General features: G+C 39.8%; 4 protein-coding genes across 17 annotated transcripts; 3 read left to right on the top strand and 1 right to left on the bottom strand.

Moving 5' to 3' along the window:
• Positions 1–84339: 84339 nt before the first annotated feature.
• Positions 84340–119781, top strand: dek (DEK proto-oncogene). Its single transcript, XM_073024011.1, has 11 exons — positions 84340–84488; positions 93086–93217; positions 93347–93460; positions 96082–96191; positions 101529–101623; positions 104655–104775; positions 108555–108728; positions 114224–114365; positions 116331–116479; positions 118891–118959; positions 119463–119781. Exons 2-11 carry the CDS (start codon positions 93097–93099, stop codon positions 119472–119474), a joined length of 1107 nt encoding a protein of 368 aa, XP_072880112.1. The 5' UTR covers positions 84340–84488; positions 93086–93096; the 3' UTR covers positions 119475–119781.
• Positions 119782–120091: 310 nt separating this feature from the next.
• Positions 120092–199976, bottom strand: kdm1b (lysine demethylase 1B). The gene is made up of 21 exons (XM_073024010.1): positions 199673–199976; positions 192637–192740; positions 190136–190257; positions 185739–185828; positions 184695–184806; positions 179815–179931; positions 171658–171696; positions 166088–166301; positions 165273–165457; positions 162050–162226; positions 161691–161765; positions 155385–155519; positions 154096–154267; positions 152642–152769; positions 149825–149956; positions 147998–148072; positions 147293–147409; positions 139422–139547; positions 131779–131901; positions 122856–123008; positions 120092–121819 (listed from the first exon to the last, which is right to left on the bottom strand). Exons 1-21 carry the CDS (start codon positions 199794–199796, stop codon positions 121736–121738), a joined length of 2604 nt encoding a protein of 867 aa, XP_072880111.1. The 5' UTR covers positions 199797–199976; the 3' UTR covers positions 120092–121735.
• A 66-nt stretch (positions 199977–200042) lies between these two features.
• LOC140713639 (E3 ubiquitin-protein ligase NHLRC1-like) lies at positions 200043–262013 on the top strand. Of its 10 annotated transcripts, XR_012095689.1 has the most exons (5): positions 200043–200102; positions 206033–206164; positions 237594–237683; positions 258619–258682; positions 259631–262013. XR_012095689.1 is itself a non-coding variant. In XM_073024009.1 (2 exons), the coding sequence occupies exon 1, from the start codon at positions 231420–231422 to the stop codon at positions 232662–232664; it is 1245 nt and encodes a 414-aa protein (XP_072880110.1). In that variant the 5' UTR covers positions 231176–231419; the 3' UTR covers positions 232665–232679; positions 237594–242463. The 10 variants fall into 10 exon arrangements, 1 of the variants encoding a protein (XP_072880110.1); XR_012095690.1 differs by lacking the exons at positions 237594–237683; positions 258619–258682; positions 259631–262013 and adding exons at positions 217102–217176; positions 225174–226962; XR_012095682.1 differs by lacking the exons at positions 200043–200102; positions 206033–206164 and adding an exon at positions 231176–232679.
• A 5894-nt stretch (positions 262014–267907) lies between these two features.
• On the top strand, positions 267908–503594 carry kif13a (kinesin family member 13A). 5 transcript variants are annotated; one of them, XM_073024005.1, is made up of 40 exons: positions 267920–268277; positions 268460–268556; positions 342301–342313; positions 343712–343772; positions 375794–375886; positions 377298–377478; positions 390390–390477; positions 393641–393775; positions 393886–393998; positions 394797–394908; positions 398839–399051; positions 403013–403123; positions 404574–404708; positions 411677–411807; positions 414368–414454; positions 427348–427523; positions 428447–428657; positions 429546–429708; positions 433280–433426; positions 435436–435585; positions 435810–435974; positions 438301–438474; positions 439178–439329; positions 440184–440316; positions 440712–440858; positions 444013–444045; positions 450777–450876; positions 452856–452982; positions 456310–456365; positions 458719–458843; positions 470335–470511; positions 471770–471862; positions 474404–474556; positions 475464–475541; positions 483522–483569; positions 485916–486027; positions 486623–486771; positions 489949–490068; positions 497015–498194; positions 501054–503594. In XM_073024005.1, the coding sequence occupies exons 1-40, from the start codon at positions 268223–268225 to the stop codon at positions 501335–501337; spliced, it is 6078 nt and encodes a 2025-aa protein (XP_072880106.1). In that variant the 5' UTR covers positions 267920–268222; the 3' UTR covers positions 501338–503594. The 5 variants fall into 5 exon arrangements, 4 of the variants coding, with proteins under 4 accessions (XP_072880106.1, XP_072880107.1, XP_072880109.1 ...); XM_073024006.1 differs by lacking the exon at positions 444013–444045; XM_073024007.1 differs by lacking the exon at positions 489949–490068 and having other exon boundaries at positions 267921–268277.
• The last annotated feature ends 11240 nt before the right edge of the window (positions 503595–514834 follow it).

Raw genomic sequence — 514834 nt, 5'->3', positions numbered from 1 at the left:
AACAGTTTCCCTCATTTTCCGAAGTACAATATCATTCAAATGGCAACAAAAAAAACATTCTGCTGTTTTATCCTCACTCACTGCAAATGCATTGTACCTTCTTCTCCAAGGATCCTGAGCTCCTTGTCACCTCCCAGGTTCATAACCATCCATCCTGAAAGTCATGAATTATTCACTATGCCTATGGATATCGCACAATTACTCTTTTGTCCTCAGTTTGTACGCATGGTTCGATGAAACTGATGATGTTCATTGTTCTTCAAAACAAAAAGGGTATTCATTCTCTTGGGAATGTATTGTGGACTTCCAATCAGCCATGGGGAGATACAAGAGTAAATTTCTGATAAATGCAAAAGCATTAAAGCAATAATAGACAAACAGGACTGCAGATGCAGGAATCAGGAGCAACACACAAAGGGGCTTGAGGAACTCAGCAGATGAGGCAACAATACGGAGGAAAATGGACAGTTAACATTAACGTTTTGGATTGAGACCATTCCAAATGAAGAGTCCTGACCGAAAAGGTCAATTGTCCATTTCCCTCCACAGGGCAATATTTGAGGGGTATTACAATCACCGTAATATATACAATGATTCAGTCGGTGTAAAAAAAAGAGAGGGCATAAAATTCTTTAAGCGCAACTTTGCAATGTGTTTAGCCAGTATGTAGCAAACCCATCAAGTGTGGGGGCAGTTCAGGATTTTAATTTCTCAGAAGGAAACTGCACAAGTATACAGTGAAAAGAGTAGTTTTGTGGTACAGCAGTGATCAAAATTTGTTTGGATTTTAAATAGCTATGGAAAAAGATAAAATAAAGTAGGAGTCAATGTTCTCAGTTGGCATCTAGCCAAAGTTACTGGACCAAGAAGTGATTTCCAAGATACGTTGGAAACTACCACTTCAAATTAAACCAATCGTAAAACAAGAAACATTTAGGAAGGTGATACAAAGATTCGGAGTACACATGGTCCTAGAAAAGGTATTCAGAATGCATAAGCCAAATATAGAGCCTCCGCGATGACAAGGTAGGGTAAGTTAAAAAAGGAAAGTTTAACTCTGACACCAGGATCACAAAACCTGAAAGACCATAGAAAGTGTAGATAAGGCAACCAAAGAAAGAAAATGCAACAAAAAAAATCAGCAAATAAATTCAAAGAAAATTCAAAGACGTTTTTATGAATACTAATGAACAGAATAAGAGAAAAGAGTAAACGTTATTGGGGTAAAAAGGTATGGATGTGGAAGATTTGGATGAAGTTCTGAAAGAATATTTTGCATCTGCCCTCACAAAAAAGGGTGCGTTGAAGTTGTGCTGCAGAGTGTTCACCAGGTTGGTGCCTGGATTGGAGCATTATGGTTATAAGGAAAAGTAGCATAAGCCTTGTAAAAGTAGCCAACACTTCCCTCTCCACTGACACTACCAGCCTCCCTCCCCCCTCTGATCCCATCTCTCATCCGTGCCGGGTCTTTATCATTCCCCCCGACCTTCAACTCTCTGAGGCAGAGCGCTCTGTCCTCAGTAAGGGCCTCATCTTTGTCCCCCTTTGCCCACACCTCAGTGAGTTCCGCGTACACCATGACACTGAACTCTTCTTCCACCGGCTCCGTCTCCAAGCTTACTTCTTTGACAAGGACTCTCCTACCCCCACCGATGACCCCTTCTCCTGTCTTCAACCCTCCTCCTCTTCAAGGGCACCCCGCTCTGGTCTTTTGCCTGCTCTGGATCTCTTTATTGCTAATTGCCGATGGGACATCAACCGTCTTGACTTCACCACACCCTGTTCCAATTCCAACCTCACTCCTTCCAAACGCTCTGCTCTCCGCTCCCTCCGCACCAATCCCAATCTCACTATAAAACCTGCTGATAAGGGGGGAGCTGTTGTTGTCTGGCGTACTGACCTCTACCTGGCCGAGGCACAGCGACAACTCTCTGATACCTCCTCTTATTTACCCCTTGATCATGACCCCACTAAGGAGCACCAGGCCATTGTCTCCGATACCATCACCAACCATATCAGCTCTGGGGATCTCCCATCCACTGCCACCAACCTCATAGTTCCCACACCCCGCACTTCCCGTTTCTACCTCCTACCCAAGATCCACAAACCTGCCTGTCCAGGTAGACCTATTGTCTCAGCTTGCTCCTGCCCCACTGAACTCATTTCTGCATACCTTGACACTGTCTTATCCCCCCTTGTTCAATCTCTTCCCACCTATGTTCGTGACACTTCTCATGCTTTGAATTTTTTCAATGATTTTAAGTTGCCTGGCCCCCACCGCCTTATTTTCACCATGGACGTCCAGTCCCTATATACCTCCATCCCCCACAGCAATGGTCTCAAAGCTCTTCGCTTCTTTTTGGATTCCAGACCTAACCAATTCCCCTCTACCACCACTCTCCTCCGTCTAGCGGAATTAGTTCTTACTCTCAATAATTTCTCCTTTGGCTCCTCCCACTTCCTCCAAACCAAGGGTGTAGCCATGGGCACCTGCATAACTGGGTCCCAGTTATACCTGCCTTTTTGTTGGCTTTGTGGAACAGTCCATGTTCCAAGTCTATACAGGTATCCATCCCCCTCTTTTCCTTCGCTACATCGACGACTGCATTGGCGCTGCCTCCTGCACACATGCTGAGCTCGTTGACTTCACTAACTTTGCCTCCAACTTACACCCTGACCTCAAATTTACCTGGTCCATTTCCAACACCTCCCTCCCCTTTCTTGATCTTTCTGTCTCCATCTCTGGAGATGGCTTATCTACCAATACCTACTATAAGCCTACAGACTCTCACAGCTATCTGGACTATTCCTCTTCCCACCCTGTCTCTTGCAAAAATGCTATCCCCTTCTCACAATTCCTCCATCTCTGCTGCATCTGCTCTCAGGATGAGGCTTTTCATTCCAGGATGAAGGAGATGTCTTCCTTTTTTAAACAAAGGGGCTTCCCTTCTTCCACCATCAACTCTGCTCTCAAACGCATCACTCCCATTTCCCACACATCTGCCCTTACCCAATCCGCCCGCCACCCCACTCGGGATAGGGTTCCCCTTGTCCTCACCTACCACCCCACCAGCCTCCAGGTCCAACGTATAATACTCCATAACTTCCACCACGTCCAACTGGATCCCACTACCAAGCACATCTTTCCCTCCCCCCTTCTGCTTTCCGCAGGGATCGCTCCCTACGCGACTCCTTTGTCCACTCATTCCCCCCATCCCTTCCCGCCGATCTCCCTCCTGGCACATCCTTGTAAGCGGAACAAGTGCTACACCTGCCCTTACACTTCCTCCCTCACCACCATTCAGGGCACCAGACAGTCCTTCCAGGTGAGGCAACACTTCACCTGTGAGTCGGCTGGTGTGGTATACTGCGTCTGGTGCTCCCGGTGTGGCCTTTTATATATTGGTGAGACCCGACGCAGACTGGGAGACCATTTCGCTGAACACCTACGCTCCGTCCGCCAGAGAAAGCAGGATCTCCCAGTGGCCACACATTTTAATTCCACGTCCCATTCCCATTCTGATATGTCTGTCCATGGCCTCCTCTACTGTCAAAATGAATCCAAACTCAGGTTGGAGGAACAACACCTTATATACCAGCTGGGTAGCCTCCAACCTGATGGCATGAACATTGACTTCTCTAATTTCCATTAATGCCCCTCCTCCCCTTCTTACCCCATCCCTGACATATTTAGTTGTTTGCCTGTTCTCCATCTCCCTCTGGTGCTCCCCCCCCCCCACCTTCCTTTCTCCCAAGGCCTCCTGTCCCATGATCCTTTCCCTTCTCCAGCTCTATATCTCTTTCGCCAATCACCTTTCCAGCTCTTAGCTTCATCCCACCTCCTCCGGTCTTCTCCTATCATTTTGCATTTCCCCCTCCTCCCACTACTTTCAAATCTCTTACTATCTTTCCTTTCAGTTAGTCCTGACGAAGGGTCTCGGCCTGAAATATCGACAGTGCTTCTTCTTATAGATGCTGCCTGGCCTGCTGTGTTCTACCAGCATTTTGTGTGTGTTGTTTGAATTTCCAGCATCTGCAGATTTCCTCGTACAAACCTTGTTATTTTCTCTCCAGTGGAGGAGGGAGAAGCTTGACCTGATATACAGTAGGTATATAAAATTGTGAATAGATTACATGGTAGAAACATTTTTTAAATGGTGGGGCTGTTTAAGACAAGAGAGCATTGATTTAAGATGAGTGGTAGAAGGTGTACAGAGGATATGAGGAGGAACATTCTCACAGAGGGTGGTTGGAGTCTGGAATTTGCTGTCTAAAGGTGCTGTCACAACATCTGAGAACCATCTAGACAAGTTCTCCAACACATAGAAGGCTATGGACCTAGTACAGGTAAATGGGATTTGGAAGGTAGGGAAAACTAATGACATAAATGTGGTGAGCCAAAGGGCCTCTATATGCCATGCAGCTCAATGTGTCTATTAATATGTGTGAAGATGCTTAGCATCTTTAAAACTGGATCATCCACCTGACATTAATGAAATATATCCCACCTTATTAAGAAGAATAGGACAAGAAATTGCAAAAGGCCAGAGAATGATCTTACAATCCTCGAAGATATGGTGATAGAAGACTGGAATTGGAAATAATAGATTATTTTTTAAAAGGGAGGAAAAGGTAAATTGATAATTGTGGTAGTCTTGTCATGTCCAATGATAACAGGAAACTTGTGGAGTAGAGTTTTTAAAGAGGAAAAGCCATTGCACTGGGACAATTCCACTCTCAGAAGTCCAGGTCCAGTGGCACAAACAGCATCACAAACTGGGGTCTTCCTTGGTTGCAGTATTATCTTCTATGCCTTGTCATGCTCTTTTCTCTCCATGGAGTGAAGCAGTAGTGTCTTCCTGGCCATTGGATCTTATTGTAGATCTCATCCACCCAGTCCACTGGAGCTGACTTTGCATGTTCCTATCTCACTAGGGCATGAGGCCTGCTGGCTACCCTCAACCTGGTTTAGCCTGCCTGGTCGAAGCAGTGTACCAGGTGTGGCCATGGTAGCATGCAAACAGCTACTTGGAGCCAAAGGTGAGAGCTGAGTGTCTGGCGGGGACCAAAGGTGAATGAGCTGCCCTGGAATGGTGACAAGCCCTTTCACCAGAGATGCTACCTCTCCCTGGATACCCCATGCAACCCATTGATGAATTACAGTCTATGTAGTTTCAGCAGTGGGCAAATTAGTAAATAAGTCAATTAGCAGGTTAGAAAGCCATCCAGGATTCCTTATTCTTTTAGCCAAGACATTGAAAATGAGGACAGGAAGATTAGATTTAAATTATACGTATCATTAAATATACCCCACAGTTTGAACTCTGTGTATAGTCTAGCTACAAAGGAAAGATGTAACTGAAATGGTGTAGTGTATCTTTAAAGATGTTACCAGGAGTTAGAGTTGAAACAAAGAAGACTGAAGGAACAATTAACTGATGTGTATGAACCCTTTGAGAGGGGAGAGGTCGGGGGGGGCAGATAGAATTAGAATTTTTGTTTATTATCATTGTCTTATATAATATGAAATTTGAGCAGGAGTGCAGTGCAAAGATATAAAATTAGCATAAATTACAAAATACAATATAGGTGCAAAACAAAAGGAATAATGAAGTGGTGTTCGTGGACCATTTGGAAATCTGATATTGGGGGAAAGAAGCTGTTTCTGAATCAGGCTCCTGTAACTTCTCCCTGATAGCAGTACAAGAAGAGGGCAAGTCCCGTATGGTGAGGGTCCTTAGCGTTGGATGCCACATTCTTAAGGCATGGCCTCTTGAAAGTATCCTTGATGGTAGTGAGGGCGGTACTTGTGATGGAGCTGGCTGAGTCCTTAACCTTCTTCAGCCATTTGCAGTCATGTGTATTGAAGCCTCTATACCAGTGTGTGATGTGACAAGTCAGAATGTATGATGGAATATATCCATAAAATTTGCAAGTGTCTGGTGACACACCAACTCTCCTCAAACTCCAAACAGAGCAGAGCCACTGGCGTGCCTTCTTCATCGTTGTGTTAGGCCCAGGTAGATCCTCTGAGATGTTGATGCCCAGGAACTTGAATCTGCTCACCCGTTCCACCACTGACTCCTCAATGAGGACTGGTGCGTGTTCTCCCGACTTCCTCTTCGTGAAGCCCACAATCAACCTCTTGGTCCTACCGATGTTGAATGCAAAGTTGTTGTTCTGACATCACACAACCAGCTGACCTAGCTCACTCCTGTACCGCTCCTTGCCAATATCTTAGATAGAGTAAATAAGAGGACTTAATTCCTCCACATTAAGGCCTAAAATCAGGGTAGTGTAGATTTACAGCAATTGATAAGAGAGGAGATGAGGAAAAATAAACTTGAGACCTAGATCTCACTGCCGGAAAGGGTGGTAAACATATAAACTCTAATCACATTCAAACTGAGCTTGGATGTGCATTTAAAGACCCATATCAAGTGCTGAAAGGTGGCATTAGGTTGAGCAGCTCCTTTAAAACTGCCATCGGGTGTGATGGACAGAATATCCTCTTTATGTGTCATAAATTTTTTTTTGTAACTTATTTTTTATTGAAGTTCATCATCAAACAAACATTCCCATAAGATGTATTTCAGACATTGTACATATATATCATATAATCATATATATATCACAATTCTCCATAAAGTATTTATCTGAGATATACACTTATAGAAAAGAGCGGAAAGAAAAAATAAGCAGAAGGAAAAAAACTATGTACAAGTAGGGAGTGATTTTCTTTTACAACATATTCATTGATTTGTGAGAATAAAATCAGGCCTATGAGGCATTATGTAGTTAAACCATTTTTCCCAGTATGAATCAAATTGTTCTAGCTTATGATTAACAGATGCTGTTATCTTCTCCATTTTGTAAATGTCCATTGTAATTTCCATCCATGCATTTAAAGTTGGGCTCTCCTGTGATAACCATTTCCTAGTAAGAGTCTTTTTACCAGCCACCAACAGTATATTCATTAAATATTTATCTCTTTTCAATCATTCTTGAGGTATATATCCAAAATATATGGTCTTATATGGTCTAAGCTCCATAGGACTGCTTATGCTCAATTGACTCAATATCTAGTCAATTACGGCTATTCAAGTCTGGCTGCAACTTTCATTCTCTCCCTGCTATCAGAACTGTTTTCAAAATGTATATAACAATCAATCAGTCCACACCATCTCTGATAATCATTTGCTTTTGAAATATCAACATCTGAAATTTGCAATACATCCTCACAATCTCGATAATCATCTTCACTCCTACAGCTCCCTTATACTAACATTTCCACTTGCTCTGGTTTCTTCTACAGCCTCTCTCTTTAATCAACTGCTGGTGACCTCGCCTTCAGTTGCACAGGTGCCTTCCCTGAACCTCTGTCCACTAACACTCCGAACACCAACTCAGGGAGATTTTTAGACACGCTTCTTGATTACCCCACCCTTTCACCTGTTTCATTAGTTTGTTCAAGCTCCTGTGAAGGTCCATCAAAGTTGCAAAATAAATGCTCATGGCTGTTTTGCTATATGCAACAAAAGCCATTTATAGTACGTAGAAGACAATCGTATTGGTACTTTGCTGCATATTAACACAATTGCCTAAACCTCTGAGACAGGGTATAGTTGCTGGGGACGTTGGAAGGAAAATGGGATTATTTCCATTGTCAATAGGGACACAGTGGCTGAAGGGACTACTTCTTTGCTGTATGACTCCCATGTATCTAAGAGTCTATGAATCAACAATCCACAAGAGCTGTTGGATTTTTATTATAACTTTCTGAAGTTGTACTTTTGTTTATAAATCTTAACATTCTCTCCCAGCACCCACCCAATTCCAAATATCCAGTGAAGAACATTAAGTGGATAAATTAGCTCCTGACAAAAATTTATTTAGATCAACATCAGGCCATATTAGCAGGAGTTCAGATTTAGATTCACATCAGTCAGTCCCAGGTCTGTGCCCTTAATTCATTATTCATAACCTGAAAGTAAACTATTCAAAGTATGCAATACTGTATATCTTTAATATATCTCATCATTTCCTGATGATTGAAAATGTGAGAAGATCCTGGTAGTGCAAGTTTTGTGTTTGCATGCCAGAAATGTCAACAAAGAATCCATGCAAAAGTTTCATGTTTTTACTGCACTGGTACATTTGAGTGGAGAAGAGGAATGATGTAATGCCAAGATTACTTAACAATGGAAACCATCCTGGAATCCATCCAGTACAATAATTATTGCAGTGCAGGGGAAAGTAAACAAAATTGTACATAGTAGCATATGCAAAACATATTCAGTTTTAGGAAAAAAGCATTGCAGCCTGTCTCAATGGCAAAAAAGGCATGGCAAACCAGCATAGCAGAATGGACCATTCAAGGACCACACACTCCTTCCCCCACCCCCTCCACCCCACAGCATACACCCATTTCACACAATGGACATAAAGTGGTAAATCAGTTTATTGTTGTCACATGTACTGACACACAGTGGAAATCATTCAGATGGCTACGTGATGGCATGTAGAAGATATATTGACTGGCTGAGCGGTGCTGCAACAACAACCTTGCACTCAATGTCAGCAAGATCAAAGAACTGATAATGGATATCAAGAAAGGGAAATTGGAGAACTCACACCAGTCAGTCCTCATTGAGCGATCAGTCAAGAAAAGGCCAAGCAGCTTCAAGTTCCTCAACATCAACATCTCAGAGGATCTATCTTAGGCCCAACATATTGAGCAGTCACAAAGAAGGCATGCCAGTGGATATACTTCATTAGGAGTTTGAGAAGACTGGGTGTGCCCCGAAGATTTTAGCAAATTTCTATGGATGTATCATGGAGAGCATTCTGACTGGTTGTATCAGAGCCTGGTATGGAGGCTCCAATGCACAGAATTGCAAGAGGTAGCAGAGGGTTGTAGACTCAGCCATTTCCATTATGGGCACAATGTTTCCTACTATCAAGGGCATCTTCAAGAAAGCAGCATCCATCATTAAAGACCCTCGCCATCTGGGACATGCCCTCTTCACCTTACTACCATCAGGGAGGAGGTACAGGAAACTGAACATTGGCACTCAAAAATTCACAGAACAGCTCCACGATCAAACTTCTGAACTAATTAACACTACCTCATTATTTGACTATTTATTTATTTATTTTGTAACTTTCTGCAAACAACAGGTTTCATGACTACAGTATGTCAGTAACAATAAACCCGATTCTGATCCTGATTGTTTTGAAGACTGGTCATTCAGACAAATACATCGCAAAAGTGCATTGAGGTAATACAAGGTAAAAGAATAACCAGAGTGCGGATTAAAATGTTACAGTTGCAGAGAAAATGCAGTGCAGGTAAATAATAAGGTGCAAGGTCATAATGATATAGATGTGAGATCAAGAGTCCATCCTACCATTCAATACTCATAACAGTGGGACAGAGGATGTCCTTGAGCCTGGTGGTACATGCTTTCAGGCTTTTGTATCTTCTGTCCGATGGGAAGGTGAGGAGAGAATGACTAGAGTGGTTGCAGCCTTTGATTATATTGGTTGTTTTTATATTATATTGGCTATTTTTATATTCCCTGCAGCGGATAGTGATGTCAGCTGAGAAGATCATTGGGGTCTCTCTTCCCACCATTACAGACATTTACACTACACGCTGCATCCGCAAAGCAAACAGCATTTTTTTTTTAAATTTTTATTAGTTTTTCAAAACGTTTTACAAAATTAAAAACCCCAAATCCCAATGAGGAGCATTAATACAGTGCAAGATTAAGCATACAATAACAATATGCTACAAAGGAAGAGAATTTACCAAAAAACACCTAAATTAAAGACAGGTGAGCTTAGTGTCCTCCCCAAGCCCCACAACACAAGAAAAAAACAACAACAACTCCAGACCAACCACCACACAGTATAAAGAGTATAAGTCCGGACAGTCAAACTCCCAGACTGTGAATACACTTAGCAACAGAGGATAATAATGCCTACTACCAGAAAAAAAAGGGAGCTGAAAGCAAGGGACCGAAAAGAAGAAAAAGAAGAAAAAGAAAAACCCTAGTCAAGAGGAAGGTTATGAAAGTACTCGATAAAAGGTCCCCAGACCTTATGGAACTTTAGATCCGAATTAAGAACTGAATAATGAATTTTTTCGAGGTCCAAGCAGGCCATAATGTCGTTAAGCCATTGCGCATGAGTGGGTGGGGCAACATCTCTCCATCTAAGGAGGATCAAGCGTCTCGCCAGGAGAGAGGCAAAGGATAGTATTCAGCATTTGGTCGGACCCAGACATAAATCTGTCTCGCCCCAAAAACCGAACAGAGCAATTAAGGGGTTAGGTTCTAGGTGCTGATTCAGAATACCCAATAATGTAGTGAAGACATCTTTCCAGAATTTCTCCAAGCTAGGACAGAACCAGTACATATGGATGAGAGAGGCCACGCCCCTCTTGCATTTATCACAGAGCGGACTAATGCCAGGGTAGAATCGAGATAGTTTAGATTTAGACATATGGGCTCTATGAACAATCTTAAACTGTAAGAGGCAATGGCGAGCACAAAGGGAGGTTGAGTTAACCGATTTGAGAACTGAGTCCCAGCTCTCCTCGGATAAGGAGATATTTAAATCCTGCTCCCAGGCCATTTTAATTTTATCCACAGGGGCAAACAGCATTTTGAAGGACTCTTATACAAACTCTTTTCCCTCCCGCCATATGGGAAAAAGCACTGAAGCATTCAGGCTCTCATGACCAGACTAGGTAACAGTTTCTTCCTCCAAGCCATTAGACTCCTCAATACCCAGAGCCTGAAATGACACCCTCTTACTGCCCTCTACTGTGCCTATTGTCTTGTTTATTATTTATTGTAATGCCTGCACTGTTTTGTGCACTTTATGCAGTCCTGTGTATGTCTGTAATCTAGTGTAGTTTTTTCTGTGTTGTTTTTACACAGTTCAGTGTAGTTTTTGTACTGTTTCATGTAGCAGCATGGTCCTGAAAAACGTTGTCTCGTTTTTACTGTGCACTGTACCAGCACTTATGGTCGAAATGACAATAGAAAGTGACTTGACTTAACTTTTACCGAGACAGATGCTTCAGGGAGAAGGAATATGTAGTCCTTGCATGGCTCACTCTCCTTTGCTGGTTTGACATGCAATTTCTAAGAAGGAACTGAGTTGAGGCCACATCTTTATACCTAAAACTAATGCATCCTAAACACCTTTTGCCTTCATAGGTGGAATGGAATCATGCATGCCCACTTTGAGTTTACACTTCTGTTCACTATGACTCTGGAGCAAGTGGAGGAAATCAGCTTTGTCACAGGTCATGAGTTACTGGCTGCAGAGGAGTGAGGCTGGTGGAGAACTTAGTATTGTGAGGTGTTGAAATCTAGCCGGTGTCATAAGGGGAATTCAATGATCCACTCCCATGTGCCAATGTAACATGAATAATTTAGATGTTAGCTTCCATTCAACATATGTACTCTCACATCTAAGTCAGAAGTTTCAGCAAGCCCTATTCAGATTTGCCAACAAAAACGTAAACTGACACTGCCGTACTAAATAAATGCTCTACTGCTGAAGATGGCGTCTACTGGGTGAAATATTAAATTCAGGCAGATATAAAAGATTCCATGGAACGATTTGAAAAAGATCCAGGGAGCTCACACTAAATCTTCACTGAACAACATCACTGAAACAGATATATGGTCATTCCCACATTACGGAACTTTACTCTATACAAACTGGCAATGGTGTTTCCTATAATGACAAAGGTGGCTCTCTGGTCACACAAGTCACAAGAGAGACTGCAAATGCTGGAAATCTGGAGCAACAGACACAAAATGCTGGAGGAACTCCAGAACTCAGCTGGAATATAGCACTTACCATGTGAATCCATTGGTGTTTTATTGCATTCAGTGCTCTTGGTACAGCCTTGTCCACATTGGTGAAACCTCATTCCAGCTGGAGTATCGCTTTTTTGAGCATCTTCAATCAGTCTGCAAAACAGCCAGGATATCCCTGAGAAGTAACACCTCATATTCCAAGTTGGTGGTCACCAACCTGAGGGCATCAACATTGACCTCTAACTTCCAACAACCAGTTTGAACACTGAAGCACTGGTGAGTAGACATATCATTTTGTAAAATCTTCCACCAATGCCAATCCTGTTTTTGAGAAAGCTTTGGCAGTGGGACTTTACTGCTTTTTGAGATTGACGAGTCTTATTTCAGTATTTAATGTACAGTAAGATACACCAATGGACAGATGTACAATACATATTCTTCCACTGACACTGAACTAGCAATAGCACTGTATTTTAAATGCCTCAACCTGTTTCAACCACTTCCTCTGGCAGCTCATTTCATATACACTCCACCCTCTGTGTGAAGAAGTGATCACTTGTAAATCTGTCCCCTCTCACCTTAAACCTATGTCTTCTAGTTTCTGATTCAATTTCCCAGAGGGAAAAAAAAGATTATGGGTACTGAAACTCACAGCCAGTAATTCACAGGACCAGAAATGTTGCAATTGAAGGTGAAGGTAAAATGGGAAGATACTCTCTTCCAGCAAATTCTAGCTACTATTGTACTTGAAGAATTATTTACCTTGGAAGCTGGGAAAACTAGTATAAGAATGATTGGTTGACATGACAATCAAAATTGGAAGCTGGTATTAAGTAACATAACCTCACAGCATCTCTCATGACTTAACATGTAGTTTCAGGTTACATTCATTGTGACTCTTCTTCCAATGAACACAACTACTCATCACAAAGACTGATGCAGGAAATGTCCTTTGCAGAATATTCTGCTGAATTTTCCCAAAATTTGCCTCATCTAATGCTGTCATGTGGTTGTGTAAACAGCAGGCAAGTTTTCTTTCTTGTTCCATTGGCTAACTTCCTGTCAATAAAAAATATACTGAATCAAGCATACACAGCACTTCTTCATACACATATAAATTTATTTTACGTTTACCCCATATTACTCTTTAAAATATTTAAATTTTGCCACTTTATAAATCCCATTCAGAAATAGTGATCTAGGCGTATGATCAAAGAGCATAATAAATCCTAAAATAAAGCAATTGTTATTGTACAAAGATAGTTTATAGAATAGGTGTGAAGTTGTTTTTTGATCTTCAAATCGATAGGAAATACTGAACAACATAGGGGACATAGCCTCAAGATTTGGGGGAGTAGATTTAAGATGGAGATGAGGAGGAACTGCTTTTCTCAGACAGTGGTGAATCTGTGAAGTTCTCTCCCCAACGAAGCAGTGAAGACTACCTCAGTAAATATATCTAAGACAAGGTTGGATAGATTTTTGCATAGTAGGGGAATTAAGGGTTATGGGGAAAAGGCAGGTTGGTGGAGATGAGTCCATGGTCAGATCAGCCATGATCTTATTGAATGCGGAGCAGGCTCGATGGGCCAGATGGTCTACTCTTGCTTCTATTTCTTATGTTCTAACATACTTGCTATAAAAAGAGTACAAAATCATTATGGAAATTTATGTTATAACTATTAACAAAACTTAAATGAGAGACAGAGTGGAGGGATTTAATGTTCTTACTGTCATCTTAAACACTCCTTCACTTTGAGCTGGGAATCAATAAGTATGTTACGCCCTTTGAAAGAACATCTTTGAAACATGTCCTGCCCATCAAATGCAATTGAGCATATTTTATGACCTTAGTGCTAGAGGTGTTGGCCTGAGAAAGGATACTGACATGGATCTCTTATCCTTCTTGAACAGATTAATGGAGGCAGCATCTGTGATATATTACTATTGTTTTGAGGTGTTTGTTATCAGTAGTCCATGTCTCAAAAGAATACTGGTGGACAGGGATCACTACTGCCCAGCAGAAAGTAGGCTTTATGCTGCATTTGAGGTCTTGATATTCAAACCTTCTTTAACTCAGAAGGCCAAAGACTGTTAGGCACTCTGAGGTCAATGACAAGTTTCATCAATATGCCTGCCACATTGAGATGTAGCTGTTATGAAATGGAATGTGATTCATGTTTTCTAAGGTCTTGTCATAGACATTTATTATCAGGGGCAATGTTATGCAGTGAGAATAGGTTGGTAGACAACTTGGTTTTGCGGATGAAATTTTTAAGCAAAGATGTAGATGTGTGAAATCTAATGTATGAAAAGCTGGAAACACTCAGCAGGTCAGGCAGCCTCTACGGGGGAGGAAGAAATAATGTTCACAGCATTTTCTGTTTTTGTATTGGTTTTGTGAATGTTTAATTTAAAGCCCGTACACCTATGCACTTCAGTGGACATACTGCGATGACTTGGAGCTCAACCTCTGAATGCACACTTACATAAGCATCATCTACTTACTGCAATTGACAACTAAGATTGGAGTGAAATAAGAACAGAAATTAATGGAGATTCTCAACAAATGAGACTGAGCCCTACCCTTACTCTGAATGGAAGGAGTGGGGTGAGAGTATGTGCAAGAAATAGAACAGAAGGGTGAGAGCCCTAACAATTATAGACAATGGAAGTCGATGAGTAAAAGTAACAGAAACATCTTGGAAGTACTCATGTGAAAAGTGTCATCATCAACAGAGATGGTATAGAACCAGAAAGACTGAGGGAATGGAATGGGTCCTTGCACGAAGCTGCATTCATACATTTGGGCACCATGGTAGGGTAGTGATTAAAGCGACACTATTACAGCTCAAGGTGTTGGAGTTCCAAGTTCAGTTCCGGTATCCTCTGTAAGGATCCTCCCCATGGAATGCATGGGTTTTCTCTGGGTGCCTCGGTTTCCTCCCATAGTCCAAAGATGTACCAGGTCGGTTAATTAGTCATTGCAAATTGTCCTGTGAATAGGTTAGGGTTAAATCAGGGTTGTCGAGGGGTTGCTGAGGCAGTGCAGCTCGAAGGGCTCGAAGGGCCTACCCGCATTGTCTCTCTAAATAAAATACCTAATCAAATAACATTTTTCAATGCATGAGAGAACGGATGAATGAGAGGGCCCAAGTAGAATTATTTCATGTACTCTATAAAAGACAGATATGCAGTAGCTTGAACCAAATGGATTCTTACAGCTTGTATACCTTTGATCTAGAGGTGAGGGGAATTAAAGGGGAATTAAATTAATTTTCTTCATTGTCTATTTCCAGCATGTGAAGATTTGTGCTTCTTTAAGTTGTAGTAACCTTGGTTTTGAAGAGGAGGCAATGTAAACTGAACAGTTTCCCATTATTCCCACAGATTAACACCACTTCAGAGGAGAGCTTGTTGGAGGTGAGATGCAGCTTTGCAGTGAGAAGGATGAGCCAATGATACAGCCTTGATGGGCACCAGTCTGCAGTGGGATTAGATTTGTTGTAGAGCAGCTAGTTAGCATCATAGTTTAAATAATATTATGTAGAATTCAGATGAATGTTTGGGGATACGGTTTTTGAAAAGGGTTGAGCTCGTTATGAGGTCAGAGAAGTCAATTTATAGTGGCTGATGCTTCTCTCTTCATTTCTCAGTTGATGCACAGTGAATATCATGTCCATTGTGTCTTAGCATGCAGGGAATCCACACTGCAATTCAGGAAGAAATTTTTCATCCTGGGCAGATGTAGTTGAGAAGGATCCTGACAATAAGAGCAAAGACAACCCTCCCCCTCCCCCCATTGCCAGCCAACCAGTAGTTACCACTGTCAGATATGTCTCCTTTTAAGAAGATGGACATAATTCCTCTGAGGTGTATTCATGTCTGTTATAATCTCAGAAAATCTCAAAACACATTCAACCAATGAAATAACAATAAATATTGTCATCATTGCTGTTAATTTATATGCAGCAAGATTCCACTATCAGCAAAGTGAAAATGACCAGATAATCTATTATTTATGTTGGATAAATGACAAAGGTTGACTGGAGCTGCACAGAAAGCTCACTCTTTATCAAAACCATACCCACTGATCACTTGGATCCATTAGGCAGGGGCCTTTGTTTCAAGTTCCTTCTCAGAGATGAATACCTTATTAGAAGAACATGTGCTTTTAAGGGTTAATTTTCCCAGGGAAAATAGGGACTGGGGCAAATAAATCTCTGCATAGCAGAATGAACTAATTTTTTCAAGGTCGTGGCAAGTAAAGGGCCAGTGAGGAAGTTTGGGAGGTATTTGCCCTTTAAGGAAGCAGTGTTATTAAATGTGCAAGGACTGTAAGTACAATGCTTATTGTAGCTTGCTTTGTATTCTGTTGACTGCTTATGAGTAAGTAACTTGTGCACAATTTACGTTGATGCTCTTCAGAAGACACCTGTAAAGTGGTACATCAAGTTCAATGGAATATTTGTCACACACAAAGTACCTTTAGAATGGAGTCACTGCTGGACGCCACAGTAGCACAGCAGGCAACACAATGCTATTACAGTTCGGAGTGTCCCAGAGTTGGGTGTTCAATTCCAGTGCCATTCTGTAAGGACTCTCTGTATGTCCTCTGTACGAATGTATGGGTTTCCTCTGGGTCCTCTGATTTCCTCCTATAATCCAAAGATGTACCGGGTAGGTTAATTGGTCATTGAAAATTGTCCCAAGATTTGATTCCAGTTAATCGGGTTTGTCAGGGGTTGCTGTGGCAGCATGGTTCAAAGGGTGAGAAGGGCCAACTCTACGCTGTTATCGCTAAAAAATATATATTTATATCAGTTGTTGCTGATCCCACAACCAGCAAGATGACAATTTTAGTGAAGCAATAACAGAAAATGTTGGAAAACACTGAGCAGGTTGGGCAGTTCTGGGGAAAGTGAAATAGTTAATATTTCAGACCTGAGACCCTTAGTCTGAACTAGGAATGAGAGAAAACAAGATAATGTAAGTCAAATACTACACATGGTGGAAATCTGAAAATCTGAAATTAAGGTATTCCCATTATTGCTGCTGTTAAGCTTGTGGGACAGAATACCTAAAGAACAAAACCTTAGCCAATATGATGACCACAGAAATAATCAGATAGGTCAGAGTGGGAGTGGGAGACAGCGTGAAAGTGGCACTTCCAAATAACTTGTTTCCCTCTTTCTGATGAAGGGACCTGAAATACTCTCCAGAGAATATTTTGCCCGTGTTTCACTTATTCATGGCAAAAGAAGGCCCAATACCTGATGTCCATGCACTCCAAACCCTCGGTTTCAATGGCACAACTGAGCAGGCTTCAAGCATTTAGTGAATATGAATACCTTTTCACTGTCCATTCCACCATGGTGAACACAGCAGAAGTCAGACAAGCTGCTACTGTTACCATGAAGAAATTGGTCCATTTATTCAGAGGATGCTTTGACTCCAAACTGTACTGCTGTGGGAATTTCCCAAGGAACATTTTTTTGGCAATCAATTAGGAAGCTCTAGGAAGTTCTAATCCAAAAGCAATGTCACAATCAAATACAAGTTCATCGAGTCAAATCTGACACTACATTAAAATAGCAGTTCTTGAGAAGTGTACAGGAGATTTTTAATGTCACTCTCCATCAATGTTATTTTATCACTCAATTGCTGTCCCAGCTAAACCATTTCAAATTCTGCTAAACTTTCTCCTTGCTTTTACTAATGCTTGGTTTCTTGTGGCTTTATTATCATTGCTCCCTACTGTACATTTCAATTATTTCATAACAGCAGAAGAAATAAACATTTTAAGAATCCTTAGGGATGTTAACATCAGCTTCCCTGAAGCGTTCTTTAAAGATTTCTGGTCCAGTTAATGGCTTAAAAACTTGATACTTCAAATCTCTGTATTTTAAAAGCAAATTTGACCAGTTTTAATCCATTTTTCCTTTCCCTTCCATTTTGTGGCCTAAATTTATATTCTTTCATAAAAGGTACTTGGCCTACAGCTAAGTATCTTTTATATTGCACCATATCACAAGCAAAGTTTTGCTGTACCTACTCACTCAATTATTTTATTACAGGTAACTTATAAGCATTAATCATATTAAATGTAATTCCTAATTATCCACAAAGCAACCTTAATATCATATTATCAGCAAAACAGCCAAGAAAGCATGTCCAGACCTGGTAATGGGACACGTGGGGAGTTGTCAAAAAGAGAGCTCTGAGGAGTGTGGTAAGACTGAAGCCAAGACTGATCATCACTTTTCAAAGTTCAGTGTACATTTATTATCAAAATATGTATACCATATACAACCTTGAGATTTACTTTCTTGCGGGCACCCACAGGAATATAAAGAAATACAACAGATTCCATGAAAAACTCACACATAACAAATCACGACAAATGTGCAAAATCATGCAAATAAATAATAAAAGACATAAGCAAATAATAGTGAGAGAATGAGCTGCAGAGTTCCCAAAAGTGAATCCACAGGCTGTGAAGTAAGTTTAGCACGAAGATGAGGGAAACTGGTTCAGGAGCCCGATGGTTGTTGGACAATAACTGTTCCCGAACCTGGTGGCGTGGAACCTGAGAGTCCTGCAGCTGCTGCCCAATGGTAGCAGCAGGAAGAGAGGGAGATGGGTCAAATGCAGGCAGACAAGACAGGTTCAGAGAGAGGATCTTGGCTGGCACGGAGTAGTGGGGTTGAACATTGGTTTGTTTTCCATTTTCAGGCCTCGACACTTAAAGTTGGCTTGAAGTCCGGCCAGGCACACCCTCTGCTGGCAATGGCCAACTTTTGACGCTACAAAACCTGCATTCCTGAGAGTCAAGTTCACTAAATCATTCAGGAGATCATAAAATCACTAGTTTGATTTGATGGTTCAGAAGTATGTTTCTTAAAGGGAAATTACAGGCTGCAGATTGCAGCGATTGTAGTTCAGAACAAGTATATCTAGTAGTTTTTTGAGCTGACAACAATATGTCACTGCATATCACCTGCGTTATTTTGGTCCATCTTTTGGCCAACACTATCACTTTTAAACCATAAGACAGAGGAGCAGAATTAGGTCATTCACAGTTCAAAGTAAATGTGTCGTCAAAGTACATCTATGTTACCATATACAACCCTAAGATCCATTTTCTTGCAGGTATACTCAATAAATCCATAGAATATTAACTATAATAGAACCAATGAAAGACCCCACATGCATATTTATTTGCATGATCTCTGCCATTCCATCATGGCTGATTTATTATCCCTCCCAATCCCATTCTCCTGCCTTATCCTGTAGCCTTTGATGTCCTGACTAATCAAAAACCTATCGACCTTCACTTTAAATTCACCCAATAACTTGGTGTCCACAGCCGTCTGTGGCAATGCATTCCATAAAGTACATTCCCCTCGAGCTAAAGAAATTCCTCCTAATTTCTGTTCAAAATGGACATCCTCCTATTCTGAGGCTGTGCCCTCTGGATCTAGACTCTCCCACTATAGGAAGCATTCTCTCCACATCCACTGTATCTTGGCCTTTCAATATTCAATGGGTTTCAATGAGATCCCCCCTCACTCTTCAAAGCTCCACCATGTATAGGCCCAGAGTTTTCAAATGTTCCACATACATACATTAACCCTGTCATTCTCGTGAATCTCCTCTGGACCCTTTCCAATGCCAGCACATCTTTTCTTGGATAACAGGCCCAAAACTGCTCACAATATTGCAAGCACAGTCTGACAAATGCCTTATAAAGCTTCAGCATTACATCCTTGCTCTTAAATTCTAATCCTCTCAAAATGAATGCTAACATTGCATTTGCCTTCCTTACCATTGACTCAACCTGCAAGTTGACCTTTAGGGAATCCTGCACAAGGACTCCCAAGTCTTTTTGCACCTCTGATCTTTTTTTATTTTCTCCTCATCTAGAAAAATAGTCTATGCATTTATTCCTTCTAACAAAATGCATGACCCTACACTATAAACCATCTACCACTTTGTCCATTCTTCTAATCTGTCTAAGTCCACCTACAGAATCCCTGTTTCCACAACACTATCTGTCCCTCCACCTTTCTTTGTATCATCTGCAGATTTGGCCACAAAACTTTCAATTCCTCATCTAAATCATTGATATATAACATGAAAAAAAGAGCTTCAACACCAACCCATGCAGAACAGTACTAGTCAGCAGCAGCCAACCAGAAAAGGCCCCCTTTATTCCCAATCTTTACCTCCTGCTAGTCAACCAATCTTCATACTAATATAAATCCTGTAATACCACGGGATCTTACCTTGTTAGCAGCCTCATGTATGGCCCTTTGTCAAAGGCCTTCTGAAGATCAAAGTAAACAGCATCTATTAACTCTTCTTTGACTATCCTGCTTGGTATTTCCTCAAAGAGTTCCAACAGATTTTTCAGGCAAGATTTCCCCTTAAGGAAACCATGCTGACTTCGGCCTATTTCATCATGTGCCTGCAAGTACCCCAAAACTTCATCCTTGATAATGGACTCCAAATTCTTCCCGATCACTCAGGTCAGGCTAATTGGCCTATAGTTTGTTTTCTTCTGCCTTCCTCCGTTCTTAAAGAGTGGAGTGACATTTGCAATTTTCCCGACCTTTGGAACCATTCCAGAATCGAGTGATTCGTGAAAGATCACTACTAATGTCTCCACAATCTCTCAGCTACCTCTTTCAGAAATCTGCATGTAATCCATCTGGCCCAGGTGACTCATCCACCACCACTCCTTCCAGCTTCCCAACCACCTTCTCCTTCATAATAGCAACTACACTCACTTCTGTCCTTGACAAGCTCGAATTTCTGCATACCACTAGTGTCATCCACAGCAAATACTGATGCAAAATTTTCTACCATTCCTTTGTCCCCCATTACTACCTCTCTGACATCATTCCCAGTAGTCCAATATCCACTCTTGCTCTCTTTTTCTCTGTATGTATCTGAAAAAACTTCTGGTATCCACTTCTATATTATTCGCTAGCTTACCTTTATATTTTATCTTTTGACTGATAGGAGGTCATGAAGTTGGTTGGGAGTGGTACTGTCGGGATGGAAACCTGGTAAGAAGAGATAAGGAGGAGTCAAAATCAGGGCAGTGGTGAAAGACTCAAAGCAGAACCACAAAACTGCCTAAGTGACTTAAATTACGCTAGCCTGTAGGTAGTTCGAAGTTCAGGATTTTACTGGGTAGGACGTGCTCAGCTCAGCTTGATTTCCATTAAGTATTGCTAAAGCTCTTTTCCAAATAACGTTCACATATGTCCACTGGTCACAATGCCCACATAGTTAACACTGACTTTTCTCAGTTCAGCACCACTTTCTAATCACAAGTCTATTCCCTCAGCATAGCTATATTTTACTGTAACAGCTGAATATGATCTTCAGTCCTGACACTTATGCATATCTTCCTTTCAGTTGCAGTTCTGCAGATTGCTTTATCAATACCTACTTCTAGGTCAGTAATAAAATGTGATAAACAGCAGTATCTGCCAGATATTATTAATTTCCAAACAGTTCAAAATCCATCCACAACTGCTTTTTGCTGTCTTCAATCCAGTGAAGCAAATTGCCACTAATTCCTGTTTTTTTACTCTTTTGAATGACCCTTTTTTGAAGTCCCAGTAGCCATGTCTAACACACTATCTTATTCTTGTTCTGTCTTTATTGTGACTGTATCAATGGTTTTCATAAGCATTCATGGTAACTTTGACATCCAGTGAGGCTGGGAACAAGGATTTACAGGCTACTTACCCCATTCTGTGAGTGCAATTTGCAGTGAGGGAACTTTTCTTCTGCAGGTGTACAGGTAGCATGCTGGAGTAAACATTGTGGCCCCAGGCAGGAGCTAAATGATTTAGGGGCAACGAAAGATCTGCTCCATGCCACATCATTAAGAAGTCTATCTGTAGAACACATAACACAAAATTGTCCATTAATATATAGTCATACTTTATAGCACTGTTGTGTTTGCTCAGATGTACAGATCTGTTAGTGATGAAATACACAGGGGTCCCCATAATTAGGTACTCCTCGTTGATACAATTATCTAATCAGGCAATCACCTGGCAGCAACTTAATGCATAGAAGCATGCAGACATGGTCAAGAGGTTCATTTGTTGGTCAGACCAAACATCAAAATGGGGAAGAAAAGTAATCTAAGTGACTTTGACCATGGAATGATTGATGGTACAAGACGGGTGATTTAAGTATCTCAGAAACTGCTGATCTCCTGTGATTTTCATGCAAAACAGTTTCTAGCATTTACAAAGAATGGTGCAAAAAACAATAAACATCCAGTGAGTGGCAGTTCTGTGGGTGACAATGCCTTGTTAATGAGACAGGACAGAGGAGAATGGCCAGACTGGTTCAAGTTGACAGGAAGGCATAGTTATAAATAACCATATGTTACAGTAGATGGGCTACAGCAGCAGAAGACCATGAACATACACTCAGTGGCCACTTTATTAAGTACGGGAGGTACCTAATAAAGATGCCACTGAGTGAATATTGATCTTAAATAGACCTATTGCTTCAGGCGCTGGGATAAAATAGATTCATCCCACAAGCATTATAGAACCCAGTCTGAAGATAGAATTCTATGAAATACCTTGAGCAAAGAAGTCCATTCATAACCTAAGCATCAACTAGATAACATCTTAAATATGCTCCACACAAAAAAACCCCATTATTATTGGCTCAGTATTATTAAAGAAGTTTAAGTGATGATAATCTAATCTTCATAATGCAACTCTTTAGGTCTTCATTGGATGAATAATCAGTGATCAGTAAAAGGGAAGATAAAACAAACATGACTGATCAATGCAGTCATCAGGCAGCCAATGAAACCTCACTTCCACGTAAGAAATCATATCAAAAGTTCTTAGATTATCTTTCAGATAAGGCCTTGTTTGTCTGCAGCAAAATCAAGCAAGTTTAGATGCGATTGCTGGTAAATTTGCTTGTTCTAACAGAAATTATAATTTTGTGTCAGATGATAAAATTCTTAGTCTGATTGTACAGAACCTTGTTATTGAAACAAAACATCTTCTCAATGCAGAGAAATGATCATATCTGCATGCTTTATTCTTTCATAAAATGTGGGTGTCCGCCAAAGGAAAGTCAGAACAAGTCAGAATTTGTTGACAATCTGGTAGTTTCATGAAACTAACTTGTCACACAAGAATGATTTAACAGAAGTACTTTGATAGAGTAACTCAAACTCCAGGTCAATTGTCTCAATCTCTAGTTGCTTGACCATTAAGTTAACCATCAGGCTAGCAGGTAAACGTTACCTGTGATAAACAAGGATAATGTATACAGTAGTGGCTCAGCAAGGATGGTGCCGTTAAGTGTACTACACTGCCATCTGTTGGCAGGGTGACTACTGCCTTCAAATAAAACAGTAAATGTTGGAAGCACTAAGCAAGGCAGGCAGCATCTGTGGAAAGATAAAATGTTATCATCTAGTTCATAGGTCGGCAACCCGCAGCTCCGGAGCCGCATGCGGCTCTTTCATCTCTGTGCTGCGGCTCCCTGTGGCTTTGGAAAATAAATGATGAGTATTTAATTAAAATGTATTTTATGTTAGTTTGTTAGTTTTTGAAATGTAATTCTAAATTTGAAGATTATGGTGATCTTGTACAATCTAAATAAAACGTGTTTTTTGTCGCTATTAATATACGTCACCACTGCCAATGCCTGACACCCGCCAGTGCGCGATTTCTTTAATTTTTCGATCCAAGGTAGGCTAACTATGGAGAATTCTAAAAAAAGAAAAGTGACTGAAGAAAACAGAACGTTTAATGATACGTGGGCAGATTCATTTGCTTTCACTGCTGACGAGACTGGTTTACCGGTATGCTTAATATGCAATGAGAAACTAGCAAACAACAAAAAGTCAAATGTCGCAAGACATTTCCAGAATAAACACGCAGCCTTTGCTCAAAAATATCCGGATGGAGATGAGAGAAAAAAAGCCGTTTCGGAACTGATGCGGAAGGTTGATCTGAAAAATCATTTCAAGAAGTGGATGAAGTCTGGAAAATTAACTACATATGCTAGTTTTGTTGCCGCTCAGGAAATAGTCAGGCACGGGAAGCAGTTTACAGATGGTGAATATATAAAAGAATCTTTCATTAAGATTTCAGAACATCTATTCACAGACTTTAAAAACAAGAGTGAAATTGTGCAGAAAATCAGGGAAATGCCCCTCTCTGCAAAGACTGTCAAAGACAGAACCACAAAAATGGCAGAAGACATCACAAGACAGCAAATTAAAGACATCAATTCAGCTGTGGCCTACTCGATTGCCTGTGACGAGTCTAAAGACAAAGGTGATATTGAACAAATAGCGCTGTTCTGCCAGTATGTAAACTCTGCCGGGCCACAGGAAGAAATGATTGAGTTGATACCTCCAAAAGGCCAAACACAGGGGGAGGACATCTGTGAGGCTGTCTTGAATTGTTTAAGAGCCAAAGGAATAAAGACCACCCACCTGGTGTCAGTAGCTACTGATGGGGCACCAAGTATGACAGGAGCGCACAAGGGCTTTGTGGCTTTACTGCAGAAGTCGCTGGACAGAAAGCTGCTGACTTTTCACTGCATCTTGCACCAAGAGGCACTGTGCGCTCAAACATTTCCTCCGGAATGCACAGAAGTAATGGATGTTGTCATTCAGATTGTCAATAAAATAATGGCAAAAAGTTTAAATCACCGTCGATTCCGTTTGTTACTAGACGAGCTGGAAAGCGCATATTCTGATCTCCTGCTGCACAACAAAGTCCAGTGGCTGTGCAGAGGGGAGGTGCTGAAACGCTTTGTCGCATGTCTGGAAGAAGTGAAAACTTTCCTGGGCAGCAAAGGGCTCACCTTCCTGACCTGGAACAGCCAGAGTGGCTGGAAAAGCTACACTTCATGGTAGACATGACAGCGCACCTGAACACGCTGAACACAGCTCCAGGGGAAAGGATGCACAGCCCTGCACATGTTGGAGGATGTTTTGGCATTTGAGCGCAAGTTGACAGTGCTTGCCAGAGATTTACAGAAAGGCACATTGTCTCACTTCCCCAATTTGAGAGAGTTCAAACAAGCTCACGACATGATAAATTCGGAGTATTTACATTCTGCAATCATCGCAATGCAAACATCGTTTGGGAAACGCTTCTGTGAGTTCAGAGAGGAATAAAACACATTATCCTTCCCGGTCACTCCCCTAAGCATCAATCCATCCCTACTGAATACGACTGCATTGGCAGGTGTGAGTCAACCTGATCTTGAGATGGAACTGGCCGACATAACCGACAAAGACATATGGGTGTCCAAGTTTAGACGCTTGACAGCAGACCTTGAAGATGTTGCCCATCAGAAGGCCGTTCTTGCTCAGAATCACAAATGGAGTGATATTGAAAACCTCCCCAAACTTGTGTTCGAAACATGGAATGCTATCCCCGACATTTATGTAAACATTAAAAAGTATGCGCTTGGAGTCCTGTCGATCTTCGGATCCACATATGTATGTGAGCAGGTGTTCTCCAACATGAACTTTATTAAAAACAAACATCGCGCACGCCTCACAGATGACAGCTTGCGATCCTGTGTAAAGATGAAGGTGACGTCATACAGCCCTGATGTGCAGACGCTGTGCGCTGAGGTCCAGGAGCAGAAATCCCATTAACCAAATATGATAAATATTTTAATTGCCTATTATTTTACGTATATTCGTATTTTTTCATTGTTCAGTGAAATAGTCCTTTTATTTTTCAGGTTGACAGCTGGCTGACCTTATTTTTGGTTTGCTGCTGACGGACAATTTAAGTTCCGCATTTTTCATAAATACAAGAAGGACTCAAATAGGCATTGAGTATTTTACTTAAAAGTAACCTTCAACCCAACGTCTTTTTTTCGGAGTTCAAAATGTTTTTGTTGCATGCAGAAATGTAATTTCGTTTTCTCTGCAGGAGTTCATCGATTTCATAAATGCAACACATTATAGTTTGTTTATACATAGCATAAAGGCAAAAAAAACGTTGTATGCAGTGTTATTGCATTTTAAATGTCAAACGGGTTTTGTGGCTCCCAGTGTTTTCTTTTCTGTGGGAAACGGGTCCAAATGGCTCTTTCAGTGGTAAAGGTTGCCGACCCCTGATCTAGTTCAAGGAACCTTCATCAGTATTGGGGGAGAAAGTAAACAAGTTAATTTTCAATAGCAGTAAAGGTATGTAAGGGACTGCAGAACAAAGGAAAATTCACCGATAGGGTGAGAATGAATAGGCCTATGGGAGCAGTTAGAATAGCAGAAAGGAGCACATTGTGCTTTGACTGTATAATGTTTTGTTAACAATGAGGCTGTAGGACATACCCAGCAAATCAGACTATACTAACAGAAAAAGAAAACCTGAGGTAAAATAATGAGACAAAAACGTATGGCTCTGATAGGTGCCGCGGTAACGGAGCTGTCAGCGCAATGGTTTTACGGCTTGGGACCGGGGTTCAGAGTTCATTCCCGGTGTCCTCTGCGGTGTCTCTGTACGTTCTCCCTGTGGAATGTGTAGGCTTTCTCTGGGTGCCCTGATCTCCTTCCGCAGTCCAAAGGCATACTGGGTAGGTTAATTGGTCATTGTAAATTGTCCCGTCATTAGGTTAGGGTAAAATCGAGGCCATCAGAGGTTGCTGGGTGCACAGCTCGAAGTGCCAGAAGGATCCATTCCGCACTGTATCTCTAAATAAATAAAATGATACAATTAGAAAGAAAAAGTAAGTTCCTAAAGATGTTTAGTTATTTAGTCTCGACACTGTTATAAGCCTGGCAGAAAATTGAGAAGTTGTTCTTAAAACTTGCAGTGGGCCTTGTTGTACGCAGTGTAAGAGGCCACAGACAGGAATGTCAGTGTGGGAATTAAAGGTACAGGCAATGGGAAGGTGTGTGTTGTAGAACGTGATCAGCAGTCTGCTTTTGATTTCTCCCATGTACTGTGATGTGAGTCTGTTGCGATCATATGAGGGGTAATTGATAAGTTAGTGGCCTAAGGTAGAAGGAGTCAGTTTTAGAAAACCTAGCACATTTATTTTTCAACATAGTCCCCTCCTACATTTACACACTTAGTCCAGCGGTTGTGGAGCATACGGATCCCTTCTTTGTAGAAGTCAGCATCATGGACCTCCAGAAAGTGGTCCACAGCAGGGGTGATTGATAAGTTCATGGCCTAAGGTAGAAGGAGATGAGTTAACACAAAGTGCACTGCAGATGCTGTGGTCAAATCAAGACGTACAAAAAAGCTGGATGAATTCAGCAGGTCGGGCAGCATCCGTTGAAAGAAACAGTCAACATTTTGGGTCGAAACCCTTCGTCAGGACTAAAGAAGGAGGGGGCAGAGGCCCTGTGGTAAACTATGTATACCTGTCTGGACACACCCCTCTGCTGACTGCTCCTGTGGCTCCTCCCACAGACCCCGGTATAAAGGCGATTGGAGGCACTGCTCCTCCCTCAGTCTCCGAGACACCGTGCTCCCTTTTGCTGCTAATAAAAGCCTATCGTTCACCTCCCGTCTCCGAGAGTTATTGATGGTGCATCAATTTTATTAGCAGCATTTTAAAACATGGAGAGCATTTTACGACCCGACAGGTTGGATCTCAACCCTCAATCCCAGGAAGCCGGCGACGCTTTCAAACTCTGGCTAGCATGCTTGGAATCGTACCTGGAGGAGATTCATGTGACCGACACTGCCACGATGCGCAGGGTTCTCCTTTCCAGAGTCAGTGCAAGGGTCTACTCCATGATCAGAGACCAAACGGACTACCAGGGTGCAATGGATGCCCTCAAAAGACAATACCGGCGGCCGGTGAACACCGTCTACGCAAGACATCGCTTAGCGACACGGCGGCAGCGGGCAGGAGAGTCAAGCGCTGAGTTTGTCCGGGCCCTACAGACACTTGTGCAGGCCTGCGACTGCAAGGGACTGATGGCGGAACAGCATGCGGAGCTGCTAGTAAGAGACGGCTTCGTTACGGGGATCAGGTCAGTGTACATGCACTAGCAGCTGCTGGAACACGCTGATCTTACCTTACAGTCGGAGATCGAGCTGGCCAACACGCTGGAGGCCGCTCTGCACAACACTGACACTGTCCAGGCGCGCGATCCTCCACCGGCCCCGTGGACGCTGCAGACCCCGCAACCCGCCGGCGAATCGACCTCGGCTGCTGCCAGTCGCAAGTCCGTGAAGTTCCCGCAACCTGCCGACAAATCGACCTCGGCTGCTGCCAGTTGCAAGTCCGTGCAGTGTTACTTCTGCGGACTCGAAAAGCACCCCCGAAAACGCTGCCCAGCCCAAGAAGCTACCTGCTCCAGCTGCGGAAAGAAGGGCCACTTCGCCAAGGCCTGTAAGTCCAAACCACGAGCGGGGTCGAGCAGCGCCGTGTGCGAGGCATGGGGGTCGCCATCTTGGTCGCCGCCATCTTGCCTGTCCGCCACGTGCGAGGCATGGGGGCGGCCATCTTTGTCGGCACCAACTCGCCCCACCTCTGACCCACGGGTGCTTACCAGGCACCAAGACGGCGATGCAACTCTGGCCTCCGTGACCCTCGACCAAAGCGCTCCACACCAGCTCGCAAGGTCAATGATGGACATCCTGGTGGAGGGGCACAGGACTAGCTGCCTGTTTGACACTGGCATCACTGAGAGTTTTATTCACCCGGACACGGTGCAACGCTGCGTACTCGTGACACAGCCGGTAAGCCAGAGGGTCACCATGGCTTCTGGATCGCATTCCACAGACATCCGGGGGGGTTGTGTAGCGACACTGGTGGTGCAGGGCACAGAATATCAGGACTTTGCGTTACTGGACATGCCTCAACTGTGTGCCCCTGTGCTATTGGGGCTCAACTTCCAGAGCCACCTGAAAAGTGTGACAATGGACTATGACGGGCCCCACCCACCAATCACTGTCAGAAATCCTCAGATCTGTGGGACTTCGTCATATACCCTGCTACTGACCTCACACACACACCGACCCACACATCCCACCCAACACCATGCCAACAACCGCGCTACTGACACCACTTGTAGCCTCTCCACCATCAAGATCCCTCCCCCACCGCTGTTCGCCAACCTGACCCCCGACTGTAAACCTGTGGCAACTAAAAGCAGGAGGTACAGCGTGGGGGACAGGGCCTTCATTCAGTCGGAGGTGCAGCGGCTGCTCAGGGAGGGGATCATTGAGCCAAGCACAAGTCCTTGGAGGGCCCAGGTGGTCGTTGTTCGGACTGGGCAGAAAAACAGGATGGTCGTGGACTATAGCCAGCGAGGTGTACTCGACCATAGACCTGAAATCCGCTCACCATCAGCTCCCCATCCGCCCAGACGACCGCCACTACACTGCCTTCGAGGCGGGCGGCAGGCTCTATCACTTCCTGCGCGTCCCCTTCGGTGTCACAAATGGTGTCTCTGTCTTCTAGAGGGAAATGGACCGGATGGTGGACCGGTGCCAACTGAAGGCCACGTTCCCATATCTGGATAACATCACCATCTGCAGTCACAACTGGCAGGATCACGACACCAAGCTCCAACGATTTTTCCAAGTGGCCAAAGCTCTTAACCTTACCTATAACAGGGACAAGTGATGTTCCGAACCACCCAACTTGCTATCCTTGGGTATGTCGTGGAGAACGGGGTCATTGGCCCTGACCCCGACCGTGTGCACCCCCGTTGGAGCTCCCTCTTCCCACCACCCTGAGCCCTCAAACGGTGCCTGGGCTTCTTTTCCTATTACGCCCAATGGGTCCCTCACTGCACAGACTAGGCCTGCCCCCTGATCAAGTCCACCACATTTCCCCTCTCAGCCGAGGCCCGCGTGGCCTTCAGCTGCATTAAAGGGGACATTGCCAAAGCAACGATGCATGCGGTGGACAAGACCATTCCCTTCCAAGTAGAGAGTGACGCCTCCGATTTCACGCTGGCTGCTACCCTCAATCAGGCAGGAAGGCCGGTAGCATTCTTCTCTCGTACCCTTCAAGGCCCTGAAATTCGGCACTCCGCGGTGGAGAAAGAAGCCCAGGCCATAGTGGAAGCTATTAGGCACTGGAGGCACTATCTCGCCGGCAAACAGTTCACCTTGCTGACCGACCAGCGCTCAGTTGCATTCATGTTTAGCAACCAACAGTGGGGCAAAATCAAAAATGATAAAATTTTGAGGTGGAGAATAGAACTCTCCACCTACAACTATGACATCTTGTACCGGCCTGGAAGGCTCAATGAGCCCCCTGATGCCCTATCCCGGGGAGCGTGTGCCAGCACGCAGCTCGACCAGCTATACGCCCTCCATGCAGATCTTTGCCACCCAGGGGTCACCCAACTTTACCATTTTGTGAAAGCCCGGAACCTGCCTTACTCCCTTGAGGAAATCAGGACGGTGACCAGGGACTGTCAAGTCTGCGCTGAGTGCAAACCGCACTTCTACCGTCCTGAAAAGGCGCAACTTATCAAGGCCACCCGCCCCTTTGAGCGACTGAGTGTCGACTTTAAGGGCCCCCTTCCCTCCACTGACCGCAATGTGTACTTTCTCAACATAATCGACGAATACTCGCGGTTCCCCTTTGTCATCCCCTGCCCCGATACCACTGCCATGTCCATCATAAAAGCCCTGCGCCAGCTCTTCACTCTGTTCGGATATCCCTGCTATATCCACAGTGATAGAGGGTCCTCGTTTATGAGTGACGAGCTGCACCAGTACCTGCTGGCTAGGGGTATTGCTACTAGTAGGACCACGAGCTATAACCCCTGGGGGAATGGACAGGTGGAGAGGGAGAATGTCACTGTGTGAAAGGTCACACTCTTAGCCCTTAGGTCAAAGGGATTGCCGGTCTCTCACTGGCAGGAGGTCCTCCCTGAGGCACTCCACTCCATCCGCTCTGTTATGCACGTCCACCAATGCCACCCCTCATGAGCGACTCTTTTCTTTTCCCAGGAAGTCTGCCACTGGGACCACCCTACTGGCTTGGCTGACGTCCCCAGGGCCAGTGCTGCTCTGGAAGCATACGAAGAGCAATAAATACTCCCCGATGGTCGAGAGGGTTCACCTGCTACATGCGAACCCCCAGTATGCCTACGTGGTCTTACCTGATGGGCGGGAGGACACGGTCTCCGTCCGCGACCTGGCGCCCGCAGGAGCACCAGACCCCTACCCCGAACACTCCATGGTGACTATGAACCCCGTACCCACCAATGTATATACCCACGAGACACCGCGCACACCAAGCCCTACACAGACTCCTCACGACACTCCCATACTGGGTGCCACGCACACGCATGAGGGGTTACTGATGCCTAACGGGCTGGCACCTCAAGTCAGGCCGGAGCCAGCACAACCACCATCTCCAGTGCAATCACCACCGGTGCTACGTAGATCGCAGCGACAGACTCGACCACCTGATAGACTTAACCTGTAAATATACTTGCAAGAAACTTCGCCCTGTGGGGACTCTCTTTTAAAACAAAGGGGGGGTGAATGTGGTAAACTATGTATACCTGTCTGGACACGCCCCTCTGCTGACTGCTCCTGTGGCTCCTCCCACAGACCCCTGTATAAAGGCGATTGGAGGCACTGCTCCGCCCTCAGTCTCTGAGATGCCGTGCTCCCTTTTGCTGCTAATAAAAGCCTATCGTTCACCTCCCGTCTCCCAGAGTTATTGATGGTGCATCAGGCCCTATAAAGAAGGTGGGGAGAGGGTGGAAAACCAATCAGAGGAAAGATCAAGGGGTGGGGGAAGTCCATACATGGCCTCCTCTACTGCCATGATGAGGCCAAACTTCGGTTGGAGGAACAATATCTCATATACCATCTGGGTAGTCTCCAGCCCCTTGGTATGAACATCGAATTCTCCAACTTCCGGTAATTCCCTCTGTCTCCCTTCCCCATCCCACCTCTACTCTGTCTCCTCTTCTAGCTGCCTACCACCTCTCATGACTCTGCCTTCTTCTACTACCCATAGTGCTTTCCCCTTAGATTCCTTCTTCACCTCTCCTGCCTATCCCCTCCCCCACCCCTTGATCTTTCCTCTGATTGGTTTTCCACCCTCTCCCCACCTTCTTTATAGGGCCCCTGCCCCCTCCTTCTTTAGTCCTGATGAAGGGTTTCAACCCGAAACGTTGACTGCTTCTTTCAACGGATGCTGCCCGACCTGCTGAGTTCATCCAGCTTTTTTGTACATCAGGAGAGGAGTCATACAGCTCTCATTACATGCACGTGCAGTTCAACTCTTTGAGTGATTATACAGAAAGTTTGAAGTTAATAACTTCTGTGGTATTTCTGTTTCAGATAATTGAAAATTGCAAGTAAGCACTGTCTGAGAAAATGGACAACATCGGCCTTCATGCAGTTATCTGCTACCTCGGTTTCAAGGGCTTATCACCCAAGGAGGTCCACAAAGACATGGTGGCAACACTAGGGGAGGTTGAAAAATAAATGTGCTAAGTTTTCTAAAATTGACTCCTTCTACCTTGGGCCATGAACTTATCAATCACCCCTCGTATATTGTGTCCAGTGCTCCTAGTGTAGCCTCCTGCATATTAGTGAGACATGACGTAGATTAGGAGATCACTTCACTGAGCACCTACGCTCCTTCCGTCTGAAAAGGTGGAATCTCGCAGTGGCCACTCATTTCAATTCCCCTTCCCATTCCGATATGTCTGTCCATGGCCTCCTCCACTGTTGTGATAAAGCCACACTTAGGTTGGAGGAATAACACCTTATATTCCGTTTGGGTAGACTTCAACCTGATGGCATGAACATCGATTTCTCGAACTTCCAGTAATGCTCCCCACCCCCCACCTCTATTATTTCCCATCCCCTTTTCCCTCTCTCACCTTATCTCCTTGCCCACCCATCGCCTCCCTCTGGTGCTCCTCCTCCTTTATTTTCTTCCATGGCCTTCTGTCTCTTTTACCAATTTACTTCCCAGCTCTTTACTTCATCCCTCTTCCTTCAGGTTTTGCCTATCACCTTGTGTTTCTCTCTCCCCTCCCCCACCCTTTAAATCTTCTCAGTTTTTTTCTCCAGTCCTGCTGAAGGGTTTCAGCCTGAAACGCCGACTGTATTCTTTTTCTAGATGCTGCCTAGCCTGCTGAATTCCTCCAGCATTTTGTGTGTGTGTTGCTTAGATTTCCAGAATCTGCAGATTTTCTCATTTGCCGTTTTAGATGTTGTTCATATTCAACCCTTATGTCCTGTGTACATCCTGGGAGAAGAAGTTGCGGTGATGGAGGAGTACAAATACTTGGGAATTACCTCGACAACAAACTTGACTGGAAAACCAACACCAGGGCTGTTTACAAGGACGTGATGAGCAGACTCTATTTTCTAAGGAAGCTGAGATCCTTCAATGTGTGCAGCAGGATGTTGGAGATCTTTTACCAGTCTGTTGTAGCGAGAGCAATCTTCTTTGCTACTTTATGTTGGAGAGCAGCATTGATGCTGGTGATGCAAGAAGACTAAATAACCTCATCAAAACTGTTGGATCCATCCTTGGCTACAACCTGGATTCTTTTGAGCTAGTGGTGGACAGGTCACTAAGCAAACCGTTATCCATTATGGACAATCTGGCACATCCTTTCCATGACCCACTGAATAAGCAGCATAGCACCCTTTCAAACAGTCTCATTCAGCTCTGCTGTCACAAGGATTGTTACAGAAAATCTTTCCTATCAAATGCAATAAGCATATACAACAGTTCATCTCTGTGCAATAGGAAAACACACATCATGGTACAATAGTCTCTGTTTTATTATTTCATACATTACTATTGCACAGTATTGCATACTGGTAAATTATTCTCATGTATAATATTATTGTTCTTTATTATTAGTTATTATTATTGTATTTATTATTTTTAATAATTTTAATTAATTATTTTAATTTTATTTAATTTATTATCACTAAGTGTGTTTTTAAACGTTGTTGCTGTAACAAAATAATTTCCCACTTGCAATCAATAAAGTACTTACTATTATTATTATTATTATTATTACATCAGGATGTTCTTTATAGACTACAGCTCAGCATTCAATAACACCATCCTCTCAAAACTAATCAATAAGCTCCAAGATCTTGGCCTCTGTACCTCCTTGTGCAATTAGATCCTCGATGTTCTCACTTGCAGACCCCAGTCAGTTCAGATTGGCAACAACTTCTCCTCCACGATCTCCATCACCACATGTGCACCATAAGGTTGTATGGTTATCACCCCCCACCCCCAGCTCTGCTTGCTTATGACTCTGTGGCTAAACTCAGCCCCGATGCCATATTCAAGTTTGCTGACAACACCACTGTTGTAGGCCAAATCAATGGTGGTGATAAATCGGCATATAGGGAGGGAGATTGAAATTCTGGCTGGCTGGTGCCATTACAACAACCTCTTACTCGATGTCAGCAAAGATAAGGAGCTGATTATTGACTTTGGGGGAATAAACCAGATGTCCATGAGTCAGTCCTCATCGGAGGATCAGAGGTGGACAGAATGACAGAATTAGTAACTTTAAATTCCTTGGTGTTACCATTTCAGAGGAGCTGTCCTGGGCCCAGCATGTAAGTGCAATTACAAAGAAAGCATGGCAGCGCCTCTACCTCCTCGGGAGTTTGTGAAGGTTCGACACGACATCTAAAACCTTGGCAATCTTCTGTTGATGTGTAGTGGAGAATGTATTGACTGGCTGCATCACAACATGGTCTGGATACACCAATGCCCTTGAACGGAAAATCCTACAAAAAGTAGTAGATACAGCCTAGTCCATCCTGGGTAAAACTCTCCCCACCATTGTGCACATTTACACAAAATGCTGCTGCAGAAAGCAGCATCCATCATCGTCGACCCCCACCACCATGACGCACTCTCTTCTTTCTGCTGCCATCAGGAAGAAAGTATAGGAGCCTCAGTACTCACACCATCAGGTTCAGGAACAGTTATTACCCCTCAACCATCAGGCTTTTGAACCAGTGGGGCTAACTCCATTCAACTTCACTTGCCCCATCAGTGAAATGTTCACACAATCTATGGACTCACCTTCAAGGATACTTCATTTCATGTTCTTGATATTTATTGCTTATTTATTTATTATTGTTGTTTCTTTCTTTCTTTATTTTCACAGTTGGTTGTCTTTAGACACTGGTTGAATATCCAAGTGATGCGTTCTTTCATTGATTCTGTTATGGTTATTAATCTATTATGGATTTATTGAGTATGCCCACAAGAAAATGAATCTCAGGGTTGTATATGGCAACATATATGTACTTTAATAATAAATTTACTTTGAACATTAAATTTTGATTCAGCTCAAGTATTGATGGGTTGTGAAGCTTTGTAGTCCTGGTGAAATCAATGCTGAAGATTGGTTGTAGAGTATTATTAGTGAGCAAACATTGCTTGATAATTGCACTGATACTTTCCTTCCCTATTGTGCTGATAATTGGGAGTAAACATTTTTTAACAGTAATTAAGCATAGTAGTTTGACCTGTAAATTTTTTTGTGTACAGGACATATCTGAACGGTCTTCTATCTCTTCACTGCTGGATACCAGTAGAGTGACTCTATGGCATTTTTGGATGAGTACAAGTTTTCAGTGCTAATCTGGGATATTATCAGATTCAGTAGCCTTCACAGTACTCAGTGCTCTTGAGCCACATCTATTTATATTGCATGAATTAAACCATGGAACAGCTACAATCATGAGACTCTCCAGAGGAAGTACAGTGCTTTGAATAAGTATTCAGCACCTACCCTTTGTACAGATAAATGAGTATTACAACCAGGGATTTTGATCAATTTAACAGTGAATTTTTGTGAATCACATGCTTGTTTTTCACAGTAGAGCCAAAAAAAGGAAAAATGTAAAGCATGAAAAACTAAAAATTCAAAAACTGAAATGTCAACAGGTCAAAAGTACTCATCCCCTTTTGCTCAGTACTTAGTTGAACCACCTCTCTCAGCTATGACAGCCAGTAGTCTTTTTGGATAAGTGTCTTTTAGCTTTGCACAACATGGTAGTGCAATATTTGCCTATTCCTCCTTGCAAAATTGCTGAAGCTCTGCCAGTTTAGTTGGGGAGCAGTAGTGGGTAGTAATCTTGAGGTCTTGTCAGAGATGTTCAGTCGAGTTAAGGTCAGGACTGGGCCACTCAAGGACATCAATTTTCTTCATTTGGAACCACTTCATGGTTGTTGTTGCAGTTTGCTTAGGGTCATTGTCCTGCTGAAAGATGAACTTCCTCCTCAATTTAAGCTTTCTGGGGGAGGATAGCAGGTTTTTATCCAGAATCTCTCTGTATTTAGCAGCATTCATCTTCCCATCAGTCGTGACCAGATTTCCCATCCCTGGTGCTGAAATGCATCCTCATAGCGTGATGCTACCTCCACCTTACTTTACCGTAGGGATGGTGCTACCTGGCTAACGTGCAGCATTAGATTTACACCAAGCGTACTGCTTAGTGTTAAGGCCAGAAAGTTACACTTTGGTCTCATCCAAACACAAGACCACTTCCAAATTGTTACAGTATCTTCTAAGTGTCACTTTTCTGGGTTTTTATGAACAAAGATATGCTTTATTTTAGTGGTACATGTGGCATAAATCTAATAAAGCACATCAGCTAGTAGCAGATCGTAAATATGTTGCTTATCTTTGACACCCATCTAGTAGAGAGAGAGCTGAGCTCTAGCAGACAATATTTAGCAGTGCTTGGAAAGAGATTAAAAACCAAAGCCCCAAATACAGTAATTTTCAAATTATTACATGTCACATGTTAGTGAGTACGGATATAGGGAGCAGTTAAATATGTAGCTGGACAGATCATGCAAGAGGGGAAGGTTCAAATTCCTTAGGCAACAAACAATTTTCTGAAAGAACTCAGCAGGTATACAAGCATCTGTAGGCTGTAGGGCAGATTTGGGGAGGGGCAGGAATTGTCAATATTTCAGATCAAACCTTGTGTTCTAATGTAGGATTTCAACTTTTCCACCACAAATGCTGTCTACCCACTGAGTTCCTCCAGCAGATTGTTTCATGCTCCAGATTCCAGCATCTGAAATCTCTCATGTCTTCAGATTCCTCAGGGATTGGGATCATTTCTGGGAGAGATAGGATTTCTTCAAGCCAAGTAGGTTGAATCTCTGCAGGAACAGGACCAATATCCTCATGGCATGGGCTTGTTTATAATGTAGCAGAGGGCTTCAATGAGCTTGGCAGGAGTAACCCAAGGATGGAGTCAGAAAGGAAGAAAAGTTAAAGCTACAAATAGTAGATAAGGCTTCAGGAAGGCACACTACAAAGCAAAAGAGAAAAAGTGGAAGAACAATGACAGATAACAATAGCTAGAGTGTAACAGGAAGGAGCAGTACATGAGACTGCATCAAGATCAGGTTTATTATCACTCTTACATGATGTGTAATTTGTTGCTTTGCAGCAGCAGTACAATACAAATATATAAAATTACCATAAATTAGAAAATAAATAAATAATGCAAAAAGTGAATAATGAGGTTGTGTTCATAAGTTCATGGACAGTTCAGAAACCTGCTAGCAGAGGGGAAGAAGCTGTCCAGAATCATGGAGTGTGGGTCATCAAGTTCATGTATCTCCTCCCTGATGGTAATAATGCAAAAAGGGCATGTCTACAGTGGTGAGGGTAGTTAATTATGAACGGGTTTTCTTGAGGCACTGTCTCTTGGAGATGTCCTCAATGGTGGGAAGTTGTGCCCATTATGGTAAATAATAATAAGATAAAATTGAAAGTTCCTTACCTAAATGCATGCAGCATTTATAACCAATAATAGATGAGTTGGCAGCAGAAATAGAAATAAATGGGTGTGATCTCAGAACTATTAAAGGAACTAATGTGGTGAACTGAACATTCAGAGTATTTGGCATTATGGAAAGACAAGCAGAAAAGTGGGTGGGGTAGTGTGTTAATAAAGGATAAGATTATGACAGTGGTGAGTAATTTTATTTACTCAGGAGATTAAGATGTAGAATCATTTTGGGTGGAGATAAGAAAAAGCAAGTTATGATGAGGAGGAGGAGGAAAGAGGAAGAGCATGGAAAGATGGCACCAGCAATTTTTGCAGACCCAGACAACTTCTTCCAGTTCATCCATGAAACAGCTTATTCTTCTTCTCTTATGTCTTTTCTTTCTTTTCAAGGTGTTTGGGGTTCTGTTGGAGTCCGTGATCTACAGTTCAAACTACAGTTCTTCACAAGCGGTGCATATTTGGAGTGGCTGTGCAGCTTAGTGCTTTGCTATCTCCAGGAACAGCCTGGAAGATGTGTGCCCTTGGGGAGCAACCCTGTTGATCACCCATTTTCTCACCAATTTCACCGACTGAAGCATTGTGGGTACCTGTACTCAAGCAATCTCTCTCTCTCTCTCTCTCTCTCTCGATGGAGAGTGAGAGCCTGTCGACCTTCGAGACAGCGGGGGAGGGGGTGCGGGCCGGGCGGGTGGCACTTGGCACTTGGAGAAGCAACACAGAAAATTGTAACATCGGAAAAGCAAGTTGCTGGTCTCCACGCTCGTTGTTGCAGGAACCATCTCTCTCTCCCTCGCTGGAGAGACAGAGCCCTTCTGAGATACCAGTGTGCTGGGTTATGGACTGTAGTTTCAATGGACTCTGTATCAAGGTCTCTTTTGGGGCTTTTGCTGTTGCTTATATGGTAGAGGGTTGGGGGGGTTGGTGTTTCTGCTGGTGCAAGTTGTGGAGAGGGGTGGTTGATGCTTTTGCTGCTGCTTGTGTGGAGAATGGGTGAGCTGCAGGGCTTCAATGTGCTATCATTCTTTCCTGTTTCATGGATGTCTCTGCAGAAGATGAATTTTAGGTTGTATACTGTATACATTCTCTGATATTAAAGAAACCAAAATGAAATTATATGAAATTACTGATAAGGGCAAATATATAGGCCATAATAGCAGCTATATTTTGTAGCCTGGGTAAAAGTACACACTCAGGACAACAAATACTTTTTCAGGTTTTAATTCCTTTATCTGTTTTAGATGTTTTAGTGCTGGAAGAGGGTCTTAAAACAAAACAAATGACCTTACAATCAGATCCTGCTGTTACAATCTCCATTTAACCTTTGATCCACATACTTGTGTATCGACAAATTGCATATGCAGTATAAAAATACATAAAGGAAACCGCACAAAACTAATACAGTAGTGGCGATTTTGAAGGAACACAATACAAACAACATTAGAATCCCCCCCAACCCTGCACCTTATACATAGCAGCGACAATGTAAGCGAATACATCTCATCTAAGACGTTTACTCCCGCACGTGCTTAACTTCCAAACAGAGACTAAACATTCACATTATGCTGTTACATTCACAGTCAGTCAAGATACAATAAAGTTAGACAAAAGGTACACTTTGGCACAACTTTTACACAATATTGCCTGGTAGTTAAATTACAGGAAGACTGACCTACTTGGCCGGTGAGAAACTTCACACAAGCCACGCTATCCGCGCCAATGCCTTCTCTCATGAAAATCTAAAGCATCCACATATAAAACATGTCAGATTACTATTGGAGTATAAAAGTATAAATTTACCAAAACTATGAAGTCAGTTTTGAAACTTGCTATTTGATATGCATGTATCCAATTCAGTAGGAAAATGAAATCTTAAGAATGTAGAAGACAATGGTGTGTTAATGAGAAGTAGCTAAAAGATATAGATTAGAACATAATTAAGTCACATAATCCTAGGACTGCTATTTGCTATGCATATATCCTAAAAATGTAGAAGACAATGATGTGTTAATGAGAAGTAGCTAAGAGATGTAGATTAGAACATGATTAAGCCAATTGATAGGAACAAAAGGGACATGATGTACGTGCAGTACGTGTAATATGCAACTATAGATCGATTACATATGCTAATGCAACTGGACCAGGAAATTGCTATAAAAACTGCGGTGTCCGGAGGTCGGGGGGCAATCAGCGACTAGCTCAATGACTGTCTCAGTTTTGATTTGCAAATTAAAGTTTAATACTTCTTGAAGAATCTTCTGCGTCTCCTGGTCATTTGTGGGGCACGAGAAACCACGACATTACCAATATTCTCGATTCACCAACAAGCATAAACAAATTCACATAGATATCGTCAATTAATACTCACTTTTTCTCACCAGGCCCCGTATTTCTGGGAGGAACTTAATCCCAAAGCTCCAGCAGTTTTCTTTGCAGAAAACAAAATGGTCTCCCCACTATCCTGTGGGTGCATAATGACATCACCGTCTCCACTTAAAGGCACAGACAACTATTCTAGCATTACCCAGATGGATGCCTGAGTACACTTTTTAACGATAATGAATAGGATTCAGTGGTCACCCGGTTACATATACAATAGAACAGAGTATAAATTAAGGCAATTTGGATCTAAAATTGGTGTCCTAGACTTAATAGCAATTGTATGAGGATAAAGTTGCCTGAAGTGGACTGGGAAAATAGATTAAAGAGTTACACAGTAGACCAGCAGTGGCAGACATTTAACAAGATAGTTCATAAATCTCAGTAAAGGTACATTGCAATAAGACTAAAAGGTTATACCAGAAAGATGTCCCATCCATTTCTAACTAAGGAAGTCAAACTTGAAAGAAATTAGCATATTTGAAAAAAAGGCATACAAAGTTGCAAAGGTAAGTGCTCAGGAAAGGAGTGGAAATTTTTAGAAATCAGCAGATGACCAAAAGAATTGCAAAAATTGAGACAATCAAGTATAAAAGCAAACAAGCAAATAATATAAAAACAAATACAAAGTATAGATGAATAGCAGATGCATAAATGGCAGTTCTTGTAGAAAATGAGATGGGAAATAGAGAAGTGGCAGAGACTCTAAATTATTATTTTGGATCAAATAGAAGACAATTAAAACATCCCAAAAACAATAGATAGTCAAAAGGATATAGGGAGGGAAGGAGGAACTTAAACCAATCTCTGTCTGTAGAAAATAAGTACTGAGCAAACTGATGGGTCTTGGAGCTGACAGGTGCCCTGGAGTTGGTGATCTACATTCTTTGGATATAAAAAATATAGCTGCAGAGAAGAAAAATGCTTTCTTTATTATCTACCTTTCTAGGGCATAGTTTTCTGCTGGGCCAGAATTCAGCTACAACTTCAATATCATCTAATAGCTTGAGCAGTAGGTGTAGGTTAGGTCTAATGATTAGCCTTAATTAGATTATAACACGGAAATACACTATTCAGCCTCATTGACTTTTTTCAGACACTTATTTATATTATGATTTATATGACTCCATTTAGTTGACATGATTGTATATCAATTGGTTATCAATAAAAACCTATCAACATCAGTTTTGATTGACTGAGCATCAACAAACAGTTTGACAAGGGAGTTCCTAATTTCCACCTGTTGTATAGATAGATAGATAGATAGATAGATAGATAGATAGATAGATAGATAGATAGATAGATAGATAGATACTTTATTCATCCCCATGGGGAAATTCCAACTTTTTTCCAATGTCCCATACACTTGTTGTAGCAAAACTAATTACATACAATACTTAACTCAGTAAAAAAATATGATATGCATCTAAATCACTATCTCAAAAGCATTAATAATAGCTTTTAAAAAGTTCTTAAGTCCTGGCGGTAGAATTGTAAAGCCTAATGGCATTGGGGAGTATTGACCTCTTCATCCTGTCTGAGGAGCATTGCATCGATAGTAACCTGTCGCTGAAACTGCTTCTCTGTCTCTGGATGGTGCTATGTAGAGGATGTTCAGAGTTATCCATAATTGACCGTAGCCTACTCAGCGCCCTTCGCTCAGCTACCGATGTTAAACTCTCCAGTACTTTGCCCACGACAGAGCCCACCTTCCTTACCAGCTTATTAAGACGTGAGGCGTCCCTCTTCTTAATGCTTCCTCCCCAACACGCCACCACAAAGAAGAGGGCGCTCTCCACAACTGACCTATAGAACATCTTCAGCATCTCACCACAGACATTGAATGACGCCAACCTTCTTAGGAAGTACAGTCGCCTCTGTGCCTTCCTGCACAAGGCATCTGTGTTGGCAGTCCAGTCTAGCTTCTCGTCTAACTGTACTCCCAGATACTTGTAGGTCTTAACCTGCTCCACACATTCTCCATTAATGATCACTGGCTCCATATGAGGCCTAGATCTCCTAAAGTCCACCACCATCTCCTTGGTCTTGGTATAGAGGGGTATCTACTGACAATGGCAATGAATGGTGTTATTCTAATGTTGGAGTTCACCCAAATGTTTTATAAATCCCCCACCAGAGGTAATAGTTTCCTTCCAGTTATTGTATCAAATTCTTTTATCTTGTTTCTAAGCAGATATATGAAATAAATCTCTCATTTCTAGATTTACATCAGGCAGTTTTTCTACAAATTCAGGAGACCTACACTGTATTAGGAAACTATACATAAATTATATAACAATGATGTGTGTTATGTGAAGTTTTGTAGAGATACAAGGATAGGCAAGGAAATCATTTTAGAGATACAGTACATGGGTAGGCAGGGAAATAATTATTGTTCATAATCTGAAACTCTTGCATTCCATTATCTTTGGGGATGTTGAATGCATTTATTTTAATTTTTAAATTACTTCTCAGTATTTGTCATATCATGAGAAATCTGGACTGAAAAAAAATTGTGTTATTTCCAGACCTAGTTTGTGCATTATTTCCGTTCATTAATGTAGTACAGTGTTAGCCAGTATGCTAATTATGCAGTGACACAATTCCTGTAAATTAGAGTACGATATTCAATGGGATAAAGTTCAGAAAATACCCTTTTGAAAGATCTTGACCGCATTTCTCTAGCCTATGCTCAACTGTCCCATTTTATTTACCTTCAAACTGAGAATCAAGTTTTGCCTGAGCTATAATGACATCAAAACTTTTCCTGTTATTGATCACAGCACTTAAGGTTGGACTTAAACAGTAGGCATTTGACCATGGTCATTAATCCATAATGAAAATGGCAGATGCAGACCAAACAAGAAAGAAGTATAGACAGTATAATGTGGAGTATCTGAAATATGGATTTATACCATGACCAAGCAACCAACAACAGCCAATGTGTCTGTTGTGTGAAAATGTTTTTCAAATGAGGCAATGAAACCATCCGGGCTCCTTAACATTTGAAAAGAATTCACTCTGATAAAACAAGCAAGAACTTAACTTACTTTCAATTACTTTGTGAAAACTTTCAGAAACAGAAAAAACATCTTCAACATATGTTTGCCTGCACTTCATAACAAAACAGTGATGACTTGCATGCTTTATATAACATTTCACTGCTCACTGCTAAATCTGGAATGCTCCATACAATTGGAGAACTGATTCTGCCAGCAGTAAGGGAGGTTCTGAGTACAGTTTTACATAATTCACCAGACCAAATAATTAAAGTGATTCCACTCTGCAACAACTCTCTTCAAAGATGAATAGATGAAATGTCTGAGAATGTGGAAGGCATATTGTGCACCATACTTAGAATGACAGAAATTACTCTGTAGTTGGATGAGTCAACTTTGCCAGACAATGACTTTTTGCTTCTTGGTTATGTCCACTTCATAAAAGATGAAAGCATGGTTCAAGAGCTGTTATTTGCAAGGAAAAGAGAAACCGATATGAAGTGGGAGTAAACATTTTGGGTTGTTGAGCAATTTTTCAAAGAGAAGGACATTCATCTCACCAACTTTCTTGTTTGTACAACAGATAGGGCACCATCAATGATAGGACACTACTGTGGGTTTATAACTTTCTTTTTTTCTTTCTTTTTAAATCTTTTTATTAATTTTCAAACAAGCATAATAAGAAAAACATCGAGTACAGAGAGGTTGAGAATACATAGGTTAGAATACATAGGTTAATAGGTTAGAATACAAATATAAACAGTTAATAATCCACATATAATAGCCTCCAAAACTCATAGCAGGTTACAAAAAATGGAAAAATAAGAAAAAAAACCTCCAATAAAAACAAAAAAAACTAACCTAACCGACATGGGCTATTGTATTATATCAAGTATACACAGTAGTGTCAATAACTCCGCACCTCTATCCAAATAATTAAAGATGATAAGAATAAGGTTTGGGAAAGGTCAGTTTAACTCATATGAAAATGTTGGATAAATGGTCTCCAGGTTTCTTCAAATTTGACTGAAGGGTCAAAAATTACACTTCTGATTTTTTCTAAACTCAAACAGGAAATAGTTTGAGAAAACCACCGAAATGTAGTTGGAGGATTAATTTCTTTCCAGTTCAATAAGACAGATCTTCTAGCCATTAATGTGACAAATGCAAACATCTGCCGGGCTGAGGGGCATAAATTACTATTATCCACCATTGGTAAACTGAAAATTGCAGTAATAGGATGAGGTTGCAATTTGATATTCAAAACTGTTGAAATAATACCAAAAATATCTTTCCAGTAATTTTGCAAACAGGGGCAAGACCAAAACATGTGAGTCAATGAGGCGACTTCAGAATGACATCTGTCGCAGATTGGATTAACATGAGAATAAAATCGAGCAAGTTTGTCCTTAGACATATGAGCCCTATGGACAATCTTGAATTGTATTAGGGCATGTTTGGCGCAAATAGAAGAGGAGTTAACTAACTGTAAAATTTTCTCCCACTGCTCTGTGGGTAAAAGACAATGAAGTTCTTTTCCCCATTCCCTCTTAATTTTATCTGATATCCCTGGTTGTATTTTCATAAACATATTATAAATGATGGCTACTAAACCCTTCTGACAAGGATTCAAAGCCAGAATTTTTTCCGTAATATCCATTGGACATAAATTTAGAAAGGACTGTAACATATTATTCAAAAAATTTCTAATTTGTAAGTATCTAAAAAAATGGGTTTTAGGCAAATTATAATTATTGGACAACTGTTCAAAGGACATAAAGCTATTATCTGAAAATAAATCACAAAAACATGTTATACCTTTTGTTTTCCATAATACAAAGACTTGGTCCATAAAAGAGGGCTGAAAAAAAAAGTTAGATATAATAGGGCTTGATAATATGAACTTATTCTAGCCAAGGAATTTACGAAATTGAAACCATATTCGTAATGTATATTTAACTATAGGATTAGTTATTTGTTTATTCAATTTAGATAAAACAAAGGGAAGCGAAGATCCTAAAATAGAAAACAATGAAAAGTCTTGTACAGATTTGCACTCCAAATTTACCCATTGTGGGCTTGGTAGTGTGACCGATTCTTGTGTCCGAAATATTAAGTATCGCATGTTAACTGCCCAATAGTAAAATCTTAGGTTTGGCAAAGCCAAACCACCTTCCTTCTTAGGCTTCTGTAAATATTTTTTACTTAATCTAGGATTTTTATTCTGCCACGCATACGAGGATATTTTGGAGTCAATAATGTCAAAAAAAGATTTAGGAATAAAAATTGGTAATGCTTGAAATAGATATAAAATTTAGGTAAAACTATCATCTTAATAGCATTAATTCGACCAACCAATGACAAAGATAATGGGGACCATCTAGTAATAAGTTGTTTGATTTGGTCAATTAAAGGTGAATAACTTTCTTGAAAAAAGCTGTACCTAATATATTTACCATTCACTGTGTAATTCACAGACAAGATCCTGTCATTAAAAAACATAAGCCTATCAGCTGCATAAATCATTAAATATTGTTATCACAGTGCTAAACAACATCAAGTCCCGTGCTCTCAATTTTCAACTATTACAAGAACTTTGCATCGAGAATGATGAACAGTTTGAACACTTGCCATTGTACACAGAAGTCAGATGGCTCTCAAAAGCACACTTATAAGCACTTTTTAAAACAGGGAACAAATTCTTTGAAGATTCAAATGCTTCATTTAATAATCAGTTCAAGAATATTAAGCATGATGTTGCTTGTTTGTCAGAATTATTTGCAATGTTTAATAAGATCGATCTTCAAATTACAAGGGAAAATTGCAAATCTTATCAAAGACAAATCAGTTGTCTCCACGTTTCTCTCCAAGTTAACTTTATTTAAGTGTAACATTAGCCGTCATGATCTTTTCCAATTTCTGAGCCTCTCTGAGTTGGAAGAGAAAGAAAGAAGATCATATGATGATCTTCAAATATACTGTGTCCACAAGGGTGAGGTGCATAAAGACATGTCAGAGAGATTTCAGGAACTTCTCATGATCCGAATTCCAGACTGGGTAATAAATCTACTCCAGAACACTTGTAATTAGGAGTTAACAAGAAGAATGGAAGAAGAACTAATCTCACTACAACATGACTTTGAGCTGAAGCTGAGGTTCGGATAATCACATCAAAACTTTTGGTTGCAGAAAGAAATCTCTGAACGTTATCCTGCACTGTGGAAAATGGTCAAGATGTTCTTTATTGCCTTTCCAACATCATATTTAGTGAAGTTCAGTCTCAGTGCAGTTGCCCAACTTCTTTCAGAGCAATGAAACAGACTGCAGTTTACTGAATGGGGGGGATCTGAGACTCCTTCTGAATGACTTTCAACCTAATGTAGAGAAGCTGAAATCACTGCACCAAGGCTATCCATCTCATTGAAAGATGGAAAAGCAATGAAGTGGACTACTAACACATACTATAAAATTGTTGATGAAAATTGTTTTTACTGTAATTAAATAAAGAAATAATTTTATTTGTAGCTTTAAATAGATTTGAATATTTTTGCAATTATTTGTCTCGGCTTTGAATATGCAGCTCCTATCTTCTTTTACTCTGCATTGTAAATCAAAATTCTGTACGGTATTAATGGCTAGAAAAGGGAGAGGAGGGTGCAGGAGATGTGGTTTGGCAGCCAAGGTGGCAACAACTCAAAAAAGTCTGGGATTCACTACTCTGGTCCTTGTATAATCAGGTTATTTTTGCCCACCTTATGTAAAACAGTCATAATCATGTGCATCTTATCAAATTTCCTCTCAGTGTTCTTCTCCTCAAGAACAACTCCAGTTTCTACAACCTAACCTTGAATCTAATATTTCTCCAAGTTTGACATTAGTGGCAAATTTTGAAATCTAACTCAGTATTCTGCTACAAAAATAGTAAATGCTGAAAGTATTCAGCAAGTCAGCTTGCATCTGTTGGAACAGAGAGAGAGAGAGAAAGGTCAAAGACCCTTTGTCAGAATGCGGATATTCAAAACATGCATTTATAACATCACCAGCCATCTTGCAGTCTGTAAAGGAACAATCATGACTCAAAAGGCAAACTGCTGGAGGAACTCAGCAGGTCAGGCAACATCTGTAGAAGGAAACATTCAACCCTCCATCTGGATAATTACTGTGGCTCAGTATTTTCTGTCCATAAACCAATTATTTTATACAAGCTGTCAATCTTTCCCATATTCCATAAGGCTCCCATTTTGCCAACTAGCCTTTCATGTGGTACTTTGTGAAATACTTTCTTAAGATACACTTACACAGTATCTAATGTATTCCTTTGATCATCATTCTCTGTTACATCACAGTCCTATAGGTTAGCACATCAAAATCCACCTTTTATAGATTCCTGCTGCTCTCCTTTAATGGCTCAAGCTTCACCAAGTGTCAATTATTTTTTCTTGATTGTCAGTTCTAAAATCTTGTCCACCCACCAGTGATGCTAAACTGACCAGCCAAAAGTCATTAGGAATGTCCTTATATCTTTTCTTGAACAATCACATCATATTTGTCATGTTCTAATTCTCTGGCTACTTGCCAATACCTAGGGAAACTTCAAATATGATTGCACCACTCCAACCCCACCTCCCTCAGTAGTACAGTGAGTAAGCTTGATGTAATATCGGATTCAGAACACAAGTGAATAATGCTGTATGCTATGCTACATACAATGAAATAAATAATTATACAGTATGTCATATATCAATGGTACGTATATACTATTAAGGCTATTCAACAGAAGTAAATGGTGAAACGGAAAATATCCATGGAAGATTGTGATTAAGTTGAAGTACTTCGGAAAAAAAATAGGAAAGATAAGGATTTGAAAAAACAAGATAACATTCACTCATTTCGGTTCCCTTTCTGCCAAATAAAAAAGAAACTAAAAGAAATGTTGAAATAATTAATTGTTTAGTTACCAGCTGTTGCTTCTGTACTCACTTGATATGGTTCCTGCTTTCACCAGGATTAATAGTTTTATTTGCAATCCAATTTTCCCCAGATTATCAACATACTTTAGTATTTTTAATAAACCCACTATTGATACTTGTCCTGATTTGTACTTTCACTGGGACCTGCTATGTTTACTTTCTGTCTGCAGCACACAACATAGGAATGCCATCTCAGACTGCATTTTCTGGTTCAGTTGCTGAGATGGTAAGACACAATCACACTGCATCATCTTATATCTAGGCATCTCGTTGTGCAGATTCAGTTTGAAGTTCTACTGTGGATCAAGCATGCAAAGGCAGTCTCTTTCCTTGCATTGAGGATCTCCAGCCAGCAGTACCACTAGAATAACACACAAAGGCACTTCAAAGTGTCTGTATCTCTTTCCCTGATGTTTCCAACAATCAACAAAGTTATGCATAACGCAAACACTGCCCTTGCTGAGCTTGAGATAACAGCACTGGGTGAATCACAGCGCACAAATATGGACAAACATTGATGATGCTTAAGTGATTGCATTATTAAAATTGAATCTACTTGTCTATACTGGATACCTATCTGCTTTGTTATATGTAGTGTTTTTTTAAAGTCCTGTAGCGGTGTGCTACACGCAGCGCTAAAATAACGACACGGAGTCGGTAAACTGCAGTCAAAGACTAAGTTTATTTCAACTTCACAGTCTTGCTTTAAAGCCTGTCTCCCCCACCAGATACCTCGAGAGGCACGTACTGAAACCCCCTCAGGCTTTCTTCCTTTGTGCCTGCACTCTGGCTAATTGTCAGCCGGTTCGAGTGTGCTAGTAATTGGGTCGCCACATAACCCCCCCCCCCCCCCAAGAACCGGCGATACACTCCCCAATGTCCACAGTCTGGGCCGGACCCTGTTTGGGAGGTCGGCCTCTGCGCCGCGGTGCCGGAAACTCGACCGGTTGCGCCAAGTCCACATGGGCCGGTTTGAGTCGGTCCACCGTGAAAACCTCCTCTCTCCCCCCAACGTCCAGCACGAACGTGGACCTGTTGTTTCTGATCACCGTAAACGGCCCCTCGTAGGGCCGTTGCAGTGGTGGCCGATGCCCACCCCGTCGTACAAACACAAACTTACAGTTCTGCAGGTCTTTGGGTACGCAGGTCGGGTGCTGCCCATGCTGCGAAGTGGGTATGGGGGCCAGGGCACCGAGCCTCTCGCGTAGTCTGCCCAGGACCGCTGCGGGTTCTTCCTCTCGCCCCCTCGGGGCTGGTATGAACTCCCCGGGAACGACCAGGGGTGCGCCGTACACCAACTCGGCCGACGAAGCGTGCAGATCGTCTTTGGGCGCCGTGCGGATGCCGAGTAGGACCCAGGGAAGCTAGTCCGCCCAGTTAGCTCCTCGCAGGCGGGCCATGAGAGCCGACTTCAGGTGACGGTGGAAACGCTCCACCAGTCCGTTCGACTGTGGGTGGTAGGCAGTGGTGTGGTGCAGCTGAGTTCCCAACAGGCTGGCCATCGCTGACCACAGGCTGGAGGTGAACTGTGCGCCTCTGTCGGAGGTAATGTGGGCCGGTACACCAAAGCGGGACACCCAGGTGGCGATCAGTGCCCGGGCGCAAGATTCAGAGGTGGTGTCGGTGAGTGGGATCGCCTCTGGCCATCTTGTGAACCGGTCCACGATAGTCAGGAGGTGCCGCGCCCCGCGCGACACTGGCAGGGGGCCCACGATATCCACATGAATGTAGTCTAAACGCCGGTGGGTGGGGTGGAACTGCTGCGGCAGGGCCTTGATGTGTCGCTGCACCTTGGCCGTCTGGCAGTGCATGCACGTTCTGGCCCATTCACGGACCTGCTTGCAGAGTCCGTGCCAAACGAACCTGCTGGAGACCATCCGGATGGTAGTGCGGATGGAGGGGTGCGCCAAGTTATGAATGGAGTCGAAAACACGTCATCACCAAGGTGCCGGGACGACGGGACGGGGCTGGCCAGTGGCGACGTCACAGAGTAGGGTCCTCTCACCTGGGCCTACGGGGAGGTCCTGGAGCTGCAAACCGGAGACTGCGGTCCTGTAACTCGGGATCTCCTCATCTGCCAGCTGTGCCTCTGCCAGCGCCTCAAAGTCTACCCCTTGGGAAAGGGCGTGAATTTTAGGACGAGAGAGCGCATCCGCCACGACATTGTCCTTACCCGAGACGTGCTGGACTTCCGTCGTGTATTCAGAGATGTAGGACAGATGGCGCTGCTGGCGGGACGACCAGGGATCGGACACCTTTGTGAATGTAAAGGTAAGCGGTTTGTGGTCCGTGAACGCGGTGAAGGGCCTACCTTCTAAGAAGTACCTGAAATGCCGGATTACCAGGTATAGCGCCAACAGCTCCCGGTCGAAAGCACTGTATTTGAGCTCGGGTGGCCGCAGGTGTTTGCTGAAAAACGCCAGGGGTTGCCAGCGGCCCGCGATGAGCTGCTCCAGTACCCCACCGACTTCCGTATTAGATGCGTCCACTGTGAGGGCGGTAGGGACGTCCATTCTGGGGTGCACTAGCATCGCGGCATTCGCCAAGGCATCCTTCGTTTGAATGAAAGCGACGGCGGACACCTCGTCCTAGGTAATGTCCTTGCCCGGACCGGACAGCAAGGCAAACAGGGGGCGCATGATCCGGGCAGCTGAAGGGAGGAAGCGGAGGTAGAAATTGACCATACCTACGAATTCCTGAAGGCCTTTGATCGTGGTGGGTCGGGGGAAATGGCGGACCGCATCTACCTTAGCAGGCAGAGGGGTTGCTCCGTCTGTGGTAATCTTGTGGCCCAGGAAGTCAATAGTGTCGAGCCCGAACTGGCATTTGGCCAGGTTGATTGTTAGACCGTAGTCACTCAGCCGGGCATAGAGTTGTCGGAGGTGGGACAGATGCTCCTGACGACTGCTGCTGGCTATGAGGATGTCGTCCAAATAGATGAATGCGAAGTCCATGTCGCGTCCCACTGCGTCCATCAACTGCTGGAACGTCTGTGCAGCATTCTTCAGGCTGAACGGCATGCGGAGGAACTCAAAAAGACCGAACGGGGTGATGAGAACCGTTTTGGGGACGTCGTCCGGATGCATCGGAATTTGATGGTATCCGCGGATGAGGTCTACCTTGGAGATGATCCGTGCGCCGTGCAGGTTTGCTGCAAAGTCCTGAATGTGCGGCACAGGGTAGCGGTCCGGTGTTGTAGCCTCGTTCAGCCTGCGGTAGTCGCCGCACGGTCTCCAGCCCCCTGTCGCTTTGGGCACCATGTGCAGGCGAGAGGCCCATGGGCTGTAGGACCACCGAATGATCCCCAATTCCTCCATCCTCTTGAACTCCTCCTTCGCCAGTCGGAGCTTGTCCAGGGGAAGCCGCCGAGCGCGGGCACGGAGGGGTGGTCCCTGGGTCAGGATGTGGTGCTGTACGCCGTGTCGGGGCATGGCTGCCGCGAACTGCGGTGCCAGGACCCTGGTGAAGGCGTTGTCGGACAGCATGATGGAGCCGAGGTGAGGGGCTGGCAACTGGGCTGCACCCAGGGAGAACGTCTGAAAGGTCTCGGCGTGAACCAGTCTCCTCCTGGGCAGGTCGACCAGTAGGCTGTGAGCCCGCAAGAAATCCGCACCCAGAAGCGGTTGGGCTACGGCGGCCAGTGTGAAGTCCCACGTAAACTGGCTGGAGTCGAACCGTAGCTGCACCGGACGGGTGCCATAAGTCCTTATAGTGTTGCCGTTCGCGGCCCGCAAGGGGGGACCCGGCGCCCTGCTGTGGGTGTCGTAACTCGTCAGAGGTAAGACGCTGATCTCGGCACCGGTGTCGACCAAAAACCGGCGTCCCAACCTGCTGTCCCACACATACAGGAGGCTATCCCGATGGCCAGCCATCGTAGCCATCAGCGACGGCTGGCCCTGGCGTTTCCCGGGAACTGGCAGGGCGGGCGACAACGGTGGGCTTCTGCGCCCCACCGTTGGTGGTAGAAACACCATTGCTCATTGGGCTCCACACCCTGGCCTCTGGGTTTAGCGGGCTCTGCGGCCGGGCCTGGACTGGTTTGCTGCTGGGAGCGTGGCCGGGTGATCTGTGTGACGGACGCCCCACTCACCTTCTTGGCGTTCCACAGCAAGTCCGCCCGGGCTGCCACCTTCCAGGGGTCGCTGAAATCCGCGTCGGACAGCAGCAGGCGTATGTCCTCGGGCAGCTGCTCCAGGAATGCCTGCTCAAACATGAGGCAGGGTGTGTGTCCGTCGGCCAGAGACAACATCTCATTCATTAAAGCTGATGGAGGCCTGTCTCCCAGGCCATCCAGGTGCAGTAAACGGGCAGCTCGCTCGCGGCGGGAGAGTCCGAAAGTCCTTATGAGCAAGGCTTTGAATTCCGTGTACTTGCCATCCGCCAGGGGAGACTGTACGAACTCCGCGACCTGGGCCGCTGTGTCCTGGTCGAGGGAGCTCACCACGTAGTAGTAATGGGTGTCCTCTGAGGTTATCTGCCAAACGTGGAACTGGGCTTCTGCTTGCTGAAACCATAGGTGAGGTTGTAGCGTCCAGAAGCTTGGCAGTTTCAAGGAAACCGCATTAACAGATGCAGCGTCTGTCATCTCCGGTCCAAAAACGTTTGGACCGTCGGGGTCACCAATTGTAGTGGTGTGCTACACGCAGTGCTAAAATAACGACACGGAGTCGGTAAACTGCAGTCAAAGACTAAGTTTATTTCAACTTCACAGTCTTGCTTTAAAGCCTGTCTCTCCCACCGGATACCTCGAGAGGCACGTACTGAAACCCCCTCAGGCTTTCTTCCTTTGTGCCTGCACTCTGGCTGATTGTCAGCCGGTTCGAGTGTGCTAGTAATTGGGTCACCACAGTCCAATCATATGCAAAGATATCAAAGAACATGTTCAAAATCAGATAATGTGAAAACCAGTTTAGTTTCAAAACAATTTGCCTCACTGACTTTTGCAATATATTTTGATTTGAAGAGCTTGAGAGTGTCTTTGGGCTGGCTGGTGAAATCTGGGCCGGAGTGAATCATAGGCAGCATGGCTAGGCCTGGAGCCTTATGCTGCAGCCAGTTCCTAGTACAAGGTACAATTCGCTGTTTAGACAATTTAAACACCAACCCCGATTGGAGGAGAGAGCTGAATGTCCACTCCTCTCTCCAGGGCGTCAGAGCTTTTTGCTGTTCCATTGTTAGGTCAATTTAAACAATTGCCCAAATAGACTGAAAAGACAGGGTGTCGGGATCCAGGGCAAGAGCCAATTTCACTTGTTCTTCGCAGTGGTGTTGAGGCTATAAACACTGCCCCAGCTGCAATGCTCCGTGCCCGCTAATCTGATGAACTGATAAGCGAGGCTTTGGGCCTACTCCAGGCTCCTATGAGGTTCAGATCTGAGAACTGATATTTGGTCAGGATTGTTGTTGTTCGCTTCAATTGTTTGCATAATTTTTTATTTCTCTTGCATATCCAGTGTTGGTCATTGATTTTTATTTTTATTCTTTTTTGTTTAATTGGGTTATTTCCGGATTCTAGCTTTGTGGCTACCTGTGAGCAAACAAATATCAAGGTAGTATAATTTATATATTCTTTAATAATATATGTATTTTGAATCTTTGAATACAGTAAATTGTCTGATTGAACACTTCTAGCATCACCTTTTCTTCAAGAATAGTGTTTAGGTAGCAATTTTCCAGAAGACCTTAAGACATAGGAGCAGAAATAGGCCTTCTGGCCCATCGAGTCTGCTCCACCATTCAATCATGGCTGATCCTTTCTTCCCCTTCACAGCCCCACTCCCCGCCTTCTACTCATAACCTTTGATGCCATCTCCATTCAAGAACCTATCAAGATCTGCCTTAAATACACCCAATGACCTAAATACACACAGCTGTCTGTGGTAACAAATTCCACATATTCACTACGCTCTGGCTAAAGAAATTTCTCCACATCTCGGTTTTAAATGAATGCCCCTCTATCCTGAGGCTGTGCCCTCTTGTCCTAGACTCTCCCACCATGGGAAACATCCTTTCCACATCTACTCTGTCTAACCCTTTCAACATTTGATAGGATTCAATGAGATACCCCTCATCCTTCCAAATTCCAGCGAGTACAGACCCAGAGCTATCAACTGTTCCTCACATGATAATCCTTTCATTCCCAGAATCATCCTTGTGAACCTCCTCTGAATCCTCTCCAATGCCAGCACATCTTTTCTTAGATGAGGAGCCCAAAACTGTTCACAATACTCAAAATGACGCCTCATTAGTGCCTTTTAAAGCCTCAGCATCACATCACTGCTCTTGTATTCAAGACTTCTTGAAATGAATGCTAACATTGCATTTGCCTGCCTCACCACCGACTCAACCTGCAAGCTAACCTTTAGGGTGCTCTGCACAAGGATTCCCAAGTCCTTTTTCATCTCAGATTTTTGGATTTTCTCCTCATTTAGACAATAGTCTGCAAATTTATTTCATCTACCAAAGTGGATGACCATGTATTTTCCAACATTGTATTTCATTTGTCACTCTCTTGCCCATTCTCCTAATCTGTGTAAGTCCTTCTACAGCCTACCTGTTTTCTCAACACTACCTGCCCTTCCATATCATATCACATCATCTGCAAACTTAGCAACAAAGCCATCATTTAAATCACTGATATACAGCGTAAAAAGAAGTGGTCCAAACACTGATCTCCTTGGAACACACTAGTCACTGACAGCCAACCAGAAAAGGATCCTTTTATTCCCACTCGCTCCCTCCTACCAATCAGCCAATACTCTAACTATTCCAGTAGCTTTCCTGTAACGCCATGGGCTTTGACTTGGTAAACAGACTCATGTGTGGCACCTTGCCAAAGGGCTTCTGAAAGTCCAAATATACAAAATCCACTGTATCCCCTTTATCTATCCTGCGTGTAAATTTCCTCAAAGAATTCCAACAGGTTCATCAGGCAAAATTTTCCCTTAAGGAAACCATGCTAACTTTGTCCTATCTTGTCCTGTGTCACCAAGTACCCCATAACCTCATCCTCAATAATTGACTCTAACATCTTCCCCACCTCTGAGGTCAGACTAGCTGGTCTATAATTTCCTTTCTGCTGCCTTCCTCCTTTCTTAAAGAGTTGACTGACATTTGCAATTTTCCAGTCCTCTGGCACCAAGCCAGGATCCAATGATTTTTAAAAGATTATTACTAGTGTTTCCACAATCTCTACCGCTACCTCTTTCAGAACCTTAGGGTGCAGTTCATCTGGCATGGGTGACTTATCTACCCTTAAGTCTTTCAGCTTTTTGAGCACCTTCTCCCTTGTAATAGTAACTGCACTCACTTCTCTTCCCTCACACCCTTCAACATCTGGTACACTGCTAGTGTCTTCCACAGTGAAGACTGATACAAGATATTCATCTAGTCCATCTGTCATCTCCTTGGCCCCCATTATTATTACTCCAGCCCCATTTTCTAGCAGTCCTATATCAACTCTCATCTCTCTTTTATGTTTGACATACTTGAAAAAGCTTTTACTATCCATTTTGATATTGTTACCTAGCTTTCTTCCATATTTCATCTTTTCCCTCCTAATGATTCTTTTAGTTGCTCTCTGTAGGTTTTTAAACACTTCCTAATCCTCTGTCTTCCCATTAATTTTTGTTTTGTTGTATGCCTTCTCTTTTGCTTTTACCCTAGCTCTGACTTGCCTCGTCAGCCACAGTTATACTATTTTGCCATTTGCGTATTTCTTTGTTTTTGGAATACATCTATCCTACACCTTCCTCATTTTTCCTAGAAACATGCCATTGCTGCTCTGCTGTCATCCCTGCCTGCATCTCCTTCCAGTTTACTTTGGCCAACTCCTTTCTCATACCACTGTAATTTCTTTACTCCACTGAAATACAGCTACATCAGACTTTACTTTCTCCCTATTAAATTACAAGTTGAACTCAATCATATTGAGATTATTACCTTCTAAGTGTTCTTTTACCTTAAGTCCCTGATCACTTCCGGTTCATTACATAACACCCAATTCAGTACAGCTGATCCCCTAATAGGCTCAATGACAAACTGCTCCAAAAAGCCATCTCGGAGGCATTCAACGAACTCAGTCTCTTGAGATTAATTTCCAACCTGATTTTCCCAATCAACCAATTTTCAGCTTGCAGGGCCATGCTGCAGCCACAGAAGAGATTAATGTGGTATAATGGATGGCGGGGGGTGGGGGGGGGGGGGCGGGATGTCACCATTCCAGGTTTGAAGAAGTTTAGAACTTTGATGGGTTTTCTGAAGTTGTTGTGGTCATAAGTGAATATGACATGGAATTGAGTAGCAATAATAAACAAAATATTACAAGATAGATGAGAACACAAAATGGGACCGAAACCTTGGAAAGTCGTGGGTTGATCCTGGAAGCCATCAGCTATATAGTTTATATTTGTAATACAAAGTTCAAGGATTGGGACTTTACAGCTCAAGTCATCCAGGCTGTTATTTATTTGGAGCACTGTGGTGTATTATTCAAGAATTTTTTTTGTTTGTGGGTGGTACATCAATAAATTGCAATGAAGTTATTATGTTCAGAATTTTGCCACATTTCAGTTCAGTGGTGAGCCCTGTGCCACCAAGCTGAGGACCTTGCCTAGTTTTCTGAAGTCAAGTCTTTAAATGCAGCAAGAAGGGTCACCAACAAATTGTCAGGAATTGTAGGAGGCTCACAATGGTTAATTTCATGAGTCCTTAAGGAAGAATTCTGTTCGTTGGATCCAATAACATTGGTTGAACACTTTGCAACACACACAAAATGCTGGAGGAACTCAGCAGGCCAGATAGCATCTATGGAGAAGAGTACAGTTGACACTCTGAGCCAAGTCCCTTCATCAGGACATCATCTTGCTTGTGGTTGAGCACTTTGCTTTGGTGGACCTCTTTGGTTCCATTATTCATGGACTATACAATGTGTATACAGCATCAAACTAAAATTCAGATAGGGGCCTTACTTCTAGCATCAAGCCTCTATTTCCATATTAAAGGGGCCCATTCCTGATTCATGTGGAAACTTTGGACACCGTAGTATAGTTGCCTTTTGAAATCATCCCAAGTACATCAACAAAGCTAACAAAATCTGTTTAAGCCATTTACACTATCTTAACAGAAGAAAATGCTGTAGTAGTCAAAATAGCAAAGTGTAGGAAGTTAAATAATGGAGGAAGACAGATCTGTGAAAGTAAATTAATTCTGGGAGAAATCATTGTCACACTTCCTTCATAAATTCAACAAGCTCATATTTCATCATGAAAAAGGAACTTAATGGATTATTGAACCCTCTGCTAATGCCCTACCTAATTTAATGTTCTTCTTGTGTCTTTTGACAGTGTTTAAAGCAGGGTTTCTCAACTAGGATCATGATTAGTAAAAAAAAAAGGCATTGTTTTTTGAACGTAGCACAGCGCACAATGCTAGTGCTCACAGTGGTGAGCAGTGACCTAATAACCCTGTTAGCTATCTTTTTAGAGGCCTCTCAGCCCAGTATGGCAGTGCGCAGTTGCAGTAGGACCATGTTTGTTTGGTTGATTCCATTCTCAGTTTCTTACTTAAGATAGAAGAGTGCTGTATTGCTATTTGGTGAGTGCTGCATTGCAGGAAGGGGAGGATGGTAGGCTGATAATTGGTGAGCACTGTATTACACTGAGGGGAGGACAGTAGGCTGTCGAGAAACATAAAGAGCATTTTCCAATAATTGAATCGACTCACCCAACTTGGGTGTGACGTCAGTCTCTCCCTCCCGAATTACCTCCCCCAACTTCCCCTTGTGTGCCACTGATTGACTGACATGGGAGTGAACAAAGTCCACTGGTGTAGTAGAAAACTGGAGAGAAATTTTCAATCTAAAGACAGTCCAGTGTGGCTATTTTTGAAAAGGAGTATTGTAGGCCTAGGCTATGGATAACTCTGATAAGGTTAATAATCAAGAATTACAAAATTCTGAGTCATTTCACTGCCCTAGTGCAACAGCGGACACAAAAAGTCAGTCTTCTTTTTCACAAAACAAGAAAAGTTTATTTACACAACAAATACACAAAGTACAAACATTAAGTATTTACAAGACAATGAATAAATTCAAATTAAAGTATGATTATTACTGTCTAGAAAACAGTCAATTCCCAGGGGAGTTGTCACCACTCCTAGAAATCGCCTTCTGCACCCATTGTGACTGCAGGCTTCCTCTCCTAGGACTGCTGGGCACAAATGTACCCTCGGAAAAAGGGTAGGCAGTCAGCCCTGGCAGAGCCCTTGATTTTCTGCCACCTAGACCTGTGAATAGACATCTTGGCCAGGCCTTGGAGCAGCCCACCAGTAGGTCCTCCTCACAACCCGCCCCCTTCCATACTGGTTGCCCGTATATAAGGAGTGCAGGGCTGAAGTACAACCAGAACCTGAACAGCAACGCCTTCAGATACTCAATCAGAGGCTGCAACCTCTCACACTCCATATAAGCGTGGTACACTGACTCCTCCTGTCCACAGAATGGACAGATGGACAGAGTGTCAGTGAACCTGCTTAAAGACCTGTTGCATGGTACTGCCCTATGCAACACCTTCTACCCCAGGTCCTTAATGTACAGGGGAAAGTCCCCTGCATAAAGAAATTTCCAAATGGGGACCTCCTCCAGTGGCAGATGGTAAAACAGACCACAAAGGTGAGTCTGGTGGGCAGATGAAAGCAAGGAAGTAAAAGGTGTGCAAGAGCAGCCCGTAAAAGAAACGTTTTGGAGCATTATGGAATGGCACAGTGGCATCCCCATGAGACAGCTCACTTTGTGCGGGACCCTCTCCCGAGTTGTATTCCGAGGCCTGGGTCCAACAGGCAATTCCGGCCCATCAGATGGTGATGGTGCAGCCAGAACCCCTCCACTCTCCCGAGCTGTGATAGGATAAGGACCAGTCATCTTCGCAGCTAGAACACCATCCCCCACCGGCACAGGAGCACCCTGTCTGGATGAGACTAGACCCAATACCCTAAACAGTTTTCAGTAAAAGCAGGGTAGTTCCTTCAAAGAGATCCAGCTGATGCTGTTCACTGGAAGCCATGTACCTTCCTGCAGGCATTGTCCCTAGTGGAGAAAGTGCATCACGAACACATGCAGTCTCGGAGGGTGGAGGTAGAGAGCTGCCAGCAGGGTGTGTGCGCCCGCCACACACACACACACACACACACACACACACACACACACACACACACACACACACACACACACACACACACACACACACACACACACACACACACACACACACACACACACACACACACACACACTCCCCGACGCCCTCCATGATTGGAAGACTCAGGATTACAGCAGAGACCCAATGCCTCCTGTTGCCCCAGAAGAAGTCCACCAACCTCTTCTGGGTCCTGGAGACAAAAGCAGTGGGCAGGACTAAAGTAATCAGCCGGTACCATATCTTTACAATGGAAGTTACTTATCAAGATGTTTTACATCAACTGGTGATCCAAATTATCCTATTTCATTGAGCCTGGTCTTTGGCAAACAACATACAAATGCAGCAATGGCTCCAGCAAAATTGAAAAGACACTTAACTACAAGTCACAGTCATATGACATGTAAAAGTGCTGATTATTTTAAATGACTATTGGAATCTCAATGCAAACAGATTAAAGCTTTTGAAAATAAAGTCATAGTCAGTAAAAAGACTCAGGAAGCAAGTTATTTAGTAGCTTAAAGACAAGTTCACTCGAGAATGTTTAAAAAATTGTGTGAAAGCCTGGACAAAGAGTACACCAATCTACAAGAGAAAATCTGCAAATGCTGGAAATCCGAGAAACACACACAAAATGCTGGTGGAACTCAGCAGGCCAGGCAGCATCTATGGAAAAAGTACAGTCAACATTTCAGGCCAAAACCCTTTGGCAGGACTGGAGAAAAAATGCTGAAGAGTAAATTTAAAAGGTGGGGAGGAGGGGAGAGTGAAACACAAGGTGATAGGTGAATCCTGAAGGGGAATGGATGAAGCAAAGAACTGGGAAGTTGACTGGTGAAAGCGACAGAAGACCATGGAAGAAAGAATAGGGAGGCGATGGGTGGGCAAGTAGATATGGTGAGAGAGGGAAAAGGAGAAGGGAAATGGTGAGGGAGAGGAGGTTGGGGGTCATTACTGGAAATTTGAGAAATCGATATTCATGTCATCAGGTTGGAGGCTACCCAAATGGAGTATAAGGTGTTGTCCCTCCAACCTAAGTGTGGTCTCATCACAACAGTGGAGGAGGCCATGGATGGACATATCGGAATGAGAATGAGAAGTGAAATTAAACTGGGTGGCCACTAAGAGATCCCACTTTTTCTGCAGATGGAACAAAGGTGCTCAGCAAAGCAGTTTCTCAATCTACGTCTGGTCTCACTGATATACAGGAAGCCACACCGGCAGCACCAGACACAGTATATGACCCCAACAAACTCACAGGTGATGTGTCGCCTCACCTGGAAGGACTGTTTAGAGCCCTGAATGGTAGTGAGGCAGGTGGTGTTGGGGCAGGTGTAGCACTTGTTCTGCTTGCAAGGATAAGTACCAGGAGGGAGATCAGTGGGGAGGGGTGAATGGACAAGTGAGTCACATAGGGAGCAATCCCTGTGGAAAGCAGAAAGTAGGGGGGGAGGAAAAGATGTGGCCTCCTGTATGTCGGTGGGACATGACATAGACTGGGAGACCACTTCGCCGAGCACCTACGCTCCATCCACCAGAAAAAGTGAGATCTCCCAGAGGCCACCCATTTTAATTCCACTTACCATTCCCATTCCCATTCTGATATGTCAATCCATGGCCTCCTCCACTGTTGTGATGAGGCCACACTTAGGTTGGAGAAACAACACCTTATATTCCGTTTAGGTAGCCTCCAACCTGATGGCATGAACATCAATTTCTCAAACTTCCGGTAATGCCCCCCAACCCCCTCTCCTACACTCTATCCCCTTTTCCTTATCTCACCCTATCTCCTTGCCCATCCATCGCCTCCCTCTGGTACTCCTCTCCCCTTTTCTTTCTTCTATGGCCTTCTGTCTCTTTCACTAATCAACTTCCCAGCTCTCTACTTCATCCCTCCCCCTTCAGATTTCACCTATCACCTTGTGTTTCTCTCTCCCCTCCCCCACCTTTTAAATCGACTCCTCAGCTTTTTTTCTCCAGTTCTGTAGAGGAATTTTGTCTTGAAATGTCAACTATACTCTTTTCTATAGATGCTGCCTGGCCTGCTCAGTTCCTCTAGCATTTTGTGTGTGCTACATACAGAAATACGGTGTCTTAGCAGAGGAAGAGTTTGAGCTGAAAGGTGAATTGCAGGAGTACTGTCAAGTAGACCAGATTTTGCTAAGTGCTTTGAAGATGAAGAATGCTGCAGAAACTAGCCTACATAACTGGGTGAGGGACCCTTTCTCTGAATCTTCTGCTCAGCCTGAGAACTTGACTTTGAGAGAAGAGGAAGAACTTTGTGAGCTGCACTTTGATCAAGCACTCAAGATGAGATTTACTGACCTGCCCCAGGCAAGTTCTGGATTTCTGTGAAAGAAGTGTATCTTGCCATTCATAGGAAAGCAATGATATTTTACTGCAGTTTTCAATTTCCTATGTGTAAGCAAGCTTTTTTATTTTAACAAGCATCAAGAACAAGGATAAAAATTGTCTCATTTCAGTGGAAGGTGAAATCCGTGTGTGCTTATCTCAAGTTCAACCCAGAATCGAGAAATTTATTATGGTTGCCTTATGTTTTTAAAATTTATTAAAGAGAAAGAAAGAATAATTTCAAGAAAGGTAAGCTAATCTTAACTACACAGGCCAGGCAGCATCTATGGAAAAGAATACAGTTGATGTTTCAGGCTGAAACCCTTCCGAAAACCCCTCCTGCCATAATAGTCAACTCCACACCAGGCTTGTCTTTCTACTCGTCCTCCCTCTTACTTCCCTCACAGGAAAATAGCCACTCACAGGAGACCTTGCCCATGCCCAGGATTACGGCTGCACAGGTGGAAGGTCAACTGAGGAAGATCTGTACCAGCAAGGCGGCTGGACCGGATGGAGTATCCCCACGATTACTGAGGGCCTGTGCAACTGAGCTGGGAGAACCACTACAGCGCATCTTCAACATGAGCCTGGAGCAGAGAAGAGTACCCAGACAGTGGAAAACATCCTGTATTGTCCCGGTACCGAAGAAACCACAACCAAAGGAGTTGAATGACTTCAGACCTGTTGCCTTGACGTCGCACGTGATGAAGACCATGGAGCGGCTGATAATACAGAATCTGAGGCCACAAACCAGGCACGCCTGGGATCCTCTTCAGTTTGCGTATAAGGAGAAGGTGGGAGTGGAGGATGCTATCACGTATTTGCTGCACAAATCCCTTTCTCACCTGGATGGGGTCAGTGGTGCTGTGAGGATTACATTCCTGGACTTCTCTAGTGCCTTTAACACCATCCAGCCCAAGATCTTAAGGCACAAGCTAACGGAGATGGGAGTAGACTCTCACATGGTGGATTGGATAGTGGACTACTTGACAGATAGACCTCAGTATGTGCGGTTGGGAGACTGTAGGTCTGACACGGTGGTCAGCACCACAGGAGCGCCGCAGGAGACCGTGCTCTCTCCGGTCCTGTTCACCCTGTACACATCAGACTTCCAATATAACTCGGAGTCCTGCCATGTGCAGAAGTTCACTGATGACACGACCATAGTGGGGTGTGTCAGGAATGGACAGGAGGAAGAGTATAGGAAACTGATTCAGGACTTTGTGATATGGTGCAACTCAAACTACCTGCGTCTCAATATCACCAAGACCAAGGAGATGGTGGTGGACTTTAGGAGATCTAGGCCTCATATGGAGCCAGTGATCATTAATGGAGAATGTGTGGAGCAGGTTAAGACCTACAAGTATCTGGGAGTACAGTTAGACGAGAAGCTAGACTGGACTGCCAACACAGATGCCTTGTGCAGGAAGGCACAGAGTCGACTGTACTTCCTTAGAAGGTTGGCGTCATTCAATGTTTGTAGTGAGATGCTGAAGATGTTCTATAGGTCAGTTGTGGAGAGCGCCCTCTTCTTTGTGGTGGCGTGTTGGGGAGGCAGCATTAAGAAGAGGGACGCCTCACATCTTAATAAGCTGGTAAGGAAGGCGGGCTCTGTCGTGGGCAAAGTACTGGAGAGTATAACATCGGTAGCAGAGCGAAGGGCGCTGAGTAGGCTACGGTCAATTATGGAAAACCCTGAACATCCTCTACATAGCACCATCCAGAGACAGAGAAGCAGTTTCAGCGACAGGTTGCTATCGATGCAATGCTCCTCAGACAGGATGAAGAGATCAATACTCCCCAATGCCATTCGGCTTTACAATTCAACCGCCAGGAGTAAGATATGTTAAAGTGCCGGGGTTAGGAATCAATGTATTTAAGTAAACTACTTAAGAACTTTTTAAAAGCTATTATTAATGCTTTTTGAGAGGGTGATTTTAGATGCATATCATATTTTTACTGAGTTAAGTATTGTATGTAATTAGTTTTGCTACAATAAGTGTATGGGACATTGGAAAAAATGTTGAATTTCCCCATGGGGATGAATAAAGTATCTATCTATCTATCTATCTACTCTTTTCCATAGATACTGCCTGGCCTACTGAGTTCCTCCAGCATTTTGTGTGTGTTGCTCAAATTTCCAGCATCTGCAGATCTTTTCTTGTTTCTGAGTTAATCTTAACTATCTTTTCTTTTCCAAGAAAGGTTGGCTAAAAATTCATTTCTACTCAAAAGTACACTGACAATTACGTTTGGATTATTTTATCTGCAATTTACTGATCACACTAATGAACCATCAGCTCTAGATATAATGACTTTTATGCAGGGGTTCCCCAAGACCTGAAAGTCATTTCAAGGGTTCCTCCAGGGCAACAAGGTTGAGAAAGGCTAGCTTAAAGGCATGAAGGAAAAAAGAAATTTAATAGGAAAAAATGAAAAGAGAAATTCTCTTCCCTTATCACATCCATTCACACTCATATAAACCTACTAACATTTATAAAATCAGCTCTGTTTTCCTTTTCCACAGATACTACCTGACATATTAAGTATTTCCAACATGTCAGTTTTTTTCAGTTTTAGTGACTACTGGATGGCATGAGTCTACATAATCCTTGGACTTACTAGATAATTATTGTTTGTCAAACATGTAGTACACTGCAATAATTATGAGGTAATTTACACACCTACAGAAGCCTCAAATGCTATTAATTGACGGCTCTTGAAAAGTACTGTTTCTTTCATTCTTTTATAATGAAAGTATATAATCAAGAATAATAAGCTGCCAACTGTATACTTTGTGTTCTCAGTGGAATAAAAATATGAAAAAGAAAATACAAGTTACAGAAATGTTAGAAATTAAGTTATTGTTGAAAAGTATAATTAAAACTATAACCCAGTTATTACTATGTTAAAATAGTAGATGTATACAATAGTAGAATTGTTAAAGGAGGCTATTTAGCTCATTGAATCAATACTAGCTTCTGGTAGAGCAATCCACCTGATACATAGGTGTACATTCTACCTCAGGCCAATGTCACCATCATCCTGATATACATTCTATCCCTGGTCAATATCTGACAAGCACTAGAGGAGCTTAGGTCGTAACTAACAGGTATGAAACAGTGTACTCTGATACCTTCCCTATCATTGTGGGGAATTTCAACCAGGCCAGCTTGAAGAAGTCTCCAATCAACTCCCATCAAAATATCACCTGTGGAATCAGAGGAGACAACACACTTGGCCACTGTTCTACCACCATTAAGAATGCTTACCACGCCATCCCAAGTCCACACTTTGGAAAGTCCAATTACCTGGCTGTACTTCTAAACACAGCATATAGGCAGAGACTAAGGACTACAGCATCAGTAGTTAGGATCAAGAAGGTATGGTCAAGGGATATGGAGGAGTGCTTACCAGATTGCTTTGAGTCAGTGAACTGGATAATATTCAGGGATTCATCTTTGAGTCAGAATTAACATGCACAGTTGTCACCAACTTCATCAAAACCTGTATGGATGACTGTGTGCCTTCGAGAGTATACCCAAACCAAGTACCAAGAACCTGGAAATCCATAGCCTTCTGAGGGCTAGGTGTGGGGCATTCAAGATTAATGATCTAGAACTATACAAGAGTTTCAGGTATAACCTACAGAAGTCTATCTTAAGAACAAGAAAACAATTCTGATTGGGGTTAGTGATGGAATCGGATGCATGTCAGCTATGGCAGGGTTTGCAGACCGTTACTTCCTGCAAAATGAAATCTAACAATATGAATGGCAGTGATGCTTCACTCCCAGATGAGCTCAACACCTTTTATACATGCTTTGAAAGAGAGAATAAAACTTCATCCATGCAAATTTCTGCAGCATCTGTCTCGGAGGCCAACATCAGAATATCTTTCAAGAGGGTGAACCCTCACAAGGCATCAGGCCCTGATGATGTACCTGGTCAGGCTCCAAAAACCCATACCAACCAACTGCCAGCAGTGTTCAAGGACATCTTCAATCTCCCACTGCTGCAGTCAGATGTTCCCACTTGCTTCAACAAGGTGACAATGATACTAGTGCCCATGAAGAGCAGGGTAAGCTGCTTCAATGACTATCACCCAGTGGGACTCAAATCTACTATGATTAAATGCTTTGAGAGGTTGGTCATAGCTAAGCAAGGATCTGGACCTGCTGCAATTTACCTATTGTCACAATAAATCTACAGTGGATACAACAATCAGCTTTTGATGAGCTGGACAATAATAATACTTACATCAGGATGCTGTTTATCGACTACGGCTCAACATGCAACACAATCATACCCTCAAATCAAAAAACCTCCAGAACCTGGGCCTCTGTACCTCCCTCTACAAATGGATCTTTGTCTTCCTCACTGGAAGACCACAGTCTGTGCAGAATGAAAATAGCATCTCATCGTCACTGACAATCTACACAGGCGCACCTCAAGGTTGTGTTCTTAGCCCACTGCTCTTCTCTCTCTACAGCCATGACTGTAGAGAGAGTAGAGCATGCATCTACTAGGCACATCTCAAATGCTACTATAAATTTGCTGATGACACAACTATTGTTGGCAGAATTTCAGATGGTGAAAAGGAGGCATATAGGAGCGAGTCAGATCAGCTGGTTGAGAGGTGTCACAGCAACAACCTTGCTTTCAACATCAGTAACAGCAAGGAATTGATTGTGGACTTCAAAGTTCAATATTCAAAGTAGATTTACTATCAAAGTACATATATATCACCATCCACAATCCTGGGGTTCATTTTCTTGCAGACCTACTCAATAAATCCATAATAGAATAGTAACAATATTAGAATTAATGAAAGACTGTACCAAATTGAGTGTGTCAACCAGTGTGCAAAAGACAACAAGCTGTCCTAACACAAAAAGAAATAAATAATAATAATAATAAATAAATGGGCAATAACTATTGGAAAACATGAGATGAAGAGTCCTTGAGAGTGAGTTCATGGGTTGAGGGAACAATTCAATGATGGGACAAGAGTCTGATGGTTGAGGGTTAATAACTGTTCCTGAACCTGGTGGTGTAAGTCCTGAGGCTTATGTACCTTCTTCCTGATGGCAGCTGCAAGAAAAGAGCATGCCCTGGTGGTGTGGGGAGGTAATCCATGATGATGGATGCTGCTTTTCTGTGGCAGCACTCTGTGTAGATGTGCTTAATGGTTGGGAGAGTTTTACCTGTGATGGACTGGGCCGATTGCACTACTTTTTGTAGGATTTTCCATTCAAAGGCATTGGTGTTTCCATACCTGGTTGTGATAGAACCAGTCAATATACGCTCAACCACACACCTATAGAGGTTTGTCAAAGTTTTAAATGTCATATTGAATCTTAGCAAACTCCTAAGGAAGTAAAGGTGCTGCCATGCCTTCCTTGTAATTGCACTTATGTGTTGGGCACAAGACAGGTCCTCCAAAATGATAACAGTGAGGAATTTAACATTCCCTCAACCCATGGTCTCTCTCCACCTCTGATCCTCCAATGAGGCTAGCTCATGGAGATCTGATTTCTTCCTCCTAAAGTCAATAATCAGCTCCTTGCTCTTGCTGACATTGAGTAAGAGGTTGGTGCTGTGGCACCACTCACCCAGATTTTCAATCTGTCTCCTATATGCTGATTCATCACAACCTTTGTTGATAACACTGGTATCAATAGCAAACTTGAAAATGGCATTGGAGCTGTTCTTAGCCACACAGACATAAGTGTAATGTGTATAGAAATGTGTTTTCCAATGCTGATGTTAAACAGTTGTGGGGCTCTTTGCTGTATTTTATTTCCAAGAGTAGGTAATATTAAATTCAGTGGAATTATGCATATGTGTCTAATGCTTTATCTCTCAGTTTACTATGCTAAAATGCATTCTACTTACATTTATAACACAGTATAATGTCCCAAGGTATTTTACAGAAGAGTTATCAATGTAAATTTAACACCAACCTACATAAAAATGCATTAAAATGGGTGATTAAAAATGCTTGCTATTGGGGTTAAGTCTATCCTACAGGGCAGAGATGATCAGTGCCAAAATTCCAAAGCAAAAATCAAAGCTATTTGAAAGCCTGATTACCAATGGCATATTGGTGAAAGTCAGGTTTGAAGAAGAGACCGGGATTATGGAATCACAGAAATTTTGGAAGATTTTGATATGAACTATTACTAATTGAGAGGAAATTCAAAGGAGATGTGCAGGGCAGTGTTTTTTTTTATATACAGAGTGATGGGTGTGTGGAATATGCTGCCAGGGGTGGTGGTGGAAGCAAATAGGATTGAGACATTCAGAATCAGGTTTTATATCACTGGCATATGTCAAGAAATTTGTTGTTTCATGACACTAGTACATTACAATACATAATAAAAATTTTGTTATAACAAGAAATATGTTAAAACATTAAAATAAATAAGTAGTGCAAACAAAGAGCAAAAAATAGTAAGGTATCTTACATGGGTCCTTTGTCCATTCAGAAATCTGATGGTAGAGATGAAGAAGTCCCTAAAACATTGAATTTATGTCTTCTGGCTCCTGTATCTCCTCTTTGATGATAGCAATGAAAAGAGGGCATGCTCTGGGTGATGGGGAACTTTAATGATGGATGCCACCTTTTTGAGGCATTGCCATTTAAAGATGACCTCGATGCTGGGGAGGCTAGTGTCCATGATGGAGCTGGCTGAGCTTACACTTTCTGCAGCTCTTTCTGATCCTTTTTAAGATTTATAAGTCTCTTGATATGCACAGAAAATAAAGGGCTATGGACATTATGAACACAGAAGGGATTAGTTTAGTTAGGCATTTGAGCACTGGTTTAATTAGTTTGGTACAACCTCTTGGACCAAACGGCATGTTCCTGTGCTGTGCCATTCTCTTCTAATTGCTTATAGAATGAAAATGGCCAACATGGCTGAAAGGATTATACCATTGTTGCACTCCACAACTCATCTAACCTAATCAATTTATCTTTCTATTTCTTTATCACCCATGACTTCATTGAGTTTCCACAAATAAACTTATGTTACTCACTTCAGTTATTCCTTGTAAAAAAATATTTCAAATTCAAGTTTTCCTTTGGGTACAGAAATTTATCCTGAATTGCCCATTGAATTTATTAGTGAATATTTTATACTATGGCCCAAGCAAACCATTGCATAATTCTAAAGGCATCTGTCAGATGTTATGTACCCTGTAACTGGGTCACTTACCAGCAAAGATAGAGAGGTCCGTTGAAGTCTGATGGTACTATTTTTAACAGTATTTATTGATAAAAATATGCAAAAATAATATCAATGCAAACACACAGATAACATACGTCGTCAATACTAAATCTAAAAAGCGCGGGTATAATAAAAATCAATAAGAAATAGCTCTATCGCTGTCTAGGGGATAATGTATTGTCCAATGGAAATATAAAAGTCACTTTAGTTCAGTCAAGCTGTAGGCTGCAGCCTTTTTGGTTGGAGAGAAAGACGGAGGTTTAACTTGCCCATTCCTTTTATGATGTCAATCCTTCGAGAGTCATTGGGGGACTGATATCCCCTTCGAGGTTAGCTAAAGCCATGCTTCCGTGGCAAGACCCACCAATTCCGAGGCAAATGGAAAAGAACGCACGTGGGCTGGTTCCACTGGCTTTCGCTGTTACGCTGTTACAGGAGTTCTAGCATTTCTTCTGGTGCGTCTGAAGGGGCTGTTCCTCAGACCCTCTTTTATCCCGACTCACAGGGTCTCAGATATCAATCAGGGTGGGATGATGCAATCCCTCCACCAACCCCCCCTTTGGTTCATTGCCTGGGGCTTCGATGCATCGTACAGGATTCAATACACAAGTCCATCTCCAAGAGACAATAGCCGTTATCAATGGTTCCGCCTTTCGGAGGCCAGGACACATTCCAACCTCTTTGTGGATTCTGCATGTCTTTCTCTCATTTCCTGGGTCTCCTGACTCGAATCAATAGCGATCCTGCCATTCTCAAAAAGGAGGGGGCTGCTTTGGGACCCTTCGACCCCTCAGAGTTGGGCACAGGCGTAACACCCCCTTTCTTCAACGCGTTTTTACCGTCGGTAAAAACGAAGTAATACAGAGTCTTACAGGATTTTAGAATCTAACACAATACAAAAGCTTTTCTTTTCACTACAGAATAATACAGTTATACCTTCAATTCAGTAACTAGATGGTTACCGATTACAATTGTCACTTCCTTTAATATCTTAACATCTTGTACCCTACTAAAGTCTTGTAGCATCAGACTCCAATTTAGTAACCACCTATTTTTTTCTTCAGCAAACAAAACTAAAGAGTTGTGATCTTAAGCTTAAGCTTGTGTATACTACAAAAGTTCATGCAAATACTAATCGTTATGTTGCTTTCAAACTTAACAGGCAGGCTTCCATGGGGGTTGTCTTTTATTATTCACAGGCTTTGTCGAAATTCCTTAAAACCGGTTTCTGCTATTTAAAAATGGCGTCCCCATTAACCCTCATCTCTTTTCCGGTTAGTTCCCACGTGGGGAGCTCTGGTAACCTGGCAAAATAGGCTTTTGCCCGCTTCTTTCATAGGAGTTATTTTATCAACACTTAGACCATCTTCTGAATTTCCACCCAATTCTTTAATTTTACGCAAGTTGCTAGCTTTCTCTTCAGGACCCTTCAGGCTATTAGTTTTCAGTTCGAACTCTTTGTTCAAGCAGCATTTCAAATTCTGCCTTTTCACGCCACACTCTGGAATAACAATAGCATGGGGGGCCCCGTCATCTTCCAACTCAACCTATAAGTGATCCGCGGGTTTTAAATTTTCTTCATTTGATTTGGGAACTACATATTTCCCGTCTCCTTCAATGATAATACTCATCTCCCCACTTTTGATCTCCGCATTAACTTTTAACACCCCTTCGAGCACAAACACCTGGGAACTCTCACTTCCCACTATTACCAAGGTTAACCCTTTCTTCGCTGAACCAAGTCTATCTGACCCACAAGGACTGCCTTCCTTGTCAACTGAATCAAATACCTCAGACTTTTTCTGAGCTCCATTACTAGGTTCAGTACCACGTGCATCCACATCTTGGACACACTCCAACGGGACATTTGCCTCTTCCAGGTTTTCAATACCCGTACCTGGTCCAAACTCTAAATTCCCCTGATTCTCCCAGCAACGCTCTGGGCAACTCCCTTCCGGAGTAAACTCAACCCCGCGGGCTGAAACAACCTCATCTGCCAACCCAGCAGACTTCTTCAAGGTAAGGGCACCCTTTTCATCTAGAACTGCCCTCATTTCATTGTTGGGAACACCTTTAGAATTTTCAACTTCTTCAAACAGTTCTGCCAAACCAGACAGATCATCCATGTCCAACTCGGGACCTTTTAACAGCTCTACCTGTTTCTCATCTTTATCTCCTGCCTCTAGAACTTTTCTCCTCGCTAAGGACAGGTCTATCTCCTCTCCCTTACACTCTTTCACTTTACTACTCTTCATTTTACCACCCTCTAAACCCTCGTGGTACAGGGTCGGTAAAAACGTCTCGGCCAAATCGATACTGGCCAGATTTAAACTGCTCTCATTCTCAGCTGCCTTTCTCGACAGGCTGCGAGTGACCGCGCATGCGGGATAGATCTTGGAATCTAGGGGCGGAGCCTCAACACTCACAGGCTGTTTTGTCAGTGTCATTGCCGACCAAACCTTACCACCGGCTAAATCGTTACCCAGAAGGACGTCCGCGACAGTTCTCGGGAATTCTGATCGCATCCCCCATTTCAACGGGTCCAGAGACTAGCTCACAATTCATAATGATCTTATGCAAGGGCACCATTTCCGTCCCTTTGCCTATGCCTTTCACAGCTACCATTCCCGTCTTGCGACCAAAATCTAGTACCTTACTGCTGATCAATGATAGTTCCGCCCCCGTGTCTCTCCAGATCTGTACTGGAACTGGGGTGCCTCCCTCCCTCACAGACACGGTTCCGTTTGACATACAAGTCTCAGACCCTTCTCGTACTCTGTCTACCCGGGGCTCTCTTGTCGATTTACTGATTACCACGGCACATCTGATAGGGGCTGCTGCTTTCCCTTTTCCTGTCTCTTTCCTCGGAGCAAAGCACCTAGATGCAATATGCCCCCCCTTTCCACAATTAAAACAGGTCAAGCCCAGAAATCTCTGGCCGTCTTGCCTTTCCCCCTCAATCTTACCACTAGCTCCCGGCGGGACCTCTGCCTCAGCCGGCGGGCTTTCTCGATCGTTCCCACAGTCTCTCTGGGAACTTTTATTCGAGGGAAACTTTGTCTTGTGGGTTAGGGCATATTCATCTGCGAACCTAGCAAATTCTGAGATGGACTTATTCGGCTTCTCATTCAAATACATTCGGATATCCTCTGAAACACAACCTTTAAATTCCTCAATCAGAATTAACTCCCTGAGACGCCAATAATCCTCTTCCACTATCTCTGCTGTGCACCAACGGTCCAAGAGCCCACCCTTCTCATAGGCAAACTCGGTATACGTCTGATTCCACCCTTTCTTTAGATTTCTGAACTTTTGTCTATACGCTTCAGGTACTAACTCATAACTCCAGAGAATGGCCTCCTTTACTTTGTCATAACTCTCCTCCTCTTCTTCCTCCATGGACAACACCGTATATGCCCGCTGTGCCTTCCCTTTTAACACACTTTGTAACAACGCCACCCACTGATCTCTGGGCCACTTCTGATTCACTGCCACCTTTTCAAAAAGCAAGAAATAACTATCAACATCCGTCTCCTCGAACGGAGGTACTAACTTCAACTCCCGACTAACATTAAACCGCTCCTCTCGGTCTGACCCCTGAACTCGTTGCTCTTGCCTTAACTTCTCCATCTCCAAGTCATGTTTCCTCTGTTTCTCTGCCTCTCGGCCCTTTCCTTCTCTCTCTCGGCTCTTTCTTTCTCCTTCTCAGCTGCTTCCAGCTGTTTTAACTGAATTTCGTGCTCTCTTTGTTTCTCAGCTCTTTCCTGCTCCTGTTTTACCTCTAACTCCTTTAGCTGGAGCGCATGCTCCCTTTCTCTCTCGGCCCTTTCTTTCTCCTTCTCAGCTCTTTCCTGCTCCCGTTTCACCTCTAACTCCTTTAGCTGGAGCGCATGCTCCCTTTCTCTCTCGGCCCTTTCTTTCTCCTTCTCAGCTGCTTTAACTTAATTGCATGTTCCAACCTTAATTTCTCCAACTCTAACTGAGCCGTCCCATTAGCTGGTACCTTTTCAGAGATATTTTCCAATACCTCAGCTGTAAACACATTCTTCCCAATATAATACTGAGTTATTGCCCTTCGCACCTCCCGCTTTTTCATTGACAACCTCACCTCTGCGAGGTTTAACCCCTTCGCCAAATTTATCAAGTCTGCTTTGGTGGCCGCCTCTAGCGCCTCCAGAGTTGGGTTTTCTAGAAATTCACCCACGTCCATCTTTGCTGGTTTCCCATCTGGCTACCCGCGTAACCAGATCCAAGTTTGGACTTACAAGCCCGATTCACTGGCCTCCCAATTTGGTGTCAAATCCTGAGACGAGAACCCCAATTGTTACGTACCCCGTAACTGGGTCACTTACCAGCAAAGATAGAGAGGTCCGTTGAAGTCTGATGGTACTATTTTTAACAGTATTTATTGATAAAAATACACAAAAATAATATCAATGCAAACACACAGATAATATACGTCATCAATACTAAATCTAAAAAGCACGGGTATAATAATAATCAATAAGAAATAGCTCTATTGCTGTCTAGGGGATAATGTATTGTCCAATGGAAATATAAAAGTCACTTTAGTTCAGTCAAGCTGTAGGCTGCAGCCTTTTTGGTTGGAGAGAAAGACGGAGGTTTAACTTGCCCATTCCTTTTATGATGTGTTATGAATGTACCACAGCTCTGAGGGGCCGAAGGGTGCGGGAGTAGCCCCCTCCTTTGTGAGAATCGCAAGATCACTATTGAGTCAATTCAGGAGACACAGGAAATGAGAGAAAGACATGTAGAATCCACAAAAGGGTTAGAATGTGTCCTGGCCTCCGAAAGGCGGACCCATTGATACCGGCTATTGTCTCTTGGAGACGGACTTATGTATTGCATCCTGGCCGATGCAATCAAAGCCCCAGGCAATGAACCAAGGAGGAGGTTGGTGGAGGGATTGCATCATCCCCAACCTGATTGACACCTGAGACCCTGTGAGTCAGGATAAAAAGTGGGTCTGTGGGAACAGCCCCTCAGACGCACCAGAAGAAACGCTAGCGATCCCGTAATAGCGAAAGCCGGTGGAAGGCCACGTGCGTCCGCTTCCATTTGCCCAGAATCGGTGACCTTTGCCACGGAAAAACGGTTTTTAGCTAACAACGGGGAACTCAACTCTCAACGACTCTCGAAGGATTGACATCATAAACAGAATGGGCAAGTTTTAACCCGTCTCTCTCTCTCTCTCCAACAATTGCCACACAGGGTCCCCAACGGCGGCAGCCTGTATGAACTGAACGAACTATATATTTCCATCGGACAATTCATTATCCCCTAGACAACGATACAGCTTATTTCTTATTGATTATTATTATACCCGCGCTTTTAGATTTAGTATTGACGACGTATATTATCTGTGTGTTTGCATTGATATTATTTTTGTGTATTTCTATCAATAAATACTGTTAAAAATAGTACCATCAGACTTCAACGGACCTCTCTATCTTTGCTGGTAAGTGACCCAGTTACAGGGTACGTAACAATTGGGGTTCTCGTCTCGAGATTTGATACCAAATTGGGGAGCCAGTGAATCGGGCTTGTAAGTCCAAAACTGGATCTGGTTACTCGGGTAGCCAGACGGGAAACCAGCAAAGATGGACGTGGGGGAATTTATAGAAAACCTGACTCTGGAGGCGCTGGAGGCGGCCACCAAATCAGACTTGATAAATTTGGCGAAGGGGTTAAACCTCGCAGAGGTGAGGTTGTCAATGAAAAAGCGAGAGGTGCTAAGGGCAATAACTCAGTATTATATTGGGAAGAATGTGTTTACAGCTGAGGTATTGGAAAATATCCCTGAAAAGGTACCAGCTAATGGGACGGCTCAGTTAGAGTTGGAGAAATTAAGGTTGGAACATGCAATTAAGTTAAAGCAGCTGAGAAGGAGAAAGAAAGAGCCGAGAGAGAGAGAAAGAGAGGGAAAGAGCTGAGAAGGAGAAAGAAAGGGCCGAGAGAGAAAGGGAGCATGCGCTCCAGCTAAAGGAGTTAGAGGTGAAACGGGAGCAGGAAAGAGCTGAGAAGGAGAAAGAAAGGGCCGAGAGAGAAAGGGAGCATGCGCTCCAGCTAAAGGAGTTAGAGGTGAAATGGGAGCAGGAAAGAGCTGAGAAACAAAGAGAGCACAAAATTCAGTTAAAACAGCTGGAAGCAGCTGAAAAAGAGAAGGAAAGGGCCGAGAAGGAGAGGGAGGCAGAGAAACAGAGGAAACATGACTTGGAGATGGAGAAGTTAAGGCAAGAGCAACGAGTTCAGGGGTCAGGCCGAGAGGAGCAGTTTAATGTTAGTCCGGAGTTGAGGTTAGTACCTCCGTTCGAGGAGACGGATGTTGATAGTTATTTCTTGCTTTTTGAAAAGGTGGCAGTGAATCAGAAGTGGCCCAGAGAACAGTGGGTGGCATTGTTACAAAGTGTGTTAAAAGGGAAGGCACAGCGGGCATATACGGCATTGTCCATGGAGGAGGAAGAGGAGGAGAGTTATGACAAAGTAAAGGCGGCCATTCTCCGGAGTTATGAGCTAGTACCTGAAGCGTATAGACAAAAGTTCAGAAATTTAAAGAAAGGGTGGAATCAGACGTATACCGAGTTTGCCTATGAGAAGGGTGTGCTCTTGGACCGTTGGTGCACCGCAGAAATAGTGGACGAGGATTATTGGTGTCTCAGGGAGTTAATTCTGATTGAGGAATTTAAAGGTTGTGTTTCAGAGGATATCCGGATGTATTTGAATGAGAAGCAGAATAAATCCATCTCAGAATTTGCCAGGTTCGCAGATGAATATGCCCTAACCCACAAGACAAAGTTTTCCTCGAATAAAAGTTCCCAGAGAGACCGTGGGAATGATCGAGAAAGCCCGCCGGCTGAGGCAGAGGTCCCGCCGGGAGCTAGTGGTAAGATTGAGGGGAAAGGCAAGACGGCCAGAGATTTCCGTGCTTGACCTGTTTTAATTGTGGGAAGGGGGGGCATATTGCATCTAGGTGCTTTGCTCTGAAGAAAGAGACAGGAAAAGGGAAAGCAGCAGTCCCTATCGGATGTGCCGTGGTAATCAGTAAATCGACAAGAGAGCCCCGGGTAGACAGAGTACGAGAAGGGTCTGAGACTTGTATGTCAAACGGAACCGTGTCTGTGAGGGAGGGAGGCACCCCAGTTCCAGTACAGATCTGGAGAGACACGGGGGCGGAACTATCATTGATCAGCAGTGAGGTACTAGATTTTGGTCGCAAGACGGGAATGGTAGCTGTGAAAGGCATAGGCAAAGGGACGGAAATGGTGCCCTTGCATAAGATCATTATGAATTGTGAGCTAGTCTCTGGACCCGTTGAAATGGGGGATGCGATCAGAATTCCCGAGAACTGTCGCGGACGTCCTTCTGGGTAACGATTTAGCCGGTGGTAAGGTTTGGTCGGCAATGACGCTGACAAAACAGCCTGTGAGTGTTGAGGCTCCGCCCCTAGATTCCAAGATCTATCCCGCATGCGCGGTCACTCGCAGCATTTCGAGAAAGGCAGCTGAGAACGAGAGCAGTTTAAATCTGGCCAGTATTGATTTGGCCGAGACGTTTTTACCGACTCTGTACCACGAGGGTTTGGAGGGTGGTAAAACAGAGGATAGTAAGGTGAAAGAGAGTAAGGGAGAGGAGATAGACCTTCCCTTAGCGAGGAATGAAGTGCTAGAGGCACGAAATGGAGATGTGAAACAGGTAAAGCTGTTAAAAGGTCTAGAGGTGGACATGGATGATCTGTCTGGTTTGGCAGAACTGTTTGAAGAAGTTGAAAATTCTAAAGGTGTTCCCGACAATGAAATGAGGGCAGTCCTAGATGAAAAGGATGCCCTTACCTTGAAGAAGTCTGCGGGGTTGGCAGATGAGGTTGTTGCAGCCCGCGGGGTTGAATTTTCTTCGGAAGGGAGTTGCCCAGAGAGCAGCTGGGAGAATCAGGGGAATTTAGAATTTGGACCGGGTACGGGTATTGAAAGCCTGGAAGAGGCAAATGTCCCGTTTGAGTGTGTCCAAGATGTGGATGCACGTGGTACTGAACCTAGTAATGGAGCTCAGAAAAAGTCTGAGGTATTTGATTCAGTTGAAAAGGAATGCAGTCCTTGTGGGTCAGATAGACTTGGTTCAGTGAAGAAAGGGTTAACGTTGGTAATAGTGGGAAGTGAGAGTTCCCAGGTGTTTGTGCTCGAAGGGGTGTTAAAAGTTAATGCGGAGATCAAACGTGGGGAGATGAATATTATCATTGAAGAAAATGGGAAATATGTAGTTCCCAAATCGAATGAAAAAAATTTAAAACCCGCGGATCACTTACAGGTTGAGTTGGAAGATGACGGGGCCCCCCATGCTATTGTTATTCCAGAGTGTGGCGTGAAAAGGCAGAATTTGAAATGCTGCTTGAACAAAGAGTTCAAACTGAAAACTAATAGCCTGAAGGGTCCTGAAGAGAAAGCTAGCAACTTGCGTAAAATTAAAGAATTGGGTGGAAATTCAGAAGATGGTCTAAGTTTGGGACACAGTGTTGATAAAATAACTCCTATGAAAGAAGCGGGCAAAAGCCTATTTTGCCAGGTTACCGGAGCTCCCCACGTGGGAACTAACCGGAAAAGAGACGAGGGTTAATGGGGACGCCATTTTTAAATAGCAGAAACTGGTTTTAAGGGATTTCGACAAAGCCTGTGAATAATAAAAGACAAACCCCATGGAAGCCTGCCTGTTAAGTTTGAAAGCAACATAAAGATTAGTATTTGCATGGACTATTGTAGTATACCCATAAGCTAAGATCACAACTCTTTAGTTTTGTTGGCTAAAGAAAAATAAGACCTAAAAATAGGTGGCTATTCAATTGGAGTCTAATGCTACAAGACATTAGTAGGGTACAAGATGTTAAGATATTAAAGGAAGTGACAATTGTAATCGGTAACCATCTAGATAATGAATTGAATGTATAACTGTATTACTCTGTAAAAGAAAAGCTTTTGTATTGTGTTAGATTCTAAAATCCTGTAAGACTCTGTACTACTTCGTTTTCACCGCTGGTGAAAACGCTTTGAAGAAAGGGGGTGTTATGAATGTACCACAGCTCTGAGGGGCCGAAGGGTGCGGGGGTAGCCCCCTCCTTTGTGAGAATCGCAAGATCACTATTGAGTCAATTCAGGAGACACAGGAAATGAGAGAAAGACATGCAGGATCCACAAAAGGGTTAGAATGTGTCCTGGCCTCCGAAAGGCGGACCCATTGATACCGGCTATTGTCTCTTGGAGACGGACTTGTGTATTGCATCCTGGCCGATGCAATCAAAGCCCCAGGCAATGAACCAAGGAGGAGGTTGGTGGAGGGATTGCATCATCCCCAACCTGATTGACACCTGAGACCCTGTGAGTCAGGATAAAAAGAGGGTCTGTGGGAACAGCCCCTCAGACGCACCAGAAGAAACGCTAGCGATCCCATAATAGCGAAAGCCGGTGGAAGGCCACGTGCGTCCGCTTCCATTTGCCCAGAATCGGTGACCTTTGCCACGGAAAAACGGTTTTTAGCTAACAACGGGGAACTCAACTCTCAACGACTCTCGAAGGATTGACATCATAAACAGAATGGGCAAGTTTTAACCCGTCTCTCTCTCTCTCTCCAACAATTGCCACACAGGGTCCCCAACGGCGGCAGCCTGTATGAACTGAACGAACTATATATTTCCATCGGACAATTCATTATCCCCTAGACAACGATACAGCTTATTTCTTATTGATTATTATTATACCCGCACTTTTAGATTTAGTGTTGAACGACGTATATTATCTGTGTGTTTGTATTGATATTATTTTTGTGTATTTCTATCAATAAATACTGTTAAAAATAGTACCATCAGACTTCAACGGACCTCTCTATCTTTGCTGGTAAGTGACCCAGTTACGGGGTACGTAACAGATGTCAATCCTTCGAGAGTCGTTGGGGGACTGATTTCCCCTTCGAGGTTAGCTAAAGCCATGCTTCCTTAGCAAGACCCACCAATTCCGAGGCAAATGGAAAAGAACGCACGTGGGCTGGTTCCACTGGCTTTCGCTGTTACGCTGTTACAGGAGTTCTAGCATTTCTTCTGGTGCGTCTGAAGGGGCTGTTCCTCAGACCCTCTTTTATCCTGACTCACAGGGTCTCAGATGTCAATCAGGGTGGGATGATGCAATCCCTCCACCAACCCCCCCTTCGGTTTATTGCCTGGGGCTTCGATGCATCGTACAGGATTCAATACACAAGTCCATCTCCAAGAGACAATAGCCGTTATCAATGGTTCCGCCTTTCGGAGGCCAGGACACATTCCAACCTCTTTGTGGATTCTGCATGTCTTTCTCTCATTTCCTGGGTCTCCTGACTCGAATCAATAGCGATCCTGCCATTCTCAAAAAGGAGGGAGCCACGGGCGTAACCCAAAACACCCATCAGTTGCTTTTCTGGTGGAGTGCTGCAGCTTACTCAATTTTTCCTCAAGGATATAAGCTCCTCTATCTGGTATTCTGCAGTGCTTCCGTATCCCATTATATAGGTATCAGAGCTGTTCATAGTACTCTAAGTCTGGTGCAGCCAAAACTTTACACAAGTATTACATAAACTCTGTTTTCCAGTTGTGCCCTTGTAAATATGTTTTCTTTGTAATCTTATTTGCATATCTATACCTCCAAATCTCTCTGTTCCTACACACCATTTAGACACTTAATTTCTAAGTGTTCTGTCAACCAAAATATTTATTTTTTGCTTATGTTGTTTTTGTCAGTTGTACACACAATCTACAATATTTTTAATATTTTCATCTGTTTTGTCACAGCTCTTTGGATCCATACATTTGAAATTGTACCTCCAAATGCAATTTATTTACTTAGTGAACATCAGTACTGCGGAATACCACTTACTGCTATTTGCCTTTAATCTTTTATTGCTCTTTTGTATCCACTTGTGTTTCTTATTAAAAGAACATTAATAAAGGTATGTCTGCATTTACTACCTTTTTAATTTCAATATGTTTACCTACTAAATCTTTAAAGCACCCGTTCATACAATTGCTCTATAATTTCTATTGCTTGGATTACACTTACTTCTATGGCTGATGTCCATTTCCCATGACTAAACTAAGCAGTGATCTCCTTAACTGTGGACATTTACACATTGAATTTTTTAAAAAATTAATGTTTGATGTGGTCATTTTACTGCTGCTTGTCGGTGTTTTTAGGGCTCCTTATTCTATGTTATTTACTTCCCTTACATCAGTCTATGGTGGTGACAGAGGTCATCGTTGTAAGGAGGCTAGACCATATTGAGGATTGACTACAGGGGTAGATTTCAAATCTGAGGCATAACTGAATATAAGATCAACTTAATCAACAAACTTGGGGCTGCTAGTAAATTGAACTTGTGTTGAAATAAACAGATTTATGAAATAGCTCCAATATACAGGGATTACAAGGTGAAGAATTTTGGTATAAAATCCTAGGTGCAGGCTTTGACAGAAAGTAAGTTCCCTTGTTGATAAGCAATAAATGAAGTTGGAAGCTCAACTCAACAGTTAAAATGTCAAGATTGAAAACAGTTAGTTTCACAGTGGCCATTAAAAGAGATGAAGAATCACAAGGGTATAGAGTTTATAGTGGCCACTGAAGATTTTGCACATCCCCATCATTTAACAAAATTACATTTCAACTCATCCACAACATGACAAACCAGACTGAACCGACTGTCAAGTGTTCCTGCTTGCACATGGAAATTTACGTCCAGTTATGATGCTGTTGTCAGGGTCTGCATGCATACGGACAGCTACTTTCCTACAGCCATCATATTTTTGAATTGACCTGGACAACCATAACCCATACACAACAGTGGAGCACTACAGACCACTTCAAACTCTCACTTCAGCAGTCGGAAGTACCCAACTGTGTCAAGCAGGCTTCAATCATGCTGGTGCCAAAGAAGAACGCGGTAACCTGCCTCAATAACTATAGTCCAGTAGCACTTTCATCTATTGTGATGAAGTGCTTTGAGAGGTTGGTCTTGAAGAGTATCATCTCCTCACTGAGGAGTGACCTGGATCCGCTCCAATTTGCCTGTTGCAACAGGAAGACAGCAGATGCCATTTCATTGGCCCTTCACTCAGTATTGGAATATCTAGACAATGAAGAAGCATACATCAGGTACTGGTGTTTGCTCAGTATTCAACACTATCATCCCCTCAAAACTAATCACTAAGCGCCAAGACATAGGATACCTCCCTGCACAACTGGATCCTTGATTTCTTCACTTGAAGACCTCAGTCAGTTCAGATTGGCAACATTTCCTCCACAATCACCATCAGCACAGGTGTATCACAAGGCTATGTGCTTAGCCCTCTGCTCTATTTGCTTTATACCATGATTGTGTACCTTCAATACCATATTTAAGTTTGTGGATGACATCACTGTTGTTGGCCAAATCAAAGATGGTGATGAATCAGCATATAGGAGGAAAATTGAAAATCTGTTTGAATGGAGCCTCATCAACTTCTCACTTGACATCATCAACTCCAAATAACTGATTATTGACTACAGGTGGAAGAAACCAGAGGACAATGAGCCAGTCATCATAGGGAATTGGAGGTGGAGAGGGTCAGAAACTTTAAATTCCTTGACATTATTTGAGAAAATCTGTTCTGGGACTACACATGCCATCACAAAGAAGGCACAGCAGCACCTTCACTTTCTTAGAAGTTTGCATAAATTCAGCATGTCACCTAAAACTTTGACAAACTTCTATAGATGCACAGTGGAGAGTATCATAACTGGTTGCATCACGGCCTGGTATGGAAACACCAATGCCCAGGAAAAGAGAAGTTAACAGAAAGTAGTGGATATAGCCCAATCCATCACAAATCCTTCCCCACCATTGAATAAAGTTATATGAAGCACTGCCACAGGAAAGCAGCATCCATCATCAAAGAGCCCCACCATCTAGGCCAAAGGCACTGAAACCTTGGGGCAGCATGGTGGTTAGCACAATGAGTACCAGCAACCCAGGTTCAATTCCTGCCACTGCTTTGTACATTTTTCTCGTGACCACATGAGTTTCCTCCAGGTTTTCCGGTTTCCTTCCACATCCCAAAGACATACTGGTTGGTAGGTTAATTGGTCATTGTAAATTGTCCCATGATTAAGCTAGAATTAAATTGGGGCTTGACGTGGCTCGAAGGCCCAGAAGGGCCTTCTTAACGCATATCTCAATAAATAAGTAAATAAAATATAAATAAAGCTTTAGGACACATACCACCAGTTCAGGAAGAGTTATCACCCTATGATCATCAGGTTCCTGACCTGGTGTTCACTCACCACAACTCTGAACTGATTGCACAACCTACAAACTCACTTTCAAGGACTCTACAACTCACGAATCTACAATATATGTTCTCAGTATTCTCGCCTACCGGAGCAACAGGTCAACGGCAGATGCCATCTCTCTGGCACTACATTCCTCCTTAGAACACCTGGAGAATAAAGACACATATGTAAGGCTCCTTTTCATTGACTACAGCTCTGCCTTTAATACCATCATTCCAAATAAACTGATTCCTAAGCTCTGGAACCTGGGTTTTAGCACTCAGATCTGCAGCTGGATCTTCAACTTCCTCACAGACAGGACCCAGGCTCAAAAATAGGGGACAAGCTCTCCTCCGCAATCACTCTGAGCACCGGTGCCCCACAAGGCTGTATACTCAGCCCTCTGCTGTACTCACTGTACACCCATGATTGTGTAGCCAAGTTTCCATCGAACTTAATATATAAGTTTGCTGATGACACCACAATTGTAGGCCATATCTTGGGTAATGATGAGTCTGAGTACAGGGAGGAAATTAAGAACCCGGTGGCATGGTGCAAAGACGATAATCTATCCCTCAACGTCAGCAAGACGAAGGAATTGGTTGTTGACTTCAGAAGGAGTAGTGGACCACACAACCCCATCTACATGAAGGTGCGCAGGTGGAACAGGTCAAAAGCTTTAAGTTCCTCGGGGTGAATATCACAAATGACCTGACTTGGTCTAACTAAGTAGAGTCCACTGCCAAGAAGGCCCACCAGCGCCTTTACTTCCTGAGAAAGCTGAAGAAATTTGGCCTGTTCCCTAAAACCCTCACTAATTTTTATAGGTGCACCATAGAAAGCATTCTTCTAGGGTGCATCACAACCTGGTATGGAAGTTGTCCTGTCCAAGACCGGAAGAAGCTGCAGAAGATCGTGAACACAGCCCAGCACATCACACGAACCAATCTTCCATCCTTGGACTCACTTTACGCTGCACACTGTCGGAGCAGTGCTGCCAGGAAAATCAATTGCACGACCCACCCAGCCAACACACTTTTTGTCCCTCTTCCCTCCGGGAGAAGGTTCAGGAGCATGAAGATTCGTACGGTCAGATTTGGGAACAGCTTCTTTCCAACAGTGATAAGACTGCTGAACAGATCCTAACCCGGATCTGGACTGTACCTTCCAAATATCCAAACTTGACTTGCACTACCTTACTTTCCCTTTTCTATTTTCTAATTATGATTTATAATTTAAATTTTTATTGTATTTACTTCGATTTGTACTTCAAGGAGCGCGAAGCGCAGAATCAAATATCACTGTGATGATTGTACGCTCTAGTATCAATTGTTTGGTGACAATAAAGTAAAAGTATTATTTATTTTTGGTTTGCACATTTATTGTCTTTTATACATAGGTTGTTTCAGTCTTAGCTTATGTGTAGTTTTTCATAAATTCTATTGAAATTCGTTTTTTTCTTGAAAATGTCTGCAAGAAAATAAATCTCAAGGTAGTATATGGTAACACACACTTTGACAAGAAATTTACTTTTACTTTGATTCTACAACTCATTTTTCAGTATTATTTACTTTAACTTTGTATGATTTGCATTGGTTGTTTATCAGTCTTTTTGCCTATAGATTTTTTTCATAAATTCTATTGTATTTCTTTATTTTTCCTATAAATGCCTGTAAGAAAATGAAGTATATTCATAGTATGCGGTGACATATAGGTACTTTAATTACAAATTTACTTTGACTTTTGACATCTTGCACGAACATAAACTTGTCTTGATAGGTCTTTTGTGCATTAAGGTCTTGTTTTTGCAAAGTATTTTTCACGTATAATTTCGACTCTGTATGTACTTGTGTGCCAGTGATGCTGCTGCAGCAAGTACCTCTGCCTCACCGTATTTGTGCACATGACAATATCAACTGAGGGGGAAATAGACAGTCAACAGTTTAGCGAGGACTTTTCATTCAAATCGCATATATCTGAAATAAACAGAAAATAGTAGAAATAGGGTATGAGGAGAGAGTCACCGTTTCCGGTTGAAGACCCCACCTTCTGACACAAACCTCCACTTTTCTTCCCACAGAGTTGCTGAGTATATGCAGTATTTTCTGTTGCGCAAATAACTTTAAAAGATATATTACTTTTGAATAACTGTGACCCAGAAGGTGGCCGTTCAGCCCATTGAGTTGATGACAGTGTGCGCTCGCGCCCAGTTGCTGAAAGCGCCTGGGCACACCGCCGCCTTCCCCGTTTCGATTGGCTGCCGTTTTGCCGCGTGCGCCACAACTGCCATTTTGAATCAGGCTGCTAGTGGCGCGCTCTTTCGCTGCCTGCTACCCCGGAGGCAAAGCGTTTGGTGGTTGCGGGTCCGCTTCGGCCCTGCGAAGCGCAGGTAAGGCCCACTCCCTCTTGTGCGTGTGTTATCTCGCTCCCGCTCTTCGCCGTGTTGTGGAAGATGGCGCAAAGGGGGAGGGACAAAAAGTCCTGCTGAGAGCGAGAAGGAGTATGAGCGCCGCGGCCTTCTGCAGCCGGAACAGGCCGTTCCGAGCTGATCTCCTCCCGCTCTAGCAATGGGACCGGGCCGGCCCCTTTCTGAGGACGGATTCGTAGAGTGGACGCCGGGGTCAGAAAAGGAGATGATCTGTAGTCCCTCGTAGGGAAGCGGATCAAGTATGTTGTTTATAGTCGTGGCTTGCCGCGCCACCTCGCCGGGTTGTGTTCACAGTTACTTCCTCCTGCATCACTTGAGTACAGGGCATCTTTCAAGGCCGTTGTGAATTAAGTTATAGCGGTGGTTAAAAACGCAGGGATTCAGCCCTCCGATCCTGTGCCTCCGTGCGTCAGGATCGCGGCGGATCTAGCTTTGCTCCAATTTCATGCATTATCCTTCTCTTTATAGTCCATAGTCTGTTGACTTTATTTTGACTGGCCCTCCACAGACTATCGGAGACGAGAATTCCAACGATCCTTAATAGTTTAAGGACGGGTGATGCTATCGCCCAAGTCCCGTACGTCCCTTTTCCGTTCTGATACTGTCTTAGAATATCTTTGCCAGGCGAAGTGGCGACCGTGCGATTACCTTACTTTCCAAACTACGGAATGTAGCCTCGTCAAAATCAGGTTTATTATCACTGACATATGTCGTGAAATTTGTTGTTTTGCAGTACAGTGCAATACATAAAAGTTGCTATAAGAAATGGGAAAATAACAGATGGTGAGGTAGTGTCCATGGGTTCATGCACAGCTCTGGGATCTGATTGAGGGGAAGAAATTGTTCCTGAAACGTTGTATGTGTGTCTCTGGGGTCGTGTATTTCCTTCCTGATGGTAAGAAGCTGTGTCTTAGATTGTGAGGTTCATAATGATGGATGCCAGTTTCTTGGAGGCATTGCCTTTTGAAGATGTCTTTGGTGGGGGAGGCTAATACACATAATAGAATTGGGTTTGTTGACAATCTTCTGCGGCTTTTTCTGTGCATCAGTGCCTCCGTAGTAGACCTTGATGCAACCTGTCAGAATGTTCTCTGTGGTACATTTGTAGAAATTTGCTCGGAGTTTTTGGTAACATACCAAATCCACTCAAGCTGTTAATGAAATATAGCTACTGGCATGCCATCAATATGTTGGGTCCGAGATAGATCTTCAGGGATGTTAACATCCAGCAACTTGGGGATGCTCATCCTTTCCACTCACTGAAAACTGATGTGTATTCTCCCTACTTCCCCTTCCTGAAGTCTACTATCAATTCCTTGGTCTTACTGACATTAAGTGCAAGGTTGTTGTTGTGACACCACTCAACCATCTGATCATTTTCACTCATGTATGTCTCCTTGTCACCAGCTGCAAGTTTGCCAACAGTAGTTGTGCATTGGCAAATTTATAGTTGTTGTTTGAGTTGGCTAAGCACATGTCCTTGAGGTTGGCCTAAGTTCATTGTCAGCTTGGAGGAAATCTTATCTGAGATCTCTCTTTCAAGCTGCTGCTGTTTCTGCGCAAAGTAGTGCAATTTTTTTTCTTGCTCTTCTATTTCCTGCTATTATAAGCTTTTTGTGGAATGATGTCTTCGAGTCTGGTACTGCATTACAAGAAGTACCAGATATAAGATTAAAGCTTATTCCTGAAGGAAGAGTGGAAATTTAAATTGTTACAAAATGTAATTCATCTTATCCTGTCAATATTCTGATTATTGCTGATTTTTAAAATAGTAATTCGCATTCTATGAACATGCCAACACTTGAAAAAAAAATCCAGAACTGTCATGTAGCTTTTTTAAGTTCCTTGAGAACATAGTAGTAAATGGGAACATATTTATTTTCATTCAGAAAAAGAAACGTAAATCTGGACAGAACGAATCTCTTTTGGACAAACAGTTGGTTTCCATGATCATTGTTCCATTCAGTAATGCTTACTTCCACTTCATGTGAATTTTCATTTTATGGATGTTATTCAAGCAAAGAAACTTAATGCTGTGAGGAATATGTGAGGAAAGTAATGTTGTCTGGCATGGCCACAAGGATTTGCAAATTCAATTTCAGAAGTTCTATCATAATTTTGCCATAATATCACATGCTAGTTTTAAATTGGTGAATGGGGCTGTTGAAATATTTTGTATTTGGCAGTTTCTGGTCCATCTGAGATATTATTAATCATGTTCTTGGCAAAGTTTTTAAATAGAGAGCTGGTGATGTTAACATTTCTGGCTGAGTATAGATAATATGTGTGTACTTTAGCTTAGCCTGTAAGATTAGGTGCAGCACACTGCTGGTAATAGGAGTGCAAAGCAACAAAGGATCCGTAGTGTGTTGTACAGCAGCACTAACCACTTGCTCCATTATGTCATTAATGTAGACCGATGATTTGAAGTAAATCGTTATGATAGGATCTTCTGTAATGGAATATGTTCTGCAGCATTTGAATACATTAAGTTTGAACTGTAGCTACTGCTTTAGGACCTTGGCAAACAATGTGTGTAGGTGCAAAGTTCCACAAGCAGCAATGAGGCATTTATTAATTTTTTCCTGGGGGCATAACTAGTGAGCAAGGTGCAGGAGAACACTCCAGCTTCTCTGTCTTTGCATCCATTTGCAAAGCAGACTGAAATGAAGTTTTAATGCTCAAAGGCCACACTTCAGCATCATTCCTTCTGTTTTTAATCTGGAGCCGTTGCCGGTGGTTTGTCCTTGGTCCTTGAGTGGGTTTTAAACCCACAACTTTGAATGCTAAAGTGTTGCCACTAGTTGTACACAGCAGCCTTGCCTCCAATTTGGGTTTATTGATAAATGCCAGGTGATTAGACTGGATGCCAGCAAAGTAGCAACATGAATCAATAGTACATTTGCCTGGCAGGCTTTGAAAATGTACATGATTGGAATAAAATGCAAACACGAGGAAATCTGCAGATGCTGGAAATTCAAGCGACACAAACAAAATGCTGGTGGAACGCAGCAGGCCAGGCAGCATCTATAGGGAGAAACGCTGTCAACGTTTTGGGCTGAGACCCTTCGTCAGGACTAATTGAAAGGAAAGACTTTCCTTTCATTTAGTCTTGACGAAGGGTCTCGGCCTGAAACGTCGACAGCGCTTCTCATTACAGATTCTGCCTGGCCTGCTGCGTTCCACCAGCCTTTTGTGTGTGTTGCATGATTAGAATAAATCTTTACTGAATGTATGTTCTGCCTGACTTTGGTAGTTAATTAGTAAATGTTCATTCCTCAAAAGCAAGTGAAATAAACAGCATCTGATGAGAACAAAACTGGATTAACATTTCAAGTTCATGAGAACAAAACTCAAATGTTTTATTTCAAAATTGTAGAAATGGCTGAGGGTAGAGAGAAGAAACAATATCAGTAATCAGGAGAGACTGAATACAAGTTGTAGAGTGCAAACTGAGAGAATATGGTGAATGTGAAATACATTGATTTGCCTGAAAGAGAAGTAAATAAGAAAATGTAAAATTTAAATAGTGCATTAATGAAAACAAAGGTGAGTGAAAAACACTGCAACTGAGATCCTAAACTCTTGCATTCTGTTGTTTCTCTGGCTCTGTCATGTTTCCTTGATGACACCAGTTCTTCATAATTACCTTCTTTAACAGTGTTTGCCATCTATTGTATTTAATAGGGCTATTGCCACAACTACCATTTCCTGCATTAGAATGCTATTGGGACAGGAGAATCAGAATGTTTAATTATCACCAGCATATGTTGTGAAGCTTGTTGTTTTGTGGCAGCAGAATAGTGCAATGCATACTGAAATATATATAAATTACAGTAAGATAAGGTGTACATTAATTTTAATATGTTGTGCAAAAAGAGCAAAAGGGGATGGGGAACAATGAGGGTTCATTGTCCATTCAGAAATCTGATGGTGGGCAGGAACAAGCTGTACCTAAAATGTTGAATGTAGCTCTCTGATAGCGTTGAGAAGAGGGTATGTCCTGGGTGATGGATGTTGTCTCCTTTTGAAGATGTTCTTGATGTTAGGGAGGCTGGTGCCCATGATGGAGCTAGCTGAGTTTGCAACTTTTTTTCTGAACCAGAGCAGTGGCCCCTCCATACCGGACTATGATGAAACCAGTTAGCATGCTCTCCACTGTACAGCTGTAGAAATTTGCTAGAGTCATTGGTGACATACAATTCTCTTGAAAATCCTAGTGAAAAATGCAGGCGGTCTTTGTAATTGCATATGTTGGGCCCAGGATAGATCTTAAGAGATGTTAACACCCAAGAACTTGAAACTTCTTGCCCTTTTCACTACTGAGCCCTTGATGACTGGTGTCCTGTTCCTTCGATTTTCCCCTTCCTGAATTCCTCAATCATCCTTTGGTCTTACTCTCTTGGAGATTGAAGATGTCCTTGAACACTCCTGGCAGTTGGTTGGCACAGGTTTTCAGAGCAGTACCAGGTACACCATCAGGGCCTGACGCCTTGTGAATGTTCACCTTTTTGAAAGATGTTCTGACATCGGCCTTTAAGACAGCACAAGGTCACCAGATACTGCAGGGATTTGCACAGGTGTAATTATATTCTGCCGTTCAAAGCGTACGTAAAAAGTGCTCACTCATCTGGGGATGAACCATAACAGCCATTCACGATGCAGGTATCTCCCGCTTTACGAAAGTTTGCTTTTACGAAAGACCTACATTAGCACCTGTTTTCACTAACTGAAAGAAATCCGAAGAGGATTTTCACTTTTACGGAAAAAGGAGCGTTTAGCATTTGTTTTGAGGCGAGCCATTATAGAGGCAGTGTGCACCCTGGGCAGTGAGAGTGGCGAAAAGCAAAAATAGTGTTCAGCGTTTGTTTTGCTCTCTGCATCAAGTCCCCATTTGGTAGGTTATTTTTTGGGTCTGAGAACACTTAAAAAAATTTTCCCGTATAAATTAATGGTAATTGCTTTGTCGCTTTACACCATTTCAGTTTATGAAAGATTTCATAGGAACGCTCTACTTTCGGATAGTGGGGGAAACCTGTGTAGGTTTCGCTTTGTAGGAAGAAATTACCTGAAAACCCTGCCAGAGCTGACATGCATCTGATTCTGTCTCTAGCTTCAATTGGAATTGTTTTCTCACCCTTAAAATGTGTTCCATCAGTTGTATCTGGAATTCTTGTATAGTTATGGGTCACTATCTTGAATGCCACAGATGTATTCCTCAGCACACTACGAATCTCTTGGTTTATCCATGGCTTTTGGTTTGGGTGCGCCCAGTATGTTCTCAAAGGCAATCACTCTTCCACACAGGTTTTGATGGAATTGGTTACACCTGTCGCATTTTCATTCAGATTCAAAGATTAATCTCTGACTATTGTGTAGTTTACCTACTCAAACCATTCCTGTAAGAGTTCCTCTGCCTCCCTTGACCAAACCCTCTTGGTCCTCACCACTGGTGCTGTAGTCCTTAGTTTCCGTTTGCTGGGAGTACAGCTATGTGAAGGGACATTCCAAATTGCAGGCACATTAGGTGATCTTATGGTGGTGTAACAGTAGTCAAGTATGTTGGCTCCTCTGGTTCTACAGGTGATATATTTGTGGTAGTTGGACGGAGACTTCTTTAAGCTGGCCTGGTTGAAATCTTTTGCAATGATAGTGCAACAGGGTGCGCTGTTTCGTGATTGCTGATCACTGTGCTCAGCTCCTCCAGTGCCTGCCTAACATTTGGCAGGGTTTGGAATGTACTCTGCTGTCAGGATGGTGGTGGTTTACTATTTCAGCAGATAAAATGGATCACACTCAATCATTAGATGTTCCAGGTCGGATGAGCAGGATTGAGATAGGACTGCCATGTCTGTGCATCATGATGAGTTAATCATGTAGCATACTCTGCCTCCACTACCCTTCAGAAACTCAGCTGTCCTGTCAATGAGGTGGATGGTGACGCCCTTGGACTGTAGTGCTGCATCCAAAATGGTGGGGATGAGCCATGTTTCTGTCCATGAAGCAGGTTACACAGCAGTCCTGATGTCCCTCAGATACTGCAATCTTGCTCTCAGGTCTTCAATTTGTTTTGTTTCCCAGAGACTGTACATTTGTCAGCAAGATAGAGGTGGGGGGGGGGGGGGGGAGTGTCTAAGGGCTTTGCGTTTTAACCTTACTTTAAAGATGAACTGCTCTCACAACCTGAGTCTGCAGTCCAGGGTCTCCCAATTTTGAGGATTGATAGATATTTTTTAAAAGCCTTTAAACATACTTGCTTGCTGCAGTACCCGTGGCTGTGGCTGGATTTCAGCTGTAGACTGTAATATCATAAGCAGGAATATTTGATGATTCCCTTCAGAGCTACACACAAAGAGTTGCCACTTATCCACACCATCTTAAAAAAGTCAAAAGATTCTGCAGATGTTGCAGATCTTTAGCTACTGGAAGTGAAAAAATGACCAGTGAAAGCAGTTCTGTTGGTTAATCAATTGAACGTGGAGATAGGAAGATGAAGGAAAGGGGAAGGCTTTCCTTTTTCTGGATGAGAGAAGTTGAGACTGAAGTGTGGAAAATAGAACAGATGTCATTGATATCCTTAAGTGGTGAGGAAGAAACTCCACTGTTAAGAACAAAGGAAGACATTTTGGAAGCTTTGGTACAGAAGATGTTATCAGAATGGGTATAATAGAAGTGAACAGTAGAACAAAATCTTTTATCTTAGTGATCCAGCATTCTGCTATCCAATATAAGGAAAGTGTTTGCCATTTTCCATCGTCTCCATATTCAACAGGTAGGTCATTTTGGAAATTCTGCTGTCTTCAATGTATTGTCACCATGGTCACGTCTCTCTACTTTTCAACTTGCAAAGGGATCAGTCCTCTAGCCATCTAATATTCTTCCATCTTCAATGACCACTCTTCTACTAGGTTCAGATCCTTTGTTCACTGTTAACGATTTTTTAACATTTCTCTGTTCACATGCTATGTGACCTGAAGTTTTCCAGCATTTGATTTCCAGGATCTTTGGTTTTCTTTTGGTGTTCAATTGCTTAAAGTAAGTTTAAACTGTGTATTAAACACTAAATATAAATAATGCAAATAAATGAGCACAGGAAGGAACATGAAAACACGTTTTCCCAAATGCTTATTGGTAAGACTATTCTTGTGCTTCTGTGAATTCAACTATTTAAATCCTCCACTCCAAGGGTAACAGCAAAAGGCCTGCAGAAATCTCTTGAACTTACTATCTCTTCCTGTGTCCAGTAATGGTATTCGTGGATGGACACTACGAAGGAAACCACTGCTGTCTAAAATAAAACATTGCTGCCCATCTTAAGTTTGCAAAAGGCCATCTGGATGTTCCACAGTGCTTCTGGGACCAGGTTCTCTGGACAGAGGAGACAAAAGTTGTACTTTTTGGCAGAAATGCACATCACTATGTTTAGAGGAAAGGGGGCACAACACACCAACACCAAAACCTCATCTCAGCTGTGAAGCATGGTGGAAGGAGATCATGGTTTGGGGCTGTTTTGCTGCCTCAAGACCTGGGCAGCTTGCAATTGTTGAGGGAATAATGAATTCAAAATTGTATCAAGACATTTTAAAGGAGCGTGTCAGGCTAGCAGTCTGTCACCTGAAGCTTAATAGAAATTAGATGATGCAATAAGACAATATCTTGAAATGTGAATAAATCAACAACAGAATGGTTTAAAAAGAAGAAAGTCCGTGTTTTGAAATGGCCAAGTCAGAGTCCAGATCTTAACCCAGTTGAGGTGCTGTGGCATGCAAGGTAACCCAGAAATATTGATGAACTGAAAAAGTTTTGTATGGAGGAATGGTCTAAAATTCCTCCTTGTTGTGCAAGTCTGATCAGCAGCTACAGAAAACGTTTGATGGAGGTTATTGCTGCTAAAGGAGGTTCTACCAGTTATTAAATACAAGGGTTCACATACTATTTCCACCCTCAACAGTGAATAATTAAACAATGTGTTCAGTAATGACGTGACAAGTACAGTTGTTTATGTGTTACTAGTTTAGGCAGATTGTGTTTGTCTATTGTGATTAAGATGAAGATCAGACCACATTTTGAGTAATGCAGAAAACCAGACAATTGCAAAGGGTTCACAAACTTTTTCTTGCAGCTGTTCAAAAAAAGGAATTATCCTGCACCACCTTATCACCTACATTGCAGTTTAGGCCAGTTTACAAGCCCTTATAGCACACTATGTTCAAGCTTAGGTGGTGGAAAGTATTTAAAAGCATGTTGTGCAATTTCACACCAGCTTGATATGACCCAGTGTCAAGAATTCTGAAATGCAATAAATGCTGAGTCATTAAGAATTTATCTGTCATGAAGAACAGTGGGTATTGGGCAGGACATTGAATTGGTCATGTGGCCTACTAATGCTCCTGCTTACCTTTTTCAAATTGACTTTTTTTAGTCTATACTTGATGGTGAGCTTGGGTTGCATCATTTTAAATACCATGTTATAATGCTGATATATTTTTATTCATGCTAATATCAGCTACGTAATTGCTAATGTGCATTTTCTTTGTAATTGACCTATTCTGTCACAGAAGTAGTAAAGATGTCTACACCTGAAAAAGGAGGAAAGGCTGAAGGAACAAAGAAGAAAAATAAGCCTGATAAGTCTTCCACAAAAACAGAGGAAGAAAAAATGGAAAGTGAAGAGGAAGAGGAAGAAAGAGGTATACAAATCAGCCCTTTTAAATTTAAAGAGCTTTAAGTCAAAAATTGTTTTGAAGGTACATTTAATGTCAGGAATGTATACAATGTACATCTTGAAATGCTAAATGGATACCAATTTAATGTTGCAGTTGGATTACTGGAAAGATGTCCTATTGTAGAGGGGAAAAGGGAAAAGAAAAAAGTGGAAAGATTGACTTTACAAGTGACGCCATCTGCAAAAGAGACATTCAGTATTCCTGAAGGTAAACATTCCAAAGTTTTGTGGTCCTAATTGCTAGGTTTTAATGTTGTAATTACTTTTTGTGGGGGATGGGAACAGAAAAGGTGTTTGGATAGATCTTGGAGTTCGTGATGCTGTGTGGTCTGTAGAAGGAATGGGGATGATTTGATTTTTTAAAGTTTTTTAAGTCTATGTTCTTGGGTAAATTGTGTTCCTTGGAAGGAGAAGAGGACCATATTCCATAGTATGTGAACTGTAACAGTTGTATTTTAAGGGTAAAATAAGTTCATACACAATTAGTAACAAATTGAAATGCCTGAAGATTGAATGTATCATTAAAACCATTGATTGGTTAGTCTTGGATGATTTGAAATTATTTTGATCGGGGTCTTAAATAGAAAATTAATTGTTGAATTAATAATTTTGTATTTGCACAGTTCACCTGGATGTGTTCAACATGTATTAAACGTGTAAGATTTCTGTTGCCTTAAAATTTTTGAATACATTGGATTCTTGTTAATTGGGGCAAGTACAGCAGCTCTCCTAATTAGCTGAAGTTTCATGGAAATAGTTTGAGGTACAGAAAAGACAACTTATCGTTTAACTGAGTAACAAACTAGGTATTTAAATGAAATACAGAACAAATTAGAACACTACTGATGTTAGGACAGTGCTATGAAACTATTAGTTCCTAATCATTATTGACAAACAAATTCATCCAGAGTACGCTTCCAAGTTCTTTTGATTGACTGTAAATGAACAAAATCAGCACAAGCACCTAGTGCAGATAATGAACTACCTTCATACAATGCTGCTGACAGGTGCATCCTCCAAATCTTCATTTTCGTTGTAACATTCAAGATAATTGTCAATACTTTAATTCTTCATAGTTCCTAACTTGTTTCATCCTAGCCATTTCTGGCATCTCCAAGCCCAACTGTTCAAAATTGCAGTGAGCAAATCAGTTCTGAATTGTCTTGACTGTTTACTTTTGACAACTATCAGTGACAAAAATCACTTTTTTTTAAAACACACGCACAGCTGAAACTATTTTAAAACTTCACTGTAAGCAGTGTAGTGTCGCTAACAGCCGAACAAATTTGTGCAGCTGATGCTAGTTAGAAACTATTTGGCAACAGTGTCCTGACCCAATTAAACAGCATGGTGATCCATATACAGTCAGCCCTCCTTATCCGCGAGGGATTGGTTCTGGACCCCTCGTGGATACCAAAATTCACAGATGCTCAAGTCCCTTATACAACCTGTCTCAATCTGGTGGACCTTAGGACCCAGCAGAACCCCAGACCTTATTTAACCTGTCTCAGAGCGGTGGACATTAGGACCCCGGCGCCAGAGCTCTGAATGCGCAGTGTTTCTGTTCACGAAAATAATCACGATTGGAAAATAAAGTGGAAATAATAAAGCGATCGGAAAGGGGTGAAATGCCATCGGTCATTGGAAAAGCATTAGGCTAGGTCGGTCAACGATCAGAACAATTTTAAAGGATAAAATGAGAAAAGCTCTGCCCCGATGAAAGCTACAATTATTACTAAGCAACACAGTGGTTTAATTATTAGGTTTTGGGTTTTTGATCCTCCACATCAACCCGGCACGGTGGAGAGCGCACTAGGGAGCGATCTGTCCCAAGCCTGGTGCTGAAACATACATTCTAAAGTGTTTTATATGCATAAAAAGGTAAAATATATACTATATATTAAGACAAACGTTTGACTAACTGACGCTAAATAATACCAGATGTACCTGTTCTGACTTGCTTAGTAAGAGAACTTCCGATTTTTTTCGATTCCAATGCACGATAACTCATGCACATCCTCCCGTATACTTCAAATCATGTCTAGATTACTTATAATACCTAATACAATATAAATACTATGTAAAGTGGTTGTTATACTGCATTGTTTAGGGAATAATGACAAGAAAAAAAAGTCTGTACATGCTCGAACAACAAGTGCTAGAAGAGCACTTCTGGGTTTTTGCGATTCGCAGATGGTTGAATTCGCGCATGCGGAATCCGCGGATAAGGAGCGCCGACTGTAAGCAGCTGCCCTGATTAACTGATGGACCAATTAACGGGAATCCACTTTACTTAATGGGGAACAGAACTGAAAGCAAGTTGCCCACTCGTGTCTCTCATTCAGATGTCAGTTGTAGTCAAACACAGATATGCAGCATGGAAAAAGATACTTTGGCTCACTAGTCTGCATTAGCCATCATTGATCCATTTATATTAATCTCACATTGATCCTGTTATTTTTTAAATTTTCCCCATATCAACTCCATGCAGATGTTACCACTCACTTGTGCACCTTACACTGTTCAATTGATCGGTCAGCCCACATGTCCATGGGATGTGGGAGAAATCCAGAGTGCCTGGAAGTGGTTCTTATTAATTATGAAGATGAGTAAACGTACCACAAATACAAAACTAATCTTCATCCATTATTCATAGGATGTGTTCAGCTTTGGAAGTTTTAAGTTGTGGAAGATAAAAGGTGTATAGACTTAAAGATTCTCTTTAACTTAACTATTTAAAGTATTTTTTTAAAAACCTGATGGATCAACTGTGTGCATTGTTAAAATAATGTGCAAGACATTAATAATTTATGAGTTTGTTTTGACTAGGTAGAGGTACAAGGCTGGGAGAAATTGAGAGAATACAGTATTTCATGAGCAAAACAAAGGCTGAAGATCTCAAAATACTGCACAAAGTCTTATACAATAGGCCAGGTTCGGTAAGATGACTGAAAACTTGTTTGTTATTGTTCATTTTAAGTAATCTGACAAACTTTTAAAGTTGTATGATGCTAGGACTTTCTAAATGAAATAACATTTTATTGCTTGCTTAATTTTATAAGGATCCCATGCTGAGTGGGTTATCTTGAAAACTCAGTTGCAATGCAGCCTTTGCACTAGACCAAGATTAGGATTTATAGACAATAGGTGCAAGAGTCGGCCCTTCGAGGCAGCACCGCCGCCATTCACTGTGATCATGGCTGATCATCCACAGTCAGTACCCCGTTCCTGCCTTCTCCCCATATCCCTTGACTCCGCTATCTTTAACAGCTCTATCTAACTCTTTCTTGAAAGCATCCAGAGAATTGGCCTCCACTGCCTTCTGAGGTAGAGCATTTCACAGATCCACAACTCTCTGGGTGAAAAAGTTTTTCCTCAACTCCGTTCTAAATGGCCTACCCCTTATTCTTAAACTGTGGCCTCTGGTTCTGGACTCCTCCAACACTGGGAATATGTTTCCTGCCTCTAGCATGTCCAATCCCTTAATAATATGTTTCAATCAGATCCCCCCTCATCCTTCTAAATTCCAGTGTATCCAATCTTTCAACATATGACAGTCCCACCTCGTGACAGGATTAACCTCGTGAACTTACACTGCACTCCCTCAATAGCAAGAATGTCCTTCCTCAAATTTGGAGACCAAAACTGCACACAATATTCCAGGTATGGTCTCACCAGGGCCCTGTACAACTGCACAAGAACCTCTTTGCTCCTATACTCAACTCCCCTTGTTATGAAGGCCAAGATGCCATTAGCTCTCTTCACTGCCTGTTGTACCTGCATGCTTACTTTCAGTGACTGATGAACAAGGACACCCAGATCTCGTTGTACTTCCCCTTTTCCTAACTTGACACCATTCAGATAGTAATCTGCCTTCCTGTTGTTGCCACCAAAGTGGATAACCTCACATTTATCCACATTAAACTGCATCTCCCATGCATCTGCCCACTCACCCAACCTGTCCAAGTCACCTGGCTTTCTCATAACATCCTTCTCACATTTTACACTGCCACCCAGCTTTGTGTCATTTGCAAATTTGCTAATGTTACTTTTAATCCCTTCATCTAAATCATTAATGTACAAACCCCATTTCCAGAAAAGTTAGGATATTTTCCAAAATGCAATAAAAACAAAAATCTGTGATATGTTAATTCACGTGAACCTTTATTTAACTGACAAAAGTACAAAGAAAATATTTTCAATAGTTTTACTGACCAACTTAATTGTATTTTGTAAATATACACAAAATTAGAATTTGATGGCTGCAACACACTCAACAAAAGTTGGGACAGAGGCATGTTTACCATTGTGTTACATCACCTTTCCTTTTAATAACACTTTTTAATCATTTTGGAACTGAGGATACTACCGTAATTGTAGTAGATTTGCAATTGGAAATTTTGTCCATTCTTGCTTGATATAAGATTTCAGCTGCTCAGCAGTCCGTGGTCTCCGTTGTCTGATTCTCCTCTTCATGATGCGCCATACATTTTCAATAGGAGATAGATCTGGACTGGCAGCAGGCCAGTCAAGCACACGCACTCTGTGTCTACAAAGCCATGCTGTTGTAGCCCGTGCAGAATGTGGTCTGGCATTGTCCTGCTGAAATAAGCATGGATGTCCCGGGAAGAGACGTTGCCTTGATGGCAACATATGTCTCTCTAAAATCCTAATACACACCTCAGAGTCAATGGTACCTTCACATACATGCAACTCACCCATGCCATGGGCACTGATGCACCCCCATACCATCACAGATGCTGGCTTTTGCACCTTTCGCTAATAACAATCAGGATGGTCATTTTCATCTTTGGCACAGAGAACTCAACGCCCATTTTTTCCGAAAACTAGCTGAAATGTGGACTCGTCTGACCACAGCACATGGTTCCACAGTCTTTCGGTCCATCTGAGATGAGCTCGGGCCCAGAGAACCTGCCGGCGTTTCTGCATAGAGTTGATGTATGGCTTCCTCCTTGCATAATACAGTTGGAAGTTGCATTTCTGGATGCAGCGACGGACTGTGTTAAGTGACAATGGTTTTCTGAAGTACTCCCGAGTCCAGGTGGCTATAATTGTCACAGTAGCATGACGGTTTCTTAGGCAGTGCCGCCTGAGGGCTCGAAGATCACGTGCGTTCAACAGTGGTTTCCGACCTTGCTCTTTACGCACTGAGATGCTCTGAATTCTCTGCAATCTTGCGTTGGGAAATGTTCCTTTTGAACTGACAAACAATTCTCTCACGAATTTTGGCACAAAGGGGTGAGCCACGACCCATCCTTGCTTGCAAAGACTGAGCCTTTGATGGACACTACTTTTATACCCAGTCATGATACCTCACCTGCTACCAATTAGCCTGCTTAATGTGGAGTCTTCCAAACTGGTGTTACTTGAATATTCTGTGCATTTTTCAATCTTATTTTAACTCTGTCCCAACTTTTGTTGAGTATGTTGCAGCCATCAAACTCTAAATTTGTGTATATTTACAAAATACAATTAAATTGGTCAGTAAAACTATTAAAAATCTTTGTACTTTTGTCAGTTAAATAAAGGTTCACGTGAATTAACATATCACAGATTTTTGTTTTTATTGCATTTTGGAAAATATCCCAACTTTTCTGGAAATGGGGTTTGTATATTGTAAATAGCTGCGGTCCCAGCACTGATCCTTGAGGTACCCCACTAGTCACTGTCTGCCATTCTGAAAGGGACCCGTTAATCCCTACTCTTTGTTTCCTGTCTGCCAACCAATTTTCTATCATGTCGGTATCCTACCCCCCAATACCATGTGCTCTAATTTTGCCCACTAATCTCCAATGTGGGACCTTATCAAAGTCTTTCTGAAAGTCCAGGTACACTACATCCACTGGCTCTCCCTTGTCCATTTTCATTGTTACATCCTCAAAAAAATCCTGAAGATTCCATGATTTCCCCTTCGTAAATCCATGCTGACTCGGACTGATCCTGTTACTGCTATCCAAATGTGCCGCTATTTCAACTTTTATAATTAACTCCAGCATCTTCCCCACCACTGATGTCAGGCTAACTGGTCGATAATTCCCTGTTTTCTCTTTCCCTCCTTTAAAAAGTGGGATAACATTAGCTACCCTCCAATCCACAGGTACTGATCCTGAATCTATAGAACATTGGAAAATGATTACCAATGTGTCCACGATTTCTAGAGCCACCTCCTTAAGTACCCTGAAATGCAGACCATCAGGCCCTGAGGATGTATCAGCCTTCAGTCCCATCAGTCTACCCAACACCATTTTCTGGCTAATGTGAATTTCCTTCAGTTCCTCCGTTACCCTAGGTCCTCTGGCCACTATTATATCTCGGAGATTGTTTGTGTCTTCCCTAGTGATGACAGATCCAAAGTTGTTCAACTCGTCTGCCATTTCCTTGTTCCCCATAATGATTTCACCCATTTCTGTCTTCAAGGGCACAACTTTGGTCTTAACTTATTTTTTCCTCTTCACATACCTAAAAAAGCTTTTACTGTCCTCCTTTAAATTCTTGGCTAGCTTACCTTCGTACCTCATCTTTTCTCCCCATATTGCTTTTTTAGTGATCTTCTGTTGCTCTTTAAAAATTTCCCAATCCTCTGGCTTCCTGCTCATCTTTGCTTTGTTATACTTCTCTTTTATTTTTATACTGTCCCTGACTTCCTTTGTCAGCCACGGTCGCCCTTTACTCCCCTTAGAATCTTTCTTCCTCTTTGGAATGAACTGATCCTGCACCTCCTGTACTATTCCCAGAAATACCTGCCATTGTTGTTCCACTGTCATCCCTGCTAGGGTATTTTTCCAGTCAACTTTGGCCAGCTCCTCCCTCATGGCTCCATAGTCCCCTTTGTTCAACTGTAATACTGACACTTCCGATTTTCCCTTCTCCCTCTCAAATTGTAGATTAAAACTTATTATATTCTAGTCACTAACTCCTATGGCTCCTTGACCTCGAGTTCCCTTATCAAATCCGGTTCATTACACAACACTAAATCCAGAATTGCCTTCTCCCTGATAGGCTCCAGTACAAGCTGCTCTAAAAATCCATCTCAGAGGCACTCCACAAGCTTCCTTTCTTGGGGTCCAGTACCAGCCTGATTTTCCCAGTCTACCTGTATGTTGAAATCCCCCTAACAACCATAGCATTACCTTTGCGACGTGCCAATTTTAACTCTTGATTCAACTTGCACCCTATATCCAGGCTACTGTTTGGGGCCCTGTAGATAACTCCCATTAGGTCTTTCTGCCCTTACAATTTCTCAGTTCTATCCATACTGACCGTCCCTTTTGTAGATTTTGTATAATTCATCCTTACCCCAAAACAGATCCCAGTGGTCTAAGAATCTAATTTCCTGCTTCCCGCACCAGCTCCTCACCCACACATTCGGATCCACTATCCCCCTATTCCTGCTCTTACCAGCACAAGGAACTGGAAGCAAACCGGAGATAACCACCCTGGAGGTCCTGCTTTTCAGCCGCCTTCTGAGTTCTCTTAAGTCACACTGCAAAATTTCTTACCTCTTCTTCCCGACGTCATTTGTGCTGACATACACTACCACTTCCGGCTGTTCACCTTCACCCTTGAGGTCCATGAAGTCCTGGATCATGGCACCAGGGAGGCAGCACACTGTCCTTAAATCCCACCTGTTGCCGCAGATTTGTTTTTTTTCTTGTGAAATTTTCTGAACACCTTTAAGGAGGCTTTCCTTTACATAACAGTTCATGGGAGTTGGTGATATTTATGTATAACACTGAAGTAGCAATGGTCATAGCTGACAATGGCATTAGTTAACATTTTCTGTTTCTTACATAAACTGACATACAAACACTTCCAACAGGGATTTTAAGTTAATCCTCTCCTGATTGCAATAGATCCTTTTTTATGCCATGGATCAACACCATTAAGCAAGGTTGGGAACCCCTGCAATAGAGTTAAGTTCAGTGTTAATGAAGTACAGACCAAGGATTTAAATCTGTATATTCCATGGCATGGCTGGGCTACTCACTAAATGCAAATACCTAATCCCCAGTTGGTAGGTTAATTGGTCATTGTAAATTGTCCCATGATTTAGGCTAGGGTTAAGTCGGGGGTTGCTGGGAGGTGTGGTTTGAAGGGCCTACTCTGCGATATACATCAATAATAAATAGATATTCTGTTTACAATGGGAAGGTATGATGCATTCATTTTTAATACTCTAATCCAGTCAGTATATGTGACATTTACTTTGAATACCCTTTATTAATGAGTTGTTTCTTGTCTTTGGTGCTTTTCAGCTTCCCACATTGAAGAAAAACATTCGTCTCTTCACTGGATTCGCATTTGAAAGTGGCAGTGACCAGCACAAGAAAAAAGAAGAGATACTGAAAAAGTGAGTGGCCAAGTATTCAATTTTTGCATTGCATGCTATTAAGAGTATATGTTCCAAAATTGAATATTATGGATAAAAACATTTAAAATGCTTTTACCTTGGTGTCATTAATTAGGTTTAAAGTAACTGTACATGTATTTAGTGTGAATTAAATTTGTCATTTGAGTCCAAGTAGTATTGAAATATTCTGCTATAACACATGTATCCATAACACAGATTGGATACAAAGCAATTAATGGCGATAGGAACACTATTTACATTACACGGTCTGAATTGGTGATAACATGATTTAGTTTGGGAACCAGAGAACCACTTAAGAGACACTTTTGAAATAGACAACCAGGACAAAAAGCTGCCTGGTTTGGGGGAGGGTAGGAAGAGTCATAGGTGTTTCCATTGTCTCTCAAAATCAGTCTGCTAGTTTCACCATGGGAGGATATTTGAAATTGAGAAGTAAATCACTATTAGAAATTGTGCAACCATACTTGTATGCAGTTTGTAATGTAACTTGTATAATCTAGTATTTTAGCTTGCACTAACATAACAAATTTAATAGTTATTTAAAACCTTTCTTTTTGAAAATCCTCCTGGAAAATTTACTTGTTATAAATCTGAAACTTTACCTCAGTCTACTTTCCTATTGACACAATTTTTAAAATATGGTTTTCTATAATGCAAAGTTTCTTTGGAACACAGCTTACTGGGATGGTTAATACATTATCAGGATCCTGATGAAGGGTCTTGGCCAAAGCATCAACTGTTTGCTGTTTTCCATGGATGCTGCCTGACCTGCTGAGTTCCTCCAGCATTTTTGTGTATGTTGCTTGGATTTCCAGCATCTGGATTTTCTTGAGTTTGTGGTTTGGCTTCAATTTTCCAAAATTGGAGATTCAGGAATTATTTGATTGGATTAGAAAATAGCAAATCTATTACTCAGAAAAAGTCATAGGAATATTTGGTTGTCATTATAACTGTTGTAGTAGGCCACAATTAAAATAGAAGTCACAGTAATCTAATAATCACCATGTCTTGCTTTTCTGAAAGCAATTGATCCTGTTTGATCAATTTATTGGAGTTCTTTACAGAATGACTAGAATTTCCAGTAGGCATTTGATTAGGTGTTACATCATTGGTCTTTTGCAAATCAAGCCTCCAACTCCAGGAGATAACATATGGTGTTGATACAAAGCTTATTGATCAAGCAGAAAATGGAGCAGGCCTAAACAGTTCTTTTTCCAGTTGGGTGTGCTACAGGGATCAATGCTGCTATTTTGACTTCTTGTTTGAAGGCACTAAAGTCATAGTTGTAAAATTTGTTGATGATACAAAGATGTTAGGAAAGTAAGTTGTGAAGAGAATTTGAAGATACAAACAGATAATTGTATGTTAAATGAATGGGCAAAGGATTTGATTAATGCGGTGTAATGGGGTAAATGTGAAGCTGATTATTTTTTTCTAAAATTGAAACTACAATATAGTGAGACCTTTAAGATGCATAAAGGTATGAGTGCACTTTTGCATGATTTGCAAATGGCTAGTTGCGGGTAAGCAGAAAGGTAGGAAAACAAGGAAGTGGTTTTGTTTATTGAACACAAAATTAGGGAGCCTATTCAGTTTTATAGGCAATTATTGAGACTACATCAAGCGATTGCACATAGTATTGATCTCTTTAAGGAAAAATGTTAAATTAGAAGCAGTGAGGAAAGTACTTGTATTCAGTTAACTTTAGACAAGCAAAAAGGAATCTGATTGAAATGTAAGGTTCTAAGGGGTCTTTACATGATGAATGCTTCCTCCAGTGGGAGGCAGTTCATTGTTTGAAAATGAAACAAAGTACAAAAGAGAAAGAATCAATAGTTCTCAGCTCCGGGGTCATGTTAATGCCCTATTTTCAGAATTACAGAGAGAGCGTGGAAATGGGTCTCAGCCTTGCAAGACCATGTTGACCAACAACTGGCTGTTTGCACTAATGCTGTGTTAATCACATTTTTTATTTTTACAGCTTTACCTTGACTCCACCCCTACTCACTTCTTTCCTTCCTCCTCCCAATTTATAATGCGTTATTTGAAGCTTATGTGAATAATAAAATCATAATTCCTGTAAGGGGGTAAAGAATGCATTAGTAGCTCAATCACATTGATATGTATATTAGATTAAAAACTGATTATCAGGCACCTGATTGTTTGGAAATCATGTTGGTCTGGCATCTGGTTTACTCACTTGTCTGGAATATGAATTGAAAGTCCACAGTGCAAATAGGGAGTGTGGCTACAGCCAGAGGTCTGGAGTGTTGCTGGGGCCTTGATTTGTGCAGCCAGGGCTATGGTTGATGTTTCAACACCAAGTATCAGAAATGTGTATAAAGTTTACAACTGAAACTGGGGTCTGGAGTGCTTACATCTTTCCTGCTCCATTCAGCTCATTGAGTTCACCAGAAAAAGTATTATACCACTGTATGACATGAGAGAAAAACAAGTATGTTTGAGTATGTGTTTTTAAAAATCTGATAATCCATAAAATGTGCTAATTGAGCATCAACTAAGTTCTAAATGGATTATGCTGGAGTTTTACTTTTTTTTTGAAAGAGCAAAATCAATTTTTTTTCTTGATTTCCTATACTGCTTGTAGGGCTTTACACTTTTATTTTATATGCTTTGTCAACCTATTTCCAAGAACAACTTTATAAAAATATGAACCCAGAAGTACTTAAAATTAAATGTCTTCATCAGAGGCAGTTGCTGTTTGAAGCAGCTTTGTCTTACAGGACCTTGTTGAACGTAGAAGGTCAGCTCAACTGACCCTTCACATCCAGGTGAAGTTTGGGTAAGCAGCATGCAGGTTCCAAAGACCAATAATTGTCTTTGATAATTCACTGACAAAGACTTAGCCTTTGACAACTGGACAAAATGCTACAGGAAGGCACCTGAAGACACTTCATTTTTTAATGAAAAAGAGTGTGCTTTCTAATGTTTGTACTGATCGATTCTTTTTTTTTGTCTGCCATCTCCCCCCTCCTTTTTATAATTTTAGGAATCCAATATCAGTATTGAAGGTGATCTGTACTGTCCTGGATCTGGAAAGAAAGGGCACTAAAGATGAACTTGTATCAAAAATTTTGAACTTCTTGATGAGACCCAAAGCATCTGGGAAGGTGATGTTTTGAAATCTGAGTTGCTTATTTGAAAAGGGGCAAAACTCATTATGCAATCTACACTCATTTTAGTATTTTAATTGCAGCCTTTAAAGTATAATGACAGCGGGGATTATCTCTGTAATACCACTCTAAAATGTGTAAAAGGCAGGTTATTAGGAAAAGGATTGGATTAATCTCCATTTGGAAAACTGGGGATTAATTAAAAATGGTCAGCATGATTTTGGCAGGACAATCCTATCTGACCAATTTGGATTTTTTTGAAGAGATAACTAAATGTATTAATGAGGGCATGATTCCTTGGTGTACTTTTACTAAAGCCTTCAACAAAGTTACATATGAAATTGGTTGGAGGGTTAGAGCCCATGGAAGCCAATGCAAGTTGGCAAATTAGATCTAAGTTGGCTTGGTGGTGGAAAGCACAGGGTGACACTGCTTTTAATGATTAGAACCATATGACGATTGGTGTTCTGCAGGGAGTGATACTAGGCCCTTATTTTCGATGTTAATAGCTCAAATATAAATGTAATAGGTAAGGTTAGTAAATTTGTAGATGGCATTAAAATTGGTGTTCGTAGGATAGTTCAAGGCTACAGGTTAATATTAATCAGTTGTTAAGATGGGCAGAGTAATGGCACATGGAATTTAATCCTGATAGGTGGTCATTAAGACATTATAAATGTACTCCAGGGAGCACGAAGCGCAGAATCAAATATCGCTGTGATGATTGTACACTCTAGTATCAATTGTTTGGTAACAATAAAGTAAAGTAAATGACTAGGCCTTTGGGAGTATTATAAGACCTTGGTGTAAAAGTCCATGAGTCCTGTAAGGTAACTAAGGTGATGAAGAAGTCATATGAAATGGCTGGCTTCGTTAACCAGGACAGAGAATACAAGAGCAGAGAAATTGTAATATTTTCAGAAGGCATTTGATAAGGTCCCACATAGGAGATTGGTGGGTAAAATCAAAGCTCGTGGCATCGGGGGGAAGACATTGACATGGATAGAAAACTGGTTGGCAGTTAGAAAGCAAAGGGTAGCGGTGAATGGGTGTTTCTCGGAATGGCAGGTGGTGACTAGTGGGGTGCCACAGGGCTCGGTATTGGGACCACAGCTGTTTACAATTTACGTCAACGATTTAGATGAAGGCATTGAGAATAACATCAGCAGATTTGCAGATGATACTAAGGTGGGTGGCAGTGTGACGTGATGAGGATGTTAGGAGAATTCAGGGTGACTTGGATAGGCTGGGTGAGTGGGCAGATACTTGGCAGATGGCGTTTAATGTGAATAACTGTGAGGTTATCCACTTTGGGAGTAAGAACAGGAAGGCAGATTATTATCTGAACGGTGTAGAGTTAGGTAAGGGAGAAATACAAAGAGATCTAGGAGTCCTTGTTCATCAGTCACTGAAGGTGAATGAGCAAGTGCAGCAGGCAGTGAAGAAGGCTAATGGAATGTTGGCCTTTATTACAAAGGGAATTGAGTACAAGAGCAAGGAAATCCTCTTGCATTTGTACAGAGCCCTGGTGAGACCACACCTGGAGTATTGTGTACAGTTTTGGTCTCCAGGGTTAAGGAAGGACATCCTGGCTGTAGAGGAAGTGCAGCGTAGATTCACGAGGTTAATTCCTGGGATGTCTGGACTGTCTTACGCAGAGAGGTTAGAGAGACTGGGCTTGTACACGCTGGAATTAAGGAGATTGAGAGGGGATCTGATTGCAACATATAAGATTATTAAGGGATTGGACAAGGTAGAGGCAGGAAATATGTTCCTGATGCTGGAGAGTCCAGTACCAGAGGGCATGGTTTGAGAATAAGGGGTAGGTCATTTAGGACAGAGTTAAGGAAAAACTTCTTCTCCCAGAGAGTTGTGGGGGTCTGGAATGCACTGCCTCGGAAGGTAGTGGAGGCTGTTATGAATGTACCACAGCTCTGAGGGGCCGAAGGGTGCGGGGTAGCCCCCTCCTTTGTGAGAATCGCAAGATCACTATTGAGTCAATTCAGGAGACCCAGGAAATGAGAGAAAGACATGCCGAATCCACAAGGCGTTGGAATGTGCCTTGGCCTCCTAGAGGTGGACCCATTGATGCCGGCTATTGTCTCTTGGAGACGGACTTGTGTATTGCATCCTGTACGATGCCATCAAAGCCCCAGGCAATGAACCAAGGAGGAGGTTGGTGGAGGAATTGCATCATCCCCAACCTGATTGACACCTGAGACCCTGTGAGTCAGGATAAAAAGAGGGTCTGTGGGAACAGTCCCTCAGACGCACCAGAAGAAACGCTAGCGATCCCGTAATAACGAAAGCCGGTGGAAGGCCACGTGCGTCCGCTTCCATTTGCCCGGAATCGGTGACCTTTGCCACGGAAAAACGGTTTATGGCTAACAACGGGGAACTCAACTCTCAACGACTCTCGAAGGATTGACATCATAAACAGAATGGGCAAGTTTTAACCCGTCTCTCTCTCTCTCCAACAATTGCCACACAGGGTCCCCAACGGCGGCAGCCTGTATGAACTGAACGAACTATATATTTCCATCAGACAATTCATTATCCCCTAGACAACGATACAGCTTATTTCTTATTGATTATTATTATACCCGCGCTTTTAGATTTAGTATTGACAACGTATATTATCTGTGTGTTTGCATTGATATTATTTTTGTGTATTTCTATCAATAAATACTGTTAAAAATAGTACCATCAGACTTCAACGGACCTCTCTATCTTTGCTGGTAAGTGACCCAGTTACGGGGTACATAACAAGGCCAATTCTCTGGATGCTTTCAAGAAGGAGCTAGATAGGTATCTTATGGATAGGGGAATCAAGGGATATGGGGACAAGGCAGAAACCGGGTATTGATAGTAGATGATCAGCCATGATCTCAAAATGGCGGTGCAGGCTCGAAGGGCCGAATGGTCTACTTCTGCACCTATTGTCTATAACCTTATGAAATACAAGTTGGATGACAGCTCGAATTCTATGTGCATTCCTGCTTGCCAGATTATAGGAAGATGTGTTTGCACTGGAGGAGCTGCAGAGGAAATTCACTGGGATGTTGCCTAGAATGGAGTGTTTCATTTAGGAGAGGTTGGATAGCATGAAGTGAAGGAAGATCTGATAGAATTGTACAGAATTGAAAGGCATAGATGGTAGGAATATTTCCTCATAGAGCGGTCAAAAATTAGAGGGCTTGAGATTTCTGAGTAAGAAATTAGGAGGTAACCTAAGGAAGTTTCTTCTTGAAATCTGGAATGCACTATAAGAAAGTGATGGGGCAGTACATTTAGATTTTATGAAGGACCTAGACAAGCACTTGAATCATAGAGGCATAGAAGGCTGTGGACCAAGGATTGGTAAATGGGATAAACATAGATGGGTCCTTGTTGGGCAGGTTGGACATGATGGGCTTTTCCTTACTATGTGACTCTGACTTTGGTTGTTTTTTCTTATAACTATCATCAGAAGTTTATAATTAGGTTTGTTTCCATTATCTGCTAAAATTAATTTGTAATCACAAGCAAAATCTATGAACCAGAATGAAATTACTACTTTTAATATTAGAATGTATAAATGTACAATAATTTTATTCATTCTCATGTACAAAAAATGCAACATTGACAAAAATACTGCAAAGAAAAACTTAGGACCACGCTTATTATCTTTAAATAAAAATATTACAGGTCTTAACCATATAGTCAAATTACTTTGCAGGTTCTAGGTATGATACTTAAATCAAATAAAATTATTTTGCTTTTAATTACATATGTAGTCACTACCAAAGCCCAAGAAAAAGCGTCAAAAGGGTGGAAAGAAGGAAAGTTCAGGGTCCAAGAAGAAATCAAAGGCTTTAGAAGAGATTCTTACAGATGAATCCAGCAGTGAGGAAGAAAAGAAAGAACAGGAAAAATCTTCACATGAAAGCGATGTGGAAGAAACAGTGGAGGTTTGTAATTATCATTCCTGAAAGTGTTGTAGAGTCTCTCTCTCCCCCCCCCCCCCCCTTACAGGAATTAACTAGTTGTTTTTAACATTTATACTGATGTATAATTATAAGAGTGAGCAAGGCCTCCCCAAAACATTTGACGGGTGCCAAAGGCAGTATAGGAGAGAGCAGAGGCCTCTGGGCATGCTGGAGTCTGTGCTAGCTAGGTTGAGGGCTGGCCTCTCCTGTTGGTGCTGCTTGATGAAGACTGCTTGTTGTTGCAGAAGCATGTTTCCAGGACGACATCCCATGTACCATCAATCTGACCATGATGCTCAGGCACTACATTTTTTTTAATGACTATGTTTTTCTGCTGTTTTAACTATCTGATGCTGTTGTGTGTGCTGTGTTTTGCATCTTGGCTCTGGAGGAATGCTGTTTTGTTTGGATATATTCATGAGTATGGTTGAATTGTGGCGACCCACTTCCTAGCGCACTCGAACCGGCTCACAAATAGCCAGCACGCAGGCACAAAGGCCAGGTCCGGAACAAAGGGAAGAAGCCTGCGGGGGGGTTTTTGAGTACATGTTCCTTAGAGCATCCGCGCCCAGGGAGGGCGAGATGAGGGAGGCTTTAAAGCAGGGCTGTGAAGTTCGAATAAAATCATCTTTAATTGCAGTTTACCGACTCTGTGTCGTTATTTTAGCACTGCGTGTAGCACACCGCTACAATTGGTGACCCCGACGGTCCAAACGATTTTTGGACCGGAGATGACCGACACCGCATCTGTTCATGCGGTTTCATTGAAACTGCCAAGCTTCTGGACGCTGCGACCTCACCTATGGTTCCAGCAAGCAGAAGCCCAATTCCACATTCGGCAGATAACCTCAGAGGACACACGTTACTACTACATGGTGAGCTCCCTCGACCAGGACACAGCGGCCCAGGTAGCGGAGTTCGTACAGTCTCCCCCGGCGGACGGCAAATACACGGAATTCAAAGCCTTGCTTGTAAGGACTTTCGGACTCTCACGGCGCGAGCGGGCTGCCCGTTTACTGCACCTGGATAGCTTGGGAGACAGACCTCCATCGGCTTTAATGTATGAGATGTTGTCTTTGGCCGGCGGACACACACCCTGCCTCATGTTTGAGCAGGCATTCCTGGAGCAGCTGCCCGAGGACATACGCCTGCTGCTGTCCGACGCGGATTTCAGCGACGCCTGGAAGGTGGCAACCTGGGCGGACTTGCTGTGGAACGCCAAGAAGGTGAGTGGGGCGTCCATCGCACAGATCAACAGGCCACGCTCCCAGCAGCAAACCAGTCCAGGCCTGGCCGCAGTGCCCGCTAGCCCCAGAGGCAGGGGTGGGGAGCCCAACGAACAATGGTGTTTCTACCACCAGCAGTGGGGCGCAGAAGCCCGCCGTTGTCGCCTGCCCTGCCAGTTCCTGGGAAACGCCAGGGCCAGCCGCCGCTGATGGCTACGGCGGCTGGCCATTGGGATAGCCTCCTGTATGTGTGGGACAAGAGGTCGGGACGCCGTTTTTTGGTCGACACCGGTGCTGAGATCAGCGTCTTACCTCCGACAAGTTACGACACCCGCAACAGGGCACCGGGTCCCCCACTGAGGGCCATGAACGGCAGCACGGTAAGGACCTATGGCACCCGTATGGTGCAGCTACAGTTCGGCTCCAGCCGGTTCACGTGGGACTTCACACTGGCCGCCGTAGCCCAACCGCTTCTGGGCACGGATTTTTTGCAGGCTCACAGCCTGCAGGTCGACCTGCCGAGGCAGAGGCTGGTCCACACCGAGACCTTTCAGACGTCATCTCTGGGAGAAGCCCAGTTGCCATCGAGGGGCGCTGGCAACCCCTGGCGTTTTTCAGCAAACACATGCATCCACCCGAGCTCAAATACAGTGCTTTCGGCCGGGAACTGTTGGCGCTATACCTGGCAATATGGCATTTCAGGTACTTCTTAGAAGGTAGGCCCTTCACCGCGTTCATGGACCACAAGCCGCTTACCTTTACGTTCACGAAGGTGTCCGATCCCTGGCCAGCAGCGCCATCTGTCCTACATCTCTGAATACACGACGGATGTCCAGCACGTCTCGGGTGAGGACAATGTCGTGGCGGACGCGCTCTCTCGCCCTAACATTCATGCCCTTTCCCAAGTGGTAGACTTTGAGGTGCTGGCAGAGGCGCAGCAGGCAGACGAGGAGATCCTGAGTTACAGAACCGCAGTCTCCGGCTTGCAGCTCCAAGACCTCCCCGTAGGCCCAGGTGAGAGGACCCTACTCTGTGATGTCGCCACCGGCCAGCCCCGTCCCGTCGTCCCGGCAGACTGGCGGCGCCGTGTTTTCGACCCCATTCATAACTTAGCGCACCCCTCCATCAGGACAACTGTCCGGCTGGTAGCCAACCGGTTCGTTTGGCACGGACTCCGCAAGCAGGTCAGTGAATGGGCCAGAACGTGCATGCACTGCCAGACGGCCAAGATGCAGTGGCACACCAAAGCTCTGCCGCAGCAGTTCCACCCCATCCACCGGCGTTTCGACCACATTCACATGGATATCGTGGGCCCCTTGTCAGTGTCGCGCGGAGCGCGGCACCTCCTGACTATCGTGGACCGGTTCACAAGATGGCCAGAGGCGATTCCGCTCACGAACACCACCTCCGAATCTTGCGCCCGGGCACTGATCGCCACCTGGGTGTAACGCTTTGGTGTACCAGCCCACATTACCTCCGACAGAGGCGCCCAGTTCACCTCCAGCCTGTGGTCAGCTATGGCCAGCTTTTTGGGGACACAGCTGCACCACACCACTGCCTACCACCCACAGTCGAACGGACTGGTGGAGCGTTTCCACCGTCACCTGAAGTCGGCTCTCATGGCCCGCCTGCGAGGAGCTAACTGGGCGGACCAGCTTCCCTGGGTCCTACTCGGCATCCGCACGGCGCCCAAAGATGATCTGCACGCCTCGTCAGCCGAGTTGGTGTACGGCGCACCCCTGGTCGTCCCCGGGGAGTTCATACCAGCCCCAAGGGGGCAAGAGGAAGAACCTGCAGCAGTCCTGGGCAGACTACGCGAGAGGCTCGGTGACCTGGCCCCCATACCCACTTCGCAGCATGGGCAGAACCCGACCTGCGTACCCAAAGACCTGCAGAACTGTAAGTTTGTGCTTGTACGACGGGACGGGCATCGGTCACCGCTGCAACGGCTCTACGAGGGGCCGTTCACGGTGCTCAGGAACAACGGGTCCACGTTTGTGCTGGACGTTGGGGGGGAGAGAGGAGGTTTGCATGGTGGACCGACTCAAACCGGCCCATGTGGACCTGGCGCAACCGGTCGAGTTTCCGGCACCGCGGCGCAGAGGCCGACCTCCCAAACAGGGTCCGGCCCAGACTGTGGACACTGGGGGGTATATCGTCGGTTCTGGGGGGGGGTTATGTGGCGACCCACTTCCTAGCGCACTCGAACCGGCTCACAAATAGCCAGCGTACAGGCACAAAGGCCAGGTCCGCAACAAAGGGAAAAAGCCTGCGGGGGTTTGTGAGTACGTGTCCCTTAGAGCATCCGCGCCCGGGGAGGGCGAGATGAGGGAGGCTTTAAAGCAAGGCTGTGAAGTTTGAAGAAAATCATCTTTAATTACAGTTTACTGACTCCGTGTCGTTATTTTAGCGCTGCGTGTAGCACACCGCTACAGAATGTCGATTGAGCTTGAGAGGGCATTTCCTTTACTAGAGAGTCTAGAACTAGGGTTTACTATTTAAGAGTAAGAAGCTGCATAATAAAAGCACATATGAACAAAGTTTCCTTCTGTCAGGGTCCTGAGCTTTTTTGTATTTTTGTCAATTTTGTTTGCTAATTCTAGCTACAGTTTCATGGGGATTTTGAACTATGAAGTCATGAACCGTCTTGTGTGCTTTTGCAAATTTGACTGAAGAATGCAAACAGAATTCAGATTAGATTTGAAGATGTATTACCTGCTGTTTCAATTTTTGTTTGGTATGCACTACATAATTCTGAATCTCTGTCCTGGTAATTTTGATGAGCTATATAATAACTGATTAGGTTCTTGTTGCTACATTTGTAGCATCAAAATTATTTTAAGCTCCTTGGTATTTATATCTGACAGTTAATGATTCACCAACTGAAAAGGTATCTGGGTGTACTGTTCCTCATTCATTAATCAAGGGATTTCAAATATATAAACATAAGAGAAGAAATGCTCTGAAGATTTTGATTCTACAGTACAGGTTAATGTTATGGTATCGGTTATGCACAGAAATGAAAATTTAAATATTAAATCCAAGTAGTGACATATTGATGTGAGTCCATTTAATACATTTCATTGTGGGTAAAAAAAAACTGAATTCTCTGCAGTTTTTATTTTCTTTTGATTAATAGTTGAGCCTGTTTTTTTTTACTAAATGTTGGTAATTCTTCAGTCCTTGAAGTTTTTCAATTGAGAACATTGGGCCATGATTAGGTAATTGAAGCAGTTAGATAAATCTGGTGCTGTATGAAAGTCATTAAAAATTTGAAGTAAAGATTAAGGTGTATAAAACTATACTAGCAAACAATGTACTGAACAGTAGGTGACAATGATGAACAATATAGAAAGCAAATCTGGAATATTAATAAATCAAGATCTGGGAGTGCACTTACAGATGTTAATCTTAACAAATATTCAGTATTGCAAAGTTATATAAATGATTTTACATAAAATGATTTTTGCACAAGTTAGCGGAAGGAAAACTCAAATTGTTAAGTATATATTTGGGAATAGATAGTTAAATTTCTTATTTTTTTTATTGTCTTAAGCAGTTGTTCAGAGCCAAGGATGACTTCCTAACACAATATAGAAGAAGCCGAAGCGTGAATTATTTTAATGGAATGGCTGCAGCTTGCTAACTACCACTCAGTCATATTTTGCATGCTCTTGTGTATATACCCATGCATAAACTTTATATTCTACTCTCATACTGTACAAATGTAGTCTATTTGACACAGATGTCTACAAAACATATGTCCTTATTTAATCTTCCACATTTTTAACCCACACATCCTCCATCCCCTTCTGGAGACCCCAACCTGCTTTCCATCCATCTCCTTCCAATCCAACCTCATTTGCATGCTATTACTTATTTTTCCTGTCATTTTGATGCCTACAAAACAGCTAGAACAATTAGTGAGTGACCTAGGTTCATAATTGTTACATGAGGAATATATTAATACAGTATTTGAATTGCATTGCATTCTGCAGTCTATTGTGTTTGAAGTGTACATCTGGTTTATTGGAGAAATGAATTTTTTCTGCAATGTTGATTATATTTATAATATTTTTGCAGGTTTCTATAATTAAGTTTATTTTGAACAATGGTTGCTTTTTTTTCATCAGGATAAGATTTCCATGGCATTGTGCAGTTTTTGGAAATTATTTAATAGAAACCCTAAAGCGTATTGCAGAATGGCACTCAATGCTTTAAGAGTGCATTGAAAAATCTTTTATTTTCCAGCCACCAAAGAAAGGAACTAAAAAAGAGAAGGCCACAACAAAAGCAGTGTCTAAAGGCAAGAAGGGACAAAATACTAAAATAACAAATGTGAAAAAGGCAGACAGTAGCACTGCAAAGAAAACTGCAGCTCTTGCCAAGAAGGGTTAGTACCTCAGTTACCATTTTGTGGAAGTGACAAATGACCAATTAACAGTTATAGGATGTTTGAAGAGTAAATATTGGTTGGCTTTTTGGGGGGGGGGGGAGAAATACCCTTATTTTATTCACATCATCAAAATAAGTATAAATTACTTGGGTAAAATCTGTAGTTTTTTTTATAAAAGTGCATTATTGATTTTTCTTTTTAACTGTCCATTTTTTTCTAAAAGTGATAAGACTTAATACAGGACCTAAACAATTCTTTCTCATTTGCGCTCAGTGTTAAAACCAGGCTAATGGCAGTTTAGATGCAGAAAAGTTCATAGCAATTGTGTAATTTTACTTGGGAATTTGTTTACTTAATGATAAGCAGTGCTTCCACTAAGAACTGAAATGAAACTGCCCAGTATGTTTGCAGATGACTGGTTTTTCATCTCTGAGGATTACTTATAATTTCAAAAAACAATACTGTAATTTGTTGGACCACTTAATTCCAATTTAATGTAATTTAAATTCGGGAAGTGGCATTGTAAAGGTAGCTTTAACTGAGAAGCCAGGCATGAGTAAGCGAGTAGTTTTCTTAAGTTGCATTTTAACAAAAACTAACATGGTAGGGGAATAAAGATTTATTGCCCTTTTTAATGTTGTACGAATTACAGCATTATTGTGGGATTATCATTTTTAAATAAGGATTTAAGGTATTATTGTGCTCTACCCAAAGATGTTGTTTCCAAAGTTGAAAACAAAAGCTGTTGAAATTAACTGCTTTGCTGATCTCATTGGTCGCTTTTTTAAAATTATATACATTTGAATAATGTTGCATTTTAGAAGCCAATTATGGTGTAAATTTTCTGGAATGCCCCTTTGGTAAGAATTAGTACTATCTGGCCAACATTGGGATCATAAACTTCACCAGTAATCCCACTGGATCAGGAAATGAAACACTTAGTGCACTCAGTAGAAAATATCTTCCACTGATGTAAATCCTATAATTTATGGAATTTATTGCATCAGACAGCTGTGGAGGCCAAGTCACTGAGATTAAAACAGAGATTGATAAATTTTTGATTAGTAAGGGTGTCACACCTTCTGGAGAGAATGGGGTTGGGCGGGGGGGGATAATAAATCAGTCATGATCGAATTGTGGAACTGGCTCAATGGGCCAAATGGCCTAATTTTGCTCCTATGTCTTATGGTCTTAATAAAATTCATGATCTATATTCATTAACAAATGTTTCTGACATGGAATGGAGTTAACTTATTCCATTCCTTTCCTTTAATCTTTTGTGGAGCAATCTTTTTGGTATTGTGCTATCTGAAGTACCTTTGCATATAGAAATTGAACACCAAGTTTGTGTACTCAACAAACTATTGTGCTGTCTTAACTTCATTACCATTGGAGTCATCCGCTTGAATATACTGTATATTAGAAATCCAACTCAGGCTGCATAATTCTTGGCATAACATTTTTATTTAGAGCAGATGGCTTGCTGAAGAAATCCTTTGAATTGATCAGGGCTTTTCAGTGGTCAGTTGTACAGTTAGAATGACAAATCTCAGTTTGCTATTATAATTTTAAAAAAAGGGGGTGGAGTTAGTAAATCTCAGCTGGTGAGTGTTGCAAATGATCTTGGTATGAAGTAAGTGATTGACATTCTAAAGGAGCTGTTTTGATTATTTCCACTGTCCTCAAATGAATTTTTGGTTGATCTGGTGTTTATTTTCTCTCCCTGTAAGTATATTTTCCATCTGGAGTATGGTTTGTACTTAAATACTAAAAGTTCTGCTGGTTAATCAGTCATAAACTGTGACCGGCTCATCCCACACCTTGCTTGAAATTTTATATTGTTAATTTTGCCCAATGCTGAAAGATGTGGAATAGCAAGTGCAGTATGTATTTTTTATCTAAATTTTATTACTGTTTAGAGACTTGTTTGAAACTTTATATTGCATTTTGTCACTTTCTCAGAAAGTGAATCAGAGGATGGTTCTGATGATGAACCATTGATTAAGAAACTGAAGAAACCACCTACAGATGAAGAAATAAAGAAAACTGTCATGAACTTGTTGGCTGATGCAAACTTGGAAGAAGTCACAATGAAACAAATTTGCAAAAAGGTGGAATTTGCTTTATTAATATGCAATTTATTTGAAATATCTGAATTTTTCAGTTTGTTATTGCAAAAATGTTTATTTGAGGATTAAAGATTGAAATGTTCTTTACAGTTATAACAAAACAGTAGGAATTTCAGGCTAGTAACATCGGAAATTGGAAGGGGGTGGGAGGAAATCAGGAAAATTACAGTGACCAGGACATAGGTACTGAACAAATTGTTGAAGATGTGGTGTTTTTAAGGTCCTGGTGGAGTTGATTCTAGGGTAGTAAAGTAAGTGGCTAGTGAGAAAGTTAATTCTTTGGTTTTAATCTTCCAAAATTCCCTTAAGAAAAAGTCAATTTAATTGGGAAAATGCAACATATTCTATATTTATTAAAACATAAAATGACCATTTTGGCCTATTGAGCTTATGACAGGTTGGAGAACAATCTTGCCCACATTTTATTGGGTTTCATTAAGAAAACAAAGTGTCATGAATGAAAGTATGGGATATGGATGTGCTGCTGAGTATTAAGAATTTCTAGTGGTGTTTACTCAGGTGCTATATTGAATGTAATTGTGAAAAATAAAAATTCTTAGTATAAACGTTGATGGAAGACTAGCTGACCAAGAAACAGCAGGCAGAAATGAGATTTTTGTCTAGTTGGAAATATTTAACCGTGTACTATAGGGTTTAGTGCTGGCACCTCTGCTTTTTGCATTTTCTATAAATGGACTAAAATATCAAAGGCAGGCTTGCTAAACTTGCTCAAGATTAACAAATGAGTTGTAAAGTTTGAAAGATCAAACTTGAAGGTGTAGAAGGATAATGACAGGATTCTGGGTGGTGTGGAGGAACAGTGGGATCGTGGGGTCTATATTCATGGATCCCTCAAAGTTGCTGCACAAGTTGATAGGGTGATTAAGATGTGTGGTGTGCTGGCCTTCATTAGTCGGGGAATTCAGTTCAGGAGCCATGAGGTAATGATGCAGCTCTATATAAAACATTTAAGTTAGACCACATTTAGGAATGTTGTGTTCAGCTCTGATCACCTCATTATAGAAAGGATGTGGAAGCTTTAGAGAGGGTGCAAAACCTCTGAATTGGAGAATTTGTCCAATGAGAAAAAAATTGATGGGGCTTTTCTCTTTGGGCTAAAAGAGGGTGAAAGGCAACCTGATAGAGGTGTATACGATTATGAGGAGTGTAGGTAGAGTGAATGGCCAGCACCTTTCTTCCAGGGTAGCAATGCCAGTGCCAGAGGATATTTTGGGGGAGATATCAGAGGTTTATTTTTAAACAGTGATAGATAGATAGATACTTTATTCATCCCCATGGGGAAATTCAACATTTTTTCCAATGTCCCATACACTTATTGTAGCAAAACTAATTACATACAATACTTCTCAGTAAAAATATGATATGCATCTAAAATCACCCTCTCAAAAAGCATTAATAATAGCTTTTAAAAAGTTCTTAAGTAGTTTACTTAAATACATTGAGTCCTAACCCCAGCACTTTAACATATCTTACTCCTGGTGGTTGTATTGTAAAGCCGAATGGCATTGGGGAGTATTGATCTCTTCATCCTGTCTGAGGAGCATTGCATCGATAGCAACCTGTCGCTGAAACTGCTTCTCTGTCTCAGGATGGTGTCTAACACTTAAATTGGCACATGGCTGTAAGAAAAACAGGGCTTTGAACCATGTAGGAGGGAAAGATTAGATTCTGGAGAAGATTTCTAAGTCCATTCTGGCACCGTAAGAAGTTTGTATGTCCTTCCCATGAGTGCCTCCCACAATCCAAAGGTGTACCTGTTAGTAGGTCCAGTGATTAGGCTAGTGCTATATGGGTAAGTTGCTAGACGGGTAGGGCCTGTTTTGTGCTGTAAATAACAAATTAGGAAAATGGCATTCTCATTCCTAAGGAATTGAAGAGTAGGGAGGTTGTGCTTTAGTTATAAAGTGCATTGCCGCAAGGCTGCTTGTTGAATCTAGTTGATTAGATAATGTACAATGTTAGGTGTGTGTGTGTGTGTGTGTGTATGTATGTGTTCATGTGAAAGAAGCTTATTTAAAATGGGCAAGGTAAATTTTGACCCTTAAAATATTTCAGACTTCTTCCACTATCCCTTAAGGCAAAGTTGAGTAATTGATATATAAATTGGAATGCAGTAACTCAATCATAATTTGTTTAAGTGGCAGAGAATGTTTGAGGGGAAAGTGGCCTACACCTGTTCTTGTAATATCTAGATTTAACAAGGAACTCTTACTTGTTATTAACTGCATTCAACTTGGTTGTTCCTTGGGTCATATGAGATCAATCTGGGTAGGCACTATGATCATGCATAAGAGACTCAGTGTTTGTAAAATGAACATCCTATGATGTTTCTAATTTTTTTAATCATTAAATGAATTTCCACTTTACTTTAGGTATTTGCTGTCTATCCAGAATATGACCTCTCAGACAAAAAAGATTTTGTCAAGAACACTGTGAAAGCGGTAGGTATTCATTGTTCTAAGTACTTAACTTTGATTTGTTTTAAAGCTGTTGTGTAGGGAGAAAGATGTTAACAAAGTGATTAGGGATGATCTGGATTCAAAATATCATTAATACTGGAAATCAATTTTAAAAAATGTTTGAGAAAACCTAACATTTCAGGTTTTTGACTTGTATGATAAAAGGATATGTCCAGAGTCACCATTTGATTCAGATTTTCTGATTAATATGTAAGTGCTAACATAAGAAATGCTTAATTAATTGGATTATTTAACTACTATAAATTAGAGCCCTCTAGAGAGGATGTAATTGAATGCTTTTAATGCAATTGGGGACTTTTTAAGGGTCAAATAATTTGAACATTCAAAGTTTGTGAATATAGGAGAGTGAATTGACATTATTTTGAATACGACTAAGCATTTCCTATTTGCAGACATACACGCCTTTGCCACTATTCAGTGATGAAATTGATGCCTTAAGTAATATTCTAAATTTTACTTTTCAGTGTATTTCATGAAGTGGTCCTGGTTCAAAGAAATCGGCAAAGTGATGTTAAGATGGTGTTGATACCATATTCCCTATCGATTGTGAGAATGAATGAACACCAGCACAAATAAGAATGCTTGAGTGGGGATTGATGTAGATTATCTTATGCCAATACCAATCGACTATCCTTCAAACTAGATTTGGCTTCTTTAGCTATAGTTCTGCCTTTTAAGACTTGAACTTTTATCTGTTAAATTTTCTAGTAGTATACTAGTTTTTTAAACCTGTTTATGAACTGTAAATTTGATGAGTTGTGAATAAATTACCCGATAACTTGATTATGGTTAAGCATTTTTTTCTTAGTAGCTCAAATTCAGCTGAATAATTGGAAAAGTAGCTGCTCTTCCTGAGCTTGAAAGTGGATCACAGTTGCATGTACTGTTAAAGCAATTTAATTTTTAATCTTTGATTTGTTCTTCTGTATTTAAATGTTCTCAAGGCAAAGCTGCAGTTTTAATTTTGTAAGAGGGGTGGTTTTATTAGTGATGCAGAATATGTACATTCATAATTCAGTTCTTTGTAGAACCTGTTTTGACTATTAACATGCCCCTGCTTGAAGATTAAATAAAAGTGCAAGGAGACAGTTCAGACTTTTTAAAATTCTTTATAAATTGGGAGTATGACCAGCTTACAAAAAAATCTTTCTGAATAGAAAGAGCATCCATCTTGTTGCAAACTCATTTGATCATTATACCTGTTCAGAACAGTTAATTTTAACTGATGAAGGGAGAAAGTAATCTTACTATCTATTTTTGATATTCATCATTTCAAACAACTTTAGAACAGAGGTATGAATTTGCATTGGAAATCAAACTTTAGGCAAGCTGTTAGTATAATGCAATGCCTGAACTAAAACAATCCTAATTTGCATACAGTGTATTACAGTCATGCTAACTTAAATTTTGGATCAGGCTGCTGAAAAACAAGTTTGCAAGGTAATGAGAAATTTACAGACAAGTTTCTAATAAAGTAATTTGTGGAATAAGGAAGGCTAAAAATGCAGTACCTGAGATTGATTGTTTAAATTACCCCAAAGGCAAACTGGCATTCTAGCTCAGCTCAAATTAATTCTAGCAGTACTTTTTTTTTCTATTTGCAGAAAGCAGACACAAAGGAGGCAGTTCTAACAAAATGAAACATTTACATCAATATATACAGGCTTTTAAAAAAAAATTGAAAATTACTATAAATAGGATCAAAAGGATTTAGTTTAGGCAGTGAAAGAACTGTCATTTTAATAGCACTCAGGTTGACGAGAATTAAAAGGCAGTGTTATTTGCACATTTTCAAACCAACATTTAGTTTAACAGTCAATTTGGATTTTCAACTGAAGAAAATGCAAGTATACTTTGATTTTCCTGTTCTAAAACTTGGATATTAATGATTATTCAGGAATATGAGATGCTGGAAAGCCAGAGTAACACACAAAATGCTGGAGGAAGTCAGAGGGTCAGGCAACAGCTATGGAAAGGAATAAACAGTTGGCGTTCTGGGGCAAGACCCTTCATCAAGGTCTTAGCTGAAAACATCAACTGTTTATGCTTCTCCATAGATGCTGACTGACAAAAGTACCTCCAGAATTTTGTGCATTGCTAATAAAATTTAATCTGGCAGAAAAAAAACAGCTATCTTGTACACTTGACTGAGGTAATTATAGCTCTGGCTATAAATGCAGAGTTTCTTCCAAACAACTAACAGGATTGCTTTCAAACAACTCATTGACACTAGAAGGATAGAAATAAATTTCTTTCAAAACTAAAATACAATCTTTGATACAGTTTCAAATTCCTTGGTCACTACTTGCAACAACTATTGATAGGTGGTTAGAATCCAGTATTAAATTTACCAATATAAAGGAACTGATTGGTTCTGCAAAATCATAGGTGGCTTTTTTGTCATGCAACCTTAATATTGTGTTGTGAAAGCTGTTCAGTATTTAACTGCTTTTTTGCACTTTGTAGAACTTACACTTATGTTTCACAACTTTTTATTAAAAGGCTCCAAGTTACAGGTTTATTGCCTTTATTTGTAACATGAATAGTTGCTGAAAGTTCAACCAATTTTTGTACTCTGGTATATAAACAAGTTTTAATCAATTTTTAAATATTTGCAAATTTTCATTCTTGAATTTGAAGCAGAGAACTACCATTACAGAATTCAGCAGCAATTTTTTTTAAAGAGCAGTACCTTCCATATATACAGCATTTTTCATTCAGTCATATACGTCGTCATTTACAATGCAGCAATTTTACTAGCTTCTCTGACTCCACTGAGGTATGCCCCTGTAACAGTTTGTGGAAAGTGCCGATTTGTTGCCTGTTTTAAAAGAAAAGTAAATTAGGATTTCAATTAATATTCTAGTTAACACAGCAAAATGGTCACAAAAAAAACAATCAGTATATCTTGCATTTAGGCCTTTCATATAGCCACTGGCATATTTCTGAACATCATTTGAAATAGTCAAAAACAAAACTAGTAACTAGATAAAGCAGCATCTGAAGATTGTACAAACATTAAGGATTATTGAAACTAATTTTCCATTAAATTCTTGGTTTTGATTTCTTGAGAATTTCTTAGTGATATACTGAATCTGTTGGTTGCATCTTTATACAGTTTAAAATGTGAATACACCTTGCTCTATCTTAAGGGGTATACTTCATTTCCGCATGGCTTTAAAACAAAATTATTTGTTGCTCTAAATGCTGGCATTTGAAGAATAATGGTTATACAGGAAGTATAATCAGGGAGAGGACAATCCAAATATTTTGGTTAATTATAATATCAATACAATATGCAAGTTGAGATATTTTAAAAAGTTGTTAGGTGGAATTAACTCACAGCCCTGTTGCTTAATGGTTCAGCTGGCTGGTTATCTGTCAATTAGTCTGTATCTTTTATTATTTACTGGAGGCCTGTAAGAATGCTTCTTAAAGGACAATTTTATGTTACAGAATACATTAACATGGCTGACTGATAGACTCAATACAAAGTCTAATTTTCAGCATCTTTGCCTGGTTAACATATTACATAGGTTTTGTATATTAATTATTTGAATTTTATAGTTAATTAACAGTTAGTAATATAGAGGTTCCTTGGGAGACACATTTTGTTAGCTTAAAACTAGTGTCTGTTATACATTTTTTAAAAATGTCCTTGATCATCTGAACTGATCATTTTTGATATTAAGCACGTGGGGTTTATCTTGACAAATAATAAAGCACAAGGGTCCATAAAAATGAGTCAGCTGATTTATTTAACATCTTTCATGAATCAATTTGTAATGATCAATAAGCCATTTCTTTCTCAGAGCAATCTTAGATTTAAAAAAAAAATCCATGTTGTATCTACTTACCTCACCAGCAAAAAAAACTTTTCCCTGTATATCTTCAGCAATTATATCATAAGCTTCACCACTTCCCCCTGCCTTTATAAAGCTGTAAGCCATCTGTGTCCAAGGGTCCTTATTCCACTGTGTAACAAAGTATCTGATTGGATCTGGAACTTCCTATCAATAAATAAAATTAATACTTGTATATTCTTGCAACATTACACCTATGTGACATCCAAGGGAACAACTGAATTCATCCCACTTCCCTTGGCAATTCGTTCTTTCTTCTAGACATCAATTCACTCCTATTTGATTAATTTTGCCATTAACATGTCAAGAATACCTTACAGTAGCCAGTTAACCTAACAATAAGACATTGGATTGTGGGAAGAAACAGTGATGATAACCTGAATCTAATATGTGTCTATATTCTGGACTAAGTGTTCAAGAGGCAGGGAGGGAGGAATCATGGTTGGGAAAAGGGAGGGAGTGGGAAGCACCAGAGAGACATTCTAAAATCAATATGCCAATTGTTTGGAATCAAATAACCTTGCTTTGTGTCCCTACACCCATATCACCACCCGCTTCACCACTCCTCTGCTACCTGTCCCATACCCCTTGCATAGAGTTCCACCCTTGCCAATCCCAATGTCATTTGCTCCCACCAGATTTACAAACTCGCTCTCCTCCCCCTGTGAGAAATGCATTATTTTATATTTAAACACTCAGCTCTCTTCTGACCTTACTGCAATCAAATTGGACTCGGAGGCTGGTGAGGACAAGGAGAACCCTATCCCGAGTGGGGTGGCGGGCAGATGGGGTGAGAGCAGAGTTGATGGTGGAGGAAGGGAAACCCCCTTTGTTTAAAAACTTCATCCTGGAATAAAAAGCCTCATCCTGAGAGCAGATGTGGCGGAGACGGAGGAATTGTGAGAAGGGGGTGGCATTTTTGCAAGAGACTGGGTGGGAAGAGGAATAGTCCAGGTAGCTGTGAGTCAGTAGGCTTATAGTAGATATCAGTAGATAGGCCGTCTCCAGAGATGGAGACAGAAAGATAAAGAAAGGGGAGGGAGGTGTCGGAAATGGACCAGGTAAATTTGAGGGCAGGTTGAAAGTTGGAGGCAAAGTTAATGAAGTCAACGAGCTCAGCATGCGTGCAGGAGGCAGCACCAATGCAGTCGTTGGTGTAACAAAGGAAAAGAGGGGGATAGATACCCATATACACTTGGAACATGGACTGTTCCGTAAAGCCAACAAAGAGACAGGTATAACTGGGACCCATGCTGGTGCCCATGGCTACACCCTTGGTTTGGAGGAAGTGGGAGGAGCCAAAGAAGAAATTATTGAGAGTAAGGACTAATTCCGCTAGACGGAGAAGAGTGGTGGTAGAGGGGAACTGGTTAGGTCTGGAATCCAAAAAAAAGTTTTGAGACCTTCCCGGTGGGGGATGGAGGTATATAGGGACTGGATGTCCATGGTGAAAATAAGGCGTGAGGGCCAGGGAACATAAAATCATTGAAAAAATTCAAAGCGTGAGAAGTGTCACGAACATAGGTGGGAAGGGATAGAACAAGGGGGGAATAAAACAGTGTTAAGGTATGCAGAAATGAGATTGGTGGGGCAGGAGCAGGCTGAGACAATGGGTCTACCTGGACAGGCAGGTTTGTGGATCTTGGGTAGGAGGTAGAAACGGTAAGTGTGGGGTGTGGGAACCATGAGGTTGGTGGCAGGGGATGGGAGATCCCCAGAGCTGATAAGGCTGGTGATGGTGTGGGGGACAGTGGCCTGGTGCTCCTTAATGGGATCATGATCGAGGGGTAAATAGGAAGTATCAGCGAGTTGTCGCTGTGCCTTGGCAAAGTATGCCAGACTACAACAGCGCCCTTCTTATCAGTGGGTTTTATAGTGAGGTTGGGATTGGTGCGGAGGGAGTGGAGAACAGAGCGTTCGGAAGGAGTAAGGTTGGAATTGGAACAAGGTGTGGTGAAGGCGAGACAGGTGATGTCCCGTCGTCAGTTAGCAATAAAGAGATCCAGAGCAGGCAGAAAACCAGAAGTCCATGAAGAGGAGGAGGGTTGAAGACGGGAGAAAGGGTCATCGGTGGGGGTGGGAGAGCCCTTGCCGAAGAAGTAGGCTCGAAGACAGAGCCGGCAGAAGAGTTCAGCGTCATGGCATATGTGGAACTCGCTGAGTTGTGGGCAAAGGGGGACAAAGGTGAGGCCCTTACTGAGGACAGAGCACTCTGCCTCAGAGGGGATGGTAAAGACCCGGCACAGATGAGAGCTGGGATCAGAGGGGGGAGGGGTAGGATAAGAGGAAGATGGAGCCTCTGAAGGTCTAGGAGTTGACAGTGGGATCTGAGGGAGAGGGGACTGCAGAGTGTGGTGGGGGAAGGGGAAGACAGGAATCAAAATCGCAGCAATTTTTATGTATCTTACTGGCTCTGCAACATTCAAGCTCCATTCTTGGATAAAGGCTGCAAAGTTGATTTACTCATAACCCCATACTAAACCAATTAAATACTAATTTGTACACAGTTCTCATCATTCATCACTTATGTTTGCTAATCTATACTAGCTGAGATCTACATTATAAAATTATCAAAAGTTTTAAAATCCCTCTATCTTACCCCATTGTTAACTGCTACAAGTACTATCAGATATCTAACTTTCTCTATTCACAGTTCTGATGAGTTCTGCCTCCATTATCCTTTCAAAACTGACTTTCCATGATTAATCTGTGCCTTTATAAATAAGAATTTACACTAAAATTGGACTTCAATAATTTAGCGAGAATTAATGTCAAATTAACTGACCTGTAATTACATGGTTTATCTTCCTTTTCCCTTTGAAAGCAAAATGTTAGCAGTTCCCCAATACTTGAGCACCACTATGATTGAAAAATTGTTAGTGCCTCAGATTACTTTTTTTACTAGCCTGTAATACATTTCATCTATGCATATTTATCCACTTTTAGGGTTCTAACACCCTAAAAGTGGATAAATACTCCTCCGCCTCACTAAATCATATTTAATATTTCAAAATCTTAATTACAGCATCACAAACATTATTTTAACAGACATTCACAAAATATTTAGAACCTCACCCACATCTTCCACATTCATTTTTTTTCTTGTTTATCCCTAACTTATCATACTCATGCTTTAGTTATCCTGTGTACCTGTGAAACTTCTGGATTTTTTGATTTTATGTACCTTCCCCCCCCCCCCCACCCCCGCATCTAAACACAAGTCTAGGTCTAAGCAGTTATCTGCTGGCCTCTACAAAGAGAAAGACCAAGTGCAGACTTGATAACGGATTTGCAAAACACCAATGCTCAGTCCACAATGGCCATCCCAGTTGCAGACCATTTCAACTCCCCATTCCCACACTGACCATGATGAAGCCCAATGCAAACTGGAGGAGAAACGCCTAATATTCTGCCTGGGTAGCCTACAACTCAATATGAATATCAAATAAGAAAATCTAGATATTGGAAATCAAAGTACAGGTAGTCCCCAAGTTACGAACATCCGACTTACACACAACTCGTACTTACGAACTGAGGAAGGAGAACGCCGTTCGCCATTTTAAGTCGGATCGCGACGTCATACGCCATTTTAAGTCATTGCCATTGACACTGTGTTGAGTGTTTAACTTTGTATTTGGCTTAAATTTTTTTTAGTAAGATTCACCCTGACTCCGCGCCACCTCCAATTTAAATACCCACGCGGAATATTGTGAAGGATCAAATACCCAAATCCAGCACAGCCCCCACTTGTCCCATTTAGCCTGTCTCAGTGTGGTGGTCCTTAGGACCCAGCGGACCTCAGGAGCCGGCACAGCTCGGGACCCGCCACTCGCAGTGTTTCTGTTCCATTGACGGGAAGCGATCGCGATTGAAAATAAAGTGGAAATAATAAAGCGTTTGGAAAGAGGAAAAACGCCATTGGTCATTGGAAAAGCGCGAGGCTATAGTCGGTCAACGATCGGAACAATTTTAAAGGATAACGGATAAAGTGAGAATAATGGAGCATGTGAAACGCCCTGCCCCGATGAAAGCTACAATTATTACTAAGCAACGCAGTGGTTTAATTATTGGAATACATACGTCTCTTAAGTGTTTTATATGCATAGAAAGGTAAAATATATACTATATACTAAGACAAACGTTTGACGAACTGTCACTAAATTATACCGGATATACTTGTTCCGACTTACGTAGAAATCCGACTTAAAGATGGACTCAGGAACAGAACTCATATGTAACCCGGGGACTGCCTGTACACACAAAATGCTGGAGGAACTCAGCAGGCCAAGTAGTACATATGCTCAAGAGTAAACAATCCTGATGAAGGGTCTTTCCCCAAAACGTCGACTGTTTACTCTTTTCCATAGATGCTATCTGGTCAGCAGAGTTCCAGCATTCTGATGTGTGTGACATGAATATCAAACTTTACAATTTTATGTAACCACCCCTCCTATCCTCTCTCTCTCCCCCCATTTTTCCCCATTTCTACCCTCTCCTGATTGCTTGTGCTTCCTCTCCTGTACCCCACAGACCACCTTTACTGATCTTTATCTCCTTTCTCCTCCTGGCTCCATCCACCCACTTCAACAAAGGTTCCTCACCCCCATCTGATTCCAATTTTCATTCACCTCTTATTAATTATTCCCATTTTCACCTCTTATCCAAATCCAGCTCCAGTAATGCTTTATATTCCTGCTCATCTTCCTCCAGCAGCTCTTTCATCTTCACACTCCCCACTACATTGCTCCATATTTTTCTCTCCCCTCTCCATCCATCATTCACCTGCCAGTTTTACAACTCCACCCCCACAAACCTCCCTTTCTAGCACTACCTGCCTGTCATCTTGCAGCTTTCCTCAGTCCACCAATTGCCTTGGAATCCTTTCTTGCCACTCACCTTCTCTTGATGCTGGCCATCTGACCTCTACACTCAGTCCTGATGGAAGATTTCAACCCAAAATGATAATTTATTTTCTCCCACTAAAGCTGCTCAGTGCACTGAGTTCCTCCAGTAGTTTTTTTTAAAAATCCAACAGTACTTTGTTGATCCTTTTTTCACATTATAATAATTTTTGTCTTCACTGTACTGCTGCCACAAATTTCACAGCATATAAGCCAGTGATTGTAAATCTGATTTCTTATTCTTCCATTGATCTCAGTGTCCTACACTTCCTATACTTATTGCAAATGTGCACCATTAAATGAACCTGTAGTTTTAATTTAATTGTCTACTTGCTTTTAACCTCCCTTACTAATTTTTGACCTTTTTCCAGTTCTGCTTTTCTCTCTTCTTAGTGTATGTGCACCTTCCCACCACATCTATGCTAAATTAAACCCCTCAAACCCATCCACAAGATCACCAGCAAACTGATCTGCAACAATATTGAACCTAACAACAGCAAAGATTGTACCTTCCGCAGAATTGATCTTAATGCCCTAGGTACCTGTAACCCTCCCATCAACATCACCTCCCCAGCAATTTATTCACCTCTGCAATCCTATTTCAAAACTTACTAGTATGTCATTCCAGGAGTAATCTGAGATTCTGCTTCTTAAACTCTCACAAATTCTTAAAACATAACTGCAGAACCTCACCCTTTTATCTACCTATGCTGATGGTCTTAAATAAAAAAACTTCTGACCTCCGACTCCAGGCTATTCTACATCAATGATACTAAAGACTTCCTTAATAACTGTTCATTGCTCTCCCTTCCCCCCCCCCCCCCCCCCCATACTTGAGGCTCTCATGGTCTTTGCTCAGGTTGCATTCTCCAGGTGAACCACTATTTGCTTGTCTGGCATGGACTCACTCCCCTGATCACATTCCCAAGGTGCAAAGTAACCATCTCATGAAATGCTAACTACAGAACATTCAGTGAATCAACTGTTGCTCAAGCTTCAAAACCCAGATCTCATGCTCCTCCAGCTAATGACATTTCCTCTACCTTAGGTCGTTCAAGTCACAGGAAATGCTCTGCAGTTACCACAGAAGACAAAATGGGATTTTCATCCCTACTATTCTAGTTATTAGATTAGCTCTTTAACCAGAAACTTCAAAAGTACCTATTTTTTCTACCGAACCAAAATTCCAAGTTTCATACATTAGTACTCCATTAAAATGGGCTCCATAGTACTTAACTTGCATTAGCAAAACTATTTTGCATTACAGAAAGGATGGAACCAAAGCAAGATGAGGACAAAACTCTTTTACATGATATAACTAAATTCCAGTTGGAACAATATACTTAAAATCCAATAAACACAGAAAACTGGAAGCACTCAGTAGGTTAAGCAATGAGGAGAGAATCTAAATCAACATTTACCCTCAAGAGTCCTTCATCAGAACTACAAAGATGAGAAGGTGAAGAGAACAGAGAGAATTTCTGAAAAGATACAGCAGACTAAAGCTGATAAGGTACAATTTCCTAGAGGTAAACTAAAATGATACAGAAACAATTTGAAACAGGAAGGTACAGTTATATCTGTGATGGGAAAATAAAAAGGATTTAACTGAAAATAATAAACTGAATATCATATTATTAAATATCAACATCCTGGGCTGAATGGTACTCTAAGATTAGAATACTTTTCATCAGACAATGATGGCAACCCTGAGCTTCCAGCCTTATAACATTTTACTTCTCCATCCCATTCCCATGCTGGTATTTCTGTCTTCAATCCTAGCTGAGAAACAATTTACCTGAAAGAAGAACATGCAAAACAAAGCAACTATCTAGAAAATACTGCTTGCAGATTGAGGGTAGGATTCGACAAGGTAAAATACAAGTGAGGAAGTGTCAATTAATCACTTTGGTTTAAGTATGGAAAAGCAGAATTTCTTTTTAGAAACACAAAGACACTAGAAAGGAATTCAGCCCCTCAATCTGCTCCACCATTCAATATAACATGGCTGATTTTCTACCTCAACAATATTTTGCTGCAAACTCTACCTCATTTTTTTTAATATCCAGAAATTTATCAAACATCATTTTAAATGCAATCACTGTCAGAGTTTCCTCAGTCCTTTGGAGAAGACATTTCCAAAGTGAGGAAATGTCATTTCATTTTAGTTTTCTCTCTCATTTTCAGACTATGACAACTATACCTTTGCTATATCCTACCTTCTCTAAAGTTCTCTTAATTCTCTAAAATTATTTCAACAAGGTCATAGCTCCTTCCAAACCCCAAAGGGAAAGAGTTAAGCTAGTCTCAAATTTAAAAAACTGTAATTCTAGGAAATAGATCAGCAAATCTTTGCTGCACTCTCTCTGTAAGAAATCTATCCTTTAGGAAAGAAGATTTAAGTTATACATAAAGATCCAGGTGTGGTGACATAATTATACTTTACTATTGTACTCAATTCCTCTAGTAATAAAGATGAACAAATGATTTGCTTTGCTAACTGCCTGCTGCATGTTAAGTTCAGTGACTGATGTGCAAGAACACCCTGGCTCCTTTGAGCATCATTTCACACTCATTCACATGTGAATGACCTCGGTTTTCCCCCACACTGAACTTCATCTACCATGTTGCTGCTGACTCCCTCAGCTTGAAGACTGCATCCTCATCACTATGTTCATTTGCATTTAGTTTTGTATCACTGACAAACTTGGAAATAATACATTTTGACCCTGCTATACAGATTGTGAATAGTTATAGCCTAAGCATTGATCTCTATGTACTTGCAAGTCGCATTCCACACACTAAAGGACTCACATTTTACCCATTTTGTTCTCTATTTGATTGATAACAGCATTTGAGAATGTCAGCTGGGTCTTGTATTATTAATATATACTGAATTTATGTACAATTGAGGCAGAGGCTGATGTTGTTGCCTAACAGATAAAGTCTTTCTAAGTGGTGATTAATCTACACCATTTCTGATCAGAGTGCTTTTAGCAGCGTTTCTTTATGAGAACACAAAACACTACGAAGTCCCCATTTCAGAAAAAGTACACCATTCTCATCATGCAGGAAACAGACAACATTGTTTAGTACACCTACCCTACCTGTGCCAGATTATGTAGAGTCACTTACAGAGCTCACAGAAATGGAATGGAAGGGAGTTATCTTTGATTAAGGGGCTGACTATGAGATAAAATTCAACAATGTAAATATCTAACCTACTGTATATGGCAACAGTTATGTAATAATGCCTTTTCCTCCATTGTGGCAAACTGGGTCCAAATGTTATTTTGATATTTTGTTTCTGAATACACTGAACTTCAGGGGGTAAGTGGGCATTCTGACAGGCTGCATCACTGTCTGGTATGGGGGGCTACTGCACAGGACCGAAAGCAGCAGCAGAGGGTTGTAATTTTAGTCGGCTCCATCTTGGGTACTAGCCTACAAAGTACCCATATCATCTTCAAGGAGTGGTGTCTCAGAAAGGTAGCGTCCATTATTAAGGACCTCCAGCACCCAGGTAATGCCCTTGTCTTGCTGTTACCATCAGGTAGGAGGTACAGAAGCCTGAAGGCACACACTCAGCAATTCAGGAACAGCTTCTTCCCCTCTGCCAACTGATGGACATTGAACCCTTGAACACTACCTCACTTTTTAATACATGTTCTTTCTGTTTTTGCACAATTTTTAATCTATTCAATATACATATACTGTAATTGTTTTACTTATTATTAATTTTCATTTTTTCTTCTACTATATTATGTATTGCATTGAACTGCTGCTGCTAAGTTAACAGATTTCACGACACATGCCAGTGATAATAAGCCTGATTCTGATAAAGGCTGAAATACAAATGCCTCAATCAGAACACAAGTAGATCTTTGCCTCACACACTTTATGCAAAATCTAGGTATTAACAATTTACCCTAACAAGAATTCCTGTTATACCTAGGTATATTCTAAAGAAAGTTTGTGTACTTGGATTTTTTTTTTTTGAAATTTGCATTCCTTACCTGTTCTTTAAAAAGTTCTTTGAGAACATTCATACATAGATCAATCACTTCTTCCTCTTGCATATCTCGTATTACAGCCACTGCATCTCCACTGATAACAGACATCAGGACACAATGTTTGCCCTAAAAATGTTTAATTGTTATAAATACAATTAGAGTTCACAATATGCTAATAAAATAAAGTAATTCCAAATGAACAGATTCTCAAGGAACAGAAGAATTCAGTGAGCACTTAGAATTCATTCCAATTTCATGGCATCAAGGAGATCTTCAAAAGACAATACCCAAAAAGGCAGCATCCATCATTAAGGACCTCATCACCCTAGATATGCCCTCTTCTCATTAATACATCAGAGAGGAGGTATAGGAGCTTGAATACATGTTTTAGGAATAGCTTCTTCCCCTCCAAAATCAGATTTCTGAACATCTATGAACCAACCCATGAACACTACTTTACTAATTTTGCACTATACACACACAAACTTATTGTTTTGTATACACCTTACTGTAATTTAGTCTATGCATTTCTTTTTTTTTTAATTTTAAATTTAAATCTGTAAATTTTTATACATTCATAAGTACACATTGAGATAATATAAAAAGTAATAAGGCACTTAAATAGATAATTATGTGCAGTTGTAAATCCACCCTATTAGACTAAGCAATGACAATAATTGTTAAGAAAAATAGTAATAATAGTGGATTAATAATAATTTCCATGTATCTCATCTGAACCATTACTTCTGGTCCAAAATATTATATGTAACCCTATGTAACTACCATTGTAGGATTTTATATCCTAACCCCCAAACATAATTATCCAATCCCTATGTACTTATTTACTTAATTTTTCCCCTTTCCCAAATCTTTTCCTTTACTTGTGTTAATTCCCTATTTTCAAAAAGAAACAGTAAACAATCGAACCAAGGGTGCTTACATTAGCAATATTACTGTGTTGATGAGAAAAGCAGTATAAATTATTAGGAGAGTCAACCAGAGTCTGCTCGCTTTGGGATTATAAATTCAATCCATTTATTCCAAATTTGATTAAATTTTTCTCTTTGAATTCTCAAAGAGTAGGTCATCTTTTCCATTTTAAATATTTCCAAAATAATTTCATGCCAATCTTCTAATGTAGGTGATACTGGATTTAGCCACTTTCTGGTGATTGATTTCTTACTTGCCGCTAAGAGGACCTGTAGCAACTTTATGTCTTTCTTCTGATCCAAGGACAGTACATGTCCCAAATAGAGCGTCTCAAAGTTCAGAGGTATCTGGGTCTTAAATACCTGACCTAAAGTTCTATGAATACCTTTCCAATATAAACTTTCCAACACGTCACGTTTGTGTCTTTATATTTTTCCTGATATGGGGTCTTGAAGTATCTTATAATATTGTTCCAACAATGTTCTCTCCAAATCAAAGAGTTAGTCGAAGACCACTGAAAGCTGCATATTTTCCCCCAAACCTCCTCTGAAAGTACCAACCTCACTTCTTTCTCCCACTTCTCTTTAATATACAATGTGTTTTCATTTTTAGCATGTAAGAGTACATTGTATAATCGAGAAATTGATTTACTTGGCATTGAACTGTAAGCCGAATTCAGAATCTTGAAAAATTCTAATTCTACTGTTGATAAATCTGTATATCTACCACTCTGGTTAACATAATGTCGTATTTGAAGGTACCTAAAAAAGTCATTATGTTCTAGGCCATGTTTGTCCTGTAAGGATTGGAAACTTCGTAATAATCTTTTCTATGTAAATGAGAGATAGGTTGTAAGTCCTTTCTTTATCCATAGTTCAAATCTTTTATCTACTCTGTTGGGAAGAAATTCAGTATCATATACACACCATCTAAAAAGTTTTAACATGTTATTAATTCCACATGAATTAGCCACCTTCTGCCATACTTTTAATTTAAGATTTATCCAGCTGTTTTTAGACTTTTCCAATTGGGCAATCAATCCTTTGTCTGCTATTGAGGCCTGCAGAGGAAAACTGTCAATCAATCCAAATTCTATTTCCTTCCATCTAGCCTTATATTCCTTATTACACCAGTATAACAGAGGGGTTATCTGTGAAGCATAAAAATAATTTCTCAAGCAAGGAAGTGCCATACCTCCTCCTTCCTTCCCTAACTGTAAGGAGTCAAATCGAATTCTAGGTTTCTTTCCTTGCCAGATAAAGCAGGAAATCCATTTGTCCCATTCCCTGAATTGATTATCGTCCACCTCTACAGGTAAAGTCCGGAAAAGATAGAGTAACCGACGGAGAATATTCATTTTTATAGCATTTATCCTTGAATTTAAACTTAAAAAGGGTATAAAATTCTATCTATGTATATCTGCTTTTATCTTTGAAATTAATGGCCCATAATTTACCTGTGATAACGTTGAAAGATCCTTTGGCAGGGTTATTCCTAAATATTTTAATGATTTAGCTTCCCACTCAAGATCATATGTATCCTGCAGTTTTTTGGATACTGTATAATTTAGGGACATAACCTGCGTTTTCTTTACATTTATTTTATAAGCTTTCCCAAACTCATCCAACAGTGTAAACAATCCTATAAATGATTTTTCTGGTTCACTCAGATAAACTAAGACGTCATCTGCGAATAACGCCACTTTCTGTTCAATCCCTGCCACCTTAATACCTTTTACAATTTTGCTCTGTCTTATTAGTTGGGCAAGCAGTTCAATGTATAGTGCAAAAAGAAGAGAAATTGGGCATCACTGTCTAGTTCCTCTCTCTAAAATAAAGGAGTCAGAGAGGTCCCCATGTATCTTAACTTGAGCTGTGGGACTGTCATATAAAGTCTGGATTACTTTAATAAACTTTTCTTGAAAGCCAAATCTTCCTAACACTCTATATAGGAATGCCCAACTAACTGAATCAAAAGCTTTCTCAGCGTCTAGCCCCACTTTCATTGTCTCTGTCCCACTCTTAGTAACCTGTTCCAGTATGTGTAAAGTTCTTATGTTGTCCTGAGTTTGTCTTTGTTGAATAAATCCAGTCTGGTCTAAGTGGATGAGGCCAGGTAAAAACTTTTCCAGTCTGCGCACTAATATAGATGTAAGTAATTTGTAATCCAAATTAAGAACGCTGACTCGCCGGTAATTGCCACATTCTAGTTTATCTTTACCCTCTTTAGGAATAACTGAAACAATCACTTCTCTCCAGGAAGGTGGAATTTCTCCTCTCTGTAATATCCAATTAAAGGTGTTAAGTAGCAATGGGACTAACTGTGACTTCAGCGATTTGTACCACTCTGAGGTAAACCCATCAGAACCTGGAGACTTTCCGGTTTTTAATCTAGAGATGGCCACGTTCAGTTCTTTGACAGTTACTGGTTCTAATAGGCATTTGTTTTGTAAATCTGTGAGCTTGGGTAGATCTAAAGAATTCAGTAAAGTGTCTATATAGGTCTCATTTGAGGCCTGGGGTTGAGAGTACAGTTCTCGATAATATGTTTGAAAACTCTCTTGAATTTTCCTTATTGTGTTCTCCACCAGCTTTGTCTTTGGATTCTTTATTTTGTAAACTGTATTATCTGCTTGTTGTTTACGTAACTTATATGCTAATAATCTAGCTGATTTACCTCCTACTTCATAATTCTTTTGTCTCAAGTAAAGAAAATTTCTTTGAGTTTCCAATGTACAAATATCATCAATTTCACTTTGCAATTTCTTAATTTCCTGTTTTAAATTAGAATTAATTTTATTGCTATCTACAGCTTGAAGTTGTTTTAATTTTCCTTGAAGGTCTGCTAATTTTTGTGCATTGAATTTTTTCATGTGAGTGGTTATGGAAATAATTTTTCCTCTCAGTACAGCTTTTAATGCATCCCATAAGATCACTGGTGATGTTTCCCCCTTGTCATTAAGATCTAGGTATTCTTTAATTTCTCCCCTTAATCTCTCCATTACTTCCGGATTATTGAGTATATGTGAATTTAACCTCCGTAGTGTTTTCCTCATTGTCCTTTCCAGGATTAGGGAAATAGAGACTGTGCTATGATCCAACAAATCAATTGTTACAATATTACAGTCTTTTATCCTGAGTCTATCTATGTTAAATATAAAAAAAAGTCTATCCTTGAATAAGCTGAATGACGGAAAGAGTAATGTGTATAATCTTTACTAGTGGGATGTAATTCCCTCCACACATCTATAATTCCCAACTCCTCCATCAATGAATTCACTTTCCTAGTCAAAGGTTTATTTGGAGTGACTATTCTTGAAGAACCTAATGCAGGATTTAACCTAATATTAAAATCCCCTCCACAGATTAATACCCCTTGAGAATTGACCATTAGGTCAAAAATGTGCCTATAGAATGACCATTCACAACCTGGTGGAGCATAAATATTCAGCAATGTTATTTCTGTATCTTCTATCTTCCTGTAATTTTTACAAATTGTCCATCCTTGTCTTTAGTCTCTGAAATATGTTCATAATTAAGAGCATTTGATATTAAAGTTGCTACCCCTCTCTTGTGGCTCAATTTATATGATGAATAAAATACATGCTTAAAACCCATTCTTTTTAATTTTACATGTTCGGATTGGCTCATGTGTGTTTCCTAAAAGAAAACTATTTGTGCCCTCTCTTTTTTCAATTTAGATATAATCTTATTTCTCTTAATTGGATTCAAAACCCCATTAACATTATAGGAAATTATTTTTACCAGTGCAGTTTGCATTTTTCTCTAATAAAAAAATACTCTCCTTTTCTAACCAAACAGTAAGCAATCCCTTCTCAACAATAAACCAAAACATACAACCACACCCTAGTCGTTTTTGAACAAATAACATCTGAAAATTTTTCCTGACTTCCAACAATGAGGCCTGAGCACCAACTCGCCTCAGGTCAGAGGGAATACCTCTATCTTCACCCTATGTTAGAGGGCCCTCCACAGTGTGAATAATCATAGAGAATTCTCTCCTTTTTATGACTCGACCATATTGCTATATTCAAGTTATTCCGTCTAGTTTATTTTCAGTTACCAACTTTCATTTTACCTTCAAGTCCGATTTACTCTTTTCAGTCATTTCTCTTAATTAATCTATATTCTCTGTACATTTGCGTCTGAATATTCGCAGCTTTTCCTTGTAACTTGACACTCTGGTTCTCATGTAGCATCCTCCCCGCGCTGGCTGCCATGACTTTTGCCGAATCCTCTCCAGTAACAACTCCGGTTGGGTGATAACTTTTATAGGTAGTCCTCGATCCGCCATGTCCAACGTTGCCTCTTAACTGTAGCGTAGGTTTTTATCCCTTCATTGTAAAAGACTCTTAACCAAGCTGGATGCAGGGTCTGGAATCTGATATTGTTTTCCTTCAGGACTCTCCGTGTTTCCGCATATTCCTTCCGTCTGGCAAGGATCTCCTGTGCATAATCGTGGTCTAAACTGATTTTACAGTTGCTCAACATGAAACCTTTCTTTTGCCATGCACATTTAAGCACCTCTTCCTTCATTCTGTAGCTGAGGAATCTGACTACAATTGATCTGGGATGGGCGCCTGCCAGGGGCAGTGGAGCTAACGCACGGTAAGCCCTTTCTATCTGTAGGTCTTTTGCATCCGGTATATCAAGATTCTCTCTAAGCAGCTTCTCCACGAAGGGAATCATCAGTTTACCTTCAGCTCCTCCGGGAACTCCGTAGATCCTCACATTTTCCCTTCTTGAGCGGCTTTCTTGGTCTGTTAGCTTCCACTGGAGCTGCTCTTGCAGCTTTAGAATTATTTCTATCACTTCCTCTGCTTTTTGCAGCCTCTCCTCAGTCGCTACAATCCTTGCTTCGGCTTCGTCTAACCTCAAATTAGTGTTTACTATTTCTCCTTTAATATCTTCCAACTGTTTGCTGTTATCTTGTCGGAACTTGCAAATCTCTCTGAGAATCAAAGTCAAATTGACTGATTCTTCCTCATTATCTCCATCTAGGCTAGCCGTGGGGGAGCTAGGCCCGTCGTCTCGCTGTGTCTCTTTGTTTTTATCAACCTTCTGAGCGGACTTTTTACTCTTGTTCTTAGACAACATCCTTGCCCCTTTTATTAATATAATTATTCAATTTTAAATATTTGTCTAATTTCGACTTTGGGGCAGTTTATCTTCTTTTTTGTCGAGACACCTCTCCCTACACCGCCATTCCCTTGATGACCCGGAAGTCGAGTCTACAGTCTATGTATTTCACTGTGTTGCTGCCACAAAACAATACATTTCATGACATACTGTATGTCAGTGATATTAAACCTGATTTTGGCCTAATTTGTTCTCTTAAAAACACTGTTTAACAAATGCTTTCAGATATTTATTGAAGTATTTTCGGATCCACAGAGTTGAAACCAAGTGAAATTACATCACTAAAATCATACAGACCATTTTATTTTGGACGGATGCTTAACATTGAATGGGTATTTCAGCATGTTATTTGCATGTAGCATAAACATGAAACCCCTAATAAGACCAGAATAATTGATGAGACTGATCTAATACTCAATTAACATCTGGGTTATAAGCCAAATGTCTAGAAATCAAGGTAAAAGTTCTCTGCCATGTTGACCAGACTGCAATATCTCACTAGTAAAAAATACAAAAGGCTTTACAGAAAAATAACCCTTGGTTAAAGCTGTCTGGAGGATTTGCAGTATTTTTGCAAGCTTCCTTGATCTTGATTTAAAAAAAAGTGGAGGAGGCTTGAGTGAAATAGAAATGTAAACAGAGACCTCTCCATCAGTAGCCTTGTAGACAGGAAACAGCCACTTTGGCCCACAAGCCTGCATCAACCATCATACACCAATCCTATTAAGTTCATTTTATTCTCCTTGCATTCTTACCAATCTGCCAGATTCTACACTGCACAGCAAGGAAAAAAATCAGTGGCCAATTAATCTACCAAACCACACATTTTTGGAAAACCAGAGAACTTGGAGGAAACACATGGTCATAACAATGGAAGAATGTGATTAGGCAGTATTCTGATCCAAGAGGTGTTCAGTCATGATCCTGTGGATGGTAGCTCTGTACCACTGGTTCCTCAGCCAAGCACTTACACTCAATACTGTGATCAAATTTCAGGATTGAACCTAGGTCACTGGAGCTGAGAATTCTTTGTTACAAATCTCAGTCAATCACTTGGTGGGAAGATACGGGGATAAATTTTGAATCAATTGCAGAAAATGTATCACAAAATAATAGCATTAACAGATTTTATTATGACTCATGTAACAATTATTAATTCTTATACTTATTCTTATGAATTATATCCTTCCCTGTACCAAAATGAATGTAAATGAAATATTTCTGTGTACACCAGCTACTTGACTGTTACCACCAGCTCCAAGTACATCAATAAGATAAACAGCATCAATTCACTTAGGACTTAGTTATATTACACCATCTATATTAACATTTCTACAAAATTATTTTGTCCACTAATTATGTTTGGTGGGTAAATTACATCAGATTTGGTTATTGGAATGTACTTTCAAAAGGTTACAATTTATGTTTCCTTTTCTTTCTCTTATTATATGCATTATTAATGCCATGATTTTTAAAATTTTCTTTTTATATACAGATGTAGGTGATGAGCTAAAACATTAAACACAATTAAGCACTGAAAGCAACTAATTCACTTACTTGTGGATCCATATCATAAAATACACCAAAGAGTCCACGTTTGTCAGGACTGGGAGGAATGTGACCAAAGAAGTCTGCTCCCTGTATTTTGTTCTCCCAGAATTTATATGGAAACTGCAAGGCAATCTAAATGGTCAAAAATGCCCAATTAGAGGATTAGATATTTTCAAAATAATATTAACACACTTTTAGGAATGACTTAACTTGCAACAAAATATTCAGCAATCAAATGTATTTAGAAACAAAATCTAAATTGAATATTGTGTAAAAGTACACAATTCTGCATGCCTTCATTCAGTCACTGTATTGGAATGTGGGCTGATGAGAATACAAAAACATCTCATTGCATTCTTTTCAAATCTCTCTATGACAAAATTGTCACATTTAATAATCTTTTCACCATCAAGATGGTGATTCTCCCTTTCTTTAACCCATCTGTTCATCTGGTTAGGCAACAGGTACTTGCAAACTTCTGCCAACATGCTTATTGTGCTACATGCATTTACTTCCATGGTCCAGGTCCATCACAGACTGACTCCAATATACCCATTTTATTCCTTTCCTATTTCCTCAACTATTCCTTCACTCCAAAGAGGTTTATTTCAATAGTTTTCTCTGCACCACATTTCCTCTAATACCCTGTTCTGCTTCGCATCCCCTCATAACTACTTTGAGCATTCTTTCCCTTCTCCAGCTGTGTATCCCTTTTGCCAATCAACTTTCCAGCTCTTAGCTTTATCCCTCCCCTCCTGTCTTCTCCTATTATTTCGGATCCCCCCCCCCCCCCACCCCACTTTCATATCTCTTACTATCTTTTCTTTCAGTTAGTCCTGATGAAGGGTCTCGGCCCGAGACGTCGACTGTACTTCTTCCTATAGATGTTGCCTGGTCTGCTGCATTCCACCAGCATTTTGTGTGTGTTGCTAAAGCCCTCTTTAGTTCACTTTCTCATGAAAACATAATTAAAACAAGACTGTGCTACACAAGCATTTGAACTCATTCTGTTAGTAAGATCATGACTACCTACCCACCCGATTGTTATTTCCTTCCACTCCCTTAGTATGCAAAGATGTTTGGATCTCAGGTTTGAATTACTTCTTGAAGTACAGCTTCCTGCCTATGTTACACTAATTAGATCATGGCCAAGAGGAACAAGAGTCTTAAATCAGATTCCTCTGGGGAAGTTTATCATACTATTCTTTTACTCATTAACCTATGGCACAATGTAATCAAGATGTTACAGGATTGCTGTGGGAGAAGTAGGTTTGAATTCATGGGAAACTGGTTCTAGTACTGGGGAGGCAGAGAACTGTTCCACTGGGACAGGCTCCACCTGAACCATGATGGGACCTGGATCGTGGCAAATCACATAACTAGGGTTGTGGATAGGGCTTTAAACTAAACAGCAGGGGAGTGGGTTCAATAGATTGGAGAAGTATGGATAAAGTAAAAGTGAACAGTGTGGATAGAGTTAAAGTAAAACCAAAAGTTAAAAAAGAGAGAAGTAAGAATGGAGTGCTGAAAAGTCAAGCGCGTAAGAGACAAAAAGAACTAGACTTTAAAGGCACAATGAGTGTAAGGGCACTTAATCTGAATGCCTGTAGTGAACTTGTGGCACAAATCAGTATAAAGGGGTATGATTTAGTGGCCATTACAGAAACATGGTTGCAGGGTGGAGAGGATTGGGAATTAAATATCCAGGGATATCAGGTAATACAGAAGGATAGGCAGGAAGGTGGGGTAGCGATCTTAATTAAGGATGAAATCAGGGTGATAGTGAGGGACGATACAAGATCTAAGGAGCAGAATGTTGAATCCATCTGGGTAGAGATTGGGGGAGGGGGGAATCACTGGTGGGATTTGTCTATTGGCCACTAAATAGTAACATTACAGTGGCACAGGCAATAAAACGAGAAATATCAGAGGTATATAAGAATGGAACAGCAGTTATCATGGGGGACTTTAATTTGTACAGACATTAGGCGAACCAAGTTTGTCAAGGCAATCTTGAGGAGGACTTCAAAGAATGCATACGTGATAACTTTCTTGAACAGTATGTTACAGAATCCACAAGGGAACGTGCTAACTTGGAGCTGGTCCTGTGCAATGAGACAGGTAAAACTACCAATCTTGTAGTTAGGGATCTTCTTGGAAAGAGTGATCACAGTATGATTGAACTGCTCATACAAATGGAGGGTGCAATAGTTCGATCTAAATCCAGTGTATTATGCCTAAACAAGGGAGTTTACAACGGAAGGGAGGAGTTCGATAGGGTAGACTGGGTACAAAGGCTATATGGTGGAACAGTGGAAGAATTTCAAAGACATTTTTCACAGTACTCAACAAAAGTATATTCCAGTTAAAAACAAGGACAGTAAGGGTGGGGACAGCCAGCCATGGATAACTAAGGAAATAAAAGAAGGCATCAAACTAAAAGCTCATGCGTACAAAGTAGTGGGAAACTGGAAGATTGGGAAAACTTTAAAAAGCAACAAAAAATCACTAAGCAAGCAATAAAGAAAGGGAAGATAGATTATGAAAATAAACTAGCACAAAATATAAAAATAGATAGTAATTTTTTATAATTATATAAAGCGAAAGAGTGGCCAAAGTGAACGCAGGTCCCTTGGAGGACGAAAAGGGGAATTGATATTAGGTAATGAGAAAATGGCCAAGGCTTTAAATGACTATTTTGTGTTGGTCTTTACGGTGGAGGACACATCTAACATGGTGAAGAGAGATGATACAGATGTGATGGGAGGAGAGGACCTTGATACAATAGCCATCACTAAAGAGGTAGTGCTGAGCAAACTTGTGGATCTTAAGATAGACAAGTCCCCTGGTACTGATGGAATGCATCCCAGGGTACTGAAAGAAATGGCAGAGGTTATAGTTGAGGCTTTGGTGATAATTTAGCAAAATTCTCTGGACTCTGGGCAAATCCCGGCAGATTGGAGGTGGGCGAATGTCACGTCACTGTTCAAAAAAAGATGTAGACAAAAGACAGGTAACTATAGGCCAGATTGTTTAACATCTGTAGTTGGGAAAATGCTTGAAGCTATCATTAAAGAAGAAATAGCAAGGCATCTGGAAAGAAATGGATCCATCATGCAGACGCAGCATGGATTCAGTAAAGGCAAGTCTCATTTTACAAATTTACTGGAGTTCTTTGAGGATAAAACAAGTGCAGTGGATAGAGGGGAACAGATAGACATTATTTATTTGGATTTCCAGAAGGAGTTCGATAAGGTGACACATAATAGACTTATCCATAAGATAAAGGATGCATAGAGTTGGGGGTGATGTATTAGCATGGATAGAGGATTGGTTAACCAATAGAAAGCAGAGAGTAGGGATACATGCATGTTTCTCTGGTTGGCAATCAGTGGTGAGCAGTGTGCTGCAGGGGTCAGTGCTGGGCCCACAACTGTTCATGATATACATTAATGATCTGGAAGAGGGGATCAAGTATAGTGCATCCAAGTTTGCTGATGACGCTAAATTGAGTGATAAAGCAAATTGTGTAGAGGATATGGAGAGCCTGCTGAGAGACATAGATAGGTTAAGTGAGTGGGCAAGGGTCTGGCAGATAGAGTACAATCTTGGTAAATGCAAGGTCAACCACTTTGGAAGGTCAGATTATTATTTAAATGGTAAAAGATTGCAGCACGCTGCTGTGCAGAAGGACTTGGAAGTGCTAGTGCAGGAATCGCAAAAGGTTGGTTTGCAGGTGCAGCAGGCTATCAAGAAGGCAAAGTTATTACGAACTCCGTGGAGCATGTGGGGACCCTCCAATATCCAGGCATTCCTTTTTTTTTTCTCTTTCTTTTTTTTTCTAATAGGGATGTTAGGGGGGAGGGGTTAAGGGGAGGGGGGCTGGGTAACACATTTTTTTTTTCTCATACACATTTATTCTGTAAATTTGAAAACAATAAAAAAAGTTTTTAAAAAAAGGCAAATGGAATGCTGGCCTTCATTGTTAGAGGGACTGAAATTAAGAGCAGGGAGGTTATACTGCAACTGTATATTATACAGGTGAAGCTGCATCTGGAGTACTGCGTGCACTTCTGGTCTCCCTACTCGAGGAAGGATATACTGGCTTTGGTGGTGGTGCAGAGGAGGTTCACCAGCTTGATTCCAGAGGTGAGTGGGTTCGACTATAAGGAGAGATTGAGTCACCTGGGACTATACTCGCTGGAATTCAGAAGGATGAGAGATGTTATAGAAACATAAAATTATGAAAAGGATAGATCAGATAGAGGCAGGAAAGTAATTTCCACTGGTAGGTGGGACTGGAACTAGGGGACATAACCTCAAGATCTGGGGGAGTAAATTCAGGACAGAGATTAGGAGGAACTGCTTTTCCCAGAGAGTGGTGAATCTGCGGAATTCTCTGCTCAATGAAGCAGTGGAGGCTTCCTCAGTAAATTTATTTAAGACAAATATTTGCATAGTAGGGAAATTAAGGGATATGGGAAAAAACCAAGTAGGTGGAGATGAGCCTGTGGTCAGATCAGCCAATATCTTATTGAATGGTGGAGCAGGCTCGACAGGCCAGATGGCCTACTCCTGCTCCCATTTCCTATAACATTTGGAATGTTCTTGAAATTCTCAATGCAACGTCCTTCTCTTTCCTGTATCAATGGTTCTCATGCTGATGACTTGAGGCTATTCCTTTACAATACTCAGAACGTTCTTTACTTCTGTTATTGAACATCCTTCACGCTAATTGAGGTTCTGAGAGCCAGGAAGTGAGCAGCAGGTGGAAGCTTAAAAAGGACACATTTTGATTGTTCAGAAGAGTTTTTCAGAAAGACATTTCTGATTGGCTAATTATAAGATACAACAGCCAATAAAAGGAAAGCAAGTACCCCCAGAGCAGCCAATGGTTGAATATACAGTTTTGGATATTGCTTGGGGAGAGCAGGGAGGGAGAATAACTATTCAGGAGAGGACAGCAGGAGCCAGGTCTGTGGCACCAAGACATTCTCTGGGATTCATGAAGGAAGGGTGCAGACAGGACTCCTAGGATCAGGGTTTTTATAGTTAAGGGATGGAAAGGAAATTGTGGAGCAACAAAAGAAGCTTTGGAATGGTGTGTTGCTTCCCTGGTACCAAGGTACAGGATGTCTCTAAACTGCTGCAGAATATTCTCAGGGAGCAGGGAGAGCAACCAGAAGTTATTGTGCATGTTGGTGCAAATGATATCAGTAGAGAGAGGATTGAGGTCCTGTGGTGTGAATAGAGGGAGCCAGGGAAGAAGTTAAATAGCAGGTCCTCGAGGGTAGGAATGAATCTCTGGATAACTTCCATTTCTACGTGCAAATAAGGGTAACAATACTGGAATAAAAGATATAGCAAATTAATGTGTGGCAGGGATTCAGATTTTTGGACCACTGTGATTTTCTGGGGCAGAAGTACAAGCAGGACGGGTTATATCTGAACTGGAGTGGGACCAATATCCTGGCAGACAGATTTGCTAGTGCTACTAGGGTGAGTTTAAAGTAGAGTGGCAGAGGGATGGTATCCCAATCATCACTGAAGCAAATAACAGGCTGGAAAGTGATACAGAGGTCAGTGACAGCAAGTTGAATAGCTATGACAAGCAGGAGAATGGCAGGGACTGAGCAAAGACTATTAGATTATTTTATATTTATTTCATTGCAAGAGGTCTGGCAGACAAGAGGGATGAACCTGGTGCTTGGATAGCTACATGGGAGTGGGACATTATGGAAATATGGTTAAGGGAGGGACAAGACTGGCAACATAACACTGTGGGTTAGAGGTACTAGGGGCAGAGAAAAGACAGGTGGGAAGGAAATCCATTTTTGACTAAAGGGAATGTTGCAGCAGTAGTAGTCAAGAGATGAAATTACTGAAGGATCATCCAGTGAGGCTTTATGGGTGGGGCTGAGAAATAAGAAGGGGATGGTCACATTATTGGGATTGTACTACTAGTCCTCAAATAGTCAATGGGAATTAGAAGAACAAATATATAAGTAGATTATGGAGAGCTGATAAAATAATAGGGTGGTGATAGTTGAGACTGGGACTGCCATATAATTAAAGGCTTAAATGGGGTGAGGTTTGTTAAGTACATTCAGGAAATTCTTTTTGGGCCAAATATAAAGAACCCTACTTGAGAGAAGTCAAAGCTTGACCTACTCTTGGATAATAGAGCAAGTGACTGAGGTGACAATGGGAGACCACTTTGAGACCTTTATCTATAACTTTTATTTTTAAAGTATTTAAGGAAAGGGATAGAACTAGTCTACAAGTTTAAGTTCTAAATGGGGACTAGGCACATCAAAGTCAAAGTACATTTATTATCCAAGTACGTATACCATATACAACATTAAGATTTGTCTTCTTGCAGGCAGCCACAAAATAAAGAAACACCATAGAATTCACGAAAAGCCCCACACCACAAAAACAGTCATTGTTCCAACGTACTATAAAGAACAAATCAATCGTACAAAAAAAACAAACAATCCACAGAACATGAACTGCAAAGTCTCTGAAAACAAGTTCATAGCCATGGAGCCAGTTCAGTGCTGCATCCAGTCCAGGAGCCTGATGGCTATAGGCTGCAGCTACAGTGTTAGTTCAGCACTGAGACGAGTATGAAGTTGTGAGCTGAACTGGTTTGCTTTCCACCCTTGGCCTCAATACCTTAATCTTCTTAATCTGGTTTGGTGCTTTAATCGGCCAAACATTAGCTTGTTAACCTCTCTCCAGCTTGGGCCCTACCACTTCAAACTGGCCCAAAGATTCAATCCAGCCAACGTCCACTCCAGCAATGACCACTGCAGCCATACCTGCATTCTCAAAAGTCCAGTTTACTGAATATTTAAGGATACCACAAGAACACCAGATCGTACAGGTGGTTCAAAAGCACACCTCCCTGTGGGAAATTACAGGCTGCAGATTGCAGTGACTGTAATCCCGAAAAAGTATATTTAGGAGGGGGGGGGGCGAGGGACAGACAGAAAGAAAAATAGGGTCCATGAAGACCAAAGGAAACATCTTTGTGTGGAACTACAGGAGATAGGCAAGGTCCTTAATGAAAAAAAAAATCCTGTTTTTACCATGAAGTCTTCAGATCTAGAAAGTAAATGAAGAAGTCTTGTAACTTACTTGACTGTAAAGCCAATCAGCATTACAGCAGGTGATGGATGTCTTAAAAAGGGTATGAAGGTAGATATAACATCCAAGTTCACAGTGGAGGCTACAGAAGAAACTGCAGGAGCCCGGGATGAAATATTTGTATCACTGTTAGCCACATTTGAACTGCCATTAAACTGGAGGGTAGTGAACACTCTCAGCTCTCAGTCCATAACCCTTCAGGCTGCAATAACCACCCAGATTACATGGTTGGATGCAGAGCTATTATTCAACTATGGCTCAAACTCCATGGACTTTCTCCCACCATCAATATTACAATCAGTTTCCCCACTTTCTCAGAAAAATAACATGAAATTGAAACAGCTCAATTGACAACTTAAAAGCACAAGCCAAGCCACTCAGAGCTTCATTGTCAGTCATGCAAAGCAGCAAGACAAGTGTTCCAAAAGGAATAGATTGATAATTTCAAAATATAACGATGTATTGTCTAATTACCTATTAACAGTAAAGCCATTCAAAAATCATACCTCCAATTTACAAAAACAAGAGCTTGTAATTAATTCCAAGTTCACACTTTCATCAGGCATTTCTTATTTGAACTAATTTTGATTAAACAGTAAATTGAGTTTTTAAGTGACTGAATGAAAACACTCAATTAAATGTCAATATTTTTCCCATTAGTTTATCTTCACAAAAGGAATCTTGTTAACTTTCCAATAATACCAGATTTAATCAGACTTAATTACCTTTTCAATTACCCCTTGTCCTAAACTGTTGATTGCTTTAATTTTCCTTTCAGGCAGGTGTGGATAAAATTGAATAGTGTTTTTCTGAAGTAATGTTAAAGGAACAGTAACCAAAACCTGCAAAAGACCAACCAACAAATATCAATGAATTGTTTGGGACACAATATGCCACTTAAGCATTTAAAACATTCTAACAGACTGAAAGATTTACCATTCCTTTTTCAACCATGAACAAAATCAAAAACTGATCTGGCTGGAGTTATTTCCTTACAGAGAGATCTTTACAGCTTTGTCAAGGTGATGTCTTTCCACTTCTGAGGAAACCAAACATAATGCAATACAATCACAAAACAATTTAATAGAGGAATTTAAGAGACACTTGCATCAGAGCCTGGCTAGATTCCTCAAGTAGCTCAGAAAGGTACCACTGGAAGGGTGTCAAAACACATCTTGGTCTTCTGGAATGGCATCATTACACAATATCATACCACCTTAATGATTCATTTCCAAGGATACAAGTTAGGATGATTATTTATTTGACTCTAACTTGGTAAAATAACATAAATGGACTACTGTAATTTTATAACAGATGCATTTCCCTCCGATTATTCATTGTTCAGTTTCTTTACTATAGTTAATAAACATTTCTGTAGATATATTAATGCCTGCATGGAATTTTATTATATAATATGCTGGGAAGTTTACCTTCTGCGTTGTCCATAATGTTCCATTAGCTGTTCCAATACAAATATCATCACCTGAATAGTTAATGGACACTACCTGTGAAGATAACATTATTAACAAACTTTTATAATCGACTTAAATATTTATTTGCTTCACTTGAACTGAAAGATAATTTGAATCAACCTTGATCTTAAAATTTCAAAGCAAAAATATGAATTAAAAAGTAACAAAATAATCTAAATTTATCATGTATTGCATTACTTGCCCCTAAACTAGTTAGCTGCTCAGTTCTTTGAATGCTGTTGCTTTTATTCCCTCAAAGGCAATCAAATTACATGTAGAACCATAGAACATTACAGCACAGAAACAGGCCTTTTGGCCCTTCTTGGCTGTGCCAAATCATTTTTCTGCATAGTCCCACTGACCTGCACCTGGGCCATATCCCTCCAAACCCCTCTCATCCAAGTTTTTCTTAAATGTCAAAAGTGAGCCCGCATTCACCACTTCATCTGGCAGCTCAATCCACACTCCCACCACTCTCTGCGTGAAGAAGCCCCCCCCACCAATGTTCCCTTTAAACTTTTCCCCCTTCACCCTTAACCCATGACCTCAGGTTTTTTCTCTCCCCTGGCCTCAGTGGAAAAAGCCTGCTTGCATTCACTCTATGTATACCCATCATAATTTTACACACCTCTATCAAATTACCCCTCATTCTCCTACACTCCAGGGAATAAAGTCCTAACCTATTCAATCTTTCTCTGTAACTCAGTTTCTCAAGTCCTGGCAACATCCTTGTAAACCTTCTCTGCACTTTCAACCTTATTAATATCCTTCCTGTAATTAGGTGATCAAAACTGCACACAATACTCCAAATTCGGTCTCATCAATGTCTTATACAACCTCACCATTACATTCCAACTCTTATACTCAATACTTTGATTTATAAAGGCCAATGTACCAAAAGCTCTCTTTACAACCCTATCTACTTGTGACACCACTTTTAGAGAATTATGTATCTGTACTCCCAGATCCCTCTGTTCTACTGCACTCCTCAGTGTCCTACCATTTACCTTGTATGTTCCACCTTGGTTTGACCTTCCAAAGTGCAATACCTCATACTTGTCCGCATTAAACTCCATCTGCCGTTTTTCAGCCCATTCCTTCAGCTGGTCCAAATCCCTCTGCAAGCTTTGAAAACCTTCCTCACTGTCCACTACACCTCCAATCTTTGTATCATCAGCAAATTTGTCATTTTTGTCAGCATTAAAATCATGAAGCTGTTTAAATCTTCCTTCTCATTAAAAGGACAGGTGAATTGAAAAAATACATCCTTATTTTAAAGTGGATAATTCTGGCCATTACAGCTGGTTGCATTATCTTTGATGGCCAAACTTTCTGGGAAAATAACAACCAACAATTTAACAAAAAAAAGGGAAAAATAACATTTTTTATTCATAGTAAAGACACCAATTCAATTGAACCATGCTAATTCAATTGAAGCAACTTACTATATTGAAATATTACAAAAACTTACAGAAACTTATTAATCACAAAATAAAGAGGATCCAAAGTAAAATTTCAAAGGATGAAATTGGACATTTTACTCACTCAAGTTCCAGAGATCAGCCATTAGCATTTAAAAATTACTCGTTTTTATGAATACTAATAAAATTATTTTATTATGCTTTAATGCAACAAGGTACAAATCTGATGAAACCTACTCCAGAGATGATTAAGCAATCATGCCTTTAGCATATAATAATGTGTTATTAGCATCACTGCAATATATTGCTTTAGATATTTCTGGCTCAATTTATTAAATACTGCTATATATGATCCTAAACTTACTGGCATATCGAGTCGTATATCCAGACCATCACCTAGTTTATTGATGACAGATGAGTAACCTGATGTGAAGAGTGTATGATCACCTGCAAATTGGGCAAAAAACTCATTGTGGTCCCAGGAACGAGCAGACACCTGCAGTACAAAATAAAAATAATTATAAGTAGAAAGGTAGTAGCACGTCTAACTGCATCTTAATGAAAGTGATAATGTAGCTCTAGTATCAATGCCTTCTAACCTTTGACAGGTAAGCAAATAATCTCAACTCTCTCCCTGCTTAATCCTCAATGCAACGAGTGTCATGATCAATTAAACTGCATTAAGGTCTTCAAAAATACATGTCACAGAAACCTTAAAAGACGGCTTGTAACTTAATGAAGTCTTTTGCAAACTGATAATTGCTCCAAGCAACTAACCCAGCAGGATGAAAAGCCTGTTTGTATGAATCTCATATCTTTTTCTATTATATTTATTCAGCCAAAGACATGAAGCTCTGCTCCAAATAATGAGCAGACATCCCATGCCCTCCACCTCTTCAATAACTTTCAGTTCCCCGGTCCCAACCGCTTCATTTTCACCATGGATGTCCAATCCTTATACACTTCAATTCCCCATCAAGAAGGCCTCAAAGCCCTCCGCTACTTTCTGGACAATAGACCTCGCCAGTTCCCCAACACCACCACACTCCTCAGGTTGGCGGAACTGGTACTCACACTTAATAACTTCTCTTTCGGCTCCTCCCACTTTCTTCAGACCAAGGGTGTAGCTATGGGCACTCGCATGGGCGCCAGCTATGCCTGCCTCTTCGTGGGTTATATGGAACAGTCTATGCTCCAAATCTATACTGGTACTGCTCCCCAACTTTTCCTTTGATACATTGACGACTACATTGGTGCTGCTTCCTGCACCCATGCTGAGCTCGTCAATTTCACTGACTTTGCCTCTAACTTTCACCCAACCCTCAAATTCACTTGGTCCATCTCGGACATTTCTCTCCCCTTTCTCGATCTCTCGGTCTCCATCTCTGGAGATAGACTGTCCACTGACATCTTCTATAAACCCACTGACTCCCATAACTACCTTGATTATACCTCTCCCCACCCTGCCAAATGCAAAAACTCTATTCCCTATTCCCAGTTCCTCCGTCTCTGCCACATCTGTCCCAAGGATGAGGCTTTCCGTTCCAGGACATCCCAAATCCATCATCGATGATGCCCTCACCCGCATCTCCTCCATTTCCCGCACTTCGGCCCTCACCCCATCCTCCCTTTACCACAACAGGGACCGTGTTCCCCTTGTCCTCACCTATCACCCCACCAGCCTCCGGATCCAGCATATTATCCTCCGCAACTTCCGCCACCTTCAACAGGACCCCACCACTAAGGACATCTTTCCCTCTCTATCCCTCTCCATTTTTCGCAGGGATTGTTCCCTCCCCACAGATCTCCCACTGGCCACTTATCCCTGCAAGCATAAGTACTACACCTGTCCCTACACCTCCTCTCTTACCACCATTCAGGGCCCCAAACAGTCGTTCCAGGTGAGGCAACACTTCACTTCTGAGTCTGCTGGGGTAATCTATTGCATCCAGTGCTCCCAGTGCGGCCTACTCTACATCGGTGAGACCTGACGCAGATTGGGGGACCGCTTCACCTACGCTCTGTCCGCCACAACAGGCAGGATCTCCTGGTTGCCACTCACTTCAACTCTCCTTCACATTCCCATTCAGATATGTCCATACATGGCCTCCTCTACTGCCATGATGAGGCCAAATTTCGGATGGAGAACAACACCTCATATACCGTCTGGGTAGTCTCCAGCCCTTTGGTATGAACATGGAATTCTCCAACTTCCAGTAATTCCCTCCCTCTCCCTTCCCCCATCCCACTTTCACTCTGTCTCCTCTTCTAGCTGCCTATCACCTCTCTCATGATTCTGCCTTCTTCTGCAACCCACAGTGCTTTCCCCTTAGATTCCTTCTTCACCTCTCCAGCCTATCCCCTTCCCTGCTTCCCCTCCCCCACCCCTTGATCTTTCCTCTCATTGGTTTTTCACCGGGCACGTTCCACCCTCCCCCCACCTTCTTTATAGGGCCCCTGCCCCCTCTTTCTTTAGTCCTGACAAAGGGTCTTGGCCCGAAACGTTGACCGCTCCTTTCAACGGATGCTGCCTGACCTGCTGAGTTCATCCAGCTTTTTTGTACATCTTGATGAACAAATTATCTCCTGGCACAGTGCTGGTAACTGAAATTATAGAAGGGAGACGTAGCCTGCAGCTGAGGGCGGTATACAGTTCTGTAATTCCAAATGTTACCAGATTTAGTCTTGTCCAATACCAAAAAAAACTTCGACCTTTTCTAGACTTAATGCTTCTGCTCCTCTTTTCTAACTACTGTCAATGGTCAAATATTTTATTATCACTATAAATATATTATTTATGCGTCACATTCAATAGTGCAAATAAGATTTAAGCAAACCAGCCACCATTACCAAAGTAGATCCAACTCTCCATAATGCCAATATTCTCAAGAATTATCCACTTGCTCTCAGGGTTAACATTCCTTCCTCCTAAATATATCAATATTTTCAATTATCACTGCAAATACTAACACCACATGCATACAACTTGTTTGCTGGTCAATCTAACAATTCTCCTAATATCTAGTTAGCACAAATTAATCTTCCAGTTTCAAAGGCAACATGATATTGATATCAGTTTTCATGTCACATAACAAAGCAATATTTTCACTAAGATCAATATTATCTAATACAAATCATATTTTGACAATATTTTGAATATTTGTAATAGTCAGTTTCTTACCTGTTGCAAATTACTCCCACAGGCATATTCCAGATTGCCAAGATGAAACTGTAGCACTTTGGCTTCTAATTCACTGAAATGAACACCAGATTCCTGACTGAAAGTTTTGTAGATCTCTTCAATCTTTTCTGCATGCAGAAAACTTGCCGTTAGTCACAACACATCTCTTAATCTTTGAAGAGGCTAATATGGAATAAAGAAATAAGCCATTTCCAGAGACCAGAGCAGTCCACTGACAACCAAAGGAATACTTGTTTCTTTTTACCCCCAAAGTCTGAAAACAAGGAAGCTCAAAACTTTCCATTCAGCTTGGAGAACATGACTTAAAAACATCAACCACTTACGCTTGGCAACAACTGACCAGGAATTCATACCAATGTGTTGAATGATTGAACCTAAGCATTATCATTGGACCAATGATGTGTTGAGTGAAAAAAGAAGCAAGTGCTCAGACAATGTTTGTCAATCAAGTTTCCTGTTTTGACATGAGAGAAGGGAAAATATGTTGGTACAAACATTCATTGTTGGGGCAGGTGTCGCTTGTGTTTCACAAAAAAAGACACTGATGGAGATATTACCCATTTTTTTAAGCCTCTAGTTCAGAAAGCAATAATCATCCTCCCAATATGCAGACACCTTAACATAATTAAAATGATACAGCACTATTAGTGGCAGGAGATGCAGAATGCGGTTACCTTAACAAGGCCTGTCACAAGAATTTATATTCTGGAAGACAGAGGTCAAGAAATCAGCACAGATATAGGACTTCAATGGCAAATATTCAATAAATACAAGAGGAGGGTATGTTCCCTACCCTCCTAATCTGTTGTTCTGAAGAATGTACTTATTATGCACATGCAAAAGCTTGAGTAATTTTATTTTCATTGCAAAAATCTTGAGAAAACAACTATTTCTGTGTTTCTGCAAAATAAAGTGATCATAACCATGTCGGCAGAAAATGTTAGAAATAACTTGTTTTAAGTTTTTAGTATCTACATGATTTTGCATTTGGATTATGAAGCCAGTGAGAAAGAATTCCATCTTTAATGAAAGAAGACAGGATGGAACAGCTGAATAGGCCAAGTTCTCAGGTATGCGAGTGAAAAATGTTCAGCTTTCTATAAGTATGGAGAATAATTTTATGTAAATGTATGCAACTAAGGGCTGAGATACAAATGCCAGCAACAAAAGATGAAGGCATATTATTTCACTTCATGAGCTCTTGTAGTTATTATTTTCTGGGCTTCTCCATTTTTCATCCTTTACAGTACAAGCTAAAATTTGTCAAACTTATTAAGTGGTTATGTGAATTTAGTTTATAGATGACGTCAAAGCAAACAGCATGGCATAAAGGCATTCCTACTTAACTTTTCGGTAGTCCTTCCAAAAGCCAATATCAATAAATTCTTTCAATGCAAGTAACATAAAAGGAAATCCTACATGATGTAACCCACCTCCAAGCGGAACATCCTGAAATTGCTTCTTGTCCTTCCTCCACTCTGCCACAACATCCAGCATGGCATTGAAATGAAAGTCAATGGACTTGTCAATGGAAGGGTCAACCACATTTCCACCTTCTTCTATCAGGTCACATCTATCTCCCAGTTTGTGCATCTTGCTTCCAAGCTGCATAAAAATAATTTCAAAAGAACTGAACAATATTTATGCAGAATTGCTTTATTTTGCAATCCAATAATTAATATTTCTGCTCACATGATAAATGATGTAACAGTCATCTACAACAATATAACAGCATTAAATAACTTTTATAGGCAATAATGCAATTCATTGCTATTGCAAACTGCTTTGCCAACATACGCAATTGCGCACAGTTTCTTTGTCTGCCCATGGATCAATGACAAGATAACACAGATTGGTGGGGGAGCGCAGGGCATGGTGGGGAGAGGAGCAGGAGGTGAAAGGCAGGGGAGTACAGGAGAAGAGGAGGAAAAGAAGAAATGAAACTATACTACCTCCTCAAAACAGCCAACATCACAACTTTGGAGGGGAAAGGTAAAGGAGGGGAAGGGGTTAAAATAAGGTCTCTTGTTTGACTGTTAACTTACAAGTAGTAAAAAAAATACTAAACTAGCACACAGTTGATTAGTTTCTTTCAGAAAGGGCAGAATGAGGTACCATTCTCAGAATCAAGTTTATTATCACTGGCATGTGACATGAAATTTGTTAACTTGGCAGCAGCAGTTCAATGCAGTACATAATCTAGCAGAGAGAGAGAAAATAATAATAATAAATAAAGTAAATTAATTATGTATATTGAATAGAGTATTAAAAATGTGCAAAAACAGAAATACTGTATATTTTTAAAAAGTGAGGTAGAGTCCAAAGCTTCAAAGTCCATTTAGGAAACGGATGGCAGAGGGGAAGAAGCTGTTCCTGAATCGCTGAGTGTGTGCCTTGAGGCTTCTGTATCTCCCACCTGATGGTAACAGTCAGAAAGGGGCATGCTCTGGGTAACAAAATTTCTGTAACAAAATTTCTGTAACAAAAATTGTTAAAACTACATTTCAAAATAAACAAAGTACATTAACAACTACTAAAAACCAATATAATGATAGGGAAAGGTTAACAGTAAAGGAAATCAAGAATTGTATCCTATTACAATAAACCTTCACTTTATATTGACAAAGTGAAGGCTTGTTGTAATGATAAAAAAAATTTGAAATTGTATACATTTCGCACATAAATAAATGCAGTCTCAATATGCTGTAAGTTAGAAACCCACTTGCTCACACATTAGTGCTATGGGATTGTTAATGCAGCCATTAACAATTTGTGCTCCTTTTCCCACTGTCACACCAAGAGAATGGTCATCCCACACACGTCCACCAATCCGATCTCTGGCTTCAAGCACCATCACCTGAAGTAAAGTGAAAAGAAAGGAGGAAAAATACATATTAAAGAAATGAAAGATCATTGACCACTTGATATTTTCAAATACCAAATACTAGTGGTCATTTGTCAGAAGTCTGAAAATTTCATTCAAGATCTCTTAACTCTAATTATTAGCTGGCTAATCAACTCAACTTAGCAACTATAAAATGAATGCAGACTGAGCAAAAGTTGTTCAAAAGTAGATGACCGTAAAAATGCCATGCATCTTATTCTCCGCAATCTGCTATGATTTTAGTACCCAATCACTAAACAATATTTCAAGAAATAGAAAAACACCTTTACTGAAACAATTGTTAAAAGGAATTAACTCTTGTAAAATATTTTCTCCCAGGTAGCTACCAAACTTGACGATGAAATTTCTACATAACTGGCTTAATAATCAAGGCTGACGCCTTTGCAACATTTCTAAGGCTAGGTGTTAAAAAGAAATTTGAAAGCAATGATAAGGCAAAGTGATATTAGTTTCAATATTGTTATGCCCTCGGCCCCCTCCTTTGTGAGAATCGCAAGAGCCCTAGTCAAGGGGGGATCAACTGACCCAAGAGAGAAAGAGATGTGCTGAATAGACACAGGAAATGGGAGAGAGAGAGAGAGACGTGCGGAAGACCACGTTCTCCCGAGAAGCAGAATAAAGGCGACATTGACTATTGTCTCATGGCGACCACGTGAAAAGCCCTCGGGCAAAGTGGGCTGGTTGAGAGAGAGATCGCATCACCTGCAACCTGATTGACACCTGCGATCCCGTGAAGAAGTATAAAGGAGGGTCTGAGTGGGGGACAACCCTCAGACGCACCCAGGAGACACCAAGGAAGCACGATACCGATTCCCGTGGGAGCGGGAAGACATTTTGAAGGAAGCCATGTGCGTTAGATTCCAAATTTTGAATCTGTGGCTAGAACCAACGGAAGACTGCTTTTAACTAACAACGGGGAAGCCTTCTCCCCTGATTCCAAGGATTTGCTCTGTAAAGACAACGGGCAAGTGTTTATCCTTTCTAAACCATCTCTCTCTCTCTACAACGTGAAAACCCCAGCGGTTCCCAAAAGGGAAAAGCCTGCAAACTTCTGAGTGACTCTTTATATTTCAATTGGACTCAATATTACCCCTAGACAACTATAGAGCTTATTTCTGATTGATTATTGTTACACCGGTGTTTTGGATTGAGTTTTGACGATGTATATGATCTGAATGTTTTGTATTAACCATACGTTTGTGCCCTTTTTTTTGAATAAAACGTTTGAAAATAGTAGCATCCGACTCAGCTGATCCCGCTATCTTTGCTGGTAAGTTACCTGGTTACGGGGTTACGTAACAATATCCAGCCTCAGAAATACAGCAAAGTTAGCAACATAACCACCATAACACATCTTTTGAAAAAAGTAGTGCAGAAATACACCTTTTTTGCCAAGAGAATAGCACTCTGAATATTTCATGAGGATAAAGTATGAGTCACAGACCTACATGCATCCCCAAAGTTCTGGGTTTGAAGCCATTACCAGCAACTGTCTCTCACTCAGTAATAAATGATTAAGCTGCACTAATATTGCAGAAGAAAATTAGTTTGAGTTCCCATTCATTGTTTTAATCAACAAACACACAGAAAATGCTGATGGAACGCAGCAGGCCAGGCAGCATCTATAGGGAGAAGCGCTGTCAATGTTTCAAGCCAAGATCCTTTGTCCTGGCCTGCTGCATTCCACCAGCATTTTGTGTGTGTTGCTTGAATTTCCAGCATCTGCAGATTTCCTCGTGTTCGCATAGTTTTAATCAGAAGTTTTTGTTTATGACTCCTAAAGAGAAAAGGCTTACAATCAAATAATAACATTTGGCACCTTTTGTCCACCGAAGTATCTGCTGAGTGGTAGTGCATCTCAGTTCTTTAGTTACAGTGGTAAATAATTATTATGAATAATAGATCTGAAACATTCTCTCCTGTTTCTCTCTCCATAAATGTTGCCTGACCTGCTGACTATTTCAAATATCTTATGTTTCTATTTCAAACTATTAACATCTATTACTTTACCTTACGGGGAAGACTTTGGGAGTTCTTAGCAACAAGCAAATATTTCCCTGTTTTTCATGAAAATACACTATATAGAGCCACTATTGTTGCCATAGATGGAAAGAGAGAGATGCATCCTTCCCTTCTGTTTGTTTAGTTATGATTCTTCCTTAATAGGTGAGAAAGCAATCTTTCAGAAATTCCCAATACATAGTCTGAACAAATGTACACTGACCATTTTAGAAACTTTTGCAAAATGCTGTCAAGTAACTGGTAAATCCTAATAATACAGTAATAGACATAGTTTTCCATCAGTTGCTAGTACCCCAGCTGTTTCAAGCCTGCCATGTAGCCCTGATCACTGCAACCCGACCTTGCTACAACAGTTTAACGCAGTCTTTGCCAGGCTCAGGGTTCTCTGAACTCTCTTGCAGGTATTATTCTCCACCCTTTCCCTATTTCAAGTCTACCTACTACCATCTAGAGCCCTAACCTTCATCTCACATGTGTCCAGCCATTTAATGCACCCAGTCCTCTATGGTCCAATCACCCTTCCAATTTCCAAGCCTTGTGGCTACAGCCTAGTGCTGGAGTCCTAAGATCTCAAATTTAGCTGATGATCCTGGCTCAACCTGGTACACAACCAATAGAATCAAATTGGTCAATTAGATCCTGTTCTAAGATGAGTAGTACCTAGTTCAAGTTTACTCACTTGGCATTCAGTAGTAAAATGTATTTGACATCGGTTTATATGGAGAAGCCAGCGAGTGGTAGTAGATGGCTGCCTCTCTGACTGGAGGCCTGTGGCTAGTGGCCTGCTAGAGGAAATGATGCTGGGTCCATTGTTATTTGTCATCTATATCAATGATGTGGATGATAATTTGGTAAACTAGATCAGCAAATTTGCAAATGACACCAAAACTGGGGATGTAGTGGACAGCGTGGAGGCTATCAAAGCTTGCAGCGGGATCTGAATCAGTTGGAAAAATGGACTGAAAAATGGCCAATGGAATTTAATGCAGACAAACGTAAGATGTTGCACTTTGGGAGGTCAAATCAGAATAGGACTTGCACAGTGAACAGCAAGGCACTGTGAAGTACTGTAGAACAAATGGATCTGGGAATACAGATTTATAATTCCTTGAAAGAGACAACACAAGTAGATAGGGTCTTAAGCAGAATTTTTGGCACATTAGCCTTCATAAATCAAAGTATTGAGTTCAAGTTGGTGAGGCCTAATTTGGTGTATCTTGTGCAGTCTTGGTCATCAATCTATCAATAAGATTGAAAATTTACAAGGGTGTTGCTGGACTTAAGGACCTGAGTTATAGAGAAAGGTTGAATAGGTTAGGACCTCCTTCCCTGGAGTGTAGGAAAATAAGGGGAGAAGACGACAAATTGTAAGTGGTATAGACAGAGTAAATGCAAGCAGGCTTTTTTCGTTGAGGTTGGGCAGGACTAGAATTAGTCATAGGTTAAGGGTGAAAGGCAAAATATTTAAGGGAAACCTAGGGGCAACTTCTTCAGAGGATGATGCAAGTGTGGAAATGACTGTCAGCAAAAGTGCTGGATATGGGTTTAATTTCAACATTTAAGAGAAATTTGGATAAGGACATGGGTGGAGAGGGATAGGGAGGGCCATGATCCAGGTGTGGATCAAGGGCACTAAGATAATGGTTTGGCATGGAACTGATGGGCCAACTGGTCTGCTTTATGCTGTAGTACTCTAGGATTCTACTCAGACATGACAACAACTTTCAGCTTGGTAAATCTTACCAAGATATGGAAACTTGTATCTAGTTTGAAAGACTAGCTAATCATTATTCTGCCAACCACACTCATAGAGTCATATCTTCCAGACAACATGACAGTCCCTGGCTATATCCCACCCCAACAGAAATACCAGAGTGAGGTAACTTGGCATAAAGTCAGAACAAAGCATCCCTGGGAATGAAACAGAATCTCAATTAAGTCCAAAAACATCACATGAAACAGTTGATTACCACACACTAATTTATCCTTAATTGTCAAATGAAAACAGAGATAAGAACAGCATTTTGGATGGAGATGTGAAAATTAATTGCTAAAGGTATTGACCAACCAGATGAAGTTATAAAGCATGTAACAACTGTTATGAAACCAGTAACTGGTTTCACTTACCAGCAAAGATAGATATGTCAGTTGAAGTCCAATGGTACTATTTTCAAAAGTTTTATTAATAAAGGGGCACAAAAATTAAGGTTAATACAAACATTCAGATAACATGCGTCAATACTCAATCTAAAACGCAGGTACTTTAATAATCACTCAGAAATAAGCTCTTTCGTTGTCTAGGGTATAATACTGAGTCCAATTGGAAATATAAAGAGTCACTCTGAAGTCTGCAGGCTTTTCCCTTTTGGTTTCACGTGTTGGAGAGAGAGAGAGAGATAAACGGAAAAACTTGCCCAAAACATCCATGGAATCAGGGGAGCGATCTTCCCCGTTGTTAGTTAAAAGCGATCTTCCGTTGGTTCCAGCCACAAACCCCGCATTCGGAATTTAACGCACGTGGCTTACTTCAAAATGGCTTCCCGTTCCCACGGGAAGCGGTATCGTGCTTCTTGGTGTCTCCTTGGTGCGTCTGAGGGTCGTCCTCTTTCAGACCCTTCTTTATACTGCCTCACGGGATCTCAGGTGTCAATCAGGTTGCAGGTGATGCAATCTCTCTCTCAACCAGCCCACTTTGCCCGAGGGCTTTACAATGTCCCTGCGAGTTGGCACGTCTGCAGTTCCCAGGTGTCTCCTGAGAACAATGCCACAGTCGCCAGCTTTTGTCCCAGTGGAATGCGGTATCCAGCACGTCGCTGTCTTTCCATTTCCTGTGTCCATTCGGCATGCTCTCTCTCTCTCTTGCTCTCTCTCTCTCGGGTCATTGACCCCCCTTTCACTAGGGCTCTTGCAATTCTCACAAAGGAGGGGGCTGGTATCATAACACAACCAAACTGAGTCTGTGGCAGATGGTTGTGAACCAACAAGGACAGTACCAAAAGGAACAGGCATCTCAGCCTTTGTGGATATAAAGTTATCTGCACAAGGCAAACATCCTACATTACGTTACAAGCATTATCATCATGTTAAAAAGGAAAGACAAACAAATCTGGAAGTTCAGTACTGGGCATTCATGTTTTATTCAGCATATCCCTCACTATTCTACAGTCAGACCACAGGACCAATTGAGATGCACTGAAGAGTTCAAAGTGGATGTCAGGAAAAGTGTTAAGTTTGTGTAGAAATGAGGTTCCAAACTGACGAATCTGCAATATGGGACATGTGTGCTAACTACTGAAAGCAACATGCTTGCTTTGAAATGTCTATTTTCAAGATATAGTTCAGCAGATTTTGTATAGTCCCGTAATTTTTTTCTGTATCCATTGCTCTCAGGTGATTTATAAACAAATTGAACTGGCTGAGGATTGGCTTCTGCAATGGTAGTTTTCACAAGTTGGCTGCAATAGATCATCAATGTAATAATTCTAGGTGAAGGCAATTGAAAATAGCTTGCTTTTTGAAACAATTTCAATTTTCATCCTGAGTGCAGCATCCAAAACCACTGGCGACCAAAACTGGCAGGATTGCAGAATTTTATTTAGTAACTGTGAGACTACTTAGTTATGCCTGCTCCATGTTGTTTTTGTTCTTTGTATGGATGAAGTCCTATGTTGTCACTTCATGCTTAATTGGTGTTGCTCTCAGCATCAAATTTCACTCAACTATATTTCAGTGAAGGTCAACAACTATTTTGAGGAAGGTGGACTGCGTTAAGGGATGCAATTCCAAAACTTAGGATGTTGCAAGATGAAAGCAGCACTAAAGATGCAGCAATTAAATTCAGAAATGGCAAACATGCAGGAGCAAGAGAAATATTATCAAAGAATGCTACAGAACCAGTGAAGATTTCAGAGATAAAAAAGGGACTTAAGCCAGACCTCTGAGGCAGGCAACAACAAGATTTCACATGCACTGATTTTCTTTTCAACACTACTTAGTTTAATTAACACAAATTAGGTCTATTTCATTAATATGATTATGCCAGTCAGTAGAATAAGGTGTTTGTGCTCAAAATCTAGGTGAGATTTTAAAAAGCTGTCTTACCTTAATTCCAAAATTCTGTAGTTGCCGTGCAGCTGCTAAGCCTGCAGCACCAGCACCAACAACAATAACATTTTTCTGCAGAAAAGAAAAACATAAAGATCTTAACTGACAATCAGCTGTATATTCTTTGTTAACTTTGAATACCTAAAGTCAAATTGAACATATTCTCTCAGTAAGATCGCATCCAGAGTAAACCATAACTCTAAACAGCAAATAATTCTTTAAATGGTATTTGACCTTTGTTTTCATCAGTAATAAAAAAAATCAACTCAGAATACAACTATTTTCCTAAAATCCCTAAGCTTAAGTTTTTTAAAAAACCTATATGAAGACCAAAGAAAAGAAGTAAACAGTCTAACCTTATGATAACAGCTGGGCAGGAGAGGATGGTCAGGACTAATTGTCAGGACCCCAGTATTAACTAAGCCCTTTCTTGTAACAAAGTGTAAAATCTTCTCCACTTCTATTACACAGCGAATACGAACAAGTCCTCGAACAACTATGTGGTTTGCACATTTTTGAGGGGTGAGAACCTCCTGCAAATGAAAGGCAAAAGGAAAGGAAATAATATTGCAACATGATTAAACAGCTGGAGTAAGCCACTCAATCTATCGCTCAAATTGTTTCATTAACAGCTCTTTTGAATTTCAGTTTCTAGCCATTTATCTGGATCCTTTCATATTAGTGCTTACTTCTCAACTTCTCATTAAGCATGTATCATTCATAACAGTTGTAAACTTCAATATAGCATTATTAATCCTGTAAAGCTTTCAGTACGAAATATAAATAAGCAATGTACAAGTGCTGCAGTAAAGGTTAAACTAATATACAATTATTTCCACAATCATTGACTGGAAATCATAAAAGGCATCCCAAAATCATTTTATATACTTAGACAGCTAATATGCAAAGAATAGATCTGACACCAAAGGGAACATGATAACACAATCATATTTAAGACAAATCTGTAACTTAGACATACAAGGAGCACTACTCTTCAATTTTAAGGGACACATTTAACAATGAGATGTGTTCTAAAGAATAGAGGCTCAATAAAATCAAACCCACACCACCACCTCAATGGATATCATTTGGTCAAGAAAATTGGGGGAAATAAAAACAAGTGGCAAAATGATGATCATCATTAGTCAGTGAATGCTGGATATTTTTGCTGAATAACTCAATGGAGTATAAACACAGAAAAGGCTAGGGGGATGGGCAAGCAGGTAATGTCTGTAGAGAGAGAAACAAGAGTTAATGCTTCAGGTTATTGAGCATTCACCAGAGCTTAAAAATTGGTGGGAAAGTGCATATAGAGAACAAAGGGAATGCGATAGGATGGAGCCTAATGTTGTGTAGGTGCCACCTACAAGAGGAAAATGAATACGTTCCTTATACCTGATCTGCCTGAGGTTGTATGAATAAAGGAAGAAGGATGAGAGCAGTTCGAGAACAAAAAATACATGTGGAACTGTGTGATGCAGAAATTTGAGATAAAAAAGAAAGCTGGAAATACTCGGGAAATACTTAGATTATCAAGTAGCATCTGTGGACAGTGGAAAAAAGAGTTAATGCTGCAGGTAGATTATCTGGCAAAATAAAAACACAAAAATGCTGGAAAACATGCCTGAAGTTGAGCCATGTCCGCACAGAGAAAAAGAGTTAACATTTCAGGTTAAAGACTCTGTTAGTAGTTTCTGTTTAATTTATTTATAACATCAGCATTTGCTTTTCAAGACAATGCAGTACCAATTTTAAAAAGAATGAAAAAAAGGTTCAACTTTGCTGTTTAGTCTATCACCAAATCAGAGCACAGCATCATTGTCTTCATTAATCTGCATTAACAGGATTGCTGATTACTATCAACACAAGAAATCCTCAAGTAGCCCTCTCAGTTAACAATCAAGTGGGGACCAAGAGCAAACAAATTTATTCAATTCCAACTGCTTCCAAATACATATTAACCACGCTACATGTCATTATTAACCATTTCTCACATTTCTGATATCAAGCTGAGAGAACAAACGCAGACTGTGAAAACACACACAAATATTTGCAATTTATACAAACAGTATTTTAACACCAAATTGAAGATTGTTCTGCGGTGGTTCTGATGCCTTCAAAGACACTCTTAAATATAAATCATATGTTGAGTGAATCTACCAGCTACAGAACTTATTTCCTCTGTTCTAATCACACAACTTAACATTAACCAAAGAACAAAAAAAAGAACGTCAGATGCAGTGTTCTTTTAGGCTTGCATATTTACTTTGAAACACATGATGCAAACTGTACACAAATACACACTAATATTCTAAGAAAATACCAACCAGTCACACATGTGCATGTATGTATAGTATATACATACTATATACTTGTCCTTAAAGGCAGCCACAAAACAAAGAAACCCAATAGAACACATTAAAAAAGACTGTCAAACACCTAAAGTGCAGAAAAAGAAAACAAACGAGGCAAGCAATGAAAAGAAAGAAAATAACGTTCAGAACTGAAGTTCATGAAAGTGAGTCCACAGCCATGAAGCTAGTTATCACTGCAGCCAGACCAGGAGCCCATAGTTGCAAGCCTCAGTTCAGCGCAGAGACGAGTAAACTTTGCCAAGCAGCAAACTGAGCATTTGTCCCTGCCTCTTCTCCACCCCCGACACCCTGACCTTTTCAATCTGGCCTGGTGCTTATACTGGCCAAACCTTGGGTTGTTCCTCACTTTTGGACCCAGGCCCTACAGCTTTCTTATGCTCTTGAGCCTGGGCCTCACCCACCTCAATTCAGCCTCACCTCGGCACTGCTGTCTGAAATGCCTCCAAGTCCACTCCAGCAATGGCCACACATTGTATCATTCCCAGTTCTCAGGTCCACGCCCCAACCCCACTGCCATACCCACCACGCCGCAACTGTCCTGCACCTTCTAGACTTCAGTTCACACTGCAAAAATACTAAGTTGTACAGGTGATTTAACAGCTCAACTCCAAAAGTGAAGTTACCAGCTATCAATTGCAATAATTTTCAAAAAAGATTTGATTAATAAAGTAGCTAATTGTTTTGCCTGCTACCAGCAAGTCAGCACTGTGCCTCACCAATGCCATCTTAAACCAGTCAACATAACAAGTTCAGTTAATTACAGTTTATTTGCCTTGTGCATTAGTAATGTCATCTGTTTTTATTCTAGAAAGTCTTATATGCAAGCAGCCATCTGCATCACTAGTCAGAATCAGAGGGTAACAATTAGCCTTAAAATCCTCATATATCAAATGAAGTGAGTGTGAAATAAAGGCACAAAATAACATCTCCGAGTGTTGCAAATGTGAACAATCCTTTTCTGTTACAAGTACAAATAACATACAATATGACTGGAAGATAATGTGCCTCATATTCAATGGTTCTAAGACTCGTATATAGAATAACCTTGTGTAAAATCAAACTTATATAAGGGACCATACCTCAGAACATATGGGTAACATCAAGAAATAAGGGATTGAGTGAGAAAAGCAGAGAGAAAAGAATGAAATGAAGGGGTCAGTTGGTGCAAAATGAAATCTAACAATGTTATCAACACAAGGCTTACTTTGCAATTAATGCTCCAAAGAGCCAATATCAGATTTCGCAATGCTAAGTACATTGTAGGATCCCGGGAATATTCAGGGAATTCATATAGCTCATCGAGTTCCATCACATCTGGCCTCACACAAAGAGCCTTTCCACACTCATTGGGTTGATAGAAAGGTTGGAAGTAAGGACTCATTCCTGCAACTGACCACAACAGATTCAGTTAGTCCAAATTTATTGATCAGATACATGGGTAATTTAAGCAATTCTATTTCCCTAACTGCTGCTATGAATAAATCAGATTGAATACAGTTTGAATAGGATTTAAAATAATGAAGTTTCATAAGTAGATTCAAATTAGCATTTCCACTTTAACACTGTTCTCCATTATTTAACGAATGCAGTGCATTTTAATAAGATCATTCTATCAAAAATGTACATTAACATTTATTCATGCAATCAGTGTTAATTTTCAATCACATCCGATACAAACTTAAGGAATAACTGACCCCGATAACCTTTTCCCAATCCTACATAATCTAGCTATTTTACAATGCATGCTCATGCTTTGTCTTTTTCCCAGGTTCATTGTGGTTGCAATTTAACATCCAATCTAGTGTTCCCATTCTCTCTACATTATGTTTTCCTGTTTGTCTTCTTTCAATTGGCATGAAAACCAACTGTTAAGGTATAACCAGCCTAAGAAGTTCTTATTTTCATGAAAATGCCCAAATACTGCACCAGAAACTAACAGAATATGGCTCACACAAAGTCAAGATCTGTGAATAAAGATTAAGCTTATATTATCAAATTTTAATTTAATTAACAACTTACCAGGTGATTGAACATTGCTTTTGCTATGATCTGATGAATTCATCTTCAGACTGGAGTACTCATTGTGGTAACGGTTAGTATTGGCACAGGAGGGACTCATGCCCACACAGTCTGGATAGTAAGCACCAAGAAAGGGGGCAGCTGGGCTGTCCTTCAGTAGTGGAGGCACAATGAGCATTGAGTACCACTTGCTATCTTCAACTTCACCCACTCGCTGAAAAATAATATGATTTAAGAAAGTTATCTGAAAATTTGTTTGTGTGTAGGGCTGAATCAGTATTTATAAAGAAGCAATGGAGCCACAAGTAATCATTATTTGAAGTTCAAAGGCAATGACCATCAATTCAATTTAAAAATATTCATCATAACCTGGGCCCCTTCCTCCTTCCCTTTCTCCTATGGTCCACTCTCCTCTCCTATCAGATTCCTTCTTCAGTCCTTGACCTTTTCCACCCACCTGGCTTCATCTATCACCTTCCTGCTAGCCTCCTTCCCCTCCCCCCATCTTTTTTTATTCTGGCATCTTCCCACCTCCTTCCCAGTCCCGAAGAAGGGCTTCAGCCCGAAATGTTCACTGTTAATTCAGTTCCATAGATGCTGCCTGACCTACTGAGTTCCTCCACCATTTTTGTGTGAGTTGCTTTGAATTTCCAGCATCTGCAGACTTTCTCATGTTCCTCTTAACTTTTCCAATATTTATAATTAGAACTTATACTATCAATTCTGAGCAATTTAGTACAGAAAGTGACTGGAACTTCAAAAGAACTCAAGAAATTTGCATTACTCATGCTTTACTGACATTCATAATGATTCTTTGTTTCAATGGAATTGTAACTTTTTTCATGAGTTCTCTGCCATGCAACTTGCAAGGCAATTCAATCACATTACATTGACTTTCATACACATTACTGAAAAAGGCAAAGTTTCCCAAAGTACAGAACTACAATTTTATTTTTCAGGTTTAAATGCACCATTTTGGAAATTAAATCACACCTTATGTTTCAAAGTTCAAAGTACAAAGTATGTATACAGAATACAACTGAGATTTACAGGTATCCATCAAACAAAAAAAAACACCATGGAACACTTTCAAGAAAACATAATGCAATCAATATTCAGAAAGAGAATATATTGCGCAAATGAACAACACAGAGAATGTCAAGCATCAAACCAGGAGTTCAGCAGTATTCAGTGCTGTTCAAATCTGCACTACGCCACTAATCCACTGCTGGCCACAGGGCCATTCTTCATCAAAGTACCCCAGTCCGTATCAATTGCCCCAAACTGCTCAAAAAAAGCAAAAAAAAAGTAACCAGAATCCAGGACACATGCAACAAGATCTTCAAAGTCCCCCAAAACAAGACCACAGCCATGCTGATCAATCCTTGCAGTATGGAACCCAAGGCTCCTGCACTTCCCTCCAACAGCAAATAGCAAGAGGGAGAGAAAGACCAGTCAAACGCAAGCAGAGGCACCAAATACCCACCCATCCTCTGCTCTCATCCTCGACAACTTCAAACTTGTTCGATACTTCAGAGAGAACCAAAGGAATTGATTATGGGCTCTCTCCAGGCTACTAGGCCTCCAGGTTACACACTCTAGTCCAAACTCTCTCGGAGACAACAAAGCTCAGGTTGCTCAATCGGCCCCCAAAAGACACCATCAAAATGTAAATCACAGTTTCCAATCACACGCAGCTTAGTAGTAGAATCATATTTGAAAGAAATAAAAGTAGTTTTATGAATTGTCTGCAGGACATCGCCAACAGTTACGTTGTTTGCTGGTTCCTTCTTACTTGTGCAAAAATCAGTTTTTCCACATCAGACATGCACATAGTGATGATATTTCAAATGCAACATTCACTTAGAACAATCCGAGGAGAAATTAGGACATGTTGATACAAAGTGAGTCCTTTGTTGGATGCTTTACATTATGCTTTTTTTTTTAAAAATGAAGGCCTTCCCAGGAAATGAACTTCAGTAAGTTTGTTTGTGCTATTTGCCCGCTGGCTCTCCTTCATTCAAACAAAGAACATCCAACACAAAACCTCTCAAACTTGCATCTCTTATCCAAATCTTTTACACATTTTGTGAAAAAAGGGTCAGCAAAAGGGTTAATGAATAAGTAGCTAACTCGCATATTTCTATTTCAACTTTGTAACCTAATGTCCTAAGCTTAGACCTGCAGACATAGTCTTTCATAATCAGGATGCAGCACTAAGTACAGATGGCCAAAAAGAGGAACATGCACTATGATTTAGTCACTTATCTGTTCTATGATTAAGAATATCTTGTGCTACGGATATACGGGTCCACAATCCCTTATCCAAAATCCTTGGGGACAGTTGCATTTCAGAATTCAGAATTTTTCAGATTTCAGAAAATTCATAATTATATTGATAATTAACCCGTTTCAGTGCGGGTGGACTTTAGGACCCAGGGGAGCTCCAGACCTACGCCCATCCTCCCGTATACTTTAAATCACCTCTAGATTACTTATAATATCTAATACAATGTAAATGCTATGTAAATAGTTGTTATACTGTATTGTTTAGGGAGTAATGACAAGAAAAAAAGTCTGTACATGCTCAAACAACGAGTGCTGGAGAGAGAACTTTCGGGTTTTCCCGATCCGCGCTCTTTTACAAATACTATTTATTACAGTTTATTTATAGAGTAATATACTGATAAATGAAACAGTGGGATAATTACAGACCATAAATACACTAGTACATTTTATTTCCAACAAAAACATTCAATAAAACATAAAAATATACAGCTTCAAACGAACCAAATCAAACACATGGTAAATGACTTATTGGAATAAATGTAGAATGTAAATACAGTGAAATTAAACACAAAGTCAACAGTGAACATAAAATATCAGCGAACAGCAAATGCACGTGTAACCAGTACGAGTGCTGAGCCACAACTGACGTCTGGCGGCCTCTGCTAGTGCTGCCACGTCACATCTGAGTGACGTCAGGTGTTGGCGCACCAAACAAGCCTTGTTATGACACGCTCCTCACTCCACAAAAAAAACTCTGTATTTCGGAGCTTTTCAGATTTCAGAATTTCAGATAAGGGATTGTGGTACTTATTTGTTCCTGGTTATGTATAACTGCTTGTATAACACATTAACTTGCATGCTAGTATTTGCCTGTTCATCAGTATAAGTATCTGCCAAAATTGCTCTGCAACTCACAGCCTTGCACACTTCTGCTGGCTCTTCATTATATCATGCTGAATAAAGGCATCACCATGTGGTCTGGTCATTTTTTCTTCAACACATTTGCATTAACTTATCCTCACCTGGGTAGAACAGCGTTCCTTTACCCAAAAACATCCATCCACCCATTCCCCCAAACAACTGAATATCAAATCTGACCTCCTCACACAAGGATCATTCCATCTATGCACCAGTCCTCCCATCCATTCCTCTCTCATTAGATGTCTACATGTTTTTGTGTCAGGCTCATTGGGAATGTCCAGGAAGTAGTTGTTCAGTAATAGCCCAGGAAAGAAAAAAATAATACAGAGAGAAACGGGAGCAAAATGTAAAACTTTCCATTTTGAACCCCACCCAGAATTTTCCAATCATGAAAGGCTGCAAGTTAAAAAAAAGTCATTAGGTTACAAAACTAATGTCTGCATTAGTGTTCAGATTTACCATCAAAGTTTCTTGAACCTAATGCATCTTCCTCCCATGGTATACAATGTGATCAGCTCCAATGAAGTCTATACGTAATCACCATATTCTGTTCTTAATGATTAACTCTGCTCTATGCTAGTTCATTAGCACCCAAGCATTCATATTACCAAAAGTCTTGAAAATAAAAAATAAATGTGGAAGCTGGAAATATGAAATAAAAATAACAGAAAATGCTAGAGAAGCTTAGATTAGGACAGCATCCATGGAACAAGATACAATTCCCATTTCAGAACACCCGAAACATTTGAACATCAGAACTGAGGAAGGAAATTAGTTTTGGGACAGAACACAGAACAAAAGGGGCATCTGTAATAAGGTGAAACCACTGAGTGTGAACATAGCGCAAGGGACAGATGAGGATCATGCTGGGGAGCGAAGAATTTCAAGGTTGGCATTCCTAGAAGGGAGGTGTCAGTTAATTTAACAGTAAATTAAATTTTTTTTAAAAAGTAGATGCTGGAAATATAAAATAAAACCACAAAATTAAGCGAAAAACTCAATGGCAGAACCTTTAATAGCAATCTTAGGGTCCAAGTCCATAGCTCCCTGCAATGCAAGTAGATAGAATGGCAAAGAAAGCATACAGCATACTAGCATCAGGGTTAAGATATTGAGTAAAAAATCAGGAAGTCAGCTGTATAAAGCTCTGGCTAGTATTGTGTGTGGTTCTGGTCACTGCATTTCAAGAGACAGTGCAGAAAAGCATCAGTGCTATTTTTCCACTGCATTTGGTACACATCACCATAATAAATCAATTTCCAATATTGCCCAGATTAGAGAGCATAAACTACAAGGAGAGGCTGGACAACCCTGGTCTGGTTTCTCTTGTGCATCAAAGGCCAAGGGTATAATCTGATAGAAACACATAAAATTGGGAGACGTAGATAGGATATTTCATCAGAATCTTTTTCCCCCAGAGAGGAAATTAAGATACCAGAGGACACAGCTTCAAGGCAAGATGATTTACAAGACAAGATTCTTTAAAAACATTGGTAGGTGCCTGCCAGAAACATGCAGAGTGGTAGGGAGCAAATACAAAAGCAACATTTAAAAGGCATTTACATGGGAACATGAACGGGCAGGGAATAGAATGATAGTTAGCACAGCCATCACTGGCCAAAGGACCTGTGCTATAATATTCTACGTTACATGCTTCTCTTTGCAAAGATGCTCAAGATTTCTATCTGCCCCTTTTATCTTGTTTATTCTCAGCAGTTTCACCCAATTACAGACATTCCTTTTGTTCAACTACCTTCTCCCCACTTCTCAAACATTAAATGATTCTTTTTCCACAGATACATAACTTTATGTTTCTTAGTATCTTCTGACTTTAGTGAATACATATATCCTATGTGGAGAGTCTCACATTCCTTACCTGACATAAAGTTAACCAAAATTTTGTGACCATATCCTCTCACTGAATTCCAGTAACACTTCAATTATCACCGCTCACCACAATTCCACTATTATCACTCAGCACGTCCTGAACTAATTTTCAAATTCCTCAGTGTCCTCACCCTCCATATCACTGGGGTTTTCTTTCTCTTCAAAGCCCTTTATAATCATGCTGCTTCCCAACTCTGATGCACATTTCCAATTTTAATCCATTATTGGTAAACCTTGCTTTCATCTGAGATCTTGAATTCTCTCCCTAAACTATTCTTGCTTTCATTCTTATAAGATTATTACTCTAACAGAATTTTTGGACATAGTGTCTTTTTATGAATCAATGACAAATTCAATTTGTTTATGCTGTCGCAAAGCACCTTTGGCAAATTTCACGATGCACTACATAAATGCACATGTTGAGTTCACTTCTTGGTGCTACAAAGTTCCTGGGTTCAGTCATTAGTTCTTACCATATCTTCAGACAATGAACAGGGGTCTGTATTTTCAACCTGGATAGAAGCAAAAGGAGACATTTTGAAAAAAAAACACAAGGATGCAAATAAAAACAAAACCCGAAGCAGTATAAATGATTTCTTAGATATTTAGTAAAATTGTGTCCACATTCCCATCTGATCAGCATATTCTCCAAATATATTTCCTCAACCTACACATCAACCTTCACCTTTGCTCAGTTCACAGATGATACAAAGATTGGTGGTGCTGTACAGTGTAGATTATGAAAGGATACAGCAAGATGTACAAAAGTTGCAGATATGGGTAGTGAAATAGCAGCTGGAAGCGTTACACTTTAGGAAATCAAATGCAAAAGGATACCACACTGTAATGGTAAAACCCATGGTGTTGATGTGCAGAGGAACCTTGGGGTCCAAATCCATAGCCCTCTGTAATAACTGCACAGATTAATAGGATGGTAAAGATGTATTGTATAGTTGCCTTTGTTAGTCAAACCACTGAGATCAAGAGTCTAGAAATTATGTGGTAGCTTAATAAAACTCTAGTTAGGATAAATTTAGAGTATTACATTCAATTCTGGTCCCATCATATTAAAGAAGTGGAGGCTTTGGAGAGGGTGCAGAAGAGATTTACTAGGACGATGCTTGGATTAAAGGGTATGTGCTATAAGAAGTCTGACAAACCTAAGCTGTTTTCTCTGAAATATCAATGGCTGAGAGAACTGATAAAGATTTATATGAGACAGAGACAGTGGGTACTTTTCCCTCAAAATGTCTAATACAAGAGGACCTGCATTTCAAGTGAGAAGTGGCAAGTTCAAGAGGTGGTGTATAGGACAAGTTTTATTTTCAACATTGAGTGTGGAAGGTGTCTGAAATGCACTGCTGGTGTGGTGGAAATATGATAGAGATTTTAGAGGCTTGTACATTGGCATGTGAACATGCAAGGAACAAGTGAGACATGATCATTGTGTAGTTAGAGAGATTAGCTTAGTTAGGCATTTAATTATTATATTAACTAGTTTTGCACAACATGTGCTGTACTGTTCTATGTTCAGTTTCTCCCCAGTTTTGACTTTTAACATGGTTAAAGAATTTAATAAAATTTCATCTTAATCCATGAACCGACAAGTAAAACCTATTTAAACAATTATCACAAGCTTTTTGTAATCCAAGAATTATACATCCATGTTATCTACCTAAGTTCCAAGTAAAATTTATTGTCAGAGTACATACATGTCACCATATACAATCCTGAGATTCTTTTTCTGAGGGCATACTTAGCAAATAAACAAACTCTGTAAATGCAGATAAAAACAAATAGCAATAAATAGCAAGCATGAAATAATAAGATCAAGAGTCATTAAATGAGTGTAGTTATCCTCTTTCGTTCAAGAGCCTGAAGCTGAGAGGTAGTAACTGTTCTGGAACCTTGTGGCGAGAGTCCTGAGGTACCTGTACCTTCGACCTGATGGCAGCAGTGAGAAAAATGAATGGCCTGGGTGCTGAGGATCTTTGTTGATGGATCCTGCTTTTCTACTGCAACATTTCATGTATATGTGCTCAATAACTGGGAGGGTTCTACCTGTGATGCACTGGGCCAAATTCACTACCTTTTGTAGGATTTTCTGCTCAAAAGGCATTAGCTACCTAATTTATAATATCATTGAAAAGTATAAGACAAACCCTTCAAGACCATATAAACTAGACCTGAAATGCATTATCTTCTGCCGAAGTGCAGTTATCATGCCCTTAAAAATGGACTATGGCATTCTGTCGGTAACATATCAGGCCAACGTGTCTATGGTTTCCCATGTTCTTTCTGTTAAACAGCAATGAAAAATTTCCAAGGCAATGCAGCTTAATAGCTGTACACATCCATCTTCTGCCTTCCTCATTGTTTACCAATCCAAATAAAATCTAATGGGAGACAAACTAATCGTAGTACAATGTTATAATGAAAGAATTCTGTGGACAAGCATCGACCTATAATCAATCTCTTCTCACAAGGTTATGTCAGTAAACTAAGGTAAACAAAGTACAGCTCAATATCTCATCTAAAGATAAACTCACTCAATTTTAAAAGAGGAGATGGAATTTATACAAAGCATAACATTCTGACAAATACAAGTTGATTACAGTGTAGGAGCCATATATCTATTTTCTATCTGTCTGTATTTGTATTTGTCTGTATTGTGTTTGTTTTGCGCATTTATAATGGAAAATTTCTCATGTGGGTTGGGGCACGATAGAAGCAAATGAGTATAGTTATGTATTCATGCTTTGTCACCTCAGTTTAGTTTAGTTGGAGAGTCAATCAGGGATTGATATTTTTTGTTGACTGCCAACTTAGCTTAGTCATACTTATTTCTAACATCGCTATAGAATTTACTGCTTTGGTTTGTTTTCAAGTAATCACTATACTTTGTCAACAAGAAAAAATTGTTATACCAAATAAACACCAGTCTATGGCAAAGGAATGCTTCAAACCTGCTGTTGAAACTGGAGCAGCTTGCAATAGAATTATCTGCGACTCTTTGGTGACTCATGATGTGTACTTATGGTTTGAACAGTTTGAAATAGTCCGCTCTGCCTGACCATTGCTCAATTGCATGGTGTATGCCTGAAGGTTTGTCACTTTGTTTTACTAAAGTATTGACATTTGAATTAAATGCTGTTTGGTCTGGTTTATGCGTCTGCCTATGCATGTTGTCTGTTTGTTGCCTACATTTCACCGGTGCATTTTGTAAATGTGCTGTGGGTGAACAACGTTAATTCCAAGTTGTGCAATAAGGAGAAAGCAACATGAGTGAATCGAAGCATGTAAGTGTTGTCAGCAACCCTGCAGTTGAGGATATCAAACTTACTGCTGAAGCTAAGGCTAATCAAATTGAAGGTCAAAAGGAGTACCAGACAGATGTGGACAAAATTAAAGCTTTAATACTATCAATTAAGGAGCTTATAGAAAATAAAGAAAATGCTTTTCACATGCAATCTTAACTTTGGGTCTTGACTGACCTGTGAAGCTGTTGCTATGCATATCACACGCTAATCTTGTTAGTTCCCAAGGACAAACAAGGAAACCAAAATAGATGTTTTTCAAAAATTGATAGCAATAATAGTTTTCAGAGGCTATGAAGCATGTTCCATTGAAGGTAATGTTGCTTCAACAAGTGAATGTGTCAACTTCCATCAGACAATGTTTCTCAAAGACCAAGGCATGTTTTAACTAAAGTACGTGTATAGCAGAAGACTCACAAGATGTCAAGCCAAGTGACAGTATATCAAATGTCAATGCTCGAACTTCTGTTGCAGAAAAAAAACCCTTCTGTTTCTTCTACCTCCTTTGCACACATTAAATCAGCGGCTGATTTAGCTGCATTAATGACACATTGACAATTATTGAAGGACAAACATGCACTGCAGGAGCAAGAGGAATGGAGAAAGAAGTTAGTTTGGCTTAAGTTGGAGGAAGAAATTGCTGCATATGTGGCCAAAGTTAATGTGCTAAGGGCTTCAAGTGTGGCAAGTGCTAAAAATGCTTCAGTAGGACAGTCCTATGGTGTGAATTCTATATTGAAAAGCCACAGAGGAAAATAAAAACACTCAATGTCAATGTTGGTTCATTTGTTCCTCAAATGTTTGAGATGTACAAAACTCCTAAGAGCTAGTTCAGGGTGGTTACTCTTACCTGCACTAATGAGGTACTCTGTACCTATGTCATATCCAATAGCTCGAAGTGCTCATGGGGACTTACAGCATGGAAACACTCTCATTTCAGATGATAAATGTCAGAACAGTATTACTGATATTATGAGGAAGCAAAATGAAATAGCAACTTTATTGGCAAAATACATTTCACTTTTGCCTAAAAGGGAGATTCAAATCTTCGATGTCCATCTATTGCAGTATCAAGCATTCATGAAGGCTTTTGAAAACAGTGTTGAAGGCAAGACTGATAGCCACAGCAACTGCCTCTATATCCTTGAACGATACATCAGGGTTGCCCTAGAGAACTTGTCAGCAGTTGCCAGGTTAGATAAAAGCTAAGGCTTTATTACAGGAATATTTTTGGAAATTGCATGCACCTACATGCAAAAGGCTTTTTCTTGGGTATCTATCAAATCTGAAGACATGTAAGCTCTGCAAAACCACAGTCCTTTTCTTCAAGGCTGTTGCAATGACATGGAAGTAGTGCAGGATATGCCTGCCAATATGTTGATTTTTGTAAAGAAATTGCCTTATATGCTTATAGATAAATGGAGAACAGTGATCTGTAAACTTTAGAAAGGGTAATCCATAAGATCACTGATTTCATTGAAAGGCCAGTAAAGATTGCAACAGACCTGATAGTTGGGAATATACAGAATGATCCATACCTGGAAAAATCAAAGATATGAACAAAACTAAATGATCACTCTAAGGCTAAAGGAAACAGCTTTGACCATTGTGAGAAGTAATGCTAAAATTGAACCTAGAACTATTGGAAGGGAAATGGTCTTGTCAGCCAATGGGATTTGTCTGTTCTGTAAGGATGAACAACATTGGATTTGTGCCCTCAGCTGGAGTAAAGGGTTCATAGTGAGAAGGTTGCCTTCCTAAAGGAAAATGGTGTCTGCTTTGGCTGTTTGTGTACAGGACGCATCAGCAAGGATTGCAAGAACCATCATTTATGCAAGGTATGCAGAGGCAAGTCTCCCAGCATAATTCATATTCACACTAACAAAAAGGGTCCAGAATCAAAACAAACTCTGAAGGAATCAGACAAAGCAGTGAGTAGTGCCCTGGCATCTAATGACTTTACAGGGGCTGGTGATCATGATTGTAAACTTCCAATAATTCCAGTACAAGTGAAATCTAAGAAGGATAACAAAGGCAGTGGTTACTTATGCTTAGTATCTTTCCTTTCAGTTAGTCCTGACAAGGGTCTCGGCCCGAAACATCGACAGTGCTTCTCCCTATAGATGCTGTCTAGCCTGCTGTGTTCCACCAGCATTTTGTGCGTTGTTTGAATTTCCAGCATCTGCAGATTTCCTCGTGGTTATTTATGCTTTCCTAGATCTCAGGAATATAGCAGTTTTCTGCACAGTGGGCCTCATGAACAATCTCAACCTCACAGGAAAAAGGACACTCATTCTCATTGGAAGTGGCTGGCTTACATGGTGAAAACTATTGAGAATTACCTAATATTTATACACAGGAACGTATATCTGGAACATTCCAGGACAGAAGGGACCTTCAGGGGTGGTCTCACCTGAGACATTTCATTTTCCAGCGATTGATTCGGAAATTGAGCTGCTGACAGGGACAAGTGTGGCTAAAGCATTGGAAACAATGCAAGGGATTCACTGTGCTAATAATGGACCTTATGCAATCAGAACAATGTTCGGTTAGACTAAGAAAGGACCACTGAAAGGAGACAAAGGTGTCAGGTTACTTAGCTTGAGCTGACAGTTAACAGGATCTCAGTTTTGAACTTGGATGAGCTTTGGAAGTGGCAATTTGAAGCAGGCTTTCCTGAATGCAGTCAAGATGAACAACCTGCTTTCTCAAGAGAAAAGACAAGCTCAAGGAGCTGGTTTTGAATTCTGCAAAAACTGTGTCTCCACCTAGAACTTGCACGCCTAACAGCAGTGAAAACCAAGCTATTGGCACAACAAAGGAAGCCCTGAAAACCACCAGAGACGGAAGATCTTCATTGATTCTCTAAATGCCAGTAGTATAATGAGCAGTAAGTAAGACTTTGTGCTGATAGTTGATGACAGCACCTCAAAACACATGGGATCATGGGAAGAGTCATTAAAGTCTTTCCAGACAGAAGAGGATTTGTGCAGCAGGTAAGCATTCAGACAAAGACCAGCTGTCTGAACAGGCCTATAACCAAGATCTGTCTTCTACAGGAGGCAGAAATTTGAAGAACTACAGTTCTAGAAACTTCATCTTTGACTTGAAAGAGAGTGGTAGTAAAGATCACTCTGTACTGGTCTAAGTGCTGGTAACCTCTAGCCTAGATGACTTATGTGAATTAACTGGAAGAAGAAAGAGGGCACTTTTATAAATGTTAAGATGCTTAATATCTTTGAAGATTTCACATTTTATTTTAGTAGAATGTAGTTGTAATTATTATAGTGTAACAATTAGGGGCTGGGATGTAGGAGCCATGTATCGATTTTCCTGTCTGTGTTGTGCATTTACTCTGAATAATTTCCCATGTGGGTTTGGGTGTAGTACAGTAGAAGCAAATGAGTATAGTTATGTATTCATGCTTTGTTAGTTCATTTTAGTTTAGTTGGACAGCCAACCGGGGAATGATATTATTTTGTTGACTGCTAACTTCACTTAGTTGTGCTTGTTTTACTATTTCTAATATTGCTATAAAATCATTCATCTTTGCTTGTTTTGTAATAAACGATAGAACATGCTTTTTTCAATGAGGAATCTAGTTATTCTGGAAATACATCATACAGTATCAACTCCCATACTCAAGACTCTCTGCGGTTTTGGTTTGTTTTCAAGCAACCACTACATAGTTTTATACATTCAATGTATCTTCTTGCTTCAATATTTTAGCTATTTTCTAAAAATATTTTAGAAAATGTGGAAGCCAGAACAAACCCAATCTACAATCGTATTAATACTTAAGGCAATTATTCATTCACAAGACAAAACTTTTGGCAAAGCAAACCGTACCAAAGTAATGATCAAGATGGAAATCTTATTTACAACAGCTACAAATGCTAAAAATGAGTAAATTACCAAAAGGTAAAAATTAAGAACTACAACAGAAACATTGGAAAAACACAGCCAGTCAAATAGCATCTGTGAACAAAGAAACTAATTGACATTTTGCCTCAATGAAGTGGAAAAACAGAAATAGATAGGAAAACATACATTCACTTATAAGAATGAAAATTAGCTCCAGACAAGCAAGAAAAATGACTTCTCCTTTAATAATAAATAAAATAATGGAATTAACTATAAGTAATATTTTGAGCAAAGATACAAGAATGATTTGGAGTAAGGGTAGGATTTTTGTTGAATCACTTCAACTTCTTTTTAGGAAATGTCAGCTTCAATGGATTATGGTGAACCCTATTACATTTTTGCTTAGATTTCAGTACGGGTTTGACAAAAATTGCTGTGAATGATATACATTATATTTAAAACACTGAAGATTTAGGCTAAAAACATGGTTTATAAATGTAGTTGAGCTTCTGTCAGGATTACATAAAATTAAGAAATTTCTGAATGGAATGCTCAAGGAACTGTATTGGACCACCACTGTTTTCTATTGACATGATTGGATTGAACTCAGAATTGCAATACAGATTTAATTTTCAGGTGGAACTAAGAGTCTTAGCAATTACAGTATCCAAAGTGCTTAAGCAATTCGCAGTAATGCCAAAGCCGCCAAAATGTTAAATGACCATAGTTCCCATGATATGAGAATCAAATTATATAGTGGTTAGATCAAACCACACCTGGAGAAAGATATTGAGATCTTCTCATCTTGGCACAAACACATTCAAACACACGCGGCAGTGTGAAGAAAATACAGAAGATCAGCAGTTTTAAGAAAAATCTGAACCAAGAAGAAAATGCAGAAAAGTGAACACATTGGTTTACCCCTACAATGTTGCTTAGTGTCTCTCCTACCTTAATATACTTGGGGCCCATCCCTCTGTTCGTTTTTGTCATCTGTCCTAATACTTGTGTTAAACTGTATGCTCTTTATAAGTATTTTACTGCATCTTATGTACCAAATGCCTGATGACGCTGAACAGAGAACTCAAATGTAATCTTATAAGAAAAAAGTAGAATTAAAAAGGCCAATCTGAAAATATGCATAATAGGCATAAATAGCAAAAGCAGAACAGCATTTTGTCTATTTGTGTAATTGCAACTAACATGGAAATCAAAATGCTAAGTACTTCATCAGAGATCAATAGATTAAATACATTATTGAATAGGACCCAGGTATCATTTTTTAAAACATCTAGATATTTCAGTGGAAAGATTTAAAAGTTCTGACCCAAAATGAAGCTCTGAATAAAGCTCAATATCTTAGTAGATGGTAAGGCACTTCTGTTCAGCTACAAAATGGATGAGAAATACTGTTTATCAGTAAGCTGAATGACACATATTACTCTTCACCTTAACTGTATTATGAGTTTTCATGCCACAATGGTATGTTTTTGCTGATGCTGCAGTCATCTGGATATCCCTTGTTAATTGGCGCCATTTTGCACAATCAGGCTTTGTACATTGAACCTGTAACAATTAATTACATTGGAATCAATTGGTACAGAAATATTAGTTTATTTAAGAATATTAATTTGCCCAATATCATTAGAACTACAGCTCAACTGCACATTCCAAATGTATGAAATTTTCCATTTTAGGTGACAACAGAAAAGTCAATGGAGTGGTCACAACAGCTGGTACAGTGACAGACTTCAATCTATTTAAAAAATTAAATCCAGTAATAATCCAAAGTTCTAAACATTCTAAGGATGTCCTAGAAAACTATGCCTTTGGGTTTCTTTCTCCCAATTAAGTGATGCAAATATTACAAATTTTTTCTATAACTCAAATTCTTAACTCCAATTGGAAGTTCAAAGTAAATTTGCTATCAAAGCACATATAAGTCACCATATACAACCCTGAGATTCATTTTCTTGCAGCACATTCAATAAATCCATTAAAAGAATCAAAGAAAGACCACTTGGGTGTTCAACCAGTGTGCAAAAGACAAACTGTGCAAATACAAAAGAAATAAGTTATTTTAAAAAAAGTAATAAATACCAAGAACATAAATGAAGAGTTCTTGAAAATGAGTCCATAGGTGTGGGAACACTTCAAAGATGGGGCAAGTGAAGTTATCCCCCTTGGATCAATGGCTGCTGAATGAGGGGTATAACTGTTCTTGAACCTGATGTTATGAGTCATGAGGCTCCTGTACCGGCTTCCTGATGGCAGTAGCAAGAAAGCATGTCCTGGGTGGTGGGGGATCTTGATGATGGATGCTGCTTTCCTACAACAATGTTTCGTGTAGATGTGCTCAATGCTGGGGAGAGATTTACTATGATGGACTAGCCTGTATCCTCTACTTTTTGTAGGATTTTCCATTCAAGGGCACTGGTGTTTTCGTACCAGGCTATGATGCAGCCAGTCAATATACTCTCCACCAAGGATCTATAAAAGCTCGTCAAAGTTTTAGACGTCATGCCAAATTTTCACAAACTCCTAAGGAAGTAGAGGCACTGCCATACTTACTTTGTAATTGCACTTAGGTGCTGGGCCCAGGGCAGGTCCTCCGAAAGAGAATTTAAGCTTGCTGATCTGCTCCACCTCTGATCCTTCAATGAGGACTGGCTCATAGACCTCGAGTTTTCTTCTCCTGAAATGAATAATCAGCCACTTCCTCTTGCTGACAATGTGCAAGAGGTTGGTGTTATGACACCGCTTTGCCAGATTTTCAATCTCCCTTCTATATGCTGATTCATAACCACAAGGGTGTCTTTAACAAACTTCATGGCATTCTGTGCTTCTGTGCTTAGCCATACAGTCATAAGTGGAAAGTGACTAGAGCAGGAAGCTAAGCATACAATCTTCTGGTGCACCTGTGCTGATGGAGATTGTGCAGGGGATGTTGTTGCCAATCCAAACTGTCTGGGGTCTGCATGTTAGGAAATTGAAGGTCCAATGAATGCAGAGCTGTAATTGATAAAGAGCATCCTGTTATATAATCTTTGCTGTCCAGATGTTCCAGGATTGAGTGAAGAACTAATGAGGTGACATCTGTTGTAGTTCTTTTGCTCCAGTAGACTAATTGGAGTAGATCCAAGTCTCTTCTCAGGCAGGAGTTGGTTTCATCACCAACCTCTCAAAATACTTCACTGTGGATGCAAGTACTACAGGACGATAGTCATTGACGCTGGTTACCACATTCTTCTTAGGTGCCAGTATAATTGAAGCCTGCTTGAAGTAACCAGGTATCTCACACTGCCGAAGTGAGAGGTTAAAGATCTCACTGAACACTCCACCCTGTTGGTCACAGTTTTTTTAGCACTTGGACAGGTACCGCGTCTGGGCCAGATGCTTTTCATGGGTTCACCCTCCTGAAAGCTGTGCGCACAAAGTTCAAAGTAAAATTTATTATCAGAGTACATACATATCACCACATACAACCCTGAGATTCTTTTTCTGCGGGCTTACTTAGCAAATCTATAGAAGAGTAGTTATAAACATCTGGAACTTAACTGTAAACAAACTGTTCAAATGCAGATGTAAATAAATAATAAATAATGTGCATGAAATAACAATATGACAGAGTCTTTATGAGTGTAGCTATCTCCTTTTGTTCAAGAGCCCGATGGTTGATGGGTAGTAACTGTTCTTGAACCTGGTAGCGTGAATCCTGAGGCCCCTGTACCTTCTACCAGATAGCAGCAGCAAGAAATGAGCATGGTCTGGGTGGGGAAGATCTTTGATGATCAATGCTTTTTTGTTACAGCAACATGTGTTCAATAGTTGGGAGGCTTTTACCTGTGATGTACTGGGCTGAATCCATTATATTTTATAGGATTTTCCACTCAAAGACATTGGTGTTCCCATACTCAGTCTGTAATACAGCCAATTAGCATACTTTCCACCACACATCAAGTTTACCAAGGTTTTTGATGAAATGCCAAAGCTCCGCAGACTCCTAGAGAAGCACAGGTGCTGTCATGCTTTCTTCACAATAATACTTATGTGATGGGTCCAGGACAGGTCCTCTGAGATACTGACACCCAGGAATTTAAGGTTACTGACCTTCTCTACCTCAGATCCTCCAATGAATACTGGCTCATGGACCTCTGGTTTCCCTCTCCAGAAGTCTACAATCAGTTCCTTGGTCTTATTGGCTTGAATAAGAGGTTATTGGTATCATACCACTTAACCAAGTTTACAATCTAACTCCTGTATAATGATTCATCACCCGTTGTTACAGTCCACAACAGTGATGCCGTTAGCAAGCTTATAAACAGTGTTGGAGCTGTACTTAGCTCATAAGTGTAAAACGAGTAGAGCAGGAGGCTAAGTACACATCCCTCTGGTGCTCCTGTGCTGAGGAGTTGTTTTTGCCAAATTGAACTGACTGGGGTTTACAAGTGAGGAAATCCAGGATCCAGTTGCACAAGGGAGCATTGAGGCTCAGGTTTTCCAGTTTACTGATTAGTTTTGAGGAATAATGTTGTTAAAAGCTGAGTTGTGACGTTGGCCTCAGAGACTGAAATCACAGGATCATTGGGACTGTGTGAATTGCATGATGGTTCCTCCATGTTTTGATGGTCAACGCCAGCAAAGAAGAAATTGAGCTCATCTGGAAGGAAACCCTGTTGTCACCCATGTCATCTTGATTTCACTTTTTAAAGAGGTGATAGTATTTAATCCCTGCCACAACTGTCAAACATCGCTTGTTGAATCAAATGTAGTCCAGAATTGCCCCTTCGCCCATGAAATGGTGTTCCGGAGATTGTACCTGGATCTCTTGCAACTTTCTTGGTCACCAGACTTGAATGATCTGGACCTCAGCAGACAGCGGATCTCATAGTTCATGCAGAGCTTTTTGAACCAAAGGGGATAATTTCACTCAACATCATAATTGTTCCCACACCTATGGACTCACTTTCAAGGACTCTTCATCTTATGTTCTCTTTATTGCTTATTATTTACTATTATAACCTTTTACTTTTAGTATTTTAAGTTTGCTGTCTTCTGCACAAGGGTTGGGGAAGACAAAGTTATTTTGTAGGGATACACTCATCTACAACTGTTTTAATAAAGTCCATGACAAGCATGATATATTCATTCAGATCCCCAGATGAATCCTTGAGCACGGCCTAATCCACTGACTTGAAGCAATTCCATAGCCGCTCCTCTGCCTCCATGACCAACTCTTTGTTATCCTAATCTTTAGAGCTTTGCTCTTTAGTCTCTCCCTGCATACAGGTAGCAGGACAGCCAAGTGATCCAATTTTTAAAAATGGCATTCCTCAATAGTAGTCTAGTGTGTTGTGACCTTTGGTGTCACAGATTATATTTGATGGTAATTGGGTAGGGTTTTCTTCAATAAGCCTGGTTGAAGATCCCAACTATGATTGGAAATGCATCGGGATGGACTGTTTATTGTTTTGAGACAGCATCATGCAGTATCTCAAACGCCTGATCTTAGTCAACTGCTGGTGGTATGTGAACTGCGGTCAAAAATATGGAGAACTCCCTAGGTAAAAGAACGGATGGCATTTGACTATTAGGTGTTCAAGGTCGGGGGAACACAAGTTTGACAAAACCTCCACAATGGGGCACCATTGAAAGCTTATTATGAAACACACACCTCCATCTTTTACCTTTTCCAAATTAGCGGTTCAGTTCATTCAGTAATTGAGATGCCTTCTAGTCTGACAGCTGTCTTGCTCAGACATAGAAAACAACAGTCTCTCATTTCTCTCCTATACAGGTCCTTAACTATTTTCTCCAGCGACTGTACACTTGCTAAGATGCTGGGTAGATGGGGTCTCAGCCCTCTGCATTCCACCCTGGCTTGGAGTCCCCCCCCAACCCCTCACCTACTTCACTAATGGCCATGGCAATGAACTTCCATCTGCTTAAAGGTGCTGCACTTGTTCGGTCCAAAGAGTTCATCAGAAGATCATGAAACTTGTACCTGTAGATCATTAGGTTGATTTAAAAGTACAATGCTCAAAGGAAAATTGCATACTGCAGAAGAGGTATGGTTCACCAGTGCCATCTTGCCACTAACCAGCCCTTGATATTTACAGCAGTAAAATATTCTCTTTCATTTAGTCAGGGATATGCTTTAGAAATTATCCCAAGCAAAAGCAGCTCATTTTCATGGATTAATTCTGCAACTTTACCTCACATAGTTTTAACAGCTTCATTGCAAACTAAATAAAACATTTTTGTACCTTCTGGTGCAATTTGAAATCAGAATATGAATTTGAATATTAGCTTTTATTTGTGGAACTTACCCAGAAAGGAACCAATTGATCAGACATGAATGCTTTCAGGCTCGGCTCACTTTTGCCATTGCTGGTCCAAATTCTTTTCCAGGTAGCATATTTTTCATATCCATCTTTGTGGCTGAGGAAAATTTAACAATAAACATAACAATATGCATTAGGAAAATGTCTACATTATTGCAAACATGAATAAGATAATGAAACTCATAACCAACTATCAGTCCGAAATCCAAAATATTAAGCAGTGAGTTCACCAGTCTCATTTCCCACGCTCCCTTTAAATTCACTAGAATCATAGAAAATTCATCAATTACCATCGGACTTCTAAAATATTTTAAAGGATATTAAGCTGTTGTATGTCACAAGCCCCCAAATAAAAACATTGCACATTTTTCTAACAATTCATGACTTTATTTAAAATCTTAAACACCACTAGACTATCAAAACATTCCATCAATAAATTTCAGCAAATTTTAAATTTCGTTGTTGCCGTGTGACCAGAAAATGACAGTAATGTGTTATTTCACAATAATGTTTGTCACCAAAATATTGGAAAAAGATGATCACGAACTGTTTATAGAATTTCTAACATTACACGCAATTCATTAAATATTTTTATGAGTAGGAAATGGGAGTTTTGCTTTGCAATAATTGAAGCACATAAAATTCTGAAGATATGTTTACATTCCACATCAAGTTCTATGGCAATGAGATCACCATTTTATTGCGAACAAAATCCGGCAAATTGCACCAAGTTACTTGCACAATTGCAAGTAGCCCAGGCAGATGTCCATTTTCAAATGAGTATTTCAACCCAAGTTCTGAAAGTGCTAAAATCAATTAGCACCTTACAAGCACACAGCAAATCCCTAAACACATCATTTTGAAAAAATTGACTTTAAAAATAAGTACAAGCACAAGGAAGAAGTCTAAATAAAACATTTTATCATATCCTTCAAGACAGGTTTAAAAACAGAATTGCCTGAAAGTTCTCAAAGGTATGATAAGCATTTTAAAAAAGAGGTAATTTTAAAAAAATCTCTAGAAATTTACCTGCGGTAACAATGGTCAAAGCACTCATTACAGAAATGTTCTCCACAAGATAAATGGTACCAACGTGATGTGTAACCATTTTTTGCACACCTAAAATGAAATATATATTTCAAATTTCAAATTTCCAACCCAATAAATTTTCAAAGTTGAGAACTACTATAGGTGCCTGACAAATTGAAGGAACAGGTAATTATGTGTGATAAAGGAAACTAGGAAGCAACACATTCAAAAGTGTAGAACAAAGTTCCTAGCTATAGGGTGGAAATGACTATAGAGACATGGAGGGTGGAGTCTTGGTGATAGATGAAGAGCCACTGCAAAGCCGCAGGAGTACAGATGGGTGAACAAAATTTGGTGAGGTGCTGGACATGACCAGTAGGGCATAAGTGTATAGAGGTTGGAAAACTGGAGGTGATCAGGAGAACGTAATCAAAGTTGAATCCTTAAGTAAAGGCATGGATAAAATTGGTGAAAGTTAAAAGATAAAATAGTCATTTTTAAATCAACACTAAGCCCAAGGAGCTTGCCATTATGGTTAACATGCTGGTTCAGTGGAAATGATCAAGAAATCTCCCCAGAGTAGTCACGAAAAAATTAAGATTGTAATAGGGCTTAAGATATTTGCATTAAAGGATGGTCAACTCTTCAGCGTACATTTGAAATAAATTTTAATTTAAGTATTTATTTGCAAATTAAGGCAATATATTGATTGAGAACATGAAGTAGAAGAATAACATTGTTGAATGACTGAAGAACCTTATAGGGCGCATCATGGTGTAGCGACAAAAGCTACTGATCTGGGTTTTATCATAAACTCTGACGTTTTTTATTTCAGTAACTCCACAAGAAACATACGCAAATTGTACACTATAAATTTCCCTAATGTGTAGGTTTGTGGAGCAATTCAGGAGAGGTGTGGACAAGGATGTAAGCTATAATCTATTAATAAGACATTAAATGCATTTTTTTCCATTTATTTGGACCTAGGTAATATTGATGCGGTGACAGATTCTTTTTTTCAAATGGCTTCAGCTGTTCTGGCAAAAGTACCCTTAGAATACTGTTGCTGGAAGTGAGGGATTCCAGAATCTATATCCATAAGCAATGAGGGAGCTGCAAGATATTTTCGAGTCAAGATGCTGTGCAATTTCAAAGTGAACTTGCACATGGTAATGTTTACTTTATCCATCTTGGTGATCAAAGTCATGACTTAGGAAGTTTGAATAGCCTGGGCAAATAAATGCAGTGCCTTTTATTAATGGTACACACTGAAACCACTATTGCCAGTGAAGAAAATATATTTATTGGATCATTGATACAACAGCAATCAAACAAGATTGATTTGATCTGGATGGTCATGATATTCTCAATGCATCTAGGCAAGTGGAAAGTATTCCATTGCACTGTAGAGGCTTGGTGGCAAAGGCTCGGACAGTGATTCAGAAACTACATTGTTCAGAATAGGCTAACAGAAAATATTCCTTTCACCTCAATCAACAAAAAACCAAGTATTGCTTACTAGTTCTCAACTTAATATTTAAAACAAAATCACAGAGAAGTTCCACATGATGCAAACAAAAAATATTATGTGTTTATTTGAAAGCATTTTCAAAATGGTTACAATTTTTAAAATTCAATTTACTTTTCAGATTTTCTCAAACAAACAAGCAATATATATTACTTAAAAGATAACAGAACCAAAGGTCTTACTTTAACATTCAACATGGTCAGAAAATGCAAAATACCAATTGTATAAAAGTTGGTTATCCATTGTAAAAGGAATAAGTTTATTTTGAATTAAAGGTCTCTTTGCTAATAAAGATTTCTTTATCTCATCATCAACATTTATCTTAGCCCATAAATCAATCAAATGTTTTAATATAGGAGATTCTTTCTTTTCCCGTATCCATTTAGATTCCCACTCATATATAAAATCTTCTGGTATATTTTCTCCTATTTTATCTAATTCTATTCTAATCCATGCTGGTTTATCTTCATCAAAAAAAGATGCAATAAATCTAAGTTGATTTGCTTTATAATAATTCTTAAAGTTTGGAAGTTGTAACCCTCCTAGGTCAAATTTCCATGTCAATTTTTCCAACGATATTCTTGACATCTTACCTTTCCAAAGGAACTTCCTCACACATTTATTTAACTCTTATAAAAACTTCTGCGGTAATTGTATTGGCAGTGTTTGGAATAAATATTGTAATCTAGGGAATATATTCATTTTTACAGCATTTACTCTGCCTACTAATGTTATTGGTAACGTCATCCATTTATCAAGATCTTCTTGAATCTTTTTCAATAATGGTAAATAATTTAATTTATATAAATTATATATATATTATATAATTTATATAAATTCTTTATATCATTATGAACTCTACAATTGGTTTCAAAAAGGGATTAGATATATAGGAGATTGTTTTGAAGGAGGTATATTAATGTCATTTGATCAATTAAAGAATAAATACAAAATATCAAACAACACTCTTTTTTGTTATTTCCAATTAAGGGCTTACTTAAGAGATAAATTGGGTCAAACAATGTTATTGCCGAAACCTAATGAAATAGAAACTTTAATTCAAAAAATTAATAAAAAATTTATTTCTTGTATGTATAGTTTGATTCAAAAACAGGCAATTAAACAAGGAATTCATAAGTCAAGACAAAAATGGGAAACTGATTTGAATATTAAAATTGAAGAAACAAGTTGGTCAAGACTATGTCTTGACAGTATGACAAATACAACAAATGTCCAGTTAAGATTAGTGCAATATAATTTTTTACATCAATTATATATCACACCACAAAAAATAAATTAATTAAACCCAAATTTAGTTGATCAATGTTTCCGATGTAATCAAGAAAGTGGTACTTTTTTTACACTCTACTTGGTCTTGTTTTAAAATTCAACCTTTTTGGACAAATTTAAGAATTTTATTGGAACAAATTATTGGAACACAACTTCCACATAATCCAACATTATTTTTACTAGGCGATATTGAAGGGATAAAACCGAAATCCAAACTGAATAAATATCAGAAAGAATTCATAAAAATTGCATTGGCAGTAGCCAAAAAGGCTATTGCAGTTACTTGGAAATTGGATTCATACTTAAGTATAGATCGTTGGAAGAATGAAATTTTTAGCTGCATTCCACTTGAAAAAATTACTTATAATTTAAGAGATAAATATGAAATATTTCTGAAAATTTGGCACCCTTATTTACAAAAGATAGGATTAAATATATAGGTGCTCCGAAGAAAAAATTATTGGTTATCTGGGGAAAGAAATAAATATATATACTAAAGCTATTATGAACTCCATGGAGCATGTGGGGATCTTCCGATATCCAGGCATTCTTTCTTTCTTTCTTTTTTCTTCTCTTTCTATAGGGATATGTTGGGGGGGAGGGATTAAGGGGAGGGGGGAAGGGTTGATAATTTTTTTAATAATTTTTTTTCCTTCCGTAACCTTTTTGAAAATTCAATTTAAAATTTTTTTATAAATAAAAAGAAAATGCAAAATACTTGTAATGTTGATTATCATTTTCACCCAATTCTGGATTTATTATCATCTGGTATGGTCATCCGATGATAGCATTTGATCTATGTTAGTTTAAAATTTAAAAAAAAAACAATTCCACTAAAATTAATAAACTATTTTTATCAGTTCAAAATCTATAAATTCCTTTCCCTCGACCTTTAAATTACAATTACCATGCATATTATTCAAGGAGCAGAAATAAAACAGATTTTTGTTGAAGCTTGACTGTGATGTTACTGCCTTATTATTCAAAGGACCCATTCATCATTTCTTTTTTTAAAAATTTTATTTAATTGCGTTTTTAAGTAATTACAAGAGTGGGAAAAAAATGTATATATCCCTTACCCCCCTCCCCTTAACCCCTCCCCCCTAACTTCCCTATATAAAAAAAAGAGAAAGTAAGAAAAAAAAAGAGAGTGCCTGGTTGTTGGAAGATCTCCACATGCTCCATGGAGTTCTTAATAACTTTAGTATATATATTTATTTCTTTCCCCAAGTAACCAATTGTTTCATCTTCAGAGCACCTATATATTTAGTCCTGTCTTTTGTAAATAAGGCCATCATTCTGTGTGGAATTTGCATACACGAGCTTCTATTGAGTATTCTGATTTCTGCTCACATCCCAAAGACTTGCTGGTAGATTGACTGTAATTTATCCCTTAGTGTAATTAAGTGGTAAATTAATCAAAAGCCAGTACATATGTGGTTTAGAGGGACAAAAGAAAATAATGAGATGAATGGGAGTACTAGGTTGGAAGTTAATATGAGTGCATGGGCTCTATCTCCTCTTTCTATGTTATAAGTAATAAAGAGTTTTTGTAATAAACAAAATTAAATTGACTTGCCTTTCTGCAGCACTTGCAAAGCAAACAGGGTGTGTTGCAGTACAGCCAGCTTTTTCACATTTTCTGTATTTCTTTTCACAACCTTCTTCCTCTTCTTCATTTTCAAAAGTTTTCTTTTTGACCTTTATAAATTCCAAATGAAGGCAATATGAATCTGTAACTGAATTGGAGGACTGACACAACAATGTCACATAATCACTCCTTGTGGCATTATTTTAAAAGATAAGTTTAACTATTAAAATCTAAAGTACAGTGCAAAACGTATTAGGGTAAGTCTAATACGCTAAGTCTTCCACAGCCATCTTTAAAATAATATGGAATGTAAACCATATGCACCATTAGTGGCATATCACTTACTACTGCTCACATTCATCTGCAAAGATGCAATGACATCCATCTTGCATCTTCCTAAGCTGGGAATTGCAAATAGAACAATGGGAAATGGTGTCTTCAGCAAAAAAAAAGCAAAATTCTGTGCATGTATCACAAATTCTTGAGGATATTTGCAGTCTTGCAAGACCACAGTGATCATTTTGCACTGCAAATCAAAATATCCTAATTTAAACTATTTTTTGTTCCCTGAATTTGCCAAAAGTTGCATTATTCTTGAAAAATTCTATAATTTAACATTAGTCTAAGGAATAAAAACTCCTAAATATATACAGCATTCACAAACAAGGGAAAATCTGCAGATGCGGGAAATCTAAGCAACACACACAAAATGCTGGAGGAACTCAGCAAGCCAGGCAGCATCTTTGAAAAAAGAGTACAGTCAACATTTTGGGTCAAGATCCTTCATCAGGACTGGAGGAAAAAAAAGATGAGAAGTCAGGGTTAAAAGGTGGGGGAAGAAGAAATACAAGGTGATAGGTGAAACCGTGGGGGTGGGGGGAGTGGGGGAGAGCAGTAAAGTAAGAGCTGGGATGTTGATTAGTGAAACAGTTACAAGGCTGGAGGAGAGAAGAACGTGGTAGAAAGAGAAGGGGGAAAGAGAACCAGAGGGAGAATTATGGCTACCCACTCAATAGCATGACAGGCCCAAACCAAGGTTACTATAGTAACCACATCATGGGTCAGCTCACAAAGACTTGAACCATGGTAAGTATAACAAGCACACGCAACTGTCAATGTTGCTCCTCCAACCCGAGTGTGGCCTCATTGTGACAGTAGAGAAGGCCATAGACTGACATGTCAGAATAGGAATGGGAACTGGAATTAAAATGCATGGTCACTGGGAGATCACGCTTTTTCTGGTCAACGGAGCGTAGGTGCTCAAAGTACTCTCCCAATCTACATCAGGTCTCAGCAATACACAGGAGGCCACACCAGCATCACCAAACACAGTATATGACCCCAACAGACTCACAGGGTGATGTGTTGCCTTACCTGGAAGGATTGTTTAGGGCCCTGAATGGTAGTGAGGGAGGAGCTGCAGGGGCAGGTGTAGCACTTGTTCCACTTACATGGACAAGTGCCAGGAGGGAAATCAGTGAGGAGGGACGAATGGACAAGGGAGTTGCGTAGGAAGTGATCCCTGCGGAAAACAAAAAGTGGGGGGGGGGAGGGAAAGATGTTCTTGGTGGTGGAATCCCATTGGAGATGGCAGAAGTTATGGAAAATAGTGTGTGCTGGATGCAGAGGCTGGTGGGGTGGTAGGTGAGGACAAGAGGAACCACAGCCCTGGAGGAGTGGCAGGAGGATGGGATGAGGGAAGACTTGCACGAAATGGAAGAGATACAGTTGAGGGCAGAGGAAGGGAAGGGCCTTTCTTTGAAGGAGGGCAATATCTCCTTCATTCTGGAATAAAAAGCCTCACCTTAAGAGCAGGTGTGCTGGAGACAAAGGAATTGAGAGAAGGGGTTAGCATTACACAAGTAACAGGGTGGGAAGAGGTATAGTCCAGGTAGCTGTGAGAGTCCGTGGGTTTATAATAGACATCAATAAATAAGCTATCTACAGAGAAAGAGACAGAGAGATCGAAGTCTCCGAAATGGACCAGGTAAATTTGAGGGCAACGTGGAAGTAGGAAGCAAAGCTGATGAAGTGGACGAGATCCGCATGGGTACCAATGCAGTCATCGATGTAGCATAGGAAAAGTTGGGGGTTGACAAGTGTAGGCTTGGAACTTAAGACTGTTCCACATAGCCAATAAAAAGGCAGGCATAGCTGGGACCCAAGTGAGTGCCCATGGCTGCACCTTTTGTTTGAGGGGAAGTGGGAGGAGCCGAAGGAAAAATTATTGAGAGTGACGACAAGTTCTGCCAGACAGAGAAGAATGGTGGTGGAGGGGAACTGGGTGGGTCTGGCATTCACTGATGGCTATATAGTTGTGTGAATCACCTTTTTAAACAAAGCTTTATAGCAAGTTGTATTAACACAAAGGGCAAAATAGCATTCTCCTTAATTCAAATACTTTGAAATCTATCAGGTAAAAGGCTATACCCATTGGAATTACATTGAAATCTGCAATAGATATTGGCTTCAATAGCTCTGTACAAAACCTGTCTTCCAGATGATCTCAAAGGGGGATTATTATCCACTGAAGTTTCAAGAATAGCTGGCCTTTTCTTTGCTCTTATTCGCCCACTTATGCCACCCAAGGCATCTGCAAATAAGTAACATACAGGACATAAGATTTTAAATATTCATCCTTGAATATTCAAATTTAGAAAACTAAACAGAACAGCACGTCTTCATTCACCAAATGTATAGTAATAGTTCACTAAATGTGTTTAATTTTGAATCTTGTTACAAAGCAAGCTGAAATGTAATAACCCTCAAATATTTTTGATGTGATTCAAGAGATTTTGAGCAACACCACCAGAGGAGAAATTAAGTAATAATTAAGCTAAAAAGAAAATTAAGCACTTAGCCAGAAAGTATTTTTTTTAATTGCAGTCATAATGAAGGACAGAACTTATTCCTCCTTCACAGAAAAAGGTCTCTTCAAGATATTACATTAGAATTTGTTGTAAATTGTGTTTGCTGCATAAACAAATATAAACATGTTGAATACATATCTGATTTACTGCTTTCACTTTGGCAACTTCTAATTAAGATTCTAATTCTAAAAAATATCAGGTACCCATTTAACACTACCATCTTGAGTAATATATACTTTAAAAAATGGCAGCAAAGGACTTTGTTCCATTGCCATCAAACCCACTTGGTCTAGCACAAATAAAACACAATATATCCTAAAGGACTTCACAGAAGCTGTTCAAAGACATGGCTACAAGCTAAAAGTAGATATAGGACAGCTCACCAAAAGCTTGGTCAAATGTCAAAAATGTGATAATTAAACATAGACAGGAAAGGAAATTACAAGATTATAAATTCTCCATTGGAAAGATAGCCTGTGAATGATGGGGAAACTAGTCTGGAGAATTAGTAAACACAAAGTACACTGCAGATGCTGTGGTTTGTACGTGTTGGTCTGGAGAATTTACTTCAAGATTCAAGTACAATTATTATCAAAGCATGTATAAATTATACAATCTTGAGATTTCCTTGCTCACAGGTAGCCACAATGCAAGAAACACAAAAGAACCCAATGAAAGAAAAAAATAAAAATAAAAGGCCATCACTTGACACGCAAGAGAAAGAGAATAAAAAATACAAACCATGCAAACAATTGAAGCGAACAACAGTGTTCTGAACCAAAATTCAGACCTCAGGTCTAAACTCCTGAGTAGCCTGGAGCAGGCCCAAAGCATCACTTATCAGTTCATCATATTAGCGGGCACGGAGCACAGCAGCTTTCATAGCCTCAATGCCACAGAGATGATCATTCCATTCCAGAGAATAACCGAAATATGCTCTCCCCCCAGAGACCAACACCTTGTCTTTTCAGTCTATCTGGGCCGGACATTAAATTAACTAAACAACAGAACAGCAAAAAGCTCTGGCAGACTGGAGAGATGAGTGAAGATTGCAGAGAGTGAGTGAAATCAGATCTCACCTCCAATCCGGGCCCGTGTTTAATTTGTACCTCGCAATCGGATCCACGCACCACTACCTCAAAAGTCTCCAGACCTAGATCACATTACCCAGTGACTCGCTCCAGGCCCAGATTTTGCTGCCCAGCACTCGCTCCGGCCATAAACCACAATGCCCAGCAACTCACTCTGGGCCAACTTGAGGTTAGAGGTTAAGAATATGAGCTTTTAGACGTCAATGCGCTGAAGAAGATTAATAGGATTGTGTGACAAGATTGTGGAGATTGATATCATAAAATTGAAAGGTTATCATGCAAAATAGTAACATACAACATAGTAACAACGTATGAGATCAAGTGATGGGTGTAGTGGTCAGGGTCTAATCAGTGATTACCTCAGATGTATGGAAGCTAGAAAACTGAAGGGCAGGTAGTAATATATCAAGTATTCTAACAGATGTACTAAAGACATAGTTACGTTTTGATTAAATATTTTGAGGTAGAATCATAAAAATTTCATCATAAAAATACAGATAGGTGGTCTTGAGTTAAAATGTATTATCAGAAGCTGCAACTGTCCAGTTAGCACCATTTTCTGTAAGGCTAGCGTACTCCATTCTTGGACATCAGCTTAGCAAATGTGTTTTATGCAAGCAGCATTAAGTACTTTTTGATATTACTACGCTTGCCTGGTGGGTTCTGGGACTGTGCTTCAGAGAAACTGGTACAATTTGGTGTAACCTTTGCACAAGAGGCTTGATTGCTTCCAGAAATTTAATTTTTAGATTAAACTCCTTCAGCTGGTGTACAATAATAAAGTTTCACAAAAGAATTTCTGATCCACTCTCAAAGAATAAATGAAATACAAAGAAATCTAGGCAAATTATTTCAGTATTTGTGAATAAGAATGAAAGTAGTTCAGTTCCCTTCAGTACAAGCTTGCAAGTGAGTAAGCTTAAGAAAATGATCTAACGTTGAGAAGAATTGTCATTTCATAGGCATTCAGTAATTTGCACCATATTCCAAGTTTAGTACTTGTCATACGACAATAAAGAAAACAACCAGTTTTAAATCATTCAGCCACTTCTTCATCATGCTCACCAGTGAATCTGTATATTTGATCATAGAAACAAAAGTCAAACTTATGCAGTTTTTTAAAATATATAAAAGTGTTCCAATTACAGTATAAGGGACCTTATACAATTGGAGATATGCTCAGCAATGTAAAATTAAATACTTAATAACCAATCAGCCAGAAAGTTTGAGAATCTCTAAGGCTAGTACTCATGGCAATTCCAACTTACTTGAGATAAATCCTCAAACTTCTTTCAGAATTAAATGTACACTTCACATCATGTGAGAATGCATTAAAAAAATGTCCCAATTACATTAACAAAGCCAAGTAATGGGAGTTTTGTGTCAATTTTGTTCCCGCCGTTAAGAACAAATGCTCATATAATATGGACTGAGGTCAGGAAAGTCACCCTCAAGTTTGGAAATACAGTGTATTGCAAGAACGTCTTATTGAGCTGTGCAGAGTGATATTACGGCTCAAGTCAAATTCAAACACAGCAAGTAAAATATCAGGGTTACTAGTGATAGTCAAAACAAGTTTGCACAGCTCAAGGAAAAGTAGTTTTCAATTGGATTTCCCATTTCTTATCCATTTGAGTGTGGGTTTAGTCAAGCTCCTCACCAGCTACCAAAAGCTCGGAACAGTCTTTATGTGAAAAGAGGTGATCTCCGATTATCTTTAAACAAGTTGCAACCAGGTATCAATAACTCACTAGTTAGCATCAGTCTCAATGATCTCACTAAATGCTCAAAGTAACAATATTAAGCACTTTTTCATTACTTGTTGGAAGAATATTATATATATTATAAATATATAATACATTTGAACTAGGTTTGTTTTCATATACACCTGCAACGTTATATTTAACGCAACACCTATAACCTGTTAAAACAAATATTAGTATAATAGTACGAGTTAACTGTACTTAATACAGTTGACCAAAAGAACTTTAACAACTAACGGAAACTATGGAGGACGGGAACAGAAGTAAATGGAAGTCACAAGTGGGTCACAAGCAGACAAAGGTTGAGAACCACTGAACTATAGTAAACAAAATTTTTAAAAAGTAACATTTTAGTGCAATGGGTTATTAACCCAATAAATATTACCCATCTTTGCATACACCGAACATTAAAAGGACTCAAGGATCTTCAATGGAGATTTATCAAACATCAAAATTCATCTTCACAAATTCTTTTTTTAATTAATTTTTTAATGCATTTCTACAAACCAACTACAAACAAAAATCCTAACAAAGTGAAGATTAATACAGTGCAAAATAAACATGTCAATTATATAATTCATAACACTAAGGAAACAGCACCCAGAATAAAATTATATAAAGTTAGTATCCTTCCCTCCCTCCCACTCTGAAACTCCAGACCAACCATTACAATGTGTAAAAAAAATTAATTGGAGGATTCGACCCCACAAAACTGTAAATATAAATTGAAAAAGAATAATAATGCTTACTACCAAAACTATAATGTAATTTCCATCCAAAAGAAACCACAAAACTTACAGAGAGAAAAAAACTGAAAGTAAGGGATTAAAAAGAATTAACTTAATCTAAAGGGGAGTTATGAAAGTATTCAAGAAAAGGCCCCCACACCTTTTGAAATTTTATGTCCAAATTGAGAAGTGAGTAATGAATTTTTTCAAGGTCTAAACAGGACATAGTATCATTAAGCCATTGAGCGTGAGTGGGTGGGGCAACATCTCTCCACCTAAGGAGAACTAAGCGTCTAGCCAAAAGAGAGGCAAAAGATAATGTTCAACGTTTAGTCAGACTCAAATGCATATCTCCCTCACCCAAGGTACCAAAAAGGGCAATCAGAGGATCAGGTTCTAAGTGGCAATTAAGAATATGGGATAAAGATTAAAAAACTACTCTTCAGAATTTCTCTAGACTAGGACAAGCCCAGTACATATGGATCAGAGAAGCCTCACCACCTTTACACTTGTCACAAACAGGACTAATGTCAGGATAAAACCACGACAATGTAGTTTTAGACATGTGAGCCCCATATACAATCTTGAACTATAAAAGACAGTGGCGAGCACATAAAGAGGTTGAATTAACTGACTTAAAAATTGAATCCCAGACCGCATCAGATAAAGAAATATTTAAATCACGCTCCCAAGCAGTTCTAATTTTATCAAAGGGGGCACGCCACAAGGTCACTAATTTATCACCAATAAAAGATACTAAGCCTTTACCCAATGGATTAATACAAAGAAACAGGTCCACAACGTTTTTCTCGGGCATCTTAGGAAAATTAGATAATAAAGGGTTAATGAAAATGTCTAATTTGAAGTTATCTAAAAAAATGGGTATTAGGTAGATTAAACTTTGCAGACAGTTGTTGAAAAGTTGCAAAATGATTATCTATGAAAAGATCTTCAAAGTGCCTAATGCCCTTTCTATACCAATCATGAAACGTTGAGTCTTGCAGAGAAGGTAGGAAAAGATGATTATGTAAGATAGGACTAGAAAGAGAAAAACCATGAAGACCATTAAATACAAATTCTAAATTTCACCACATGCCAAGGTTAATAGAACTTGTCAGTCCAACTTATCTCACTGGGATGCAGAGTTCTTGTAATCCTAACAGGAAATCTATGCCTTTACAATAACTTAAATTGCATAATTTCTATACAGATTTCTCTTCATTCAGCTTCAATTCCTGTTTGAAAATTACAGAAAAGCAACTCATCAGGAATGCCTAGAACAACAATGCATTTTTTTAAACAAAAAATGACAGCCAAAATCGTAATATATTGAAAATACAACAGAATACAGGCTCTTCTGCCCACAACACTGTGCCGAACATGTACTTACTTTAGAAATTACCTTGGGTTACCCATAGCCCTCTACTTTTCTAAGCTCCATGAATCTATCCCAGAGTCTCTTAAAAGACTCTATTGTATCTGCCTCCACCACCGAATCCAGCAGCCCATTCCACACATTCACCACTCTCTGCGCAAAAACATACCCCTGACATCTCCTCTGCACCTACTTCCATGTACCTTAAAACTGTGTCCTCTCGTGTTAGTCATTTTAGTCCTGGAAAAAAGCCTCTGACTATCCACATGATCAATGCCTCTCATCATTTTATACACCTCTGTCAGGTCACCTCTCATCCTCCGTCACTCCAAGGAGAAAAGGCCAAGTTCACTCAACCTATTCTCTTAAAGGCATGCTCGCCAATCCAGGCAATATCCTTGTAAATCTCCTCTGCACCCTTTCTATAGTTTCCACATCCTTCCTGTGGTGAGGTGACGAGAACCACGTACAGTGCTCCAAGTGGGGTCAGACCAGGTTCCTATATAGCTGTAATATTACTTCTTGACTCTTGAGCTCAATCCCATGGTTGATGAAGGCCAATACACCAAACACCTTCTTAACCACACAATCAACCTGCGCAGCAGCTTTGAGTGTCCAGTAGACTCGCATCCCAAGATCCCTCTGATCCTCCACACTACGACAAGTCTTACCATTAATACTATATTCTGCCATCATATTTGACCTACTAAAATGAACCATCTCACACTTCTCTGGGTTGAACTCCATCTGCCACTTCTTAGCCCAGTTTTGCATCCCATCGACGTCCCGCTGTAACCTCTGACAGCCCTCAAACAAGCCCTCACAATTGCCAAAACTGGGATAGAAATTGATACAAGAAATGATATAACTACATTACACAAAACTTAAAATTTTCCAGATTGAACGAAGTTAACTTGTTGCATTTGTTAGAAAGCTTAATGTAGCTAGCATTTAAATAGAACCAGCATAAATTTAAAAAACAGCTTCCACAATTTCTATGACTTGCTAAGTTTATAGAAAGAAAATTTAGCTGAACAATATCATTCGATTTTCTAACGCTTAAAACGATTTTACATTTCAATTTTGGTGGTGTGAGTGAGAATGAAAAGCTCCTAGATCGAATTTATTTAGCAAAAAAAATTCTACTAACAAGAATTACTGGTAAGTTGTCCTCAGTTTCTTCATTTTTGCAGCTGTCACTACGAACATCGTATTGTTTCGTCGAAAACCTTTCCATTCTTGCTGAAAAACCTTGTACACAATGACTAAAGCACAGCGTAATGCACACGATCAGATTACATTGCCGCCACATTAAAGTACTGACTGGCAAAATAAAACACCTTAGCGTAATGCAATGGGTAAATCACCAACAAATTATAGCAAATACCAATGCGAGACAATAGGAACCGCTGGTCAATGTCACGAACAGCAATCGCCCACCTCGTTAACATTGATCTTGCCTTGTTGGTGATAACGTAGATTCACCCCTCTTCAGGGACCCTGATGTTTGAACCTGAAACCGGTGATTACAGGTCAGGCATATCGGGACAGAAGGGAGGGTGAACGACAGCTGGAGAGGCCGTGGGCCCGGTGATTGGGGAGAGGGAAGGGGAGGCGACCAAGTCCCGTTGTCCTTTTTATGAATTACTCGACTCTCGCCCGCTGGAAGTGGAGGCGGGCTGAAGCCACGGCACTCACCTGTGTCTGAATAGTACATCGCGGCGCGGCTCGGGGCTGCCGCTGCTCTCTCACTCCGGTTCCGGCGTCGATCACCACTCGGCCCCGCCCCCCTCTCCCCCGTTCCAGGTCGCCGCTGGCTCATCCGTGCACGTGCATCCCTCCGCCGGCCGTTCGCGCTCGCTGCCCCTGCCACCGCGCGCCTTCACAGCCACTACCGCGAGCTCCAGATCGTCCGCTCAACTCACAGCGCGCGCCCCCTACCTCCCTCTCAAACGCCAGCTCGGATTCTGCCGGCCTCTCGGGCCGCACGCGCGCATGCGCACACTCCCGGTAGCGCTCAGCCCGCAGACGCGCATGTGCATACTCCCAGGCTCGGTCCACAAGTCCGCATGCGCATTCCTCTTCCAGGATCCCAGCCCAGCCCTTCCCTCTCTCCTCCAAGTTGAAGGTAGGCTATCCGCGCGCATGCGTGCTTTCTTTTAGGCGTCTACTGCTGTACTTCTAAGTAGTGAGTGGGAGACGCCGCCAAACGAGTACCGGTAATAGTATCTGGAACCTTTGATTTCTTATTTTAAAATCGCTTTCCAATGCGAGTTCCATCAGGTTTTACCTGCCTGCGCGGGATTTCGCCCGTGACCTTCTATAACCCTTGGTGACGCACTCCTCCAATGTTTTGCCAAAAGAAACTTGACTCTATGCGAGTTTCTGAACTAAAAGTGTTTCAAACGCTTCTGCTATCAGTGAAGCCACCAGTGCTAGATACCTGAGCAACTCACACAAAATGCTGGAGGAACGCAGCAGGCTAGGCAGCATCTATGGAACAGAGTACAGTCAACGTTTCGGGCCGAGACCATTTGATAGGACCTGTGGATTAGATAGATAGATAGATAGATACTTTATTCATCCCCATGGGGAAATTCAACATTTTTTCCAATGTCCCATACACTTGTTGTAGCAAAAACTCCTTACATACAATACTTAACTCAGTAATAATATGATATGCATCTAAATCACTAACTCAAAAAGCATTAATAATAGCTTTAAAAAAAAAAAGTTCTTAAGTCCTGGCAGTTGAATTGTAAAGCCTAATGGCATTGGGGAGTATTGACCTCTTCATCCTGTCTGAGGAGCATTGCATCGACAGTAACCTGTCGCTGAAACTGCTTCTCTGTCTCTGGATGGTGCTATGTAGAGGATGTTCAGGGTTTTCCATAATTGACCGTAGCCTACTCAGCGCCCTTTGCTCAGCTACCGATGTTAAACTCTCCAGTACTTTGCCCACGACAGAGCCCGCCTTCCTTATCAGCTTATTAAGACGTGAGGCGTCCTTCTTCTTAATGCTTCCTCCCCAACACGCCACCACAAAGAAGAGGGCGCTCTCAACAACTGACCTATAGAACATCATCAGCATCTCACTGCAGACATTGAATGACGCCAACCTTCTAAGGAAGTACAGTCGACTCTGTGCCTTCCTGCACAAGGCATCTGTGTTGGCAGTCCAGTCTAGCTTCTCGTTCTACTGTACTCCCAGATACTTGTAGGTCTTAACCTGCTCCACACATTCTCCATTAATGATCACTGGCTCCATATGAGGCCTAGATCTCCTAAAGTCCACCACCATCTCCTTGGTCTTGGTGACATTGAGACGCAGGTAGTTTGAGTTGCACCATATCACAAAGTTTGATTGTTTTCCATAGATGCTGCCTGGCTTGCTGAGTTCCTCCAGCATTTTCTATGTGAAGTGATAGAGACCCTCAAAGTCTTTTTTGAAGTTGCTTACTACTTGGCACAGCCTGGAAGAGGCAACCATTTTTATCAATTTGAAGCCGAATATATTAGCCAAAATAAAAGTTATCATTCTTATAATTCCAATTAGTTTAAATCTGCATACTGTGATAATTGTTAATCGTTAAGAGAAGCCCGCTTTTTTCCATTATCTCCAGACAAAATTTTATGAAGCTTGAATTCCTGATTTCAGGATCCCTAATGCAGCAATCACTGACAATTACACTTTATTGTTGACAGTAACTTAATTTTTGATGTAGTTCAAATTCAGTTTCAAAATCCAATTTATTATCACTGTCACATGCCGTAAAATTTGTTGTTTTGTGGCAAGGCATAAAAAGTTACTAGGTTACCGTGAAAATAAATGAATAGTGAGGTAGTGAGAAAGGCCCTGGTAGTGATGAAAGGCCTTCGCCTAAAATGTGAATGCCAATCATCATGAAGTATTTTGACTGTTGATAATGGCACATACAGTATAAAGAACTCCATTCCTGCCACATTGGACATTCACCAATATGCTAACTGACAGAACCACTCTACAACAAATGCCATAGTGTCAGTCAAAGACAGCATAAAAGAAAAAGAGGGCATATAATATTGTAAAAACCAGCAGGAAGCTGGCAGATTAGGAACTTTTTTAAATTGATAAAAGGCAACTTAAAAGTGATAAGAGGAGAAAATACAATGGTGCTTGAAAGTTTGTGAATCCTGTAGAATTTTCTCTATCTCTGCCAAAATATGACCAGATCTTCATGCAAGTCCTGAACTAGATAAAGTGAACCCAATTAACTAAGTAACACAAACATGATTCTACTTCATTTATATATTGAGAAAAATGATCCAATATTACATGTACTTGCTGGAAAAAGTAAGCAGACCTGTGGGGTAATGCCTTTTACACAATCTATTTGTAGTCAGGTGTTCCAGTCAATGAGATGAGTTTGGAGGTGTGGGTTGGAGAGGTGCTCTGCCCTATAAAAAAATACACACTGTCAGGTTACTGACAGAGCCTGCTCTTCTGAAGAAAGATCTGTTTATGTGCACCATGTCCCAATCAAAATAACTTTCAGAGGATCTTAGAAGAAGAACTGCAGAGTTGCATGAAGCTGGAAAAGGCGACAGAAGTATTTCTAAAGACCTGAGTGTTCATCAGACCACAGTAAGAGAAATTGTCAACAAATGGAGGAAACTCAATACTGTTGCTACTCTTTCTAGGAGTGGGCATCCTCCAAAGATCACACCAAGAGCACAACGTGCAATGCTTTAGAAGATGAAAAAGAACCCTGGGGTAACAGCAAAACACCTGCAGAAATCCCTAGAACTTGCTAAAATCTCTGTTCATGTGTTTACCATAAGAAAAACACCGAACAAGAATGGTGGTCAGGGAAGGACACGTGGAAGGGAACCACTGCTCTTCAAAAAAAAACCAACAACCTCTTACTCAATGTCAGCAAGACCAAGGAGCTGATTATCAACTTCAGAATGAGGAAACCAGAGGTCCATGAGCTCATTAGAGGATCAGAGGTGGACAGGGTCAGCAAGTTTAAATTCCGTGGTGTTATTGTTTTGGAGTATCTGTCCTGGTCCCGGCATGTAAGTGCAATTACAAAGAAAGCATGGCAGCACCTCTACTTCCTAAGGAGTTGGCAAAGACTCAGCATGCTATCTTAAATTTTGACAAACTGCTATAGATGTGTGGTGGAGAGTATATTGACTGAATGCATCACAGCCTGGTATGGAAACACCAATCTCCTTGAACGGAAAATCCTATGAAGATTAGTGGGTATGGCCCAGTCCACCATGAGTAAAGCCCTTCCCACCGCTGAGTATATTTATGCAGAGCAATGTGACAGGAAAGCAGTATCCATAATTAGGGATCTCCACCACCCAGGTCATGCTTGCTTTTCACTGCTGGAATCAGGGAGAAGGCGCAAGAGCCTCAGGACTCACACCACCAGGTTCAGGAACAGTTATTATCTCTCAACCATCAGACTTTTGAACCCAAGGGGTAACTTCACATGCCCCAGCATTGAAATGTTCTCACAATTGATGGCTCACTTTCATGGACTCTTCATCTCATGTTCTCGATATTTATTCCTTATTTATTTATTATTATTTCTTTTTTTGTATTTGCACAGTTTGTTTTCTTTTGCACACCGGTGGAATGCCCAAACTGGTGTGGTCTTTCATTGATTATATTCTGGCTATTACTCTATTATGGATTTATTGAGTATGCCCACAAGAAAATGAATCTCAGGATTGTATATGGTGACATATACAGTATGTACCTGGATAATAAATTTACTTTGAACTTTGACCTTTATTTGAGGACAGATTGAAGGAGGTTACGGCTGGAGAAGCTAAATTTGAAGCTAACTTTCCTCCTCCTTGCCTTTATTCCATGGTCCACTGTCCTCTTTTACTAGATTCCTTATTCTTCAGCCCTTCACCTCTTCCATTCATCTCCTCCTAATTTCTCATCCTCCCCCCCTCCCTTACCCACACGCCTACCTTCCCCTTCACTTGGGCTCACCTCTCATCTGCCAGCTTGTACTGGTTCCACCCCCCCCCCCCCAACTTTCTTATTCTGACTTCTGCCTCCCTTCCTTTGAAGTTCTAATGAAAGATCTCAGCCCAAAATGTCAACTGTTTATTCCCTCCCATAGGTTCTGCTTGACTTGCTGAGTTCCTCCAGAATGTTGTGTGTAAAACTAAATCTCTTCTTCCTAGAGTAGATGAGGTAAAGAGTGGACATTATCAAGGTTCATTAAAATGTAAGCAGTATAGAAAGACGAGGCACCAGGAAGTTTTTCCCATATGTGAGTTTGATAAAGTTAGAGGGGATAGATGTAGGATAAAGGGTAAGAAAATTAGAGCAGAAAGGAGGGGTCCCTCTTCATCCAGAGAGTACTAAGTGCCTGAGAGAGAGAGAGAGAGAGGTTGAGGCTGGTTTGCTGACGGTACTTTAGAGGTGTGCAAATGAGCACTTGAATCATTTAGGCATTGAAAACTATAGACCAAGGCTGGGCGATGGGTTTAATAGAGGAGGTGCCCTCTGGTCAGTATGGACAAGTTGGGCTGAGTGGCCTGCTCCCATGCTGTATGATTCTATAACACCACGATTTGGACTATGTGAGAGAGAATAGCTTATGCAAGGGAATGGTATTGACGGAAGCTCACCTAGACCGATGGGCTGAGAGGCCCCATATGTTGTAAGAAAATATGAAAATCATGAAATGTGGGATTTTTTGTTAAAATCCAATTTTGAGGCTGTGTGGCTTATTTGTCAGTTGAAGCTTCTGTTTTGCTGCATGACTGACACATTTAAAAATCCATTTATGTGTGTTGATCATACACACTCAGTGGGAACTTATATACCTGCTTGTTAATGCAAATATCTAATCAGCCAATCATGTAGCAGCAACTCAATGAACAAAAGCATGCAGACGTGGCCAAGAGGTTCAGTTGTTGTTCAGACGAAATATCAGAATGAGGAAGAAATGTGATCTAAATGACTTTGACTGTGGACTGATCGTTGGTTTGAGTATCTCAGAAAGTAGTAATCTCCAGGGATTTTCACACACAACAGTCTCTACAATTTACAGAGAATGGTGCGATAAACAAAAACATCCAGTGAGCAGAGATTCTGAGGACAAAAATGCCTTGTTATTGAGATAGGACAGAGGACTGGTCAGACTGGCTCAAGGTGACAGTAATGCAAATAATCACATGTTAGAACAGCAATATGCAGAAGAGCATCTCTGAATATACCACACTTCGAACCTTGAAGTGGATGGGCTACAGCTGCAGAAGACCACCTGGGTTCCACTTCTGTACCTAATTCAGTGACCACTGAGTGTCATTATAGTAATTAGTTTGCAGTACTAACTTCTGAGAAAGTAAAATCAAAAAACATATATTTAACACTCTGATATTTAGAAACATTCAAAAGCTTTCAAACACTATTAAAAGTAACCACAACCCTGAATTTATGTACATCAACTTCTCTAACTTAAGGGAATTACTCCCTTTTTTCCCTTATCCCACTGGTCCCCATATGATCCCATTTTCCCCCACTCTTTTAATCTGCCCAACGGCCACACATTCCTTCCACCATTCTCCTCCTCACTTTCTCCCCTTTATTCCATATTACACCATGGCAATCAGATCCAGTCTTCTTCAGCCCTTTGTTACTTCCACCCACCAACTCCCAGAATGCTACATCATTCCGACACTCCTCCCTCCCTTATCTTGTCCCCCTCACCTGGATTCGCTTATCTCCTACCTGCTCTTGTTCCATCCCTTGCCTATGCCTTTTTATACTGGCTATCTCTCAACTTTCTTTCCAATCCTAATGACGGTCTCAGCCTGATTGTTGACCATCCATTTTCCTCTATAGATGCTACCTGACCCACTGAATTCCTTTAGCTCTCTTATGTGTTGCCCTTGAATTTCAAGTTTTTTTTGTGATTGAAATAAGAAAGTAGCAGTGTAAATTCACGAAGCGTTTCCTTTCTGAAAATGAAGAAACTTTTTGTTGGATAAAATTCTGGGTTTTGTGTGATATCATCACTATCTGTTCTCCTGAAGCAGCCATGAGTACTGGAATGGATGCACCAAAGAGAAAGAAATTGAACAAATATGGAGTATGAGGAAATCTTGAAATGACCCTTGAAGATTGGATTGCACATCGGGGAAAAGAAACATATTGGATGAGATTCACAGGTGAGAATATATTTTCACTTTCAGACTACTAATTTTTTGAACAACACACACAAAATTCTGGGGGTGCCCAGCAGGCCAGGCAGCATCTATGGAAAAACGGACAGTCAATGTTTCGAGCCAAAACCTTTCGGCAGGACAGGAGAAAAAAAGCTGAGGAATATATTTAAAAGATGGGGGAGGGGTGAGAGAAACACCAGGTGATAGGTGAAACCTGAAGGGGGAGGGATGAAGTAAAGAGCTGGGAAGTTAATTGATGGAAGAGACTGAAGGCCATGGAAGAAAGAAAAAATGGGGGGAGGAGTACCAGAGGGAAGCGATGGACAGGCAAGGAAATAAGATGAGGGAGGGGAAAGGGGATGGAAAATGGCGAAGGGGGAGAGTGGGAGGCATTACTGGAAGTTCGAGAAATCTATGTTCATGCCGTCAGGTTGGTGACTACCCAAATGGTTTGTTCCTCCAACCTAAGTGTGGCTTCATTACGTCGGTGGAGGAGGCCATGGATGGACATATCGGAATAGGAACGGAAAGTGGAATTAAAATAGGTGACCACTGGGAGATCCTGCTTTTTCTGGCAGACAACATAAATGCTTGGTGAAGTGGTCTCCCAATTGACGTCAGCTCTTACCGATATACAGAAGGCCACACCGGGAGCATGTGTATGACCCCAACAGACTCACAGGTGAAGTGCCGCCTCACCTGAAAGGATTGTTTCAGGCCCTGAATGGCAATGAGGGAGAAGGTGTGGGGGCAGGTGTAGCACTTGTTCCACTTGCAAGGTTAAGTGCCAAGAGGGAGATCAGTGGGGAGGGATGAATGGACAAGGGAGTCACGTAGGGAGTGATCCCTGCAGAAATCAGAAAGTGGGGGGGGGGGGGGGGGGAGGGAAAAATGTGTTTGGTGATAGGATTCTGTTGAAGGTGGTGGAAGTTATTGAAAGTTATGTGCTGGACGCAGAGGCTGGTGGGGTGGTAGGTGAGGATAGGAGGGACCCTATCCCTGGCAGGATGGTGGGAGGATGGGGTAAGAGCAGACATGCATGAAATGGAAGAGATGCGGTTGAGGGCAGCATTGATGGTGGAGGAAGGGAAGCCCCTTTCTATGAAAAAGGAAGAAATCTCCTTTGCTCTAGAATGAAAACGTTACATTTTTGAAATGAAATTTAAGATTTAATCTTTTGCTTTTTCCACATGATATGTATTAATTAGCAGATCAATATGTTCTTCTTCGAGGTCTAGTCAGTTGCTCCTTAAAGATATGGTTAGTTTGTTTATCTTAAAAGACATTCAAAAGGATTGTGTCAAAAGATGAACTGATACATTCACAGCATAAAATTCTGGTAGAATTATCCAAATATCATCTGTTGGTTCTGCATGAATAGGTATTAGGTGTTGTAGTGGGTTTATTTTATACTTACTATGTGTTTTAGTCCTTGCACCTGTAGAAGGAAGTGTTGCTATTTCATTCTTGACCTAATTTTTATCTTGATGTATTAAAATAATTTTAATGCCAAGTGTATTTTCAGGAAATACTCTGGAATAATCCTGACTCTGATGTCAAGTATATGTGCATTAAAAAATAGTAAGCATACAGATGTGCCTCTGGGAACTTAGGAAAGCTATCTTTGTGTTAAATGTTGCGCCTTCAGTCATAGTAAGGTCATCGGCTATTGGAGCCAACAAAATGGGAATGCATCCATTCCAGGATTTTCTGACACAGGCAAGTGGCCCTCATTTGCTGTCCTCTAACCCACTATACCCACAGTCATCTCAAGTGAATGTTTTATTGTCTTTGACAATTAAAATTTGTCACCTTGATGTTCACATAAACTTGCCACAACCAGGAAACTTTAAACCTATTTGTTACTTACTGAAAGGCTTCATGTGGAAATCGGGTGTTTCTCAGGAGCGTCTGGTTATTGTACTGTATATTGCTATATATGCTTCAAGTCAAAGGTCCAATTTGTGTCAGATGGGACTGTAATATTTCAGGATTTTGACCCCTTGGATTGGAAATTATTTTTGTATCCGGTTGTTAAAATTTAATTTACTGGAAATTATTTCATGGAATATATATGAAATATACACTCAGTGATCACTTTATTAGGTATAACTGCTCGCTAATGCAAATATCTAATCAGCCATTTGTGGCAGCAACTGAATGCACAAAAGCATGTAGACATGGTCAAGAGAATCAATTGTTCAGATTGAACATCAGAATGGGGAAGAAAAGCGACTGACTGTGAAATAATTATTGGTGCCAGACATAGCTCAGAAATTGCTGATTTCCTGGGATTTTCACACACAACAGTCTCTAGAATTCACAGGGAATGGTGCATAAAACAGAAAACATCCAATGTTCGGCTGTTTTGTGGGCAAAAATGCCTTGCTAATGAGAGAGGTCAGAGTAGAATGGCCAGACTGGTTCAAGCTGACAGGAAGGCAACGGTAACTCAAATAACCATGCTCTACAATAGTTATGTGCAGAAGAGCATCTTCAAATGCACAGCACGGCAACCCTTGAAGTAAATGGGCTACAGCAGCGGAAGACCAGACTCCTGTCTGACTCAAGGTGGCCACTAAGTGTATATACATATATGAATAAAAATATATATTTATATTTAAAGTAATGATGGGGTTTAAGATATTGCTGTTATAACTCACAAAAAGAAGAACCAATTTTATTCATGAAATGCCAGTGGAGAATGAAAAGTTGAGTCATTTGATAGGTGCTCAAATATAAAGATAATAGTAAATTTTAATAGCAGTTTAGCAAGTGAAAGATCACAAGTCATTGGCTTCAAGTATAGTTTGGCCTGAATAGGATCTCTAATAGTTTGTTGTTTTCTCATTGAGAAAATGAGATTACAAGGATAATGTGACATAATTGATTTGAGTGTATGAAGTAACACATATGAAGGTCTGCATCTGAGTCTTTAAATAAAACCAGAATTGACCCTGCATATTTCAACTGGTCCTCATATCCACTCATTCCCTCAGTTTAAAAAAAATATTTCATTCAAACATTGACTTGTTCTGTTGCACCAGCATTATAGCCTTTGAGCTGAGAATACTTAAGATCCACAACCCTCATGTGTCCTGAATAATTTTTCCGTTAGCCTGAGACTGCCTCCCTGTTCTAGGCTCCAAACTAGAGGAAACAACTTTCTGCAACTGTACTCTCAGTCCTGCTCAGAATCCTGAATGCTCCAAGAAGATCACTTCTTGTTATTCTAAAGTCTGATGAATTTAGGCCACCCTTTCACATTCTTTTCAGACTAATTCATGTTCTATGACTACGAATGTACAATGTGCCAACTCTTAGGTGAGTATGCTTTTGCATGGATTTGGAAACACCTATGAACAGCTTCATGTAGTTAAAAAAAAAGCATGCTTATTAATCTGCTATTGGATTTACAGTATTTGACCAAAATGTTCAATGGTCTGATTCTAAAGATATAAGCAACGCATAGCAGTATGATAAAAATGAAGCAAATTCTTCTAACTTAATGGTCACATTTGGATACAATGACATATTGTACATTATCATTTCTGGAAAAATGGAGCAAAGATACAGGAGAGACATTGTTGGCTCTCCTGACTTGAATACACAAGGATAAAATGAGTGAAATGCTGAGGCACCATTGTACTCAATGTTTTATTAATCTGTAGGAAAGTATAATCCAGTGTACCTGTTCTCACTATAACAGCCTTCAGATAGGTGCACCAGTTATTGATTTTGACATATTGTGAGCTGTGACTTTGATGACTTGTACAGTGGCAATACACTACTGTTTGTTTTGTTTGAAACTGTGCCAAAATGAGTGGACATCGAGAGAATGTTTCCTATGGTGGGGGAGTCTTGGACCAGGCATCATCCCTGAAGAAGATAGCAGAGCTTGTCTTTTAAGCACCAGTTATAATCGATACCTCTACCCAGCTGGAAGCCTGAGAAGTTTTTTCATCTAATGTTGATCTTTGTCAGAAACTGGTAAATGTTGTGACTGCAATCAATATTAAGCAAATCTAAATTTGTAACAGAGGCTAAATTAGGAATGTGAATAAATTGTGTGAATGAGAACTGGAAATAACAGATCAAGCATGAGAAACAGCAATTGAAAATTTATATATAGTGATGGGTCTGAGCGCAAGTTAAATGTAGAATGCTGAAGAAGAAATTTAAAAGTGGTGATGCCAGGAGTTCAGTTTCCTATTCTTTATATGGCTTAATATCTTGCTATTTTCAACAGTGAACTTCTAAGATATGGCTAGGAAACAGCTTCTTGCAGTTGCTGAACAGAGACTATCCCAGATTCATTTGTTTTGGAAATATTTCTGCCATAGTTTACTCTGATTTAAGAGCTACAGTGTGAACCAGGGATATTGTGAAAGACCAGAGAAGGACCAACTTAGAACACAATGAGGTTGATAGATTCTTGATTAGTCAGGGCATTAAGGGATGTGGGGGGAAGGCAGGAGTCTGGGGCTGAGAGGAGAAATATATTAGCCATGATGAAATGGTGGAACAGACTCAATGAGTCAAATGACCCAATTCTGCTCCTGTATCTTATAATGTTGTCCCAGAAGAAAGCATTGGTTGAGAAAAGGGAGAATTTTTAACTGTCAAGGATATGATTGCAAGACTGGGGAAAGGATGTGGAGATTCATATTCTGAGGTTCTGCAAAAATTCAGCTTGATGAGCAAGTATTTTCGATTTGCTACACTACCTGCAAAAACAGAAAGTAGAGAGTAAATCATAGTGGTTGTGAATGCTGTCTAAGGTAGAGTGGGTGCAAAAGAGCCTATTAGAAAGTGATAATAATAGTAAATTCCATAATGAAGGGAATAGAGTCTTCTCAGAGATGAGAGAAATTAGAGCCTTTAATGGTGTGTTTTCCATCCTGTGTCAAGGTAAGAGATTTCCACCAGCAATTGTAGAGGAATTTAGAAAGGAAGGGAAAACATCTGGTTAACAAAATTGATGTCAAAGCAACAAATATAATTAAAAATATTGGATAAGAATTGGGAACTGGGCAATAACATTTTAAAGCAGGAGCTTTACAATTTCAGCATTAGTTGCTTGTGCTTTATGCAGGTTGCTATAGAAACACCAACATGCAAGTTATAATGTCACTGATGGTAAAGAGCTAGTGTAAGAAAGAGGGAGATAGATGAAGATATTTATGTGAAAAATATGAGAAATATTAATAAAAAGTTACTGCTCATGGAGATTTCAAATGCTGAAACATTAATTAGTAAAGGTTAGGGCGAGGAATAACCCAGTATATCAGAATGTGTAAGGAATAAAGCACACCATAGATGGAAAGTAGAAGTGGAGAAATGACATAGAAAACTATTTGATGCAGTACTCTTGGAAACTCATTCCCATCTTTACTTTTATTTTTATTTTAATGGCCATGGTATGAACTAAATTAAGGTAACTAGAAAAACCAGGATAATATTCTGAGAATAACTGTTGGAAAAATAGAATGAGCAACTTCATTGCCAAACCATGAAAGGATAATATTTTAAATGGAGTTCAAAGTTGGAGGAGTGGAGCAGAATGGGAGAATAAAAATGTTGCCTTTGCATGGTCTTAAAATTGGTTTTCTCTGGGATCTGTTTTAATGGTTTCTAGTATTTTGCCAAAAGCAGATATTATCTAAACTGGTCTGTAATTCTCTGCTTCTTTTTGTTTTATTGGAAAGTTTTCAGCTAACCATAGATTAGTAATGTTTCTCTTCAAGTTTTTAATTCTCAGTGAACTGTATATTTTGTTTTTAAATTATGGAATTGCTTTTAAATTGCCAGTATTAATATAGTGACAATATTTTAAAAGAATCTGAAATCACCAAAGCCTTTTCATTTTGGCTTTGTTCAAATTTGATACTCTAGTTTCTGATGGAATGAATCCCTTTACGAGGTGAAAATTCTTACACACTGCAATCACTTTTTCCCTACAGGATCACTTACCATGAGATGACTAATCAAGTTCAGTTCATTCCAATAGGCATAGTCTAAAGTAACAAGTTTATTAATGGGTTCCACAACACCTTTTCCAGAAAACTGCTGCATTGTGTTCTATACTATGGAACCGTCCTACAAAATGTTTATTTATGCTGATTGGATTTTGCTGAGTTTACATGAAGATGAAATTCTTCCTGAGTTATTCTCTTTATAACAAGGTAGCCGAATTTTCATCTTAGTGGAACCTTTACCTTGGAATATTGCCCAAAAATATTCCTTTTGTTCCACTGAACTTTCCATTATATTCTCTGTGAATAAGAACTAACTGACTTTCTCTCATTTACAATTCTGAAAAAAGGGTCTCAGACTAAACATGTTAACTGTCTTTCTTTCCAGCTGTTGCCTAACCTGCTGTTTCCAGCATTTTCTGTTTTTATTTCTGATGTCCAACATTGTGATTTTCATGAATTGATAGCTGTCTGAGCCAAATCTGCATGCAAATGGATATAAGGATACTTAAATGATAGAGCCTTACTGGAAAACTGTGTTGACACATGGCCAAATGGTTAAAGCGTTCATCTAGTTATCTGAAGGTCGCTAGTTAGTTCCTTGTCCTTGAGCAAGGAACTAAACCACACATTGCTCTGTGATGACCCCGGTGCTAAGCTGTATGGGTCCTAATGCCCTTCCCTTGGACAACATTGGTGGCGTGGAGAGGGGAGACTTGCAGCTTGGGCAACTGCTGGTCTTCCATAAAAAAAACCCTGCCCAGGCTTGCACCCTGGAAACTTTCCAAGGTGCAAATCCATGGTCTATCGAGACTAATGGAGGCCTACCTACACTAAATGGAGAATATTTATATCTTTGTTTTATCAGTGAAACAGATGAATTCATCATTTATTTCACTACTGTTTGTAGATCTTTGCTTATTGTAAATTAGCTGCTATTTTACCCCACAAATAAGTGATTTCACTTCAAAAGTATTTTTGATGACTGTCCTGGGGAAGTTTTGAACTATCAAGTATATAAATAAAATTCCTGTCCCAGAAATACGAGATGCAGAAGTATTGAAGGTTAGGCTAATTCCTCTTATATATGTTTATTTTACCAAAACTGGAGTAAGGTTAGTTATTTTATCTCTGGGAAGTAATTACACTGAGAGAGTCATAGAACAATACAGCAAAGAAACAGGCTCTTCAGCCCATCTAGTCCATGCCAAATTATTAATCTACCGGGTCCCATCAACCAACACCTGGACCATAACCCTCTATACCCTTCTCATTCATATACCTGATGCACCATCAATAACTCTCGGAGACGGGAGGCAAACGATAGGCTTTTATTAGCTGCAAGAGACCACGATTAGCAGCAAGAGACCACCACACAACATCCTGGAGACTGAGGGAGGAGCAGTGCCTCCAACTGCCTTTATACAGGGGTCTGTGGGAGGAGCCACAGGAGCAGTCAGCAGAGGGGCGTGTCCAGACAGGTATATGTAGTTCACCACAGTACCTATCCAAATTACTCTTAAATGTTGAAATTGAACCTGCATCCACCACTTCCACAGATAGCTCATTCCATATTTGCACCAGCTTCAACATTTCACCTTTCACACTTAACCCATGACTTCTAGTTCTATTCTCAATTAATCTTAATGGGAAAAGCATGCCTGGATTTACTTTCTCTGTTCCCTTCATAATTTAGTATACTGTATCAAATCTCCCTCATTCTCCTACACTCCACAGAATAAAGTCGTAACCTATTCAACTTTTACCTGTAACTCAGGTCCTCAAGTCCTGGCAACATTCTTGTGTATTTTCTCTGCACTCTTTCAATCTTATTGATATCTTTCCTATAGGTAGGTGATCAGAACCACACAATACAACTTCAACATAACATGTTGACTGCTGTGCTCAATACTTTGATTTATGAAGGCCTGTGTGCCAAAAGATTTCCTTACAGCCCTATCTGCCTGTGACACCACTTTCAAGGAATTATGGATCTGTATTCCCAGATCCTCCTAATCTACCACACTTCTCAGTGCCCTACCATTCACCATGTAAATCCTCGCCTGGTTTGTCCACCCAAAGTGCAATCTAACAATGCAACCAGAACTTGCTGAGATATGTCAGAATTAACAGTGGATCTCAGATCACAATCAAAGAAGTTTCAGCTGCAAAGAAGAAAGTTGGTGTCACTTTTGCCCAAGGTTTGTAAGGTGGCCTCGTGAATCTCTAGTGGGAAAATAAAATAGGTGGCAAAGACATGGTTAGTACCACTGGTTGTTTTACTTTTTATCCAATATCAGATCATGTCTGTGGCTACAAAATATTTATTATATATTCAATATAGGCTGAATTTGCAGTTTTTCTAAAGCTGTCTGGCAATATGTGATTTTATTCTTCAATTTTCTTCACATTTTCTCTCCTGAAGCAGTTGACTTACTGCTCCTTCACTGTTTCCTCTGAATATAAAATTATTAATTATGTGAGGGAGGGATTTTGATTGAATCCAAAACTGAAATGATTGAACTTAATTCCTGTAACATGTTGCATGTTCCAATTGTTCAAGGGGAATAGGGAGCTGAACATGCAGTGTTATTTAGTTTACAAAAACAACATTGCTTGATTAACTTGATTAACATGTATTTCCATGCTATTTTATTCTTGCTTTAGTTTATGACTTGTTTGGTTTTAGATTTCTGGATTTTATGACTAACAATGTTTGTAGCAATAATGTATGGACTTTGTAATAACTGTATGTGATATTGCTAGATTACAGTTCATAACCCTTTAGCAAAAATTTGCCACTGATCCTGTTTCTGTGATTTAAAACAATGCATTTTGCAACACCCACTGCTAAAAGTGGAAACTTCATTAGTTAAGTAGCAAAAAGTTAAGAACGTATTGTCATCACTTTTTAAAAATTTCAGTCTTCATAAAGGCAGGTGTGTTGTGTGTGAAGTTTCATGCTGAGAACTCTGGTTATATTATAACATTTAACTTTAAAATTTATAACTTGGTTCATTCTATCCACAAAGATTAAAAAAAGTTTAAAAGGGGTGTATTAACTTCCATATTTTAACACTGATGATGAGTAAGATACTAAAATTATGTTTTTGTGTTTTTCATTCATTATATGTTTATATTGTTCTGCATTTTTTTAATATGTGCTATGGTTCAAGGAAACCTGCCTTTTAAACATATTCTGCCAATTTTAAATGACCCAATATTTTGGGTAGGAGACAGGGGAAGGAATTAGAGATTAGGAAATGATCGACTCCACACCTTGTATTTAATTCTTTTTCAAATTCAAGTTCAAGTTTATTTGCCATTCAACCATACACATGAATGCAGCCAAACAAAACAGCACTCCTCTAGGGCCAAGTTGCAAAACACAGCACATAGCACTTGTTGTTAAACTATCAGAAAAACATACAGTAAACAATATAGCCCAAGTGCCTGAGTGACATGGCCTGTAGATGATTGATGGTACAAGGGATGTTGTTCTGATCCAGCTAGTCTTCCACTGACTGAACACTGGAGGGCAGCATCGACAGAGAGGGCCAACCCAGCTTATGCTCTCTCCCACACTGCCTCTGGTTCTCCTCTCCTGGGCTGCTGAAATAGGTGACGCCATAGCATGAGGGCATAGACCGCACAACTGAGGCAGTGCAGTTCTCCTACTGTCAGTCTCACCAGTAAACCAGATGCAGTATTCTACATTACTGAAGTCCAACAGGGTCTTGCAATCACAGTAAGAACATACAAAACAAACATTTGCACCATTTGTTGGACCGCGCACAGCTTCCACACAATTCCATGTAACGACGCTATGCAGTAAGTCCAGCTCTTTCCCTGATGGGGTAGGCCTGGAGCAATTGATAGTCTCAATATCACAATGTCTTGTGATCGAGGAAAAGAGGTAAAGGACAAACAATTTGGTTGGACCCAGAGGGGCCGCTGTGACCGTGTGTGCCGCTATCTTACTGGAATACTCCATTTTAACAATGGAGATCAGTATTTTCACCCAAAGAAAGGTATTGGCTTCCTAATAAGGTTCTTCTTCTGATCATGAGAGAAACAGGATTCTGTTGGAAATACAACTGGGGTGAGGAGAAAGAATATAAACTGCCCCAGAAGCAACAATTCTTTTGTCCTTTTTAATCTCATAGTTCTGATGAGTGTACTTCCTTACATAATTATAATCTATTTAATTTATCAACGTGAGGACTAAATTAATTTGTAGAGTTGTACAGAACAAAGATGTCCCCTTCAACCCATCACTCTGCCAACTTTTTTGCCATATTAGACTAATCCCATTTACCTGCTTTGGGTCCTTATTTTAATATGCGTTGTCTATTCAAGTGACTGTCTAATTGTCTCTCTGACAGAATCAGGCACTCTCTGTGTAAAAACTAAACTTTCCCTTTGAAACTTTCTTCTCTCACTTTGAAGCTATACCCTCTTGTTCCCCCTTCTTTGGGGAAAAGATTCGGACTAGTCAATACGTGTATTTTATAATTTTATATACAGTACTTCTGTCTGGAAATCCTTCAGCCTTCTTCACTCCAAAGTAAACTAATCCAGGTTATCTAATTTCTTCTCCATTACTAAAGTTCTCTGCACTCTGTCCTATGCAGTGACATCTTTTTTATTGTGTGGCAACTTGAACTGTACACAATACTCAAAGAATGGCCTCACCAGCATTTTATAAAGTTGCAATGTAACATCCCAAATCTTATATTCTGTTCCCCAGCTTATGAGAGTAATATTCATTATATCAACGCATTCCCACTTTCAGGGAACTATGGACTTCAACCCCTTGGTCTCTCTGTTAGTGCCCTGCCATTGTGTATTTATCGCTGATTTGCATAATCAGAAATAGGTTTTATTTTGTCGTTGCCACATTTTATCCAATGATTCTATTACAAAATTATCAAAAACTTGTGTATTTTTGTTTCTGATGTATAGTTTGATTGCTGGAAAATTTAATGGAATCTGGGACGGTAATTCATTGGTAGCTATCAACCCACCCGACTAACAACAGTGAGTAATTAGGCCATAAGATATAGGAGCATAATTAGGCCATTTAGCCCATTGAGTCTGGTCTGTCATTTCATCGTGGCTGATCTATTTTCCCTCTCTGCTCCCCATTCTTTTATTTCTTTAGCATAAGAGATTCTGCAGATGCTGGAAACTCACAGTAACACACACATAATGCTGGAGGAACTCAGCAGGTCATCTATGGAAATGAATAAGCAGTCAACAGCTTGGGTTGACTTACTTCATCATGACTGGGAAGGAAAGGGGAAGATGCCTGAAAAAAAAATGGGGAGAGGAGGAGGACAAGTGAGAAAATGATAGGTGAAGCCAGGAGGTTGGGGGTGGAGGTGGGGAGAGATTAACTAAGAGGCTGTAAGGTTATAAATGGTGGAGAAGAAGGAATTTGATAGGAAATGAGAGAAAGGGAAAGATTAAACATTAAAAATTACCCGAAGGAGAAATCAATGTTCATGCCAACAGGTTGGAGGTTACCTAGACAGAATTTGAGATGTTGCTCCTCCACCCTGAAGTGACCTACCATGTTAAAAGATTATTACTATGTCAGAACAGGAATGGGGATGGGAATTAAAATGGTTGGCCATCAGGAAATTCTGCTTATTGTGGATAGAGTGGAGGTACTATACAAAGCAGTCCCCCAATTTATGTCGGATCTTGCCAATGTAGTAGAGGCTGCATTGGGAACACCAGATAAAGTAGACAATCCCAATAGATTCACAGGTGAATTCACAGACATGAACCTCGATTTTTTTTCCAGTATTTGTTTACCTCCCCCTTCCTTTTCTTCTATTTCCCACTCTTGCCTCTTACTCTTCTCTCTTGCCTATCACCACCCCCTTCTGCCCCTCCTCTTTCCCTTTCTCCCATGGTCCACTCTCCTCTCCTATCAGAGTATTTCTTCTCCAAACCTTTACCTTTTCCACTTATTACCTCACTACCTCTTACTTCACCACCCCCCCCCCCCCACACCCACCTGGCTTCACTTATCACCTTCTCACTTGTCCTTCTCTCCCACCCCCCCCCCCCACCTCACTCTTTTATTCAGCGATCTTCCTCCTTTCTTCCCAGTCCTGGTGAAGGGTCTCAGCCCAAAACATCAACTGTTTATTCATTTCCATTGATACTGCCTGACCTGCTGAATTCCTCCAGCATTTTGTATGAGTAATTCTTTGCTGACTTGGGAAGAGTTAGCATTTTGAATTTCAGCTGAAACATCAAAGCACAAACAAAATAACTGATTTTATATTTTTTGTGAAAAAAATGTAATTTTTTGACCATGATTTGTGTTTATACTTGCACAATGTGTCTACCACACTTAAGTGAACCTTAGGGTGTGTGATTAGCTTCTCCCCTTCAATTGTAAACTATTAACCCCATGATTTACATTTGGTTTAGAATGCAAATATGCAGCACCTCTAAAAGCTATGTTCTGAAGGAATGCATTTGATATCTCCAGGTATAGCTAAGATCTGAAACTACATTTGCTGGATGAGCAAACTTGTAACCTTTTTATATCATGGTTTGCATATTGACATTAAGTAGCCAGCAGAAATCCCATGAAATTTTAAATTTGACAGTATATTTTTAAGATGCTTCAATTGGTTATTTTAAAAAATGTATACCAATTAATATAATGGTCAAGCAAAATACTGTTGATGTGGGCAATCTGTAATAAAATTAGAAAATGCTGGCAAAACTTAGCAATTCAGGATCAGTGGAAAAGAGTCAAACGAGGTTTTATGCCAGTTCTTGTCCAAAAGATGACAACTTTCACAGTACAACAGTCTATGTTTAAACACGTCTAATGTTCCCTTTCTTGCCCCAGCACCACAAGTGATCGAAGTAATAAAGTTAGATGTTCAGCATGTTAAAAATTCTATGATTAATTTTTAAAAATCAAACAATTAAAGAAAATACCCAAGCAAATCTGAAAGTGAATAAAACTGTAAGGTTTGTGAACTTATTGTGAAAATTATTTTAATTTTAGTTATGTCAATCTTATGATCATACTTGTAGCTGAAGGATGTTGCTACCTTCTTCATTCTTATACATTCAACCAAAGCCAATGTATTGATTAGTTATTTATTGCTCTACTCTTATTGTTTTAGATATGAAAAATAATATATGTTTGCATGGTTTTCTAAAAAAATAATAAAAACTTTTTGTAGTTAAGTCCACCAGAGAAAGTCAGAAAAGTACAGTAAAACTAATTATCTAGCACACTTGGAGCTTTATTGTTACTGCTGCATACATAAATGCACTTTTAATTTAATTCTTTTAAGATGTTATATGGTAACATAATAAAATGTTAAATGAACCAAGAGAATGTAAAGGGAGCACAGGAAATGGAACTTGAGTGAGCTTAAAAGGGACTCTGGGAAATGGGACCATGTGAGTTTAAAGGGAAAGTGAGAACTTGGCCCACTGTGTTTAAAATAAGCTTAGGAATGGACCCCAGTGAGTTTAAAATGAGTGTGTGAATGGAGCCCTGGTGAGTTTAAATCGATCTTGGAGCAAAGTTGTAGTGAATTTCAAAGAACACAGGAAATGGGGCACAGTGAGTTTAAAGAGCACATAGGAATGGCACCATTGGAGTGCAGAACTGGGATCCAGTGGGCTGAAAAAGAGTGTGAGGATATGTACAAGGGAGGGAAGAAGGTAGGGGCCATGATAAGTTTAAAGGGAGAACCAAGGCTCCATTAGTTTAATAGAATGTGAGAAATGGGGCTGATTGAGTTTAAAGGGAACTTGGGAAACAAAACCAAGCAGACCAAAGGTTGAATTATCAATGTCCTCCATTAATAACTAAGATCCATGTAATTTGCTGAATAAATTTCATAATGTTCCAGCTGTGCTGCAGATATGATGACAGATTTCTTGCAATAATTTGCTAAAGTCAGCAGGTGTATTTTTTCTGGAGTGACGTCAGGGAGTATGAAGCTGAAAGTACATATTTACTGTGTCTGCATTTTTCAAACATGTAACTCATGCCATTCAGTCATATCTGTGAAGTGTTGAGGTATTAGGAGTATATTTATCTCTCATGGTGAATTGCTCTAATTCTGAGATGTGGTTTGTACTGCAGAGTCTGTTGGAGAATCAGGTAAGTCTTAGGTGTGGGATTGTTTGGGTGGAGAGTGAGTACCAGGGAGGAGGTTAGAAATTTAGAAATACACACTGCAGCTGAGAACAAGTCAAAAGGCCCTGGGTAAAAGCTAGTTGATGATTCAGTCTATGACAGTAGAGGTCTGATTTGCAGCATCTGAAATACTCTAATTTAGCTAGGGCCTTGGTGATAGCTATCAGGCAACTGAAGGTGGTATGGTGATGCAGCTTCACAGTTCCAGCGATTCAGGGTCAATCCTGACTTCGAGATCCCCGTGTGGAGTTCACATGCTGTCCTAGTGATTGTGCACATTTTCTCCAGAATCTCAAAGTACATTTATTTTATCAAAATACGTATACAGTATGCAACCCTGAGATTCATCTTCCCCACAGACAGCTGCAAAACAAAGAAGAACCATGGAACCTGTACAAAGAAAAGAAACATCAAACCACCCCCCTCCCCCCACACACAAAAACATTGTACAAATGGCAACAAAAAAAAGAGCCAAAAGCATAGAAAATAAGACTCAAAATCAAAAGGCACGTTTCAGTTCAGTTCAGTGTTCCATATCTGCAGGCCGTCCGGGTTCAAAAATCACCCATACTAGCAGCAAAAAAAAAGGAGGGACCAGAAAAACTAGAAACGCATCATAACGTGAATGAGAGACCAATCTAGATTAAACCTTGCTCTGGTGCCATCCTCTGACAGCATCAGGGGAGAGAGAGAGTGTAGGATGCAGTTGAACAAGCCCAAGTACAGCTGTGCCATAGGGAGCTGGTAGGCTCAGTGACATTAGGACAGGCAGGTTTGGGTTGCTTCCCATTAGTCCGCTATGACAAGGGGCAAGGTGCACCAGCTGGTCCAGCAGGAGGTGTGAGCTGCTGTGGAGGAGCTAGTGCCAGCAAGATCGCTGGCTTGCGGCAACAAGATGGGACCAGGTTACAGAGAGCAACATCTAGAAGGGGGAAATTTAGCAAGCTGAACCCCACCACATCAAGTTCCTGATCCAGTCGGTCCATGATGCCTTGCCAAGCCCAGCGGAAGTCTACTGCTGGGGCAAGGCCAAAACACCAGCGCACTCCCTGTGACAAGGGAAGGGGACATTAGAGCACATCCTCAGCTGCTGCAGGGGCATTGTCATTGGCACCATGACCAGGTGCTAAAGACCATGGCTGACACCTTGTGCACAGCCATCGCCCAGCAAAACAAGCAATTGTTTTTATCAAGGAAGGGGAGAAGGCTCAAACCCAAACCAAGCAGCATGCTGCCTCCTAGGAAGAGTAAAGAGCTGGCAATTGAGATTCGACTTAGGGAAACAGCTCAGGTTCCCTGAGCACATCTCCTCGACCATGCTTAGGCCAGACAGAGTTCTGCTGATAGTCACCTAGGTAGGTGGTCATATTGGAGCTGACTGTTCCCTGGGAAGACCAGTTGGTGGAGGCCCATGGAAGGAAAAGGACAAAGTACCAAGATTTGCTAGGGGAGTGCTGCAGCGATGTGTGTCAGGCACACTGTATGCCTATAGAGGTGGGCTGAAGAGAGTTTGCTGATCAATCCCTCTGCCAAGCCTACAGCTGGACGGGCATCCCAGGAGTCCAGAAGAGAAAAGCCATCAGGAACACCACAGAGGCTGCAGAGTGACCCTCAAGATGGCTGTGGATCAGGAGGAGTGATCCACGGCAGAATGCCACTCAGACACGTCGGGCCCTGATCAACCCCAGCTGGGTCACCCGGGCGAGGGGGTCTGATGTTGAAAGACCTGAAACACCCTGTGACTCCAGGTTACATCGCTGATGATGTACCTGAGTGCATCGCAAGGTGTATCATTCCATCAAAAGGATTAAGTGGGCTAGTGTAGACTTAATGTAACTATGAATGCTCAGTGATTGGCATGGGCTCAGTGGGTTGTGGGGCTTATTTACAAGCTGTACCTCTCTATGATTCTATGAGTATGACAATAGTGTATTTCCACCTGTCTATTTGTGCCATCAGGATATCTATAATAAACTTTGCAATGATGTATATAACATAGTTTTCTGCTTTCCAGTTCTTATCCTCTACCTCTTCAAATTTTCCCTTGAGATTCCTTCCACATTCCAACAGCAATAGAAGAATTCTGTGTATTTATTAGTTTGAGCCCAGCTGAGACCCGTACAGGCCCACTTCCATTATAGTGGGTCCCAATGCCCCAGGAATCTAAACTTTTCAGTCTGTCCACTGATGGATTCATCTACACTCTTCCAGTTTACACTTTGCTCCAGCAAAGTCCAATGTAAGTTCATGCAGCAACGTCACATCTTCTGAGTAGGCGTCACAAACACAAGAAAGTCTGCAGATACTGGAAATTCAAAGCAAGACACACAAAACACTGGAGGAACTCAGCAAGTCAGGCAGCATCTATGGAAAAGAGTACACAGTCAATGTTTTGGGCCAAGACCCTCCTTCAGGACTGAGAAGGAAGGGGGAAGATGCCAGAATAAAAAAGTTGGGGTGGGGGGGGGGGGGGGGGAAGAGGCTATCTGGAAGGTGATAGGTGAAGCCAGGTTAGTGAGAAAGGACAAGGGCTGAAGAAGAAAGAATCTGATGGGTGAGGAGAGTGGATCATAGGAGAAAGGGAAGGAGGAGGGTATCCGGGAGAAGTAATAGGCAGATGAGAAGAAGTGAAAGGTCAGTGAGGAATTGGGGGGCTGCATTGGCCCTTGAGACTCACCACTGAGTTTTAGATAAGAAAGCTTTCCTCAAACTTACATCAGAACTAGCATTTCTGTGGAACTGGCTGGTTCTGGTGTATGATCAAGGCATATTGAGATTGTTCAGCAGTTCAGGTAACAGCCATGGGGATTGTTGAGAGATAATTCTCATTTTGAGTGCATGACCTCTCATAGTGGGTAATTGTCAGACTGGGGTTTGTGATTTCACTTGCCTTCAACAGGATATCTGCAGACTCTGTAAGCAATATTGCAGAGATTTGCAATATTAGACTACTCTTGTCTAGTACATACAGTAAGTGTTCACACATTTGCTATTCACACATGAATGCACAAGTTCTGATGTTTCTGCCGGCTGTTCACTTTCTGAATGTCCTATACATCTAGAATCTAATGAAGGAGCTGAATGAAAGAATTGTTTCTGTTTCCTCATCCAGCTGAGCAAAAAGACAGCTCAACCAGATGTCAGTTTTATTTTTCCCAAGTTTTTATGGGTGTGGCTTATATTTGTAGACGGAAAGCCAGTTTGTAAAGCAGGGCTTCACACTGAGACTAAAGCTGACTTCATCTAGAATGTTGCTGCTGTGAGATCTGTGAAAGCTAAAATGGCTGGATCGGCAGCAAATACAACTGTCTCTTCGGTAAAGGAAATTCTGGGACATAATTTTCCATTACTAAATAGAAATGTTTCATGCATCTTCAGTCTGTATTACATGAAGTAACAATACTGCATCTGGGATAGTTGTTAGGCATAGACTCTATGCTTTTGCAATAGGTAAGGTATTTCAAATTGGAAAGGATATAGTCTACAACTTCAGAGCCTTTGAGAAAGAAAACTAATAAAAATTGAAACTATAACAATCAACATATAAGAAGGTCAATGCAAGTCAATTCTTGATTAAAGAATTAACAATGTCTCTGAAAGCCATTTTACACACAATATTTACATTATATCTCACACTGTTCTCCAATGAATTAAAATTAATAAAACTTCATTACAATAAAATCCTTAAAACTCTTCCTTTCCAGAGGTTATTAGCTTTTCTATGTTACTTGGAGAATTTATTTTATCCACATCTTTTGCTCCAAGAAAATTGTCTGTTTATTTGTGTATAGGTCCATAATTGTCTATATATTAATATTTTTGTCACCAACTATAAATGAAGAAGGAAGAGTTATTTGTTGGTTTGCTTTTTTCTGGACCACCATTTTCTGTCCCTAAACATGCAACTGTGGACCTCTATGGTGAGCTTTTAATCTACTTTATTTAAAAATGTCATAACTTTCAAATTGCATACATAAATTGCATATGTAGCTTCAGACACTATTTATGTAAAATTGTGATTATTGCTGTGGAAATCATTTTGGATGAAAGCTTTTAAAATAATCCGAAGTAAATGCTTCTAGAATCCAAAAATACAGGTAGATTTTCCTTGATTGCAGTTACTGCTTATTCCATTATTAGTCCATTATTATATATTGTTTCAGAAATGAAACATAATGTAGAAAGAAATTGTTTCTATTCTATCATAAATTGATAAAAGATGAGGGCATGGAGAAAAAACTGGTAAAGTTCATTTTAATAGATGCTTGATAATTGTGTTTGTTACTTAAAACCTATTGCAGATTTCATATCCACAGTCATCACTATTTTCAATATTTTTTAAAATGTTGACAAATTTGTCTTCATAATCTTTCTTTATCCTTCGTTACTCCAAGATTGCTTCACTCCTTTAATTCTAGCAGCTTCATTGTGTCTGATTTTTATATTTTTGTGTTAGTGTTGCAGTCAGCTGCTAGAGTCCAAGAAATTTCCTCTATTAACAACTGTATCCTCCTTCCTCTTTCTTCCTGTTATGACTCTACATAAAACCTGACCCTCTGAATAATACTTTGTTCATCTGTCCCTGTATCTCTTGTCAAGTGTTTTGTTGAATTGTTCATCTATAGATGGTTTTCTAGTACTTAATGTAAATAACTTCGCTGATACTTTTGATCATACTCAACTGGACTACCAAATTTGATATCTGCTCAAATACTTGCTTCTGAAGGTACGTATAACATTTGCTTTTCAATGCCAACATTTTGTGTTTTGATACATTTAGCCTCATTAAAAAATCTGCCACTTTATGTTTAACTCTGTGCTCTTATTTTTGTATTATTTACAGGCCAATCATGCAACTTTCAATTGATAGTATCAATGGATGTGTTGACTGAGTATCTGAGTTCTTGTGGACTGAATTTCTTCATTCAAGAAATCTGTCTAATTACACTAAAGATGAATGCACAGTCCTGTAAGGTTTGGAAACCACAGATGATGGAAATTTGAAATAAAACCAAAAAATGTTGGGAGACCTCAGCAGGTCAGATAGCATATGGTGAAAGGGAAAAATAGTTACTGTTTCAGGTCAAACACCTATCATTTGAACTCAACTTGTGATGAAATATTGACTGTTCATTTTGCCATGCATGCTCTTCGATCTGTTTTCTAGCATTTTCTTCATAAAAAGACACAAGATGCATTAACCTTATCATTAATTTTGCAAAACATTTAAATTAATCCAATTAAGACAATTCAATTATCAGACTTTGAATCATGTTGTAGCAAGACTTGAATGAATATTCTGTGATATTTTTTGTTATTGTGTCTGACTAAAACTGAGTCACATGAAAGCTGTAACTGGGAAATATAGAAGATTTTATTCATACTGCGAACCTCCAGGAGACAGAGTGAGCCCAGGAGAATCCAAGAGAATCCTACTCTCCTGACATGATGGTTTGTATTTCTTCAAAACAAAGATAGTAATAAATGATTAACTGCAGTTTTAATTGCTATAATCACTTATTAACTTTAAAATTTGGAATATAGTCAGGTGAATTTACAGAATTACAATGCAGCACATCCCAACTAGCAGAACCCCTTTGTATATTTAATACTGGTGTGTGTTTCAAAAGCCAGACACCCAAAATATACCCCTTTTGTTGCAGTGTTGAGGAATGGCTTCACAAATATACAATTAGCCAGAAGGTTAAGTGACAAAACAAATCTGTCCTGCACTGTGCCTTAAGTAGCAGGGATACACCGTTAACAATGTGCTAATAGCAGGAGCATTCATCTATCGTCTTCTCCTATGTACTTTCAATGGGACGGAAAATGTCCCATACCCATAATTGGTTTCAATAGCCACCAAGTATCAGTTGAAAGTTAAATTGTGTACAGGTTTTATTTCTTGATGACAGTTCTCATTCTAGTTAATCCATTATTATGGTATTCATAATTTCACAACCCCACAATGATGCCTAGCACTTTTAAGGATCTACACATATCAAATATTGATTTAGACAGTACCACAATAATTATTGCGAATTCCTCACACTCCTTCTCAAGCACTTTTTGCTCATGTTTTCTTAACCCAATCTTGACCTTCTATGACCTTGAAGCTTCAATTTGAGCTTCAATCACTCTTTTCTATTTTCATCAAAACCCATCAACCACATATACTTCAATAGCTTCCAATACTTGCATTCCATTTTTCTACAGCTTTGCTATGATTGACAGCAACATTTTCATCTAAGGGCTCGCCTCGATTTCCTCCTCAGTAGGATTGTGATGCACACCATTTTGTTGGATTAGAGTGCAGAATTGTTATTGTTCTTGTTTAATTTTCCAGTACTTGTTTATAATTTTTATATAATCACCCATATGTGTGTAATTATTCAGTGAACTTTCAGTAATTGTGATATGGCTGGTTATGTATTTTCTAGAAGTTTCTCTGCAACCTGTATCATGTTACTGAACCTGATTATATTTTAGGTTCTACCTTATCACTAGAATGTCTTGTTATCTCTTGAGTTTGAGCTGGTTTTTAGTATAAGACACATGACTTCTTTGTTCTATTTTTTTCTCTTTTTAAAATTCTTTTTAGTTGTAACACCTAATAAACAGTCGTAATCAGCGAGGGCCTTGCTTCATTCTTAACTTTCAAAGAACCTTTGGAACACAGTATCACCAAATCTAACATTTTATTGAGCTATTTCCAGAACATTTCTGTCATTGGCATCTCCTCTGCACTGTACAATTTCACTGGAAATGTAAATGACCATTGATGTTTCAATCACTTTGTTCCTTTAGGAACCCTGACAAGGCTAAATGCCTCACCTTGTTGCATTGCTTTGGAACTACTCTGATGGCTCCTTATGTGTTTAATATTCAGATGAGTCACAGTTATCTCGAGAATAGAAGACCAAAACCATGGTCTGCAGTCTTGACACAAATTCTGATTCACCCTCCTTCCCTGTCTCAGATCATCTCGTTGGTGACCTTGACATTTGTTGTCTTTCACTTGTACCTTCTTTGTCCTGACCACCTATGTTTATTTTTCAGCTATTATCTAAACTCACCTGCTGCTTAAATCCTTCTCCATGTATGACTATTCTAAACACATCTCCTTATTAATTAAACTCATTTAAAGCTAATGGCAATACTCTATCCTTTTGCTTGTTGTGTATTCTATCCTGTTATTCTATTCTATCCTAGTCATCCATAACCTTATTTCCCTTGACTTGATTTGGCCTCCACTTCCCCAACATCTCATATATAATATTATTATCCTTGTGTTTCAGTCCTTTCATGGTTTCATCTTTCTTCTGTGTTCTAAGTTTCCTTTGACTCATCTCTTTCTGTTTATAGCCCAAATACCTCCCAAATTCTACATCTTTTCATCTTAAGCTGATGATGGTCCCACTACTACCTCTACAGTCCACCACCATAAATTCATCATATTATTTTACTTTAGCTCTAAATACAGTTTTTCCCTTCCCATGTACAACCACGAAATGCTCAGAACTGTATTACTAGTGTCCCATCAGATGCCAGTGAAATAGCGACTTTTATGGTTCCTTGCCATGTTTTAACCTGTTCTTTTCATTCGATTATCAGTGCCTTTCTTTGTCATCAAAAATTGAAAAATCTACAACAATTATGTGCATAGAAAGAAATATGTGCTTGAGAATTCAGTGTGATTTCACCACATTGTTGCTTGACGAGTACTGGTTTCTTAGACTAAGCTTGAGTTCCCCTGTGTAGGAAAAGTGGGAAATGGCAGAATATAAATCAAAATTTTTACTAATTTTGAAGCTTTTAATAAGTGGTTGTATTAATGGATATGGTTCCAAGGCATAAATTGAATTCTTCTGTAGATCAAATATAAGCCATGTACAAGGTGGCAAACTGCCTAATTTTGTTCCTATGACTTTTCTTTACTCTTGTAGCTTTAGATCAAATATGCATTGTATTGAGAATCATTGAGTCCTCATAATGAATGTCAGAACCTGAACTTAAATCAACGGATTACCTTTGCACCACCGTTTTAATTGATCAAAATTGTGCAGCTATTCAGAGGAGTGTTGTAATGATTAAAAATCATTTTAGACATTCTTGGCTATTTTACATTGTGAGAGATAGAAAGTTGTATCAACGCAAACTGATATCCATACATCCATATCTGTGCTAGTCAGAATTCAATTACTTTAGTAGAAGTATAATGCAAGCAATATAGAGATAAATGTGAAATTATTATTATACATTTAATAATCAATAATCAAGGTTCAATGCGTGTAGGATTTTCTTGGCTCCATGGTCAACCTGATGAGAAGAGACCTTCTATACCATTGCAAGTCTCATGGTACACCATGACAAAATCACTTGTGATGCCTACAAATATGGAAGTGGGATATTTATAAACTATATGAACAAGGCCAATTAAAGCTTAAAGTAAAAGGAAAACATCTGATTTTGGAAATCTTTAAATAAATGCAAAAATGCTGGAGATGCTGGACTGGTCAAGCAGTCTCTGAAGGTGATCATGTTTCATTTCTATGATCCTTCAAGCAAACTCAAGGTCCTCAATCTGAAATATTGATTCTGTTTCTCCTTCCAAAATGCTACCTGACCAGCTGAATCTTCACAGCTCACTGCTTTTGAACTTCTCACACTATCAAAGGAGAGAAACTATTCTTGGGGAAGGAGTATGGCGCATCAGATCAGAAGACTGTATCCATTCTTGGTAGGCAGACCATTTACCATGGTATTGAATGCTGAGCATCCAAATCCACTGCATCCTCATTATCAGATGTTATGCAAATGTCTTGCTACAGACATAATGAGAACAGTATTTGTCATGTTAACAGTAAAGAACTGATGCTCCACTGAACATTTCTCTCTTTGAGATATAGCAGATTCTGTAGTTTATTGGAGAAGTCAGCAAGGAATTTGATAATCAACTTAGAATAATTTGAAAATCAATACTGATTTTATACATAGTCCTTAAAATAGGTGTGTTTAAAATTCGGAGAGATGGAGACTGGGGAGAACAAAAGTACAGATGATGTAGTTTCTCAGAGTACTCACATGACTCAAAAGGTAAAGGTCATGTTCTATGAAGGTACCAATGACATAGGTAGGAAGAGCGACTAGGTTCTGCAAAGTGAGTTCAGAAAGTTAGGAGCTAAGTTAAAGGACATGGACTTTAGCAAGATATTTGACAAGGTTCAGTATGGGAGGTTGGTCAAGAAGGTTCAGTCACTTGACGTTCAAGATTAGGTAGTAAATTGGATTAGACATTGGCTTTGAGAGAGAAGTCAGAGACTGGTAGTAGATGGTTGCCTCTCTGACTGGAGTAGTGGAGTGCCACAGGGATCGGTGCTGGGTCCCTTGGTGTTTGTCATCTATATCAATGATCTGGATTATAATGTGGTTAACTAGATCAGCAAATTTGTGGATGACACCAAGATGGGGGGTGTCGTAGACAGTGAGGAAGGCTATCATGGCTTGCATCGGGATCTGGACCAGCTGGAAAAATAGGCTGAACAATGGCAGATGGAACTTAATGCAGACCAGTGTGAGATGTTGTACTTCAATAGGACCACATCTATATTCAATAGGTCTTACACAGTGAACAGTAGGACACTGAGGAGTACGGTAAAACAATGGGAATACAGGTCCATAATTCATTGAAAGTGGTGTAACAGGTTGATAGAGTTGTAAAGAAAGATTTTGGCACAATGACCTTCATAAATCAATATACTGCATACAGGAGATGGGATGTTATGTTGAAGATGCTTAAGACATTGGAGAGGCCTAATTTGGAGCATTGTGTACCGTTTTGGTCACCTGCCTACAGGAAAGTGTAAGTAAGGTTGAAAGAGTACAGGGAAAATTTACAGGTATGTTGCTGGGATTGGAGGACATGGATTATAAGGAAATATTGAAATCTTTAGAACTTTATTCTTTGGAATGTAGAAGATTGAGAGGGGATTTGATAAAGGTATACAAAAATATGAGGGATATTGATAGGATAAATGCAAGCAGGTTTTTTTCCACTGAGTTTGGGTGCAACTAAGTTTAAGGGGAACATGAGGGGAAACTTCTTCACTCAAGAGGGTTGTGAGAGTTTGGAAATTTGGAACAAGCAGCCAGCACAATTGTGCATCTGAACTCAATTTCAATGTTTAAAAGAAATTTAGATAGGTACCTGGATGGTAGGGATATGGAGGGCTATGGTCACAGTGCCAGATCGATGGGAGTAGGTATTTGAAATGGCACAACATGGACTAGTTGGGTTGAAGGTCCTGTTTCTGTGCTGTACTTTTCTTCGACTTTCAGAACCATCTAATAGATGGATTACAGTTTTTAAAGAATGTGTTGGAACCATGAGGGACAGAATGTTGAAAATCTTAAAACAAAACAATGCTGGAAATTCCCAACAGGTTGGGCAGCGTCTGTGGAGAGTAAAAGTGAGTTCAGGCTGAGGAATATACATCATAACTGGCTACATGAAATGATTGCACTTAGTATTGAATCCAAAGGAAACAACATGCCTAGAGGGAGGGGGATGAGGAGCAATTCTCTGAGTCTTAGTTGGAACAGTGGAGGAAGCTATTGACAGAAAGGTCAGAATGGGAATGCAGTTGATAAGTGATAGATGATTGGAACTTAGGAGTTCCCCTAGCTGACCTACAGGGTGTTCCACCAAACCATCACACAATCTGTGTTTGGTTTCTCCAGTGTAGAGGGGACTGCATCACTTATTTGGTTCTCTGGATTGTGGAAGAGATTGTTTTAAAGTGCTGCTTCTCCTTTGATTGGTAAAATAATTAAAGAAAAGGGACGTCTTGGCCACTGAAATAATGAGTCTGGTTATGAAGAATGTTTAACCACACATGTAGGGACAGGTGGGCAAAAGGATTTTCAGCATCTGCAGTTTTAGCTTTATTTTGAATTATTGTTTCTTTTTTGGCACGTCTTTGCAATGTAAATTTGCTCCTTGCGTGTTTTATTGACAAAATGATTCCAGGAGGATGTCACAGTTACTATTCACGGTCACGATGCCGCTCTGTCTGCTGACAGAGGCTAAATGTCATATGTCTTGAGGGATCGGTGCCCTTGTGAGGACGTCTGGGAATGGGAAGGGCTGCCGATGGAGAACCCGGCTGCAGCGTTCACCGAGCCGATGGCCTTGCGCACCGCCCGCAGCCTGGCGCAGGATATCAGGATCAATGTGCTGGAGTGCAAAGTCTGTTTCGAGCACTACGGCGATAACACGGCATGCCGACCCTGTGTGCTGCCGTGTGGGCATGTCGTGTGCCGCCACTGCGCCCAGACTCTGACCCGGGCCGGAGAGCTGCAGTGCCCGTTCTGCCGGCGCTGTGGGCCGTCGTCGCTGGCCGCCGACTGCCTGCCGCTGCTGCAGCTCGCGGAGATGCTGGGCCCGGAGCAGGGCGGCAGCAGCGGTTTGCCCTCGCAGCTCCGACTGATAACGGTGTACGGAGGCTGGGGCCAGCTGCTCAATCCCAGGGCGCTGGCCGTGTGCCCCGAACTGCTGGCAGTGGCTGATGACAGTTCCCGGCCGGTGCGGCTTTGGGAACGGGGCGAACGCTGGCTGGAGTCCGACGTCGAGGCCACGGGGCTGGTGTACCCGCTGGGCGTGGCGCTGGCCGGCGGCGGGCAGCTGCTGCTGGTGACGGACGGCGGCGACTCGTCTCTTAAGGTGTTCGCTTTGGGTCAAAGCCGGAAACCTGCCGTCGTCCAGGACAACTTCGGTCTCCCGTGGGGTGTGGCTGCTGGTCTGAGCATCAGCCAGGTGGTACTGACTGACGCCGGGCGAGGCTCTTTACTACTGCTGAGCCTGCGGCTGCCCGGCGGTGCCCTGCTGGGTACCGAGAGCGTGTGCGAGGGGCTGCGCTACCCCCGGGAAGTGGCCGTGTGCCCGCGGCAAGGCTGCATCCACGTGGTGGAGCACCTCTTGCCGCCCGGCTCCTCCGCCGCTGTCCGCCTCAAAACCTTCAACAGTCGCCACCAACTGATCCGCCAGCTGGACAGCACCGGCGTCAGCCCGGTCGCCCGCATCCCTGCCGGACTCTCCGCCATCGCCGTGGATGCCGATGGCAACGTGCTGGTTGCCGACGGGCTGGACGGTACGGTGGGTCGTGTAGGTGTCCCTGGGACCCGCCAGTACAGCATCCTCGTGGACCAGGGTCTGATCCGCCCAACAGGGCTGGCATGCACCGCTGACGGCGAGCTAATGGTGCTAGACGGTGGAGACAACACGTGGAAGGTGTATGCTGATCTCTCCATGCCTCCCGCCAGAGAGCTGTCCTGACGATATACCACCTTTGTAATAGTTGTTTTATTTATTATTACCATGTGTATAATTTCCTTTGTGAAATATCATTCAAGGAAAGAAATTAATTGTGCTCTGGTGCATATGACAATAATCTGATTCTGCAGCCTCGTTTTACTTAACCAAACTATGTTGCTGCAAGACTTTTATGAACTGGAACCCTTGAGTTCATTTGAATTGTTGTGCATCTTTCTGTAAAGCCACACACAAAATTGAAGATATGATAAGATTTGGCATGATATCTAAAACTTTGACAAACTTCTATTGATGTGTGGTAGAGAGCATATTGACTGGCTGCATCACAGTCTGGTATGGAAACACCAATTCCCTTGAACAGAGAAACCTATAGAAAGTAGTGGATATGGTCTTGTCCATCACAGGTAAAGCTCTCCCCACCATTGAGCACATCTACACAGAGCACCATCACAGGGAAGCAGCATCCATCATCGGGGACCCCCACCACCCAGGACGTGCTCTCTTCCTGCTGCTGCTATCAGATAGAAGGTACAGGAGCCTCAGGACTCACACCACCAGGTTCAGAACCCATTATTACCCCTCAACCATCAGGCTCTTGAACCAAAAGGGATAACTTCACTTGCCCATCACTGAAATGTTCCCACAACCTGTGGACTCAATTTCAAGGACTCTTCTCATGTTCTCAACATGTATTGCTTATTTATTATTTATTTTTCTTTTGTATTTGTACAGTTCATTACCTTTAACACATTGGTTGCTTGTCTGTCCTGTTGGGTGTGGTCTTTCATTGATTCTATTACAGTTCTTAGACTTACTGAGTATGCCCACAAGAAAATGAACCTCGGGGTTGTATGTGGTGTCATAAAGTGTATGTCCTTTGGTAATGGAATCTCGCTTTTGACTAGAGATGTAAGCATTTTTTGTGCGTTACAAATCTACCCATTTAAAGAAGTAAAATAAGCTTTGGTGTGAATCTAGCAGCAAACGTCTGTGTTGGCATGGGTGAGAAACATTGGAGCATTGTTACAATCTTATCAGGATAAAGTCAGCTAATTGTCTACTGTGCACTTGGTATTCCTAAGGAACGGTTAATTAGAATTACCTTTTTACTTTGTTGCTACTTGGACAATCTTGTATTTACTCCACGGTAACACAAACAAAAATGCTGGAGCAACTCGGCAGGTTAGACAGCATCTGTGGAAAGGAGTAAGGGGTTGACATTTTGGCTGAGATCCTTCATTGGGACTGGAAAGGGAGGGGAAGAAGTCAGAATAAGAAGGTGGGTGGGGACTGCGGAAGGAGTACAAGTAAGAAGGTGATAAATGAAGCCAGGTGAGGTGGAAAGTAATTGGTGGGGGATTGGGGGGAATGATGTGAAAAGCTGGCAGGTGATAGGTGTAGAAAGTAAAGGGCTGAAAGAGGAATCTGATAGGAGGGGGGAGAAGGAGGGGCTCAGAGGGAGGAGAAAAGGTAAAAGGGGAGCCAGAACAGGGAACAGAAGTTACAGAAATCAATGTACATGGTGTTAGGTTGGAGGCAACCCAGAGAGAATATAAAGTGTTTCTGTCTGCAACAACACAGGATATCCCAGTGGCCAACCATTTTAATTCCAATCCCCTATCCTGTTCCAACATTTTAGTCTATGGCCTCCTCTACTGCCACAATGAGGCCACTCTCAGGTTGGAGGAAAACACACATCATCTTCTGACTGGGTTGTCTCCAGCTGTGATCCTCTTTGGGTAGCCTTCTTCCTTTCCAGTCCTGATGAAAGGTCTCAACTTTATCCATTTCTATAGATGCTGCCTGACTTGCTGAGTTCAAGCATTTTGTATCTGTTATTCTGGATTTCCAGCATCTGCAGAATCTCTTGTCTCTATGTTGAACCTACTCCATTTCCTTTCACTTCCTTCAGTTTGTGTTTGACAGATTCATCATAATGCAAACTTGTTAAGACAATTTAATAAATTCTCAGCCATAAACATTGTTGTACAGCTAAACAAGCCAATTTATCCAAATCAAGATTCTAGAACTTGCAACAGTATGATTAAGAAGATGTCTGTTTTGGTGTTCATGTAGAGAATCATGGGGGCATAGAGAACACTTTAAAAGGTGTCTTAAGATCTTAACCAGGCAGACAGTGAGCCAGTCTTATTTGAACGAGTGTCTTGGACAATGCAGCATTCCACGTATGTCAACCCAGGTCATATACTTGATTCACATGGGAGTACTGAAGCGACAGTGTTCTAATCTAAGACAACCTGCCACAGATGTAAGCAGTCTTTGAGTACCTTGCCGTCGACAACACAGAATTTGGCAAAGCTTGGTTCAGTGTCTTCAGATATTTGACCTCGGACAACATCACAATTGAGTCCCGAGTAGTAACTGAATAGAAAACATTGCTCCATGCTTCAGTGGTGTAATATTTATTTAGCTTTTATTGTGTCATGCTGGACAATTGTAAAGCTGAACAGTGAATTTGGGCCAAACTCTTGGCTAGGTGTCTGTAAACCTATACTTAATATTCTCATTGGTTGGGTTATCATCATTTCCTCCACACCTGGTAATATCCACCCAGAGAACAGTTTTATGGACCGATGCACTACATTGACTACCCAAAGTCAGTCTCAAAAGTAAAACACTGCATATTCTGGAAATCTAGAGAAAGACAATCCTAGAAATTCTTGTCAGATCAAGAATATACAGAGAAGGAGATTTAACTTGTCAGGTTGATCACATATGAATTGAGAAAAGTTAGAAATATATGTTTTTTCAGTTGCGGAGGAAAGGAAAGGGATGTAGAGAAAATAAATGACTGTTGTTAAGTAGACAAAATGTTTGGCATGGATTTGGCCTGTACCTTTGCTCTTTGACTCTATTGAGAATTGGAGAAACAATCACATAAAAATAGGGGTTAAATGTGTTTTAAGAAGTGAATAAGAAAGGAGAAATCTCAAATATCAGAAGAGAAGCAGTTTTTTTTTTAAAAAAAGGAAAACCCTGGGAATTGCAAATAGGAAATAGGACTGATGGATTATCTGAAATAGTTGAATTTGAAACTGGGTTCTGAATGTGCCAGTTCAGAAAATGAAGTGCTATTCCTCTTGCTTGCCTTGAGTTTCATTGAAATAATGTAGACAACTACAGGCAGAAAGGTCAACTGAGAGTAGAATGGAAAATTATAATACACAGACCAAAAAGGGGCTGATTGGTAGAGTAGTGGTTAGCACAACGCTTTACTGTACCAGTGACCTGGGTTCACTGCCCGCTGCTGCCTGTACATTGTCCCTGTGACCGTGTGGGTTTTCTCCAGTTTCCTCCCACAGTCCGAAGTTTAATTCATCATCTTAAATTGATTAAACTCAGATTAAATCAGGGGATTGCTGGCTGGCGTGGCTCGAAGGGCCTATTTCAATAAATCAATCAATCAATAGATTTTGTTGTTCAAATTCAGGGCAGTCTTCTGAAGCTTGGGAGGGCTGGATGCAACTTACAATAGCCAGCAGATGGTGTAGCTGTGGCTAATTTATATAAACATTCTCATTTATAACATTCCTGAAATTAGCAGAGCAGCTAAATATTTCAGGCATTTTCTTTGACGGCAAGCCAGAGTTAAATGAGGCAAACAATGAGTAAGAGTTTTTGTTTATTTAGATAGATGAATTTGCAGAGATACAGATACAACACAGAGGATCCTTTAAACTTGCCTTTGGTCACATTGATTTGGGAATATTCAGAGATTCCTGTAATGAATTATAGTGTTTAGCCATTGTTGCTGTGATAGTCATCTTCATTGAAAGGGAAATTTGGCAAAAATGTCCATTTCCTTGTTATTCGTGTTCTTGTTTGAGGAAATTGGAATTCCAGGCATGTGTGTTGGATTTTCATTTGGCCTAAAAAAAAGCCTGGCTATTCAGTGGAGTACTCAGGGTGGATTTAAACACAGCACTTGGTGAGGATGAAGATTTAAACTTTGATCCCTACTCTTGAAAATGCTAATTCAGAGACAAGAGTTAGATTATAAGCGTTCATACAATCTAGGGTTGTCTTCCTGAAATTTGGATTAGGTAATAAATTATTGAAATTTTCATAATATTAAGGGGTGTTAATATTAATATTAAGCAATTTCTGTTGGTTGGGAAATCTGCATCAAGTGCAGAGCCAAAAATTGAACTTGGACTTTACAAGAGTGAAGTAAATGTGAGGCTGGAGACTTAGATTAACCAAAGATATTAAAGAATATGGAGTTTGATCACAGGCCATCAATTATGTCTTCAAATGAAGAAGGGTTTTGAGGTGTGGAAAGATCTAATCCTTTGTGCTATATTCAATGACTATAGGTACATAGTACAGACATTATAAAGTTTTAAAAGGTAAAAAGAAGTTTTAGTACTGTCGATATTCCTGTCATGATCCATCAAGATAAAATCAAACTTGAGCTTTAAAAATCTAAAGATTGCTAGAATTTGCAGCTGAAAACTAGAGTTGGTCATGTGATAATTTTGAAATTAAACATAAAAAATAATGCAGTGATGAGAAAGACCTTGATATCTTCTAGTTTAGAAATGTCGAGAGCACAGGATTTAAATAAAATGCACTCAAAAAAACCTTTAAAATTGATATAATTCAATACAAATCAAACAGATACCAAGTGTATTGTGTTTTATCAAGAAGGACAAAAATGCCTCAGGTTGTCCAGGCTTTATATGAAGAGTTATGATTTGCTGAGAAGATGTGACTATGTCCGGGTGAACCAAACTTCTTACAGGCAATTCCATCAATGCAGAATTAGTGAAAATTTTGTGGAGGACATAGTGAGCCTGGCAGTGAGGCAGGATACCAGAAATGCCAATAAACAGATATGTTGGTTTAATATGTGAACAATATGAAAAAAATACATTTGATGATTTGAAACAATCTTTATTTCCATTCCAGCTAGGGAAGCATGGAACAATTCCTTGATGTTTTGCAAGAAAACAGCATCCATCATAACAGACCCCCACTACCCAGGTCATCAGGAAGAAGGTACAGAAGCCTTAGGATGCACACCACCATGTTCAGGAACAGTTATTACCCCTCACTCATTTGGCTCTTGAACCAAAGGGGTAACTTCACTCAACTACACTTGTCCCATCATTGAAAGGTTCCCACAACCTATGGACTTACTTTCAAGGATTTTTTATTTAATATTCTCGATATTTATTGCTTATTTATTTATTTATTTTTATTAATTTATTTTTGTAACTGCACAGCTTGTTTTCTGCACACTGATTGAACACCCAAGTTGGTGCAGTTTTTCATTGAATCTATTATGTTATTATGGATTTATCAAGAATACCCACAAGAAAATGAATCTTAGGGTTGTCTACAGTGATATGCTATGCCTATAAAACGTATTCACCCTCCTTGGAAGTTTTCATATTTTATTGTTTTACAACATTGAATCATAGTGGTAATAATTTGCTTTTTTGATACTGATCAACAGAAAAAAGACAGATCTCTACAAAGTGATCTAAATTAATTACAAAGAGAAAACACAAAATAATTGATTGCATAAGTATTCACCTTATGACACAGCAATTCCTCAATTGTGCAGCCAATTGGTATTAGAAGTCACATAATTAGTTAAATGGAGAACACCGTGTGCAGTCGAGGTGTTTCAATTGATTGTAGTAAAAATACACCTGTACAGTATCTGTTAAGTCAGTATCCTGCCAAAAACTACACCATGTAGTTTTTTGAACATTCCAAACAACTCTGTGAAAAGGTTATTGAAAAATACAAGTCAGGAGATGGATACAAGAAAATTTCCAGGTCACTGAATATCCCTTGGAGTACAGTTAAGTCAATCATCAAGAAATGGAAAGAATATGGCACAGCTGTAAATCTGCCTAGAGCAGGCTGTCCTCAAAAACTGAATTACCATGCAAGAAGGGGACGAATGAGGGAGGCCACCAAGAGACCTATGACAACTTTGGAGGAGTTACAAGCTTCAATGGCTGAGATGGGAGAGACTGTGCGTACAACAGTTGCCTGGGTGCTTTACCAGTCACAGCTTTATGGGAGAGTGGCAAAGAGAAAGCCACTGTTGGGAAAAAAAACTCACTTGAAATCTTAGCTAGAGTTTGCCAGAAGGCATGTGCGAGACTCTGAAGTCTGGAAGAAGGTTCTATGGTCTGATGAAACCAAAATTGAGCTTTTTGGCCATTGACTAAACACACACATCATCAAAAACACACCATCCCTACTGTAAGCACAATGGGGGCTGCATCATGCTGTAGGATGCTTCACTGCAGCAGGCTTGTGAAGGCAGAGGGTAAAATGAATGCACCAAAAATACAAAGAAATCCTAGAGGAAAACCTGATGCAGTTTGCAAGAGAACTGTGACTTGGAAAAAGATTTGTTTTCCGGCAAGACAATGACCCCAAGCATAAAGCCAAAGCTACGTAGGAATGGCTTAAAAACAACAAAAGTTAATATCCAGGACTGGCCAAGTCAGATCCAGACCTCAATCCAAATGAGAATTTGTGGCTGCACTTGAAAAGGGCTGTTCACTCACGATCCCCGTGCACTCTGACAGAGCTTGAGCATATTTGTAAAGAAGAATGGGGAAAAGTCACATCCAATTACCAGATGTGCAAAACAGAGAGATCTATCCACAGACTCAAGGCTGTAATTGTTGCCAAAGGTACATCTACAAAATACTGACTTGACGGGGTGAGTAATTATGCAATCAATTATTTTGTGTTTTATACTTGTAATTAATTTAGACCAATTGGTAGAAATTAGTTTTCATTTTGATACTGCTGATCAGTTTTAAAAAAGCCAAATTATATCCACTGTGATTTAATGTTGTAGAACAAACATGAAAACTTCCAAGGTGGGTGAGTACTGTACTTTTTGGCACTGTGTATGTATATTGATACTAAATTTGCTTTGAACTTGATTTGAAATACATAGTTGAGTGTCAAATTAATTTTTGAGGGAAAGCTGGATAAGGTTCAATGATGAATATAAAAGGCGATTGTGTGATTATTGTGAAGAAGAAAGAAAACAAGTGAATACTGAGTCCTCAGAAACTCTGGTATAAATGGAAAATTTATCACTTCAAAAACTTTGAATAATTTGGAAGCAAACCTAATAGTTCTGAACATAACCATAGTCAAAATGCAATTGGTATTGAACTACACTGTGTAAGATGTAATCTGAAAAGTATTTGACTAGTAAGTCAAATACAAACTTTACACACAACACACACAAAATGCTGGTGGAACACAGCAGGCCAGGCAGCATCTATAAGGAGAAGCACTGTCGACGTTTCGGGCGGAGACCCTTCGTCAGGACAAACTTTACACAGGTGTGTTGGAGAACAAAATTAAAGAGACAAAAATGTAGGAGAAAAGTCACCATAGGTTGTTGGCCTTATTAAAAACCACACTAGTAATAACAGTATAGTTCCTTTTGCATAAGGAAACATTGAGACAAAACAGCACCTTCCGTAGCTTTGGAAAAATACAGATGTAGGACAATAGAATTGTGTTTCATATTCTTTAAATGTGAAATACAAGTGGTTTTCCAAGAGAGAGGGAAAAAAAGAAACCTGAGAGAAAATGAAGTTAAAACAGACTGTGTAGGAGGAGGTAACTGCGCATATTAAGTAATACTCATTGAAAATCATCTGTTTTCTTAAATTTTAACTGTGGTTGAATGTCAATGCAAGATAAAATTACCAGACTTAGCTCTGCTGCCCATCTTGAATACCAATGGCCTAAGAAGATTTGAAAGCTTATGACAGAGTCCCAACAATCTCCTGATTTAGTAACCTGGGTTACATGTCATTCCATCCCATAAAATGTATCTATCTTTAAGTCTTCTAGAACTTCCAATACCTTTTTCCAACGCCTTGTTAATGAGAGAGGTCAGTGGAGAATGGCCAGACTGGTTCAAGCTGACAGAAATGCGACAGTAATCCAAATAACCATGTGTTACAACAGTGGTATGCGGAAGAGCATCTCTGAACGTACAGCATATTGAATCTTGAAGTGAATGGTTGTAGCAGCAGACCACCATCATACACTCAGTCTTCACTTTATTTGGTACAGGAGGTATCCAATAAAGTGGCCACTGAGTGTAGATGAGAAGTATTCATTCTCCTTTACTCTTGTCTAGTGGAAATGACAATAGACAATGTTGAATCTTGAATCAACATCCTTTTACAAATTGCTACTATAATCTCTTTCTCTGGTAACTCTCTTGCCCTTTATATCCTTACAATGTATTTAGGGATTTCCCTGAATTTTATCCACTTGTGTTACTTTTGCCCACTCTTAGCCATCCTAACTTTTAAGCATTACTCAACATTTGCTATATACTTGCATGATCTTGCCTGTTTCCAGTTCTCTGAAGCCTTTTTTTTTTCATTTATCCAATCCTCGATATCTCGAAATCCAAGTTTGGTCTTTCACTCCTTTAGGAATATTGCTCCTCAGCTGTATTTAGTTCATTTTGTTTGACTTTTGTTGATCACATATAATCCTACTTTCTGTTCATAGTCCACTTTTGCTACTTCCTGTGTTCACTGGTTGAAATCGATCTGCAATTCAGGACCTTGTACTTTGGCCCACTCTCAATGTTCTCCATTCCAAACTGCCAACTATCCTGAAATGCTGTCCCTCCATTTCCTGCATTTGCTTGGCTTCATTCCCAGTGATTGAATTCAGTCCTTCTCTTTTGCTAGAAGTATCATTTATGTACTGGATCAAAAATCTGTCCTGTGGGCCCTTTTAAAACCTGGTCTTTCTAAGCCTTTTACACTAAGACAATCATAGACAACAGTGTGGTGTAATAGTCTATTATTATTCCCTATTATTTTTATGCTTCTCTGATTTGCCTACATGTATTCTCCCACTGACTGTTTGGAGGCCTTTAATTTATCCAGAGGTGCTATCTTTTTGTTTCTAAACTCCACCAAAGAGACTTCATTCAAACAACCTTCACAGACATCCTCCTCACTGGAATATTGGACTATTTGATTAATTTTGCCAAACTGCCATCTCTCTTGAATCATCTCCATTTCACCAGAATGATCTAGACTCTGAAATGTTGAGTTACCTGTCCTGCCTGTCCTTTAGTCATGTCTCTGTGAAAGTAACAACATCATAGTCCGATATGCTAAACAATGCTCTTAATTCGTCCACCCAGCTCATCACACTTGTCGTATCATATTCCATCCACTAATCTTCCACATTATCTGCAAAATAGTTGGATGAGTTTATATGCTCTATACCTTTTTCAGGTTCAGTCCTCACTGGGGCAGAACCTTGTGCAAAGTGCACACGCTGCTAATGTTCTGGGGATCTTAGCAGTGCAGCTGAAATGCACTATCAGCATTCCAGTGATATTTTCAATGACTATTTGATGCCGATCAGGCTCATGGATTTCATTCCTGATGTTTTCAGGAGGAATTTGGGAGGATGAGAGCATCACATTGACTTCCTAGAATCTTGTCTACATTTATATAATAAATTTTGAGGTTGGATATTTTCAGTTTATTGATGGTAATGGAAGCTCATGTCATTGACAAGTAACTCTGGGGGTTTCAGCTGCTGTGTCTCATCATATGGCTGTTTTTATACAGGAAGCTAGATAGATGCAGACCTGCTCATTCTAACAGGTGTCATTATGAGAACGCTGACATAATTGGGAGCTTTGGCAAACAAGATGTCAAACTTAAGCATTTGTATATTCCCAATTCTGAAGTTAAGTAAATGTATCCAAATTAAATGAAGTTCATTGTGTTTGAATCTCTGATAAAACTTGTCCATCAAGTGCATTTGTGTATGTATTTCATTTCTAGCAGAAACTAACTCCCTGAACCTCATGGGACACCTCAGACACTAGTTTATAAAAGGTTAAGTCTCCTCCTGTAGTCACCATAGCCTTTGTGAAACTGCAAAACTCTGTCCTTGGATAACCCCAGGAGCAACACAACTACAGGCAGCAAACCACTACAGTTGCTGATGTTTGCATTGAAGATAAAACTTAAGCAGCATTTGCCCTTAGGTTCTGTATTTCCTGCAATTGTCACTCTCTCATCCTATTATCTTGGAGGCAACAGCTTGGTTTTGCATCTGCAGCTGAACTTACTTGCCATCACTGGAGGCACAATTTTTTTTTGAGGAATCTGAGAGTCACAGGGGAACGTTTATTTCCAATTTCCCTGTAAGTGGCTTTTCACCTCATCTGGAGTCACATGTTGTCCAGATGAGGTAAGAATGGCAGATTACTTCCTCTGAGGGATACAATTGAATCAGCTGTGTTTTTGCAACTATTCAGTAATTTTGTAATCATCATTACCAATGATTATAAAATTACAGATTGATGACAATTTAAATCCAACAACTACCATGGTGGATTTGAACTCGGGTGACTGTCAATCCAGATCGCTACAAGTCCAGAAATTTAACCACAGCACCTTGAAGCGTTCCATTGGTTGGTATCAACCATGGATGTTGCATCCTTATTGTCTGTCAGGTGCTCAAGCTAGGGCACTGAGATAGCAAGCTGTTTCCCATGGCTCCTCCTCTCCTCGCAGCTGATGAATACAACAGAACAACAGACATCAATACAGTTTTGCACCAGCGGCATTGCAGGAGTTGACAGTTAGCATTGAGCTCAACATAGGGCTGCCTTAGGGATTCCAGATCTGGATTTTTCCTTGGGGTTTACTCCCAAAGCCTGCCTCATGAGTGGGTATAGCCACATGGCAGTGGAGGTTTGAGATCAGAGTTACTGTTCTCCTAGATGAGCTGCCAAACATGCTGATGAGTGCCAATCCTCAAAGCAACACGTTTTAAGGGGCCTTTTCCCCTTCTCCTGTCAGTAAAAACGGTTCAGCTGGACTTAGTAGCAAAGCCACATGTGATAGCCTGGAACCTTCATGGTTGGCAGAGGCTATCTGAGGCACACACAATTGGGAAATTATCCCCACTATCCCTTCCCCTGGTTATTACAATCGTAAGGAACCGACCATAGCATCACTACTCTATGGAAGGTACTTGAAGCTGCATCAATGCTGATCTGGCAGATCAAAGCTTCAGAATTCAGAACAATCAACAATATTCCATTTCACACAAGTAGACTGGAAAACAGCAGTATGTAGTAAATAAAAACAACATTATTACGTTGCCAAGATTCCAATTTCACAATTTCTCATTTTGCTACAATATTGATTTTCAGAAAGCGGAGGGGTCCTTAAATGGAACCCATATTAACTATACAGTAACATTGACCTAAAAGGCAATACGCTCCACCTTAAGGATGTGTGTACACAGACTTGAGTGCTGCAATAAAATGTAGAATATAAATCGGGGATTATTTGACAAAACACTCAGAATTCCAGAAGTACCAATTCCCAATCCCATATACTCAGAGATTAAAATGAACCCTAAATATTTTCATATCAGAACTAACGGTAGACCATTAAGAAGAAGATGACACTAAAACTTTCAAATTGTTCTGGGAAGATGCTGAAGACCTTCCTTCTTGATACTCAGTTCCACGTGTTACAAGTTAGGGGGAGTCAAATAAATGCAAATGTTCCATTCCCCCCCCCCCCCGACCACTATATCACAATAAGAATCAGCTGGCTTTGAAGATCATGAAGTGATCATGAAGATCATTTCAGGAAATGAAAAGTGAAGAAGCAAAGCAAATCACAAGCTAATTACATCATGCTAACATGTCAAATTTATTTTGTTATAGCAAAATTACACTATATTTCAACCCTATACAACAAACCCTCAAAACATTTCATGGCCCTAAATGCATGTGGCACTTCACTTGAGAGTTTGTCATTGGGGTCCTGCAGAATCCCAATGTACAGTGGAATTTTGGCTCCCTTTGGGGTAATGTCAGATTTGCTTCTCTGTTGAGGCAACTCATGTTTCAAGTCTAACTCAATTACAAAGCAGACTTCAACTGACACTGACATGAAAAGAAAATCATGGATTAAAGGATTCAAGTGAAAACACAAAGAAATGCAATAGTCCCAATAAACAGTTCTCTTCATCAAAGTCATTCATAATATATATCATTCCTCTACCTACATTGATCCATAGTCTCCTTACACTTCCTCTGGAGGGCAGTCCAGGATAGGTTTCTTACCTCTGAGTCAGAGCATCACGCGCTTTCCCTATTGGGGTCGGGTGTAGGTGAAAGATAAAAACAACCTAGTGCAGTGATTAACTTGCACTAAGTAGGTTTCAGATCTGTTCCAGAATTTTCTTCATAGTGAAGTGCAGAGATATCATTAAATGCAACATGTCTATAAATGGCAGTATATCACCAATACTGGCTTTCTTCATTTGTCCCATTCACTGAGTACCAAAGATTTGGATGAGTATATTTAAAGCCTTTATTGTTTTATGTCAAACACCTTCAGCTTTATTCAAAAGGCTTCACTGCAATTTAAAGAGTCAGCAGTTTGACTGGATGGAAAGTCTTGCATTTGCTTGCAAGTTGCTTCAGAATTACCTGTAAAGATTCAGTCAGCACACTATTTTCATATGTAAGAAAACAATCTGGTCAATATTTTCTTGAAGCTTGAAATGTAAATAAACAGCCTCATCACCAACATTGACTGCAGTCTTGTGAGTCACTGTACATCCACTGACAGTTACTGACAACACTAATGGTTTCACATGATTGCAATTCATGTAAATCTTACTTTTTTGCCGTGATGAGTGTTCTGCACAAATATTGTCAACTCCTTTGCTCTCTTGGAAAGCTTCCAATACTTTGCTAAAGTGGCCGTTATTTACTTGTATGCCTTGGAAGTGAATCCCAGCAGATTATTTGACTGAGATATCTTTCATAAATCACCATTGTTGACAAATACATTTGGTGGGGGGGGGGGGGGGGGGAAGATCACTGCATAGCAGTTAGGAGCCAGGAACCTTTATTCTAACTCAAAGACATCACAATGAATTATAAAAGAGGTATGCTGAAACCTGATCTTCCCCTAGTTTCTGCACCTCAGCTGCCACAGCCATAACTGTTTTTAACTTGTGTTGTTAAAAGCTATTTAATTACTGGTCTGTACAGTAACTAGTTTTGCCTTCAGGCCTTATTTTTCAAGCCTGGGAAATGAAAAGCTGCCAGGATCCCAGTTCCTGAACACCATCCAACAACCCTGCCAAAAAAATGCATGTTGTCTGATATCAGCCAAATACAGAATAGGGATCACCATGAAAGCCCAGTGGTTAACCAGTCATCGGATATTCACTGTCAAGACTCATATATTACTTAAGCCCAGTCAATAAATGCAGGCTTCTCATATCTGTCATCAACAAGGACTGCTGTCTCTGAAGAAAAATGGGAGAAAATAATTGAAATATAAATTTTAGGCCTTCTGTCTTCATACTGTCCCGCTCGCTGACGCAATAATATCAGCATCAGACTCCGGAGCAAAGGTTCCCGAGTTCGAATCCAAGTCGGGTTGAACGTTGAGCTAGCAACTCGGCCTCGTAAAAACAAGAATAGCCTTCTATGGAAACACCGTTATGACGGTGCCCTGATAACTCCATTGCCGAGTTAAGGGCTATACTTCTACTTCTGTCTTCATGCTATACACCATTCATTTTCTAGCTGAGTTGTCAGAGACAAAAATATATAATTTTTTTCAGAAATATATAAGACCAGACCTTCCCTGATTTTCCCACTGCCAGTTTCCCCATTACATTCTCCTACTGTGTGAATAATTTGACAACACCATATATATCTTGAGAACCACCATCTTACCTACATGTGGTACAATGTGCTATTGGCAGAGTGCCATGATTTTCCTTTCAAGGCCTTGAAGCTTCTTGCCTTATTGCACCTGTGCCAATTCACAAGTTTGAAAATCTATGGCAAATTGCCAGCTTTTTAGGAAAATCACAACTGAAATTATTTTTCAGATCTATGAGTGAAGAATTACCATCAACTAATAGGTTATGACTGATGTGGGAATATCAAGTTGGTGCTGGATCCCAAGAGAAGGAATTTGTAGAATGCCTACAAGATAGTTTTTTGTGGTTGAGCCCGCTGGAGAAAAGGCAATTCTGGATTGGGTGTTGTGAAATGAACTAGATTTGATTAGGGAGTTTAAGGTGAAGGAATTCTTCAGAGGCAGTGATCATAATATGATAGAATTCATCCTGCAGTTTGATAGGGAAAAGCTAAAATCAGATGTATCAACATTACAGTGGAGTAAAGGGAATTATAGAGGCATGAGAGAGGAGTTGGCCAAGTTGATTGAGAAGGGATACTAACAGGGTTGATAGCAGAACAGCAAAGCCTGGAGTTTCTGGGAGAAATTCTGAAGAAGCAGGATAGATACATTCCAGAGAAGATATATTCAAAAGTGAGGATGAGGAATCTGAGTCAGGTTTAATATCACCGGCATATGTCATGAAATTTGTTGTCTTGGTGGCAGCAGTACAATGCAATACATAATAATAGAAAAAAACTGAATTACAGAAACTATATATATTAAATAGTTAAATGAAATAAGTAGTGCAAAAACAGAAGTGGAAAAGTAGTGAGGAAGTATTCATGGGTTCAATGTCCATTCAGAAATCAGACAGCAGAGGGGAAGAAACTTTTCCTGAATCATTGAGTGTATGCCTTTAGGCTCCTGTACCTCCTTCCTGATAGTAACAATGAGAAGAGGGCATGACCTGAGTGATGGGGGTCCTTAATGACAGACGCCGCCTTTTTGAAGATGTTCTGGATACAATGGAGGCAGTGCCCATGATGGAGCTGACTAAGTTTACAACTCTCTGCAGCTTATTTCAATCCTGCGCAGTAGCCCAGCCCCCCTATACCAATATTGATGCAGCCAGTTAGAATGCTCCCCACAGTACATCTGTAGAAATTGCGAGTGTGTTTTGTGACATACCAAATCTCAAACTCCTAGCTGCTGTTGTCTTCTTTGTAGCTGCATTGATATGTTAGGTCCAGATTAGATTCTCAGAGATATTGATACCTAGGAACTTGAAACTACTCACTCTTTCCACTTCTGATCCCTCTACTTCTGTTCCCTTGCCTTACCCTTTCTGAAGTCACAATCAGTTCTTTGGTCTTACTGATGTTGAGTGCAAGGTTGTTGCTATGACAGCACTCAACTAGCAGATCAATCTTGCTCCTGTATGCCCTCTTATCACCATCTGAAATTCTGCCAACAGTAGTCATACCGTCTGCAAATTTATAGATTGCATTTGAGTTGTGCCTAGCCACACAGTCATGGATGTAGAGAGAGAGTAGAGCAGTGGGCTAAGCACACATCTCTGAGGCGTGACTGTGTTGATTATCAGTGAGGTGGAAATGTTACTTCTCATCCATGGAAGACAAAGGAAGTCAAAGACAACATAAAAGCAAAAGCCAGGGCTTATAATATCAAAAAAAATATTTGGAAGATAGAGGGTTTGAAAACCAACAGAAGACAACAAAAAGCAGTAAGAAAGAAATGAAGTATAGACCATAAGAACATGGGAATTCAGCCATTCGGCCCATCAATACTGCGATTTCTTCATGGCTGATTCACTTCTCATTCACTCCTCATACAATAAGCTTTGAAACGTATAAAATTCTAAAGGGATTGGACAGGCTAGATGCAGGAAGATTGTTTCCGATGTTGGGGAGGTCCAGAATGAGGGGGTCACAGTTTAAGGATAAAGGGGAAGCCTTTTAGGACCGAGATGAGGAAAAACTTCTTCACACAGATAGTGGTGAATCTGTGGAATTCTCTGCCACAGGAAACAGTTAAGGCCGGTTCATTGGCTATATTTAAGAGGAAGTTAGATATGGCCCTTGTGGCTAAAGGGATCAGGGGGTATGGAGAGAAAGCAGGTACAGGGTTCTGAGTTGGATGATCAGCCATGATCATACTGAATGGTGATGCAGGCTCAAAGGGCCGAATGACCTACTCCTGCACCTATTTTCTATGTTTCCCTCTCAACCCCATTCTCCTGCCTCCTCCCCAACTAATCAAGAAACGATCAACCTCCGCTTTAAGTACACCCAATGACCTGATCTCCACAGCCACCTGTGGCAACACATTCCACAAATTCACCACCCACTGGCTAAAGAAATTCCTTCTCATCTTCATTCTAAATGGACATCCCTCTATTCTGAGGATGTGTCCTCTGATCCTAGATTCCACCTCTAGGAGAGGAAGCATCCTCTCTACCTCCACTTTATTTAGGCCTTTCAACATTCAATAGATTTCAATGTGATCCTTCCTCATTCTTCTAAATTCTATTGAGTAAAGGTCCAGAGCCATCAATCTCTCCTCATACAATAAGCTTTTCATTCCCAGAGTCATTTGTGTGAACATCCTCTGAAATACCCCAATGTCAACACATCCTACTTAAATAAGAAGCCCAAAACTGCTCACAAAACTCCAAGTGAGGCCTCACCAGTGCCTTAAAAAGCCTTAGCATTACATCCCTTCCTCTTATATTCTAGTCCTCTGGAAATGAATGGTAACATTGCATTTGCCTTCCTCACCACCAACTCAACCTGCAAATTACCCTTTAGTAAATCCTATTTGCTATTGCTTGCATGGTGGGTGGTGGGTAGATGCTTTTGCTGCTTCTTTTGCGTGGGGGGGAGGAGGGCTTTGGGATTCTAATGTTTTCTGTCATTCATTCTTCAGGGTTTTAATCCTGTTTTGCGGATGTTTGCAAAGAGTAAGGATTTCAGGTTGTATACTGTATACATTCTCTGAAATTAAATTGAACCATTGAACTATCCTATACAAGGACACGCAAGTCCCTTTGGACCTCACATTTTCTCCCTGTTTAGAAAATAGTAAATGCTTTTATTTCCTTCTACCAAAGTGCATGACCATATATTTCCCGAAACTGTATTCCATTTGCCACTTCTTTGCCCATTCTCCTGCTCTGTCCAGATTCTTCTGCTGCCTTCCTCAGCACAACCTGACCCTCCAAAGCCTGCAAACATGGCCACAAAGCCATCAATTCCATCACCTAAATCACTGACATACAACGTAACAAGAAGCAGTACCTATACTGACCCCTGTGGAACACCACCAGCAGACATCCCACCGCTCCCAGAAGCTCTGGGAGTCTCCTGCATATTGATAGCAGCTCCCTGATGCCCACAAATTATAAACAATATCCCAGAAATAGATTTTTTTGAGAGGGAGCATACTGATTGGTCTCTCTTCGTGCTAAGTAGACCTATAACTTTTCTCTGTGGGCGGGCTTTACAGTCGACCTCAAAAATAATGACAGTGTTGCTCGCTGCACTGTTTGCAACAGTGACTTTTCTATTGCCCATGGTGGCTTAAATGTAAAAGTCATGTTGAGGTGAGTTTAACAGGTTTCATTTATTCATTAGCGTAGCTAATGTTATTTAAACTAGCTGGCTAGCTGCTAAGGAGCTACTCTATTGATGTCCTATGTGATGAGGGCAAACTCCCTGTAGACTTGCTTAAAGTTGTAATAGAATAAAAAAATGACTCCATGATAATATAAGTACATATTTTAATGTCACATTTTCTGCATATACCCAACTTGGTTTACAGATTAGACAAAATCACTATAAACAAAGTATTACACACACCTTTGGAGGTTCACCAGGGGTGGGGATATGGGTTTGCGGGGGGCGGGGTTTTTTAAAAGCTTCCTAATTCTCTAACTAATTTTTACTCTGTTATATGCCCTCTCTTTTGCTTTGACTTCCCTTGTCAGCCACGGTCACATCATCCTACGCTTAGAATACTTCATCTTTGGGATGTATCTAGCCTGTGCTTCCAAATTGCTCCCAGAAATTCCTGCCACTGCTGCTCCGCTGTTGTCCCTGCTAGGGTTTCCTTCCGATCACAGCTCCTCTCTAGTGCCTCTGTAATACGAAGGTAAGCTAGCCAATAACATAAAAGAGGATACCAAAATTTTTTAGAAGATACATAAAGAGTAAAAGGGAGGTGAAAATTATGTTGGAGAGGTAGTAATGGAGAATGAACTCAAATAGTTTGTGTCAGTCTTCACTATGGAAGGCACCAGCAGTAAGCAAGAAATTGGAGAACATAGTCACTATTTCAAAGGAGAAGGTCTGAAGGTCAACAAGTCACCTGGACCAGATGGAGTACACCCCAGGGTTCTGCAAGAGATAGCTAAGGAGATTGTGGAGGCATTAGTAGTGACTTTTTAAGAATCACCAGGTTCTGGAGGACCGGAAAATTGCAAATGTCACTACACAATTTAAGAAGGAGGGGAAGGAAAAGGCCAGGAAATTTTAGGCCACTTAGCCGGACTTCAGTGATTGGAAAGATGTTGGAGACCATTCTGAGGGATTGTCAGGCCTGCACAGGTAAGCACATCCCAGTCTCCACCCAGCTAACAGGAAATCACCTGCAGCTGATTTAAATCCAGTTCTCATCCAAAGCCCTTGTTCACTCAGATGAACCAGCCAGCCTCAACCAGTTGCTGCTATCCTTCAGTTACTTCTTTGTCTGACCAGGGCCACCACTAACTGGGACAATAAAACCACTACTTGCAATAAATATGAGGTATTCACTGTTGAGCTGGGGCTAGGTTTTCGAACACCAAGGAGGTGGAGGCGAGGCAGCGGAGGGGATACTTCATGTGTGTCAAGGCTCAGTCTTAGTGCTGGATTACACTGTGGCTGCTAGTCCATTACCATCATGGCCTCTCAAAGCACTTGAAGGATGAGCTGTCTACTTGGGAGATGCCCACTGACCTAGCAAACTTCATCACTCTGGCCTTCTGTGTTGACCAGTGTCTTCCGGAACGACCCTGCAGATCTCTAGCCAGCATCCCAGTTTCATTCCCAAAACATTTCAGGCTGCAGGACCCTCATCAGCAATGCCTCCAGAACCCACGCGTGAGTGCCGGTGGAGAAGCAACTTGTGTGTTTGCTGTGGAGCAGCTGATCACCCACGCATCTAATGCACACTGCATCTGGGAAAATGGCACCACCAGGTAGACACAAGTGGCCTACTATCTGGTAAGCTTCCCCTCCCCTCCAACACCCCCCCCCCAGCCCCTCGTTCCAGCACAGACTCTGTCCTCCTCCACACCTCGATAGCTCTACGTGCACAGGAGGCTCTGATGGATTCTGGCGAAGCAGGCAACTTTCTGGAGCAGACTCTGTGAACAGCTTGGACTCCCTACCAGGCCTAACTCTCACCCTTTCTGCATCCCAGCCATTGATGTCTGGGATGGTCAGAGCGTGCACGAGGCCCATGCACTTAATTATCAGACAGTTCTGTGAATCAATCCAATTCCTCCTTATTGACTCACCCACCATGAGTTACCTCTGACCCTCCTCACAACCGTCACTTTTCCTGTTCATCCAGCTCACAGATGAATTGGGCAACCAACTGCCTGCAACCTCAGTGGACCTCACCACATAAAATCCATGGAGACAGAGGAAACCCTCCATCTCACCAAACTCCGACAGGAGTACCATGACTTAGCCATTGCGTTTAGTAAAAGAGAAGTCAGCACCCTGCCACCTTACAGACCACATGACTGCGCAATCGACCTCCTCCCAGGCACCACCTCCCCATGAGGTCGTCTGTTCTCCCCTTCCACCCCCCCCCGAAACACAAGCTATGAATGTCTACTTCACCAAAGCATTACAGTACATTCAACCAGTTCATTCAACCATCCCAGTCTCCAGCTGGTATAGGATTCTCCATCTATAAATGTGCTGACGATACAACCACTGTTGGTAGAATCTCAGGTGGTGACAAGAGGTGTACAGGAGTGAGATATGCCAACTAGTGGAGTGGTGTCACAACAACAACCTGGCACTCAATGTCAGTAAGACGAAAGAGCTGATTGTGGAATTCAGGAAGGGTAAGACGAAGGAACACATACCAATCTTCATAGAGGGATCAGAAGTGGAGAGAGTGAGCAGCTTCAAGTTCGTGGGTGTCAAGATCTCTGAGGATCTAACCTGGTCCCAACATATCGATATACTGTAGTTATAAAGAAAGCAAGACAGTGGCTATACTTTATTAGGAGATTGAAGAGATTTGGCATGTCAACAAATACACTCAAAAACTTCTATAGTTGTTCTGTGGAGAGCATTCTGACAAGCTGCATCACTGTTTGGTATGGAGGGGCTACTGCACAGGGGCAAAAGAAGCTGCTGAAGGTTGTAAATCTAGTCAGTTCCTTCTTGGGCACTAGCCTACAAACTACCCAGGACATCTTTGGGGAGTGGTGTCTCAGAAAGGCAGCATCCATTATTAAGGACCTCCAGCACCCAGGGCATGTCCTTTTCTCACAGTTACCATCAGGTAGGAGATACAGAAGCCTGAAGGCACACACTCAGCGATTCAGGAACAGCTTCTTCCTCTCTGCCATCCAATTCCTAAATGAACATTGAAGCTTTGGACACTACCTCACTTTTTTAATATACAGTATTTCTGTTTTTGCACATTCTTTTAAATCTATTCAATGTACATAATTGATTTACTTGTTTATTTATTATTACATTTTATTTTATTTATTATTTTTTCCTCTCGCTCTGCCATATTATGTATTGCATTGAACTGCTGCTGCTAAGTTAACAAATTTCATGTCACATGCCGGTGATAATAAACCTGATTCTGATTCTGATTCTTTATCAAGGAAAAACAATGTGAGTCTTCTTTGACTACTGTGGGCTCAACAAAATTGCCATTAAGAACCGCTACTGTCCCCCCCCCCCCCCGACAAATTGTGCATTTCAAACATTTCATGGGTTTCATCTTGGACCTATCTGGATTACCTGGGGAGAATGTGTCATTGGGCTTGCACAGGTGGGCACCACCTAGCTAATAGGAATCACCTGCTGCTTATTTCCAATTCATCACTTGTGGCCGATTTAACCCCAGCCCTTGTTCACTCATATGTACAAGCCAGTCTCAAACAGTTGCTCCTAGTCTTTGTGTAAGGGGCAATCTTGTCTGACAAATAACGAGCAAAATAGACAAATGAGAGTCAGTGGATGTGGTGTATCTGGATTTTCAGAAGTCCTTTGACAAGGTACCATGTATAAGGTTACTAAACAAGATAAGAGCTCTTGGTCTTACCAGAAAGTTATTAGTATGGATAGAAGATTGGCTGGCTGACTGTCAAGAGGCAGAGTGGGAATAAAGGGGACCCTCACTGGGTGGTTGCTGGTGACTAGTGGTGTTCTGCAGGAGTCACTGTTAGGACTGCTTCTTTTCATGTTGCATGTCAATGATCTGGATGATGGAGTTGATGGCTTTATGACCAATTTTGCAGATGATACAAAGATAGGTGGAGGGGCAGGTAGGTGTTGAAGGACTAGGACAGATTAGGAGAATGGGTAATGAAGTAGGAGATGTCCGCTACTCTTTCTCCTTGGTTATGCAGGGTTTTTGAAGAAGCAATTAGATTGGGCAATCTGCCACAATCTTTTTATAGAGCTTCCATTTCTTTAATATTGAAGAAAGATAAAGACCCTACTGACTGTGCATCCTATAGACCAATATCTTTATTGAATGTAGATTCCAAGATCTTTTCCAAGTTACTGGCATCCAGGCTGGAGAAGGTATTACCCCAAATTATTTCGGAAGATCAAACTGGTTTTATTAAAAATCGCTATTCTTTTTTCAATGTTAGGAGATTATTGAATATTGTTTATACTCCTTCACATAGCACTTCAGAATGTGTCATTTCATTAGATGCGGAGAAAGCATTTGATAGAGTTGAATGGCCATACTTACTTAATGTGCTTGAGAAGTTTAATTTTAGTCCGACATTCATTTCCTGGATTAAACTGATATATCATACTCCGGTAGTCTCGGTGCTTACTAACAATCAAAGATCTCCCTTTTTTTGTTTATTTCGGGGTACTAGACAAGGCTGTCCTCTTAGTCCATTATTATTTGATACTGCTTTAGAACCCTTGGCAATTGCTATCAGAGAATCAGAGAACATTTTTGGCATTAATCGTGGGACAGATATACATAAGTTATCATTATATGCAGATGATTTATTATTATTTATTTCTGATCCTGAGAAATCCATTCCTGCAGTTTTATCATTGTTGGCTCAATTTAGTGATTTTTCCGGGTATAAATTAAATCTTAATAAGAATGAATTCTTTCCTTTAAATAGACAGGTTCCAATTTATGGAAATTTACCTTTTAAATTAGTTAATGACTCTTTTATTTACTTAGGGATTAAAATCACAAAAAACTATAAAGACTTATTTAAGGTTAATTTTTTACCCTTAATCAATCAGATTAAATGTTTGTTTACTAAGTGGTCACCACTATCATTATCTCTGATAGGTCGGATTAATGCTATTAAGATGGTTATTTTACCCAAGTTTTTATATATATTTCAAGCGGTACCAATTTTTATTCCGAAATCTTTTTTTGCTAATGTTGATTCAAAAATTTCCTCATATATATGGCAGAATAAAAATCCTAGGTTAGGTAAAATATATTTACAGAAGGCAAGGAAGGAAGGTGGATTGGCATTGCCTAATTTTAGATTTTATTATTGGGCAGTTAATATCCGATATTTGATATGTTGGTTAAAGGATTGGGATATATCTTTTAGCCCTCATTGGGTGAACCTGGAAATTAAATCTGTACAAGGATTTGCATTGGGTTCTATTTTAGGGACTTCTCTTCCCTTTGCTCTTTCTAAATTGCCGAAACGAATTGAAAATCCGATAGTTAAACATACTTTACGTATATGGTTTCAATTTCGGAAATTTTTTGGGTTGACTCAGTTTGTTTTAAATATTCCTATTGTATCCAATTGCTTTTTTTATCCTTCTATTATAGACCAAGCTTATTCAGCTTGGAAGACTAAAGGATTACTACATTTTTCTGATTTATTTTTGGATAATTGTTTTATGTCTTTTGAGCAATTATCTAATAAATAGATTATTTATTGCCTAGATTTCATTTTTTAGATATTTACAGATTAGGAATTTCTTAAATACTGTACTTCCTACTTTTCCAAATTTTGTGTCTTCAGGTATTTTGGAGAATTTGTTTGAACTAAATCCTTCTCAGAAAGGGCTAATATCAAAACTTTACAATATAATTATGAAGATACATTCAGAGCCCTTCTATAAGACTAAAAATGATTGGGAAAGAGAACTTAACCTTACTATCCCTATTGAGAATTGGGATAAAATTCTTCAATTAGTTAATACATCATCTATATGTGCTAAACATTCATTAATACAGTTTAAGGTTGTGCATAGGCTCATATGTCCAAGGATAAATTGGCTCATTTTTATTCCTATATAAATCCTATTTGTGACAGATGTCATTCTGAGATAGCGTCTTTAACTCATATGTTCTGGTCATGTCCGTTTTTGAAAAAATATTGGAAAGACATTTTTGATATTATTTCTGCGGTATTGAACATTGATTTACAACCTCATCCTATTACTGCAATTTTTGGTTTACCAATGATGGACTCACTCCATTTATCCTCTTCCGCTTGTCGAATGATTGCATTTCTTACATTAATGGCTAGAAGATCTATTTTGTTGAATTGGAAAGAAATTAATCCTCCTACCATATTTTATTGGTTTTCTCAAACTATGTTATGTCTAAATTTAGAAAAAATTAGAAGTGTTGTATTTGATACTTCTATTAAATTTGAAAAGATATGGAGACCATTTATTCAATATTTTCATATGATGTAATATGACCCTGTTCCAAGCCTATTTGTTTTTCCAGTTTCGATTTTATATATGTTGAGAGGATCGGAGTTGACGACACTGATGATTTTGTATTTTTGTGAGATATTATAAACAGCCCTTTTTTTCCATTTTTTCTTTTTCTCTTTTTTCTTTTTTTGATTTTTTTCCCTTATTAGTTCTTAGATTATTAGATTAGTTTTTTTTGCATAATTTTTTTTCTTTTTCTTTTTTCTGTTTTTAAAAAAATATATATTATGATATACCTAGGTTTGCCTTGTTTATTTGTATATTGTATCGTCCATGATTTGGGAATACTCATTTATACTGTAATCATTGCTTATGTATTCTTTCATGTTCAGTTGAAATGTGTATGTTTGTAATCCCATTATCTATGTATCAATTTTATTTTGTTGATATTAATAATAATAATAAAAAGATTGAAAAAGAAAGAAGTAGGAGATGGGATACAGTGTAGGGATGTGTGTAGTCATACATTTTGGTAGAAGGAATAAAGGTGTAGACTATTGTCTAAATGGAAAGCAAATTCAGAAATTGGGAGCAAAGGGACTCCCTAAATGTGAACTTGCAAGTTGAGCTGGCTGTAAAGAAAGCAAAAGGTTTCATTTTGAGAGAACTAGAATATTTAAAAAAAAAAACAAGGATGTTTTATAAAGCTAAGGCTTTATAAGGCATTGATCAGACTGCACTTTGAATATGGTGAGCAGTTTTGGGCCTCTTCTTTAAGAAAGGGTGCACTGGTGTTGGAGATGGTCCAGAGGAGGTTTTCAAGAATGATCTTGAGAATGAATATGTTAATAAATGAGTGTTGGATAGCTCTGGGCCTGTATTTGCTTGAGTTTTGAAAAATGGGGGGGGGGGGGCATCTTATTGAAACCTAGCCTATGTTGAAAGGCCTAGCTGGAATAAATGTGGGGAGGATGTTTCCTCTAGTTGGAAATCTAGGACCAAAGGGCACAGACTCAATACAAGAATGTTCCTTCAGAATAGATGAGGAATTTCTTTAACCAGTAGGTGGTGATTCTGTGGAATTAATTGCCCCAAATAGCTAAGGAGTGTAATCAATGGGTAAATTTAAAGTGAAGGTTGATAGGTTCTTGATTAGTAAAGGTGGCAGAGTGGACCTGATGGGCTGATGGCCTAATTCTGCTCCTATGTTTTATGATCTCATTCACCAAATTGACCAGTGCCACCGAATCTGAGAAGCTGACTACAAGCCTGAATTTGTCAGTATTTGTAAAGCTTGGTCTTTCTGTGTAGAGTTCTGTGATGTTGGTGCTTCTATTGTACATGCAATAAACTTGTGAATTGCACTCTCAGTACATGTTGAGGGTAGTTGAAACCTGATCTACAGGTTAGATTGAAATATTCAAAGTGAGACACAAGTTATCAATTGCATGACTTGGGGGGGGGGGGGACGACTAGATTTGATTATTGATTGGACATTTAAAATTTGGCATTGTGTGGAAACAATTATCAGGGTAATTTTATTTTATAATAGGTATGTAGGCTCTGAAGGCAAGGTGACAGGTACTTCAGTAAGAATGATGAGGATGATTGAGCATTCTGGTCTGATCGGGTTAGTAAGCTATATTTTTATAATGATTCAGATGTGCCGGTGTTGAAGATGGTCCAGAGGAGGTTCCTGAGAATAATCTTGAAAATGAAAATGTTAATGGATGAGGGTCGTTGGGTGGCTCTGATTAAGTTTATTTAAGGACCCTCAATCCATGAGTTCTAGGTTTGGGAGCACTGAACTCCCTTTGCTTTATTTCATAGTTGAACCTTTTACTACTCAGAACACAATAAATTGGATTAAAGGTGTTGCCCTTATAAAATAGAGACATTAAATACGGGAAGTGCCTGAGCCTAGAATGTAATTGAAATAGTGATGCTTTACCTGCCTGTGCTTCTGAATGGACTGTGGAGTAATACAGTGAATGTTTCTGCGATTGAAGCATTGCTAAAGGAAATAAATCCCTGTTTGAGCACGGAGTAAACGGAAAGGGGCTTGGCAGCAGGATAAAAGCAAAATGAAAAAAAGTACAATAAATGTGCAATTTAGTTGAGCTTTATGGTCCTTGTATTCTGATAAACTTAATGTGTTTTCTTTGCAATAGTTAACAGCTCCTTGAATTTGTAAGTTAGGTGATTAGTGTACATAACCCCTTAAAATCAAGGACATTTGGATACACACCTGTACTTGTGTTTTCACAGATCTTGGTCTGGCTAATGCTGAGTGCACTCTGGAAATCAAGGAGGATTTGCCAAGTCTTTAGAGGTTTCTGTGGATTTTCAAAATGTTTGAACCATATCTGTGTGGGTGTGCAACAGCATCTAGGTTCATTTGGTTATTTACACAAGGTCAATACCAAACAAATTTTAAGTGTTTGATCACTTTGACCACTTTGTTAGCATTTATCAGCCACTTTAGGTTGGATGTACTTTCCAAATGAACCAATTCCTGATCTACATGTTTTAAAATTAAATTTTTTAGATGTTTTTCCTCATTGGGAATAATAAAGGTGCAGTTTTGATTTTTCACTTCCCCTCCTGAACATGGCAACTGATTAAAAATTGTCATCTTTGCATTTGACTGATAAGAATGGTGGGATTATTTCCTACAGAGAAAGTAAACAACAAATGAATGAAATTAAGAAAAAGGCTAAATACGGAATAAAATGAAATAAAAATTGGAAAATTTCCAAAGCTGGCAACATTCCTAAGAGGGATTGTAGCAGTTGTGGATTTATTAAATCCTGGCAATATATAACATTGGAGGCCATGTTCCTACCAGCTGGGGGGAGAAAATCTATTTGGGTTAATCCTGATTCCCAGTTCAGTCTGTAACCCTTTAGGTGACAAAATTTTAAATTGTTAACTGGGTACTTTGTAAATATCATTGAAGTTCCTGCCTCCAATATCTCTTGCAGTGAGATCTAGACACCATCATTCTTTTGGTGAAAAACATTCTTCCAATATCCTTGGTTACCTTGTATCTTGGTTTTTAATTACTTATCTTTCTGTTTTGGGAAATGTAGTATATGCTTTCAATTATCCTGTGGAGGACTCGCATAATTTTATCAATGTCATTTAAATCTCCCCTCAAAAGTGGGCAGGTTGCAACCTTAATAAAATCTCTTAAAACATTTCCCACTTCCCCATATTAAGATTGTTCTTTATAAATTCTTTTTTATAATTTTATTCTTTATTTGTTCACCAATTTCAGCTCAACATTCAACATGATCATTCTTCAGATGTTGGTGGGTAAACTGCCCTCACTGGGACTCAACACCCCTCTCTGTACCTGTATCTTGACTTCTTTACAGAAAGAGCCTGGTCAGTCCACGTTGGCAACAATATCTCGAGATCCATGCTGAGCACTGGTACCCACCCATCCCACGGACTATGCGCTCAGCCCACTGCTGACTAATGACTGCACTGTCAGATCCAGTTCAAACTGCATCATCAAGTTCACTGATACAACAACAGTTGGCCTCATCTGCAACAATGATAAGTCAGCATACAGAAAGGCGGTGGAGAGGCTTATCAAATGGTGTGAGAACAACAACCTGAATCTCAGTGTGGACAAGGCGAGATGTTTGTGGACTTCAGGAAGGCACAGTTCAACCACTCTCCACTGCACATCAATGGCTCTGCCATGGAGAGCGAGGAGCACAAAGTTCCTGGGTCTGCGCATAATGGACAATCTAACCTGGGCCCATGATACTCATTAGTCAAAAAGGCAGAACAGTGTCTACACTTTCTCAGGAGATTGAGGCATGCAAGGCTCCCCATCCCCATTTTAAATCTTCCTGCAGAAGCACCATTGTGAATATCCTGTCTGGCTGCATCGCTGTGTGAGTAGAAGCTACGAGGCATTGGATCGCAAAATCGTACCAAGGACAGTAAAAACTGCCGGGTGGATCAGTGAGGTATCCATTCCCTTACTTCCCCGCCCCCAGTTGTGACGTTTACCAGCAGCAATATAGACGAAGGGTCCAAAGCAGTTTTGAGGATCCCTACCACGCATCCCACAATCTCCTTGACCCCCTGTCAGGAAGGAGGTAGAGGAGATCAGGACTAGGACTGCCAGATTGGGTAACAGCTAGTAAAAATACACTGCCACCACGGAGGTCTCATCACTGGGACAGCAAGCTGTTTACTTGTACTGCACACTTAATAAGCATTTTGAAATGTATTTTATTAACTTGTGGTAATTTTTTTTAGGTGTTGGGACATATGTATTATGAGTGCACTGTGGTCTAGAGGAATGTTTCATTTGGTTGTACTGTATATATGCAGTCAGAAGACAGTTGTTCTTCATGTGATCAGAACAACACAGATGTCTAGCTATGTCCTGATTTGTGTTCCAGTGTGAACTCCCTGCTTTTATACTCTATGTATTGGCTGTTGCATGTAAATGTCCCACTTGCCACCTTAATCCTTTTCACACGACCTCCAGGAACGTATATGGTCATAACATTTAGCAGGATTAAGGCCATGTAACCCCTCTAGCTGCTCTGCCATTCAATGACTAATCTGATTTTGGCTTCAGCTCTCTTTTTTTAACCCTTTCCCCATAATCTGTTGAATCTCATATAAATAAAAAAAATAATCAGCCCCAAAGCACTCTTTCAGGCAGATAAAGCCAAAGATTAGAAATCAAATAGCAATTTGTCTCCCTCTTACTGGAGAGACAAGAGACTGCAGGTGCTGGAAGTCCACAGCCATAAAAAGAGCTGGAGGATTAAGTGAGTCGGGTATCCTTTTATGAAAGGAAATGGACAGTTGATGTTTCAGGTCAAGACCCTTCACCTAGTCCAGTTTAGCTGAGCTCTTCCAGCTCCTTTTCGTGCATCTCCTTTGTTATCTTGTTGTGAAACATTGCCTTCTAGTTGATTTTCCCCTACAAAGTGAAACATTCTCTTAGCATCTAACATCTAAAATATACTCTAAGGTCCATTGGATATTCTCTTGTTTTTCTTTATCCATCTGCAGAATAAATTCTATATCACTTTCACTTAACCAATCTAATGCTATCTTTGCTTTATTCATTTACAGGCGGAGGTTGTCACTGGAAGACTAAACTTTATCGGACATTAGTTACTTTTCTCAAGATATTAAGACACTCCCTTAAACTGTTAAAGTCCTCTCAATATATGTTTATTCCCACAGTTTTTCTTAAGGTAATCCTACAGCAAGCAGCTTGTACCTTTCTTCCTTGGTGTCCAGCACAATTTCATATAATCTTTGAGCTTCTTGGAGCTGGCTTTTCACATTCTTCAGCAGTGGACAAGGTAAAGTGGATTGTTGAAAGCAATGTCAAAGCGGGTGTTAACTTGTTGGTTATCACCTCTTTGATCCAGTGAGCCTTGTATGTATGGTTATTTATTCTTTGCAAGGCTCATCAAATGAGTGCTGTACACCATTTTGTGTCACTCCACATGACTGAAGGCACAGCAGGAGCACAGAAGTGCTGCCCTCTGATTTTAGAACATCAATGACTGCTACATCTATCTTTTTATATGTATTTGTGACTATAAATTGATTAACTTTTCCTTGTCTTATTTAAGAAATATCAAGTGTTCAGGAAATTGTTTTAGCAATACACATTTCAGCATCTGCAGATTTTCTCTTGTTTAGGAAATTTTATTTGTAAAGATGTTTACAATTTTTAAATTTCAAAAACAGGCTTTATGTATACCAAGAAGAAATGAAAACATTTTTCTATGCTTGGTGCCATTTAGTCAATAAATTTAGTAAAGTTAATGTTTTTTTTTTCTAAAACAAACCATAGCACCATTGCCACTCATGGCTCCCTGGGATTATATACCCTTTCAATGTATGAGGGACTTCCCCATAATCTCTAGGCAAACCCACAATCTGCAAAAAGGTGGATGAACATTGCCTCCCTTAAGTTTTGAAGCCCCAAAATGGGGCCAGTTTTGGTAGTCTTTCAGTTGGTGACTTCTGGGTAACCTGCATCACCTTTAGGGAACCCAAGTAAATTTATTGACTAACTGGCACCAAGCATAGAAAACATGTTTTCATTTCTTCTTGGTATACATAAAGTCTGTTTTTGAAATTTAAAAATCCTTCCCTAGCCATTGAGCAACTTGGTTTCTTCTGCAAAGCTGATGCAAGTGTCAGTTAAGTTGGTATGCTTACTTTCTTTCAATTTGTTTTTCTAATTAGACCATAAGACATAGAAACAGAATTAGGCCATTCAGCCTATTATGTCTGCTCTGCCATTTCATCATGGCTGATCCACTTCCCTCTCAACCCCATTCTCCTGCCTTCTCCCCATAACCTATCAACCTCTGCCTTAAATGCACATAGTGACTTGGCCTCCACAGGTGCCTGTGGCAACAAATTCTACAATTCACCACCCTCTGGCTTAAGAATTTCATCTGTTCTAAATGGACATACTTCTATTTTGATGCTGTACCCTCTGGTCCAAGACTCCCCCACCAAAGGAAACATCCTCTTCACATCCAATCCATCTAGGTTTTTCAACATTTGATAGATTTTGATAAGATCCCTCATTCTTCTAAATTACAGTGAGTACAGGCCCAGAGCCCTCAATTGTTGCTCATATGATAACCCTTTCATTCTCAGAATTCTCATGAACCTCCTCTGAACCCCCTAATATTAGTACATCCTTTCTCAAATAAGAGCCCCCAAACTGCTCAATATTCAAAGTGCAGTACCACAGGTGCCTTATACAGCCTCAGAAATGAATGCTAACATTGCCTTGCTCACCTCTGATTCAACATGAAAATTAACCCTTGGGGAATCCTGCACAAGGCCTCTTTGCCCATTCTCTTAATCTAAGTCATTCCAAAATTTCTCTGTTTCCTCAGCACTACCTGCTCTCTACCCATCTTTCTATCATCTGCAGACATGGTCACAAAGCCAAGTTCATCCAAATCATTGATCTACAACGTAAAAAGCAGTCCCACCACAGACCCCAACTAAACGACTCCAGTTACCGGCAGCCAATCCAAAAAAGGATCTCTTTATTCCCACTCCTGACAATCAGTCTATGCTCTCTCTATGTTAGTATCTTTCCTGTAATACCCTGGGCTCTTATTCTGTTTGCATTTTCATGTGTGGCACCTTCCCAAAGGCCTTCTGAAAATCCAACTACACAACATCCACCGATTCTCCTTTGTCTACCCTGCTTGTTATTTCCTAAAAGAATTTCAACAGATTTATCAGGCAAGATTTTCTCTTAAGGAAACCAACGTTTACTTTGGACTATTTTGTCATGTGCCTCCAAGTACCCGAAAACCATATCTTTAACAATCGACTCCAATATCTTCCCAAACAGGTCAGGCTAAGTGGTCTAATTTCCTTTCTTCTTATTCCGTCCCTTCTTGAAGAGTGGTTTGACATTTGCAATTTCCAAGTCCTCCTGAATCATGCCAGACTTACTGATTCTTAAAAGATCATTGCTAATGTTTCTGCAGTCTCTTTAGCTACCTCTTTTAGAACCCTGGGGTGTAGTCCATCTGGTCCAGGTGACTTGCCTACCTTCAGACCTTTCAGTTTCCAAGCACCATTTCCCTAGTCATAGCAACTGCACTCACATCTGTCCCTTAACACACTCAAACTTCTGGCATACTGCTAGTGTCTTCCACAGTGAATTCTGGTGCAAAATACTTATTCAGTTCATCCACCATTTCCTTGTCCCCCATTGCATTCTCTCCTTATATTTCTTGTATTCCTTTTTAAATATTTTATTCTGGTATTGGTAGTTCAAGGTCCCCTTAGGGACATACTATAACTGTTAAAAGATGGCTCAACTGTTTGGATGTGGCCTTTTTCCTGGGTCAGATGGACTATTCTCATTTTAAATTGAAGCATGAAGAAAGAGAAATTACTGGGAACATTCCAGTAGGCAGCATTTGCGGAGAGAAAAACAGAGGCCAGAGCATCCTTGACACTTGTCAAGAGTTTTTAGCGTATTTGTTTTTATTTCAGATTTGTTTTTTATTGTCATAATCAAGTGGAAATTTGTTGTCTTTCATTCCACTAAGAAAATCTATTTCTAATGTCACACTTGTTCTTGGCTAACATAGTATGAATCAGGAACAGAAGTAGACACCACACACTATATAATTTTGGATTAGTGGTAAGGAGTAACTGCTTCAGAATAAAGGTTTACCTTACCAAGATTCCACACTCTGAAGGGAACACCTTTGTTTCTTTATTCTCCCCCTTCAACAGGTATTGGATTAGCAGTATCATTGTAATCTTGACCTGAGAATCACAAATCTACAATACATTACAGGTCCTTTGGCCCACAATGTTCTGCCAACCACATAAACCTGCTCTAGAAACTGCCTTGAATTTCTCTACCACACAGCCCTCTTTTTTTTCCAAGCTCAATGCACCTATCTAAGAGTCTCTTAAAGACCCTAATGTATCTGCCTCTAACACCATTGCTAGCAGTGCATTCCACGCACCCACCACTCTGGGGAAAAACTTAACTCTGACATCCCCCTTGTACCTAATTCCAAGCACCTTAAAACTATGCCCCCTCGTGTTAGCCATCTGCCACTTCAGCAGAAGAATCAAATGTGAAATCTTTAATTCCATCATAATTATCAGCAAGTTCTACCATTTAATAACAGCATGATTGGTCCCACTTATCTCAGCTCTGTACAGCTGTATGTATGCTTTCACATCACTTATGAAGTATCTATCTCTGCCTTAAAATGTTAAAAAGATGTTGCTTACACCAGTCATCAAGGAAGAGTTCTACATTTTTACAAGCATCAGAAGAATGATTTGTTAAAATCTTTTCAGAGCATTGAAAAGTCGATCCTATTTTTTTGAAACTTAAAAATATGCACAAGCATTCTAATACAATCAGGGCATCTTTATTTACATTCATTGTGTCGTGAAGTTAATACATTCAATTTTTGAAGCACCATTTCCACTCATGACCTCTGCATTATACACCCATCAAGAATGAGGGGTAACTTCAGAAGTTTATAAAATCAGAAGGGATATGTACAATGTAGATGGTCATTATCTCTTTCCCAGGGTCAGGGAGTTCAAGTCTAAGGGGTACAGATACAGGACAAGAGGGGGAGATTTAATTGACCTGAGAGGTAGGGAGTTGCTGAGTGAAGCTGCTAGAGGAAGTAGTTGTGAGTGCAACATTTAAGAAACATTTTGATGGGTGCGTGGTGGGAAGGGGCTTGGAGGGTTATGGGCTCAATGCAAGCAACTGGGACTCGCTGTGATCAGCATGGACTATAAACGAAGGCCATAAGACAGTAAGAAAATTAGGCTATTTAGCCCATTGAGTCTACTCTGCTATTCCATTGTGACTGATTTATTATCCTTCTCTATTCCATTCTCCTGCCTTCTCTCTCTAACCTTTGATGCCCTGACTAATCAATAACCTATCATCCTCCATTTTAAATATACCCAATGATTGGGTTCCACAGCTGCCTGTGGCATTAAATTCCACAGATTCACAACAATCTGGCTCAAGAAATTCCTTCTCTCTGTTCTAAAGGGATGTTTCTCTATTCTGAGGCTGTGCCCTCTGGTCCTAGTCTCCAACAAAATAGGAAACATCTTCACATCCACTCTATCTAGGCCTTTTGATATTTGATTGCGGTTTCAATGACATTCTCCCCCCCCCCCCCCCCCATCCCCATTCTTCTAAACTGCAATGAGTACGTACCGGCTCAGCCTTCAAATGTTCCTCATGTTAACCCTTTCATGCCTGAAATTATCATTCTCTTCTGGACTATCTCCAGTGCCAGCACATCTTTTCTGAGGTAAGGGATCCAAAATTTCTCTCAGTACTCCGAGTGTGGTCTTATCAATGCCTTATAAAGCCTCAGCGTCACATCCTTGTTTTTATATTCTGGTCCTCTTATAAGAATATTAACATTGCACTGGCCTTCCTTACAACTGACTCAACCTGCATGTTAACATTGAGGGACTCACGTACAAGGACTCCCAAATCCCCTTGCACCTGTGAGTTTTGAATTTTCTTAGCATTTAGAAAATAGTTCACACCTTTATCCCTTCTACCTAAATGCATGATAATACACTTCTCTACACTATATTCTATGTCACTTTGCTCTTTGTCCTAATTTATCTGCCTTTCTGCAGAGTCCCTGCTTCAACAGTATCTGTCCCCTACCCATCTTAGTATTGTCTGCAAACTTGGCTACAAAGCCATCAATTCCATCATCAAAATCATCAACATATATCTTGTTTAGCAGTCTCAGGTGTGGCACCTCGTCAAAGTCCTTCTGAAAATCCAAGTAAACAACATCCACTGACTCCCTTTTGTCTATCCAGTCTGGTATTTACTCAAAGAATTTCAGATTTGTCAGGCAAGATTTACACTTAAAAAAAACTATGCTGACAAGGACCCTTGCATACTTTTCCAGATATCCTTTGCAAATTCACAGTCCACAAGAAGCTGGATTACTGACTTATCCTCACTGCAGATATTTCAAGGGCAGATTATATTGTGAGACCCTGACTGTGCAGGAAAGATCTGACAGAGATGTTCTCCTCCCCCGCCCCACCCTATCCCAACTTCCTGTCAAATGCTGCCTTTCTTGATGGTGAGTTCTGTCCATGAAGAATTCTAGCCAATTGCTTTGACATTTTTTTTGTTTTGGAGAAGGTATCTCACAAGATATTGTCCCTCTCCCAGAGAGCCTGCAGGACATTCCATACTGATCACTGCCAGATGGACTTGTGATTGAGGGTGATCTACAAAGAATAGGAAATGCAACAAGGTCCAACTAAATGGAACATTGCACAACACTGAGGCTAAGCCTATTCATCCCAGCAGTGACACTTAGTAACCGCATACTTTGGTTTCATGCACTGTTTGATACAGCCACACAAAGTGATGAGATGAGGGTAAGGTTAGATATGCTTCTCCCCCCCCCCCCCCAATCAATGGAGACTTTTGTATCACAGCAAGTTCGATACACAACTTCTTTCCTCTCCAGATGAAATGCCACAGGACCCTGGGCTACACTTGTGTCACAAACACCACCAAGTGTAGCTCACATGATCTGTAAACCAGGTTCTCATCAGCATTCAAGAGGAAGCATTGCTCCCAATGTCCCAGTTTTTCTTTACAAAACTATGCTCTTCTATTTTCCTGCTAAAAGGCCAATTTCATATTTTCTCATATTATAATCTCCATTTGCCAGATCTTTGCCCAACTTCCAGTGCAAAATACCACCCAAATTATTCAACAGTTACTCGAATGATGAGTAACATTTTCGTGAGAAAACCTGCCCAGTTAAAAAAAAAACCTTACGTTTTGTTCTGATTACGTTCTGTTAAGTTTTTTTTCGTGCGTTTTATGATGGGTTCGCCAACCTCGGCCGGTGTTCTTCGGCTTGTAATGTGCTTTATCCGAGACCATTCGGGTGTTTCCGTGCGTGACCAGTCGCTTGGTGCAGCCGAGGGTCTAGTTCTCGGCTGTTTCCGTATGGCCCGGCGTAGTCGAGTCGAATCGTGTCTAGTCCCTGTTTCGGGAATCTCCGCGGGTCCTGACTTGACTGATTGAACGCTTGTAACATGGCGGCGGTGATGAAGGGAGAAGAGTCAAACATCTCTGGTTAGCAAGGGGAAGGCGCGAGAGAGAATTAAGAAGAGCTCATTTCCCTTTTAATCCGTCTCAAGTAATGGACCCGTGGCTTTTTGGAAGACGCGCGCACGAAGGAGCTAAGGAGGATTTGCAACAGTCGGAGAAATCAAGGAAATAAGTAGAAGTTAATAGGACCGCTGGGAGGGAGGAAGAAAGTGTGCGAAAATGTCGGATTCCAAGGTGAAAGTTGCAGTGAGAGTCCGCCCTATGAACCGACGAGGTGAGCAAAATTTAGATAAAAACCCACCTTAAATAATGAATGTACTATCAGATTTGTTTAAAGAAAAAACTTTGCAATGCATTTTTAAAGCATCGTCGGTAATAGTGTATGAGAGAGAGAGAGAGAGATCGAGAGACATGGGTAATGGGCTGTTTGGTAACATTTTGACTGATGTTCTACAGAGTTGGAACTCAACACCAAGTGTGTGGTGGAGATGGAGGAAAATCAGACTGTTCTTCACCCGCCGCCTTGTCCCAACACGTCTAAAGCAGACAACAGGTAACCGGCACGGTTTTAAGCGACAGCTACTATCTTCCCAAAATATGTATTAGTAGCACAAGGCAAACACTTTGTTCTCCTTCAACCTATTTCTCTTATTGTACCGCCGTAACAACTGACGCCTGAGGAAGGGTTTAAATCAGATGTGCACAACAGAGTCTGTTAGTCCCATTAACAAAAAAAATGTTGGAGGCAAGGGGGTGGGGGGGAACCGTCTCCAATCGAGACGGCAATCGGCGCCAGAAACCATTGCGTTCGGGGCTAAGATTAAAAGGTCCCCGGTCGGCTTCAAGGAAGCGCAATCGGATCTTCTAAGACAGCTGCTAACCCCCATCAGTACCCATACTACAAAGAACTTAGTCTACCCCTTTCCCTTTAAAATAAAATAACGTTGACACATACCTAAAAATAAATCCCTACACAACAGAAAAAAATGAAAGTGGTGATGGGGGAGGAGGAGAGATGAAATGACGTTAAACTATGCGAGCGACAATTAACATTGTGGTGTTGGTAATTTGATATTGATGGAGTAATTGATTGCCTGGGATGAATGGTGCGTGATAGCCCTTGACTTCGGTTTATACTAACTCGCCTTTTATGGCTTATGTTTTTAAATCGTCCATTGGGTGTGGTCAGAACCGTTTAATTTTAGGGGACTGCTATGTCGATTTTGTTTCAAAAATATATTGGGGTGACGGGGAAGTTTGGGTTCCATACCATACTACAGGATTAGCTCTGCGTGCATTTCTGCATAGAAGCTCTTGTAAATGTGCCCAGTTTAAACACACCCCACCTGTTTTCAGTTGAATTCAAAACTACTGGTGTTAATGCACTTTAAAAAAAACCAAAAGCTGCAAATCTATCCCAGGCCTGTTTAAAATCAGTATTCTACTTGGTAAAAATTGATTGCGACCGGTACAAGCCTCGCTTGCTTTTTCAATTGGCTTGTGACGGACGCGGAACTAACCCCAACCGATCTCCCGCACTAGAACTGAATGCAAGTCCCTGAATAGCCACTTGAATAGCAGGTGTGGCCGCCTTCCTCCAGCTGAATTTCGTCTCACGCAGAGATTTCGTCGTATCTTGATTGTTTGTTATTGAGGGAGCGGTTCTTTGTAGTTGCTTTGCCTAGGGCGGCGTTTGGCTAAGTGAACGGTTAATCGCATAGATCTTAATTCATTACATCGTTTTCAGTTGAAAGGTTTCTCGCAGTGAAGACACGTAGAAGGCAATTTAACTGTTGTAAATCTAAGCGTCCGTATTTTGATTCAGATATACTTTATTGATCCCAAAGGAAAGTACAGTAATACAATAGCATTACAAATGCACAGATATACAAATAAATAAGTATTAGAAGAAAAGTAAAAGAATAAAAATGTTGCCAAAAACAGTCTAACAGGAGGGGGTTATCACTTCCCCGGCTATAGGTGGACTCGTTATAGAGTCTAATGGCCGAGGGTAAGAATGACCTCATATTGCGCTATACCAGATTATTTACGATAGTACCATTTTCAACATTACCTGGATTAAGTTAAGGGGTTGGATCAAGACCGTGTGTTTCAACGCGGCTAGAAGTTTAGTGACTGCATCTAATTTGCTTCGCTCACTTGACTTACTATTTGTGAAGTCAAACACTCTTGCGTTATGAATTTACTATGATATAACATGCATACTGAGCTACTGAATATCAACGCCTCATTCCATTTCGTTCTTGATTCTTTATTGGGATGAGAATTTAAAGTTACGGAGGTGATACCATAAGTTCTGCAGCAGAATAGCGTAGTGGTTAGTACAACGCTTAACAGTACCGTCCCGTCGCTGCCTGTCAGGAATTAGCACGTTCTCCCCGAGGCTGGTGGGTTTCCTCCAGGTATTCCATTTTCTTCCCACAGTCCAAAGATGTACTGTTGGTAGGTTAATGGGTCATTGTAAATTGACCCGTGATGAGGCGAGGACTAAATCTGGAGATTGGCTGGGCGGCGTGGCTCAGGGGATGTATCTCAACAAGATAAAATAAAATTGGGCTTTGCCCACAATGTTGGTGCAGACCATCGTGCCTGTCTATACTAATCCTGCTTGCTTTGCATTAGTTCGGTAATGCTCTGACCTGCTCTGTGCTGTCCAGATGCCTCTTCAGTGTTGTTATTGACTCTACCTCCACCACTAACCTGGGACAACTCCTCTAGATACTAATTACACTATGTGTGAAAAGTTTACCTCAGGACCTTTAAACCTCCTCACTCTCATCTTAAACTTGCATGCTCTAGTTTTAGACACCCCTCCAGTCAGAACAGACATTAACTGTCTGCTCTATTATGACTTTATATATTGTCTATCATGTCAGCTCTGCCCGCACTTCGGTCAAGAAAAACAGACCCAGCCTATCCAATCATTTATAACTCAAGCCCTGCAATCTGGCAATGTCCTTCTGAATCTTTTGTATCCCCTCTCCAGTTTAATCACACACTTCCTAGTGCATGCAACTGGAACTGCACACAAAACTCCAATGCAGACGTCCTACCTAACATGACATCCCCACTCCTGAACTCAGTGCCTCATGCCATATGCCTTCCTCGCCACCCTGTCTTAACCATATTCCAGTTTCCAGAGAACTCTATACTTGTCCCATGAGGGATCTCTATCTGTCAAGACTTTCCAGGGCCCTGCCATTCCCTGTAAAAGTCCTTCCCTGGTTTAACTTCCCAAAAAGCAACACTTTGCATTGACCAGTGTTAAATTCCATCTGCCATTTCCTTGCCCACTTTCTGAGTTGATTGATTGTCATCTTAGACAACCTTCTTCATGATCCACAATATCAAACTTGCATATGGTGTCATATGCAAACTTGCTGATCATGCCACTTAACACTCTCATCCAAATCTTCAATATAATCTTAAACTGTGGATACAGCATTAATCCCTGCAGTGGAAAAACAACCCTTCTGCTTCCTACCACCAAACCAATTTTGTATCCAACAGGAATTTCAGGATGTATATTGTATACATTTCTCTGACATTAAACGTACATACTGAAACCTGCTAGGTCACTCAGAATCCCATGTGTTCTAACATTTTGGATCAGCCTATCACGTGGGACTTTGTCAAAGGCCTTGTTAAACACCATGTAGACAATATCTACAATCCTACCTTTTTCAGTCCTTTAGGACACCTCTTCAAAACAAAAACTCAAATCAGATTTGGTAGGATATGATTTACCATGCACCGGGCTATGCAGACAATCTCCAAACAGTCCAAATGCAAATAAATCTTGTCCCTCAGAATCCCTTCCAAAATTTTTCTCACCTCTGATAAAAGGCTTAGTGGTTTGTAGTTACTTGGCTTATCCTAGCTGCCCTTGTTAAATAAAGGCAAAATGTCAGCTGTCTTTCAATCTTCCAGTAGAACAGCACAGGACAGGCCCTTTGGCTCGCGATGCTGTGTCAAACTAAGTAAGTTAATGACACCTCATCCCTTCTGCCTGCACGTGGTCCATACAGAGTAGACGGAGTCAAAGTAGGAGGGCTTTGGCGATAATGGGTTGAGGCGAGGTAAGTTACTTGTGAAGAATAGGAATAGGAAGTATGTCTGTGAGGCCGTTGTTCTGTACTGGGTGTCAGATATGGGATTTCCAGGAGACTCCCAGCCTCTCAGATGGCCACTTCTGTGCCAGGTGTGTTGAGCTGCAGCTCCTTAAGGACCCGGTTAGGGAACTGGAGATGCAGCTCAATGACCTTTGTCTGGTCAGGGAAAGTAAGAAGATGATAGAGAGGAGCTATAGGCAAGTAGTCACACTGGGGCCTCGGGAGACAGAAAAGTGGGTAACAGGAGAGGGAAGGGCAAGCAAGAGTCAGATACTAGAGAGTACCCCTGTGGTTGTCCCCTTTAACAATAAATACTCCTGTTTGAGTACTGTTGGTGAGGGAGGGGGCGACCTACCTGGGGGAAGCAACAGTGACCGTGCCTCTGGCACAGAGTCTGGCCCTGTAGCTCAGAAGCATAGGGAAAGGAAGAGGATGGCGGTAGTGATCGGGACTCTATAGTTAGGAGGTCAGACAGGCGATTCTGTGGACGCGGGAAAGAAACACGGATGGTAGTTTGCCTCCCAGGTGCCAGGGTCTGGGATGTTTCTGATCACATCCACAATATTCTGAAGTGGGAAAGTGAACAGCCAGAGGTCATGGTACATATTGGTACCAATGACATAGGTAGAAAAAGGGAGGAGGTCCTGAAAACAGACTACAGGGGATTAGGAAAGAAGCTGAGAAGCAGGACCTCAAAGGTAGTAATCTTGGAATTAATGCCTGTGTCATGCAACAGTGAATATAGGAATAGAGTGAAGTGCAGAATGTGTGGCTGATAGATTGGAGCAGGGGACAGGGATTGAGATTTCTGGATTATTGAGACCTCTATTGGGGCAGGCGTGACCTGCACAAAAAGGACAGGTTACACTTGAATCCAAGGGGGACCAATGTCCTGGCGGGGAGGCTTGTTAAGGCTATTGAAGAGTGTTTAAACTAGGATTGCTGGGGGGTGGGAACCAAACTGAAGAGATGGGGGAAGGGGCGGTTGGCTGACAAATAGAGAAAGCTTGTAGGCAGTGTGACAGGGAGGATAGGCAGGTGATAGAGAAGAGATATGCTCAGACAGATGGTTTGAGATGTGTCTATTTTAATGCGGGGAGTATCATGAACAAAGTGGATAAGCTTAGAGCGTGGATCAGCACTTGGAACTATGATGTTGTGACCAGAGACAGAGGTTGGATGGCTCAGGGACAGAAATGGTTACTCAGAGTGCCAGGCTTTCAATGTTTCAGAAAGGACAGGGAGGGAGGTAAGAGGTGGGGGCTTGGCACAGCTGATCAGAGATAATGTCATGGCTGCAGAAAAGGAGGAAGTCATGGAGGGATTGTCTACTGAGTCTCTGTGAGTGGAAGTTAGAAACAGGAAGGGGTCAATGACTCTACTGCGTGTTTTTTATAGACCACCCAATCGTAACAGGGACATTGAGGAGCAGATAAGGAGACAGATTCTGGAACGGTGCAGTAATAACTTGGTTGTCGTGATGGGGGATTTTAATTTCCCTAATATTTATTGGCATCTCCCTTCAGGGAGAGGTTTAGATGGGTGGCGTTTGTTAGGTGTGGTCAGGCAGGTTTCCTGACACAATATTTAGATAAGCCTACAAGAAGAGAGGCTGTACTTGATCTGGTATTGGGAAATGAACATGGTCAGGTGGCAGGTCTCTCAGTGGGAGAGCATTTTGGAGTTAGTGATCACAATACAATCTCCTTTACCACAGCATTGGAGAGGGATAGGAACAGACATGTTAGGAAAGCATTTAATTGGAGTAACAAGAAATATGAAGCTATCAGGCAAGAAATTGGAAGTATAAATTGGGAGCAGATGTTCTCAGGGAAATGTACAGCAGAAATGTGGCAAATATTGGGGATATTTGTGTGGCGTTCTACACGGGTATGTTCCAGTGAGACAGGGAAAGGATGGTAGGGTACAGGAACCATGGTGTACAAAGGCAGTTGAAAATCTAGTCAAGAAGAAAAGAAAAGCTTACAAAAGGTACAAAAGACTAGGTAATGATGGAGATCTAGAAAATTCTAAGGCTAGCAGGAAGGGGCTTACGAATGAAATTAGAGCCAGAAGGAGCCATGAGAAGGCCTTGGTGAACAGGATTAAGGAAAATCCCATACAGTATGTGAAGAGCAGAAGGATTAAGACGTGAGAGAATAGGACAAATCAAGTGTGACAGTGGAAAAGTGTGTATGGAACCGGAGGAGATAGTAGAGGTACTTAATGGATACTTTGCTACACTATTCACTATGGAAAAGGACCTTGGCGATTGTAAGGATAACTTACAGTGGACTGGAAATCTTGAACATATAGACATTAAGAAAGAGGATGTGCTGGAGCTTTTGGAAAGCATCAAGTTCGATAAGTCACCTAGACCGGACGAGATATACCCCAGGCTACTCTGGGAAGCGAGGGAGGAGATTGCTGAGCCTCTGGCTATGATCTTTGCATCACCAATGGGGACTGGAGAGGTTCCAGAGGACTGGACAGTTGCAGATGTTGTTCCTTTGTTCAAGAAAGGGAGTAGAGGTATCCCAGGAAATTATGGACCAGTGAGTCTTACTTCAAGTGGTTGGTAAGTTGATGGAGAAGATCCTGAGAGGCAGGATTAGTGAGGCATAATATGATTAGGAATAGTCAGCATGGCTTTGTCAAAGGCAGATTGTGCCTTACAAAACCTGATTGAAATTTTTGAGAACGTGACTAAACAGATTGATGAAGGTAGAGCAGTAGATCTTCTAGCCATTAATGTAACAAATGCAATCATTCGTTGAGATGAAGCGGATAGACGATTATTATCTATCATTGGTAAACCAAAAATTGCAGTAAAAGGATGCGGTTGGAGATTGATATTTAAAACTCTTGAAATAATATTAAAAATATCTTTCCAATAATTTTGTAAACAAGGACAAGACCAAAACATATGAGTCAATGAAGCAACATCAGAATGACATCTGTCACAGGTTGAATTAACATAAGAATAAAATCGAGCAAGTTTATCTTTAGACATGTGAGCTCTATGTACAACCTTAAATTGTATTATGGCATGTTTAGCACAAATAGAGGACAAATTTACCAATGATAAAAATTTTTCCCATTGCTCAGTAGATATAGGACAATGCAATTCTTCTTGCCATTCCTTAATTTTTTCTGATACATCTGGCTGTACACTCATAATCATATTATAAATGATAGCTACTAAACCCTTTTGACAAGGATTGAGGGCTAAAATTCTTTCTGTAATGTCCAATGGACATTCTTTCGAAAAAGACTTTAATTCATTATACAGAAAATTTCTGACTTGCAAATATCTAAAAAAAAGATCTATTTTACTGAATTTGAAAGAAATTAACCCTCCAACTGTATTTCAGTGGTTTTCTCAAACTATTTCTTGTTTGAGTTTAGAAAAAATTAGAAGCGTGGTTTTTGATTCTTCAGTTAAATTTGAGGAAACTTGGAGACCATTTATTCAACATTTTCGTATGAGTTAAATGGTCTGATCCTAAACCTTACTGTTATTATCCTTAATTATTTGGATGGAGGTTTGGAGTTATCGGCATTACTATATGTATTTAACATTATGCAATTACCCATGTTGGTTAGTTTTTTAAAAAAGTTTTCTTTTAGTTTTTTTTGGTTTTTTTTCTCTTTTTCGATTCTTTTACATTAATACTATGAGTTTAGGAGGCCTTATATATTGATTATTACATATCTGATTGTCTATTTAAACTATTAATTATGTACTCAAACGTTTTGTATTCATATTTCACTTATGTTTTTCTTAAAATTAATAAAAAGATTTAAAAAGAAAAAAAGGTAGAGCAGTAGATGTAGTGTATATGGATTTCAGCAAGGCATTTTATAAGGTACCCCATGCAAGGCTTTTTGAGAAAGTAAGGAGGCATGGGATACAAGGGGACCTTGCTTTGTGGATCCAGAACTGGCTTGCACACAGAAGGCAAAGAGTGGTCTTTTCTGCATGGAGGTTGGTGTCCAATGAAGTGACTCAGACATCTGTTCTGGGACCCCTTGTCTTCGTAATTGTTATAAATGAAGAAGGTACTGAGCAAATCTCAGGGGTAAGAGTTTTACACAGAGAGTGGTGAACACATGGAATGGGCTGCTGGCGATGGTGGTGGAGGCAGATACAATAGGGTCTTTTAAGGGACTCCTGAATAGGTACATGGAGTTTAGAAAATAGAGGGCTATGGGTAACCCGAGGTAATTTCTAAAGTAAGTACATGTTCGGCACAGCATTGTGGGCCAAAGGGCCTGCATTGTGTTGTAGGTTTTTCTATGTTTTTAAAACTGTGCACTAGTTCCTAATAGTTATCGATGGAGGAATTCATCCAATGTATGCTGCCGAGTAAGGGGTGTCTAGGAAGGGCTAGCACCTCTGGTGAATGGGATTTTTCTGTCCTTTTTGGGCGAGCTCATTCACCTTTTGTCCCCATCGGTCACTCAGCTCTCACCTATGGCTGCAATTTGTTGTTTGCACGCGACACTGCCTTGACAGGCGGGCTAAAGCTGGTGCCTCATATGCTGGTGAAATAGGGAAATGCCTGTCCCAGCATGGGACGTCAGCTCTGGTGGACTGGGAAAATGAGATCAACAGTGAGATCCAACAGTCAATAACTTCACTTATACAACGCTTCGTGGAGAGTGAAGATCATAGGGCACAGAAAAGTTCCTGGTTATCCACTACAACCAAGGAATACCCCATTTTCTGATGACTGCTCATGCCATTGGACCCAGACTTATCAGGAGAGTGGAGCTGTTATTTTCCCACTTTAAAAACTCTCCAACACAGCTTTCGCTGTCCTAGTCGGACAACCAACATGCTGCTGTGTTCTTTTAATTGACTGTAAATGAACAAAATCAGTGCAGGCACCTACTGCAGATAGTGAACTGCCTCCATACAATACTTTCGGTGATCGCATCCTCCAAATTTTTATTTTCATTGTAACATTCAAGATAATTGTTTATACCTTCAACAAGCTAGTAACTACGAAAATTTGAAGTATGAGATCGTTTCATTTTTACTCCTGGCTGTTTCTGACATCCCCAAGCCTGAATGTTTGAAACTGCAGTGAGAAAACAATTCTAAGTTGTCTTACTGCTCATTTCTTGCCAGCTATCAGTGACAAAAATCACTTCTATTTGAACACAAACATGCAACTGACACTATTTTATAATCTATTCACTCTAAACATGGTGTAGTGTCTAATGGCCACACAAGTTCATGCAACTGACGCAAGTTAGAAGCTGTTCGGCAACTGTGCCAATTAGGTGAAATAGTGACCCAAATAGTGTCCCAATTAGGTGAAATAGTGACCCAAATAAATAAGGAAAACCCAGCTATTTTCCCAAATAACTAGCTGCCCCCATTAAGCTATGGACCAATTTACCAGAAAAACACTGTATTTGGAAAGACAGAGACTGATTAGGGATATGGCTTTGCGTCTGGTAGGTCATGTCTAACCAATCTTACATAGTTTTTCAAGGAAGTTAACAGGGATGTTGATGAAGGCAAGTCAGTGGATGTTGTCTCCATGCATTTTAGCAAGGCCCTTGATAGGGTCCTGCTTGGAAGGTTAGTCAAAATGGTTCAGTGGCTTGGCATTCAAGATGAGGTAGTAAATTGCATCAGACTTTGGCTTTGTGGTACTGTAGTAGGTGGTTGGCTGTCTGACTGGAGACGTGTGACTAGTGGTATACCACAGGGATAGGTTCTGAGTCTGTTGTTTGTCATCTGTTTCAACAATCAAGATTTAGTGTGGTAAACTGGATTATCAGATGTGCTGATGAAAGCAAGGAAGACTTATTTGCAGTGGGATCTGCACCTGATGGAAAAAATGGGCTTAGAAATGGCAGATAGGATTTAATGCAAACAAACTTGAAGTGTTGCACTTTGGGAGGACAGACCAGGGTAGGATTTACACGGTGAGTGGGAGGGTACTGAGGAGTGCAGTAGCTCAAAGGGCCCTAGAAATACTGATCCATAATTCCTTGAAAGTGGCACCAGCAATAGATATTGTCGTAAAGAAAGCTTTTGGCATATTGACCTCCATAAATCCAAGTATTTACTACAGGAGTTGGGATGCTATGTTGAAGTTTTATAAAATGTAGGTGAGGCCTAATTTGGAGTATTGTGTGCAGTTTTGTTCAGCTGTCTACAGTAAAGATGTCAGTGAGATTGAAGGAGTGCAGTGAGAATTTGCAAGCAAGTTGCCATGACTTGAGTTATGGGGAAAGGTTGAATAAGTTATGACTTTATACCCTAGAGTGTAGGAGAATGAAGGGAGATTTGATGGGGGTATAGAAAATCATGAGGGGTGTAGATAGGGTAAATGTAAGCAGTCTTTTTCCACTGAGACTAGAGCTAGAGGTTATGGGTTAAGGATGAAAGGTGAAATGTATAAGGGCAATGTGAGGGGGAACTTCACTTAGAGGGTAGTGAGAATGTTGAATGAGCTGCCTGCCAGTGGAAGTGGTAGATGTGGGTTCGATTTCAACATTTAAGATAAATTTGGATAGCTGCACGGATGGGAAGTGTAAAGGGGCTATGGTCTGTTTGCAGGTCGATGGGACCAGGCAGATTAATAGTATGACATTGACTAGATGGGCTGAAAAGCTTGTTCCTGTGCTGCAGTGTTTTATGATTCTATGTATGCCTTTCAGTATTGGACTTCTGAGCCTGGAAAAATTATACCAGCTATTTATCTATGCTTCTCATAACTTTATAAGTTTCCATTAGATCTCCCCTCAGCTTTTGTTGCTCCAGAGAAAACAACCCTAGTTTGTCCAACCTCTCTTTATAACAAATGCCTCAATTCCAGGCAACATCTGGTAAACCTGCCAAAGAAAACAATTCTAGTTTGTCCAACCACTCTTTATAGCATATGCTCTCTAATCCAGACAGCATCCTGGTAAAGCTCTTCCTCACTCTCCATAAACTTCCACACCTTACCTATAATGGGGTGACCAGAATTGAATGCAGTCGTCCAGATATGTCCTGACTAGAGTTTTATAAAGCCGCAGCATAACTCTGCAATTCATTGCCTCGACAAATAAAGACAAGCACGGCATATGTCTTGTTTATCGCCCTGTCAATTTGTCTAGCTGTTTTCAGGAAGCAATGCACTTAACCCCAAGATCCCTTTGTACATAAAGCTTTAAGGGTCCTGCTATTATCTGTGTACTTTGCCTTTACATTTGATCTCCCAAAGGGCAACACCTTACACTTGCTCAGATTAAACATCACTGTCACCACTCCACCTTTTCCTGCAACTGATCTATATTCCACTGTATCCTTTGGCAGCACTCTTGTGTGGCAGCACACAATACCACCAGTCATTGTGTCATTAGCAAACATGCTAATCCACCCATCCAGGTTTTCATCCAAATCATTTATATAGGTCCCAGTAAGGATCCTTGGGGAACACCACTGGTCATGGACTTCCAGCCAAAATAAGACCCATTGACCACTACCCTCTGCCTTCTATTGGCAAGCCAGTTCTGTAACCAAATAGCCATGTCACCAAGAAACCCACACATCTTATGGATGAACCAACATAAAGGACCTTGGAAAATACCTTACTAAAATTGATGTAGACGTCATCCACTTCTCTACCTTCATTGACTACCTTGGTCACCACCTCAAACACAGATCTGCCAACACAGATGCCTTGTGCAGGAAGGCACAGAGTCGACTGTACTTCCTTAGAAGGTTGGCGTCATTCAATGTCTGCAGTGAGATGCTGATGATGTTCTATAGGTCAGTTGTTGAGAGCGCCCTCTTCTTTGTGGTGGCGTGTTGGGGAGGAAGCATTAAGAAGAAGGACGCCTCACGTCTTAATAAGCTGATAAGGAAGGCGGGCTCTGTCGTGGGCAAAGTACTGGAGAGTTTAACATCGGTAGCTGAGCGAAGGGCGCTGAGTAGGCTACGGTCAATTATGGAAAACCCTGAACATCCTCTACATAGCACCATCCAGAGACAGAGAAGCAGTTTCAGCGACAGGTTACTGTCGATGCAATGCTCCTCAGACAGGATGAAGAGGTCAATACTCCCCAATGCCATTAGGCTTTACAATTCAACTGCCAGGACTTAAGAACTTTTTTTTTAAAGCTATTATTAATGCTTTTGAATTAGTGATTTAGATGCATATCATATTATTACTGAGTTAAGTATTGTATGTAATGAGTTTTTGCTACAACAAGTGTATGGGACATTGGAAAAAATGTTGAATTTCCCCATGGGGATGAATAAAGTATCTATCTATCTATCTATCTATCTATCTATCTATCTAAAAAACTCAGTTCCTAATCTTAACCTGTTGATTGGGGCATGGTAGCATAGTGGTTAGCACAATGCTTTACTGTACCAGCGACCCAAGTTCAAGTCCTGCCGCTGCTTGTAAGGAGTTTGTGCATTCTTCCCGTGACTGCATGGGTCTCCTCCTGGTGCTCCCGTTTCCTCCTGTTGTAGCATCCTAGGATACACCTCGTCAAGCCCTGGGAATTTATCCACTTCCAACACCTCCCTCTTTGTAATGTCAAGATACTCCACTTACCAGAAACGAGAAAGTCTGCAGATGCTGGAAATCCAAGCAACACACACAAAATGCTGAAGGAACTCAGCAGGCCAGGCAGCATCTATGGAAAAAATACAGTCAACATTTCAGGCCAAAACGTACATGTGTGCTCCATATATCACTGTAACATCCCCTGAACTCACAGAGTTCTTAAGCACATGATATGGTCATAGTCCAGTTCTTAAAGGAATAATTAAGATCCTGCCAATTTCCTACGTTTCTGTACATAGATCACCACACTGATCCTTAAAGGGACCTACTGTCCTCTTAACTATCTTTAAGTATACTTAATATACTTGAATTATCTTCCAGGATTCATTTTTGTCAATACAGTGTAAAGATAAAGATCTTAAAGGTTAGCTTTATTTGTCACATATACATCGAAAACTCCTGTGAAATGTATCTTTTATGTCATCAGCAATCACGAGGATGTGCTGGGGCAGCTCAAAGTGTATGAGGTGTAAGGCTATGGGTAACCCTAGGTAATTTCTAAAGTAAGTACATGTTTGACACAGCATTGTGGGCCGAAGGGCCTGTATTGTGCTGTAGGTTTTCTATGTTTCTATGTATGATGGGAAATAAGCACTTGTACACTGAAGCAATTGGCCATTTGTTTCCTGATGCTTAACAACATAATACGTAAAATCATTTACAAATATTTTTGGAAACTAATACTCAGTAAATGAACATGATGCTTACAAGGACTTTGATTTTAAGGATAGATCATAATTAGGTCAAGTTTTGCTGAGTAGTGACCATCTGCAGTCTGTTTAACTATCGAACCACCGCATGTACCTGTTCTAGCACCTTCTACTAATCATTCTTCAACATCCGTATATCCATTTGGCCTTTCTAGAAGTTTAACTCTTAACATGGAAGCAATTTACTTTCTCATCTGATTCCTAATGAGTTTTTTTTATATGTTAAATCACAATTTTAATCAAAGCTCCCTAATGCCATTTCTTATCTTAAATTGAAAATGTCAGCTGTGCTTTATTATTTCTTTTTCACCCCCAGAATTTGTTTAACAATAAGAAAACAATTTTCTCCTCATACTTCTGTAATTTTGTTTTTGTTTGCAGTTAAATCTATCCTGAAAGTAATACATTGATGAGCTTATATTATTGAAATTTATTTATTATTGTCATTCATTTTTTATTTTTGTGTAGACTGCCTTAAGTTTTTATATATTGTCAGATAATTTATCCCATAATGTTTAGAAATAACTTCATTGCTTTCTAAATTGGCATTCAAAAAATCGGTATAATATAATTAGCATAAAAACAAGCCCTTAAGTACATATCTATGCCAAAAATAAAAGTATCAGTCTAAAATGTTCTTAAATTATGGTCCAAGAAGGCTTTATCATAGATGGTTTAATGTGATGCTATAGTTTTATAATTTTCTCTTACTATTTAAATAAATGTGGATTTGTTTAATCCAATTTGCATTTGATTGATTTCCAGATATGATCAGTCAAGAGTGTCTCCCCCAGTTGTGCGTTATATTATGTTCTTCTGCAGATATTGGACATCAGTTTCTTCATGTGCCATCTGAAAATTTATTGTTCTCTTTCATTTGGTTCAGAACCTGGTCACTTTTGTTGACTGGAACTGCTAGGATCCAAGCACTGACCCTTGTGTATACATTAACCTTGATTAATCAGCTTTTTGTATGTTTGCATGCCTTTTGTCTCATTCAGGATTTAGATTCACTTCAGTTGCTGAGGTGGTTGTTGTTGCTTTCCACGCCATGTGTTGCATTGGGTGGCAACCTTGCCATTTCTTTAGCAGTTTTGCCTGTTTTACGAGTCAGAGTTGCTAGCTTGATGTTCAGCCCAGCACAGGTGGAAAGCCCACAAGGAGCCGACTGGATTTGAATCCAAGGCCACTTGCCTCAAAGTCTACTACACCACTGGCCATTAGTCACTGAGATAATTCCTTTTTTTAAAAAAACTTTTTTTAGTGGTTATAACTCTACTTTATGAAGATCTTCATAATGTAGAAGGTACAGATCGCTTCATTAGATATATTCAGAACCAAAAATCTGAAGATGCTGGAAATGCTGCAAGTATGCAGAACATTGGGCAGCATCTGTGGAAAGCAATTTGTGTCACTGCCTTTTATCAGAAGCCAAAGTCAAAATCACAGGCTACTTGCCTGATCATACTGTACCTGTGGCATTTTTTTTTGAAAAAGCCAAGTAATTAGTCCTGCCATCCTGCCCTTTCCCAATTGTCCTATTACTCTATTTCCTTTTGAAAGTTACTGTTCAATCTGTCTGCATCACCATTTCAAGCATTGCTATTCAGAGCATGTTGAGTGATCTCTTTAAAAAAAACCTCATTTCCCACTGAGGTTTATCTTTAATCTGGTGGAAGCAGTTTCTGTCCACTAAAACTCTCTTGTGGAACTCCTGTTAGTTCCCTGCATGTAATAAAGCTACACTTGTGCTCCATCTTGAAGTTTTCAGCTGTGCTTCGAGAAGGTAAGACACTTCTATCAGTCAGAAGAACCGTGTGTGCATCACAGATGGAAGGACGTTTTTTAACATTGATTTTGTCTATAACTGAGCTCAGCACTCTTGATCTTTTTGCCCTTCCATATACATTCAGGTATTGTTTAAGATTTGTAATTATTGTATTTATTTTATTCAATTCAAATATCGACTTCCAGTTATGTCCATGATTTTTTTGAATCTGTTTATTTTTCTGATTAATTCTTTGACCCTTACTCTATGTAAACCTAAGACTAATGATATCAGAGCAACTTTGAAAGTCTTCATTTTATCACATTTTTGTCCAAATTACATCTGTAAAGTGTATTTGTTGCTTCCAAGTTTTTGTTGACAATTAATTTTGTCACTTAAAGCTTGTTTGGATTCTGTCTTTCAAAAAAAAACCTTTCAGACTTTCTCAATGAAAAGTTAATTATTTGTATTAAACTTGTACCCATTTTTTTAACTTCCAGAATACTTTCTAAAGCTTGTGTATAATTCTTGCATACATAACACAAGAATTAAAGTCTGATAATTCTGATATCTTTAAGAAGGAGGTTTGAAGTTGAATGCAGCATAATCTATTTTTATTTAGTGACCATTGATCATGCTCAAGTAAATGAAATGCTCAAATGTAACCTGGAAAAGATCATGAACTAAGATTCTAATCAGTAGAATGTTTGGTATTCCAATTAGTTTTGTATAATACTGGCCATTATTGTAAACTGCTGCTTGGCATTGTGAGGTGCTACAAACACTAAACAAATCAAATGCTCAGCTTCTTCCATTTGATATGCTAGCCCATATTTTTAAGTTAAAGTTTTAAATGAAAAGCCCTCTCTACACAATTTTATTGGTTGTATTAGAAATCATTTGGTCAAAATTCTGGTATGAGTGCTGATATTTTGGGCCTTTCAGTAGAAGGTGGCGAGGTGGGGATGGAGGTGAGCAAGGATCAATGTGGTTTCTGCAGATCAGTATTTGAATCACTAAACAGCATTGCTCAGCATTTAATGTGCTTAGGGAATCATGTGGCTTATTTAATTGATTTTTAGTCATTTGTGATCAAATCAATCACATTGCATTGTAAATTTTTGCTGAAACATTTGTTTATCAGGAAATTATCCTGTCAAAAGATCGGCAATCTCATATTTGGTTTCAGTATTTTTTTGCTGAAGCATTTGTTCTTCAGGAAATTATCCTGTCAAAAGATCTGCAATCTGATATTTGGTTTCAATGTTTTTAACTGGTTTGGACTATAAGAATTAGTACAAACAGTTACAAGTACCCCTCTTTATGATAATATCATGTTCATCTTCAGAAAAACACTTTTGTCAACTTTGTGAGGATTTTTTAAAGGACTATCAAACATAATAAATGCACCTTATCCTTGCATCAAATCCAAGGAGTTAAGTAATTCCAGTAGCTGTATCCTTTCCATGGTGTCTGCTCTCAGTAAATAATGTCTCCAGTTCTAGGTGTGCTGAACGTTGAATGTTATTGCACAGAGATGAGAAATAAATGTACTTGGATATCAAAAAGGGAGATTAACAGTCTGTTATCCACGATTTTCCTATGTTAGATTTTACTCTCCTTTTGGAATTCATTTTTGGACTTGCTTTAAAATCAGAAAGATTAAAACGGACTATTTCCTAACGTTGCATTCTCTCTGCTCCTTAGGGCTTTGTAAATATTTGTTTGTTGAGGGTCATCGGTGCTTTCTCAGTGGTATTTGCTTAATTTGTTATGGGGTTGGGGAAGGGGGGGTGTGTATTCAACCAGCCTCTACGCTTATTTTGCTGAAGCAATTTTTCTTACCCTGATAGAAAAGTCACAGATCACAGAAGTATATTGTCAATAGGACAAAGCAGCCAGATTTAGCAGGATAAATCTGGATTGCCATGGAAAGAATGGCAAGCCATCAAATTTGGTATTTTAAAAATGTCTATGAAAGCAAAGTTCAAGGAAAATTCAAACACTTTTGATATATAAACTTGATTTTTACAGTAAACAATGGAGTTCTACAAGAATAGACAAAATAGAACCTAGGGATTCAACAATGTTGCCTTACTTCAAGATTCTATCCATCCCTTTTATGTTCTCCACGTTTCTTTGCTGTTCCATTCCCCCTAGTAATTGATAGATAAGATAATAGTTGGATAAGAAAGTTTTGGGTGCTAATTTCTGGGCCAAGCGATGTGCAGAATGGGGTTTAAATTAATGGAGTCTTGATACTCTGTAGTGTTTTAAAAAATAGTTTCTTTCTAGAAATAATTTTTTTTGTGATGAAGCCAATTTCCAAATAAGGACTTTTCTTATGATCTGGAAAAGCATTTTTGTTTGTTTTTTTAATAATTTATTATCTCTGACAATTAATATTTAAAATTTTGTTCAGAATATTTTCTATTGTTGTGATTATATTCCATGTAATTACACCCTTTTTTGAACCCCTCCCAAATATGAAGTGAGTTTAGAAAATGATGAAATTCACCCTTTCCAAATATTCATTTTTCAGTGAAATGACAACCTTAGAACAGCTTAGAAATTACCAGTTGTCAACAAACTTTCAAGTTCATTTGAGAGTTGAACTGAAGTTGATCAAAATGAGAAATTGTGGATGCTATTAGGCAAGCATTTCATGACCTTTTCCTTATCAGTGCTGGTCACGTATGCACTGCAATAGTTTTGACCATGTCACTGTTTCCATAACCTCATTTCTTTATCTGGTCACTGTGGCAACATGTAATGCTGAAACTCTGCAGTAGTTAATGCTCACCAAGGAACCTACAAAAGAGAAATGCGTGTCCATTTTTGCTCTCCTGGATTCACACCATGTAAAGGAGAAAAGTGCATTAGTTTTACCGTAATTATTCATTTCTGGTGTTATAAACACCAGAATGATTAACATTTAACGTTCAGTTTGAGTTAGCTTTGGAAACTTGCCTTTGTTGACTTTTGGTCATTGACCTTTCTGTGTTCCTTTATTGAAACAGATGTTCTATTGCCTAATTTCCATGTGCACAGTCTTTAGAAACAATGCTAGCAACAAGGGAGGAATTGTTTATTTCATCATTTGGAAAATTCTACCTTGTACTGGCTTTTGTAATGTTATTTCTTGTCTTCTCTTTAGTCTACCACTAATCATGTTGATGCCTGTAACCCCTCCCCATACCCTAATCTTTACTAATTATAACCTTGTATGCCAAGTTGGCACATAGTGTTAAGTCCTCCATCCCAATACAGTCGGCCCTCCTTATCCGCAGATTCCACCAACCGTGGATCGGAAAACGTGGAAGTTCTCTCTCCAGCACTTGTTGCTTGAGCATGTACAGACTTTTTTCTTGTCATTATTCCCTAAACAATACAGTATAGCAACTATTTACATAGCATTTACATTGTATTAGGTATTATAAGTAATCCTAGAAATGACTTAAAAGTGTAGGCAGTCCCTGGGCTATGAAGGAGTTCTGTTCCTGTGTCTGTCTTTAAGTTGAATTTGAAGTCGAAACAGGTACATCCGGTATTATTTAGCGTCAGTTAGTCAAATGTTTTTCTTAGTATATAGTACATATTTTACCTTTCTATGCATATAAAACACTTAAGAAACATAAGTATTTCAATTAAACCACTGCGTTGCTTAGTAATAATTGTAGCTTTCATTTGGGCAGGCCCTTTCACATTCTCCATTAAAATTGCTCCAATCGTTGACCGACTGTAGCCTAACACTTTTCCAATGACCGGTGGCATTTCACCTCTTTCCGATCACTTTATTACTTCCACGTTATGTTCAATCGCGATCGTGATTATTTTCGTAAACAGAAACACTGTGGATTCAGAGCTGCACTGCCAGGTCCTAATGTTCACCGCACGGAGACATGTTAAATAAAGTCCGGGGGTCCTAAAGACCACCGCAGTGATACATGTTAAATAAGGGACTTGAGCATCCGCGAATTTTGGTATCCACAGGGGGGTCCTGGAACCAATCCCTTGCGGAGAAGGAGGGCCGACTGTACTTGCAGTCCAGTTATTCCAATCTGTGTTTTAGTCTGTTGGTGACATTACATGTAGAGGTCAACAGTGATTTCCTGTAGTTTGCTACCCTTTTGCACCAAACTGTCAGATCTTGTTTTGCAAAGAAGTATTGTCCCCAGAAATGAAAATTCTCCTCGCAAGGATAACAGCAGAAGGGCATGGCTAGAAGTGAGAGAGTGACATTGATCTCTAAAAATGCTTAGACTTGTCCTCTTCAGGAAAGAAGAGGTAATGTATATCAAGCTTTTTTTTATAACTCCCTTGACAAACATTACAAGAATTCCAATTTTCCCTCCATAGGTTCTCAAATGATGAGTAGCAAAGTGGGTTTCTATTTTGTCTAATGATTTATGTGAATCCTGGGCCATAACAGCATGCATCATGTTGGGGTTCTTGGGTATATTTAATGTGGCTGCTCATTTATCAATCTTCCTGAGGTTTTTTTGAGACAATACCTATCACAAGATTGTTGCCAAGACTGGGAGGGCTTGAGTTATACAGAGAGGCTGGATAGGCTGGGACTTTTACTCTGAAATGTAGGAGACTGAGGGTTTTATATACATAAAGTCATGAGAGACATAGATTTGGTGAATAGTCACAGACTTTTTCCCCTTTGGGTAGGCAAGTGTAAAACTAGAGGGCAAAAGCTGAGAAGAAAAAGATTTAAAAGGGACTCAAATGGGCAATTCTTTCTCACAGATGGTGGTGAGAATATGGGACCAGTTGCCAGAGAGAGAGAGAGTTCTCGATGTGGCGACAGTTAGGGTTTAAGAGCCATTTAGGCAGGATAGGAAAGTTTATAAAAGATATGGGTCAGACGCAGGCAAATGGGGCACCTGGGTCAACATGGATGAGTTGGGCTGAACAGCAGAGTTCTCTGTGATTTCACTCTCTGATCTTATCTCAGAATTACCATTTGCCATTTTTTTTTCTTGTCTCTACTGCTTCTCTCAGTTTTGGTTGTGCGTAAAAGTGTCCATCAACCCGACTGAGAAAGGCTTTGGGTTTTACTTTTTTAAAATATGGGCCAAGTTTGGTATTGTGAGAAAGTTGGGAAAGTTTGCATACAACACAGTGATGAAGTGTATTAAGATGCTCTCAACTGCACATTTGCAGAAGGTTGAGTATTGATGGGTATTGTCCAGCTGTCTTCAGCCTCCTCAGAAAACAGAGGTGTTGCTGGGCGTTCTTAACTGTGGGGAATATGTTCTGGGACAGTGAGAGGATGTGTGAGATGTGCATTCCCATGAGTTTGAAACTGCTCACAGTTTCCACTGCTGTGCTGTTGAAGTGAAGATGGGAAATTAACCCTGTAGTTCATTTTCCATCTCGGGATCCCTGCAGTCTGGAAACTTTTTCAGGGAAAGAACTGCAAATTGCAAGACCAAATTCTGTTATATTTTCTAACACAAGTTATTTATATAAACCAGTTGATGCAAGAATAAACTTCTTAATTGGCTCTGAAATTTGGGGTCTTCCTCAACTTTTTAAGTAGCAAGTTATCATTCAGGGAAACTTTAGCATTCTGGTTGTAAATTAAATTTCCCAAACATGAATTGCTGTACTGGTAGCAATGGAAAAGAGCCAGAGGTTGAATATAAAATAATCAGGAAATGTTGCTGAGCAGTTGGATACCCTCAGGGGCTATATTTACTACTCCTGCTTTATTTGGGGAAAGTTGCAAGTTGGCTCTGATAAGAGGCAGTTATAACATGATCCTTTTCACTAATAATGCTGTAGAGTTTTGTTGATTGGTTTGGACAGCTGCATTGATTTTCCTGGCACACTGAAACAAATAACACATTTACCTCTTCTCACTCACATGTGATATTTCGGAAGTGATTCAGTAGAGGTATTTAATTATGAAGCATTGTCAGGGAGTTTTAGGTGAGGACTCTTCCTCATTGGGAATTTGAGATAAGGGGGATATTGTTGTAATTAAATAAAATAAAATTGGGAAACTGAGCAGAAACCTATTTGTAATCTCATTTTTCTATCTTAGCTGCTAATTGAAGCAGGAACTGTGTCAAGTGTGCAGAGGAGGTTAGATAAGAGATATGGAAGTATAGAGATAAAGAAGGCAAAGAGAAATACCATCATTTCTATGTGAAACCTTAATATCACTAGCAGTAATTAATTTGCAGCTTTTCTGCTTGGCTCTGAAGGTGGGAGTGCAATATTCTTTCATTAGAAAAAACAGAATTCTTTCATTTCATAAACATACCAACAGATTTCCAATACTGTAGTATTATTTATCTTGGATTGGAGGCAATTATTGAATGATTCTTTAGTGTGATGGGAAATAGATTCACATGAAACGTGCCAAAAGCAGTATTTCAATGCTGAAATTTCATGTAATTTACAATTATAGGAAGCTGCAAGATACAAATTATATTTATTCCTGCAAATAGCAATTGTGCTGGTTTTCTATTTTACGTTGATAGTTGAGTTGCAGATCTCAACTTACTGATTCCTGCAGTGTTGCAACCATTACTAGCAATCTCTGTCAGCATTAATTTGTGTTTGGTTGTTTTTAAAGCCATGTTGAAATTGTGCTTATTACCATTGTTGTCTTGTGCATGGGGTTTGAGCAATACACAGTCTGTTTATAAAATATATCTAAACTGGATGGAGACCCATATTCTATATTTCTCCCCAGTAATAATTTTTAATGTTTAGAAATTGTTTAGAAGTCTGCAGTAAGCATTCTCCAGCAGTCTTGTGGTTTGATTGCTCCTGGTGTTTGGGAAGTGACATCAGCTTATTGCTTCAGAATGATAATTAAACACTGAGATTTTTGTTTGGTCTTAGAGTAACTACATACTTCACCAGGTTAATGGCAGGACATAACAGGAGTGGTGGGACTGAGGACACTTAGTTTCATGGAACTCTCACTTTTTCTTCGACCATAGGAACTACTTGTTGCAGTGTAGAGTTTGGTATAAATGTAATATTTTTGGAATTGGGGGTTTTATTACTCATGGTTTTGTGCTATAATTTTCAATTCATAGCTACCTGAGAGCTCTGCACAAAAATATTTGTCTTTATCTTTTCTCACAAACAATTGACAGAATTTAATTACTCAAAGCAAGTGCTTTGGTTAAATTTCATTGATCATACTCTTGAGAAAAGTACAAAAATTAGTTGCAATGGTGAGGAAATTGGGACATGGGGCAGAAAGTTCTTTAGTGCCTTTGAGTGGTTTCCTTCGAGCAAAATGACAAAACTAACTGCAATGTGTAGTAATTTAGGATCGCTATATCTTGCCGACAAAGCACCTTCTCTCATTAAATGAAGCCTTTCATATGGGCGGAAGGAATTTTCCACATTGCTTTCCCAGTAGGTGAACAAAATGTGCAAATAGTTGGAAGTAATTTGCCCAGAATGATTACAAAATGTGAAAAGACAGTTTATCCAATTACACGCATTTGTGATTTCCATTTGATTGATTCATAATGAATTTGTAGATTCTCCAACTGATTTGAAATGGCACTTCTGCATCTTGGGCAATGTTTTTCCATGAAACGTATTTTTAAAAAAATAATGAAAACATCAAATTGAGATTCTGATCACTGTTTTGCATGCAACAACTGTGCATTGGCATCTTGATGATCCTGCTCTGTCACTAGTGGTTTGTTGCAGATGCAAAATAGGAGACATGTTAGAGGATCCTGTGTGACTTGTTCTTCATTCCCACTCACCCTTCTCTATTTTGGAATTGTATGATCGGATTATCATGGAAGTGCATCATAATCATAAGAGCATTCTCTTCCAGAACAAATTCACAGCTTGACTATTTGGATAATTGATCCATCACTTACTAAATAATTAAATTCAAACTGACTCATTATTTTAGTGACCATGTTTGACTAACGTAAGCAAGAGCCAGTATAATAAGACTGCAGTTTGTAAAAAGGATTATTGCTAAGCCTCAACATCAAAGAGATGAGTGCAAAAATAGAAGAATGGATGATATGATTTCTTGAACCTCTAGTAAGGTTTTAAATGTTTCATCTTGCCCTGTTACTCACATTATTGCACTTCTGATTGTTTGAAAGACAAGGAGAGAATGCCCAGTAGGTCTGGACCCACATTATGAAGTCTTTGCTTATACAACACTTTGGCAAGTCATTTGCAGAGTATGCTAGGGCAATACAAAATGATGTAACTACCAACCCTACACTAAGTGCTGGGTCATTCATCAGACAGACTGGTGCCACTTTGTGCTAGGTTTACATGGTTCTGCAGGGACTGAATGATCCGCAGTGCAATTTGGCCAGTCACTATTCACACTTAAAACTGTAGTTTATTAACCTGTCAGGTTTTGTGAGGAACTCTTTAGACTCTACAGTTATTGGAGAGATGATTGCCAAGATATATTTATTGTCTGTTGTAAGACAACCTGTAGTGGAAAGAACCTGCTACTTTTCAACTTAAAACCATAAGCATAGTTTTCTGCACAGTTCTAACTATCCTAATGGTTAATTATGGCAATATAAATTATGTGCAATTGAGAGCTCAGATAGTGTGCCTCAATTATAGCTGCTGCATCTACCAATCCTGTTTGCCCAAAATATGAAAGTGGTCCATCCAAATTTGCTCCACAAAGTCCTCAAAATAAGTTTGTTTTTGAGATTCCAACTCTTGTTTGCATGTGAATATGAAGCACAAATATTGCATTTGATTGCAGAAATGTCAGAAGAGAGCTGAGTATTCAAGTATACATACTGTGCAAAAATCTTAAGGCACATATATAAAGCTAAGGTGCTTAAGTACTGTGTTTGTCAATATGGAGCAGAGAGTGAGTTTGTAAATCTGGCGGGAGCAAAGGGTGGAGCTCCAGGGGTGGGGTGTAGGCAGGTGGCAGAGAAGGAGTGCCGGGGATGGGGGTGGGTGGATGGTGGCATGGGTGCAGACACACCCAGCCCTGAGACACCAGGCAAAGTCATTTGATTCCAAACATTTATTTTATTGATCATTATAGAATGTCTCTCCAGCGCATCCTGCTCCCTCCTCTCTCTTTTTCCCTTTTACCAACCGGGATTCCCCTCTCCCTGCCCCCATCCCACTCTTAGTCCAAAATAGAGACCCATATTTATTATCATTCATGTATGTCATGAAATTAGTTTTTTTGCAGCAGCAACAGCACAGTGCAATACATAAAATCATTACAGTACTGTTTAAATGTCTTGCACTGTACATTTGAAATGTACTGATTGGTTCAATAAATGAAGCATTAATTCATGCACAGCCTAGTCCCACAATCAACAAAGTGACAAAGATTAAAATAATCTTATTTCGTACTGCTGGTTGAAAGATTGGCCAGAACACTGAAATCTGTCCTTGAATTGTGACAGCGAATATATTATGTCTAGCTTGGCAGACAGACTTGGGTTTACTGTCACATCTGAAAGACAACACCTCTGACAATACAGAATACCTTGGCACTGCTGTCGAGTAATGATTTAGGATGTATGCTCATCTTCGAGGTCTGGGACTTGAATCTTCAGTCTCTGAATGTGAGTGGAGAGGGCTGTTCCACTTTGGCAGTTTAGTGACAATGTTGATGTTATTATGCGGCAACATTCTGGAGGGCCCCTCACTTCACTGGGAGACCCAGTGACACAACTAGTAGAGTGGCTGCCCCACAGCTCCAGGAATCCAGGTCCACTCATCATCTCTTGTTGCATTCTCTCTAGCACTAAAGGATTGTCTGAGTGCTCCATTTTCAGTGCCAAAGACATGTTAGTAAGCGAATAGATTGCCTAAATTGCCCTTAGTGTGTTGAGTGTATAGTAGAATCTGAGGTGTTGATGGGAAGGAGGGGAAAATAAAATGGAAATTGTGTAAAATTGGTATAAATGGCTGCCTAAGGATCAGAGTGGTGTAGGTGTGCTGAAGAGCCTGTTTCCAAGCTGTTTGACTCAATGACTGCACCCATTAGATGAGATTTAAATGCTGGGCTGTATTTTCACTTGCTTTCAGGCTTTCCCTTTCACTTCCCTTTACTTTCATGCCATTTGGTCTCTGTCTTTTTAAAGTTGCCTTTGATAAGTTTCAACGGTTTATTCCACCTCCATAGATGCTGCCTGACCTGCTGAATTCCTCTAGCATTTTGTGTGTTGCTCAAGGCTTCCAGCATCTGCAGAGAGTTTTTTTGTGTCTTGTTTGATATGCTTCCTGAACTTTGCAAAAGATTTTTGATTTCAAAATTATTTTGACATATTAACTATTGTTATCCGTTAAATTTGATGTGCATAATTTTATATTATCTCCACAAGTCCACTACTTCATGCAAATCTGTACTTGCAATTGAGTTTGGGGAAAAATAAATCGATATTATGGTAGCATCATCACAGAACTCACTCGTAGTCACAGATAAGATTAGTAGTGTAGGTCCAAATCTTATATGGAGTAACTTTTGTGGCTCACACTTGTGTTAATAGATTCTGATAATGATAGAAAAATTTCCAAGTTATTTACAAGGGGATCATTGACATGATGGAAGCACAATTCTTAACTTGCTTCTTGACTGTAACAGTAAGACAAAGAAAAGTGTTTGGCTTCCAGGTACGCAACGCAAAATCTCGCAGCATCTATGTTAAACAAGGCTTTCACTGAATATGAAGAAAACATGCAAGAAGTTACATTTAAAAGAATTATTTAAGCAGCACAATGCTGGAGGAACTCAGCAGGTCAGACCATCTGTGAAGGCAAATGTTTCAGGTTGAGACCCTTCTTTTGGACTCAAAGTGATGAACTTTTGTTTCCCCAATGAAAGTGATGCAGATTCTTTCTAACCTTGTTGCAGTGTGTTGTAAGTGGCAGATTTTGTTTTGAGATCCTGTTTCCTTGGAAAATTATCGGCGGGGGAGGGAGAGAATAAAAAGCATATTGAATACAGATGCTGTCCATTTTTTGATCCTTTGCTCAAAGTACTTAAACTTAAAAGATCGTATACGAAGGGAGAAATGTGTGATGTTATGACTAGGAGGTTCTCAGAAAAAGCAAACTTCAGGCTTCTGTCAGTTTGTTTCTTGGACATAAGTTCTGCATTTTTTTTTCAACATTGGCAACTACTTCTCTCCAGTTTATGTCTGCCCTGATGTCATGTCTAGGAGCCAGTAGCAGTTACTGATTTTTCCTACAATTACAGTACCTTTCATCTTTGGCAAGACTGAGTGCTGAGTTTCAATGTCTAGTTTTGGGTGAGCTTTGTGAGCAAGGCATTACTACCTCACATTTGTGTGAGAGAACCAAATGAATCTTTGACCTTCATAAGGACAATTTTATTTTATTTAGGATGCCTGAGCAGGACCCAAATGATAATCCATATTACAGAGCAGACTTTGTTGCTTCTTCTGCGTGGCATGCAACTAAAACACCTCTTCAAGTGGTGATCAGTGACAACGTTTGTTTTAGTTTGATTTCCCTTGGCCATAATATCCTCCATATGTAACATACTGAACTGGGTTGCATTCCAGAAGGTAGCAGATTTGAGGTACAATCCTAAATGAATATCTGGGCACAAGCCAGCTAAAATGTTACTTTACCCATGCTCATGTAAAGAAAAGATTTGGGACTGAACGGTAGAATATAATGCATTACAATGGGTAAGGGGGAGAAATCTGCATTTGTATTGTGTTTACTTGTTGATAGTCACAAAGTCTGAATGCAGTTTCTGTCAGTTTTGGTTATTACCTTGTTATTTACTTAAACAACATACCTCAAGAAACGTGTATGAGGAGCTGACCTGGCTGCAGACTGTGTTGCTGCCTGCTGCTCAGAAGCATCGAAGTTGGCGTCGTATAACCCTGAGAGATAGTTTCGGACATTTCACTTGCGATATAAGACTCTGTTGGACAGTGATAAAGTAAGTTGCCCTTTTCGTGGGAGCTGTGTGGCTTTGGTTGTAGCGAGCATTAGGCCTCAAATTTCGGGCTTGCCTGTTGTGGCAGACCAGGTGGGAAGACTTAGAAGCATTACAGCGTGGTGTCAGCGCTTTTCTTTTCTGTAGCCTAGCCTCTCCTGTGTTTGAGCATTGCAGTCCACTGCCGGGAGACTGTACTATTGATTGCCAGACGTTGTTGCTCAGGGTCTTGGACTATATATATGTTTTATTTTTGAGTGAATATGCTCTTTTTGCTTGCTACTTTGAATTGTGATGCTTGCTATTTTGAATATTTTGCACCTTGGTCCCAGAGGAATACTGTCTTGTTCAGCTTTTTTTTGTATGGGTTGAATGATAGTTAAGCTTGATTTGATTTGAGAAGAATAATTTTTGTCAAGTTATCTGATGAAGTCATGGTTACCAGGATGATACATACATTTAAGTTGGAAATCTAAAATAAAAATAGAAAGTGCTGGAATTATTTAGTGTGTGTGGGGCTAGAAACAGAATTGATGTTTCAGGAGGAAGATGAAAGGTTCGGATGAATGAATATACCATAATATTCCAAAACTATCCATTCCTTTGGCTAAACCTCTCATACATACCTCTCATATCTTCATTGCAATAATGGCTGTTGTCTGAGCTCTGCATAAAAGCTTTCCTCCCATTGACCCTGCTATTTGAACTTGATTTTGACCACTTCTCCTTGTATTTGCTTGTGGTTGGCATTCCACTCGCACCACTGCAAAACAAGACCTAAGTGTTTTTTTTCCATTAAGCATGTCTCTGAAAGGCGGGTTGTTCTGGAACTGAACAAAATATCTACATCTGTTTAGTGTTTTGTGTAATGAATGTGAGTCATTTGAGCAATACATATTTTGGAGATGGTTGGATTGTTAATGTTTCCCTACATTAATGTTGTTTATTCTGTCTATTTTGTTATTGTGGTAGTTTCATTTTTAATTATTACATTTGTATATAGTTAATTTTGGACCATATCATATTGGAGCAGAATTAGGCCATTCTGAAATAATTCTATGATATAAGAATTTACTTCTGAATTTCTAGAGTTGTAGCTAATATGTACAACAAAATACCATAATTATGTATAAATGATCTTTTAAAGTGGTCAGCAGGTAGATTTCCCCTTGCATTCCCCAAACTGATACATGGTTTAATATCCTATCCAAAACACAATCCTTCTGATAAAATAGTACCCCCCGCCCCAGCATGGAGTTGTACTTCAAACTGTGCATTGAAAAGATAACCATGACTCCAAGCAAAGATGTTGCTGGAAGTTATCCATCAGGACATAAATACTATTTAACAGTTAGATATAATGTGTAGTTTGAATATTAAGTTAACCAAAGCAGTATTGTAATTTTTCAGTGATTAAAATGTAAAATGCAATTGTAGTTCTCAATAAATGTGGCCTATTTTATTCCGCAGACTAGTTTCATAAGTGTAGTTTATGATCAGTTCAACATTGTTTTATTATGGTACACGGAATAATTACCTTAATTTCAAATCACGCCGCTTTCACAATGAGATGCATTTATTTTTTAGCTTTTAATTTGTGAATGTGATCTTGCTCTTAATCGTAGCCTTACTAAGAGAATAAACATTTTTCTGGGCTGTGTGCATTCCTCGTGTTTTCTGTCCCTTGCCTAGAATGCCCTAATTTGATATCCCTTCCTGCAGGCCACATTAGAGACAAGTTATAGACCTTAAGGCATAGAGGTAGAATTAAACCACTCAGCCTATTGAGTCTGCTCCATCATTCGATCATGGCTGATTTATTTTCTCTCTCAACCCCATTCTTCTGCCTTCTTCTTGTAACCTTTGATGCCTTACTAATCAAGAACCTATCAATGTCCACTTTAAATAGGCCCAATGATGGTATTCACAGCCATCTATGACATAGATTCACCACCCCCTGCCAAAATACATTCCTCTCTGTTCTAAAGGGATGTCCCTCTGGTCCTAAAATGTCCCACTATTAGATACACCCTCTCCACATCCACTTATCTAGTGAGTACAGGCCCAAAGTTATCAAACGCTCCTCATACCTTAACCTTTTCATTCATCGGATCATTTTTGTAAGCCTTCTCTAGACACTCCACAATGCTAGCACATCCTTCCTTAGATATGGGGCCTAAGACTGCTCATAGTACTGACCAATGCCTTAAAATCATTTCTCTTCACAAAGTGCTGGAGAGGGCACACTTTGTGAAGAGAAAGGAGGGTATACATTCTTCTGGTTTGGCAGGCCTGAAGAAGAACGAAGAGAATCTGGTTTGTGCTTGGCTATCGAGAACTGCCTCAGAGCAAAGCTACCAACCCTGCCTGTTGCTGTAATTGACAAAATCCAGACCTTGCATACACCTCTGCAAGGAAAGTGCCACCTCACCATAGTCAATGTTTACGCCCCAACTCTGACTAATCCCAGCGAAGTCAAGGAGGCATTCTACAGTGAGCTGAAAATCACCATCAGTAGTGTGGCAACTTCTGATAAATTGCTGTTGCTGGGAGACTTTAATGCTCGGGTTGGCAAGGAGTCTGATGTGTGGCCTGGTGTGATTGGACGCCAAGGAGTTGGCAACAGTAACGGTCTACTGCTCCTCTCGATGTGCGCAGAATTCAAACTGTGCATTACTAACACACAGTTCAGATTGCCAGACAAGCTCAAATGCACATGGATGCATCCACAATCTAAAAGCTAGCATCTCATTGACTATGTCATCACTTGACAACGAGACATCTCTGTTGTTCATATCACCAGAGTTAAGCATGAGATCATCAAATGGTGTGGTTGGTTCTATGTCTATCGATCAAACCCCTACGCAGACTGAATGCTGCCCAACTACCCAAAAAGCTGAACACCACCAAATTGAAACACTGTGAGTGTGCTGATGCCCTGAAATCCTCTATGGAAACTGCTGTAAGCAGACTGGTTGAGAATCCACCAGACGATATTACTGAGGACTGGAATGCCTTCAAAGAAACGGTCCACAGCGCTGGTCAGGACACCTTGGGGAAAGTCAGCACAAGCATCAGGACTGGTTTGATGAGAGCAACCAATCTGTGCAAGACCTTCTAAGAGCGAAGGCAGCTGCACACCAGGCTCTTCTTTGACACCCTAACTCAAGTTCCAATGAACGTGCCTTTTTGAATGCAAAATCAGCTTTGCAGAGGCAGCTCAGAGCTGTGAAAGACCAATGGTGGGCGAACAAGGTCAAGGAGCTACAAGCCTTCGCTGACTGTAATGACTCAAGAAGCTTCTATGAAGCAATCAAGGTTGTGTATGGTCCATCAAAACAAGGCACCTCACATCTCCTGAGCAAGGACAGTACATCCATCTTCACTGAGCAACACCTACACCTCGCACCTCCTACCTCCTCACACCTCGCATCTCCTGAGCAAGAACAGTACATCCATCTTCACTGAGCAACACCTACACCTCACACCTCACATCTCCTGAACAAGGACAGTACATCCATCTTCACTGAGCAACACCTACACCTCACACTTCCTCGCACCTCCTTACACCTCACAACTCCTGAACAAGGACAGTACATCCATCTTCACTGAGCAACACCTACACCTCACACCTCCTTGCACCTCCTTGCACCTCCTCACACCTCACAACTCCTGAACAAGGACAATACATCCATCTTCACTGAGCAACACCTACACCTCACACCTCCTCACACCTCACAACTCCTGAACAAGGACAATACATCCATCTTCACTGAGCTACACCTCACACCTCCTCGCACCTTCTTACACCTCCTCGCACCTCCTCACACCTCACATCTCCTGAGCAAGGACAGTACATCCATCTTCACTGAGCAACACCTACACCTCACACCTCCTTACACCTCCTCGCACCTCTTCGCACCTCACAACTCCTGAACAAGGACAGTACATCCATCTTCACTGAGCAACACCTACACCTCACACCTCCTTACACCTCACAACTCCTGAACAAGGACAATACATCCATCTTCACTGAGCAACACCTACACCTCACACCTCCTCGCACCTTCTTACACCTCCTCGCACCTCCTCACACCTCACAACTCCTGAACAAGGACAGTACATCCATCTTCACTGAGCAACACCTACACCTCACACCTCCTTGCACCTCCTTGCACCTCCTCACACCTCACAACTCCTGAACAAGGACAATACATCCATCTTCACTGAGCAACACCTACACCTCACACCTCACATCTCCTGAACAAGGACAATACATCCATCTTCACTGAGCAACACCTACACCTCACACCTCCTCACACCTCACAACTCCTGAACAAGGACAATACATCCATCTTCACTGAGCTACACCTCACACCTCCTCGCACCTTCTTACACCTCCTCGCACCTCCTCACACCTCACATCTCCTGAGCAAGGACAGTACATCCATCTTCACTGAGCAACACCTACACCTCACACCTCCTTACACCTCCTCGCACCTCTTCGCACCTCACAACTCCTGAACAAGGACAGTACATCCATCTTCACTGAGCAACACCTACACCTCACACCTCCTCACACCTCACATCTCCTGAACAAGGCCAGTACATCCATCTTCACTGAGAAGTCAGAGCACATGAAAAGATGGCAAGAACACTTCCACAAGCTGCTGAACAGACCAGGAACCATCACCGATGTGTGTGGGAGCTGCTGAACAGACCAGGAACCATCACCGATGTGTGTGGGAGCTGCTGAACAGACCAGGAACCATCACCGATGTGTGTGGGAGCTGCTGAACAGACCAGGAACCATCACCGATGTGTGTGGGAGCTGCTGAACAGACCAGGAACCATCACCGATGTGTGTGGGAGCTGCAGAATTACCACAAGGCTTAAAAGACACATCAATTGTGACCATCTACAAGAACAAGGGAGACGAGAGACTGCAACAATTACTGTGGCATCTCTCTTCTGTCAGTTGCAGGAAAAATGCCTCGCGAAGATCATCCATAGACGCTTGGTGTTCAACATCAGTGACAACATCCTTCCAGAGAGCCAGTGTGGTTTTCGAACAGGTCGTAGTACAGTGGACATGATCTTCTCACTGAGGCAGCTCCAGGAGAAATGTGTTGAGCAGCAGAGAATTCTCTATGTCACATTTGTTGATCTAACCAAAGCGTTTGACACTGTTGGTAGAGATGGCCTTTGGAGGCTCCTACCAAAATTCGGTTGCTCCCTGCCACGCCTAACCAACATCATCCGTCAGTTCCACGAAGACACGGAAGGTCACGTCAACATGTGTAGTAAGTTGTCAGACCCATTTCCCATCAGCAACGGCATAAAACAGGGTTGTGTTTTGGCTCCTACTCTGTTTGGACTATTCTTTGCTGCTGTTCTTCAGGATACCACATCAGACCTGAAGTCAGGGATCTTCCTACAAGCGAGGGTTGTTGGCAGACTCCTCGCAAGGCTGAGAGCAAAAACAAAAGTCAGGGACGTTGTGGCACAAGAGCTACAGTTTGCTGATGACTGGGCACTGTTGCCCACTCTCTCGAAGACTTATAGGAGATCACCAGTTGCTTTGCCAGTACAGCCAAAAGCTTTGGACTGACAGTCAGCCTGAAAAAGACGGAGATTTTGTACCAACCGGCTCCTGGCTCAAGCTACGAAGAACCAACTGTCCTCATTGATGACACTTGTTTCAATGCTGTCAACAAGTTTTGCTACCTGGGCAGCATAATAACATCCTCTGCTTCTTTGGTTGTAGAGATTGAGTCAAGAACCAGAAAAGCCTGCTTTTCCTTTGGTCAGCTGAAAAATCGAGTTCGGTCACAGAACATCAGGTTGGCCACCAAGTGTGAGGTATACAGGATCGTTGTCATATCAGCCTTGCTATACGGATGTGAGATGTGGTGCCCATATCAGAGTCACTTACGCCAGCTTGACCAAATGCAGCAGGATGTTCTGCACAGGAGCCTCAAGAAAGCTGACATTGCCCCATCAACATGGGGGAATCTGACTCAAGATCGTTCACAGTGGAGGGACACCATCAGAAAAGGTGTGGACACCACTGAGAACAAGCTCATAGAGGCAACAGAGGAAAGGCACAGGAACCACCACAACAGAGCTTCTGCCCCTGCTGCCCCTCCAGGCCTCACCTGCCAAGTATGTGGCAAGCAGTGCCTGTCAAGGATCCGCCTGTACAGCCGCTCCAGGAGGCACATATCAAACCCCACTGACTGACTGAAAGGAACCATGATCATCCTATGGGATGGATAGCCAGAGAGAGATAGAGACATCCTTGCTTTTATATTCTAGTCATCTGAAAATGAATGATAACGTTACATTGTCTTCCTTACTACCAACTCAACCTGCAAGTTAATCCTGCTTTATGACTCAAGACCTTTTGTACCTCTGATTACTGAATTTTACTCCCCATTCAGAAAATAGTCAGTGATTTTACCCCTTCTACCTAAGTACATAATCATACACTTTCCAACACTGTATTCCATCAGCCACTTCTCTGCTCATTCTCCTAACCTGTCCGAGTTTTTCTGCAGACTCCATACTTCCTCCGTGCTACTTACCACTCTATCTATCTTTGCATCATCTGCAAACTTGCCTCAAAACCATCAATTCCGACATTCAGACCATTAACATGTACCATGAAAAATAGCAGACCCACCCCCAACACCAACCCTGATGGAACACCACCAGTCACCAGCAGCCAATCAGAAAAAGCCCCCTTTATTCCTACTCTTTGCTTCCTGCCAGTCAGCCATTTATCTATCCATGCTAGCATCTTTCCAATAATATCAGTCTCTTATCTTGTTTAGCAGTCTCATACACCTTGTCACAGGCTTTTTGAAAGTCCAAGTAACCAACATCCAGCAACTTTCCTTTCTCTATCTTTTCTGTTATGTTATCAATGAATTCTAATAGATTTGTTCAAGATGATTTCTCCTTCAGGAAACCATGCTGACTTCTGTTTATTTTATCATGTGCCTCCAAGTACCCTGAAACCTCATCTGTAATAATCGTCTCCAACATCTTCACAACTGCTGAAGTCAGGCTAACTGGCCGATAATTTCCTGTCTTTTGCCCCTTCCCCTTAAAGAGTAGAGTAATATTTGCAATTTCCTAGTCATCGGGAACTGGAATAGGACGATGAATCACTTATACTTTTTACTAATTTGGGAGAGCATGGAATTGATGTCAGCCATTTTGCATATCTGCATATCTGATCTTCCCCTAATCACATGCTGAATACAGAACAAATTCTGAGCCTTCAGTGGTCTGGACTGAGGTGCTTAAACTGATAACAAATTGTAACACTTAAAAACCCACAGGTTCCCAGTGCTGCGGAAGCTAAAGAAAGAGCCCCCTTTATTGGATTGTGCTTTTAAATGTGAATTGTCTCAAAAGACTTGTTGGCTTGTAAATTTGTAATGTGCAAGGTGTTTGACCTTGGTCCTTGTTTTTTTAAAACAATCTTTGCAGCCTATTAAGGGCAAGTAGAAAATTGTAAATCATTTTGATGAAAGGCTTTGGCTGCAGTATTACTTAATCTGTGACCCACCCTCCTGAAAGTGCTGTCTGTCTTTTAATAGAGGGGGTGGAGACAAACTGAGTAACGATTATGGAGTGAGTCTGCTGTGGGTCTATTGATGGCATGGTGTTCATTGAAGTCTGAACAGCTGTGCTCATTTCATTGGCAAGATTTGCTCTTTTTCATAATGTACATGCTAGGTTTACTCTTTTGTTGGGGGGGGGAAAGAAAGGTGTCTTAAGTTCAGTTTGGAGCAGTATAAGAGCAGATTCTTTTCAAAATAAAAACCCATGTAAATGAATTTTCCAAAGAAAATTTTGCTTTAAAATGATCTGGGGTAGTTTTAGTAAACTGCAAGATGAGACATAGGTGGAATAGGCTTTCAAAGTTACCTTTTGGATTGCACTTTTATTCAGCTGTTACTGCCTTGTGAAATATTACTTTATATCCTTTGTTTTCAAATGTGAGTGTCTCCCAGGCATGTGATTATGATCATTGTGTTACTGGTGTTCAGAGATTTTGTCATCAATGCTACGCCATGTACTGGCTGCATTAAAGAGCAACAAATTATCCACTGTAATATCACCCTGGCATTGCACTGACAATTACAAACTGGTTAAAATATGTTTTTAGATTTATGAATTTATCTGAATTCCTCTGGGAATATACATTGTCATCATTAACAGGTATGTACTTTGTCTGCCTCAACATCGTGGTGTAATATTGCTCCCTCCTTTGCTAGGGTTTCAGTTTGATTCCCAAGCCGGGCACACCCCAGGGACCTAAACTGTCAGTTTAGGTCTACAAATTGCAAGTCTGTTTGTGGATGGAAGTCTGCAGGAAGGTTTACTGCTTTTCCAAATGCAAATTTACTGTGAAGTTGACCCACAAAACATCCCGCAGCCTTCTCCTATATTTATGAATGGGTGTTTTTAATGTGTGGGCATGGTAGCTGAATTCTGAAGGGTTTTAGTTTGATTGCTAATCTTAAATCTATGCTGAAATGCAATTCACCACACAGACTATTGGATGACATTCCTGATTTTACTGTGTTTTCTTTGTCAAGACAACATTGTTGTATCTTGATTGTTTCACTAGAAGACTGTTGAAAGTACAATTTAAAGTCGAGGGGGAGGGGTGGTTGTTAGAAATGGCCATTCCTGACAATTGTGAATTACTTGCTTGTGTCTGAGCACTGGACAACAAAGATTTTGCTTCTTGAATACTTTTGGGTGCATCTTATGGATTTTGGGCTGCTGATCATGAAAATCACCATGAAATTTCCTTACCATGCATCACTTTTTTAAAAAATTGCCTATTTTTCTAATTTCAGTTCCTAATTCAAGTCAATAAAAATATTGTCCACAATGTAAGCTGAAAAGTTTTCTGTCTTGTCCAGGCATGCCTGGATATGCTTAGGCAGGGTGGATGCTGCATAGCAGGATGGATTTCAGAAAGGCTATAAAAACATCACACACAGTTCTATGCATTGCATTTACATGTATATCAGTTTGCCGTAACATTGATGCGCATGGCATATTGTGTGTGCTTGTAATAAAGTAACTGTATTTTCAGGAATATTTGTGATAGCAAAATATTTTTGCCAGTTTTGCAATAGCCACGATACTTTGTTATGTGCTTAAATCTCAAAGATGGAGCATGACTCCTCTTATTAAGAAAGCCTAAGAGCTCTACTTTGGGTGGGAAATTGTCGACCAAGACTAAGAGACTAAACCTGTTACATCTTAACTGTTTCACTCGAAGCTTATTGAAAGTACAATTTAAAGTCGAGGGGAATGGAGTGGTTGTTAGGAATGGCCATTCTCTGACAATTATGAGGTACAAATACCATTTATCACTGCTTGTGTCTGAACCTTGTCATGTTTTTGTTGCTCATGAATATGTATAATTTTGTGGGGGTTATGAATCAAACTCATCACTGTGTAGTTATTAGTAGGCATCTTCAACTTCTGACTATGTGATAGTGTGAGACAGTAGTGTAGTGATTAGCATAATGCTTTACAGCACCAGTGATCCCAGTTCAATGATCACTCTATCTGCAAGAAGCTTGTATGTTCTCCCCATGATTGCATGTGTTGCCTCCAGGTGCTCCGGTTTCTTCCCACATTCCAGCAACATATGGGTTAGTAAGTTGTGGCACTTTATGTTGGCGCTGGAAGCATGGTGACACCTGAGGCGATTGGGGTTCTTCTCATGCACCTGGGGGATCTTGGCTGGAGGGTGCTGCATAGAGCGGTGCCCTGAAATAAGTTCTTTAGTTTGTACACAGATCTCCCACCCGCATGTCATTTCTGTGGGCTGGAGGAGACCGTGTACCACATGTACCTGGAGTGTGTGAGGCTGCAGCCCCTTTTTGCATATTTGCGTGGGCTGCTTCTCGCCGTTTGGTTGCACTTTAGCCCCACCCTATTTATATATGGTCATCCAGTAAGGAGGGGGGCATACTGGGATGAGGATGTCCTTGTTAACTTGCTCCTGGGGCTGGCGAAAACAGCCATCTGTGGGTCTTGGAACTAGGTGGCGGAAAGATCTGCCCAGGCAGACTGCCTGGCAATGTTTAGAAGGTATGTTCATGCCCGGGTAAATATTGAAAAGGAACACGCGCAGTCCACGGCGAGCTTAGAGGCATTCTGGAACCGTTGGGCTCCACGGGGTGTAAATGCCATCATTTTGGTTTAATGTGTATTGTCTATATGTAGTGAAGTAATTGTGTTAGTCACTGTTTTGTATATATTGTACAGCACTGAGTTGTAATCAAGGAATTCTGTAAAATAAAAGAGGGTTGCTGCCAGCACGTCCTTGGGCTGCATTGTTTGTTAATGCAAAGGACACATTTCACTGTATGTTATATATGACAACTAAAGCTATTCTTTAATGAAAGGAATACCAGTGAGGAAGCAACATAGGAATGGTTGAAGCAGGAATGTGCTGTGAAAGTCTGGAAATATGGTGATTGACGTCCTAAAAACCACAACCATTTTTCTTTGTGTGAGGTACAATCGATGGAGAGTTTTATGTTTGTTTTGTATTTGTTTTGAACTAGAATAAAGTTTCCCCAGGTCAGTCATTGTCAAATGCTACCTTGATATTCAGGCAATTTGGCAGCCCATTATTTGCATTTGGATTACTGACGTCTTGTCAGAATGTAAATTCAACATCACTTAACAGATTATAGATAAGTGTCACTTGTTAACACAGTCAATGTCTTCAAATAGTGTTGATGATTGAGTAGACTGATGGGAACTTAATTGGCTGGCTGTAATTTATCTTGCTATTATGAAAAGGACATATCTAGGCAATTTGCCACACTGTCAGATCCATCCCTGTGTTGTAGCTGAATTGCTATAACATGCCTGGATTTGTTAGTAGTTTTGTAACACACATCTAGCATAATGTTGATGTGTATGGGGTTCCATTGTTGTTACTTTCTATAATCCACTCAGCTCCTCTTTGATGTCATGGAGTAAATTGAATTTGATGAAGACTGGCTTCATAAGGTCTTAATTTGGTTGAAGATAATTGTAAATGTTAAACTCAATGTTTCGCAAGGCAGAAGGTCCCAATGGAGTACCTGGTAAGGCTCTGAAAACCTGTGCCAACCGATTAGTGGGAGTATTCATGGATATTTTCAACCTCTCACTGCTATGGGCAGAAGTTCCCACTTGCTTCAAAAAGGCAACAGTTATACCAGTGCCAAAGAATAATAATGTGGGCTGCCTTAATGATGATCGTCTGGTAGCACTCATGTTGACGGTGATGAAATGCTTTGAGAGGTTGGTCATGACTGGACTGAACTCCTACCTCAGCAAGGACCTGGACCCATTGCAATTTGCCTATCACCACAATAGGTCAATGGCAGACACAATCTCAATGGCTCTCCACACAGCTTTAGACCACCTAGACAGCACAAACACCTATGTCAGGATGCTGTTCATTGACTATAGCTCAGCATTTAATACCATCATTCCCACAATTCTGATTGAGAAGTTGCAGAACCTGGGCCTCTACCTTCCTTTGCAATTGGATCCTCGACTTCCTAACCAGAAGACCACAATATGTGCGGATTGGTGATAACATATCCTCCTCGCTGACGATCAACACTGGCACACCTCAGGGGTGGATGGCTAGGCATAGCTCAAATACCATCTATAAATTTGCTGACAATACAACCATTGTTGGTAGAATCTCAGGTGGTGACAAAAGGGCGTACAGGAGTGAGAGATGCCAACTAGTGGAGTGGTGTTGCAGCAACAACCTGGCACTCAGCATCAGTAAGATGAAAGAGCTGATTGTGGACTTCAGAAAGGATAAAACAAAGTAACACATACCACACATACACATACCAATCCTCATAGAGGGATCAGAAGTGGAGAGAGTGAGCAGCTTCAAGTTCCTAACTGTCAATATCTCTGAGGATCTAACCTGGTCCCAACATATCGATGTACTTATAAAGAAGGCAAGGCAACGGCTATACTTTATTAGGAGTTTGAAGAGATCTGGCATGTCAACAAGTAAACTCAAAATCTATAGATGTACCGTGGAGAGCATTCTGACAGGCTGCATCACTGGTATGGAGGGGCTATTGCACAGGACCGAAAGAAGCTGCTGAAGGTTGTAAATCTAGTCAGTTCCATCTTGGGCACTAACCTACAAAGTACCCAGGACATCTTTAGGGAGCAGTGTCTCAGAAAGGCAGCATCCATTATTAAAGAACTCCACCACCCAGGGCATGCCCTTTTCTCACTGTTACCATCAGGTAGGAGATACAGAAGCCTGAAGGCACACACTCAGTGATACAGGAACAGCTTCTTCCTCTCTGCCACTACCTCACTTTTTAAAAATATACAGTATTACTGTTTTTCACATTTAAAAAAAATCTATTCAATATATGTAATTGATTTACTTGTTTACTTATTATTTTTAAAATTTTTATTTATTATTTTTTTCTCTCTGCTAGATTATGTATTGCATTGAACTGTTGCTGCGAAGTTAACAAATCTCACGTCACATGCCAGTGATAATAAACCTGATTCTGATTATGCCTGCTGCCATTGGCAATTTGTGTCCGCTGCTGTTCAAGATGATGTGACAAGATGAAGTATAGTGATTTGATGAATTCTGTGTAGTTGTAGATCACTTGCTTATAGCACATTGCTCCTGCTTAATTATGCATGTGTTCCTATATTTAGCTGAATCTGTTTGGTGGGTGTTGCTGTCAGCATGTTAGACTCATTGAGAATCAGGTTGAATGATGTTATTGTTCTTGAGTAACAGGTTATAGTTTTGATATAAAGGGTTGTTCATTTAAAACTAATGTGTGTAGAAATCTCTGTTCACAGAGGGTAATAAATACCTGGAGCTCTTCACCTCAAAGTAGTGGAACTATTTAAAGTGGAGGTAAATAGATTTTTGAAAGAAAAGTGTTCTGGAATGAGGGGTTGAGATTAGGATAGATTTGACCGATGATCGTTTTGAATGGTATGGAGGGTTTGAAGGGTCAGGTACTCTTGTCCTGCTCCAATTTTTTTGTGTTTTTGTGGGCCATTATTTATGTGCAGTGGTCTAAAGAAAGGTATGGTTTTTGTTGTTGGAATGTAAGATGATTTTCAGTTCTTTCTGAGTGCCCAGGTTTTAGCTAACAGAGACTATCCACAAGCTGTAGGTCACGAGCACTACAGATTTTTTCCCCCCTTAAGCTGTAAGACAGACTTCATTTGCACAAAATGTTTGCGATGATCACTACTTGGAGTACCTAGTTTTCTCATGTTGTCCAGCATTTAAACCAGATTTCTACTGGCAGCTGTGTGTGGTCTAGGCTTCCATTCTTGGCCACGGTAACCTGGGTGCCACTTCCATTTGTCATTAAACATGCAAGTACTGGTTCTTCGGATGAGGGAGGGTCATAGATAGTAATAGGCAGGGGACACCCATATCAATAATAATACTGGACCACCAAATGTTGAGTCAGTGTGGAGGACTCCAATGTTTAAAAACAGCTCCTGCTGGCTGCAATGTACCTCTCCATTAACTTTGGGCATTTGTCTTGTTGATGGGTCTGGACATGACCAGGAATGATGAGGAAGTCTCGGTTGTTAGCTTAAAACTGTGGGGCAGCTGTTCTTGATTCAACACCCATACCTAGGTGTGAATGAAGAGGACTCGTGTACATTGGTTTTCCTTTGACTCACCTGGGTATGATATGTCATAGAGATTGCCTGATTTTATGCTTTGCTGTAGTATTTTTGGCCAAGCTAAATGGGTAGCTGAGTGGTTTCATCAGACAATGTAGAATCAATCTTTTTACTGGAGTCACGTGGATGAAATTTGATAAAAGTAGTAGATGTTTTTTCTCTGAGGAGATTAAGTGATCCTTTGGGTCCTTGCCCTGATCTGCTTATGGTTGCCATTACTTATAAATACTAAATTGAAATTATTTAATAAACAGTTTAAATTCCCAAGTTGCCTGAAAGGCCATTGAGATTGTCCGTAGTATCTAAGACATCTTCACAGTGCGATGCCTCAGGAAGGTGGTGCCCATCATTAAGGACACCCACGAGCCAGGACATGCCCTGGTCACACAGATACCATCGGCGAGGAGGTACAGAAGCCTGAAGGGACACGCTCAGTGATTTGGGAACAGATTCTTCCCCTCTGCCATCCAGTTTCTAAACGGACATTAGACTTATCAACTCTACCTCGCTACTTTTTTTAAAAAAAATCTGTTTTTGCATTACTTACTTTAACTTAAGTATTTAATATAAATGTATACTTACTGTAATTCAGTTTTTTCTATGTTTATCATGTATTGCATTGTGCTGTTGCTGCAAAGTTAACAAATTTCACGACATGCTGATGATACTAAACCTGATTCAGATTCTGAGATTGCATCGAATCAATAGTCCAGGCCTCTGTATTCCTGGCAGTTTAACCACAGTGCTGCTGGTCCTTTCAGATATTTTGTTACTGCTTGAGTGTGTAAGGCACAGCATAAATGCAAGTTCTTCTAAGGCTTTTCACATTCACACCTGATGTTAACTTTGAGTTGTAACTAACCTTTTACAGGTAAATAACTGCCCAGTGGTGTTCACATTTACTTTTAAATAGACAGATCTGAGTTGATTTTTAAATAATTAATCTGAATTTGCACCTCTAGCTGTTAAGCTTTCCCTTTTAGCTTTGCACAGGACTATTAAAGCTAGATATTTTTATTGAAACCATGAGCAGGGCTTTAACTTTCCATCCTTTTTAAAAAAAAAGTCATCCATTGTATTATAATCCTGAACTAGCAAAGGAACTGTTCTGTCCACACGTGTACATGAGGTCCAGCTGCTTTCCCATGACTCCCAACAAATCCCAATTGCAGCTATTTTTGTGAGCATAGATCTACTAAATTTGAATAATTGAACCTGGTGACAGTATCTTGACAGGTTATTTTTTGAAAGGTGGGATGCTTTGCTATCTTTCTTTAACTGCACATAGGAATGAATTGTTGCAGTTTCTAAAGACAAATGGTTGAAGCTAATCATTCCCGTTAACCTTGGTCCAACTTTTATTGCTCAGTTGTGAACCAGAAAATGCAAATCATTATTATTATTATTAATAATATATTACTACTTTTGGCAGTTTGTTTCCAAATGGAATCATGGGGTAGATTTGCAAAGTTATTGATTATGCTGTACGTGGGGAATGTTGTGAAGAGAGGAAAATTGCTGTGTAATGGCAGGCAGTTCTTCCATTTTGTATTCTTGCTTACACCACTAGTTTCTGGTATGCCCGCACCCTAGGTTGGAGGACACGTTATTTCACAGCAAGTTGTGTATTTAACAGGAGCTTGGATTTACACCAGAATGTTGTGCTTTTGTCTTTCAATATTTAAAGACAAATATTATTTTGCAAAAATTAAGCAGCAAACTGATCTATTAGATTTAACTTCTCTTCAGTACTCACAAACTCAAATGCATAGGCCAACAGTTCATTGTTAAAAATAAAATTATATTTATCAAGCACCTTCAGGCCCTGACCTCATCTTGAAATGATCCCTTTGAGCAGATGCACACTAGATAATGGGAATAGCAGAGTGAGAGTTAGAAAGTGCTTGTACTCAAGGACACTATACAATTACTTTGTATGCAAGAGCCAAAGATGTTACTTTCCTATCTGCCCTTGAATACCTTTCATTTAAGAACAGCTAGTTCAGGCTGTGAAGGATTAACCCACAGCAACATCGAAGGCTCAGTCTTTTAGTTTTGAGTACAGTGAATTTGCAGTAGCACCTGATTTTTGTTAGTACTAGTGCTTTGTGTTGGTAATGTGACTTTGAAGGTTTGCACCATAAACAATTTTTCCATCAGTGGCATACTTGAATCTGAAGGTTATAGACATTTATTTTGCAGAAAACAGAAGCCAGATATTTGCGCAATTGTTCCTTAAAATGATTGATGAGTCAAGTATCTTATTTGAAATGAACTGTACTGTATAATTGTTATAAAAATAATTTAATTTTTTCTTTAACTTATAGCAGATGTCTGGCTACCGTCATTGATTAAAGTAGTCAATAACTGAATCCCTCTCTTGTTGGTGTGTTAAATTGTGTAGTGTGCCATTGGGATTGTTGTTGAATGCTGGAATTCTTTCGATTTAGAAGGGATATCAGTTTGATGTTTATCTCGTCTGCTGCACTCAGTTTCCAAGATCGATCACTGCGTTTCTGGTCCTCAACCTTGCCCTCAAATCCTGGCAACATGCTCATAAATCTTTTCTGCACACTTTCCAGTTTAATAACATATTTCCGATAGCATAACCACCAAAACTGAACACAATACTTTGGGTATAGGTTCATCAGCATTTTGTACAACTACACCATGATTTCCCAACTTTTATACTCAATGCCTTGACTTAGGAAGGTCAGTGAACCAAACACCTTCTTCACTACTTGGTTGTAATCCTCTGAAAGTATTATTGATGACAATTAGAATGGACATTCTGACAGTTTTGCTGAACATTGAATGTGGTTTTGCTGCTGTGGTGGAACTTACTACCTCTCGAAGGAAAATCATCTGAAAATCCTTTAAGTTTCAAGTACACTTATTATCAAAGAATGTATAAACTGTACAACCTTGAGATTTGCTTGTTCATAGGTAGCCACAAAGCAAGAAACCTGAAAGAACCCAACTAAAGAAAAAAAATAAAAATGAAAGACCAACCCTCGATGCGCAAGTGGAAGACAAAAATTACAGATCATGCAAACAATTGAAGCAAGCAACAACATTTCGAACCAAACTGAGTCCTCGTATCCGAAGCCCGGAGCAGCCTGGAGTAGGCCCAAAGCCTTGCTCATCAGTTCACCATATTAGCGGGCACGGAGCATTGCAGCTGGGGCAGTCTCTATACCCTCAGTGCCATGAAGATGACCACCATGGAGAACGAGTGAAATCCTGACTGACCCACACCCTGTCTTTTCAGTCTATCTGGGCTGGTATTTAAATTGACCCAACAACAGAACAGTGAAAGGCTCCAGTGCCCCAGGAGAGGGGTGAAGACTGCTGAGAGTGAGTGAAATTGGCTCCCACATCCAATCTGGGCCAGCGTTTAAATTGTCCAAACAGCGTATCGTACTTTGCAGTAGGACCTGGGCACCGTTGCTGTGAAAGGCTGCAGGCCTTACCAAGCCACCCAGTGACTCACTCCGGCTGCAGATTTTGTTGCCCAGCCCAAAACTGCTCTCGAGCTCTTCCAATCAGCTTGGTGCCCAGAGCGATCTGACACCTTAGTGCCGTAGAAAATGGAGTGAACATTGCAGGAGACCAAGCAAAATTGACTTTCACCTCTGAACCTGACACCCTGCCTTTCCAGTCTATCCGGGCTGCTATTTAAATTGTCCAAACAGCGGATCATACATCACACTAGGTCCCGGACACTGCTGCAGTGAAAGGTCCCAGGCCTAGACCACATCGCCCAGTAACTCGATCTAGGCCAATGTTTCACTGGCCAGCCCGAAGCTGCTCTTGATTTCTCCAAAATGGCTTGGTGCCCAGAATGATCCAACCTCACACCCAGGACAGTTGTATGGGCATCAAAACTCTCTGCTTCACCTTCTCCTCTCCTAAAGGCTCACTCCATCTGTGTTGATTCTGCAACAGACCAGCATGGTTCATCCCTCAAATTCACTCACCTCTTCATTGTTTGCAGAGATAATTTACCACAATTTACTTCAGAAAAAGATGCTATAGTAATAGTAACATTTTTAGTTGAATTTCTTGGCTTATTGTCATATAAACCAGGATGCTATGAAACTCCTTGTTTGTATGAACCTTATGGAGTAAATTACATACATGATAATAATACCACAGTAAATTGTACGTATGCAATTTTAAATGGAAAGCAGACAATTGCGAAGGTTGTGGTGCAAACCAAAAGTGATAACCACTGGGAAGTGGCTCTGAAAGAGATGATTGGCTTGGGTGCCCATCCTTTTTTATGCTATGGACCCCTACCATTAACTGAAGAGTCTGTGGACCCCAGGTTGGAAACCCCTGGTTTAGAATCTGATAAAAGGAAATAAACTGTTTTTAAGTGTACCTTAAAGACAAAGTCATAGTTCTTTAATTGACAAAGTGAAGAAGACTTTTTACCTTTTTAAGACAACTGTAGATTATGCATCATGCACCGAAGTACAGATATAGTTTTAGAAACATAGAAAACCTACAGCATAATACAGGCCTTTCGGCTCGCAATGCTGTGCTGAACATGTACTTACTTTAGAAATTACCTAGGGTTACCTGTAGCCCTCTATTTTTCTAAGCTCCACGTACCTATCCAAGAGTCTCTTAAAAGACCCTATTGTATCCGCCTCCACCACCGTCACCGGCAGCCCCATTCCATGCACTCACCACTCTCTGCATTTAAAAAAAAAACTTACCCTGACATCTCCTCTGTACCTACTTCTAAGCACCTTAAAACTGTGTCCTCTTGAGTTAGTTATTTCAGCCCTGGGAAAAATCCTCTGACTATCCACTCGACCAATGCCTCTCATCATCTTGTACACCTCTATCAGGCCACCTCTCATCTTCTGTCGCTCCAAGGAGAAAAGGCGAAGTTCAACCAACCTATTTTCATAAGGCATACTCCCCAGTCCAGGCAACATCCTTGTAAATCTCCTTTGCACCCTTTCTATAGTTTCCACATCCTTACTGTAGGAGACCAGAACTGAGCACAGTACTCCCAAGTGGGGTCAGACCAGGGTCCTATATAGCTGCAACATTACCTCTCGGTTCTTAAACTCAATCCCATGATTGATGATGGTCAATGCACCTTCTTAACCACTGAGTCAACCTGCACAGCAGCTTTGAATGTCCTATGGACTTGGACCCCAGGATCCCCCTGATCCTCCACACTGCCAAGAGTCTTAGCATTAATACTATATTCTGCCATCATATTTCACCTACCAAAATGAACCACCTCACACTTATTTGGGTCAAACTCCATCTGCATCCTAGTTTTGCATCCTATCAATGTTCCATTATGTAACCTCTGACAGCCCCCCACACTATCCACAACACCCCCAACCTTTGTGTCATCAGCAGACTTACTAACCCGTCCCTCCACTTCCTCATCCAGGTCATTTATAAACATCACGAAGAGTAGGGGTTCTAGAACAGATCCCTGAGCACACCATTGGTCACTGGCCTCCATGCAGAATATGGCTCATCTACAACCACTCTTTGCCTTCTGTGGGCAAGCCAGTTCTGGATCCACAAAACAATGTCCCCTTGGATCCATGCCACCTTATTTTCTCAATAAGCCTTGTATGGGGTACCTTATCAAATGCCTTGCTGAAATCCATATACACTACATCTACTGCTCTACCTTCATCAAACTGTTTAGTCACATCCTCAAAAAAATTCTATCAGGCTCATAAGGCACAACCTGCCTTTGACAAAGCCATGTTGACTATTCCTAATCATATTATGCCTCTCCAAATGTTCATAAATCCTGCCTCTCAGGATCTTCTCCATCAAGTTACCAACCACTGAAGTAAGACTCACTGGTTTATAATTTCTTGGGCTATCTCTACTCCCTTTCTTGAATAAGGGAACAACATCTGCAACCCTCCCATCCTCCAGAACTTCTCCCATCCCCATTGATGATGCAAAGATCATTGCCAGAGGCTCAGCAATCTTCTCCCTCGCCTCCCGCAGTAGCCTGGGGTAAATCTCCTCTGGTCCCGGTGACTTATCCAAATTGATGCTTTCCTAAAGTTCCAGCACATTCTCTTTCTTAATGCTCAAGCTTTTCAGTCATCCCTACAATCGCCAAGGTCCTTTTCAGTAGTGAATACTGAAGCAAAAGTATTCATTCAGTACCTCCGCTATCTTCTCCGGTTCCATACACACTTTTCCACTGTCACACTTGAGTGGTCCTATTCTTTCACATCATATTTTCTTGCTCTTCACATACTTGTAGAATGCCTTGGGGTTTTCCTGAATCCTGCTCACCAAGGCCTTCTCATGGCCCCTTCTGGCTCTCCTAATTTCATTCTTAAGCTTCTTCCTGCTAGCTTTTCTTTTCGTCTTGACTAGATTTTCTACAGCCTTTGTACACCATGGTTCCTGTACCCTACCATCCTTTCCCTGTCTCATTGGAGTGTACCTGTGCAAAACAACACGCAAATATCCCCTGAACATTTGCCACATTTCTGCTGTATATTTCCCTGAGAACATCTGCTCCCAATTTAAGCTTCCAAGTTCCTGCCTGATAGCTTCATTTCCCCCTTACTCCAATTAAACGTTTTCCTAACTTGTCTGCTCCTATCCCTCTCCATGCTATGGTAAAGGAGATAAAATTGTGATCACTATCTCCAAGATGCTCTCCCACTGAGAGGCCTGACATCTGACCATGTCCATTTCCCAATACCAGATCAAGTACAGCCTCTCCTCTTGTAGGTTTTTCTACATATTGTGTCAGAAAACCTTCCTGAACATACCTAACAAACTCCCACCAGCTCAACCCTTTGCTGTAGCGAGATGCCAATCAATATTGGGGGAATTAAAATCTCCCATCACGACAACCCTGTTATTATTGCACCATTCCAGAATTTGTCTCCCTATCTGCTCCAGGCTGTCCCTGTTACTATAGGGTGGTCTATAAAAAAAACGCCCAGTATAGAGTTATTGACCCCTTCCTGTTTCTAACTTCCACCCACAGAGACTCAGTAGACAATCCCTTCATGACTTCCTCCTTTTCTGCAGCCGTGACACTATCTCTGATCAACAGTGCCACGCCCCCACCTCTTTTGCCTCCCTCCCTGTCCGTTCTGAAACTTGTAGTTTTCTCAGGTTTGAAATTTTTTTAAATTGTACCGATTTAATTATGTTTTACTGCTTTGTTTCCTAAGAATGAGAGTCAGGTTTATTGTCCCAATTTAAGTTTGTGACCATATTTAAAAGTATTTTGTTCCCCTTTTGTCTCTTTCATATTGATGATCAAAGAGTCAACAACATAATTTTGTATTTAATTTTTCATTCTTTATCTTACTGAAGTTTGTCGAATTGTGAAAGTAGGCTGTCATTCTCGCTTTGCCAAGCTGCAGTTTATTGACTTCCAGCATCTTTAGATTCTGAAAATAATTGTGAATAATGCTATTTGAAACAACGGATTAAATGTTGTGTTTGTCAAGTTAGTGATAAATGGTTAAAAGTGTTATATAAGGTGACAGTGTTGTGATGAGAATTTTTGAAGAGCTGCTAAATAACTAATTTGGTGTTCTGTTGTTGTAACACTGAATTGTAATTGAATAATTTACATGCTAAACAGTTATTTTTAATCAGATAGATTTGAGGAATCTAGTAATTAACCAAGATGTCATTTGCTTCATTTGTTTGTAACATTGTATTTTGAGCAGTTCTTAAACTTTGCAATGATCAAATTTAAAATCTGATGTAAATTCAATTTTTTTGTTTCTCCCAAAATCAGTTAATTGCTTGACTAGCTCTCAACTTGACTGACCATCTGACCAACAGCATTTAATATTTATCCAATGCCTAATTTATCTCTTGAGAGCTATTTTATCTATTGAGATGTCATTTTGTATTTTGAATGAGGTTGCCATGTAATTTTTTGTAATGTAACTTTCTAGGTGTAATGAGTAGTAAGTAGCTTGTCACTTTCTCTGATAAATAGTTCCCTCCTGATCTTGAGCATTTCCCTACTCTCACCTGGGTGGTGCTCTACAACACTCTTCTATTAGTCCATTGTATTCCATTTTCTCGTCTCCCATTATGCTTATTCCAAATACGGATCCATTAGCAGCATCTCACTATGCTGAAAACAGGATTCATCAGACAGATTCCTGCTAAAATTCCTGAAGATGTTCAAACTGTTAAAGGCGATTATTTTTAAACTACTTCCAATATACAACTTAATTTTATGTATTTTGACAAAGTATTTCTTGATATGGGCTTGATAGGGTAGAAGTTGAACACACCTTGCCCTAAATGAAGAGTTTAGAATGAGGGAATCATATTTTCAGGATATTTAGGACCAAAATGAGAAATTGCTTCACACACACAGTACTGTGAATCTTGGTGATTATATTTCTTAATAAACTTTGAATGTTTAATTGTGTCACACCTACATGCGAACTTGATAGATTAAGGAAAATGTGGGAAATGGATGATGCAGGAGGTTACTCTCAATCTTGTTGAATACTGAAACTGGTTAGCGTTTCTACTCTGTATCTTTGGCGTGCCATTTTACACAAGTACTTGCGTTGCAGCCCACCCTAACCCCAATTGGATGTATGCCATCATCTCTTCCAGACTTCATGCTATAATAATAAGCAAAGATAGTTGAGGTCAGAGGAAGGTTTGGGGAGGGAATTCTAGTCTAATGACTTTGATTGCTTAATGTATCATGACCAGTCGTAGAGTGGTTAACCAAGGGATGCTCAAATGAATAGATCTGGAGGAATACAGATGCATTAGGGAGTTTGTAGAACTGGAGAAATTTGCAGACCTTGATGCAGTCAAAAATGACTAATTTTAAAATCTACAAGTTGGGTCAGAGGTTAAAGGGATGATTTCTACAGGGCTTCGGAACAGGGAAGTCTAAAGACATGGAATAAAATTTCAGAAAGGGTGATACTTGCCTGGAATTCTGAAATCTGTGTCATTGACACTACTAATTTCTCCAGCAGTTTAGCCTCGTTGACTCCAGTTTCTCAAGAGTGAGTGGTTTGGTATCAGGGAAACTTCTGGATATACACCTAATTGAATTAATGAAACCCAGAGATGATACTGACTACGCTGAGCACAGGTCTTGATCTGCATTTTATTCGTGAATGAACATGGGAATCAGAATTATTTTTCCCACCCAAATGACAATTTGTCATGATTTTGTTCCTGGGAAAATTTTGTTTTCTTATTTGTATTTTATAACAGGCAGTCTGGCATTAGTATTTCTTTTTTTGGATCATAATCTCTTGTGTCCTATTGTTTATTTCCAGAGCATACTGCCCTTGTTTGGTTTTGAATTCAATACTTAGGTAGTTAGGTTATAAATAGTATAGAAGACATGTGGATTGTGCATAGTGCTGCTGCTTTTAACTGTTCGTTGCTTTGCTCTTGATGAATGTAGAAACGATGATTCGTTATTATTCACTGGGTACATTTGATCCCACTTTAATCCACTGAATCATCGTATAGTGCTGATTAACTATTCCAAGTCTGATCAATTGATTTTATTCTGTTGCTTCAAAATTCAAAACTGATTAATTCTTTTACACTTTTGACCTTCAAAAGCATGTTAATGGTTGGATGCATAAAGCAGTTGTATGTGTGGCATTGATTGAGTAGTTAACCATGCTGGGAAAACCTGTAATATATATGGGAAATGAGGTAGGTTGGAGCAAAGGAATTCAGTGAGTGGGAGCTACTCGGCAGTCAGCAGTTGACCAGTTCCAAATTAGAATGTCTCTGACTACGCTGCCAGGTAGTGAATTGGATATTGATGGAACTAGTTCCTGGGCTCATAGCAAATAAAAATTAACCCCATCCAAAAGCAGTCTATTTAAGAGTGGCGGAAATGGAACCATTGATAGCAACAGCACCACCCTCTCCCAACAAAAACAGAAAATGCCTTTGAGGAAGGATAGTTACCTCTGAATTATATACATGAAATAAATCGCAGTCACTTTAGGAAGATTAATTGATCACAGAGTTACTCATTCATTCCTGCTCTGGGCAAAATGTTATCATTTAAAAATGAATGAGCTCTGTCTGTTCCTGTCGATTCTTGCTGCAATTTTTTTCAAGCATTGTTTATCATGTGCTGTATTTTGATTGTTATGTGTGCTCAATTTGTTATCGTGTGCCTTATTTTGATTGCTTAATCCATAGGAGTTTTAATAAGTTTATTTGTTTGTAAATGTGCCATTTGTATATACAATGGATTCTGGTCAATTGGGGCACATTTGAACCAGTTCATTTTGGCCCAATTAAGCACTGCCTCAATTAGTCGAAGTTTCATGGACGTAGTTAAAAAGGCAAACTACTATTTAACTGAGTAACAAATTATATATTTAAATGAAGTTTAGAACAAATTAGAACACTACCAATACCCCTAAACTACTATAGAACTGTGTATTACTTTGTAATAGTTATCAACAGAGGAAGTCATCCAGTGTATGCTTTTGTGTTCTTTTGACTGACTGTAAATGTTTTTTAAATCAGCAGAGACACCTAGTGCAGATAATAGACTGCCTTCATACAATGCTTTCAACAATTGGAATCTCCAAATTTTCATTTCCATTGTAACATTCAAGATGATCGTCAATACCATCAATCTTTTTCATAGTTTCTAACTTGAAGTAGTGAAATCAGTTAGTTTTCACTCTCAGCTGTTTCTAGCATCTCCGAGCCTGAATGCATTGAGCAAAACAGTTCCAAATTGTGTTACTGCTTGTTTCTTGCTGACTACCAGTGATAAAAAAACACTACTTTTTGAACGCAAACACACACAACAGATGCTATTTTAAAACAGTTTTAAGTAGAGTGGAATGTCTATTGGCCACACAAGTTCATGTGACTGACACCAGTTAGAAACTGTTCGGCAGTAGTCTCCTGCTCCAGTTAAGTGGCCTAATATCCCCAAATAAACGAAGGGAATTGTGGGTATTTTCTCAATTAGTTTTTGTCCCAAATAAGCGACTGCTTAATTAACTGATGGCCCAATTAACCGGAAATCACTATCTGTACAGGATGGCTTTGTATTACAGTCAGCAGTGCTGCAGAACCTTTGAAACTTGATGCCGTTTTGACTGCTTCACTGGATACCTGAAGATGTCCATAGGCTTGGTTTGACGTTGAAAGCCTAGACGGAGATGTAAGTCGATAAGCTGACTAAGCTGAAACAATATATAGAAAGGCAAAAGTACCGGTAGATATGGTTTCAAAGATAGACCTGCAAAGCTGCATCGAGTGAGCAGTGGTTTTCAGCTCTGTCCTTCCAGTAAGTTTCAGTGCACAAACTGGATGGATAATTTTCAAATCATGAGACCTCGTAGTCAGCTTGGGAATATTTGCCCCAGAGCTTGAAATATGATAGTTTAATTCCCCTGTTTTAGATCCCAGTGACTGAAAGCATGCATTTTGAAGGTGTCCAATAATTGGGACACCAGTTAATTGCTGAACACAGTATGTCTGAACTGGAAAGTGAGGATTATTACTCTTCAGTTGCTATCAGTAGTCCTGTTAAAATTTGCACTTATTTTGTGTACTTATGGGCACTGTTGGCAAGCACAGTATTTATTCTTATATCTAAATGTTAAAAGGTACAAAGGGACCACTTAATACCTGGAGATGTTGTATTACCTCAATATGATTGATTGTGTTGGGAATTTGAAATGATATGATAAAAGGTTAGTGATACATTTTCATGTCAGAATTTGTGAAGCCTCAAGGGAAGGCTATGTCTTTCGTGTTGACTGTTGGAATTTGGTGAAGTTTTGGTGGGTTTCTGCAGTGCATTTTGTGGATGGCCAGAGTGTGGAGGAGTGAGGTGTTTATTTCCTTCTGGATGTGTTATCAGTCACACAGGCTATTTTGTCCTTGCAACAACACTTCAGCAGGTTATCATCTACAGTCATCCAGTGGGTGGAAGGGTATTTCTTTACATGTGTAACGTGAATTGACAAGAATGACAGGATTTTAAGAAGTCAGGAGATGAGTTCCTCCCCTCAGTGAAACTACTTATAACCTGCATTAGTTTGTTGCATTTAAGTTTTGGTTAATGCTAACAACTGTGGTTTTGACGTTGGGGATTAGGAATTTTTAAATGCTTTGAAAGATTGAAGGGAGGCTTTTAGTGTGGTCCCTGCCAAGAAGAAGCAATGAGGGGTGATGTTGCTTGTCACTAATCAGTTCAAGCCTGAATGTTGTCGCTTGCAGGCAGTATCACTATCTTGGGTGTTACATATGAAACCACCCAGTGATCATCCTATATCTGTATGATGTAAAGAAATATTTATAATAGACTACAGATGTCATTGGATAACAAAGATATTGCTTAATGAATACTCTTGGGTGTATCTTCTGGATTTTGAGATGCTGATCATGAAAATCACCATGAAATTTCCCTATCATGCACCATTTTTTAAAAATTGCAAATACATTTGTGATTTCAATTCACAATTCAAGTCAGAATAACTGATGCCAAGATTAAGGAAGGCATTTTTATTGGTCCACAAATCAAACAGGTCATCAATGACAGGCAATTCACAGAACTTCTGGGGGGATCAGAGAAAATCACATGGAAAGCATTCAAGGATGTTGTCGGAAATTTTCTTGGTGACTCCGAGCACCAAACCACATGCAGCTGGTTTTTTTTTCCTTTTTCAATCTTTTTATAAGTATTAATAATATTATGAACAAAATACAATTGATATATTAATAAAGGGATTACAAACATACAAATTCCCATTACACATGAAAGAATACATAAGCAATGAATACAGTATAAATAAGTTTTCCCGAAACATGAACCATATAGTATATATATGAACAAGGTAAATCTAGATATTTCATAATATATAATATTTTAAAAAATGCAAAATTGACTAACCTACCAATCTAATATCTAAGGGAAAAAAAGGAAGCAAAAAAAGAAAAAAAAAGAAAAACTAAAAAAGAGAGAAAAAAAAGGGCTGTTTATAATATCTCACAAGAATCCATAAACATCAATGTCGTCAACTCCGATCCTCTCAACATAAATACGATTAAAGCTGAAAAAACCAATAAGCTTGGAACAGGGTCGTATTACATCATATGAAAATATTGAATAAATGGTCTCCATATCTTTTCAAATTTAATAGAAGTATCGAATACACCACTTCTAATTTTTTCTAAATTTAAACATAACATAGTTTGAGAAAGCCAGTGAAATACAGTGGGAGGATTAATTTCCTTCCAATTCAACAAAATAGATCTTCTAGCCATCAAAATGAGAAAAGCAATCATTCGACAGGCGGAAGGAGATAAATGAAGTGAGTCCATCATCGGTAAACCAAAAATTGCGGTAATAGGATGGGGTTGTAAATCGATGTTCAGTACCGCAGAGATAATATCAAAAATATCTTTCCAATATTTTTTCAAAAGCGGACATGACCAAAACATATGAGTTAAAGACGCGATTTCCAATTGACATCTGTCACAAATAGGGTTTATATAAGAATAAAAATGAGCTAATTTATCCTTGGACATATGGGCCCTATGTACAACCTTAAATTGTATTAATGAATGTTTGGCACATATAGATGATGTATTAACTAATTGAAGAATTCTATCCCAATTCTCAATAGGAATAATAAGATTAAGCTCTCTTTCCCAATCATTTTTGGTCTTATCAAGGGGCACTGAACGTATCTTCATAATTATATTATAAAGTTTTGATATAAGCCCTTTTTGAAAAGGGTTTAATTCAAACAAACTCTCCAAAATATCTGAAGACACAAAATTTGGAAACGTAGGAAGTACCGTACTTAAAAAATGCCTAACCTGTAAGTATTTAAAAAAATGAAATCTAGGCAAATTATATTTATTAGATAATTGCTCAAAAGACATAAAACAATTGTCCGAAAATAAATCAGAAAATCTTAATAAACCCTTAGTTTTCCAAGCCAAAAAAGCTTGATCTATAATTGAGGGGTGGAAAAAACAATTAGATACAATAGGAATATTTAAAACGAATTGAGTCAACCCGAAAAATTTCCGAAATTGAAACCATATACGTAAGATATATTTATGCAGCTGGTTGACAACATGCTTCAGGCATACAAAACCATGAAGTGCAACATGTCACTAAAGATTAATTTTCTGCATTCCCATTTACTCTTCTTCCCTGCAAATTTTGGTGCTGTTAGTGATGAGCATGGTGAAAGGTTTCATCAGGACATTGCAGTCATGGAGAAATGGTACCAGTGCAACTGGAATCCATCAATGCTAACAGGTTATTGTTGGACACTTAAAGCGAGAAGCCTTAGGCACTGAGAACAAATGAAAGGCATTAACAAAGCATTTTTAGCGTAGTAAAACTATTGCAAAGTATCATCACCATTATGCAATTAAACACATTCTGTTCAATAAAAGTTGATTTCTTGTTTCTCCAAGTTCCTACGTGATACAAGTAATCTGACATTATATTTGTGATCAGTTTCAAGCAGTCTATCACAAATAAAAGAAATCACTTCTGAGGAAGCAACATTATTAGTTGAATGATGTAGATAGAAGATTATTTCATTAAGTGAAGCCATTTTGTCTGCTAAATTGTGTGTTGTTTGTCCTCTTTACCACCTACTAGTCCTGTTCTTGTAAAAGTGAGACTGTTATTTTAATTTGTAAAAGGCAATGAATATTTACACTCAGAGGTGTAACAAAAGCAGGGTGTGAGATTTTCTAACCACTCTATATTGTTTAATGTAGTAATTGTGGTTGTATTGATAGTCTGATGGCTGCTCAGTTAATGTTTTAAAACCTATTTTAAGTAAAGAACAAATTGTTGGAGGAGCTCAACAGGTCAGACAATATCTGTGGAGGTAGAGGAATGGTTAGTTTTGCAGAGGCTTGATCCATTAGATCATCCATCTTTCTGCCTCCACAAATGCTGTTTCATCCCACAAGTTTTCCAGCAGTTCATTTTATTTTGCTCCAGATTTCAGCTATTGCAATCTCGTAAATAATGTGGAGTTTTATTGACCTTTTTGCGTGGCCAGTAATTACCCTGAAGCAAGTGATATTTAGTCTTCATCCCATTACAAGCTGTTTCAAAGGACATTTTAATTCAGTGAATGAACAAATCAAAAACCATTTGTGATGATGTGACTGAGAATTTCAGGTGTACCAAGGGTTTGAAGAATACGACTTGGAAAATGAATGATATGTGAAATCACAAGCAAGAGAAAATTGCAGATGCTGGAAATCTGAGTAACACAAACAAAATGCTGGAGGGACTCAGCAGGTCTGGCAGCATCTATGGGGAGAAAAGTACAGTCGATGTTTCGGGCTGAAACCCTTTGGCAGGACTAGGATAATGCAGCAATGTATGAAGTGGTTGCCTCAATTTAATGGATATTGAACATCAGTAACACATGGATCAATTGTCAAAGCACTGCAAATTGATTGTAAATTATTGGTAATTGGCATATTTGGTACCAATAGTCAGTGCAGCAATCGCCATGAAGGCAAGAAGCTCATTATATTAATATGATGATTAATTGCCTGTTTCTAAATTTGTAAATTATTAGCTACTTGGTGTCACATTCATTGCTCTTAACAACAAATTAAATGAATTATATTTACTTCCCATTTCTATTTCAGTCAGTTTAGCATTGACCCATGATCTGTAGGACTGATTGGGCTTTGTTCTTTTATAAAATTGTGAAGTAACACTGAACACACCTTCAGTAAAACCATTCAATCTCCTAGGACCTTTCTGCAACTTCACTTGTAAAGGGAAATAATACAATAAAATCACCAGCTGTATAATAGCCAGCAATGCGAGAAACTATTTCTATTTTTAAAAGATAGTATTGCATTTCACAGCACTTCTCAAAACTTTGATCTGTTCCAAAGTGCTTTACAGTAATTGAATACTTAAATTCTGTTGAACAAGTTTTCGAGGGAAGATGGTAGTCAATTAATGCATAGCAGTGCTCCACAAGCAGCAGTGGGATTAATGGCTGGGATTGTCTTTCTTTTGAATTGATGTTGATTGAGATATATGATTTCCAGAAACAGACAAATCTTCTTTTCAAACTAGTGTTCATGGACCTTTTGCATCTGCCTGAGATTGCAGATGAGATCTTTCTTTCATAATTCTTTCAAAAGCCTGGGCATTTCACAGTGCCCCATTGTGATAGTGTGCCATTCCCTCAGTATTATGCATGAGGCTTGGAGATGCTACACAAGATTGCACAGCCTGGGTGGAGAAAGGAAGAACTGAGTTAATGTTGCATGTGTTTGATGTCAATCAGAACTGGCCAGGTCAGATACAAGCTGAAAAGGTTGATTATCTGAAGTTCGTAAATGGAATCATGTGTCCCAAGGTGAAGCTGTGAGCACTGGTTCAGTGTTTTAAAGATTTGGTTTAGACATCATGGAGTGTTTCTTTACATAGTAAAAGCTGTAATTACTTGCAGCGTTAATGGTTTAGGAGTAAGTGCTGGGTACATTCCAATATTCTGGTCTGGTTCCAAAGAAACATACATTGGGAGCAGTATTTAGGTGCTAAATAAAATTTCTTAACTCCTCAGGCAGTGCTGTAAAGTGATAAGTTGCTGAGTCTGTGATTCCACTTCTAGGGTAGCAGCTTGACTGTGCAGTGGCATGCTGGACTCTGCCTGGCTGTGAGATAGACTGAGCTGGGTGGATTGATAGTCCTCCGTCTTGTGATCTAAAAATAGTGTTGGTGGCAAACTGTGACGTATCTCAGTGCAGCAGGGGAGATAGGATAAGAGTTAAAAATAAATAAATAAATCAAACGATACTATTGTACCTTGATCAAAACCTATTCTGCATTATTTGTAGCAGAGTAATTTACAGGCAGTCCCCCGGGTTACATATGAGTTCCGTTCCTGAGTCCGTCTTTAAGTCGGATTTGTACTAAGTTGGAACAAGTACATCCGGTATTATTTAGCTTCAGTTAGTCAAACTTTTGTCTTAGTATATAGTATATATTTTACCTTTCTATGCATATAAAACACTTAAGAAACGTATGTATTCCAATAATTAAACCACTGTGTTGCTTAGTAATAATTGTAGCTTTCATTGGGGCAGGGCCTTTCACATGCTCCATTATTCTCACTTTATCCGTTATCCTTTAAAATTGTTCCGATCGTTGACTGACTGTAGTCTAATGCTTTTCCAATGACCGATGGTGTTTCACCTCTTTCCAAACGCCTTATTATTTCCACTTTATTTTCAATTGCGATCACTTCCCGTCAATGGAACAGAAACACTGCGGGCGGCGGGTTCCGAGCTCCGCTGCACTGAATCAGGCTAAATAGGACAAGTGTGGGCTGTGCTGGGTTTGGGTATTTGCTCCTCCACAATATTCTGTGTGGGAATTTAAACTGGAGGTGGCAGTATTTTTTTTATGAGGTCGAGTTGCGAGCTCGACATCAACCTGGCACTGGAGCGGTCTGTCACTGGATCAAACTCGGAAAACTCTGTTCTCCAGCCCAGTGCTGATCTCACTGCGCCACCAGCCGACCTGAACAGTGGTGGTGGGGTCAGGGTGAAATTTAAGAAAATCTAAGAAAAATTGAAGCCAAATACAAAGTTAAACACTCACCATAGTGTCAACGGCAACGACTTAAAATGGCGGACGGCGTCGCGATCTGACTTAAAATGGTGGACGACATTCTGCTTCCTTGGTTTGTAAGTATGAGTCAAACGTTCGTAACTCGGGGACTACCTGTATACAACTGTGATTCAATTTATGTTCAATAAAATGAGAGATTTAGTGATTAGATGTTAAATTGTGGCACAAAAGTTGAGGTAAAACTATTGCAGATAATAGGAGGAAAAATTCCGTGCATGCAGTCTTTTGCTCGTGTTTGTTTTGACAACGTTTGAAAATTTTTGTTCCAAGTTGAGTCGCAGAAAATCACCCATGCACTACAATAAGATTTTATTTATAAACCAGCTTGTTGGGATGGGGTAGACTGGGCAGTAGAAACTTGTTGCTCTAATTTTGACAGTTATTGATGCTATATCTGAGGTTATATTATATTTTCCTATTTAACTTCTTTTCCTGAAGTAGTCATCCAGGAAATTGACAATGCAGTGAATTTTATCACTGACAAGGACTGCCCTCAAAACTGATAGTTCTCTGTTGGCCATAACTACCTGCGTCTGCATTCCACATTATGGTGGGTGGGAGGGCAGGCAAAGCATGCTTTTCTTTATTTTATGACCCCATTGCTCCTGGGTTCTCTCAGCATCATTAACCTCCGTCCTTTTGCTTTGACTAACATTAATTTTAATTTGCTTTAAGAACATCTGCTTTCAATTCCCCAATCTCTGTATATTTTCCCCCTTGTATTCTTTCACGCCTCTGGGCATTTTCTCTCTTCCCACTTGAGTTATTTTGCAGTACAAGGAGAGTCTTAAGCTCACTTCCTTCTGGTTCCTCCTACCTCACTTTTTATTGCAGTTATATTAATCATAGAGAAAGGTCCCCCTATGCCCAGCCCATTGTCTTTTTAGATGGCACTGCTCACTTTCCTTGAAGATTAATTCCCATTTTATCCATGACCTTTTTATTTGATTGGAGGAATGATTGCGCATGTTGATAATATCTGTAATATTTTGTCATCATATGTATGCACAGTGGATTCCGGTTAATTGGTCCATCGGTTAACGAGGGAAGCCCTACTTACTTGCGGCAACTCTTAAAGTCAAAAACAAATCAAGAAAATATCCAAGATTCCCTTCATTTATTTTGGACACTATGCTGCCTAATTGAAACAGGAAACTGGTTGTTAGATACTACATCATGATTAGAACAAGCAGTTTTTAAGTAGCATCAGTTGTGTGTGTTTGTATTCAAAAAGCACTGACACTGATAGTTGGTGAGAAATAAGCAGTTAAGACAACTCAGAATTATTTTACTCATTGGAGTTTCAAGCATTCAGGTGTGGAGATGCCAGAAATGGCCATGAGTGAAAATGAAACTATTTCACTACTTCTAGTTAGGAACTGCAAAGAATCTGAAGGTATTGACAATTATCTTGAATTTTACAATGAAAATGAAGATTGGGTGGATGCAGCTGTCACCCGCATTGTATACAGGCAGTCAATTATCTGTACTAGGAGTCAATCAAAAGAACACAGTAGCATGTTGGTTGTTTGTTGTATCCGACGATGACACTGAAACCTGTACGGGAAAGTTTTTAAAGTGGAAAAGCCATTGCAGTGAGACAGTTCCACTCTCTCAACCTAGGAAGTCAGGGTCCAGTGGAATGAGTATTTATCACAAACTGGGGTCTTTCTTGGTTGCAGTGGATAACACTTCCTAATGGAGGACTTTGTCAAATGGCGCAAGCAGAATCACCTGCTGCTTAACATTAGATAAAACAAAGGAGATAGTGAAAGACTTTAGGAAGAATAAGGCTGATTGCTTCCTGTTACTATTGATGGTAGATGTGGGAAGGACCTACAGATACTTAGGGGTTCACCTGGATGAGAGACTCGAGTGGATCACCAGCACAGGCAACATACAAGAAGGGCCAGAGTTGCCTCTACTTCCTGAGGGGACTGAGGTCCTTTGGAGTATGCAGGGCTCTCCTTCACATGTTCTACCAGTCTGTTGTCACTGGTACAATCTTCTATGCGGTGGTGTGCTAGGGCAATGGCATCAACACGGGTGATTCCAACAGGCTCAATACACAGATTAGAAAGGTCCACTCTGTTATAGGAGTCACTGGAGGCTATGGTAGAACAAAAGACCCTATAAAAAAAATTCTGGACAATGTTTCTCGCTCTCTGTATGCCTCGTTGGCTAAACAGTGGAGCATTTTTAGCAATAGACTTAAGACAACTGCGCTGCTCCAAAGAGTGGTATATGAGGTCATTCTTACCCTCGACCATTATGTTCTATAATGAGTCAACTATAGCCGGGGAAGTGATGACCCCCTCCTGTTAGGCTGTTTGTGGTAACATTTTCTATTCTTTCTACTACTTTTCTAATATTTGTATATCTGTGCACTTGTAATGCTACTGTGACACTGCAATTTCCTTTGGGATCAATAAAGTATCTATCTATCATGCCCTTTGCTCTCCACAAAGTGTTGCAGAACAGCCTTCTTGGCCATTGGATCTGATTGTTGATCTCATGCTCCCAGTCCACCAAAGTTGACTTCACATGCTGGGACAGGCATGTCCCTATTTCACTGGGGTGTGAGGCTCGCTGGCTACACTCAGCTGGTTTAGCCTATCTGTCAAAGTGATATACAGGGTGTGGCCTCTGTCACATGCAAACAGTTACTTGGACCCATGGGTGAGAGCTGAGGTCTGCTAGGGACCAAAGGTGAGTGAGCTGTCCTGGACTGCACATGACAAGACCAGTCACCAGAGGTGCTACTCTTCTCTGGACACCCCTTACATGGCAGTATATACTAGTTGAATTCCTCCACCAATAACTTATTAGGAACTAATACACAGTTTTATAGTACTATAATAGAATCGGTAGTGTTCTAACCTGTTCTGCATTTCATTTAAATTCATAATTTTGTTACTCAGTTAAATGTAGTTTGCCTTTTTAAAAAAAATATACCTTTTTAACTATTTCCATGAAACCGGCTAATTGGGTCAAAATGTGCTGATCCAGATGTCTCCCAATTAACTGAAATCAACAGTAATTGTAAATATTACAATAACTTCTGTTGTCAAAATAATTTTCATGGTTTTCAATATGGCTAACAGTTGCATTCTCCTCTGTAGCCCTTCCTTTGCTCAGTTTCACATTTTTCCCCATCACATTTCTTGTAATAATTTCCTTCTGCCTTGATCCGATTAATTTTAATTTCCTGCCTCCCATTTTTTTTTTGTTTTCATAAGACCATCTTCTAACTATCAGTTACATGGCATTTAAAGACGGGTCATTTTCTATTTGTTTACCACCACCCTGTCTACCCCTTCCATCCCAACACCAGTCTTTGGCTTGGTTGATCTTTAAATGGACCTAATTCTGGGTGATGATCATAATTCACTTTAGAAATAGCCACATGACTTCATGGCTGTGCACTTGGGTTGAATCTAATGGAGTAGAGCCTTTTATTTGATTTTGAGCTGAACCCATGAACCCCCCCTTGTCCCTTGTAACAGCAAACAACTTCCCCAACTTCTGTGGGCTAGTCTTTCTCTTTCCACTATCAATGGTCTTGCACCCTAATCCTACAGAACATCTTTCTGAAGCATCATAAGATGTTTGCATGTTTGGGCTGGTTGTGTAATTTTTGGTCACTGTTATAATAATTTAATGCTCCTGGATAATTTCGAAGTATGTTTCTTCACCTTGGTCTCCTTTCTGGTAACATCATTTTCATTTAATTTTCATGCAATAAAATGATTTACACAAGGGCTGAAGCAAATGAGGAAAGAAAGGGGCTATATTCTACTTCTGTTGAATTGTCAGCGATAACTTGGTTCTGCTCCTTACTAGCAAGCTATTAGTGTTTCTGTAATTTTGCCACTAAAAATCATATGGCTATCAGATGTTTACTGTATCCAGCTTCTGAGCTGAATAACTGCAGTAGGATTTATGTAAGGACCTTGTTAGCCTATGATTTGCTAACTGCACACTTGCAAAATCTGTCCCAAGCCCCATTCTAATAAATATATCTATCAACATGTTGATGAATTGATCAATGTCTATAAAAAAAAAATGGCTTCAAGTGACTTTCTGCTGTGCTCTTTCCTCATAGAACAAAGCTTTTGCTACTTAATCTCTATTTCGAGATTTCAAAATGTATCACTCAGTTTCAGTGGAAGTTTGTTAACTAGCATCATTTTCTTTTGGTATTTAACAACTGTAATGCATTTGTTAATGTGTGTCGGTGCTTTTAGAATATTATAGACTGTATCTGTGTTCATTTGGGGGTGTATTGGATATAAAGGCCTTAGTGGTATCTATGTTGTTTTTTTTTTAAACTAGAAGTCCAGTCTATTAATCCCCCATAGATAATTGAGGACTTGACTATATTGGCACTGCATCTGATGGTCAGTAGTTAAACTGGATATCATTACACAAGCAATCAATTACAATCCTGAACCCACTACAGGCCCACTGGAAGAAGTTCAATGTTTTACTGAACAGAAGCTTAGCCTTTAACAACCTATTTTCTTCAGAGTTACTGCCCTGGTGAAGCTAATATCACATAACAGCAATGGCAAACATGGTTTTATAAAGGGCAATACAGAGGCTTTTTCCCAGCACTGAAATGGCTAGCACAAGGAGGCATTGTTTTAAGATGCTTGGAAATGGGTACCGAGGGGATGTCAAGGGTAGGTTTTTCACACAGAGAGTAATGGGTGCGTGGAATGGGCTGCCAGCGACAGTGGTGGAAGTGAATACAATAGGGTCTTTTAAGAGCCTCTTAGATAGGTACATGGAGCTTAGAAAATAGAAGGTTATGCGCTAGGGAAATTCTAGGCAGTTTCTAGAGTAGGTTACATAGTCGGCACAACATTGTGGGCCGAAAGGCCTGTAATGTGCTGTAGATTTATATGTTTTATGTTCTATGTTTTAAATTGTGCCTTATCTGTTTATTTGATCACAAACAGAGCCTAAGTGGAGATTGCCTCCAAATGAACAGGCAAATTAATTTGTTTTTTCAGAAGAGCTAAATAAGGTTCCAGATGTAAAACTTGACAGCTTAAGTACATTTGACATGTCCTGCAGGTGCTTACAGGTCACTTTACTGTACCAAGTCATTGTGCAGAAAGTTTTCAGATCCTGTTGGGAATTGACTATTTAACTTTTCATGTAATCAGTTAAAAACGGCATGATTATCATCAAAGGTGAAAAGGAGACAAATGAGAGCAAATTGATTTGTTACCTGCTTGGCCTAAACATTGTGATATCAAAATAAGATAAATAGGATGCTGGATGACATTCCTAAACAGCTGAAATTAATTCCCAGAAGCTGTTGCTGGTGAATGATGTGGTTAAAGTAGAGCTGTATACTCCTGTTTGCCTGATGTAAATAGACAATCCAGACCTGAAGATGTCGTAGATTGCAGAGGAAAGCAAGAGTAGAAAACTGTTATCAGTATGTCAGGATAAATGGAATTCACTACCTTTACTCCAGAATTTGAAATGTTGCATTTATTTAAGTCATTGCTTTACAGTACACAGTTGTTTGCATATGTGCACATTCAAGGTAAAAATAAGATCAAAGGTAAAAAGTCATCTTTAAAGTCTTTCAATAATCTGTGCAAACATAAAATTGAACACCAGAGTAATTTTTTTAAATGTTTTTGCTATACTTTTAGTGTATGTTTAACTTTTCCTTCAGTCTGTTTCCCCAAACTATTGCTGATTTCTTCACTAAAGCATATTGAAGACAGGTTTTTCATTAAATATCCGGTAGATCTTTGACCAAGCAAAAATTCAAGATTTTTGTTGAGACCCTGGTCAATATGGAACCCTTCCCATGTACCAAGTGCCAGTGAGGGCAGATATTAGGAATAAAATCTACAAACATTCTCAATGCCCCACATAGTTTTCATTTGCTTGTGAGAAAAATTGTGTTGAAAAATCAAGATCTAAAACCTAGCACTAAGTACAGCCTACCCACCAGCATTTTGATAGCACGTTATCTACCTGTCTGAGGCAAAAACAGAGCAGTAAATTCACAACAATGATCATCATTAGAGTCTCATGGTAATTTTGGAATAATGCAAGATGGTAGTTTTCCAAATTTAGGATAACTAAGAATTGGAGTTGGAATTGGAAATTTGAGACCAGCTCATTGCATTAATTTCAAGCAGCTATATGTACAATTGAGAATGTGGGAGGGATGGATTAATGGAATAACATATAATCCTGAGATTTAACTGTTGGTATGGAAATAAGATCAATGGTAAAATGTCATCTTTAAAATATCAAGTCAAGTCACTTTTATTGTCATTTCGACCATAACTGCTGGTACAGTACATAGTAAAAATGAGACAACATTTTTCAGGACCATGGTGTTACATGACACAGTACAAAAACTAGACTGAACTACGTAAAAAAAAAAACAACACAGAGAAAAAAAAAACTACACTAGACTACAGACCTACACAGGAGGGGGCAAGACCATGAAAAGGTTGAATACAAAGATAATTTTAAGGCCAAAGTATCACTGAATCAGGACCCTGTCATTAAGGACAAAATACACAGTATTAATGGATGAACACGAGGAGTCCTGACGAAGGGTCTCGGCCCGAAACGTCAACAGTGCTTCTCCCTACAGATGCTGCCTGGCCTGCTGTGTTCCCCCAGCATTTTGTGTGTGTTGCATTAATGGATGAATTCAATTTTGCAAATTAAGAACAGCAAAGTTTAGGATATTGAAGTTTATGGAAGAAAAAGGATTAGAGTTGTTGGTTTGTGAATGGAATTTGTGGTGGAGATCGAAGACAGCAATTTCTGAACATCCAGTTGCTAAACAAGTGCTCCAAATCATATAGCGTGGACGGATTGTGTAAATGTTAGTTTGCATGTGGAATCTGATTTGGGATTTTGTATCTCTAAGCAAAATGCTATGAGAAGCATGAAGGAGCCAAGGGTAAATCTAAGATAATGGCACATGACCAGAAAGAGAAAGCATTGCAGATGACTTTCTGGCAAATGGGTATTCTGGCTTCTAGTATAGTCATAGTGGATCATAATGCAAATGAACGATTGTGAGAGTGAAGTATAGACCCATGTGGGAACTCGAGGTAATCATCTGAAGGGGAGAGTGATTGTTTTGTGTTTCTTAGTTACTTGGTATGATATTTCTTGGTTTATCAAAAATATTTTGCACCAGGTTACTTTTGCTGCTGAAGAAAGAATGATAATTATTTTGATCTTCACACAGATATAACTGATTTTTTTTTCATTAATGCAGAACTATTGGGAATGCTATTCATGCATTCTTAATGAACATATAAAATAAACATACATACAGAAACAATGGACACTAATTGAAAGCTGTTTCAAATCTGAGTTGTAGTTTGTAATAAGGTGTCATTTCAATGATTATATTTAATAAATACTAAGTTTTTTTTGATGAAAGAACTCCAGAAGAAGACATTAAGAATTGAAAAGTTAAAGAGTAAGAAGTAACAAGAAAAAATACAATAGATTTTACAAGTGTAGTTGTAGATTGCGATGTGCTTGCAATGGTTTTAAATTATTTTACAAAATAGGTTTAAGTAATGATAATTAAAGTAAATGTTAGCTTTATGCCATATTTGTTCACTGGCTTTGAGCTTAAATTATGCCCTTTAGAGTTGTTTACTATATTCTCATGGTTTTATTGTTTCTAAAAGTAGCTTCAAATCAGTCTGTATTAATTCTCCATGTTAGTCAGATGATTCTTGTTAGGTCATGCTGTATTTGTACATTTAGCCTGTATTATAATCAGAATCAGGTTTAAATATCACTGGTATATATCATGAAATTTCTTTGTCTTTGTGGCAGCAGTAAATTGCAATACATAAATTTTAAATATATTTTTATATGTATGTGATTATATATTTAAAATAAATAAATATATTTTTTGAGGTAGTGTTCGTGGGTTCAGTGACATTCAGAAATCAAAGGCAGAGGGGAGAAAGCTGATCCTCAATTGCTGAGTGTGTGCCGTCAGGCTTCTGTACCTCCTTCCTGATGGTAGCAATGGAAACAAGTCATGTCCTTGGTGATGGGGGTCCTTAATGATGGATGCCACCTTTTTAAGGCATGGCTACTTGAAGATGTCCTGGAGACTACAGAGGCTAGTGCCCATGATGGTGCTGACTAAGTTTATAACTCTCTGCAGCTTCTTCGATCCTGTTCAGTAGCCCCCTCACCCCCATACCAGATGATGATGCAGTCAGTTAGAATGCTGTCCATGGTACCTCTGTAAAAATTTGCAGATGTTTTTGATGACATACTAAATCTGAATTGACTTCATTAATACCAGGGTAGTGTTTTTGATTTTTTGAATAAACCCTGAAGTTCTTGCAAAGTACTTAGCTTTTGAATGTCAATTCCGTTTAGCAACTTTCACTCAATTTTAAATAGTTCAGGCTAAGGGCCAGAGACCAGGATGTGCCTTGAATGGCTGTCTTTTGTTCATTTGCAGATATTTTTGCAATTCACCTTTTCGCCACAATGATGTTTTGACTCCTTTCACTCACTCCAGTCATTTTGTACTACTAATTGCTGATGAGGACAGGTTTAAGAGAAAGTTCAAAGAATGTGTAAATCAGTACCATCTGTGTCCTGCTCTGCAAACAATATGGGATATGAATTTTCCTCCAACATTCCTGTGATTGGATAGTTCACAGCTAGAGCCGGTGTAGGGAAAAATGCATCTCATAAGGTGAGCAGTCTGGTCACAGCACCTAGTCCTTGCTTAGAATAAACCCATTTGTTTTTGAAAGATCACCTTTGAGATGGTGAACTATTAGGAACCACCGGTTTCCTTTAGCAATGTCTGCAGACTAAGCTGGTTTCCACCATTTGAATGTGCTGGTTTTAGAGAACAAGATAATTTAAGAGCTCTATCAAGACTTTGGCTCTGCATTTTTCTAACGAAGTATGCTTGTTGTTTCAGAACACAGGTAGAAATTGTCTTTCTGTCAGCTTGCTGACAATTTATAGACCATCCGGTTTTGGTAAAATAAAATTCTGTGATTTTGGTCAGTCAGTGTGTGTCACATGTTCAAATCACACGTTGAATCAGTGTTGATTTGTTGGGACACTTCCAAAATACAGGAGTAGATCCACCTATTGATAAGTATCCTCAGAGTCTGGATAACTTGGATTTCCAGTGCTTTGTTGGAGTTCACACAATACCAGTAGCTCTTGAACTATTTGTCAATTGAAAGAAATTTCTCCCACTTAAGAGATCATGGTATTCCTTACAACAGTCCATCACTGTGTGCCAGAACGTTACCCAAATATTATATGCTGACACTATCATTGTTGGAAAAGTTCTGAATGGGTGCAAAATACTTGATGTAGTTCCTGGTGTTGTTCCAAAACTTAATGTGACCTTTGAGGAAGATGTGTGGCAAACTTGATGTGGTTGTGCTACTGACCATTGTAACAATATAGTTGTGAGTAAGGCTGGGTATCAATGAACACATGTACAGAAAAGGAGCAGGGAAATGGTCACCTGGCATCTTCAGTGTGCTTTGCTATTTAATAGCTGAACTAATTGTAATTACCTCGCTTCCTTGCTGAGCAAGTAGCTGTTTTACCTCTTCTTAAAAAATATTCAAAGTTCCTTCCTCAGATGACATTGGAAGCCATGTCTTAAAGATATGGTTTCATTTGAGAGAAAATACGTTGCCTCCTGTCCGTCTTTAATGGGTGACACATCATTTTCAACGAATGACCCTGAGTTCTAGATTACCTATATTTAAATATTCTCTCCATGTCCACTCTGTCAGGATCTTGTGCTTTAATAAAATCTCCTTCAGTGGATGCAAACTCAGTCATTCAACTTTCCTCAGAATTAACATTTCCATTCTAGACATTAGACTCGAAAATCTCTGAACTGATAACAATCCATTAGCTTCCTTTCATAACAAATGTTCTTGCAAATTGCAAGGTAGAATGCAGAATTTTGTTATTTAAGTGCAAAATATTTAAGCATTGGCTTGTCTAAGCTTTTTTTTTTGCACCTTAGTTACAAGCATTGAAGTGCATGATTCCATACTTTGAAGCAATGCAGCGAACTTTTAATGGTGAATTCACTTACTAGAACAACTTTACAATTCCTAAGAAACTTACATTTTTTGTCAGTGCATTGTGGAGGAAGTCTGTGTATGCATGTTTTTACTTGCCCGTTTTCAAAAAATTTCAAAGGAAAATAATCCTGTGGAACACTTCTAATTAATTGTTTCCTGATTGGTGACAATTTTAGAAAAACCAACATATTGGACAATCCAAAAAATACAGCTCTAAGATGGGTTGGTCTTTACCATTTGCTTTATCAGGAGTGCTTTTGTTATTAACTATTTTTCACTTGCATTTTTTTGGAGTTATTGCTGCAGTTCTGTTTTTGCTACGTACCTGGGCCACAGCTGATATGCAATAACTTTCACAGGATGTTTGGTTGAGCTTAGCCACTATTTTGAGTTCTGATGTTGCAAGCAAATCAACAAAAATGAGTGGTCAATCCTTGTTGCACAGTAAAACCAGTAATCAGCTGTCTAATTTGTTTGGAAATCTCTGTTTCTCCATCTGGGTCGTGGGTGCTGATTCCTGTATACTCTCCAGAACACCGTGCTACCTTGGACCCACTGGGACCCAAGGGAAAATTTATTATATTACTTTAGTTTACTTCTTATTTCTAGATCATTTGTCCATGTTCTTGTATCTATTTGTTGTTATAATAGAACTTGCATCAAGATTGTTCTATCTTGCCTATATCTATCAAAATCATTCAACTTTGTATTTGGAACTGAAGTGACAAATCTGCATTTACTGTTCAGAAGAATAAACCCTTATTTATCATCCTTGTATCAGTTCTCCTGTACCCCTGCTCTAGCATACCAAATCTTCACTGAGCCTTGTCTTAAGGCTTTGGAAATTTAGGCTTGTCAAAAAGAATCTGATATGTGTCTGAATGCTTCAGTTTTTCCATATCCAACTTCACCAGTGCTATAAATATAACAATCACAACCATGTTATTCTCATCCTGCAATGATTAAGCAATTGTCCCACACTGGATGAAGTTCTAAACAGTGTCGAGCCTGGTCTGGGCAACCCAAACCAAAATGTTTCATTAGAATATCCACCATGTCACATCGGCTGTTCAGGTGATCCCTGACAGCATCCTAAGGTCTAGTGCTCAGAATTGGATAGTTTTCAGACAGGGTCAAGCTGAAGATTTATAGAAGTTTGGCATGACTTGGCTTTCCTTATGCCTCTGTTTATTATGCTACTCATATGATCTCAGCTCGTCATCTGTAAAATTTGTGCATTTAGAAGCAAATGCAATTAACTTGCATTACTATTTTGATGAAGATAATCTTATACCATTGTGTTTGTAAGGAAAATTTTGAACTGAGCCAAAAGTAAAAATAAAAGATGACTGTGGAGACATTTTGGCTGTATTTTGAAGGTGGCAAGGAATTGCAGCAATAAAATAGAAAGATGGGGACAGACAGCATCGATAGAAAGAGGAAGGGTTAAAGACTCTTTTTAGAAATGGTTCTGTCGAAGGATCTTTGACCTGAAATATTAATTCTATTTCTTTTTCCATAGATGCTTCCTGGCTTGCTGAGGGTTCTTGCATTTTCTATTTTTGTTTTCTGTAGGGTTTTTTTGTTGATTTTGATGAGTTCCAGTAAGATGGCTGAAGGCAAGTCTGTCAAAGCATGGCAGGATTACAAGGAATGTAGAACAATACAGCACAGTACTGGCCCTTAGGCACATGATTTTGTGCTGACATTTTAGACTACTGTAAAATCAATCTAACCCTCCTTCCCATATGGCCCTCCAGTCTGCTTTCATCCATGTGCCTGTCTAAGAGTCTCTTAAGTCCTGAATATATCTGCTGCTATCACTACCACCGGCAACATGTTCCACACACTGACCAGTCTCTGTAAACAGAAACTTAACTCTGACATTCCCTCTATGCTTTCCCCCAATCACCTTTAAATTATGCTGCCTTATACTAGCCATTTCCATTCTGGGGGATAAGAAGTCTCTGGCTATTCTCTCAATCTGTGCCTTTTATCATCTTGTTACACCTCTAAGGCAGTCCTACATTGAGTTCAATGCTGACTGGCAACTCCTGCGACACTTTTGGTACCAAATTGTGTTGGTCTCTATATTCCTTAGCTCACTCAACTACCCTCATAAGACACACTCTCTAATCTGGGCAGCATCCTGGTGCATCTTCTCTGCACCCTCTCAAAAGTTTCCATGTCCTTCTTACAGTTATCCAAGTATTGTCTAACCGGAGTTTTTTGTACCATCGTTTGCAAGTGCTGGGCATCCCAAAGTGAGCACACAGTGAGTTTCATGGGAGCCATTGATATGAAAAGTTAATTCATCTTGGGTTAGATGAGGAACTAAAGTCTTTCAGCTTCATACAGACCTTTTAGTTTTTCTGCTTCTGCTCATAGTTTAGCCTTGTGCAATCAGTGACAATGGTTTTAACTTCCTCAACTAACAAAATTTTGCTTCCAGAGAAAGGAGTACTAATTCTTTACTTAGTTTACATCACCAGTCACATTCTGTTTTGCTCTTTCTACATTTTACAAAAGCTGCTCACTTCATGACTCTGGGGTCCACTCTGTCACTACCACTCACTACTCGCCATCCTTTGGCACGTTTCTGTACAAAAAGAGGATGTGCAACTTTGTCTATTCTCACCATCTAAGGGTCCAAACAATCACTTGCACTTTTTCCAATTTGGACTGCATTTGGCATTCGGTGATGCAGCATCCTGACTCAAAATGTCAAGTATCCCTCTCCCTCCACAGATGTTGCCTGACCTGCTAAGTTCCTCCAGCAGTTAGTTTATTACCCCTTTTTGTCTTTCTGTGGCCGCTTCCAATGCCATGGTGAAGCCCAATGTAAACCAGAAGGACTTCAAAGTACACCCATGTCGCTATATACAGTAGATTCTGGTTCATTGGGATACATTGGAACCACTACACTTTGGCCCGAATAAGTAGCTGCTCCTATTAGCTGATGTTTTATGAAAATAGTTAAAAAAGTATAAAAAAGCAAACTGAGTAACAAATTAGAGCACTCCCAATAGTACTACAATATTATAAAACTGTGCATTATTTCCGAACATTTACCAACAGAGGAATTCATCCAGGGTATGCAATGAATAAAATCAGTGCAGACACCAAGAATGGATAATGGACTGCCTTCATACAGTGCTGGACCTGATAAAAGGTCTTGGCCTGAAATGTTGACTGTTTACTCTTCTCCATAGATGCTGTCTGGCCTGCTGAGTTCCTCCAGCTTTTTGTGGGGATTAAGTAAATATTGAACATGTGTTGAAAGAGAGTCTATATGTTGTAGAATTAGTTTAGGGTTGGGTTGAGTGAAGGTGCCACTCTGGTTTAGGAGCCTGATGGTTGGGACCTAAGGGTCCTGTACCTCATTCCTGATGACAGCAGCGAGAAGAGAGCATGGCCTGGATAGTGGGGGTCCTTGATGATGGAGGCTACTTTCCTGCGGTAGTGCGCCTTGTAGATGTGCTCAGTGGTGGGGAGGGCTTTCCCTGTGATGGACTGGGCTGTATCCTCTACTTTTGGTCAGGTTTTCCATTCAAGGGTGTTGTTGTTTCCATACCAAGGGGTGATACAGCCAGTCAGTATGCTCTCCATCACACATCAATAGAAGTTTGTCAGAATTTTTGATGATATGCCATATCGTTGCAAACATCTATGAAAGCAGAGGCACTACTGTGCCTTTTTTGTAATATCACTTGCATTCTGGACCCAGGACAGATCCTCTGAAATGATAATGCTGAGGAATTTAAAGTTACTGATACTCTCCACCTTTGATCCCCTGATGATACTGGCTCATGGACTTCCGGTTTACTACCTTTGTCATCAATAATCGACTCTTCGGTTTTGCTGATGTTGAGTGACAAGTTGTTATTGTGGCACCATTCAGCCAGGTTTTTAACCTCCCTCCTTTCATCACCCCCTTTGATTTGGCCAGCAATGGGTGTCATCAGCAAACTTTATTATGGAATTAGAGTTGTACACAGCCTCACAGTGATGAGTATAAAGCAAGCGGAGAAGGGGCTAAGCCCATGCACCTGTGCTGATGGTGATTGTGGAGAAGATGCTGTGCCAGTCCGAACTAACCGGGGTCTGCAAATGAGAAAATCAAGGATCCGGTTGCACAAGTAGATAGTGAGGCCTAGGTCTTCTGTCTAGGCATTTTACAACAATCTAGAATGAACATTAAGCTCTTCAACTCTGGGTAAACTGCTTACTCATCATTTCTCATTATCATACTTGTTCCTCTTCTGCAGTTCTTTTAAAAATGCCTTTTCTAGCTGTCAGCATTCATACTCCATATCACTTTTTAACTTGTCTCCAAGTTTTGTCCTTTGTCTTGCCTCCCTCCCCCTCCCCCAAACCCCTCCCCTGCCCTGCTTTGGAAACTGTATACCGTCCACTGTCCCTCCTGTTCTGAGAAAGGGTCACTGACACACAATATTGACTGATTTCTCATTCCATGGATGTTGCTTGACAGCATTGTATTTTTGTTTCAGAGCATATACAGTATTATTTACTCTTACAGCACCGTGTTATTTGTGCTGTCAACACCACAGAAATTGTGCTGCAAGGCTTTTTCAGTCTGAAAGACATCCTTAACTTTGTTTCTTAATATGCATCGTTTGTCATACTTTAATTTAAGCTTGAGTTTATTTTCCCAGATGTGGTTTGATTGCTGTGATGCAGCCAATATGGTAGATGTTTCCTCTTTTGCACCGTGCAATCAGGAGACTGTCAATTTTTATTGAGAAAAATACTAGCTTAGAATAGAATGGATTTAAGAATGGTGTTTCTCCTTCAGATGGAATTCATGCAAGTTATCATAAATTTTATTTTGCGCCATCTCTCAGAACTAGTTTGAGTTCCTTTGGCAACTACAAGAAAATTTCCTAGATTAGTAAATGATCTATATTAATAAATCATCACTTCTATTGTTACTTTTGCATGTACAGTACAGTGACAACTTTCGACCTGCATCATTTCAGAATAGATAATGCTGGCCAAACTACTTAGTCTCACCAATGTGAAAACACATCTTTGATAAAATAATAATTTAAACTTTTACAATCAATGACATATATGAATTATGTGGTCTATTTATTACAATGAGGAATACATGAGATTGAGTGTGCAATAACAGTGCAGCTATGATTTAGTAATGGGCTGGTTAAGTGCATTTGCTCTTTACTGAGCTATTGCTATGTTCAAAACTATATGGAACTTATCACTAATTCATTGGTATCTCAAAATCTGTGATGTAGATCAGTTGCATCTGCAGGTCTTCTGGCTGCAAATGTCTTTCCTTTAAATAGTTGCATCTTGCCTATTATTCATCTTGGTTGATTGCAAAGAATGTTTTTCAGATTCAATAATGAAACTAAACTTCAGTTTTCTGCAAAGTCTTTCTTTGGTGCCTGTAAAGGAATGGGTCTGAAATGACAATGCTTGGCTGTCAAGTGGTCTTGTGTGATGAATGTTCTAGCAATTAAATTTGTTTTCTCTTTTTTTTCCCCAATCCTTGTGGATGACTTGATGGATCCCTGATGTGTCTCTTAACACTACTCACTCTGCTCTGATCAACTGACCTTGCTGTAAAAGGAAAGTGCCTAAGGTATGTCAGCTAATTCAATGCATTCTACATGGTGAATTTAAAAGAAATAAAGTATTATACACAAATGAGACAATGTTTGTATGGCTAATTTTTAAATTTAAAAGAATTGTTTGCATAGTTTGCAGATATTTGCTCATATGGAATTAGTATTTAATTGGACAAACCTCAAGGCAGTCAAGAGACAAAACTATTATAATATCTTTAAAAAATTAAATCATTGCTTAAAGTATGTCTCGTAAATAACTAACTTTTTCATTCCTACTACATGAGATTCTACCCATCTGCTAACATCTCATCTACATTCATTAAGCTTAAGCCTAAAAGTCACACTGCCCAATTTAAGAAAGAGATGAAATTTAACCAAAATTGTTGTTAACTTGCTCCCTCCATCCCAATCATACCAAAATTGAATAATTTAGTTGTTTGTCTTATAGCTCACATATAATGTGTCCTGTTCTGAAATTAATTGTGAGGGGAACTTTAAGTCCTATAGCACCAATAGACTAAGGGACCAAGGTATTTGACATCTTGCTTACCTGGTAAGACAGGTTCTCTCTTCAAAGAACATGCTGAAGATGTATATTTCACTCTGATCTTGGCAATTCATTTGCAAAAGTTTATCACCATACGAGGAGACATCATCTGCAGACTCGTAGACCTTGATCCTATTTATAAGCTAATGTGGACAAAATTCCAGACCTCAACACAGAGTTTGCCACTCAACTAATCAGCGACGCAACCAGCCCCCCCCCCCCCCCCACATTACAATTGAGTTTCTGTAATGACGACCAATTAACCGATTGATAAGTATATAAAGGCCATGCAATCGGAGAACACACCACAAATTTACAGCACACTGATGTTGCCTCTTCGTATGCTGCTGAAATGTTTGCAAATGGATTGTCAGGATCGGAGAACAACTCAACCCAACCATCAGCCACCCTAGCTACACTTTTTCCAAGTTATTTCCATGTGTATTTCAATTTGGCACTATGTTCACATATCAAAATACTCAGGCCCACTATTAGTAGCAGGCTTGTGCCATGCTAGTTTCACTGCATTTGGTGGCTATGAAGTGTACAAACTCTTCAGTTTTCTTTCATATAATCTTGCATACTTAATCCAATAATTTATTGTACAAAGTGTTATTATGCTCTGGCTAGCAAATGGCATATTGTTTTTTCTAAATTAAGTGCCTGAATAAAATTTGTTGGAGAGACCTTTTGTATTTTTCATGCAAACTAATTTCCTCTCCTGGTTCATGATGTTTATGGCAGTGTTGAGTTTTTACCTTTTCCAGAGGAAGGAGTGGAAAATCATCAAAGGCTATAATATTCAATGATATGTTTCTCGAGTAATACATATGTAAAAGTTGATTCTGATATTTGTTTTATCTAGGTCTTTGCTTTTGACCATTGCTTCTGGTCCATGGATGAAAACAACAAAGCAAAGTATGCAGGTAAGCCTGTCTCTGTGGGGATTACAACCCAGTATTCTTGTCTACATGAGTTTCAGCATGATGCTCAAGTGATTTCTTGCCCAATTTTTGAAGAGGTTACCTTTTCTTATATTTGATATCTTGAAACTACTGTGGGGAAAGATATCACTCTGCAATGACAGTGACATGGCTGGTAGAAGCTGCTGCCTGACAGCTCCAGCGATTTGGGTTCAATCCTGGTCTGTGATGCAACTTAGAGTCTGTAAATTCTCCCTGTGGCTGCATATGTTCCTCCAGTTGCTCCATCTCCTTCCATAACCCAAAGACTTGCAGGTTGATTGGCTACCACAGATGTGTAGATGGGTGGTGGAATTTGGAGAAGTTAAGGATACTGGGGGGAGGGTAGACAGGTTGGTGGAATTTCAAGAAGTCAAGGATAACGTGGGGTAGATGAATGGAATAATTCGGGGAAGTCGAGGGTAATGTGGGGAGAATAAAATGGGATTTTTTTCAGTGTTTGTAATTTGACTTGTTGGGCCTGAGGGCCCATTTCTGTGCTGTACAAGTCTCACAATCTGCTACTTGGTTTTGTACACTAATTACTTTTTCAAATCAAGCTTTAAATTCCTGACAACTGAAGATCTATTTCCTCATCATTAACGTAACAGTAGAACCCATGATGATTGAAGCACAGTTGTTATCCCAGCTCTGTAAAGTGTTGTCTTCATGCAACACCCACATCTGTATTTTCCAGGACTCATGGGGATGGCTGAAAGAAGTAAACCATATGCTGGAAATTCTTTAAAATATCAGGCAGCATTTGTGTGGTAGAATGAATGTCTCAGGTCGGCTTCAAATTAGCTCTGTGAGAAGGTTGGTTATGCTGGACAACATGTTAATATCTTTGAAACATAATGGAATTAGTGAACAGCTGCATATTTTTTAATGCTAATAGTTGCAGTTGCTGGAATTCTGAAGTTGAAACAGAGAATTCTTAAAATATTCAGCTGATCAGGCAGTATCTATGAAGAAGGAAACAATAGATACTTCAGGCTCATGACATGTCACATTTCTGGGAGTCTTTTTAACTCATTGATAACCTATTTAATATTGTGTCTTGAAGGGTGTACCTACTTGATAAACTGGAGTGGCAGGAAACATTGTTGAATGAGTGACCATGTATTCACATTGGCAGGCTTCCATGTAATCTTGCAGCTATATACTTCCTCTGTACATAAATGATGAGAAGCCAAACTAAGTATCCATGTTTGTTAACGACAATGATAGCTGGCATTGTAAGCAATGAGGACAGCAGCACAGAATTTGAAAAAAGCACGCAATAAATTGAGTGAATGGGTAAAAGTGGTAGATCAAGTCAAGTCACTTTTATTGTCATTTCGACCATAACTGCTGGTACAGTACATAGTAAAAATGAGACAATGTTTTTCAGGACCATGGTGTTACATGACACAGTACAAAAACTAGACTGAACTACGTAATAAAAATACAACACAGAGAAAGCTACACTAGACTACAGACCTACCCAGGACTGCATAAAGTGCACAAAACAGTGCAGGCATTACAATAAATAATAAACAGGACAATAGGGCAAGGTGTCAGTCCAGGCTCTGGGAATTGAGGAGTCTGATAGCTTGGGAGAAGAAACTGTTACATAGTCTGGCTGTGAGACTCCGAATGCTTCGGTGCCTTTTCCCAGATGGCAGGAGGGAGAAGAGTTTGTATGAGGGGTGCGTGGGGTCCTTCATAATGCTGTTTCCTTTGTGGATGCAGCGTGTAGTGTAAATGTCCGTGATGGCGGGAAGAGAGACCCCAATGATCTTCTCAGCTGACCTCACTATCTGCTGCAGGATCTTGCGATCCAAGATGGTGCAATTTCCAAACCAGGCAGTGATGCAGCTGCTCAGGGTGCTCTCAATACAACCCCTGTAGAATGTGATGAGGATGGGGGGTGGGAGATGGACTTCCCTCAGCCTTTGCAGAAAGTAGAGACGCTGCTGGGCATTCTTAGCTATGGAGTTGCTGTTGAGGGACCAGGTGAGATTCTCCACCAGGTGAACACCAAGAAATCTGGTGCTCTTAATGATCTCTATCGAGGAGCCGTCGATGTTCAGCGGGGAGTGGTTGCTCCATGCCCTCCTGAAGTCAACAACCATCTCTTTTGTTTTGTTCACATTCAGAGACAGGTTGTTGGCTCTGCACCAGTCCGTTAGCCGCTGCACCTCCTCTCTGTAAGCTGACTCGTCTTTCTTGCTGATGAGACCCACCACAGTCGTGTCATTGGCGAACTTGATGATGTGGTTTGAGCTACGTGTTGCAGCACAGTTGTGGGTCAGCAGAGTGAACAGCAGTGGACTGAACACACAGCCCTGGGGTGCCCCTGTGCTCAGTGTGATCTTGTTGGAGATGCTGCTCCCGATCCAGACTGATCGGATGAATTTTAATGTAAGTCAAGGCCCTTTGAATCCTTGTTGATCAGCTCAAGCAGTGGACATCCAAAGAGGCATGCAGGTCCATGTACACAGATCACAAAAACATTAGGATGTACAAATGCAAACCAAGATTACTAAAATGCTTGACTAGGGTTGTATACACTTGGATTTAGATTTAGTTATCAAAATACCTCTGGATTCTAAATTGATAGTTAAAAATTTCTGCTTGTTAGGGGATAAAGAATTTGTGTTTGTAGAGCCAGTCCTTACAGAGTTAAAGAAATAAAATTGATGCAGAAGGTGGACTCCTGAAGTTAGCACGTAATGCTAGGTTAATTAGTCGATGTAAATCTAAGATTAATAGATTTTTTTCCACTAGAGTTAAGGAATGTGAAGAATGGAATTATTACAGATCCAACTTGATCTTAATGTTGAGGAGGCTGATCCAGTTCCCCAAAGTCATTATCCTTAAATGTGAATCTATTTCACTCTGCTGGTGCATGAGCTGCTGAGTATTTTCAATTCAAATTTTCAATCATCCATAGAATTTTGCTTTATCAATTAGATGACATTGGGTATCTGAAGCTACTAATTTGGAGTTAATTTTCTTCTTCTTGAGCTTGGGATCTAGCTATGACGGATTGTCTTCTATATCTTTTTGATTTTGAGTCATAGAAAGCCATCATTCTCTTGAAAGCCAAACGTTAATGAAGCTGAGGTAGAGGAAGATACGAAACCAGTGGTGCAGGTAAAAGACAGCTTCAGACTCCTGATGTATGGAAAGTTCAGACCTTTCTTCCAACAATTGACATAGGGAAAAGAATAACATGGAATCAAGAGACCAGTTTAGAGTTATGCAAAGATGAAAATGGCAGGCAGTCAGGCAAAGATCAACTTGATATGTTACGTGAGGTTCAGACTTACAATGTGTGGAAAGTTGAGGCCAGCCTTCCAGCACTAAATGATCTCTTCCTCTCCATCAAAGCAATTTCTTGGGAGAGCCGTAACCTTTTCCTACCTCTTTGTAACCAGTCTAGGATCATTATGTGGCTCAGCTGTGCAGATAGTCACATGTATCATGCACAGAGTTTGCACAAGTGGTCAAGCAAAATAGGAAAAGTTAGTTCTGTTCAATGGGATTTTTCAGTACCATTTTCTTTCATTGCTATCTCAGAAATGGTTATACATGTGTGATCAAAGAACCATGAAATGAGAACATGGTGAAGTATTACAGTATATATGTTTACGGTGTTTGTAACCTTTCAATCCACATTTGTGGTTACTAAAATGCAAACCCTAATAGAAAAGTGAGTGTTCAGAAATAATATTTATAAAGCCATTATCAAAATTACATTGTGTATAAATTAGCTCACTTAATGCAAAAGTATAAATAAGCTGTGAAGGGGGAGAGAATATTTATTTCAAACCAAGAGTTGTGTGGTGTTAATTCACATTTGTCAGTCATTTGTGTGCCAACATAGAAATTAACAGGCTTACAATTTATGTATTTTTGAATTATTTATATAAATATTGAATTACATTATTTGCAAATTTAAAAACTACATCTTGCCTTTCTAAAAGTCAAAGTAAAGATGTAATGCAATTTTCACCTCTACCTTCTGGAATGATGTCTCAGTCATGTGAGTTAGTCTCATTTTGGTTGTGAAACCAAAATCACACCAAAATGGGCAGGAATGTGCAGCACAGTGTCCTACATTTAAAATTCATGATGCAAATTGTCTTATAACCCTACTTATGGATTGTCAGCGAGTCAGATTTGCTACATTTTTCTGGCATTTACAATTGAAGCTGCTGGCATTTATCCTTGCAAATACTCATTTGCATATGGCAGTTTTCTAGATGGAACTCCCATACTAATCTTCTACGTTCTAAGGAATAAGGTCCTAATCTATTCAATCTCATCCTTGTAAATTTTCTCTGTACTCTTTCAACCGTATTTACCTCTTTCCTGTAGGTGACCAAAAGTGCACAGAATACTCCAAATTAGGCCTGATCAATGTTTCATACAACTTCAGCATAACATCCCAACTGTCCTCAGTACTTTGATCTACGAAGGCCCATCTGCCAAAGGTTTTCTTTACCACTCTATCTACCTGTGACGCCACTTTTAATGAATTATGGCCCTGTATTCCCAGATAGATACCTTTGCTTTACCGTGCTCCTCAGTGCCTTACCGTTCACTGTGTAAGACCTACCCTGGTTGGTCCTCCCAAAGTGCAACACCTCACACTTTTCTTTATTAAATTCCATCTGCCATTTTTCAGCCCATTTTTTCCAGCTTGTTCAGATCCCATTGCAAGCTATGATAGTCTTCCGCACGTCCAGTACACCCCAATCTTGGTGTCATCCACAAACTTGCTGACCCAGTTATCCACACTGTCATTCAGATCATTGATATAGATGGCAAACAACAAGGGACCCAGCACCGATCCTTGCAGGATCCCAGTAGTCAAAGGCCTCCAGTGAGAGAGGCAACTATCTACTTCCATTCTCTGGTTTCTCTCACAAAGCTAATGTTTAATCTAATTTACTAACTTATTCTGAATGCCAAGTCACTGAACCTTCTTGACCAACAGCCCATGTGGTACCTTGCCAAATGCCTTGCTGAAGTCCACGTAGACAACATCCACTGCCTTGCCTTCATCAATTTTCCTGGTGACTTCCTTGAAAAACTCGGTAAAACAAGTTAGGCATGACCTACCATGCATGAAGCCATGCTGACTATCCTTAATCCAGCCATGTCTGTCCAAATACATATATCCATTCCCCTAGAATACCTTCAAATAACTTTCCCACTAATGATATCAGGCTCACCAGTCTATAATTTCCTAGTTTATTTTCAGAGCCTTTCTTAAACAGCAGAACAACATTGGTTTATTGCTCCTTTTTTCCAGCATCTGCCATCTCTTCTATCTCCAGAGTTACATGGCACCAATTTGTAACTTTGTTCCAAGACAAAATGTGTTCACTCCAATTTGAGATTGAGAAATTAGCTATAGTTATGGTAAGTGGCTGTTAGTGCACAGAACAAATGAATGTTCACTTTTGATACAGTCATATAACATGGAAACAGGCACTTTGCCCCCAGGAGTCTGTATCAACTGTCAAACAAGCGCTATTTATTCTCCCCACATTTCCATCAACTCCTCCCTGAATCTAACAGTTAGCTGCACACTAGGGGCAATTTGCGGTGGCCTGGGAATGTTGGAGGATACATGGAGCACCAGGAGGTAACCCCGACGGAGAACATGCATGCTCCATTAGATGTAGACCACAGTGGTCAAGAGATGTGAGACTGCAGTTCTATTAGCTGCACCAGGTATTCCAATTCCCATGCATTTCTTGAGGTTGATCTGAATGGCTGAATTTCCGCTGATTATGCAATGGATGCAGGCTATTGTAAAGGTAACATTCTAGTTTGATGTCTATGCCTACTGCAAGCTGCCAGCAAACAAATGTAGTATTAAGGCCAAACCGTTAATTTTACATGTTATGTAAAATGATTTTGGTCTTCGAGTCTTAATGGGTGTGCTAACATTACAACATTAAGATGTAATGGTCAATGTTCATTGGTTAAAAAGCAGGCTACTATTATTGGGTAATAGAGACATCTTAGTCTTTTTGCAGGTTTTGATTTAAACAGACTGCTTTTGCAAGTCACTATATGACACTTAATTACATTTATTGCTACACTGCTGGGGTCTTTGGAAGAAGGAATAAAAGTATAGGCGATTTTCTAAACGGAGAGAGCATTCAAAAATCTGAGGTGCACAGAGACTTTGGATTCCTTGTGCAGGATTCCCTCAAGATTAATTTGAGTGTTGAATCGTTGGTGAGGAAGGCAGATACAGTGTTGATATCCATTTTGAGAGAACTAGAATATAAAAGCAAGGATGTAATGTTGAGTCTTTATAAGGCACTGTTGAGGACTTATTTGGAGTACTGTGAGCAGTTATGTGCCCGTTACTTAAGAAAAATGTGCTGACTTTGGAGAGGGTTCAGTGGAGGTTCTAGAGAGTGATTCCAGGAATGAAAGGCTTGTTGTATGAGGAACGATTGATGGCTCTGGGCCTTTCCTTGCTGGGATTTAGAAGAATGATGGGAGATCTCATTCAAATCTATTGAATGTTGAAAGACCTAGATAGAATGGATGTCGAGGGGATGTTTCCTGTGGTGAGGGAGTCTAGGACCAGAGGGCAGAGTCTCAGAATAGAGGGACTTCCATTTAGAACGGAGATGTTGAGGCATTTCTGTAGCCAGAGGGTGGTGAATCTGTGGAATTTGCAGCTGTGGAGGCCAGATCATTGTGTGTATTTAAGGCGGAGGTTGATAGGTTCTTGATTAGCCAGGGTGTGAACGGTTATGGGGAGAAGGCAGGAAAATGGGGTTGAGAGTGAAATGGATTGGTCGTGATGAAATAGCGGAACAGACTCGATGGGCCAAATTCTGCTTCTATGTCTTCTGGTCTTGACCATCAGTATTTCGAGTGCTGGATTTCAGATATTGGTGCTATTACAAATGGTCATGCATCAATCAAGGGCATAAGACCTTGGGTCTTGGATGGCAGTCAGTCTATTTTGTTACACTTTGTGGAATATTGCCACTCATTTTCAGTAAATGGATTGTAATGGTAATGAGATCACTGGTCTCTGATGGGTTTTGCACCTTCTCCTGTAATTCATTGACAATCTCTTGTACAGATGTTGAATTCTGCTTCAGTGATATACTGCAAAGTGGATCTGGCCTGCCATCACAAGCGCAACACATCCAACAAATAAGATTTCAGACATTTGTTTTTGGGTTGTGCTTGATACTGGTGTTTTACTGTGCACCCCTAAACTGAGGGATCATTTCTAGTTATTTCCTCAATGCCCCTTTAATTTTTGAGAGTAGCCAGTTGGCATGGTTGGAAAGAATTAGGGTAGATTTTACTTTTTATCACAATAACCGATTGTGATCTTGAATGCTTATGAACAGCATTATTGGGAGAGCTCCTATCCCCATAAATACTCTTGTTCCTTTGTTGTAATCTTTTTTTAAATTCAATGTTAGAATGATGTCACAAAATATTTCTGCCTTGTGCCAGTTACTTATGGAAAAGATGACTTTCCATTGCAAGTACTATATTTATTTCAATGTGATGCATTTTAAATATAACTGAACATTTAATTTAAAAAAAATATGAATCCCGATTGTTGCGATCTTTTAAGGAATTTGTTCTGTCCTGTGTTGCCTTTTGAGGATGCCAGATTTTGCCGTCTTGGCTCTAGCTCAGGAATTATAGATGAAGCAATGCCTTCACTGCATTTTCCCTGCATAATTTACCGAAGTTATGTTAGGTGTTTGGAAGAAGAAGTTGAAATATGTGATGGCTCTTACAGAGATTAAAGTATAGTTTAGAATGTGTTTAGAGGCTGGGTCTTTTCAACACTTTTTTTTTGTTGATGCTGCTCAGCTTCCACTTAAAAAGAAACGTGCTGCGATTGTTAATTAGGGATTTGCTGAGCTGATGTGTTTCTTCCTGAGCGGAACAGCAGATCATTTAGAAAATGTAACCACTGGATGATGCAGATTGACTTGCATTTGGTGAAATTAATCTATTCAGCAGTGGAAATGGAGCAGCAGAGCATTAATTAGATGTTTATGCCATTCAAACAAAGCTCTGACTGGCCTGTAGGGGAATGTGATAGATTGGGGCAAGAGGGGGTGGGGTGGTAAGGGGAGAACAGAGTGCTAAACAACTTTGTTTCTGGGAGATCACCATGACAACAAAGAGCTCTGGTATTTAGCTAGATCACATGAAATTTTTTAGGATAATAAATTAATCTGTATGTTTAAAGTTGGTCATTGCTAATTTGGTTGTGTATTGCTATTCTCATGTCATGAATTACTCTGGAAAATCATGAGGAAAGAAGTTTTAAGGGAACACATGACATTACATTAATGGTACTCTTTACTTTTCCATTTATTTTTTAGGAGTATGACATAATGTGTACAGAAACCCAGCAATATTTAAGGTTTCCATTATTTAAAAAAAAATACAGTTACAAAACTAATTGATTTTTCAAAAATATATTATACAAAATGAGGAAAGATTTGGTGGGCCAATCTTCTGTCCATGTAGTTTAGAAGACTGAAAGGGGATGTGATTAAAACAGTTAACATCCTGAGAGGTCTTCCTAGGGTAGGTTGAGATAATGTTTGAGATAGGGAGAAAATGAAAAATAGGATTCATTGTTCAAAAGTTAGGGTTTTGCAATTTTAAAGCTACACCCTTCCGAGAAGTCAGTCTTTTGAACTTTATTCCTGGGGGGGGGGGGGGTGATAGAGTGAAAGGTGTTGGAGGTGGGAATTTTAGAAACATGGAAACAAAGAAAATCTACAGCACAATACAGGCCCTTCGGCCCACAAAGTTGTGCCAAACATGTCCCTACCTTAGAAATTACTAGGCTTACCTAGTAATTTTTTTCTGAGCTCCATGTACCTATCCAAAAGTCTCTTAAAAGACCCTATCGTATCCGCCTCCACCACCGTTGCTGACAGCCCATTCCACACACTCACCACTCTCTGAGTAAAAAACTTACCCCTGACATCTCCTCTGTACCTACTCCCCAGCACCTTAAACCTGTGCCCTCTTGTGGCAACCATTTCAGCCCTGGGAAAAGGCCTCTGACTATCCACACGATCAATGCCTCTCATCATCTTATAAACTCTATCAGGTCACCTCTCATCCTCCGTCACTCCAAGGAGAAAAGGCCGCGTTCACTCAACCTATTCTCATAAGGCATGCTCCCCAATCCAGGCAACGTCCTTGTAAATCTCCTCTGTACCCTTTCTATGGCATCCACATCCTTTCTGTAATGAGGCGACCAGAACTGAGCACAGTACTCTAAGTGGGGTCTGACTAGGGTCCTACATAGCTGCAACATTGCCACTTGGCTCCTAAATTCAATTCCACGATTGATGAAGGCCAATACGCCGTATGCCTTCTTAACCACAGATTCAACCTGTGAAGCTGCTTTGAGTGTCCTATGGACTCGGATGCCAAGATCCCTCTGATCCTCCACATTGCCAAGAGTCTTACCATTAATACTATATTCAGCCATCATATTTGACCTACCAAAATGAACCACTTCACACTTACCTGGGTTGAACTTCATCTGCCACTTCTCAGCCCAGTTTTGCATCCTATCAATGTCCCGTTGTAACCTCTGACAGCCCTCCACACTATCCACAACACCTCCAACCTTTGCGTCATCAGCAAACTTACTAATGCATCCCCCTACTTCCTCATCCAGGTCATTTATAAAAATCACAAAGAGTAAGGGTCTCAGGACAGATCCCTGAGACACTCCACTGGTGACCGTCCTCCATGCAGAATATGACCCATCTACAACCACTCTTTCCCTTCTGTGGGCAAGCCAGTTCCAGACCACAAAGCAATGTCCCCTTGGATCCCATGCCTCCTTTCTTCTCAATAAGCCTTGCACGGGGTACCTTATAAAATGCCTTGCTGAAATCCATATACACTACATCTACTGCTCTTCCTTCATCAATGTGTTTAGTCACATCCTCAAAAAATTCAATCAAGCTTGTAAGGCAGGACCTTCCCTTGACAAAGCTATGCTGATTATTCTTAATCATATTATATCTCTCCAAATGTTCATAAATCCTGCCTCTCAGGATCTTCTCCATTAACTTACCAACCACTGAGGTAAGACTCACTGGTCTATAGTTTCCTGGGCTATCTCTACTCCCTTTCTTGAATAAAGGAACACCATCCACAACCCTCCAATCCTCAGGAATCTCTCCTGTCCCCATGGATGATGCAAAGATCATCGCCAGAGGCTCAGCAATCTCCTCCCTCACCTCCCACAGTAGCCTGGGGTACATTTCATCCAGTCCTGGCAACTTATCCAACTTGATGCTTTCCAAAAGCTCTAGCACATCCTCTTTCTTAATATGCTCAAGCTTTTCAGTCTGTTGCAAGTCATCACTACAATCACCAAGATTGTTTTCCATAGTGAATACTGAAGCAAAGTATTCACTAAGTACCTCTGCTATTTCATCTGGTTCCATACACACTTTCCCACTGTCACATTTGATGGGAGTGCAGAGCTGAGATTGATTATGGCAGTGATCTTTTTAAATGGTGGAGTGGGCTTGAGGGGTCACATGGCCAGATTTTAAAGTGACTTTGAATTTGGAAGCATGAGAGTTAAATTACTGTGGTTACACTGAGTTACCACTGATGCTGCCTTTGCTGCTGTACCACTCTCATCTGAGTGGTTAATTCTGAAGCAAAAATCACCTCTTTATCTACTTTCATCCCGAAAACCATGGAAGTATCAGATTTGACTACGTATTTTTAAGGGGATTGATGCTCCACTAACCATTCTCGTATCTCCTCTTAACCCTGTATTATCAGAATCCTCACCAGCTAACTGTGCTGATGTTACTTGCTACTGATCAAATTGATGGTTGTCGAAGTTTTGCTGCATCCAGACTACTGAGTTGTGAATAGAATAGAATTCCAATAAATATTCTTCCTGCTGGCCGAGTGATGGAGGGAAGGTCATTGAATAAATGGCATTATGGTCAGCGTTCTGGAACTTGACACTGAATTTTGAGGCTTCCTTTAAGGGCCTTGCCATATGTATATTGTTCTGTTGAGGAAAGAATGTTTAGAAGGCAACTTTGCACAGGGATGTGAGGTACAGTATATTCTCAGCCATTCAGCATCCATGGGGAATAGGGTGTGCTAGTAGTAGGAATATGCTGAATGCAGGAGAAATGCTCAAAAAATACCATGCATGACACAGAGTACTTTATGTTTAAACAATTAAGTAAGTTACCCAATGTATGTTATCTCAATACACTTCAAAATAATACTGTGTTTTACAGTGCAGTTCTATATTTAAGGCTAAACAGCAAAAATATGTAATACAACAAAAATAAATTGAATTACTGTACTCACCATCAAATGAAGTGCTAAACCTTCAAAAGGGTTGATTCTGTTTATCAGCCTATTGTTCAACAGGTGAATGAACTAAAAATGTCTTTGCTCACTTATTTTACCTGACACCAAATAAAATGCATTTTTTCAGGTTAATGCCATTAAGTACAATTTGACGTAGCCGAGGTTACAACTTTAATACTTAATCACTTGATCCTAAAAACCCAAAGGGCAGTGCAGATTATTCCACATGTTCTGGGCAGTCTGAAAGTATTTCATCAAATTCAACAACAGGTTTTTGAGTCAAGGTTGAAGATCAAAGAGGTTTAGGCTTCTGTCTTCTTGACTATTATATTGGCTGGCATGCCTTTCTTCTGTCATGCATAACATCTGAATGAAGAAGTGTAACTGGATTACAGTCTGAGCAGAAAAGCAATTTCAGTGGTCAACATTTCAAGGCATTTTTCATCCAGTTTCAATTTCTTTCAAGCAATTATCCATAAACCATTTTCCTCCAGCTCCCCTACCATTATCACTTTCCACTTGAATAATAGGTTTGTTTAAAATTCATAGCGTTCTCTGTCTTTTCATTGGTAATTAACCTTACTTGTAACAGGAACATTCTTGCCAATTTCCATTCACTCACCTAGTTCATCTCAGATTTTTTTCCCTACTGGATTTTTGGCACCAAGTCTGCTAGTTCTTTTTTGCTTCCCATTACACTCACTTGCCATCTGCTTGCCTTTGCACACACAAAATATTTCAACAACTGCATCAGATGACATCTTAAATTACGACAAGAGACCATGATATACTCCAACATTTTTGTGGTATTTCAATGTCAATCTGTTTCCATTCGCAAGCCACATTAAAATTGTGCCTTGGATAGAAAATTTTGACTGGAAATCTTGAATTTTCCCTTTTTAGTACATGAAGCATCTCATAGAATTACAATGATGCAACATTTTTCAAAACGTTTGATCCATTGGATGAATTAAATTTCTCCATTGGTAGATAGGAAATAATTCAAAAATAGTTTAATTCACAAAAAGATGAGCAGAATTGAATCCCAAGAATAGCACAAAGGTATAATGAAATCACAATATATATGTTTCTGCATCCATCCAGGTTTTCAGTATTTAATTTATGTTATTGAAAATAAAGAACTTGCTTTATATATTTAAGATATTTTCTCAGGTGCTCGGGAAAACTGGATGCATAAATATCAGATAAATAAGATTTAATTCTAAGTTGGTGCCTAAAATGCATCAAAATGGACAGCAAATTAGTTAAATAGACTGTTGGTGATGCTTAGAACTTTAAAAAAATTGAATCAGAAATAGAGTCTATTACTAACATATGTGTGGAATTTGTTTTGTGGCTGCAGTACAGTGCAAGACATAAATTCTATTCATTTCAAAAAAAGTGCAAAAGATGAATATTGTGGTAGTGCTATGGGTTCATGATCCATTCAGTAAGAAGCTGTTCTTAAAACATTGAGTGTGGTTTTTCACACTCCTGTACTTCCTCCCCCATGGTGGTAGTAATGAGAAGAGAGGATTTAGTGGATGGTACAGATCTTTAATGATGGATGCTGCCTTCTTGAGACACCACCTTTTGACGATGTCCTTGATAATGGGGAAAGTTCTGCCTGTAATGAAACTAGCTGAGTCTACAACACTCCGTAACCCCTTGCAATGCAATGCGTTGGAGCCTCCATCCAAGTCTTTGAAGCTGCCAGTCAGAATACTCTGTATAATCTGTAGAAATTGTATACAGGTAGTCCCCAAGTTACGAACGTCTGACTTACGGACAACTCATACTTACGAACTGAGGAAGGAGAACGCCGTCCACCATTTTAAGTTGGATTGTGATGCCGTCCACCATTTTAAGTCCTTGCCATTGACACTGTGTTGAGTGTATAACTTTGTATTTGGCTTAAATTTTTCTTAGCAAGATTCACTCTGACCCCATCCCCCTTTCTGGTCGGCTGGTGGCACAGTGAGATCAGTGCCAGGCTGGAGAATGGAAGTTCCCGAGTTCGATCCAGTGACAGACCGCTCCCGTGCCGGGTTGATGTTGAGCTCGCAACTCGACCTTGTTAAAAAAAACTGCCACCTCCAGTTTAAATTTCCACATGGAATATTGTGGAGAATCAAATACCCAAACCCAGCACAGCCCCTACTTGTCCCATTTAACCTGTCTCGGTGCGATTGACTTTTGGACCCGGGGAATTCAGTGCGGTGGTCCTTGGGACCCAGTGGATCTCGGGAGCCAGCGCAGCTTGGGACCCGCTGCCCACAGTGTTTCTGTTCCGTTGATGGGAAGAGATCGCGATTGAAAATAAAGTGGAAATAATATAGCGATCGGAAAGAGGTGAAACACCATCGGTCATTAGAAAGTGTTAGGCTACAGTCGGTCAACGATCGGAACAATTTTAAAGGATAAAGTGAGAATGATGGAGCATGTGAAAGGCCCTGCCCCAATGAAAGCTACAATTATTACTAAGCAATGCAGTGGTTTAATTATTGGAATACATAAGATTCTTAAGAGTTTTACATGCATAGAAAGGTAAAATATATACTATATATTAAGACAAACATTTGACTAACTGACACTAAATAATACCGGATGTACTTGTTCCGACTTACGTACAAATCCGACTTAAAGATGACTCAGGAACGGAACTCGTTCGTAGCCCGTGGACTGCCTGTATAGAGTCTTTGGTAATAAAACCAAATTTTAAATTCCTAATGAAGTAGAGCCACTATGTGCTTTCTTTGTGCGTGTATTAATGTGTTAGGCCCAAGACAGATCCTCTGAGATGTTGATGCCCAGGAACTTGAAGCTCTTCACCCTTTCTACCACTGACTCCTGGTGTATGTACTCCTGACTTCCATTTCCTGAAGTCCACAATCATTTTCCTCATCTTGCCAATATTGAGTGTGACGTTGTTGTGACACCACTCAACCAGCCAATCTATCTCCTGTACACAACCTCTTTTCCATTTGAGATTCTGCCAACAACAATGGTATTGTTGGCGAATTAAGTTCAGAATATATCATTTCTGAAAGCTTTTTTAATATTGCATTTATTACTGCTGTTACTATTAAAATATGGGTGATATGATGTGATTAATTAATCTTTCTGATATTGCAATACAGAATTAATAGTAGATTCTTGTTACCGGTAATTAAATTGGTTTCTGTGCTAACCAGTTGTCTAGTAACTTATGTTAAATCAAAATCATGAAACAAATTGTATGACTGCTTGTTTTACTTAAATAATAGGTTAGCAAACAATCCTAACATACTGTTGTGGAACATTGTTCAGAGTATAATTAGCTGGTGAATTCATTAAATGATGGTGATTCATCACATTTTGTCTATAACTTTGATATCTGATGATTATAAAGGTTTGATATTGACATTGACACTTGCACTTTGGCACTCAGCAATCTTAAGGTGGACATTTTGTCTTGATGTGAAATCACTTTATAGTGCATGTAGTGGTTTGTTCTTAGCTGAACAATGTGTTTATTTTTTTCCACTTCAGCTTTTGCTCAGTGGTAAGTGAAAGGTACATTTTGACTGTAACATCACAAATTTTAGTATTTGAGGAAAAGTTTGTTGTTTGATACATTTGCATATATTCAGATTTTAGTTAGTTAACTGATGTATATGCTTTATCGGTTTTTGATACCCACAAATAGATGCATTGAAATCTCATCTGTCAGAATATTGGGAAAAGGAGCTATAATCTCTGCCATCTGCCATAAACCCCATTCTCAAGCCATCAGATCAATTCTCTTCCCTTGGCACAGTCCAGCTGAACCAGACTGTTTGCAACTTGGGTATCCTCTGATCCTGAGGTAAACTTTTGTCATCTTGTAGATAATTTGGATTGTTAGAACATACAACATTACAGCACATGTTTAGGCCCTTTGGTCCACAATGTTGTGCCAACCTTTTAACCTACTCTAAAATCAATCTTACTCTTCTCTCCAACATAGCCAATCATTTTTCTTTCATCCGTGTGCCTAAGAGGCATAAATCTCCTGAGTGTATCCATCTTTACCTCTACCCCTGGCAGTGTGTTCCATGCACTCACCACTCTCTGTTTTTATAAAAAAACCTCTGACACACCCATGCTTTCCACCAGTCAGAGTAAAAGTATGCCCTCTAGTATTAACCATTTCCACTTTGGGGGGGGGGGGGGAGGTGCTGGCTCATCATCTTACACACCTTGTACACCTCTATCAAGTGACCTGTCATTCTCCTTTGCTCCAAAGAGAACAGCCCTAGTTCACTCAGCCTTTCCTCCTTAGACAAGCTCTCTAATCCAGGGAGAATCTGGTCAATCTCCTGTGCACCCTCTCTAAAGTTTCCTTTCTATAATGAGGGGACCAAACCAAAAACCATACTCCTGTTGTGGGCTAACCAGAGTTTTAAAGAGCTGCAACATTACCTTGTGGCTCATGAACTGAGTCCCCTGATTAATGAAGACCGACACACTAAACACCTTCTTAATCATCCCATAATGATGACCATTTGTTGTCCAAAATTTAAGCAACCTGCATGGCAACTTTAAGGGATCTATGGGTGTGGACCTCAAAATCTGGCTGCTCCTCCACACTGCTGAATCCTCCCATTAAATACCCTATTTATTCATGCATCACTGTGTGATTTGCAAGACCTCGTTTTTTTTAAAAAAAGACATCTTTTCCTTCTGTTTTTCTCACCAAATCTGTAATTTTCTCCAGCATACAAGAGTTTAATTTTGATTTTTGTTCTGTTCTGGTTTCAAATTTCTACTGATGGTCATAAACACTTGCTGTCCAGAACTCAAGGTTTAGAAATCCACCTCAAGACTAGTTTTCTTTACTGTTAAGATGTTTCTTAAAATCTCCCTCTTCAGCCAGGTCTTTAGGTATCTGTCAAATTTTCTTTCATAGATGCTGAATACTCAAGTTTGTTAAAGGTATTGTACATTTGCAAGTTGTTTCTTGATGTTGACCAGTCCTAACATCTTGCTAATAAAATAACTTTTGGTAGTATACTTGCAAGATGTTATTAATTTTATTGATAATTAAGTTTGGATAAATGAAGAATAAAATGGAGACAAGTATACATTTGCATTTATGTCACGTTGAAATTTGAAAACCTCTCCAGAGTAACCAAAACCTATAGATGAAAAGAACCCTAAAAATGAAAGGATCTATAATAATTATCAGTAATATTTGTGAGTTGTGTTAAAAATTTCAAGCACTCCAGTTGGTAACACGTTTGTGAAAGAAAATTAGCATTTAGTTATTCATGATGTGGGCAGTTGGGTCTGGGACTCTATTCTCTAGAAAGAAGGCTGAGAGTGTCCTTTTAGAGATCTATAAGGTTATGAGAAATTTTGATAGTGTAGGGTCACAAGTGTTTACACTTTGTTCTAAAGGGACATCCTTGTATTCTGAGGCTGTGCCCTCTTGTTCTAGACTCCCCCACTCAAAGGAAACAACCTCTCCACATTCACTCTATCTGGTTCTTTCAATATTTGGTAGGTATCAGTGAGATCCCCCCCTCGTTCTTCTAAAGGCCAGTAAGTACAGGCCCAGGCACATCAAATGCTCATCATACATTAACACTTTCATCCCCAACATCATTCTTGTGAGCCTCCTTTCAACCCTCTCCATTGCCAGCACGTTCTTTCTTAGACACAGGACCCAAAACTTCTAACAATGTTCCAGATATGGTCTGGCAATGTCTTGTAAAGCATTACATCCTTGTTTTATATTACTACCAATTCAATCTGCAAGTTAACCTTTAGGGAAATCTAGGACTCCAAATCCCTTTGTACCTCCAATTTCTAAATTTTCTACCCTTGTAGAAAATAGTCTATGCCTTTTATTCCTTCTACCAGAGTACATGACCATATACTTCCTACACTGTGCTCCATCTCCCACTTCTTTGCCCACCCATTTGTCTGAATGTCTTTCTGCTGACTCCCTGCTTCCTTAACGCTGCCTGTCCCTCCATCTATCTTTGTATCATCCACGAACTTGGCTACAAAGCCGTCAACTATGTCATCCAGGTAATTAACATACAATGTGAAAAGTAGCAGTCTCAACACTGACCCCTGTAAAACACCACTAGTCACCAGCAGCCAATTAGAAAGGGCCAACTATTTCCATTCTGCCTCCTGCCAAACTTTTGTCCATGCTAGTATCTTTCCTATAATACCGTGGGCTCTTACCTTGTTTAGCAGCCTCATGTGCAGCACCTTGTCAAAGACCTTCTGAAATCCAAAATAAACATCTGTTGATTCCATTGTGTATCATGCCTGTTATTTCCTCAAAGAATTCCAACAGATTTGTCAGGCATAATTTCCCCTTAAGGGAACCATGCTGTCTTCAGCCTCCAAGTACCCCAAAACTTCACCTGAATAATGGACTCTGTACCATGCCAACCATTGAAGTCAGGCTAACTGGCCTATAATTTCCCCTTTGTCTCTCTCCCTTCTTAAAGAGTGAACATCATTTGCAATTTTCCATTCCAGAATCTAGTGATTCTTGAAAGATCACTACTCGTGCCTCCACAGTCTCCTTAGCCACCTCTTTCAGAACACTGGAGCGTAGTCCATCTGGTCCAGGTAACTTACCTTCCTTCATTCCTTTCAGATTCCCAAGCACCTTCTCCTTAGTAATAGCAACTACACTCTCCTCTGTCCCCTGATACTCTCTTAATTTCTGGCATACTGCCGGTATTGTCCACAGTGAAGAGTGACACAAAATACTTGCTGAGTTTGACAGCCATTTATTTGTCCCCCATTATTACCTCTCCAGTATCAGTTTCCAGCAGTCCAATATCCAATCTTACCTCTCTTATACTTTTTATATATTTGAAAAATCATTTGGTATCCTCTTTTATATTTTTGGCTGGCTTACCTTCTTATTTCATCTTTTCTCTCCTTATTGCTTTTTTAGTTGTCTTTTGTTCATTTTTAAAAGCTCCCCATTCCTCTAGCTTCTCACTCATTTTTGCTATATTGTATGCTCTTACTTTTGATTTTATGTTGCCTTTGACTTCCCTTGTCAGTCACAGTTGCCTTATTATCCCTTTACAATTCTGCTACTTCTTTGAGATGAATCAACCATGGTCTTCCAGATTCATTCTGGAAACTACAGCCATTGCTGCTCTACTGTCATCCCTGTTAGTGTCCCCTCCCATTAACTTTAGCCCGATATTCTCTCATAAGAATATCCTTCACTCCACTGTAATACCAATACATCCAATTTTAGCTTCTCCCTCTCAAACTGCAGGATGAGTTCTATCATATTATGATTGCTGCCTCTTAAGGGTTCCTTTACCTTAAACTCCCAAATCAAATCTGGGTCATTACATTGCACCCAATCAAGAATTGCCGTTTCCCTAGTTGGCTCAACCACAAACTACTCTGAAAAATCCACGTTGTAGACATTCTGCAAATTCCTTCTCTTGGGATGCAGCACCAGCCCTGAATTTCTCAATCTAATTGCATATTGAAATTCCCACAACTATTGCAACATTGCCCTTTTTACATGCTTATTTTACCTCCTGCTGTACTTTGTACCCCACATCCTGGCTATTGTTGGAGGTCTCTATATAACACCTATCAGTGCCTTTTCATCTTTGCAGTCCAGTAACTATGCCCACAAGGATTCTACATCTCCTGATCCTATGTCAGTTCTTTGTGAGGATTTTATCTCAATTTTTAAAAAAGCAAGCCACCCCATCCTCTCTGCCCACCTGCCTGTCCTTTTGATACCATGTTTATCATTGGATGTTAACCTCCCAGCTGTAATCATCTTTTAGCCATGACTCAGTGATGCCCACAATGTATTGTTACCACACGTATAGAGGTTGATTCAACTTTGAGATGCTGTTGTCATTGGGTAGTTTAATGGTAAGTTGCAGGGAAGATGAGGTTTGCATCTTTAAGGCTTATCATAATTAACAGTAGAGCTATGCAAAGTGAAGCATGACAAGTGACTTCAGGCTATGATCAGAGTCAGCAGATTGAAACCAGGAAGCTACAATTTCACCTGGCTAGACAATGATGGATTTTGGAAGTGGGATTCATGGCCAGCCTTATTTGAGGCTGGAGATGAAAAGTCTTGAAAAATAAATCAGTTTTGGCATAATCATAAGCTGTTAACTAAAGTATGGGGGGAGGGGGACCTGTTTGAAGACATTCAGACAAGGGGTTCCGGAAAAGATGTGAAATATAAAATCAGTAATGGTGTAGTAACATTAAGGTAGCTTAACACAATATATATATTTCAAACTTTCCTTCTCATTTGCTTTTGAATTTCGAAGTCATGGGTATTTTAATACATTGCACCTTAATTTGAATAGTAGGCATTTGTGGCCAAACACCACACACTTTGTGCCTTTTCTTTCTCAATATTTTCCGTAACTTTAAATAATTCAAATTTTGTGTTATGTGGCTTGCCTCAATGAGTAGGTTTCTGAATATGCATCAGTTCACGTTCTGGAGAATTACCCATTCCGTCTGCACAGTTGATCTATTCCTATTGTTAAATAGGAATGGTGTAAATATCACTGGCACATAGTTTACACCTGAGAGTGTTTGAAAGTGGGAACCAGGGTCGTAATTTCCCTGTTTAACCCTTAAAGCATTTCCCATTTTTTGTTCTCTTTGACTCTTTCCTTATTTCACCTTGCTTATCTCTGCCTGTGTTATCCTTAAAGCAGATTATTACTCTGGGCCAGCCTCAAAAATGTGATCTAATTTAAATTTCACCAAGTCTCAATCATTATTAGCACACTTTATGAGCCACATGGCTCTCAGTTAAGTAACATTCTGTTTTATTCTCCAGCCTATTTCACATCCGTCCATGACTTCAGTGCTATAAATAAAACATGTGTACAAGCAAGCCTTTTTGTAGTTGTTGGCACATACTCATCCACTATTCTTGTCACTGTGTTTCCATTTTAATATTCTCTTAAACTTGGGTCATGAGCTGTTAACCCTAGAGCCTTAACCTGGTTGAGTTGCATACTAATGATATATAATTTAGATGATCACCCATACCTAATATGACATCCTATATTATATTCCATTTTAAGCATCTGTACTTTGTGCATGTCTGATTGGCAAAATTGTAAGTTTCCTTCTCTCTTGTAATTCAGGCAGATTTCAGCCTTTTTATACTGTGCTCTTCAGACGCAACTATACTCTGCCTAAATTATGCAAACAACAACACACACAAAATGCTGGTAGAACACAGCAGGCTAGGCAGCATCTAGAAGGAGAAGCACTGTCGACGTTTCGGGCCGAGACCCTTCGTCAGGACTAACCAAAAGGAAAGATAGTAAGAGATTTGAAAGTAGTGGGGGGAGGGGGAAATGCAAAATGATAGGAGAAGACCGGAGGGGGTGGGATGAAGCTAAGAGCTGGAAAGGTGATTGGCGAAAGTGATACAGAGCTGGAGAAGGGAAAGGATCATGGGACGGGAGGCCTCAGGAGAAAGAAAGGTGGGGGGGAGCACCAGAGGGAGATGGAGAACAGGCAAACAACTAAATATGTCAGGGATGGGGTAAGAAGGGGAGGAGGGACATTAACGGAAGTTAGAGAAGTCAATATTCATGCCATCAGGTTGGAGGCTACCCAGCCAGTATATAAGGTGTTGTTCCTCCAACTTGAGTTTGGATTCATTTTGTCAATAGAGGAGGCCATGGATAGACATATCAGAATGGGAATGGGACGTGGAATTAAAATGTGTGGCCACTGGGAGATTCTGCTTTTTCTGGCGGACGGAGCGTAGGTGTTCCACGAAATGGTCTCCCAGTCTGCGTCGGGTCTCACCAATATATAAAAGGCCACACCGGGAGCACCGGATGCAGTATACCACACCAGCCGACTCACAGGTGAAGTGTCGCCTCACCTGGAAGGACTGTCTGGGGCCCTGAATGGTGGTGAGGGAGGAAGTGTAAGGGCAGGTGTAGCACTTGTCACGTTTACAAGGATAAGTGCCAGGAGGGAGATCGGTGGGAAGGGATGGGGGGGGGGCGAGTGGACAAGGGAGTCGTGTAGGGAGCAATCCCTGTGAAAAGCAGAAGGGGGGGAGGGAAAAATGTGTTTGGTAGTGGGATCCCATTGGAGGTGGCGGAAGTTACGGAGAATTATATGTTGGACCTGGAGGCTGGTGGGGTGGTAGGTAAGGACAAGGGGAACCCTATTCCGAGTGGGGTGGCGGGTGGATGGGGTGAGGGCAGATGTGCGGGAAATGGGAGAGATGCGTTTGAGAGCAGAGTTGATGGTGGACGAAGGGAAGCCCCTTTGTTTAAAAAAGGAAGACATCTCCTTCGCCCTGGAACGAAAAGCCTCATCCTGAGAGCAGATGCGGCAGAGACGGAGGAATTGTGAGAAGGGGATAGCCTTTTTGCAAGAGCCAGGGTGGGAAGAGGAATAGTCCAGGTAGCTGTGAAAGTCTGTAGATTTATAGTAGATATCAGTAGATAGGCCGTCTCCAGAGATGGAGACAGAAAGGTCAAGAAAGGGGAGGGAGGTGTCGGAAATGGACCAGGTAAATTTGAGGGCAGGGTGAAAGTTGGAGGCAAAGTTAATGAAGTCGATGAGCTCAGCACGCGTGCAAGAGACAGTGCCAATGCAGTCATCGATGTAGCGAAGGAAAAGGGGGATGGATACCAGTATAGCCGTGGAACATGGACTGTTCCACAAAGCCAACAAAAAGGCAGGCATAACTGGGACCCATAAATTATGCAAAGTAGGTTCAGTTGTGTGCCACTCACTGCCTTTCAGTGAATCATAAATGCTAAATCAATGGTCAAGTTTAACATATGACACCTTCGGAACAGGTATGTGTATGATAGCAACTCTGTGAGATAGAGAACTATATCCCTGGATAGTTGTACTGAACTGATCCTTGAGTGTTTTCCTTTGTACCAACTGAAAAGTTGAGCATAAGGTACCAGAAAACTTTGTTCTTTTATTTTTGGAAGTTGGTAACATTTAGTGAAAGGGTCCACTTATATAAAGGATAGTCAAGAAATTGTTGGGTAGGAGAAAGCTGAAATCCTTTTCAGTTACATTAAGGTAATTCGATAAAACTACAACCCAAGTGGTTTCATGATTCTTGGACATGTAAAAATCTTATGTATTTCATTTAGTGATCTAAAAATGGGGATATATTTTGACAAAATATTTTGTTGATACTAGTTACCAGCCAAGAATTTAAAAAAGGGCTAACTTTGCTGAGTGATCAGTGGTGGTAGAACAGCAACCATGATGAAAGACTCATGCATATATATTAATGGAAAGTTGTTTGCATTTATCCATTAATCACTGATGAATGACTTGAAATAGTACAAGGTTTACTGCCAGTATTGTATGTGATCTTTTAGAAAAGAATGATTATTTCCTGTTTAAAAATATATGGTGCTTCAATTAGCTGAGGATTGGCAAAACCCTCAAACTGGTAAACATTTAGAGACACGAGAAACTATTGATGCTGGAATCTGGAGCTGAGCAGGCCTTGTGGAGGGTAAGGTTGACTCTTTTGTACTTGCTATTGGTAAACTTTAGGGCTTGTTGGTGTATTCATTTATTACTGTCACAAGTACCACAGAACAATGGAAAAACTTGTCTTGCATACCATTTATAAGATCAATCCATTACAACAGTCCATTAGTGTAGTACAAGGTAAAACAATAACAGAGTTTTCAGACTTTTGTATCTTCTGCCCATTGGGTGGGGGAAGGCGAGAAAATGCCCTGGATGGGTGGAATCTCTGATTTGCAAGCTGCTTCACTGACAGTGAGAAGTGCAGACAGAGTCCATGAAGGTGAGGATGGTTTCTATGATGTGCTGAGCTGTGTCCACAACACTCTGCAGTTTTTTGCAGTCATGGGCCGAGTGGTTGCTCTACTGAGCCGTGATGCTTCTAGATACGATGCTGTCGGTGATGCATTGAAAAATATTTGTGAAGCTCAAAGGCAACATGCCAAATTCCTCCAGCCTGCTGAAGAAGTAGAGGTGCTGGTGAGCCTTCTTAGCTGGAGTATCTGTGTTCTAACCAAGTGCTGTTCACTCCATGGAGCTTGAAGTTCTCAATCTCTGTTCAAATCTAAACAGGAACCTTCTTCCTGAAGTCACTATCCAGCTCTTTTATTTTGCTGACATTGAGGGAAAGTTTGCTGTTCTGACATAGGCTCTCTTGTCTCCGTCCCTTTGTCTGACTCATCATTACTTCAGATATTGCCCACCATGGTGGTGTCATCTGCAGGCTTGGAGATGGAGTTAGAGCAGAACCTGGCCATGCAGTGGTGAGTTTATTCGGAGTAGAGTAGGAGACTGAGGATGCAGCCAGTGTTGAGAATAATTGCAGTGGAGGTGTTGCTGCCCATCCTTACTAATTGTGGCCTGTTGGCCAGGAAGTCAAGGGTCCAGTTGTTGAGTCTCAGGTTCAGGAGCCTGGAAATGAGTTTGATTGTTATTATTGTATTGAAGGTGGAGCAGTACTCAATAAACAGGTGTCAATAAATAGGTGACTTTATTATCCAAGTGCTTCAGAGATTAGTGTAGGCCCAGGGAGATGGCATCTGCCATAGAGCTGTTTCAGTGGTAGGTGAATTGCAGTCAGTGGAAATTGTCTGGGAGGCTAGAGTTAATGCGTGCTATAACTAGCCTCTCGAAGCACTTCCTGGTGGTGGATGTCAGAGCCACTGGACTGGTCATGAAGGCATGTTACCTTGTTTTTCTTGGGGACTAGGATAATAGTCATCTACTTCAAGCATGTGGCAATCTCAGATTGAAGGAAGGCGTTAATAGTAGTCTGCAAATACCTGGATCAGCTGATTTGCACAGGATCTAAGAACGTGGCCGAGGACATCATCTGGGCCAGCTGCATTCCATGAGTTCACTCACTAGAAGGCTGAATGGTTGTGGGTTGGATGCTCTCAAGGTGGTGGTGACATTCCAATCCACTTCTGTTCAAAATGTGCATGGAATGAATTATTGGAAAGGTATGTGCTGCTGTTGCTGATGCTGCCTGAGATCATGTTTTACCTCATTACGGCATGGAAGCCCTGCCTCAACTGATCTGAGACTGGTATGATCAACTTTGAGTTTTTGCAAGTTGTTCTGACTTGTACTGCCCTTCCCTTTTTACACTGCTCAGAGAACATTGCATTGAATTGGTATCAATGATTGAATAAGGAGTTTGATTCATTTTTCCTCTCCATTCTGTTCCTGTTCCTTTTTTCTATCTGCCTCAAGATGAATAGGAGTCAGGGGTACCTGAGGATTCTTTCTTGTACATTATATTAATATTTTAATTACATTTTATGAATTTTCACCAACTCACTTCATGACTTTTAAATGGCATCTGCAACTGTTCATGCTTTACATTAGTGAATCTGCATGTGATGAACGTGCAGTTCTGGATAGGGTGAAAATGAGCTATGTCAAGTAGGCGATCTGTTAAAAGGTGAATATTGAATGGATAAAGCAATTATGCTGATGAGCACAATGGAGAGCATGTGGATTGCAAAAGACAGAAGATTACACATTTGGATTCGTGACTGGGCTACAATTGTATTTTATAATGATGAATAGTGAATAATCTGGTATTTCATATTTTCTACTTTAACATTGAATTTTCTATATACGGCCACCCTTTGTCAGCACTTAACTTTCCTGCATCAATCCATTGTTTTTATTTTACATTCAAATTTACCAACTGATTTAATTGGTTTGACTTCCAGGTTGATGCATGCAATTTAAGAAATCTGTTTCTATTAAATAGATGGAATCTTCTTATTTTTTCTAACTGAAGTCTTAAAAATAAATGTGGTAACATTCTGTAACCACACCCCTCCCGTACCACAACTCCTCACCCCATCAGAAAAGGTTCAAGGGAGTTTCACTGGGTTGAATTTCTGGGGTGAAGATAGCCTAATGAGGAATGATTGGAGTTTAGAAGAATGAGAAATTACCTCCGTGAAATTCAAAAGTTCCATAGGGAATAATGTTGACTGTGAACTTAAGATGAGTGCTGCATTTTTTTGGATATTTGTTTTTAACAGTAACAATTTGCTGTGCTCAAATGGGGTGCTATATTTACATCCAAAGAAGTGACTTTAAAATGAACTTTACTTAAGGGGGACTTTGGTATTTCCTGAGCATGTGAAGTGTTCTGTGCAGATAAATATATTCATTCTTAACAACACTGCTGTAATAAACTCCACATTACGTGCAGAGCAAGTATAGTGGAATATGGGAATCTACATCAGAAATTGTTGACAGAAGGGTCTGTTCGACTTTACACACATATGAAATATTCAGTTGAAATGGTATTGATTGAAGGTGGTCAGCATTAATTAAAGCACAAGACTGCTGAGACAGTTAATTCATTATTGTACACAGGACAGAACTGTTTAACTTGATGTGATAAGGTTAGCGATTAGTCGATCAAGGCTTGTAACTTGTGCTTAAAACAAACTCAAACTAATTGGACAAGTTTCTGGTTGGTGAGGGATTAAACCTTGGTTCTAAGCAGACGTATTTGCTGCTCAGAGCTTGCTGTTAATTGAAAGAAAAAATGTGTATGTTTGGAACAGGGATTTAATAATAACTGATATTAAGGAATTGGAGAAGACTTTTTCGTGTGAAGTGGAGAACAGTTTAGCTTGGAACTGAAATACATCAGATATTTGCCACCACTTATAATTTTGTGGTATTGGCTATTTAATACTTTATGTGATATACTGGATGTTCATTCATACTCTAGGAAGCCAAAACAAGACCACAATATGTGACTTTATTAGTGAGTACTAACAGTTTTTCGAGATGGGGATGGTGGCTTGTTGCTGAGCTTGTACATGAATCACATTTTTGTTTTATTATCCTTACATTTTCATCAACATCTCCCAGATTCTAATGTTCAACTATACACTACGGGTAATTTACTGGCTAATTAACTTGCCAGCCCACTGTGCTGTGTGAGGAAACTGGAGTCCTCGGAGGAAATTCATAGAGATGGGGAAAATTTTTATAATGAGAGTCGTAGATGAATGTTTCACCATAAAATCATTTGGAGTCTTCCCCAAACAAAAGCCCTGGTTGAACCATGAGATTTGCAGTCTGCTGAGGGGCAGATCAAAGGCATTCAGGTCTGGTGAACAAGAGGTCCGGGTACGAACTCCAGAACACCAGCTCACAGACAAAGTGGCAATTCTGGACTAAACGTGAATCAATGAAGGCTGCTCAACGGCTGAGGCAGGGCTTGAATGCGATTACCTCTTACAATGTGAAACTAAACGACATAGGTGGCAACAGGACTTCACTTCCAGATGATCTCAATGCCTTCTATACTCACTTTGACCATCAAAACATGGAGGACCCTTCATGAACACCCACAGCCCCCGATGACCCTGTGATTTCAGTTTCTGAGACCAACGTGAGAGCATCCTTTGGTGTGGAGTGAAAGCATCTAGTCCAGATGGAGTGCCAGGCTGAGTGCTGAGGACCTGTGCTGTGCTGTGTTCACTAACATCTTCAATCTCTCACTTCAGCAGTCTGAGGTGCTTCAAGCAGGCTTCAATTATACCAGTGCCTAACAAGAATGTGGTAACCTGCCTCAATGGCTATTGTCTAGGAGCACTTACATCCACTGTGATGAAGAGTTTTGAGAGGTTGGTGATGAAACACATCAACTCCTGCCTGAGAAGCAACTTGGATCTGCTGCAATTTGCCTATGGCCACAACAGGCCCACAACAATACCATTTCATTGGTTTTTCATTCTACCCTGAAACATCAGGACAACAAAGATGCATAGATCAGGATGCTCATAATTGACTGCAGCTTGGCGTTCAATGCTACTATCATCCCCTCAGAACTAATCAATAAGCTTCAAGACCTTGGCCTCATGCCTTATTGTGCAATTGGATCACCGATTTCCTCACTTGCAGACCCCAGTCAGTTCATATTGGCAACAGGTGCACCACAAGGCTGTGTGCTTAGCCCCCTGCTCTGTTTGGTTTACACTATTGACTTGTGTCTAAGCACAGCTGCAGTGCCATATTCAAGCTCACTGTCATAGGCTGAATCAAGGTGGTGGTAAATCAACATATAGGCAGGAGATTGAAAATCTGGCTGAGTGGTGCCAGAACAACAACCTTTTATTCAATGTCAGCAAGACTAAGGAGCTGATTATTGACTCCAGGTTAGGAAACCAGAGGTCCTCATTGGGAGATCAGAGTTGGAAAGGGTCAGCAAATTTAAATTCCTCGGTGTTATCATTTCAGATGATCTGTCCTGGGCTCAGCAGCTACAAAGAAAGCATGGCCTCAAAAACTTTGACAAACTTCTATAGATGTGTAGTATTGAGTATATTGAATGGCTGCATCACAGCCTGGCATAGAAGTGCCAATCCCCTTGAATGGAAAATCGTACAAAAAGTAGTGCATATGGCCCAGTCCATAACAGGTAAAGCCCTCCCCAGTATTGAGCACATCTACATGGAGTGCTGTTGCAGGAAAGCAGCATCCACCATCAGGCACCCCAACTACCCAGGTCATGCTCTCTTCTTGCTGCTGCCATCAGGAAGAATGTACAGGGACCGCAGGACTCTCACCACCAGGTTCTCGAACAGTTATTACCCCTCAGCCATCAGGCACCTGAACCAGTGGGAATAATATCATTCAATTTCAAGTGCCTCATCACTGAACTATTCCCACAACCAATGGACTCAATTTCAATGACTCTTCCTCTCATGTTCTTGGTATTTATTGCTTATTTATTATTTCTTTTTGTCTTTTGTATTTGCACAATTTGTTGTCTTTTGCCCATTTGTTGTGTGTCTGTGCCGTCGGTCATGGTCTTTTATTGATTCTGTTATGGTTCTTGGATTTAATGAGTATGCCTGCAAGAAAACGAAACTCAAGGTTGTTTATGGTGACATATATGTACCTTGAAAATAAATTTACTTTGAACTTTGATAGTTGAGTGTGCAGAGCACCTGAGGTCAGAATTGAACATGTGGCTCTGGCATGGAGAAGCAGCAGCTCTATCAGCTGGGACACTCAATGAGACAGGAGAGCAGGAGAGAGCACGGCAATGAGACAAATTCTGAACGCCTCTTGGAATGGAAAGAAATACTCAATGCACTAAAGATCTCGCCAGTTTCTTTTGTATTATCTTGATGCACCTGTATATTGGATGATCTGCCTGGATGGCATACAAACAAAAGCTTTTGCCTGTATCTTGGTGCATGTAATAGTAGAAAACTCATTGCCAATTATGTGATAGGATGGGCATGATTACATGAGATCACATCTATACCCTGGAAGTTCAATCTATGAATGATCACTGAGAGACAGTTAAGAAAAATATCTGTCATAATATATAAAAATTAATATTCATTACTATCAATAAATGTTCAAGTAAGTGTTTTATTTGCTAGTGCAATTAAAATGATTTTTGGAAATATATATTTCCTTTATGTTCAAAAACCTAACCATTTCTGTTTCTCTTCATTCACATTCTACATATTTTCAATGCATCATCCTTCCCCTTCTCATTGATGTTTCCCAAATTTGCACCACGCTGCACAGATTTATTTATGGTGCTTTTTAAATTGAAATACTAAAAGTGTGGTACCTTTTGCATTAAACTACAGGTTTGTCAAAAATTGCAGTTGCTCGTCAAAATTTCCTATATTTTACTGCAGAATGTGGAAGCCTGGAATAATTTTTGAGTCAATTTGCTCCTTCATTAAAGACTTTGCAGAATTCATCAGATTTTTTTATTGTTTACACAGTTAAACTCTTGGTTTGCATGTAGTTTCTCAATGAGTATTGATATGCATGTGACTCTTAACAGATTATTTTTCCTTAAAAAGTGCTAACAGTTTGGAAAGAAAAGCAGAAAAATGTTAGCTGTTTATTTCCATGAACTTGATCATTGGTGTTTGACAAGGTGGAGCTGCTTCCATGTTCTAGCTTCAGTAAAACTCCAATCATCTGGAATACTTGGGGCATTGGTGATGGATTGGCAAATTTTCTAAACTATCAGAAGATATTCCCAACGCACTTTTAATGCACATTTTTTATGATGTTATCCAGTAGTTTCATAAATCTATTAAGCCTGATAAATTTCAGTGAAGTGGAGAAACATGACCTTGTGCGTAAGATAGTCAATTAGCAGATTTTGGATGTTTTACTAGTGAGGAGAAAGTTAACATGATTGTTCGCAAGATTATAGTTTCAAATTCCCGGAATTGAGGCTGATGTTGCTGAGAAGTATAGTTAGATTCTTCTGTATGACATGTTAAGCTCTGTTTACAGATGAGTGTAAATTAATATCAAAGAAAATGAAATTCTTCTAATATACTGGATAAAATTTCATCCTGACCATCCACCACAATAAAATGCTGATTTATCTATTTGCTATTCAAAAATTGCTACCAGATTGGCTTCACAAAAATATCTATGTATATAATGTGCTTTTGGATGTGATTCCTCTTGTATGTTCAATTGCAAATTTGGAATACTGTGGGTTACTTCTACTTCTGCTTCCTAGCTCTTGGCCTTATTGGTCATAGATCTTTACGTACTTTTCTAAAATGGGTTTTTACCTCCGCTACCCTTTAAGTAAAGAAGTTCCAGAATTGTATTAAGCTTTTGACTGTGTTCTTTTTTTTAATCTTGGATCCCCTCTCATCATTCAACAAAGTGTTAACCCCTCTGTCAATGGAAATATTGTAAGGTATCCTTATCCTCTCAGAATTGTATACACTTGAGTTAAATCTCCTCTGTTTTCTCAAATGTAGGAAAATAAATATCCTTTCCACAATTATTCAGCCCTGGGAACATTTCAGTAAATCTCCTGACCAGTTCTAATACTGTTTTATCCTTCAGCATGAGGAAGCTGAATTTTAGTTCCAGCCCATACTTAATCCAGCGTGTTATAGAGAAAGTGAAAACTCTTAAACCATTAAAGATTTCAGCACATCAAGGTAAACTCTCTAAGTGGTTGAGGGTGACTCAATATATCCATGTTGTTTAATTTATTTGCAGATACAACACAGAAACTGCCCTTCAGACACACCTCCCCAGCAACCCCCGATTTAACCCTAGCCTAATCATGGGAAAACTTACAATAGCCAATTAATCTACTAACCAGTATGTCTTTGGACTGTGGTGCCCACTTCAAAAACCAAACAACGATTTTTTTTAAAGAATCAAAAATAGATCTATCTCCTGTTAATAGAAACTGAGCAGCATTTACGGTTCAATTCAACCTGGAAAATTTGCGTCTGAATAGAAGTGAATCAGTTCGGAGGTGGGGTGGTTTGTGCAAAACAAACTTCTTCAGGATTGGAGGAGTATGTGCTTATTATTTAGTATTTGGCATTCCCAGTTATTGTGAGAATCTTGTAACATTTGCAACATGACAAAATTAATATCGGTCGACTTCACAAATTGGTCTGTATGAGCAATTGTCCAACCAAGTTCTAACAGGAATTCAGCATTTGCTCATGCACTTGGCTTCAGGGTATCATTATGATCCGGAATAATACTGTTGCAAACTTCTAAACCATCCTTGACTTCTTTCCTCCCTCTCAGTTGAGTTTCTCTGGGATTTGGAGCTTCATCCAAAAACCATTCAGGCCTAGCTAGGATCTTGTATTATAGATTCTTCACAAATGTGCCACAGATCTTTGTATATTATACACTTGTGAATTTTCCATTGCATGTTGGTTACTTATTCGTACCAGGTTAGTACTGAAATGATAAACATAACTATCGACCATTCTGTACTCTGGATCAGACTCAGTTTTGACTGAATTTGAGGAAAGCTTGATCAGTCTTTGCAGAAGAGGGCATTCATTGCTTGATTTGGGACAGGAACAACACCCATTTTTTAAAAAATATAAAAACAGCAAACAATCACAGTTGGGTTACTGGATGCATTTTCATAACCTCCAGAAACTATTTGAACTCTGCATTACAATACTGCTAATTTGTTGTATGACCATGGTTTCTGAGTAACATTGATGTGCCATTACTTTGTGTCTTCAAATGGATTGTTATAAATCTGGTACCATTAACTATTACGTTCTTCTCTCCAGGGTGACATCACTGTATAAAATGATTTGATGCTTTTGAGATTGTAAATTATGTAGTATGATTGCTTAACTAGCTGTGATAAATATTGCCCAGTTTCCTGATGGCTTTACACTAAATCCAGCACCTTCCTAGTAATAAAGCATTGATGTCAGTAGCAACCTGTAAATGTTATATCATGTAAGCAATAGAATAGTAATGTTCTTGAACTAACTTCCATACTCTCCCAAAGGAAGACAAAAAATAATTATCCTGATGAAAAGTACATCTGCAGCTCTTGGATTAATGGAATTTTTTTTCACTGTGATAGCCTCCATGAAAAGAGCTTGCTGATGTGCATTAAGTAGAGAATTTGAGTGAAATCTTTGAGATCCAATCTGATTGATTGTACAGTTTGAAGAGAAGGAGTTCAACTGTTCAAAGCATTGCTTACCTGTCTAATCTTTTGTTTCCTTGTAATCTTTCCACTGTAGGTCAAGAGGTGGTTTTCAAGTGCCTTGGTGAAGGGATACTTGATAATGCATTTCAAGGATACAATGCTTGTATTTTTGCCTATGGACAGACAGGTAATATGCTGTATGTTACAGGTGACTGAGTAATTTGCAAGAGAAAGACTGATTTGAACTTAAGTTATATTATTTATTATTGCTGGAATTGAAGGAGCATTGACAAGAAATTCATGATCCACTTTAATAGTTGATTGTTAATTATGTGATTTTAAAAAATACAAACGTCCTTAATTTGTCACCACAGCAAGGGATATAAAATCTATTTTGTCTGTACCAGCTTTTAGTTAAAACAACCCAAAATTCATACCACTGCTCCAATATCTGTTGTTGTGCTTGTCTCTTTCAAATACACATGCAAGTATCTTTTCTGTTATTAGTGTAGGATTAACCACTTCCCACAGCCAAATATTACACAGTCCAGAAACTTCTCACATGAAGAGATATTTTTCTGATATCATCTGGTGAACATTTTACCTTAATGTCAACTGAAGGTAAAATGAAGAAATTGTCTTATCCTGTACTTGCTATCAAGACTTTTTTAAAAAGTCTTAAAAAAATATTTTAATGCCCTTCTACAGTTCCAACGTCACAGATATGGGCTCAAAGAAACAGCAGTTGAGCCAATATTCTGGAAATAGTATTGCACTTGCCTGAACCAATTAATTAATTTTCAAAAGGCAGATAGCAGTTACTTCCCAAATTTGTCATTATACTGATAAATGTATATAGTATACTGCTGTTGTTTTAATGCTCTTTCTGCAATGACCATTTGAAATGACATGCAGTATTTTATATTCCAAACAATATGTTAATATTTGTTCATACTTGTGAAAACTATGCACTAATTTTTTTTCCAAAATGGTATTTGAGTTATTTATGGAAAGAGAAGTCAGAGTTTCTCAAAAGGGCCCTCAACCTAAAGGTTCAGTTTATCTTTTCATAGATGTTACCTGACCTGTCCAAGATTTTTACTAATGTGCACTTAAACTTGGAATGGATTATTAATTTTTGTTGATATGTTGGTTACACTTACATTTCTTGGGCTTCCTCCCAAAATCAGTTACCTAATACAGTATTTATTTGCATTAAGCTGCACTTACCAACTAGTTGCTTTATCGTTCTAGAGACTCACTATTTTCCTTGAAGATTATTTTATTTGTTACTAAAATTATACATTATGTATGTATGGATATGTTTGTAGATATGTGAATTATGAGAGTGAAAAATAAGTCCAAGATTCTACTATGCAGCACGCCCTCTGTCTTTTGGTTTAGTTTAGTTTCTACAATTCCAGAATGGGGTGCTTCATTTGGATATGATTAAAAGGAAAGAATTCAAGTGCCAGTGGGTTAGTGGATCCATGTTTAGGAGTAAATGTGTATGCTTTGTAGCAATTGTGAAAAGTTTCTATTCAGTACTTCTCAGCATCAAATACAAATCTTTCCATTTACATTATACATGTATTCAGGCTCAGGAAAGTCCTTCTCAATGATGGGCAGTGTGGATGTACCCGGCCTCATACCTCGACTCTGTGGTGCATTGTTTGGAAGAGTCTCCAAAGAGGAAAGTGAATCTCACACATTTAAAGTTGAAGTATCATATATGGAGATCTATAATGAAAAGGTTCGTGATCTTCTTGATCCAAAAGGGTAAGTACAAGCTGAGTTGTTATCTTGCTTTTGTCATTCATTTTCATTAAGGAATTGTGTAGCTTAACTCACATTTAATGCAGAATTTTTTTTATTTTTTTTTACCTATTATGATTGTAGTAGATGGCTGTCTCCCTGACTGGAGGCCTGACTAGTGGTGTGCCACAGGGATTGGTGCTAGGTCTGCTGTTGTTTGTTATCTATCTCAATGATCTGGATGATAATATGGTTAACTAGATCAGCAAATTTGCAGATGGCACCAAGATTGTGGCTGCCGTGGACAGCGAGGAAGAGTATCAAAGCTTGCAGCAGGATGTGAACCAGCTGGAAAAATGGGCTGAAAACTGGCCGATGGAATTTAATGCAGACATGGGTGAGGTGTTGTGCTTTGGGAGGACAAACCAGGGTGGGTTTTACATGGTGAGTGGTAAGACACTGAGGAGTGCAGTAGAACAAAGGGATCTGGGAATACAGGTCCATAATTCATTCAAAGTGATGTCACAGATAAATAGGGTTATAAAGAAAACTTCTGGCACATTGGTCTTCCTAGATCAAAGTATTGTGGACAGTTGGGATGTTATTTTGAAGTTGTATAAGACATTGGTGAGGCCTGTTTTGGAGTATTGTGTGCCAGGACTGGAGGACTTAGAGATTGAATAGGTTAGGACTTTATTCCTTGGAACATAGAAGATTGAGAGAAGATTTTATAGAGGTATGCGACATTATGAAGGGTTTCGATAAGGTAAATGTAAGAACACTTTTTCACTGAGGTTGGGTGAGACTACAACTAGAGGCCATGGGTTAAGGGTGTAAGGGGAACATGAGAGGAATCTTCTTCACTCAGAAGGTTGTGAGAGTGTGGAATAAGCTTCCAGTGTAAGTGGTGGATGCAACTTCAATTGTAACATTTTAAAAAAGTTTGGTTAAATACATGGATGGGAGGAATATGGAGGGCTATGGTCTGGGTGCAGTAGGCAAAGTAAATGCTTTGGCACGGACTAGATGGGCCGAAGGCCATGCTTCTGTGCTGTAGTTTTCTATGGTTATGACTCTAATTGTGAAAGTACAAAGGAAGTTACTAAGCCACAGGCCACAAGGTATGTCCATTTTTCTATTTGCAGAAGTATAGTTCTCATAAGCAGTTAACTTGAGAAATGCAGTATGTCATCAGAAATGTCAGATTTTTAATATTTGTGTAATGTTGCATTTGGTCAAATCAAAAGTAAAGAGAAAAATAGCTCTGGGTGACGTATATTGGTAAGTCTTGTGAAACTTTGTGTGGTTACAAGTATACTGGAACCCCTCATCATTATGAATGCAATTCAACTTCACTATGCAGCCTGGTAAATTATAAAATTGAAAGCTGTGGACTGTCTTGGCAAAATAGTGATCTTTGTTGATGCAAAGTAACCAACTGACATTTGATTTTTTGACCTTTTTTAAAATAAAAGGCAGCAGCAGATCTTCCACAGTGTGTGGAACCTTTTTCCTCAGCATCCACACACACACTCTTACACAACTTTTCTTGCTGCTAAATTGAATTGAATTGAATTAACTTTATTACTTACATCCTTCATATACATGAGGGGTAAAAATCTTTACGTTACATCTCTGTCTAAATGTGCAATTATAGTAATTTATAATAAATATTATGTACAACAGGATAGTCAATATAACATAGAAATACAATTGCATCAGCATGAATTAAGCAGTCTGATGGCCTGGTGGAAGAAGCTGTCCCGGAGTCTGTTGGTTCTGGCTTTTATGCTGTGGTAGCATTTCCTGGATGGTAGCGGCTGAAACAGTTTGTGGTTGGGGTGACTCGGGTCTCCAGTGATCCTTCGGGCCCTTTTTACACATCTGTCTTTGTAACTGTCCTGAATAGTGGGAAGTTCACATCTGCAGATGCACTGGACTCTTTGCAGAGTCCTGCGATTGAGGGAAGTACAATTCCCATACCAGGCAGTCGTGTAGCCAGTCAGGATGCTCTCAATTGTCCCCCTATAAAAAGTTCTTAGAACTTGAGGGTCCATACCAAACTTCTTCAGCCGTCTCTAGTGATTGTCTTTGGTCGCTTATTTGAAACTGCTTTGCCACGTGTTCAGCCTTCTGCTGCAAGAAAGGCCTGAAAATGCTTTCCAGATTCATAGGGAGGCATGGAATTTGGTTTCTTTGTAATAGAGGGTGCACTTGGCAGGCAAACTGTGTGTCGAGGTGTTCTGAATATTCTTCTTTGAGTTCATTGACCTTACTCCATCATAATTCTAAGCTTGATCATTTAACTCGTGTCCAGACATATTCAATGATATTTGGTGGTTACTCACCAGCCTCTGTAGAAAGTACAGCCTTAATAGCTGGCCACATTGAATCAATCTTGGGTGTGGCTCTGTTCTACTGCAAATTTTGTTTTGATTCATCCCAGTAAATTTTCACATTTAGGATGCTGCACTTTTGTATCCACTGTGTGCATTCTTTCTCCGTTGTAGGATGTGGCAGCAGGCAAATGTTTTCACAAAGCATTTTCTTGTGCTTAAACTGATGTGAAGGAAATTTTAATAGTGTTTTCCAGTTCATGGGGAAGCATCAGGACAAGTGCAGTTGGGCCCAATTAAGCAGCGCCCCAATTAGCTAAAGTTTCATGGCAATAGTTAAAAAGGTATATAAAAGGACAAATTGAGTAACGTTATATATTTAAATGTAATACAGAACCTTCCCAATATTACTACAGTTTTATAAAGCTGTGAACTAGTTCCTAATACTTATCAACAGAGGAATTCATCTGTATTGCATTCTTTTGACTGTAAATTAAGACAATCAGACAGCTAGTACAAATAATGGACTGCCTTTATACAATGTTGTCAATGATTACACCCTCCAAATCTTCATTTCCATTGTAACATTCTAGATGATTGTTGATACCTTCAAATTCTTCGTAGCTTCTAACTTGTTGAAGTAGTGAAATCGTTTCATTTTCATTCCCAACCATTTCTGGCATCTTCAGGCCTGAATGCCAGAAACCGCAGTCAGCAGAGCAGTTCTGAATAAACAGTTGCTCCTTATTTCTCACAATCTATCAGAGACAAAAATCACTTCCTTTTTGAACACAAACACGTGCAACTGACACTATTCACAACTGTTCACTTGAATCATGGTGTTGTGTCTAATGGTAACCAATTACACGCAACTGATGCTGGTTAGAAACTGGTTGGCGACAGTCTTACGCCCCAGTCAAGCAGTATAGTGTCTCAAATAAAAGAGGGGATTTTCTCTATTATTGTTTGTCCCAAATAAGTGGCTGCTCTGATTATCGAATGGCCCAATTAACCGGAATCTGCTGTACTTGCTTTAAGTTTATTCAGCTTTTTCTCCTGTGGTTTAAAAAAAAAATCCTTCTGGAATTTATTTGTGTTGAGAATTTTTTTAGCTGTTCAACAATTTCTGAAGAATACATGGGCGCTGAAACAAAACATGCCTTTTATTCCCCCTAGCGTGAGCTATTCCTTGTGCTTGCCTCTTGTTTCAAAAGGTTATATTTGTGATCTATTCAGCCACACGGCTGCTGTGTAGAGGTGGCCTCAACCAACTGCTTAATACTCAGCAGTATTTGTAGAGTTGGCCCAGTTCCTTGAGCCATTATTGACCACCACATAGATTGCTGCCTTCATCTCTGCCATTACGTGAAAACAGCCAGAGAATCTGAAAGAAAAATCATCATGTTGAAAATCCCGGTGACCAGGATAAGTTGATGAAAATTCCTCCTTCCAGTTGCCTCTTTCCACATTACAGCATGAACAAATTTACAACTAAATATTTTTAAAAATCTTTCTGCCCACACAGAAATACAGAGCTGCGTCGGGCATTTAATCAATTGGTGAATATCTCAAGCTGTGAAGTTGTAATATGAATGCAACCTGAACTAACTTGGTCCATGGAGATATGAACTCTCTATTGCATACAAGTAACTTGCAAATGTCATTTATGACTCACAAAGGAAAAATTTGTGTTTTCTGAAATGCAAACCAGAAGGACAGAGCTGGGTATGAGCCAAAGTCATTGGTGTTTTATAATTAAATGATTGATGCAACAATAAGGTAGTTAAAATTACTGTTATTTTTAAGCATTTAAAATTGCCAGGTAAAGTTGTGTTGGTTTTATTTAAAGCTAGTCTCATTGCAGCTGCACCATGTCTTGCGTGTAAAATGTGGGGAGACATAGCAGTCAGCAAATGTGCCACACCTCTTCAAGTCCTGGCATCACCTGGTGTCAAAATGTGTTGTATGATTCATAGCAGGTTCATTGTTGTGTCTAGTGTAATGCTCTGCTCAAGATTTATACTGCTATGCTGTAGATATTTCATTTTAGCAGTTTCTGCAAAAGCAATGTTCAAAGGTCCAATTTAATGTCAGAGAAATGTATACAATATACATCCTGAAATGCTTTTTCTTTGCAAACATCCTTGAAAACAGAGAAGTGCCACAAAGAATGAATGACAGATAAATGTAAGAACACCAAAGTACCCACCCTCCTGCGTAAGCGGCAGCAAGCAACAATCCCCCCTCCCCCCACCAGTAAAAATAAGCAAGCACCAGCACTGCCACCGAGCACTCAAGCGTGAGCAAGGTAATAGCAAAGACACAGACTTGCAGTTACCCCAAAGACTTCGCGTTTCATCCGGCATTCGACATACCACAGGTTCTCTCTCTCCCTAATAAGGGAGAAAGAGGTGTCTCCATTTTCTCAGCAATGGGGAGACATAACAAACAACTCGCTGGTTTACGATATTAAGAGTCTGCTATGTCGCTTTTTTCAAGTTTTATGCCAGAATATTGCAAAGATCCCGGGTCTTCGGGCACACAGCAGTAAATTTTCTGACTCCCCTGATGACACACCAGTCTCCTGCCGCAACACTGACCCTCAATCCACCCGTCTCCAGAGCCCCAAGATCTTAGGCTTCCAAACACGAGCGAGACTCTCAGGCTGAACCCTTGGCATGCTGAGCAACAGTCAGTCCTGAAACCCTGAGAACGGGTCCCGTTCCCGCAAAGAACCGAAGTCAGTGTGTAACTTCAGGTCAGGGTCTTCAAAAGAACCCTGAAAGGGAAAAATAAAGATATTAAAGATGGAAATAGAGCTGTTTCTGAAGGTGAAAGCAAAGGAGTCGCCATTTAGCACCATCTTAACTAGCAGTGTATCCTGCTGATAGAATGTTTTTGTTTTGGCTAGAGATACTCAATTTAGGAATGTTGTGTCAGCCAATCAGGATGGCAGAATCGGGAGAAAGTTCAAGAGAATGGGACACAGAGAGATTTGTGACGGACAGTAGTCTGGTTCAGAATTTTTTTTGGTGGGAGCTGCGGAGAGGACAGGAGGGAGGAAGGCTGAGCATGTCATGCGAAGGAGCATCCCCATTGCATAAAGTGCTTCGTGCAGATGAATGGCTTCAAGGAGGAAGGGCCAGTACTCCTGAGAGGAAGTCCATTTATTTGAGATGGATTTTGAGCAAAGTTCGGAATGTGTGTGTTTCACGCAGACCATGAGTCCAGCATGTGAGTAAAACGACAACTCCAGGATAAACTCCAACTTTATGTGCTTATTTAGACTGTAATGGACACTTTTTTCTTTTCTTTCTCCTAATAGTTGTTTGATAAAGTTGAAATTTGTAAATATACTTGCTTTATAATTTCATGCGGGGTACGATCTGTTATTTCTTGCCAACCAACAACTGTGTATAGACAGTATTTACACAGAATTTGCTCAAATCGAGTTTTCTTTAATTGGAACATCACAACGTTCCTGTTTGCTTCAGCCCCAAATCATACCAACCCTAGATGTATATTGTTTATGAAAGGTGACCTTCTCACCGCTGAGTTCTATGGCTGTTAGCAGAGCCAGCTAGCTAGCCAAGTTTGCATACAATCCCGGTGAGGGGGTTACGCTTGTTTTCAATGGAGATAAGATACACTAAAACTTTTAGGTTGCAATCTTTAATGTGGGCATTTGCTAACATCTTACTAATATGAATTGTGATTCCAGGCAAAATCATCTGGCTGACAACTCAGTTAAGCAAAAAAGTTTGCTTAAGTAGAAAGTAGTTTTTCTAAACTTTCTATAGATCTGTAGATGACATGCTAATCTAACTACTTACTACCTCATCTAGTTTCTTCAGTTCTGTTGGTTGAGATTTGGTAAAGGTTATGTGTCGGGGCTTTCTAGCTGAAGGTCAGTTCCAAAATATATAGTCTTCATTTGAAGCAAGCAAATGATCACTAAAACATGAGGGCAATAAACAGAGGTGAGTGTGGACAAAAGGTAATGCAGGGCTGATATTTCCATCAGTTTGGTTTCCAGAACAGGGATACAAGCTCAAAATTAGGACCCTGCCATTCATGATAGAGATGACAAAAAGAAATTCTTTCCAAAGATACAATAATTGCAAGGTAATAACATCTAAAAGTAAAACCAGTAATTTCTGTATTACATCACCTCACTTTACATCTCCAATATCCAAATAGACTGCTTTTCCAATATACATGTAAGTGGAAATTTCCTCTTACCTAAACATTGGGAAGGGAGAAACAACTGAATTCATTTCCATCACAGACTCCATTATCTAGCCACCAATTTCATCCACTCCCCAGTAACTGTTTGAAACGGACTGTACAAAATGAAGTCAAGATTGCTTCAAGGGTGAACTGTGGACCACATATCATTGACATTGCTAAGACTGCATGCTTCTACCTGTTTCCACCACTGCCTCAGCTTTTGCGAAACAGCATCTATGCTTTTGTTATCTTTAGGTGTAATGATTCAAATCATTAGTCCGTGCTTGTTTCTTTATCCTCGAGCTTCAGGTCCAAAGCTCTGCTCCCATGCCCTGACTTGTATAAAGTCCCATTTACCTCTATCCTTGTACTTGCTGATTCACTTTGGCTACTACTTCAGCAAACCATGAATATTAAAACTTTTTTACAAATTCCTTTATGTACCTCTCCCTCTCTCTCGTCACTTCCAACCGGAAACTCTCCAGGATATTTGACTGTAAAATTATATTGCCCAGGACCAGTTAGTTATCCATATTGATCGTGCTTTCTGTTGTAAAGGCTTTAACTTTGGAAATCCCTTCCTAAACATATCCTACGTACCCCCCCACACTCCCCAAATCTTACTGTTCAAGCTTTTGGTCATTGACCCTGCTATTTCCCAAGTGATTGCCTTCAGCTTTTGTTTGTTTCATTTGTGCAAAGTGCCTTAAAATGTTTAATGATTTTAAAGGTGCCACAGAAATTGAAATAGCCTGCCTATGTGTATGAAAGTGTCAGGGGGTTCTCAGATAACTGTAAGGCTTGGTGAACTATTTTATGTGCCCTCAAATAATTCATCCGGCCGTGCATTTTTACCAATTTTCACCACATGGATCGAACAGGGACTCGACCATTTGAGGGATATTACCAGATGTTAATCAGTGCAAATTCTGATAACTGGGATGTTGGTTGGGGTATTGGGAGAGACTTTAGAAACTTTGAATATCCGTATCATTTCACTGAAAGACACAACTTTAGTCAGTATAACACTCCATTAGGACTGTGCTGTCAAGTCCTTGAGTTCCTGGAATATGAGTGGACCCTATAGTAATTGTAACTCAGAAGAAAGACAACTAAAACTGACCCAGTGCTAACTGCTTAGAGTCTTGCAACAGTCTGCAAAGAGAAGTGCATAACTTTATGAAATAAGTTCTGGAAGTAGCTGAGAGAAGAAGACAAAATTCATGGAATGTCTTGAACCAAACGGAAGTCTTTTACAACATCATGGTTACTCATTAAGTAACAGATATCAAAAAGCATTGTTGACAAGTAGTGAAAAATGCAAGATACTTTAAATTGGATGAAACTGCATGATGTTTCGCTAAAAGTTTTGATGGAGCAAAGACGGCACCTTGATCTAATGCAGGAGATGAATTCTGTCACATACAGATCATTGTTTTTCTTTGTGTACAGTTTGTTTCTGGAAATGATTTGCAAAGTGAGTTGCAGATACTTGATTAATCTCATTTGGAGAATCTTGTGTTGCTGTGGAACTAATTGTAAATGAGTGAAAGAATGGATAAACATGAGCAGGGTGGGGTACTAATTGGCAATAACGACAGTGACTGCAGTGCTCTAGTTATAATATCTAATAAGATTCATATACTGTAAATGTAGGGCATATTTATTCATGCAAAGTGCTTCTTCATGAAGTGTCAGCTTTGCATTTTGTTCCATTAAACAAATTATCTAAATGTTAATGGGGAATTAATCCCTGATTTTCACAAACAGCCTGGAATAATTAATGTGTTAGGATACACCAGATTAATATATAATCCAGCACAAAAACACATCCGACACCATTTAAAGAACTACATATTTTTAAAAGTAATTTGTGATAATCAATAATCAAGGTGTAAATTATTGTTGTAGTTTTCAGAACACTCACTAAGATCCAGCATACAAAGTGAGTCGTCTTCTCCCTGCCAAGCAGCATCTTCAGTTTAACCATGGTATTTGGTTTTAAACTATGAAACTCTCCAAGTTATTTTATTAAGGAACTATAGAAGCAAGACATTTATCAATAATATTACACATAAAATATTAATATTCATTTACCAATGGGGCAGATGAAATGCTGTTAAAATCGAAAGAAGCTACAGAAAGTTGTAAAATTAGCTCCATCATAGGTGCTAGCCTCCATAGTATCCAAGACACCTTCAAGAAGTGGTGCCTTAGAAGGACGGTGTGCATTATTAAAGGCTCACATCACACAGGACATGCCTCTTCCCATTGTTAAATCTAGGAGGGAGGCACAGAAGCCTGAAGGCACACAGTTAGCAATTCAGGAACAGCTTCTTCCCCTCTGCCATATGATTTCTAAATGGGCATTGAACCCATGAACATTACCTCACTTTTAAAAAAAATCTGCTTTAGCACTACTTATTTTAATTCAACTGTTTAATATACATATATATGCTTACTTGTGATCCTCTATATTTATCATGTATTGCATTGTATTGCTGCTGCTGCTAAGTAACAAATTTCACAACATATGCTGGTGATATTAAACCTGATTCTGAAATCAACTGATGAAGGGTCTTGGCCTGAAACATTGATTGTTTATTCATTTCCATAGATACTGCCTGGCCTGCTGAGTTCCTCCATCATTTTGTGAGATGTGTAGGATACTGGTGAGGCTACCTTGAAGTATTGTGTTCAGTTTTGATCGCCCTGCTATAGGAAAGATGTTATTAAACTGAAAAGAGTGCAGGAAGGATGTACAAGGATGCTGCCAGGATGTGAGCAACTGTGGTTGGACAGGCTAGGACTTTATTTCTCAGAGAATGAGAGACTGTAGGGTGATCTCATAAGAGGTGCATAAAATTACCAGGTGTATAGATAGGGTGAATGTATTTAGGCTTTGGAAATCTAGAGCTTGAAGACAGAAGTCAAGATGAGAGGGAAAAGATTTGAGGGTAACTTCCTCATCTTATACATCTGTACCATGACCTCTCAACTTTCAAACTCAATGCCTTGATTTATGAAGGCCAGTGTATGAAAGCCTTGTTCGCCTGTGAGTCCTCTTTCTACATACCATGTGCTTGTACTCCAAGGGTTTTTTTTTACAATGTTCTCTAAAGCCATACTGCTGACTGTGAAAGCCCTACCTGGATCTCACATTCAAAATGCAACATTCTACACCATCCAATCATTCAGCTAATACAGTCAGCCCTCTTTATCCACGGGGGATTGGTTCCGGAACCCCCCACGGATACCAAAAAACACGGATGCTCAAGTCCCTTATTTAACCTGTCTCAGTGCGGTGGTCTTTAGGACCCAGCGGAGCCCCGGACTTTATTTAACATGTCTCAGTGCGGTGGACATTAGGACCTGGCGGTGCAGCTCTGTTCACGAAAATAATCACGATCACGATTGAAAATTAGGTGGAAGTAATAAAGCGATCGGAAAAAGGTGAAACGCCATTGGTCTTTGGAAAAGCGTTAGGCTACAATCGGTCAACATTCGGAACAATTTTAATGGAACATGTGAAAGGCCCTGCCCCGATGAAAGCTACAATTATTATTAAGCAACGTAGTGGTTTAATTATTGAAATACGTATGTTTCTTAAGTGTCTTCTATGCATAGAAAGGTAAAATATGTACTATATACTAAGAAAAACATTTGACTAACTGACGCTAAATAATATCAGATGTACCTGTTCTGACTTCAAATCCGACTTAAAGACAGACTCAGGAATGGAACTCATTCATAACCCAGGGACTGCCTGTACTTTTAAGTCATTTCTAGATTACTTATAATACCTAATACAATGTAAATGCTATGTAAATAGTTGTTATACTGTATTGTTTAGGGAGTAATGACAAGAAAAAATAGTCTATACATGCTCAAACAACAAGTGCTGGAGAGAGAACTTACGGGTTTTCCAGATCCATGGTTGGTTGAATCCACGCATACGGAATCTATGGATAAGGAGGGCCGACTGTACTGCTCCCATTCTGCCAGTGGGCTGGGGTTTAATTATTTTAATACAGTGACAGTCAATGAGCAACTATTGCTGGTCCTACACAACACATTGGAGTGCACTCAATGGCGGATATGTGATGCAGAATGTTAATAATGAGGACAAGTTTAGTTGTTTCTTCATTCACTTTTGCAGACTATTCAGGTAACTGCATGTCCTTTAGAGGTCAACCAGATTGACCATTGATGGACATTGGAGATTGCCCAATTAGTGTGTACATTTTCTTTGTGCTGCTACCAAGTGTTGTTGAAGGGGCTGAAGAGACAGTCTTCATAGAAAAAGTTAAATAAAACAGCAAGGTAATCAATGACAAAATAAGCAGCGCCCTCTCTACTCCTTGTTAACTTTAATTCGCCCGACTCATGTGTTATGTGCCACACTACTAACTATGTCATATGACTATGTTACGAAATCATGCAAGGTCACATCTTTCAGTTCTTTCAGCTTCTGCTAATGTGCTTTAAGTACCAGAGCTATTTTTTTGTCTCAACCTGTCATTATTCAACCCTGTTAGGTCTCAACACTCTGTGGTTTTATTTCTGTTGGTAAAGTGAGGCCACATTGAGCATTGTGACCCTAGCTTTATGCAATTTTCAATAGCATTGACTGCCCTCCTTGGTTGGTCATTACTTATATTTCTGATGCCTTTGAGATCCCTGGAATAAACATCAATAGCAACTTGCTTCAGAAGGTTAGCTGCAAAATTATTTCTGTGTTTTCCAAGTATTATTCTTTCCAAGATTATCTGAAATGGAAAAGAGGATCGCAGAGCGAGCAATCCCTGTGGAAAGCCTGTGGGGGGGGGGGTGAATCGGGAAGTTAAGATATATTTGGTGGTAGGAGACGTTTGGAGATTGTGGAAGTTGCGGAGGATAATGTGTTCAATGCGGAGGTAGGTACGTACATACAAAAGGGACTCTATCACTGTCAAAGCAGCAGGAAGATGGGGTGAGCACGGATGTTCATGAAATGGAGGAAATGCATGTGAGTCAGGTGTCCTAAATGCTACACCCGCCCATTACACCTCTTCCCTCACCTCTACTCGGTCTAGGTAGTCTTTCCAAGTGAGGCAGCACTTCAGCTGTGAATCTACTGGGGTTACCTGTTCTTCCTGGTGCTCCCAATGCAGCCTTCTCTACATTGGTGAGACCCATTGTAAATTGGGGGACTGCTTTATCTCTTACCTCTGCCACAAGTAGGACTTCCTGGCCAAATGTTTTAATTCCAGTTCCCATTCCTGTTCTGGTATGTCGGTCCATGATCTCTTCTTGTTCCGAGATGAGGCCACCCTCAGAGTGGAGGAGCAACACCTTACATTCTGTCTGAGTAGCCTCCAGCCTGATGCAATGAATATTGATTTCTCCTTCCAGTAAACAAATTTCACCCCCTTTTTTCCTCTATTCCACACTCTGATCTTTTATCTCTGCCTATCACCTCCCTCAGTGCCCCTCATTCTTCCCTTTCTCCTATGGTCCACTCTCCTCTCCTATCAGATTCCTTCTTCTCCAGCCCTTGAACTTTCCCACCCACCTGGCTTCACCTATCACCTTCCAGCTAGCTTCCTTCCCCTCCCCCCACCTTTTTATTCTGGCGTCTTCCCTCTTCCTTCTCAGTCCTTCAGAAGGGTCATCGCCTGAAACTTTGACTGTGTATTCATTTCCATAGATGCTACCTGACTGCTGAGTTCTTCCATTATTTTGTGTGTGTGGATTTGGACTTTCAACATCTGCAGATTTTCTTGTGTTTATCATTTATAATCCAATGCTAGTTGCAATGCATTCGCCGTCTCACAAAGAAGAGAAATTTTGCTCTGTATCTCTGGCCCTTCCAGTTGAGCTGTGGCAGTTTTAGTGTGTAGGTGCTTTTTAAATATTTTGAGGACAAAGAAATGTTCCTGTTGAATGGATGCCAACGTTAGTTCAGATGAGAAATTCTGCCAGCAGTTTGTATTAATGTGGGCTTCCTTTCCGGTCCCGATGAAGGGACTCGGCACAAAATGTCAACTGTTTATTCATTTCCATGGATGCTGCCTGACCTACTGAGTTCCAACAACATTTTGTGTGTGCTTCTTCAGTGCATACCTCTGGATACAAAGTTTTCTGTCAGACTAAATAGAACCATACTTGTTTATGTCCCTGTGTAGCTGATTGACAATCCGTTGGTTCGCTTTGTTTTGTCGTACTACATTTGCACAAGTTCCGGCTTTGACATTTGTTTCATATTCCCAATCTTACATCTAGGCTTGCAAAATCTTTCAGTGTGAATTCTCTCCTTGAAATTTAAATGATTTATTTAACATTTGACCGTTCTGTATTTAAATTGCCTTAATTAATTTCTTTTCTCAGGAGCCGACACACCCTGAAAGTTCGAGAGCACAAAGTGTTGGGTCCATACGTAGATGGCTTGTCACAGCTGGCTGTAACATGTTTTGAGGTAAGTAGTTGGATTGACCTTTCACACTTCTGACCCAAATATTAAACAAATTGCGTTTAAGTTGAAAGAACAACAGCTCTTCCAGAAAAAAAGATAACTTCCATTGATAGTTTATGCTCCTTTAAGTTCATGGTTTTTATGAGAAAACTTCATTTGATTTTTATTATTAAACGTGGTTCTGTACAGTTATCTGGATATGTTGATCAACAACAGCAAAACTCAAAATCATAATGTCTTTTCAGGTATGTTATTTTGTGCATAATTTTTATGAAATAAATTTCTTAACCTTTTGTGTCAATGATGAAGTGTCATCAATAATTGGTTCATTGTTTTAAAAAGATAAACATCTAAGGTTCTTACTTTTGTGCTTAGTAAAGTTGCAGCCTACATTTGAACTGTTGGCACACCTAATTGTGAAACAAACTTACGCCAAGGTATTAGACTTGGTTTAGAAATGCTAATATGTTCATGTAATTTGCTTCAAAGTGATTTTCCACGGGATTCTTGCCAGACCTGGATTAATGCCATTTTGCCTTATTGTAAGCTAATTGTTCTCATTAAATTTTCTCACTCCACTCTTGCTAAGTTAAACACTGTTAATTCATTTATTGATTATTACTTGAGCAAAAATAAACTACAGAACTTTAATGATTAGCGAAACACAATAATGAGATGGCCAGCTGAGGAATGAACTGGTGATACGATGTGGGATCTCTGTGCAATGTCATGCAACTCACCTTCAGTGCATCAGCAAATGATATAATTCATTTCTATCCTCCAGTTTTGTGGATCTTCCAGGCCTTCAATCAGCAATCAAAAGTGCAGCCAGTAATGGTTGTGTAATATCAGTTTAGTGAAAAAGGATCGAGTGCTTTTCCGGCTTTTTCATGAATAAATTCTTCTCAGGCTTCCAGCTGGCTACAGGTATCAATTATAACCATTGTTTCTTCTTTGAAGAAGATGGCAGAGTTTGTCAACGAAACGTCGGTTATAATCGATACCTGTAGCCAGCTGGAAGCCTGAGAAGAGTTTGTTCATCTGTTTAGTGTTTTGTATGCTGTTACAAACAGCAGTTATTGAGAGTTTGAGGAGTTATTATGCCTTGTCTAAAGGACAAATTGGAAATGTTTCTACAAGTTTCTACTGTATTCTGTCCACTTGTGTGGAGGTATAGATGGAAACACATTTATCTTACCTATTGAACAAAAGAATACTTGATGGAAGTGTTTCTAAATTAATTTCGTGACTATTTTTTTATTATTGAATACACCATTCCTCTGTGTATGTTCCTGTGTATTGCTTGAGACGAGGTGTGGTCTTTGCTGCCTTCCCATATCTGTGGTGCAGAAATTTCAAATCCGTGACTATCTCCTGCACTGCTACAGAATTAAGTTCCTCTATTGTTGAGGAGATTATGAAATTCTGAAGTGTTTTTTAGTTGTCTTCTGAAGTTCAACAGACTAGCTATTGTAGGACTGTTGCCATTTGGCTGTTGATTTAAGATTGATCCCCAGCTTGTACAAAAGTCCTGGTCATTTTGCTTTCATACTTTTCAGTTGTCTTCAACCTATAACACTGTTACTTGGTATCTTTCAGTCTTCATTTTCGATTTCTTTTGGATATGCCCTGTTATCTTTTTAAACTGCCTTAATGCCTGATTTTGTTTAATACTCTGAAATATATTGAGACCTTTTACATAAATGGAAATCTGCGGAAAATTGTAAACTTAGCTCCATCGTGGGTGCTAGCCTCCATAGTATCCAAGACATCTTCAAGGAGCAGTGCCTCAGAAAGGCGGCTTACATCATCAGGGATCCCCACCACCCGGAACATGCTCTCTTCTTAGGAAGGAGGTACAGAAGCCTGAAGGCACACGCTCAGTGATTCAGGAAGTGCTTCTTCCCCTCTGCCATCCAACTTCTAAATAGACATTGATACCATGAACACTATCTCACTACATTTTTTAAATTTCTGTCTTGGCACTACTTATTTTCACTATTAAAAATATACTTACTGTAATTCAGTTTTTTCTATAATTATCATGTATTACATTGTACTGCTGCTGCAAAATTAACAAATTTCACAACATTTATCTGATTCTGAGTATCGTTCAGTCAACGGGCTGATGTGATGAGGAAAGCAAAAGGCCCGTAGAGTCAGTTTGAAGGAAGGTTTGGAATGCAAATGGGCATCAAATATGTTTGCTGAATGAAGCAAAATGTACTGTCTCCATTCTTGTAGTTTGATGTTAGAATTACCATCAGTTTAGCGACTTAATGATTTGTGTAAATCCTATATCCATTTTCTCTTTGATATGCAAGGAATGGTGGAGTGGGTTGGTCAGATTGTGACTGGGGTTTAGAAGAACAAGATTCAGAAAGGGCTTGAAGGATTCAATGCTGAGAAACTGTTACCTCTTTGGGGAAATCTGGATCTTTGAGATGGGGGCATTGTTTCAGAATAAAAAGATACTCAATTAAATAGAGATGAGCAGGAAGTTCTTCTCTACACAGGTTGTGAATCTTTGGAGCACGCTGCCGTAAAGTTGTAGAGGTTGAATCCTTGAATTTATCCAAGGCAAGCATTGATAGCTTTTCAGATGACAGAAGGGTTGAGAATTTTGGTGAACGAGTAGGAAAGTGAAATAGTGGCCAAAAAACAATCAGTTACAATCTTATTGAATGTCAGAACAAGTGTGACTGCTTGGGTTTCCTTCAGGTGCTCCAGTTTCCTCCCACAGCACAAAGACACACCAGTTGATATTGTAAGTTGTACCATTGTAAATTGTCCGGTGATTAGGTTGGAATTGAACTGGGGAATTGCTGGGTGTCGCAGCTCAAAGGGCCGGGAGGCCACATTCTGCACTGCATCTCAATAAATAAAGAGAATACATAGGCTATTTTTCATCCTAATTTTACAGTGCTTGCTGAATGCAAATTCAAGACTTGTGTTTGCTTAAACCACATTTTGATCTGAAGGAGGTATTTGATTTAATATAGATTAGTATAGCATATAATCCTGTACTAATGGAAATTATTTCCCTTACCAAGGGGAGGAAAATATTTTGTCAGGGTATCCAAATAATGTCTGCAGTGTGTCTCTTCAGCATGTTTTATTGTACTGTTCCAAACTATCAAGGCATTTTATTGATGATGTTTTGCAGGATATTGAATCCTTGATGTCAGAAGGAAACAAATCACGAACCGTTGCGGCTACCAACATGAATGAAGAAAGCAGTCGCTCTCATGCTGTCTTCAACATTATTTTAACTCAGACCCTGTATGACCTACAAAGTGGTGTAAGTTAGTGTCTATTTCCATTTAGACGAGAAATCACGCCAATTGATATGACTGCATGGATACCTGTAATTTCCTGTTGGCATTTGTTACAACATTACTTCCTTTTTAGACTTCTGGTGAGAAAGTGAGTAAGCTGAGCCTCGTGGATCTGGCTGGGAGTGAGAGAGTATCCAAGACTGGAGCTGCAGGCGAACGTTTGAAGGAGGGCAGTAATATTAACAAGTGAGAGAACAATGTCAATTGAATATAAATGAATAAGAGTAACTTTTTTATAGGTTTGTGCGACTTGAAATAAGTCAGAAGCACTCATAATGTCAATTTTCAAACAGATGCCTGTTTGTGTTAACACTTTTTGTCTCAGTTGATAACACATTTGTTGTCTCATAGGGCAGTGGATTCCAGCTCGCTTGAGAATGTAACCATATAATCTTGGTTGACATTTGAATACAGACCTGATTGAGTGCTAATTTCAGTGCTGTTGCCTTTGGGGTCAAACATTATACCAAGCTCTGACTGCCTTTCCAAGTGGATATAACTAATCCCTTTGATACTTGTGAAGAAAAGGAAGAAATTCTCCTATTATTTTCCTGATTATTTTGCTCTCGGCCATTGTTACAAAACTGATTACTCAGACATTCATTTTATGGGGCTTTTCCTTGTGTAAGCTAGCTGTCATGTTTTCCCAAAAGTTATTTGCAAATGGTTCTCCAACCTACCAAGAAATAAAACAAATACTGAGCTTTGCAATTGAGTTTTATTTCGTTGGATTCAAGTTCAATTAGTAATTTCATTGAATAAATTAAAAAAATTTAATTACAGGAACGCCAGTGAAGGGATAAATTTTAAATTGCCCAAGAATCAGAGGAGAATAAATAGTTGTTAGACTGTTCATTGGACACAGAGTTTTGATTTTTAAAATAGTTTTCCAAATGAAAACTTCATGTAATTTGTTAAATTTATTTAATGTTTAACAGAATTATAAGTTTCACAGATATGAATTTTGCTGTCTTTTCTTCTCAGATCCCTTACAACTCTGGGGTTGGTTATTTCTGCTTTAGCTGATCAAGTGGGAGGAAAGGGCAAAAACAAGTTTGTGCCTTACAGAGATTCAGTACTCACCTGGCTTCTCAAGGTATCAATATGAATGGAGAGTATCTATCGAAGGAACTGTATATGGTGAAAAGACAACTGCATATTGCACGCCAATATCAAAAACCGCCTGATATATAAAAATAATTACTTGGGAAATGGGCTTGCATGCAACTTGAGCAACAATCTGATCAGCATGTTAGGCAGCATCTGTGGGAGAGGGGAAAGGAAATTGATTTTTGCTTCATATTCCAACATGTACACTCTCGTGTCTCCATTACATGCAACTTTGTCTTATTGGATAATAATGATCTTGTTCTTGGCTCAACTATGATAAAGTTATGTTATAAGCCTCCCAACAGCCAGCAGGACAGGTATGTGAGCAGATTGTGGAAAGATGTAGTGCAGCAGGGTTATTGTGGTGGGTGATTTAAACCCCCGATATTGATGGGGACTCCTTTAGTGGTGGCGGCTTAGATAGAGCAGAATTTGTTAGCAGCATCCAGGAGGGTTTCCTGAAACAGTATGTAGTCAGTGCAGGATTGAGTCGTACTCGATCCAACGAATAAGCCTAGCCAGTTGAGCAAAATTTCACTGGGAGAGCATTGTAGGAACAGGGACCATAATTCTATAAGTTTTAAGATTTTTATGGATAATAAAAGATTTGTCCCTGGGTGTGATTGCTAAATTGGGTGAAGGCTAATGACAAAAATTGGAGAAGGTAGATTGGGAGAGTGTTTGAGGCTAAACCCACATCATATATGGGAGTCATTTAAATACTATTTGTTTGGAGTCCCAAAGGCTGTATGTTTCTATGAGGCGAAGGATGCCAAGAGATTTTGGGACTTTTGGATGACAAGATATTGCAAATTTAGTCGAAAAGAAAAATGAAGCTCTAGGAAGCATAGGCCCATGGGAAATTTAAAGGAAGCAGGAAAGAACTTAGAACAAGGAATTAGGAGGGCTAAAGGGGTCCATGAACTGTCCTTGACAAACAGGATTATTTGTAGAATCCTTCAGCATTGTCTGCATGCATTAGGAGCAAGAGGGTAGCAGAGAAAAGGTGAGATCAATTCAAGGATGAAGGAAGGCATTTATGCGTGGAGCCAGAGGAACTTGGTGAGGTCCCTAATGAGTACTCTGATTCAGTATTTACCAAGGTGGGTGTCAAAAAATATTAAGGTGGGTAAGCCCCCAGTCTCTGGTATCTATCCTGATTATTGAAAGAGGTAAGGGAGGAGATTTCTTGGATCTCAACAAGAGTTCTGTATCCTGTAGTTACAAATAAGATGGTAGAAATCTAGAGTATGGCCAGTGTTGTTCCTTTGTTCAAGAAAAATGGGGGACAAACAAGGAAATTATGGCCTGTTGAGCCTTGCATCACTGGTTGGGAAAATTTTGGAAAAGTTTCTTGGGGACAAGGTTTACTTGCTTTTGGAAAAAACATGGAATTATCAGACATAGTCAGCATGGCTTTGCATCCAACAAATTTGTTTGAGTTTTGGAAGCAATGACAAAGATGTTTCAGGGTCGGGGCAGTCAACATTGTCTGCATGAACTTTAACAAAGCTTTTGACAAGTCCTTCATGGTATGGTAGTCCAGAAAATTAAACTACATGGGATCCAGTTGAGCTTGTAAAATAGATACCAAATTGGATTAGTCAGAGAAGACAGAGTGTAATTGTGTGTCTTTCTGACTGGAGGTCAGTACTGGCACCTCTGTTATTTGTAATATGTATTAATGATTTGAAAGAAAATGTAGCTTCTCTGAGTGGTAAGTTTGCAGATGACACAAATTTTGGTGAAGTTCCAGAATGTGAGTGAGGAAGCTAGTCAAAATATACAGCAAGGCATAGGTCAGCTGCAAATTTGGACAGACAAATGGCTGATGATTTCCAGTAAATGTTTGAGATGATTCAATTTGGGGCATCAAATACAAGGGGGAAAGTACACAATAAATAGCAGGACCCTTAGGAGCACTGATGTATAGATGAAGTCCAATGAGGTAAAATGAGGAACATTTTGTTTGTTAACACATAAAGTGGTAGGCGCCTGGAACCCACAGCCAGGGTATGTGGTTGAAACTGATACAATAGCAATGTTTAAGCAGCATTTAGGCAGTCTCATGAGCAGGCAGAGAATAAATAGTTGCAAAGGGCCCATTCACATGCTGTACTCTTCTATGCTAATATTAAGGGTTTAACCTGACACGATTTTGGGGATCAGATCAACTTAGAACAAAGTTGTTAATTAATAGCCCTAGATGACAACAATCTGATGATCACTTTTCAAGGTCTTTTGAGTGGGGCATTAGAGGAAATGGAAATAATTTTCTTAGTGCTTTTTTAGGGTATCCTAAAGATTCAAAGGGTTAAGAGGAATGTGTGTCTTGTACTGCATCACATTCTTACCCTTTTAGGCAAAACAATAATTGTTTTATGTGTCAAGACATTGTAAGAATGAGTAAATTTGAAGAAGTGCTGAATTTCAGCGAGGGAGAATGGTGTAACAAATTATGTTACAGTCATTATTAAACACTGCATTTTTTTGTCTCTGGCTATTGTGTGCTTTATATATTAGCTTGATTGCTTTCTATTTCAGAGTCAGAGGATGTTAGCTGAAGTTATATTTCAAGACTTCAATATCTAATCCTTCCTTAGATTCCCCTCAACACTGAGGCTCAATTATTACTTATTGAACTTCATGTTCGGCTAGGGACTGCTTACACATGAAAATTTTCTTGGTGAAGTTTGGAGAAGAGCTGAGAGAATTGCTTTGAATTAACATCAGAATTGTAATGCCAAACTTGTCTAATCACATGACAAGAAATTCCATTTCAGATTGGCTCAACATTTGTCAATTGAATCGGATGTTGGAAGTGCAAAGTCTTTTAATGAATGAATTTAGCTGAGTGAAACAACAAGGATGTTGGGGAAGTTGCATCACACTCCTTTGCCATAATCCCCTTTTTGACAAATTATGACAAACTTGGGACCAATTTATCTTCATGCCAAATACCACACTGTCAAAATCTTAGACACTGAGCGTTTTAGTTGCATAAAATAATTAAATGTGACAAATGTTAGTTAGATTGTGCCATAAACATTTAAGATTTGGTTGACTATGCTTTTAGCAAGTGCTTTTGTTTTCGTACTACGTTAAAGAAGCTTATCCATTTTAAAGCTGCTTCTATATCCAAATGTTTTATTGTTAAGTACTTTTTAGCTTACATTTCAAGTAACATATACATTCCCTTTATTTTGTATATATGAAAGTAAAAAGGAGCTCCATAGTCCTGAGCATACTGACAGCAGAGCTCTACCTTATTTTTTAGCATTACTGAGTCTGTGCATACCATCTGGAGATTAGATTTGAAAAACTTATTTCCATAGACATTTCCAGAATCTGTATCAGTTTAGTGGTCATTTTCTTTCACCCAGTCATTGGAGAAAGGTCCTGGCAGCTTCCAGTCCAGATTACCAGCTGATTTAGCTTTACCTATTATGCTTATAAAAGCATCACCTTAAATGAGGAAGAGAATTGTAATGCATATAATGATAGGCAAATTAGAGTTTCTGTCACCATGATTTTATTCATATTATGTATATTGACCAATTTCTATCTTTAAAGAATGAACTACAAATGTTATTGGTGTCTCAGATAAAGTTTTTGATCAGTCCAATTGGCTCATTAATTTGCTGGCTGGGGACCTTGCTGGGTACAGGCTGGCTGTGATGGTATAAAAGCAGATTTTTGGATATACTCCTACATCAAAATGCTATATTAAAATTATATTCATAAATACAGTGAAATATATTTGAAAAGTGAACAAATTATTTTTGGCAGTATTTTATGTTTCTGACTTAACAGACTGTTGCTCTGTGTATTTCTGACAGACTTTAGATGTATATTGTTGTTACATCCCAAGAATGGATTGTATTGTTAATGGTAAACATTCATATTTATGAATTAGGACAACTTGGGAGGAAACAGTAAAACTGCCATGATAGCAACCATAAGCCCGGCTGGCGACAATTATGAAGAAACTCTGTCTACACTAAGATATGCAGACCGGGCAAAGCGCATAGTAAACCATGCTGTAGTGAATGAGGATCCCAATGCCAAGATCATTCGAGAACTCCGTGAGGAAGTAGAAAAACTTAAGGAACAATTAAGTCAGGCTGAGGTAAGAAGGCGAAGGGGAATGACCAGCATTAGAGCATAGAGTATGTTTATGACAAGTTTTCTTACTGTAACATTAGCCAGAAGGTCCAGGTGACTTATCTACCTTACAACCCTTTAGTTTCCCAAGAACCTTCTCATTAGTAATGGCAACTTCACACACTTCTGATCCCTGACATACTGGACTTGCACCATACTGCTAGTGTCTTCCACAGTGAAGCCTGATGCAAAATATTTATTCAGTTTGTCCACTATTACCTTGTCCCCCATTATTACCTCTCCAGCATCACTTTCCAGTGGTCCGATATCCACTCTCACATCTCTTTTACATCTGAAGAAACTTTTGGTGTCCTCTTTAATATTATCGGCTAGGTTACTTTCGTAATTCCATCTTTTTCTTCTTAATGATTTTTTTTAGTTGCCGTCTGTTGGTTTATAAAAACTTTCCAATCCTCTAGCTTCTTGCTAATTTTTGCTCTAATATATGCCTTCACTTTGGCTTTTATATTGGCTTTGACTTCTCTTTTTAGCCACAGTTGTGTTATCTTGCCTTTAGAATATTTCTTCCTCTTTGGGATCTATATATCATATGCCTTCCAACTCGCTTCCAGAAATTCTAGCCATTGCTGCCCTGCTGTCATCCCTGCCAGTGTTCTTTTCCAATCAATTTTCCAACTCCTCTCTCATGTCTCTGTAATTCCTTTTATTCCATTGTAATAGTGATACAGCTGACATTAGCTTCTCTTATTTCAGGGTGAATTCGATCATATCATGATCAGTTGCCCCAAAGAGTTCTGTAACCAATTCCAGTTCATTGCCACAGCACCCAATCCAGAATAGTTGATCCCTTAGTGGGCTCAAACACGAGCTACTCTAAAAAACCATCCCATAGGCATTCTAGAAATTCCCCCTCTTGGGATCCAGTACACACCTGATTTTCCCAATCTACTTGCATCCCAATGATTATTGTAACATTGCCCTTTTAACATGCATTTTCTATTTTCCATTTTAGACAACATCCTTACTACTATACTTATACTGTGTGCATTCAAGTATAGCACCCTTTAGTCCTGTATTCACCCTTTTTGTTTTTGTCCATCTTTTACATTTTAAAATAATAAATGTCATTGAAAACGTCAGGAAGGGAAGATGCAGGGTACGAGCCAGAGTAACACACACAAAATGCTGGAGGAACTGAACAAATCGGGCAGCATAGCTGGAAGGGCATAAACAGTTAACGTGTTGAGCTATGACCCTTTAGCAGGATTTTAAAGGAAAGAGGCAGAAACCAGAAATAAAGTAGGTGAAGGAGTACAAGCTGGCAGGTGATATGTGATACCAATGGGTCCACTCTTATTACCTTCCCACCCCTCAGGTTCCCCTCCTCTTTCCCGTCTATGGTCCACTGTCCTTACTTACTAGATTCCTCCTTTTTCAGTCCCTTACCTCTTCCAGCACCTCCCAGCTTTTTACTTCATCCCCTCTCCCACCCACCACACAGCTGTGTGCTTGGTCCCCTGCTCTATTCACTTTACACTATGTTACTGGCTCAGCACAGCTCCAGTTCAAGTTTGCTGATGACACCACTGTCTTCGGCCAAATCAAAGGCAGTGATATAGCATATAGGAGGGAGATTGAAAATCTGGCTGAGTGGTGTTGTAACAACAACCTCTTACTCAGTGTCAGCAAGACCAAGGAGCTGATTATCGACTTCAGGATGAGGAAACCAGAGATCCATGAGCCAGTCCTCATCAGAGGATCAGAGGTGGAGAGGGTCAGCAACTTCAAATTCCTAGGTGTTATTAGTTCAGAGGACCTGACCTGGGCCCAGCACATAAGTGCAATTATGAAGAAAGCACAACGACACCTCTACTTCCTTAGGAGTTTGCAGCATGACAGCTAAAACTTTGACAAACTTCTGTAGATGAGTAGTGGAGAGTTTATTGACTGACTGTATCACAGCCTGGTCTGGAAACACCAATGCCCTTGAATGAAAAAATCCTACAAAAAGTAGTGGATACAGTCCAGCCCACCATGGGTAAAGCTCTTGCAACTATTGAACACATCTACATGAAAGCAGCATCCATCATCAGGGACCCCCACCACCCAGCACGTGCTCGCTTCTTGTCTATGCCACAGGAAGAAGGTACAGGAGCTTCAGGGCTCACACTACCAGGTTTAGGAACAGTAACTACACCTCAGCCATCATGCTCTTGAACCAAATGGGATAATTTCACTCAACATCACTTGCCCCATCATTGAAATGTTCCCACAAGGTTCACTTTCAAGGACTGTTCATCTCAAATTCTTGATATTTATTACTTATTTATTTATCATTGTTATTTCTTCTTTTTGTATTTGCACAGTTTGTTGTCTTCTGCACTCTGGGTTGTGTTTCATTGATTTTGTTATGGTTATTATTCTTTAGATTATTGAGTATGCCCACAAGAAAATGAATTTCAACTTGACATATATGTAATTTGACAATAAATTTACATTGAACTTCAAACCTTCCCACTCAGCTGGTCTCAACTGCCAGCTTGTTCCTTTTGCTCTCCCACCTTCTGGTCTTCTGTCCCCTTCCTTTCCTGTTCTGATTAAGGATCTAGGCCTGAAACATTGACTGTTTGTCTCCCTACATAAATGTTGCCTGACTTGCTGAGTTCTTCCAGCATCTTGTATATGTTGCTCAAGATTTCCAACATCTGCAGAATCTTTGTGTTTATTATTAGCCAGAGCTTACCTTTTTACTTGTTAATAAATAAATACGGTTGTTCCTCTTAGATCAACCAAAGTGTGTCTAATTCGTTTCTGCTCAGAGTGTCTGTGCTTTACAACCGGTCTCTGGTGATTTCAGTAGCAGTGTTGGATGTCAGAATTGTTATGTTTTGTAACTTCGAAGTATAAAACTAATCGAAAGAAAACACAGACCTGGGATAACGTGTGTACTCTAAATTTGTTTTTACTTTAGCGAAATGCACACACATGACATGATGACTTATGCCATTCACGTACTTTTACATATAACCTGTAATGAATTATTTAAACAAAGAATGCTTAATCAAACAATATAGTTACAATACTACTCAAATATTTCTGAAATATTAAATGCACAACAAGAATGTGTCAGCTTGTCTCTAACTTTGATGACTGAGAGGCAGAGAAGAGAAGGTGGCCAGTGGTATCCACTGGAATAGTAAGAGTGAGAAAAATCCAGCCCAAACAAGTTCTGTCTGTCTACAATTTTATAGCATGCATCACTATTTCCTCTTGTTTCTGATGAGTGGATTAAAAATGAACTCAGGCCTGCGTTATTACTGTTGAGAGTCAGCATAGTTTGATCTGCCCCTGTACAGTATATGAACTTTGCAGGGACTCTATCCTGATGTAGTCCATGATTTACTAATTCCTTTTTTTTAAATGAATTAGTAAATCAGGGACTGGAACTGGATATAGTTATCAAAAATCTCAAAGATAATTTGCCTGTCTCATGTAAATGTCAGAACTATATTATCAGGAGGTAATGACTAATGTAGGACCCTTTGCAAAATTAATAACAAGAATGTTAAACTGTTGAACTTAAAATGTCAAAAAAACAATCTCATTTCCATATCTAAAGAGAATTGGTTTTGGAACAAAGGACCTGAACTGTTTTGGACAAGTCTGAAGGTTAATTGCTGATTTCTATTAATTTAGCTAATCTAAAGTAGAATGAATTTATTATCATGATTTCAATCAGACTGTGAAAAATGTTTATTTGCAGAAGACAAAATACATCTTCAACTAACTCTATCTTTTAATGAAGATACATGAGGTGGTTAACTTCAAAATCAGCTGAAGATTCACTTTTTTTAACCTCTGCCCTGATGAAAGATGAGCTGTAATTTTAAGATCATAAAATATTTTTCTGTCTGTATGTTAATGCATGTTAAAAATGATAGAATCTTATTGCATCTGTCGTATAGGCAATGAAAGCACCAGAGCTGAAGGAGAAATTAGAAGAATCTGAAAAACTTATAAAAGACCTGACTGTTACCTGGGAGGAGAAACTGAGGAAAACTGAAGAAATTGCACAGGTTTGTTTGTGGAGGAAAAAGATTTAATGGGATTAATAATTTCTTTCCTTGAGATAACAATTATAAGCTCAAATGTGCCACGTGCTAAAGACCAAAGTTTCTCTTAGTTGTGAGTATTTGTACTTCAAATGGAAACAGGTTTATGGAACGATAGTACATTTTTGATGTGATTATGGGGAAGGTGATTATCGTCCCTCTCCCACCTCTCTGATTCTACTCTGAAAGAGATATCAGCGTGACAAGAGACTGGTCCATATTATTGGCCTTTGTGTTGATTCAGTTTTTTTACGATTTAAATTCAACTTTTACTAACTCTACCATGCCTGAATTCTTTAAGGCAGGGGTTCCCAACCTGGGGTCTATGGAACCCTTGCTTAATGGTATTGATCCATGGCATAAAAAAGATTGGGAACCCCTGCTTTAAGGTATTTTTTATTAGATCAATGACTTGTATTTTTTTAAATTTCATAGTGGTGAAGTTGGAAAGCAGACCAGAAATTTGCTTAAATAAATCAGTAGTTTCACGAACATCAGATTGTACTAACATCTCCATTTGATTATTATAGATAGACAATTTAAAAAAAAAATGACAATAGTAACACATAATATTTCTGGGTACCTCAGAGTTCTGTTCCAAAAGCAAAAACAATGGTTGAATTCTTTCTATCTAGAAAGCAAAGTTGATTTCATTATTGAATGGGTGTGATAGAGATTTGCCATGTGATTTTATCTGATTACAGAGCTGTGAAATATAGTTCCCAGTGTAGCACTTTCTGATAATGGGAACATAGTGCATTCTACTGCAAATCACAGAGTTGGAGTCTCAGCATTTTTTTTAAGGAATTCTGGCGAATGTGATTCTGTAATTAAATGTTTAATGAAACCGGGATTTCTTTTGGAAAGCAAGCTCTGCTATTGAATTTCTATTAAACTAATCTGAGATTGATTTATTTAACTTGTTATCAAGGAAGTTACAATTGGTCAGAACTGATTGTGGTTAGACTTCATTTCTAACTGCTATGGCTGCACATAATAGCCATTTACTTTGAATTAAAAATGAACCAATTTTATAGCCTCCTCCAGAACATGAAATTGACTTCAGAACATGTTTTCTATGCAGCCTGTGCTTCGTATTTTCCTGTGAAAAGCTTCCTTTATAGCTGTGTTAATTAGGGTCGGTGATCAGATTTACAAGAGTGATTTAACAGAAGTCATTTTGATGAGGTAACTTGAAATCATTACTTCCAAAGGATCAAAATACATTTGTAATTTATGTCTCTTAAGTAATATGGATGAGCCAGAATCATTAATTTTCTTTTCTGTAACTAAATCTATTCTCATTTAAAAAAAAAATTCTGAACTAGAGTATTGAATTCACTTTGAAATAGGAGGCTGTTATTATCTCTTGCGGAACTAAAATGAGTTGATGTCTTTTGTAATTTTGATACAGGAAAGACAGAAGCAGCTTGAGAGTATGGGCATTTCTTTGGAGTCATCTGGCATTAAAGTTGGAGATGACAAATGTTTTTTGGTCAACCTGAATGCTGACCCTGCACTCAATGAGCTTCTTGTTTATTACTTGAAGGTGAGCCTTTGTTTGAAGCACAAGCGGTTAGCACTGCCTTGTATGTAACAAGTGTTTCAGTTGCAGGAGTACAGTGGAGGTTAGATGCAAACGCATGCCACAATTGCTACTGCCTGTTACCTCCATTGTGGACTCTATGGGCGTCCATAGTGGGCCAGCTCCATGCTTGACTCCCTTATCACACCCACTGCATTGACCCTTTGCAGCTGTGAGGCTTCCGGGTGTTTCATTAAACAAAACCTTCAAGTTGATATTTAAAATTAAACATTTAAAACAAATTTTCCTAAAGTGCTGATAATTATCAATGAAAATACACAATCAAAATAACAACACACACAAAATGCTGGTAGAACACAGCAGGCTAGGCAGCATCTATAGGGAGAAGCGCTGTCGACGTTTCGGGCCGAGACGTCGACAGCGCTTCTCCCTATAGATGCTGCCTGGCCTGCTGTGTTCCACCAGCATTTTGTGTGTGTTGTTGTTTGAATTTCCAGCATCTGCAGATTTCCTCGTGTTTGCCAATCAAAATAAGTAGGTTTAGTTCATCTTAACCTTTTAAATGAAGATTTGCACCCTCATATAAATGCATGTGCTCATGCTGGACAAACCATCTCCAGCTAGCGTGAAGCCGAAGCATTAATTACAAAATACATCCATATATATACATTGGTTCAGTATGCCAGCTCCCTCAATGTTTCAGCCTCTTTGCCCACCGCCTCTTCTTTCCTTTTATACTTTTTCAAAACTGTCTTCCGTTATAATTGTATAATTGTTTCTTTGGCTTGGCAGCAGAAATTTGTCAAAGAATGTCATGAAGCATCTAAAAATACGTTATGACATTAAGGATTCCATATGAGTGTTGATAAAATAGTGTATATATATATACAATTACATGGAAATGGGCTATTAACTTCTGTTCTCATCCTTCATAGAATGGAATATGATGTAGTGCAGATACCTTGTACAATATAGATTTACAACTGTTGACATTTCTTTGAAACTTCCGCATTATGGATATGCTGTTCTCCTTCACTACTTTAATAATTTTCTGAATAGATTATTTCCGAATTGTTTGCTGGGTGGTTTAGCATTGGTTTTCATATTCATCTCATGTTCTCGATATTTATTGCTTATTTATTATTATTTCTTTTTGTATTTGCACAATTTATTCTCTTTTGCACAGCGGTTGAATGCCCAAGTTGGTGTGGTCTTCCTTTGATTCTATTATAATTATGTTATGGATTTGTTGAGTATGCCCGCAAGAAAATGAAACTCAGTGTGGTATATGGTCACACATATGCACTTTAATAATAAATTTAATTTGAACTTTGGTTTTGGATATCTCTATGAAATTTGTTTTCAAGATTCAGATTGGGCACATTAGAAATGCAAGAGGAGCATTCGAGAAACATAAGGACAGAGGAAGCAGAAGTAGAGAGAGGGCATTCAGTGGCACATTCCTGCACATTCTTTATTCCTTGGTTCACTTTCTAGCTGAAAATTAGTAGACTCAGTGACTGAACCTTGGGTACAGAATGTCAAGGTGCAGAAATTCCCTCTGAAATCTGTTTTGTATGGCGGACCTTTTGAGTCTGTAACCCCCATTCCTGGAAGCCTGAACCAGTGGAGACATTGGCAACGTACGCTCAATGGCCACTTTATTTGGTACACCTGTAAACATTACCATTACTACAGATATCTAATCAGCCTGTCATGTGGCAGCAACTCAATGCATAAAAGCACGCCGATGTGGTCAAGAGTTAAATTGCTGTTCTGACCAAGCTTCAGAATGAGGAAGAAATGTGATCTAAATTACTATCAACATGGAATGATAGTTGGTGCCAAGTGGGGTGATTTGTATCTCAGAAGCTGCTGATCTCCTGGGATTTTCATTCACAATTGTCTAGAGTTTACAGAGAATGGTGCGATAAATGAAGAACATCCACGGAGCGGCAGTTCTGTGGGTGAAAATGTTAATGAAAGAGACCAGAGGAGATTCAAAATGATGGGAAGGTAACGGTAACTCAAATAACCATGCATCACAACTATGGTGTGCAGAACAGCATCTCTGAATGTACCGCATGTCGAACCTTGAAGTGGATTGGCTACAGCCAGCAGAGGACCACACTGGGTTCCATTCCTGTACCTAATAAAGTGGCCACTGAGTGTATCCTGTCAAGCCCCTTAAGAAGTGTTTTTGTTTCCACGAAATCTGTTTTCATTTGTCCGAACTTGAGAGAATAAATACACAGTCACTCAATCAGTCCTTGTACAAGTCCAACATCTTTGGAAACAATGTGGCGTATCATCCCTGCACTTCCTCAAAATCTGTATATTGTTCCTTGTATAGGAAGACCAAGTCAAGGTGCAGTCTCATCAAGTTTGGAGCAAGATGGCTCTTCTTGCAATAAAAGTCACATAACATTTGTCTAATTGCCTTCTGAGCTTGCATGTTGACTTTCAACCATTTGTGTACAAGCATATCCAATTCCTCTAAACACCAAAGTTTATCAGTCTCTTACCAATTAAGAAAAATAACTTCCTTCCTCTGATCAAGAAGCAAGATCTTACATTTTTCCATCTTATATGCCATGTCCTTTCCCATTCTCTCAGTCCATTCATACCCCCTCAGTTTCTCTGTATCTTTCTGACAGCCCACACTGACAATCTGTTTTGTACTTTCGGCAAATGTTGGAAGATTCCTATTTGATTTCTTAATCCAAATCATTGATCTCGATTATGAAGCAGTGTGACTCAGCACCAGCCTCTGCGGCACTGTATTAGTCACATGCTCCCAACCCAATAATGACTCAGTCATATGTTTCTCTTGTTTTTTTCTTTTCATGCCAGTATATTATGGTTAATCTCACATGTCACAAGCCTTTTTTTAAAAATGTTTGTGTGGTGCCTGAACAAAAATGTTTTTTAAGTCTAGATACATCATTATCAATTTGTTCACCTTCATCTGTTATGCAAGTTTTATCCAAAAAGAAACAACATCTATCACTTTATTTGGTTTTCAGAAGTTCAAGTGCCCTTTCAGCATATACCTAATAATAGATTCCAACCTACTACTAATAATAACTTCCAGTTTCCTGTTTTCACTCTCCTTCCTTTCTAATTAATATTACATTTTCTACTTTCTGATCTCTGCAAAGCATTCTGCATCCGCAGAATTTTGGAAGATGATAGCAACTGATGCGACTATCTCTCTGCTGCCTCCTTCGTAATCCTAAGATAGAACGTGCCTTATGAGAATAGGTTGAGTGAACTCGGCCTTTTCTCCTTAGAGCGACAGAGGATGAGAGGTGACCTGATAGAGGTGTACAAGAGGCATTGATCGTGTGGATAGTCAGAAGCTTTTTCCCAGGACTGAAGTGGCTAGCATGAGAGGGCATAGTTTTAAGATGCTTGGAAGTAGGTACAGAGGAGATGTCCGGGTAAGTTTTTTATGCAGGGAGTGGTGAGTGTATGGAGTGGGCTGCCAACTGCGGTGGTGGAGGCGGAAACGATAGGGTCTTTTAAGAGACTCCTGGAGAGGTACATGGAGCTTAGAAAAATAGAGGGCTATGGGTAAGCCTAGGTAGTTCTAAGGTAAGGACATGTTTAGCACAGCTTTGTGGGCCGAAGGGCTTGTATTGTGCTGTAGGTTTTCAACGTTTCTTTGTTCTAGAGGTCAGCGGGTCCTTGGAATTGATCATTTTTACCAGTCTGGTTTTTTTTACTCATTTTGATTTCTGTGAGCTCATTTGCTCTAGACATCTTGTCCTCCACTATTTCTGGGAAGTTTACTGTGTTCTTTGGCATGAACATCAGAATTACAGCAGAGTTGATGCAGATAAATCTCAGGGCATCAACTATGCAGATTGCTATATAACCAGAGGACAGCGTCATTACCTTCTGCCATGGCCTTCTTTCCTGATATAATTTCTACTGTCTCCATATGTACTGCACAGACATTAACTTCAGCTAAGCTTAAACCTCTTCCAATGCAAATACCATTCTTAACACTTAGGCAGATGCAGTGTAATGTTGATCCACCTTTCCATATAGTTCACAGGCCCTCCTCAGGATCACATGCCCAACTTGTAAGACATAATACAGTACTGGAATACATCCTTTGTCCCACAATGTCGATGTCTCTCCATTTCCTGAACATTCACTTGCCTATCTAAGAGCCTGTTGAACATCTCTGTCATATTGGCCATCATCATCACCCCTCCTGTGCATTCCAGGCCTCCACCACTCTGTGGGGGGGAGGGGTGATGCCCCATACGTCTCCTTTCCTGTTACCCCTGCCACCATAACTGCATGTTCTCCATTGTGTTAGTGGTTTAGACTCTGGGAGAAAGATACTGGCTGACCCAAAACATCGCCTGTTTATTCACGTGCATTGATGCTGCCTGACCTGCTGAGCTCCTCCAGCACACTGTGTGCGTTGCTCTAGATTTGTAGTACCTCTTATGGCTGTCTGTTTCTCCTGTGTCATAATTTTATAAACCTCTATGAGATCTCCATTCAGACTCTTTCACTCCAGAGAAAAACAACCAAAGTTCATCCAACCTGTCCTTAGCACATGCTCTCTTATCCAGGCAGCATCCTGGGAAACCTCTTCTGCACCCTCTCCAAAGCCTTCATTTCCTTCCTGTAAGAACAACCAGAATTGAATGCAGTACTCCAGGTCTAACTAGAATTTTATAAAGGACTATTGAAATCAATGCCTTGACTAATAAAGATAAGCCTTCTTTACCATCCTTTCAACCTGTGTGTCCACTTTTGGGGAGCTATGGAATTTGGACACCAATACCCCTATACACATCAGCACTGTTAAGGATATTGTTGTTAACAGTATCCTCTCCCCTCACATTTCATCTTCTAAAGTACAACACCTCACCTCAAGCCAGATTGAACTCCACCTTCCTCTGAGAATATCTGCAACTGATCTATATCTTGCTGTACCCTTTGATAATCTTCAGCACTCCACATTACCAATCTTTATATAGTCTGCAACATTCGTAACCAACCTATGCACATTTTCATAGCCCATTCATACAACGGTTTGTGAGACTGTTCAATGGACTTTTTGGCTGCTACACAGCTGCAACGATCTTCATTTGGTGGGAATTGGGTTCATGGTAATATATTGACAACTAGCAGCAAAATTTAAATGGTTGAGTTAAATTCTGTACTTTAGCCACAGCTTGCCCTTGTTTGGCCTGTGCTTTTATTTAATTAAATTGCCAGGCTGCTGCATTTCCAACTTGTCAACTGTTCAGGTTATGTGCATTTCTCTGGAGGGGACTTGTAAATACTCCATCAACTTTTCCTTTCTTTCCACTATATTGATGACAAAATATTCTGGGATAGAGTTCATGACATCATCTTCCAATCACAAACAAGAGAGAATCTGCAGATGCTAGAAATCCGAGCATCACACACAAAATGCTGGAAGAACTCAGCAGGCCAGGCAGCGCCTCTGGAAAAGCATACAGTCAACGTTTTGGGCCGAGACTCTTAGGCAGGACTGGAGAAAAAAAGACGATGAATAGATTTAAAAGGTGGGGGGAGGGGAGAAAGAAACACAAGGTGATAGGTGAAATCTGGAGGGTGAGGGATGAAGTAAAGAGCTGGGAAGTTGATTGGTGATCGAGATACAGGGCGGGAGAAGGGGGAGTCTGGTAGAAAACGACAGAAGGCCATGGAAGAAAGAAAAGGGGGGGGGAGGATCACCAAAGGGAGGCGATGGGTGGGCAAGGAGATAAGGTGAGAGAGGGAAATAGGGATGGGGAATGGTGAAGGGGGGGCAATTACCAGAAGTTCAAGAAATCAATGTTCATGCCATCAGGTTGGAGGCTACCCAGACAGAATATAAGGTGTTGCTTCTCCAAACTGATTGTGACCTCATCGCAACAGTCCTGCCATAGGATCTCAGCCTGAAACATCGACTATACTCTTTTTCACAGATGCTGCCTGGCCTGCTGAGTTCCTCCAGCATTTTGTGTGTGTTGACATCATCTTCCAAATTAGATTAAACTTTTAGCACTGTTAAGCTATTCTATCCTTTCCTCTATTGATAATTACTCATTGAATCTTCATTATCCAGCATATCCTTGTACGCTGTCTTCAAGTCTATGGCATGCAAGTCTCACCATGGAACTTTAACTTCAATGTACATTAGATCAACGTAAATTTTTATGAGAGTTACATATTTGGTCTCCAGCTTAATGAATTTGTTTTAATTTGGGTGTGTATAGACGATCATGAAGCCCACAATGTTCGATATAGACTTAAAAAAGCTGTAGTGCAAATCTAAGCTTGTAATTTCTTTCCCCATTCCACGCACAATTATATTCCAAGTATAAGAAATGTAAACCCAGGAATTACTGAACAGTCATTGTGCTTATGTTTGATTATCTCTCCCATATGCTTAAAATGAGAATTAAGTTGTAGCCTCCCACATGTTACATGGTTGACTTGCTTGGTTGAGTATTTGTGGTGTGATTACAATTGATCTTCATTACTTTTATCAATTTCCAGTTAGAGCAGTTAATGCAGGACAGTTTCCCCTTGCCAGTCATCACCTTCCTTCTGCAGGAAGCATAGGTCAGTAACTTTTTCCATAGTATTCCTGTTGCAAAATCACCATGTCCTGGTTTCTGCAACTTCATGAGAACAAACTTTGCCAGTTTGAAAGTACTCAGCCAGTTGAAAAGTAGTCTGTTTAAATTACCAATTTTAGTTCAGAAGCTCTTTTGCTTGTGCTGTATTTGTTATTGCTGCAATTTCAGCTTTAAGCCATGTTTTAATGATATTCAGTAAGGGAAAGGTTATGATTAAATATTTGCCAAGCCAGTGTGCATGGAAATACTGATTCATGCTGGCTGGCTGAAGTGGCGTGCTGTGCTGTACACGGTGTGACTATTCATAGCACAGTGCTGACCTTTCTATACTTCTAATGTTTCCATCAGAATCACACTAGAGTTGGTGCAGATGAATCTCAGGACATTCAACTTTGTGGAATTGGTATCCAGCCCGAGCACTGTGTCATTGACTTCACTGCCGACGGGGATGTCATTCTCAGCCCAAATGAAAATGCCAGGTAATCAATCGACATCGAAACTATCAGTCGGAGCCCACCTCCCAAACAGCAGCTGAGCTTATCATTTCAGCAATACAGTTACCATTAAATCCCACTACAGAGAAATCAATTGAGAAATGGAGATACTGGGACATATGTTTTTTAAAAAGGGAAATTGCTTAAAATGAAGTGTATCAAATACTCAGGGGATCACATAATCAGTAACCTATCTTTCTCAGATGCTGATTGGCCTGGTTGTGTCCCACCCTCTTGTGTTCCATGTGATAACCAGGATTATTTATCTGTTTAAGTTTTAGATATTTAAATACAGTTTTCTTATACATTTGGCTTATACACAAGACTTAGGTCTAAAAGTTCTGATTTATTATTCCTAGTATCAATTCAGGAATTATACTGTATTCCCTTTATATGATTCCTTTCTTCATAGCTTAATAAAAAGGAATTCTCTGAAATAAATGTTATTTTTATTCCCATTCATTGATCAGAATTTGGAAAGTCTAGTTTTAACACTGAACTAGCTTCTTAACAGCTTAGAAAAATTGGTATTTCTTGTTAAATTGATTACTTCTGGCTTAAATGTTGGCACTTTTTTATTAAATTAAGAATAAAGTGCATATATTTAATAAGAGTGCAAGGTATGACTGCTTCATTGGTACTTATAGAGTTGGAACAGTATAGCAAAGGACAGGCCCTTCAGCCCACAATGTCTGTGCTAACCATGATGCCACATTAAACTAGTGTTATCTAAACAAGCCTGCAATTGCAGTTTAAGATGGTGCTGCCAAACACGTGCAACAGCTTACTGGCAGTTCAAAAGGCAAGAAATTCGACTACAAACATTACTAACGACACTTTTTCCTGAAGTAAGTTGTGGTAAGCTATCACTGCAAACAATGATAAAGCAAGCATAGGCGAAGCTGTTTTGAAGGATGGGCTGTGTGGGTGCAAAGTCGAAGCACACTGTGCCCAAGAAGGGGTTGCATACAGAGTTGGTGTCACTGTTAGAGTGAGTGATTTGGAGAGGACTTGATGCACCAGAGTTTTGATGCCCGTCCACCTTTCCTGGGTGTGAGATTGGATCATTCCAAGCACCGACCTGATTTGGTGAGATCAAGAATGGCTTTGGGCTGGGTCCTAGAGCGAGTCACTACCCGGTTCTTGGACAATTTAAACACCGGTCCGGATAGTCTGGAAAGCCTGAGTGTCAGGACCGGAGGCGAGGGTTGGGCTGATTTCGCTCGCTCTCCTGTGATGTTCCTTCATCTCTCGGCAGTGGACAGCTTCAGCTGCCGTGCTACTGCGACGGAGGCTTGGGCCTACTCTGGTTGCTCCGGGCGACTGGATCTAAGGACTCAATCTGGTTCGGAACGCTGTCACTTCTAGTGGTTTCATGATTGTGTTTTATTTCTCTGCGCAGTGATTTTAGTCTGTCTTTTGTTTTAATTGGGTTCTTTAGCTTTTCTTGCTTTGTAGCTGGCTGTAAGCAAACAAATCTCAATGTGTATAATTTATACTTTCTTTGATAATAAAAGTATTTCGACTTTAACGTGCTCTATGTCCCTCTGTTCCTGGCTTGTTCATGTGCCTGCCTAACGGCCTCTTGAATGTCGCTTTTGTATCTGCTTCCACTCCTGGTTTGAGGTGGCTGTGTGATAACTACCTAGTCATATCTGCATAGCATACTTGTGTATGTCTGATACAGTTAAATGGTGTCTCTTCATAAAATACTTGTTTCATCCCATGATTTGTATTTCTACTAGTACTCTGCTGATAATGTCCGGATCATGCCACAGAATCCAGTTTTTGGCTATTTCTACAGATAATGTTTGGAGGTTTAGTATTAGGTTTAATCTGTGTTTGCATTTTTCTCCCTCTGGGTAGACAGTTCTTATACAAGTAGTCAATATCATCTGTTTCATTAACAAAAGTGCTACTTGACTGGTTATATACACTGGAGGTAAAGAAAGAGGAAATTCTGTGCAACTTCTCTGTGTAGTACCTAAGATTTGAAATCAGTGCTAAATATAACAGACAAAACTTTGTAAGGAGAAGTGGTGAAAAAATCTATGCCTGAAGAGGCTTCTTAAAATGTCGATACATAAAGTAACAGGATCCCTTTAGGATTGAAGGGGAGGTGTATCAAGGTAGGGACATTGACATGGGGGATGTTCCATGTTTGAGTTGCTCATAAACACTGTTATGTGTTTTGACTAAACCCATTTCTCTGTGTTTAGGATATGCTCTGTACTGATTGCTTTTTGCCTTTGTTTCAAAAATCCTCTAATGCTTTGGTGTTCCAATGTTTTTCTGTCTTCATTGTTTGAGGTTTTTCTTTTGTTTTATGGATGTCAGTAAAGAATCAAAATTTCTGATATTAAATGGAACCTTTGAACGATTGGAATGCTCTGTAAATGTCAAAACAGTTCCTGATCTTGAATTTACAAATCAAATGTCACAGGAGTGGTCTGCATGGTTTATTTACATCATTCCACTTAGTGGTTCTGGATTAAGAAATGGAGACTGAATCCTGAATTTTTGATGATTTAGCTTTATTTTTCAGAACTTGCTTGAACGGTGCAGTGTTACATGCTCCAAACTCTCTTTGGCACGGGGACAGAATCCTATGGGGAAATAACCACTTCTTTAGGTATGTCGTATTCTAATTCAGACATGTAATGTGTTTATTTATTCGACTGGTGCTCACAGATATTCTGGGGGAAAAAGAGTATTATTTCTTCTTATCGTCTCCGCTGTGCTTCCTTTTTTTGTCATTTTATTTGTCTACCTCCCTCCTTTGGGCCTAACTTATTTCCATGGTCCCATAATATTGTATCCACCTTTCCTTGCCTAATGCCGCTGTCTGCTGCCTTGTCCACTTTCCTGTAGAAACAATGAATTATTCTAAAGATTTTTATTCATTTTATAAAACAAGTAGTAATAGTTTGTGGCAATGCCATGCACTTACATCCTGCAATGTTTTAAGTGCAGTATTTTAAAATCAAAATGGAAATTGTGCTTCCTTTGTAAGGTACAAAAGGTTCTGTCTCTAAAATAATAGAGAGGCTGAAAGATTTCTGTTGTCTCAGTTATGTGAGGAATTTATAGAGCTTCCAGACCTTGACCACTTTACCTGAAAACCCACCTTACTGCTGCAGCAGTGGTTGAAGAGGGATTTGTACACAATGAACGGAACTGCATCAATCTGCTGGAGGAACTGAGTGGGTCAAGCAGCACCCGTAGGGGGAAAGGAAATGTCAACCTTTTGGGTCTGAAACCCTGCATCAAGGAGGGTTCAACAGTGGGATAGAATCTCACCTTGAATCTTGTGGGCCCTTTCACTCAAATCGTTATAAGGTCCAGTAGCCACTGATGCACTATGTCTAACTCCACTCACACAATAGATACCTGTGGTTTGAATAAGAGTGCTGTGTCTTGATGGAGGATCTTGACTGGAAACTTTGCCAGTTCGTTCCCTCACAGATCCTCTTTGATCCACTGAGTTCATCCAGCAGATTGTTTCTTCAGATTCCAACATCTACAGTCCTCTGTGTCTCTTTCTGAAACTAAACAATACGTCTATGTTTAGAACACAGGGTAAATAATAGTTTACACATTTGAAGCCTATTCTGACTGGCTGCATCACCATCTGGTATGGGGGGAGGGTGGTTCCGCACAGGATCGAAGTAAACTGCAGAAAGTTGTAACCTTAGTCAGCTCTGTCGTTGGCACTGGCCTCCGTAGTATCCAGGACATCTTCAAGGAGCAATACCTTAAAAAGGTGGTGTTCTTCATTAAGGACCCCCATCTCAGGACAGTCCCTCTTCGCATTGCTACCATCAGGAAGGCGATAGAGAAGTAGAGAAGCGTGAAGCCACACACTCAGCAATTCAGGAACAGCTTCTTCTCCTCTGCCATCCCATTTCTGAATGGTCACAGACCCATGATCACAACCTCACTACTTTTTTTTATTTTTATTTTTGTACTAATCTAACTATTATGTACACACATAAACACACACGCACTGTAATTCACAATGTGAATGTTTCCTATTTTTATGTATTGCATTGTACTGCTCCCGCAGAGTTAACAAATTTCATGATGTATGCCGCTGACATTAAATCTGCTTCTGATCCAATGTGTCACCTTTTCAAATGTGTGCCCTTCACCCATTCTGCACATTTCATTGAAGTGATCAGGTTAGTACAATTTAAAGAAGAGATTTTACATCTGCGGTCTCAGACTAGGCTGCTGGAAATCTTCTCCCTTATAGTTGCAACAAATGATGAAGGTTGTGAAAAATAAGTACAATTAGCTGTGGAGCAAGAGAGCCAGTGGGTGACTGTCCCATCCAGCATGCTGTTTGAGGCAGAAGGTTGTGGGGCACAGAAGAGAGTTAGGCCACTGATCCAGTGATATGAGTATAATTGCAAATGAGGCACAACACTACCCAGGTTATTGTTGGTATTGGCAGTCTCTGGAGTTACCCAAATTGCCCAAAGTCCATTGTGGTTTCTAGACTCTTTCCAACTCAAATAATTAACTCTTGCTCAGTGATGGTCTTGTTCCCAGAAAGTAATTAAAAACTGCAAACAGCCAGCTAGAATGAGCCAAAGGACAATGGGAGCAGACAAATGTCTTTTTGTTGCCATGTTGTTGAAGGAATGTGACACTGTTCTTACGGCCACCATGTTGTGAACAGGGATGGCTTGATCAGAGCAATTGAAAGTGCATACAGTATTGATAATCTGCTGAATCAGAAATCATTTCCAAATAAGAAGCTGTTTATTTGGTTGAGTAGAAATGGCAGGCTTACAAAAAGAATAGCTGTGACCTGAGAAAAGTGTGGCTCATCTGGCTAAATAGGTTTGAACTGGTCTGATTCAGGGAGAACAAATAAAATGACATGAGACATAAGTCTAGAGGAAGAGCAATAAAGAAATGCTGCTTGTAGCCTTGGGCCAGATCCAATGAAAAGCTGGCACAGGCTAGCCAGATATGCCTAAGTCAGCGAAATTGAAGCTCAATATTTATATCTGATGAAAGAGGGTAAGAATGGAAGATTTTGAGAGTAGAAGCAGCCCGAACTCTGAACACCAACACTTGGTTGGAAATTGTGAAGATTCCATTGGGATTGAGAGGAACACTAGCCAGTGTAACTCCTATTTCCAGATGGTACCTTTTCAATTTGACTGTTCAGGAAGTGTAGGATTAGGTCTCAAGATGGCGCTCATGGAGTAAACCGCATCTAGGCTTTGCTCCAAACCTTTTACGTCTTTTTAACCTACAAACACCCCTTAAACTTATTCTAAAGGGGTCTAAACATACAGAATTCTTCTTTTTAAACTATTTGAATTATTCTCAACTTGCTGAAATGTCTAAAGCAAAAGAACCGAAACAGACGAAAGAACCGATAACTTTAGAAACAGTTGTGAAGCTTATAGAAGTCAAATTTGAAGATCTGGAGAAAAAAATATTAGCAAAGTTTTCACAGTATGACGAACGTTTGAAATCACTCGAAGAAAAGTTCCTGACCCTTTCACTGGAATCACAAAAACAACAAGCAAGTATTTTGGCTCTTGAAGAAGCCGCTCTTAAGAAGGATCGTATAATCGGAAAAATACAAGAAGAGCAAACTTCGACGTTCCAACAGATGGATCGCTATAAAGTTAAAATTACTGATTTGGAAAATCGCTCTCGAAGACAAAATCTCCGGTTAATTGGGATCCTGGAAAAATTTGATAGCGGTGATCTTACCGTTTTCTTCTCTAAATTTCTAGTGGATGTCCTGGGCTCAGAGGTACTGGATAATCCCCCGATAATCGATCGGGCACATCGGGTATCACGATTTCAGGCAGATTCAAGTCTGAAACCACGACACGTAATTCTCCGAATCCATTATCCTCATATCAAAGAACGTTTGATCCGGGCTGCTCGTAAAAAAGGCATGATAACTCATCAAAATTTTAATTTTCGCATTTTGGAGGATTATAGCCCAGAGGTCTTACGGGCTAGGCTGGCTTTTAGATCGGTCATGTCGAATTTTCACCAGAAAGACTACAAGCAAGCGCTGCTATTTCCAGCACATCTGAGAGTCACCCTTCAAGATGGACCTCTCCGGCTGTTTAAATCGCCAGCGGATGCTCAAGTTTTCCTGGAACAATGACATTCTATCGGGCTGACCAATGTAATCTAGCCTATAAATTTGGATCTGTTATAGATTGACGTTTGGTTTTTTTTTTGATACGGTTTACATGTATTTCTTACATACGGTTAAAGCTCTTTTTTTTGCTGGGTTTATTTTGATTTTATATTTTTTTAATATATTATTAATCTATTAACGTTGAAAATAACCTATTAGGGTTTTTTCTTCTTTTTTGCTTTTCTTTTTTTTAAAATCGATATACGTTCTCTCTTACACTTTTAACATTTGAATATTAAGATTGGGGAAAAAAAATAAAATGGCGTTTCTTCTTCCCGACAGACTCCAGTGTTTGGCGCGTCATAACTGTTTTGATGTGTTTGAAAGTTTTAAACTTTCACTTATTGTTTTAATTCTTTTTTTTAACCCTTTTGTGTATATACATTTATAACACTAATTTTATATTTTAACTTTTGCTATATCAACCCTTTTTTATAATGTGGGTTGTTTGTATTTTTTTTAACTTTGTTACGTTCGAGTTGCCGTCTTGAGACAAGGGGGTAATTTTAGTATTAGATCGCTCGCTTGCCTCTTTTTGGCTTTTTTCCTGGGGTTTTGAAGGTGGTGGGAGGGGGATTTTTCTTTTTTTTCTTTCTTTCGCTTGCTTTTTGCTTAGTTTTATTTCATGGGCTTATATGAAACTACAAAAATGGCTGCAGTGCTGTGACTTCCGGTTTCCCCTTGAACTTACTTCCTTCTTCCGGGTTCATGAGTTCACTTTTCTTTCAAACTTATATGTTAACTGTAATATATATTGTCAATATGGATAAGACTATTAACTTTGTTTCTTGGAATACTAATGGTTTAAATCATCCGATCAAACGGAAAAAAGTATTCAAAGTATTCCATAGAATGAATGCTAATGTTATTTTTGTACAAGAGACTCATGTAAGGAAGGTGGATAGTCAGCGGTTGTTTAGGTTTTGGAAGGGCCAACAGTATCACTCAAATTCGCAAGCCAAAGTGAGAGGTGTTTCTATTTTTATAGACTCATCAACTGCTTTTATACATCATGAAACAATTTCAGATCCGCAAGGTAGATTTTTGCTTATTACTGGTTTACTTTTTAATCAAAAAGTTGTTTTAGTTAATATTTATGCTCCAAATACTGACTGTCCTGAATTTTTTAAATGCTTATTTACATCCTTTCCCAATCTGAATCAATATAGATTGATAATGGGCGGGGATTTTAATTGTTGTCTAAACCCTTCGATGGATAGATCCAAGCCCACTCAAACTTTTCCGAATAAATCGGCTTCTCTTATTAATTCTTTTATGATTGATTCAGCTATTTGTGAAATTTGGCGTTTTCTACACCCTAATGACAATGAGTTCTCATACTTTTCCCATGTGTATCATAATTATTCAAGAATTGATCACTTTTTCATTGATCAGCATTTACTTACAGATGTTATGGATTGTAAATATGACTCTATTACTATATCTGATCATGCACCTTTGAAGTTATCTATTAAGGTGACGGATTCATATATTAGTACTAAAGGTTGGAGGCTTAATCCTGTTTTACTGCAGGACTCTGACTTTGTTAACTTTATTAAACAGCAAATTGATTTGTTTTTCTCAATAAATTCTACAGCAGAGATCTCTAGTGGAATTTTGTGGTACTTTTAAGGCATATATTCGTGGACAGATTATTTCATATTCTGCCGGAGTTAGGAAACGAACTAATTCTAAAATATTAACATTAGTTGATAAAATTAAGGCAATTGACAAGATCTACTCATTGACCCCTAGTAATGAACTTTATAAAGAAAGAGTGGAACTTCAAATGGAGCATAGTTTATTATTAACCTCCTCGATTGAAAGTCAGTTAATTAAATCGAAAGCTCAATTCTATACATATGGAGATAAGTCTGGTAAACTACTAGCTAACCAATTGAAAATTGTTTCGGATAAGCGACAAATTACTAAGATTCGCAAACAAGATGGTACTTTGACGATTGATCATAAAGAGATAAATAAAGCCTTCCAAGATTTTTATAATTCCTTATATCAATCAGAATGTACTAAGGACTCTTCTATAATGAATGAATTCTTAAGGAAATTGAATATTCCAAAAGTAACTGTTGAGGATAGTGTATTTTTGGACACACCTATTACGGAGTCTGAAATAGAAAAGGCTATTTTTTCAATGAACTCGGGTAAAGCTTCGGGTCCAGATGGTTTTTCTGCAGAATTTTTTAAATCCTTTTCTTCCATACTTTCTCCTTGGCTTTGTAAAATTTTTAAAGATGCATTAAGTATAGGTAAACTACCACAATCTTTTTATGAAGCTTCTATTTCCTTAATTCTTAAAAAAGATAAAGACCCTACTGAATGTGCATCCTATCAGCCTATATCTTTGCTGAATACAGATTTTAAGATTTTTAGTAAAATTTTGGCTATTAGATTAGAAAATATATTGCCTCGGATTATTTCTGATTGGATTTATTAAAAATCGCTATTCATCTTTTAACATTAGAAAATTAATTAATATTGTTTATACCTCTTCATCTAAAATCCCAGAATGTGTTATCTCTTTAGATGCCGAAAAAGCATTTGATAGAGTCGAATGGTCATATTTATTTAATACATTGCAACATTTTAATTTTAGTTCAAAATTTATATCATGGATTAAATTAATATATCAGAAACCTTTAGCTTCGGTCTTCACCAATAATCAAAGATCCCCTTTTTTTCAGTTATTTTGGGGTACAAGGCAAGGTTGTCCTTTAAGCCCTTTATTATTTGACATTGCTTTAGAACCCTTGGCTATAGCCATTCGTGAATCACCCAATATTTTAGGTATTACCCGTGGGGAGACGATGTATAAGGTATCATTATATGCGGATGATTTGTTATTATATATATCTGACCCTGAAAGATCTATTCCTGCTATTTCTTCTTTGCTTGCTCAATTTAGTAATTTTTCTGGATATAAATTGAATTTTAATAGGAGTGAACTTTTTCCATTAAATATGCATACTTCAATTTATAATCAGGTACCATATAGAATTGTTACAGATTATTTTACTTATTTAGGTATTAAAATTACTAAAAAACATAAAGATTTATTTAAAACTAATTTTTTCCTTTAATAGATCAAATTAAGCAACTTACTAATAGGTGGTCCCCACTATCTTTGTCTTTGGTAGGCAGAATTAATGCCATTAAGATGATGATACTACCTAAATTTCTATATCTATTTCAAGCATTACCAATTTTTATTCCTAAATCTTTTTTTGATATGGTTGACTCTAAAATATCTTCGTATTTGTGGCAGAACAAAAATCCTAGGCTAGGTAAAAAATATTTACAGAAGCCTAAGAAGGAGGGCGGCTTGGCTCTACCAAATTTAAGATTTTACTATTGGGCAGTTAATATACGATATTTGATATTTTGGACACAAGAATCGACTACAGTTGCTGGCCCACAATGGGTAAATTTGGAATGTAAATCTGTGCAAGATTTCTCATTGATCTCAATCTTAGGATCTTCACTTCCTTTTTCGTTATTCAAAATGAATAAACAGATAACTAATCCTATAGTCAAGTATACATTACAAATCTGGTTTCAATTTCGTAAATTTTTTGGTTTGAATAAGTTTATGCTGTCAAGTCCTATAATATCTAACTACTTTTTCCGACCATCATCTATAGATCAAGCTTTTCTTTTATGGAAAACAAAAGGTATAACATGTTTTCGTGATCTGTTTTTGGATGATAACATTATGTCCTTTGAACAGTTATCTAATAAATATAATTTATCTAAAACCCATTTTTTTAGATATTTACAAGTTAGAAATTTTCTATATAATGAACTAAAATCTTTTTCGAAAGAATGTCCATTGGACATTACAGAAAGAATTTTAGCTCTCAATCCTTGTCAAAAGGGTTTAGTAGCTATCATTTATAATATGATTATGAATGTACAACCAGATATATCAGAAAAAATTAAGAAGGAATGGCAGGAAGAATTGCATTGCCCTATATCTACTGAGCAATGGGAAAAAAATTTATCATTGGTAAACTCATCCTCTATCTGTGCTAAACATGCCCTAATACAATTTAAGGTTGTACATAGAGCTCACATGTCTAAAGATAAACTTGCTCGATTTTATTCTTATGTTAATCCAACCTGTGATAGATGTCATTCTGATATTGCTTCGTTGACCCATATGTTTTGGTCTTGTCCTTGTTTACAAAACTATTGGAAAGATATTTTTAATATTATTTCAAGAGTCTTAAATATTAATCTCCAACCACATCCTTTTACCGCAATTTTTGGTCTACCAATGATAGATAATAAGCGTTTATCCGCTTCATCCCAACGAATGATTGCATTTGTTACACTAATGGCTAGAAGATCTATTTTACTGAATTGGAAAGAAATTAACCCTCCAACTGTATTTCAGTGGTTTTCTCAAACTATTTCCTGTTTGAGTTTAGAAAAAATTAGAAGTGTGGTTTTTGATTCTTCAGTTAAATTTGAGGAAACTTGGAGACCATTTATTCAACATTTTCATATGAATTAAATGGTCTGATCCTGAACCTTATTGTTACTATCCTGAATTGTGTGGATGGAGGTTGGGAGTCATCGGCACTACTGTATGTATTTAACATTATGCAATTGCCCATGTTGGTTAGGTTTTTTTTAGTTGTTTTTTTTGGGGGGGGGTTCTTTTTTCTTAATTCCTTTACAGTAATACTATGAGTTTGGGAGACTTTATGTATTGATTAATACATATCTGATTGTTAATTAATCTATTATGTACTCTCAAATGTTTTGTACTTATATTTTACTTATGTTTTTCTTAAAAATTAATAAAAAGATTTGAAAAGAAAGGAAGTGTAGGATTAAAAACCTAATAAATGTCTGCATAGATATTTAGAATTGTGTGCTTGTTGTCAACTGATCTGGTAAAGCCATTTGTCAGTTAATACGGATTCTCTCTGTGCCTAGCCAGTCATTGTTGAGGGTAATTATAGGCAACCATCTGCTTCCTGGTGACAATCCAGGGCATCCATTTTCAGTGCTCTGCTCTTGAAAGGCAAACTGCTGCTCTGATTAGGGTAGCTAGATTGTCACTGAGCTGCCACAGTGCAGAATGAAACCTCTTCCAACAACTGCAGGAAGGTTGAGGCCACTTGGCATTAAGGATTTAACCTGTCTCTGAGTTGTAGAATTCCAGCGCAATAAATTCAGACATTTTCAACTCCTTTCATCTTGGACAAGGGTTCACGTTTTAAAACTAATCTTATTGAAACAGTGGAGTTATCCATTGTGCAAATAGAGTTATTTATAGTCAATGCATGAATGACTAATGGACATTGTCATGATGGTTTAATCATGACAATAATGGTTCAATCAGGTTTATTATCACTGAACATGTCGTGAAATTTGTTTTTTTTTTGTTGTGGCAGCAGAGTAGTGCAAGACATTAAAAAAATGACTATTCGATACAGTAAGAAATAAATAGTGCAAAAGGTGAATAGTGAGGTAGTGTTGCATGGACCATTCAGAAATGTGATAGTGGAGAAGGAGAACCTGATCCAAAACACTGCGTATGCACCTTTATGTTTCCTGTACTGTCTTCCTGATGGTAGTAATGAGAAAAGGACAGACTGGAGAACTCATCTAGCGAGGCTTTATGGGTGAAACTGAGAAATAAGAAAGGTATAACCACGCTAATGGGGCTATATTATAGACCATCTCAATAGTCAGCAAGATGTAGAGGAACAGATTTGCAGAGAGATCGCAGACTGTTGCAAGAAATATAAGATTGTTATAGTAGATGATTTTAACTTTCCAAATATTCACTGGGACTCCCACACTATAAAAGGACCAGATTGGATAGAGTTTGTCAAATGTGTTCAGAAAAGTTCCCTTAATCAGTATATAGAAATCTCAATGAAAGAGTGTGGAATACTTGATCTCCTATGAGGGAAAGAGACAGGGCAGGTGACAGAAGTTTGTGTAGGGAAACGTTTTGCATCTGGTGTCCATAGTATTGATTCATTTCAGGTTAATTATGGAATAGGCTAGGTCTGATCCTCAGGTTGAGATTCTAAATTGGAGTAAAGGCCAATCTTGATGGTATCAGAAAGGATCTGGCAAGTGTAGATTGGAACAGGCTGTTTTCTGGCAAAGGTGTTCTTAGTAAGTGGGAGCCTGTCAAAAGTGAAATTTTGAGAGTACAAAGCTTTTATGTGCCTATCAGAATAAAAGGCAAGGGTAACAGATTTAGGGAACCTTGGTTTTTGAGAGATATTGAGGCCCTGGTTAAGAAACAAAAGGTGGTGTACAGCAGGTATAGGCAGGTGGGAGGTACTTGAGTTTATAAGAAATACAAGAGAGCACTTAAAGAAATCAGGAGGGCTAAAAGAAAGCAAGGTGAAGGAGAATCCTAAGGGCTACTATAGTTATATGATAAGAGCAAAAGGAGTATAAGGGACAACATTGGTTTTCTGGAAGATCAGAATGGTAATCTATGCGTGGAGCCAAAAGAGATTTGGGAGATCTTAAATGGATGTTTTTGCATCTGCATTTACTTGGGAGATGGACACAGAGTCTACAGAAGTGAGACAAAGCAGCAGCGAGGTCATGGACCCTGTGCAGATTACAGAGGAGAAGGTGTTTGCTGCCTTGGGGCAAATCAGGGTGGACAACTTCCTTGGGCCTGACAGGCAGTTCCCTAGGACCATGGGGGAGGCCAGTGCAGAAATTGCAGGGCCCCTAGCAGAGATATTTAAATCATCCTTAGTGACAGGTGAGATACCAATGGATTAGAGGGTAGTTAATGTTGTTCCACTGTTTAAGAAAGGCTGTAAGAATAAACCAGGAAATTATAGGCCAGTTACCCTGACATCAGTGGTGGGAAAGTATTGGAAGATGTTCTAAGGGACTGGATATGTGATAATTTGGATACACAGGGACTGATTAGGGGTAGTTGGCATGGCTTGGTGCATGGTAGGTCATTTCTAACCAGTCTTGTGGAGATCTTCAGGGAAGTTGATGAGGGCAAGGCTGCAGATGTTGTCTACATTGACTTCAGCAAGGCATTTGACCAGGACCTGCATGGCAGGTTGGACAAGAAGGTTCAGTTGGTTGGCATTCAAGATGAGGTAGTAAATTGGATTAGACATTGGCTTTTTGGAAGAAACCGGAGAATGGAGGTGGATGGTTGCCTCTCTGACTGGGAGACCTGTGACTAGTGGTGCGTTACAGGGATCGGCGCTGGGTTCGCTGTTGTTTTTCATCTGTATCACCAATCTGCATAATAATGTAGTTAACAGGATCAGCAAATTTTCAGATGGCACCAAGATTGGGGGTGTAGTGGTGTACTGGCATTCTGGCCTTCATAGATCAAAGGATTGAGTACAGGAGTTGGGAGGTTATGTTGAAGTGACCAATTTCCAGTTCCTGGTTGTCAGTATCTCTGAGGATCTATCCTGGATGCAACATATTGATGCAGATACAAAAAAGGCTTAACAGCAGCTATATTTCATTAGGAGTTTGAGGAGATTTGGCTTGTCACCAAAGACACTGACAAATTTCTACAGATATACCGTGGAGAGCATTCTAACTGCATCACCAAATGGTTTGGCACGGACTAGATGGGCTGAAGTGTCCGTTTCTATGTTGTAGTTTTCTATGACTCTATGTTTCTAAGAGGGTTTTTCCCAGAAGGTGAAGGTTCTTAATAATGGATGTCCTCAATTCACAGGAGGCTTGTGACCATGATGGCTGAGTTTTCAACCGTCTGCAGGCTTTTTCAACCCTGTGCCTTCATACTGGGAGGTCATGCAGCTGTTCAGAATGCTCTCCACAGTACATCTGTCGAAATTTGCTGGTCTCTGGTGACATGCCAAATCTCCTCAAACTCCAAAAGAAGTATAGCTGCTGCCATGTATTTTTTGTGATTGCATCAAAATGTTGAGCCCAGGGTAGATCCTCTGAGATGTTGACGTTCAAGACTTGAAACTGCTCCCCCTTTCCATTGCTGACCCCTCAATGAGAACTGGTGTATGTTCCCCCAACTTTTCCTTCCTGAAGTACATAACCAGTTTCTTGTCCTTACTGATGTTGTGTGCAAGGTTATTGTTGCAACATCACTCAAGCAGCTGATCTTTCTCACTCCTGTACTCCAACTCTGAGATTCTGCCAACAGCACTGTAGACTTGTGTAGCAGTGACAGACTTGTGGATGGTGTTTAAGCTGTGCCTAGCCACACTGTCTTGAGTGCAGAGTGAGTAGAGCAGTGGACTAAGCATGCATCCTTGAGGTGCACCTGAATTAATTGACAGCGAGGAGATGTTGTTACTCATCCACACTCACTGTGGTTTCCCTATGAGGAAGTCTAGGATCCAGTTTTGGAGAGAGATGTAGAGGCCCAGTTTTGAAGCTTGTTGTTTAGTACTGAGGGGTAGTGGTGTTGAACATTGATCTGTAGTCAATAAACAGCAACAATATATATTAATGATCTCCAGGTGGTCCAGGGTTGATTGTGACGTCCACTGTAGATCTATTGTAGGCAAATTGCAGCAGATCAGATCCTTACTCAGGCAGGAGTTGATTCTAGCCATGACCAACCTCTCAAAGCAACTTTCACAGTAGATGCTTCACTGGGTGACGTTGTTGAGTCAGCCAGCCCTGCTCTTCTAGGGCACTGGTATATTGATGCCTTTTGAAGCAGGCAGGTACCTCCTGCAGCTGTAGGGAGAAACTGAATATGTCCTGGAACTCTCCAGCCAGTCGGTTGGAACCATTTTCAGTGCCCTACCATCAGGGTCTGAAGCCTTGCAAGGGTTCACCTTCCTGAAGGATGTTTGATGACAGATCACAGGATCACCAGTTAATGTGGGGATTTGCACAGGTGTAGCTTATTCTCCCTCTGATCTTTCTAATGATCTGAGAGTGGAAGATTCTGCTGGGCTCAAGGACAGCTCTCCTGCTATTATAAGAATGTTGAATGGACTTTTTTTCCCCAGAAAGATGAAGTCTTGACCTCAGTCTACCTTTACACCATATTATCTACCTCACACTGTAACTGTGACTATAACTGTACAACAATATTCTGCATTCTGTTAATTCTTTCACCCTTGTTCTGTATTGATGTACTTGCATATTTAAATTATCTCTGTAGAAAACAATGTTTTACCCTGTATCTCGGTACACATGACAACATTTAGCAAATTGTCATTGAGTACAACTTCATGGGACACAAGTTCAGGATATTCAAGCTAAAACAGAACTGAATTCTACTCGTTGGCCAAATAGTGGAAGTGCCATTATGTAAAGTATTCTTGTAGGAATGAAAACAATTCTTTTTACATAAATAGAATTAACCTACCTATGAGGAAGAGGAGAGACAAGTTAAAAGAATATGAGCTGGAGACATATCGAGAAGGTGCTACAGAACAGGACGTTGAGACAGCGAGTGAAGCTTCATCAGAACCAGAGTATAATTACGAGTTTGCACAGATGGAGGTCATGATGAAAGCTCTCAGCACAAACGGTGAGTGGCAGATTTGTGGCTAAACTGGGTTGATTTCAATATTGATAATAATAGAAACATTAATTGAAATGTGGAGCCACATTTATTATTGATAATAATTAACCTTAAGCTCCACGACAACATCTCATGCATCATCAATCTATGGGCCATAACACTCATGGACTTGGGCTATGTTATTATATTTTTCTGACTATGTTTGACTGCTTTCATAACCATATGCACTATATGTGCTTTGTGCTGTGTATGACTGTTGGTGTTGTGTTTTGCACCTTGGCTCTGGAGAAACACTGTTTCATTTGGCTGTATTGATGTGTATAGTTGGATGATACTTGAACTTGAAACTCAATCTCTTCCAAACAGTTGTGTCCTGCCAGCTTTCCTCAGATTTCTTCTTGATAAGAGATTGTATCCACTAATTTAAGCAGCTGCACCATCACATGATCTACCACCCACCAGTTGTGGGGTCTGCTTCTTGTGTGTTCTTTCTAGGTTTGAAACTTGGAAATGTTTTTTTAGACAAGGCGAGCCCAAGAAATACACATGGGGTCAGTGAACTACTTGGGTGTGATTTGCAATTTGCCCTGATCTGGTGTCTGTTGAGCAGGATGACATCTCTACCACAGAATTCCCATCACTGGAATGTCAGCCTGGACTTTCTGGTGAACTCTCGAATGGAACTTGAACTGACAACTCCCTTGACTCAAGAGACCATAGCATGATTACTGAGATACAGATGTAGCAACTTCAATGAAGTTTTAAAAAAATAAATATCCATGTGTTTTGAATAAGTAGAGGAGTTGCTGTGGTGCTCCAAACTGGTGAATAGGAATTGGTTTTGTATATTTTAAAACATGTTACATAGAACTGTATTTTCACGATTTGTTGCAAGCTGCTATTAACTGCCTCGTGGTGTGCATTTGCAGATCCTGTGCAGAATGTTGTGCAGATACTTGAGAAGCAGTACCTCGAGGAGAAACAAAATGCACTTGAGGAGCAGCGGCTGATGTATGAGCGTGAGCTGGAACTCCTTCGCCAACAGCTGTCTCCAGATAGGCTGCATCGGCACAGCATCGAGAGATTCTCTTACACCCCTCAAACTGCACAGCAAAAAGTGAAGCTTTGGTCTGAGGAGAGGTATGACAATCCGTACAAAACAGGGCAAGTTGTCTTGCTTAATTGTACACAATAGATTACTTCAGTTTCTGTTACTCCCTGTCCACCCCCACAACCCCACATACATGCGCGCACACACCTTATAAAACCACCTTGGGGCAATTTCAGCACCTTCGCGGTGGTAAATGAATGTTTTGCCTTTTCAGTCTCATACGTACTGAATAATGCTGGAAAGGTGCAGTACATACTGTGAAACATTTTCTTTTGCTTTCATTTAATATTATTTATTTTCATTATATACATATTTTTAAAGTCAAAGTAAATTTTATCATCAAAGTGAATACACGTCACCATATACACACTGAGATTCATTTTCCTGCAGGCACACTCAGCAAATCTATAGAATAGTAACGGTAACAGGATCAATGAAAGAAACACGAGAGTGCAGAAGACAAACGGTGCAAATGCAAATATATATAAATAGCAACAAATAACGAGAGCATGAAATAACAAGATAAAGAGTCCTTAAAGTGAGATCTTTGGTTGTGGGAACATCTCAATGGATGTGAAAGTGTAGTTAACTCTTATGTTAAAGAGCCTGATGGTTGTGGGGTTAATTCATCTCCTTGTAAATGGGTCTAAATCCTGGAGCTTCCTATCCAGTGACACTATAGGAGTACCTTCCCCATAAGGTATGCAAGGGACTGAGCAGGTGTTCATCAATATGTCCTTGAGGACAGTTAGGAATAATTGATGAATACTTTCCTTGCCAGGAATATACTGAAAAATTAGTAATTACAAGTGATTCATAACCAAATAAAATCACCAGCTGGAGGAAGGTTTCATCTGCTAGAATCAATAAACTTAGTGGGAAAGGAGAGGAATGTTGATTCACTTTTTCTGTTGTAGGGATCAACTGTTCCGTCACAGTCTGGCGAAGTTGAGAGAGCAGATAGTGAGAGCCAATGCTCTGGTGAGAGAAGCAAATTTCCTGGCAGAAGAGATGAACAAACAGACGGATTACCAAGTAACATTGCAAATCCCAGCAGCAAATCTCAGTGCAAACAGAAAGGTAGGCAGATTCTATGATGTTGCTTAAAAGCTGATTATTTTAATGTAGCAACATTTGTTTTACCTGTCAATTATAATGGGCTGTTGGATTGTTAAATTCATCTTTTCTTTTGAAAGTTGACCTATCGGGAGGGGTGGATTTTGTTTGGGATTATTGCAAAATTCCAGCTGGTTCACACATCATCGGAGAAGTGAATCTGATATTTCAGTTTATGCAGCCGCCACGTGGCTTTGGTTCTGCACTATGTAGTCAGTTCTTCCTGCACTATGTAGTCGGTTCTTCCTGCACTATGTAGTCGGTTCTTCCTGCACCACAAGTGGCTGCAATTGCCAGTCAGTTATAAAACAATTGCTGCAGTAAAGTTCGAACAAATTCACTACGAAAGTCTTCTGAAGATCGCAAATGGATGATTATGATAGATTACAATGTTCCTTGAGGGTGTCATAGCTGGGGGACGTAGTAGGGATAAGCACCCAAACACAAAGCACCCACCATGTATTAAGTGTTCCCAGTGGGGTGCGTCTCAAATAGCCTCTGACAACCAAGTCCAGTTACTGGCCTTTATCTGTGCTCAGCTACTAAGCCTGGCAAAACCATTTCTACTGACTGGAGAAGGGGTAAAGGCGGGTTACTGGCTACTTAGTTGTTTCGGGCAGTTGAGGCTCGTCAGCCGTGGTTGGCAACTTATCTAGGGAAAGGAAAACTTTTATCTCAAACCTCCGCTGCCTTGCATCTATACCCACTCGTGGGGATACCTTTGGGAGTAAACCCCGAGGAAATATCCAGACCTGGAATCTCTAAGGCAGTCCTCTGTTGATTTTAACACTGACTAGCAACTCCTGCTAAACTGAATTGGCCTCTGCTGTTTTGGATTCATCATCTGCATGGAGAGGGGGAGCTTCATATGACAGTGGAGCCACATACCACAAAAGCCAACATTTTTGAAAAGCTTTTTTGTTTCTTAATGATTCTGAATTTCAGTAATTTCTTCTTGCAAGCTCTCTTCCTGCTCTTCCACCTTGCGAAGAAATAGCTTAATTACCCAATCCAGAATTGCCAGATTGTTCAAATCCTTATATCGATTCTGAAAATCCTCCTTTGCTGACTGCAGGTGTAAGCAAATCACCATCTTTGAAAGAGAGTGGCATATTTTCCACGCAGGATAACTATGAGAACATTCTTCTCCCAATGTTTTGCTTATCTATGTCCAATTTTCCAATAAAAGTGGACACTTTTTGCCTGATTAAATTGAAATTCTCACCCTGTAGTTTCATATCTAGAATGTTTGTTTTGTCATACAGATCGGCTGGGTATGCCACATCTCCACATAGAAGTTCAATCTTGTTTCCCAAGTTGTTGTTCATTTTGAGCAAAAATTCGACCACAGTGTCAGAGATCAAAGAAACATTTTAAGCAACAGCCTTTTGACAGCCAAGGCACTTCTATTTAATGGATGAGCTTTAATTTTGTTGATAGCAGATATTGCAAGAGTCACGATTGAAAAAAGTCGCTGGCTAAGGTATTTGGCTGCGAGATGTTGATGATGAATTACACAATGGATTACAAACAGACTTGGAATTTCTGTTTTCATAAGTGCCACCAAACCAGCATGGCGACCTGTCATATACGGTGTTCCATCGTTGCACAAAAAATCATGTTCCTAATCGGAGTACTTTTACCCTCAATATACATTTTGAGCTAATTGTAGATTGATTCATTGTTGATATTTGTTTTTAACTTATTTCAAAAGAGAATCTCTTCATAAACTTTTCCATTTTTGATCAACTTGTGCATATGCCATTAGCAATGCCTCATTGTCTCGCACAGTTGACTCATCCAGTTGTATCCCAAATTCAGTTTTTTGTAACTCTGTGCATAGTTGGTACTCGATGTCTTCACTCATTTCGTCAATACGATGAGCTACAGAGTTATTACTCAGAGCAATTGATTTTAAAATACTGGTATCCATTTTGAGAACAGTGCTGAGCACTTCTGATACAGCAGGCATTATTAATCTTTCACCAATTGTACGAGATTTTCCACACTGGAAATATTATAAGAAGCAATGAGATCACTATCAAGCTCATTTTTAGCTTTCTTGGCAAGTGACTCGAGTGTGCAACACTTTTCAAATGCTTCTTTGATCTTCTGGAACTGAGTCGCCATTTATCGCCTTTTCCGGATTTCTTTTATGGACTGTTCCTGCGATCTTGATGGTTTCATGGCTTCATTACAAATAAATTTTACAAATAAGACACACAGGGTGCCGCTGATCTGATGGGATGGAATAAAACCATACTCCAAGTATGTAACATTGTATTGATACACTTTCTGTAGTTTCTGTTTCTTAGTAGGATTGGAATTCAAGGCTTCACTGCCTTCAGACTCATAGAGATCATAATTATTTATATATTTATTTATCATATCATATTTATCCATCATAAACAGGGCTAAATTTTTTTAAAAAATTAACACAAACTGGGAATGCCTATTGAATGTTGACGACATCAGCGAGTTGACATGGTTGGTCAGGTCTCATGCCTCAAGTTAGGCTGCCACTTACTCCCCCCCCCCCCCCCCCCCCCAATTACCTGTTTCCTCTAACTTCCCCTTAGGACATGTAACCACCCCCGATTACTGCCCTGACAGTTCAGTACAGGTAACCTGTCATGTTATAGAGAGGTTGTGTTCCTGAAAAATGACCTGCTTCATGATTTCCTGAAATGCAAAGCCTTAGTTATCATCTGCACTTTCACCAAGAATGAGCAGTGAAAAGGAATTTTGTGTTTATTAATTTTCTTTTTTAAAAAATTCCCTGAGAGTGAATTTTATCATATATCTCAAATTTCTGTTTTGTGATTTGTAAGGACAAATTTCTGTAACCTGAATGGCTCCATCGCAGGTGTTCCCTATATTTTATTCACAGGAGGTACATTGCTATTTTTCTCAAATGCTTGCTCAAAAAATTACAGATAATTACTTCAAGGAGGCCACATCAGTAATCTGTAAATTACACGATGCAGCATTCAGTCAGAGTCTTACAGTAGAGAAATAGGCTTCTTGGCCAAGAATCCATTTAGTCTTGAACAGATTCAATTTGATTCCTTCCACATTCCTATCAGCTCTTTGCTCCCCTCTAATCTCCACACTAGGGGCAATTTACAGTGGCCAGTTAATCCACCAGCCTGCATGTCTTGGGGATGTGGGGGTAAGTGGAGCACCCTGGGGAAACCTCTGCAGAGAGTGGGAGAGAATGTGCAAACTACACAGACAGAGCTGGACAACAGGGTCACAGCTCCACTGGCCGTGCTTCTCTGCCGCCTTTCCACTCACTGTTTACTCCTTCAGAAGTCTGCGTTTTGGCTCTAGTCTAATGTAGGGTCCTCTGTGTACAAATTCTCATGAATCTGAGCAGACGCTTTCCAAAAATGTTTTTGTTTCAGGTGCTGTGTTCAATGTATGTTGTATCTTCTCTTTAGTTTTCATGTAGATGGGCAAAGGGGTGCAACATGCCAGCTTTCACTGATTTACAGTTTGCTCCATGCTTTGAATCTGTTGTTCATCAAAACAGAGAGGAGCAATTGTAAGCGAATCTGCCATCCAAGTTCGACGCAAGGGAAAAGGTACCCAAGTGTGGGCAATTGAGAAGCTGGAGAACAAACTGATTGATATGAGAGATCTCTATCAAGATTGGAAAGAGAAAAACATGGTTGAATATGTAAGTGCAGGGTATACATACATACATACATACAGAATCATTTGTGGGGCTGGGGAATTTGTAACGTGTTTCATTGCTTCACATAGAATGTTGCCATTTACCAATTAGAGTTGCCGTGTAAGAGTGGTTATGTAGGGCATACTGGAGAACAAATATGCTACATTAAACAGTGTTGGAATCTGAATTTTGTTTCCCAATTCCATCCACTAATGAATTTCCACTCCACTGAAACTGCTGGAATAATTCACTGTGCTGATATACCAGTGGCTAATTTCCATGCTAGGTGACTTCTGCTAACAGCTTGGCAAACTGCAGGCTCCTCCACAACTGATTCTAACTTATCTGGTGCTCGAATACAAAGACTTTGACTTTCACTATCAGTTAGGAATTTAGTGAATTGTGTTCTTGTGAGTTTTTAGCCTGCCCCAGAAAGGTTAACAGATTATCGAGGCTGACATCGAGGCAGGGATGAGAACATGTTGTACCGCCACAAGCACTTTTTTTATATATTACAAATTCAGCAAAAATTCTGTGTGCTTTGAGTTGGATCTGGAATTGCCATGGCCTTTGTTTTTAAGGAACATTGCATGCTTATTCTACTTTATGTGCTTACTGGTTGTAAATTTGGTTTAGAATTTTAACAAGTGTAACTCCACGAGAGTATTGATTGGTGTTTGAGCTCTTTGGAATATCAGAAAGCACTTTATTTCAGCTAGGGATCTTTTTTTAAATAATTTTTTTAATTGAATTTTCAAATGGTTACAGAAGGAAAAAAAAATTATCAACCCTTTCCCCCCTCCCCCCTAACATATCCCTGTAGAGAGAGAAAAAAAAGAGAAGAAAAAAGAAAGAAAGAAAGAATGCCTGGATATCGGAAGATCCCCACATGCTCCATGGAGTTCATAATAGCTTTAGTATATATATTTATTTATTTCCCCGGATAACCAATAATTTTATCTTTGGAGCACCTATATATTTAATCCTATCTTTTGTAAATAAGGGCGCCAAATTTTCAGAAATATTTCATATTTTTCTCTTAAATTATATGTAACTTTTCCCAGTGGAATGCAGCTGAAAATTTCATTGGCTACTGCCAATGCAATTTTTATGAATTCTTTCTGATATTTATTCAGTTTGGATTTCGGTTTTATCCCTTCAATATTGCCTAGTAAAAATAATGTTGGATTATGTGGAAGTTGTGTTCCAATAATTTGTTCCAATAAAACTCTTAAATTTGTCCAAAAAGGTTGAATTTTAAAACAAGACCAAGTAGAGTGTAAAAAAGTACCAATTTCTTGATTACATCAGAAACATTGATCAGATAAATTTGGGTTTAATTTATTTATTTTTTGTGGTGTAATTATATAATTGATGTAAAAAATTATATTGCACTAATCTTAACCAGACATTTGTTGTATTTGTCATACTGTCAGGACATAGTCTTGACCAACTTGTTTCTTCAATTTTAATATTCAAATCAGTTTCCCATTTTTGTCTTGACTTATGAATTCCTTATTTAATTGCCTGTTTTTGAATCAAACTATACATACAAGAAATAAATTTTTTAATTTTTCCTTTTTGAATTAAAGTTTCTATTTCATTAGGTTTCAGCAATAACATCGTTTGACCCAATTTATCTCTTAAATAAGCCCTTAATTGGAAATAACAAAAAAGAGTGTTGTTTGATATTTTGTATTTATTCTTTAATTGATCAAATGACATTAACAGCTAGGGATCTTGGAACCACCTCCAGAACCTGTTCTTGCACTGTGAACAAGCACAATCCAGATCTTTAAACAGTTTACCTACTGGATAAGTGAATTAATGATAAGTGTATGAATTGGGTTTTATTTCAAGAAAAATTAAGTATAAAGTGAAAACTGTTGCTATTAATATGTTCGAATTTATCATCTAAAGCTCCAGTTTCACTTGTTTCACTCATAGATCAAGAGAATTTTAATTCTTACTATAATCTATTGTGTGTTTTTTTTCCTTAAATCACATTTAAGTACAATAAAATTCTCAGTAAACACGGAGACCCTTTCTACGAACCCCAAGAAAACCATAACTTGATTGGTGTTGCCAATGTCTTCTTGGAATGCCTTTACCATGATGCAAAACTTGAGTATGCTGTTCCCATCATCAGCCAGCAGGGGGAGGTGAGTGTTGGCATAACATGAGCATTTCTTAAATTCTGCATCGATTTAGTAAAGTTATTCCTTTCTGTATTTTAGCTAAAAGAGAAATGTAATTGGATGTGTCTGTTTAGTTCCTGGCCAGTTGATTGTAAGACATAAAGCAACATTATTTGCTCAATGAACAGAGAGAAAGTCCGAGGGAAATGCATAAAATGGTTAAATTTCCCCTATGGAATTGAATCCAGGTTGCTGGCCGGCTCCATGTTGAAGTAATGCGGGTTAATGGTGCGATTCCAGAACGTCAGGATGGTGGAGATGATTCTTCAGAGAACTCGAGTGAAAGTGGGAGCTGTGAAGTAATGGACAATAATGGTGAGATTGTGCACATGGCAAAGAAATTGACCTGCAGGGTAAGTGAGAATTACCCTCATTACCATTGTAAATCCTTGGAATACTGGTTAACCAGTTAGTATTCTTTTAACATCAAATAAAGTTGAAGGGGAGAGAAGGGGGATAAAAAAAAACCTTCTGGCTCATTATCACATGTATCTTGAAAATTTAGAAAAAAGAACAAACAATTGTATATAATTTTCCTAAATTTGATGAAGTTTTGATGGAAGAGGTTTCTATTTTCAAAATTTCTGACTTGTATAATGCTTGGCTTTTCAATCCACCATCCCTCCTCTACTATCACTGCTAGTGCTTGGTTTTGATAAAAATGGAATGACCTGAACTGAATGTGGGAAGAGAGATTACACTGGCCGTTTCCCAGCTGGAGCAGTGTACCTACTAACAGTCTTAAATTTCCAGTGAAGAGTGTCCAGTTCTCCTTAGCCAAATACAGACGTGAGGAAGGATTTGAAATAAACATTGTGAAGGAAAAGGTAATAGAGGGGGTTTTAATTGGGCGGAATGGTAATGTAGCAGTTAGTATAACACTATTACAGAACCTATGGCCCAGTTTCAACTCTCTATGTAAGGAGTTTGCATTTTCTCCCTGTGACTGTGCGGGTTTTCTCTGGTTTCTCCCAAATTCCTCCTGCATTCCAAATATATGAATTTAAAGATTAAATGGTTACATGGGTGCAACTGGGCAACGTGCTCATTGGGCCATGAGGCCCTGTTACTGCACAGTGTCTCTAAATAAATAAATAAATGGAGGCACAAGAGACTGCACATGTTGGAATTTGGAGCACTGAACAATCTATTAGAGGAACTCAGCGGATCGAGCAGTATCAGTGGGGAGAAAGGAATTGTCACCGATTTGGGATAGAACCCTGACTCAGTACCTGAAATGCCAACAATTCCTTTCCTCCCACAAATGCTGTTCGACGTACAAATTCCTCCTGTTGTGTTTGAGGGTATTTTAATGCTTGTTCATATTATAGAGCTCGGTTGCTCTAACTCTAATGTATGTTAATTTGTATAGAAGCAAACTTAGAAATCACGTGGAGATGTTGCTCCAGTTACGGGCGATGTATTAAAAACCAGTGCGTACCAGGAGACCAGTCAAAGCTGATCTACCTGAGCATGGATTTGGTGCAGGTTTTTCATTCCCAGTTGATGAGATTATCGGTGAAACTTCGGTTTGATAATAGAACGGTGGCTACAGGAAGACTTAATTAAGTAACAGACTAGGTCCTAATTACAGAACAAAATTATTATCCACACATCTAACAGTAAATCCAGTTTTCTGTTACAACAATGAGTGCATGCTATAACATTATTAGTGAAGTTCCTGTAAGCTGAATGTTGACACTCTGCATTCCATGTCTCTACTTTTGTCTCTGGTTCCCTGTTACCACATTAGCACAGTCCACATCCCTATTTACTGATTATTAGACCTCACTATTCTGCCCTCTACAATAGTTCATACAGAGGATAAAAGTAGAGGTATAGGAAGTCAGTGGAAGCATACCAAGGTGTAAGGATAAGATCTGTTGGTGAAGGAGCAAATCTTTATTGGAGACTGTCATTGGCCAAATTAACAGTGGTGATGAATTAGCATGTAGGACAAAGATAGATGTGTGGTGGAGAGTACAGTAATAGTGACTGGTTGCATCAAGGTCTGGTATGGAAACATCAATGTCCTTGAACGGAGAATCCTACAAGAAAAGTGGGTATGGCCCAGTCCATCACAGGTAAAGCCCTCCCAACCATTGAGCACATCTACACAGAGCACTGTCACAGGGTAATTTCACTTGCCCCATCACTGAACTGTTCCCACAACCTATGGACTTACTCACTTCATCTCATGTTCTCAATATTTATTGTTTATTAATTTATCATTAGTATTATTTCTTTTGTATTTGCATAGTTTCTTGTCTCTTACACATTGATTATTTGTGCATCCAGTTGGGTGCAGTCTTTCATTAGTTCTATTAAGATTCATGCATTTACTGTGTATACCCGCAAGAAAACAAATTTCATGGTTGTATATGGTGACATAAATGTACTTTGATAATAAATTTACTTTGAACTTTGAGATTGTACAATACAAGAGAGAAAATGAAGTTGAGGCACACTGGAGAGATTGAGCCTCAAGGTAATCAAAAGCTTGCCATTACCTTTAGTATAGAGGTGGATAATATTCTAAAGATGAAAAATTCACTGCAACTCAAAAGTGAAATTCTAAATTTAGAAATAAAATCTTTGTATGTATTGCTACCAGTAATTTCATTTTAATGAAGTTTGGGTTGATGAGAAGCTTTTCAAATCATTATATTGTCTCAACAGGTAAAAATAAAAGAAGCAACAGGACTGCCAATCAATCTATCAAACTTCGTATTCTGCCAATATGTCTTCTGGGAGCACTCTGAACAAACAGTTGCACCCCCAATGGTCAATCCAGACATGGCTTCGATCAAAAACAAGGCCGTTCAGTACACAGTGAAATTTGATCACAGTAAGGTGAGCAGGCCGTCACAGAGACATGCAATCATACAGCCCAAAAACAGGCCCTTGGCCCACTACAGATGTGCCAGTCTTTTGCCTATCGACACAAATCCATTTACCTACATTTGGTCTGCATCCTTGTATGCCTTGCCCATTTAAGTGTCTGCCAAATATGGTAATTATATCACTTTCCATAACTTTGTCTGGAAGTGTCAGAGATACCAACCATTCTCTTATATTAAAAGAAAACTTAACTCACTGTTCCCTTTTAAAATTCCTCCTCAAATCTCACAGCTATGTCCTCCTGCCTTTGATATGCCTACCACGTGAAAAAAAAACTTTTTATGTCCTATTTATGCCTTATCATAATCTTATATATACTTTTGTCAGGACACCCTTCAATCTTCTTTGCTCCAGGAAAAACAAACATAGCCAATCCAGTCTCTACCCATTGAATCTCCTCTATATTCTCCAATGCAAACACATCCTATAGTGTGGTGACCAAAACTGCACATTGGAGATATATATATTTATTCTACAATGGTCAAAGCTAAAAAGCTCTGTAATCACTGTGTTTCCACATTTATAATTTAAAAAAATATTCTAGAAGACTGGATTTTAGTGTGAAATGAGCACATGGGTTGAAAACTGTAGTCTATTTCATTGGATTTCATTCTAAATCATGAAGTAAGTACTAAGTTTACACGTGCCATTCCAGGATTTTGTGGTGCATGTTACGGAGGAATTTCTGGAGTTTATCTCTGAAGGAGCGCTAGCTATTGAAGTCTGGGGGCATCGGTGTGCGGGTAATGGCAGAACTACGTGGGAAGTCGATGCTCTGCAAGCAAAAACACGCACTCTACGTGACAGGTACAGAGCAGCTTCCTGTACGTGATGTGCACAGGCGGTGTTTTAAATTTCAAGATTCTATTACCTTAAGATCTTCAATTATTCATTTATGTTTTATTATATTAAATGAGATGCTGCCTTCCAATTACGCGTATATATGCAAAATGCAGTTTCAAGCTGTACAAAACGTTTTACTGATGGTGCACTTAACAACTGAGATGCTTGTTTTCGCTGTACTAAGTAAGTGATGTTGAGTTTTAGTGTGGTAAATGGAATTTTTGTATGGCTGCACACACCAAATGCTGGTGGAATGCAGCAGGCCAGGCAGCATCTATAGGAAGAAGTACAGTTGACGTTTCGGGCCGAAACCCTTCGTCAGGATGAAACGTCGACTGTTCTTCTTCCAATAGATGCTAACTGGCCTGCTGCGTTCCACCAGCATTTTGTGTGTGTCGCTTTAATTTCCAGCTTCTGCAGATTTCCTCATGTTTGCGTTTTTGTATGGCTGTTTATTACCTCTCTTCACTCACCAATCTATCTTTCGATTATCTTACTGTATTGTCCGCCTATCCTCATTACGACAAAAGCTTACTAAACTAGCTTCAAACTTAGAAATTTAAGACATTTTTCAGTACTGGCATTGTTCTTTCCGAAGCAATTCTGTTGAGTCTCACCAATTCAAAGTGAGATATTAAACACTCGACTACCAATGCATCTCATTTTTTAATCTTTTACTAATGAGGGGGCACGGCATTCCACTTTTACCCAAGTTGGAGGTGTTGGTATGTGCACGGGCAGTGTTTTATCAAATGCTGTTGGCCACCTAGCAGTGCCTGGAACTCTTCCCTCATGCGGTTGGCTTTCTGCTGAAATAGATGGAGTGAAGTCACACGTAGAATTGAGATGTGGATCTCAGTGCAGGAACTGAATGAGATGGGAGACTACACAGCAGTGGAGCTGACTCAGGCCAAGGATGTCAACACAGGGGGCGTCTTCCAGATTAGACAGGTACTTGGACTTTATAAAATATTGCTAATTGAGGGAAGGATCCTATTGTAACGTCCAAAATACAAATGACTTACAATAATGATGGAAATTTGAGTAATTTATTTTCTGTTTTCCAAAGTACAATGGATACATTGAAATATTTAAATAATTGGTAACATTTTTGTTTATTGCATTTTATGAAATAGTAGTCCTGCAACATTTTACCATGTTAAAGATTGTACACAAATGTGTGTTGCTTGTGGCATTCAGTTGTTTGTGTACTATTTTATGCCCCCTGTTTAGAGCTACTGAATGTGGAGCTTTGCTTATGATTGTTGGAGTTCATTTGTTCCTTTACTACATTTTGTATTCATTTGAACTGAACTCCATCTTGTTTGTGTGTTTGTTTTGATCAGGGTCAGTCTCGTAGGATTGAGGTCAATGTTAAACCTGTCCAGCACTCGGGGACATTGCCACTTATGGTGGAGGCTATATTGTCTGTTTCCATAGGATGCATTTCTGTCAGGTCCATTAAACTGCAGAGACCTTTGGATAGTTATCAGGTAAGGAATTTGCTTAAAGTTAAGGGAGGTTACACAGCTGCCTTAACTGAGACCATGTTATGAATCTCAATCAACTGAAAAATTTTAAATTCTTCGTAGGCAAATTAAAATATATGCTGCTAAACATGAACAGCAAAAGAAATATGATTACTCTTGTTTTGAGGGAAAAGAACTGAAACAAGTTCATGTACTATATTGCTTGCAGAAGAGATTAAAAGGTTTTTATTTTAAAAAAGGTAATTTTTGATGTGGAGTAACTCCATTGAGTTTATTGGCATGATCTGTGCCATATCTGTGCTAATCAATGCAGAAACTGCTGAATAGAATATATGAAACTTGTGATATAATGTCCTGGTTTCCTGGGAGGTACTTCAATTGCCAGACCTCCAAAGTATCCTCAATTTTCCACTTTTAATGAAATCTGCAGAAGTACCAGCTGACCACAAAAAAAAGGTGCTGGAACCTCAGGTCCCTGAAAAATCACTGAGCTGATGAGAGAGGAAGATTTGTTCTCCTTTCTGCTCCTAATGTTTTTTTCTTCCCTCTTGCTATGAGGTTACGTGTAATTCAGGATGTATTATTTTAGTGAGTCTTTTAGATTGGATATTTGAATGTCATAGAAACATATGCTCTCAAATTTCCAAATTATATATTTTTAATGAGAGTTGATTACTTAAAATAATCCTTGTTTTTTTGAAAGGGTGCTCACTTTGCATTTATATTTCTTTAATTGGATGGCAGTGATTTTTTGTGGCCTTTTTTTCTAAATCCTTTTAAAGTCAGTCAAGTTTCCCGAGTTCATTAGTTGCAGTGTGTTCCATTGAGTTTAATAGAAACATGGAAAACCTACAGCACAATACAGGGCCTTTGGCCCACAAAATTGTGCTGAACATATCTCTACCTTAGAAATTACTAGGCTTACCTATAGCCCTCTATACCTATCTAAAAGTCTCTTAAAAGACCCGATCGTATCCACCTCCACCACTGTTGCCGGCAGCCCATTCCACGCACTCACCACTCTCTGAGTAAAAAACTTACCCCTGTCATCTCCTCTGTACCTACTCCCCAGCACCTTAAAACTATGTCCTCTTGTGGCAACCATTTCAGCCCTGGGAAAAAGCCTCTGACTATCCACACGATCAATGCCTCTCATCATCTTATACACCTCTTATCAGGTTACCTCTCATCCTCTGCCGCTCAAAGGAGAAAAGGCTGAGTTCATTCAACCTATTTTCATAAGGCATGCTCCCCAATCCAGGCAACATCCTTGTAAATCTCCTCTGCACCCTTTCTATGGCTTCCACATCCTTCCTATAGTGAGGCGACCAGAACTGAGCACAGTACTCCAGGTGGGATCTGTCCAGGGTCCTATATAGCTGTAACATTACCTCTCGGCTCCCAAGTTCAATTCCACGATTGATGAAGGGCAATACACCGTACACCTTCTTAACCACAGAGTCAACCTACACAATTTAATGAATTCATTCATTGTCAAAGGTGCCTTACCTTCAGACTTTTCAGCTCTCCGAACGCCTTCTCCTTAGTAATAGCAATGACAGTCACTTCTACCCCCTGACACTCTCGTATTTCTGGCGTTTTGCTCATGACTTCCACAGTGAAGACTGTGGAAAATACTTAATAAGTTCCTCCACCATTTCTTTGTAGCCTATTACTACATCTCCAGCATCATTTCCCAGTAGTCTGATATTCACTCTTGTCTCTCTTTTACTCCATGCCCTGATTATATGAAAAAAACTTTTGGAATCCTTTTATGTGTTACTGACTAGCTTAACTTCCTATTTCATCTTTTCTCTCCTTATGGCTTTTTTAGTTGCCTTCTGTCAGTTTTCAAAAGCTTCTCAATTCTTTACCTTCCCACAAATCTTTGCTATATTATATACCCTCTCTTTTGTTTTTGTGCTGTTTTTGACTTCTCTTGTCAGCCACGGTTGCCTCATTGGTCCTTTAGAATACTTCTTCACCTTTGGGATGTATCCTTCCTGCATCTTCCAAATTTCCCCCAGGAACACCAGTCATTGCTGGTTGACACTCACCCCTGCTTGCGTCCCCTTCCAGTCAATTTTGGCCAGCTCCTCTCTCATGCCTCTAACATACCATCCTGGTGTCTTTTTCACATCCCCAGAATCTGCATTCTGGTCCTCTAATTATGGAATCCCCTATGATTACTGCATTCCTCTTCTCTGCCCTTCCCTTCTGAGCCACAGAGCCACTCAATGCCAGAGACCTGGTTGCTATGGCCACCCCCCGGTAGGTCACCGCTCCAACAGTATCCAAAGCGGTATACTTATTATTGGGAGGGGGGAGGAATAGCCACAGAGTTACTCTGCACTGGCTTCCTATTCCCTTTCCCTCTCCGGACAGTCACCCAGGTACCTGCCTCCTGCACTTAGGGATGACTATCTCTCTGTAGCTCCCATCTATCACCTCCTCAATTCTCCAGTATGAGCTGAAGGTCGTCCAGCAGCAGCTCTAATTCCTTAACACAGTCTTAAACAAGCTACAGCTCGATGCACTCGGTGCAAATGTAGTTATTAGGGAGACTGGCGGTCTCTCAGAGTTCCCATATCTCACACAAAGAGCATACCAAAACCTCCGAACCAATTCTCAGCATGTAACTAACGGGAAAAAGAATTGCTTAGGGTCTGCATCATTCATTGCCCAAGCTGGACCACTCTAACACTGCCCCACTCACACAATGGCCACTTCACTTAGACGTCCCTTTTATAATTCCCTATGCTGAATGCAGTCCACCAAGAAGAGCCAAAAGCGCCCAAGCTCTGTTGCGTTACGTCACCAGCGAACAACCTCTTGTGCTGATTGCAGCCTAGTTTTGTCAGCTCAGTAATTACTAATGCCTCTGCGTTGTAACAAAATGCAATGTGAATAAATACCCTTTGAAAAGTCTTTCCATTAACTTGTTTATAGCCCATCCAAATCTTGTCTCGAGTTACCGCTGTTCAACTTAATATCTTACTGTATTGTTTGAATTTTGTTTTTTCTTTTGATATATGCATAATTTTGATTAATCCAAAGTAATGTGCACTTGTTACAAATCATGTAAAACCTGAAGTGATAAAGTGGTCTTGTGAACTGTTTCAAAGGTGTTTTTACTAAGTTTATTTTCTCCTGCCAGAAAGAGGAGGAGGAGGATATGGATAGTTACCAGGTATTGTTGCTACCATTAGCTACATGGCATGAAGCTCAACACTGGCCAGCATCAGCAAATGACTCACAAGTTAGGCAATGGAGATGGAAACATTAGGTTTTAACATGCATTGCGTGCACTTTCTAAACATCGCTGTTTTAATACGCAGTTGTAATTCTCCAAGGTGCAATAAATTTTGCATAGCACTGGGAATTAATATTTCTTCTAATCATGCTTGAATTAACATTATGACAATTGTTTGAAGGCATTTAAAATCAGGTTATTACTTGTTACTAGAATCAGAAATTTTCAGCTGCAATGTTGATACATGCAATGCGGAAGGTATCCTTGCGTAGGCTGGTTAATGGCGAGCAGTAACGATTGTAGAAAGCTGCAGTAAATGTATGGGAATAAAGTTGGTGTGAGTTCGTACAGAATAATTTGTTATTGGGTTACAATTCCATTTTCCACCTTCATGATGATCACGGATACAAGAAATTTATGCTGTGCTTTCTTGCAGCCAGTGCGTCTCTGACAGTTCGTCAACTTGTCACCTCAGTAATTTAGAATGCTGCTTCAAGCTTTGACAACATTTTGTTGTTTTCTTCCCAGACTCTTTTACAACCCAGTCAGGTATTGAAGTCCCATTTCATTGTCCTGTATGACATCTTGTGGAATCCGGCATGGTTGAAGTCATCTATCCATCAGATCATTAAGCAAAGTATCTTAAACTTCAACATTTATAATGTTTCCATAATTAAGGAAATAGACAAGTGACATCTTTTCCACAGACTTCTAGTTCAGTACACTTATAAGTTAGTTCAGTACAATTATAAGTTATAGAGAAGTTATGCTTCTATAAAAATCAAACATTAATCTGCACCTCAGTTTGAAGAATTGATCAGGATTTAAACTAAAACTTGTTAATCTATATAAAAGGAGCTTTGATTATAGAAAGTAAATATATATTTTGCTATTCCACTGTATGCTAATAATAAATAGGAAAATGTTGAATACTCCTTTCCAAATTCTGATCATGGTACTTAGTTTTAATCAAGAAATCAGTTGAATCAGTTCAGTTCTCATGTTACTTGCTAAAAGTCAAAGTAGCTGGAATCCAAAGTTCCTCCGGCACTTTGTGTGTGTTGTTCCAAAAAAACAGTGGTTACTACAGCTCAACAGTTGCTGAAAATTTTCAGTCACATTATTTCTACAGATTAATAGTGGCTATGATCATGGCAGCTATAATATTGTCAGATCTGTGAGATATTAATGCTTTACCTGCCTATATCCATATGTAGTTCCATTTTGGAATATCATAAGATATTAAATCTTACATTCCCATTTTTTCATGACTTGGGTATCACATTTTAGTAGAATTTTTCTCTAGACCTAAATGAAACTGTCCCTCAAAGTTATTTGGTCATCGTGAAATTGTTCTTTTTTGTAATAATTTGATTAAGACAAATAAGTACCAACCAGTACAAAACAAAAAGGGGTGATGCGCGGTAATTTTTAACAATTCCCATATCCATAGAACAATGAACATTACACTCAGTAATGATCTGGAAAGGATCTCTGGCCAATTATTTTGACTGGTGCTAATTCTGCCTGGACAAAAAATGGCAATGAGGCTTTGAGTTAAGTCTCAATGAGCAGACATTTCATCCCGTTGGAGGTATAATCAATGCCACAACTATACACTCAGTCGCTTAGGTGAAGTGTAGTACGTATGGTGTGTTTAAATTCAGAAGGGAGGGAGCCAATTATTTAAGTGAATATAGGGGACATTGTCTTGAAGTAACCATGTCCATATTAGAACATGTAGGCAGAATTCTTTAACCAAATTATTTTTAAAATATTTTGCCAGCCCAGTTTTAATGATACTGGTCCACTATTTAACAATAATAGAATTGTACAGCATGACAGTAGGCCTTTAGCCCAGCTGGAAATGCTGATCAAAATGCCCTATCGAAATTAGTCCCATTTGCCAGTATGTGGCTCATAACCGCCTAAACCTTCCCAATCCATGCACCTGTCCAATTGTCTTTTAAAAGTTACCATTGTACCTGCTTCAAACACTTCCTCTGGCAACTTATTCCACATGGATATGACCCTTTCTGTAAAATATAAATTCTTCTAAAGTTCCTTTAAAATTCTCCCCTTTTAGCTTAAACCTTTGCCTTCTACTTCTATTAGAAGTAGAAGAGAAAAACCGAGTGAATTTACTCTATTTATGCTTCTCATGGTTTTGTATACCTCTATGAGATCTCCTCTTGGTCTCTTACACTCTAAAAAATAAAGTTTCTATTCCCAAAAACCCAGTCTCTCAAATCCTGGCAGCATCGTTATAAATCTTATGTGCACTCTTTCTGGTTCAAAGATTTAAGATTCGAAGTATATTTGTTATCAAAGTACGCGTGCACTATGCAACCCTGAAATTTTCCTGCCCCACAGACAGTCACAAAGCAAAGAACAACCATGGAACCAACCTGTTCAAATTAAAACTTCAAACCTCAAACCCCACACACACGAATGGCAACAGAAAAATGAGTGAAAACACAGAACATAAAACACAAAATCAAATTTCCCATAAAGGTAGTGCAACAAAAACTGAACACAAATGTAGCCTCTACAGAACTGCACCATGACTTCTCAAGTTTTATTTACGCAATGCCCTGACCGATGAAGGCTAGTGTGTCACCACCCTGCGTACCAGTGATTCCACTTTCAGTGAACAATGTACTTGTACTCCAAGGCATCTCAGTCCTACAACACTTCCCAGGGATTCACTGTGAAAGTTCGACCTGGATTTGACTTTCCAAAGTGCAACACCTCACACTGATCTGAATTAAACTCCATTTGCCATTCCTTGACCCATTTAGATATTCAAGGCCCACCTCCCCTGTAATTTTTGATTACCTGAATTGCATTGTCCACCATATCACCTATTTTAGTGTCATCTGTAAACTTACTAACCATGCCATGTATTTTCTTACCCAAACTTTTGATACACGTAACAAATAACAAAGAGCCCAGCACACTACTAGTCACAGGCCTCCAGTCTGAGAAACAACCTTCCACCATCACCCTGTGCTTTCCACAGTCAAGCCAATTGTGTATCTTGTTAGTCAGCTGCCATGTGATCTAATCTTTCAAAGCAGCCTACATGTGGAGCCTTATCAAAGGCTTAACTGAAGTCCATTTAACCACGTCTAAAGTTCTGCCCTCGTTAACTTGGTCACATTGTCAAAAAAACCCAGGTCAGTTTTGTAAGACATGGTCTCCCATGCATAATGCCATGCTAATGACCCTGATCAGCCACTGTCTTTCCAGATGTATGTACATGTATCTCATTCAGAATTTCCAGCAGTAACTTGCCCACCACAGATGGTCATTTACTTCCGGTTCCCAGGTTTTTTCTTCTCCACCCTTCTCAAGTAAAGGCACAACTTTCACTAGCTTCAGTCTACAGGTACCTCACCCATGGCTAATTATAACCATATAACAATTACAGCACAGAAACAGGCCATGTCGGCCCTTCTAGTCTGTGCTGAACGCTTACTCTCACCTAGTCCCACTGGCCCGCATTCAGCCCATAACTCTCCATTCCTTTCCTGTCCATATACCTATCCAATTTTGCTTTAAATGACAATACCGAACCTGCCTCTACCACTTCTACTGGAAGCTCGTTCCACACAGCTACCACTCTCTGAGTAAAGAAATTCCCCCTCGTGTTACCCCTAAACTTTTGCCCCCAACTCTCAACTCATGTCCTCTTGTTTGAATCTCCCCTACTCTCAAAGGAAAAAGTCTGTCCACATCAAATCTATCTATCCTCCTCATAATTTTAAATACCTCTATCAAGTCCCTCCTCAACCTTCTACACTCCAAAGAATAAAGGCCTAACTTGTTCAATCTTTCTCTGTAACTTAGGTGCTGAAACCCAGGCAACATTCTAGTAAATCTTCTCTGTACTTGCTCTATTTTGTTGACATCTTTTCTATAATTCGGTGACCAGAACTGTACACAATATTCCAAATTCGGGCTTACCAATTGGTGCCTTGTACAATTTTAACATTACATCCCAACTCCTATACTCAGTGCTCTGACTTATAAAGGTCAACATACCAAAAGCTTTCTTCACCACCCTATCCACATGAGATTCCACCTTCAGGGAACGATGAACCATTATTCCTAGATCACTTTGTTCTACTGCATTCTTCAATGCCCTACCAGTTACCATGTGTGTCCTATTTGGATTATTTCTATCAAAATGTGGCACCTCACATTTATCAGCATTAAACTCCATCTGCCATCATTCAGCCCACTCTTCTAACTGGCCTAAATCTCTCTGCAAACTTTGAAAACCTACTTCATTATTCACAACGCCACCTACCTTAGTATCATCTGCATACTTACTAATCCAATTTACCACCCCAATTATGCAAATATATCTCAGCTAGAGCTCCTGCAATTTTTTATCTAGCTTCTCACAATCTTCTTGAATATACATGAGCAGCCCCTGGAAATTTGTCAATACCTTTGTACCTTTTAAGACACCGGACACCACCTCTACTCTATCCCTAAGACTTACCACTTACTTTTCCCAGTACTGAAGCAGTAACGAGCAAACTTTAATTCAAAATTTACTGTGAACATAGGTTTGAATTAATAATACATTTCTGATCTTTGTGTGCCACCTTAGACATAACATTGAAGTAAGTTTGTACACTGTAAAGTTAGATTTACTCAAGGAAATTTTAAAAAATGTTACCATATAGTATTAATAAATCTGAGATCTAAGAATTAGATTTAGATTTAGTTACTTAGACTGAACCACATTCAAATATGAATGTGAATCTAAGAATGTGATTCCAATAGTGTGGTTAGTATTTGAGTTACAAAAAGCTACAAACAAAAAGTGAATTAGGCCTAATAATTTTGGTGATAAGATCTCTATTATTCTTCCAGATGAAAAGGAAATATTTTGAATGCTAGATTAAGATGTACAGGAATAATCTCAGCTTGAATTAAGTTTATCCTACAGTAATGGCTATTGTCCATTTTATGTTTGTTTGAGGTAACAAAAAAGACTCTTCTTTGTTGCTTAAGAAAAATGCAGGTAGAAAGTGATTTGCTCCATCTCCATTTTACCTATATTTACTAAAGCAGGGTTAGAAATACTGTATTAAGGGGTAAAACAGCAATTGAAATGAAAAAAAAATAGAGCCAAAGTATGAAAATTGATCCAATTGATAATGCAAGTTCATTTAATTGACAGGAGTACCCCCTCTCTTAACAAAGGCCCAGCAAAAGTATCTTTCCATATTGAGCTTTGAAGTATTTGCAAAGGAAACTTTTATTATTTTTATTTTTTTTAAAAATAAAATTAAAAACTAGTTAGTACCTTTCCATTTACAGTATGCAAATGTAAATTTTACTTTTGCTTATAGAAAAACTGACTTCTTTGACTTCCTTGAGAACATTGCATGAATCTAATTGCACTTGCAAATAGCAAATCCGGTTATCACAAATGGTGGTCATTGAGTATTTCGATTCCTGCATTTACTAACGCTTTGAAGGGCTTCCTCTCTGCTTCTTGCAACAGTAATGAGCATTAAGCTGCTGGTATTGTAAGTTCCATGCCAAAGCATGAATGCATGAAACCATTGCATGGGGTATTTGAAAGCAAATGAACTTTCATGTAAAAAGCCTCATCCATTTCTTAACCATTACAAAAACTTGTCATTCTCAATTACGTTTATCAAATACAGTATAATGGTGAACTAAAGGCTCAGCAGCCAAACCTTCAACAATACAGTGTCACTGTACAGTTTTACAATTGTTACTAATTTCTTTTTGTTTCTGAATTGCTCTCTTAAATTTATTTTTGATCATGGATTGCAGATTGTTCCAGATGTTGTCAAATGTATGACACTAGAGCAGAAGTATATAAACCTGGAAGTTCTCTGCTGCAGTACCCAACTATGTTGAATTTGTGGATTACAGATCGATTATAATTGGTCTTGGGGCTGTTGAGTTGGGGAAATAACAAAAATTGGTCATGTTTCCCAAGTTTATCCACCAACCTGGACTAGGACTTACCTGTACCTATTTGACTGTCTGCATGAATATGAACAACACACACAAAACGCTGGAGGAACTCAGCAGGCTAGGCAGCATCTATCAAAAAAAGTAGAGTCAACGTTTTGGGCCAAATCCTTTCAGCAGGAAACGCCGACTGTATTTTTTCCCATAGATGCTGCCTAGCCAGCTGAGTTCCTCCAGCATTTTGTGTGTTGTTGCTTGGATTCTCAACATCTGCAGATTTTCTCTTGTGCATGAATATGAAGTTGGGTTTACACAATGAGTGGGTATTCACAGAGTTCATAATTAAGTCATACCTTCTGCACTTGGGGCAGAGCACCAAATAAGGTAGAGTTTCATGATTGATATTGGGGAATCTGTTTTATTGAATCTATTACAATCATGAAATTACAGGCATGAATGAAAAGAGACACATTGCCTACTATACTCAGGATGTAAATTGGGAATGTTTAGAGTGGCTTTTCTAGCCTATGCAATAAAAGAAGGGTTGTTGCAAGAAAGGCTGTAAGCTTCCTGTAACTTGTTGTAGAACTGTTCAGTGGCACCATATTTGATGTATCCTCTTCACAATATTAGTGTCCTCTTCACAAGAAATTGCATTCATAGCATTGGCTTATGTCTCGATCCTTGTAATTGTTCAGGAGGAAGATCTGAATGAAGTGCGCGAGAGATGGTCTGATGCATTGATGAAACGTCGGGAATATTTAGATGAACAAATTCAGAAAATAATCAACAAGCAGGGTATGTGTACTTCAGTAAATAATGTTCAGGCACATGTGCCTGATCATTATTTCAGAGATAGGAGCAAGAGTAAACTGACCCTGCTGTAATTGATGGCTGACATGCTCCCTCAACTCCTTTTCCCTAACCAATCTTAATTCCTTTTCAATTAAAAAAAATGTCCATCCCAACTTTAATATCCTAAACACAGGTCTGTCTGGAGTAAAGAATTCTCTGTGAAGGATATTTTCAGTCCTAAAAAGATATCCACTTATCCAGAGGTGTTCTGCTTAGGTTTAGGGCTATTCAGCTAGAGGAGGTGGCTCTCCATCTGAAACTTGTCAAGCCACTTTACAAAGCAATACATACAGAGTAAAACTCAGGTGGCTAGGCAGCAGCTATGGAAAGGAATGTACAGTCGATATTTCTGACCAAGACCTTCATCTGCCCTTTTACAATCTTGTACACCTTAATGAAATCTCAATCTTTGAAATACCAAAATGACAACCTCTTATCTAACGATTGGTTAAGGAGACCAGAGTAACAGTTGTGATCTCACTAATCTCCTCTACAAATGCAGAATAACCTTGGAACTTGTATTTAAACCTCTTTGCAATTAAGACCAACATAATGTTTCATTGCCTCTTATGCTGTATTTGCATGTTATCTTTATAGTACATAAAAATACTCAGATACCCCTAAATACTAGCATTTATTAGTTGCTCATAATTTAAAACAGTTTGTGTTTTTGCCCTTCCTGCCAAAAGAAAATGTCACTTCCATCTGCTATCACCTTGTTCATATATTATTGCTGTCAGTAAATCTTTATAGACGCTCAACATCAATTTGCTGTTTGTTTCCAACCAGCTTGATGTGACCAGCATGTATGGATAAAGTGATTAACAAATTAATATACACTGTACATTGCTGAGGATCCAGTCCTGCTTCTTGGCAATCTGAAATTGCCCAATTATTACTGTTGTTATTTTTTTCTTATTAAGATTCTCTTCCTGGCTAATTTTTTGCATCTCTTCAACCCTGAAACTTATGTCATCAAAAGATTTGTCAGTGTGGCAAATGCCACATACTCCTTCAGAAAAGTATACTTTAATTAAATCATGTTTTGATTCTCTGTTGCATTTTGAGGATTCCCTAATGGATTTTAGCATTTTCCTGGCAACTGGTGTGAAACTAACTGATCCTTTATTCCTCATTTCGGTAATACTGCTATTGCACTTAAATTACTCACATTCTGCTAGGATCCTTTCAGAACTGAGCAATTTTAGAAGATTGCCATCAATGCCTTGACTATTTCTGCAGTCACCCTTTCCAAAATTGAAAAATATAAAATATCACATCCAAGTGATAAATCAGCTTTGAGTTTCACTAACTTCTCCATTTTGTTACACTTAATTGTTTTATATCTTTCATGCTGCTTAGAACATTACTGTCCCCACTATTTCTGGTATGCTTCCATAGAGACAGAATAAGAAAAAAATTAAAACCACTTCCCTATTTTCCATTATAATTTTTCTAACTCTGAATTTAGGGGATCCATGTTCACTTGCTAACTTCTTTCATTTAATAATTTTTACAAACTGTTTAAGAAATTCTTTTTTGCTTTTTTTCATTTTTATTTGTGATTTCCAAAGCATATCTAATTGTCAGCAACTTTACAAGCATACTGTTAACCTAAATCCTTAATTTATAAAGTAATATAAATATATTCATTGTTAGCCATCCACCCTTGGACCTTTTCAATCGTTTTAAAACCAATTCTGCAACCTCATTGGCCTTGTTAATTAAAATGGTTTTAATTGGTTTTATACAAGTCCAATTTAGATTCTAGTAATTCACTCACAGAACATTTGTTTAAGATGTAGCAGCTGCTTTCTGCCACAGTATTAGCACTTACAGGTTAGGGTATGCTCAATTTTGTGGAACTATTTATCTTTGAAAAATACACATTGGTTGATTTTGATTTGTGGTCCTCTGTGTAGAAAAAACAGAAGATGATGTAGAGAGAGAAGCAAGGCTGGTGGAGCAATGGGTAGGACTCACAGAGGAGAGAAATGCTGTGCTTGTTCCTGCCCCAGGCAGTGGAATTCCAGGAGCCCCAGCAGACTGGTCAGTATAACACCTACATCAAATCATTGACTTGTTTTGAAGCTATTTATAAGTTGTAGAGAGAATACATTATTCTGTGAATGATCCATTATGATTAACTGTGTTCACATACAGTAAGTCGCTTCCAAATTAAATTATCTTAACGCAATGTAGTCTCAAACATCATTACAATTATCAGAATCTAGAATCTAGATTACATACATATTTGAAAGTATTCTGAACGTGACAGGTTCGCCAACAAAGTTCTTGCAAAATCTGAATGAAATACTGTATCATCATTGCTTATGTATTCCTTCATGTATAATGGGAATTTGTATGTTTGTAATCCCTTTACTAATATATTAATTGTATTTTGTTCATAATATTATTAATACTAACAAAAAGATTGAAAAAGAAAGAAAGAAATACTGTATCATCAACTGCTAATAAATGTTTTCAGAGATTTTGCTTGCCTTGCCTCAATAACTTTTCCCTTTCTGTCTTTATCTCTTAACTCCATATAGTATTCATTCCAAGTGAGCAATTAATACCAAGATATACAAACAAGCTGGATGAACTCAGCAGGTCGGGCAGCATCTGTTGAAATGAGCAGTCAACGTTTTGGGCTGAGACCCTTCATCAGGACTGAAGGAGGAGGGGGCAGGGGCCCTATAAAGAAGGTAGGGGGAGGGTGGAAGGTGCCAGGTGACAAACCAATCAGAGGAAAGATCAGGAGATGGGGCAGGGGAAGCAGGGAGGGAATAGGCCAGAGAGGTGTAGAAGGAATGAAAGGGGAAAGCACTATGGGTAGTAGAAGAAGGCCGAATCATGAGAGAGGTGATAGGCAGCTAGAAGAGGAGGCAGAGTGAAACTGGGATGTGGGAAGGGAGGGGGAGGGAATTACCAGAAGTTGGAGAATTCAATGTTCATGCCAAGGGGCTGGAGACTACCCAGACGGTATATGAGGTTTTGTTCCTCCAACCTGAGTTTGGCCTCATCATGGCAGTAGAGGAGGCCATGTATGGACATAACCGAATGGGAATGTGAAGCAGAGTTGAAGTGGGTGGCAACCAGGAGATCCTGTCTGTTGTGGCAGACAGACCGAAGGTGCTCAACGAAGGGGTCCCCCAATCTGCGTCAGGTCTCGCCGATGTAGAGGAGGCCGCACCAGGAGCACCAGATGCAATAGATTACCCCAACAGATTCACGAGTGAAGTGTTGCCTCACCTGGAAGGACTGTTTGGGTCCCTGAATGGTGGTAAGAGAGGAGGTGTAGGGACAGGTGTAGCACTTACGCTTGCAGGGAGAAGTACCAGGTGGGTGATCTGTGGGGAAGGACGTGTGGACCAGGCAGTCGCTGAGGGAACAATCCCTGCGAAAAGCAGAGAGGGGTAGAGAGGGAAAGATGTCCTTAGTGGTGGGATCGTGTTGAAGGTGGTGGAAGTTGCGGAGGATAATATGCTTGATCCGGAGGCTGGTGGGGTGGTAGGTGAGGACAAGGGGAACACGGTCCCTGTTGTGGTGACGGGAGGATGGGGTGAGGGCCGAAGTGCGGGAAATGGAGATGTGGGTGAGGGCATCATTGATGACGGCAGAAGGGAAACCACGATTCTTAAAGGAAGAGGACATTTGAGATGTCTCATCCTGGGAGCCTCATCTTGGGAGCAGATGCGGCAGAGACGGAGGTGAAGCTTTCTGTTCCAGGACATCTCAAGTGTGAGTCTGTTGGGGTAATCTATTGCATCCGGTGCTCCCGGTGCGGCCTCCTCTACATCGGCGAGACCCGACGCAGATTGGGGGACCCCTTCGTCGAGCACCTCTGCTCCATCCGCCACAACAGACAGGATCTCCTGGTTGCCACCCACTTCAACTCTGCTTCACATTCCCATTCAGATATGTCCATACATGGCCTCCTCTACTGCCGTGATGAGGCCAAACAAAGGTTGGAGGAGCAACACCTCATATACCGTCTGGGTAGCCTCTAGCCCCTTGGCATGAACATTGAATTCTCCAGCTTCCGGTAATTCCCTCTCTCTCCCTTCCCCCATCCCACTTTCACTCTGCCTCCTCTTCCAGCTGCCTATCACCTCTCTCATGATTCTGCCTTCTTCTACTACCCATAGTGCTTTCCCCTTTCATTCCTTCTTCACCTCTCCGGCCTATCCCCTCCCTGCTTCCCTTCTCCCACCCCTTGATCTTTCCTCTGATTGGTTTTTCACCTGGCACCTTCCACCCTCCCCCCACCTTCTTTATAGGGCCCCTGCCCCCTCCTCCTTCAGTCCTGACGAAGGGTCTCAGCCCGAAACGTTGACTGCTCATTTCAATAGATGCTGCCCGACCTGTTGAGTTCATCCAGCTTGTTTGTACGAGCAATTAATACCTGTTCTTCAAATGTTCTTAAACTCCGCTGATTAACAAGTGCATTTTCAGAGGTGCAGTGTGCAACACCAGAGACTGTATTTGGTTCAAAACTGTAAGATTATTTGTGGAGAACTTGGCTGATTGTGAGTTTATTCTGTCATCTTGGCAAGGTTGGCAATTTATTATATTGGTGCAGGAATTGAAAGTGCAAGCGCATGTTCTACCATTACCATGGTGATGTACCGAAATCTGATCATTTGCCGATAGTTGGTCAATTTGCAGGACATGTCACTCAGGAACACGTGCGTGACTGTAGGTGTGCTTGCTATCTTATGCTGTGTATGTTTTGCACCTTGGCCCCAAAGGAATGCTGTTTCATTTTGGCTGTATTTGTGTACGGTTGAATGATAATTAAACTTGAAGTTTGATTTGTATTTGGTGTCAGAATGAACGTGCATTCAGAATTTTCCATCTACTGGAAGTTAAACGAGATTGTTTTAGTATACTTCAGGTATAAATTAGTTAGAATACCACACAGTTCCAGTGAACTGAAGAGCAATTTTCTGAAGTGAGTTGTGCGCAGGATATCGGCTTTTGAATACTGGGTGATCTGGAAATTCTTGAGACAACAGAGTAGTGACCAAGATGTTTCCAAAGTTTTACATTTTTCTTTGAGGTAAACCACTAAAATCTACCAAGTTCAGAATAATTTTAAAATGCTTATGTAATCAAGACTTTCGCTGCCCATTGTAATGGCATCTGTAGAATCTCTTGTGTTTATCATTGTAATGGAGGTCGATGTTTGAGATGATACTACCTTAAGATAACTTCATCTGGAAGTGGCTTATTCTCAAGCAAATTCTGTACATGAACACAGTGTATGACAATTAACTATTCATTTTGACGAGAATAAACTTTCCTCTTAATCTGAGTATATAGAAGTTAAATCTTGATCTGTACTTTTCACTGAGTAAATGTATTTTTCAGGATATCACCTCCAGGAATGGAAGCTCATATCCCAGTACTCTTCCTTGATTTAAATGGTGAGTAGTTGCTGTTATTTTTGTCAAAGGTCATTAAGAGAAAAGCATTTCCATGTGGATTTAACTTTGGGAAGTGGCAATTTTATTCAGCTGCAAATGGATCTGGAGAGGCTAAACTGGAGTACATGATTGACAAGTAAATCTGTAATTGAATGACTGGCAGCTTTCGGAGAGAAAATGGATTTGAGAACATCATGGCACATTCTAAGGCTACTTGAAACACAACTCCATAGACGGATGGCAAAAAAGATGTAGAGTGACATGCAGTCAAAAAGGAGGGTGTCAGGTTGCTAAAGTGGTATCAATCCAGGTGTAAATTAAAGATCAGAAAGGAAGTTAGCTATATAAAAATAGAATAGAATGATATGAAGTAACCAAAATAAAAGGAAATCAATAAGAGAATTCTGTATGCGTACAAATAATAAACAGAAACTATGATCATAAACTAAAAAGATCTATGTTTGGAGAGGTGATTGAGTACAGTGCACCTGTCTTTCCCAGTAAGTCTTTCCAAACTCTCAGTAGAAGAGGAATTATAGTTGAGAACAGGATAGGATAAAATTTAATGAAGTAGAGGTAATAGAAATACAGGTGTATGTGAATCAAGCTATCAGTGAGTGAATTATGGATCCAAATTGTGGAGGATCTTCCAACCCACCTTAGAACTGAAGGTTTTCAAATACTGGGCTCTTAGTGTTTGTCCTTTATGTCTTTTTTATGATCTTAAGACATGGCTTGTCCTTGCAGTAACGTGGTCCCATGCACCATCAGTCTGCAGGCCATGACACTCAGGGACCCGGGCTATATATTTTTTTTTGTAACTTTGTTTTTTCTGGTGTAATTATTTGGTGTGCTGGATGTACTGGTGTGACTATTAGTACTGTGTTTTTCACCTTGCCCCAGAGGAACGCTGGTTCATCTTGGCTGTATTCCTGTGTATGGTTGAATGACAATTAAACTTGAACTTCAAGGAAAAGTGAAGATAAACGCAAGCAAATTAAGACAAAATGGTTGGAGTTCTATGTTCGGGAATTTGCCTGAAACAAAATTTGGACAAATTCAATTGAATTGAAAATGAGCTTTGCTTTCTTAAAAATAAATTACATACATATGATGTAATTACTTTCCCTGAGGAAGGGCTCGATGTGTATATGATCTTTCAAAATGCATTTGATGAGATGCCACATAATACAATTGACCGTGGAACTGAAGTTGATTTGAATAAAAAGTGTTATGACAGCATGAATGTGAACCAGTGATGCAATTTTTTAAATCTTGACTTGCTAAAAGGGTGCTGGGTAGCTACTTTAGGAAGGAACACCAGAGGCTTGGGTGGAATGAACCACAGAAAGGGGCCGACTGAATTGCTGTGATGGAGAGCTGGAGCTGAATGAATGGGTCAGTGAGTACCTGCTTCCCTTGCTGGGACAATTCTGATTCTTATTCTAGGGAACTGCTAAGGAAAGTGCTGAGGGAAAGCAGGCAAATTCTCTGTGAATGGGGAGGTAGATCATTTCTTGCCTCCTGCACAAGATTGCTTTGAGTAATGCAGGTGCAAGTTGGAGACCTGTATTGCTGTGAGCGTGGTAACAGATTCAGTGAAAACGAGGTGCTGATGAACATAATTTATCCTTTACATGCAAAAATTATATGAAAAGTTACGTCCTTATATTTTTGTTCATAAATGTAGTGTAACACTAGGTCATTGTTCCTAATAATAGATTGTTTCTTCTTTCATCTGTGGTCCTTTTCCCCCAAACTTAGGTTTAGCTGTTGCAGCTATTTAGAGGTTCAATGGACAAATTGCCCCCATGCACTTTGTGATTGTTCTCAGTAAAAGTCTGACAGCATGTAACAGAAGGAAATATCAGGCGAGCCTGGTCAAAAGCTTGGTTAAGGGATTAAATCTTAAGGAGCAATGGAAAACAAGGTGGAGTCCCTGGAGAGGGTATTCCACAGTTTAGAGGTAAAACAGCTGAAAATAAGACCTCTGGGGTTGGAGCAGTTAAGATCAAGGATTCCAGAACTGAAGCAACATGGAGTGTTTCATCGTCTTGTTATGGACTTGAGGAAATTCAGCAAGTCCAGGAGTAATTGTTTGAATGAGGCAGATATTGAGATGCAGTCAGCAGGGCATGCAATCCTTCCTGATTTAACTTGACACAAACGATGCATTTCACTGTATGTTTCGATGTACATGTGACAAATAAAGCAAATCTTTAGAGATACAAAATATTGGACTGTGTTTTGTAAAAGCCAATTGTTAATCTCACTGGCCAGGCAGAAGTAGGTTATGGTTGTCTTGGAGGTTTTTCTTTTGGTCTTTTATTCATTCCCATTTGTATTTTTTAAGCTGATGACCTCCGTGCAAATGAACAGCTGACAGGTCCCCATGCACCGGGAGTGAATTCCATTTTACCAAAGGAACATGGCAGCCAATTCTTTTATTTGCCTATTATCAAGCACAGTGAAGACGAGGTACATATCATATGTCAATTTACGTTTCTAGCCCATGTAGAATTCTAGTGCTTATTTATCCCTCAAGCTTCCCTATCTAACACTTGCATACAATTTATTAACTTTATTTAAGCATCATTTAATTTATCCTTCGAGATTGTGAAAAGTTTTAAAGTCAATACTGTTAATCCATTTAATATCACATTTATATATTTGATTTATTATAACATTATATTAAATCTTTTTGTATTCATTAAAATATATTTATACCTGTGTTATACTTCTGATGGTTTGAGCATAATTTTCACGCTTCAGCTGGTATTCTGTTTACTGATCTGCCTGCTATTGCGACTGGATAAGTACTCAAAAGGAAAATAAAATGCAGATATGAGCAGTGGAGTGAGATGGTTTTTGTCATAGAGCCAGTACATAGTCAAAGAGTAGAATAGACTTCAGTACTACAGCTTTCCTGTGAAACTGAGAACTGACCACTTTTGGTGATTGAAATCACCCTGAAAATTTTCTGTAGATCGAAACGATACAGTTTTCCTTACCTTATAGAGGCCGTGTAAATTATATTAGTATAAAAGCAACATCATGCGTTAAGTTTCTTGAGTTACCTTGAGAGCTTTGTAATCTTGTAATCTGGTCTCCTGTGTATTTGGGAAACAAAACACTGATTGGGTGATCATTTTGTGGATCAGCTGAGCTCAATCCACAGTAGTGACTCTGAACAACTTGTTGCCTGCCACTTCAATTCTCAAAGGTTTTGAAGGTTCATTTAATGTCAGAGGAATGTATACAATATACATCCTGAAATGCTGTTTCTTTGCAACCATCCATGAAAACAGAGGAGTGCTCTCCAAGAATGAATAACAGTTAAATTTTAGAACCCCAACGTACCCCCGCGCATAAGTAGCAGTAAGCAATGATTCTCTCCCCCCCCCCCCCCCCCCACCGGCAAAAAAAAAGCATTGGCACTTGTCATCGAGCACTTAAGCGTGGGCAAAGCAACAGCAAAGACACAGGTGTGCAGTACTCCAAAGACTACATTGTTCATCCAGCATTCCACATACCACAGGCTCCCTCTCTCCCTACTAAGGGAGAAAGAGGTGTCTCTGTTTCACAGTGAGAGGGGAGACTTAACAAACAACTCCTTGGTTTACGATGCTAAAAATCTGTTGCATGGCTTTTTCTGAGCTCTGTGCCCAAAGATCTCAGGTTTCTGGGCACACAACCTTAGATCTTCCATCTCCCCCTGACACTCCGGTCTTCTTCTTGGACACTGACTTCCAATCCCCCATCTCTAGAACCACGAAAACTCGGTCCTCCGAAAGCGTGCGGAGCTTGTAGGCCGAGCCCTTGATGTGCCAAACAACGGCCAGTTGTGAAACCCCAAGAGCGGGTCCCATTCTCACAAAGAACCTTGGTCAGTGTGTAACTCCAGGTCAGGGTCTTCAAAGGAGCCCTGAAGGGGAAAAATAGAGATATCAAAGATGGAAATAGAGCTGTTTTCGAAGATGCAAGCAAAGATTAACCCTCCTAAGCTGCTCCCTCCCATTCCATTTGTGTTTTTCAGTCTCTGTCCTTCTGAATTGTTACAGTGATACACAACATACTGTACTTCGGAGGAACAACATCTCATCATTTGTCTGGGCTCATTGTAGTGTGCAGGGTTCCATACTGAATTCTCCAGCTCTAACTAATACATGCTTTTTTTTCTGATTGCATCAGAACTTGCCATTTTTTTGCCAACAGTCCTTTTTTCTTTTGCTTGTACAGTACGTTTTGGCCAAGTGGACATTAGACCAACAAATGAGCTTAACTGCCCCTCAAGGGTAATATTATTTCACTCATCACAGAAATTCCAGTTACAAATCCCATTGCCCTTCCCTATGTTCTCTACTCCCTCAGATAACTAGTTTTTCTCCTTTCTCAGATGTAATGAAAGATTTTGAACTGAAGCAGTTAACTCAAAGTTTGAAGTAAATTATTAGCCAAGTACACATACAACCTTGAGCTTTATTTGCTTGCAGGCATTTACAGGAAAAAAATACAGTTGAATTATACAAGAAAACTACACACAAAGACTGGCAACACCAATGTTGCAAAAGAAGACAAATTGTGTGAATAAAAATAATGCTGAGCATAAATTGTATAGAGTCTTTAAAAGTGAGTGTAGATTGTAGAATCAGTTTATGAGCAAAGTTATCTATGCCATTTCAGAAGCCTGATGGTTGTAGCATAATATCTGTTCCTGAAACTGGTGGTGTGGGACCCAAGGCTTCTCTACCTCCTACCCAATTGTGGTAGTGAGAAGAAGGCATAGCCTGAGTGGTGGCAGTCTTTCTTGTGGCTGCACTCCATGTAAGTGTATTCAGTGTATACAGGCTTTGTCTGTAATACACACAAAATACTGGAGGAACTAGGCTGGTCAGGCAGCATCTGTGGAAAAGAGTTAAACAGTCAATGTTTTGAGTCGAGACCCTTCATAGGAAGATCTATCTGTGAAGGACTGGGTTCTATCCACCACTTTCTGTGGAGTGTTTTTGTTCCTGAGCATTTATGTTTCCATACCAGGTGTAGAAGTTTGTCGAAGCTTTTCGAATTTATGTCATTTCAAATCTATGCAACTTCTAACAAAGTAGAGACACCATCAGGCTTTCTTTGTGATGACACAAATATGCTGGACCCAGAACGGATCTTACGATATGTTAATGCCAAGGAACTTAAAACTACTGACCCTCTCCACCTCGGTTCCTGGAACTGAGCTCAAGAACCCCCAGCTTCTTCCTTCTGTAATCAATAATCGGCTCTTTGGGTTTACTGACGTTGAGTGAGAACTGTTCTATGTGCATAAATGCTCTGCTACCTGCATCTTTTTACAGCATTTTCTTGACTTTATTTCAAATTTCCAGCAAATACATTTTTTATTTCTTGTGTCTTATTGATTTTCAATTACATTAATTTAGTAACATGAAACTGTTTCCTTTTAAGTTTTTGTTTTAACTAAAGTAGGTGAGGAGATGGTTTATTCAGTGCCAGTGTTTAGTAAGTGGTTCTTGCTCAGGTACTAATGCAGTGTTATGTGCCAGCAGCAATAGACCACAAACTGAGTCAGGTGTCTGAGAGTTGCCTGCAGGCCTCGGCAAGTGTGCCACACTACAACAGCACCCCCCCGCCCCGCCCATCTGCGAGTTTGATGGTAAGGTTGGTGTAGAGAGAGTGGAGGGCAGTGCATGCGGAAGGGGTCAGGTTGGAGAAGGAGAGAGACACACAAACTGCTGGAGGAACTCAGCAGACCAGGCAGCATCTATAGAAAAGAGTGAACAATTGATGTTTTGAGCCGAGACCCTTCAGCAGGACTCTTGTTTAGAGAAGGAGAGAGGAGTGTTGAAATTGAGACGGTTGATATCTTATCAGCAATTAGAGACAAAAAAAGCCAGAGCAGGCACTGAACCAGAGCAAGGTGTCCAAGAGGAGGAGGAGGGTTGAAGACGGGAGAAGGAGTCATCAACGTAGGGTGTGGAATCCTTGCCAAAAAAGTGAGCTTGGAATTGGAGGCACTGGAAGAAAACCCCAATGTTGTGGCGGACATGAAATTCACTGGGGTACAGGCAAAAGGGGATAAAGGTGAGGCCGTTACTGAGGACAGGATGTTCTGCCTCAGAGAGGAAAAAGTGGTTGTGGGCAAAGAGGAGACTGGGGTCCAGTGGCAGTGCATGAAGTCTTGGTCCAGAGGTGCTGGCAGTCAAGGTCCAGGCTGGAGCCAAAGATAAAGGTTGTGCATATAGCAATGTGAAGGTGTCCAGGGTCCTAGGCTCGGGATCGTTGGAACCGGTGTTGGCAAACATAGTGTCACCAGTCTAGTGGTACCCAGAGCTTTCGGGGCTGGAGGTCAGGTCGTATGGACGTGTTTTCTGGGGGTGTCCGACGGAATTGAGGGCTGCGTGGGAGGCAGCAGGGATCATGGCCTGGAGGCATCCAGGGTTGTTGAAGTTGGAGACAGTGGGATCTGTGATCTTAGAATTCTTGCTGAACATGAAGAAGGCGAAGAACCAGCGGGTGAAAGTGTGGATCCAGTGGGGGATAAAATATCGGAGAGATCCATGACAGGCTGAGGAGAGAAAAGCCTGGAGCTGTGGCAGCAACTGGGACAGGGCACCAGCTATCTCTGCGTGGCGGAAAGGGTGGCACGGAGAACGCAGAGGGAGAAGCAGTTAATTGAATGTGAGTACCTGAGGTCCTCGGTGGGTCCGAACCAAGAAACCTGAAAATGGATCTGGAGGCCATGTAGCACAAGATGGCGATGAAGGCAAGCTCACTTGAAGATGTCAGAAATATCTCTGTGGTCAGAGTATTGTCTCTGAGTCAGAATACAAATTTAAATTATCTTTAAGAATCTTCACTGAGTACAATCTTGCTCTGGTCTGGCCAGTAAGTGTGGTTGGTGTCAGAGAATTCTGTTCTGCTATACAGTACCTCTCAGACCATGCAGAAAATTGACACTGTCATTGACAGTGTTGGCACTTTGGTTAGAATTTAATGCCAGGAGTTTAATGGTCTTGTGAGAGAAGAGCAGGGTCCTCTTGGTACCATTGGTTGCCTTGTGAGAAAGTTTGTGCAGCATTACATACTGTTTGTAAGTGATTTTACTAAGGTTAAGTTATTTTGAAGCAGTAGATGAAATCTCCCCTTTCCTTTCAGAATTTCAGCTACTTTGCCTTCTAACTTTGAGTGAATTTTGATCCTGCTTCCTGCCTGTGATCCACCCAGCACCACGCCTGCAAGTTCTTCCTGTCGTTGTTCCCTTCTCCCAGTTCATTATGATACTCTTGTCATCCCGCAGCTGCCATTTTTGTGTCCCATCTTCACAGTCTACTGTCTCGTTCCTTTAGTCTTCCCCATTCTCTGTGATGCCTTAACATCACCTCCCTCCTCTCAATTCTCACGTGAGCTCCTTGTTTTGCACCCCTCTACAATTCACGCAGAAACTCAACATTCTTTTCAAGGAGTTGGTGTTTTTTTACTTCCTGATCCTAATGTTCATGCCCTAGATGCTGTTCCCTTTCCTGAATGAGAAAAGCTACTGTAATAACATGTATTTTTTTTAGGATGTTACCATACAATTGGAATATGTAGAAACCTTTAGGCCTTGTTGCATTGCCTTAGTGTAGACATCTGCTGTGTGGATTTCAACACTGCTGGTAGTAAATGCTCATTCTTTGTCACAGAGTTCTGGGTTACCCTGCCAACCACAGCCATGGAGATCGTCGGTACTAACTGGGTGATACAAATCACAATGGATAAATCCAGATCAGATCTCAGGAATATGTGGCAACAAGATAATTTCTTGGTTCATATTGGAATTGAACACTTGTGCCCTGGCATTGAAATAAGATCTTTGTATATAAATGGTTAACCAAGCTCTGAAGGAAGTAATCCAGCTTCCAAGCATGTGAATTGTATGTAAGGGTACCAGAGCTGGATTGCTCAAAAATGCACTAAAACCTTCTTTCTTCTCCTTTAAAGAAAAAGGGGATTACTGAGATTTTTTATATTGAATTTCTTTATTAAATTTAAGCTATTTATAAGCATTTTATTGATATTAAGTTCTTTCAAGATGCTGGATCAAAACTCTCCCTTCCTTTCTGAATTGCTGATACTTTGCTTTCCAGCTTTTAGTTAAATTTGAAACTGCTTTCCATCTGCGATGCACCCGGCTTCTATCTACACCTGCACATTCTTACTCACTTCCTCTCTTTCCACTTATCTAGTTTGCCTTGTCCTTTTTATCCTCTCATTGTTCATTCTGCTGCTCCATCACACTACAGGTGGCATTATGCTGTCTCCACACGTCTACCTTGTCCTGCCAATACTTCCTGACACTTCCTACTCCCCTACTTAACTTCCTCCCACTCAACTCACACTGATTAGTACCTAATTCACATACAAATTTAATATTCTTTCTTGTTAAATCAATCTGTCTTTTTCACCTTTTTTAGCCTTGAGGTACCCAGCCTAGTTCCTGCTCCAGTGTTTGATATTTACTTTTTGCATGGACTTTGGGAGAAAGTTTGTGATGTTATACCAATTATTATGATTAGGAATCCCTAACCACATCCCTGTTAAGCACCAGAGAAAGAAAATAACATCAGATAGGAGTCACAAAGTGGTGAGGAATAGACATGGACTATTGATAACACAGTGGCTATATTCCATTTACTTTTAATGATATAATATCTCACTTTTCTAAATTTGAATGAGAAAAGGCCCAATCTGATCAAACTTCCAACATTACAAATAAGACAAATTTTTCACCCCAGGGAATCAACTCAGTGAACTTTCCCCTTAATAAAAAAGACCCAAGCCCTAATCAGTACTCCAGATGTGACCTTGCCAACTGATGCAACAACACTTGGCTGTTTTTGTATGCTACAAAGTTTTGGCTGCCTGAGGTATGTCCGCTGACTATGTTAGGGTAGAATATCTGGTTAACTGGTTTATTCACTTTTTCCATATGAGAAAAGGTATTCTAATACAACTTGTTTATCTAAATAGTTGGTCGATGATGTTCAACAGAACTCTGTATCATTTCCACTTTTGACTTTCACTCAGATCTAAATACGCTGCTACTTTCTGTAGTTTTCCAATCTAATACCATTCTCAGGCCACGATTGATGCAGAATAGTTTGTGGATTAACTCTTAATGTCAGATGCCTAAAGTTCAATGCAAACAGCTGGTATGCTGTATTAACCTCCATTTGTAGCCAATTGAATATCCCCTGAAGTTAAAGACAAATTTTGGGTGATGACACTGTCACTAAGTTCTGATGTCCAGCAGTGGAACAAAAACTTGCTGTGACTCCCCAGCATGTAGTGTGGCCAAACCTCCTCACAGTGACCCTGCACCAGGTTAGACCAGCCTCAGCATCCCACATTCATTAAAAAGGAGATTTTCCAGATGACAGAAGTGAAGTCCTAAGAAGAAAATTACATTTAAAAATAGTTTGCAATTATATTTTTAATTATTTTATCATAGTTGTTCAATTTAGAAACTTCCATATTTCCTAAAGTTTTTGAATACTTCTGAATGTCAGGGATATTTCATAAATCAATGGAAATGCTTGACAGCGTTAGCCAACAGCAAGGCTGGAGTGGGGTTTTGTTTTCTGCACTGCCTTCCGGGCTTGCGTGACCTGATTATTTTGCATGAGACTCTGGCACAGTTAGAGCCTCAGCAGTGGATTCCAGGTTACTCTTAGCCAGAAAGTTCAGTTCTGAAAGCAGAACTAGGTAAAAAAATATTCAGAGAAACAGAAGATGCAAGTGACAGTTTCTGATGAAAGAATCCAAATAATTCACTGGTATTCTTGCATCTTACATAATACCTTCACCATGCCCACTTGTTTAGGAGCCGATCCAATCATGTTATTTCCCATCCATTTCCTTCCTGTCTCCTCACAGCCTTTAATCTTTCTCTCTGCTTTTCCATGTACCGTAGATTCCATACTACAGAGCGCACCTGATTAAAAGCCGCAGGCTCTAATTTTAGAAAGAAAATCAATTTTGTACTTGTACAAGCCGCACCGGATTTTAAGCCGCAGGTGTCCCACGTTGTAATATGAGATATTTACTCAGAAAGATATTACACGTGAGGATTTTTTAACTTTTAATTAAATCCGTATGGTAACATAAACAAATACATATTGCAAATGCTTTTTTTCAAACCGTGCCTGTAACACGGCTACTTTTAAATATACATATGTATCGGTAACACACAAATTACGTTGCGTATACTTTTTTACTGAACAGTGCACGAACAACATTCCAATATCTCCTAACGACTGGTAAAAAAATATATACTGCAGCCTACCAGGAAAAGTTATTGATCGCCTTTAACTTAAAAGCAGCGTTTTCACTTGGGTCTAATGCGCTCCCCCCCCCCCCCCACCTTTCCGTTTATCGCAAACCGGTATTTCCCACAAGCATCCCGGGATGTAGTACAGAAAACAAATATACTTAAAACACTTCTAACTTTAACTAGAAAATACTAACAAATGAATTACTAAGCGAAAATATTATAAACTAAATAACTGCCATAAAGGCAGCACAATGCTTTTCTTCGAGTGTTTTCCATGTTGATGAGGGTGAGTACAAATGACTGATTTACAATAATTTAATTGTGAAAGTGCGCTTGATTTATCGTACAATTTCATTGGACCTCTGTGAACTACTCATCAATTTTATTGGTCTACTGTTACGAGGCAAAATGTTTTTGGCGGCATGAAAAAAAATCATGCATTAGCCGCACCGTAGTAAAGGCCGCAGTGTTCAAAGCTGTTCAAAATGTGGGAAAAAAGTAGCGGCTTATAATCCGGCATCTACGGTAATTTATTTTATATCGTTAACCCAATGTTTAGCATCCACCTCTGTTTGTAAGACCCCTTAAAATAAACAGAGACCTTATTTAATCAAAAAACTAATCTCCAGTGAATATTTTCAGTTTTTAGAAGGGATTGCCCGAAATTAATGCTTTCACCAATTATTTATTTCATAGGTTAATTTCTGTCCTTGCCTTCTCAACTGCTTATTTCTCTATTCAATCAAAGGCTTCCTGGTTGTGCTGCATCACATCCATGACCTTGTGGAAATTTGTCTTATGGCTATTCGGCTTCCTGTTTATTGTCTCTTTCTCATCACACATTTATGTGTTTTGCTGTTTTACCATTAAAATATTAACACAGCGTGTCATAATCATTGCTTTACATACTTTCAGTCAGGCCTGCTGTTGTTCCTACTACATGATGGAATGTCAGCCAGTGTACTCAGCAATAGACTGGTGCAGAGCCAACAACCTGTCTCTGAATGTGAACAAAACAAAAGAGATAGCTGTTGACTTCAGGAGGGCACGGAGTGACCACTCCCCGCTGAATATTGACGGTTCCTCGGTAGAGATCGTTAAGAGCACCAAATTTCTTGGTGTTCATCTGGCGGAGAATCTCACCTGGTCCCTCAACACCAGCTCCATAGCAAAGAAAGCCCAGCAGCGTCTCTACTTTCTGCGAAGGCTGAGGAAAGTCCATCTCCCACCCCCCATCCTCATCACATTCTATAGGGGCTGTATTGAGAGCATCCTGAGCAGCTGCATCACTTCCTGGTTTGGAAATTGCACCATCTCGGATTGCGAGACCCTGCAGCAAATAGTGAGGTCAGCTGAGAAGATCATTGGGGTCTCTCTTCCTGCCATTACGGACATTTACACTACATGCTACATCCGCTATGCAAACAGCATTATGAAGGACCCCACGCACCCATCGTACAAACTCTTCTCCTTCCTGCCATCTTCCCCCAAGCCATCAGACTCCTCAATACCCAGAGCCTAGACTGACACCAACTCTACTGTGCCTATTGTCTTGTTTATTATTTATTGTAATGTCTGCACTGTTTTGTGCACTTCATGCAGTCCTGGGTAGGTCTGTAGCCTAATGTAGTTTTTTTCTGTGTTGTTTTCACGTAGTTCAGTGTAGTTTTTGTACTGTTTCATGTAGCACCATGGTCTTGTTTTTACTGTGTACCGTACCAACAGTTATGGTCGAAATGACAATAAAAAGTGACTTGACTTGACTAGTGGTGCTGAATCAGAACCCTTCACTGTCAAGACAGGAGTCAGACAGGGCTGCAATCATTGCACCCACTCTGTTTACCATTGTTATTGCCGCCACCCTTCACCTCAATGTGGCCAAGTGGTTAGGGAGTTCGACTAGCGACCTGAAGGTCGTGAGTTCGAGCCCAGCCAAGCGCAGCGTGTGTGTCCTTGAGCAAGCACACAATGCTCCAGTCTACCCAGCTGAAAAATTGGATACCGGCAAAAATGCTGGGGGTCAACCTTCTACAGATTTCTACAGATGTACTGAAGAGAACATTCTGACTGGCTACATTACCGTCTGGTATGGGTGGAGGGCTAACTGCACAGGATTGAAAGAAGCTGCAGAGAGTTGTGAACTCAGACATCTCCATCATGGACTCTAGCATCTGTAGAATTCAGCATATTCAAGGAGCAATGCCTTAAAAAGGCAGCATCCATCATTAAGGACCCCTATCACCCAGGACATGTCCTCTTATCATTGCTACCATCAGGAAGGAGGCACACACTCAAATACTCAGGAACAGCTTCTTTCCCTCTGCCATCCAATCTCTGAATGGACATTGAAGCCATTACTATTACTAATAGTGCCTTACTAATGTTTTGCACTACTTACTTAACTATTTTATATATACTTGTTGTAGTTCTTTTTTTTTATAATTATGTATTTCATTGTATTGCTGCCACAAAGACCACAAATTTCACGACATGTGCCAGTGATATTAAACCTGATTCTGATTCTTAGGAAAAGTCCTTGATAATAGTGGTTGTTTTCTGAAGACAGTAAAGTGCATTCAGTGGAGGGGAGTTTATTTGAAAGATATCCAATGCAACTTCCTTTATATATGAATTTAATATTAAAATGTTCGAAGGTGCTACCAAAAAAAAAATCAGCACAACTGTCAAAAATAGAGTGGTGAAAATTTGGAATGTGCAACACTTGGAGGAAGTTGATTGTAGGATCAGAGACGAAGATAGGAATGAAACCTTAGAAGAATCTGAAAACAACAACTTTTAGAATTGAACCCTTGCTTAATTAAGGCTAATCTCCAGTGAATATCACACTTTCCAAAAAGGATTGCCCTTGCATAATTTGATATTTTCACTTATTATTTACTTCATAGTTCATATTTGTCTCTGCCTCCTCTAACTGCTTATTAGCCACCATATATAATATTGATCAGCATATTGTCAAGAGAGATAAAGTATGAACTGATTTGTATCTTTGAGAATATTAGTTTATGAGCACCTTACTTCAAGGAAAATGATATTGTAAACCTACAGTAATCCTTGTTTAATGAGCTGACTCCAGCAGGCTGGAGCCAGCTGACCTCTGACATTTATTCCACAGAGAAACCAGAGAACTCACTTAAAATGCCACACATACCAGTGGCTCATTTGACTGGGGATTTGCTCTACAGATTATATGCTTGAAGTTGCCGCACAGTGAAAAGATGCAGAATTGCTTCATTTCACAGCACAAGCAACCCTTGCCCTGGCGGATAGTGTTGTTGTACACTTGTCTAATGCAAATTATTTTTGGCATCCTTGTCAGTGTGTTCCAGGACTTTAATTGGAGCTCACAGAGTGCATCTCAGTGCTTATATAATTGGCAGCTGCTGTCACACAGACAACTTACCAAGGGAAAAGGAAAGGGAAAATAAATGATTTCAATTTACTGAGCTGGTTTCTCTGAGTAATGAATCCAAGAGCACAATAAACCTCTTTTAACTTTCTGCAATATAATTATAACAATAAAATGCATCCTCTATATGTGATGATCTTAAACTGAAAAAGTACTGGTAACTTTAATGTAGAAACTTAAGATCCTGTTATAAACCAGGGCTTTTTCTCTTCTGGCACCAGGTCTCTGCTGTTGCATCCTGGGACTCATCAGTCCATGATTCAATATACTTGAACAAAGTTACCAACCAGAATGAGCGCATCTACTTGATTGTAAAGGTCACAGTGCAGCTCAGCCATCCAGCTGCTGTGGAGCTGGTGTTACGTAAACGCATAGCCGTCAATGTTTACAATAAGCAGGTATGAAGTTACTGATTGAAATGAACAAATAATCCGATATTTTCCAGCCAACCAAAGGAAAACTGCACATCACCTCTAATAATTCTCCTTCCTCTGAATACATTTTAGCAGGGAATCTGGCTCATACTCCAATGCCTTGAACTGCAGGGACAAAAGACATCCATGTGAAATATTAAGCTTTATTATCGTTACGGAGACACACTTATGATGTTTTCCATGTTAAGTAGCAGTGTTAATAATGTGCTCTGTGGAATAACATGGATCAGCATTGCCCTATCTTGTTTGCACAAACAGCTGCCACATTTTAGGTTGCACCCACACAGAAATTGGTTTAATTTGAAACTAGTGCTGCAGGTCTACTGTTTCTGCATTTGGAATCCAAAACCAATGCACGTTAGGAGGCAGAATGGAGAGGAGTAGTATACGTATTCTTCCCTTTACTCTTCAGAAACTTTATGCCAGTGCTATGCCTTGGCCTCCTTCTGCTGAAATTCAGGTGTCTTTTAAAGTATTTGAAGACAGGATTGTGCATTGCTGGTTAGTCCATGATCATTACCTTCCTTTGTATAATTGAGGGTAGGATGTCGGGGGGGGGGGGGGGGGAATCTTTTCCTTGCACACTGCTCTCCTACTGCACAAATGTCAGGTAGGAAATTCAAGGGTGCTGAGGGAAAGCGTAGAAGTTCAGATTACTTGTTGATAACCTTTTGTCTTCTTCTCAGTTAGAATTCCCACAGAAAGCAGGCCCTGCTGAGAGAGTTACCAATGCTGCAACACCGGTTTAGTTAAAGTGGGTACACTGTGAACTGCTAGTGGATATTGAATCCAGTGGTATTGACTGTAAAAGCACTGTATCTGGATTGAATGTATAGGTGGATATTGCATCATACTTATGATCTGTGATTGTAGTTGATGGGTCTTTAAGGGATCGGTACATGACCCACTAATCACAGATTACTAAGCTCCCTTTGTATTTCTTGTTGCTCTGGCTGACCCATTTTTCATTAATAAATCTATTCTTCATATCTTTCTGAGTTAATTTTAACTAAAGTTTAGAGTTCATAAAGGTGGTTAACAATTACAAAAAGAAAGCAATGATTATGCATCTGATCCAAATAGAAAAGCCAACATTTAAAGAGTAGAGTTGATGAAAGTATCTGTCTGTATGATTTTTATACTGCTTGTTAAATTTATCTTAGTGAGAAAATTAATTTAATATATTCATAATTCAAAAATGTTTTTCTAATAACTTTTACAGAGCTTTACACAGAGTTTGAAGCGGAGAATGTCCTACAAGTACATTCTACATTCTTGTGGCGTCACCTATGAAATAGTTTCCAACATACCCAAGGTAAGTCAGTGTCTGACAATCATGATGAAGAATACTGGTTACTTCATTCGGATAATCATGATGAATAGGCTTTTGAGGAAGAAGTATTGGGTTTGTGAAAATTAAGACACAAGTTGGGTTAAAATGTTAAGCTTTTGCTTGATGAAAATTTGAATTCCAAATTAAAGAGGTACTCTTTATCTTTTGTGTTTAGTTTGAAACAGTTTTGGTAAACTTAGTCATGGTTAGCTAGGACATGTAAATCCTTAATGGAAAAAAAATCTATTGCTTTGCAGGCTGGCACTAAATTCATAGCATCAGTGAGAAATGACAGATTTTTTTGTTAAATGGGAAAAAGACGAGATGAGCGGGAAACCTAGGGTTCCTTTTCAGTTGTTGAATTGTTCACTGTAATTAAAATGCTTCAGAAGGTTGTGTACCACACAGAATTTGTATGGGCTAGCACCTAAAAAATCCCAGAAACGTGCAATTTGGTGCAGGAACGAATCGGCCATTCAGTGCTCTGATCTGCTCAATCAGTCATAAATGATCATAGCTGATCAACCACTGAAATGTCATGAACCTGCTTTTTCTCAAGATCCCAGATGATCTTTTAATTAAAGAATAAAAGATACCCATCTCCTCCTTGTGTATGTTTGATGAGTTTGACCCCATGGCCCTCTGTGGCAGAGAATTGCACAGGTTCTTTATCTTTTGGAATAAGAAATGTTTCTGATCTCCATTCAAAATGGCAGACTCTGCATCTGAGATGAACTCTGGTTGTAAGCTATTAGGAACATCCTCCCTGAAACTAATCCATCAAGTCCTGTCAGAGGTTTATAGGTATTAATGAGGTCCCATTTTATCCTTTTTAAATTCCAAAGCGTTAAATTCCAATGAACCTCGTCTTTCCTCATGCACCTTCCCTGCCATGCCAAAATTCGGTCTGGTATACTTTATTTTGTTACCTTCATGGTGAGAATGTTTTTCCATAGATCGGGAAAACAAAACTGCATGCTACACTCCGAGTTCCAGCAATATATCTTTGCTCCTTTATCACCATAGCTTTTGCCTTCCAAACGGCCTGCATATAAATAGCAATACCACATTTAGCTGGAGTGAAAGAGAAGGTCAAATTTCCTACTAGTGGTGTTGTTGAAGGCTGATGTGTGTCTAAGTGTCAACATGTGTCTGATTGGTTTTCCCTGTAGCCTTACCTGCTGTAGACACTGTTGCCCGTAAACACTAGCTGCAAAGATAATGGACCTGAAAGACACCTAACACTGGACACTCAGAATCTCAATGTGGAATAGGAGAATCTAGATGAAAAATGTATTTCAAACAGTGGTCTTATCATTGGAAACAATCACTTGAGTGACTATTTAATTTTGGAACTTACAGATTTGATTTTAATTCTGAGAATCTTCAGCTGTTCTATCTGTCCTGTTGTACCCAAAGAAGAAACTAGATGTGATTTAAATCATAATTGATGCCTAAAAGTGAAGTTATTTCAATACCTGGGCCTTCCTATTATTTCTCCTGCTATTAGCAATTTGCCATGTGAAAATTGATCGCGCCACCATTTAGCCAAGGAGATAATTTGTCAAGCATTCGGGGGAGGTAGTACTATTACTTGTTTCCAGGTAAACAATAACAGGCCAGACTGATAAGGTCGGGTACGGGCTGGATTGAGGTGGCAAGACCTGGGCCCAAGAGTGTATCATAGTGGCAGAGCCCGAGTCCAAGAGCGAGGAACAACTTGGCATTTGGCCGATTTAAGTGCCGGGTCAGATTGAAATGGTCAGGATGTTGGGGCAGGAGGAGATGGACAGGCCAGTGTTCAGCTCGCTGTTCCACGGGGTTTACTCTACTTTGCACTGAACTGAGGCTGTGGCCTGCAACCAGGGGCTCCTGGATCTTCTGCAGTGATGACTGGCTTCATGGCTGTGGACTCACTTCTGTGAATTTCAGTTATGAATGTTATTTCCTTACTTTAATTGTTTGTACAGTTTGTTTTTTTTCTGCATATTGGGTGTTTGATGGTCTTATTAAATGGATTCTTTTGGATTTCCTTGTTTTATGGCTGCCTGTAAGGAGGCAAATCTCAAGGTTGTGTATAGTATACATAATAATAGGCATCCATTAGTCTCGAGAGACCATGGATTTGCGCCTTGGAAAGATTCCAGGGCGCAGGCCTGGGCAGGGTTGTATGGGAGACTGGCAGTTGCCCATGCTGCAAGTCTCCCCTCTCCACACCACCGATGTTGTCCAAGGGAAGGGCAAGGGCCAGTACAGCTTGGCACCGGTGTCGTCGCAGAGCAATGTGTGGTTAAGTGCCTTGCTCAAGTAGTATACATACTTTGATAATAAATGCACTTCAAACTTAATTCAGATACACCTGATACTCAACATATGACCTTTCATTTCATAGAAGTAATTAAACTTAATATTTTCACTGTTTGTTGAAATGGAACAGTGAAATTATAAAACATCACACAATTCAAGATTCGTCTGCTTTTTGGATTTTTCATAACATTGATGAGGTACCCTTATTCCTTACAGGCCTCAGAAGAGACAGAAGATCGAGAGACCCTGGCACTAATGGCAGCTAAGAGTGAAAATGATGGTTCAGGTGATGGTGAAACCTACATTGAGAAGTACACCAGAGGAGTGTTAGAGGTTGAGAATATCCTGAGCTTGGAACGACTCCGACAGGTCAGACTCTGTATTCGGATCACTGGCAAACATCTGCTCTGAGTGTCTGCCCAAGCACACGCCAAATGTTTATGGTTTTAGGAATGTTATACACTGTTCAGAATTCAGCTATTTTGTCACAAAGTGATGTCTGCAAGTTAGCTAAGGTATCACAAAGTCTAAAGGGAAGTTTATTTTGCAAAATATCTTAAGAATATAGTGTAATTATCAAAAAGAGATGGTATGATTTATTAGTTGGTCAGCCAGTGCAAACATAAAAAGTTGATGTTTTGTTAAGATATATAATAAACAGTTTGTAGTCTTCATAGGTTTTCTGTTCTCTGTCCCTTGCATATCTGTTTCATGCCCTGAAGGATACAAGACCCAATGTGAAATTTAAGCACTGGGCCATTGGTTGTTGTGGCTCTTGGGTGATATCTATGGTCCCTGTTGCTTTATTAGTCTGCAAAATATGACATGTAACTTTGATGAGCCATCAATAGTATTTTTTCTGTTTGTTTGTTACCTGAAAACTGACGATAATGAATGCAGAAGGAATTTAGAAAGGGAGATGGGTGAGGTTCCTAGTGAAAATGGCCTTGCATCTGATCTCTGATAATTGTGAAAAGTGACTTCAGTCACAGTCTAAATAGCTTAACATTCCGATGTTATTGTACAGTTCAAGCATGTTTTAACATAGTTCTTGAATATAACAAGATTATGCATTTGTCAAAATTTGGATCATTAGAGGAATTGACTAAAAAGAATCTTGCACTCCAATATGGTTTGTTGTAAGTTGTTTCCAAGAGTTTCAGCTTTTGTAGGTAACTGCTTTTTCATTTACTAATAATTATATTTAAAGCAGACTATGACCTCTCCTTCATCATGCCCATGTTAACCTGACTCTTTTTGTTAATCCCGTTATTAGGCAGTTACCGTGAAAGAAGCACTTTCTTCAAAAGGGAAGTACATGAAGAGGAGTGTCAGCACACCTAATGTCCAACATGTATGTACCACAACAAGTAAAGCGGGTCAACAACAGACAGATATATCATCATGTGTACAAGAGTGGGCACCGGGATGGCTTTTGGTACTGTTAGTAAAGCACTCTGGGATGCCCTCAGCTATTAACAATCGATATACTAGTTGAAGTAGCTTTACTTTTCATAAGACTCAGAACCAAAAGAACAATATAGATGTGGAATTTATTCAAGCTTGATCAAAGTTCCGTCTACTTGAACTAAGTTTTATATGCAAAAGCTTAAAAGTGATGTAATATTGTGGGGAAGCGGTCAAGGGAGGGAAAGTGTTAAAAGTATTTGTCTTCAAGTGGACGACAAGGTATAGTACCAAGTTTCTCTTTGCAGTACATTGCACCAAAATATTATCTTCAAAATTTGCCTGCATTTTTAAAAATTGTCAAGTAATATTGGGCATTCATTTGTGGTCCAAAGTGCTTTGAGGTGTGTGTGTGTGTCTATATATATATAATATATATATATATATACTATGTGCGCATTACTGTTGCCTTGATGAGAATCCAGTTGATGAGAAAGCCTTCAAATCTGATGCAAGATGCAACCAGATTTTGCACAGTAGCTCATTTTGATATTTTTAAAATCACTACATGGACCACTAGCTTGGTTTTCTTCTTCTGATATAAGTGGTAGTCATACCAAAATGACAGCTGAATATTTCGAATAATTTTTGGCGAGATCTTAAATAATGAAAAGCTTTGCAATCTTTATGAGTAGTGGTTAAGAGGTTGTGTGGTTGCATCTGTGTATTCGGCAACAGAACTGATGTGGATCAATGTAAAACTGTTCAGTCACCTGACCTTGTCCACAGGAGGCTTAGTGTCGCTCTGCAAAGTGATCCTACGTGGAAGTAACACCTTTGACCACAGATGCGTGCAGTGCAACCTCTAAAATGCATCACATGTTCCAAGAAGGAACTTGTCCTAATGTTGCTGTGAATGAGGAGTTGGTACCAGCACAGGCATGTCCAGGCTGCTGCTTCGATGAAATAAAATAGAAAATGCTGTAAAACGCAGGTGGGCGAGGAACAGTCAATGAGCATTATCAGGACTAAGAAAGGAAACTGGTAGTGAGTGCTGATAAAAGATCACTAACCTGAGTATCTATTGATCTCTTCTCTATAGATCAGGGGTTTCCAACATTTATTATGCAATGGACCAATACCATTAAGCAAGGTGTAGGCGCCATGTATCCATTTTCTATCTGCGTTGTATTCTGTGTTGCTCGTTCATTATGTGTATTATGATAACTAGTCACATGCGTGGGGGCGTGGTAAAAGTGAAGGGAATAAGTTTTGTATTCTTGCTTATTTCATGGTAGTTTGTAGGTCCAGCAGAGGTCGTATCTTTTCTGACCACTGAGATAATGCTCAATACTGCTCAATTGTGCGCTTGCTAGTTGCTAATAAAGAATTGGAATAGGGAATACGACTCTTTGGAGCAATCATTGGAGCTGTGGACCTGTCATACAAGTATAATAACTCTGTCTGGGGTCGCAGGCTGACAGCAATTGTTTTGTCTTGATTTTGGATCAATTTTGCTGCTAGACGGGTCTCTGGACCCCAGCTTGGGAACCCCAACAATAGATGCTGCCAATCTGCTCAGCATTTTCTGTTTTCATTTCAGACTTCTAGCATCTGAAGTATTTTGTTTGCAAGGCTTCTGACAACACTGGGTTTCTGTAAGCACATTTGTCAGCAACAATGGTCAAAAGTGAAGAGAGGTAAACACAGCAATAAATATGGAAATTTAGCATGTGTTGTAATCCTTATACTCAGCTCCACAAATCCTCTGTATTATTTTTGCAGTAGTGATTTTACAGCCTCACTAATTGGAAATAATCACCAAGTCTCGGACCGTGAATCCTGAGGCACTGTCCCCTGGCTGCCTGATGGCCTTTTCTGTGAATCGTCCTTAAAAATTTGCCTGCATTTTATTTAATTTTTGTCTTGAATACTGCCACTTAGCTCTCATCTGTGGTCTAGGTTGCTTTATAATACAGTATATTGTTCTTAGATGATTTGTAATTATCAGTTGAAATAACTAAATAATTTAAGATGTTAGAAATATTCCAAATAAATGTTTTTTTTTATTTTTTAGATTTAAGAAACTAAAAGCATTAAAGAAAATTAATAGAGAAAGATCAAACCACTTGCATTCTCATAGTTCAGCAACCTCATTAGGGTACTTGTCCCTTCAGCTCTGCACATCTCATTTGTGTCCCTGGACACAGGACCTGCTTGTCCTTGCGCTGTGAAGAAAGGAAGATCTGGAACACACTGACCCACACATAATGGCTCCTGGCCTTTTGCAGGGAGTTCCTGCGAGTTTCAAACAGCATACACCTCTCTGTGCTTACAACGCAGCTGAGAGGAAAAATACAAATTGCAACATATCTACTTGAGGATTTTACTAAAAGATTTTAGTGTTTGGCATCCAAGTGGTGTAGGTGAAGCAAAATATCTCATGTAGACAAGTTGCTGATTTAGATTAGGAGTTAGGAACAAATATATTCCTCAAATAAATTGGGATGAGAGTGGTTGGGATTGTGGGGTAAGAAGGCAAGGGATGATAGAATTATATCTTGCACAGATGGAGTTTATTTCTCATTTCAAAATTGTATATTTTCTCCTTTTATGGATATTTTCAGGCAAGCCTTGGCTGTTTGCAAATTGCCCAGCTGCTGCATGCTGGTAAATGTGGTTAACTTGCATGAACATTTTTAAATGATACATTTTTTAAGTGTGCAGAATGGTTTTATGTTCAAATAAGTCTTTTGCAAGATTTGAGCATGAGATCTTAAATTTGGGTTGAAAGTGGCTCGTTGTTTCATCCTGTCAGCTATTGTAAGAAATAACTAGCGAGCTTTTTTAAAAAAAGTTGGGGATAATCATGGTGAGAAAGTGAAAAATAATTCATAATTGGAAGCCTGAGAAAAATAAACAAATCCCATAGGTGCATCATTTGGACTGTCAATTATAAATTTTTAAAAATAGCCTTAATGCTTCTGCATTTGAATTGGGCCTGATATGTTATTTCATCTTTTTGCTTAGGTCTGCAAAAGATAAGAAATTGAGGCTTATTCAGCTGTATATCGGAAGGATAAAACTAGAAAATGTTTGTAAAATAGGAACCAATGTCATATAAAGAATGCAATAAATTAAAACGAGTAAAAGGAATTGGAAATGCTCAGCAAGTAGGCAGCATAGAAAGTTAATTGTTCCTCTTTTCTGTTTTCAGCATTTTCTGTTTTTATTTCAGATTTCCATCATCTGCATTTTTGATTCTCAATGCAGTATTATGTATATTTTCATTACTGCATATGTAATTATGATTAAAACCATTGTTGACACAAGCTAAGAGCTTTAGAATTAATTGCTTTGATTCCATCCTGCTGAAGACTGTATTTATAGTTCTGATGGGAGACATTTCAGCATAGTGTAAAAATTGAGATTTCTTTATTTTTATACCTTTGTATTATTCTTGGTGATGACAAGTTTAAGACCTTCAAGAGTCTCCTTATAATTTGTTATCCATTGATTTATCTAAACACAAGAAGCATTCAAGAAGAGGGTAATAAAATCATGACCCACATGGTGAATGCTCTTAACCTTTAATGTAAATTTGAAAGTACACTAATTTTCAACTATTCTTTAATCTATAAATTGGGAAATACATATTTTTGTGCACATGTATATTGTATTTATTCAACCCAATAATAGGTAGCTTTTGTGCCCTTTCTAGGTGAAGGGAGGGCAGAGGCTGGCAGTAAACCTACTTAATTGATTTTAGTGAAGAAAGCTTGTAGTGTTTTGTTAAAGTGTTTTCAATTGCCTCAACACTGAAGGGACTAGCTAATGTAGCTCGGAAACCAAAAATATTGGATGCCTGTGGTCAAACAGTTGAAACCTGTTGCTCATATCTGTTCCTTAGAAAATGAAGCTTGCTGAATCGAGGGAGGTAAGCAGTCACTTAGCTGAAGTACATTGGAAGTCGCAAGAAAAGGATAGTCAGTCCCATTCCTATCCTGCTAGATGTCAGTCTGAATCATTACCACTGGCTCTGCTTCATTCCACGGTCACACCCAACCAGTTACTGAGTTTACCGAAGTTTGGTGGCGATCCAGCCAGTCGGATTGATGTAGAAGATTGGATAAGGGATACGCAGCAGATGCTGGATGTTTATGAAGTGCCTGCTACACTTCAGTTTGCAGCTGTGCTACATCATCTTGAGGGAAGGGCAAAAATGCTTGTCCTTGAGTTGCCATTGAAGGACCAATGCCCTGCTGGTGCTTTTGAGAAGCTTAGAGCGGAATATGGACACTCTCAACTCTCACTCGATTCTGCAGTTTCTGTCAGAAACTTCGAACGGTCAAATGAATTCAAAACCACCTATTCTATGGCAGCAGTGTTAAGAACATTAAAAACTAAATCTAGTAAACAGAGGTCCCCTGGACATAAGGATTTCAAAAGTAAGCCTCTGTTTATAAACACTCCACTTGAGAAAAATATTGATCAGAAACCTCCAGCTGTTAATAAAAAGTCGGTAATATTTACAGAGCAACAAAAACTACCATGTGAAATTAAGGAGTTCTCCAGACAGTTCAGAAAACCACCCAAAGTGTGTGACCCAACTCCTGAACAGGTTGGTGAAAAAGACTCAGGCGATACTTTCAAATTTGCTGAATCACAGTCGAGATGTGAGCAAGACCCTGCCCTGCTGGAGCTTACCATGTTAGTGAAGCAACTTGCAATGCACCAAATGGATCAAATGGAGAGACTTCAGAGAATGGAGAGTCTGCACGTTACAGCAAGGCCAGAAGCCAGCCCAGCACCAGATAATACAAGGAGATCCAACAAAAGTGATAAAAAGCTCAAAACAAACTTGGACAACGAAAATGCCCAGTCATTGAACTGTGAAAGGTCCTGTACATGTTACCTCTGTGGACAGGAAGGCCATAAAGCTAAGGGTTCCAAGTCACGGAAACAACCTTATAGAGCAAGCATGCCAGCAGCATTGTTTTCTCGCTCTAAGCATTTTGAGAAATAAACCATGAATAAAATAAAAGAGGCAACATTTTTTTAAAAAAAGCAATATCTAAAGGAAAAGAAACATAAAAATTGTTAAGCAGCTTTGTTGTTTTCAGTATTGGTGAGTCCCAGTTGTAAACTAATTGAAGCTGCTGTTATGGTGTACAAATATGTTATATGCCTCTGGATGTTGATTAATAAGTTGACTGCAATGAAACTTTCAGGTCCCTGTTTTGAGCAACAGAACAAATGAATTATTGTTACCAGGGGTAACTGAGTTGCCTTTATCACTTTGGCCCAATAAACTTGTGCTTCACTTGTATTGTTTCCTTAGTTTAACTAAGTAATCTAAAAATATTTGATATTATAAGTGCCTGCTTAAAGAAAACCGGGCCTTAAGATACCAGTAAAAGATTTTAACTTTTTAAGAAAATGAGACATGGAACTAGAATCAAATGGAGATCAATAGTAGACATCAACATTCAACAAAGGGAAGCTAGCAGCCAAACCCAAAAGTGCCTTAGCCTTTGAAGGAAATTCCAAGATAATGAATAATTTACTCAACAACTGGAGTTAATCTCTAGATTTTACTGGCCAAATGTGGATACTTTAAGATTTAATTGACTTTCTATTTTCATTTGTTCTGCCATTACGGTTTAGAATTAACAAGTGCTAAATTCATTATCATCTGAAATTTAGTAGCTTAAGGATAAACTGGTGGAGTTGCCCACTACATTTTTCGACTTAGTGCAATTCTATGTGTCTTCACCGTTGTGGAACTGAAACGTGTAGGAGCAAATATTGTTTTGTAAACTTAGTGTTGTCTGTTGTTGATCTGAAGTCCCATCCATTAAGGTTCTACAAAGGCAAAAGAAGTTTTGTACATTTACTGTGGTGCCAAAAGGATCCATGTATAACTGGAGGCTAAGTAACAGTTGGCTGACATTCAGAAATTTGTTCCGAAACTTGATCCGATACTGAAACTTGTGCTGTTTACCATTTGTACAAAGTAACTTGCATCTGTTTAAGACAGAAATATACTGTGTATCCTAGTTAAAGCAAACAAATATAAAATCAAATTATGGCTATAATTAAGAGCCTTGTGATCATATCAGGAAAAATAGAAAACTGATTTCTATGTGAATTTTCAACTTCACCACAATAGCACATTCAAATTTCATATTCAGTACACATTATGGTTTGATAATGAACTATCATGAGGCTGAAGAAAGCAAATTGGTGCACATTGCAAGAGTTAATGGCTATTTAACTTCACAGCATAAGTGACTTTGGTGAGATAGAAGAAATGCAGAGTAAATGGAGTTTTGTAATTTTGTTTTGTTAAATTACGCTCCACTGTGAATCACAATTGTATTTTGAAATCTTGTAACTCCCTGTTGAATACTTAACAGAAGCTTTTTGTGACTGATATAATGTTAGTGGCAATTTTTTTGAATGAGTATGCTCTATAAAGAAATTATCCGCTCTTTGTGATGCTCCATGATCTTAGCTGACAGACTACTACATGCATAGCTGGCTAATTTTACATCACGAAAGAAAATCAATGCAAGTATAATCAGTTTCAAAGTGGAAATATTATCCATCACTCCAAGTATCCTGTTGATAATGGTGATTAACCATAATCTGCTAAGAAGAATAGAACTGAAAATAATCAGCTCAACTCTGCATCCAGGAGCTTCTCCCTAGAAGAAATCTTGAAGTCTCTTTTTTAGATTGACTGATAATCTGAATCTAACATCAGGAGAATTGTCCACATAAAAAGGAACATCTAATGAAATCTCCCTATTTCTTTAGTAACAATTTCAATTAACATCATAATATCACTTGATAGGAAAATGCATCCTCTCATCTCCAACCTAATTTCCCCTCCCACGTACAATGCCTTCAGTGATCCAGTTGCAGCTGAAAGTTCTCACAACAGTGAAGAAAATGAAAACAGAGGTCAATTGGAAGTAAAAGGAGACTGACTTTGCAGACCTTCTGCAAACCTTGGTCTGGAGGTGTTGTTTTGAAAGGTATGAAAAATAATACTGGATATCAGCATGCATGCATGTATATCACAGTAGGTAAATGAAATCAGCAACCAAGAGAAAGCAGAAGGCAAGCAGAATACTGAATTTTTTTAAATAATCGACAGAGTTTACTGCTTTTTACTTTTGTAGACTAATGTGGCCTAGTAACCTGATGACTGATGTCATTTGCAGTGGGCATATTTCTGTTTTAACCACTGCTTTGAATACTGACACAGCATCATTTAATAAGTGCAGGCAATGTAAAAGTGATCATTTTAGGAAACGTAGAAGTAGTTGATGCAAGGCAATAATGGAGATGGTTACTCTGGCCCTAAGGATAGCTCCTCTGTTGATGGTCATTGCATAAGATGCATGCCTGGATTTCCTATTTCACAATCCCTTTCCCTTCAGATTACTTTTCTGAAGAGAAACAGGTAGCACTCTACGCATACTGTATTAATTTCCCTGATAAATTATCAACTATCAACTCTGGTATTTATAGAGTGTTTAATTAATTGTAAAGCTGAAGTTGCAGATACATATGTTGAAATGACATCTACAGTATTAGTAGATGTAAATTGTACAAAGCTCTTTTGAATGCCTTACTGGAAGATACCTATGTGTTTATTTGATGGCTTTCTTGCATAAACTGCATTGTTTCTTATGTGCTTATATTCATCTCGCATTGACCTGCTATGTCAATTAAAGATCGTATTTTTAACCTGCTTGCCATAATGAGTGACAGTGTTGAAAGCGTAATGAAAAATAATATCTAGACTTCACAACTCTGCTTTGAGTGTTTGCGGTTTGAGCTTCACATTCTGGAATCAAAGTAGGATCTGAAAACCTCTGGTTAATCTGCATTATTTTATCTCTGGTTTCTTCAGGTATCCAATAGTCGAACAGATATCTCTGGATATGAAGATGAATGCAAGGTGTGTTACCAATAAGCTTGTTCACTTTACTGGAGAGTAATAAGTGCATTTAAAATTATTTGGTTTTGTTGGGGAGGCCTTGAAGTGGCTGATACCATGGGTGGATGGAAGTACTTTCTCCATAGAATCAAAAGTATTTTGTAAGCACACTGGATGCTACTTTTTCTTTTCCATTCTCTTTGAATTGAATATCAGGTATGGTTGATAAGCAATTCCCAACCCATGCTCCTGAGAGATACCAGTCCTCATGAGAGATTATTCCCTGAAACCAATGTAGAGTATAACCATTGGGGGGAGAAAAGGAACATTGTTTCCAGGGTTTCCCTGGTTGACAAATCAAAAAATCACTGCTGTAACCACTTTATGTATCAGGTGATAAAATTCTAGGGTTTTCTATTAAATGTGAAGAGGATTTTATGTTTAAAAGGTTTTGCTGATATATTGTGTTCATTATTTGGAGTAGCTTCTTTGAAGAGGGCTGTGAAGGTAAAAGTACTGAAAGACTTTAAGATGCAGTGATGGTTGAAGCACCATTAGCTATTATGGACAGTTCCTCTTTTTGAGTTGTGTGAATCACACAGGCTGATCATACAGAATTAACACTGAGGCAGTTTCAGTGTGTACGTCTTACAGGTGATGGTGCTGGCCATGTCTGAATCTTGTAATTATTTATTTATTTATTTATTTAAATTTTTAAATTAGTTTTTCAAAACATTTTACAAAATTAAAAACTCCAAATCCCAATGAGGAGCATTAATACAGTGCAAGATTAAGCATACAATAACAATATGCTACAAAGGAAGAGAATTTAACAAAAAAGCACCTAAATTAAAGACAAGTGAGCTTAGTGTCCTCCCCAAGCCCCACAACACAAGAAAAAAACAACAGCAACTCCAGACCAACCACCACACAGTATAAAGAGTATAAGTCCGGACAGTCAAACTCCCAGACTGTGAATACACTTAGCAACAGAGGATAATAATGCCTACTACCAGAAAAAAAATCTTGTAATTTAATTTGATCAGAACCACCCGAGTTTTATTCATAGTTGTGTCTATCATGGCAATAAACACAAATTTAACTCAAAATTAACATGAAATCGTTCCTACAAATTTTCCCTAAATCTTCAGCTCCAACCCATGACTTTTCAGTAATTTATTCCAATGCAGGCTGTGGCTAAATTAAGTGAATCGTATTTTGAGTAAAATTTCTTATTTTCTTGTGCAACGTTATTCATAACTTACTTTGTGGAGAGCTGGACTTCTCACAACCTCCTATAGATGCACAACTATTTTGAGTAAAATTTCTTATTTTCTTGTGCAACATTATTCATAACTTACTTTGTGGAGAGCTGTACTTCGCACAACCTCCTATAGATGCACAGCTAAGAGCATCTTAATATGCTGCCTCACTGTGTTGTACAGAAACTGCACTGTAGTCGACAGGAAGGCTCTACAACAGGTACTTAGAATTGCCCAATGCATCACTGGCGCCAGCCTACCTGCAGTCAAGGTCATATATACAGAAAAGGGCCAACAATATCGCATAGGGACCCACCCAGCTCATGGGCTGTTGATCACACTCCCAACAGGGAAGAGGCTATGCAACATCAATGCCAGGACCACCAAACTTGTCTCTTCCAAACAAATCAACACTTCCACCCCTTTGGTCATCACACCACACTCCATACCATCACTACTTTATTATTTCCTGTCAGATTCACCCTATGTACAGATACTCCTGTACCTAGTATCAATTTGTGTGTGTGTGTATATGTATGTGTGTGTGTGTGTGTGTGTATATATATATACATATATACACACACACACAGAGTTATATTTATTGTGATTTTAAAAAAATATGTTCTTATGCTTGTGTTTTTTTTAAATACGTATGCTGCATTGGATCTAGAGTAGCAATTATTTTGTTCTCCTCTACAATTGTGTACTAATGAATGACAATAAATAATCTTGAATGAAGCTTGTACCAATAGAGCCTAAACTATCTAATCTGAATCAGACTGGGAGTTAAGTAGCCATTGTTAAAATGCTTCAAAAAGTCTCCAAAAGGCTTGCCACCTTGACACAGATAATGGTGTGTTGAGGTCTATATCCCAAAGGAGCATTAGTCTATTTTCTCACCACAAGCTGTTTAACCTTTGTCTTTTTCTGTGATGGCCTAAAATGGCACTTTGTACCATTTCTATGTTTTGAAAAATTAACCTGTTTACCTTTTCCTCCAAACAAGCTGATCAGCAAATGATATTAATTTGCTAGCTATTCAAATGCACAAACTTAGTGTAATTAACTATCAGATGTTGTAAACTGTATTTTTTAATGATTCTAGGGTCGTTCGGAAAGTCATCAAGATATTTCTGATTGCTCATTGAACTCACAGGACTGTTCCTGGTATAGTACGTTGCTTAAAGATTCGCCACGTAGGATGAAAGACACTGGAGGTAATTATAGCTGTCAACAATAAAGTCCAAGTTATCATACAGTTGTTAAATGACAAAAACCTGGCCTTGCTGATGCATTCAAAATTGAATGATAGTAAACTGACTTCAGTTTCAAATCGCACATTGCCATCAGTCATTTCCATCTTGGTTGCGTTGCTCCCAAATTTGACCTATCTCACTTCATTTGTTGCTAAAATCCTCAATCTTGCCTTTTTTCTTAAAGCCCTAGATCTGTTTATTCTAAAGCACTCCTATTGCTTCAATCAAACTGTACGTTACTTTGAGCTCATCCACTTGTTTTGTGTTCACACCATGCTGTTCATTGAGGACTCTAGTACTTTCTGCCTTTCTGGTTTTCATTCAAGCCATTCCTCAACTTCTGCTTTCAAAATACCTCACAGCCTCAACTTCAGCTAGCCAGCACATCTGGAGGGAAACTCACCTCTCACTGCTCTTGAAACTTTAATGTGAATCTCTTCCCTTTTACCTAACTGGGAGTTGATGTTTGTCACGTTTGGTAATTCTGTGTAATACTGATCAGGAATTGTTGCACTATTCTGTAGAAGTGATGTCCCTTCTTTATTTTCACTTGTAGGTACTGCAGCAGAGAGTCACCACTCACTGGGTAGTCCACTCAAAGCATTTTCTGCTCAGCCTCCAAAATTTCTGAAATCACTTCTGCCTGTACGAGAAGAACGAAAAGACAAACAACCTTTAGAAACTAAACCTCTTCTTGCTCAAGAGGTAAATCATACTATTTAAGCTAAGTAATTAAAGTCATTGTAACTATGTAATATCTATACTTTTAGCCTCTTTTTAATATGGTTAGACTTGAATACATGACACTGAAATGAAGAACCATAGTATATTAGAAAGTAAAGTAACAGAAGGATTTATACATTGAATGGATGAGGCCATGACAATCATTTTGGTATTGGCAAATTCTTTATAATTTTGCTACAATTAACAGTTTATTTTTGGTCAAAACTAATTCATTTCCATGAATACTTAAGCAAGGGAATTAGTTAAGAATACGTTTACTTTGGAGTGATTTTTCTCCTCTATTAGGTGATACTCTCTAAATGTTTTATTTGCTTTTAACTCTAAAAATTAAGGCTTAGCAACTTGAAACTCAAAGGATAGTTTTCATTCAATAACAATTCTGAGGGCTGAATGGTTGCACAGCAGCAGTGAGTTCCACAGCACCCGCCTTCCGTAGCCCAGACTTCATCCTGATTTTGGGCGATATTTGACTTTTTATATTTGTTCCCATGACCATATAGGTTTCTGCTGGGTCAGCAGTTTCTTTGCAGGTCATAGACGTGCTGGTAGCATAATTAGTTTCTGTAAGTTGCAAATACATAGCAAATGAATGAAAGGAGAGGTTGATGGAAGAGTGTGAGGGAGAATAACTTGTAGGGGTATGGGGAAATGGGGTTGTGCTGGGCAATGGGACTAATGTGACTGGGCTGCTGGGAACTGGGAAAATCAATCAATCTTAATAAATTGAATAGCCAAATTATTGTTCTCAATAAATAAGAGTCTTAAAATATTAATTAAAGCAAGAGTAGGGAAGTGAAAGGAAGTAATGGGAAGACCCCAGGATCTAAAGTAAAAGATAAACATTCCATCGAATATTGTACTGTATTCTTTCCAAACTAAAGAAAAGTTGAATGTTCTCATGATCTACCTCCATTCTTCTATGGCCATAGTTCGGCAAAACAAGTTTTTGCAGTGAAAAGTGCTTCAAATCACAGGGAAGTTATAATATCTATACAGCTTCATCTTAATTTGGCAGTTGGCCTTTCTACCTGCTTCAGGTACTAAACGTCCCAGATTCTTTGTTGAAGTATTTATTCCATGAAGACTCTGTTCTTTATGATGATGATGAATTTTGGTTGAAAGCACAAATTAATTTTGACATCATTGTCTGTAAACTTTCATGCAAAATGCATTACACATTTTAAGTTGCAATGTTCTGTGCACCCAATGGGTATCTTGCTCAGAACTGTTGTAGAGACAAATAATTAAAAGCCACACCTAAACAGAAGGATAAATTTCCAAAAAAAATTGACTGAGTTGTAGAAAGACAAATTATGTCTGACTTATCTGAAATACAGTCAACATTTCAGAAAATAATACAAAATTTTATTAAATGCAGTATTTTCCAAAGATTGATCAGTATAGTCTTTGGGTGGGGGAGATGAGGTGTAAAATAGTTTAAACTACATAAAAATGTTCATACTTAAAAGTACTTTAAATCATGTCTATGATATGTTTTATCTTAAGTACCATTTTGTTTTCTGAGTGTGTGCAGCTGTTATTGTTTCAATCAGGGTTGTGATTAGTTTGGCTCGCAGTACAGAGGAGATTTACCAGGATGCTGCCTGGTTTAGAGAGGTGTAAAATAGTTTAAACTACATAAAAATGTCCATACTTAAAAGTACTTTAAATCATGTCTATGATATGTTTTATCTTAAGTACCATTTTGTTTTCTGAGTGTGTGCAGCTGTTATTGTTTCAATCAGGGTTGTGATTAGTTTGGCTCGCAGTACAGAGGAGATTTACCAGGATGCTGCCTGGTTTAGAGAGTATGGATTATGATCAGAGATTAAGGGAGCTAGGGCTTTACTCTTTGGAGAGAAGGAGAATGAGAGGAGACATGATAGAGGTGTACAAGATATTAAGAGGAATAGACAGAGTGGACAGTCAGCGCCTCTTCCCCAGGGCACCACTGCTCAGTACAAGAGGACATGGCTTTAAGGTAAGGGGAGGGAAGTTCAAGGGGATATTAGAGGAAGGTTTTTCACTCAGAGAGTGGTTAGTGCGTGGAATGCACTGCCTGAGTCAGTGGTAGAGGCAGATACACTAGTGAAATTTAAGAGACTACGAGACAGGTATATGGAAGAATTTAAGGTGGGGGGTTATATGGGAGGCAGGGTTTGAGGGTCGGCACAACATTGTGGGCCGAAGGGCCTGTAATGTGCTGTACTATTCTATGTTCTATGTATTTTGCTGCAGGAACTAAGGGGTCTGGGCACTGGGATTGCAGGCTGTGAAGGCAGAGAACAAACCAAAGCAAGAAAACTAGAAATCCCAGGAGCAGCTGAGGTAGAGGCTTGAGATTCCAAACGTGGGAGATAATCTGTTCATTTGCTAGACCTCTGTTGCTGTGGAATCTCCATTTAGTCTATGTATCCATAATACCACAGTTTCCATCACAGCATAGGGTCAATCTGGACATCTCTACAAACATTACCAACGTAGCTTCTTTGTCAATGGAGAAGAAAGGTGAGAAAGATCGTGCCATCACCTGGGAAGCCAGAGATAATATATACTCCAGGAAAGGCAAAATCCAATTGCTGACTGATAAAATGTAAACTATAAAAATATAGTAATCCTTGTAATCCAACTTTTATTGCATAATGTAAGAAATCATGTTGTGGCTGCTCAGTAGCTTTCACCATATGGGTTTAATGCAAAATGTCTTTTGGTATGAGTAACTGAATTTTTAAAAATCTGCATGAGAGCTAAGCAGGGAAGATTTAAAACTCATTTTAACCTAACACTGTGCATGTACCTATTCTATATTATAAAAAATCTCCAAGTGCATGTAAAAAAAACATCTTGAATAGCATGAAGAATGAACCTTACTGTTGTGTGTAAAGTTACTATGCCAATTTTGCATGATTAATGATAAATTGAAACATTGTTTATGTACAGCAGGCTTCAGTTTAAAAAGTTGCTGGATTATTCATACACATTGAAGAAGCACAAGTTATTTTTGTACATGAAGTGCAATTCACCATTGCTTGTGTAGAATATTTGTTTGTTGATCAACTAACTGCATGTTTGTGGTCTGATTAATGAACTGTCATTTGTGGTGTGACGTTGTGCCATTGTATGTCTCGACCATTGCAGAGCATGTCTCCCCCTCAGGATAAAAACATGCTGTTACTTAGCAGTGGCAGTGTTGTGCCCGCAGGAAGCAGTGCCAACAGCATGTCAGTAGGAAACAGTAACGAAAATGAGGACACATTTGTAAGTTTTTCATTTTAAATGTCATAATACTTGGTGGTGGGATTAAGGTCCTTTCACAAGGATTATGGTTGAAACAGTTGCGAATGGAGCTTTCTTTCTGCTCTATAGATGAGTTTGGGATTGTTACTTGCTTTTTCCAAATCTTGGCAAAATATGTAATTAACATTCTTGAATTATGTGTTTACTGAGACACAAGCATATCATGCCTTGTACTATAGGAAAGTCAAGTTATACTCTTTTGAGGTTTAAATCAAGAAGCTGATTTCACTTTCCAGCTGAATGTGATTTAAAAGCATTACATTTGTTTGATTAATTTAAATGTTGTGATGTAAATGCAGAACATGAAATTTTATGTCTACATTTTTAAACTAATTTAGGTGAAAGTAATGGAAAATTGATAATTAGAAGTTTTAAGACAAAATATTTTCCTAACAAAACCAAAGGAAAAATATTAAAATATGCAGTATCTTATGAACAGTGGTTTCACAACCATGAATTCAATTTGAACTTCACAACAAAAGCTTCACTGGACACTATTCTCTCACCATCAACTCACAGAGAAAATAAAACAGCTTTGTTCAATTTTTTTTTCTAGGTTCTGTTGAACTGCTCTAATTATTAAAGGATGTTATTTTTACATCAATTAAGTTAAACTTTCAGAAATAATTATTCTTTTCACACCGTTTAATTTGTGTTCAAGGACAGATTACCATTATTAACATCCTCCTTGGATTCAGTTAAATTAATAGAAGGGTTTCAGCCTGACACGCCAACTATACTATTTTCCATAGGTGCTGCGTGAGTTCTTCCAGCATTTTGTGTGTGTTGTTTGGATTTCCAGCATTTGCAGAATCTCTTTTGTTTGTAATTGACTTGGTTTTCCTGCTGTACCATTCATTAGATAAAATTGTGTAATGTTTTGTGCAAATTTGTAAACAACACTAAATATGCATGAGAAAAATATTAAGAGTCCTGTTTCTAATAATTCTAAATCTATCAACACAATATTAAGTCTTTTTCAGAATTTCTTCTTTCTGATGTCTCATAAATTTGCCTTTAATTGATTTGAACCCATTCCAGCTGTCAAATCAATTGCTGGTACTAACAGAACCGATATTTTCCTTTTCTTAAAAGTGTATCACAATAAATATTACATTTTCCAGAATCAAACAATATTTTAGCATTACATCCTTTTAGCTTAGTTGCCAGATGTTGAGGAATATTGTGTCCGCACTGTCCAGTATGTGAATTTGTTAAAGCACCAACCACTCATTACAGTCTTCAAGCTGCAGTCTAATCAAAGTGCAATAATTACATTTGTGCACACCTTTTTCTAGTTTGTGGGTTCTTGTATGGCCAAATTGGACTCACGTTATGTTGGCATTTTAATTTCTGTTCTGCGTTCTTTGTTACTATTTTGCACCATTTTTAGTGCATGTGCAATCAGTAAGGATAAATGAAAGTGCAGGTTATCCGGCTCTTTAACTTGCTTGAATCATAAAGGGTTTAATGAAAAGTTATACTTTGTGGTCACATAAACACCAAACAAATTGGGATATTATAAATTCTCATTTAGACAAATAGCTTCCAGAAGTTTTACGGTGTATGTCACAAGAACCTGCTCTTCATTGACTGTGAATTTGCGGTGAATATTTAATGTGAATTTTAGAAATGACTTATTTCATCTGTTTATAGGAACTACTTGTTGGCACCAATGAAAATTGATTAGTTGCTTCCGTACTAGTTTTTTTTTATCCTGGAGGTATACTGCACTAATACTTGCCCTCTAATTCAGTACATTTTCTCTTCTTGGAATACTCTTTTGAATAATGGAACTCTTTCTGGAATTTTAAAAACTATTAATCTACAAATTCTGAATTGAAAATTGACTTTAATTACAAAAAGATAACCAAATGACTAAATATCTTTCAGCATGATTTGATGATTTTAAAGTGCTGCAGCTGAGACAAAGCCAAAATATTTCCTGGTTAGAAGTTATAAATGGAAGGCAAAAGCTTAAATATTTCAGTAACCCTATCGTGGACTTTAAGGATGAGTGTTTGGGGCATGCAGTTTTTTTGGAATGAATATCACAGAAGATGAGTTTTTGGTTGATTAACAGGAATTATGTTTTACGGTTGCAGTGATCAATCAAAACAGTAGTTTGAGTACAGTACAACACAGGAGCAGGCTCTTTAGCCCACATCACACATGTGCTCATAATGATACCAAATTAAAGTTAAACCAATCTACCTGCATATAGACTGTATCCCTCCATTCCCTGCCAGTTTACATATTTCTTAAATGTTGCTATCAAACCTACCTTCATCACTTCCCTCAGCATGTTCAACCATCTACTTCTCTCTGTATTAAAAAAATTCTGCCTTGGAAATCACCTTTAATCTTTTCCCCCTCTCACCTTGAAGCTATACTCTCTGAACATCAAATGGTACAGCATTGGCCAGACCACGTGAACCACCATGTTGTGCTCATCTTGATGCCAATTTACACAAAGAATTTTTTCCTCCTGTGTACCATCAGCATCCCTTCAAATTCACGTGTCTGTCTTAAAGCCTTTTGAACTCCAAACTGCCAACTTCCACTACTACCCAGGTAACCCAGTCCATACGGTTACCGTTTTCTACATTTAAAAAACTTGTTTCTCACATTGCCTTTTAATTACCCCCTCTAACCTTTAATAAAAAATGACCACCAGTGTTTGACATTTTTACTCTTTCGTATTTGATATTTCTCCCTGAGAATTAGATCTTGAGTACTAGTTCGTCTATGCTTCTCAAAATTTTATAAAGATATATCAGGTTACCTCTCAGCCTCCAAAGCTCCAAAGAAAACAAACCAAATTTGTCTGATCTTTCCTTTTAGCCAATACAGGTTTCCCCCACTATTCGAAGGTAGAGTGTTTCTATGAAACGGTTCGTAAGCTGGAATGTTGTAAAGCGAAGAAGCAATTACCATTTATTTATATATGAAAAATTTGTGAGCGTTCGCAGACCCAAAAAATAACTTACCAAATCATGCTAAATAACACATAAAACCTAAGATAACAGTAACATATAGTAAAAGCAGGAATAATCTGATAAATACACAGCCTATATAATGTAGGAATACTTTTCTACAATTATTGCAGCACTGTCCACCGCAGCGAAAATTTCACACAAGCGCTCTCAGCAGCACTCGCGACAAAAACACAAGTGCAAGTGCTCCCGGCAGAAACACACAGCACAAGTGCTCCCAGCAGAAGCACTCTTTCCAGTAACCTTTAAGCTATGAAGCTACCGAATAACACATAAAAATACACAGCCCATATAAAGTAGAAATAATGTACGTCCAGTGTAATTTCAGTGTAAATTACCAGAATTGGGAAGATAGTGAGGACACTGATGATGGTGTGTTAGGCTGAGTTGTCGGAGGTTGGGGTGGTGGGACACTGGGGTGTCATCTCATCGTCGTCTGTTTTCATCAGGGCAGGCAGGTCACCTTCTTCTATGTCTGCCTGCCTCAATGTGGAAAGTTGAGTTTTGTCATCTGCTGTGGCTGATGTGGAAGGCTTGAAAAACTACAGTATGCTTGACTGCTTAGCCTCACGCATTTTTCTATCATGCAGTTCTTTGTAAGCACTCAAACCATCCTGCAAACCTGCCCTAAACCTACGTACCCTTTCAAAATTAAAGTCATACTTTTCTGCAATCATTGCAGTGTTGTCAATCGCAGCGAAAATCTCAGGCAATTGCTTGATGTTCAGTTCCTGGACGACTTCACTTTCGGGCCATTCACTGCTACGTTCGGCTTCAATTGTTATCCTTTCCTCTTCATCAGCTCTTCATCTGTCAGTTCTTGGTCATGAGATGCCAAAATCGCTTCAACTTCATCTTCGTCAACTTCCACAAACCCTCAGCCAAACTCACTATATCCTTACTTCATTCACCACAATCAAAACGCTTTATTAGTCTAGTTTTACGCTAAGTGTGACACCTTTACGTGCTCTTTTAGGCTTTTCCGATACTGTACCTTAGAACTCATCTTGCTAATAGATGCACAGAATAAATCGACATAAAGCACAGATGCTCACAGGCATGTGTTTAAGCAATGCCGGCTAGAATGCAGTTCCAGGGGGAGGAACTTGTCAGCTACCTTTTTCGCACACTGCCTTTTTTCGTAACAGTGAAAACACCTTCTGTTAGCGAAAACAGGTAACTAATGTAGCTCTTTCGTAACAGCGAGTTAACATAAAGCAAACGTTCGAAAAACGGGAGACACCTGTACTTTCTAATTTAGACAACATCCTTTTGCGCCCTTTCCAAAGCTTCCAGATACTTTTGTAGCGTAGCGACTGGAAATTGAACAATACTCCAAATGTGTGGTATGACAAAAGTAATATAGAATTGCAACATGACAATTAACCCTTTATGATCAGAATACCACTCATTTGTGTTGCCTGTTTCTGGGAGCTATAGATTTGCACCCCAAGATTTCTATGTACATCAATGTTCCTGTGGATGCTGCCATTTACTGTGTACTTCCTCCTTATATTTTATCTTCCAAAAGTGCAACGCCTCACATTTGTCCACATTTAATTCCATCTGCCACTTCTCTGCTCAGATTTCCAATTGATTTATTTCCTATTTTGACGACATTCCTCACTACCTGCAACTCTACTAATTTTTGTGCAATCGACAGACTAACAAATCAACCCATCTACGTTTTGTCCAGGCCACTTATATATATTACAAACCGCATGTCCCAGAACTGATTCTTGTTTAACACGATTGGCCACAGACCTTGTGTCAGAATAACACTCCTCTACCATTCTCTGTTGTCTATGGCTAAGCCTTAATAACATGAATGAAATATTTTCACTGATCAGTGTGATAATGAAATCACCAAAATCATTCTCAATGCAACTATTAATACTTTCACCAAATAACTAACAGTGGAAACCTTTCCTCGTGGTTTTAGTATAGTTAAATATAGACTATTGAAATAATGCTGAAGGCTTTAGAGTAGTAGACTAGCTGTGATATCAGTTTTTTTTTCTAATCCTTTTCTGTTTTGGCAAAACTGATAACTTTCTTTTCAAAAGAAAAAAAATGTTGCCATGGTATAATTACTAAATTATAAACATCCCCAAATGATATCCAGAATTCTTCATGTGAAAATGCATTTTCTTTGAATCTAGCTACTTTGGGATATTGTGTGGATAGGTTTTCATTGTTTGTACTATGCAAAGAAGTTGAAAACCATCTTAGAGAGGTTTGGATAAGTACATGGATGGGAGATATGGAGGGCTATGACCCAGATGTAGGCCAGGTCAATGGAACCTGGCAGAATAACAGTTCAGTACTCTAAAAAAAAATTGACATGTGAAATGTGATTAATAATAGTAATGTTAATATTTAGGCTTTTTCTCAGCTTGCTCTGCTCTAATTCTCAGAACACTCAAAGTGTGAAAGTATTTGACATCATTTAAAATGAAAACTATGCATTTAATCACATCACTGTACAATTCTGAAATTATGTTAGAAATAATTCATCAAGCTTTGAAGTGGATATGCGACGGCACTTATTAAATAAGATCTGTTCCAGAAAACAGGGAGATAAAGTTGATGAAGTTAATATACCACTTTTTAAAAAATAAAATTTGGTTATTATTTCAAGATTATTAAATTATTTAACAGGGAAGTCTTGAGAGCGACTTTTTTGTTGTTTGCTCATTTTTCACTTTTGAACTGCTGAGTTTTTAGCCTCTTCCTCAACATCTAGGCACAAATATGTGATGACTTGGACAAAATTTTGAAAACGTTGCATTTGAACCTTTCAGATCTTAATTTTGCAGTATCCTTTCATTTTTGAGTACATTGTGTGGAAGAGTACAAACATAATTTGTCTCTTTTAATTATTGTTCATTTATTTTCCTTCACACTTTAAAACTTGGAGAGGGACCTTCAACTATCTTTCTGTAATGTTCCCTCAATCAATTTGGGTAAGTAACAGCACAACAGAAATAAGATGACAAAATTCTTTCTGTTCCATATCAATATTTCTCATCATCATCATAAGTTAAATAACTTGTCTCATTACTTTTATCCGAGTTGTCTGCTATAGTTCCCTCAGCAAAAATCTCCACTGTTCTTTAGCTTGCTTTGTGTGAGAGACATGTTAAGTCACCTACAGACGAAGCTCCACTCCTTATTTTACCACCCAATGTCATCATTGCCTTAGTAAAAAAATGCCATTAGCAAATTTCCCTCCTTGGTTGTTGAGTTTCACAGCTGCAGGTGTTCTTCCATATGACTTCGGAGAAAATAGTGCCAACCATCATGTGATATAAAACTTGATGAATTATTTACCTTTCAGACTTTAAGATGGGGAAGCATATGTCAGAAAAAACACTTGAGACCCATATTAGTTGTTGGCAGCCTTCTAGTGCCTGCTACTAAATCTTTCCTTATTAGTGAGGCTTCATGATGTAGGAATCTCAAGGGTATTTTGTGATCACCAAACTAAACACAAGGATATAGACAGAAGATCATTTTCAAAGTTTTTACTATGTCCTAAGATTGAACTGTATTATCTTGTTATATAAATGGTATAATTTGCACTTAGACCTTCTGCATCCACCTTTCAACTCAAAATTATATTTGTGCATTGTAAATTGATCACACATCAGGTCTACACATTTGACATGCAAAGCTGAACACCAGCAATCAGAATACTTAAAACTTTAAATACTGACAGTGGATGAGATATCTTCTGAAAAATAAACAAGTTGGTTATAGCTTTTTATTGGATAATCCAGCCAGAGATCATGTGTCACTTCTGATCCACTATGCTTCCCTACTTGAACGTGTCACTAACTTTTCGTCTTCACGGTGAAGGGCAAATGTGTGACCATTGTATGACCATTTTGCAAATGTTCTTGCAACAGGATTCCGAAGAGGAGGATTATGGAGTGGAGAACCTCAGCGAGAAAACAAGCATTTCTCAGCACTCTCATGGTTTTCAGCCATACATTCCTGAAGATTTTGCAGACTTTGATGTATATAATGCAAGCCTTGAAAACAAAGATTTGCTTTCTTCTAAGCCAGAGTTCCCGAGTTCTCGCTGTCTTGAAAACGAAGTTTCCCGTAGTCCAACTACCAGCAGTATGACTAGTGGTTACTTCTCTCACAGTGCTTCCAATGCAACACTCTCTGATATGGCATTTGCTGGTACGGAGAACACAGACCAGATGAGTAATCAGTCGCGAGACTCTGAGCTACAGAGTACAATGGCACAGATATGTAAATCTGATTTAAAATTATCTTCTGAGAAGGAAGATGGAGATCAGGAACAAAATAGAGATTGTAATGATATGCAAAAGAGCACATCCCTCCCAAGAAATAGTGCCTTATTGAAAGAAACCTCGGTATTGCAGCAGTTCATTGAATCTAAGTCTATACTTGTTTATAGAACCCTCCCCAATATCTATGCACCAGATTCATCATCCTGCACATTTACATTAAACCCCCAAGAAAGCATATTAGAAGACCAACAAACTGATTACTTCCACTCAATGGTGAATGCAGAAATTTTCAGCAGCCAGGACTTTACAGATTTTCAGGGAGCTGAGGAGGTGAGGAAGGACCTTGAGCTACCAGATGAGCCCATGATTTACAGTACAGGTTCCTCAGATGATTCGAATAGACTTTCTGTTGATAGTATAGAATTGGATGAAAAGTGGCAAAGTCCTACAGTAAAGTGTCCAAATAATATTTCTAGGCTTCCTGAAGACTCATGCAGCATTGCCCACAACCAATTACAATCGACCATTCTTGATAATCGGTTAGCAAACTCTGCAGAGAGCCCACTGTTTTCTGGAGAAGCTGATAATGAAGAAGCCTCTGATCACTCCACCAGCCCAGATAACTCTGGTATGAGGAACCTTTCAGATTTATCAGACATTGAAGATAGTAATGCTGCAGAGCAGTGTGAGCCTCTACCAAGTTGGATCACACTGGGAGAACGTACATCTGTTGGAAACGACAAGAATGGAACCATTCGATACGTTGGTACAGTGGATTTCTCCACGGGTATCTGGGTTGGAGTTGAGCTTGATACTCCAGCTGGTGAGTAAAAAGATACTGTCACTGTATTTGGGATTTCACAAAGTCAGATGCATGATCATATCAATCAACTGTGATTGGATTGAATTACAGAAACAACAAGGGTCCTAATGGTCCACTCTTCCAATGATGTCAACTAATGGAAGACTGCAGTTTTACCAGTTCCTCTGCCTTGTCCTGTGTTAATTGTATTTCCAAGTTTTCTGGTTTCCGTAAAGTATGAAATTGTACACAAATCCAGATCCATCATGGTATGACAAAAATTAAATGGTCCCAACCCTTAAAGGTAACTTTCCTGCAGTCTGTGGAGAAGGCTTACTCTACTGCTTTCTACTTTCTAACCCTTAAGCAAATTTACATCTCAAAAACACTTCCCATTTAAGTCATATTTTGGAAAATTCAATTGATCCTAATGTTAATACAATGAAGTACTGAACAATTAAGAATGGTATCTTAATACATTGTAAGGTGTATGATAATTTGTTCATTTTCTGAAAGCTTGTGTTTCAAACTAATGCCCCAATTTAACAGTAGTGTGAGAACACTCTGGGTAACATTTAAGTATATGATCTATACATTTTGCTTTCTGCAAGAAGGATGCACTGTCCATGACTAAGGACGTTGAGGATGGAGTTAAGTTAACAGAGAATGCAAACAATGATGGGAGATTAGAGGAAGGCCAGAGGATTGGGAAATCTAAAGAAGTCAATAAATGGTGACTTAAAAGGAAGAGAATACAATTTGAAAGTAAACTGGCAAATAAGATAAAAACACACAGTAGCAGCTCCCACTAGTTAGAGATAATTTGGAAGGGTGTGTTTTAGATGGTTGGTAGTTGAGATAAGTCAGTCTATCAACAGCATACTGACAGCATCTCCTCGCATGGTGATGAAACATTTGCAAGTAGATTGCCAAGATGGGAGAATAACTCATCCCAACTAACTTCCACTATAGAAAAGCAAAGAGATTAGGTCCATTTTGATCCTTTGCTTTGCATTTAGATAATCTGTCTTTTGATTCCTCTAATCGAACTACGTAACTCATCCTTCCATTCATTTAACTCCATTTGCTAAATTTTGTACACTCACTCAATTTCTGTATAATCTGTTGCAGTCACAATATCCTTTCAGTAACATGCTCTTTTCATGCCATCAACAAACATGGATTCCTGCATTCATCACATTGGTACAGGTCATTAATACAAAAAATAAATAATAGAGGTCCAAAAATTGATTGCTAGTTACTTTTTCCATCCTGGAAAACTTACTATTTACAGATTCCCCTTTACATATTCTGCTTGTTGCATGCTCAAAGAACTCAAGCAGATTTGTCTAAATAGGATTTACCTTTCTTGAAGCCATGATGGCTTGGTTTGATTAGATTACATTTTCCTAAATAATTAACTGTTTCTTCAAATATTAACTCAGCAACTATTGTTGGTAAGATGCTGAAACTAACTGGCCTGCAGTTTCCTGTCTTTTGCCTCCCGTTCACTTCCTCACACCCTTTGAACATTCACACAAGCCCTCCTGAAATTCTTTTGGAAAAATTAAACCATTTGATAACTTTGCAGCCATTGGCTGCATCATAGGGCTCTGGCAACCTGTCTGATTTTAATGTACAAGTTTTTCTAATACCTCACCCCTTGTGATTGTGATTTGTTGTTAAACAAGATCTTCCATGCTATTTGAAAATAGCCCATCTGTTAAATGGGCTCCATTGTGAGCTGATGCAGAAGCACTGGTTGAACATATCTGTCTTTTCCTAATAGTAGTTCTTCAGCCTCATTTTCTACAGGTCCACTAGTTGTTTTACCACTGTGTTCCTTTTGAAATATCTTTACACATTTTTACTGTTTGTTTTGATATTACGTGCAAGTTTGCCTTCAAAATCAATTTACTCCTTATAAGTTTTAGAGCCTTTAACTGCTGGTTTCTGAAAAATTTCCAGTCCTCTCCTCTACCACCAGCCCTTTCTACTTTGTCCTAATGTTGATTTAATGTCATCTTGACTTCCTTTATTAACCAAGAATGGTACCTCACTCTCATAGAATTCCTCTTCTACTGAGCATTATGAACAAACTACTTAAATATGTGCCACTGCTTATTGATCCAGCTCATTCATCTAGTCATATCAGCAGTCAGTAAAAGGCAGAGGGGAACAGTGCTGGGACTTCAGTTATTTATAATCTACAATAGTAACTTCAAAGAGGGAACTGAGTATATTGCAGCCAAACTTGCCGATAATGCAGTGACTGTTTAGTTAGTGAGGTTTGAGGAGGACACCAAGAGCCTGCAAAGTTTAGGATGGTGGTGAATATTGGTAGCTTGGGTTGCTGCATTTGCCGAGCTTGGCAATGAGCTTGCAGACATCCTCAGTGCATCATTGTTGGTGTCTCTCTCTTGGAGTGCTCACATTTATGTAACACCCCTTTCACTTGTCTCAGTCTTGACTGGCTATCCCTTCAATTGACCTTTAAGTTGAATTGGCTCGCAATTCTTGGGATCTTAGGGATTCTTAGATGGCGTCTGTTCCAATAGGTTTGCTTCCAGAGTTATCTGAACTCCATAAACAAACATCTCAAAATGGACACCATCTACAAACTGTTAAGAGGCTGATTGGCCTACTCCTTTTCTTCTTATTTATAATTGTTTCAAAGTGAACTAATCTTTTGTACTTGGTTTTATACATTACCATTTGTATAGCTTTTGTAGATCTTTTTGAAGCATTCCATTCTCTCCAAAGCTAAATATCATTCAGTTCATGTAGGTCCTTGTGGCTTTAAGTTTAACGTTTATCGTATCTTGCTCTGTTTCAGAAGAGGGCATAGTTTAAGTGCCATTTTTGCTTTTGTACATGCAGGGAAGCATCAAGGCACCATTCAAGGAAAGGAGTACTTCCACTGCAATCCAAATTGTGGTGTCTTTGTTCGTCCAAACCGGCTTATTCGGGTCTCCGATACAGTAAAGCGGCACAGCACCCTTCCTGAAGGGCAAGCATCCACAGGTCATGAGAAGCAGAAAAATGTCAATCTCAGGAGGTCGCAGGTGACTGCACCCACCAAACCTGAAGGAACAGTACTTCACAAATCAGGAGTTACGGTATCTTCTAAGAAGCAGAACAACAGGAAATCCTGGACTAACTGAACTGCAACATTTGCACTGATTATATGTTACTGTTTAGGCCTCTTAATGGAGCATTTTATACAATGTACAGTTTTTGTTTATATTACTCTGTGATATAGAGGATAGAATAAAACTTTAATATTTTGCCTTTTGTAAAAAAAAATAAAGTATATTTGCTGGTAACACATCAAAAAAATGCTAAAATATAGCTAGTCTATGTAAAATAGCTTTAACATCAGCTCAGAGAACATCACATTCTGCATTACAAAGTAAAATGAGATTTTAATCAGTAAATAGGTATTTTAAAATTATTTGGATACAAGTCTCAACGATCTCTAAATTGGTCCGTAATTACCAAAGATCTTGATTAGAGTCAGAAACCTCTTAATTTTGACCTTCGTAAAGTTTAGTTCTAGGTTGTAGGCACCTTGTTGATTTTATTAATGTGCTGTGTTTTTTGTTTCTCTGTATTATGCTGCCTTATTTCTATTATCTAATAAGCACATTTAAACAAAACTGATTATTCAATGTGGTTATTGTCTTCCAAAGTTTACCACTGCTGATGAAGCTTCACATGGGTCTAGGTTCCACTACTAGCTTTTGGACCTGTTGCTTGAAGCTTTGTACGTTACAAGTCTAAAACCCCTTAGTCTGGTTTACCTTTGGCAGTTTAGTGCTTAAACAGTATTACCACAAGAACGCAGGGAACAGACAGAAGATCTGTTGTAATGGATTACTGTATCAGAGTATGTATGCGTGCATTTGCTGAAGAATGCAAAGTAATGGTACATTTTGCAACGATGTGTATATAATGAAACATCTCATTGGATGCTTTGGTTACAATAATTTATACACAGGTTTATATATAATAGAAAGATTTACTGCATGCATGCATGCAGTTAAGGTATGATCTGATGGACTGAAGACTTTCAAAAGCCATCCAGTGTACATAGAGTGTACAAGATTGTAGCTACTTAACAGTCCGTCTGGAGAAATGTGATGATGAAAGGTTAATTGTTAATTTTAATAATGAAAAACTTGGGACTTGATCAAGAGCTGCTGAATTAGTCTTTTGTATATATTTTCCCTTTGTAGTGTTTTTGTATGACTATGTACAGAGTTGTAATATATGTTATTTCAGCAAAACTGTATTTAATTGGTACAGCATATCAGTGTTTAGAATACATTCTACGGCCTGGAACCACTTAACCACAGTGTGTATTTTGTTTGCATATTTGAGTTTTGATATGTAAATACCTTACCAAGTTTTTGCCTTTTTGAATCTCTTCTAATCCAGTATGATGGTACTATTGCAGATAATAATGTCAGGCTTAGAACTAAATATTAAAGCAGGGTGGGTGTCTATTTGGAGGCCAGTAAGGCTGAGCATCTTGTGAAGCTGTTTAATAGCTTGTAAGTTAAATTATCATTGAATACCAGAAGCTCCCAGACCTTTTTGATGTTCACTACTTTAGATTTCTGAGCCCCTCTGCTATATACAGTAGTTGTAAATATTAAATAAAAATTATTTTTATAATTGCATCATAAGCAGGTGAAGTGAGATGCTACTCTTTGTAAATGTTGTACATTTTTGTGCAAACTTGAGTGTCAAAATGGCAAGATTCAATAACTTGTGGAATTTAAATTGTGCATGCATAGTAAATTATATCCCTAAGTAGATATCCAAATCAAAACATTATTTTATGGATATCCCATTATGACCATTTTCCTACCATAAATGATTATTTTATGTACGAACACCAAAGCAAACACGTAGGAAGGATTAACAGGGTATGAAAATAACATAGACTGAAGAGTTCGCCAAGCCTGGATAGCAATTACTCTGTAAATTAACTAACCTACTATTTATTAATTGTAACTTTTGAGAGAGCTTTACTATAAACAGTATTATATGGTATAATTTTCCAATATGTAAACATAACACCAAAATTAGCCATATTGCATGTCATAAGAGCATGTGAAACATGTTCACATGTGCTTTTATGTCCAAAATCTTACCTTCCACTGTATTTGTAACTTCTTTAAAAATTTTGTTATACAATGTAATGTAAGCTGTCTGTGTAAATGCACTTGATTTCAATTACCCACTGCTGCCATTGGAGTGCAGCAATTCCTTGGTATGGCATTTCTGTTTCTTAACCTATTGTTTGGAGAAATGCCTTCTCTCTTACTGGCCCTCATCTACTTCCCAAATTGCCATATCCTGATCTACTTATTTCTTTCCCTGTAATTATGTAAATAAATCACTTTGAACTCACTCAATCCCCTGCTTAAATTAGGTTAAAAAAGTAAATAAAATATTTGATTGTGTCAATTACATGAAAAATTTACTAAGTGTGAATAGATATTTTAAACATAAAATTAGTACTCAGTCTTGTAATCTAGATCTACACGTTTCTACAAAGCTTTTCTTCAATTTTTCTTAAAATACAGCTTGGGTAATTTTTGTGCTCACTTAAATGGCAATTTAACTATTTTTTAAAAATGCCACAAGAAAACAGGTTTTCATCATTACAATGCAAGTTTCAAACGGCAGATTTTACTAATTGATGGCATGGTTTCTTTGGATCCAAAGTGTTGCCCAACACATACCACAGCATATCAACAGACTCCCCGAGAGGTCTAGTTTTCACTGAGCTGAGTCCTCAAAACTTGTTGCTCACCTTTTGAGGACTGGCTCGTGGATCTCTGGTTTCCTTCTCCTAAAGTCAATAATCAGCTCCTTGGTCTTGCTGACATTGGGTGAGAGGTTGTTGTTGAGGCACCACTCAGCCTTCTTTCTGCTGATTCATTACTGCTTTTGATTTGGCCGATGATAGTGGTGCCATTAGCAAGCTTAGATATGGCATTAGAGCTGTGCTTAGCCTTACAGTCGTGTATAGCGAGTAGAGCAGGAGGCTAAGCACACAGCCTGACCTGATCGAGATTGTGGAGGAGATGTTGCCAATCTGAACTGACTGGGGTTGGCAAGTGAGGAAATCGAAGATCCAATTGCACAAGTTGGTATTGAGGCCAACGTCTTGAAACTTACTGTTAAGTTTTGAGGGGACGGTAGTATTGAATGCTGAGCTGTAGTCAATAAAGAGCATCCTGATATATGCATCTTTCCACAGATGATGCTTTAATTGGTGAGTTACCTTGTTTTTAAGTACTGATCTGCCCTAACTGGAATCAAGATCCCACCTGGCTCTCAGTGAACTGGTATAAGGATCAGTTTATAAACTTGAAACACCTCTCCTCAACAAATACATTCAGGAGAATTGGCATTATAAGTGAATTGGACTTGGTTTATTATTGTCACGCATACTGAGGTACAATGAAACGCTTGTCTTGTATTACTCTTCATACTGATCAAATCATTATAAAATGCATTGAAGAAACAAAATAAAACTATCAGAATGCAGATCAAATTGCAACAGTTACAGAGAAAGTTCAGTGCAGATGGACAATAAGATGTAAGATCATGGTTAAGTAGATTGTGAGATCAAGAGTCCATCTTATTGTACCAAGGAACTATCAGTGGAAACTGTCCTTGAGCATTGTGGAGCACAAGTGTTTAGAATGATTGTGTCAGCGGTGTCGATGTCTACTCTTGCTGATTTCTGTCTGTTAGGAAATCGAAGATTCGATTGCAGAGCGAGGTGTTGACGCCAAGGTCCTGGAGTTTGGTGATGAGTTTGAAGTTATAGAAATGAAAGCAGAGCTCTAGCCAATAGTCTAACCTAGGTGATTATTGTCCAGATGCTCCAAAGATGAGTGTAGGACCAGGGAGATGGCATCTACTATAGAGCTGTTTCAGCGGCCGGTGAATCGCAGTTGAAGGTTGTCTTAGAGATGCGAGTTAATATGCACCATGACCATCCACTCAGAACACCTCATGGTGATGAATCTTAGAACCACTGAGCAGAGACCATAAGGCACAATATTTAGTTTTCCTTAGTTACTGGGATGACCGTTGTCTTCTTAAGGCAGGTTGGAATGTCAGATTGAACCAGGCCGAGATTAAAAATATTTCCAAATACACCTAGCAGGATCTAAAGACAGCCATCTGGGTCAAAGCTTCCCACTAGTTTCATTCTGTGGATGATTGATCTTATGTCTGCAACAGTAACTGCATGACAAATGGTCCACTAGAGGCAGGTGGCAACATTACAATTACCTTCTGCCCAAAATATAGAATGCAAAAGATCATTAGAAAGTGACGTGCTGTTGTCAGCGATGCTGCCTGACTTTGTTTCGCAGTCAGTTATATAGTAAGCAAGCCCTGACACAACTGACAGTTGGCCTGGGACTCGTATTTCAGACTGATGTTGTCTAGTGCCCATTTTCAATACAGTGAAGCTCCAATAACACATTAAAGTGCTGGAGGAATGCAGTGGGTCAGGCAGCATTAATGGAAAGGAATGAACAGTCAACGTTTCAGGACAAGACCCTTTCATAAGGACCGATGGAAGAGGGAAAATGCCAGAATAAGATGATGGGGAGAGGAGGAGGAGTACAAGTTAGAAGGAGATGAGTGAAGCCAGGTGGGTGGGGGAGGAGATATGAAGTGAGAAGCTGGGAAGTGATAGGTGGGATAGGTAAAGGGCTGAAGGAGAAGAAAAAATCTGATAGGAGAGTGGACTGTGGGAGAAAGGAAAAGAGGCAGGGCACTCGGGGCAGGTTAAAGAACCAGAGTTGGAGAATAGAAGAAGAGGGAATGGGAGGGGGAAAATTACCAGAAGGCAGAGATACTGATGTTCATGCATCAGGTTGAAGGCCACCCAGATGAAATATGAGGTTATTGCTTCTCCAACCTATGAGTGGCCTCAATGGTAATAGAGGAGGCTATGAACCATTATGTCAAAATGGAAATGGGAGTTAAAATTAAAATGGTTGGGGCCCAACAAATCCTGCTTTTTGCAGATGGAACAAAGGCGCTCGACAAATCAGTCCCACAATCTATGTTGGGTGTCACCAATGTAGAGGAGGCAGCATTGGGAGCACCAAATAGACAACCCCAACTGACTTGCAGGTGATGTGTTGCCTCATTTGGAAGGACTGTTTGTGGCCCCGAATGGAGGTGAGTGTGCAGGTGTACCACTTCTGCTTGCAGAGGGATAAATGGACAAGAGAATCAGAGAGAGAGTGATCCCTGCGGAAAGTGGAGCGTGGAGGGAAGGTAAGAAGCTGTTTGGTGGTAGGATTCTGTTGAAGATGCCGAAAGTTGTGGAGAATAAAAGCACCAATAATCCACTATCAATATTCTCAACAAGTCAGCATCTGAATCATCGCGTAATGCTTCCTACTCCCTTGAAGCTGGTTCCTGTCCTGAGATTCACTGCCTCCTTGGTTCCTGTCATTACCCAAGGACTCATCTGTTCCCAAGTTCCCACATTCCTCTGAAACTTAATCAGGTTCACTGGAAAATGTATTACCTTACAGGCAACCCTCATGTTATGCTCATTCAGTTAATAAAAATTCACTATACAAAAATGTTAGATATAGCATAAAATTTCCTTTGACAGTTTGTGGAAAAATAATTTTTTTTCATCTTATTTCTTGGTGCAGCTACACCTTAGGAAAAAGCAATTTGGACCATTTTTGAGAGATGCAAACTACCCCCAGATAACAGTGTAAAATCTTAAAATCTAAATTAAGGCATGCTGAAGGGCTTGTCTTATGCTATCATGTTCCATGTTTAAGTTTTTTTTGGTTGGGTGGATATTAAATTGACTGAACATCCATTAATCTAGAAAATCTGCCAGTCCAGTACCAACAAAACCCTGAACATTCCATGTTATCAGAGTTTTGCCTTATTAAATCAGCAAAGGAATGCAAGTTAGGTTTAACTGTTTTCATTATGTGGAACAACTTTCAGAGATCTTTCTTCTGAGACGTTTTTATCTTTGAAATGTTTGCTATTTCATAGAAAAGCTGTAAATGTAGTGACGTGTTACAGCACAGTATATGCCCTTCACTACACTACAGCCAATCTGGATACAGCTTGGAACCTCAACCATTAGCTACATGAAAGAAAGTTAATAACTTACTATAGACAACTGACCGACCTGCAGTTCTCTCTGAAGGTGAGGAAAATATCTCAATATTGATACTACCAGATGAATTGAAAAACCTGAATTATTCTTAAAACAAAATGTCTCTAAATCTGTAGATACTTAAAAGTTTATTCTCTTTGTATTATAATTCCAATCTTCACGTCAGCATGATATAGAATTAGTAAAAGCTCCAACCTTGTTGAAAGAACTGTTGCAAGATCTTCAGAGAAGGTTTGAAGTTTCTATTTAAAAAAAGGTTCTGGCACTCTGGATTCAGTCTGTGACTAGCATTGAAACCAACCATCCGTTCTTTTTACTTAAAGTTTGGCAAAGCTGGATGAAAATTATGTTGAGCCCTATAGCTGCTACAAGTATCTATTAATTTCAAAAAGACGAATCATGTTCAGACACCATTTCAAAGTTCAAAGTAAATTTATTTTCAAAGTTCAGACAGTATATATCACCATATACTACATTTTGGAGGGAATGTGCTATTAAAACATAGCTCATATATGCCAAGTTGATTTACAAGCTTGGAGACAGGAAAATGAGAATCAAGAAAGATTTGTAATTGTGATTTGCAATATACTTCCAATAATGCTTTTTGAGATAGTGATTTAGATGCATATCATATTTTTACTGTGTTAAGTTTTGTATGTAATTAGTTTTGCTACAACAAGTGTATGGGACATTGGAAAAAAGGTTGAATTTCCCCATGGGGATGAATAAAGTATCTATCTATCTATCTATCTATCTATCTATCTATCTAATGGAAGAAAAGTAAATGAAAGGCTGACAAAGGTACTGACTGAAAATTACCAATACTGAAATAACTAGAACTGGTTCATCACAACTGGGCAGTGAACATTCGTTTGCAGTTTGTAAAATCAAGAAATACTGCATTTAGTTAAACACTACAGATTTTGCAAATAATATATTTTTAAAGTATCATCTGAAACTCTGACCAAACTCTCTTAAAGAATCCCTCTCCTCAATAATACCTCAATGATCATTCTTTAATCCAGCTACATTCAAAGAAGTGGTCATCCTTATCTCACCCACAACTGAAGGAGGGGGCAGGGGAATATTCTGAACTACTCAGTGGCATACTTGATTTATCCTTGCACAATTAAACCAAGCATTCTTCAAACTTGTGATGCAGTTCAACTTAGCACACTTCCTCAATATGGTTCTTCAATTTCTTCTGGTTCTCTTCCAAACCTGTCAATATAATTCATGAGTCTTACATATAAATGCTGATGGAATTTGCTGCTGTTTATCTACTGTGGTAAGTAAAATACCTGTGCTGGCCTCAGATATAAAATGTAAAGAAACTCATTATTTCTTTTTTGAACTATTTTGGAACATATTAATTTTATGTCTGCATTGTACAGTTATTGCAAGGAAACTAATTTCACATCATGCACGCCAGTGAGAATAGCTGTGACTTCAAGTTCTCAATGCCACTAAGGAGGAATACAGTAGCAGCAGAGAGGGATCACCAGGTTTGTTGCATGAATGGACAGATGTACTTATACAGTTGGTGGACATATTACAGTTTTCCACATGAGTTTTAATGTACCCTTCAAGAGACATATATATGTCATAGTTTGCCCAATATTTTAAGCAGAATTTCAACACCAGGCCTGTTTACCCTGGAAGAGGATGTTAATGTTGGTTTCTGAGTGAGTTTGGAGGGTTTAGTTGAGATACATACTCTGACATTAACTGTGTTACCTTGGAATGAGAAATGATGAACAAGAATTAGTCAGAGGTGCTCATTTTGCCCCACTGCAGCATTCTTTGTGTTCATAAGTGTCCATTTTCAGACATTAAAGGTCTGGCTGTAATGATTCACCTTTGTTCCCATGTCCTCAAATTGCTAAACATTTCTAAGATTGTGTAATCATTTTTATAGTTTAGATGCCATTCATAATCAAACTACATTTGAAGTCGGTAGTTCCCAGGGCACAGTTTTCTGTCTTAAGTGTTGTAGACATGATCTGTGATGTTTTATACCTAAGGAATGACTTCTGCATCCTTTAAACTATCATCCCACTACCTGGGATTAGCATTTTATTAGCCTTTAGATTAGATATCAGAAGGTTGTAATTAGGTCTAAATCAGATTACATCACCTTTGAATTCCATTTGCCATAATTATGTAATCCATTACCATTATGATTTTTATTCTGTTCAGTCAGCTATTCTATTCCCTTGTGAATTTCTGTGATTAATAAGTATACCTTCCCAGTATCGTACCCTTTCTTTCCCCATTTTACCAATTAACTAACCAGGTTAATTACTGGCGTTCCTAAATGCAATTTATCAAATGCCTTCTGGAAGAAGTCCAATGCCTTCAAAAAGTCTCAGAAGTTTCATTTGAATTGACCTATGCATTGAAAATACAAAATGAATATTCTGATCCAATTTTAAAATCTTTAAAAAATCAAGTTCTCTGGTCAAATTCTCAGGCATTTGAACCTTAAATAATAGAAAGCTAATTTCCCATAAATATACTTTCTATTTTGCAGAGAACTTGCAATGTTAGTAGAAGGAATAAATGTGTAGGCTATTTTCTAATCAGGAAGCAAATTCAAAAGTATGAGGTGAAAAGGGACTTGGAAGTCCTGTGCGGCATCTCTGACGGTGGTGTCTGAAAAGAGGATGCTGTCCAAGTTGCATGCCATCTTGGACAATGACTCCCATCCACTCCATAACGTACTGGTTAGGCACAGGAGTACATTCAGCCAGAGACTCATTCCACCGAGATGCCACACTGAGCATTACAGGAAGTCATTCCTGCCTGTGGCCATCAAACTTTACAACTCCTCCCTCGGAGTGTCAGACACCCTGAGCCAATAGGCTGGTCCTGAACTTATTTCCACTTGGCATGATTAACTTATTTTTATTTAATTAATTATGGGTTTATATTGCTATACTTCTTCACTATTCTTGGTGCAGCTGTAATGAAACCCAATTTCCTTTGGGATCAATAAAGTAGGTCTGTCTGTCTGTCATTCCCTGCAGGTAAATTTGCAGAGCAAACACGAGGAAATCTGCAGATGCTGTAAATGCAAACAACACACAAAAAATGCTGGTGGAACACAGCAGGCCAGGCAGCATCTATAGGACACATCCTGACGAAGGGTCTCAGCCCAAAATGTCGACAGTGCTTTTCCCTATAGATGCTGCCTGGCCTGCTGTGTTCCACCAGCATTTTATGTGTGTTGTTAGGTAAATTTGCAGGTTCAATAGACAATAGACAGTAGGTACAGGAGTAGGCCATTCGGCCCTTCTAGCCAGCACCGCCATTCACTGTGATCATGGCTGATCATACACAATCAGTACCCCGTTCCTGCCCTCTCCCCATATCCCTTGACCCTGCTATCTATAAGAGTATCTAATTCTCTCTTGAATGCATCCAGAGACTTGGCCTCCACTGCCTTCTGGGGCAGAGCATTCCACATATCCACCACTCTCTGGGTGAAAAAGTTTTTCCGCATCTCTGTTCTAAATGGCCTACCCCTTATTCTTAAACTGTGGCCTCTAGTTCTGGACTCACCCATCAGCAGGAACATGCTTCCTGCCTCCAGTGTGTTCAATCCCTGAATAATCTTATATGTTTCAATCAGATCCCCTCTCATCCTTATAAATTCCAGTGTATACAAGCCCAGTCGCTCCAATCTTTCAACATATGACAGTCCTGCCATTCCGGGAATTAACCTTGTGAACCTATGCTGCACCCCCTCAATAGCAAGAATGTCCTTCCTCAAATTTGGAGACCAAAACTGCACACAATACTCCAGGTGGGGTCTCACCAGGGCCCTGTACAGCTGCAGAAGGACCTCTTTACTCCTATACTCAATTCCTCTTGTTATAAAAGCCAGCATGCCATTAGCTTTCTTCACTGCCTGCTGTACCTGCATGCTTGCTTTCATTGACTGATGTACAAGAACACCTAGATCTCGTTGTACTTCCCCTTTTCCTAACTTGACTCCATTTAGATAGTAATCTGCTTTCCTGTTCTTGCCACCAAAGTGGATAACCTCACATTTATCCACATTAAACTGCATCTGCCATACATTTGCCCACTCACCCAACCTGTCCAAGTCACCCTGCATTCTCATAACATCCTCCTGACATTTCACACTGCCACCCAGCTTTGTGTCATCAGCAAATTTGTTAATGTTACTTTTAATCCCTTCATCTAAATCATTAATGTATATTGTAAACAGCTGCGGTCCCAGCACCGAACCTTTCGGTACCCCACTGGTCACAGCCTGCCATTCTGAAAGGGACCCGTTAATCACTACTCTTTGTTTCCTGTCAGCCAGCCAATTTTCAATCCATGTCAGTACTCTGCCCCCAATACCATGTGCCCTAATTTTGCCCACTAATCTCCTATGTGGGACTTTATCAAAAGCTTTCTGGAAGTCCAGGTACACTACATCCACTGGCTCTCCCTTGTCCATTTTCATAGTTACATCCTCAAAAAACTCCAGAAGATTAGTCAAGCATGATTTTCCTTTCATAAATCCATGCTGACTCGGACTGATCCTTCTACTGCTATCCAAATGTGTCGTAATTTCCTCTTTTATAATTGACTGCAGCATCTTTCCCACCACTGACATCAGGCTAACCGGTCTATAATTCCCTGTTTTCTCTCTCCCTCCTTTCTTGAAAACTGGGACAACATTACCCACCCTCCAATCAGCAGGAACTGTTCCTGAATCTATAGAACATTGGAAAATGATTACCAATGCGTCCACGATTTCTAGAGCCACCTCTTTAAGTACCCTGGGATGCAGACCATCAGGTCCCGGGGACTTATCAGCCTTCAGACTCAACAGTCTATCCAACACCGTTTCTTGCCTAATATAAATTTCCTTCAGTTCATCCTTTACCCTAGTTCCTTTGGCCACTATTACATCTGGGAGATTGTTTGTGTCTTCCCTAGTGAAGACAGATCCAAAGTACCTGTTCAACTCATCTGCCATTTCCTTGTTCCCCATAATAAATTCACCCGTTTCTGTCTTCAATGGCCTAATTTTGGTCTTAACTATTTTTTTTGCTATTCACATACCTAAAGAAGCTTTTACTATCCTCCTTTATATTCTTGGCTAGTTTACCTTCGTACCTCAATTTTTCTTAGCGTATTGCCTTTTTTGTTATCTGTTGCTCTTTAAAAGCTTCCCAGTCCTCCGGTTTCCCGCTCATCTTTGCTGTTATACTTCTTCTCTTTTATTTTTATACTGCCCTTTACTTCCCTCATACTCCCCTTAGGATCTTTCTTCCTCTTCGGAATGAACCAATCCTGCACCTTCCGCATTATTCCCAGAAATACCTGCCATTTTTGTTCCACTGTCTTCCCTGCTAGGGTATTGTTCCATTGAACTTTGGCCAGCTCCTCCCTCATAGCTCCATAGTTCCCTTTGTTCAACTGTAATACTGCCACATCCGATTTTCCCTTCTCCTTCTCAAATTGTAGGTTAAAACATATCATATTATGGTCACTACCTCCTACTGGTTCCTTTACCTCAAAGTCCCTGATCAAATCTGGTTCATTGCACAACACTAAATCTAGAATTGCCTTCTCCCTGGTAGGCTCCAGTACAAGCTGTTATAAGAATCCATCTCGGAGGCACTCCACAAACTCCCTTTCTTGGGGTCCAGTACCATTCTGATTCTCCCAGTCTACCTGCATGTTGAAATCCCCCATGACAACTGTATCATTACCTTTGGAACATACCAATTTTAACTCTTCATTCAACTTACACCCAACATCGACTGCTGTTTGGGGGCCTGTAGATAACTCCCATTAGGGTCTTTCTACCCTTAGAATTTCTCAGTTCTATCCATACTGACTCTACATCCCCAGATTCTATGTCCCCCCTCGCAAGGGACTGAATATCATTCCTCACCAACAGAGCCACCCCACCCCCTCTGCCAATCAATCTGTCCTTTCGATAAGATGTATATCCTTGAATATTCATTTCCCAGGCCCTGTCTGCTTGAAGCCATGTCTCAGTTATTCCCACAACATCGTACTTGCCAATTTCCAACTACTTTATTCCTTACACTTCGTGCATTCATATATAATACTTTTAATTCAGTACTCCCCTCTCCTTTCATATCAATTCCTATTTCACTTGGCCATACTGTATGATCTCTTCTTGAGCTTTCTACTCCATTGATTCTGTTGAGTCAGCGGTAAGGAAGGCAAACTCATTGTTAGCATTAATTTCAAGAGGACTATAGTATAAAAGCAAGGATGTAATGCTTGGGAGTATTGTGAGCAGTTTTAGTATTGTGAGCACCAATTATCTAATTGGCATTGGTGTCAGTCCACAGGACATTCATGAGAATTATCCCAGAAATGAAAGGGTTAAAATTTGAATATTGTTTGATAGCTCTGGTCCTGAACTTGGGGTTTAGAAGAATGAGATTAATGATTACCTGAGCCAAAGGGTGTTTTGTACTGTAGTATTTTATGACTATTCAATGAGATCAGGCAGATTAATGGTTTGGCATGGACTAGATGGGTCAAAGGGCCTGTCTCTGCTTTAGTGTTCTATGACTAAAGAGGTGTGAATCTCAATGAAACTATTCTAATATTGAAAGGCCTAGATAGAGTGGATGCAGAGAGGATGTTTCCTATAGTGAGGCAGTCCAGAACCAGAGGTCACAATCTTAGAATAGAAGTACATTGTTTTTGAACAGAGATGAAGATGAATTTCTTTAGCTACAGAATGATGAATCTGTGGGTATTTTAAAGTGGAGGTTGATAGGTTCTTGATCAGTCAGGGCATCAAAGGTTAAGGGGAGAACAGGAGAATGGGGTGAGGGGGATAATAAACCAGCCATGGTGGAATGACAGCAGAATGGCCTAATTCTGCTCCTCTATCTTATGGTAATGTTTTCTTTATATCCCAGAAATAAGCTACAAAGATTATACAGCTACAATCTTTCATTTTCATTCCTACCCATGGTTTACTTTTTCTAGATATCTGGCCCTACCAAATATTGGAATGTCTATACAACTACACCAAATTTTTTAAAAACGTAGAATTTAAATATTTCTGGGTACTTTTTATAACATTAGAAAGCCCCTACTGAAATATAACAAAAGTGTCAAAAGAAGTTGATTAATTCTTCCAGTAATAAAATGGTTCAGTCTGTTTATGCTACAGCATGTTATCAGGACTTGTGATAAGTATTCTGATAATTCCTTAAGTACTTGCTGAATAAAGTTCTCCATAATGAATTAAGATGAGGTAAACAGTCCGTCTGCAAAGCTTGCTGCTGGCTACATCTTGGATTCTTTTATCTGTGTCAGATGAACTCAAAACTTCATTCTTAATTCTCTTCCTTTGTAGCATATTGTTATTGTATGCTTAATCTTGCACTGTATTAATGCTCGTCATTGGGATTTGGGGTTTTTAATTTTGTAAAATGTT

Source organism: Hemitrygon akajei, chromosome 20 (genome assembly GCF_048418815.1).
Source record: "Hemitrygon akajei chromosome 20, sHemAka1.3, whole genome shotgun sequence".
In the NCBI taxonomy this organism is placed as follows: Eukaryota; Metazoa; Chordata; class Chondrichthyes; order Myliobatiformes; family Dasyatidae; genus Hemitrygon; species Hemitrygon akajei.
This window is presented reverse-complemented; position numbering and strand designations above follow the sequence as displayed.

Excerpts from the sequence above, each read along its gene's own strand:
- kdm1b (XM_073024010.1), bottom strand. The coding sequence starts at position 199,796 with ATGAGCCAGCGGCGACCTGGAACGGGGGAGAGGGGGGCGGGGCCGAGT. Across the intron at positions 154,268-155,384 it reads TAGCACTAATGTGTGAGCAA|CTTGGAAGCAAGATGCACAA; the intron begins GTGGGTTTCTAA and ends ATTTTTATGCAG. Across the intron at positions 148,073-149,824 it reads ATATACGACTCGATATGCCA|GTAGTGTCCATTAACTATTC; the intron begins GTAAGTTTAGGA and ends TTATCTTCACAG.
- kif13a (XM_073024005.1), top strand. The coding sequence starts at position 268,223 with ATGTCGGATTCCAAGGTGAAAGTTGCAGTGAGAGTCCGCCCTATGAAC. Across the intron at positions 394,909-398,838 it reads TACTCACCTGGCTTCTCAAG|GACAACTTGGGAGGAAACAG; the intron begins GTATCAATATGA and ends TTTATGAATTAG. Across the intron at positions 440,859-444,012 it reads GACCTTTGGATAGTTATCAG|AAAGAGGAGGAGGAGGATAT; the intron begins GTAAGGAATTTG and ends TTCTCCTGCCAG.
- dek (XM_073024011.1), top strand. The coding sequence starts at position 93,097 with ATGTCTACACCTGAAAAAGGAGGAAAGGCTGAAGGAACAAAGAAGAAA. Across the intron at positions 96,192-101,528 it reads TATACAATAGGCCAGGTTCG|CTTCCCACATTGAAGAAAAA; the intron begins GTAAGATGACTG and ends GGTGCTTTTCAG. Across the intron at positions 101,624-104,654 it reads AAAGAAGAGATACTGAAAAA|GAATCCAATATCAGTATTGA; the intron begins GTGAGTGGCCAA and ends TTATAATTTTAG.
- LOC140713639 (XM_073024009.1), top strand. The coding sequence starts at position 231,420 with ATGTCATATGTCTTGAGGGATCGGTGCCCTTGTGAGGACGTCTGGGAA.